General features: G+C 47.9%; 2 protein-coding genes across 2 annotated transcripts; one reads left to right on the top strand and one right to left on the bottom strand.

Moving 5' to 3' along the window:
* The first annotated feature begins 71040 nt into the window (after positions 1-71040).
* On the top strand, positions 71041-313190 carry FER1L6 (fer-1 like family member 6). Its single transcript, XM_075352889.1, has 41 exons — positions 71041-71174; positions 110724-110806; positions 125400-125529; positions 136490-136544; positions 136645-136776; positions 140238-140300; positions 144433-144511; positions 162791-162947; positions 164384-164570; positions 166955-167147; positions 172926-173275; positions 173988-174096; positions 177324-177507; positions 177613-177733; positions 184961-185061; positions 186439-186529; positions 189906-190022; positions 198020-198172; positions 205491-205674; positions 227739-227863; positions 228838-228972; positions 230489-230638; positions 232329-232439; positions 234728-234889; positions 236223-236412; positions 245525-245832; positions 259680-259805; positions 260730-260784; positions 264650-264792; positions 266394-266525; positions 267545-267673; positions 269307-269434; positions 271985-272155; positions 277831-277985; positions 283317-283459; positions 284714-284802; positions 288266-288364; positions 290332-290573; positions 291625-291788; positions 292437-292537; positions 312101-313190. Exons 1-41 carry the CDS (start codon positions 71092-71094, stop codon positions 312279-312281), a joined length of 5811 nt encoding a protein of 1936 aa, XP_075209004.1. The 5' UTR covers positions 71041-71091; the 3' UTR covers positions 312282-313190.
* Positions 313191-419260: 106070 nt separating this feature from the next.
* On the bottom strand, positions 419261-507764 carry TMEM65 (transmembrane protein 65). The gene is given in 8 exon segments (XM_075352888.1): positions 419261-419757; positions 426236-426340; positions 430851-430897; positions 433430-433484; positions 449598-449665; positions 452170-452214; positions 474687-474764; positions 506315-507764. Coding segments are annotated over 8 exon segments (777 nt in total). The 5' UTR covers positions 506592-507764; the 3' UTR covers positions 419261-419655.
* Positions 507765-515922: the final 8158 nt, after the last annotated feature.

The following is a 515922-nucleotide window of genomic DNA, read 5'->3' as shown; positions in this document are numbered from 1 at the left end:
TCAGTGCTGCCGCGGGTTCCCTACCAATCTTATGTATGTAGTGCCGGGGTCCCGGCACTGCCCGACATCTCCCCAGTAGGGACACCGATTTACTCACCTCTGTGGTCGGGTTACATTCTCCCCCGATGCCCTGAGGTTGTCCATGTGCTTCTCTGCTCCCTCCTCCTCCCGGAGCCTGTGCATGTGGCACAAGCTCCCTGGGAATGCGCTTTGGGCGGGGGCCAGCTTCCCCGTCGCGGGGGCTGCTTGGGGAGATCGCGCCTGGATCTGGTGCCTTCTCCTCGGTGGCTCGAGCGGGGCCAGACCCGGAGTTTGAGCAGCGCTCCTCGCCCACGAGTGAAAAGGGGATTTGGGATGGATAGAGTTAGTGACGCCACCCACGGGTTGTGGTGATGGTGGGCACCACCGCTGCTGGTGACGGGGTTCCCGGGAGCGATGGCGGGGAGCAGCGAGGTGTTGACCCCTCCGTGGGTAGGGGATGTTGGTCCCGGGGCCCGGTGGCTGGTTGGATTCCCGTAGGATGGGGGCTCGCAGGGTGCAGGGTCGCGGTGCAGCGCGGCGTGGTGCCGGATGGCACTGGTGTACTCACTCAGACACAGATGGACAGAGTCTCTGGTAAACCAAATGGCTGGATGGACGGGGCCCACAGCCGGCTGCAGTGTTTCCCTGGACGGGTTGATGGTGGCTGTCGTTTCCCTGCACCTGTGTTTGTATGTTGACTCCAATGCCTGGGCTCCGGTAGTTCGCTCCCCGACGTATATGTGCCGGAGGAGCCCCTTTGCCCACAGACGCTGGCCCTTTGGATCTCTGGCCCTTGGCGGTGGCACTTATCCGAAATGGTTGGGCTGTTGCCTTCAATCGGGACTTGGTTGGGAATGAACCCCTGAGGTCCAGACCGCAATAAGAGAATTTGACTAGAGGTTGGCTTGAAGCCTAGGCGAGGTCTGAGTACCCTGCTTGGTGCTTGGCTCCAATCGGCTCCCCGGTTCGGTACTAACGGGCCACCTCCCAACCCCAGTCCTACGGTTCCGCTGACCTTCGCCAACTCCTGCAGACGGCCACCACCATCTGCCGACTTTGCTGGAAGTGCCTGGGCTCTGACCCAGACACACACAGTTCTTACTCCTCACTCCTGCCCAGGACTGGACTCTTTTACCACCACTGGACTAACCGACTATCTGACTATGTTTTTTCCCGCCTCCAGGCTGTGAACTCCTTGGTGGGCGGGGCCAACCGCCTGGCTCCGCCCCACCTGGTGTAGACATCAAGCCTGGAGGGTGGCAACAAGGATTTAATGTTTTACTGGTGTGACCTGTCCAGGGAAGGGGGTGAATGGTGTTGTGTAGTGACCTGTGACCCCTGGGATCCAGGGCGTCACACACACACACCTGCCCTCCTTTCAAAGGGGTCAGTGCGCAATTTCCCTTAAGTGCCACTTAGCCTATGGCTGAGAGGTGCTAGGTATTTAAGACATCCTCCCACTAGGGGAGATGCCTGTGACGCGCCCACGGGGTCTTGTGGGGGCACTTGTTGCCAGGCTGGTGTCGATTCGGGTTGTCACAGTGACCTGGCACGGTCCTGTGACCCCGTCGGTGTCAATAAAGATGGGGATGATGGGAGTAGTTATTCATGACGCCACCTGTGGTGTGCGGCGAGGATGGGAGCCGCAGCTGCGGGAAGTCTTCTCTGTGGGGCGGATGACAATGTAGCTCAGATGGTACAGCTCTCCACAGGCAGAGCTCAGGCCCCAGGGAGGATGTCGTGGGGAGTAGTCCACTCTAATATGGGAGCGCGGGGTGTGGAAAGATTAGACGATACAGCGGCTGCAGTTTAAGTTCTTTACTCACTGAGTTGCTCCTGCCTTTGGACTGCCGGACTCCGCTGTGATGAGCTCCAGCCGATCCCAGATAGTTTGGAGGCCAGAACCGTTGGGGTTTCTCTGTGAGTCCTTCCTCCCTGCGCTGTGTTGTGTAAATCCTTGTGGCTTGAAGCTACGCGGGGACCCGAGTCCTGGGAATGGTTCTTTTCCCGTCCTGTATAGCAGGCAGCGTGAGTCTATTGTTGGAGCTGCCAGCAGGTCACAACTCCTGGTTCTATATACTGATTTACCCTGGGATCTGTGTGTGGGCCAGAAGTCTTGAAATCCTCTGCCCGGCGGACTCTGCTGACGGGATGTGAAGTGTCCATGTGACGCCCTGGGCAAGCCAGGGGTCACAGGTCACAACACCACACGCACCCCACATTCCCTGCAGGTACACCAAGGCTAACCCAAAATCCTTGTTGCCTTCCTCCAGGGGCTGATGTCCACACCAGGGGGTGGGCCAGGCGGTTGGCTCCGCCCACCGAGGAGTTCACAGCCCTGGAGGCGGGAAAACCAGGCAGTTTAGCTCAGGCAGAGCTTGAGTGAGAAGCGAAGTCCAGCTAGGGAAGTTAAAGTAGAAGGAAGTGAAGTGGTAGAGGAGCTGGAGAGAAAGAGTAAAAAGTGACAGTAGTAAAGCCTGAAGTTGGTCCGGGTGTGTGCCCCGGACTGTGACAGCAAGGTCAGCAGACGGCGGTGATAGTCTGCAGGGGGACTGTTTGGAGGTTGCTGGAAGGACCGCGGACGGGTGGTGACCCGGCAGTACCGGAGCAGTATACGAAGAACAGTCGGCACCAGGGCAGGGGCCTTTCGGATCCCGGCAAGGCTAGGAGTCGCCATAATTTGCCAAATCCGTCAGTGAAGGGGACGTCTGTCTCCTAACAACCAAGTCCCGACTGAAGGCAACAGCCCGACCGTGAAGGGGAGACACCGCCACCGCCAGGGCACCAGTTTCCCAGGGCCAGCGCCTGCGGGCAAAGTAGGGCTCCTTCGGCCCAGCTTGAAGCCGAGGAGTGGGTAACCGGTGGGGACCCATCGCTACCAAAGAGACTTTCATAGGTGCAGGGAAGAGACCGCCACCGCTAACTGCAGGGAACATCAGCACCGTGAACCGTCCGAGGGACCCGTCCAACCAGCCGTTTGTTTACCGAGAACTGTGTCGTGTTTACTGGCTGAGTGAGTACCTCCGTGCCGTGCGGCACAGCGCTGCCCCTGCGCCCCTGCACCTCCACAGGCCCCATACCCGCCTGTCCACAATCCAATCCCATCACCGGGCCCCCGGGAGCACCAAGACCCCTACCCACGGAGGGGCAAATCAACAACTGGCTGCTCCGTACCATTACTCTCGGGCTCCCCAAACAGAGCAGCAGTGGTGTCCACTCAATCACCACAGCCGTGGGTGGCATCACGGACAATAAACTATCCCAAAACCCAATCCCCTTTCACTCACGGGCGAGGAGCGCCGCTCGAGTCCCCGGGATCCGGCCCATCGCTCGAGCCACCGAGCAGCAGCAGGCCGCAGCAGCAGCGGCAGCCGGACCCGAGCAGAGGGAGAGCGCGGCGTCCCCTCCTATGCCCGTGACAACTTGGCGTCACGAACAGGATCTTACAGCTCTGCCGTTGGGTAGAGGTGCGCCTTGTAACCGCCGGAGGTATCCGGCCGGAAAATTTCAGAAGTCACCATCTTTGGCGCGAAAAGTTCCCGCTCGAGCGTCTTCTCGAGTAGCAGAGGCGCGAAGGCCAAAACCCCGCCCCGATAGAGGAGGGGCCGGAAAGAAGCTAAGGGGGACGCGAATGGAGAAATGGCGGCGTCCTCGAATTGGAGCACGGGAGTACCCGCTACCGGGGCATCCAACCTCTGGGGCAAAAGAGGAGGAGTAGCTTTTGAAGACTGCGGCCCGGGTGAGCTCCACGCCGGGACCGCTGAGTGGCTGGAGCGGGAGTTGGGTCGGTTCTGCTTGAAGGTGAGGGCGCAGAGCCTGCAGCAGTTGATGGACTGGAAGGCAGAGATGCGCAGGATGGTTGCCGTAGTGGGGTCCCGTGAGCAAGGGGCCGCTGCGGCCGTGCCGCGTCGCGACCAGTCCACCCAAACCCCAGAACCGGCCCTGATTGAGTGGGAGACAGACAGCAGCGCCGCAGCCGGGGGTCCGGAAAGAATGCCACTGATGGAGGAAAAGGTCCCAAGTATGTTGATTCCGCCGCCTTTCCTAACGGCTGTCAGTGGTTCGGGGTTGAATTGCCGATGGAAGGAGAACCCCATGTACCGTTCGGTCCCTGAGTGGGCCGACCCCCTGCGGTGGTAGCCGCCTCAAGGTCAGCGGAGGCCCGCTGCAGTTGTCCCCGTTGGGACCACCAGTGTGTTTGTTTAAAAGTTTGTTTGAAAAATGATGATAAGTAAAATGAAACCGTGAAGTTCACCTGATTCAACCGTGATTGGAAACCGGCCGTAGCCGGCACCGTTGTCCCCATGGGGACCGTTTGAAAAAGTGCATGAGGAACTGCTCATGGACAAGCCCGTGAACTTGCAGGGCAACCACAGACGTTAGTGGCTTGTAAAAAAGTTGTGTTACCGTTTCCACAATTGCCGCCTCCGGAGAGGCAGGTTGGAGGGAGGACCCACAGCAGAGCAGGCTGGGGCCCAGCCACCACAGGAACCGGTGGCTACCCTCTGGAGGGGAAGGACAGATCCCGCTCGGGAAACTTGTGACCCGAGCAGAGGGAGAGCGCGACGTCCCCTCCTCCGCCCGCGACATCCACCAGCCATGGGCTACGCACCCTGAAGTATGTGCTGGTCCTGAGGGAGCTATCAGCTCTCCCCTTAGCGACCGTGTTCTCCTGCGTCTCACTCGTTACCCGGGTTCTAGCTTTCTCCTTGAGTGTGTGTGTGTCAGTCGCCTTGCTACCCGAACAGTCGCTCCACACTCCGGATCTCTTAGCTAAATGACCCTACCCTAACCCAGTCCCAGTGAGAGGGCAACTAGCTTATGTGTGTTTGTGGATTGTGGTTTACCGGCCAAAATGCTCCCTGACTTTCTATTGTTCCTGCTGTTAGTATTCATTGGAATAAGTATGTTTCCTGCTGGTTTTCATCTCTTCCCCTTTAGGACCCAGCAGAGCTCTCCTTCCGTCCAGCTGCTGATTGTCAGTATTCCCCTTGTACTTAGATACTCTCATCTTCCCTGGATTTGTGTTGGTGATATTTTTCCGTTCATGCAAGATCTGGTTGCAAACAGATGGCTTGTACTCCTTTGTGGTATTGTTGTTGAAACTTTGAGGAACTTATACTTGTCATCTGTAGGTAAGTAGTTTATGCATTTTTCCCCTGTCTCCTCCTTGTGTCTTCTTTAGTGTTTAGCGGGGTTGACGAAGAGCTCATTCCATCTGTTCCCTATTTAGGGTCCAGCACTAGGTATACCTAGGGTCAGGTATCCGGCTTGGGGCATAGGTGTGTAACCTATCTAGGGTAGGGAGGGACCCCAGGGACCAGCAGTAGGTTTGTTCAGAGGTCACCATCTCCCCCTTCCCTAAACACAGGGTTTTGCTTCCCTTTTGCTGTCCGCTTGTTACTTTCTCAATCTTAGCGTGACTCAAAGCAGCTCACAAACTGTTGAAGGCTGAACATAGTCTTAGGGGACATGCAGGGTCGCCATCAGGGCATTACTACTGTGCCTGGTGTAGGGGGCCCGGTGAAGACAGGGGGCCCGGACAGGCCCGGGGTAATTACTTAGCTTTGTTAAGCCCCGGGCAGGCCAGGCCTTCCCTCTTCATCGGGACCCAGTCACAGGCGCAGGAGAGGGGCCCGGCGGTGTTGTTTCAGCCACTGCACACACGGCTAAATTGCAGGCGAAGCCCTTCCAGGGCATCGCATGCAAATTAGCCATGTGGCCGGAAACAAGGCGCGTGGAGCAGGGAGGCGGCGCGTCATCACATAGCACCACTGTGATGAGGTCATCACTCTGCGCCTCATCACAGTGCTGCGGACAACGCGGAGGTGGCGTGGACGCGACATCCGGCGGGGAAAGGTAGGCGCTCGGTGAGCTGAACATCGCCGGGGGTGGGGGGCGCGTCTACCTTGCTTTAGGTGAGGGGTTGGAACCACGGGCCTGCAATTACTTTTTCTGCGGCCCCCGGGCAGATTCCCGGGGGGCCACAGTGCTCCGGTGCTGTGGTCAGGACTTACTGTGTGAGCCGGTTTAGTTGTGTGCTGGAGGTCCCCCTGTGTTGTGTGCCTGCTCTCCAGTGAGGTCAGCACCCCCCAATGCTGTGTGCAGCCCCCCAATGCTGTGTGCAGCCCCCCAATGCTGTGTGCAGCCTCCTAGTACTATGTGCAGCCCCCCCGTGCTGTGTGCAGCCCCTCTATGCTGTGTGCAGCCCCCCCAGTGCTTTGTGTAGCCCCCTAGCATTGTGTGCAGGCCGCCCAGTGCTGTGTGCAGCCCCCCCAATGCTGTGTGCAGCCTCCAGTCCTGTGTGCAGCCTCCAGTGCTCTGTGCCACCCCCCAGTACTATGTGCCGTCTTCCAGTACTATGTGCAGCCCCCCCCGTGCTGTGTGCAGCCCCCATGCTGTGTGCAGCCCCCTAGCACTGTGTGCAGGCGCCCCAGTGCTGTGTGCAGCCCCCCCAATGCTGTGTGCAGCCTCCAGTCCTGTGTGCAGCCTCCAGTCCTGTGTGCAGCCTCCAGTGCTTTGTGCCGCCCCCCTGTGCTCTGTGCAGCCCCCCCCAGTGCTCTGTGCAGCCCCCCTAGTGCTCTGTGCAGCCCCCCCAGTGCTCTGTGCCGCCTCCCCAGTGCTCTGTGCAGCCCCCTCCAATGCTGTTTATCACCACCAGTGTTGTGTTCTCTCCAATGATGTGTACCACCCCCAGTGCTGTTTGCCCCCCCCCTAGCGATGTCTGTACTCTGCAATTGCTGACCGTGCCCCCTAGTGATGTCCGTGCCCCCTAGTGATGTCCGTGCCCCCTAGGGATGTTAGTGCCCACCTAGGGATGTATCTGCCTCCCTTGGGATGTCTGTGGCCCCCTAGGGATGTCTGTGTACACCCCTAGTGATGTCTGTGTACCCCCCTAGTGATGTCTGTGTACCCCCCTAGTGATGTCTGTGTACCCCCAGTGATGTCTGTGCACCCCCCTAGTGATGTCTGTGCGCCCCCTAGTGATGTCTGTGCGCCCCCCTAGTGATGTCTGTGCGCCCCCCTAGTGATGTCTGTGCGCCCCCCTAGTGATGTCTGTGCGCCCCCCTAGTGATGTCTGTGCGCCCCACCTAGTGATGTCTGTGCGCCCACCTAGTGATGTCTGTGTGCCCCAACTAGTGATGTCTGTGTACCCCCCAGTGATGTTTTGTACCCCCTAATGATGTCTGTGTGCCCCCCTAGTGATGACTGTGCCCCCCCTAGTGATCTCTAAGCGCCCCCCCCCCCCTAATGATGTCTGTAATGTAATTTTTTGAGGGAAATACTTCTTTTTCTGGAACAACTTCAAGGGTGCTAACACTTTTGCTTAACACTAGCTGTAATATGCAGAGTTGCCTGGGATGGTAGCTGTCTGTCTCTCTCCCAGCCTCACTCTGTCTCCCTGTCTGTCTCTGTCTGTCTATCTTTGTGTCTGTCTCTGTCTGTCTGTATGTCTGTCACTTTCCCTGCCTGCCTTTCTCCCTGTCTGCCTCTCTGTCTCTTTCACTCTCTGTCTCTTTCTCTCTCTGTCTCTCTCCGTCTCTCCACTGATATCATATCATCTCAGACAGAAAGAAGCTTCTTATACTAAGAATGTCCTTTGTTCTTATAGCAACCAATTACAGCTCCTATTAATGACTTGTAGCTCCCAGCTCCGCTGACTTTAATGGAGGCAGGATTTTTGGTGAATAACTGTAAAGCGCGGGGTTAAATTTTGTCCTCAAAACATAGTCTATGACATTCCGTGAATCACATGAGGCGTCTGTGCAAAATTTCGTGATTGTAAATGTGACGGTGCGGATTCCTTTAGCGGACATACACACATACACACATACAGTACATACATACATACATTCATACAGCTTTATATATTAGAGATATACTGTGTATATATATATAAAAAAAACCAAGGAGAAAATTGTAGAAAAAATACCCTGACTATAAATAAATAAATTGCAAGTGCTTAATAAACAGGGTACTTAGTATATACATTTTTGCAAAAAGGTAAGAAGCTGTCTCACCTCGTCACGGTGTACGCATCTGAGACAGTCCCTAACCTACTAAAGTTAAAAACATATTCTGTACCTGACTAGTGTCATGTCAAAACTTCAATATGGATGGTAAAGTGGTTAGCTGGGTCCCAGATTAAATACACAGCAAAAAGTGAGAAGCAGGTAATTGTTCAGCCTCAGTATCAGGAGGGCTGCACCCCCAACTTGCCTTAATGCAAGTTGGGGGTGCAGCCCTCCTGATACTGAGGCTGAACAATTACCTGCTTCTCACTTTTTGCTGTGTATTTAATCTGGGACCCAGCTAACCACTTTACCATCCATATTGAAGTTTTGACATGACACTAGTCAGGTACAGAATATGTTTTTAACTTTAGTAGGTTAGGGACTGTCTCAGATGGGTACACCGTGACGAGGTGAGACAGCTTCTTACCTTTTTGCAAAAATGTATATACTAAGTACCCTGTTTATTAAGCACTTGCAATTTATTTATTTATAGTCAGGGTATTTTTTCTACAATTTTCTCCTTGGTTTTTTTCTAGTCTTGAGGCTGCAATTCACATGCTTGTAATGTTGCATGTTTATTGAACATTTGTCACAGCTCAGTTTTTTGTTTTTTTTGTCTGTTATCTTGCTTTAATGCAAGTTGGGGGTGCAGCCCTCCTGATACTGAGGCTGAACAATTACCTGCTTCTCACTTTTTGCTGTGTATTTAATTTGGGACCCAGCTAACCACTTTACCATCCATATTGAAGTTTTGACATGACACTAGTCAGGTACAGAATATGTTTTTAACTTTAGTAGGTTAGGGACTGTCTCAGATGGGTACACCGTGACGAGGTGAGACAGCTTCTTACCTTTTTGCAAAAATGTATATACTAAGTACCCTGTTTATTAAGCACTTGCAATTTATTTATTTATAGTCAGGGTATTTTTTCTACAATTTTCTCCTTGGTTTTTTTCTAGTCTTGAGGCTGCAATTCACATGCTTGTAATGTTGCATGTTTATTGAACATTTGTCACAGCTCAGTTTTTTGTTTTTTTTGTGTATATATATATGTAACGGGGTGCCGGGGGTGCCTCGGGGGTTGTAGTTGTGGCCCCTTTTGGCGACAGGCGAACCCCCGGCCCAGCCGTCACTTTTGGGACAGGGGATTGTTTGGTGGGGCAGAGTGTGGATGAAGGAAGTACGCTGACAGACTCAGGAAAATCCCGCAGGCAGGCATCAGTTGAATCAAAAGGCATTTTATTGCACGTATCTTCACAACAGAGGCACAAATCTTGCAGCATCAATTCACAGCTCTTGCTGGGGAAAACTGTTCCCGTCTTCTCTTCTCAGGGGGGCCTTGCCCGGCTACTCTAGTTTTCTTCACCTAGGCTCCCGTTCCGGCTACCGCAGACTTGACCCACACAACTCTGTTTCACCGACTAGGACACTTTCTTTCTCCTTTCTTTTGCTATCTGCCACATAGCTCCCACACTCTGCCCCCGTTGCTCCTTCTCCCCCGTCCCGGAATCAACTGCCTCAACCTCAAACTTTCTTTCCTATAGCACTCTCTCACCCTCCCCCTTCTGTCCGGCTCCTCCTCTCTCCTGTGCTGTTCCTATGGGGACAGCCGCCCCCTTCTGACATCTAGGGAAAACCCATTAATCACATAAAGCATAAAAACATTAACAACTTTAGCTACCCCGGCGGGGGTATCTTCAGGGGGAACTGCTCCTCTGTGTAAGGGGTCCGTCCACCCCTTACATTCCTCCCCTCTTTTTGCCTTAGCCTCCCGGCAAGGCTCGTATCTGTAATACAAAACTTAACCAGCAATCTCTTTATAAAACTTTAAAACCTTCATATAAAACACAAGTTCGGCGCCCGGAGTCCCTCCTGGGAGCTCCCGGTCTTTGTAGCTTATTTGCCCGGAGGCCCTCAACAGGCGCTCCCAGTCTTAGTCGGTCTTCTGCCCGGAGGCTCTCCCAGCACTCCCGGTCTTGGTAGGCAGGAAGCAACAGGCAATAAAGTCTCCGTAACAGTCACGGAGGGAGTCTTTTGCGCAGTCCGGCATCAGGCTCCTTCCGGGCTCAGTAGCTTAAACGTTGCGGTAACTATAAATCTTCACCGGTTTTCTTCAACTCCGGCTCTCGGCACATGTATGTTCATCACCTCCAATCGCTAAGATTCACGCGGGGTGGTAAGCGCGCTGCCATTCAGCCCGCTGGGCCCTCACATAATCAGAGAGGGACTGGCCTGGCAAGCGACGCAGTCTCCGGAACGGTTCATAGTCGACCTGTGCCTCTGATTCTTCTATCTCCGGTGTTGGCTTCTCGACCCCCGGCGGGGGTGACGGGGTAGCCGGATGGGACGGCTGAGGGCTACCAACAACGACCACCGGGTGCGTCACCATACTCTGGCGAATCGCTAGCAACGCCGGTGTCCCCCTTTCCATTTCGGCTACCGGTCCTGTGACTACTTCTGGCGACACCGCCAGCGTGTTTCTCGGCCGACAAGTTTCAGCCAGCACCGGTCTTTGCTGCATACGTCTCCGGTACTGACATTCCTCCCATTCAATCTCCTGTTGCCACTGCGCGGCCTCCTGGGCAGTGGGTATCCGGGTCACCCCTACGGCAAATAGGCCCCGGCATCCCGCTTCTCTACGGAACTTCACTTTCTCCCCCGGGTACAGAGTATGGAGACGTTGGGGCAGGCCCTCAATGTCCAGATTGACCCGGTTATAAAAGAAGTGGTCCCCGGTCTCTTCATCTTCTATGAACCCATAGCCCTCGGCCTGGTTAAATTTGACCACGGTGCCAATGCTGCACTGCCGGTCGAATGTCTCACTAAGGGGTCCGGCCATCATCTCCCGGGCCACGGTCTCGGCCAGAAGCCTTTCTTGCACCGGGTCTATCTCAGGCGGCGGGAACGGTCGTCGGATTAGGGTTGCCGGCTTTACTGGCTCCCAGAAAAATCCCCATTTATCTTCTTCAAGCTCCGGGACATGTTGCCCTCCCGGGGCCGGAACTTCTATGAGGGTTGGAGGTCCTACCTTGGCTGGCATATTCACCTCCGGACTCTGGAGGGTTGTTCCCAGTGCCTCGCTTTCCGGCTGCAGTTGCGTCTTGTAAATGGCCCGGACTTCCGTGGATGTTTCACCGGTCACGGCATCCCACGAAGTGACCCACGTAACTTTCGCGGGCCGCTCCGGACCTCCTGGCACAGCCGGTAGCTTTATGGTAAGTGCCTCCTTGGCTACACTCTGCCTCGGGCGTCCTCTTCCCAGGCTGGTGGTCACCAGCGCGCCCGCTGCAGCTCGCTGCTTTGTCTGCATCTCCATCTCACTTAGAGTCAGTTGCTGAGTTGGCGTCTCTTGCAGCTCTTCCTGTAATGGCGCCGGGGACGGTGGAGACGCTGGGGAAGGTGGAGGTGGGCCTTCTTTTCCCGCTCTTGTATACACTCCACCCCCAGTCTCGCTCACCAGGTCGACCCAGCATAGGCGACACTTCTTTTTTTCTGTATTGCCGCCCTCTTCACATGTCTTCAGCAGCATCTTGGGGCCAGTACCTCCCCTCTTTGGGCGGCGCACTCTGCACTTCTTTTTCTTCGCCGGCCAGCTCAGGGTTTTTCGTTTGGCGCCAATTTTCCTCATGCTTACTGAATTCGTGAAGACGGTGGCCATCTTAGCGCCATCTTGTACCTGGTCCAACGCCTTAAGCACCATTTGGTCTTCACATTCAGGGATCGGGACCCCCCGCAGATAGTCCGCATCCTGCCGACTACGCCACATGTAACGGGGTGCCGGGGGTGCCTCGGGGGTTGTACTCGTGGCCCCTTTTGGCGACAGGCGAACCCCCGGCCCAGCCGTCACTTTTGGGACAGGGGATTGTTTGGTGGGGCAGAGTGTGGATGAAGGAAGTACGCTGACAGACTCAGGAAAATCCCGCAGGCAGGCATCAGTTGAATCAAAAGGCATTTTATTGCACGTATCTTCACAACAGAGGCACAAATCTTGCAGCATCAATTCACAGCTCTTGCTGGGGAAAACTGTTCCCGTCTTCTCTTCTCAGGGGGGCCTTGCCCGGCTACTCTAGTTTTCTTCACCTAGGCTCCCGTTCCGGCTACCGCAGACTTGACCCACACAACTCTGTTTCACCGACTAGGACACTTTCTTTCTCCTTTCTTTTGCTATCTGCCACATAGCTCCCACACTCTGCCCCCGTTGCTCCTTCTCCCCCGTCCCGGAATCAACTGCCTCAACCTCAAACTTTCTTTCCTACAGCACTCTCTCACCCTCCCCCTTCTGTCCGGCTCCTCCTCTCTCCTGTGCTGTTCCTATGGGGACAGCCGCCCCCTTCTGACATCTAGGGAAAACCCATTAATCACATAAAGCATAAAAACATTAACAACTTTAGCTACCCCGGCGGGGGTATCTTCAGGGGGAACTGCTCCTCTGTGTAAGGGGTCCGTCCACCCTTTACATATATATGCACAGACAACCTTTTTTCCAAGCATGGTGTCAAGAGTGTGGAAGGTTTGAGGGGTAAAGGCGGAGCTGGGGTGCAGCCTGTGCGGAGTCTCAAGGGGGCCCAGACATTTTGCCAGTATGGGGTCCTGAAATTCCTAGTGGCGGCCCTGGGGGACATGAATAAGTGGATTCCCAGCTACCATGGCATCCCATACTCACCTTCTGATGGCTGTCGGCTGTTTCTCCCGTTCCTAGCTTCCAAAATGCCGCAGTCATGATTGACAGAGGCATCCAAGAAGTTTAAGGGCCCTTTCACATTGCATTATTACCTACGTTCACTGATCTCGTTGTGGCCTCCTTCCGAACACCCCTGCAAAACGGGTCTCAGACGTATGCACCGATGGGGCCATTGACTGTAACGGAGGAGACAGAGTCACTGTGTGCTCTGTCTTCCACCATTTTTGGGCGTATACGCTTTCTGGAGGTGGACACCCGGATGTAGTAGACTCTGTCTGGGTGTACGCCTACAGAAAGCGTATATGCCAGAAAATGGTGCAAGACAGAGCACACGATGACTCTGTCTGCTCCAGTACAGTCAATGGTCCCGTCGGCGCATGCGTTCGAAATCCGTTTCGTGGGGGGTTTGGAAGGAGCCCCGACAAGATCAGTGAACGTAAATGTGACGCCCTGGGCAAGCCAGGGGTCACAGGTCATAGCACCACCACACCCTACACCCCAGATAGGTACACCAAAGCTAACCAAAAATCCTTGTTGCCTTCCTCCAGGGGCTGATGTCCACACCAGGGGGTGGGCCAGGCAGTTGGCTCCGCCCACCGAGGAGTTCACAGCCCTGGAGGCGGGAAAACCAGGCAGTTAAGCTAGGGAAGTGAAAGAGTGTAGACAGAACAGTTAGTGAAGTTGAAGTGAAGTGGAAAAGGAGGACAGTGAGAGTAGTGACAGAAAAAGTGACAGTTGAGAAAGCCTGAAGTTGGTCCGGGTGTGTGCCCCGGACTGAGAACAGCAAGGTCAGCAGACCACGGTGACTGTCTGCAGGAGAGGCTGCTTGGATGTTGCCGAAAGGACCGTGGACGGGTGGTGGCCCGGCGGTACCGGAGCGGTATACAAAGAGAAGCCAGCACCATTGGCAAGGGCCTTTCGGATCCCGGCAAGGCTAGGAGTCGCCGTGAATTTGCCAAATCCGTCAGTGAAGGGGACCTCTGGGTCTCGATATAACAGCTTGGTAATCCACCAAGTATTAAATACGCCTAAAATATAACTTTTAATAAAAATATGAGATAAAATGGAGGACCAGACATACATATATAGCGCGATTGCGCCTAAAAGTTGTCACAGTTGTGATATCCTATATCATAAGTATTAGGAAAATACTATCACGGACAATAATAGCTAGTAGGCAATAGAATAATCGGCATTGAATAACCCTCATTTAAGTAATGGATGGAGGGAGAAAAAAAGGCAACAATCTCACCCGTCTTCACTTCATTAGGGGTGAGTGTTCCTCAGCCGCAGAAGGTATAGGAAACGGAGTTGCCACATTAATAAGATCCTGTGGCTTCCACATGTGTTCCACGGGTTCCCTTACAAACAACTCCGATGTCATAACATGGAAACTTTTTCCTTTTCTCATAACATGGAAACTTTTTCCTTTTCTCAACGCGTTTCAAAAAATCATCAGGAGAATTAGAAAAGAAATGTGGTGTCTTTTCAGTGAAACCGGCATATCCGCCGCAAGGTTCAGACACCCATCCAAAGCCACATTGATATGTCACTCATAGGACCGGCACATCAGCCACAAGGTCCCGACACGTGGCACTAACTGGTACTATGCCTATGTTATGACATCGGAGTTGTTTGTAAGGGAACCCGTGGAACACATGTGGAAGCCACAGGATCTTATTAATGTGGCAACTCCGTTTCCTATACCTTCTGCGGCTGAGGAACACTCACCCCTAATGAAGTGAAGACGGGTGAGATTGTTGCCTTTTTTTCTCCCTCCATCCATTACTTAAATGAGGGTTATTCAATGCCGATTATTCTATTGCCTACTAGCTATTATTGTCCGTGATAGTATTTTCCTAATACTTATGATATAGGATATCACAACTGTGACAACTTTTAGGCGCAATCGCGCTATATATGTATGTCTGGTCCTCCATTTTATCTCAGATTTTTATTAAAAGTTATATTTTAGGCGTATTTAATACTTGGTGGATTACCAAGCTGTTATATCAATTTTCATACGGTATATCCATATCCAGTTGCTTTATTCTACTCGACCTCTGGGTCTCCCAACAACCAAGTCCCGATTGAAGGCAACAGTCCAACCGTTAGAAAGAGACACCGCCACCGCCAGGGCACCAGTTTCTCAGGGCCAGCGCCTGCGGGCAAAGTAGGGCTCCTCCGGCCCATATCCAAGTCGGGGAGCAGGTTACCGGTGGGAACCCATCACTACCATCATCATCTTAGGTGCAGGAAAAGGGACCGTCACCGTCAACTACTGGGGAAAAGCAACTGCAGCCGTCCGTGGGAACCGTCTTTCCAGCCGTGTGTTTTACCGAGAACTGTGTCCCTGTCTCAGGCTGAGTGAGTACCACAGTGCCGCGAGGCACAGCGCTGCCCCCGCGTCCCTGCACCCCCACCAAGCCCTGCACCTGCCCCGCCATCCCTCATCACCCACCTCATCACTGGGCCCCGGGACAACTACCCCTTACCCACGGAGGGGAGAACCAACAACTTTGCTGCTCCCTGTCATCGCTCCCGGGATCCCCATACAGAGCAGCGGTGGTGTCCACATAATCACCACAACCGTGGGTGGCGTCACGGACAATAAACAATCACAAAAACCAATCCCTTTTCACTCACGGGCGAGGAGCGCCGCTCGAGTCCCTGGGATCCGGCCCATCGCTCGAGCCACCGAGCAGCAGCAGGCCGCAGCCGCAGCGGCAGCCGGACCCGAGCAGTGGGAGAGCGCAGCGTCCCCTCCTCCGCCCGCGACAACTTGGCGTCACGAACAGGATCTTACCACTCTGCTGTTGGGTAGAGGTGCGCCTTGTGACCGCCGGAGGTGTCCGGCCGGAAAATTTCGGACGTCATCTTTGGCGCGAAAAGTTCCCGCTCGAGCGTCTTCTCGAGTAGTGGAGGCGCGAAGGCCAAAACCCCGCCCCAATAAAGGAGGGGCCGGAAAGAGGCTAAGGGGGACGAAATGGTGACTGGTCGCATGTAGCCGCGGCTATAAAAGCGGGGATGCCAGGACTCTGCAACGATCTTGTTCCTGGGAGAAGCCGCCAGCGACATGTGGATGCCGTCCCGAAGCACCGTGGCCCCCGCGCCTGGAACCGCGGCGTGGGTGGAAATCCGGACCGCGCAGCTCTACCAGAGGCTGCAGGTCAAGATGCAGCTCCTCATGGAGGAGTGGGAGACCGACATGGCAGAGGTTATAGCGGCCGTGCGGAGACGTGAGGAGGAAGCTGAGGAAGGGAGGGTGAGTGACCCACGCCCCGATGCCCTTGAAGGGCCGGTCATCGCGGCTGCGGGACCCGGTCTAAACCCTCTCGCCCTGCTGCCTCCCTCGCCACCCGTCTCGGAAGCCGTGACCCCGCCACTAGGCCCGCTACCACCGCAACCGGTAGCGATACCCAGCATGCCCGCCCACGGGGGCCGACCTGTAGCCGGAGCCCGTAGACGACCGGAGGTGCTGCCATGGAAAGCCCCGAAATCCGAACCGGAGGCGTCCCCCGAGAAAGTCCCCGAGCCGGAGCCGATAGCCCGCTCCATGCCGAAGGCCCAGCCGCGGAAAGCCCTTGTGACCATCCCCCACACCTCGGCTGAGGTTGCGCCGGGTTGCCGATGCAAGGCAGCGTCAAAGGCGAAGTCACTGCGGGACCTGTCGCCCAGAGTACCAGCAGTGGGCAATGTCCAACAGGTCTCGCGGGGCCCGACCCGTGCGCCGGAGCTCGCAGCAGCGCCGTACTGGGACAGGGAGCCGGTACCGTTAGGCCTGGAAATCGGTGAACGAGAGAGAAAGAAGGCGGAGATGGTGGCCCGTACGATCCGGGAGAAGGAGAGCCTGAGACAAGCTACCTTCCGGGTCCGGGGCCCGCTGTATGAAGGGCAGGTGAGGCGGTTTGATGTCCGCCGGGGCTATGGATTTATTTATGAACCGGGCCTGGAGGCCGAAGTGTTTATAGCCCGGCGGGATGTGAATGCTTACCTGCCAGAGGAGCACCCCGGTCGTAACCTGATGCCGGGCGACATAGTGCAGTACACCCGGCACTGTGGGGAGAGGGGGTGGTTCGCGCTGGATGCCAAGTTAAGGGGCAGCCAGGAGTCCCGTGTGAGCACCGCGCCCCCTCCCTCAGGTGATGTCGAGGACTCAGAGTGATGGCAGCGGAGCACCGTTGCACCGTCCCCGTTGGGACCAGAAGTATGTGTGTTTGGAGTTTGAAAAGTTGTGAAAATGAATAATAACCGAAGATTGACCTGATTAGCCATGTGATTGAAACCGGTCGTTGCCGGCACCGTTGTCCCCGTAGGGACCCTTCAAAAAGTTGCATAAAGAACTCTTTATGAACAGGCCCGAGAACTTGCAGGGCAACCACAAACATTAGTGGCTTGTAAATAAAATCTGTTGTTGCAGCTAACCGTTACCACCTCCGGAGAGGCAGGTTGGAGGCAGGGCCCGCAGTGGAGCAGGCTGGGGCCCAGCCACCACCGGAATCGGTGGCTACCCTCTGCAGGGGAAGGACAGATCCCGCTCGGGTGACTTGGTTCAGGACTGGGGTCAAGGGGTGCTGCCTGGGTTTTAGGGGCAGCATCAGGGCCAGGTTACTTGGGTGGGAGAGAGCGGCAGCCGCAACCGTTTGAAATGTTACGTAACGTTTAAGAAATGAACCTCCCGATGTGGGATGAAGTTATTTTATTTGTATGTCATGTTTTTATATCTTTTCAGAAAATAAAACCGGTGTTGGACGGGCAGCCCGCGGACGGTCTGCATTTTGCTAAGGGGGAATGTGACGCCCTGGGCAAGCCAGGGGTCACAGGTCATAGCACCACCACACCCTACACCCCAGATCGGTACACCAAAGCTAACCAAAAATCCTTGTTGCCTTCCTCCAGGGGCTGATGTCCACACCAGGGGATGGGCCAGGCGGTTGGCTCCGCCCACCGAGGAGTTCACAGCCCTGGAGGCGGGAAAACCAGGCAGTTAAGCTAGGGAAGTGAAGGAGTGTAGACAGAACAGTTAGTGAAGTTGAAGTGAAGTGGAAAAGGAGGACAGTGAGAGTAGTGACAGAAAAAGTGACAGTTGAGAAAGCCTGAAGTTGGTCCGGGTGTGTGCCCCGGACTGAGAACAGCAAGGTCAGCAGACGGCGGTGACTGTCTGCAGGAGAGGCTGCTTGGAGGTTGCCGAAAGGACCGTGGACGGGTGGTGGCCCGGCGGTGCCGGAGCGGTATACAAAGAGAAGCCAGCACCATTGGCAGGGGCCTTTCGGATCCCGGCAAGGCTAGGAGTCGCCGTGAATTTGCCAAATCCGTCAGTGAAGGGGACCTCTGGGTCTCCCAACAACCAAGTCCCGATTGAAGGCAACAGTCCAACCGTTAGAGAGAGACACCGCCACCGCCAGGGCACCAGTTTCTCAGGGCCAGCGCCTGCGGGCAAAGTAGGGCTCCTCCGGCCCATATCCAAGTCGGGGAGCGGATTACCGGTGGGAACCCATCGCTACCATCATCATCTTAGGTGCAGGAAAAGGGACCGTCACCGTCAACTACTGGGGAAAAGCAACTGCAGCCGTCCGTGGGAACCGTCTTTCCAGCCGTGTGTTTTACCGAGAACTGTGTCCCTGTCTCAGGCTGAGTAAGTACCACAGTGCCGCGATGCACAGCGCTGCCCCCGCGTCCCTGCACCCCCACCAAGCCCTGGACCTGCCCCGCCATCCCTCATCACCCACCTCATCACTGGGCCCCGGCACAACTTTCCCCTACCCATGGAGGGGAGAACCAACAACTTTGCTGCTCCCTGTAATCGCTCCCGGGATCCCCATACAGAGAAGCGGTGGTGTCCACATAATAACCACAACCGTGGGTGGCGTCACGGACAATAAACAATCCCAAAAACCAATCCCTTTTCACTCACGGGCGAGGAGCGCTGCTCGAGTCCCCGGGATCCGGCCCATCGCTCGAGCCACCGAGCAGCAGCAGGCCGCAGCGGCAGCCGGACCCGAGCAGTGGGAGAGCGCAGCGTCCCTTCCTCCGCCCGCGACATCGGTAATAACTCAATGTGAAATACTTGCTCTTGGGTGTCAACTATAAAGCCGCCACCACACATGCAGTATGGAGAGCGAGTGAACATACCCACCAAAATGGACGACGGATGCCCGTGAGGGCTTGAGCTGTTGTGATAAAATAAAAGCTGGGCTGTGATTGTTTGCTACGGGCAGGTTTGATCAATCTAGCCCAATATTTTTTTTTTGTGCCAAAGCTCATTGATGTAAGGTGCCATCTTTTCTACATCACTGGACTATTTGCATATTTTTTTCCTCCAGACATGGAATTCTCAATGTTTGCTGAAAGCGTAATCACCTGTAAATCTACGATTAGTATGACGGATTACATTCTGGGGAGCTCGGATTCGATATGTTTAAACAACCACACCTTGTGAAACCACATTGGTTCTTTTATAGTCCTCTGCAAAGCTCACAAGTCTCCAGCAGCTGTCTAATACCGGGAACATGAGACTTTCTCACCGCAGATAATGGACTTCCTCAAAAAGGAGAAGGGAAAAGAAGCGGACAAGACACCGAAAGCAAAGTAATGTATCAGCGCGTCCCGGGAATTACCATTCTACTAATCTAGAATTTGCATGGATAGATGTTTATAAAGCTGGTACTCAATGATGCTGAACTTTCATCTTACAAACCTATAAGTAGTAGAGCTAAGCTTGTCAGAGGTTTATAGATGATATTTGCCAAATGCAGCAGAGCTGAGAGTGGTAGTTTTTTTTCCCCATAGGACATTAATTAAATTACGGGACTATATATGGACTATATATTACTAGAATTATGCAATTTTAAAAATTTAAAGATTAACTAAACTTTTAACCAATGTTTGATATTTTTTTTTCTACTTCCACTAATTTCCTGTAGATTGGTTGGATCCGTGTCCCCAGACCCCCATCACTTAAAAGACCATAATGAAGGTCGTAGATCAGGAGGCAGGAGTGTAGCCCTCAGACCGGAGAACAGATTCCATGAAAGTCATATTATTTCCAGTGAATCACTACTGAGCTCTGTATTATCGCTCAGGCTGGATATGTGCACCCCCGCCTCTCCAGCTATGCACTTCTCAGTGGTTACTTGAGCAATTAGTAGGGGTCTCATGATTTAGACTCCACCAATCTGCAGGCAAATAAGTGGTCTAAAAAATATAAATAATTGGTCAAACTAGCCATGTAAGAGACACTTCACCCTTCACATGAAGAACGTGAAAAATGACGATCTGGTATTTTTGTTTAGTTTTTTGGTTAAAAATCTGTATAGTACAAGGTATTAGTCGAGGTAGGTGGCCTCACACATACAGGACCACCTGATCGCCTCACCATTGTTGGCAAACAGCTGCCAACTATTGTGCCAGGTAAAAGCTCTGCAAGATTTAAAGGTTTATTCTCAAAATTCTAAGTCATCCCCATGTTATAGTAGACAACATACTGATTATTGGAGGTCCAAGCCCCACCTAAGTACAGAGCTCTGGAACCTGGAAACTGCGTTGTCTAGGAGCCCCATCTTAGGTGTTGCAGGGGTGACCACGCTCGGCCTCCACTCCATTTATTGTTTATGGTACTATCAGGGAAAATTGAGCATAGTGCCCCCTAGCCAACCCCCAATGTCCATTACTTTGGATTGACTTTTTGGGGAAAATCCTTTAAATATACAAGACATTGTAGATACAATTCCGATAGAGACCTGCATTGATGTCTAAATGTGAATCATTAACTGGGGTTGTCTTCATGGCACAACCCTGTTAAGACCATCGGAAATTTGCTATTTTTCTATGGGATTTGGTTTTTTTTAAGCTTTACAGCATCCCCTGTGTTTTAGTCTTGGACAAACTATTTTATATCTTTGTGAATGGTTGTGTTGTTTGATAATCACCTCCAAATTCCACAGGACCATTTATATATGACTTTCTGGCAATTTGTGATGACTAATGCTTTTTACAGTCACAGCAGAACCACAAAGATCAATAATTCTAGAGTCCATTTATTAGAAATATAGATGATCCTGGCAGAAAACCACGTTACTGCTAAGATACATAACTAAGTTTGTACATGGGATGTTTCGGCACTGCCAATGTGTGGAGGTGTGGTTGTACGAGTCCATCACTAAGATCTTATTTTGCATTTCTTGAGACCTGACATGATGTATGGATGATTTCGACAGATTTATTTGTTTTCAGAGGTGTAGAAATAGGGGACGTAAACAAGAATCCCCATCCTTTCCCTTCACAAAAGTGAAAGGGGTATTGGATGAAAATATGGGAACAGCCAAGTATGCGGTTTCCATATTTCCAACGAAGGAGCTTAGGTGCCATAAATGTCTAAGATGGTTGTTTTGGGATGTTGCTTGCAGTTAGTCCGTGGCACACAGGCATGGTCTTCGCGAAAAGGAATTGCAATTCTAGAATGGTCTACACTAAGTACAGTTGACTGAAGGTCAAACAAGGACATCAGAAGATAAGTCTACAGTTGTCAGGAAAAGGAGAAGGTCGGAGCAGGTGGAGCACATTCACAGCCAGAAGACAGGCATGTGTCAGAACAAGAGGCGTTCATTCACAGCCTGGTATCAAACATAGATTATGGGTAAGATAAAGATTAACAGCAAAGTCAGAAAACATCAGGAACAGAAACATAATGGAAGTGATGTTCAGAAAAAGGTTACATAGAGGTCCACTCCACATATCTTTTGGCCAGAAGCTTGAACCGTGAAATGGTTAAAAGAAGTGTCATAAGTCGGAACGTGCACAGAAATTTCGTACTGGGCACTACGTTCACTGTTTGAGGCACTTTAGAAGGTGAATTCTGGACGAAATCCATCTTAAAAAGCCTTCCAGTACCAGCAAAGTGGATGACATTTTGAGAACTCTCAACCATACGTTACTTAAAAAAGTTAGTTGAGAATTTTACTACAGATTTGATGCAAATTTCCCACCTGTTTTTTCTCAGCTGACTTTACATCCCGGACCTTCAACATCTGGTTTCCTACAGTAATCCAAGTGACCATTGCATTTTTCACACCAGTTACTATTTTTAGGGTACAGAGGAAGCCCACATGAGCTGTGGTTTAAAGCCAAGGGGTAACATTTCTGTGGCCGCAAACACCAGGGTAAGAACGTCACACTTACTCAAGAGGGGTGTATACATTTTTTCTTTCCACACGTCAATAAATTCCGGTGTGTGCCGTATCTCCCATCTGTTACCTACTCTTATCTCCTTTGTTTGATGCCCATTAAAAGGTGAAAACAGACACCTGCTGCGCAGAGCTCTTTCTAGTGGTGATCGTCAGGTCGAGAAGAAAGTTAATATTTGATAATCTGAGTAATTCTATGGGAGGGAGCGAGGGACAATGATGACAAGGCTCTGACTAACCTGCTAATCTGATAATGTCATGTATCCTACAGTTTCCTTATTGGTGTTATCAGGGCCATCTCCAGGTTTTTGTGGGCCCTGGGCAAAAGTGTCTCAGTGGGCCCCATCCACAAGCAGACACGCACATACACAGATACGTACACATGCAGGTATACGTAGATACCGTATGTATATCTGAAGACAAATTAGCATAAAAACAGACATAAATCTATACACAGTCATATACTCTGACATACATAGATATACACATCATACATCGACACACAGACACATTAGAGATAATTTCAACATGGGGAAGACAGCACAGCCTCATTAACCTCCCCCAATTCTCTCCCATCCAGCTCCTCCTGGGCATGTGGAGACTGCTGTATATACATCATAGGAAACATGGGGGCTACAGTATATACATCACAGGAGGGGCTGGGGGCAAATACATCCCTGGAGAGGCTGGGGGCATAGACATCACTTGGGGACATAGACAGTATTGGGGGGCATAGCCAATACTGGTGGGGCATAGACTTAACTGGAAGCATAGACATCACTGGGCAGCCTAAATATTACAGGGGGGCATAGGCATTTCTGGGGGGAGTATAGACATCACTGGGGCATAGACATCACTGAGGGGCATAGACATCACTGGCGGGGTATACATGTTATTTTGGTTGCTTTTATTCTCAGGCTGGGGAGGCCCATGGTTATTGGGCCCTCCCCAGCCTAAAAATAGCAGCCCACAGCCGCCTAAGAATTGGTCTATCCATTAGATGCGTCAATCCTGGGCTTAACCGACAGAGAGGAAGGGGTCTACCTCTGCCATCTCACCAATCCCCTGAAATGCAATTGTAGGATTCATAAGGGGCAATGTTTTACTATGGCAGATGGGAGCCTGCAAATGGCTGTGTCTTAACACAGATAGACAATATTGTTGTGAAATATAATGTAATTCCATGAAATACCATGTTAAACCAATTGCTATTTTAAATAAATAAATAAATAAAACAACCCCGATAGATAAAACTAAAAAAGTTATTTTTAAATATAGCTTCAATTTGAATATACAAAAAAAAAAATTTAGCAAAAAAAAAAAATGAATACGGTACATTAAAATTATTGGAGGAAAAGCTGTATTTTCTGTGCCCTCCAAAAATGCTAAATATTAATCAGTAAATAAAAAATTCCTTAAAAAAGCACCAGCACCGGTAAAAACTTTTAACCATGCCAATCATGGCTTCATAATATTTTTTTTTTCATAAAATGTGCTTTTATTGCACAAAATTCCTTTAATGCATTTGAATGTTATTCTCAATAATGGAGATATTTTCTATTTTTTTGTTAAGTGCTTTTTGTCTAAGTTACCAGCTACCGCGGTGCTCAAACTGCGGTGGAAAGTCTCAAAGTCAAGTACCGCAATGTTTATAAGCTCATTTTAATAGATAGCCTGTAAATACTGCTATGAAATAGGCCAAGTTGCTGTATCCGGTCAGTTTCAGTGCCATTGTGCTCCTCCAATGCTGCAAAGGCGAAGCTGCCTCTTCTTGCAGTATTAGAAAGCACAGTGTTCGGGTCACGAATGATGATGATGATGCCAATCAATAAGAAATGAAACACCCCCCCACCTATGGGAGCCAGTCTTCTGAAAACTAAAAATGATTCAACCCTTTTACTCACTTTCTGTCACAAGTGTGTAGCATCCGCATGTTACCTCTGAGGGATCTGGGATCTCAGCTCTTAGTTGACTGCAAGTCCTCTGTGAAGTCCACAGAATATTGGAATGGATTTACTTTCTGTTGATACTGAAGGGGTTAAGGACCTTTTCCTTTCCGATTTGAGATTACTCAACTGCATCATCTTATCATTCTCTTCCACCATATTTACCCACTCCTAGCTTCACTCCATGGCGGTGATAGATTTTCTATACTGACCACTTTGAAGCAACCTGTCTCTGGAGAAGCTGAGGTGTTCATTTCAGTTGCAGCTGCAAAGATTCCTGCTGAATGCTGAACCTTAGGAGAGCTATATTGTTCTTCCCCACCTGTTTGTCCTCCCTTCTTCATGTAGTTTTATTGCAATAGTGAGACTAGTGCCTCGCTGGCCTACACACTAGCCAGGGTGAGTTCAGGGTCAGTGAGGGACTAGGTATGTGACTTCGCATGGGGAGGAAGGACCTGTCTAGTGTCATTAGGGACAGCAGGGATCAGACTCAGGTGAATGTTAGGAGATCATCTTACTTGCATCTCTCTATCAGCAGGGCCTTCTGTTACATCTTCACTGGCCTTTTCTTTGTGTTGTGCTGCTTCCCGGTTGTCCTCTCGCACCTGGCGTTACACTTTACCCAGTGAAAAAAGAAAAAAACAAAACATATTTGGTATCTGAAAAAGTCCAGTCTATAAAAATATCACATTAATTAACCCATATAGTAAACTACTTGTGGACACAGACGGTAAAGGGCCCCTATGCAAAAACAATATTTGGGCCCTTTGCAGCCGATAACTCCTCATATATTGCCCCTTTCCACCTGCTTTGGAGGTGGTTGTGGCCCCCTTCCTTTTCGGGTTGCACCAATGATATGTCCGACCCTGCACTTAACGCCGTAAAGAGAAAAAATATTAACACTTGAACTTTCATTTTTTGGTTACCGCACATTGCTAAAAAATGTTTTAAAAAGCGTTAAAAAAAAGCAAACTCTCACTCTGCTTCTTTGACACAAAAATACTAATGTTATGGATCTAAGAAAATGACGACAGAAACCCCAATTTTACTTTTTTGCAAAGTTCAGAATTTTATTTTAACCACTGAAATATAGGAAAAAAACAACAAAAATTTAACATCACCAAAAAAATATAGAATAACAGTTTTTTTTCATCATTCCACGGAACTTTGTTTTTTTTGTGAACGGCAACTTTCAAAACTACAGCTCCACTCCCCACAAGCCAAACCCCATACAACAATGTCAATGGAAAAATAAAAGGTTATGGCTCTTGGAAGACCGGAGCAAAAAACTAAATTGCAAAAACATTGATCCGTCTGGAAAGAGTTAAAATGAAGAAGGAAATAAAATTTTTGAAAATTGTATATGGCTTGAAATTACTTTATGGATTGATGCAAATATGTAGAGGAATAAGCCTTTGCAGAGAATAGAATTTGCGTAACGACACATCATAATATTCATGCATATGGGAACAGCTCGCTCTTTGGTTCTTACATTTTTTTATTCTTTATGGTGAAATCCGGCACAAAATGTAAAAGCAAAAGGAAATTTTTATTTGTGAATATTATGTATCTCAGGAATAAATTTGTACATAATATGTTGCACGAACCATTGGTGCTTAGTCAACAAGACTCGATAACACATTTCCGTGCATGACAGAGGCGTATGTAAGGGTTCAGCTCGGGGGGAGGGAGGAAGACACAAAACTCCTTTGTGGGCCCCCAACCAGGCAACCTGATTAAAACTATAATGGCACAGCCTAAGGGGTACTTTGCACACTACGATATCGCAGGTGCGATGTCGGTGTGGTCAAATCGAAAGTGACGCACATCCAGCGTTGCTGTCGATATCGTAGTGTGTAAATCCTTTATGATACGATTAACGAGCGCAAAAGCGTCGTAATCGTATCATCGGTGTAGTGTCCGACATTTCTATAATGTAGCTGCAACGACGGTACGATGTTGTTCCTCGTTCCTGAGGCAGCACACATCGCTGTGTGAGAAGCCGCAGGAGCGAGGAACATCAGCTTACCTGCGTCACCGCGGCTCACGCCGGCTATGTGGAAGGACGGAGGTGGGCGGGATGTTTATGTCCTGCTCATCTCCGCCCCTCCGCTTCTATTGGCCGCCTGCCGTGTGACATCGCTGTGACGCTGCACGACCCGCCCCCTTAGGAAGGAGGCGGGTCGCCGGCCAGAGCGACATCGCAGGGCAGGTGAGTGCATGTGAAGCTGCCGTAGCGATAATGTTCGCTACGGCAGCGATCACAAGATATCGCTGCTGCGACGGGGGCGGGGACTATTGCGCTCGGCATCGCAAGCATCGGCTTGCGATGTCGTAGTGTGCAAAGTACCCCTAATAGTGGGTATAGGGGAACTTCAGCAGACGATCACGGTGTTGATGAAAATAAATCAGTATAGAAAGAGCAACACCGACATTACCGCCATACGGTGGGCGTGTAGTGGTAGTATCACACTATGTACGGGGAAGTACCAAGCGAGCGGAGAATGGGAAGTGAAACCCTGTGTCTAGGGAAGAGGGAGATGGTGACCCCTGATCAAACCTACTGCTGGTCCCTGGGGCCCCTCACCACCCTAAATAGGTTCCGCACCTACGCGCCGAGCCAGATACCTAACCCAAGTTATGCCCAGTGCTGTACCCTAAATAGGGAACGGATGGGATGAGCTCTATGTCAACCCCACTAACTGCTAATGGAAGACACAAGGAGGGCACACAGGGGGGAAAAAGCATGAACTATTTATCCACAGATGACTCAGGCAGAAGTTGAGTAAAGCTTCAGCAACAATACTACAGATGAGAGCAAGCCACCTGCTTGCACCCAGTACTTGAATGAACTGAATAATATCACCAGTGCCAGTCCAGGAAAGACTTGTCATATCTTTAACCCTAGAACGCGCAAGCAATTCAATCTACCATAGAAAACAAATGACCTAGCAGGCCTGTGAGGCCCCAGGTATGCGTTCTAGAGTTAAACTTGTCAAAAAGTTGGATATTGACTAAAAGGGCCACTCAATATGGTGGTTATGGTGGTCTCCTAAAAAGAGCCACCCATTGGCTGGGTCCTTCCCGGAGGGATATCTGGCTGGTTTCTTTGTTGAGACTCCTAACAGAGGCTCCACGGACTTTTTTGAGTCCAGGAAAGATGGAAGTGTGTAAGCACCAAGAGAATACTGATGATCAGCAGCTGGGGGGAAGGAGAGCTCCTACTGAGTCCAAAAGGGGAGAGATGAAAATCCAGCAGGAAAGCCACCTCTACCAATGAATACTAACAGCAGGAACAAGAGAACGTCAGGGAAAATTTTGAGCAGCTATGACCTTCTATTGCCAGAAACCACATGACTGTCTGTGACCCATGACAGGTAGATATCAGTCCTGCAGAGCATGTAAGAGATTACAGTACAGTTCTGACGTTCTTTCTGATGGATACTTTCATTTTTCACGGCTTTTCCATCTTGTCGAAAGCGACATGACAACTTCTCCAGCCACGACTCATCTGCAGGGTTCACAACAAAGTCAAATTGGACTTTTTGCATTTCCAGCTCCGTCCCCATCTGTTCCTGAAATGCAAAATTTCCTTACTTTGCTGATACAGCAGCAGCGGCTCAGTATTGGGGTATGTGTCCCTATTACTGCACCTGCTGTGTGGCACATAAATGTCGCTCCTCCTACTGCCCCATATAATAATAATATTAAACATTAATGTAAGCCCCAGTTCTGGAGCCTTATACATGAAAAAGAAAAATATATCTTCGGGACTAACTATCCCCTCTGCTGTTAGTTCACATGTACAGCACTGTGGAATCAATGGTGTTGTACAAATAAAATAAATAATAATAATAATAATAATAGGGTGCTTCTGATCTGTAGCTGCTGATTGTCCGCAGTGGTTACATGACATAACAATGTCATGTGACTGCCGAGACACACAGAACTGACATTGGTGGAGTGGCGTCAGTCCCAGAAGTAACTTAAAGGGAACCTGTCACCAGTTTTTTCACTATTAAGGCTAGGTTCACACTTCCGTTAAATTGTATCAGTCACAATCCGCTGCTCTGGTAAACAACGGAATCTGTTTGGCGGATTCCGTTGTTCCCATAGACTTGTATGAGCGGCGGATTGTGACTGATGATGCTGCGTTGCACCCTCCGCCCGACTGATCAGTCGTGGAACGACTGACCGCCGGGCGGGAGGAACGCAGCATGTAACGTTTTTTGAGCAGTGCAATCCGTCGGATTTCGCTGCGCATGCTCTCTGGCTCCCTGCACACGTCACCAGCTTTGCTTGGTTACCCGATATTTACCCTGGTTACGATGCAAGGAGCCAGCGCTAAGCGGTGTACGCCCGTAACCAAGGTAAATATCGGGTAACCTAGGTAAACATCGGGTGCTTTGCTTTACCTGATATTTAGTCTGTGTGCAGGGAGCCGACACTTCCCCGCTCGGCCCCGCCCCCTCCCGCACTCCGCACATGTACACACACACTCACAACACTCACTCACACACTGACCTGTCCCAGCCATGCAGACCGCAGCACTGCCACTGACATCCTCAGTGCCTGGCTCCGCCCCCGCTCGGCTCCGCCCCCTCCCGCACACAACGGAGTCCGACAATTAAATTCTTTTCTTTGTCATCCGTTGTCACCCGTTGTACAACGCATCAGTCACATGCGTCAAGCGACGCATGTGACTGATACAAAACAACGGAAATGTGAACTTAGCCTAAACTAAAAGTGTCACCTTCTGAAGCTCCTGGGCTGCATTCTATGAAGGTGCACCTTGTTGTTGGCCCCCCTTGCAGGCCCCAAAAAGAACTTTCTAAAATCTGACCGTTTCCTATGCAAATGACTTGTGTTGGACAGATGGGCGGGTTCTATTTTGGCTCCTGTCCCCCCTAATGCCGCTGTTCACCATCCTCCTGTTATGATTTACATGGATGACGACACCCCCGTCATTGTCCACGCTGCAGGCGAAGTCTCGTGCAGGCACAGTTCGCTGTGCTCCTATCGCAGGCCTGAGCAGAAAGTTTCCCTCACCGCAACGGTGATGTATTTGCGCAGGTGCGAGATTATTCTCGGCACTGTGCTTGACCTCACCAGCGTCATCCTCGTACCCGCCCATAATTTCGCGCCTGCGCAAATATATCATTCGTTGAATGTCATGACGGCATAAGACGCTGTTCACACTACAGATTCTAAAACTTCACATTGTGGTTTCTCTGGTGTTTCTCAGTTACACAGGTAGACTCTGGCGTTGACCAGCTGTGTGCTCATTAATGGCCAGGCTAGCGAGAATTCATCTCTGCTAGCCTGTTGGTTTCCTCTGGGATCATATGTTGTTAAAAACCTATCACATTTACTCCCTGCCTTTTTAAGATGGTGGAATCTGTCTTCCCATGCACACTATAGTTTATTGCTGTGTTGTTTTGTGTGCTGTTGTGTCCCAGCCCTGTTGCTGATTGTATTGTGTGGTGATTGGAGTTGTGCAATTCTCTTGTCGTCTTGTTGTATCTTCCCTGCTCTTATTTTCCTCTTTACCTCATAGTCTTATACCTTTGTGTGAGATAAAGATTGCTTTCCCCTGTTTGTATATCTCTCTTGGCTTTATCACACCCCTATCCTGGCCTTTCCCTGGAGTAGGTTGAAAGGGGTCTAAGGGCGGCTTTGCATGTTGCAACATCGCACGTGCGATGTCGGTGGGGTCAAATCGAAAGTGACGCACATCCGGCGTCACTTTCGACATTGTAGTATGTAAAACCTAGATGATACGATTAACGAGCGCAAAAGCGTCGTTAACGTATCATCGGTGTATTCTCCGACATTTCCATAATGCCGGTGCCGCGACAGGTACGATGTTGTTCCTCGTTCCTGCGGCAGCACACATCACTGTCTATGAAGCGGCATGAGCGTCGAACATCTCCTTACCTGCCGCCGCCGGCTATACGGAAGGAAGAAGGTGGGCGGGATGTTTACATCCTGCTTATCTCCGCCCCTCTGCTTTGATTGGCCGCCTGCCGTGTGACGTCGCTGTGACGTTGTACGACCCGCCCCCTTAGGAAGGAGGCGGGACGCCGGCCAGAGCGACGTCGCAGGACAGGTGAGTGCATGTGAAGCTGCCATAGCGATAATGTTCGCTACGGCAGGAATCACAAGATATCGCTGCTGCGACGGGGGCGGGGACTATCGCATGCGACATCGCAGCATCGGCTTGTGGTGTCGCAACGTGCAAAGCCCGCCTAAGATCTGGGCTGGTCGGGAGCAGGGTCAGGAAGGTGGCTCAGACATCCTCACCTTCAGAGGTAACTCTGAGATCAGGGATAGCTAGGGTCCCCCTAGTCTGAGGGCCAGTCTAGGAGCCCCCGTCCCCTGCTCTCCCCATTCATCATGACAGATTTCTGTGTCACTGCCTAAACCCAAATCAGAGCACAAAAAAATATAAGCTTGTATATTTTAGGTTCAATTAAACAAACAAATATATAAGCTCTTAAGAATATTTTTTACACACAGTATGTTTGCAACTTTTTTTTGTCCATATAAAAAAAGTGTTGGCAGAGTAAATGCTGTTTTTGATGCTTTTTTTCATATATCCTTTTAGTTGCGTTTTATAGACAATTATTTGAATGGGTGAAAAATTCCCTAATAACAATTAAAGAATTGACATAATTAACATGGTTAAGGAAAATAAATCAGCATGTGCATACAATTTCAGAAATTTATTTCATTCCACTTTCAAGGTAAGACGCAGCATTTTTTACCTGCGAAAAAATACACAGAAAAAAAAACACATATCAAGCCCTGATATGTTTAGAATTTAATGTAATGTTATATAACTATTTGTGTTACTTTTTATTTTTTTTATGACATTTTTGGTGAATATTATCCTAGGCTCAACAGTAAAGCTTACACTAACCCTATAGGAAGAGCACGGCCTGACATCATCAACGCGTTTCGGGATTAAAACTATTATTTCTTTAGAGGATGATTAAAATGATTATTTTATTTTTACAAATTTTTTTGTTTTTTTGATAGCTTTTGGGGGGGAGGGATTGGACATTTTGCATTGGAGCCTATCAGCTTGAAATTACGCCACAGATCTAGTGATATGTTATACTAGCCAAGACTGGATATAATGAACTGATAAAACCCTTTTGGTTTTAAATTATTCATATTTTTATATTCTACTTTAATAAATAGTTTAGTGGTTGTAAAATAGAAGGGAATCAGTGATGAATTACTTATTACATTTATATACACTGTGTGCACAGTTATTTTGTAGTTTGTATTTTTCATGATTAATCTTATTATTAGTGATGGCCGAATAGTGAAATATTCGGGTTCGGATTATTCCTTTCAAATATTTTGTACTATTCATGTATTCATCACGAATAACTAATCTAATGCAAGTCAATGGGAAACTCGAATAATTTTCCGGCGGACCCTCCCAGGATGTCTGGAGGGGCTGTGAAAGTGCTGAAATGGATGGAAAAGTGCTGAAACTGAATGGGAACAATATGGAGAAGATGCCTGGATGTATCTTTGAAACATGTTGTTGCGACGTGCAGTCCCCTGCCTATTTGTCATAACCGCCGCAGGTAAAGTAGACAGCTGTGGGCTGCAGCCCCCATCTGTGTGCTTTATCTTGGCTGGTTATCAAAAACAGAGGCTCTCCCACCACATTTTTGTTTTTAATCATTTAAATAAATAATGAAAAATACAGTTAAAGCAGACAACTGGGGGCTGGTATTTCTGAGGCTGGGACTGTCCATCCTCCCCTAGCCTAACAATAGCAGCCTGCAGCTGCCCCAAAATTGGCACATCCATTAGATTTTGTTATTAGCATGGGGGGCTTTTGGACACATTTTTTTTCTCTCATCTGACACAATATATCATGTCAAATGAGAGAAACAATATTTTTACAGTTAATGTCACATTTTTTAACTTTGAATATTGCTGATCACTAGTTACTAGTACCGAGCACCTGAGCATGGTAGTGCCCGCTCATCACTAGTTATGAGAACCGAGCACCCGAGCATGGTAGTGCCCGCTCATCACTAGTTACGAGTACCGAGCACCCGAGCATGGTAGTGTTCACTCATCACTAGTTATGAGTATCGTGCACCCGAGCATGGTAGTACCCACTCATCACTAGATATGAGTACCGAGCACTCAAGCATGGTAGTGCTCACTCATTACTAGTTACAAGTACCAAGCACCCGAGCATGGTAGTGCCCACTCATCACTAGTTATGAGTATCGTGCACCCGAGCATGGTAGTGCTTGCTCATCACTAGTTACGAGTACCGAGCACCCGAGCATGTTAGTGCCCACTCATCACTAGTTATGAGTATCGTGCACCCGAGCATGGTAGTACCCACTCATCACTAGATACGAGTACCGAGCACTCAAGCATGGTAGTGCTCACTCATTACTAGTTACAAGTACCAAGCACCCGAGCATGGTAGTGCCCACTCATCACTAGTTATGAGTACCGAGCACCCGAGCATGGTAGTGCCCGCTCATCACTAGTTACGAGTACCGAGCACCCGAGCATGGTAGTGCCCGCTCATCACTAGTTACGAGTACTGAGCACTCAAGCATGGTAGTGCTCACTCATCACTAGATACGAGTACCGAGCACTGAAGCATGGTTGTGCTCACTCATTACTAGTTACAAGTACCAAGCACCCGAGCATGGTAGTGTACCACTCTCGGGTAAGCAGCCGGGTTGCTGCTGCCGCTCGGATCTGGATCCGCAGTGGCTCGAGGGGTCTCCGTACCCGGGGGTCGCGCGGCCACTCAATTAAAAGAAGGGGGAGAGATATGTACAGGGGAATTTTGGAAAGTTCGTGACGCCAACCACGGTGCGTGGTAATGTGAGGGATCACCTCTGCCGTTGGGGAGCCCGGTGACGATAGTATGGCAGCCTGATGTTTAACCCCTCCGTAGGTAGGGGTTTGTGTCCCGGGGCCCGTTGGTGATCAGTGGTATTTGGGTGCCGTTGGTGGATAGGTGCAGGGGGGTTTCCAATGGTGTGTCTGGTAGGTTCAAGTGGGAAGTGTTCCTAGGATTTTAATTGGGCTAGCTGTTAACAACACCAGAGGACTGGGATCCGTTAACCAAGGAGGGTGGATACTGTGCGGGAGGGCAGATTGCACAATAACCTGTGACGGCCTGATAGGCCAGGGCATCACAGTAGTACCCACTCATCACTAGTTACGATTACCGAACACCTGAGCATTGTACTGCTCATGTGGCGCTCCTGAGTGTCAGGTGCCACAGGGTACTGCAAGCTCACCTGTTAAAACCTGCCCGGTGAGGGGATCATCAAGGACCTCATCGACATTAGTGTCCGGGGTACAGCAGCAAAGAGGGAACCTGGGAATAGGGACAGAGGTCCGACCCAAGAGAGGTTCAAGCTGCCTGCTATATGGGCCAAGACTGTGACAACAGGAGGGGACCCCCAAAACGCTCCAGGCTACGGGACCCACTAATTACAGGCAGGTGCATGGAAGGAAACTCACCAGTTCACTACACCAGCACTGGGACCAAGGGAATACCGGATCGGTAAAGACCAGCACCAGCCGGGCTGCAGCTACTCCACACCAGTGAGTAAAACACAAGTTACACCGCAGCCCCTGTGTTGTCTGAATTCTTCCTACACCTCTGAACCAATATACTACAACCACCATCATCCTCCCCTGGAGCCTAGCGCTACTTGCAGAGAGCCATAACATCTAAGCAGCCTAATACCACCAGGCCCAGCAGTGAGAGAGTGTGCAGCGGCGGCTTTCCCCATATAGCCACATACCGCAAGTGGCGTCACGAAAAACACTTTATCTTTATTTTTCCTTTGTACAAAATGCTTTTTAAGCGACTCCCAGGGTCACAGAACCGGGCAATGGCCACCCGTGATATGTCCCAGTGAATACAAGGCCCGGTGAGTCACTCACTTATCACTAGTTACCAGTACCGAGCACCCGAGCATGGTAGTGCCCGCTCATCACTAGTTACGAGTACCGAGCACCCGAGCATGGTAGTGCCCGCTCATCACTAGTTACAAGTACTGAGCACCTGAGCATGGTAGTGCCCGCTCATCACTAGTTACGAGTACTGAGCCCCCGAGCATGGTAGTGCCCGCTCATCACTAGTTACGAGTACTGAGCCCCCGAGTATGGTAGTGCCCGCTCATCACTAGTTATGAGTACTGAGCACCTGAGCATGGTAGTGCCCGCTCATCACTAGTTATGAGTACTGAGCACCTAAGCATGGTAGTGCCCGCTCATCACTAGTTACGAGTACCGAGCACCCGAGCATGGTAGTGCCCACTCATCACTAGTTACGAGTACAGAGCCCCCGAGCATGGTAGTGCCCACTCATCACTAGTTATGAGTACTGAGCACCTGAGCATGGTAGTGCCCGCTCATAACTAGTTACTAGTACTGAGCACCCGAGCATAGTAGTGCCCACTCATCACTAGTTACGAGTACTGAGCACCCGAGCATGGTAGTGCCCGCTCATCACTAGTTGCGAGTACAGAGCACCCGAGCATGGTAGTGCTCGCTCATCACTAGTTACTAGTACCGAGCACCCGAGCATGGTAGTGCCCGCTCATCACTAGTTACGAGTACCGAGCACCCGAGCATGGTAGTGCCCGCTCATCACTAGTTACGAGTACTGAGCACCCGAGTATGGTAATGCCCGCTCATCACTAGTTACGAGTACTGAGCCCCCGAGCATGGTAGTGCCCGCTCATCACTAGTTACTAGTACTGAGCACCCGAGCATGGTAGTGCCCGCTCATCACTAGTTACGAGTACCGAGCACCCGAGCATGGTAGTGCCCGCTCATCACTAGTTACTAGTACCGAGCACCCGAGCATGGTAGTGCCCGCTCATCACTAGTTACGAGTACTGAGCACCTGAGCATGGTAGTGCCCGCTCATCACTAGTTATGAGTACCGAGCACCTGAGCATGGTAGTGCTCACTCATCACTAGTTACGAGTAACGAGCACCTGAGCATGGTAGTGTCCGCTCATCACTAGTTACGAGTACAGAGCACCCGAGCATGGTAGTGCCCGCTCATCACTAGTTACAAGTACTGAGCACCTGAGCATGGTAGTGCCCACTCATCACTAGTTACGAGTACTGAGCCCCCGAGCATGGTAGTGCCCGCTCATCACTAGTTACGAGTACTGAGCCCCCGAGTATGGTAGTGCCCGCTCATCACTAGTTATGAGTACTGAGCACCTGAGCATGGTAGTGCCCGCTCATCACTAGTTATGAGTACTGAGCACCTAAGCATGGTAGTGCCCGCTCATCACTAGTTATGAGTACCGAGCACCCGAGCATGATAGTGCCCGCTCATCACTAGTTACGAGTACCGAGCACCCGAGCATGGTAGTGCCCACTCATCACTAGTTACGAGTACAGAGCCCCCGAGCATGGTAGTGCCCACTCATCACTAGTTATGAGTACTGAGCACCTGAGCATGGTAGTGCCCGCTCATAACTAGTTACTAGTACTGAGCACCCGAGCATAGTAGTGCCCACTCATCACTAGTTACGAGTACTGAGCACCCGAGCATGGTAGTGCCCGCTCATCACTAGTTGCGAGTACAGAGCACCCGAGCATGGTAGTGCTCGCTCATCACTAGTTACTAGTACCGAGCACCCGAGCATGGTAGTGCCCGCTCATCACTAGTTACGAGTACCGAGCACCCGAGCATGGTAGTGCCCGCTCATCACTAGTTACGAGTACTGAGCACCCGAGTATGGTAATGCCCGCTCATCACTAGTTACGAGTACTGAGCCCCCGAGCATGGTAGTGCCCGCTCATCACTAGTTACTAGTACTGAGCACCCGAGCATGGTAGTGCCCGCTCATCACTAGTTACGAGTACCGAGCACCCGAGCATGGTAGTGCCCGCTCATCACTAGTTACTAGTACCGAGCACCCGAGCATGGTAGTGCCCGCTCATCACTAGTTACGAGTACTGAGCACCTGAGCATGGTAGTGCCTGCTCATCACTAGTTATGAGTACCGAGCACCTGAGCATGGTAGTGCTCACTCATCACTAGTTACGAGTAACGAGCACCTGAGCATGGTAGTGCCCGCTCATCACTATTTATGAGTACCGAGCACCTGAGCATGGTAGTGCCCGCTCATCACTAGTTACGAGTACCGAGCACCAGAGCATGGTAGTGCTCACTCATCACTAGTTACGAGTACCGAGCACCCGAGCATGGTAGTGCCCGCTCATCACTAGTTATGAGTACTGAGCACCTGAGCATGGTAGTGCCCGCTCATCACTAATTACGAGTATCGAGCACCCGAACATGGTAGTGCCCGCTCATCACTAGTTACCAGTACTGAGCACACGAGCATGGTAGTGCTCGCTGATAACTAGTTGCGAGTACCGAGTACTCGAGCATGGTAATGCCCGCTCATCACTAGTTATGAGTACCGGGCCCCCGAGCATGGTAGTGCCCGCTCATCACTAGTTACGAGTACTGAGCACCCGAGCATGGTAGTGCCCGCTCATCACTAGTTATGAGTACCGAGCACCCGAGCATGGTAGTGCCCGCTCATCACTAGTTACGAGTACTGAGCACCCGAGCATGGTAGGGCTCGCTCATCACTAGTTACCAGTACTAAGCACACGAGCATGGTAGTGCCCACTCATCACTAGTTACGAGTACCGAGCCCCCGAGCATGGTAGTGCCCGCTCATCACTAGTTACGAGTACTGAGCACCCGAGCATGGTAGTGCCCGCTCATCACTAGTTACGAGTACCGAGCCCCCGAGCATGGTAGTGCCCGCTCATCACTAGTTACGAGTACTGAGCACCCGAGCATGGTAGTGCCCGCTCATCACTAGTTACGAGTACTGAGCACCTGAGCATGATAGTGCCTGCTCATCACTAGTTACGAGTACTGAGCACCTGAGCATGGTAGTGCCCGCTCATCACTAGTTACGAGTACCGAGCACCTGAGCATGGTAGTGCCCGCTCATCACTAGTTACGAGTACTGAGCACACGAGCATGGTAGTGCTCGCTGATCACTAGTTGCGAGTACCGAGCCCCCGAGCATGGTAGGGCCCGGTCATCACTAGTTATAAGTACAGAGCACCCGAGCATGGTAGTGCTCACTCATCACTAGTTATGACTATCGAGCACCCGAGCATGGTAGTGCCCGCTCATCACTAGCTTCAAATACCGAGCACCCGAGCATGGTAGGGCTCGCTCATCATTAGTTACCAGTACTAAGCACACGAGCATGGTAGTGCCCGCTCATCACTAGTTACGAGTACCGAGCCCCCGAGCATGGTAGTGCCCGCTCATCACTAGTTACGAGTCCCGAGCATGGTAGTGCCCGCTCATCACTAGTTACCAGTACTGAGCACACGAGCATGGTAGTGCCCGCTCATCACTAGTTACGAGTACCGAGCCCCCGAGCATGGTAGTGCCCGCTCATCACTAGTTACGAGTACCGAGCACCTGAGCATGGTAGTGCCCGCTCATCACTAGTTACGAGTACTGAGCACACGAGCATGGTAGTGCCCACTCATCACTAGTTACGAGTACCGAGCCCCCGAGCATGGTAGTGCCCGCTCATCACTAGTTATAAGTACAGAGCACCCGAGCATGGTAGTGCCCGCTCATCACTAGTTATGACTATCGAGCACCCGAGCATGGTAGTGCCCGCTCATCACTAGTAATTTCCTTACGTTGCCAACTTATGTAGGAGTCATGTTTTTAGCAGTTTACTAAATAGTCAGAAGGTGGCACCATTGGTCTTAAAGCAAAAAAAAATATATAGGGAACAAGTCTCAAGCTTAATATGGTAGCAGAAACTCAAAGGTCTTAACAAAGATAAAATCACATTTAAGTAGTAAATTTAATGGAAACTTTATTTGTTGGGTTCCAAATTCATATAAAAACAAAGAATGCAAATCCTGTCTATTGTTCTTTTTATCATAGACAGACAATCATAATAAATAAAGAGCTTTTCCAGCCATCACACATCTATCCCAAAAATGGAGGTGCATGCTAGTAAAGGTCTGATTGGTTGTTACCAATTCATACAGCCCCCATTGGTAAAGAACCTCTGTAAATACTAGCGTCCCCTAGTGGTGGAAGCTGAATTTAGCACCAAAGTGAAATGGCACAAAAACTTAGAAGTGGAGTGAAATAAACACTTATTGTTCATGAACCGGGTAGTTATAAAGAGAAGAAAGAAATAAAATATTACATTATTTTCAACAAATGGTGAAAAAAAACAACATACCGGTATACATCTTCTATAACATAAAACTCCACAGTAAAAAAAGTTATAAATAAATCAGACGAAACAAACATCAATTGTAGAAATATAATAAAAATGTTTTCAAATACAATATTTGATTTGCATAAAAATACTTAAAAATATCTGCCAATAAATAATCTATATTAAGATCCTTATAATATAAACACTCACAATAGAGCAATAAAAAATTGCCCCAGGCAGTGGCGTAACTAGAGTTCAATGAGCTCTGGTGCAAAATATGGATCTGTTCCCCCTTTATGTTGGTCAGATGTATGTATATGTATGCATACATTTAGTGTTCTAAACCCTACAAAGACAAACAAGTTACCCCCCCTTCCCCATTATGTAGTAATGTCCCCCATCCTGTTCTAATCTCATCCTGGGCTCCTTCCTGGTAAATATGTCCCCATCCTGGTATATATGTCCCCTATCCTGGCATATATGCCTCCTATCCTGATATATATGTCCCCATTCTGGTATATATGTCCCGCATCTTAGTCTATATGTTCCCCATTTTAGCCCACATCCTGGTGTATATATAACTCCATCCTGGTAAAAAAAAATAGCCCCCCCAACCTGGTATATATGTCCCCATCCTGGTATATATGTCCCCATCCTGGTATATTTGTCACCATCCTTATATATATGTCGCCATACTGGGCCCCTCCTGTTTATGAAGGTATTATGAATGAAATTGAATATAGAGGACCTGTTCCTAACACTATAAAAAACACCAAAAAACTGAGCTGTGACAAATGTTCAATAAACATGCAACATTACAAGCATGTGAATTGCAGCCTCAAGACTAGAAAAAAACCAAGGAGAAAATTGTAGAAAAAATACCCTGACTATAAATAAATAAATTGCAAGTGCTTAATAAACAGGGTACTTAGTATATACATTTTTGCAAAAAGGTAAGAAGCTGTCTCACCTCGTCACGGTGTACCCATCTGAGACAGTCCCTAACCTACTAAAGTTAAAAGTTTTTCTACAATTTTCTCCTTGTTTTTTTTCTAGTCTTGAGGCTGCAATTCACATGCTTGTAATGTTGCATGTTTATTGAACATTTGTCACAGCTCAGTTTTTTGGTGTTTTTTGTCTGTTATCTTGCTTTAATGCAAGTTGGGGGTGCAGCCCTCCTGATACTGAGGCTGAACAATTACCTGCTTCTCACTTTTTGCTGTGTATTTATCTGGGACCCAGCTAACCACTTTACCATCCATATTGAAGTTTTGACATGACACAAGTCAGGTACAGAATATGTTTTTAACTTTAGTAGGTTAGGGACTGTCTCAGATGGGTACACCGTGACGAGGTGAGACAGCTTCTTACCTTTTTGCAAAAATGTATATACTAAGTACCCTGTTTATTAAGCACTTGCAATTTATTTATTTATAGTCAGGGTATTTTTTCTACAATTTTCTCCTTGTTTTTTTCTGTTCCTAAGACTATATATAAAAGAACTGTTTCTGCTACTATATACAGAGGAATTATGAATAGCAGTGTACAAAAAGGACCTGTGACTGCAACTGTATATAGAGGAACTGTCCTGGCACTGTATACGAAGGAATTATGAATGACATTGAATATAAAGGACCTGTGACTGACACTGTAGATAGAAGAACTGTGACTGACACAGTGTACGGGGGAATTATGAATGGCAGTATACATAAAGGACCTGTGACTGACACTGTATATGTCGCGGGCGGGGAGGAGGGTGCCGGCACCGCGCTCACCCCTCTGCTCGGGTCCGGCTGCTGCTGCTCAGTGGTGGCTCGAGCGGTGGGCCGGATCCCGGGGGTTCTCGAGCGGCACTCCTCGCCCGTGAGTGAAAAAGGGGGTTTTGTTGGGGAGATTGTCCGTGACGCCACCCACGGTTGTGGTGATTTCACCACCGCTGCTCAATATGGGGATCCCGGGGATGGTGATGCGGAGCAGCCAGGTGTTGTGTTGCCCCTCCGTGGGTAGGGGTTGGTGATCCCGGGGCCCGGTGATGAGATGGGAGATGCAGGGCCTGGTGGACGCAGGGACGCGGGGGCAGCGCTGTGCCTTGCGGCACTGTGGTACTCACTCAGCCTGAGACGTTGACACAGTTTACGGTAAACCACACGGCTGGAAAGACGGTTCCCACGGACGGCTGCACTTGCTCTCCCAGTAGGTGACGGTGATGTCCCTTTTCCTTGCACCTTTGTTTCTGTGTTGGTAGCGATGGGTTCCCACCAGTAACCCGCTCCCCGGCTTCAAGCTGGACCGGAGGAGCTCTACTCTTTGCCCGCAGGCGCTGGCCCTGAGAAACTGGTGCCCTGGCGGTGGCGGTGTCTCTGTTGTACAGGTTGGGCTGTTGCCTTCAATCGGGACTTGGTTGTTGGGGGATCTACGTCCCCTTCACTGACGGATTCGGCAAATTATGGCGACTCCTAGCCTTGCCGGGGTCCGAGAGGCCCCTGCCCTGGTGCTGACTGTCCTTTGATACACTGCTCCAGACCGCCGGGCCACTACCCGTCCGCGGTCCTTCCAGGAACTTCCAAACGGTCCCCCTCCAGACAGTCACCGCCGTTGCTGACCTTGCTGACCCTGTCCTGCACACAGCTGGACTCTCTTCAGGCTTTCTTTCTGTCACCTTTCACCTTCCTTCAACTTCTCCTACTCCTCCTTTACCACTTCCACTTCACTTCCTTTCACTTTCTCCTCCTTTCTCTATCTGCACTCTAGCCCTGCCTGGGCTCCACTGCTGGGTTTTCCCGCCTCCAGAGCTGTGTCCTCCTCGGTGGGCGGAGCCAACCGCCTGGCCCACCCCCTGGTGTGAACATCAGCCCCTGGAGGAAGGCAACAAGGATTTTGGTTAGCTTCGATGTACCTAACTGGGGTGTAGGGTGTGTTGGTGCAATGACCTGTGACCCCTGGCTTGCCCAGGGCGTCACATTCCCCCTTAGCAAAATGCAGACGTTCCGTGGGCTGCCCGTCCAACACCGGATTTATTTTTCTGTAAAATATAACATTGTAAACGGTAACATATATACATTTTTAATAATTCTTCCCACAACGGGAGGCACATTTCTTAAACGTTTCAAACGGTTTACGGTTACGGTTTCCGCTCTCTCCCACCCAAGCAACCTGGCCGTGATGCTGCCCCTAAAGCCCAGGCAGCACCCCTTGACCCACAGTCCAGCACACGATACCCGAGCGGGATCTGTCCTTCCCCTCCAGAGGGTAGCCACCGGTTCCTTTGGTGGCTGGGCCCCAGCCTGCTCTGCTGAGGGCCCTCCCTCCAACCTGCCTCTCCGGAGGCGGCATTGCGGAAACGGTAACGGCAAACAACATATTTACAAGCCACTTAACGTTTGTGGGTGCCCTGCAAGTTCACGGGCTTGTCCATGGATAGTTCCCATGCAAAACTTTTAAACGGTCCCCACGGGGACAACGGTGCCGGCTCCAGCCGGTTGCAAATCAAGCAGACAATCAGGTAAAGTACTCGGTATTATCATTTTTCATCATTCTCTGCAAACTTTTCAAACTTTTAAACATAAACTCACACAACTTTCTGGTGGTCCCAACGGGGACTGGACAACGGTGCTCCGCTGCCCTACTCCAGGCCTTCAGCTTCATCCGAGGGAGGGGGTGCAGGACTCACTCTGCTCTCCTGGCTGCCCCGCAGTTTCACATCCAAGGCAAACCACCCCCTCTCTCCGCAGTGTCGGGTATACTGGAAGATGTCTCCCGGCATTAGGTTGCGGCCGGGATGCTCCTCAGGCAGGTGGGCATTCACATCCCGCCGGGCCACAAACACTTCGGCCTCCAGGCCCGGTTCATAGATAAACCCGTAGCCCCGGCGGACATCAAACCGCCTCACCTGCCCCTCGTACAGCGGACCCCGGACACGGAACGTGGCCTGGCGGAGATTCTCCTTCTCCTGGATAGCTCGGGCCACCAGCTCGGCCTTCTTCCGTTCCCTCTCAGCGATCTCCAGGCCCAGCGGTACCGGCTCCCTATCCCAATACGGCGCTCCTGCGAGCTCCGGCGCACGGGTCGGGCCCCGCGGGACATTCTGGACGTTGCCCACTGTCAGGAATCTGGGCGGCGTGTCCCACGGTGTCTTGGCCTTGGGCGCTGCCTTACAGCAACAACCCAGCGCTACCTCAGCCAAGGTGTGGGGGATGGGCATAGGGGCTTTCCGCTGCTGGGCCTTTGGCTCGGAGCGGGTCATCGGCTCCGGCTCGGGGGACTTTTCAGGGGATGCCTCCGGTTCAACCTTCGGAATCTTCCACGGCAACACCTCCGGTTTACTACGGGCTCCGGCTACAGGTTGGCCCGCCTGGGCGGGGACGCTGGGTGTTGCTACCGGTTGCGGTGGTGTGGGGCCCCGAGGTGCGGTGTCGGTGCAGCTGTGCATTACCTTCAGGGACTCCACACGGCTGGATCTTGTCACAGGTAGGAAATCCTCTATTTTGATTGTCGTGACGCCACTCTCAGAATTGCGGTCAGTGGAGACCGCCACTGCAGGTTAGGGGTGCCTGGGGCCGATAGTGGGTGCAGTCAGGTGTAATAGCCTCCTGAGAGTGAGGCATGCCCCAGGGCCCCGTGTAGGTGTGTGGAACTACAAGTCGCAGAATGACTCACACGCACAAGCAGGATGTCTTTCAGGGGTTTTACTCACTGATGGTGGCAGGGTGAGTAACCCGGGCGTAGCTGGGATGAACCAGGCTGGAACCAGGTGTCCTTCAGGCTGACTGATGAGGGTGGCTACCGACTCGCCTTCCTTAGCCCTTTGTGTTTTGGGGTAACCCCTGCTTGAAGCCCTGCTGGGGTCGCCCAGGGAAGTTGCTGGTGCCTCTCTCCCCTTCCTTTTGGCCCGTTTGCTTGTAGCCTGGACCAGATCACTCCAGCTGCTTGCCTCCTGTGAGCTATGGGCCCTCACTTTGCTACGTGGCTGTGGACTCTGTGGTGTTGTCTTGGGGGTGTAAAGTGCCCCCTCATGCAGGTTTGGCAAAGGACAGGTGGATCTATCCCTGCACTGGGACCTGCTACCCGGTTGGGCCTGGTAACTCCCTGACAGTCTCCTTACTCTCCACTCCGTTGCTCTCTCTTTAGTCGTGGGTGGATTTCGGGCAGCACTACCAGGTGACCGTTCTCCCCCGTCGGTAGTCACTGCGCGTACGTTGTCAGAATTGTGTAGAGCTACAGGGTCTGCTTCTGCTCTCCCTGAACTTCACCACTCAACTGTCTTCGGCTCACTCTTCCCTCCTCTCCTATTCTTGCCTACGTCACCTAGCAACCAGGCTCTCTACCACACCCCTTGAGTGGAGATGGAGGCTTCGCCCCCTCCTGGGATCCCCAGGGGTCCTCCCAAAGGTACATGTGTGAGACCTGATCCGTATGCGCCTGTGTAGTCACACCTCGGTCAGCCTTCTGGATTACCTGTTTTGTACTGTCCCCAGCATGGGTGCAGTACTCAGTGGTGCCTGACCAGGTCAGGGGCGCCACATTCCCCCTTAGTTATCACCAGCACGTCCTCGGGCTGCAAGACAACATTTTAAAATGCATAAAACAGTAAAACATTTTAAAACCACCAGGTACCATACATCACCACCCTCCACCCACAAGTCCGTTAACCCACCCAAAACCCTCTCAGGAGGCAGGTCACCGGTTTCTTTTGGTAACCAGGTCTGGGCAATCTGCTTCCCCAGACCTTTCCTCCAATCTGCCTCTCCCGTTGGCCGCGCCTTCAGCCACTTCTGGCAGGATGTAGAGGCGGCTTTCATGGTCTGGTGGTTTCAGGGTATACCTGGCCTGGTGGAGCCGCGCCTTCAGCCTCTTCTGGCAGGATGTAGAGGCGGCCTCCACAGTTGGTGCCGACCAGGTACCCTCTTTGTGGTGGAGAGCCAGGCCCCATAAACAGGCGTGCTCCCTGGTTGCAGGCGAGCCAGGCCCCTAAACAGGCTGGCTCTGGTGGTGGTACCTCTGGGGTAACTATGTACACTGCGAGAGTTTGTGGCTATAGCCAGTTCATAGCCTTAAGGTTCATGGGTTAAAGTGCAAAAAGAGGTTTCTCACATTAGTTCATGTGGGCGCATTTCTTGAACATGTAAACGTTGCAAAACTTTTCAAACTGCTGTACTTTTCTCTACTTTTCTCTACTCCTTTCCACCAGGGCTTTTGCCTATTGGGCTTTGGCACCTGACATTTTCTGTGTTTCTGTCGTCTGTTTCTTTCTCTTGTTCTGTATCTCTATCTTCATCTTCTGTTGTTGAGATAGCAGGTTTACTGTAGAGATTTCTGGGGCATGGTGTGACATCTAGTGCGTACCATCCGCGTTCTCCTTGGTGTTTGGTGAATTCTACCGAGTCTCCTATCTGTAGGTTTCTTCCTGGATGTCCTCTAGGTAAATGTGCTCTTACATCCCTTCTGTTCACAAAAATGCCCTCCTTTACACCAGGTGCTACTATAAAGCCATATCCAGACCTTAGATTGAAGTCTTCTACAACTCCTCGACAAAGTGGGCCTCTGACCTGGGATTTGGCTCTTCTCAAGGACCGCTTTTCCTCTAAGTCTCTGGCCGTGACCTCGTCCTTCTCCTCTGGAGACTGCTGTGCAGGTGGATCCCTTGTCCTACTGCGGCGCCGTGTCCTGCGGGCTGGGTCCTGCCTGACTGCCACCTCACCGCTTGCAGGTTCCCAGGTGATGTATTTGGACAGATCTTCTTCAGCGGAGGATGTCGGGCTCTCTTCATCCCAGCGGGAGTACGGCAGCATCTCTGGCTCTTGGACTGGTGCTGCATCCACTGCTAATGGCTCTGGGGTCAGCTCCTCAGCTTCCTGGCCTCCTCTCCCCCTTAGTTCTTCTGAGCACTCCTCTTGTGGCAGCGCTAGGGATGGATATTCATCAGCAGGCCAGGGCGGTGGACTCTTTGGCGTGGATGTTGCAGGAGTCTTCCTGTGGGTGTGCGGGGGGAGCAGATACCGGTCCACCATCTCCTTTGGGAAGTGGGCCTCTAGATCAGCCTTCAGCGTCCAGTATTCGGGGTCCTCCCCCAGCAGGGACTTCCTAGCAGGGACTTCCTTAGGCTGGGGAGCGGTGTCTGCTCTGGCCTTGCAGGCCGGGGTAAATAATTGTACAGTCTTGTCTTGGTGGGCTGAGCCTGGCGTGGCAGCGGCCTGGACTTGGCGGGCCGAGCAGGGCATCGCTGCGGCGGCCTGGATTGGCGTCGCTGCAGGGACCGGATCTTGTCGGGCCGGGCAGGGCATCGCTGCGGCGGCCTGGACTTGGCGGGCCGAGCAGAGCATCGCTGCGGCGGCCTGGACTTGGCGGGCCGAGCAGGGCATCGCTGCGGCGGCCTGGATTGGCGTCGCTGCAGGGACCGGATCTTGTCGGGCCGGGCAGGGCATCGCTGCGGCGGCCTGGATTGGCGTCGCTGCTGCGATGGGATCTATGCAGGCCGGGCTGGGCGCTTCTGCGGCCTGGATTGGCGCCGCAGCTGCGATGGGATCTGTGCGGGCCGGGCTGGGCGCTTCTGCGGCCTGATTCAGCGTTGCCGCGCCGGGCGCCTCTTCAGGGACCGCGGGCGTGGCAGCAGGAGTCGGGGCACTCGCGCTGGCAGGGGCAATATAGGACTCACCCATCAGTAGCATCATCGGGGCCTGAGTCGTCGCCGCTCGGTCTGGCACCCGTCGTGCGGCTCCCCTCTCATAGGCCTGAACCGCCGCAGCCATCTCCTGCAGCTCCGCACGTCCCTCTCGGATCTGCTGCACGATCCTCGCTTCCAGTCGGTTACTGAACTGGGCAAGCTCCCAGGACCACCAGGCAGCGGAACCCGGCTCTGGGCTCCTATCTTCAGACGCCATCTTCACCACGTCGTCGCTGCTCTGCAGATCTTTTCTCAGCAGCAGGCCTCCGACTCTTCCTTGCAGCCTCAGTGCCAGTTCCTTCACTGCCTTGAACTCTTCTCCCAACAGCAGGCTTATCAGTCTCTGCTCTGCCTTTTCCAGCAGCAGGCTTCTGGCTCCCTTTCCTTCCCGACGTCCCTGAACGCCTCCGCTCTCATCACTTGCGAGACCAGGACTCTGCAGGGGATCTCTGGGTAGCCACACCTCTTCGTGGGCGGTAACTTCTCCCAGCGCGGGCTGCTGTTGTTTTTCAGCGCGCTTTTCATGGTGGCAATATGGCGGCGCTTCCAATTTTTCAAGCGGACCGCCCAGGCACATGGTCACCTGTCTGAACAGGTCTAGTCCTTATCCTGTTCGTGACGCCAGAGATGTGGGGCCCCGAGGTGCGGTTTCGGTGCAGCTGTGCATTACCTTCAGGGACTCCACGCGGCTGGATCTTGTCACAGGTAGGAAATCCTCTATTTTGATTGTCGTGACGCCACTCTCAGAATTGCGGTCAGTGGAGACCGCCACTGCAGGTTAGGGGTGCCTGGGGCCGATAGTGGGTGCAGTCAGGTGTAATAGCCTCCTGAGAGTGAGGCATGCCCCAGGGCCCCGTGTAGGTGTGTGGAACTACAAGTCGCAGAATGACTCACACGCACAAGCAGGATGTCTTTCAGGGGTTTTACTCACTGATGGTGGCAGGGTAAGTAACCCGGGCGTAGCTGGGATGAACCAGGCTGGAACCAGGTGTCCTTCAGGCTGACTGATGAGGGTGGCTACCGACTCGCCTTCCTCAGCCCTTTGTGTTTTGGGGTAACCCCTGCTTGAAGCCCTGCTGGGGTCGCCCAGGGAAGTTGCTGGTGCCTCTCTCCCCTTCCTTTTGGCCCGTTTGCTTGTAGCCTGGACCAGATCACTCCGGCTGCTTGCCTCCTGTGAGCTATGGGCCCTCACTTTGCTACGTGGCTGCGGACTCTGTGGTGTTGTCTTGGGGGTGTAAAGTGCCCCCTCATGCAGGTTTGGCAAAGGACAGGTGGATCTATCCCTGCACTGGGACCTGCTACCCGGTTGGGCCTGGTAACTCCCTGACAGTCTCCTTACTCTCCACTCCGTTGCTCTCTCTTTAGTCGTGGGTGGATTTCGGGCAGCACTACCAGGTGACCGTTCTCCCCCGTCGGTAGTCACTGCGCGTACGTTGTCAGAATTGTGTAGAGCTACAGGGTCTGCTTCTGCTCTCCCTGAACTTCACCACTCAACTGTCTTCGGCTCACTCTTCCCTCCTCTCCTATTCTTGCCTACGTCACCTAGCAACCAGGCTCTCTACCACACCCCTTGAGTGGAGATGGAGGCTTCGCCCCCTCCTGGGATCCCCAGGGGTCCTCCCAAAGGTACATGTGTGAGACCTGATCCCTATGCGCCTGTGTAGTCACACCTCGGTCAGCCTTCTGGATTACCTGTTTTGTACTGTCCCCAGCATGGGTGCAGTACTCAGTGGTGCCTGACCAGGTCAGGGGCGCCACAGTGGTAGCAGGCCTAATGGCGGGGTCACGGCCTCCGGGACGGGTGGCGAGGGAGGCAGCGGGGGGAGAGGGCTTGGACCGGGTCCCTCAGCCGCAGCGACCGGTCCCTCGGGGACATAGGGGCGTGGGTCACTCACCCTCCCTTTCTCCGCTTCCTCCTCGCGTCTCCGCACGGTGGCTATAACATCCGCCATGTCGGCCTCCCACTCCTCCATGAGGAGCTGCATCTTCACCTGCAGCCGTTGGTAGAGCTGCGCGGTCCGGATTTCTACCCACGCCGCGGTTCCAGGCGCGGGGGCTACGGTGTCGCGGGACGGCATCCACATGGTGACTTCTTCTTCCAGGAACGGTATGTCTGCAGAGTCCTGGCGTCCCTGCTTTTATAGCTGCAGCGACATGCAGCTAGCCGCCATCGCGTCCCCCTTAGCTCTTTCCGGTCACTCCTCTCTCGGGGCGGGGTTTTGGCCTTCGCGCCTCTGCTACTCGAGAAGACGCTTGAGCGGGAACTTTTCGCGCCAAAGATGGCGACTTCTGAAATTTTTCAGCCGGATACCTCCGGCGGTAACAAGGCGCACCTCTACCAAACGGCAGAGCGGTAAGATCCTGTTCGTGACGCCAAGTTGTCGCGGGCGGGGAGGAGGGTGCCGGCACCGCGCTCACCCCTCTGCTCGGGTCCGGCTGCTGCTGCTCAGTGGTGGCTCGAGCGGTGGGCCGGATCCCGGGGGTTCTCGAGCGGCACTCCTCGCCCGTGAGTGAAAAAGGGGGTTTTGTTGGGGAGATTGTCCGTGACGCCACCCACGGTTGTGGTGATTTCACCACCGCTGCTCAATATGGGGATCCCGGGGATGGTGATGCGGAGCAGCCAGGTGTTGTGTTGCCCCTCCGTGGGTAGGGGTTGGTGATCCCGGGGCCCGGTGATGAGATGGGAGATGCAGGGCCTGGTGGGCGCAGGGACGCGGGGGCACTGTGGTACTCACTCAGCCTGAGACGTTGGCACAGTTTACGGTAAGCCACACGGCTGGAAAGACGGTTCCCACGGACGGCTGCACTTGCTCTCCCAGTAGGTGACGGTGATGTCCCTTTTCCTTGCACCTTTGTTTCTGTGTTGGTAGCGATGGGTTCCCACCGGTAACCCGCTCCCCGGCTTCAAGCTGGACCGGAGGAGCTCTACTCTTTGCCCGCAGGCGCTGGCCCTGAGAAACTGGTGCCCTGGCGGTGGCGGTGTTTCTGCTACAATGGTTGGGCTGTTGCCTTCAATCGGGACTTGGTTGTTGGGGCATCTACGTCCCCTTCACTGACGGATTCGGCAAATTATGGCGACTCCTAGCCTTGCCGGGGTCCGAGAGGCCCCTGCCCTGGTGCTGACTGTCCTTTGGTACACTGCTCCAGACCGCCGGGCCACTACCCGTCCGCGGTCCTTCCAGGAACTTCCAAACGGTCCCCCTCCAGACTGTCACCGCCGTTGCTGACCTTGCTGACCCTGTCCTGCACACAGCTGGACTCTCTTCAGGCTTTCTTTCTGTCACCTTTCACCTTCCTTCAACTTCTCCTACTCCTCCTTTACCACTTCCACTTCACTTCCTTTCACTTTCTCCTCCTTTCTCTATCTGCACTCTAGCCCTGCCTGGGCTCCACTGCTGGGTTTTCCCGCCTCCAGAGCTGTGTCCTCCTCGGTGGGCGGAGCCAACCGCCTGGCCCACCCCCTGGTGTGAACATCAGCCCCTGGAGGAAGGCAACAAGGATTTTTGGTTAGCTTCGATGTACCTAACTGGGGTGTAGGGTGTGTTGGTGCAATGACCTGTGACCCCTGGCTTGCCCAGGGCGTCACATATATAGAGGAACTGTGACTGACAATATCTACGGAGGAATTATGAATCTGTGACTGACACTGTGTATAAATGACCTGTGCATGGTGCTGTACCTAATGACCTGTGACTGACACTGTATATAAAGGACCAGTGACTGGCACGGCACATAGAGGTCCTATGAAAGGCACTGTACATAAAGGACCTGTGACTGAAACTGTACATAAAGGATCTGTGACTGGCACTGTATTTAAAGGACCTGTGACTGGGACAGTGCATAAAGGACCTGTGACTGGCACTGTATTTAAAGGACCTGTGACTGGGGCTGTACATAGAGGACCTGTGACTTGCACTGTACATAAACGACTTGTGACTGGCACTGTACATAAAGGACCTGTGACTGACACTGTACATAGAGGTCCTATGAAAGGCACTGTACATAAAGGACCTGTGACTGACACTGTATATAAAGGACCTGTGACTGACACTGTATATAAAGGACCTGTGACTGGCACTGTACATAAAGGACCTGTGACTGGCACTGTACATAAAGGACCTGTGACTGACACTGTACATAGAGGACCTGTGACTGATACTGTACATAAAGGACCTGTGACTGACACTGTACATAGAGGACCTGTGACTGACACTGTACATAGAGGACCTGTGACTGATACTGTACATAAAGGACCTGTGACTGGCACTGTACGTAAAGGACCTGTGACTGACACTGTACATAGAGGACCTGTGACTGGCACTGTACATAAAGGACCTGTGACTGGCACTGTACATAAAGGACCTGTGACTGGCACTGTACATAGAGGACCTGTGACTGGCACTGTACATAAAGGACCTGTGACTGGCACTGTACATAAAGGACCTGTGGCTGACACTGTACATAGAGGACCTGTGACTGGTACTGATTATAGGAAATTCAATGTCTGGAACTGTGTGTCCAGGGAACATTCTATTCCACGGTGTTCATCAGTCAGAACTTCAGGTGGAAATAAATTATCATTAAAGGGATTTTCACATTATTCAGTCATTTCAGCCGCTCTGTATAGGAGACCCGAGCATGGCACTGTGGCTGGAGAATATTTTTCTGGTGTTTTACATGCAGTTCTCCATATGTAACACCGGCCTTAAAGAGGGGAATGATAAAGTGTCGGCTCCATAATCCTCCTTCCAGGACGTAGATAAATTCTTATTGATGCACAGAAGGTCAATAATAACTTAGACCTGTATAATTATGGACCCGGAAAGGAAATCGATAAAAACTAATAAACCACAAAAAAGCGCCATATCTGTCATGTAAACTATTAAAAGGGCAAATTAAAGCCTGAATCAATGTACTGTCTAAATGACAAATATAAAGGAAAATGTTTATCTGTTGAAAGAGAGAAGTTTCCAGAACGTTTCCCGACCGCAGAAACGTAGAATTTCATTTCGATGACAGATGCTGCGTTCAGCCGTCTGCTTCTCTTATATTGTTTTTTTTTTTATATACCAAATACTTTAAAGCCTGTTTCCAGATATTAACCTCTTAAGGACAAGGCACACGGAGCAGGCAGTGCTTGTAGTCGTGCGTGTGCGTCGCCCAGCTGTAGCGGTCGCCTCAGGGACTTCACTCCACCTTCGCCACAGGGGCTCCACTTAATTACCGTTGGCAACAGGTATGTCAGGTTTATTTACAAGGGAGTCGTGACGACACTCACGGTTTGCGGTCAGGGTTATGGGTGACCACCACTGCAGGTTTAACAAGTGTCTGGGGCTGATGGGGTCTGCAGTCGGGTAGTATTGTGGCGCCCTGGACTAGCCAGGTCGTCACAGGTACTACAACACGACACCCCCACCCCGAGATAGGCACATCAGTCAGACACAAAATCCTTGTTGCCTCCCTCCAGGGGCTGATGTCCACACCAGGTGGGGCGGAGCCAGGTGGTTGGCCCCACCCACTGAGGAGTTCACAGTCCTGGAGGCGGGAAAGGAAGTCAGCGGAGTGCAGAGAGAAGAACAGTTAGGGAAGTGGAGGAGTGAGGAGTAAAGTAGTAGTAGAGGGGCAAACTGACTGTGTCCGGCTACAGGGCCCGGGCACCGAGAGCAAGGTTGGCAGACGGTGGTGGCCGCCTGCAGGAGACGCAGATCAACGCGGAACCGTAGGACCGGGGACGGGCGGTGGCCCGCTGGTACCGAACCGGGGAGCGAAGTGAAGCCAGCACAAACCGGCAGGGCCTGCGGACCCCGACCAGGCTTGGAGTCGCCGTTAAATAGGTCAAATTCGTCAGTGACCGGAACCCCAGGGGTTTCCTAACAGCCAAGACCCGATTGAAGGCAACCGTCCAACCAGCAAAAGGAAATACAGCTACCGCCACAGCTAGAGTTCCAAGGGCCAGAGCCTACGGGCAAAGGGGCTCCTCCGGCACATATACACGCTGGGGAGCGGGTTACCGGTGGGAAGCCATCAGGACTGAACATACACAAAGGTGCAGGGAAAGGCAGCCACCACCAACCGTCCGGGAGAAACCACAGCAGCCAGCTGCGGGACCCGTCCATCCAGCCGTTTGGTTTACCAGAGACTTTGCATCCATTTGTGGCTGAGTGAGTACTACCGTGCCATCCGGCACCGCGCTGCGCACCCCAAGCAACCCTGCACCTTGCCAACCCTGCCTCCCCATCACCTCACCAGGCCCCGGGACCACCAACCCCCTACCCACGGAGGGGAGAGAAAAATCCCAGCTGCTCCCTGCCATCGCTCCCCGCCATAGCAGCGGTGGTGCCCAACCTCACCACAACCCGTGGGTGGCGTCACGGACCAAATTCCCGAACCAAACTACCCCCTTTCACTCATGGGCGAGGAGCGTCGCTCGAGTCCCCGGATCCGGCCCACCGCTCGAGCCACCGAGCAGCAGCAGCAGAGCCGGACCCGAGCGTGGTGAGTGCAGCGCTCCGCCGCCCGCGACAGTATGGCCTCCCGTGAGTGAGGCTGGCTCCAGGGGCTCGGGTGTGTGGAACAACAGGTCGCAGAATAACTCAGTCACAGTCCAGAAAGTCTTTAAACTTGTTTGCTCACTTTTAGTTGGTTGGTGAGATACCCGGGCAACGCTGTGATTAAACCAGGTGGAACCAGGAACTCCTTCAGTTCGAACTGAGGGTAGCCGTTAACTCGCATTCCTTGCACTTCTTTTGTTTCGGATAACCCCTCACTTGCAGTATCGTGGGATTCATCCAGGGAAGTCGCTACTGCCTTTCCTCCCCTTTCTGGCACGTTTGCCGGCAGCGTGGACCAGGTAAGATGTCTTCTGGCCCTATCTCCTTATGGGTCCCCCTGTTGCTGCTGAGGCTCGAACTCTGTATATTTGGTGTGGAACCTCTAGTCCTATCACCGGCAGGTTTAGCAGATCAGTAAATGAATGTTCGCTCTAGGGACCTGTTCCCTGTGCGTGCTTAGTCACCAACAGTCCCCGTACTCGACTGCCTCTCTTCAGGTGTATTTCAGACTGACTTTCTGGTCACTGTTCTCCCCCGCCAACTGCTACCACACGTGCAGGGTCTGACTAGCGTGGCTGTACATCTGCTTCTCTCAGCAACTTCTGTACACTCTCCTCACAGACTGTCTTGCTCCTCCTCTTTCCTGTCTGCCACTGCAACCTAGCTTCCAGGCCCTCCACTGCACCCTTTGCTGAGAATTGAAAGCAAACCTCTTTCTGAGGCTACCCAAGGGTCCCTTCTAATGGTGTGGGAGACCTGGTTGCTATGTGTCTGTGCGTACACACCTCATTCTGGCCTTTTGGAATTACCTGGAAGCACTGTCCCAGCATGGGTGCAGTACTCAGTGGTACCTGACCAGGTCAGGGGCGCCACATGTGCAGGGGAACAAGAGTTCACAGCACAGCCTGTCATTAACCCCTCACCTCCTCGTCGCCGCACCACACACAGAAGGACTCCACATCAATTTCAGGCGACACCACATTCATGTCCACAGGAAATAAAGTCCAGCAACAGACTTTCTCAAAAACAAAGTAACTTTATTTTCCTTTGTTTTCAGCCACATCTCGGTCTGCGCTTAGCCGCTACCGGTATTCTTCCCATAGGAGTTCCTTACATTTTCACTTCCATATATAATTTTGCAGCAGTCCGTCTCTCTGGCACCTGGGCACTTTCTGTCACAACTAGGCCTCTCATTCTGTCCCCACACATCACTCTGGCATGAACCAAGTCATGAAGTCTATTTACCCCACCCACAGGGAACGCTATCACATAAGAAGGACCACAACCGACAGGGCTCTCCATCTGTGCCTAGGCCATCCAGTCATACCCTTCTACCTGAAGGCACACTAACCTTTCCATAAGCGAGGAATTCTTAAGCGGGCTTTACACACAGCGACATCACTAGCTGGTGAAAGCACCCGCCCCCGTCGGTTGTGCGTCAAGGGCAAATCGCTGCCCGTGGCGCATAACATTGCTAGCACCCGTCACACATACTTACCTGCCTAGCAACGTCGCTGTCACCAGCGAACCGCCTCCTTTCTAAGGGGGCGGTTCGTTCGGCGTCACAGCGGCGTCACTAAGCGGCCGCCCAATAGAAGTGGAGGGGCAGAGATGAGCGGGCCGAACATCCCACCCACCTCCTTCCTTCCTCATTGCTGGCGGCCACAGGTACGGTGATGTTCCTCGTTCCTGCGGTGTCACACATAGCGATGTGTGCTGCCGCAGGAACGACGAACAACCTGCATCCTGCAACAGCAACGTTAATCGGGAAAGGAACGACGCGTCAACGATCAACAATTAGGTAAGTAATTTTGATCGTTAACGGTCGTTCCTGCGTTTCACACACAATGACATCGCTAACGAGGCCAGATGTGCGTCATGAATTCCGTGACCCCAATGACATCTCGTTAGCGATGTCGTTGCGTGTAACGCCCGCTTTAGAGTTTTAGCAGCCAGACGAAACGGACGCCAGACCCCCGACTGTAGGACTAAACCCCTCTCCTTGGGGGACGCGGTTCATCAATCCAGACCGGATCCCGCACGTCACAGCCGCAAGGGTGATCCATAGGATTAGAATGTTCATTGTGGGGACAACTTCTCTTACATCTTACCTGTGACTCTCTCCTGTTTCTTTTCCCTCTATCACTTCCTTATATCTAACCTACTCTCCTCCCATTTCTCTCTTCCTGCCCACCCAGGTGCCAGACAACTGTGCTGCAACATTGCCACCTGGTGGGGAAATCACACAAACAAGGCATTTACACTTTACAATAAAACTTTACAGTTACCACATAGGACATTAGTGTTCCGGGTACAGATGCATGGGTGGGCCTAACCCTTAATTCCCCTACAACACAATTCGTTTTACCATATAATCTACTGAAAAAAGGACGAAAAATCCAATTGCTGTGAAAAATGCAGTTCCACCAATATTTTTGACTAGCTGTAGTACCCGGCGTTGCCCGGGATAGAAACTAAATGTCCCTCTGTCTGTCTCCCTCTCTGCCTGCCTCTCTCTCTCTCTGTGTTTCTTTCTTTGTGAGTCTAGATCCGTGCGTCTATGTCTGTGTGTGTTTGTGTGTCTGTCTCTATGTCTGTCTCTGTTTGTCTCAGTCTCTGTCTTTGTGTGTGAAGGAGCCGCCTTGGGTTCCACCGAGGGCAGAATGAGTAGTCGGCGCCCCCGACCGTCTCTCTCCATGAAACAGTAACTGGTTGAATACTGAATTTAACGTGGGGCCTGATCTCAGGTACCGTGTTCTTGTTATCTTCAGTGCAGCTCCTTGTCCCATTAAATCAAAGACAGACGCCCGGTTTTCATCCAACATTTAGTCTTTAATCACTTTAAATACATCTTCTTTTCTAGAGGAAAGGCACAACTTCTTCACCGGGCGAGTAATATATTCCCTCACGATTCCCACTATCATGGCTGCCAGAGATCCCCACCGGTTTCCTGGATTAATGGCCCTTCTCCCTGCGGGTTTGGACATTTTTTGGACATTGGCGGTCCCTAGGACTTAGCCCCACGCTTTCTGTGTCCGTTCTTTTCCACGCCAGCCCACAAGCGACAGGAGCGGCCTTCTATACCTCAGAAACCGGTGTCTCTCCCACTCAGTCTGCACAGCCTCACTCTTTCTTGTCTTCTTCACTACTCTTCTCTAAACCCCTTTTTCCTCTCCTTTTCTATCCCCGTGGGGTTGGGCTAAAACTCCACCTTATCTTACACTGAACTATGGAGCGCTGTGCCCTCCAGAGATAAACTACAGAACTCTAACCCTCAACACACCTTTCTAATAACATGAGGACAGGTCATCAATGGTGTTGTGGGGTTCCTGCCACCCCCTTAAATGTGTTACTGTCTGTTTCTGTATCTTTCTGTGTGTCTGTGTCTCTTTATGTCTCTGTCTGTCTCTGTGTGTCTTTGTCTCTGTGTGTCTCTGTCTCTATGTATCTGTGTGTGTGTCTCTGAGTGTCTGTGTTACTCTATCTCTGTGTGTCTCTGTGTCTCTCTCTGTGTTTCTGTGTGTCTCTGTGTGTCTCTGTATCTGTGCGCCTCTGTGTTGTTGTGTCTCTGTGCTTCTCTGTCTCTGGGTGTGTGTCTGTGTGTGTCACTGTCTCTGTGTGTCTTTGTCTCTGTGTGTGTCTGTCTCTGTGTGTCTGTCTTTCTGTTTCTGTATCAATCTCTGTGTGTCTCTGTATCAGTCTCTGTCTCTGTATGTGTCTCTTCGTGTATCTCTGCCTCTGTGTTTGTCTCTGACTCTGTGTGCCTGTGACTGTATGTCTCTGTGCCTCTCTGTCTGTATGTCTCTGTGTGTCTCTATCTCTGTGTGTCTGTCTCTGTGTCCCTGTGTGTCTCTGTCTGTGTGTCTGTCGGTGTGTGTCTGTCTCCACCGATATCATATTACCTCATAGATAAGCTTCTTATACTAAGAATGTCTTTCGTTGCCTATAGCAACCAATCACAGCTCCTATGAATGACCTGTAGCTCCCAGCTCCATTGACTTTAATGTAAGCAGGGTTTTTGGTGAATAACTGTAAACTGCGGGGTTAAATTTTCCCCTCAACACATAGTCTATGGCGTATCCTGAGTTACATGGGGCGTCTGTGCATAGTTTTGTGATTGTAAATGCAACAATGTGGATTGCTTTAGTGGACATACACACATACATACATCCAGCTTTATATAATAGATTATTGTTATTTTTACATCGTCCACTATGAAGTAAAAATCACCTGGTAACAGGATTTCCCAGGTCAGTGTGTTTCTTCTTTATAAGGTTTTCCTTCATATTTTGTTGGTTCAAAAAAATGTGGAATTTTGTAAAAAACAAAGAATTCTATGTTCTGAGATCCATAACCTTTATTTTGCCTCTAATAGAGTTGTCTGAGAGCAGGTTTTCTTAGTGCAGAGCTGATATTTTTATTGTTCCCATTTTTCCACACATAAAACGTTCTTATTGCTTTTTATTGCATCTTTTAGGAAAAACAACAGTGACCAAAAAAATTGTATTTTGTACAGTCATATGAAAAAGTTTGGGCACCGCAATTAATGTTAACCTTTTTTCTTTATAGCAATTTGGGCTTTTGCAGCAGCTATTTCAGTTTCATATATCTAATAACTGATGGACTGAGTAATATTTCTGGATTGAAATGAGGTTTATTGTACTAACAGAAAATGTGCAATCCGCATTTAAACAAAATTTGACCGGTGCAAAAGTATGGGCACCTCAACATAAAAGTGACATTAATATTTTGTAGATCCTCCTTTTGCAAAAATCACAGCCTCTAGTCGCTTCCTGTAGCTTTTAATGAGTTCCTGGAACCTGGATGAAGGTATATTTGACCATTCCTGTTTACAAAACAATTCCAGTTCAGTTAAGTTTGATGGTCGCCGAGCATGGACAGCCGCTTCACATCATCCCACAGATGTTCAATGATATTCAGGTCTGGGGACTGGGATGGCCATTCCAGAACATTGTAATTGTTCCTCTGCATGAATGCCTGAGTAGATTTGGAGCGGTGTTTTGGATCATTGTCTTGCTGAAATATTCATCCCCTGCGTAACTTCAACTTCGTCACTGATTCTTGCACATTATTGTCAAGAATCTGCTGATACTGAGTTGAATCCATGCGACCCTCAACTTTAATAAGATTCCTGGTGCCGGCATTGGCCACACAGCCCCAAAGCATGATGGAACCTCCACCAAATGTTACTGTGCGTAGCAAGTGCTTTTCTTGGAATGCCGTGTTTTTTTGCCTCCCTGCATAACGCCTTTTTGTATGACCAAACAACTCAATCTTTGTTTCATCAGTCCACAGGACCTTCTTCCAAAATGTAACTGGCTTGTCCAAATGTGCTTTTGCATACCTCAGGCGACTCTGTTTGTGGCGTGCTTGCAGAAACGGCTTCTTTCGCATCACTCTCCCATACAGCTTCTCCTTGTGCAACGTGCGCTGGATTGTTGACCGATGCACATTGACACCATCTGCAGCAAGATGATGCTGCAGGTCTTTGGAGGTGGTCTGTGGATTGTCCTTGACTGTTCTCACGATTCTTCTTCTCTGCCTTTCTGATATTTTTCTTGGCCTGCCACTTCTGGGCTTAACAAGAACTATACCTGTGTTCTTCCTTTTCCTTACTATGTTCCTCACAGTGGAAACTGACAGTTTAAATCTCTGAGACAACTTTTTGTATCCTTCCACTGAATAACTATGTTGAATAATCTTTGTTTTCAGATCATTTGAGAGTTGTTTTGAGGAGCCCATGATGCCACTCTTCATAGGAGATTCAAATAGGAGAACAACTTGCAAGTGGCCACCTTAAATACCTTTTCTCATGATTGGATACACCTGCCTATGAAGTTTAAAGCTCAATGAGGTTACAAAACCAATTTAGTGCTTTAGTAAGTCAGTAAAAAGTAGTTAGGAGTGTTCAAATCACGAAATTGATAAGGGTGCCCATACTTTTGCACCAGTCAAATTTTGTTTAAATGCGGATTGCACATTTTCTGTTAGTACAATAAACCTCATTTCAATCCAGAAATATTACTGAGTCCATCAGTTATTAGATATATGAAACTGAAATAGCTGTTGCAAAAACACAAATTGTTATAAAGAAAAAAGGTTAACATTAATAGGGGTGCCCAAACTTTTTCATATGACTGTATATTTTATTAGCTTGGTCACCAACAAATGAGGCAATATCATTTTTTTTTTACATTTTACGATTGTGGAAAGGGGGACTGATTTACCCTTGTATATTTTTTAATTTTTATATTTTTTTATAAAGGGGATATTTCCATGTATTTTTTTTTTAAGTTAAACAGAGCCACTCCACCAATTGCCACTTCTCCACTGATTCTGGAACAGTTTTTCTTTTTCTTCTGTGTCCTTCCGTTTTAAAGCTTTGCCCGGAGTAATAAAGATGCAGATTCTTTCTTCAGCCATCTGGGTGCATAACATAAAACTTCTCTGTAGGCATTTGTTTTTCTTCCACGTTGATGCTGGGCAATCAAATTATAGCCATGCCCACAGATTGAAAGACAGTTTCACTCTGAAATGCTAAGATGTGTTAACAATGCATATAGGAATATGAACATGCATCACTGCTGAGAAAAAAAACATATAAAAATTGAGGTACTTAGCATATAAAAAAAGGCTAGTTTTACGTGAGCCCAATAGCCAACGTCAAGGTGTATCTCTAATATTGGGTCCCTATCTATTCTAGTAAAACTATATCTCTATCTCTAATAGATAGGGACCCAAAATTAAGAGGTACTGTCACACAAGGTATGGGGAAATACCAAGCAAATACAGAGACATTTTCGTTATGCATCCAGATAGTTGAAGGGAAAATTAGCTTTTTTTTTATTCCTGGGGCAAATAATTTTGGAACACAGGGTCACAGAAGAAAAAGAAAAACTGTTACAAAATCAGTAAAGAAGCAGCGATTGGAGGAGAGGGAAAGGAAAGGCGCTTGGCTTAAAGGAGTTGTCCGATATAAACTCAAAAATTTTTGTTAAGCTAATCTGTGCTGTATTGTCATATAAATCACACATACATTGTTATTTTTTGTTTTCTAACTTTTGTTCCTCTTGAATTATTCCTTTATTCTCTGCAGCTCTTTGTTTACATTCAGCTCCAGAAAACATGATAACTTCCTGTGCCAAACCTCCCAGTCACAGCTGGCACCACCCACCCCAGTGTCCAGCTCCACCCCTCGCCCCCTGCACACACATTCCATGTCAGTATTCTGCTCAGCACTGACCTGTTATCACTACAGCATTGCAAATAACAGCCCCACATAGGACTCTGCACCCCACACCACACTGGGCTCTGCACCCCACACCACACTGGGCTCTGCACCGCACACACACATATGGCTGTGCACACCACACACATATGGCTCTGCACCGCACACACATCGGACTCTGCACCGCACACACACCTAGGGCTCTGTACCGCACACACACCTAGGGCTCTGCACTGCACACACACATAGGGCTCTGCACCGCACACACACATAGGGCTCTGCACCGCACACACATAGCGGGCTCTGCACCCCCCACACACACATATGGCTCTGCACCGTACACACACATAGGGCTCTGCATCGCACACACACATAGGGCTCTGCACCGCACACACACATAGCGGGCTCTGCACCCCCCCACACACATATGGCTCTGCACCCCCCCCACACACATATGGCTCTGCACCACGCGCACACACACACACACGGCGCTCTGTACTGACCCCCCTACCCCCATAGGGAACACATATAGGGAATACATACTTACCCCTCCTCGGTCCCCGCCGCTCATGCACGTTCGCGCGCTGTCTGTGCTCTGGCCATATCAGCACAGTAGTGACGTCACCGCTGTCCTGAACTGTCAGACACAGACTGCCCGGGCAGTAATGAGAAGCAGCGCTGCGCTCCCTCTCATCACTGCTTTCAAATGTACCGGCATCTGTGATCTGTGATGCCGGTATATTTGAATGTGCGATCCTGAGCAGTGGGCCCGGTGCTGGCGCTGACACCACGGCAGCCGCCGCCAAGCCCCTCCCCCAGGTCACGGGTCCCACAGCAGTGCAGGGGGAGGTTGTGGGCAGAGTACAGGGTGCGGGGGAATGTGTGGGAGGGCGCAGGGAAAGGGGACGGGGACTCCATGCACTGTACAGCCCAGCAGGGTGGCAACATGCTGTTTCCAGATTTGCATGTCAACATGGTCGTGCCCATGTTGACATGAAATGACCGGAAGCAGCAAAATCGCGGCAGGAGCGGTCACATGACCACTCTGAGCCGGGGGAGAGGGGCTTACAGCAGGGCAGGTAAGTGGTCACTACCTACTTACCTGCCCCAATGTAGCCCAATAGGGTAATAATAAAAAAAAAGCAAATTAAGCCGGATAACCCCTTTAAATTAAAAAATACAGTTGAAAAAATCCTTTTTAATTAAATTTGTAAAAAATATAAAAAATATTTTTAATCTCTTTAGGGAACTTGAAATCAATAAGGCCTTTGGAAGATCCCCATGTTGTGCCACGGGCTGAATGGCTCTTCAGTGGCGGTTGATGGAGGCCTCTTAAATGCTGTCTGATTACCTGTGCCTGCTAAACACCCAGAAGATGTAACAACACACAAAGAATACAGGGGTCACGATACAATGGAAGTCCCTTCCGCTAGGGAGAGGGGTGAGGGGACACCTCCTGAACTTGTGCTGTTCTATTTGTCTTAGTTAAAACTGTTATTTAATGTTTTTCATGCTTGTCTCTGCTGCCATCTACTGGTCAGACCTTTCGGCTCCTCTGTTTCTTTTGTCCAGCCCATGGGAGTGTCTGATGACCCTCTTGCATCACTTCCTGGGATTTTCATTCCAGCCAGAGCTTTTGTGAGAGCAAGATCCCTTATAGGAGCTACTAGAAGCAAAGTCTTCTGACCACGTAGTAGCTACAGAGGCAAGCATCACTGGAAGATTTCAATGCCAGGTACTTGGATTACTGCACTCTGCATGTCCTAACCTTTGGAGAAAATAAACCACCATTGTTTCATCTCAGCATGTGCATGTTTCACTCTGGAGCGCTCTGGTCCTGTCTGCCCCACCTATAGGAAAAACGAAGGTAAGATTCTCACAACCTCTCACAACTACGCACCTTCCATCGCCTTTAAGTGGGGACAGAACAGTCAGAAGACTGCTTAAGAGCTCAATACCCCGGCTACAGATCCCTAAGAGCCATGTAACTTCCCCTGTAATCTGCCTAGCAACAAGCCTTGTGCACTAGTCTGCCTGCACAGTGCATGCCTGGACAAGCCTAAGGGGAAGCGCTCCCATCTGCCACGTCCTGTGTCACCTCTGCTGCATTGTAAAGGACAGTTTATGCACCTGCTGTTTCTCTCTTGCTATACGCCTTCTATAGACTTGCAGTACATTATACCTCATTACTGCACATTGCTGGACTGCGAACCCCAAGTTTTACTGAAGACACCTTGGGAATCTCATCAGGGAGTCCTTGCAGAGCTGCACAACGATTTTTGGACCCCTATTCAAAAGTCAAGTTTCTTAAAGAGACAGTACACCTTAAATCAAAATGGCTGAAAAAGACCTTGGACAGTTCCCCACTGCTGAAACAGAGCAAATACAATCTGATACTGTCCATTATGAAGCCCAGGAGGCAGAGCCCACACTTTCAGCAGACCAAGTTGTCCGACCGAAGCGCTCTTCCAAACCCACGATAAAGGCCGCTGAAAACTATCACACTATGAAAGATGAGTCATGTGAACACCTGGAAGAACAGTGGGAACGAGTCACCTATTACATGTCAAGACTTGAATCCTCATCAGGTGATGCCACATGCTTACAAGCCGCTCTGGAACGGCTGAACACAGCTCATGAAAGATACAAGAGACTGTCAACAAGGTACATTACCTTTCTAAAAGACTCTAAAATTGATGATGCTCTTTCAGACCTGAGGAAGGCAGAAGAGGTAAACAAGGAAAGAGATGCCAAGGTGCAAGATGCCATAGACAAGGCCGAACACCGTATCTCTCACCAGCAAGAAACCAGATCACACCGATCAACCTCATCTAGACGTTCCTCTCGGTCATCCGGGTCATCATCCTCAAGAAGCTCAGCCCTGAGCGACAGGATACTAGAGGCCCGCATAAGAGTAGAGGAATCCAAGGTGAGACGTTCCTTCACAGAAAGAGAAGTAGAGGAAGAAGCCAAAAGGGCAGAAGCCCTTGCAAAAGCAGAAGCTGCTAAAGCAGAAGCCAAAAGGGCAGAAGCAGAAGCCCTTGCAAAAGCAGAAGCTGCTAAAGCAGAAGCCCTTGCAAAAGCAGAAGCCACTAAAGCAGAAGCCCATGCAAAAGCAGAAGCTGCTAAAGCGGAAGCCAAAAGGGCAGAAGCGGAGGCTCGGATAAAGATTATTCGGTCACAGATGGAAGAGGACGTTGTGCTAGCTAAAGTGAGACTACTTGAGCAAGCATTGATCCAAGGTCCTGATCCAGCTGACTCGCCACCACTGGAAGCAGACAATCCAGTTGATCGCACAAGAGACTATGTACTGAATCAGTTACCTGTAGCAACCCCGGTTTGCAGTACCGTCCAAGCCGACAACACCGAAACCTCCAACTTACCTCTCCCAGTGCTAGTACCACCTAAAGCACCCGAGCAAATTAATAACAGTCACCAAGAGGTGCCCTCTCAAACACAGCCACCACAGCAAGATGGCAACCAAGTGTTTCCTGACCCACTTCCACAGCTCAAGCAGCGGTCATCAGAATCTACAGAGGCTAAACCACAGCTCAACCCTGCAGCAACGTCATTTTACCCGGGAACATCTCATCCATTCATGCCAGGCAGCCCATACGCCCCAGGGGCATCACGAGTCGTCGTGGCAACAAGTGGTGAGAAATCAGATATGTCTGAGTTTGCCAGGTTCATGGTGAGCAGAGAGCTAATCAACACTAGTCTCACGAAATTCGATGATCGTGCAGAGAGCTACAGGGCCTGGAAAGCAACTTTCAAGGCAGCCATCGCCAATCTCAACTTCACTGCAGAACAGGAGCTCGACCTCCTGATCAAGTGGTTGGGCCCAGGCTCTACAAACCGCATCAAGAGCCTCAGAACCGTCTATGTGGGACAAGCAGAAGCAGGTCTCGCTGCTGCATGGCAGAGACTGGAACGCACCTTTGGCAGCGCAGAAGCAATAGAGAAAGCCCTATTCAAGAGACTGCAGGACATCCCAAAGATCAACCTTAAAGAAGTCCACAAGCTTCAAGACCTAAGTGATCTGCTCATGGAGCTGGAGCTCGCCAAAAGAGACCCCCGTCTGTCTGGGCTGTGCTACCTGGATACAGCCCATGGAGTGAACCCAATCGTGGTGAAGCTGCCATACAGTCTGCAGGAGAAATGGGCAACGTCAGTCTCAAGGTACAAAAGAATGCATGACGTCACCTTTCCCCCATTTATTCAGTTCTGCAAGTTCATTGACGAGCAGGCCCAGATGAGAAACGACCCCAGCCTCGACTTCCTAGAGTTCAACACTTCGGCAGCTGCAACATCATCATCATCAAGGTATGAAGGTGCCATACACAAACGCAGAGACATTAAGAACACTGTGAGTGTCAGGAAGACTGAGCTACCATCACCTGCAGCACGCACAGATAAACAGAACACCATCTCATCACAAGATAAGTCTTTCAATCAAGAATGTCCCATCCATAAAAAACCGCATTCACTGAACAAGTGCAGAGGGTTTAGATCTAAAACCCTACAGGAGCGCAAGAAAGTCCTCACAGAGCTTGGGATCTGTTTCAAATGCTGCGCATCACTTGAGCACATGGCCAAGGACTGTAAATCCATCGTCAAGTATGAGGAGTGTCATAGTGAAAAACACGTTTCAGCCATGCACCCAACCCAGCTAGCTAGAGACACACCGGCTGCAGTCACCACCACTCCCACTCCAAGTCATGGCGGGGAGCCCAAGAATCAGACTGACACCACCACAGCCGTCTCCTGCTCATGCTCAGAGGTATGTGGAGAGGGCCAAACACAGAAATGTTGTGCCCGAATATGCCTCATCAAGGTTTATCCCGAGGGACATCCAGAAAAGGCAATGAAGGTGTATGCCATCATAGACGACCAAAGCAACCGGTCCCTAGCAGGAACCAAATTCTTTGAAGCCTTCGGAATTAATGGACCATCAGAACCCTACACCTTGAACACCTGCTCGGGTCGCATAGAGACTAGCGGCAGAAGAGCCCAGGGATTCATTGCTTCTCCTATCAATGGGAAGACTGAAATACCTCTACCAACGCTCGTTGAATGTGACCAAATACCCAGCCACAGGAATGAAATTCCTACCCCAGAAGCTGCATTTCATCAACCACACCTAAGACACCTCGCTAGCGTTATCCCACCTCTGGACAATAACGCAGAGATTCTACTCCTGCTCGGCAGAGACAATCTAAGGGTACACAAGGTGCGACAGCAGTGTAATGGGCCTGACTATGCACCATACGCCCAGAGACTGGACTTGGGATGGGTAGTCATAGGAAATGTGTGCGTTGATCGATCAGAAATTGATTCCTTCAAGACTTATGTGCATGGAGATGGGCGCACAACCTGCTTAAAGCCATGTCCTCATCACTATGGAGTGAAAGAGAAGTCTCCAGACACAATACAGCTACCTGACATCACTTCTTCTCTGCATATCGACAACTTGGGAAGATCAGTCTTTCACACAACCAAGGACGACGATAAAGTAGCCTTGTCAGTAGAGGACAGAGAATTCATCGGAATAATGGACTGTGAGTTGTCTAAAGACAAAACCAACCATTGGGTCTCTCCATTACCCTTCCGATCTACCAGGGTAAGACTCCCAAACAACCGAGCTCAAGCTCAGACCAGATTTAACTCTCTTCAGCGTTCTATGAGCAGCAAACCTGAAATGAGAGAACATATTGTTGCCTTTATGGACAAAATATTCCGCAACAACCACGCAGAACCTGCTCCATTCTTGAAGAAGAACGAAGAGTGTTGGTATCTGCCTTCATTCGGTGTATACCACCCACGAAAACCGAATCAAATCAGGGTTGTCTTCGACTCCAGCGCCAAACATGAAGGCGTATCCCTTAACGATGTTCTCCTCACAGGTCCTAACCTAACAAACAACTTGGTAGGAGTATTGCTGAGGTTCAGAAAAGAGCTTGTCGCCATCACTGCCGATATTGAACAGATGTTCCACTGTTTCCTAGTCAGAGAGGACCACCGGAACTTCCTCAGATTTCTGTGGTACAAGGATAATGACACCAATAAAGAGATGGTGGAATATCGTATGAGGGTCCACGTGTTTGGAAACAGCCCTTCACCCGCAGTTGCAACCTATGGTCTCCGGAGAACCGCATTAGAGGGAGAGTTCGAGTATGGAACAGATGCCAGAGGCTTTGTTGAGAAAGACTTTTATGTAGACGATGGGCTCAAATCACTACCCACCGAGGAAGAAGCCATTGATTTGCTGAAAAGGACTCAAGGCATGCTGTCCCAGGCAAAACTCAGGTTACACAAAATTGCTTCCAATAGCCTGACCGTAATGAGAGCCTTTGAGTCGGGTGATCACGCCCCTGGATTCAAGGACATTGACTTGGGGCTAGACAGTCCACCCGTGCAGAGGAGCCTGGGCATCAGATGGGATCTTGCAGCCGACTCCTTCGGATTTCAAGTAAGTTGCTCAGACAAGCCATTCACAAAACGTGGTGTCCTCTCTATAGTGAACAGCTTGTTCGACCCACTGGGATTTGTGGCGCCTATCACTATACAAGGCAAATCCTTGCTGAGACAATTCTCTGAAACCGTCAAGGACTGGGATACCCCACTCCCTTCTGACAAACAGCAAAAATGGGAAGCTTGGAAACAGTCGTTGTGTGGTTTGAACAACATCCACATCCCAAGATGTTATCTCAAAATCTCCCTCACTTCTAGCATAAAGAAGGAACTGCACATCTTCTCAGACGCCTCCACAGAAGCTATAGCAGCAGTTGCATACCTGAAAGTGACAGACCCCAACGGACAAAACTACGTTGGATTTGTATTTGGCAAGGCGAAGCTGGCCCCGAAGCCCGACCATACCATTCCCAGACTGGAACTCTGTGGCACCGTTTTGGCAGTGGAAATTGCCGACTTCATACGACAAGAACTGTGTGTCGAAATAGATGAGGTCCAATACTACACTGACAGTAAGGTCGTTTTAGGTTACATCTACAATCAATCAAGACGATTTTATGTGTACGTCAGTAACCGCATTGAAAGGATCAGGAGATCCTCCAAACCAGAACAATGGCGTTATGTACCATCTGAACTGAATCCAGCAGATCACGCAACTAGACCTATGTCTATAAGTTCTTTTGCTAACTCTTCTTGGCTTACGGGTCCAGAGTTCCTGCTGAGACAGTCAGAAGAAGGTGTCCAGGAAGCCTTCAGCATCCTAGATCCAGACAACGATCCAGATGTCCGAGCTGAAGTCAATACCCTGGCCACTAGTGCAGAAAAAACTTCCAACCTCGGTTGCCAACGTTTTGAACGTTTCTCCAGCTGGATGAGGCTCGTCAGGACTGTCGCTAGGTTAGTGCATATCGCCAGATGCTGTCGTACTGACCTTAAAACCAAAGACTGTCATCGCTGGCATGTCTGCCATAAAGCCCTTTCTGCTGAGGACATCTCCCATAGAGAGCGTCCCTACAGGATGAACACTACCGGACCTGAACTTTGAGCCATCCTTCTTGTTTTCGACTCAATTGAGCTTGTTTTTGCATTTAACATGCCTTTCCTTTCAGGTTGTATTATGGACTCAATAGTGAAATCCCCAAAGTGAATTTCAGACGGGGAGTGTGCTGTTCTATTTGTCTTAGTTAAAACTGTTATTTAATGTTTTTCATGCCTGTCTCTGCTGCCATCTACTGGTCAGACTTTTCAGCTCCTCTGTTTCTTTTGCCCAGCCCATGGGAGTGTCTGATGACCCTCTTGCATCACTTCCTGGGATTTTCATTCCAGCCAGAGCTTTTGTGAGAGCAAGATCCCTTATAGGAGCTACTAGAAGCAAAGTCTTCTGACCACGTAGTAGCTACAGAGGCAAGCATCACTGGAAGATTTCAATGCCAGGTACTTGGATTACTGCACTCTGCATGTCCTAACCTTTGGAGAAAATAAACCACCATTGTTTCATCTCAGCTTGTGCATGTTTTCACTCTGGAGTGCTCAAGGTCCTGTCTGCCCCACCTATAGGAAAAACGAAGGTAAGACTCTCACAACCTCTCACAACTACGCACCTTCCATCGCCTTTAAGTGGGGACAGAACAGAACTTACCTCAAGCTGATTCCTGAGCTCCCTAACGTCCCTATACAGGTTCTTGCAACCTGTCACTGAACCGGATAACTTAGGCTTTCAGCTAGCCCGCCATTCACCCTGGCTAGTGAGTAGGCCAACGAGATCACTAGACTCACCACTACAATACAGAAACACAAGGGAAGGAATACAAACAGGGGAAATAGACGAAAAGAAAAGACACTTCAGGCGGCTTCAGTGCAGCAAGTACCACTGCTGCACACAACACGACAGATTTCTTCCAGAGCAGGCTCTAAATTGGACCACATAGAAATGAGGGATTCAGTTTCTATCACAGCCAACATGTGATCAGATCACATGACTTAAATAGGGAAGGGGAGTGATCCCAAAGAGCCGCACCTGAGATTGAAAGCTACAGCCAGCAGCCAGGCAGGAAAGGGTGATTAACCCTTACAGCACCACAAGCAAGGAGATGTTTTCAAATAACAGTAGTGAATTTGCCAGTGCCAAGATACTGTGACCTTCTGACACCAGATTTACCTGGGGTATTTCCCGAGTGAGATACACACATGACAATTTCATAACCTAGTACGGAATTAGAAAGGTTGCGCAGAATTTGGACTGTTCATAGGCTGTGTTTTGTAATACATACGTAAATGAGTTTGAGCTTCAATACCTCACGCAACCTGAGGACAGGTGTGGCGCTGTTTCACAAGATAGCAGCCATGAATACTCTTAATGTCCATGAGCTGAGTCATATTTTATCTGGCAGGATCACATCAGTCCCACCCAGATAGGCCAGAACGGGGAGTGAGCCATCATAATGCAGTGATGTGTGTTTGTAGATACATTATAATTGACGTGTATAAATATTTCCTATGACATCGGGCACCCACTTCTTATCCCATGCGAATGTTATCAGAATGTGTCACGGTGCACACACACATTGTGTCCTTGCACTGCTGCGGCCAAAATAAGTTTCCCATGGAAAGAAGTAAATTGCCTTTATCGTTATTGAGGCTGCAGAGGCTAGAGACATTGCAGGACGTAGCGGACACAAATGTCTGTGATCGGAGTCATTAACAACAACCAGGACAAAGACTAGCTGGGATGTAACATGGGGCAGCAGCCCCTTCACTGGGATGTGGAAGGGAATATTGTGTCCAAAACATTACTGATCCTGATCGTAGGCACGGGCCCTAATAGATTTATAACATTTGTTTGTTCAGTTTGTGTCCTCACAAAACAACCTATTGTTTAAATCAGGTTTTTATGTTAATTTTATTTTTTTAAAATTTAAATCTTTTCAGTTTTTGTTATCACTATCTGTATAAAAGAAAAAAAATCATAATTCTTGCTTTTCACACTGACCACTAGGGTTTTACTAGACTCACACTTCCTGAATATACAGATGACTTATCAACAGTCTCATTATCATCACACACAGGATTATAATGAAGGGCTACACCTCCATATATACAGTATAGTAAATAATATGGGACCCTCTATTCACAATAGGTGATGTCACAGCTCACCTCCTCCTCCTGTACAATGACTGGTAACACCTCTATATACTGTAGATAACATAGGATCCATAATTTAAAATAGCTGATGTCACAGCTCACCTCCTCCTCCTGTACAATGACAGATCATAGCTCACCTCTATATACAGTAGATAACACAGGATCCATCATTTACAATAGGTGATATCACAGCTCACCTCCTCCTGTACAATGACTGATAACACATCTATATACAGTAGATAACATAGGATCCTCTATTCACAATAGGTGATGTCAAAGCTCACCTCCTCCCACTCCTGTGCAATGATTGATAACACCTCAATATACAGCAGATAACACAGGCATTATCATTCACAATAGGTGATGTCACAGCTCACCTCCTCTTTCTCCTGTTCAATGACTACAAACAGTTCTATGTACAGGAGATAACAGGATTCACCATTGATAATAGGTGATGTCACAGCTGGTGGTGGGTCAATGTTGTCTGGGGAGAAAGACAACTTGGAGGGTTGCACAAGCCTCCACATAATAGCCAATGGCGCCTTGATGACTTTTATATCCTGGAATTAAATATTCACACATTTGTTAGACCTTAAACTGGTACAGTGGGCCCTGGGGCAATACCCCTCCTCACATTCATCAGATCCAAATTCAATTGTAAACATGGCAAATAGCGCAACCACGTCACACACTGCTGAGTCATACACATTACGAGTATCTGTAATGAAATTCATACAAACTGAATTGACCTGTGATTTCAATATTTTTTCCTTAGCTTTTGGGTGATTTGGAAGTAAATTTATGGTTTTGGTTTCCCTTGTTCATTGAAAAGTCATTTTATTCTCAACAAACCACACAATTTATATCAGTAAAGATTTTTGAATATTTTATTAATCAAGATCCCATGTATGACTTCAGTGTTAGTTTTTTTTACCAATATATGTTAGATAGAAGAGGGCCCAATACAGACTCTTAGGGAACCCACTTTAATAACGACGGCCCAATTAGAATATGTTGCAATAACTATAGTGTTTATAGAGAAGGATCTTTGTATCAGTAAAGATTTTCAATTTGAATCTTTTATTAATCAATATCCGATGTTTGATTTCATTGTTCATTTTTTTGAGCAATGTATATTAGATAGAAGAGGGCCTAATACAGACTTTTAGGAAACCCACTTTAATAATGATGGCCCAATTAGGATATGTTGCAATAACTATAGTGTTTATGGAGAAGGATTGTTTAATTGAGAGACAAAAGAAATGACAAAAAAGCAATATCCACGTTTTCTCCTAACCTCATTAACCCCTTTAAATTACTTTATTGAATAATGTATTTATTATTTGACCTTTTATATTGTTTTTCCCTTTGTCCAGCTCCCTCCTTCTATAACATCATTCCTGTGCACACAGTATACTGAGCACTGTGCCAAGAACCACTTGACGGAGCCGCATGGTTCTCACATTAAGGCACTCCACCTTCATTTATCAGCATGGAGTGCGAACACCCATTTTACAAACACTAAACATTACCCGAGCGATATGAGCCATCAGCTTACTAAAGGTTCACAATGTGATTTCCCGGAGATGGTTTTAAGAGCTATTGCTTAGGTCATAATTACTTTTTTATGACCTTCTGCCCCAGTTGATAGGAGAATTATACAAGGGGGCATCTATTACTGAGCTCTACTATTAGGCACCATACATTGCAAGTACAAATGTAGATATACTTGATTGTTTTCAATTATCTGCCTCCTATGTGAAATCCTTTATCCTTCTGTCCTATCACATTTTTATACATTATGAGCAGACAGGACAAGTTCTCTTTGGTGTCCAGGCAAGATAGCTTCCAAAAAAGTGTCCATATAGTTTTACGCTTTGACTGGTTCGACACGCGGCGTATGGACCAACAACTGTCCGATGCCCAGCGAAATACACGGGTCTCAACAGAGAGGAGGACCCTGACGGTAGGGAGAAGCAGAATGTGAGTACGGAGCTACACACTAACACTGCTTGCTGTACTGCTGTTGTGTGAAGGGGAGTGCAGGAGGCACAGGAGGACTAGAGCCCAGCTGTGGATGTCCTGCTTCTTTTAATATTCATGATACAATCCCCCTCTTCCACATGTTCTGCAGGATCCTGGATCCTGTAAGTCGGGCATGTTGTGATCCCAGGCCTGTATCTGGACCTGATGGTGAGAGAGGTAGCGTTCAGGGATGCACAGGTCTGTGACACTACCCTGCCCCTGTGCCCTGCCACTGTGCCCTTCCCTGCTATTGTGCCCTGCCACTGTACCCTGCATATCTTGCCCTGCCACTGTGCTCTGCCCTGCCAGTGTGCTCTGCCAATGTACCCTGCATATCTTGCCCTGCCAGTCTGCTCTGCCGCTGTACCCTGCATATCATGCCCTGCCACTGTGCTCTGCCCTGCCAGTGTGCTCTGCCACTGTACCCTGCATATCTTGCCCTGCCACTATGCTCTGCCCTGCCAGTCTGCTCTGCCGCTGTACCCTGCATATCTTGCTCTGCCCTGCCAGTGTGCTCTGCCACTTTATCCTGCGTACCCTGCCCTGCCAGTGTGTCCTGCCCTGCCACTGTACCCCTTGCCAGTGTGCTCTACCACTCTGCCCTGCCCTGAACCTTGCCCTTTCACTTTGTCCTGCCACTGTGCCTTACCACTCTACCCTGCAATAGTACCCTGCCCTACTACTCTGCCCTGCACCGTCACTTTGCCCTGCACTGTCACTCTGCCTGTCCCATCACTTTGCCCCTATAATTTGGACCCCACAACTGTGCCATGTCACTTTGCCCCGCCCTACCACTCTACCCTGCCCCTGCTACTCTTCCCCGCACCGTCACTTTGCCCCACATCTTCACTCTGACCCATACCTTAACTCTGGCCCCATAACTCGGACCCCACAACTGTGCCATGTCACTCTGCCCCGTCCTGACACTCTACGCTGCGGTCCTGGGACTGTGCAGTATCTGTATAGTGAGACCTGCTGCTCTATTATTTTGTTCTTACACTATAGGGCAGCTACAGGGTGTAAACTGTGGCCAAACACCAATCATAGTGTCCCTAATTGTACCCCAATACCCAAACTCTCCCCAGGATATATAATGTCTCCTGTTCAGTTGTTTTAATTAATCTTTATCTGAGAAAGCTCGGTGATAACCAGTATGGCCTCAAGCAGAACGTTTTTAGTGGATCATAGCTTAAAGGGGTCGTCTGGGCTAAATCCACAAGTCTGCAGTTGTGGCGCCCCAGGACCTGGTCGCCACAACAGCATTGCCCTCCCAAAGGGTTAATGCTGAGTCTGGAGGTAATTGGGAGATCCATTGGCCAGCAAGTTTAACACCCAACGCAGTTCTCCCTCCGGCCAGCAGGGGGAGCTCTGAACCTGGGATTCCAGGGAGCATCCCCTTAAGCCTGGTCTGAGAGAGGAAGTAGTGGTCAGTCTGTAGAGAGCAGTAGGAGTGAACAGACGCAGAGTGAGCTGTCCTGTGAATCTGGGGCCTAGAGCTGGAGCAGCTTGGCCCAGAGAAGCAGGAGTAGCTGAGAGGCAGCAGAGAGACTCGGACATCGGAGTCTGTGGCCAGCAGGGCTTAAAATACTCCCTGGTAGCCGAATCCGAAGGGCAGGAGAGCTGCAAGCACCTGGCCCAAAAACATCCCAAAGGTACAGCTGCAGCATCAAGGCCGGTGTGGATTACAGCAGAGAAGCACCAGAGAGGGAGCCTGCGCAGCCTACTACAGAGGGAAAGGGACGCACCAACAGTCCCAGCAGCACAGAGGGCCATTGCTGGATTCAGAGAAGCAGGGTCCTATCGTAACAAAGCAAAGTAAAGGAGTAGGCCTCATACTCAGCTGGCCAGAGAGATCACCCCAAGTACTTCCAGGCCGACCGGATCCCCATCACCACCTGTAACGGTCTCCCAGGACTGGACTGTTTCCAAAGTAAAGAGGAAAAGGTAAAGAGACTGTTGTTGTGCCTGGTTCTTTCATAGCCTGTCGGCCCTGCACTGTGTTAGCCACACAACCTCATAGACTTCCACGAGCACTAACAGTGTCCCCGGGGCTCCGCTCCACCTGTGGGGAGCAGTACCACCATTGCTGCCATAACATCACCCCGGAGGCCTCACACAGCAGCGGCGGCTTAATAGCCGCAGACCACAGGTGGCGTCACGAACACAACCATTAATAAGCAAGCCACATATTTTACTGACACCCACCAGGGCCACGGAGCCGGGCCCAGCCACCACTGACTACCTCCGGACTAGTCCGGCCCGGCACCGGGTGTCCCATAGCCCTGGGGTGGGCGAGTCAACTTTGGCGTCACGAACAGGATTTCGTGCCCGGTCCCACCGGGTACTGTGCGCCTGCAGAAACTGTGCCTAAAAGACTGTGTTACTATTTGAAAACTGCCGCCGCCATTAGCCCCACTGAGCGCAGGAAGAAGGGGGGCGTGCCTGACAAAGAGCGCGAAGGGAGCGCGCCATCAGAGCAGAGCGCTGTTAACCCCGCGCGACCCAGAAGGGAGTTTGAAAAGTGAACAGAGCCTGGTAAGGTTCACTAAGGGGGAGGAAGATGTCCGACTCGGAGGAAGAGCAGGTGGCTGCCATAGCCCGAGGCGCCGCAGCACCAGCCAAAGCAATCCCAGTCGCCGTCGCCCCAACCCCCGCTGTAGCGCCGGTAATGCCGATCACAATGCCGTACATCCCGGGAGCAGAATGGCTGCCGCTGTACGCCGGGGAGTCCCATACCTTGAGCGACTTCAGAGAAAGCCTGCACAGCTTGTTCCGGGTGTATCCACTGACTGAGAGCCAGAAGGTGGGCATATTAATGGGGCAGCTAGCCGGCACAGCCCAGCGTGAAGTGAAGTCCTGGCCTGATACAGATAAAGGGACAGTAACCCAGATACTGGCCAAGCTAAAGAGTACTTTTGACACCCGCACCGCAGCAGAAATAAAGATGAGATTCTTTGGGTGCAAACAACGGGCCACAGACAGCATCAGGGACTATGCCTTAAACTTGCAGGAGGCCCTGAAAGCAGTTAAACAGGTGGACCCAGAGAGTGTACGTGAAGAACACAAACTCCTAACTGAGCAGTTCATAGAGGGGCTCCTGTCAGATGCCCACAGGACCCAGCTGCGTATCATGGTCCTGCAGAACCCTGCTCTGGACTTTGCAAAGTTTAAGGACCAGGCCATCCGGGTACTGAGAGAATCTACACCGAATGACCCAGTATCCCTCCGGCCTCTTGCTATCACGTACCCCGGGGTGGTGCCTGCAACACGAGCTGCTGCAGGGGCCGAGGCGCAGTCCCTGGAAAAGGATCCCACTGCAGAGCTCAGACAGCAGGTCCGGGAGCTGACCAAGACTGTAGCTGCCCTTGCCAAGACCGTGCAGTCTCTACAAGTGACCCCATCGCCTGCAAGAATCGAGTTGGCCTCCAGCCCAGATGACGTCCCATGGATGCGACAGAGGAGGATTCCGCCGACCCGAGGCAGAGACACAGACCGGTATGATTCAACGGGACAACCGATCTGCCGCCGCTGCAGCCAGGCGGGCCACATTGCACGACACTGTCCTTTAAATGGGCCGAGCCTGGGGCCAGGAGCCGACCCCCAGGTGTAAGGAAGCCCGGCTCAACCCCCAGCCGCAGCAAGTATGTGGGAGGACGACCGGTCCTTCCTATTGTGCTGGATGGGATCCCTTTGAATGCTCTCCTGGATACGGGGTCCCAGGTAACAACCATCCCCTATAAACTGTACAAAAGATATTGGGATGATTCAGACATTGACCATGGCCCAGATGATGATTTAACAATTGTGGCCAGTAATGGTCAGCCCTTGCCTCAAATTGGGTACAAAGAAGTAACCATTAAAGTAGGGCGGGTAGAATTGCCATGTCAGGGGATGATAATTGTAGATATTGATCGCAAATAATCTGACCCACTGCTAACCATTGGTACAAATGTGATAGAAAATTGTATTGCCGAAGTGATAATTTTATTGCAACAGGCGTCTGAAACTGCCAGCTCCGGGCAGCAGCGTGCCCTACAGAGGGAGATCCGAGCCCTGATGAGGAGGCAGCAGGTAGAGCTGGCCGGAGGAGAAATTGGCAGTGTGAGGGTAAGTGACCCCCTCCCCATTGCAATACCCCCAAGAAGTGAAATGTTGATATGGTGTCGGGCAGCAATAGGCCTCAAGGGTCAGGACTACCACGCCTTGGTAGAACCGGTGTATTCAGACAGTAGGCCTGAAGTCCTGATAGCCAGAGGGGTAGCAGACGTCCGCAAGGGGAGAGTGCCCGTCCGTGTCCTGAATTGTGGGGAGGAGGAAGCCAAATTGCCCCGGTACGCCACTGTAGCAAAACTGTACACTGTCAGCAACAATACCATCAAAGCAGTGGAACCCTTGATCCCGTCCGACCAGGCGGAAGACAATGGCTCCAAGGGGCAGCTGGAAGACTGGTGCCAAAAATTACATGTGGGCACCGACTCCACCCCCTCACACCAAAAGCATGGGGTTTACCGGGTGGTACAGGAGTACGAACGGGTCTTCAGCAAACACCCCCTAGATTTTGGGCAGGTGAAAGGGGTTAAACATCAAATCCCCACGGGTGATCATCATCCCATTAAAGAGAGATACCGCCCTGTACCCCCCGCACAGTATCAGTGTGCCAAAGAAATGTTACGGGAAATGAAGGAGGCTGGGGTTATCAGGGATAGTTGTAGCCCCTGGGCAGCTCCACTAGTGCTCGTAAAGAAAAGAAGGGAATTTTGTTACTTACCGTAAATTCCTTTTCTTCTAGCTCTTATTGGGAGACCCAGACGATTGGGGTATAGCTACTGCCCTCTGGAGGCCACACAAAGCACTACATTAAAAGTGCAAGGCCCCTCCCCCTCTGGCTATACCCCCCCCGTGGTATCACGGGTTCTCCAGTTTTAGTGCCAAAGCAAGAAGGAGGAAGCCAATAACTGGTTTAAACAAATTAACTCCGAATAACATCGGAGAACTGAAAAACCGTTCAACATGAACAACATGTGTACCCGCAAACAACAAAAAAACATCCCGAAGGACAACAGGGCGGGTGCTGGGTCTCCCAATAAGAGCTAGAAGAAAAGGAATTTACGGTAAGTAACAAAATTCCCTTCTTCTTCAGCGCTCTATTGGGAGACCCAGACGATTGGGACGTCCAAAAGCTGTCCCTGGGTGGGTAAAGAAATACCTCATGTTAGAGCTGCAAAACAGCCCTCCCCTACGGGGGTGTCACTGCCGCCTGCAGGACTCTTCTACCTAAGCTGGCATCCGCCGAAGCATAGGTATGCACCTGATAATGCTTGGTGAAAGTGTGCAGACTGGACCAGGTAGCTGCCTGGCACACTTGTTGAGCCGAAGCCTGGTGACGTAATGCCCAGGACGCACCCACGGCTCTGGTTGAGTGGGCTTTTAGCCCTGAAGGAACCGGAAGCCCCGCAGAACGGTAGGCCTCTAGAATTGGTTCTTTGATCCATCGAGCCAGGGTGGCTTTAGAAGCCTGCAACCCCTTGCGCGGACCAGCGACAAGGACAAAAAGTGCATCGGCACGGCGCATGGGCGCCGTGCGGGAAAAGTAGATTCTGAGTGCTCTCACCAGATCTAGCAAACGTAAGTCCTTTTCATACCGGTGAACCGGATGAGGACAAAACGAAGGCAAGGATATATCCTGATTAAGATGAAAAGAGGATACGACCTTAGGGAGAAACTCCGGAATAGGGCGCAGCACTACCTTGTCCTGGTGGAACACCAGGAAGGGAGCCTTGGATGACAGAGCTGCCAGCTCAGACACTCGCCGAAGCGATGTGATCGCAACAAGAAACGCCACTTTCTGTGACAGCCGAGAAAAGGAAACTTCCTTCAGAGGCTCGAAGGGCGGCTTCTGGAGAGCAACCAGTACCCTGTTCAGATCCCATGGGTCTAACGGCCGCTTGTACGGGGGCACAATATGACAGACCCCCTGCAGGAACGTGCGCACCTTAGAAAGACGTGCTAGACGCTTCTGAAAAAACACGGATAGTGCCGAAACTTGCCCTTTAAGGGAGCTGAGCGACAAGCCCTTTTCTAACCCCGATTGCAGGAAGGAAAGAAACTTGGGCAATGCAAATGGCCAGGGAGACACTCCCTGAGCAGAGCACCAGGATAAGAAAATCTTCCACGTTCTGTGGTAGATCTTAGCCGAATTCGACTTTCTAGCTTGTCTCATTGTGGCAACGACTCCTTGAGATAATCCTGCAGATGCTAGGATCCAGGACTCAATGGCCACACAGTCAGGTTCAGGGCCGCAGAATTCTGATGGAAAAACGGCCCTTGGGACAGTAAGTCTGGTCGGTCTGGCAGTGACCACGGTCGACCGATCGTGAGATGCCACAGATCCGGATACCACGACCTCCTCGGCCAGTCTGGAGCGACGAGTATGATGCGGCTGCACTCGGATCTGATCTTGCGTAGCACTCTGGGCAAGAGCGCCAGAGGCGGAAACACGTATGGGAGCTGAAACTGCGACCAATCTTGAACCAAGGCGTCTGCCGCCAGAGCTCTTTGATCGCGCGACCTCGCCATGAATGCCGGGACCTTGTTGTTGTGCCGGGATGCCATTAGGTCGACGTCCGGCACTCCCCAGCGGCGACAGATTTCCTGAAACACGTCCGGGTGAAGGGACCATTCCCCTGCGTCCATGCCCTGGCGACTGAGGAAGTCTGCTTCCCAGTTTTCTACGCCTGGGATGTGAACCGCGGATATGGTGGATGCTCTGTCCTCCACCCACATTAGAATGCGCCGGACTTCTTGGAAGGCTTGCCGACTGCGCGTCCCTCCTTGGTGGTTGATGTATGCCACCGCTGTGGAGTTGTCCGATTGGATTCGGATCTGCTTTCCTTCCAGCCACTGTTGGAAGGCCAGTAGAGCAAGATACACTGCTCTGATCTCCAGAACATTGATCTGAAGGGTGGACTCCTGCGGAGTCCACGTCCCCTGAGCCCTGTGGTGGAGAAATACTGCTCCCCACCCTGACAGACTCGCATCTGTCGTGACTACTGCCCAGGATGGGGGCAGGAAGGATCTTCCCTGAGACAATGAGGTGGGAAGGAGCCACCATTGTAGGGAGTCCTTGGCCGTCTGGGAAAGCGAGACTTTCCTGTACAGGGACGTTGACTTCCCGTCCCATTGGCGGAGAATGTCCCATTGAAGTGGGCGCAGATGAAACTGCGCAAAGGGAACTGCTTCCATGGCTGCCACCATCTTCCCTAGGAAATGCATGAGGCGCCGCAAGGGATGCAACTGGCCCTGCAGAAGAGATTGCACCCCTGTCTGTAGTGACCGCTGCTTGTTCAGCGGAAGCTTCACTATCGCTGCTAGAGTATGAAACTCCATGCCAAGATACGTTAGTGATTGAGTCGGTGATAGGATCGACTTTGGAAAGTTGATGATCCACCCGAAAGACTGTAGGGTCTCCAGCGTAGCATTCAGGCTGTGCTGACATGCCTCTTGAGAGGGAGCTTTGACCAATAAATCGTCTAGGTAAGGGATCACCGAGTGTCCCTGAGAGTGCAAGACTGCTACCACCGCCGCCATGACCTTGGTGAAGACCCGTGGGGCTGTTGCCAGACCAAATGGCAGAGCTACGAACTGAAAATGGTCGTCTCCTATCACAAAACGTAGAAAACGTTGATGTTCTGTAGCAATTGGCACGTGGAGATAAGCATCTTTGATGTCTATTGAGGCAAGGAAGTCTCCTCTGGACATTGAGGCAATGACAGAACGCAGGGTTTCCATCCGGAACTTCCTGGCGTGCACATGTTTGTTGAGCCGTTTTAGGTCCAGAACAGGACGGAACGAGCCGTCCTTTTTTGGAACCACAAAGAGATTGGAGTAAAACCCTTGCCCTTGTTCCTGAGGAGGGACTGGGATCACCACTCCTTCCGCTCTTAGGGAGCCCACCGCCTGCAGCAGAGCATCTGCTCGGTCTGGATGTGGGGAGGTTCTGAAGAACCGAGCTGGAGGACGAGAATTGAACTCGATTCTGTACCCGCGAGACAAAATGTCCGTCACCCACCGGTCTTTGACCTGTGACATCCAAATGCCGGAAAAGCGGGAGAGCCTGCCCCCGACCGGCGATGCGGAGGGAGGGGGCTGGAAGTCATGAGGTAGCCGCTTTGGAAGCGGTACCTCCATTTGCTTTCTTGGGGCGCGTGTGAGCCCGCCACGAATCTGAGTTTCTTTGCGTCCTCTGAGTCCCTTTGGACGAGGTAAATGGTGTCTTGCCCGAACCTCGAAAGGACTGAAACCTCTGCTGCCACTTTTTCTGCTGAGGTTTGGTTGTTCTGGGTTGTGGTAAAGAGGAGTCTTTACCCTTAGACTGCTTAATGATATCAGCCAATGGCTCGCCAAACAGTCTATCTCTAGATAAAGGCAAACTGGTTAAACATTTTTTGGAACCAGCATCTGCTTTCCAGTCCTTTAACCACAAGGCTCTGCGCAAAACTACCGAATTGGCGGACGCCATTGAGGTGCGACTGGTAGATTCTAGGACCGCATTGATAGCGTAAGACGCAAACGCCGACATCTGCGTGGTAAGGTGCGCCACTTGCGGCACTGCTGGATGTATGATAGCATCCACTTTTGCTAAGCCAGCTGAAATAGCCTGGAGTGCCCATACGGCTGCGAATGCCGGAGCAAACGACGCGCCGATAGCTTCATAGACAGATTTTAACCAAAGGTCCATCTGTCTGTCATTGGCATCTTTAAGTGAAGCGCCATCCTCCACTGCAACTATGGACCTAGCTGCGAGTTTGGAAATCGGGGGGTCTACCTTTGGACACTGTGTCCAGCGCTTGACCACCTCAGGGGGGAAAGGGAAACGCGTATCTTTAGATCGTTTAGAGAAACGCCTTTCTGGGTGAGCGTCGTGCTTCTGGATTGATTCTCTGAAGTCAGCGTGATCCAACAAAGCACTCAATTTACGCTTGGGATAAAGGAAACGAAACTTCTCCTGCTCCGCAGCCGCCTCTTCTGCTGAAGGGGCTGGGGGAGAAATATCCAACAGCCTATTGATGGCTGAGATAAGGTCGTTTACCATGGCATCCCCATCAGGGGTATCAAGGTTGAGAGGGGTTCCAGGAATGGATTCCTGATCACTCTCATCAGACACATCACAGGGAGACTGATTGCGCTGAGACCCTGAGCAGTGTGATGACGTCGAGGGTCTTTCCCAGCGAGCTCGCTTAGGGTGGCTGGGGCTATCATCTGAGTCATAATCCTCGGCCTGTGAAGCCGGGGACCCCCCTGTGGGCTGGATTAATTCCAAGTGAGGGGGACCTGAGGACAGAGGCCTCGCCGTGCCCAAAGACTGAGCCCCATGCATAGATTGCAAGGTTTCAAGGATTTTTGCCATAGAGACAGACATATTATCAGCAAAAACTGCAAAGTCTGTCCCTGTCACCGGGGCAGGACTTACAGGCGTCTCAGCCTGGGTCACTCTCCCTCCTGACTCCGGCTGGCGAAGCAGCACCGGGTCGGAGCATTGCACACAATGGGGGTCATCGGAGCCTGCTGGTAGATTAGCCCCACATGCAGCACCCGCAGTATACACAGCCCTAGCCTTGGCAGCCTTGCGTTTTGAGGATGGCATGTTGTTGCTTCCACAGAGTGATCTGGGAGATGCAGCCAGAAGCGACCTCACAGTGCAAGAAATACAATATCTCTATATCCTAAACAGTACACCGAAACACCGTGAGGCACTAGAGGGACCAGCACAGAAAAATCGCTTACCGCCCGCTTAAAAAGCGGGTGTGTGGTCGCCAGATAGCCCCTAGTCCAGGTCTCCCAGAGCCTTGCGTCCTTCCTCCAGCCAGACTGCATGTAATGGCTGCCGGCGTCCTGAGAGAGAAGGGGGGCGGGCCCTGGGCGTTCCTGGCTAAGAGCGGGAAGCCTGCTTCCCTCTGTGCCTAGTGTGAGGGCTGGAGCATGTAAATCAGGCTCCAGCCCTCGTCGCTGCTAGCGAACAGCGTCTCTCCCCTACCCTGAATGACAGGGTGGGGGCGGGAACGAATCGGAGCTGCCGGCGTCCTAGGCCCAAAAAGCCGGGGACTCAATTTATAACCGCCGCCGCCGTAAAAGCGCGGACGGCGGATCCCCGGCGCACCACAAGTCACAGCAGCGCCGCCCGGTCCAGAGGGGGTCGGCGCTGCGTTCCCATACACAAACAATCCCCCAGTAATCTGTAGGGACACAAACTCCAACGTTGCGGTCCCCGGCGCACTACAACACCCAGCCAGCCCGGAGTGTGTATGTGCCTGCCGGGGACACAGAGTACCTGTATGATGCAGGGCCTGTCCCTGATCGTACTCCTGCTCCGTCTCCATCAGGTTCTAATGGGTCTGTGGATGGAGCCCGGCGTCAGAGCTGAGAGGCCGGCAGGATCCCACTTCCACAGAGCCCTACCAGGGGATGTGGAAGGAAAACAGCATGTCAGGCTCCAGCCCTGTACCAGCAATAGGTACCTCAACCTTACAACACCATCCAGGGGTGAGAAGGGAGCATGCTGGGGACACTATATGTGTCCTCTTTTCTTCCATCCGAAATAGTCAGCAGCTACTGCTGACTAAAATCTGTGGAGCTATGCATGGAATGTCTGACCTCCTTCGCACACAAAGCTAAAACTGGAGAACCCGTGATACCACGGGGGGGGTATAGCCAGAGGGGGAGGGGCCTTGCACTTTTAATGTAGTGCTTTGTGTGGCCTCCAGAGGGCAGTAGCTATACCCCAATCGTCTGGGTCTCCCAATAGAGCGCTGAAGAAAAGATGGTACAATGAGAATGTGTGTAGATTACAGGCAAATTAACCGCATTACACATAAAGATGCTTATCCACTGCCCAGAATAGAGGAGTCACTAACGGCCTTAAAATCAGCTAACTATTTCTCCACCTTGGATCTCACCAGTGGGTATTGGCAGGTTCCCGTGGCAGAGGCGGACAAGGAGAAGACTGCATTCACGACACCAATGGGCCTCTGTGAGTTCAACTGTATGCCATTCGGGCTCTGCAACGCCCCAGGGACATTCCAAAGGTTGATGGAGTGCTGCTTGGGCCACCACAACTTTGAAACCGTGCTATTGTACCTGGATGACGTAATAGTCTACTCCAAGACTTATGAAGACCACCTGAGGCACTTAGCAGAAGTGTTTGAGTCCTTGTCGAAATATGGCCTGAAGATAAAGCCGTCCAAATGTCACCTCTTGAAGCCAAAGGTACAGTACCTGGGTCATGTGGTCAGCGCAGAAGGTGTGGCACCTGATCCGGAGAAAGTCACTGTAATCAAGGACTGGCCAAGACCCACCACGGTAAAGGAGGTGCGGCAGTTCCTTGGGCTGGTGGGCTACTACCGAAGGTTCATTGATGGTTTCACCAAGATAGCAGCGCCACTTCAAGATCTCCTGGTGGGCCAGCCAAAGCAGGCTAAGAAGCAGAGCCCTCCATTTGAATGGAGCAGCCAACTAGAAACATCCTTTGTCCGGCTGAAAGGGGCTCTCACGGGAGAAGAAATTCTGGCCTACCCTGACTACAGCCAGCCGTTTGTACTGTATACAGATGCCAGCAACGTGGGACTGGGAGCAGTTCTGTCCCAGATGCAGGGAGGCAGAGAGAGGGTGATAGCGTACGCCAGTAGGAAGCTTCGGCCCACAGAAAGGAATCCAGAAAACTACAGTTCCTTCAAGCTGGAGTTCCTCGCTATTGTTTGGGCAGTGACTGAATGCTTCAAGCACTATCTGGCGTCGGCCAAGTTCACCATCTTCACGGACAACAATCCGTTGACACACCTGGCAACAGCCAAGTTAGGTGCGTTGGAACAGCGATGGATGGCCCGGCTGTCTAACTTTGACTTTACCATCAAGTATCGGGCTGGCAAGAAGAATAACAATGCTGATGCGCTGTCCAGAATGCCTCACTTACCCGAATCTGGAGAAGACCTGGATGAACTCGAAGAGATAGAGTTACCGGCTTTCCATCATCAGGGTGTTTCCCAGTGTGAGCATGCTGTGGGAGTGAAGCGCTCGAGCCAGCACGAAGTCTCGGTCAACCCATTACTCCACCATAATTGGGAAGAGACACAGAACGGTGACCCGGCTGTGCGACTGGTCAAAGAAAAGCTAGCACAAGCTGAGACTCATCTTGGCCCAGATGCTCCAGAAGAAGCCCAGCAGCTGTGGAAGGAGAGGGGACGACTGTTCACCTACCAAGGCAAGCTCTGCAAGAGATATGTCAACTGGCGAACGAATGAACTTGTCTGGCAGATAGTGGTCCCACAGAGGGATGCTCCAATGGTCCTAGCAGCTTATCATGATAACGCAGGACACTTCGGGTGGAAGAAGTTGGAGACCCTACTCCGTGATCGGTTCTACTGGGTGCACATGAGAAAGACAGTCGAGAAGTGGTGCCGAGACTGTGGTCCATGTAATCTGAGGCGGAAAGATGATGCCAGCCAGAGGTCTCCCCTACAGCCAATTGTCACGAAGCAGCCCCTGGAGTTGGTGGCCCTGGACCACGGGAAGTTAACACCAAGCCGGTCAGGCTATGTGTACACCCTCACCATTGTGGACCATTACTCGCGTTTCCTGGTAGTAGTGCCCGTGAAGGACCAGACAGCCAGAACAGCAGCAAGAGCGTTTCAGGCCTACTTTTGTCGACCTCACGGTTACCCTGAAAGGGTACTGACTGATCAGGGTCCTGCATTCGAGGCAGAAGTGTTCCAAGAGTTCTGTAACATGTACGGTTGTAAGAAAATCAGAACCACACCGTACCACCCCCAAACCAATGGATTGTGCGAGAAGATGAACCATGTGGTTATTGATATGCTCAAGACTCTACCTTTGGAAGAAAGAAACCAATGGCCAGAAAAGTTACCAGATCTGGTAGACTTGTACAACCATATCCCGGTGAATTCGACCAACTGCAGCCCTGCTTACCTGATGCGAGTCAGACCTGGCAAGTTACCTGTAGACTTTGAGATGGGGACTGTGTCACCTGAGGCGGTTCAGGAAATAGAGGATTGGGATACAGAGCGGCAGCAGCGGTACCGTAAGGTCCAGGAATGCGTAGAGAGGAGCCTGTCTCAAGCAAGAACGAGACAAGAGCAGCATTACAATCAAACAGCCCCAGCAACTCCCTTAGCACCTGGAGAACAAGTCCTCAAGAAGAAGCGGAGGACGCATAAATTGGATGATCAGTGGGAAAACGAGCCCTACACCATTATCCCCTCCAACTTTGACAATAGTAACGTATGCCTCATAAGCAAGGATGAAGGCAAGACCTATCAAGCAATTTCTCGAGACCGCCTGAAAGCGTGCCCTGAACGGTGCAGAACCCAAAAAGAAGTAGAAGAAGTACAAGAAAGTCCCCAAAGTCAAGAAAAAGAGGAAGAGATGATCCAAACAATCCTTGGAAAATTCCCCAAAACTTGGACCCGAATAAACAATGCCATAGTGGTACCAGTCTTGACGTTCCCGCAGTTGGTCGAGCCAGAAACAAAAGAGGTTCCAGATCCACCTAAAGAACCGGCCGCTCCAACACGAGGTGACACGCCAGCAGTGGAACAGGAGGTTCAACCCCCTGCCAGTGGTGAACCTGCCGTACCCTTGGCGAATCTGAGATCCCGTAGGCAACCGACACGTATCCCTGTCAGGGTTAGGCCTACTAATCACACGGGGGGGGCAGACCCTCTAAGTAGTCAGGGACAAACCCCAGAGCTACGCCGGTCCCAACGTAGCACTCGGGGACAGCCCCCTCCAAGGTATAGAATATAGAAAGTAAAATACCTAACAGAATGTAAATAGTTATGTGAAATGTCTGTAATGTTGTGTATAAAATGCTTTTTGTCTTAGGTGATTAAGTAAATGGACAATTGGGCCACTGGACTATGGGTGGCCAACACCTACATTGTTCATAGTTAGCACCAGTGTGCTCAACACCCCTGAAGAAAAACCCGTCCGGCGTGCATAGAGTGGGGTCATCAATGCTCTGACGCACGCCCAGAGCCTACGTTGGGGTTTGATCGCGGCGGGTCCCCCATGGAGCGGTGTAATGGACACCCGGCGGGGAGCCACACTGGACTCTTATAGTAGTATTTAAGTTTGTAACGTTTAAGTAATGCGCCTCCCATAATGGGATGAAATGTTGTAACATGTTATGTTTGTTTCCACAGTCCGGGAGTACTGAATTTAACTAAGGGGGAGTGTGGCGCCCCAGGACCTGGTCGCCACAACAGCATTGCCCTCCCAAAGGGTTAATGCTGAGCCTGGAGGTAATTGGGAGATCCATTGGCCAGCAAGTTTAACACCCAATGCAGTTCTCCCTCCGGCCAGCAGGGGGAGCTCTGAACCTGGGATTCCAGGGAGCATCCCCTTAAGCCTGGTCTGAGAGAGGAAGTGGTGGTCAGTCTGTAGAGAGCAGTAGGAGTGAACAGACGCAGAGTGAGCTGTCCTGTGAATCTGGGGCCTAGAGCTGGAGCAGCTTGGCCCAGAGAAGCAGGAGTAGCTGAGAGGCAGCAGAGAGACTCGGACATCGGAGTCTGTGGCCACCAGGGCTTAAAATACTCCCTGGTAGCCGAATCCGAAGGGCAGGAGAGCTGCAAGCACCTGGCCCAAAAACATCCCAAAGGTACAGCTGCAGCATCAAGGCCGGTGTGGATTCCAGCAGAGAAGCACCAGAGAGAGAGCCTGCGCAGCCTGCTACAGAGGGAAAGGGACGCACCAACAGTCCCAGCAGCACAGAGGGCCATTGCTGGATTCAGAGAAGCAGGGTCCTATCGTAACAAAGCAAAGTAAAGGAGTAGGCCTCATACTCAGCTGGCCAGAGAGATCACCCCAAGTACTTCCAGGCCGACCGGATCCCCATCACCACCTGTAACGGTCTCCCAGGACTGGACTGTTTCCAAAGTAAAGAGGAAAAGGTAAAGAGACTGTTGTTTATGCCTGGTTCTTTCATAGCCTGTCGGCCCTGCACCGTGTTAGCCACACAACCTCATAGACTTCCACGAGCACTAACAGTATCCCCGGGGCTCCGCTCCACCTGTGGGGAGCAGTACCACCATTGCTGCCATAACATCACCCCGGAGGCCTCACACAGCAGCGGCGGCTTAATAGCCGCAGACCACAGGTGGCGTCACGAACACAACCATTAATAAGCAAGCCACATGTTTTACTGACACCCACCAGGGCCACGGAGCCGGGCCCAGCCACCACTGACTACCTCCGGACTAGTCCGGCCCGGCACCGGGTGTCCCATAGCCCTGGGGTGGGCGAGTCACAGTCACTCTGTGTTGCTTTGTCTATTTATCTTCCATTTTAAACTAATCCAGTAAGAAAAAAATGGATCTTTTACAAATGAAAGAAAAAAACGAACGGCAAAATAGGAATCCAATAATCCGTATTCCATAGACTCCCATGTTAAAAAAAACAAACCCCGCAGACATCAATTTCTTCAAAATGGACTAAAAAGAGCACAACTTTTCGCTGCTATATCCATTCTAACAGATGAGCACTGCTGCGTTTTTGAAATTCACAACATGTTTGATTTCATTTATTTGTGGATTGTCCCCCTAGGATTGCGTTAGATTGACTATGGTGTAAACATTTCAGCACCATATCTACATCTCTTGGCAAAAAAGCGCGGTTTTCTGCCAGGAGATGCAGGTCTCACCTGAGATCAGATCACTGAGTTTACTGAGGTCCTTTGAGGTCAGGTTACCTGCGATCACAGGTGGAAGACTGTGGGAACCTCCCGCTGTGACTGCAACTAGCCTAAGTGACGTCACCGCTGATCACGCGGCTCACTCAGCCTCTGCCTGAACTTCACAGTGGGCGGTCATGTTCTATGGCCGCTCGCTGTGAATTTAGATGTAGCAGAGCTAGAATTGTTGTGTTACCTCGTGTGGATTACATCGGACCTGCAAGGGTATTTTGGGGGTTAATTAATGGTGAAAGAGGATGCTTTTTTGTCTTTTATTTCAAATAAATGATTTTTATGGTGTTTATGTTTATTTTCTTTCACTTACAGATTTGTATTGGAGAGGTCTAAGGATGCCTCCCATTACTAACCTAGGACTTAAGGCTGCTTTACACCAGACAATCTATCGTGCGATAGATCGTCGGGGTCACAGTTTTTGTGACGCCCATCCGGCATCGCTGGCGATGCCGGCCTGTGTGACACCCAGTGGCGTAACTAGAGTTTGATGGGCCCTGGTGCAAAATTTGGACCGGGGCCCCCCCTCCATGTACACCGACACTTAGGGTATGGGATAATGATGCTGACACTTAGCTTTTACCCTCAGCACCCAGCTTTCCCATGATCTGATATCCATCTTGTCCTCGGCACCCAGCTACCCCATGCTCTGCTATACATCTTTCTTTCAGCACCCAGCTTTCCCATATCAGAGCATGGGAAAGCTGGGTGCTGAGAGATGTGCAGCAGAGCATGGAAAAGCTGGATGCTGAGGGAAAGAGCCTTTTTCCCTCAGCAAAAAACTTTCCCATCCCATACTTGTATCTTTGTCCCCCCTCGTATATAGTTCTCCAAATACAATAATGGCCCCCACATAGCCTTCCATATAGTATAAAGGGTCCCACATAACCCTTCATATATTAGAATGCAGCTTCATAGTCTTCCATGTATTATAATGCATTTCCCATAGTTCTCCATATTTTATACTGCACCACATAGTCCTCAATGTTTTATAATGCACCCTCAGACCATGTGTAAGGTAGCCTCCATATATTATAATGTAGCCCCCATTGTCCTATATGTATTATAATGCAGCCCCATGAATCATCATAATGTATTATGGAGCCCCATACTCCTCCATGTATAATGCACCCCTATATTCCATGTATAAGGTGTCCTTCATGTTTATTATGCAGTCCCATAGACCTCCATGTATCATGCAGCCAGCACCCCCAGGCCTCCATGTATCATGCAGCCAGCCCCACCAGGTGTCATGCAGCCAGCCCCCCCCCAGGGCATCTATGTGTCATGCAGCCAGCCCCCCCAGGTGTCATGCAGCCTGCCCCTCCAGGGCCTCCATGTGTCATGCAGCCAGCCCCCCCAGGGCCTCCATGTGTCATGCAGCCTGCCAGCCCCCCCAGGGCCTCCATGTGTCATGCAGCCTGCCAGCCCCACCAGGGCCTCCATGTGTCATGCAGCCTGCCAGCCCCCCCAGGACCTCCATGTGTCATGCAGCCAGCAAAATAAAAAAACAAGTACCTCTCTTCTCCTTCCGACCCCTGCGACCGCGGTAGTTACGCCCCTGCCACCATATGTCACACACCCTGCTCCCCATACAACCTGCACCCCCCCATATCACACACACTACACCCCCATATCACACACACTACACCCCCATATCTCACACACCCTGCCCCCCAACTTACCCCTCTCAAACACTCTGAACCCCTTCACATGCTTCTGTCACAGTCTGCAGCCCTCATATCCCACTCACCCTGCAGCCCCCTTCCCCCTCATGTTCCCTCTTTTCTCATTACCAGTCATGTGTCCAAAGTATCTTCTGCTTTCTCCCCGGCATCCTGTGTCTCCTCCCACACAGTCACATGGGCATGACGTCATCGCAGGTCCTGGTAGGGATGGATTCCGTCTGCCGTGCAGGAGCGATTCTGCTCTGCTGCAGGTCAGGAACGCCTGGTGGCCTCTCCAGGTCAGGAGCCCCTCTGCCCCCTGCTGACACCGGGCCCCGCCCCCCCCGACTCACAGGCCGGCCCCCTAACGGTCGCGCAGTCGGCCACTACACAGCGGCACTATACATAGGGGCCCGGCAGCCGGCTCTGCAGAGCGCTTGCCGGGCCCCTATAACCCTGCGGGCCCGATCGCAGTGGCGACCTCTGCGACCGCGGTCGTTACGCCCCTGGTGACACCTCCTAGCGACGCAGTATCGCTCACAAATCGTGAGTCGTGTACTGGTCGCTAGGTTCCATAATATCGGTTCTGAAATCGGGCGCCGGTTGTTCATCGTTCCCGTGGCATCACACGTCGCTCCGTGTGACTCCACGGGAGCGATGAACATTGCGTACCTGCCTCCCGCATCAGCCGCCGGCTCTATGTGGAAGGAAGGAGGTGGGCGGGATGTTTACATCCTGCTCATCTCCGCCCCTCCACTTCTATTGGCCGGCGGCCGTGTTACGTCGCTGTGACGCCGAACGTCCCTCCCACTTCAGGAAGTGGACGTTCGCCGCACACAGCGTGGTCGCACGAGAGGTAAGTATGTGTGACGGGGGTTACCGACTTTGTGCGCCACGGGCAGCGATTTGCCCGTGACGCAAAAAGGACGGGTGCGGGTACGATCGATTGTGAAATTGCACAATCGGTCGTACCGTGTAAAGCAGCCTTTAAGCGGGCTTTACACGCTATGATATCGTTAACGTATTATCGTCAGGGTCACGGTGTTTGTGACGCACATCCGGCGACGTTAACGACATCGCAGCATGTGACACGTACGAGCGACCTTAGTCGATCGCAAAAGTGGCCAAAATCGTTCGCCACGGAGAGGTCGTCCTGAATCAAAAAATCATTAATTGCTTATTAGCGATGTTGTTCCTTGTTCCTGCGGCAGCATACATCGCTGTCTGTGACACCGCAGGAGCGAGGAACATCTCCTACCTGCCTCCACCAGTTATGCGGAAGGAAGGAGGTGGGCGGGATATTACGTCCCACTCATCTCCGCCCCTCCGCTTCTATTGGCTGGCCGCTTACTGATGTCGCGGTGACGCCGAACGCACCTCCACCTTGAGGGAGGTATTGTTCGGCAGTCATAGCGACGTCGCTGCACAGGTATGTGCGTGTGACGCTGCCGTAGCGATAATGTTCGCTACGGCAGCGATCACACAATGTCGCATGTACGACGGGGGCGGGTGCTATCACGCTCGACATCACTAGCCGATGCTAGCGATGTCGCAGCGTGTAAAGCCCGCATTAGTGCAGCTGTGACCTGCAATTAACCCCTTAATACTCCAATTGCCACTGTTCCAGGGCAATCGAGATGAGCCAGGTAAAGCGCAGGGAAAGTCACATCTAATGAATGCGGCAATTCTGGGCAGCTGCAGGCTGCTAATTATAGGCTGGGGGACGCCCAATGAGCACGGTTCTCCCAGCCTGAGAATAACAGCCCCCAGCTGTCGGCATTTACCTTGGCTGTTTATCAAAGTTGGGAGAGAACATGCCGGTTTTTAAAATTATTTAAATAACTAAAAAAGGAAAAAAAAACCTGCATATAGTTCCTCTTATTTTGTTACACAGCTATGATAAGCACATAGCTGGGGGCTGCAGCCTGTAGCGGTATGCTTTATGTTTGCTGGGTATCATAATATGGGGGGATTGTACTCCAATTATTTAATTCATTTTTACACTATGATACTGACCTGCAGACAGCGCCTTTGATTGGCTGCAGTCAGAGACGCTGTCACACAGGCTGGGGGTGCATCTGACTGCAACCAATCACAGACCCCAGGACTGCCGGTGGGCATGGAAAGCAGTGCATATGCATCAGTGATAATGAGCAGTCCTGGAAGAAGAATGAGAGGCCACGGGAGCAATTAGAGCCGCACTGGAGAACTGCTTGCTTCATTCTTTTCTTTTTTCTTTTTCATTTATTATTTTTTTATTTCCCAAGTGCCGGATCCAGATCATTAGCTGGAATTACCCAAGATTTCCGGGTTCAGCACTCGGATACATTTGAGACTGCGCGGATCTGGATTTTTACAGTCTGGGTCCACCCATTACTAGTGATGCAAGAAGTATTATGACTTGGGGAATGTTTTCTGTAGCAGGAGTTGGACCTCTTATACAGCTACATGGCAGAGTGAATGCAAGTGTGGATCAGAACCTTCTTCACACCACGTGGTTCCTTACTTGTGTTCATCACTCAATCATGCAGCAATTGTCATGCAGGACAATGACTTCTGTCACACACCAAAATGGGGAAAGCATATCCTTGAAACAGAAAACATTGAAACAATGAGTCCTGATCTAAACCCAATAGAAAACCTCTGGTAAATCCTCGGTGACAAAGTTATGGCCAAGAAACCCACAACAGTCAAATAACTGTGGGAGAGACTGGAAGAAGAGTGGACCAAAATCCCACCAGAGCAGTGTGATAGACTAGAGATGTCCTGTGGCTGCAGATGTGCTGAAGTCATTCCCAGCGACGGCCGGTGCACGTCCTACTGATTGTGACTGTTGTTACCTGCAGAACATTTACTGATCATCTCTCTGTGCTACAGTAATTGCTGTTCTCTAATTATCAACATCATGTTTTGGACAAAATAAAGGTTTTATTTTGGTAAACTTTGGATCTTTTGTAAAGCCCTGTTCTTGTGGCAGGGTGCACCCTTTATGCCGGTGTCACACGGTACGATCTATCGTGCGATCGCACGAGCGATCGTACCCCCCCCCGTCGTTTGTGTGTCACGGGCAATTAGTTGCCCGTGACGCACAAAGTCGTTAACCCCCTACCACACGCACTTACCTCCCGGACGACCTCGCTGTGGGCGGCGAACATCCTCTTCCTGAAGGGGGAGGGACGTTCGGCGTCACAGCGACGTCAAACAGCCGCTGGCCCATGGTAGCGTAGGGGCGGAGATGAGCGGGACGTAACATCCCGCCCACCTCCTTCTTTCCGCATTGCCAGCGGGACGCAGGTAAGCTGTGTTCGTCGTTCCCGGGGTGTCACACGTAGCGACGTGTGCTGCCTCGGGAACAATGAACAACCGGAGCACAGAAGGAGGAACGACATTATGAAAATGAACGACGTCTCAACGAGCAACGATAAGGTGAGTATTTTTGCTCGTTAACAGTCGTTCGGACGTGTCACATGGTACGACATCTCTAACGATGCCGGATGTGCGTCACGAGTTCCGTGACCTCGCCGGCACGATGCCGGCATTACACACAACCCTTCACATGTTCATCAATGTAGATTACATTATTTCTGAAAAAAGCAAGTGATCAGACATTGTTCTCAAATTTTGATCTCCAGTGTGTTTATATTTCTATGGAATAGGCTCTATTTTATGATTAAAAGAAATTGTACGCCTATTTGTGGGACGTACAGAAAACCACCACAAGGGAAGGGACTGTTTACACTGCTAGGACCTGGTTTCAGTGTTTGCATTCTACACCTGATAAGCCACATCTGACCGGGATCTCCTCCTGAGAAGTACCAGGGAAAGTACTGCACTTAATGACACTTTCCTATTATTAATCTACCCATTGTGCCATGGAGTCGGCAGAGAGCAGCCCACATTCCCATAGGTAAGTCCTATATATGTCCCTGTATTCAGTCTCCTATCTATTGCTAATACATAGGAACATAAATGTTAAAAAGTGGCATCACAAGTACAATGGTGGCTCAGTGAGGACCACCAGGGTACAAATCCAACCAGAGTGATGATCTGGTTTGTATGTTTTTCCTCCTTGTTCTCAGCTTTTCTCCCTCCAATCTCATACTGGGTCTGTATGACTTTAGATTGTGACCCCCGTCTGGGGACAAGGATTGATACCAGCGATGGTTTCTGTGTACAATATGGCGGCTTTATCTTTAAAGTAAATATATAATATTGGACATAGTTTTTATCCGATTACCTACAATTTTTGGATCTGATTAACTTTATCGTATGGAGGGTCCTGATTTTTTATTTTTATTGATCCAGATTTCTAAATTTGCATTTTGCCTTCCTGTTTTTTTGACAATTTTTTTTGTGAATAGAATCCAAATCAAGAATTGCTGGGGGAGTTTTTTTGTTTTTGAGCTTGTTTCCATTTCGTGTTTTTTTATTAGTTTTTTTGTGCATGTTTTCTGCAAGTGTTTTTTTTTGCTATGCTTTTTAAGCATTCTCCCCTTTCAGTGTTTCGGTGCAGAATTTTTCATGCATTTTTTCAGTGCAAAAAAGCTATCATTTTACCTTTTAAAAACACATTTGTGTTTTTCACATATTTTGGGTTTTTTTTTTGCACATATTGTGCAAAAATGCACCCCCCAAAAATTTACAGTTAAGCAGCGTCTTTAGATTCTTAGGAGGCACCAGATCTCATGTAATCACATTTGTTTTTGGACAGATATGTGCAGTTGATTGATTAAAAAAAAAAAAAGAAACAGCAAGAAATAACTCAGTATATACACTATGTGGGAACAAGGAGGTTTTTTTTTCCTGTAGTGTGATTTTCCATGGTAAGGTTTTCAAAAATTGTCGGAAAAAAATTCTCAAAAAATGTATTATATAAATAAGCGACTGTTTTTTCCATTGAAATGAATTGGAAAAGTATTCAAAACCCAAGTGAAACCTTTTTAGCTTTTTGGCTTCAAACAGCTTTGATTTTTTTAGTTTTCTTCAGCGCTCTATTGGGAGACCCAGACGATTGGGGTATAGCTACTGCCCTCTGGAGGCCACACAAAGCACTACATCAAAAGTGCAAGGCCCCTCCCCCTCTGGCTATACCCCCCCCGTGGTATCACGGGTTCTCCAGTTTTAGCTTTGTGTGCGAAGGAGGTCAGACATCCACGCATAGCTCCACAGATTTTAGTCAGCAGTAGCTGCTGACTATTTCGGATGGAAGAAAAGAGGACACATATAGTGTCCCCAGCATGCTCCCTTCTCACCCCTGGATGGTGTTGTAAGGTTGAGGTACCTATTGCTGGTACGGAGGCTGGAGCCCACATGCTGCTTTCCTTCCACATCCCCCTGAGGGGCTCTGTGGAAGTGGGATCCTGCCGGCCTCAAAGCTCTGACGCCGGGCTCCATCCACAGACCCATTTGAACCTGTTGGATACGGAGCTGGAGTACCGTTCAGGGACTTGGCCCTGCACCATTACAGGTACTCTGTGTCCCCGTACACACAGGCACAGCACACTCCAGACTTGCTGGGTGTGCTAGTGCGCCGGGGACAGTAAAGGGTTACAGTCACTGCAGCTTTGCTGAGTGACTTTGTGTTTTGGGAACTACCGCGCCGGACGCTCCGGGAGCGGCGGCGCGGCTGGGACTTGTAGTTCGCCGGGGACTGGGCGCCGACCGCGCTTTTACGGCGGCGGCGCTTATAAATCCAGTCCCCGGCTTCTGCGGCCTAGTGCCGCTTCGTTCCCGCCCCCTCCCTGTCACTCAGGGAAGGGGACAGGCGCTGAGCAATCAGCAGCGCCGAGGGCTGGAGCCTTTTTACATGCTCCAGCCCTCTCACTGCACACTGTCGGGCGCCGGATTCCCGCTCTGCCTTGGGGGCACGCCCACGGCCCGCCCCTCCTCACATGAGCTGGGGAAGAAGCCGGCAGCCATTACTGAAGTCCGAGCTCGGATTTTCAGCAACCAGGCAGGACGGTGGCGATCATACACCCGCTTATAGGCGGGCGGTAAGCGGCACACATAGTGCTGACCACAGATAACTGCAGTGTGTACATGTGTTGTTTTTAACTGCACAGGTCGCTATATGCCCGCTTGGGGAGCGACACATCAGCAGCAGGAAAGCAGGTGTGCTAAGGCACAGGCTTTCTAGGCTGCTTGTATTGCACGACTGAGGTGTTCATTTGTGTTTATGTGTTATACATTGCACTGTACAGTCGCTAGTCTTAGCTATATTCTCCTGGAATGGCTAGACTACAGCAGCAGAAAACCAAGGGTGCTGGGGCACAGGTTTTTTTCTATGCTGCTTGTATTGCATGGGCTGCAGTGTGCATTTGTACTTGTGCTTGTATGCTATACATTGCACTGTATGGTCACTCTTCTGGGCCATATTCCCCTAGATGACTTGTCTACAGCAGCAGAAGAGCTGGGGTGCCAGGGCACAGGCTTCTATGCTGCTTGTATTGCATGTGCTGCAGTGTTCATTTGTACTTGTGCTTGTATGCTATACATTGCACTGTAGGGTCACTCTTGGCTATATTCCCCTAGATGACTAGTATACAGCAGCAGAAGAGCAGGGGTGCCAGGGCACAGGCTTCTATGCTGCTTGTATTGCTTGTGCTGCAGTGGTCATTGTACTTTATGCTTGTATGCTATACATTGCACTGTACGGTCACCAATCTTGGCTATATAATTCTACATAGCTAGTCGGCAGCGGCAAAACAGCAACACAGATTTTCAGTGCTGTTTTTACTACATGGGATGCTGTTCATGACACCGTCCCATTGTGTGCATGTTCCCCCGTAGCACGTGCCGGGGTCTCTAGCACTTCGTCTGCCTGGGTCTCTACTAGTTGTGGCCAAAGAAACCACCTGTCAACCCTGTCCATGGACAGGGACGGAGTAGTCATAATATAGAGACTTGCAGTCCAGACAGGCCATGGGCAATCTACTTGACCAAAAGGCAGCTCTTCAGGGCTTTGATACTGACATAGCTATCGATCCGGATACACCGGGTGGTAACGCCATACGGAATGATCCTATACCGTCCATCAATGGAAGGTTGGATCTTTCTCCCTCAGCTCCCCCAGTGGAGATAGGAGACGAACAGGAGAAGTCCCTTTTCAGTATCTCACACAGATGTTGAGTATTTTTCTGGCCACGCTGACTTCAGAGAAGCAGTCCAGGAACACCACGCTTACCAGATAAGCGTCTTCTCCAAACGTTTTTAGGATACACGTTATCCCTTTTCCCCTGACGCGGTCAGTGCTGGACCCAGGGTCCAAAGGTGGATTCTCCAATCTCCAGGCTTGCGTCTAGAGACATAGTTGCACTGGAGATGGGGCTTCACTTAAAGACGCCAGTCACAGACAGATGGACTCTGGTTGAAATCTGTCTAGGAAGCTATCGGCGTGTCGGTTGCTCCGGCATCCACAGCCGTATAGGCAACCTAACCTTTTCAGCTGTTCTTGCGCAGCTGGCCTTGAGCACAGGGACATCTGTACCGCAGAGGCGTCCGTAACCCGCAATGTCTGCACTGCGACTTACCCTGTTAATACTGTCCTAAAAGTACAGTCGAGGTTTCGGTCCTTCCCAAGCTCCGGTAGGTCCCAATTGTCCTCGGGCAAAAGGGCTACTAAACCTCAGACGGGCTCAGATTCCGGCCGGGCTCAATCACGCCCAAGGAAGGCAGTCGGAGGAACCGCTACAAGGCGGTCTCCTCAGGACTCTCAGTTCTCTCTCTCTCTCCGCATCCGCGGTTGATGGCAGAACCCCCCGCCTTTGGCGACATTTAGCTGCCACAGGTCACAGACCGGTGGGTGGCGAACATTGTGCTCACGTGCACAGGACAGTGTTCTAATCTCGTCCTCCGACTCCATTTCCCTGCTGCAGGCGGTGGAGGCTCTAAGAGCAGAAGGAGTGGTGATCCCTGTCCCCCCTCAGGAACGAGGGCGAGGGTTTGTACTCCAATCTCTTTGTGGCTCCAAAAAAGGACGGTTCCTTCCGTCCCGTTCTGGTCCTGACACTGCTCAACGAGCATGCGAACTCCAGGCGGTTCCGGATGGGATCCCTCCGATCCGTCATTACCTCAATGTCTCGAGGAGACTTCCTTGCCTCAACAGACATCAAAGATGCCTATCTCCACGTGCCAATTGCTACGGAGCACCAACGTTTTCTACGTTTTGTGATAGGAGACGAACATCTTCAGTTCGTAGCTCTGCCATTCAGTCTGGCGACAGCCCCACGGGTGTTCACCAAGGTCATGGCAGCAGTGGTAGCAGTCTTGCACTTTCAGGGACACCCGGTGATTCCATACTTGGACGATCTACTCGTCAAAGCACCCTCCCTCGAGGCATGCCAACGCAGCCTGAATGTTACGCTGGAGACTCTCCAGACTTTCGGGTGGATCATCAATTTGGCAAGGTCAAATCTGTCTCCGACTCAATCACTAACGTATCTCGGCATGGAGTTTCATACTCTATCAGCAATAGTGAAGCTTCCGCTGAACAAGCAGCGTTCACTGCAGACAGAGGTGCAGTCTCTCCTTCAAGGCCAGTCGCACCCCTTAAGGCGCCTCATGCACTTCCTAAGGAAGATGGTGGCAGCCATCGAGGCAGTTCTCTTTGCGCAGTTTCATCTGCGCCAACGGCAATGGGACATTCTCCGCCAATGGGACGGGCAGTCAACCTCCCTGGACAGGGAAGTCTCCCTTTCCCAGACGGCCGAGGACTCTCTGCTATAGTGGCCATAGCCCCCATCCTGGGCACTGGTCACGACAGATACGAGTCTGTCAGGGTGGGGAGCAGTTTGTCTCCGCCACATGGCTCAGGGGACGTGGACTCAGCAGGAGTCCACCCTTCAGATCGATGTTCAAATCGGGGCAGGGTATCTTACCCTATTAGCCTTCCAGAAGTGGCTAGAAAGAGAGCAGATCCGAATCCAGTCGGACATCTCCACAGCGGTGGCATACATCAACCACCAAGAAGGGGCGCGCAGTCAGCAAGCCTTCCAGGAAGTCCGGCGAATCCTCATGTGGGTGGAGGACACAGCATCCACCATATCCGCAGTTCACATCCCGGGCGTAGAAAACTGGGAAGCAGACTTCCTCAGTCGCCAGGGTATGGACGCGGGGGAATGGTCCCTTCACTCGGACGTGTTTCAGGAAATCTGTTGCCGCTGGGGGGTGCCGGACGTCGACCTAATGGCGTCTCGGCACACCAACAAGGTCCCGGCATTTATGGCACGATCGCGCGATCACAGAGCTCTGGCGGCAGACGCCTTAGTGCAAGATTGGTCGCAGTTCCGGCTCACATATGTGTTTCCACCTCTGGCACTCTTGCCCAGAGTACTGCGCAAAAATCAGATCCGATTGCAGCCGCGTCATACTCGTCGCACCAGACTGGCCGAGGAGATCGTGGTACCCGGATCTGTGGCATCTCACGGTCGGCCGACCGTGGTCACTACCAGACCGACCAGACTTACTGTCCCAAGGGCCGTTTTCTCCATCGGAATTCTGCGGCCCTGAACCTGACTGGGTGGCTTTTGTGTCCTGGATCCTAGCGTCTTCAGGATTATCCCAAGGGGTCGTTGCCACCATGAGACTGGCTAGGAAGCCCACGTCTGCTAAGATATACCACAGAACGTGGAAGATTTTCTTATTCTGGTGCTCTACTCAGGGAGTGTCTCCCTGGCCATTTGCATTGCCTACTTTTCTTTCCTTCCTACAATAGGAGTCAGAAAAGGGCTCGTCGCTCGACTCCCTCAAAGGGCAAGTCTCAGCACTATCCGTGTTTTTTCAGAAGCGGCTAGCACGTCTTTCTAAGGTGTGCACGTTCCCGCAGGGGGTTTGTCATATCGTACCCCCGTACAAGCGGCCGTTAGATCCATGGGATCTGAACAGGGTTCTAGTTGCTCTCCAGAAGCCGCCTTTCGAGACTCTGAAGGAAGTTTCTTTTTCTCGCCTGTCACAGAAGGTGGCGTTTCTCGTTGCGATCACATCGCTTCGGCGAGTGTCTGAGCTGGCAGCTCTGTCATCCAAGGCTCCCTTCCTGGTGTTTCACCAGGACAAGGTAGTGCTGCGCCCCATTCCGGAGTTTCTCCCTAAGGTCGTATCCTCGTTTCATCTTAATCAGGATATCTCCTTACCGTCTTTTTGCACTCATCCGGTTCACCGGTATGAGAATGATTTACGTTTGCTAGATTTGGTGAGAGCACTCAGAATCTACATTTCCCGCACGGCGCCCATGCGCCGTGCCGATGCACTTTTTGTCCTTGTCGCTGGTCCGCGCAAGGGGTTGCAGGCTTCTAAAGCCACCCTGGCTCGATGGATCAAAGAACCAATTCTAGAGGCCTACCGTTCTGCGGGGCTTCCGGTTCCTTCAGGGCTAAAAGCCCACTCAACCAGAGCCGTGGGTGCGTCCTGGGCATTACGTCACCAGGCTTCGGCTCAACAGGTGTGCCAGGCAGCTACCTGGTCCAGTCTGCACACTTTCACCAAGCATTATCAGGTGCATACCTATGCTTCGGCGGATGCCAGCTTAGGTAGAAGAGTCCTGCAGGCGGCAGTGACACCCCCGTAGGGGAGGGCTGTTTTGCAGCTCTAACATGAGGTATTTCTTTACCCACCCAGGGACAGCTTTTGGACGTCCCAATCGTCTGGGTCTCCCAATAGAGCGCTGAAGAAGAAGGGAATTTTGTTACTTACCGTAAATTCCTTTTCTTCTAGCTCTTATTGGGAGACCCAGCACCCGCCCTGTTGTCCTTCGGGATGTTTTTTTGTTGTTTGCGGGTACACATGTTGTTCATGTTGAACGGTTTTTCAGTTCTCCGATGTTATTCGGAGTTAATTTGTTTAAACCAGTTATTGGCTTCCTCCTTCTTGCTTTGGCACTAAAACTGGAGAACCCGTGATACCACGGGGGGGGTATAGCCAGAGGGGGAGGGGCCTTGCACTTTTGATGTAGTGCTTTGTGTGGCCTCCAGAGGGCAGTAGCTATACCCCAATCGTCTGGGTCTCCCAATAAGAGCTAGAAGAAAAGGAATTTACGGTAAGTAACAAAATTCCCTTCTTTTGATCAATGGATTTGTAGCTTATTTCTGTTTCTACCTGATTTTTTTGTATGATCTCTTTTATTCCATTTTTTGAGCAGCTTATGTGACCCAAAAACCGTGATCCTCTTCTTTTTTTAATGTTTCATCGTTCACTGATTGGGATAAATATTTTTCTATTTTATTAGTTCGAACAACTACGTATGTGTTGATACCAAATGGAACTTTTTTATATACTCGGATCTCACAATTTATCATGAGAAAAGAGGGGATTTAAACTTTTTATATTTATTTTATATATAAATATATATCATATTTTATATGTACGAGGATGTATATATATTTTATAGATTTATTTTAAATATATACAGTCATGGCCGAAAGTGTTGGCATCATTGAAATTGTTCCAGAAGTATTTCTCCCAGAACATTATTGCAATTACACATGTTTTGCCATGGCCATGTTTATTTCCTTCGTGTGTATTGGAACAAGGCAAATTGGACATTTTACACCATATCTTTGACACAAAACGCCATACATGGGCTGGACAAAATTATTGTATCTTTCCAAAATTGTGGGTAAACAACTTTGATTCAAGCATGTGCTGCACATTCAAACTCACCTGTAGCAAGTAACATGTGTGGGCAATATTAAAATCACACCTGAAACCAGGTAAAAAGGGGAGAAGTTCTCTCAATCTTTGTATTGTGTGTCTGTGTGTGCCACACTAAGCATGGAGAACAGAAAGAGGATAAGAGAACTGTCTGAGGACTTGAGAACCAAAATTATTGAAAAATATTAACAATTTCAAGTCCATTTCCAGAGATCTTGATGTTCCTTTATCCACGGTGCACAACATAATCAAGAGGTTTACTATTCATGGCACTTTAGATAATCTCCCTGGACATGGCAGAGAAAAATTAAAAAAAATAATGAAAGATTGCAATGTAAAATAGTCTGTATGGTGGATAAGGCCAAATCAAATTCCAAAGATATTCAGGCTCAGGGGCATCAGTGTCAGTACAAACTATCCACATTTGGATTAAATAAAATGCTATGGAGGAGACCCAGGAGGACTCCACTGCTGACATAGAGACATAAAAAGGTAGCCTGCAGTTTCCCAAAATGTACAGCAGTAAGCCCAATCTCTCTGGGAAAGTGTCTTGTGGACTGATGAGACGAAGATAGAGCTTTTTGGTAAAGCACATCATTCTACTGTTTACCAAAAATGGAATGAGATCTACAAAGAAAAGAACACAGTACCTACAGTCACATATGGTGGAGGCTCAAAGATGTTTTGGGGTTGTTGTATTGCCTCTGTCACTGATTGTCTTGACTATGTGCAAGACATCATGAAATCTGAAAATTACCAAAGATTTTGGGTGGCAATGTAGTGCCCAGTGTCAGAAAGCTGGGTTTGCATCCGAGATCAGGGGTCTTCCAGGAGGACAATGACCCCAAACAAACGTCAAAAAGCCCCCAGAAATGGATGTAAACAAAGAGTTCTGAAGTGGTAACAATAAGTCCGGATCTAAATCCCATTGACACCTGTGGAGAGATATTAAAATTGCTGTTAAAAAAAGAGAAGAGAAGACGCCTTCAACTATGAGACCTTGAGCAGTTTATAAAGAAGAGTCCGAAATTCCAGGTGAGAGGAGTAAGAAGCTTGTGGTAGGTTATAGGAAGCGACACTGATGGCAGTTATTTATTCCGAAGGTGTTCAACCAAATATTAAGATGAGGGGGACAACAATTTTGTCCAGCCCATTTTTGGAGTTGTGTGGGAAATTATGTCCAATTTACCTTATATTTTCTCTGTGGTTTTTTTGCATTGTTCCAATAAACATTAAGGAAATAAACACGTATATAACAAAACGTGTAATTGCAATAACTTTATGGGATATATGTGGCGCCCTGGCCTAGCCAGGTCGTCACAGATAACAATCAAACACCCCCACCCCCATTAGACAGTGACACCAGCCAAACAAAAACCCTTGTTGCCTCCCTCCAGTGTCTGATGTCCACACCAGGTGGGGCGGAGCCAAGCGGTTGGCCCCACCCACCGAGGAGTTCACAGGCCTGGAGGCGGGAAAAGTGACAGAAGAGTGTGGGAGTTTGAAGTGAGAGGAGTGAGCACTTGGGTGTCTGGGTTGTGGCCCAGGCACTGACAGCGAGGTTGGCGGGCATCTGCTGGAGTGGTGAAGCAACGCGGAACCGTAGGACCGGGGTCGGGCGTTGGCCCGCCGGTACCGACCGGGGAGCGAAGTGAAGCCAGCATACACGGGCGGGGCAATCGGGCCCCGACCGGGCTTGGAGCCACTGACAATAGTAAAACAGAGTGTGACCGGAACCCCAGGGGTTTCCTAACAGCCAAAGACCCGATAGAGGGCAACCGCCCACACCGTGGGGGTATACATCTACCGCCGAAGGCTGGAGACCCAAGGGCCAGCGCCTGCGGGCAAACTGGCTCCTCCGGCATCCATACACCGGGGAGCGGACTACCGTTGGGGATCCATCGTAGTCAAACAAGTACATCAAGGTGCAGGGAAAGACAGCCGCCATCACCTGTCCAGGGAGAGACACTGCAGCCGGCTGCGGGACCCGTCCATCCAGCAGTTTGGTTTACCGAGGACTTTGTACCTCTCTTTCTGAGTGAGTACACCCGTGCCACCCGGCACCGCGCCGCGCTGTCCCTGCAACCCTGCACCTCACCAACCCTGCCTCCCCGTCCCATCATCGGGCCCCGGGACCACCAACCCCTACCCACGGAGGGGGAAAACAACATCCCAGCTGCTCCCTACCATCACTCCCGGGATCCCTGTCACCAGCAGCGGTGGTGCCCATCTTCACCATGACCCGTGGGTGGCGTCACGGACTAAATCCCTCAAACCAACCACCCCTTTCACTCACGGGCGAGGAGCGCCGCTCGAGTCCCCGGATCCGGCCCACCGTTCGAGCCACCGAGCAGCAGCAGCCGCAGCAGCGTCGGACCCGAGCGTTAGCGAGCGCAGCGCAGTGGCGTCCTCCCCGCCCGCGACATATACACTGTCATACTTCATTTTGTAGAACAATTTCAGGGGTGTCAACACTTTTGCCCATGGCTATATATAAATATTTAAATAATTTTTTTATATTCTTTATTAGTCTTCTTAGGAGACTCGATCCTGCTTGATTGCCTATGCAATGCCTGTACTGTAGATGGATTTCATGGAAGTAGTGACATGGCCCTTCCGGCTTTTCGGTAGACCCCCAGCTGCAGTGACCACCTCTCGGCACCTGTTTGTCTTTATAAAATGTGTCCCTTTTACTGGAGGATGTTTGACTTTATGAATCGGAGAGATCTAGTGGAAAGAACATCCTAAATATTGAAGGTGGCATTTGGTCAAAAAGCAACAGTAAAAACTCCATCAGTGCTCACATAAGGCTACACTGTACCCACATGAAGATCAATATATATGACAAATAATGCCATATTTATAAAAAAACACTGCCTAATTATGCCCACATGGAACTGAGAGCTCACATAATGCCACTGGCCAGCTAGCATTATGCTCTGTGGACGTAAAGCCACACGGTACTAGCATGGTATCATATGTGGAACCAAAAAAGTCTCATAATATATCCATCTCAGAGTTCATTTAGCGTACTGTGCTGTTGTCGTAGGTGTGTCACGGGTGACAGACAGTCATGTGGTTTCTAGCAATAGAAGGTTACAGTGTCTGGCTGCGCAAAATGCTCCCTTACCTTCTATTGTTCCTGCTGTTAGTATTCATTATACTACGGTAGGTAGCTTTTCTGCTGGGTTTTCATCTCTCCCCCTTGAGGTCCCAGCAGAGCTCTCCTTCCATCCAGTTGCTGATTATCAGTATTCCCCTTGTCCTTAAATACTCCCATCTTCCCTGGACTGGTGCTGGTGATATTATTCAGTTCATTCTAGCTCTGGTTGCAAGCAGGTGGCTTGTACTCCTCTGTGGTATCATTGCTGAACCTTTGCTGAACTTCTTGCTGAGTCAACTGTGGAAAAGTAGTTCATGCATATTCCCCCTCTGTGTCCTCCTTGTGTCTTCTTTAGCGTTTAGTGGGGTTGAGGAAGAGCTCATCCCATCCGTTCCCTATTTAGGGCCCAGAACTAGGGATACCTAGGGTCAGGTATCTGGCTCGGCGCATAGATGCGTAACCTATCTAGGGTGGTCAGGGACCCCAGGGACCAGCAGTAGGTTTGGTCAGGGATCATCATCTCGCCCTTCCCTAGACACAGGGTTTCCCTTCCCTTACGCCATTCATTGGGTACTTCCCCGCACCCAGCTGTACTTTGGTGTACTGCTCGCTAAATCGGTACAGCATGGAATCCTGGACCACTTGGATCTAGGGGTAGTAAAATGTTACCCAAGCATCATATATGCCCAGTAGAATCCACTTTACTTGTGCTACAATGGTATGTTACTTTACATAGACTTTACTTGTTGCCTTTGCTGCCCTAGAATATCCATGAAGACAGATTATACGGTAATAATCAGCGTCTGCAAGACGCATATGCCGCACGTTAATTATGATACGGATGGGCATCTGCCACCCAATCACTGCAGCCAGGCACAGATGGTATCATCGGTTCATTGGCGTGTACAAGCACAAGCAATTTAACATACTTAGTTCTTATCTGGGACCAAATGTTTTGACAGATCCTTCCAAATGCCTCTGCCGGAGCCTCCAGGGGCAGACACAATGCGGTGCTTCTGTAACTGATCATACGACTTATTTACCATGATAGGCGACATGTAGCTGCACTGGAAGGCATGGGAAATGTGCACTTTGTACAGGTCGCCCATGTGTAAATGGAACTTATTCTCAGATGTAAAGAACAGGTCTTCCTGGTTCCTCTGCATACGGCGCCTTGTGCTAGACGTTCTGCTAACGGGTCACTATTGTGCTACGTAAGGGCGATCATGGGGTTGTCTATTAGGCGAAAAAGGGTATTAACGAGTTATCACCTATCCATAGGAAAAAAACCCCTCTTTATACTAAAATACATCTTTTTCACCCAAAAATGTTAATTACCAGTATCTCTGTGTTCAGACATCAGAGTGATTGCCAAAGTTTGGGAATAATGGAACAGATTTAGCAATACTGGCTAATACGTGAAGGGAACCAAATGTTATTTACCTGCAGATATAGGGTTAATCTACAGGTTAATAGCATTACAAGGTTGTCTGGCAGTGGCTACAGGGAGAATATGAACTTTACTCTTCCCAGTAGCCGCCTGCTTCCAGTCAGAGATATGGCAGAGCGGCTACAATCACAGCACAGATATAGGGTTAATCTACAGGTGAATAGCATTGTAATGTTGTCTGGCAGTGGTTACAGGGAGAATATGAACTTTACTCTTCCCAGTAGCCGCCTGCTTCCAGTCAGAGATATGGCAGAGCGGCTACAATCACAGCACAGATATAGGGTTAATCTACAGGTTAATAGTATTATAATGTTGTCTAGCAGTGGCTACAGGGAAAAAATAAGCTTTATTTTTCCCAGTAGCCGCCTGCTTCCAGTCAGAGATATGGCCCGAGTGGATACAGTCACCGGCACAGATACACACGTGGTCAAAATTGTTGGTACCCCTTGCTTAATGAGAGAAAAACCTACAATGGTCACAGAAATGTCGCGGGCGGAGGAGGGGACGCTGCGCTCTCCCACTGCTCGGGTCTGGCTGCCGCTGCTGCCGCGGCCTGCTGCTGCTCGGTGGCTCGAGCGATGGGCCGGATCCCGGGGACTCGAGTGGCGCTCCTCGCCCGTGAGTGAAAAGGGATTGGTTTTTGGGATTGTTTATTGTCCGTGACGCCACCCACGGTTGTGGTGATTGTGTGGACACCACCGCTGCTCTGTATGGGGATCCCGGGAGCGGTGACAGGGAGCAGCAAAGTTGTTGGTTCTCCCCTCCGTGCGTAGGGGGTTGGTTGTCCCGGGGCCCAGTGATCAGGTGGGTGATGAGGGATGGCGGGGTCGGTGCAGGGCTTGGTGGGGTGCAGGGACGCGGGGGCAGCGCGGTGCCTCACGGCACTGTGGTACTCACTCAGCCTGAGACGGGGACACAGTTCTCGGTAAAACACACGGCTGGAAAGGCGGTTCCCACGGACGGCTGTTGTTGCTTTTGCTTTTCCCCAGTAGTTGACGGTGACTGTCCCTTTTCCTGCACCTAAGATGATGTTGCTAGCGATGGGTTCCCACCGGTAACCCGCTCCCCGGCTTGGATATGGGCCGGAGGAGCCCCTCTTTGCCCGCAGGCGCTGGCCCTGAGAAACTGGTGCCCTGGCGGTGGTGGTGTCTCTCTCTAACGGTTGGACGGTTGCCTTCAATCGGGACTTGGTTGTTGGGAGACCCAGAGGTCCCCTTCACTGACGGATTTGGCAAATTCACGGCGACTCCTAGCCTTGCCGGGATCCGAAAGGCCCCTGCCAATGGTGCTGGCTTCTCTTCGTATACCGCTCTGGTACCGCCGGGCCACCACCCGTCCACGGTCCTTTCGGCAACCTCCAAGCAGCCTCTCCTGCAGACGGTCACCGCCGTCTGCTAACCTTGCTGTTCTTAGTCCGGGGCACACACCCGGACCAACTTCAGGCTTTCTACTGTCACTTTCTCTTCCACCTTAACTCTTCTCTCTTGCTCCTCTACCACTTCACTTCCACTCCTAAACTCATCTGCCTGGTTTTCCCGCCTCCAGGGCTGTGAACTCCATAACTTGAATCTGACAAAAGTAATAATAAATTAAAAAAATCTATGAAAATGAACAAATGAAAGTCAGACATTGCTTCTTTTCTGCTTCCACAGAATTAAAAAAAAAATATAACTCATGAAATCGGCCTGGACAGAAATGATGGTTCCTTAACTTAATATTTTGTTGCAAAACCTTTTGAGGCAATCACTGCAATCAAACGATTCCTGTAACTGTCAATTAGACTTCTGCTCCTCTCAACAGGTATTTTGGCCGCTCCTCAAGAGCAAACTGCTCCAGCTGTCTCGTGTGTGAAGGTTGCCTTTTCCAGACATTTCAGCTCTTTCTAAAGATGCTCAATAGGATTTTGGTCAGGGCTCATAGAAGCTACTTCAGAATAGTCCAATGTTTTCCTCTTAGCCATTCTTGGGTGTTTTTAGCTGTGTGTTTTAGGTCATTATCCTGTTACAAGACCCATGACCTACGACTGAGACCAAGCTCTCTGACACTGGGCAGCACATTTCTCTGTAGGATCCCTTAATAGTCTTGAGATTTCATTGTACCCTGTACAGATTCAAGACCCCCTGTGCCAGATACAACAAAGCAGCCCCAGAACATAACAGAGCCTCCTCCATGTTTCACAGTAGGGACAGTGTTCTTTTCTTCATATGTTTCAGTTTACCACCTGTGAACATAGAGCTGATGTGCCTTGCCAAAAATTTTAATTTTTGTCTCGCCTGTCCATAGGACATTCTCCCAAAAGCTTTATTTCTGTCCAGGCCTATTGCATGAGTTTTATTTTTTTTTTTAATTCTGTGGAAGCATGGTTAAAAAGCAGCAATGTCTGACTTTCATTTGTTCATTTTCATCGATTTTTTATTTATTATTACTTTTGTCAGATTAGTTATTTCTGTGACCATTATGGGTTCTTCTTTAATTAAACAAGGGGTACCAAACAATTTTGACGACGCGTGTATAGCTTTAAGGGTACTTTACACGCTGTGATCTCGCTAGCGAGATCGCTAGTGAGCGTACCCGCCCCTGTCGGTTGTGCGTCACGGGCAAATCGCTGCCCGTGGTGCACAACTTTGCTTACACCCGTCACACGGACTTACTTTCCCTGCTACGTCGCTCTGGCCGGCGAATCGCCTCCATTCTAAGGGGGTGGTTCGTGCGACATCACAGCAACGTCACACGGCAGGCGTCCAATAGAAGCGGAGGGACGGAGATGAGCGGAACAAACATCCCGCCCACCGCCTTCCTTCCTCATTGCGGGTGGCCGCAGGTATGAGGTTGTTCCTCGTTCCTGCGGTGTCACATATAGGGATGTGTGCTGCCGCAGGAACAACAAACAACCTCGCTACTGACCAGACAACGATTTTTGGTAAATGAACGACGTATCACAGATCAACGATTTTTGCCACTTTTGCGATCGTTTAAGGTCGCTCATAGGTTTTACACTCTGCGATGTCGCTAACGACGCCGGATGTGCATCACAAACACCGTGACCCCGACGATATATCGTTAACGATGTCACAGCGTGTAAATGGCCCTTTAATCTACAGGTTAGTAGCATTATTATGTTGTTTGTCAGTGGCTACAGGGAGAAAATTAACTTTATTCTTCCCAGTAGCCGCCTGCTTCCAGTGAGAGATATATCTACAGTCTCTGCACAGTCCACCAGCACTTTGATTGACAGCTCACTCTGAACAGATGCGCTGCAGAATGAGTTATCAATCAAAGTGTTGTACTAATATAAAAAGACTGGCCAGCACATCTACTCGGTGTGAACAGGTGCACGCTGAAAATTCAACACTCAAAGTGTTATGTCATGCGTGCAACATTGGAATATTCCAGCATTGGAACACTATTAACTTGCAGGTTAACCCTATATCTGCAGGTTTGGGGACATGTCAGGTTCTCTTTCAGCTTTTCATACACTTTAGGCTGCGTCCACATGTCCAGTAATCATCCATTAGAATGGATCCGTTGGCAAAAAAGTTCTCCAGACACTTTTTTTTTATGGGCCATTTTTAAACAAATGTTTTCAGCCGGATCCGTTTTTTTTTTTACATTGGTGTCTATGGAAAACGGATCAGTTAACGGATTGCTACTTATCTTCCATTTGAAACAGATCATGTAAGAAAAAAACAAAAAGGACCCAGCTAAAATCTATTATTTAATGCCTTCACCATCCGGCGAGTTTCCGTTTTTTGTTTTTTTTTTGCTTTCCTTCTTACAAGAGCCATAACTTTTTTATCTTTCCATAATCATAGCCATACGAAGCTTAATTTTTGCAGGAGGACTTGTACTTTTGAATGAAACCATTAATTTTGCCATATAGTGTACTGGAAAACAGGGAAAAAAATTCAAATTGCGATGAAATAAAAAAAAAAGTGCAATTCCACTCCATTTTTTTTTTTTTTATTTACCGTGTGATTTCCCACGTTAGTATGAGTTTGTAAATTCCAAACATTTATTGAGTTTTGTTTTTTTTAAAAATGTAATTGGTGAAAAAAATTTAAAACTTTGTAAAAAAAAAATTGCTCTTATGTCGCCATTTTCCGAGAACCGTTACATTATCATTTTTCGGGATCTGGCGCTCAGTGATGGATTACTTTTTTGTCTTAAGCTGACGTTTTTAATTTTACTATATTTGGGAAGATGTGATGTTTTGATCGCCTCATTGTATTATACTGCAATGCTGTGGCGACAAAAAAAACATAATCCTGGTGTTTTGATTTTTTTTTGTTACGCTGTTTATCGATCAGATTAATTTATTTTATATATTGATAGATCGGATATTTCTGAACTCGGTGAAACCAAATAGGTGTATTTTTATTGTTTTATTTTAAATGAGACAAAAGGGAGGTGATTTGAGCTGCTAGATTGCCTGTGCTGTACAGAGCAGCATCAGCATCATCATCAGCACCAGCATCAGCATCATCATCAGCACCAGCATCAGCGACATCATCAGCATCAGTGTCATCATCAGCACCAGCATCTTCGTCATCATCAGCACCAGTATCATACAGCACCAGCATCTGCATCATCAGCACCAGCATCAGCATCATCATCAGCACCAGTATCAGCGTCATCATCAGCACCAGCATCAGCGACATCATCAGCACCAGCATCATACAGCACCAGCATCTGCATCATCAGCACCAGCATCAGCGTCATCATCAGCACCAGTATCAGCGTCATCATCAGCACCAGCATCAGCGTCATCATCAGCACCAGCATCAGCGACATCATCAGCACCAGCATCATACAGCACCAGCATCTGCATCATCAGCACCAGCATCAGCGTCATCATCAGCACCAGTATCAGCGTCATCATCAACAACAGCATCATCATCAGCATCACCATCAGTGTTATTATCAGCACCAGCATTGGCATCATCATCAGCAATCAGCACCAGCATCTGTGTCATCATCAGCACGAGCATCAGTGTCATCATTAGCATCAGCATCATACAGCACCAGCATCTGCATCATCAGCACCAGCACCAGCGTCATCATCAGCACCAGTATTAGCGTCATCATCAACAACAGCATCATCATCAGCAACAGCATCACCATCAGTGTTATTATCAGCACCAGCATTGGCATCATCATCAGCAATCAGCACCAGCATCAGCGTCATCATCAGCACCAGCATCAGCGTCATTATCAGCACCAGTATCAGCATCATCATCATCATCAGCACCAGTATCAGCATCAGCATCATCATCAGCACCAGCATCAGCGTCATCATCAGCACCAGCATCAGTGTCATCATTAGCATCAGCATCATCATCAACACCAGCATCTGCATCATCAGCACCAGCATCAGCGTCATCTTCAGCACCAGTATCAGCGTCATCATCAACAACAGCATCATCATCAGCAACAGTTTTTGGCAATTTCAAGACTGCTGCATCCCTCTGCAAGACATCTCACAAATTTGGACTTTTCAGAGCCCGTCAAATCTCTCTTCTGACCCATTTTGCCAAAGGAAAGGAAGTTGCCTAATAATTAAGCACAGCTTATATAGGGTGTTGATGTCATTACACCGCACCCCTCCTCATTACAGAGATGCACATCACCTGATTTTCTTAGTTGGCTCTCAGCCTATACAGCCTGGAGTAGGACAACATGTATAAAAATATCATGTGATCAAAATACTCATTTGCCTAATAATTCTGCACACAGTATATGTGAGTAGTTACCGCTTGTTTTTATACTTTAGCTTTCAAAGTTGCTGCGCACTAAATAAAAAAAATGTTAAAATGTAAAAAAAGGATGAATAATATAAAGCGCACAATCTAAGATCCTCTGGGCACATGTAATAATAAAGTCTGTTTCTCTGCAGGAAGGGTCTGTTCTCCGGGCTGCACCTGAAGAAAAAAAAGAAGGGTGACAAAGGACTGACATTTGCAAACAAGGGCGCACTAGGTAAGGCCTAGAAATCAAACACAGAAACACTCACAATAGCCCCAGATCAGGATCCTGCGCCCGCTCCATTTCCTCCACAGACATTCAATCACTGCTCACAATTTCTCAGGAGATTAAGTGTAATAACTTTTCCCGTAATCTTCTCCTTCATTCCTTCTCAGTTACACGGTATTGACATCTTACCCTGTGAAAATACAGTTTATTGCATCACCAAGTGGATAGACGTAAAAATCAGAATCCTGCATATTGTGATAGTAGTAGACTACATGGGTCCATTATTCTGTATGGAGGGCTATGTGGGGCCCATTATTCTGTATGGAGGACTACATGGGTCCATTATTCTGTATGGAGGGCTATGTGGGGCCATTATTCTGTATGGAGGACTATGTGGGGCCCATTATTCTGTATGGAGGGCTATGTGGGGTCCATTATTCTGTATGGAGGGCTATGTGTGGTCCATTATTCTGTATGGAGGACTATGTGGGGCCCATTATTCTGTATGGAGGGCTATGTGGGGTCCATTATTCTGTATGGAGGGCTATGTGGGGTCCATTATTCTGTATGGAGGACTATGTGGGGCCCATTATTCTGTATGGAGGACTATGTGGTGCCATTATTCTGTATGGAGGACTATGTGGGGTCCATTATTCTGTATGGAGGGTTATGTGGGGCCCATTATTCTGTATGGAGGGCTATGTGAAGCCATTATTCTGTATGGAGGGCTATGTGGGGCACATTATTCTGTATGGAGGGTTATGTGGGGTCCATTATTCTGTATGGAGGGCTATGTGAAGCCATTATTCTGTATGGAGGGCTATGTGGGGTCCATTATTCTGTATGGAGGGTTATGTGGGGCCCATTATTCTGTATGGAGGGCTATGTGGGGCCCATTATTCTGTATGGAGGGCTATGTGGAGCCCATTATTCTGTATGGAGGGCTATGTGGAGCCCATTATTCTGTATGGAGGGCTATGTGGGGTCCATTATTCTGTATGGAGGACTATGTGGGGCCCATTATTCTGTATGGAGGGCTATGTGGGGCCCATTATTCTGTATGGAGGACTACATGGGTCCATTATTCTGTATGGAGGGCTATGTGGGGCCATTATTCTGTATGGAGGACTATGTGGGGCCCATTATTCTGTATGGAGGGCTATGTGGGGTCCATTATTCTGTATGGAGGACTATGTGGGGCCCATTATTCTGTATGGAGGACTATGTGGTGCCATTATTCTGTATGGAGGACTATGTGGGGTCCATTATTCTGTATGGAGGGTTATGTGGGGCCCATTATTCTGTATGGAGGGCTATGTGAAGCCATTATTCTGTATGGAGGGCTATGTGGGGCACATTATTCTGTATGGAGGGTTATGTGGGGTCCATTATTCTGTATGGAGGGCTATGTGAAGCCATTATTCTGTATGGAGGGCTATGTGGGGTCCATTATTCTGTATGGAGGGTTATGTGGGGCCCATTATTCTGTATGGAGGGCTATGTGGGGCCCATTATTCTGTATGGAGGGCTATGTGGAGCCCATTATTCTGTATGGAGGGCTATGTGGAGCCCATTATTCTGTATGGAGGGCTATGTGGGGTCCATTATTCTGTATGGAGGACTATGTGGGGCCCATTATTCTGTATGGAGGGCTATGTGGGGCCCATTATTCTGTATGGAGGGCTATGTGGGGCCCATTATTCTGTATGGAGGACTATGTGGGGTCCATTATTCTGTATGGAGGGCTATGTGGGGTCCATTATTCTGTATGGAGGGCTATGTGGGGTCCATTATTCTGTATGGAGGGCTATGTGGGGTCCATTATTCTGTATGGAGGGCTATGTGGGGCCCATTATTCTGTATGGAGGGCTATGTGGGGTCCATTATTCTGTATGGAGGGCTATGTGGGGTCCATTATTCTGTATGGAGGGCTATGTGGGGTCCATTATTCTGTATGGAGGGCTATGTGGGGCCCATTATTCTGTATGGAGGGCTATGTGGAGCCCATTATTCTGTATGGAGGGCTATGTGGGGCCCATTATTCTGTATGGAGGACTATGTGGAGCCCATTATTCTGTATGGAGGGCTATGTGGGGCCCATTATTCTGTATGGAGGGCTATGTGGGGTCCATTATTCTGTATGGAGGGCTATGTGGGGCCCATTATTCTGTATGGAGGGCTATGTGGGGTCCATTATTCTGTATGGAGGACTATATGGGGCCCATTATTCTGTATGGAGGGCTATGTGGGGTCCATTATTCTGTATGGAGGGCTATGTGGGGCCCATTATTCTGTATGGAGGGCTATGTGGGGTCCATTATTCTGTATGGAGGGTTATGTGGGGCCCATTATTCTGTATGGAGGGTTATGTGGGGCCCATTATTCTGTATGGAGGGCTATTTGGGGTCCATTATTCTGTATGGAGGGCTATGTGGGTCCATTATTCTGTATGGAGGGCTATGTGGGGCCCATTATTCTGTATGGAGGGCTATGTGGGGCCCATTATTCTGTATGGAGGACTATGTGGAGCCCATTATTCTGTATGGAGGGCTATGTGGGGTCCATTATTCTGTATGGAGGGCTATGTGGGGTCATTATTCTGTATGGAGGGCTATGTGGGGTCCATTATTCTGTATGGAGGGCTATGTGGAGCCCATTATTCTGTATGGAGGGCTATGTGGGGTCCAGACTGCCAGGACCCAACAACCACCATTTTTCCCCCCCTAGAAAGACACAACACCGTTCTTTTATAAATTAAAATACTTTTATTTGAATTTTCCATTTTTGGAGAGAGGTATGGGGAAAAAACCACTCTCATCTTTTGGCATAAAATTTGGTCGCAGCTTTTAACCAGGCATTAACTTGCCAACATCACGGGGTTCAGGCAAATGTACCGCCTTCCGGCCGTCCGGCGCGGGTATTTCACCACCACTTTTCCTACCCCTTCCGCTGCTGCGACTTAAAACACAGTAAACTCCAACAAACTTGGAAAACAAAAGGGAGGGAGGGTGGGAAACAGGTCCGGGTCCTGCAGCCGAGAGGCTGGAAGCTGGGCAGCCCGATGATATGTATCCAGGAGGCGGGGCTTAGGCCAGTCACACCACAGGAGGCGGGGGCGGCAGGTCAGTGTCTTTCCAGGGGGGAGAACTTTATTTAAACATGCAGAAGGGCCAGCAGTCAGGGGGCAGCATCTCAAGTTTCTGGCTGCAGTGCCCCTCAGACTGCCAGGACCCAACAACCACCATTTTTCCCCCCCTAGAAAGACACAACACCGTTCTTTTATAAATTAAAATACTTTTATTTGAATTTTCCATTTTTGGAGAGAGGTATGGGGAAAAAACCACTCTCATCTTTTGGCATAAAATTTGGTCGCAGCTTTTAACCAGGCATTAACTTGCCAACATCACGGGGTTCAGGCAAATGTACCGCCTTCCGGCCGTCCGGCGCGGGTATTTCACCACCACTTTTCCTACCCCTTCCGCCAAGGAGCAGCACAGCGCCAGCAAGCTGCGACCCCACCCAAAAACTGAAATACCTGAGCCGTCCCAGGAATTTCCGCAACCACCATATCCACAACATCATCATTTGGGATGTACCCATCTGAGCTTAAGGACAGCCAAATATTGCCTTCCAGCTGGCGGTGCCAGACCAACAACCTTTTTTTTTTTTTTTTTTTTTTTTTTTTTTTTATAAACACTTTATTAACAGCACAACTTGGGTAGGCCCTGATCGCACATGCGCCAGGAGAGATCCATATCACATTCTTCCTTAGCGCCTTGCCCCCTGGGCCAGAGGGTTACCTTCGGCCGGATCGTTGTAACACTCCGAACGAAAACAGGGAAACTTGTACCTCTGTGACCAGATAAGGGTAAGAGGCCTAGCTAGACGGCCTTGGACCAGCTACTTGAAGCCTATGTGTATCACCAAGTCGGTTGGAGAAAAGAGAGCTCACGCAATCTTGATCGCCTCTGATAGACCCACGGCTGAGCCAAGCTCCGGCAACCTCTCCAATTACATCCACTGTAAAGGGAACCAAGGACCGACCACCAAGGCGAAGAGGCGAAGATCCGCTCTCCTCGCAGCCAACAAACATGGAAGTAACCTCGGACCCAGTCACTAGGCCGACTTAGATCTGAAAGGAAAAACACTGTCAGAACAGAGAATTCTCGTAACCATCAACGCCTCTTCTCTCCAAGGTGGTACTGGCAAAACCCAAAACCCCCTTTTTTTTTTTTTTTTTTTTTTTTTTTTTTTTTTTTTTTTATATAGAAACAAATCACAATCATATCATTTTACATTAGCCCTGTACGCTGTTCTGAATCTTCTTACGTGCCTGATAAAAACCGATTTCAAGACCAACTCGGTCCTAACGTCCCTCATAATGCATTTCAATTGCAGTCACCTAATCCACTGAAACTGTGCTCATGTATGCTGGCCCCTGAAGCCTTGGAACACCCCAACTCTGGGAGAGTACGTACCGGGTACCACGGCTGGCAAACACCAAAATAACCAGGAACCGTCGCATTACCGACCAAAACCAGCCCACAAAAAGGAGGACTAACTCCGTGACGCTAAATTGAAGGGCCGTCGTCGTGGGTAAAAACTGGTACCATCACACCCGCTCGCCTAATAGACATAACCGACACCGTCGGGACACCCGCCGAGTGATGGAAAAAGAGATCCAAAACATCAATGTATAGATTTGCAATGGGGCGAACAATCCAAAAACCCCCTTTTTTTTTTTTTTTTTTTTTATAACAATCTACGGCTAGAAAAGAATAGGCCTGCTGTGCTCCACTCACTTACCATAATCATCCAACCCTTCAATACCTTACACCCCACAAGACCCTCATCGCTTCAGTACCGTTCCACAATTTAAAAATGGGGAGACCGACCTCGTAGCAGGTTGCTTGCAACCGAAAATGGTGCACATTCGTTGAATACTGCAGGGCGTGTATTACTAGAGGGTGGCTTGGAAAATCGTCACGCACATCAACCACCGGAGCAACACCCGCTGAATAACGTACCATAGAACCGTCAGGTCAATGCAAAATGGGGGCCCAGATCATAGGCCTAACTTCACCAAACACCCTACCATCTAGCTGAGAACTCTAAGCCTTGATCCTGCTGGTGGGTTGAGTTACCAAAATACCTGAGATTGCGATTGCAATAAGGTGAGCGATACTAACCCGGAAACCAGATGCCTGTTTTGCCTTCAACCCTGCGTTGACCCATAGGCATTCCAAGCCACAAAAAAAAACCTAATCAGCCTGATTACTTATTTGAGGAAGGAGCTGTAGTTGGTTAAGGCTTTTACCCACCGGCATCGTCGGACCACTGGTCATTCTCCTATTTCCCAGTCCACCCCCCCTTTTGTTTAGCTGGAACCTAAATAGGGGGAAAAGCGCAATCAAAGCTAGGTTACCGGACCATGCCCCCCGGGCCCAGCATAAGGAGCATTTTTTTTTTTTTTTTTTTTTTTTTATATATAACTATATAAACATATATTGCAAATAAACCCACACAGCTGGCCCTGCAACGCCGGAATACTCCATCTACAAATCTGTCTGTTCCTGCTCTTGAAACTATTATGGCATGGCACGGTATCTCAGTGGCTAGCTGCAGCCCTGGGGTCCTGGGCCCAAATCCCGCCAAGGCCACCATCCGCAAGGAGCCTGTACGTCTCCCCGTGACTGCGTGGGTCTACTCCGGGCACTCTGGCCTCCTCCCACACCCCAATAAACATACAGGTAGGGAATCCAGACCGTAAGCCCCAATGGGGACAGCGTCCCCAATCCATGCAAAGCACACGAAACTAAAAGTGAATTTATACCTTTTAGGATATTTATGTGGATGTAATTGTCCAGAAAATATTAGCGGGCATAATTATTCTGCGAATAGCTAACCTTGCCGGTTTACCCATCTCACTTGTTTATTTTCGGTTACTACGGTAAGGAAAACCAATTAAAACATACGTAATTAACCAAAGAGGGAAAATCTAGTAAAAAAGGCTGAAAATTACTTCTCTAAAAAAGAGAAGCAATTTTTAGAAAACAATCAAGCCATGCAAATGTACAGAAATATACTTCTCACATTTTGATAAAATATCTGTGACCAATATAGATCCCTTCTTTCAAGTACAGCATTAAATTAGGGTGTATAACCGGGGGGTTAGATCTCGTGATGCCATCGTATTGTCACTAATCTATAAATCACTTGAAGGGTCAGTTAACAGGTGGCAACAAGATTATTACAAGGAATGGAGGCCGCCTGTATTAAAATAAGGTTGAAAAAGTAAGATATGTTTAATTTTGGAAAGACGTCTCAGAGGAGATCTCATTTGTACCTCTTCCGACAAGCCTACAAGCTGCCGTAACCCTCAGTCTGATACAGCGCCGCACAATCAGCTCTGTCATCTACTGTATCCTCACCTATCCCTTGTAGACTGTGAGCCCTCGCAGGCAGGATCCTCTCTCCTCCTGTAGACTGTGAGCCCTCGCAGGCAGGATCCTCTCTCCTCCTGTAGACTGTGAGCCCTCGCGGGCAGGGACCTCTATCCTCCTGTACCTGTCTGTGCCTTGTATGGTCTATGATTATTATACTGGTACGTATTATGTAAAACCCCTTTCACATGTACAGCGCCATGAATTATATGGCGCTATAATAAATAATAATAATTTGTATAAATACCCGTGTGCTCAATATAAATAAACTGGCACAGGCTTAATCCTCCGAAATAGGGAAGGCTTCTTTACAGTTAGAGCAGGTAGATTGTGGAATGCTGTCTACAAGGGGTAGGAATGCTAGATACCATCACAGCTTTTACCAGAAACGGGGGAGGGCGATTCCCTCAGCACCAATAACATTGTTTGTTATAAATAACTTAGTGACGACATGTAGAGCTGGGCGGGAAGCCTGTTACCTGTGACATCACGTTATCCTCCCTAGGGGCACTTATCCCACCCCGCACTCCCCATCAGGGTACTCACCTGGTGATTCAGGAAATGACAAGACGACTGGATCTAGATCTACCCACGTAACGCCTGCTACCACGACGCTCACACCTATCCAAGGGTTAAGATGACAGACTCCGGACATGGTGGCTACCCATGCCAAAGCTTGCTACCGTGACCCCTGCACATGACCGTACAACGCGATAGTCGGCACCGCACCCACCGCCGCCATAACATGCTGAAATCCACTGTGTGACAACGGGGCGGGGCTGTTAACAGTCACCATTGTCATAATGTCAAATGGGGTGTGTTTTGGCCTGGGAGGGGGCTTGGTGTAGGTGTGGTATCAGCAGGAGGGAAAACACGCCACCTGCTGACTGTTGCTTCCTGCCCCTGTTCACTACCAGCCCCCCTCAATTTGAACAATGAAGTCCTAACAGAATCCCTTAACCCACCCGCTCACTGGGAGACCCACATGGTCCCTGGTTCATTCCCAGGCTAGCCCCCTTGGCATTCCCGGGGCATACAAACGGAGGGGAGGGGAAGTTCAGTCCGTGTGGGATGGGGTGATTTGAACTCTTGCAGGTTAGTGCCTGCATACTACATTCCCCCCTACTGTGCCTCCAACCTGCGCTGTGACAGGGACTGCACTGAGTCTGCACTTCAATTAGGCTGTGTGCCTAATTCATGCGTCCTGCGTCCCCTGCACAGTCTATGGAGACTGTGCAGAGGCCGTACGCACGTTGCATAGTAGAACGCAGCGATTCAGCTGTTGCCCGAATCGCTGTGTTCTAACATGTCACTTCTTCCGTGCGCTCCGCCGGCAGCTCCTGCTCTGTCTATGGCAGGAGCTGCAGGCTGAGCGCACGCTCTCTGCCGGCACCATGCGCCTCAGAACGGAGCTTTTCAGCTGCGCTCTGAAGCGCACCTTTTAGGTGCCGTGCAGAGCGCACACAGCCCTACCCTGCTCCTCATCAGTACTGGCGGCGGTGGCTGGGCGGCGGTGGCTGGGCGGCGGGTGGGTGGGGCCAAAGACAAAAAGCGCGAAGCGCTCTTTTTCAAACTTAATGGCGGCTCAAGCTGACCGGCGGGCGGGTAGTTCCCTCAGAACGCCGCTCGCCGGCGCACATAGCTTGAGCCTCAGCATGGAGGGAGCCGCTCACAGCTAAAAGCGCCGTGAGCAGGACGCTTTCCTCCATGCTGATTTTAGGGGAGGATGGAGGGAGGGAGGGGGTAAAGGGTGTTTAAATAATGATGAGCACAAGCGGACCAGCGGGCGGGTAGTTCCCTTAGAACGCCGCGCTCACCGGCACACACTGCTTGTGCCTCAGCAGAGAGGGAGCCGCTCACAGCTAACAGCGCTGTGAGCTGAAACGCTTACCTCCCTGCTGATAGCTCTCTTACCGCCTCCAGGAGCAGGTCCCTGTGTCCGGCTGCCCAAACAGGTCCGGGTCCTGCAGCCGAGAGGCTGGAAGCTGGGCAGCCCGATGATATGTATCCAGGAGGCGGGGCTTAGGCCAGTCACACCACAGGAGGCGGGGGCGGCAGGTCAGTGTCTTTCCAGGGGGGAGAACTTTATTTAAACATGCAGAAGGGCCAGCAGTCAGGGGGCAGCATCTCAAGTTTCTGGCTGCAGTGCCCCTCATTATTCTGTATGGAGGGCTATGTGGGGCACATTATTCTGTATGGAGGACTATATGGGGCCCATTATTCTGTATGGAGGGCTATGTGGGGTCCATTATTCTGCATGGAGGGCTATGTGGGGCCCATTATTCTGTATGGAGGGCTATGTGGGGTCCATTATTCTGCATGGAGGGCTATGTGGGGTACATAATTCTGTATGGAGGACTATGTGGGGTCCATTATTCTGTATGGAGGGTTATGTGGGGTCCATTATTCTGTATGGAGGGTTATGTGGGGCCCATTATTCTGTATGGAGGGCTATGTGGGGTCCATTATTCTGTATGGAGGGCTATGTGGAGCCCATTATTCTGTATGGAGGGCTATGTGGGGTCCATTATTCTGCATGGAGGGCTATGTGGGGCCCATTATTCTGTATGGAGGGCTATGTGGGGTCCATTATTCTGCATGGAGGGCTATGTGGGGTACATAATTCTGTATGGAGGACTATGTGGGGTCCATTATTCTGTATGGAGGGCTATGTGGGGTACATAATTCTGTATGGAGGACTATGTGGGGTCCATTATTCTGTATGGAGGGCTATGTGGGGTCCATTATTCTGTATGGAGGACTATGTGGGGTCCATTATTCTGTATGGAGGGCTATGTGGGGCCCATTATTCTGCATGGAGGGCTATGTGGGGTACATAATTCTGTATGGAGGACTATGTGGGGTCCATTATTCTGTATGGAGGGCTATGTGGGGTCCATTATTCTGTATGGAGGGCTATGTGGGGTCCATTATTCTGTATGGAGGGATATGTGGGGTCCATTATTCTGTATGGAGGACTATGTGGGGTCCATTATTCTGTATGGAGGACTATGTGGAGTCTATTATTCTGTATGGAGGACTATGTGGGGTCCATTATTCTGTATGGAGGGCTATGTGGGGTACATAATTCTGTATGGAGGACTATGTGGGGTCCATTATTCTGTATGGAGTACTATGTGGGGCCATTATTCTGTATGGAGGACTATGTGGGGCCATTATTCTGTATGGAGGACTATTTGGGGTCCATTATTCTGTATGGAGGGTTATGTGTGGCCATTATTCTGTATGGAGGACTATGTGGGGCCATTATTCTGTATGGAGGACTATGTGGAGTCCATTATTCTGTATGGAGGACTATGTGTGGCCATTATTCTGTATGGAGGGCTATGTGGGGCCATTATTCTGTATGGAGGGTTATGTGGGGCACATTATTCTGTATGGAGGGCTATGTGGGGCCCATTATTTTGTATGGAGGACTATGTGGGGCCCATTATTCTGTATAGAGGGCTATGTGGGGTCCATTATTCTGTATGGAGGGCTATGTGGGGCCATTATTCTGTATGGAGGGCTATGTGGGGCCCATTATTCTGTATGGAGGACTATGTGGGGTCCATTATTCTGTATGGAGGACTATGTGGGGCACATTATTCTGTATGGAGGACTATGTGGGGCCCATTATTCTGTATAGAGGGCTATGTGGGGCCATTATTCTGTATGGAGGGCTATGTGGGGCCCATTATTCTGTATGGAGGACTATGTGGGGTCCATTATTCTGTATGGAGGGCTATGTGGGGCCATTATTCTGTATGGAGGGCTATGTGGGGTCCATTATTCTGTATGGAGGGCTATGTGGGGCCATTATTCTGTATGGAGGGCTATGTGGGGTCCATTATTCTGTATGGAGGGCTATGTGGGGCCCATTATTCTGTATGGAGGGCTATGTGGGGTCCATTATTCTGTATGGAGGACTATGTGGGGTCCATTATTCTGTATGGAGGACTATGTGGGGCCATTATTCTGTATGGAGGGCTATGTGGGGCCATTATTCTGTATGGAGGGCTATGTGGGGCCCATTATTCTGTATGGAGGACTATGTGGGGTCCATTATTCTGTATGGAGGACTATGTGGGGCACATTATTCTGTATGGAGGACTATGTGGGGCCCATTATTCTGTATAGAGGGCTATGTGGGGCCATTATTCTGTATGGAGGGCTATGTGGGGCCCATTATTCTGTATGGAGGACTATGTGGGGTCCATTATTCTGTATGGAGGGCTATGTGGGGCCATTATTCTGTATGGAGGGCTATGTAGGGTCCATTATTCTGTATGGAGGGCTATGTGGGGCCCATTATTCTGTATGGAGGGCTATGTGGGGTCCATTATTCTGTATGGAGGACTATGTGGGGTCCATTATTCTGTATGGAGGACTATGTGGGGCCATTATTCTGTATGGAGGGTTATGTGGGGTCCATTATTCTGTATGGAGGGCTATGTGGGGACCATTATACTATATGGAGAACTATGTGGGGTCCATTATTCTGTATGGAGGACTATGTGGGGTCCATTATTCTGTATGGAGGACTATGTGGGGTCCATTATTCTGTATGGAGGACTATGTGGGGTCCATTATTCTGTATGGAGGACTATGTGGGGCCATTATTCTGTATGGAGGGCTATGTGGGGCCATTATTCTGTATGGAGGACTATGTGTGGCCATTATTCTGTATGGAGGACTATGTGTGGCCATTATTCTGTATGGAGGGCTATGTGGGGTCCATTATTCTGTATGGAGGGCTATGTGGGGTCCATTATTCTGTATGGAGGGCTATGTGGGGTCCATTATTCTGTATGGAGGGCTATGTGGGGTCCATTATTCTGTATGGAGGGCTATGTGGGGTCCATTATTCTGTATGGAGGACTATGTGTGGCCATTATTCTGTATGGAGGACTATGTGTGGCCATTATTCTGTATGGAGGGCTATGTGGGGTCCATTATTCTGTATGGAGGGCTATGTGGGGTCCATTATTCTGTATGGAGGGCTATGTGGGGTCCATTATTCTGTATGGAGGGCTATGTGGGGTCCATTATTCTGTATGGAGGGCTATGTGGGGTCCATTATTCTGTATGGAGGACTATGTGGGGTCCATTATTCTGTATGGAGGACTATGTGGGGCCATTATTCTGTATGGGGGACTATGTGTGGCCATTATTCTGTATGGAGGACTATGTGTGGCCATTATTCTGTATGGAGGACTATGTGGGGTCCATTATTCTGTATGGAGGACTATGTGGGGTCCATTATTCTGTATGGAGGACTATGTGGGGTCCATTATTCTGTATGGAGGACTATGTGGGGTCCATTATTCTGTATGGAGGACTATGTGGGGTCCATTATTCTGTATGGAGGACTATGTGGGGCCATTATTCTGTATGGAGGTCTATGTGGGGCCCATTATTCTGTATGGAGGGCTATGTGTGGCCATTAGTCTGTATGGAGGACTATGTGGGGCCCATTATTCTGTATGGAGGACTATGTGGGGTCCATTACTCTGTATGGAGGACTATGTGGGGTCCATTATTCTGTATGGAGGACTATGTGGGGCCATTATTCTGTATGGAGGACTATGTGTGGCCATTATTCTGTATGGAGGACTATGTGGGGCCCATTATTCTGTATGGAGGGCTATGTGGGGCCATTATTCTGTATGGAGGACTATGTGGGGCCATTATTCTGTATGGAGGACTATGTGGGGTCCATTATTCTGTATGGAGGGCTATGTGGGGTCCATTATTCTGTATGGAGGGCTATGTGGGGTCCATTATTCTGTATGGAGGGCTATGTGGGGTCCATTATTCTGTATGGAGGACTATGTGGGGTCCATTATTCTGTATGGAGGGCTATGTGGGGTTTATTATTCTGTATGGAGGACTATGTGGGGCCATTATTCTGTATGGAGGGCTATGTGGGGTCCATTATTCTGTATGGAGGACTATGTGGGGTCCATTATTCTGTATGGAGGGCTATGTGGGGTCCATTATTCTGTATGGAGGACTACATGGGTCCAATATTCTGTATGGAGGGCTATGTGGGGCCCATTATTCTGTATGGAGGACTATGTGGGGTCCATTATTCTGTATGAAGGGCTATGTGGGGCCTATTATTCTGTATGGAGGGCTATGTGGGGCCATTATTCTGTATGGAGGGCTATGTGGGGCCCATTATTCTGTATGGAGGGCTATGTGGGGTCCATTATTCTGTATGGAGGGCTATGTGGGGCCCATTATTCTGTATGGAGGGCTATGTGGGGCCCATTATTCTGTATGGAGGGCTATGTGGGGTCCATTATTCTGTATGGAGGGCTATGTGGGGCCCATTATTCTGTATGGAGGGCTATGTGGGGTCCATTATTCTGTATGGAGGGCTATGTGGGGCCCATTATTCTGTATGGAGGGCTATGTGGGGCCCATTATTCTGTATGGAGGGCTATGTGGGGCCCATTATTCTGTATGGAGGGTTATGTGGGGTCCATTATTCTGTATGGAGGGTTATGTGGGGTCCATTATTCTGTATGGAGGGCTATGTGGGGCCCATTATTCTGTATGGAGGGCTATGTGGGGCCCATTATTCTGTATGGAGGACTATGCCGGGCTCATTATTCTGTATGGAGGGCTATGTGGGGTCCATTATTCTGTATGGAGGGCTATGTGGGGTCCATTATTCTGTATGGAGGGCTATGTGGGGTCCATTATTCTGTATGGAGGGCTATGTGGAGCACATTATTCTGTATGGAGGACTATGTGGTGCCAATTATTTTGTATGGAAGACTATGTGGGGCCCATTATTCTGTATGGAGGACTATGTGGGGCCCATTATTCTGTATGGAGGGCTATGTGGGGCCCATTATTCTGTATGGAGGACTATGTGGGGCCCATTATTCTGTATGGAGGGCTATGTGGGGCACATTATTCTGTATGGAGGACTATGTGGGGCCCATTATTCTGTATGGAGGGCTATGTGGGGCCCATTATTCTGTATGGAGGGCTATGTGGGGCCCATTATTCTGTATGGAGGGTTATGTGGGGTCCATTATTCTGTATGGAGGGTTATGTGGGGTCCATTATTCTGTATGGAGGGCTATGTGGGGCCCATTATTCTGTATGGAGGGCTATGTGGTGCCCATTATTCTGTATGGAGGACTATGCCGGGCTCATTATTCTGTATGGAGGGCTATGTGGGGTCCATTATTCTGTATGGAGGGCTATGTGGGGTCCATTATTCTGTATGGAGGACTATGTGGAGCTCATTATTCTGTATGGAGGGCTATGTGGGGCCCATTATTCTGTATGGAGGACTATGTGGGGCCCATTATTATGTATGGAGGACTATGTGGGGCCCATTATTCTGTATGGAGGGCTATGTGGGGTCCATTATTCTGTATGGAGGGCTATGTGGGGCACATTATTCTGTATGGAGGGCTATGTGGGGTCCATTATTCTGTATGGAGGACCATGTGGTGCCAATTATTTTGTATGGAAGACTATGTGGGGCCCATTATTCTGTATGGAGGACTATGTGGGGCCCATTATTCTGTATGGAGGGCTATGTGGGGCCCATTATTCTGTATGGAGGACTATGTGGGGCCCATTATTCTGTATGGAGGGCTATGTGGGGCCCATTATTCTGTATGGAGGACTATGTGGGGCCCATTATTCTGTATGGAGGACTATGTGGAACCCACTAGACTGTATGGAGACTATGTGGAGCTTATTGTACTTTATGGATGACTATGCAAGGTCCATTATACTGTATTGAGGACTATGCGGTGGCTATTATACTATTTTGAGGACTGTGTGCGGTCCATTATATTGTTTACAGGACTATGTTCGAGGCCACTATACTGTTTGGAGGGCTAATGGGGTTAATTATACATTGTGTAGGGTTGTGTTGGGGCCATCATTGTGTCTGGACAGGTGTGCGTGCCACTATACTGTATGGAGGACCACTTTACTGTATGGAGGGCTGTGTGGAGGTCACATTTGGGGCATCATACTGTGTTGGGGGTTACCATACTCTACCCGGGGGTGGTACATCATACTGTATGTGTGGAGAAATTCACTGTGGGGTTATCATACTCTGTTTGAGGGGGCTCGTATATTAACATGTTTTATCCCATGTTTTTCCATGTGATCAGGTAGACTCGATGACACAGACAGCACACATGGCGATGTTCCCGGGAGCAGTCTGGGCGGCAGCAGCGAGAGTCTGCTCGATGACTTCTCACTCTCCACTACTTCTTTGTCTTCCTCCATGCAGAGGAAAAGGTTTGTATGACTTTCCCAAGAAACATTTTTCTGCACATTTGCTTCAAAACTTGTGTACAGTATACTGCAAAATGGCAGAATTTGACCCACAAGAAGGAAAAACCTTATACATTGGTGTCAATGTAAAAGTATAAAGTGAGTAAAAACTAACAATTTCTTCTGGACTTTAAAGGGTTGAAACCATTCACCCCCCCCCCCCCCCCCCCCAAAAAATAAAATAAATTAAAATAAAATAAGAAGTTATGCCCTGTCTATTGGATTGGGGATAACTTGCTCATCCCCGGGTACTGACTCAAATATGGAGCTCCAGAACCCTGGCTTGAATGGAGCAGAGTTCTGCTTGTTTAGTTTGCACTTTATTCATTGTCTATAGGACTTTCTGAGAAAGCAAATTGCGCTATGCTGGTCTCTCTGGACGTCCTATTGATGATGCATGGAGCAGAGGCAGTCCATATGGATCCTCACTTCACACAAGATGGCATTCTGGAGCCCCCATTCTTGGGACTGCTAGCGATCAACGCATTTTAACTTATACTAAGTATAGAGTATAGCTTGGTTTTTTTTGGGAACAACCCTTTAAGGCCGCTTTACACGCTGCGAGATCGCTAGCGTGTGCATCCGCCCCCATCGTTTGTGCGTCACAGGAAAATCGCTGCCCGTGGCGTATAAAATCGCGCGGACCCGTCATACTACTTACCTGCCTAGCGACGTCGCTGTGATCGGCGAACCGCCTCCTTTCTAAGGGGGCGGTTCGTTCGGCATCACAGCGACGTCACTAAGCGGGCGCCCAATAGAAGCATAGGGGCAGAGATGAGCGGGACGGACGAACATCCCGCCCACCTCCTTCCTTCCTCATTGCCGGCGGCCGCAGGTAAGGTGAGGATCCTCGTTACTGCGGTGTCACACATAGCGATGTGTGCTGCCGCAGAAACGACGAACAACATCGTACCTGCAGCAGCAACGATAATTGGGAATATGTCACAAACCACCGGGGGGTCACTCAGAAATCCCCCGCGCTGGCTACCAGTACGTCACAATCGGGGGGTAACAAGTGGGGGTCACCCCTACTTTATACCTCCCGACCGACAGACAGAGCACGTGACGCGCTCTCTAGCGCCCCTCTTATAGTCAGGCCAATTATGGAATTGCCCGACAATAAGCAAGGAGGCCGCTATACTACTTATGCCGATTATTGAAGGGTCCCCGGTGAGAGTAAGGTATATATTCCCCCGACCTCCGCGGGCGGAATATATAATATCTTCCCGAATCTCACTGGCCTCCCCACAATAATCCTTGGCACAACTCGCTGCCACCAACCGCTTCACGGTAACTATTAGCCGAACACACAGACGTGGGATTCAAGATCGAGATAACAGAACAGCCCAAGATTAATTATATAATTTAATCGCCTAAAGCACACTAGAAACTACAATATATACAATAGGGAATCTACAGAATATACAGTTATGTCAGAGTACAGTTACAGATAAAGCATGTTTTACAAACAGGTATGCAATTCAATCAGTTACCTTGTGTGTCTGGCCACAGGGGGGCGCTGTAGACCAGGTTTCCAGGAACTCCCACAGATGTTTCCTACACGTCCCCCAGCGAGAAGAACGCTGGAAAATGGCCGAAGTAGGGTTATCAACCTGGGCAGATCCAGGTCCCCTCCTACCTTAGTGACCTCACAGGGAAGCACTGCCACTCCCCCTGCATGGATCAGAATTATCCAGCAAAGGGGATTTTGGCTATAACTTTGCCTGGGAGCGTCGTAGGCAGACGCCAATGCTCTCATTGTGACAGTTATGAATTTAGCTACAGAACGAGGGGACTCATGACCTGTCTGCCAGTTCCCCATTGGCTGATATCACGCCTGGGGCATTTCCCAATGTCCTGTTCCCATAAAAAGGGGGTGCCGGCATCGTCCACATGCGGAGACACCATTTTTATGGTTGCCATATTTATCGGAAATATGGCTTGCGAGATATGAACCATTTTTTACTGGAGTCGTTCTGTCTGGCTATTTCCATAGCCTTGCTAACTAGCTAGCAGCTCCTACTACAGGGTGACGGCAGGGAGTCATCCTGTGTCCATTGTCCTAAAGCCACCTAATTTCCATATCACAGGACATGGCCATGGATTTGTTGCTAAACCAGTTGTGTGAAGGGAAGGGGGTAGTGACACCAGGAGAGGGCTTCCTGACATGACTTGAATGTCATGATTTATCGTCATATCTCCGGATTTACCTCACACCTCCCCCCTTTTGAGGGCGCTAGGGGGCAGCACACTCCGGTGTTCCCCCGTGCGCCCGTCCGCGACCTCTCCTTGTCGGGACAGCCCGTCTGCGTTACCGTGGTCACGGCCCCTTTTGTGGCGAATGGTGAAGTTGTATTGCTGGAGCGCAAGGCTCCATCGCAACAATCGCCCATTCGTCCCAGAGACGGTGTGCAACCAGCTGAGGGGATTGTGGTCCGTCTCCACGATGAAGTGGCGCCCGTATAGATAGGGTTGCAGACGCTGCAGGGCCCACACTATGGCCAGGCACTCCTTCTCCATCGTGGAATAGGCAACTTCCCTTGGTAACAGCTTCCTGCTCAGGTACAAGACTGGGTGCTCTTGGCTCGCAGAGTCCACCTGGCTGAGCACCGCACCGAGGCCGAAGTCACTGGCGTCGGTCTGTACTACAAACGGCCGCGTGAAGTCGGCTGCCTGTAGCACGGGCGGGCTGGACAGGGCGTCCTTTAGGGCCCGGAAGGCTGTCTCGCAGTCCATTGTCCAATCGACTGCAGAGGGCAGCTTCTTCTTGGTGAGGTCCGTCAAGGGCTTTGCCAGGCTACTATAACATGGAACAAACCTCCTATAGTACCCAGCGGTCCCCAAGAAGGACATCACCTGCTTCTTGGTCCTGGGGGTGGGCCAGGATGCGATGGCCTCCACTTTCTCAGGCTCGGGCTTCAGCGTTCCCCCACCTACCCGGTGACCGAGGTACTGGACCTCGCTCATGGCCAGCTGACACTTTCCCGGCTTGATGGTCAAACCTGCCCGGTGGATCCGCCTGAGCACCTGTGCTAGATGCTCTAGGTGGTCCTCCCAGGTGGGACTGAAGACGGCAATGTCATCCAGGTACGCGGCCGCGTACCCTTCAAGTCCCTTGAGCAGGGTGTCGACCATCCGCTGGAAAGTGGCAGGGGCATTCCTCATCCCGAATGGCATCACCGTGGACTCGTACAGTCCAAATGGGGTAATAAAGGCAGAGCGTTCCCTGGCCTTGCGAGTCAGGGGGATCTGCCAATATCCCCGGCTCAGATCCATGATGGTCAGGTACTGAGCCCCGGCCAACTGATCGAGCAGGTCATCGATGCGTGGCATTGGGTACGCATCGGCGACCGTGACAGCATTGAGCCCCCTGTAGTCCACGCAGAACCGAGTGGTTCGGTCCTTCTTAGGGACGAGGACTACAGGCGAGGCCCAAGCGCTGTTGGATGCCTGGATCACCCCCAGCTTCAGCATCTCGTCAATCTCCTGGCGCATGTGTTGCTGCACCTCCAGGGAGACCCGATATGCTGAACGCCGGATCGGGGGATGATCCCCAGTGTCCACGTGATGGACAGCCAAGTCAGTCCTTCCGGGCTGGTTGGTAAACAACCCCCGGAAGGGGAGGAGGGTGGCCCACAGCTGGGACCGTTGGTCTTCCAAGAGCTGGTGGCCAACCTCCACATCCTCAATGGATCCGCCTGCCCTAACCTGGGCTAGCATATCCAAGAGGGTTTCCGCTTCTCCCTCCTCGGGCAGGTTGCACACGGGGAGCGCACATGCCTCCCGCTCATGATGTGCCTTCATCATGTTCACATGGAAGGGCTTCCGCCTTCCACGGGCAGGGTCCAGGGTGACCAGGTACGTTACAGGGTTGAGCTGCTGGTACACGAGGTATGGGCCTTCCCAGGCTGCCTGAAGCTTGTCCTGTGGTACGGGGACCAGTACCCACACCTTTTGACCCACTTGGTAGGTCCTCTCACAAGCGTTCTGGTCGTACCAACGCTTCTGATCGGCCTGGGCTTGAGCCATATTGTCGTGTACCAGTTGCGTCAAGGCCTGCATTTTGTCCCGGAAGCGCATGACATACTCGATAACCGACACTCCAGGGGTGGCCAAATCCCCTTCCCAAGCCTCTTTCACCAGAGCCAGGGGGCCCCGCACACGTCGCCCGTACAGGAGCTCAAACGGTGAGAATCCTGTTGAGGCCTGTGGAACCTCCCGGTAAGCAAATAACAGGTGTGGGAGATACCGCTCCCAGTCACGCCCATGGGAGTCGACCAACATCTTAAGCATCTGCTTTAAGGTGCCATTGAACCGCTCGCACAGGCCATTAGTCTGTGGATGGTACGGGCTGGCCACCAGATGTCGCACCTGGACTTGCTTACAGAGGGCCTCCATCAGCTGGGACATGACTTGGGTCCCCCGGTCAGTGAGCATTTCCTGGGGAAAACCCACTCGGGAGAAAATCTCCAGCAATGCGGTGGCCACCTTGTCAGCCCGAATGGACGACAAGGCCACTGCTTCTGGGTACCGGGTGGCATAGTCCACTACCGTCAGTATGAAGCGTTTCCCGGAGCTGCTGGGGATGGCCAGCGGGCCGACCAGATCCACAGCCACCCTCCTGAAAGGCTCATCGATGATTGGCAGAGATACCAGTGGGGCTTTGGGGCGTGGCCCCGCCTTCCCCACTCTCTGACAGGTTTCACACGAACGGCAGTAGGCAGCCACATCGGCCCCCATTTTTGGCCAGTAGAAATGCTGGTTTAACCTGGCCTTGGTCTTAGCGATCCCTAGGTGTCCGGCCATCGGAATCTCATGTGCGATCCGCAACAACTCCGTCCGGAACGGATAGGGTACCACCAACTGTCGGTCCCTGGGCCACGCCTCCGGTGAACCCTGCTGGACCGTGGCCCGGTACAGCCGTCCTTGGTCCCAGACCACTCGCTCCGGGTCCGAGTCCGAGGGAGGCTGTGCCGCCTGCTCCTTTAGAGCTTTCAGGCTGTCGTCAGCTTCTAACGCTGCCTGAAACTCCTGACTAGATGTGGCCAGAATCGACGAGACTGTCACATCTTCAGTCAGTACCCCGGGACCTGTGTCCTGGCCTCCACCTGACTCGGCTGCCACTTGGTCAGAAGGGGAAGAGCTATCGGACCTCCGGGAGGCCCCTTGGCTTCCAGCACTCCCACTGCGGGTGACAGCGGCCACAGCCGCTGCGACCGTGGGTCGTGCCTGCTCCTCCTCCGTTCCTGACCAAGTCGCCGGTTCAGGCAGACCTACCTGGCTTCCTGACACCCCGGTTGTGGGGGAACCCTGCACCGAGATCTTACCTGGGAGCACTTCCGCTCCTGGACCGGCCCCAATCTCACCTGCCTGTTCCCCTCCTGCAGCAACAGAACCCCGCTGTGAAATCTCTGGGGACCCCACATTTGCTGTGGTAGCCCCCACCCCACACACTGGTCCTCCCCCTGCAGCACCCTGCTCTCTGCTTATCCCTGCAGAGGGCAACAGATCCCAGCTCACAGGCTGGTTACTTGTAGAGGCATGGTCACACCTTTCTCTGACCCCCTCCCCTGTCACAGCTGCAGCTGAGTGTGTGTCTATGGTGTCTATGCAAGCAGAAATATCAGAGTTCACTCCCTTCTCCCTTACATCATTCATAGATAACACATTAACATTGTCCGGAGGCACGTCAGCACTGGCTGAAGGTTCAGCCTTTGGGGCGGGGCCAAACTGGGAGGTTATTTGCCCCAAATCTGTCCCAAGTAGCACGTTTGCAGGGATCCGATCAGTTACCCCCACCTCCCTCACCCCTCGCCCTGCGCCCCAGTCCACATAAATGTCAGCAACAGGCAGCGCCGGGTCAATGCCTCCAATCCCGGAGACAGCGAGGGTTTTTCCAGGGATCAAGTCTTGGGGGGACACCATCTCAGGCCGCACCAGAGTCACCTCCGAGGCGCTGTCTCGCAGTCCTATGGTCACAGACTGGCCGACGGTGACAGGTTGGAAGCTGTCCAGGGACCTACCACCACCCCCACCCACACAATACACCTTGGGCGGCCCTTGGGACGGGGACGGAGCCGGGGCCTTGGGACGCTGAGGGCACATGGCCTTGAAGTGTCCAGGTAGGTTGCACTGGTGGCACCGTCTTGGCTCTGCCACGGGCCTGGAGAGGGGAGTTGAGGGGGACACCCCCTGCAGTCTAGGGGCAGGTGGGGCAGTCGCAGAGTTCATCTTACCCCCTCTCCAGGTGCTGCTGGTGGCTGCTCTCCTGGCTTCAGGAGCCCGATTGTTGGTGTAGTCATCTGCCAGGGCAGCTGTAGCCGTGGATCCCTTTGGCTTCTGGTCTCGGATGAACTGGCGGAGATCCTCAGGGCAGTTCCACAAGAGTTGCTCCGTGATGAACAAGTCCAGGATCTCCGGTCCGGTGGAAAGCTGCAGGCCTTGGGTCCAGTGGTCGGCAGCTCGGGCAAGTGCCCGCCTGTGGTCAGCCCAGGAGTCCTTTGGTCCCTTCTGTAGGCTCCGGAACTTCTTGCGGTAGGACTCTGGAGTGAGGTTGTACTGTTGGATCAGGGCCCGCTTGATGGTGTCGTAGCCCTGATCCGCCTCAGCAGGCAAGTCCCCAAGGATATCCAGGGCCTTACCCCTTAAACGGGGGGTCAGGTATTTGGCCCACTGGTCCTTGTTCAGATGATGCTGCAAGCAAGTCCGTTCAAAAGCAGTCAAGAAAGAGTCCAAGTCTCCATCCTTCTCCAGCACTGGGAAGTCCTCAACACGGACCTTTGGAAGTTTGGTGTCTGGAAGGTCACGGGTGGCTGATGAGGGCCGGAGCTGAGCTAGCTGCAGCTGGTAGTTACGCTCTGCCTGGCGCTCTTCACGCGCTGCTTGCCGCTCACGCTCGGCCATGAGTTCCTTGTAGCCCTCCCGGTCTCCAGCCTGGCGTAGGGCCATAGCCATTTGAAGAAGGCTATCCGAGCCTCCCAGGCTCGGTGGAATGGCACGTGGTGATCTGCGGCCCGCTGCGGAGCCTGGTGATTCACTGTCCATTGCAGAGCGGAGGGCTGGCATCTGGCTCGTTGAGGACCCTTGGGCGAGCTGCTCCTCATCTTGTCCAGCAGTGCCCGGTTGTGCAATGTCCTCTGCAGAGCTGTTTTCTGGCGTCGAGCTCCTGGAGGACTCGTGGACAACCTCCTCATCGTCTCTGGCCTGAGCATCGGCCATTCCTTTGGCTTTGCTCCTGGTGCTATCAGCCATTGTTGCAGACTTTGGTCACTGACACAGAACTGACACCTGATGCCTCCCCACACCTTACAGTATCTGCACTCTGACACTCTAGTGTTGAGCTAGTCTGAAGACCCCAGCAGCCACAGCTGCTGCAGGCAGTCTTTAGTGTCTGGGAGTATGGGTCTCACACTCACACACACTATTATCTCGATCCCACCGCTTGCCACCAATATGTCACAAACCACCGGGGGGTCACTCAGAAATCCCCCGCGCTGGCTACCAGTACGTCACAATCGGGGGGTAACAAGTGGGGGTCACCCCTACTTTATACCTCCCGACCGACAGACAGAGCACGTGACGCGCTCTCTAGCGCCCCTCTTATAGTCAGGCCAATTATGGAATTGCCCGACAATAAGCAAGGAGGCCGCTATACTACTTATGCCGATTATTGAAGGGTCCCCGGTGAGAGTAAGGTATATATTCCCCCGACCTCCGCGGGCGGAATATATAATATCTTCCCGAATCTCACTGGCCTCCCCACAATAATCCTTGGCACAACTCGCTGCCACCAACCGCTTCACGGTAACTATTAGCCGAACACACAGACGTGGGATTCAAGATCGAGATAACAGAACAGCCCAAGATTAATTATATAATTTAATCGCCTAAAGCACACTAGAAACTACAATATATACAATAGGGAATCTACAGAATATACAGTTATGTCAGAGTACAGTTACAGATAAAGCATGTTTTACAAACAGGTATGCAATTCAATCAGTTACCTTGTGTGTCTGGCCACAGGGGGGCGCTGTAGACCAGGTTTCCAGGAACTCCCACAGATGTTTCCTACACGTGCCCCCAGCGAGAAGAACGCTGGAAAATGGCCGAAGTAGGGTTATCAACCTGGGCAGATCCAGGTCCCCTCCTACCTTAGTGACCTCACAGGGAAGCACTGCCACTCCCCCTGCATGGATCAGAATTATCCAGCAAAGGGGATTTTGGCTATAACTTTGCCTGGGAGCGTCGTAGGCAGACGCCAATGCTCTCATTGTGACAGTTATGAATTTAGCTACAGAACGAGGGGACTCATGACCTGTCTGCCAGTTCCCCATTGGCTGATATCACGCCTGGGGCATTTCCCAATGTCCTGTTCCCATAAAAAGGGGGTGCCGGCATCGTCCACATGCGGAGACACCATTTTTATGGTTGCCATATTTATCGGAAATATGGCTTGCGAGATATGAACCATTTTTTACTGGAGTCGTTCTGTCTGGCTATTTCCATAGCCTTGCTAACTAGCTAGCAGCTCCTACTACAGGGTGACGGCAGGGAGTCATCCTGTGTCCATTGTCCTAAAGCCACCTAATTTCCATATCACAGGACATGGCCATGGATTTGTTGCTAAACCAGTTGTGTGAAGGGAAGGGGGTAGTGACACCAGGAGAGGGCTTCCTGACATGACTTGAATGTCATGATTTATCGTCATATCTCCGGATTTACCTCACAGGGGAGCATGTCAACGATTAGCTATTTTTCACGTGTTTGCGACGATTTTCTATCGCACGTAGGTGTCACACGCAACGACATCGTTAACGCGACCGGATGTGCGTCACGAATTCCGTGACCCCAACGACATCGCTTTAGGGATGTCGCAGCGTGTAAAGCGGCCTTTACTGGAGGTGGACACCCAGATTTAGTCTACTACATCTGAAACCCGTTTTGTCTGGGGTTCGAACGGAAGCCCCGATTGGTCCACTGAACCGAGATCACAACGCAGAGTGGAAACAGCTTTAGTTGTTTCTTCCGCTGGTGTCCATCTCACCGTTGCCGTTCCCCATTGTAGACAAAGTAGTAAAACATTGGCACTGAAGTTCTCTTGGTAAACCGAAAAACTTTTTTCTTTTCACCATTATGACAGACATGGCCTGACTCCACACGGTTCTGCTGTTACTGTATTTTGGGGTACTCTCACTCGACCTATCCCCGCTATGTTGGAGCTCGTCCACAAGTTGCTGGACACTAGGGTCTCTATTCCCACACTCTTTTTCTCAATGCTGTCCGTTTAGCCCGCTTAGGTGAGCCGTAGGCTCCGGAGTATAAGATGTTACCTCAGAGTTCCCTGACCGGCCCTTACTCTATGCCGTGCATTTATGCCTCAAACCCTCTGCAAAACAGTACTTCACAAGGTCCATCTCTCTAACCAATCTACTGGCCATCTGTCGCTCCTCCCTCCATACACTCTACCCTATCATATCTAACATTTAATCCACCGCTGCTCTTTGCCCGACCGCTAGGTGGTGCCGGCCGCTACACAGACCCAACCTCCTCCTACACACACACTGTATATGTATATATATATGTGTCGCCCTGGGCAAGCCAGGGGTCACAGGTCACAACACCACCACACCCCACACTCCAGGTAGGCACATCACAGCTAACCAGAAATCCTTGTTGCCTTCCTCCAGAGGCTGATGATTCACACCAGGGGGTGGGCCAGGCGGTTGGCTCAGCCCACCAAGGAGATCACAGTTCTGGAGGCGGGAGAAACCAGGCAGATTAGCCCGGGGAGGGCAAGAGTAAACAACGGAGTTGAGTGAGGAGCAGATAAGAGAAGTGAAAGTGGAGGAAAGAAGAGTAGTAAAGGAGGAAAGCAAGAAGTGGTGACAGAGCAGAGAGTGTGCAAGCCTGTGAGCCCAGCTTTGTGTAGGGCCAGAACAGCAAGGTCAGCGACGGCGGTGACTGTCCGGAGGGGGACCGTTTGGAAGTTCCTGGAAGGACCCCGTTGGCTGTGTGCCCGGTGGTGTGGAGCAGTGTTCCGAAGGACAGTCAGCACCAGGGCAGGGGCCTCTCGGACCCCGGCAAGGCTAGGAGTCGCCAAATTTGCCGAATCCGTCAGTGAAGGGGACGTAGATCCCCCAACAACCAAGTCCCGATTGACGGCAACAGCCCAACCTGAAGCAGAGAGACACCGCCACCGCCAAGGCACCAGTTTCTCAGGGCCAGCGCCTGCGGGCAAAGTGTAGAGCTCCTCCGGCCCAGATTGCAGTCGGGGAGCGGGTAACCGGAGGGAATCCACCGCTACCATCAGTCAAACTTAGGTGCAAGGAAGAGGGACATCACCGTCAACTACCGGGAGTGCAGGTGCAGCCGTCTGTGGGACCGTCCTACCAGCCGTTTGGTTTACCGTACAAACTGTGTCCATGTCTCAGGCTGAGTAAGTACCACAGTGCCGCAAGGCACAGCGCTGCCCCCGCGTCCCTGCGCCCACCAGGCCCCGCACCTCACAACCCACCACCGGGCCCCGGGATCACCAACCCCTACCCACGGAGGGGCAACACAACACCTGGCTGCTCCCCGTCACCATCCCCGGGATCCCCACTCAGAGCAGCGGTGGTGCAATCACCACAACCGTGGGTGGCGTCACGAACTATAACAATCCCCCACACCCAACAACAAATCCCCTTTCACTCACGGGCGAGGAGTGTCGCTCGAGGAACCCCGGGATCCGGCCCACAGCTCGAGCCACCACTGAGCAGCTGCCGGACCCGAGCAGAAGGGGTGAGCGTAGTGTGCCGACACCCTCCTCCCCGCCCGCGACATATATATATATATATATATATATATATATATATATATATATATATATATATATAGTATAAGTTAGTGTTTTCTAATGATTACTATCTGGTTAATTCTTTAGAGCCAAGCTAGAATCCAAAATTCACGACGGGGAAACAAGAATCCAAACCTATCAGGTAAGTTCCCCCCAGTAAATCCTAAATTCAGGACACCATTTACACATATGTGCCTACATGGACTAACTGATGCACTTTCGTGCGCCCATGTACCCTGTAGATCGCCATAACCATAACGGAAGCCCGGCAGCTGATTGGTGAAAACATTGACCCTGTGGTTATCATTGAGATCGGGGATGAAAAGAAACAAACTACTGTCAAAGAAGGAACAAATGCCCCCTTCTACAATGAGGTGAGTGCCATGTTGCCATCTGTTACACCAACTTCTGACCATCTTGGAAATGGCTAATACATGGACATTTTGAAGATAAGTCTTTATATGCTTGGCCTGTCATAGCGACCAATCGGTGCTCAGCTTTCTTTTCTAAAACAGCTCGGATAAAATGAAAGCTGCTCTGTGATTAGTTGCTATCGGCAACAGAGTTGAGGCCTAGGAGGGAGGGTGACCAGACCTTCTCAGATCTAGTAAAAACATAGTGAATTGTTTTGTTTTCAAAGTGGTCCTTGGGGTATAATTAAAAAAAAAATCTCCTCAAAAGGCCAGACAATATACGGTAGATCAGACGGCCATAACGTCAATATTGCAAGCAAACTTAAGCATGCCAGGGTCTCTTAAGGGGGTCCGTGATGATCAAAGCAGTCAGGATGTGCGAGAAAGGGTCCTCTATGATCACTTCACACCGTTATATAAGGGTCAGCTCCAGGGTTATGACATCCCTTAGGTGACAGAATCCTAATGGACGCATGTTTCTGAGAGCCATACCTTTTTTATATTTTTGTTGATCTTCTAAACCATTGTTGTCATTGGTGTCATATTGGGTTCATAAAACCTTTTCTAATCTCTGTTTATTTCATTTTTTGGGGGGGAAGGTTAAGTGACCCAATAACAGCATTTCTACCATTTATTGTTTTTGTTGTTAAATGTTTGGGCATATTATAAATTATAATTTATATATATTTTATATTTAATAATTTTTATTAGATACTGTATGTTATGCACTTGGAAATACCAAATATGTCAAAATAAAATGAGATTTTATTTATGTTCTGGGAAATGGAGGTCATTTTGCACTTTTATATTGATTTTTACTTTTATATTTTATATTTTTTTATTTATTTTCCATTTTTATTAGTTTTCTTAGGGGACCTGAACTTGCTGTCTCTTGTACAATACACTACAATCTTGTAACATTGCAGTGTATTGTAAGATTACAGGCTGAGCTTCAGAGGTGTACAGATATGGAAGACATGGGGACCTTCAGTAGGTCCCTGGCTGCCATAACCGTCAGCATCAGCACCCTATTTTCACCCATTGAATGTCGCTGTTGGAGCTGAGCCCGCTCCATACAGCATATGGCCAAGGGGGCTTCCTGAACACATGGCACCCCAGCCTAGGCCCACTGGCTGCTGGCGCTAACCCTGCCTGTAATGCTACAAATATTATGATATATCAAACTACCATGCTCGGGTGCTCGGTCCTCGTAACGAGCATTTTAATGCTCGGATGGTCTCGAAATGTTAACCAAGTATAATCCAAGTGTATGGGGAACTCGAACATTTTTCCCAAAGATCTTCCGGAAAAAATGATTGAGTTCCCCAATGACTTCCATTCTATTGCTTTAATGATTCGATCCCGTCTGAGCGTCAAAATGCTCGTTACGAGTATCAAGAACCCGAGCATGGTAGTGCCCGCTCATCACTAGTTACGAGTACTGAGCACCCGCGCATGGTAATGCCTGCTCATCACTAGTTACGAGTACTGAGCACCCGAGCATGGTAGTGCCCGCTCATCACTAGTTACGAGTACTGAGCACCCGAGCATGATAGTGCCCGCTCATCACTAGTTACGAGTACTGAGCACCCGAGCATGATAGTGCCCGCTCATCACTAGTTACGAGTACTGAGCACCCGAGCATGATAGTGCCCGCTCATCACTAGTTGCGAATACTGAGCACCCGAGCATGGTAGTGCCCGCTCATCACTAGTTAAGAGTACTGAGCACCCGAGCATGGTAGTGCTCACTCATCACTAGTTACGAGTATTGAGCACCCGAGCATGGTAGTGCCCGCTCATCACTAGTTAAGAGTACTGAGCACCCGAGCATGGTAGTGCCCGCTCATCACTAGTTACGAGTATTGAGCACCCGAGCATGGTAGTGCCCGCTCATCACTAGTTACGAGTACTGAGCACCTGAGCATGGTAGTGCCCACTCATCACTAGTTACGAGTACTGAGCAGCACCCGAGCATGGTAGTGCTCACTCATCACTAGTTACAAGTACTGAGCACCCGAGCATGGTAGTGCCCGCTCATCACTAGTTACGAGTACTGAGCACCCGAGCATGGTAGTGCCCGCTCATCACTAGTTACGAGTACTGAGCACCTGAGCATGGTAGTGCCCGCTCATCACTAGTTACGAGTACTGAGCACCTGAGCATGGTAGTACCCGCTCATCACTAGTTAAGAGTACTGAGCTCTCGAGCATGGTAGTGCCCGCTCATCACTAGTTACGAGTATTGAGCACCCGAGCATGGTAGTGCTCACTCATCACTAGTTACGAGTACTGAGCACCTGAGCATGGTAGTGCCCGCTCATCACTAGTTACGAGTACTGAGCACCTGAGCATGGTAGTGCCCACTCATCACTAGTTACGAGTACTGAGCACCCGAGCATGGTAGTGCTCACTCATCACTAGTTACAAGTACTGAGCACCCGAGCATGGTAGTGCCCGCTCATCACTAGTTACGAGTACTGAGCACCCGAGCATGGTAGTGCCCGCTCATCACTAGTTACGAGTACTGAGCACCTGAGCATGGTAGTGCCCGCTCATCACTAGTTACGAGTACTGAGCACCCGAGCATAGTAGTACCCGCTCATCACTAGTTAAGAGTACTGAGCACTCGAGCATGGTAGTGCCCGCTCATCACTAGTTACGAGTACTGAGCACCCGAGCATAGTAGTACCCGCTCATCACTAGTTAAGAGTACTGAGCACCCGAGCATGATAGTGCCCGCTCATCACTAGTTACGAGTACTGAGCACCCGAGCATGATAGTGCCCGCTCATCACTAGTTGCGAATACTGAGCACCCGAGCATGGTAGTGCCCGCTCATCACTAGTTACGAGTATTGAGCACCCGAGCATGGTAGTGCTCACTCATCACTAGTTACGAGTACTGAGCACCTGAGCATGGTAGTGCCCGCTCATCACTAGTTACGAGTACTGAGCACCTGAGCATGGTAGTGCCCACTCATCACTAGTTACGAGTACTGAGCACCCGAGCATGGTAGTGCTCACTCATCACTAGTTACAAGTACTGAGCACCCGAGCATGGTAGTGCCCGCTCATCACTAGTTACGAGTACTGAGCACCCGAGCATGGTAGTGCCCGCTCATCACTAGTTACGAGTACTGAGCACCTGAGCATGGTAGTGCCCGCTCATCACTAGTTACGAGTACTGAGCACCTGAGCATGGTAGTACCCGCTCATCACTAGTTAAGAGTACTGAGCACTCGAGCATGGTAGTGCCCGCTCATCACTAGTTACGAGTATTGAGCACCCGAGCATGGTAGTGCCCGCTCATCACTAGTTAAGAGTACTGAGCACCCAAGCATGGTAGTGACTGCTCATCACTAAATACAAACAATATCACACTTTTTCCCTTTCTGAATGATTTATCTTTGTGTTTCTTGGCAGTACTTTGTCTTCGACTTTGTTGGGCCGCAAGAACAACTTTTTGACAAAATTATACGATTGTCTGTAAGTATCGCAAAATTACTTTACGTTTTTAAGTATTTTAAAGTTACTTTACGTTTTTAAGTAAAAAAAACTCCAACAAGAAATCAAGAAGTCTAGAAGTCCCGCTGGGTACTTTCTTTGCCCTCTACCACATCAATGAAGTAAAAAAAAGCCCAAAAAATAAACTACCCACCAAGCACTCTGGGAGAGTGTTGGTCAATGATATAAGGCCTCCATGAAGGAGTAGTGATTAATGTGGCCCAACTTTCAATATAGTCCTAGCTCTCTACCATCATAATCCTGAAATTCGTCAAAACCAATTTTTGTGCAAAAATCATTATAATGCAATTTTACATTGTTTTTTTGCCCCTTTTCATAAATGGGTGGGGTTGGCTATGCAAATTATGTTTTTGCCGCATTTATTAATTGCAACTTTAAAAAGAGTGCAAAAAAGTCACAATTCTACCCAGTAGAGAGGTGGCATAAAAAAGAGGAGAAACAGTTTTGCCAGTAGTTTTATGTGATACATTCACCAAATTTAACAAAACATTTTGATACATTTTGTGCAACTAATGGAATACAAGAGTATACAGTTAGGTCCAGAAATATTTGGACAGTGACACAAGTTTTGTTATTTTAGCTGTTTACAAAAACATGTTCAGAAATACAATTATATATATAATATGGGCTGAAAGTGCACACTCCCAGCTGCAATATGAGAGTTTTCACATCCAAATCGGAGAAAAAGTTTAGGAATCATAGCTCTGTAATGCATAGCCTCCTCTTTTTCAAGGGACCAAAAGTAATTGGACAAGGGACTCTAAGGGCTGCAATTAACTCTGAAGGCGTCTCCCTCGTTAACCTGTAATCAATTAAGTAGTTAAAAGGTCTGGGGTTGATTACAGGTGTGTGGTTTTGCATTTGGAAGCTGTTGCTGTGACCAGACAACATGCGGTCTAAGGAACTCTCAATTGAGGGGAAGCAGAACATCCTGAGGCTGAAAAAAAAGAAAAAATCCATCAGAGAGATAGCAGACATGCTTGGAGTAGCAAAATCAACAGTCGGGTACATTCTGAGAAAAAAGGAATTGACTGGTGAGCTTGGGAACTCAAAAAGGCCTGGGCGTCCACGGATGACAACAGTGGTGGATGATCGCCGCATACTTTCTTTGGTGAAGAAGAACCCATTCACAACATCAACTGAAGTCCAGAACACTCTCAGTGAAGTAGGTGTATCTGTCTCTAAGTCAACAGTAAAGAGAAGACTCCATGAAAGTAAATACAAAGGGTTCACATCTAGATGCAAACCATTCATCAATTCCAAAAATAGACAGGCCAGAGTTAAATTTGCTGAAAAACACCTCATGAAGCCAGCTCAGTTCTGGAAAAGTATTCTATGGACAGATGAGACAAAGATCAACCTGTACCAGAATGATGGGAAGAAAAAAGTTTGGAGAAGAAAGGGAACGGCACATGATCCAAGGCACACCACATCCTCTGTAAACATGGTGGAGGCAACATGATGGCATGGGCATGCATGGCTTTCAATGGCACTGGGTCACTTGTGTTTATTGATGACATAACAGCAGACAAGAGTAGCCGGATGAATTCTGAAGTGTACCGGGATATACTTTCAGCCCAGATTCAGCCAAATGCCGCAAAGTTGATCGGACGGCGCTTCATAGTACAGATGGACAATGACCCCAAGCATACAGCCAAAGCTACCCAGGAGTTCATGAGTGCAAAAAAGTGGAACATTCTGCAATGGCCAAGTCAATCACCAGATCTTAACCCAATTGAGCATGCATTTCACTTGCTCAAATCCAGACTTAAGACGGAAAGACCCACAAACAAGCAAGACCTGAAGGCTGCGGCTGTAAAGGCCTGGCAAAGCATTAAGAAGGAGGAAACCCAGCGTTTGGTGATGTCCATGGGTTCCAGACTTAAGGCAGTGATTGCCTCCAAAGGATTCGCAACAAAATATTGAAAATAAAAATATTTTGTTTGGGTTTGGTTTATTTGTCCAATTACTTTTGACCTCCTAAAATGTGGAGTGTTTGTAAAGAAATGTGTACAATTCCTACAATTTCTATCAGATATTTTTGTTCAAACCTTCAAATTAAACGTTACAATCTGCACTTGAATTCTGTTGTAGAGATTTCATTTCAAATCCAATGTGGTGGCATGCAGAGCCCAACTCGCGAAAATTGTGTCACTGTCCAAAGATTTCTGGACCTAACTGTATCAGTAAGAAACACCTCTTCATCAGCCGTCAGGAATATGAGGGGTAGGACACACAGTGAGTAAAACAGTCTGAGTGGAATGTGATAAAAAATCACATTCCACCCGGACCAATGTTACTCTATGGGGCCGTTCCCATCTGCGATTATATTTCTCAGCCCGAATCAGACCGAGAAAACAGTCACAGCATGCTGTGGGTGGAATCCGATCCGTTTTCACTTGCACCCATACCCGTGTATGGGTGCGAGTGAAAGATCGCATTGCACTCAGATGAAACCGGAGTCCAGTGCTATATATAATGCTATATATGCATTAACTGATAATGGAGGAGATGGAGAGATTAGTCCCTCCCTCTCCTCCACATCGCCCACCTTCTCCTTCGCAGCTGTGATCTGATTGCAGGATCGTATCACAGTGGCATTGATACTCGGTTTACACTCACAGCACAGCGTGAGAGCAAGAGTCGCATCCAATGCACTCGCATCGGATACCATACGCCCATGTGGCCCCAGCCTAATGATGGAAATGTCCATGGAATCCTCTGCAACTATTTTTAAAACCACTCAGCACTTTTTGCCAAATTGTTCTAAATTTGTGAGAACTTTCCTGATTTTTTGGAAAGCGTACCAGTAGTGATGCTTTCATCAATAGCTACAATGCCTGAGAACATTATTTACTTACATTAGGCCCTTCTTGTCCTTTGACCACTTGGGATGCTGACATTAAGTTATTCAACATAGTCTTTCCTGATGACACCAAACTATGTAGGATATTAAAAACTGACCTTGATAGTAGAATATTACAAAAGGAACTGGATAAGATGTCGGAATCTGCAGACACTTGGCAAATGAGAATTAATGTTGATAAATGTAAAGTAATGCACCTAGGACGGAGTAATCCTATAGCTGCGTATACATTAAATGGAAGTAAACTCGGGACTACAGAACAGGAGAAGGACTTGGGTATTCTCATTACAAATAAGCTGAGCAGCAGCACTCAATGTCAGGCAGCAGCTGCTAAAGCAAACAAGATTTTAGGGTGTATAAAAAGAGAGATTAGATCCCGGGATCCCAACGTATTGTTACCCCTCTATAAATCACTTGTAAGGCCACATCTGGAATATGGGATCCAGTTTTGGGCTCCATATTTTAAAAAGGATATTGATAAGAGATTGAAAAAGATTAGTTTAGCTTAGAAAATAAATGTCTCAGAGGAGATCTCATTTATATGTATAAATACATGTGTGGTTAATACCAAGGACTGGCACATGACTTATTTCTTCCAAAGACAATACTAAGGACCAGGGGGCACTCACTGCGAGTGGAAGAAAAGCGATTCCGACAGCTAAATAGGAAAGGGTTCTTTACAGTTAGAGCAGTCAGACTGTGGAATGCCGACCACAAGAGGTAGTAATGGCAGACACTATAACAGCTTTATATCAGGGCTGGATGATTTCCTCAGTACACACAACATTGTCGGTTATAAATGATTTAGTGACAAAATGTATAATTGGTGGAGGAAGGGTGAACTAGACGGACTGGGGGCTTTTTTCAACCTATGTTACTATGTAACACACTAGGCTACCAGGGATGCTTTCATTAATATCTACAATGCCTGAGAACATTAGATGCTTACAGTACATTAGGCCCTTCTCATCCACTGACCACCAGGGATGCTGACATTAACCTATTCAACACACTAGGCCACCAGGGATGCGTACATTAACCCATCACTACCTTAAACCACCAGAGATATTTACATTAACATCATCACTGCGCTAGACCAGGGATGCTTGTTTGTATTAACCGCAAAATTACTCAAGACCACCAGGGATGCAGGATGGCAAAAACCTACTGCATAGTAAAAAGCCATAAAGAGTCTTAAAAAATGAATTTGCCATTTTCTGTCTACAGGTTATGCACAATAAACTGATCGGAAGTGTATTAATTGGCTCATGCAGACTGGATCTGGGCACAGTTTACAATGAACCAGGTAATGTATAATTAATTGTGCGAGGATATAATTACTGGGGGTCGTAGCGGCCCTCGTCCCAATTGGATTCCTATTTTCTGGGCTCTTTATCTCTTGAAAAGCATATTTGGGAGTGTTATCAAAAAGGCTGTATTGGGGGAAGGAAGATATGTCTTCAGGGCCCCCATCTCAAAAGGGCCCTCTGCGAGTTTCTACACAGCTGTATATATATATATATATATATATATATATATATATATATATATATATATACATATATACAAGAGGCTCCGTAACACCATACAATTAGTAATGTGGGTATAGATTCAACCGAATCCCCACATATGGCACAAACTCAGAACCATAGTATAAGAAAGAGAACATAGAGTTTTTAAAGTGCAAAACAATACAAAAAGTTTATTGAAACACAAAGTGAACATGCATTAACAATAAAAGCATAATAAAAATACCAGGACCAGGCCCCTCATGTATATCACTAGGGATTCATGATGTACAATACATTACAAAGATTCCAAAGGGAGAAAATATCAGTGTATAATAACTCCATATTGAAGTATGTCCATGCTGGACATGACTTCACAAAATCCTATATACAAAATTATGGCATACAGAGAATATAAAAGGTAAGATATCTACCAACAACGATGGTAAGGTTGAATATAGAGGCCGGTCACTGGAATGAAACTTCAGAAAAACGGCCAACGTACGTTTCGATTTATTGGTGTTAATTCTTCATCAGGGGTGAGGCAGGTAGGATGTGGAGAGGTGCCCATACAGATCAGGGGGAAGGTGGAACATACAGCTCAGGTGGAGGGGGGCACCATACAGATCGAGGGGGTTGAATATACACCTCAAAGGAGGGGGCCTCATACAGATGGAGGGGGGTGAAACATACAGATCAGGAGGGGGGCCCATACAGATCGAGGGGGAGTGGAACATACAGCTCAGGTGGAGAGGGACCCATACAGATTGGGGGGGTAAAACATACAGCTCAGGAGGGGGGCCCATACAGATCGAGGGGGAGTGGAACATACAGCTCAGGTGGAGAGGGGCCCATACAGTGCGGCAGGACATACACTGTGCTCAGTGTGCTGGTGACGCTGGTTGGAGCTGTGCTGCGGCTCCTCTTCATCTGTGGGACTGGAGCAAACGGCGCCTTAGCTCCGCCCACAGATGAACTTCAGTGCAGGAGGAACACAGAGCATTCAGCAGTGATTGCTGTGTGCCACTGTGGATTAAACAGTCGTCAGCCGCACTATCCAGGATCCAAGATAGTGTAGCTTCCAGCCCAAACACTTCAGTTACTGGAACTCAGCCAGGGGCCCGCAGGACTGAAGACTGCGAGTGGGCCCCCTCCCCGGCTGTCCAGGGCCCTTGGCATTTTCCCAGGTGTGCTAGGTGCTGATGCTGGCCCTGAGCATGATGTAGGGACAGAGACCCTGATTCCAGCGATGTACCATTTACTGTGCTGTGTTTTACTGTTTCAAGACAATCCGTTTTTTATCAGCAGGAAATTATCACTAGAAGACTAGGTGTCTTTTCCCTCCTAGTCCAACCTTGCACCTCCCACACTGATTAGCAACTTTCTGTCAATATACAGTATACACAGGAAGTTGCCAATCAGTGGTGTGGGCGGGGTTATACACAGAGAGCTGCCAATCAATGGTGTTTGTGGAGGTAAACACAAAGAGCTGCCAATCTGTAGTGTGGGTTAGGGTTATACACAGAGAGCTGACAATCAATGGTGTGGGTGAAGTTATACACAGAGGGCTGCTAATCAGTGATGTGGGCGGAGTTATACACAGAGAGCTGCCAATCAGTGATATGGGTGGAATTATACACAGCTCAGCATTCTGAGCTGCGCTAGATTTACAGCAGAGAAAACTGTGATTCTATCTCAACTGCTGCACCCAGATATACTAAGTAATACATCACTGGAATCAGGATCTCTGCCCCTACATCATGCTGCTGTTAGGAGAAGCTAGCTAACAGATTCAGATTTTTTTTATTGATTTATATAATTAACTTGCAATGTTTTGACTCATCAGAACATGATCCGAAACATCACAATGTATTGCTATGGATCACTAAAAAAACCCTTTTTTCACGCTGTCTGTCATATGTTTTGCCTGTATTTCACTTGTGTGGTATATGAAAACATCAGCTCTTGGTGGTGACATTGCGGCAGCAGTCATTTCAGCCGTGAAGACGTCTTGTAATTTCCTTTTCTTCCCCGTTGTCGGAGGATGGTTCATTATTTCATTACAAGAATCTCCTCTTGATGTCTCATGGAATTTCACACTGACCAATCACAGTGTGACAAACGCAGAATTCAGAAGAGTTAATAAAGCGAGACGTGTTCTACAAATTTCTCATTTTAGCTGACAGAGACGCTAATGTTATTCCTGCTCCTGGTGACAAAGTACACAATACAATTCATTATGATTAGCATTAGATTTTTTTGCTTTTTTATATTTTTCACACTACTATAATAACATTTGTTTAAAAATCTTTCCATTTTCACACTAGCCACTCGGCCTAATTTAAGGTTTCACATGGTCATCAGCAGCAATAGGCTGAGTCAGACACTTTTGTTTTGAGGAGAAGGTGAGCTGTGACCACCTATTGTCACACTAGGTATGGGGAAAGGCAAAAAGGGAGGCTATGGAAGAAGGAATCCCTGCATATAGGGGATGGGGAGATGGTGACCCCTGATTAAACCTTCTGCTGACCTCTGGCTCCCATGATGTCCCTAGATAGGTTCCGCACCTATGTGTCGAGCACGATACGTGGCCCTGGCTGACTGGGCCCTAGGTAATGAACGGACAGGATGAACACTAGTCAACCCCACTAAGTCTTAAAGAACATAGTGAAAACAAATGGGAAAGCAAATAAACAACTTATGTCCAAGATGACTCAGTGAGAGGAACAGCAACATACAACAACGTTTCTCCAGATGATTACAATTTACAAGCCGACTGCTACCGTAGCAGTCTGGACTGTATAGAAACTTAACTCTATCACCAGCAACAATGCAGGTATCTAAAGACACAGAGGGATAATGATTAGCAGCTAAAGATCTAAGCAGAGTCCTAAAAGAGAAAGAGTAAACCCTAAGGCTAATTTCACACATCAGTTTTTGGCATCAGGCACAATCCGGCGTGTGCCTGATGCAACAGATCCGGCGCAGAATATGCAAAAACTGATGTGCCTGATCCTTTTTTCTTTTTCGCTCTATTGGGAGACCCAGACAATTGGGTGTATAGGCTATGCCTCCGGAGGCCGCACAAAGTACTACACTTAAAAGTGTTAGGCCCCTCCCCTTCTGCCAATACACCCCCCGTGCTCCCACGGGCTGCTCAGTTTTTTGCTTTGTGCGAAGGAGGTCAGACACGCACAGCACAGCTCCACAGATTAGTCAGCAGCAGCTGCTGACTAGGTCGGATGGAAGAAAAGTGGGCCCATATAGGGCCCCCAGCATGCTCCCTTCTCACCCCACTTTTGTCGGCGGTGTTGTTAAGGTTGAGGTATCCATTGCGGGTACGGCGGCTGGAGCCCACATGCTGCTTTCCTTCCCCATCCCCTTAGGGCTCTGGGTGAAGTGGGATCTTATCGGTCTCCAGGCACTGAGACCGGGCTTCATCCACAACTCCTGTGGAGCCTGATGGATAGGAGCCGATACCGTTCAGGGACATGGCCCTGCATCTTAAAGGTACTCTGTATCCCTATGGGAACTGCGCACTGCATCACCTCAGCTTTGCTGGGTGTGCTAGTGCACCGGGGACCGCGGCGCTGACCGGGTCTATATGTGCCATTACACACTCAGCGTCGCTGAGTGTGTTTATATGTAAGGGCTACCGCACTGACCGCCGTTGCCACGGGACACTGCGGCGCGGCTGGGACTTGTAGTTCGCCGGGGACTTTCACGCGACCGCGCTTTTACGGCGGCCGCGTTTATTACTACAGTCCCCGGCTTCATTGCGGCCTAGTTTCCCTTTTTTTCTCCCGCCCTCAGCCCTGACAGGCAGGGGAAGGGCGGGACGCTGCACGGAGCGAGCAGCAATGAGGGCTGGAGTATGATTTACATGCTCCACTCCCCTCACTGTACACAGTATGAGCGCCCGTTTCGCGCTCTTTCTAGGCCACGCCCACAGCTTCCTCAGCTCGTCAGGACGCCGCAGCCATTCCTGTCAGCTCCACCGACGCTGCAGAGAGGGACATATTCAGGGGAGACCCAGACACGGTCTCTGGTGGCCTCACAACCGCTTAGGCGGCTGGTAAACAGCACATGTGGTGCTAGCCCCATGGTGCTGTATTGTATGGGTACATTATTTGTGTACTGTATATAATTTACACTGTATGAGCACAGTTCTTTCTGGCTATATACCCTATTGTGTTACTCAGGGAAAACTATAGCATGGCGCCCATAAAAGGCAGGGGTGCCAAAACACAGGCTTATTATGTTGCCTGCGCCGCATGTAAGACCCAGCTACAGGCAGGTTCCACTGACCCTCATTGTGTACAGTGTTCGACCCCTGTGACACTTCCTCAGCCGGATCCTCTGCTAAGAGGGGCCCAGGGGGAGCCACCTGTTGACACTGTCCAGGTGACGGGGACTGAGTTTGCAGCCTTTAAGGATCAACTCTCTGCGACTATGGCTAAGATACTAGAAGCCTTGCAGTCCAGACCGGTATCTCAGCAAAGGGACTCTGTTAAATCATTGTTCCCTGACCCCCCTCAGTTGGACCAACAATGTCCTCACGGGGTATCTCATACATCCCAGACGGAGGGTTCGGACTTAGAACCTAGCCCCAGATCGTCTAAGCGAGCCCGCTTAGAATTTCCCTCGACATCATATTGTTTAGGGTCTCAGCGGGGGGATTCTCTGGTTGATGATGCGGAAACAGCTGATCAGGATTCTGATCCTGGGAGCGCTCTCAATCTTAATTCTCCAGACGGGGACGCCATAGTGAATGATCTTATTGCACCCATTCATCAGTTGCTGGATATTCTTCCCTCAGCCCCTCCGGCGGAGGAGTCTGATTCTCAGTAGGAGAAATTTCGCTTCAGGTTCCCCAAGCGTACACAGAGTATGTTTCTAGACCACTCTGATTTCAGAGAGGCAATCCAGAATCACCATGCTTGTCCGGATAAGCGTTTCTCTAAGCGCCTTAAGGATACACGTTATCCTTTTCCCCCGGAAGTGGTTAAAGGTTGGATTCAATGTCCCAAAGTGGATCCTCCAATCTCCAGACTGGCGGCTAGATCCATACTTGCAGTGGAAGATGGGGCCTCGCTTAAAGATGCCACTGACAGGCAGATGGAGCTCTGGATGAAATCCATCTATGAAGCTATCGGAGCTTCTTTTGCCCCAGCATTCGCAGCCGTATGGGCGCTACAAGCTATATCAGCAGGTCAAGCGAAAATTGAAGCGGCCGCGCCACAAGTGGCTTCCATTACCTCCCAGACCTCGGCAATTGCGTCTTACGCTATGAATGCTGTCCTGGACTCTGTGAGCCGTACGGCAGTTGCGACCGCCAATTCGGTAGTAGTCCGCAGGGCCTTGTGGCTACGGGAGTGGAAGGCAGATTCCGCTTCCAAAAAAGCGTTTAACCGGTTTGCCAATTTCTGGCGACAGGCTCTTTGGCGAGCGCCTGGATGAAATAATCAAACAATCCAAGGGAAAGGATACATCCTTACCCCAGCCCAAGCAGAACCTCTCCCAACAGAGGAGAGGGCAGTCGAGGTTTCGGTCCTTTCGGGGCGCGGGCAGGTCCCAATTCTCCTCGTCCAAAAGGTCTCAGAAAGAACAAAGGAACTCTGATGCATGGCGGTCTAAGTCACGTCCTAAAAAGGCCATTGGGAGCACCGCTAACAAAGCGGCTGCCTCATGACTTCTACCTCCTCTAGTAGCATCCTCGGTCGGTGGCAGGCTCTCCCGCTTTTGCGACACCTGGCTGCCACAAATAAAAGACCGCTGGGTGAGAGACATTCTGTCTCACGGTTACAAGATAGAGTTCATCTCTCGTCCCCCGACTCGATTCTTCAGGTCTTCTCCGCCTCCCGAGAGAGCCGAGGCTCTTCTGCAGGCGCTGGGCACTCTGAAGGCAGAAGGAGTGGTGGTCCCTGTTCCTCTTCAGCAACAGGGCCACGGTTTTTACTCCAACTTGTTTGTGGTCCCAAAGAAGGACGGGTCTTTCCGTCCTGTCCTAGACCTGAAACTTCTCAACAAACACGTAAAGACCAGGCGGTTCCGGATGGAATCCCTTCGCTCCGTCATCGCCTCAATGTCCCAAGGAGATTTCCTTGCATCGATCGATATCAAAGATGCTTATCTCCACGTTCCGATTGCCCCAGAGCACCAGCGCTTCTTGCGCTTCGCCATAGGAAACGAACACCTGCAGTTCGTGGCACTGCCATTCGGCCTGGCAACAGCCCCACGGGTTTTCACCAAGGTTATGGCTACTGTAGTAGCGGTCCTCCATTCTCAGGGTCACTCGGTGATCCCGTACTTGGACGATCTGTTGATCAAGGCACCCTCTCTAGAGGCATGCCAACACAGCCTCGACGCTACCCTGGAGACTCTCCAGAGTTTCGGGTGGATCATCAATTTTCCAAAGTCAAATCTGACACCGGCCCAATCGCTCACATACCTTGGCATGGAGTTTTCATACCCTCTCAGCGATAGTGAAGCTTCCGCTGATCAAGCAGCGGTCACTACAGACAGGGGTACAATCTCTCCTTCAAGGCCAGTCACACCCCTTGAGGCGCCTCATGCACTTCCTGGGGAAGATGGTGGCAGCAATGGAAGCAGTCCCTTTCGCGCAGTTTCACCTGCGTCCTCTTCAATGGGACATCCTACGCAAATGGGACAGGAAGCCGACGTCCCTCGACAGGACCGTCTCCCTCTCTCAGGCGACCAAAGCTTCCCTTCGGTGGTGGCTTCTTCCCACTTCATTGTCGAAGGGGAAATCCTTCCTACCCCCATCCTGGGAAGTAGTCACGACGGACGCAAGTCTGTCAGGGTGGGGAGCGGTTTTTTCTCCACCACAGGACTCAGGGTACGTGGACCCGGCAAGAGTCCTCGCTTCAGATCAATGTTCTGGAAATTCGGGCAGTGTATCTTGCCCTGAAAGCGTTCCAGCAGTGGCTGGAAGGCAAGCAGATCCGAATTCAGTCGGACAAATCTACAGCGGTGGCATACATCAACCACCAAGGCGGCACACGCAGTCGACAAGCCTTCCAGGAAGTCCGGCGGATTTTGATGTGGGTGGAAGCCACGGCCTCCACCATATCCGCAGTTCACATCCCAGGCGTGGAAAACTGGGAAGCAGATTATCTCAGTCGCCAGGGCATGGACGCAGGGGAATGGTCCCTTCACCCGGACGTGTTTTCAGGAGATCTGTTGCCGCTGGGGGGTGCCGGACGTCGACCTCATGGCGTCCCGGCACAACAACAAGGTACCAACGTTCATGGCACGGTCTCAAGATCCCAGAGCTCTGGCGGCAGACGCCTTAGTTCAGGATCGGTCGCAGTTTCAGCTACCTTATGTGTTTCCTCCGCTGGCACTGTTGCCCAGAGTGTTACGCAAGATCAGGGCCGACTGCCGCCGCGCCATCCTCGTCGCTCCAGACTGGCCGAGGAGGTCGTGGTACCCGGATCTGTGGCATCTCACGGTCGGCCAACCGTGGGCACTACCAGACCGACCAGACTTGCTGTCTCAAGGGCCGTTTTTCCATCTGAATTCTGCGGCCCTCAACCTGACTGTGTGGCCATTGAGTCCTGGATCCTAGCGTCTTCAGGGTTATCTCAAGAAGTCATTGCCACTATGAGACAGGCTAGGAAACCAACGTCCGCCAAGATTTATCACAGGACGTGGAAAATTTTCCTGTCGTGGTGCTCTGCTCAGGGTTTTTCTCCCTGGCCATTTGCATTACCTACTTTTCTGTCCTTCCTTCAATCTGGACGGGAAAAGGGTTTGTCGCTCGGTTCCCTTAAGGGACAAGTTTCAGCGCTCTCTGTGTTTTTTCCAGAAGCGCCTAGCTAGACTTCCACAGGTACGCACGTTCCTGCAGGGAGTTTGTCACATCGTTCCACCTTACAAGCGGCCGTTAGAACCCTGGGATCTAAACAGGGTGCTGATGGTTCTTCAGAAACCACCATTCGAGCCAATGAGAGATATTTCTCTCTCACGCCTTTCGCAGAAAGTGGTTTTTCTAGTAGCAGTCACTTCACTTCGGAGAGTGTCTGAGCTAGCAGCGTTGTCGTGCAAAGCCCCTTTTCTGGTTTTTCACCAGGACAAGGTGGTTCTACGTCCGGTTCCGGAGTTTCTCCCTAAGGTGGTATCCCCCTTTCATCTCAATCAGGATATTTCCTTACCCTCTATTTATCCTCATCCAGTTCACCAATGTGAAAAGGATTTGCACTTGTTAGATCTGGTGAGAGCACTCAGACTCTACATTTCTCGTACGGCGCCCCTGCGCCGCTCGGATGCACTCTTTGTCCTTGTCGCTGGCCAGCGTAAAGGGTCACAGGCTTCCAAATCAACCCTGGCTCGGTGGATCAAGGAGCCAATTATCGAAGCTTACCGTTCGGCTGGGCTTCCGGTTCCCTCAGGGCTGAAGGCCCATTCTACCAGAGCCGTGGGAGCGTCCTGGGCTTTGAGGCACCAGGCTGCGGCTCAACAGGTGTGTCAGGCGGCTACCTGGTCGAGCCTGCACATTTTCACGAAGCACTATCAGGTGCATACCTATGCTGCGGCGGATGCCAGCCTAGGTGGACGAGTCCTTCAGGCGGCGGTTGCCCACCTGTAGGAAAGGGCCGTTTTACGGCTCTCTTACGAGGTATTATTTTACCCACCCAGGGACTGCTTTTGGACGTCCCAATTGTCTGGGTCTCCCAATAGAGCGAAAAAGAAGGGAATTTTGTTTACTTACCGTAAATTCCTTTTCTTCTAGCTCTAATTGGGAGACCCAGCACCCGCCCCTGTTTTTTTGTGTACACATGTTGTTCATGTTGAATGGTTTCAGTTCTCCGAGTTTCCTTCGGATTGAAGTTAAACCAGTTTATAATTATTTTTTCCTCCTTCTTGCTTTTGCACCAAAACTGAGCAGCCCGTGGGAGCACGGGGGGTGTATTGGCAGAAGGGGAGGGGCCTAACACTTTTAAGTGTAGTACTTTGTGCGGCCTCCGGAGGCATAGCCTATACACCCAATTGTCTGGGTCTCCCAATTAGAGCTAGAAGAAAAGGAATTTACGGTAAGTAAACAAAATTCCCTTCTTTTGACGGTTCCAATATACCTGATCCGTCAAAAAACGGATCCGGCTCATCCGTTTTTGCATCCTTTTCGTCCGTTTTTTTTGCTGGATCCATTTTTTCAATACATTGGAGCATGCTCAGTTTACAAAAACGGCTCCGGCGGCCCCATCCGTTTTTTTACCGCATTACGTCGGATCCGGCATCCATAGGCTTCCATTGTAAAACACGCCGTATCGCGCCGGATCCGGCACAATGCGTTTTTTTTTGCCGGACAAAAAAACGTTACAAGATACGTTCCCTCCAGCCACCGCTTTAGGCAATTATGACGGATCCGGCAAAAGCCGGATGCAACGCAAGGCCATCAGGCACAATCCGGCACTAATACAAATCAATCGGGATAAAACGGATGCGGCGCAGGATCCGTTTTACCCGTTTTTATCCGGATTGTGCCTGATGGAAAAAAACTGATGTGTGAAATTAGCCTAACAGAGAAGACACACAAAACTCCATTCACACCAAAGAGGAAAGGATGGAAAATCAAGGAGCAGTTTGTGCATCCAAAAGCCATGACCTTCTGCAGCCAGACACTACAGGGTTGTCTATCATCCGTGACACCTATTGTGAATGGTGGATCCAGTGTTATCTAATGTACAGTACAGACTTCGAAAATTGTAGATTCACATTGAAGGCATCAGAACTATGAATTAACACATGTGGAATGAAATACTTAACAAAAAAGTGTGAAACAACTGAAAATATGTCTTATATTCTAGGTTCTTCCAAGTAGCCCCCTTTTGCTTTGATTACTGCTTTGCACACTCTTGGCATTCTCTTGATGAGCTTCAAGAGGTAGTCACCGGAAATGGTCTTCCAACAGTCTTGAAGGAGTTCCCAGAGATGCTTAGCACTTGTTGGCCCTTTTGCCTTCACTCTGCGGTCCAGCTCACCTCAAACCATCTCGACTGGGTTCAGGTCTGGTGACTGTGGAGGCCAGGTCATCTGGCGTAGCACCCCATCACTCTCCCTCTTAGTCAAATAGCCCTTACACAGCCTGGAGGTGTGTTTGGGGTCATTGTCCTGTTGAAAAATAAATGATGGTCCAACTAAACGCAAACCGGATGGAATAGCATGCGGCTGCAAGATGCTGTGGTAGCCATGCTGGTTCAGTATGCCTTCAATTTTGAATAAATCCCCAACAGTGTCACTAGCAAAGCCCCCCCACACCATCACACCTCCTCCTCCATGCTTCACGGTGGGATCCAGCCATGTAGAGTCCATCCGTTCACCTTTTCTTCAAAGACACGGTGGTTGGATCCAAAGATCTTGTATTTGGACTCATCAGAACAAAGCACAGATTTCCACTGGTCTAATATCCATTCCTTGTGTTCTTTAGCCCAAACAAGTCTCTTCTGCTTGTTGCCTGTCCTTAGCAGTGGTTTCCTAGCAGCTATTTTACCATGAAGACCTGCTGCACAAAGTCTCCTCTTAACAGTTGTTCTAGAGATGAGAAGGTGTGTCCAAACTTTTGGTCTGTACTGTATATAGAGATGTTATCAGTAATTGTACAGGAGGGGGAGGTCAGCTGTGATATTACCTACTGTGAATGGTGTATCCTGCGTTATCTACGGAATATAGAGGTGTTATCAGTCAGTGTGAAGGAGGAGGAGGTGCGCTGTGACATCACCGTTTGTGAATGCTGGATCCTGTGATAAGTACAGGGGGTTACCTTTCATTGGTGGCTGTTTGCCTTTCTTATGGAGTCAGGCAGGTAACCTCCACCACCAATTGTACGATTAGGGTATTACTGTTACTGAAGAGGTTGTCCTACCTCAAACAATTATAGCCTGTCGACAGGAGGGGATGTGGTGCTATCTGTTTAGAGAGAAATGAATAGAGAGACATGCACCTGCTTGGTCACTTTCCATGGCCAACATCCTACAATGAGGTTCCATTCTTGAAACAGATCTGCGTTCCATTTATTGAGTACTTATGGGACATCCTGTTGATTTGCCCTAAATGTCACTGGTGGGACTACCCCCTTACCATATGATAATTAACTACTTATGTTCTTTTACATTTTTAAAGATGCCAACGCATGTGTGAGAGTGCATGGGGTGGCAGTCGTGGGCGGGGCACAGTTCTCGGTGCCCTGGTACCCCATTTTGGTATCACTCCTCGAGTCAATTATCCCAGTGTCAGTGACCATCAGTCAATATTTCCCTTCCACTATCCGCCCTGTTCACATTAGCCTTCTTTGATGGGGCGCTCTCTGGTCCCTCAATTTGCCTCCAAGGAGCTTTAAACTACAATCCGGGTCTGGTCACCTTTGCTTCCTTCTGTCCGTTACTTACCATATATTTCCTGCTGGGTTTGCATCTCTCCCCCTTTTAAGACCCAGGGGAGCCCTCCTTCCATCCATCTGCTGATTATCAGTATTCTCGATGTGCTTATGACTCGCCCACCCCAGGGCTGTGGGACACCCGGTGCCGGGCCGGACTAGTCCGGTGGTAGTCAGTGGTGGCTGGGCCCGGCTCCGTGGCCCTGGTGGGTGTCAGTAGAATATGTGTCTTGAATTAAAGTTTGTGTTCGTGACGCCACCTGTGGTATGCGGCTAATACGCCGCCGCTGTTGTATGAGGCCTCCGGGGGATGATATGGCAGCAATGGTGGTACTGCTCCCCACAGGTGGAGCAATGCCCCGGGGCACAGTTGGTGCTTGTGAGTGTCTATGCAGATGGAATAACAGAGGCAACTCCAAGGGTACAGTTTCAAGTTCTTTACTCACAGTTCATGTCAAGGCCGGCAGGAACCCTTGGACTGCTGGGACCACTGTCAGGGACCTCCGCCGTTCCTGGGTGATTCTTGGAGCAAAACCCGGTACCCTTCTCTTAAGTGTCTCTATCTCCTGCTGTCTTCCTTAGCCTTGCCTTTGATAGGATAAACCTGGCTTGGCCTCCACTACAGCCTCCAGGCTGGGGGGGTCACCTGTCGGCTGATTACCCCTTTTCTGAAAGGTCTGCTATGGGTTCTGGCCCGGGGAGTTTACAACATTCCCTGGGCCTCGGTTTTTACTGTTTAGAGATGATCTTTGCACTCCTCCAGTCTCTAGGGACCGTCCCCTGTTGCAGCTTGATCCCTCCACCGATGTTCCTGTGGAACAGGCCACCGCAGCTCTAAACTGCCCTGGACAGCTCTACAGACTACCCGTGGCCCTGCGACTCCTTCTGTTCTCTGCGTGGTGTCACCTGGACCCTCCGAGTCACAGGTTCTTCACCAGGAAGAGTCTCTTTCTGTTTCTCAGCTCCTGACTGACTTGGAGCTTTCTTTCCTTTCTCTTCTCCTCCTTGCCTGCCTCCAGCAGGCCTCCTTCTCCTTCCGCACTCTCTCTCAGACTTCTGTTGCTTTCTCTGTGCGGACACTCTGAGCTCACAGAGCTCCTTTCCCTTTCACAGCTACATGCTGGCTCCTCACTCTCTGAGGTAAACTGAAACTCTGACCTTCCTCTCTGCTTCTACACTCAGCTGGCTCTCCCCACCCCCTGGTTGCTAAGCTACCACCCTATGGGAGCAGGGATGGGTCTTACCACCCCTCCCAGCATGCAGCATGGGAGGGTTACTGCCACTATCCCTTGTCCCAGTGTGTTCCTAGCAATGGGTGTAGTGTGGATTTACCAGGGGACCGGTGTTCACTCCCTTCCTCACCCAGAATGGGGCATCACACCGCTGATGGGGTGCAATGACCTGTGGCGACGGAAGCCTCAGGGGCGCCACACTCCCCCACAGCGAATCCCAGCACGTCCTCGGGCTGAAAAGACAACAAAACATGTGGGAGAAACTGTAGAAACATTTTTGTTATGCATAACATAAAACAATAAAACATTTCTTCCCTTTATGGGAGGCACAAGTACTTAAACGTTGCGAACTTCTTATAAAGAAAACTCTAAGTGTGCACTTCCAGTCCATTGCACGGTTCGGGCACATCCCCCATAATTCTGATAGGGGGCACAACGGGTGCAACTAATTACATTGTTGTCTACAACAAGTCCAGTAGCCTGGCAGTTCGTTTCTTTCAATCAACAAAGTGGAAAACAAAACCAGCCACTAAGTCCAGTGGCCTGGTTACACAGGACACTTTACACATCACATTTACCAGGGACCACATTCCAGTCTAGTGGCCCGGTACACATACACATGGGGGGTGACTTCTTCAAAAAGAACATTAGGGCAGTACAAAAGGGACATCTTTGCAAAGAATGAGGGGCAGACGGGGGCTATATACAGTTCAGCATATTCTTACTTCTTTACATGTAGGGATTCTTCTCCGGCTCCCCACCTGGCAGCAGGTAGACAGCGGTCAGCACAGTCTGCGTCTGCTGGTCTTGGCGGGCCGCGCCTGGCATGGCGGCGGCCTGTATTGGAGTCGCTGCTGTGACCGATTCTTGATGGGCCGCACCTGGCGTGGCTGCGGCCTGGGCTTGGCGGGCCGCATCTGCGGCGTGGATTAACGTCGCGGCTGCGGCGGGATCTTGCTTGTCCGAGCGGGGTATCGCTGCTGGGGCCTGAGCTGGACGGGCCGGACTTGGCGTCGCTGCTGCGGTGTGGATGGGCGCCGCTCCGGCGGCGAAATCTTGGCGGGCCGCACCTGGCGTGGCTGCGGCCCGGATCGGCGTCGCCGTGCCGGGCGTCTCTCCAGGGACCGCGGGAATGGCAGCGGGGGTTGGGGCACTCGCGCCGGCAGGGGCAGCATGGGACTCACCCAGATCTAGGCCGGAGATGCTCTGCAGCAGGATCGGCATCGCTGGTGTGGACTCTGGATGGACGTGGGCATCACCACCACGCAGGCCTTGCTGCACAGACTTCTGCAGACTCCTCATGGCCAGCACCATCTCCTTCCCCCACGCGGCTGTCTCCCGTCCGCTCTGCTTTTTCATCCCGTCAGCCATCTTTCCGACCTCAGCCTCCAGCTCAGCGGCGGTCACAGGCCTGATCCAGGTAAGCTCCTCCTGGCCTCCGATTGCAGGAGCCATTTTCTCTCTCTGCTGGTCTGGCATTTAGACTTGTTCTGCCAGCCGGCCAGCTTTTCTAGGCGCCATTTCTTCTCTCTCCGCCTTCCATGGCGGGCACTGCTTCGCGCTCTTTTCTTGGACAAGGGGGCGGGGCTTCTCTTTGCGCCCTTTCTTCTGGCACGCCCCCCTTCTTCCCGCGCTCAGTGGCTTCAATGGCGGCAGTTTCTCACAGTAAAACACAGGCTATTTCACGATTCTTCAGGCGCACAGTACCCGGTGTGACCGGGCACGAAATCCTGTTCGTGACGCCAAAAGTTGACTCGCCCACCCCAGGGCTGTGGGACACCCGGTGCCGGGCCGGACTAGTCCGGTGGTAGTCAGTGGTGGCTGGGCCCGGCTCCGTGGCCCTGGTGGGTGTCAGTAGAATATGTGGCTTGAATTAAAGTTTGTGTTCGTGACGCCACCTGTGGTATGCGGCTAATAGGCCGCCGCTGCTGTATGAGGCCTCCGGGGGATAATATGGCAGCAATGGTGGTACTACTCCCCACAGGTGGAGCAATGCCCCGGGGCACAGTTGGTGCTTGTGAGTGTCTATGCAGATGGAATAACAGAGGCAACTCCAAGGGTACAGTTTCAAGTTCTTTACTCACAGTTCTTGTCAAGGCCGGCAGGAACCCTTGGACTGCTGGGACCAGTGTCAGGGACCTCCGCCGTTCCTGGGTGATTCTTGGAGCAAAACCCGGTACCCTTCTCTTAAGTGTCTCTATCTCCTGCTGTCTTCCTTAGCCTTGCCTTTGATAGGATAAATCTGGCTTGGCCTCCACTACAGCCTCCAGGCTGGGGGGTCACCTGTCGGCTGATTACCCCTTTTCTGGAAGTTCTGCTATGGGTTCTGGCCCGGGGAGTTTACAACATTCCCTGGGCCTCGGTTTTTACTGTTTGGAGATGATTTTTGCACTCCTCCAGTCTCTAGGGACCGTCCCCTGTTGCAGCTTGATCCCTCCACCGATGTTCCTGTGGAACAGGCCACCGCAGCTCTAAACTGCCCTGGACAGCTCTACAGACTACCCGTGGCCCTGCGCCTCCTTCTGTTCTCTGCGTGGTGTCACCTGGACCCTCCGAGTCCCAGGTTCTTCACCAGGAAGAGTCTCTTTCTGTTTCTCAGCTCCTGACTGACTTGGAGCTCTCTTTCCTTTCTCTTCTCCTCCTTGCCGGCCTCCAGCAGGCCTCCTTCTCCTTCCGCACTCTCTCTCAGACTTCTGTTGCTTTCTCTGTGCGGACACTCTGAGCTCACAGAGCTCCTTTCCCTTTCACAGCTACATGCTGGCTCCTCACTCTCTCACTCTCTGAGGTAAACTGAAACTCTGACCTTCCTCTCTGCTTCTACACTCGGCTGGCTCTCCCCACCCCCCGGTTGCTAAGCTACCACCCTATGGGAGCAGGGATGGGTCTTACCACCCCTCCCAGCATGCAGCATGGGAGGGTTACTGCCACTATCCCTTGTCCCAGTGTGTTCCTAGCAATGGGTGTAGTGTGGATTTACCAGGGGACCGGTGTTCACTCCCTTCCTCACCCAGAATGGGGCATCACACCGCTGATGGGGTGCAATGACCTGTGGCGACGGAAGCCTCAGGGGCGCCACACTTAAATCCCAGCATCTTCCCTGGACTGGTGCTGGTGATATTATTCAGTTCATTCAAACTCTGCATGCAAGCAGGTGGCTTCTACTCAACTGTGATATTATTGCTGTTACTTTGTTGAACTCCTGCCTGTGTCATCTGTAAATAAGTAGTTCAGGTATTATCCCTTGTGTATTCTTCTCCAGTGTTTAGTGGGGTTGACGAAGAGCTCATGCCACCCATTCCCTATTTACGGTCCAGCACTAGGGATACCAAGGGTCAGGTATCCGGCTCGGCGCATAGGTGCGGAACCTATCTAGGGTGACCGCAGGGACCAATGGTAGATTTGGTCAGGGGTCACCATCTTCCCCTTCCCTAGACACAGAGTTTCCCTTCCCTTTCGCTTTTCTTTTGGTACTTCCCCGTATCTAGCGTCACAATATTACTACCAATATACACTTAACCCCTTCACGACCTTTGACGGATCTTTCCGTCATGGATCGTGTGCCGCTAAGCCCCGTCCCCTGCCACGGGCAGGGAGCGGCGACCAGTGCACATATCAGCTGTTATTAACAGCTGACATGTGTGCCTGCATGTTACGAGTGGAATCGCATTCCACCCGTAACATTAACCCCTTAAAGTCTGGCAGCGAGATGTAGATACGCGCGGTCAGGATTTTTACTTACCGCCGCCCCCACCGGAAGTCACATGAGTGATCACGTGACTTCCCAGGTTGCCATGGTAGCTCAGGGTCATGTGATGACGCCTGCAGCTATGACGTTACACTTTCATTTTCACTCGGCCTGGAGGCTAGTGAAGCAGGAAGTGACCGTATCTGCTGTTTACAGCTGTATAGCTGTGATCAGCAGATAGATCAGAGCGATCGGATTGCTGATCGCTATAGCCCCCTAGGGTGACTAGTAAAATAAAATAAAAAAATAAAAAAAAAAGTTTTAAAAAATAAAAAAAAAAAAAAAAAACCTAAAAGTTCAAATCACCCCCCTTTCACCCCATTGAAAATTAAAGGGTTAAAAAAAAAATATATATACACGTATTTGGTATTGCCGCGTTCAGAAATGCCCGATCTATCAAAATATAAAATCCATTAATCTGATTGGTAAACGGCGTAGTGGCAAAAAAATTCCAAACCCCAAAATTACGTTTTTTGGTCGCCGCAAGTTTTACGCAAATGCAATAACACGCGATCAAAACGTAGCATCTGCGCAAAAATGTCACAGGTAAAAACGGCAGCTCGAGACGCAAAAAATAAGCCGTCATTAAGCCATAGTTCCCAAAAAATGAGAACACTACGGGTTTCGGAAAATGGCGCAAAACGTATGCCACTTTTATTGGACAAGCTTGTGAATTTTTTTAACCCCTTAGTTACAAGTAAACCTATACATGTTTGGTGTCTACAAACTCGCACCGACCTGAGGCATCATACCTACACATCAGTTTTACCATATAGTGAAAACCGTGAATAAAATATCCCAAAAACTATTGTGCCATCACACTTTTTTTGCAGTTTTTCCACACTTGGAATTTTTTTGCTATTTTCCAGTACACCGTATGGTAAAACATATGGTTTCATTTAAAAGTACAACTTGTTCCGCAAAAAACAAGCCCTCATATGGCAAGATTGACGGAAAAATAAAAAAGTTACGGCTCTCGGAAAAAGGGGAGCGAAAAACAAAAACGCAAAAACGGAAAGTGCCCGGGGCTGAAGGGGTTAAATACACATCATATCTTTGCATAAAAGCAATGATATCTTCAGGGCGGTGCAGGTCACAGGTCACTCTCCTACAAGAACAATCATAATATGTACAAAGACGCACGACACAATTCACATTATAACTCATAGATGAGTTTGATGTCCTCAGGGGCGGCAAGGACACACGACCGCCTCAGCCCCCTCTTACACGTCACTCATCCATCTTTGCAACCAGCTGCAAAAAAAAAAAACATTTTTTCCAACTGTGGAGAGATCTAGAAGGACGTAGTCATTTTACTTTACTTGCACCGCGGTTGACATAACATAAAACAATAATGAACCAAGAAGAATTTCACAAAAGATTTTCATTTCAGCTATTCATGGAGGCAGAAACCCCAAAATTGCAGAAGGACTTATTGGGAATAACGGTTTCTCTACACAAGTTGTCCTGATGATATGACCTCCTGAAATCAGCCTCAATCTATCCGCAAATTTAAAATTTCCATGTAGCACCCCTAGAGGGGAAATTAGGTATTACATGGTACCCAATTTTCTGTCTGTGGGTTGCATATGTATGAAAGATTCTCCCGGGGAAAAAGACAACCTTTCTATCTGCTTTGCATTGTATATAATGTTTTCAATATGAAGAATGTTTCCTCGTCTTATCTGAATGTCATTCCTCGCAGGACATCAGTTCTTTGATAAGTGGGCTGTTCTTACGGACCCAGCTGATATCCGGACCGGAGTGAAGGGCTACCTCAAATGTGACATCAGCGTGGCCGGCAAAGGGGACAGCATACAATCGTCCCAAAAAATCAGCGATGCCGAAGAACAAATAGAGAAGTATGAATATGTAAAATCTATCATACAAGCCCAATAACAAAGACATGCAACGTTGTGTTAGGCTATGTCCATACTTCCATTGTTTTGCTTCCGTCGCAAACCGTCGCCTTGAGGAATTACGGTATCCTGCAAAATATTTTGCAGGAATCGTTTTTTCCCCATAGACTTGTATTAACGACGGATTGTGACTGATGGCCCTGCGTTGCATCCGCCGCGTGACGGATCAGTCGTTTAGCAACGATGAATGTAACGTTTTTTTGGAGCGGCAAAAAAACGCACTCCGCATGTGTCCGTCTCCATCCGTCAAGAGCTATAATGGATGTCTAAGGTGCTGGATTCCGCCGTAATCCGTCACACAACGGAATCCAGTGCTGGATTCCGTCATGCTCTACTGAGCATGCCCAGCATGTTTGGCACACCCATTGGGCTGTCCCAAACAGAAACGGATCACGACGGATCCTTAAAAAAACGGACGCACAGTGGATGTAACGGACGCGACGGATCAGTTTTTTCACAGGATTCCTGTGAACGGAATCTTGTGAAATAAGGCTAAGTTCACATTTCCGTTGTTTTGTATCAGTCACATGCGTTGCTTGAGGTGTACTCAGCTATCTTTGGTAGTCCGCCTGTAGACAACATCCACATCGCTGGGCAAAATGTCGCGCCTGCACAGAGAACTCACCAATTTGTGCATGCGCACCTATGTTTTTCATTCTGCCCGCAATAGGGCAGAGTGAAGTTTACCTGCGCGAGCTGGTAACGTCTCTGCCCAGGCGCAATATGTTGCCTAGCTACATGGAGGTGTCATCCATGTCAATCATCAAAGGAGGACGGCGATCAGTGCCGAAAAGAGGGGCAGGAGCCACAACCTGGGATGCCCATTGAACCAGACCCAAGGATTTGCATAAAGAGTGGGAGATTTTATAAAGGTATTAGTGGGGTCTACAGGGGGAGTCAGGGGTACAACATGCACCTTTACAGAATGCTTAAGGTGCTAGTTTTGGTTTAGAACTTAAAAATCTGGTGACAGGTTCCCTTTAAATTTAATATCAACTCATAAACACTATTTTTATTTTTTTTGTTTTTTTATGTAAACAGTTCCTTTTTTTGTCCTGATTAATTTCTTATCATATGTGTATAGTGATTAGCATTCCATATCTACCGAATAGAGCACATTTTCAAGGAATATCCCAAATTTGTAGATGTTATCCCAGCAAGCTCCCCCTAGTGGTTGCTGCTGTCAGTTGGAATTTTAGAAATCAATTCTGTGTCTATGCAGGTTTGGAGCTTTGTACAAAAATAATAGCGCTTCTACAAATAGAATGACACATTAAAAGTGGGGTAAACGGTGAACAGTTCTGAGAAATGAGGCTCATTTTTAACTTTTATTTCATTTGGTCATTTATGTCCCATGTTTTTTTGTTGTTTTTTTTAAGGAATTTATTGATACCTAAAGGATTTCCATCAGAAAGACCATGGGCCAGATTCTACGTGAGGATCTACAGAGCAGAAGGTCTCCCTAAAATCAACTCTAGCATTATGGCCAACGTCACAAAAGCCTTTATTGGAGATAGCAAGGACCTCGTGGATCCCTATGTGGTTGTTTTGTTTGCTGGACAAATGGTAAGTCACGCTGATTGAAAGGCTAGCGGGCATTGTACACGCTTAACAAATGCTGCAGAGAGTCAAAATTTTTGAGGGTAGTAACATGGGCTATGTGGGGTCCATTATTCTGTATGGAGGGCTATGTGGGGTCCATTATTCTGTATGGAGGGCTACATGGGTCCATTATTCTGTATGGAGGGCTATGTGGGGCCCATTATTCTGTATGGAGGGCTATGTGGGGTCCATTATTCTGTATGGAGGGCTACATGGGTCCATTATTCTGTATGGAGGGCTATGTGAGGTCCATTATTCTGTATGGAGGGTTATGTGGGGTCCATTATTCTGTATGGAGGGTTATGTGGGGTCCATTATTCTGTATGGAGGGCTATGTGGGGTCCATTATTCTGTATGAAGGGCTATGTGGGGTCCATTATTCTGTATGGAGGGCTATGTGGGGTCTATTATTCTGTATGGAGGGCTATGTGGGGCACATTATTCTGTATAGAGGGCTATGTGGGGTCAATTATTCTGTATGGAGGGCTATGTGGGGTCCATTATTCTGTATGGAGGAATATGTGGGGCCCATTATTCTGTATGGAGGACTATGTGGTACACATTATTATGTATGGAGGGCTATGTGGGGGCTATTATTCTGTATGGAGGACTATGTGGGGGCCATTATACTATATGGAGAACTATGTGGGGCCCATTATTCTGTATAGAGGGCTATGTGGGGCCCATTATTCTGTATAGAGGGCTATGTGGGGCCCATTATTCTGTATGGAGAACAATGTGGGGCCCATTATTCTGTATGGAGGACTATGTGGGGCCCATTATTCTGTATGGAGCGTTATATAGCGCACATTATTCTGTATGGAGGACTATGTAGGGCACATAATTCTATATGGAGGACTCTGTGGGGCCCATTAATCTGTATGGAGGAGTATATTGGGCGCATTATTCGGGTATGAAGACTATTTGGGATCTATTCATCTGTATGGAGAAGTATATGGGGCTCGCTACTAGGTTGGCCCACAAGTTTGTCTACATTTGTTTTACTTTGGTCCTATGTGTATTTGAGTTTGACATCCCTAGTCTAGCAGGTCTCAGAGGAGTCCAAGCCTTCAGCCTTTAATTCCTATAAAGAGATCTGGACTGGGGGCTCCTAAGTTGCATCCATAGAGTAGTTGCATCCACACGTCCTTAGAGTAGCTGCTGACTGGAGTGGCGAACCTAAGGCGGGCTTTGCACGTTGCGACATCGCAAGCCGATGCTGCGATGTCGCACGCGATAGTCCCCGCCCCCGTCGCAGGTACAATATCTTGTGAAAGCTGGCGTAGCGAAAAATATCGCTATGCCAGCTTCACATGCACTCACCTGATCTGCGACCGCCACTCTGGCCGGCGACCCGCCTCCTTATTAAGGGGGCGGGTCGTGCGGCGTCACTGCGACGTCACACGGCAGGCTGCCAATCCGAGCGGAGGGGCGGAGATGAGTGGGATGTAAACATCCCGCCCACCTCCCGCAGGAGCGAGGAACAACATCGGACCGTCGCGTCAGTGTAATTATGGATTACGCCGACGCTGCACCGATGATACGATTACGACGCTTTTGCGCTCGTTAATCGTATCATCGAGCCTTTACACACTACGATGTCACATGCGATGCCAGAAGTACGTCATTTTCAATTTGACCCCACCGACATCGCACCTGCGATGTCGTAGTGTGCAAAGCCTGCCTAAGGCAGTATCATTAGATACAACCAGTGAAAAAAAATCAGTATAACGAAATCACATGGAGGGAAACAGCTGCTGTCAGATACCAGGCAGTCAATGAAACCAAAGTTAGGCTAGCCTGGGTCAGAGTCAGGAGGACTACAGGACAAAGTCAGGGTCAAAAGCTGGGTCAATATTTGAGTAAAAAAAGAAGAGCAGTTCCAGAGCACAAGAAAAGAAAAAAGCAATCCCTGGCAACTCCCATTAGTATACTGGGAGTTTAACTAGTGTGTGGTGTAGCCCCATTGGCCACAGCAGAGAGTCGATAACTCCTGTTGTGTGGCTGAACCACTCATAAACCCATTCTGCCTGACTGATCAACAAAACTGGTCCAAGCCACACCAGTATTCTTGGCTGGACAGAGCCTGTGGAGACCATCAATATTGGCTATGATGTCTCTTGCATCATTAGCGGCGCTCACATGTTGAATAAAGAGGTGCATGTCAACAGAAGATGTCGCTGGAGAAGGTCCGGGTATAAAGAGCAGTATAACTGAATTAAAAAAATGGTGTGGGACACCAGAACCAATAAATTAAGATCCTTAAGAGTCTACTAGTGTCAAGCAGCTCCTGAAAGCCGCCTTATTTTTACACCACTGTATGACATGGTTTTGTTGCATGTTTTTAGGGTCGAACCACAGCTCAGAAGAACACAGCAGAACCTGTATGGCACGAGCAGATCATATTTAAGGAGATGTTCCCTCCATTGTGTCGTCGGGTGAAGATCCAGGTGTGGGATGAGGGCAGCATGAATGACGTGGCTTTAGCCACTCACTTCATAGACCTGAAGAAGATTTCCGATGAGCAAGATGGGGACAAGGGTGAGAAATTTGGTTACATTTTGTTATATTTCAGTAGTCAGATCCCGCCACTAGGGCAAACTCACTGCATAGACTTATACGACTGTAAAAATCCAAATGCAGCCCCACCATAGGACATTGGGTAGGGCTCTCGGCAAGAAGCTATAAACACATTTTGCCAAAGGCAACAAGAAGTATCCTAACTTAAGACTTTTTTTAAAATATATATTTTAAGGTATTATTTAATAAAGTGACTTATATTAAAGCCAAATTATAATGCCCCCCTGCCTCTGCCTATTAAAAGTATTCAGCTATCAGCCTGCTCAACATGTTTCACCATGACAGGCTTCATCAGGGTATAGTGGTTATAATGATTTCACACAGTTAGGCTTCTTAAAGATTTGGTTGTGACATCACTATGTAATGCGTTGTCCGGATCCACACTCACGGATTACAGCAACAGCATCGAACCCTGTTCACATTGCAGAGTCCGACAGTCAACCTGTCATTTCTTTAATGCTCGGCTCAGCTGGGCGTCAGCTGAGTTGTGTCCACTGCTCCCAGCTGTGTAGGAGTTAATCCTTCTCTGTGCAGTGTGCGACTCTTTTGAGAGTCAGGTTGCTGAGTACCATCTTCAGCTGGTGTCTCCCTATTTAAGGCTTAGGAGTTTGTTAGGAGATCGCCGAAGATAGCATCTCCTCGTGCTCTTGCGAATATCCAGTGCCCTTGGCATTCCTATTTAGTGACCTGTAATCTCTTGTTTGTGTGATGTGGAAGCGTCCCTTGGTGTGTGTTACTTCCTCCCTTATATTTTATTTACCCCAGTGCCTTTATTATCTTTCCTTTGTGGCTGTTTGCAGAGTGAAAGAGTTTCAGTTCTTCCTCCTGTCCGTGTCTTTTTGGGAAGGGGGTTATCTCGGTGTGTCTTGCAAACCCCGGGGGTGGGAGGGTGCGGGGCTTAGGTCTGGGTGTGAGTAGGAGACAGGGACATGCTGGGGGCCCAGACTTCACTACCCTTTAGTGTACCTCTGGGTTGAGTATCAGTGCAGGGATCCCAGTCTTAGGGCCAGTTCGGGTCTCCCAGCTAGCCTAGCCGATACGTGACACACTAAGGGGTCAACCAAACAGTGGGATAAAGATAGAGGATATCATTCCATCTCATTTAGCATACATCATTGGCCAACTCAATGCACACTCATATAACATGTTTAATGATAAGTGCATATGAATGTCACATGAATGTTATGGGTTCGCATTAGTGTGACACGTAAACCAGGTATCCACGCCTCAGACTCGTAGCTTGGAAGAGAGCAGATTAGATACAGACCTCTGTCAAGACAAAGAGGTTGTCTGAGACCAATCATGGGACACTTTCAGGTTAATGCTTGTGCCACAAGTCATGCTGTGAAAATAGCAGACGTCATAGCAGACGTCATCTGCAGAGCTATCCCCACCGTGCTTGTCAATGGACTTAGCGCGAGACACATTCGACTCCCAATGAGCATGAGTCCACACTTAGACTCCAACAGAACGTTGCGCAGTGTGTGACACGTCAACCAGGTATCCACACCTCAAACTCATAGCTTGTGAGAGCACAGATTAGATACAGACTTCTGCCAAGACAAAGAGGTTGTCCAAGTCCAATGGCAGGGCACTTCCGGGTTAATGCACAAGTCACGCTCTGAAAATAGCAGAGAAATCTCCACCGCGCATGTTAATGGACTTAACGCGAGTCCACACTAAGGGGTACTTTGCACGTTGCGACATCGCTACTGCAATATCGTCGGGGTCAAATTGAAAGTGACGCACATCCGGCGCCGGTAACGACGTTGCAATGTGTAAAGCCTAGATGCGCCGATAAACGATCGCAAAAGCGTCGTAAATCGGTGATCTGTGTAGCGTTGGACATTTTCATAATGTCGGTACGATGTTGTTCCTCGTTCTTGCGGCAGCACACATCGCTGTGTATGAAGCCGCAGGAGCGAGGAACATCTCCTTACCTGCCTCCGCCGGCTATGCGGAAGGAAGGAGGTGGGCGGGATGTTTACGTCCCGCTCATCTCCGCCCCTCCGCTTCTATTGGCCGCCTGCTGTGTGACGTCGCTATGACGCCGCACGACCCGCCCCCTTAGCGAAGTCGCAGGGCAGGTAAGCGCGTGTGAAGCTGCCGTAGCGATATTGTTCGCTACGGCAGCTATCACAAGATATCGCATGTGCGATGGGGGCGGGTACTATTGCGCTCGGCATCGCTAGCATCGGCTAGCGATGTCGCAGCGTGCAAAGTACCCCTAAGACTCAAAGAGAACATTGCGCATAACTGCACTTGCTCATGGACTTAATTTAGATGCTATATGTCTTACCAGTGCATCTATGCCTAGACAAAGCAGCTAGCATTCGTATATTAGGATGATTTGTTAGGGTGAACTCTTAACCAGAGATCACTTGTTGCCTACTGCCTGGCCTATTTGGTGTGGATTAAGTGCATGCGTAAAGAAATCACGTCAGACACAGTCGGATGTGAAATCTCTTCTTGATCACAGTAAAGATGGCACCGAACAGACAGAGAATAAGCATGCGGCCTCTGATATAGGCTAGGGGCATACACAAGTTCAGATATGCCCATTTAGTGGGACAGTTCATGAGTTAGCCAATGGGCAGATCCGTGTTGATGCTGATGGGCAGGTCTAGACGTCTTCATCTGTTGGTTGTCCTCTAGGTTGGCCAGTGGGTCTTTTCCTTATATGGTGGTCTTCTTACATCTGGACATTCCTTGCATTCCAGGCAAGGTGTGGAGAACAGGAAATGGCAGCCATCTTTAGCTCTGCGTCATATGTATGATCTGAGAACTGAATTATGTAAGGCAAATCGACATAGTTATCACAATCCCCTGTCAAGAGGTTAATTAAGAATTTAACGGAAAGACTGTCCCCAACAGATTCATCACATACGGGACTGAGCTGCTACTATTCACGCTCTCACTAACATTTATAATGCCACATTATGCATTATAATATCACTCAGACATTGCAAGTGTTCATTCATTATTCTGTGATATTGCTTAATTGGACACATAAATAGATGGAGACAGTTCATTGCCACTTACCCCTATTATTAATGAGGAGCCAGATTTCTGCTACCCCAAATGGACAGCCAAAAAAGGTACGCTCAAAATCCATTTGTCAGGGGTGTGTCACAGGTGACAGACAAATAAGGAATAACGTTTGGAACACCATTCTAAGTCTGAACTGGGTGCAAAAACCTAAAAAAACATCACTATTGGGAGATAAGGTATGCACACCAGTGACTATGTAAGGGGAATACATGGAATAGCAGAAACTGCTGTGTGAATACTGACTTGAAAAATCCAATAGCTATATGCAAGAGTGAATATGTGAAAAATGGAATCTGCATTACTGCCATGAACATATGAATCAAGAGAAATTTAGCTACTGAATTGATCAATGCAATAGAGCCCCAACACTACGCCAAAGTATTTCTCTACGTTGGGGTCCCTAGCTTGTGTGTGTCCTCTCATGCAGTTAAAAAACTTACCGTGTATGGGACGCTGAGACCCAGGCTATATATACGTATGATATGGATTGGCAATAGGTGTGGTTGGGGAGGGTTCACAAACGAAAAACAAATAAATAAGGAATAACGTTTGGAACACCATTCTAAGTCTGAACTGGGTGCAAAAACCTAAAAAAAAACATAAAAAAACCCCTAAAAAACCTAAAAAAACCTAAAAAAAAACTAAAAAACCTAAAAAATCTCCCCATAGTGATGTTTTTTTAGGTTTTTGCTATATGGAGTAGTTATTTTCTTGTACATAGGGACAGTATTATGGAAGTTATATTCTTGTATATAGAAGGCAGTATTATAGTACTTATATTCTTGTACATAGGGGCAGTATTATAGTACTTATATTCTTGTACATAGGGGCAGTATTATAGTAATTATATTCTTGTATATAGGAGGCAGTATTATAGTAGTTATATTTATGTACACAGGAGCAGTATTATAGTAGTTATATTCTTGTACATAGGAGCAGTATTATAGTAGTTATATTCTTGTATATAGGAGGCAGTATTATAGTAGTTATTCTTGTACAAAGGGAGTAGTATTATAGTAGTTATATTCTTGTACATAGGGGGTAGTATTATAGTAGTTATATTCTTGTACATAGGGACAGTATTATAGTAGATATATTCTTGTACATAGGAGCAGTATTATAGTAGTTATATTCTTGTACATAGTGGCAGTATTATAGTAGTTATATTCTTGTACATAGGGGGCAGTATTATAGTAGTTATATTCTTGTACATAGGGGGCAGTATTATAGTAGTTATATTCTTGTACATAGGAGGCAGTATTATAGTAGTTATATTCTTGTACATAAGGGACAATATTATAGTAGTTATATTCTTGTACGTAGGAGCAGTATTATAGTAGTTATATTCCTGCACATAGGAGTCAGTATTATAGTAGTTATATTCTTGTACATAGGGGGTAGTATCATAGTAGGGGCAGTATTAAAGCAGTTGTATTTTGTTGTATTGGGGCAGTATTATAGTAGTGATATTTTTGTACATGGGGCAATATTATAGTAGTTATATTATTGTATATAGGGGCAGTATTATAGTAGTTATATTCTTGTACATAGGGGCAGTATTATAGTAGTTATATTCTTGTACATAGAGGCAGTATTATAGTAGTTATATTCCTGTACATAGGTGGTAGTATTATAGTAGTTATGTTCTTTTGTATAGGAGGCAGTATTATAGTAGTCATGTCTAATATATAAAGCTCAGTGTGTGTATGTGTGTGTGTATGTCCGCTAAAGGAATCCGCTCCGTCGCATTTACAATCACGAAATTTTGCATAGACAGTCCATGTGACTCAGGGAACATCATAGACTATGTTTGGGCGGGAAAATTGAAACCCGTGCTTTCCAGTTACTCTACAAAAATCCTGCAGCAATTAAACTGAATGGAGCTGGGAGCTGCAGGCTATAAATAGCAACTGTCAGTGGTTTCTATAGGAACAAATTAAACTGTTAGTAAAAGATAGGATAGACGGATAGGGGAGACAGAAAAAGACAGACAGAGAGAGACAGACCGGGAAAGAGACAGACCTGGATAGAGACAGCCTGGGAAAGAGACAGACCTGGGAAAGAGACAGACGGGCAAAGAGACAGCCCGGGAAAGAGACAGACGGGCAAAGAGACAGCCCGGGAAAGAGACAGCCCGGGAAAGAGACAGCCCGGGAAAGAGACAGCCCGGGAAAGAGACAGACGGGCAAAGAGACAGCCCGGGAAAGAGACAGACGGGCAAAGAGACAGCCGGGCAAAGAGACAGAGAGCGAGAGACAGACAGATACAGAGATTGAGACAGATAGACTAATGCAAATACAGAGAGATAGAAACAGACAGACAAGGAAAGAGACAGACAGCGAGACACAGAGACTGGTAGAGAGACAGAGAGCCAGTTACTATCCCGGGCAACGCCAGGTACTACAGCTAGTTTCTCTATATAATGCAATCAGGAGTCCAGCAGTGCTATACTGGAAAAACTTAAAAGAACATCTTATCACCTTCATTATCAGGACTGTTGTGGCTCTCAGAGGTTCTGCGCCAACAATTATAAAGTGATGAATGATATCCTAGCTATCAGTTTGTGAGATGGGAAAGAACCTTTAATGCAGAGTAATAATGTTCAGCACTATATGGTATTATCACTTGTTACTTTTATATTAACAGTAATTTACCATTTAATATAATATTATATGTTTTATACTACAGGGTTCCTTCCAACTTTTGGTCCAGCCTGGATAAATTTGTACGGTTCCCCTCGTAACACTACTTTGATGGATGACTATCAAGAACTTAACGAGGGTCATGGGGAAGGGGTCTCGTTCAGAGGACGTATCTTAATTGAAATTGCCGTAGAGATTCTGTCTGGAGGAGCCCATGAGTCCAAATTTTCTAAAATCATCAAAGACATCAAGATTCCTTTGAAGGACTCAAAAGGATCAAAGGGATCAGGGAAAGAAAAAGGAGAGAAGGGATCAGAAGAGGCGAAAACTCCGGCTGGCGCGGATAAGACCAACTCTACTCAGGTTGAGGTTGAGCCCTTTGACGTTCCTCCTGAGGTCAGTCCATACATTTATCAATTATTAAATATTTGGCCCAGTAAAGGGTTGGAGAGCCTAATGATCCTATCCCCGGCTTCAAAATATGCCATGGCAACGTAGGCAATATCCTTAAAACATCATGACATGCACACTGGTGACTTTCCTGGCATATATGCCAAATCTTATGGAAAGACAAAATGTGCACAGACCCATACTGTGTTGGCATCACAGATAAATGCCGGCACAACCACCAATGTAATAACTGATAATCCAGGAGTTTAAGTTTAGCGTTGTCTTCTACAAGTCCAGGAGGCGGACCATTTATTCGGGAGTCCACCTGACACTCTTGATTTGCTCTACTCTTAGAAAAGCCAATGAGTGCTCCCCAATCAGTGATGTCTGTATGAGCGAAATACACTCCTTTTATGCCATTGGAACTCCAAATTAATAAGATTTGTTTTACAAGCGCTTGGGGAAATCATTGCAGCACACGCGCTCTGTGGTGTACTGAAAGTTTTTCTTTTATTACATCATATGATCAGTTTTGTATAGTACCCCAAACAAAGAAGTAACTATGCACCAATAAGAGCCGCAGGGGTGTGTGTAGAAATGGGAAACTCCCCCACCCATCAGTCTTAGCTGAGCCCTATGACATCATTCAGTTATAAGACAAGATGGTTTCTATAACAACAAAATGGCTTGTATTATCTCATATCTGTGACTTTTGCAGATCCATGAAGAACAAGTTGAAGATTTTCTACTTTTTGGATCCTTTTTTGAAGCTACTCTGATTGACAGGAAGACTGGAGATAAACCGATCAGCTTTGAAGTTACTGTAGGTAAGAAAACATCTGTACAAACCCAGGCAAAGTCACATTAAACCCAATTGATATTTTAGGTACATGCATTCTACATCTATTCAATGTGATTTGTGCTTCAGCTCCTCACTGTTTACAACACCTCTGCTAGCTGTCAGTGAATGAGGGCATTGTTTTAATTCAGAGGTGGGATTGTGAGACACATTAAAGACCGACACTGATATGAATGTAGAAATCTGTACAGTGCTGTGGAATATGTTAGCGCCATAAAATTGACTCTAAAAATGCCCACCAATAACTGTTTATTGAAAACTGGAAGATTTTACGAAACGCAGCAACTCAACCACAAAGTAGAGACCAAGTAAAGTTATAGAACGGGGTCATCGAGTGCAGAGGAGAACAGTGGATAAATGTCACCAAAGATCTGCGAGTGCCGCAACCGCAGGAACAAGAGGTGAATACCTGAGCCCCGGGAGAGCGAGTGCCGCCACCGCTAGAACAGGAGGTGAATACCTGAGCCCCGGGAGAGCGAGTGCCGAAATTGCTGAAACAGGAGGTGAATACCTGAGCCCAGGGAGAGCGAGTGCCGGCACCGCTGGAACAGGAGGTGAATACCTGAGCCCCGGGAGAGCGAGTGTTGGAAGAGCTGGTACAGGAGGTGAATACCTGAGCCCCGGGAGAGCGAGTGCCAAGAGAGCTGGTACAGGAGGTGAATACCTGAGCCCCGGGAGAGCGAATGCCGGAAGAGCTGGTACAGGAGGTGAATACCTGGGCCCCGGGTGAGCGAGTGCCGGAAGAGCTGGTACAGGAGCTAAATACCTGGGCCCCGGGAGAGCGAGTGCCGGAAGAGCTGGTACAGGAGGTGAATACCGGAGCTCTAGGAGAGCGAGTGCCGCCACCGCTGGAACAGGAGGTGAATACCTGAGCCCCGGGAGAGCAAGTGTCGGAAGAGCTGGTACAGGAGATGAATACCTGAGCCCCGGGAGAGCGAATGCCGGAAGAGCTGGTACAGGAGGTGAATACCTGGGCCCCGGGTGAGCGAGTGCCGGAAGAGCTGGTACAGGAGGTGAATACCTGAGCCCCGGGAGAGCGAGTGCCAAGAGAGCTGGTACAGGAGGTGAATACCTGAGCCCCGGGAGAGCGAATGCCGGAAGAGCTGGTACAGGAGGTGAATACCTGGGCCCCGGGTGAGCGAGTGCCGGAAGAGCTGGTACAGGAGGTAAATACCTGGGTCCCGGGAGAGCGAGTGCCCGAAGAGCTGGTACAGGAGGTGAATACCTGAGCTCTAGGAGAGCGAGTGCCGCCACCGCTGGAACAGGAGGTGAATACCTGAGCCCCGGGAGAGCGAGTGTCGGAAGAGCTGGTACAGGAGGTGAATACCTGAGCCCCGGGAGAGCGAATGCCGGAAGAGCTGGTACAGGAGGTGAATACCTGGGCCCCGGGTGAGCGAGTGTCGGAAGAGCTGGTACAGGAGGTAAATACCTGGGCCCCGGGAGAGCGAGTGCCGGAAGAGCTGGTACAGGAGGTGAATACCTGAGCTCTAGGAGAGCGAGTGCCGCCACCGCTGGAACAGGAGGTGAATACCTGAGCCCCGGGAGAGCGAGTGTCGGAAGAGCTGGTACAGGAGATGAATACCTGAGCCCCGGGAGAGCGAGTGCCGGAAGAGCTGGTACAGGAGGTGAATACCTGGGCCCCGGGAGAGCGAGTGCCAGAAGAGCTGGTATAGGAGGTGAATACCTGGGCCCTGGGAGAGCGAGTGCCGGAAGAGCTGGTACAGGAGGTGAATACCTGAGCTCTAGGAGAGCGAGTGCCGCCACCGCTGGAACAGGAGGTGAATACCTGAGCCCAGGGAGAGCGAGTGCCGGAAGAGCTGGAACAGGAGGTGAATACCTGAGCCCAGGGAGAGCGAGTGCCAGAAGAGCTGAAACAGGAGGTGAATACCTGAGCCCAGGGAGAGCAAGTGCCGACACTGCTGGAACAGGAGGTGAATACCTGAGCCCCGGGAGAGCGAGTGCCGGCACAGCTGGAACAGGAGGTGAATACCTGAGCCCCAGGAGAGCGAGTGCCAGAAGAGCTGGTACAGGAGGTGAATACCTGAGCCCAGGGAGAGCGAGTGCCTGCACTGCTAGAACAGGAGGTAAATACCTGAGCCCCGGGAGAGCGAGTGCCGCCACCGCTGGAACAGGAGGTGAATACCTGAGCCCCGAGAGAGCGAGTGCCGGAAGAGCTGGTACAGGAGGTGAATACCTGAGCCCCGGGAGAGCGAGTGCTGGAAGAGCTGGTACAGGAGGTGAATACCTGAGCTCTAGGAGAGCGAGTTCCACCACCGCTGGAACAGGAGGTGAATACCTGAGCCCAGGGAGAGCGAGTGCCGGAAGAGCTAATACAGTAGGTGAATACCTGAGCCCAGGGAGAGCGAGTGCCGACACTGCTGGAACAGGAGGTGAATACCTGAGCCCCAGGAGAGGGAATGCTGGAACAGGAGATGAATACCTGAGCCCCGGGCGAGCGAGTGCTGGCACTGCTGGAACAGGAGGTGAATACCTGAGCCCCGGGACAACAAGTGATGGCACGGCTGGAACAGGAGGTGAATACCTGAGCCCCAGGAGAGGGAATGCTGGAACAGCTGTAACAGGAGGTGAATACCTGAGCCCTGGGAGAGCGAGTGCGGGCACTGCTGGAACAGGAGGTGAATACCTGAGCCCCGGGACAACAAGTGACGGCACAGCTGGAACAGGAGGTGAACACCTGAGCCCCAAGAGAGCGAGTGCCGACACTGCTGGAACAGGAGGTGAATACTTGCGCCCCGGGACAATAAGTGACGGCACGGCTGGAACAGGGGGTGAATACCTGAGCCCGGGAGAGCGAGTGCCGCCACCGCTGGAACAGGAGGTGAATACCTGAGCCCTGGGAGAGCGAGTGCCGGCTCAGCTGTAACAGGAGGTAAATATCTGAGCCCTGGGAGAGCAAGTGCCGGCACAGCTGTAACAGGAGGTGAATATCTGAGCCCTGGGAGAGCAAGTGCCAGCACCGCTGGAACAGGAGGAGAATACCTCAGCCCTGGGAGAGCGAGTGCTGGCAACACTGAAACAGGAGGTGAATAGAATTTTAAAGAAGCAAAAATGGGGAATGAAAATGGTTTGTCCTAGTAGTGGAAATCAGCTTTTAAGTAGAAGCCAGAAGAATTTTGAATTCAGCTCTGGAAGAGTGCAGAAGGCCTGAATAATGATAATTTCAATGATTAACAGGTAACTATGGAAATGTTCTTGATGGGGTATCACCGCATGGAGGCAAAAAGAAAACATCAGAAGCTGAAGATGCAGAGAGCGCCCCACTACTACATACCGAGGAAGGTGATGGGTCGCACGATATATCAATGTCCTTCAGATCCATGACCACAGCAGAGAAACCCGTGATAACAGAGGGAAACAGGTAATGATACCCGTTCCGTACAAGTCCTATACCTGATGTTATAGATTTAGGGGCTCCAATTGTTTCCTTTTTTGGTAATTCCCTTCTGTGTTTTCTCTTACACAGGAATTATCACTACTTACCATTCTATGAGAAAAAGCCCTGTGTCTATCTGAAAAGTACATGGGGCGACCAGACATTTAGATTGTACGCTTCCAATGTGCTCCAGAAAATGGCGGACCACCTGGTGAGTCACATCATAGTATCATATATATTATGTTTTATCAAATATATAAAGCTGAGTGTATGTATGTATGTATATATGTGTGTATGTATGTGTCTATGTATGTATGTATATATGTGTGTATGTATGTGTGTATGTCCGCTAAAGCATTCCGCACCGTCGCATTTACAATCACGAAATTTTGCAGAGACACCCCATTTGACTCATAGACTAGGTTTTGAGGGGAAAATTTAATCCTGCGCTTTACACTTATTCGACAAAAAACCTGCCTACATTAAAGTCAATGTATCTGGGAGCTAAAGGTTATTATAGACTCCTATTATGGACAGAGAAAGAGACACAAAGAGAGACCTACACACACACAGAAAGAGACACACACAGAAAGAGAGACACACACACACAGAAAGAGATATACACACAGAAAGAGACACACACACACACACACACAGAAAGAGATATACACACAGAAAGAGACACACACAGAAAGAGATATACACACAGAAAGAGACACACACAGAAAGAGACACACACGCACAGAAAGAGATATACACACAGAAAGAGACACACACAGAAAGAGACACACACAGAAAGAGACACACACACACACACACCGAAAGAGACACGTACACAGAAAGAGACACACACCAAAAGACACACACACACACACAGAAAGAGATATACACACAGAAAGAGACACACACAGAAAGAGATATACACACAGAAAGAGACACACACAGAAAGAGACACACACGCACAGAAAGAGATATACACACAGAAAGAGACACACACACACACACACACCGAAAGAGACACGTACACAGAAAGAGACACACACCAAAAGACACACACACACACACACACACAAAGAGACACCCAAACAGAAACTAGTTGGATGTTTGAGGTAATATATTGGCTGTTTTGACAGTTACCCTGGATATTTATCAGGTGGCTTATATCAACCAATCACAACTCTGCTTCTATTAAATTAGAGGTCAAGGAGCTCTGATTGGTTGCTTTAAGCAACAAAGGACATTCTTAGTATAAGACAGCTTATGTGTCAGTTAATATGACTTCGGTGGTGAGAGAGAAAGGGAGAGTGAGGGTGAAAGAAATAAAAGGAGAGAGACAGAGAGGGAGAGCGGGAGAGCGGGAGGGAAGGAGAGTGGGAGAGAGAGAGACAAAAGGCCCCTTCACACGCAACAACATATCTAACGATATGTCCTCGGGGTCACGGAATTCGTGACGCATATCCGGCGTCGTTAGCGACGTCGTTGCGTATAACAGCTCCGAACAACTGTTAACGATCAAAAATACTCCCCTTATCGTTGATCGTTGACACATCTTTCATTTTCAAAATCTCGTTGGTCGTTGTGGACGTAGGTTGTTCGTCGTTCCTGAGGCAGCACACATCGCTACGTGTGACACCCTGGGAACGACGAACAACAGCTTACCTGCGTCCTCCGGCAACGAGGTGGGTGTCCCTTTCTATCTGCTGCTCTCCGCCCCTCCACTTCAATTGGACGCCTGCCGTGTGACGTCGCTGTGACGGCGCACGAACCTCCCCCTTAACGAAGAGGTTGTTCGCCGGCCACAGCGACGTCGCTAGGAAGGTAAGTATGTGTGATGGGTCCTAGCGATATTGTGCTCCACGGGCAGCGATTTGCCCGTGACGCACAAATGACGGGGGCGGGTACGCTCGCTAGCGATATCGCTGCGTGTAAATCCCCCTTTAGTTACTATTTCGGGCAACGCCGGGTACTAAAGTTAGTATTATATATATTTCATAATATTACTGGAGATGAACAAAAAGATTCGCTCCCTTGTCCGGCATCCACTTCAGTTCCCCTTGGCAGCCGCACCAGGGCAGTGCAAACTTCCTCGAGTGTCGGAATCCTGAGTGCCTTTTGTATTCACTATATGACGTCACGACATTGTGGGGGCCTAGTAATCGCTAGTGGCGCCCAGGATAACGGCATTCGAGTTCTGACTGACGACGTGCGCTGATCCGGCTGACACGGAGTGTCAAAGTGTACCCTGGACCAGGGTAGCACAAATCTTTTTGCTTATCTCGAAGTATCATGTTCTTTATCTAGTGATGTTCTGGACATCTCAGAGGTCCCAGTGGTTGGACTGTTACAATGAGTCATTGAGGGCATATCCTATATTTCTGATATAGAGATCCAAATCTCTATATCTACTCTTCAGCCCTTAGAAAAAGGGTTAATATTATTATTGATAACCTACCCTTGGAATAGGTTCATCAATACCAGATCACGGGGTCCCTGTCAGCACGCCGATCACAGGGAGGCCCCTCGCACTCCTCTCTGTCAGTCGTATGAAGGGGCTGTGGTGCACTGAAGTTGCACAGATCCATACATTGTTTATTGGTAATGCAAACTTTCCCCAATTCACTTGTGTGCAGTACTTTTACAACTGCTATACAATATTTGGAACTTGCTATGTAACACAGCACCTTCCATTGACGATCTGTTGAGCTTTCAAGAGTTGGACCCCTATCAATCAGATATTAAAGGAATTGGCCACTACGTTTTTATTGCAGGCCTTTCGTAAGGATAGATGATCAATATCTGATCAGTGGGGGTGTGATGTTACAGACTCCGCCGCCGGCCGAAAGTTCATGGATGCCACCGGAACACAGCACCTGCGTCAAAACTATAGTGGCAATGGGAGGGTACTACAGATCCAACTCCTATTCATCTGAATGGCACTGCAGTACCCGGCAGTGGCCTCTATAGAAATGACAGGGCTGCTGTGAGCAGCATCTGAAAAATTTTGTAGGCAATGGCACCAGTAACAGCTGATTGGCATGTGTGCCAGGCGTCGCAACCCCACCTATCTGATGTTGAAAGACTATCTGTCACGCGTGTGTCACGTCCACATGTTATATCTTCTATTGGAGTGGATTTACTTTCATTTGATGTTGAAGGGGTTAAGGACCCTTTCCTTTCTGGCTGAGATGACTCATAGCCTTAATCACAGCTGCAGCATCTTATCATCACTCCCTTCTTCTTTATTTACGCTCTCCTGGCTTCACTCCATGCCAGTTATAGATTTTTTTTACTGATCACTTTGAAGGAGCCTGTCTCTGGAGAAGCTGAGTTGTTCATTTGCAGCTGTGGAGCTTCCTGGTGGAGAAATCGAAGAGTGCTTTTTGTTATGTCTTTCCCCACCCATTTGTCTTACCTTCCTCTTGTTGTTTTATTATTTTAGTAGTGAAACTAGTGTCAGGGTGAGTTCAGGGCCAGTGAGCATCTAGTCAAGTGACGGCGCACGGAGAAGGACCCATCTAGGGACGTTAAGGAGTGCAAAGATCAGACTCAGGTGAGTGATAGGAGGTTACCCACTTCCCTCTCCCTATTGATTCCTTTACATCTTACCTGGTTTGTCCCTTTGTATTGCGCTTCGCCCTGGCATGATACTATCCCATTAATAAAAAGTAGTGGCCAACCTTGTTAATGAACTATCCTAAGGTATTCCTATAAAGGGGTTATCAGGCTCCGTTCATTTCACATCCGAGGCAAGTATTCACGATGACATTACGACCTACATACCTACCGAGATGAGTCCATGAAGACCAGGTATTCTCAGTAGGTATGTGGGTCATAAAGTCATCGGCACCACAGACATCCATTATTCAGGGTGAACATTCCCTTTAAGCCTTTCTGCCCACTAGGACGTCGGTGCACGAAGATCTCATTTCCATTGCAACCGGGATATAATAGTTCTATACTATTCCTGTCTATTAGGAGTGATATCTCAGCCACTTACATAGGACTCACTGCAACAAACACTGACTAGAAAGGTTATGTAATAAAAGTGCCACGCTGCGCCGCAGGCTTCTGCAAGGTGTGTAGTGAATAAGACATGCAGCACAGATGTTTGGTAATACAGCGATAATGTCAATGTGCAGAAGAGACTTGGGGACTGTCCATTAAGAGGAAGAAATAAAATGTCTCTGTGTTTCAATGGCAGGAAATAAATACACGATTTAATTAAAATCCAACTTAACAGCGGCAAATTAAACATCCTTCTTAGTAGCCATGCATCGGGGACACATTCTCTTTTTCATCCTCCTCCTAAAAAACATGACTTCCAATTTATCAACTGTTTCCAAGCATATGGCAAAATGTGCATTTGCACAAAGCTTCAGACCCATAAACTCAATTTACCATTGACCTCTTCACTGACCTAGGCCACCAGGGAATGAAAAAGTAATTTCTGTGCAGTCATTGCCCACCAGGAAAATTACCAGTATACTGTCACACGGCGTTTGGTTATTTCCTTCCTGCTCTTTATTTCCTCCTTATCATATATAGTTTTATATAGTGTGTGCTAGCTGTGTGATAGAGTTTTGCTTTTCCTGTTTGTCTATATCTGTGTGTTCAACCACTCTTGTCCCAGTTCTCCCCTGGGGTGGGGGTATAAGTTCAGAGCTTGCCAGGAGTAGGGCAAGGAAGGCGGCCCAGACATCTTCACTATTAGAAGTATCTCTGGAATTAGGGACAGCTAAGGTCCCCTACCCTGAGGGCCAGTCTAGGAGCCCTGGTCCCTTGTTATCCTCTCACACTTTGTGACATATATTGAACTCTTCTACCACTCTAGACCACCAGCGTCTGCCCATCTACCATGTACCACCAGACCCAATTTTATTACACTACATGTGTCATAACCTTCTACTAAATTACCCCTTACTCACAAATAGAGGCATAACATGAGGGTCCTTGGGCTCAGTAGAGGATTTACATCAGTTAGGTCCCCCAAAATGTGCTATTTTTAAGAAGTGTCTTCATAAGAGGGCTAAGTGGTTTTTGGGTTGTCTTATATCTCCTTGCTAGACCCCTACTTGTCATATTTTAACAGTACTAAGATGCAGTACCTGGAACAGCCACACATGTAACGGGGCACTGTTTTTGTAAAAACTATTAAAGTGGTGAAGGTTACAACTTCCTCAAGTATACTTTTATAAGTAGCCTGACATGCATTAAGTTTTCATGACCTGGAGGATGTAACTGTACCGCCCCAGCATCAGCAGCCAAGGCTGCTCGGATCCGGATCCGCGGTGGCTCAAGGGGGTCTCCGGACCCGGGAGGGGTCGCGCGGCCACTCAAAATAAAAGGAGGGTATTTACAAGGAGTTTTGTGTTTAGAGTTCGCGACGCCACCCACTGTGTGTGGTAAGGTGGAGTACCACCGCTGCTGTTGGGAGCGCACGGTGGCGATGGGATGGCAGCCAGGTGTTTAACCCCTCCGTGGGTAGGGGGAATACACCGGGGCTTGGTGATGGTGAAGCGGGGAAGCCGTTGGGGAGGACCGGGTTACTGCGTACTCACTCAGTTCAATAACGCTGACACTGACAACTTGTAAACCGGAATTCTGAGCACCGCTGCAGCAGGGAGGGAGCACATCTGAGTCCCGTGCCCGATGGTGTTGCTTGTTAGCCTGTGACCTTTCCCTTGGCACCTTCTTTTCTGGTTGCCCCCTGTAGTATAGAACTAGTCGGGTCCCGCTCACCCGTATAGCTAACGGAGTGAGCTTGCTCTCAGGGTTCACACTTGGGATTTTCTAGACTTGGGAAAGTCCTATCCCCCTCGTTGCGCTAGTACCCCGATTTTGGAGCGGGTGGAGAACGGATCTTGAAGACTCCGTCCTCGTCGGGTAAATTACCAGGACGCTTGAAGCTACTTCCCGCCCTAGGGTCCACGTACCCAGTCGTGCCCTGGTCCCTGCCCAGAGATGGCTCAAGGCTGCAGGCTGCCCTCCTCTGCAGTTCCGTGCCCCTTGACATGATCCCCTGCAACCGGGGTTCCAGCTCCCACCAGGCCCAGACCTGCCACCTAGTATTAACAAGGAGCCCAGCTCCTGACCTCTCCTCTTAAGAGTCACTCCACAACTCACTGTCTCCTGACACTCCTGACCCTCCCAATCAACCCCCCAAGTGGGCAGCCCTATTCCCTTTAGGCTGTCCACTGGTGTGTCTGGTGGGTGTGGTGCAGAGTGTTCCTAGGATTTCAATTAGCTTGTTCTTAGCAACACCAAAGGCTAGGGACCCGTAACCAAGGAGGATTGGATACCGTGCAGAAGGGCAGATTGCACAATACCCTGTGACGACCTGATAGGCCAGGGCGTCACATAACCTCATAGATGAAACCATCTGTAAATAGCAATTATCAGTTTTTCAGTGGCAACAGGTGACTTGATCATCACTAGGGGTTTGCCCACTGAGACCCCTGTATATCTATGGGTTGGCCAGAGACTGTGGAGCACAGTGCTGTAGTACTCCTTTAGTCCAATAGACCATGAATGGAGTAGAGGTGCTCATGATCTATTCAGAAGGCCCAGATTTTGGGATTGGTGGAGTTTGCAATAGTTAGACCTCCTTTCCTTAGTAAATGATCCCCTATTGCTAACTTACAACTTTGGTAAAACCCCTTTAAGGGGTTTGGGTACTCCAATAATCACCTTAGAGTATGAACCCCACCTTCTGCTGATCGGCTGGGCTCTCTGATGTAGGACATAAACTTATCATACAGTACTGTGGCAGCTGACACCTAGGGCAAGGGTGGATACAGGAGCAGACAAGCTAAGGCTGGAGGAATGGCCAGTCTCTGCTATACCAGGGCCACCGAGGTAACTGAGGCACAGCCGGGTTGGAGAGGCATACTCTCTGGTATAGCAAGGGCACTGGGATAGAGGCTGGAGGCACGGTCATGTTGGAAAGGCACAGGCTCTGGTATAGCAAGGCCACTGAGGTAGCTGAGGCTGGAGGCATGTCCGGTATGGACAGGCACAGTCTAAACACGTTGATCAGGCACCTCCCCTAGTGGGAGAGAGCCTTATGCACCCAGTGCCTCTTAGAGATAGGCTGAGAGACACTTCCTGGGAGTTACGCTCTGGGCCTTTAAGAAAAGGGCAGCAGCACATGTGCGAGCCCCAGGGGCACTCCCTGAGGACTTGCGCCAAGTGCACAGACCCCGGGAGGAGGAAGCAGAGAGCGCACACGTGGAGGAGAGAATAGACGCCGGGACACATGCGAGAGCTGGTCGCAGTGGTGAGTAGCGCGCATCTCTGGAGGAGGAGAACGGGGAGCACAGGGATGCCAGCACTCCAGATACATTGGTAGGCCATCCTAAGGAAATATTATTAAATAAAAATCTTGGACATCCCCTTTAATTATCTTTGTATTCTAACACCTTGTTTTTTTACTCTGTAGGAAGAAGGATTAGAACATATGAAAGAACTCATCAAAGTTTCTGATTTTGCACCTGAAGAAAAGATGAGAGATGTTCTCACTGACTTTAACAAACAGAGCAAGTACGATCATCCCTTATCAATACTTCTCATTAATGGGGACCTGCCACTTGCCATAAATGCCTTTTTTTAACTTGGTGTAAATGCCTCTGTTTTTCTGAATCCGGTGCTATTTTTCTTTTGTTCCTGCGCCTCTCAGTTCCTTAGATAAGGCCTCATCTTCCCTGTGTATAAATCTAGCATTGTTTTCCAATTGGGCGTGGTTCTCATGAAGCCACCAATAGAGAAGAGATGAAGGTCACACCCACTTGGACTAAAACTAGATTTATATAGAGGAATGAGAGGGCCATATCTCAGGAATGGAGGGGCGCAGGAACAAAAGAAAAACAGCGCCGGATTCAGGAGAACAGCGGCTTTTACACCAGGTAACAAAATTGCATTTTTAAGGCAAGTGACAGGTGCTATATAAATTAAAAATACACATTTCTCATTAATCAATTATTAAATATATGTGAGATCTATGCATTGCTGTACAAACCCCATCGAAGATTGGACCAGATCACTTTCTTTATTCTTTTTTACTTCTTTGTTAATATACAGTATGTGTGTAAAGATAGATAGATTGATAGAGAGATGGATGGATAGATAGATAGAGAGATAGATAGATAGATAGATAGATAATAGATAGATGGATAGATAGATAGATGGATAGATAATAGATAGATGGATAGATAATAGATAGATGGATAGATAGAGGGATAGATGGATAGATAGATAGATAGATAGATAGAGAGATGGATAGATAGAGGGATAGAGAGATAGATAGATAGATAATAGATAGATGGATAGATAATAGATAGATGGATAGATAGATAGATGGATAGATAATAGATAGATGGATAGATAATAGATAGATGGATAGATAGAGGGATAGATGGATAGATAGAGGGATAGATAGATAGATAGAGGGATAGATAGATAGATAGATAGATAGAGGGATAGATAGATAGATAGATGGATAGATAGATAGATAGATGGATAGATAATAGATAGATAGATAGATAGATAGAGGGATAGATAGATAGATGGATAGATAATAGATAGATGGATAGATAATAGATAGATAGATAGATAGATAGAGGGATAGATGGATAGATAGAGGGATAGATAGATAGAGGGATAGATAGATAGATGGATAGATAATAGATAGATGGATAGATAATAGATAGATAGAGGGATAGATGGATAGATAGAGGGATAGATAGATAGATAATAAATAGATAGAGAATAGATAGATAGATAGATAGATAGATAATAAATAGATAGAGAATAGATAGATAGAGGGATAGATAGATAATAAATAGATAGATAGATAGATAGATAGATAGATAGATAGATATGGATGTATGGAAATACCAGGTTGTCTATTTTTACTTTCAGGGCATTCATCTCAGTAGCAGAGAAAAAAAACAAGATGGTGAACACAACTGCTCTGGACAAGAAAAGGGTAACGCTGTGCAAGCAGGAGCTGGTAAGACACACGACAATTATGATATTTTTGCATATACTGTACATGGGTAATTATTTGATTCCCATTCAGCAATATCTGAGGTCCCATAATAATCATTATGTCTCCATGACAATCACAGTCCTAGTGTGTCCATAATGTTGATGGCCTCAGTGTACCCATAATAGTGATGGCTACAGTGTACCCATAATGTTGATGGTCACGTAGTCCCTACAATTTTCATGGCTAGTCTGAGTGCCTTTGAGCAATAATTGTATGTCCCCCATGATGATGTCATTGGTGTCCTGTAATGGGGACAACCAAAGTACTTGTGGCGCCCCTGAGGCTTCAGTCGCCACAGAGTTCTGCACCTCACCAGAGGTGCAGTATTCATCTCGGATACAGAGGAGGTCATTGCCGGTAAACCACAATTCACCAACATACACATAGCTAGTTGCCCTCTCACCGGGACTGGGTTAGAGTTGGGTCATTTAGGATGGTCACCATATCATCTTGGGCCTCCCACCCACTAGCTCAGGAACCCAGGGGATGGAGCGACTGTTCTGGGGAGCAAGGCGACACACTCACACAATGAGTTGAGAAACCACCGGGAACCAAGTGAGACGCAGGAGAACACAGTCGCTGAGGGGAGAGCTCAAAGCTCCCTCAGGACCAGCGCACACCTCAGGTTGCGGAGCCCTAGTCCTAGTCCCGCCAGCAAAATCCCCCAGGCAGAGGATTAAGTCTTCTGGCCCAAACACAGCGCCCGGGGCAAATTAGCACACAGAGCCAGGAGTCGTGACCATAGGACAGCTCCATCTACGAACTCGCGCTGCCTGCTATATGGGACGGGGGAATGAACAAACCCCAAGGACTCTGGTCCCAGCATAGCTTCAGGTCGCGGGGACTCGCAGAACACAACACAGGGAGGAAGGACTCACAGGGAAACCCCACCAGTTCTGACCTCCGAACTATCCGGGATCGACTGGAGCTCATCCCAGCGGAGTCCGGCAGTCCAACGGCGGGAGCAATTCAGTGAGTAAACAACCTAAACTGCAACTGCTGTGTCGTCTATTCCTTCCCACGCCCCTATATCGGGGTGGACCACTACACCCAATATCCTCCCTAGGGCCTGAGCTCTGCCTGTGGAGAGCTGGACCATCTGAGCTGCATTACCATCCGCCCCAGAGAGAGAGAAACAGATATCCCGCAGCGGCGGCTCCCATCATAGCCGCATACCACAGGTGGCGTCACGAAGACAAACTTTATCCTACTCCCCTGTAAATAACCCAATCACCATGTTTAATTGACACCGACGGGGTCATGGAACCGGGCCAGGCCGCCGTGACACCCCAAACCGCCCCGGTGACGAGTAACCCGAAAACACTAGAGACCCCGTGAGCGCATCATACTCTTATAACTTCAATTAAAAATCATTGTCCCCAAAACAGTTACACAATGTCTGTGCCAGTTATAGCCTATTTCTAATACCAGTCACAGTGCCCTTATTACAGTTATAGAGCCCCCCACAGTGCCCCATATCAAAGTGAACCCCCTAAGGCTACTTTCACACATACGGTTTGAGCACTGCGGCTCAATCCGGCTGTGAAAACTATGCAACGGATGCGGCGAAAACACCGCATCCGTTGCATAAGTTTTTACATGCGGCCCGTCCGTGTTTTTCCGGTTGCGGCATGCTACTGAGCATGCGCAGTGGAAAAAACCGCATGCGGCGACCGGATGCGGTTTTTTCCGCATCGCGCCGCATCCGGCCTCCATAGGTATGCATTGAAAAATGCGCCGCAGCGGCCGGAAGCGGCGCGATGCGGTGTTTTTTGCCGGAGCAAAAAACGTTGCAGGGAACGTTCGATCCGGCCGCGGCATCGGCTAAATCTGCCGCATGCGGCAAAAACCGGACCGAACGCAAGCCCCTGCGGCACAATACGGCACTAATGTAAGTCTATGCAAAAAAAACCGCAACCGGCGTTACAAAAGCCGGTTGCGGTTTTTCTGCAGAACGCCGTATTGTGCCGCAGAGCAAAAATCCGGATGTGTGAAAGTAGCCTAACAGCAGCCACAGTTGCCTCACACAGCTGACCGCACTCAATCACCCTAACACTAATCATGGTGAGAAATAGACCTGCTCTGTAGAGATAAAATACTTCATGCAGTCATTTTATTATTTCATTTAAAGGGAAACTATCACCACTTTTTTGGCCTATAAGCTGCGGCCACCACCAGCGGGCTCTTATATACAGCATTCTAACATGCTGTATATAAGAGCCCAGGCAGCTGTGAGAATATAAAAAAACACTTTATAATACTTACCTAACGGTCACGCGGTTGGCCATGTGGGCGTTTCCGTTGTCCGGTGCCGGCGCCGCCTCTTTTGGCCATCTTTGTTCTCCTTCTCTAGCCGCGGTGCATGACGCGTCAGACATCATACACACTCGCCGGCATTCAGGTCCTGAGCAGGTGCACTTTGATCTGCCCTAGCAGGACCGGCGAGTGTGTATGATGTAGACACGTCATGCACACAGGCTTCAGAAAGAGGACGAAGATGGCCAAAAGAGGAGGCACCGGCACCGGAGACGCCCATATGGCCAACCACGCAACCGTTAGGTAAAGCGGGCTTTACACTCTACGATATTCCTAGCAATTGCTAGCGATATCGTACGCAAAAGCACCGGCCCCCGTCGTGCATGCGATATTGTGTGATCGCTGCCGCAGCGAACATTATCGCTACGGCAGTGTCACACGCACTAACCTGGTCAGCGTCGTCACTGTGACTGCCGAACAATCCCTCCCTCAAGGGGGAGGGATGTTCGGCATCACAGCGACGTCACCGCGACGTCACTAAGTAGCCGGCCAATCAAAGCGGAGGGGCAGAGATGAGCGGGACATAACATCCCGCCCACCTGCTTGCCTCCGCATTGCGGCCGGCGGCAGGTAAGGAGACGTTCCTCGTTCCTGCGGTGTCACACACAGCGATGTCTGCTGCCGCAGGAGCGACGAACCACATCGATAATCAACCATTACCGATTTTTGGCTTTGGGACGACCTCTCCATGGTGAACGATTTTCACCATTTTTGAGGTCGCTTAAGGTCGCTGGTAAGTGTTACATGCTGCGATATCGTTAATGACGCCGGATGTGCGTCACTAACAGCGTGACCCCGACGATAAAACATTAGCGATATCATAGCGTGTAAAGCCCCCTTTAGTATTATAAAGTGTTTTTTATGTTCTTACAGCAGCCTGGGCTCTTATATACAGCATGTTAGAATACTGTATATAAGAGCCCAGTGGTGGTGGCCACAGCTTATACGTCAAAATAGTGGTGACAGGTTCCCTTTAAGTATTTGGGTAAATCTCTATAAGTGATCTTCACCTCCGTTACAGGAGGGAATGTCCAGCGAAGCAAAAGCAATTGTACAGCAGAAGAAGAAGATGTCCATGAATGAGATGACAAGGGAAATGCAGAGCTTCATTGATAGGATCAAGTTTCTGGTGGACGAGGTAAATGATAATATTCCATTATTTCATTAAGTGCTATACCCTGATCAGCCATAACTGACAGGTGGAGGGAACATCATAGATTTGTTGAGACAATGGCACATGTCGTATGGGTGAGATAAAAGCTCATCAAGGTGTTGGAAGGAAAAAAAATGGGCAAGCGGAAGGATCTGAGTGACTATGACAAGGGTCAATTGTGGTGGCTGGACGAGTGGAATACAGCACACGCTTTGCGGTGTACTGTAAGTTTCTGCTTTGTTACATCATGTGACCAGTTTAAGTAGTATCCCAAACAAAGAAATAACTCCTCAGAACTATGCATCAATAAAAGCCGCAAGGGAGTGTATAGAAGTGTGAAACTTGCCCGCCCATCAGTGTTAGTTGAGCCCCAATGACATCATTCAGTTATAAGACAAGTTGGAATCTATAAGAACAAAATGCATTGTATTCTCTCACACAAAGCATCGCAATGTGCTGTATATGGGAGCGTGTAGCCCTTGTAGTGCACAGTATTAGGCTTTAATGTTAGGGTTGATTTATCTATATTATGGGGTACAGTATACATTCATTTCTATGTTTATACCTAAATTAAGAGGTATCAGAAGAGCCATTATGTAAAGCTGACCCCTCATCTCCCCCTCTCCGTGTAGTGGTCAGATGTTGTACGCTGCCTGTGGCATGCGACATGATACTGCACAGTCCACAGCCTGTAGCCTCTCCTTGGCATTATACCTAGATTTGTGTTTCTGGAATGCCAGGGAACACTCTGGATGAGGGTTGCTTCGGGGTCCTTATACACTACAGAAAAGCTGTACCTGGCTGGGGGTGTGTGTTGATGCTTTTTGTAAGCAGAACTGCAGACCGCATACTGCTGCTTGACGTGGCAGGCCAGGAGCTGATGAAGGAGAGATGAATAAGAGACAAAAGTAATAAAAAACTAGTCTTTATTGAACGAACAAGTAAAACAAATGCACATCTAGTAAAAGGAATGGCACCTAAGCAATAAATCTTCTGAATCCAATTCAGAGGTATAAACATAATGGTTACATGTGGCAGCACAATGTTGCACTAAAAAGATTATGAGGGCCTTCATCCTCCCTTCTGAGGGATGCATGGGTCAAAGTGTGTTGCTGTGGCTCCTCACAGCTAATCTCAGCTTCCATTTCATATGGGCCAAAAACGTGCAGGAGTGCTCTGCATCTCATTCGGAGAAACCATAGCCCAGCCTGACTTGCAAATACTTAGGAGAAATCATGGCCCAGCCTGACCTGCAACTCCTTATGAGAATCCATGGCCCAGTCTGGCCTGAAACTCCTTAAGAGAAACCATAGCCCAGCCTGACCTGCAGCTCTTTAGGAGAAACTGTGGTCCAGCCTGACCTGCAACCCCATTATTACCCAGCGAGCCACCCGGCATCAGGGCAGCTGGAAGAGTTGGATACAGCGCCAGAAGATGGCGCTTCTATGAAAGCGCGATTTTCTGGGGCGGCTGCGGACTGCAATTCGCAGCGGGGGTGCCCAGAAAGCTTGGGCACTCTACACTGCGGATTTCAATCCCCAGCTGCCTAGTTGTACCTGGCTAAACTCAAAAATTGGGCGAAGCCCACGTCATTTTTTTTAAAAAATTATTTCATGAAATTCATGAAATAATTAAAAAAAAAGGGCTTCCTGTATTTTTGGTTCCCAGCCAGCTACAAATAGGCAGCTGGGGGTTGGGGGCAGCCCGTACCTGCCTGCTGTACCTGGCTAGTATACAAAAATATGGCGAAGCCCACGTCATTTTTTTGCGGGGAAAAAAACTTCTGCATACAGTCCTGGATGAAGATGCTGAGCCTTGTAGTTCTGCAGCTGCTGTCTGCTCTCCTGCATACACTATTGGATGGAGTATGCTGAGCCTTGTAGTTCTGCTCCCCCTGCCTTTCTCTCCAGCATGCAGTCCTGGATGGAGCATGCTGAGCCTTGTAGTTCTGCAGCTGTCTGCTCTCCTGCATACACTAGTGGAGAATGAAAAACATATTGAAGAAGGAAATGACATCAGACCTTTTTTCTTTTTTTTTTTCAACAATCTTTAATTCTTTAATGGCATTGTTCACTCATAAAAAACGCAGTGAGCAAAAACGCAGCAAAGCGCAGCAAAAAACGTACAAAAACCGCACCCGCGGCAAAAAAAGGATGTTTTTACCGTGGGTGCGGTTTTGTGCATTTTTTACCGCAAAAAACGCACAAAAGCGCAGCATCAAAAAAACACAGTGTGTGAACTTAGCCTTAAAGGGAACCACGAGCAGTTTTGGGTGCATTTTGCTAATCCCTGCCTAACTGTCCCTGTATATGAAACGCCCGCGCCGGCTCGCACGGTCACCGGGCCGGTGGTGTTCGGGGTCAGGCTGTGAGTGGCCCGACCCGGCTTCCGTGACCCCGGCGGGTCTCTCTCCGGGGCAGGTGTTCTAAGCAGCCAGATGGAATCGCTCCCCACGAGTGGAGCGGGGGAGCCCCGGGAGGTTAATGAGACCCAGGGCAACAGTCCTCAGGGACACCGGGGGCACAGGGCGGCGGCATTACTCACACCAGTCACGGAGTGCGGTACCAGTTTTTCTTTATTTAAAGTCCGTTCTACATCGCACCCGGGTGCTGGTCCTCGCCGCCTGTAGCCTCTAGTCGGTCCTGGGCAAGTAGGAGGAAGGGGTCCGGTGAGGTGATCTGGGGGTCCCTCTCTTTCGGTGCGTTAATGCTATCCCCGTGTCATGGAGCATCTTGGGGACCCGCCGCCATTCTGTCTGTCTTTCGGTAGCGCATAACACCAACCGCTACCGGGTACAACACTCTCCAAAGATCCCCAGTCCTCAGCTCCATTCCCTTCCTTAAGATATTATCAGCCCTAGTCTCGTGGCATCTCCTCAGCAGGGAGCTGTTCTGTGGAGGTCTGCACTCTCTTGCAGCCTCTTACGTTCTGCCTAAAACTTCTGTCTGCTCTGAACTCACTCTTTCAGGGCCCCCCTCCCCTTGGGTTGTCATGGGGACCTGCACACCTGCTCATTAAGGAAACAGGATGAGTCATGCAGGCTCAAACTACATGCTGAAGAATTTTTAACTCCTTCCTGCCAGTGTGTGTGTGTGTGTGGACTCTTCTCCTCCTGCCCAGGAAAAATGGGATAACATTTAATACCCTATAACGACCCGGTTGCAGGGGCGTTACACTCCTCCAGACCAAAAACGCAACACTCCGGTGTTGCGACAACAAACAACACCGCAAAAAAACTTTTGTTGTATATAAACAAATGAACACGTCCCTTCTACCGGGACCCAATAAAGGATAGGAAGAGGCAGGAGGAAAAAGAAAGAAAGAGAACAAAAGCATGGAAAAAGAAACATCTGCATATATCAAAAACATTTAAACTTTCTGGAACAGGCCTCCTTACGACGCTCCAGGGCCCTCCAGGTACCCAGGTTTAGGGAAAAAGCTCCGTAGTCCAAATCCCGGTACGGGCTGCGGTACCGGACTCACCCCTCGCCAAAGCTCGCACCCGGGCAGTCTATATCATCTCCCCATCTTCTCCTGGTCCTGGGGAGGCAGGGTTCCTGGCTCCTAGTAGATGTCCAACAAAGGGGCAGGCACGGATTTTTGCACCCCACTGCAGCCCCACCCACGAAGGGCGGGCCAGTCCAGTCCTTGTTGGTACGCATGGCGCTCATCCCATTCTCAATGGACGCCATTGTACAGTCCAAGTCCATTTGTTGCATACCCGCAACCGCGGGCACCAAAATAAATGTTAGACAATCCAATTTTGCAGATGGTGTACACAAGGCACATGTCACCCGGTGTTACCGGGTCTAGTCTGGACCCTGCTCACAGCGCCAAATTGAAATGCCTGTGCCGGGGCTTGCCAGGAGAAAGGCGGACATTGCCAACCCGACTAGGACACTGCAGCCGGCTGCGGGCCCCGTCCATCCCTCCGTTTGGTTTACCAGTGACTCTGTGTGGTTTAATCGTGAGTACACCAGTGCACCGCACCGTGCCCCTGCGCCCTGCACCCCAACCCTCGCACAACCGGGCCCCAGGACCAACATCCCCTTACTCACGGAGGGGTCAACACCTAGCTGCGCCACTACACCACTCCTGGGAGTCCCCGTACCTTCACCGCAGCGGTGGTGTCCACCATCACCACAACCCGTGGGTGGCGTCATGAACAATCATCCCAAAACCGAACACCCGCATTCCCCCGCGCGTAGCGCCAACCCCCCCCCCCCTTGCAGAGCGACGTGACCCTCGGGTCTGTGAGAGGCTCGAGCCACCGCCCGCAGTACGAGCACGGATCCGAGCGGCTCGGCGGTCGCAGCCGAGGCCGTGGGGCGGTACACAGGCACATCGCTTTTCCAATTCAAGGGGCATAAACATTACTTCACACAGTCCTTTGGACATCCGCTCTGGTTCTCCACTATGGTCGCCATTAGCCCCGGAGCCACTCTTAATTTGCCGGCCAGCCACTCCCCTAGTATTCGGGCCTCCGAGCCCCTCATCCCCTCTCTCAGCTTCACTCTGTCGGGCAGATTCAAATAGTCCTCTGAATATCCCGTCGTCCCACCCACAGGGAATTTTCGGCTATAAGCTAGGACGGGAATCTTCAGGGACAGCACTCCTCTATGTCCGGTTTGCCAGGACCTACTCCCGCCATTGTAGCCCACTGACCTTCGACCAATTAAGGAGGTTCATTGGGTATCTGCCAGGGGGTGACCACCCTCCAGGCCGTCCGGACTTCACCCACTTGGGATGTGGTTAGCACAGCCCAGCTGTCACCAGGGCCCCACGTGTCCGGCACTGGGATTTGACCCAGCAGGTCAGACTAATTAGATTTGGTTGGGGTCTGATACTCGTTCCTCTCTCTGGGACTCTCCTGCCTCTTCCTGTGCCCCTCTCTCTTTTGTTAGCTGGACTCCGCCCTGTCATTAACCCTCTCTAGCCCCAAGCACCAGGAGGAGCTGCTGTGTCGCCCGGGGACCAGGGGGTACTCAGATCCGGGCCACGAGGTCACTTCTGTGGGTATCACGGTGGCGTGACCCGGTCTGTGATCCCAGGCTCCACAGTAAAAGGGGATTTGGTAAGGGAGATTGTCCGTGACGCCACCCACGGTTGTGGTGAGGTTGTGACACCACCGCTGCTCTGGACGAGGATCCCGGGAGTGATGGTATGGAGCAGCTAGATGTTAGTTCTCCCCTCCGTGGGTAGGGGGTTGGTTGTCCCGGGGCCCGGTGAGGTAGGTGGATGGGTAGCAGGCGGGTATGGGGCCTGGTGAGGTGCAGGGGCAGCGCTGTGCCGCACGGCACGGGGTACTCACTCAGCCAGTAATCACGACACAGTCCTTGGTAAAACACTCTGCTGGATGGACGGGTGCCCACAGACGGCTGCGGTTGTTGTTTCTCCTCTGACCCAGTTTGGTGGTGTAAGTCCTTTCTTCCACCTCCGTGCACGCTCCTCCTGCGCTCCGGCTTCCAGCTGGCTCCCCGGTTCGGTACCGGTGGGCCACCGCCCAGCCCCAGCTACCTACGGTTCCACCAACTGTCTCCCCAGCTCCCTGCAGACGGCCACTACCGTCTGCCTCACTCTCTGCTGCACGAGGGCCCTAGGCTCCAATCCTAGGCCCCAGTCTGCGTCTGCCTCTCTGCAGACCTCCTCTCTCTTCCTCTCCTAGGACTTGACTGGGCTTGTTTCCTGCCTCAGGCCAGCTAACTCCTGGGTGGGCGTCTCCATCTCCTGACTCCACCCACCTGGTGTGTCAGTCTGAGCCCGAGGAAAGGAATCAAGTTTCACTGGGGATGTCTGCTGTGAAACTGCTGGGGGTGGGGGTGTGTGTGTGTTGTTACCTGTGGCCCCTGGCTTGTCCAGGGCGCCACATTCCCCCTTAGCAAAATGCAGACCGTCCTCGGGCTGCCCGTCCATCACCGGTTTTATTTTTCTTTTTAAACTGCAAAAGATTAAAACATTAAACACAAGCATTTTCAATCTTCCCACAACGGGATGCACATTACTTTAACGTTGCAACAGTAATCAAACACTTTTAATAATAACAGTGGAACGGGTCCTTCAGTCACCCACCCAAACAACCTGGCCCTGATGCTGCCCCTAAGAAATGGGCCGCACCCCTTGACCCCAGTCCAGAACCAGGCTGCCCAGATAGTTAACGGGATGGGTGCTTCGCTGCCGTTGCGGCCGGGCGGACTGCCGGAGCCGTCGTCATCTCCGTTGCGGCCGGGCGGACTGCCGGGGCCGTCGTCATCGGCGGTGCGGCTGGGATGGAAGCCGGGACCGGTGGCAGGGCGGTGACGATGGTAAGGCCTGGGCCCTCCCTCACAGACGCTGCGAGCTCTGCTACCGGTGACAGGGGTAACGGGTCGGTCGGGGCGTTGGCCGCGGGCACCGAGGTTTCAGCGGTGCCGGACGGACGGGACATCTCGTGCAGCGGTGTTCCAGGAACCAAACACTGGCATAGTCCTGGCCTCCCTGCTTCCACAGCCGCTGTTCACATGCGGCCGGACGCCATCCCGTCCCCCTTAGCCTCCTTTTAGCACTTCCTTCTTCAGGGGGCGGGGCTCCACTTTCGTGCCTTTCCTGCTCATGTAAGACGCTCGAGCGGGAAATTTTCGCGACAAAGATGGCGGCTTCTGAAATTTTCCGGCCGGACACCTCCGGCGGTAACAAGGCGCACCTCTACCCAATGGCAGAGCGGTAAGATCCTGTTCGTGACGCCAAATGTGTCGCCCGGGGACCAGGGGGTACTCAGATCCGGGCCACGAGGTCACTTCTGTGGGTATCACGGTGGCGTGACCCGGTCTGTGATCCCAGGCTCCACAGTAAAAGGGGATTTGGTAAGGGAGATTGTGCATGACGCCACCCATGGTTGTGGTGAGGTTGTGACACCACCGCTGCTCTGGACGAGGATCCCGGGAGTGATGGTATGGAGCAGCTAGATGTTAGTTCTCCCCTCCGTGGGTAAGGGGTTGGTTGTCCCGGGGCCCGGTTAGGTAGGTGGATGGGTAGCAGGCGGGTATGGGGCCTGGTGAGGTGCAGGGTCGCAGGGGCAGCGCTGTGCCGCACGGCACGGGGTACTCACTCAGCCAGTAATCACGACACAGTCCTTGGTAAAACACTCGGCTGGATGGACGGGTGCCCACAGACGGCTGCGGTTGTTGTTTCTCCTCTGACCCAGTTTGGTGGTGTAAGTCCTTTCTTCCACCTCCGTGCACGCCCCTCCTGCGCTCCGGCTTCCAGCTGGCTCCCCGGTTCGGTACCGGTGGGCCACCGCCCAGCCCCGGCTACCTACGGTTCCACCAACTGTCTCCCCGGCTCCCTGCAGACGGCCACTACCATCTGCCTCACTCTCTGCTGCACGAGAGCCCTAGGCTCCAACCTAGGCCCCAGTCTGCGTCTGCCTCTCTGCAGACCTCCTCTCTCTTCCTCTCCTAGGACTTGACTGGGCTTGTTTCCTGCCTCAGGCCAGCTAACTCCTGGGTGGGCGTCTCCATCTCCTGACTCCGCCCACCTGGTGTGTCAGTCTGAGCTCGAGGAAAGGAATCAAGTTTCACTGGGGATGTCTGCTGTGAAACTGCTGGGGGTGGGGGTGTGTGTGTGTTGTTACCTGTGGCCCCTGGCTTGTCCAGGGCGCCACACTGCCATACCACCGTAGCCACCTAGTCACCGCACACATATTTCACCAATACATCACATCCCAGTACACTTTATATAACATAACAGGTTTGCAGGTCTGGGGTGGGCAGAGCCCTACACCCCCTTACAGGTTGATAGATGTTGTCTGGCCACCACTAGTCACCAGAGCTTCTGTCTGCAGACAATCATTTCCATCAGATTGCCGAAAGAGGATAGATTTTACTCTTCTAAAAGTGAGTTGGGATGAAATAGAGGAGAGGGGGATAGAAGAACGCTGTGATAAGGTGGAAAGCTCTGACGGATGTGACCTTCTGGAGGTTGACAGCTATGTACCTGTTTTGCAGCCACAACACACGGTTCCTGATGTATTTGTATGGCTCCTCAGTAACAATAAGCGTGTGGCATATGCCCGCATCCCAGCCCGAGACGTTCTCTACTCTCCGGTGCCTGAAGAGAAAGGTCACCATTGTGGGAAGATTAAAACGCTCTTCTTCAAAGTAAGTAGCTCCCATCTGTAGATCATGGCCTCTCGGAAAGTAAAATTAAAGATCTGACCTTTCCAGTAAGTTTCTCTCATTATTAATTGTGACACTGATTTATCTTCACAATGTGGATTATAACAATGCAGGATAATTGTGTGGACGCTACAAAGCCGTAATAATAGAGCGTCCTTCTAAATGTAATGGAGAATAACACACAAGGACAGAGCTTAGGGTTACTCGTATCCACACTGTGATGTATGGTTCTGCCGTACTTAGCTTAAACAGATACTTTAATGTTCCTATATAAACCCCATCTATATCTATCTACAGTTGAAACCAGAAGTTTCCATCCACTATCTATAAAGACACATCTGCAGGTTTATCCCTCCATTCTCTATAAAGACACATCTGCAGGTTTTTCCCTCCGCTCTCTGTACAGACACATCTGCAGGTTTTTCCCTCCGTTCTCTATAAAGACACATCTGCAGGTTTTTCCCTCCGCTCTCTATAAAGACACATCTGCAGGATTTTCCCTCCGCTCTCTATAAAGACACATCTGCAGGTTTTTCCCTCCGCTCTCTATAAAGACACATCTGCAGGTTTTTCCCTCCGCTCTCTATACAGACACATCTGCAGGTTTTTCCCTCCGTTCTCTATAAAGACACATCTGCAGGTTTTTCCCTCCGCTCTTTATAAAGACACATCTGCAGGTTTTTCCCTCCGCTCTCTGTACAGACACATCTGCAGGTTTTTCCCTCCGTTCTCTATAAAGACACATCTGCAGGTTTTTCCCTTCACTCTCTATAAAGACACATCTGCAGGCTTTTCTCTCCGCTCTCTATAAAGACACATCTGCAGGTTTTTCCCTCTGCTCTCTATAAAGACACATCTACAGGTTTTTCCCTCCGTTCTCTATAAAGACACATCTGCAGGTTTTTCCCTCCGCTCTCTATAAAGACACATCTGCAGGATTTTCCCTCCGCTCTCTATAAAGACACATCTGCAGGTTTTTCCCTCCGCTCTCTATAAAGACACATCTGCAGGTTTTTCCCTCCGCTCTCTATACAGACAGATCTGCAGGCTTTTCTCTCCGCTCTCTATAAAGACACATCTACAGGTTTTTCCCTTCGCGCTCTATAAAGACACATCTGCAGGCTTTTCCCTCCGCTCTCTGTACAAACACATCTGCAGGTTTTTCCCTCCGTTCTCTATAAAGACACATCTACAGGTTTTTCCCTTCGCGCTCTATAAAGACACATCTGCAGGCTTTTCCCTCCGCTCTCTATAAAGACACATCTGCAGGTTTTTCCCTCCGTTCTCTATAAAGACACATCTGCAGGTTTTTCTCACTATCTGATATGAAATCAGAATAAACCTTTCCCGTTTTAGGTCAATTAGGAACCAAAATTATTTCTATTTGCCAAATGCCAGAATAATGAGAGAGAGAATGATTTAAGACATTTTTGTTACTTTCTGCAAAGTCAAAAGTTTCCCTACATTTCATTATTATTTGGTGCCATTGCCCTTACACTGTATGTCTTGGGGGAAACATTTTGGATCTCACAAGCTTCTCACAATAGTTGGAAGGAATTTGGACCCATTCCTCCCGACAGAACTGGTGTAACTGAGCCATGTTTGTAGGTCGCCGCTCGCACCGGCCTTTTCAGTTTTTCCATACATTTTCAATAGGATTGAAGTCAGGGTTTTGTGATGGCCACTCCAAAATATTAATTGTGTTGCCACTTTGTAGCCAGTTTTGCAGTATGCTTCGGATCATTGTACATTTGGAATAACCCTTTCCACCCAAGCTTTAAGTTCCTGCCTAATGTCTTCAGACGTTGCTTCAGTATTGTCACATAATCTTTTTTGCTCATGATACCATCTATTTTGTGAAATGCACCAGCCCCTCCTGCAGCAAAACAACCCCACAACATGATGCTGCCGCAGTGTGTTTCAGGTGTGCATTAAAATACATCAACAGGTGTGTCTCTAATTAACTCAGATGTTGCCAATAAACCTATCAGAAGCCTCCAAATTCATGACATCATCATATGGGCTGTATCATCATCTATATATATAATTGCCTTATTCTGTCTGTCTGTCTGTCATGCTCCAAAATTGTGTCACCGTGACATGTCCTTACGGTGACACAAAGCTGATTGGCCGCTGGGCTCGCCATGGCCCCGCCCCCCCACACGGATTGGCCTCTCGCCCCGGCTCTCTGCAGGCCCCGCCCCCTCACGCAATGCACGCTCGCTCTGGCCCAACTGACACGGAGCTCCGATTCCCAGGTGAGTACACACACACATCAGATCACACTCACTCTCACACTCACTCTCACACACACCTCACACATCACAACATGCTGGGATATCGCTTGCTTCTACACCGGCTCCGTCAGGATCCCGGCAGCGCCAGACATAACCTTGCGATGCTGGGATCTTGACGGAGGCCGTGAAAGCTGGTAACCATTATACACATCGGGTAACTAAGGTCCCTTAGTTACCCGATGTGTATCATAGTTACCAGTGTACACCGGCTCACACTCACTCTCACACACACCTCACACACACATCACATCGCATCCACACATCAAGGTCCTGCAGCTGCGGAAAATACACACACATAACAGCACACACACACACACACATACACACACACACAAATCAGATCACACTCACACACACCTCACACATCACATCGCATCCACATACTCACAGCATCCTGGGATATCGCTTGCTTCTTGGCGGCGATATTGTGCTGTTGTGATCTTCCAGGACCTGCCGGGGGATCACATGGCCAGAAGCATGTGATATCCCCGGATGTTGTGAGTATCAGCGCGTATGTGCAATATCGTCAGTGTGTGTGTCTTTGTGTGTGAGTGTATACGATCGGGTGTGTGTGAGTGTATGCGATCGGGTGTGTGTGAGTGGATGCGATCGGGTGTGTGTGAGTGGATGCGATCGGGTGTGTGTGAGTGGATGCGATCGGGTGTGTGTGAGTGGATGCGATCGGGTGTGTGAGTGTCGGCAGAGGAGCACGGCGTGCTGGAGGAGGCTGGGAGCAGAGAGGCTGATCATGGGGATGGCTGGGAGGAGAGAGGCTGATGCTGGGGGAGGCTGGGAGGGGGAGGGGGAGGCTGGGACGAGGGAGGCTGATGCTGGTGGAGGCTGATGCTTGGGGAGGCTGATGCTGGGGGAGGCTGGAAGGAGAGAGGCTAATGCTGGTGGAGGCTGATGCTTGGGGAGGCTGATGCTGGGGGAGACTGGGAGGGGAAGGCTGATGCTGAGGGAGGCTGGGAGGAAGGAGGCTGGGAGGAGAGAGGCTGATCCTGGGGAAGGCTGGGAACGGGAGGCTGATGCTGAGGGAGGCTGGAAGGAGAGAGGCTGATGCTGGGGGAGGCTGGAAGGAGAGAGGCTGATGCTGGTGGAGGCTGATGCTTGGGGAGGCTGATGCTGGGGGAGACTGGGAGCGGAAGGCTGATGCTGAGGGAGGCTGGGAGGATGAGGCTGGGAAGAAGGAGGCTGGAAGGAGAGAGGCTAATGCTGGTGGAGGCTGATGCTTGGGGAGGCTGATGCTGGGGGAGACTGGGAGGGGAAGGCTGATGCTGAGGGAGGCTGGGAGGAAGGAGGCTGGGAGGAGAGAGGCTGATCCTGGGGAAGGCTGGGAACGGGAGGCTGATGCTGAGGGAGGCTGGAAGGAGAGAGGCTGATGTTGGGGGAGGCTGGAAGGAGAGAGGCTGATGCTGGTGGAGGCTGATGCTTGGGGAGGCTGATGCTGGGGGAGACTGGGAGCGGAAGGCTGATGCTGAGGGAGGCTGGGAGGATGAGGCTGGGAAGAAGGAGGCTGGGAGGAGAGAGGCTGATCCTGAGGAAGGCTGGGAAGAGGAGGCTGATGCTGAGGGAGGCTGGAAGGAGAGAGGCTGATGCTGGGAGAGGCTGGAAGGAGAGAGGCTGAGGCTGGGAGGAGAGAGGCTGATGCTGGGGAAGGCTGATGCTGAGGGAGGCTGGGAGGGGAAAGCTGATGCTGGGGAAGGCTGGGAGGATGGAGGCTGGGAGGAGAGACGCTGATCCTGGGGAAGGCTGGGAGAGGGAGGCTGATGCTGGAGGAGGCTAGAAGGAGAGAGGCTGATGCTGGCGGAGGCTGATGCTGGGGGAGGCTGGAAGGAGAGAGGCTGATGCTGGTGGAGGCTGATGCTTAGGGAGGCTGGGAGAGGGAAGCTGATGCTGAGGGAGGCTGGGAGGAGGGAGGCTGGGAGAGGTAGGCTGAGAGAAGAGAGGCTGATGCACACACACACACACACACACACACGCGCGCGCGCGCACTGCACAACACACCACACACACACACACACACACACACTGGGAACCACAAACAACTGCCCTACACAGACACCCACACACACAGACAACGCTGCACACACACAACACCCAACACACAAACACCGCGGCACACACAAATATACGCACATACCGCACAACACACACATTGCACAAAACATACCTCCCCCCAAAACACACCACACACACACAAACCGCGCAACACACACACAACGCTACAGACACAGCGCTCCACAAACAACGCAACACACGCAACACACATACAACACCGCTCTCACCCCCCGTCACACCCAGACAACACCCAGAACATGTACAGCGCCCTACACAAACACTTGGTAACTACACACAACAACATCTATATATATATATATATATATATATATATATATATATATATAAACAAAAATCATACATGAACTACACAATACGTAAATTCTAGAATACCCGATGCGTAGAATCGGGCCACCTTCTAGTATTGTATAAAGGCATAGTACTCGTAGGGCGGCTTTGCACGTTGCGACATTGCCCGTGCGATGTCGATGGGGTCAAATCGAAAGTGACGCACATCCGGCGTCGCAGTCGATATCGCAACGTGTAAAACCTTTTTGATACGATGAACGAGCGCAAAAGCGTCGTTATCGTATCATCGCTGCAGCCTCCGACATTTCCATAATGCCGGTACAGCGACAGGTACGATGTTGTTCCTCGCTCCAGCGGCAGCGCACATCGCTGTGTATGAAGCCGCAGGAGCGAGGAAGTTCACCTTACCTGCCGCCGGCTGCAATGAGAAGGACGGAGGTGGGTGGGATGTTTACATCCTGCTCATCTCCGCCCCTCCACTTCAATTGGCCGCCTGCCGTGTGACATCGCTGTGACGCCGCATGACCCGCCCCCTTAGGAAGGAGGCGGGTCGCTGGCCAGAGGGACGTCGCACGGCAGGTATGTGCGTGTGAAACTACCGTAGCGATAATAATCGCTACGGCAGCTTTCACTAGATATTGCACGTGCGACGGGGGCGGGGACTATCGCTGCAGCATTGGTAACACATTGTTACTGATGTCGCAGCGTGCAAAGCCCGCCTTAGTGTATGGAAACTTTTGACTTTGCAGAAAGTAATAAAAATGCCTTAAAACATTCTCTCTCTCATTATTCTGGCATTTGGCAAATATAAATAATTTTTAGTTCCTAATTGACCGAAAATGAGAACGGTTTATTCTGATTTCATGTCAGATAGTGAGAAAGACCTGCAGATATGTCTTTATAGAGAGCGGAGGGAAAAAAACGGCAGATGTTTCTTTTTGGAGAGTGGAGGGAAAAACCTGCAGATGTGTCTGTATAGAGAGCAGAGGAAAAAACTTGCAGATGTGCTTTTATAGAGAGTGAATGTAAACTGGTTTCAACTCTATCTATCTATCCATCTATCTAGCTATGTATCTATCTATCCATGTATCTATCTATCTATCTATCCATCCATTATCTATCTATCTATCCATTATCTATCTATCTATCCATTATCTATCTATCTATATATCCATTATCTATCTATCTATCTATCCATTATCTATCTATCTATCTATCTATTATCTATCTATCTATCTATCTATCTATCCATTATCTATCTATCCCTCTATCTATCCATTATCTATCTATCCATTATCTATCCATCCATCCATTATTTATCCATCTATCCATCTATCCATTATCTATCTATCTATTTATCTATCTATCCATTATCTATCTATCTATCTATCTATCCATTATCTATCTATCCCTCTATCTATCCATTATCTATCTATCCATTATCTATCCATCCATCCATTATTTATCCATCTATCCATCTATCCATTATCTATCTATCTATTTATCTATCTATCCATTATCTATCTATCCCTCTATCTATCCATTATCTATCTATCTATCTATTCCTCTATCTATCGATCCCTCTATCTATCTATCTATCTATCTACCCCTCAATCTATCTATCTATTCCTCTATCTATCTATCTATCTATCCATTATCTATCTATCTATCCATCCATCCATTATCTATCCATCTATCCATCTATCCATTATCTATCTATCTATTTATCTATCTATCCATTATCTATCTATCTATCTATCCATTATCTATCTATCCATTATCTATCTATCTATCCATTATCTATCTATCTATCCATTATCTATCTACCCCTCTATCTATCTATCTATTCCTCTATCTATCTATCTATCCCTCTATCTATCTATCCCTCTATCTATCTATCTATCCATTATCTATCTATCTATCTATCCCTCTATCTATTTATCTATCTATCTATCCATTATCTATCTATCTATCTATTCCTCTATCTATCCCTCTATCTATCTATCCCTCTATCTATCTATCCATTATCTATCTATCTATTCCTCTATCTATCTATCTATCTATCCCTCTATCTATCTATCTATCCATTATCTATCTATCTATCTATCCCTCTATCTATCTATCTATCTATCCCTCTATCTATCTATCCATTATCTATCTATCTATCTATCCCTCTATCTATCTATCTATCTATCTATCCCTCTATCTATCTATCTATCTATCCCTCTATCTATCTATCCATTATCTATCTATCTATCTATCTATCCCTCTATCTATCTATCTATCTATCCATTATCTATCTATCTATCTATCTATCTGTCTATCCATCCTTTTATCTATCTATCTATCTATCTATTCCTCTATCTATCTATCTATCTCTCTATCTATCTATCCATTATCTATCTATCTATCTATCTATCCATTATCTATCTATCTATCTATCCATTATCTATCTATCTATCTATCCATTATCTATCTATCTATCTATCCATTATCTATCTATCTATCTATCTGACTATCTATTTATCTATCACTGAGACTCTTGCAATGAGCAGAGGATCTGATAGACATTTCCATCACCGGTAATTCCTGCAATGTAATATTTCACTTTTTAATATTCCCTGTATCCACAGCTCCCGGGCAAGAGAGGTCTGGGATGGAGCGTTCAGGCTAAAGTAGACGTCTTCCTATGGCTGGGCTCCAGCAAGTACTCACAAGCCATTTTTGAAAATTTACCATCTGGGTACGAGATCGAACATCCACCGGCTTCAAGTGGACATCATGCACCGCCGGCACCTGGCAATCTGGTCTATCAGAGTAAGCGCCCCCAATGTCCTGCATTTATCAGTTATCCTGTGAGGGGAGAAGCTGCAAACAACAGATGATTGATTTTAAGATTAAACGCTGTGTTATACCCCTGTTTGGATTCAGGGCGGGGGGCGTCTTTGTTACCTATTGTTCCCTTGCAATTTTTCTTACTATATTGGTAATATTACAATAGACTGGAATACCACAGTGTATTGTATAAGCAATCAAGCAGTCACGTGTTCAAATTTCCTAAGGGGACTAGTAAAAAAACCTGTTTAAATTTTTATTTATTTTTTTATATTTTTAGAAATAATTTTAAGGGGTTTTCCTGTGAAAACAAGTTCTCACCTATCTTAACGTGATCGGGGGTTAGTGGGGGTCTGAACGCTGGGAATTTTTACCACCAATTGGGTATTTTTATGCCAATTAAAAAAAAAAGTGAAGCAGCAAAAAAAAACAAAAAACAGCTTGTCCAACACAAAACCAGCCACCATACATAACAAATCCCTCAAAAAACTATACAGAATTGTTGTTTTTAAACCCAACATAGATTTCTGGTTTATTTACTACATCATATGGTAAAACGAACTTTAGCTCTTCTCGCAGAAAACAAACTCTATAGAGATATGTCGGATTAAAATAAAAAATGTATGACTTTTGGAAAAATCGAAAGTGAAAAAATGAATACCGGCTGCTTCTCCAAGGAGTTAATGACCACCTTGTAATGCTTCTTTCCTCCTGTGTTGATGCTGCATCGGAATTAAAGAGAATATGTCAGCAGGTTTTTGCTATGTAATCTGAAGAGGTTAAACACAGATTTAAAAAATGGGCCTCTGATCAAGCTCCATGCTATTGTTTACTTGTAATGAGTGTTTTAGCACCAGGAGATTATCATTGCTGGACTACAGCCACTAATTTGACCACACCCCTTCTTGAGATAAGCAGCTCACTGTCTATAAAACTGTACATGGAAAGCCTGGTGTGGGTGGGGTCAGCTGTAGTGTGGGAAGGGTTAGCGGTGGTCTGGCCAGGGTTACCTGTAGTGTGTACTGGGCCAGCTGTCGTGTGGGTGTGGTCAGTGGTGGTGTGGGCTGGGACAGCTGTGGTGTGGGCAGGGTTAGCTGTGCTGTGAATGGGTCAGCATTGGTTTGGGCTGGGTTAGCTGGGGTGTGGTCAGGGTTAGCGGTGGTGTGGGCAGGGTTAGTTGTGGTGTGGGTGGGGTCAGCGGTGCATGGAAAGGGTTAGCTGTGATGTGGACGGGGTCAGCGTTGGTGTCGTCAGGGTTAGCTGTGATGTGGACAGGGTCAGCGGTGGTGTGGTCAGGGTTAGCTGTGGTGTGGGCTGGGTCAGCTGTAATGTGGGTGTGGTCAGCAGTGGTGTGGGCATGGTTAGCGGTGGTCTGGGCAGGGTTACCGGTGGTGTGGGCTGGGTCAGCAGTGGTGTGGGTGTGGTCAGTGGTGGTGTGGGCTGGGACAGCTGTGGTGTGGGCAGGGTTAGCTGTGCTGTGAATGGGTCAGCATTGGTTTGGGCTGGGTTAGCTGGGGTGTGGTCAGGGTTACCTGTGGTGTGGGCAAGGTTAGCGGTGGTCTGGGCAGGGTTACCTGTGGTGTGGGCTGGGTCAGCTGCGGTGTGGGTGTGGTCAGTGGTGGTGTGGGCTGGGACAGCTTTGGTGTGGGCAAGGTTAGCTGTGCTGTGCATGGGTCAGCATTGGTTTGGGCTGGGTTAGCTGAGGCGTGGGCAGGGTCAGCGGTGGTGTGGGCAGATCAGCTGCTGTGTGGGCTGAGTTAGCTGTGCTGTGCATGGGTTAGCTGTGGTGTGGGCAGGGTCAGCGGTGGTGTGGGCGGAGTTAGCTTTCTTAGCTCTGCTGCATTCCTAAATCTGAAATCTCTGATTGTTTCAGAATGGCTGCACCCAGTAAGTGATACATCATTGGATTCAGGATCTCTTTGCCTACATCAGATGAGATATTAAAAATTTGCTCACAGATTCCATTTAATAAGAACTCAATTGATGCTGAACAAACCCTGGAAGCATGAATCAGAGCCTGATCGCATGATAGTCTGCAGATCCCATTGCTGCAAAAGCTGATTGACAGGTCTCCCCCGTGTGTATGCATAGGGAGAAAACTGTGAATCATATGGAGCAATTCAGGGAAATGCCAGCAGGCGACAATACCGGAGCAGTCAGGTCTCTCTCTGTAGTCTCCGGCCTGAACTATACTTGCTATGGAACCTTGGATCATTTCAGATAAAGATATACCTGTCTAAAATTGTGCATTCGGGCTGCGACTGATTCCTGTGATTTGGGCAGCAGGAATCAGCTCATAGTTATAACCTCTCCTGTCTGAAGGAGCTCACTGACCTAACCACAGTTAACTCATTCTGTAGTCAGTAATACACAGTGCAACAAGAAGGCAAACGGTGCAAAATTTTGAATGAAACCCAATTGCAAAAATTATTTTAATCCAAAAATACACTTACATTTAATTAAATCCTTAAAAAAGTCAAAGTCATTTTTCTATGTCTGAGCAGTTTTCCCGGGAGACGACCTTTAATGGAGTTTCCGCTCTGACTTTTAATGACTCTTCTGGAATCCACAGAGCAGCAGAGAACAAGGCAAGGTTAATGTTATATAACGGTGATATTACGAGGATTCTCACACCGCACGGATCCTCTGTGCTTTATATTAAACACATCTATCAGACTCCATAATACGCATTCATTAAGCAGAGTTACGTGCCGGTCCATAAAGGTAATTACGCTCTTCCTAAACGGCGTCTTCATTACTTTATAGAACCTCATAAGGTTTTATAAAGACTTCTTCTCCGCAGCTCATTACTCTTTAGCAATATTGTGCCGGTACATCTGGTGACGGGGGAAACATGAATCAGGCAGATTAGACTTTCTGTCCCTTTGTGGTGCGCAGGATACCCAGTACACCGGGCAGAGGGTCGGATCATGTGTATCAACGATGGTGGTGGCGGTGCTCGGCGCGCACATACACTGGATAGGGCAAATAGTCTCTGGGCATGCAGGGGTTAACGCTGCTATTACTGTCCCCTCTCTGTAGTGATGTTCTGTTGCATTCCCCATGGTGTTAAGGCTGCTTTAGACGAAGCGATGTCGCTGGTGAAAGCACCCGCCAACGTCATTTGTGCGTCACGGGCAAATCACTGCCCGTGGCGCACAACTTCGCTAGGACCCGTCACACGTACTTACCTTCCCAGCGACGTCGCTCTAGCCGACGAACAACCTCCTTTCTAAGGGGGCGGTTCGTGCGGAGTCACAGCGACGTCACACGGCACCCGTCCAATAGAAGCGGAGGGGCGGAGAGCAGCCGAAAGAAAGTGACGCCCACCTCGTTGCCGGAGGACGCAGGTACGGTGTTGTTCCTCGTTACGGGGGTGTCACACATAGCGATGTGTGCTGCCTCAGGAACGACGAACAACCTGCGTCCAAAAGCAGCAATGATATTTGGGATTAGAACGACATGTCAACGATCAACGATAAGGTGAGTAATTTTGATCGTTAGCGGTCGTTCGTACGTTTAACACGCAACAACGTTGCTAACTAGGCCGGATGTGCGTCACGAATTCCGTGACCCCAACAACATCTCATTAGCGATGTTGTTGCGTGTAAAGCCCACTTTAATGTGGTGGAGAGAGCCAGGTGAGCCAGGAGACACTTTAACAGTAAACCAGATGAACTTTACTAGTATTCTGACTCACGGATGTCATGCTGTACAAAGGGGTAATAAGATGTAGTACAGCATATTCCCCACTAGGTGGCAGCAGAGTAGTACAGAAGAGACAAAGTCACACTGTAACAGGAAGGCAGCTGAAGTACAGCAGAGTAACGTCAGCAGGCAGTTAACAGGGGGCAATAGATTAGTCAAACAGTCAGGGTCTAGCCAGGAAAGTCAAGTCACTGCACGGGAAGTATCAACATCAAGTTAGAAAACAGAACAAAGTCAGAAGCCGGGAGATCAGGTATGCAGAGGGAAACACAAACAGACAGGTGCGGGAAGTCAGGGACCGGGACAGGCAGACGAACGGGGGAGGGTACAAGTCAGGACACAGTAGTAGGGAGGCAGAACAGATCGGGAACCCTCACCAGAACCAATATACAAGCTGCAAGGCAGAAATATCACTGGCACTGAACCCTAGGTAGAGAGGCAATATATGGAGTCCTGGGATCCAGAACAAGGCAAGGAGGTTAATCCCTGACATGACCAAGCCAGAGCTGGGTGTAACCACAGCAGAGAAAAGCCGGCATGGATCATGACAACGGATATGTAGAACGTGATTGGTGCCTGAACAGACTGTTTCTTCCTGGGCCCTTCATATGACCTGTACTCACATTCATATCGATTCCTCAGACAGCGTAACTCGGCCACGAGTTGCCATTGCAAGAAGACTCCAGGAAAAGATTAATGCTTTTAACTGAAATCTTGTATTGACGACAAAGCGACAGGTACAAAGAGTAAAGGCCCTGTCACACACAGAGATAAAGCTGCGACAGATCTGTGGTTGCAGTGAAATTGAGGACAATCAGTGCCAGGTTTGTGGCTGTGTACAAATGGAACAATATGTGCATGATTTCACTGCAACCACAGATCTGCCAAAGATTTATCTCTGTGTGTGACGGGGCCTTAATTCTTCTCTGGAGAGCAAACAACATGTGCATAAGATGGCTGGTAGTAAAACACTACATGGAGAAGAAGGGTGGGGAAACTGACATCACAGAGCTACAGGGAGAAAGTGAGGACAAATACAAAGAAATTCAAATGTTCAACCTAGTAACAGAAAAGACAATACAAAGTAATGCAAAACAGTGAACAATTCCCAAGTCGTGGGACATGACAGCCAGTGATGGGCTGACTCGGACTGTTAAAATCCAGATCCTCGCATTTTCAAACATACCCGAGTGCCAGGCCTGGGCCCGGAATTTTCAAGGAATTCCGATTAATGGTCCAGTTCTGGCAATTGGGTAATAAAAAAAAAATAATAAAAGAGTACAAGCGGCGCTTCATACTTACCAAGGCTCCGATGCGGCTATAATTGCTTCCGCAGCCGCTCATTTATATCCGAGGCTGCACATTAGTCTTCATGCATATGCACTGCTTTCTCCACCCACCGGCGTCTCTAATTGGTTGCAGTCAGACGCATCCCCATGCTGAGTTACACCATGTCTGGTGCTTCCAATCACGGACCGGTCTGCGAGTGTATATCGTACAGTAAAAATAAATAAATAAATTGGCCTAGAGTCCCCCCATATTATGATGCCCAGCACAGATAAAGCATATGGCTACAGGGTGCAGCTCCCAGGCGTGCGCTCATCTTGTGTCACGCTGTACAAAGGGCTGGTAAGACGTAGTACAGCATATTCCCCACTAGGTGGCAGCAGAGTAGTGAAGAAGAGTCAAAGTAACACTGTAACAGAAAGGAGGCTAAAGTACAGCAGAGTAACTTCAGCAGGGAGTTCACAGGCAAAACACCAGGGGGCAATAGAGTAGTCAAGCAGTCAGGGTCTAGCCAGGAAAGTCAAGTCACTACAAAGGGAGGATCAACATTAGGTCAGAAAACAGAACCAAAGTCGGATGCCGGGAGATCAGGTATGCAGAGGGAAACACAAAGGGCACAGGGAACAGAAAACAAGACCGGAGGGTGAGGAGACACAAACACGGGAAGGAGGATGAACCAGGATGGGTAAACAACTGACAGGAGTGGGAAGTCAGGGACTGGGACAGACAGACGAATGGGGAAGGGTACAGGTCAGGGCACGGTAATAAGGAGTCAGATCAAACAGGAAATCTCACCAGAGCCAGTCACAGGCTGCAGAGCAAAGCCATAACCAACACAGGATTGCAAGTATAACCAAAATGCAAAAGAGGTAGCCGATAAAATGTAATAAATTTTATTGAGATAAATTAAAAATATTAAAACAAGGTGAACAACAAGTGGCTGATATGAACCAGCAAAAACAGCAGGAAGGAGGGTTGACAATAAATAAGGGATGGTTGTAAATAGTATCTGTTGCCCAACTCACATGCTACCAAAGATCAAATAGAGCTATTCAATGTTAATTACAAGTGTACATCAGAAGCTCTAGTATAAAGGGAGTAGGGCATGACAATACAATGTAATCACATATTATGGGAAATAAACAACCCAAATCTATTGCTTAACTTACCCAGTGGCATCTCCTCCTGCTGGCGCTGGCGTCCGTCCCTACACGTGTTTCAGCATAAGAAGCCCCTGACGAAGGCTTCTTATGCTGAAACACGTGTAGGGACGGACGCCAGCGCCAGCAGGAGGAGATGCCACTGGGTAAGTTAAGCAATAGATTTGGGTTGTTTATTTCCCATAATATGTGATTACATTGTATTGTCATGCCCTACTCCCTTTATACTAGAGCTTCTGATGTACACTTGTAATTAACATTGAATAGCTCTATTTGATCTTTGGTAGCATGTGAGTTGGGCAACAGATACTATTTACAACCATCCCTTATTTATTGTCAACCCTCCTTCCTGCTGTTTTTGCTGGTTCATATCAGCCACTTGTTGTTCACCTTGTTTTAATATTTTTAATTTATCTCAATAAAATTTATTACATTTTATCGGCTACCTCTTTTGCATTTTGGTTATTCTAGTTTACGTTGTGTAGGTAGCCTGGGCTATCTTGCTCTTCAGTTCCTCATGTTTGGGATCAATTGAAATTTTGATATATTTTCCCTCTTTGGTTTGGCAATATTGGTCAACAGGATTGCAAGTGCAGAATAGTGTCTCCTGAAACCAGACCGAGGCTGATGGGAGTTAACCCCTGACATGACCAGGCCAGGTCTGGGAAACTCTGGAGTGGAGAATACCGATCCTGGATCATGACCTCTTGGCTGTGTATCAAAATAAGAGGAACTGGATGCGGCTTATTTTTTTTAATTATTGAAATAAATAATTTAAAAAAACAAAAAAAAAAAACAGTGTGCGCTCCCACCAATTTTGATACCCAGCCATGATAAAGCCTGACAGCTGGGGGCTGGTAATATCGGGCTGGGAAGACCCATGGTTAATTGGCCCCCCAGCCTAAAAATACCAGCCTGCAGCCACCATTAGATGTGACAATCCCAGCGCTTTACCCGCCTCTTCCCGATTGCACTATTCTGACAGGAGAGTTTATAACTCTTATCTTTTGTCTGCTGGGCTCCTATCAGCTGATTTCATAAATCAGCTGGGAGGAGCTCAGAAGAAGGGAGATAAGGGCAACTAATTGTTTATGTATTTTAACCTACTCATTGCCAGGACAGGGCGCAGATCCTCTGTGTTGTCACGGGGTGACCTGGCCCGGTTCCGTTGCCCTGAGGCGTACAGGAAGGAGGATTGGAGGGCTGTAGGGAGGATGGAGGTTAGGAAAGTCTATTAGGATCATGACGCCACCTGCAGTACGCGGCCGGGTAATAGCCGCCGCTGCTGTTGCTGTCCTCTGGGGCAGATTTCACTGCAGCTAGGATGCTTTTGCTTCCCGCACGAGAAGCTAAGCCCCAGGGATATGTTGATAGTTGAATGGAACAATATGTTGGGGGTGCAGGGCTGAGGGCGATGGCAAGCACTGGACGACACGGGTTGGAGTTTCTTTTTACCTTTACTAGTATTTGGTGTAGTCCAGGAGCTAGCGGTCCGGTCAGCCTGGAAGCAGCAGGGGAGTTTCTCTCTGCCTGGAACTTGAAAGCCTCCTTTTGGGCACAGGTGTAGGTCACTGTGGCCTGAAGTCGCACAGCGTCCCTCTTCTATGTGTATTTATGTCCTCCCCCTGACGGGTAGCATGAGCCTGTGGTGGAGCCCACTCTGCCACTTCGCCTCCGGATTTTGGGTGGGCCAAAGGAGGTGAACTCTTCTGCCCTCCAACGTTACTACTGGACCGTTAGCACCCAGTAGCCTGGGATGCCGGTGTCCTGCTCAATGCGCTCAGTCCTAGAGAGCTGGGTAGCAGCTCTCAGACAGCAACCGTTCTCTTTGCTGTGTACTACTGTTCTGAGATCTGGTTTCCTGTTACTCCCTAATCCCTCCTCCAGGTCAGTATGTCGCGGGCGGCGGGGCGCTGCGCTCACCACGCTCGGGTCCGGCGCTGCTACTGCTGCTGCTCGGTGGCTCGAGCGGTGGGCCGGATCCGGGGACTCGAGCGGCCCTCCTCGCCCGTGAGTGAAAGGGGTGGTTTGTTGGGGTTTGGGATGTCTGTGCCGCCACCCACGGTGTGTGGTGAGGTTGGGGCACCACCGCTGCTCTGTACGGGGATCCCGGGAGCGATGACAGGGAGCAGCTGAGATGTTTCTCTCCCCTCCGTGGGTAGGGGGATTTTGGTAGTCCCAGGGCCCGGGGTTAATGTCTGTTTGGTGGATTGCGGGGCCTGGCCAGGTGCAGGGTCGCGGGGCAGCGCAGTGCCAGACGGCACGGTGGTACTTACTCAGCCAGTAACGCACACGGAGTCTCTGGTAAAACAAACGGCTGGATGGACGAGTCCCACAGACGGCTGCAACGGTCACTCCCGGTAGGTTGGCGGTAACTGTCTCTCCCTGCACCGGTATTATGTTCTCGGCCCCGATGGCTTCCCACCGGTAACCCGCTCCCCAGCGGTAGGTTGGCTAAGGGAGCCCTGTTTGCCCGCAGGCTCTGGCCCTGGGAGCTCTAGCTCTGGCGGTAGCTTTCTCTCCCTCACGGTTTGGACGGTTGCCTTCAGTCGGGTCCTTACTGCTGGGAAACCCCGGAGGTACCTGTCGCTGACGGATTTGACCGGTTTAACGGCGACTCCTAGCCTGGTCGGGGTCCGTAGGCCCTGCCGGATGGTGCTGGCTTCTCTTCACTCCCCGATCCGGTACCGGCGGGCCACCGCCCGTCCCTGGTCCTTACGGTTGTGCGTCAATCGGCCTCTCCTGCGGACACGGCCAGTCAGTTCCTCCACTACCGCTTCCCTGACTCTCTCTCTCTACACTCCTCTTTTACTATCTGCCCTTCTTTTCCCACCTCCAGGACTGTGAACTCCTCGGTGGGAGAAGCCAACCGCCTGGCTCCGCCCCACCTGGTGTGGACATCAGCCCCTGGAGGGAGGCAACAAGGGTTTGTGTTTGACTTCAATGTTCCTAACCGGGGTGTGGGGTGTGTTGTTGCAGTACCTGTGACGTCCTGGCTTGTCCAGGGCGCCACATTCCCCCTTGGTTAAACGCAGGCCATCCACGGGCTACTCGTCCATCACCAGTTTTATTTTCACAACTGAAAAAGGTAGAAAAACGGTAAAACATGTAAAATCACAAACATTTTATAACGGTACGGCTTCTGCTCTCCCCCCGCCCAAACAACCTGGCCCTGATGCTGCCCCTAAGAAGTGGGCAACACCCCTTTCCCCAGTCCAGAACTAAATTGCCCGAGCGGGTACAGTCTCTTTCAGGGGACCCACGTCCATGGGGGACCCCAGACCCCCGGAGGATTGCCACCGGTTACAGTAGTGGCGGGCCTGGGCCATCCCTTTCCTCCAGGCCCATCCTCCCAAATCAGCCTCTCCGGAGGCGGTCACGGTAACAAGCCAACATTTTTATTTACACGCCACAAGTTTGTGGTTGCCCTTCGAGTTCTCGGGCTTGTGCATAAGTAGTTCCTTACACACGGTGCAGACAGTCCCAACGGTGACTAATTGCCGGCAATGGCCGGTTCAATCATGGTGCTAATCTAGTCACAGTTCGGTTGATTGCTTCTTCTTATCATTCGGTACATTCAACAACATACAAGAACATCACACAACGGTGCTTGTGGTCCCAACGGGGACAACTTGCAGCGGAGGGCCGCTGCCATCACTTTAGATCCACTCCATCTGGCGGGGGAGGGGGCTGGGTCTGTGCCGGAGGTTCCTGGCCTCCTCTCAGCCTAGCGTCCAGGGCAAACCAGCCCCTCTCCCCGCAGTGCCGGGTATAGGTTACAAGGTCACCGGGGAGCAAGTTGCGGCTTGGGTGATCCTCCGGCAGGTGGTCATTTACGTCCCTCCGGGCTATAAAAACTTCGGCCTCCAGGCCCGTTTAAAAATGAAGCCGTAGCCCCTACGGATGTCGAACCTCCCCACTTGCCCCTCGTACCTCGGGCCCCGTACCCGGAAAGTGGCCCTGCGGAGGTTCTCCTTCTCCCTTATCGTGCGGGCTACCAGCTCTGCCTTCCTCTTCTCTCTCTCCGCGATTTCTTGGCCCAACGGTGTCGGCTCCCTGTCCCAGTAAGGGGCTGTTGCGGGCCCCTGCGCACGGATCGGGCCCCGTGAGACCTCCTTTATGCTGTCCATGACTGGCGCTCGGGGAGGGAGGTCCCACGGTGTCATGGCCTGGGGCGCTGCCTTGCAGCAACGACTCGGCGCAGCCTCAGCCGAGGCGTGGGGGATGGGTGCAGGGAGCTTCTCCCGCTTGACCTCCGTCTTCTCCCGTACGGGGCAGGCTGTCGGAGTCAGCGCGGGCCTAGGCACGGTCACTGGGTGTGCCTCCGGGGCATCTCCGCTAACGGACTCGGCTTTTGGTATCTTCCAGGGGAGCAGTTCCGGGACGGTCACGGGCCTCGGCTGCAGGTCGGTCCGCCTGGGCGGATTGGCAGGGTACTGCTATCGGTTGCGGTGGTAGCGGGCCTAGTGGCGGGGCAGCAGCAGCCAACACGGGCAGCGGGGGAGGCAGCAGGGCGAGCGGTCGCAGACCGGGCTCCTCAGCCACGATGGCCGACCCTATAGGGCTACAGGGGCGTGGATCGCTTACCCGCTCGTCCAATTCTTCCTCCACCTCGCGTCTCCGTATGGCCGCCACCACGTCCACCATGTCGGCCTCCCACTCCTCCAAGAGGAGCTGCACTCGGATCTGCAGTCGGCTATGCAGCTGAGAGGTCCGGACCTCCACCCACGCCGCGGTTCCGGGCGCGGGGTCTACGGTGTTGCTCGTCGGATGGTGCATCGCTGCGGCGGCCTCCTCCAGGAACCAAAAGATGGCCGCAGGGTCCTGGCGTCCCTGCTTTTATAGCCGCGGTCTACATGCGGCCAGACGCCATCCGTGCCCCCTTGGTGTCTCTCTGGCACCTCCTCTTCAGGGGCGAAGCTTCGGCTTTCGCGCCTCCACTGCTCGGGAAGACGCTCGAGCGGGGACTTCTCGCGCCCAATATGGCGGCTCTCGAAAATTTTCAGCCGGACACCTCCGGCGGGACACAAGGCGCACTTCCACCAGGCGGTAGAACGGTAGGATCCTGTTCGTGACGCCAAGTTGTCGCAGGCGGCGGGGCACTGCGCTCACCACGCTCGGGTCCGGCGCTGCTACTGCTGCTGCTCGGTGGCTCGAGCAGTGGGCCGGATCCGGGGACTCGAGCGGCCCTCCTCGCCCGTGAGTGAAAGGGGTGGTTTGTTGGGGTTTGGGATGTCTGTGCCGCCACCCACGGTGTGTGGTGAGGTTGGGGCACCACCGCTGCTCTGTACGGGGATCCCGGGAGCGATGACAGGGAGCAGCTGAGATGTTTCTCTCCCCTCCGTGGGTAGGGGGATTTTGGTAGTCCCGGGGCCCGGGGTTATTGTCTGTTTGGTGGATTGCGGGGCCTGGCCAGGTGCAGGGTCGCGGGGCAGCGCAGTGCCAGACGGCACGGTGGTACTTACTCAGCCAGTAATGCACACGGAGTCTCTGGTAAAACAAACGGCTGGATGGACGAGTCCCACAGACGGCTGCGACGGTCACTCCCGGTAGGTTGGCGGTAACTGTCTCTCCCTGCACCGGTATTTTGTTCTCGGCCCCGATGGCTTCCCACCGGTAACCCGCTCCCCAGCGGTAGGTTGGCTAAGGGTGCCCTGTTTGCCCGCAGGCTCTGGCCCTGGGAGCTCTAGCTCTGGCGGTAGCTTTCTCTCCCTCACGGTTTGGACAGTTGCCTTCAGTCGGGTCCTTACTGCTGGGAAACCCCGGAGGTACCCGTCGCTGACGGATTTGACCGGTTTAACGGCGACTCCTAGCCTGGTCGGGGTCCGTAGGCCCTGCCGGATGGTGCTGGCTTCTCTTCACTCCCCGATCCGGTACCGGCGGGCCACCGCCCGTCCCCGGTCCTTACGGTTGTGCGTCAATCGGCCTCTCCTGCAGACTGTCACCACCGTCTGCCAACCTTGCTGTCAGGTGCCCGGGCCACGTACCCGGACACGGCCAGTCAGTTCCTCCACTACCGCTTCCCTGACTCTCTCTCTACACTCCTCTTTTACTATCTGCCCTTCTTTTCCCGCCTCCAGGACTGTGAACTCCTCGGTGGGAGAAGCCAACCGCCTGGCTCCGCCCCACCTGGTGTGGACATCAGCCTCTGGAGGGAGGCAACAAGGGTTTGTGTTTGACTTCAATGTTCCTAACCGGGGTGTGGGGTGTGTTGTTGCAGTACCTGTGACGTCCTGGCTTGTCCAGGGCGCCACATTCCCCCTTGGTTAAACGCAGGCCATCCACGGGCTACTCGTCCATCACCAGTTTTATTTTCACAACTGAAAAAGGTAGAAAAACGGTAAAACATGTAAAATCACAAACATTTTATAACGGTACGGCTTCTGCTCTCCCCCCGCCCAAACAACCTGGCCCTGATGCTGCCCCTAAGAAGTGGGCAACACCCCTTTCCCCAGTCCAGAACTAAATTGCCCGAGCGGGTACAGTCTCTTTCAGGGGACCCACGTCCATGGGGGACCCCAGACCCCCGGAGGATTGCCACCGGTTACGGTAGTGGCGGGCCTGGGCCATCCCTTTCCTCCAGGCCCATCCTCCCAAATCAGCCTCTCCGGAGGCGATCACGGTAACAAGCCAACATTTTTATTTACACGCCACAAGTTTGTGGTTGCCCTGCGAGTTCTCGGGCTTGTGCATAAGTAGTTCCTTACACACGGTGCAGACAGTCCCAACGGGGACTAATTGCCGGCAACGGCCGGTTCAATCATGGTGCTAATCTGGTCACAGTTCGGTTGATTGCTTCTTCTTATCATTTGGTACATTCAACAACATACAAGAACATCACACAACGGTGCTTGTGGTCCCAACGGGGACAACTTGCAGCGGAGGGCCGCTGCCATCACTTTAGATCCACTCCATCTGGCGGGGGAGGGGGCTGGGTCTGTGCCGGAGGTTCCTGGCCTCCTCTCAGCCTAGCGTCCAGGGCAAACCAGCCCCTCTCCCCGCAGTGCCGGGTATAGGTTACAAGGTCACCGGGGAGCAAGTTGCGGCTTGGGTGATCCTCCGGCAGGTGGTCATTTACGTCCCTCCGGGCTATAAAAACTTCGGCCTCCAGGCCCGGTTTAAAAATGAAGCCGTAGCCCCTACTGATGTCGAACCTCCTCACTTGCCCCTCGTACCTCGGGCCCCGTACCCGGAAAGTGGCCCTGCGGAGGTTCTCCTTCTCCCTTATCGTGCGGGCTACCAGCTCTGCCTTCCTCTTCTCTCTCTCCGCGATTTCTTGGCCCAACGGTGTCGGCTCCCTGTCCCAGTAAGGGGCTCTTGCGGGCCCCTGCGCACGGATCGGACCCCGTGAGACCTCCTTTATGCTGCCCATGACTGGCGCTCGGGGAGGGAGGTCCCACGGTGTCATGGCCTGGGGCGCTGCCTTGCAGCAACGACTCGGCGCAGCCTCAGCCGAGGCGTGGGGGATGGGTGCAGGGAGCTTCTCCCGCTTGACCTCCATCTTCTCCCGTACGGGGCAGGCTGTCGGAGTCGGCGCGGGCCTAGGCACGGTCACTGGGTGTGCCTCCGGGGCATCTCCGCTAACGGACTCGGCTTTTGGTATCTGCCAGGGGAGCAGTTCCGGGACGGTCACGGGCCTCGGCTGCAGGTCGGTCCGCCTGGGCGGATTGGCAGGGTACTGCTACCGGTTGCGGTGGTAGCGGGCCTAGTGGCGGGGCAGCAGCAGCCAACACGGGCAGCGGGGGAGGCAGCAGGGCGAGCGGTCGCAGACCGGGCTCCTCAGCCACGATGGCCGACCCTATAGGGCTACAGGGGCGTGGATCGCTTACCCGCTCGTCCAATTCTTCCTCCACCTCGCGTCTCCGTATGGCCGCCACCACGTCCAACATGTCGGCCTCCCACTCCTCCAAGAGGAGCTGCACTCGGATCTGCAGTCGGTTATGCAGCTGAGAGGTCCGGACCTCCACCCACGCCGCGGTTCCGGGCGCGGGGTCTACGGTGTTGCTCGTCGGATGGTGCATCGCTGCGGCGGCCTCCTCCAGGAACCAAAAGATGGCCGCAGGGTCCTGGCGTCCCTGCTTTTATAGCCGCGGTCTACATGCGGCCAGACGCCATCCGTGCCCCCTTGGCGTCTCTCTGGCACCTCCTCTTCAGGGGCGAAGCTTTGGCTTTCGCGCCTCCACTGCTCGGGAAGACGCTCGAGCGGGGACTTCTCGCGCCCAATATGGCGGCTCTCGAAAATTTTCAGCCGGACACCTCCGGCGGGACACAAGGCGCACTTCCACCAGGCGGTAGAACGGTAGGATCCTGTTCGTGACGCCAAGTTGTCGCAGGCGGCGGGGCACTGCGCTCACCACGCTCAGGTCCGGCGCTGTTACTGCTGCTGCTCGGTGGCTCGAGCGGTGGGCCGGATCCGGGGACTCGAGCGGCGCTCCTCGCCCGTGAGTGAAAGGGTGGTTTGTTGGGGTTTGGGATGTCGGTTTGTGACGCCACCCACGGTGTGTGGTGAGGTTGGGGCACCACCGCTGCTCTGTATGGGGATCCCGGGAGCGATGACAGGCAGCAGCTGAGATGTTTCTCTCCCCTCAATGGGTAGGGGGATTTTGGTAGTCCCGGGGCCCGGGTTGTTGTCTGTTTGGTGGATTGCGGGGCCTGGCCAGGTGCAGGGTCGCGGGGCAGCGCAGTGCCAGACGGCACGGTGGTACTTACTCAGCCAGTAATGCACACGGAGTCTCTGGTAAAACAAACGGCTGGATGGACGAGTCCCACAGACGGTTGCGACGGTCACTCCCGGTAGGTTGGCGGTAACTGTCTCTCCCTGCACCATTATTATGTTCTCGGCCCCGATGGCTTCCCACCGGTAACCCGCTCCCCAGCGGTAGGTTGGCTAAGGGAGCCCTGTTTGCCTGCAGGCTCTGGCCCTGGGAGCTCTAGCTCTGGCGGTAGCTTTCTCTCCCTCACGGTTTGGACGGTTGCCTTCAGTCGGGTCCTTACTGCTGGGAAACCCCGGAGGTTCCCGTCGCTGACGGATTTGACTGGTTTAACGGCGACTCCTAGCCTGGTCGGGGTCCGTAGGCCCTGCCGGATGGTGCTGGCTTCTCTTCGCTCTCCGAACCGGTACCGGCGGGCCACCGCCCGTCCCCGGTCCTTACAGTTGTGCGTCAATCGGCCTCTCCTGCAGACGGTCACCACCGTCTGCCAACCTTGCTGTCAGGTGCACGGGCCACGTACCCGGACACGGCCAGTCAGTTCCTCCACTACCGCTTCCCTGACTCTCTCTCTACACTCCTCTTTTACTATCTGCCCTTCTTTTCCCGCCTCCAGGACTGTGAACTCCTCGGTGGGAGGAGCCAACCGCCTGGCTCCGCCCCACCTGGTGTGGAAATCAGCCCCTGGAGGGAGGCAACAAGGGTTTGTGTTTGACTTCGTTGTACCTAACCGGGGTGTGGGGTGTGTTGTTGCAGTACCTGTAAACAAAGAAAAAAGGCGTGCACTCTACTCAGCAATTTAAGGTGCAAGTGTACGGGTGTAGCTCCCAATAAACATTAATTATAGATACACTGCACACTATGGTTTTTTTTGCAAGTGAAATATTTTTATTTACATAGGAGAGATCATTAAGCTTATTGCGACCAATTCCTACGTTTCGGCTAATAATAGCCTTGTTCACGTAGTCGCTAAGAAGGAAAAGAAAAAAAGCTTTGAGTACATAAATACACTCATACATATTTACAAATATATACATAAATATACAATATGTGCAAGTTAACATATTTTTTTAAAGGATTTAATGTACATTTTTGATAATGGTTTCCCCATATGTTAAGTCATGGTAAGTGCAAAAGAAATTTCTAGAATAGATTTTAAGGCACTAAATGAGAACATGAGATAAACAAGCAATAAAATATCCATCTCTACTGAAATTAAATGGCTATATAGTTGTTTTGTATATGGGTTTTTATCATATGCTTCAACAAATATCATTGATGATTTCAATAATTAAAGAAAAAAACCTCTCATATAGTCAGCATAGGATCGAGGATTAGGAAGGAGGATTAGGGAAGAGGATTAGGAAATATGCAGGTAAAAATGTGTACTACCTTCAGGTATAGCTCTCCTTTGTATATTTTAGAGTAAAGTGAGGGTTCCTATAAGGGATGTAAATGTATGTTTTGGTTAGTTCATATGCAGACAATGTAAGCGTAAACAGCAGGGAAAGATAAGAAAAGAGTTAATCCTGTTACTGGTAAAGGCATTACCTGAACATAGTGTGCACCTCCCTGCTGCTGTATCCTGAGCGTGACCCTGCAGTTGTGTGGATTAGTGAACTGTCCAGGGCGCCACAAGTATGTCCAGAGAGGCTCCCTTCAACACAGGTTATGAGCTCCCCCTACTGGTCCGGAGGAGGAAGTGGTGTTGCATGTTATTGTACCTGGCAGAGATTTCCCCACTGCTTTCAAGCATGGCATTGCCCCCAGTGATGAGAACAGCGCCACTGTGGCTCCCAGAACCACTGGAGTGCCACACTTATACATGTATCAGAAACTGGCTGAGTGATTTCAGCCATTTTTGACTCTTGTAGTAACATACTTTAAAAGCTGCCATATACTGAGACACGTGGAAGACTAGTTGGACAGGTGGGTCTCCAGCGGCTTTTCCCCACACAGTCTCTGGGATTGACAGGGAGACGTCGTCCGGGATCCCCCTGTCCGTATTGCCTCCCATGCAGCTTGGTTCCCAATTGGCATTTCAATTTAAGAATTAAACATATCTGGGTGAAATCATACAGTGAATGTCTGATGCATGGGTCGGGCTCCATGTACTCTATTAGATGTCAGATTTCTTTTTAACTTTCTATCACTGATGGATTCTCAGTTAACTCCTAGTAGACAGTGCCACACAAATTCTATAGAAAGCACAAAGTGAAATACTTTTAATGGAGCCCAAAAATGTTTTTTTTTAGCCAAAATACATGCATTTAAGTAAAACAAATGGCCTCCAAAGGTGTCCATTTTCTTTACTCTCTGCTATGGCCCTCGTTTCTTCTATGGCCCTTTCACTGTTTGTTTAGTAAACTTTGCTTCTCTCATTGATCACATAGATTTTATGATCAATCAAGACTAAAAGATTTTTGTAAAATACATAGATTAATGATCTTTATGCCATATACGCCCCATGATATTATGGAAGCCGGGGCCCTTTGACGTGACCTCTGTTGGGTAAGGCAGCGTCCAACGTCCCATTTTTCATATAAACCAGGTCAATAATTGGTTATCCTCGCAGTGCGCCGATTCTTATTGATTAATTGTCTTGTTTTCCTTGTAAAAAACCCACACATTATTCAATTATGCATCAAACAAAGGCTAAAAGATGTGGTAACAACATGTGTGGCGGCCTGCGGATGGAGAATATTCAGCGAGCGCTCAAAGAAATGCTCGTTCCCTATTATCTGGCTATATACGTGCCGGAATCTAACGATAGAGCAAAATGCTCAGTTGTTGGGTGATTGGATTATTTATGCTGGTAAAAAAAGTCATTATAATTGGCAGCACTTTGCGTAAACAGGTGATGTGCTGCCGAGAACGTGATGCCATGATGTGCTGCCGAGAACATGATGCCATGATGTGCTGCCGAGAACATGATGCCATGATGTGCTGCCGAGAACATGATCCCATGATGTGCTGCCGAGAACATGATGCCATGATGTGCTGCCGAGAACATGATGCCATGATGTGCTGCCGAGAACATGATGCCATGTTGTGCTGCCGAGAACATGATGCCATGATGGGCTGCCGAGAACATGATGCCATGATGGGCTGCCGAGAACATGATGCCATGATGGGCTGCCGAGAACATGATGCCGTGATGTGCTGCCGAGAACATAGTTACATAGTTAGGTAACTATGTTCTCGGTAGCACATCATGCGCTGATGTGCTGCCAAGAACATGATGCCATGATGTGCTGCCGAGAACATGATGCCATAATGTGCTGCCGAGGAGATGATGCCATGATGTGCGAGAACATGCCATGATGTGCTGCCGAAAACATGATGCCATGATGTGCTGCCGAGAACATGATGCCATGATGTGCTTCCGAGAACATGATACCATGATGTGCTTCCAAGAACATGATGCCATGATGTGCTTTCGAGAACATGATGCCATGATGTGCTGCCAAGAACATGATGCCATGATGTGCTGCCGAGAACATGATGCCATGATGTGCGAAACATGCCATGATGTGCTGCCGAAAACATGATGCCATGATGTGCTGCCGAGAACATGATGCCATGATGTGCTTCCAAGAATATGATGCCATGATGTGCTTCCGAGAACATGATGCCATGATGTGCTTTCGAGAACATGATGCCATAATGTGCTGCCGAGGAGATGATGCCATGATGTGCGAGAACATGATGCCATGATGTGCTGCCGAGAACATGATGCCATGATGTGCGAGAACATGCCATGATGTGCTGCCGAAAACATGATGCCATGATGTGCTGCCGAGAACATGATGCCATGATGTGCTTCCAAGAACATGATGCCATGATGTGCTTCCGAGAACATGATGCCATGATGTGCTTTCGAGAACATGATGCCATAATGTGCTGCCGAGGAGATGATACCATGATGTGCGAGAACATGATGCCATGATGTGCTGCTGAGAACATGATGCCATGATGTGCTGCTGAGAACATGATGCCATATTATGCGAGAACATGATGCCATGATGTGCTGCCGAGAACATGATGCCATGATGTGCTGCCGAGAACATGAGGCCATATATGGGCCCAAAACAATTGTATTAGCGATGGTTCTGTCGCCATCATTGTTTGTCGGCCTATAATGCTTATAATTGATCAAAGCTAATGAAGGCAAACCCGCTGAAAATGGAACGGCTAAGCACTCTTTCAGATGTGCATGCAACACTGTCCATGCATGGACCAGAATGCACGGACTAGCCGAGGTTCTCCTGACCAGAGTGTGACACCGTCATATATTTCCATGAAATATAATTTAACCTCGGAACAATGAGACACTATTATCTAAAAAACTAACTTAAAAGGGTTTTCTCGTCATCATTAATGGCTAAAATTGCATAGACCTTCTAAAAACAAGCATCTTTGCCATTTACTTCGTATTAAAAAGCCTCTCTTTTAGCATGATTTCTCAGGTCATCTGACAGCAACATGATGTAGGGACATAGACCCTGATTCCAGGGATGTACTGTATCTGCCAAGCTCCACAATAATCCAAGAAAAACTACTAGCTGCAACCACCAATCCTTTTACAGGCAGATTGGACACAGGTAGCGCATGGCTTCGGGGATGTGGTTTATAAAGCAAGAGAAACTAAGCTAAATTTTATATATTTAATCTGAAAAGTAGGCAGTGTTTATAAAAATATACAAATGATGTTACAAAGGGACAAAACAATATACATATACAATTACATAGAATAAAAAAGAATAACAAAAAGAAAATTACTAAACTTGGGTCAGAGAAATGGTCCAGACTTATGAAGGGAAAACCGTCAAAGGAACATGGAGCAATCCTACACAGCAATGTATCTTCTGGGGATTGAACAAAGATCATAATTTGGCATTTGCTATTATTAACACAAGTCACACCAACATACCTCAGCTGTGGTGACTTATAACAGGGCTGGTTATAGGATGTGGCTTTAGTCTCCAGAAAATTATGAGATCCCCAAGTTTCAGGATATCTCAAGCGGAAGATATCATAGTCATGTTTCTTATCATGATTTTACATTTCTATGGATATGAAACATGTCATGAATAGTGTCATACAGCTGACCCATTTTAATTTGGGGCTGATGTCCCAAGCACCCCATTATATAAAAATATGCATGTTCTTCACCTCTGGTTTGTGATACCAAAAACGTGCCTCCCATAAATATCAAATCAATACAAACCCCAATATTCATATCTGAACACCAGAGACAGATTGCTACCAAAAGATGCTTTGATGAGAGGAAGCTTATACCTGGGAAGGCAGTTCTCCCCCTCTATGTAAACGAATCTCAGTCTTGCTGTATTTTTCTCAAGCATTTCTCTGCTATAATTACCTGTCCACACCCGAGGGTCAGATGTAGCGTCATCTCTCTCTTTCTTCCAGTTATAATTAGTTTCTTTCTCCCTAGCTATACTTAATCCCATATGTTCAGTGTGGTGGTGGCTATGTCCTCGGTAGTGACCAAAGAGTTGACTTATGAAGTTTACGACTTCTCTTTGCCAAAGTTACTTAGTGTTCTACAGATGTAGGACAGCTCAGAATGCTGAGCTGTGTATAACCCCGCCCACACCACTGATTGGCAGCTTTCTGTGTACACTGTATATTGACAGAAAGCTGCTACTCATTGGTGGTGGTGGGGTTGGATCAGGAGGCACGAGACACCTGCAATGATATCTATCTTCTTCTGCTAAAACACTGATTGTATTGAAACAGCAATACACAGCTCATTAAATGACACATGACTGGAATCAGGTTCTCTTTTCCTCTACATCATGGTGTTCATAGATTACATACCAAAAATCTGGTGACAGATTAGCTTTAAGAATGGAGGGATTTCTAATATTATGCACTGCTCGTACTGCTAAGTGACCGGCCACCTTGGCTGTCTATCAAAGGTAGCTGGTTTTCTAGGCAAGAAGAGCAGTGCTTACAAGCTCGCTCCAATACAGCTTGTAATCGCTGCTCTGAAGCCGGACAGAATTGCTGGATCCAGCCAGTGCCCTATTCGCATACATGCTCAGTTGAGGCCAACATGCATGTGTACACAATAGGGAGAGGAGAATAATCTTTGCCAGATACATATGGTGATCGTTTTTTTCTCTCAAAAAGCCTAAAGGATCAGATGTTGAAATATGATATACCTGATGGAGAAACTCCAGATATCCCCGTACACAGCGGGCAGCTGGCCATTCCCACCAAATCGACAGGTTCCGCTGACTTCCTCTGCTGTGTATGGGCACTGTTCAGTAAGTTTTAGGCCCCCTTCACACGTCCGTGAAAATCACGCACGTTTTTCACAGACGTGTCAAAGGTGCGTATTGCCCTCCGTGTGCCGTTTTTATGGCACAACATGTGTTCTCCGTTAACACACGGAGAACCGGAACTTTCTGCTCACCTATCCCTGGCGTTGCTGTCCATGGTGCTGATCTTCGGTCTCCGGTCCTGCCGACTTCCCGCTGCTGCTGCTTCTGGCCCGCAGTGGAGTGAATATTGAATGAGCATAATGAGCAGGGGTCGGAAGCAAGTGAGAGCAGCGGCAGAGACAGCAACGCTGGAGAAGGTGTGTATAGAATTTTTTTTTTTTTACAAACACGTGTGTTTTCTCCGGTGCGTGTCATACGGATCACATCCGTGTGGGCCATGTGACACCCGTGATGCCAGAGAAAACGGACATGTCTATGTGTGGAGCACACGGGCACACGTATGCACCACACATACATACGGCCCATAGCAAAACACGCACGTGAGTGCAGACCCATTGATTTTAATGGGTCTACGTCTGCCCGTGTCTCCGGCACGTGAGGAAACGGACCAAACACGTACCGGAGACACGGATGTGTGAATGGGGCCTTATGGAGAGCACTTTCCTTCAGTTCCCCTTCCCCCTTGTCCCTTTCCTCCACTCCCATCATTAACCGATATGGATTTGATTGCGTGTCCCTTTCACGGACTATTTGCAATGATAATTATAATGGTGGCGGCTAAGAGACATGAAAAATAGTGAAGTCCGAAACTTTATCTACTGATGTACAACGCTATAAGAGCATCTCATCATTTAAATAGACATGCCCTTTAAGTTGTAGGAAACTCATTATAATATCCCTGTGTAAAGCTTATAAGTTCTGTTTTTCAGCAAAACACCTGTTCCAATTGCGGGCCCACATGTACCAGGCTCGAGGGCTGATTGCCGCAGACAGTACCGGCCTTTCTGATCCATTTGCCAAAGTGACATTTGTGTCGCATTGCCAAACGACAAAGGTAAGAAGCAAATCTAGGCTGTTATATTCTCCCCAGTTCCGACTCCATCTGGACAAGATCTTGGTAATACGCTGATTCTGTTGCTGTTGAGTTACTCCCGGCAGGGGTCCCCCATATATTGATACCCAGTACAGATAAAGCAGATGGCTACAGGCTGCAGACCCCAGCTGCGCACGTTATCTTTGCATGGCATCAAAATATGAGGGAACCCATGAGGCTTTTTAGTAATTATTTAAAGAAATGATTTTAAAAAATGGCATGTAATCTCCCCCAATTTTGATTCCCAACCAAGAAATAATAGACGGTTGGGGGCTGATATTCTCAGGCTGGGGAGGCCCATGGTTATTGTGCACCCCGCAGCCTAAAAATAGCAGTTCCAAAATTGTCACATCTATTAAATGTGACAAGCACGGAACTTTACCCAGCTTATCCAGATTACCCTGGAGTGATAGCAATGGGGGTAATATAAGGGTTTAATGACAGCTGTGATTTGTCAAAAAATGTAACCCTAGCTTACTAATGTGGAGGGATCAAGTCCAGTCTCAAACCAGCCTTTTTTTTTTTTGTTTTAAGTCCGGCCAGGCCCGACCACCCTGAACATCTGCGGGTCTACCCATCTCTATTAACTATCATTATTATATTATACCTGTTGTATTATAATTTACCTGTTTTTCTAATAGTAGTGTAGTAGCCCCTTTTAACCTTGGGGTTCAGTAGTCTAGCACCCAAGAACTTGATGTATATTGCTTCACATGCTCTTACCATGTTTTCCAATGGTCTAGCATCTAAACCAACGGGTTAATGTGGACCTATCACTTGCTTAAAATCTGTTTTTTTCACCTGGTGTAAATGTTCTCCTGAATCCAGCGCTGTTTTTCTTCTGTACCTGCGCCTCTCTTATCCTGAATTTGAAAAACCACTTTACAAATATAAATTATTGTGATGTGTTCCTGATTTTTCTTTGCGCTCCATAGATCATTCAGCAGACTCTATCACCGACCTGGAACCAGATGCTCCTGTTCAACAGCATAGCACTGCACGGAGAGATAAAAGACATTGCAGACGATCCCCCAAATATCGTCATAGAGCTGTATGATGATGACGCTCTGGTGAGGAAAGATGCTCTGGGGGTCCTTACTGCACCAAATACTGAAGCCGGGGGCAGAATGAAAGGGCCTAATCCTATATAAAATGTAGCATATCTGAAAAATATTTGTATGTGTATGTGTGTTTGTATGTCCGCCGCTAAAGGAATCCGCACTGTGGCAGTTTGACTAAGGGAATGTCATAGACTGTGTTTTGAGGGGAAAATTTAACCCCACACTTTACATTTATTTTTACAAAAAACCTGCTCACATTAAAGTCAATGGAGCTGGAAACGGATCTCTTATTATAGAATCCTATTATGGAGAGAGAAAAAGACACACAGATAGACCCAAACAGAGACCGAGAGACACACAGAGAGACCCAGACAGAGACAGAGAGACACACAGAGAGACCCAGAGAGACCGACACACAGAGAGACCCAGACAGAGACAGACAGAGACAGAGAGACCCAGACAGAGACAGAGAGACCCAGACAGAGAGACCCAGACAGGGAGACCCAGACACAGACAGAGAGACACACAGAGAGGCCTAGACAGAGAGACCCAGACAGAGACAGACACACAGAGACTCAGACAGAGACAGAGAGACACAGAGAGGCACAGACAGAGAGACCCAGGCAGAGACAGACACACAGAGAGACTCAGACAGAGACAGAGAGACCCAGATAGAGAGACCCAGATAGAGAGACCCAGACAGAGAGACCCAGACAGAGAGACCCAGACAGAGACAGAGAGACACACAGAGAGATCCAGACAAAGACAGAGAGAGACAGAGAGACCCAGACGGAAAGAGACAGCGAGAGACAGACACAGACAGACAGACACAGACAGAGACAGACAGGCAGGCAGACAGGGTGAGAGACATACAGAGATAGAGACGGATAAAGAAAGAGACAGTCAGACAGAGGCAGATAGAGAAACAGAGCAATAAAGAGAGACAGAGAGGGAGACAGATAGGGAGAGTGAGAGAGTGGGTACTACAGCTAGTACTAGTATATATATAAAAAAAAAATCCACTTTGTAGAAAACCCTGCCATATCCTCCTACAGTTTGCTATCACAGCAATTTTGGCCAAATCTTTGGCTTTATTTTCACCCATGGGACTCCAATGCAACAGAATGCTAGCCAAAATGTCATGTGAGCTGATCGCAGTGCTCTTGTAAAAGCCACAATGCCCAATTGCAAGCTAGTAATGTATTTATTTTTTTTTTTTTTGCTATGGCAGCAGTTCAAAGCAGCTACTAAAAGTGCATGAACTAGGCAGCTAAAACAGCACTCTCAGTATTCAGTTTAAATGAAATGGAAGCAAAATTTAAAGAGTATTACAAAGATTCAGAACTTTGCAAGGACTGATCAATAATTAAATTAAATAAAGTTTCTAAACTCTTTAAACCAATGCATATATGTTTGCATGGTCAGCTGCCTGTAGAGCCTATATACAATTGATGATTATACATACTTAGATATATGATTATACATAGATAGTCTGTATGTCTGTGTTTCTGTCTCTTTCCATTAGGGTAAGCCTGAGTATATCGGGTCTACTTTGGCCACTCCAACAGTCATACTCTCCGATCAGACGTACAGCCCCACCAAACTGGCCTATTACCCCTTGTTTTGTGGGCACCTCTCTGGAGGAGATCTTCTGGCAGCATTCGAATTATTCCAGGTGGGTGCAATTATTTTTGGGGTGACCTCTTGTTCTAGAGACCCCTATGTAGACTCTATAGTCTGATCCCAGCAGTGGATCAGGCCATACATGGCAAACCTAGGAAAAAATATAGAAAAATAAAATTGTAATGTTTGCCAGAATCGAAAGATATTTATGAACCTTCAATCTGCACTTTCCCATCAAATATGTCAGTACTGCATGAGTGAAATAAAAAAAAAAAAGGAGCATATACCGTGTAGATGGCTTGTGCTGGTGCAAGACTCCTAACCGGGACTTGGATCCCAAGATTGATGCTCTGGAACCCTGAGAATGGGACACTGCTGCTCATCCCATGCACACGTGAGGCCTCTGCTCCATTCATTGTCAATAGAACTGCCACGTACAGCTGTCACACTGGACACCAAGTGATGACTGGGTGGATAGCCCTGCACTGGCCCTGAAACTAAATGTACCCTGAGCTTTCCCTCCACCCGGTCTACCCAGAGGTACACTTGAAGGTAGTGAGGTCTGAGCCCCCAGCGTGTCCCTGACTCCTAAAAAAGCCCTGGTGTAACTCCCTTCACACCTACAACCCAGGGGACGGACTGGGACAGTAGTCACAAAAACCCCACTGACAAATAAGATAGACAGGGGGTACAACAAATCTCACACACACCAAAAACAAACACCAAGGGGGCTACAAGAAGATGCACAAAAGGTAAATAGGGGAAGGAGATGGTAACTAAACCACAGGATAACTTCCACATCAAACAACTGAAAACAGCAGCAGAAGCCACCTCCTTCCCACTCAAGACAAAGCTCCATAGTGAATACTGAATAACCAGCACCCTCTGCTGGGTGCAGAGGGTATTTATCCAGGTTGGGAGTGGTTAAGTGGAAACACCTGAGACGAGGTAATGAGCTTGCTGCTAGCAAGAAAACTGACATTAACCCCGTGCCTGCCAAAAGGAAAAGACACATTTAATGTGTAGACTCTGGAAATAAGAGACACTGAGCCTGAGCCTGTCAAAGGGAGACGACCGTGACGACATCTCTGTGGTTTTTACAGCCATCCAATAGACAATGAATGGAGTGGAGGCTGTGTATAAAATGTTGTATTGATAGACTATCAATAGCAGTGTGGGGCAAACTGGTAGACCTCCATCACTTAGCAGCAAGAAGTGCCTGCACTCGCTGAGGCATCACAGCCCCCTCCCTACAGAGCGGACACAGACACAAGTGACCATGCTGCTACACTTAATCCTGGGGGTCTGTGTCAGTCACTTGCATGGGCCAAGCTCCAATTCCAGACCCAGCCACACATGTAAGAACCCTCACTGTCTCAGGTATCACGGTGTGGGTCAAAAGTGCAGTAGTGAATGTCGCTGCCCCTCCTACAGGTAGACCTTTGGGAATAATGCAATGTAAGGTATATAATTTTACAATGTATGGCAAGGTTGCAAGCCTTAAAAAGATTGTCCTGGATTAGAAAAAAAATGGCTGATTTTTTTCCAAAAACAAGTCAACAGGATGTGTCTAGTATTGCAGCTCAGTACTATTCACTTTCATAGAGCCAAGCTGCAATCCCGGACACGACCTGTGGACAGGTGTGGTGCTGTTTTTAGAAGAAAGCAGACCCCTTTTTTATCCATAGGTACACCCTTTGTTCTCCTGACATACTAAATGTGACCTGTATATTCCTCTTCAGATTCCGGAGTCCGGTGCCCAGAGTCTGCCGCCCATTGATGCCCCAGATCCCAGCCAGGTGTACTGCGTCCCGGCAGCTATCCGTCCTGTTCTGAGTAAATACAGAGTAGAGGTAAGGCATTCAGAGCAATGATGGGAGATGTAGTATTAATAATTCACTATGGCGGATACAGATACAGGTTTATGTCATTGTCAATGTCTCAATAATGTGATAAGCTGACAACATTCCCATATTAACCGATGGAAGTGCTGACCAAGGGATCGGACGCCGCAGATCATATAACTGGAGCTAAGATTCTTACTATCATACAGTACATTATAGCTATAGGTCACAGCAGCGGTGAAACAAGATGGGTCACAGCGGTGGTGAAGTGGGATCGGGTTTCCTATACAAAACCTCAGGTTCAATGTACAGTAAGAGGCTCTGGCTCTTAAAGGAACACTCCTGTCATGATGACTACGGGATAGCTGGAACCTTAGCTCTTAAGCTGACCCTCAAGCTAGGGGGCCCTCTGCTATTCCTGAACCTTAGGGATACTCCTAATGGTGGAGAGACCTGAGTCTCCTTCCTGGCTCTGCTCCTGACCAGTCTTGATTTTATTCCCTTTCTCCCTCCTGCCAGGGAGGAATGGGACAGCAGTGTGTTGAAAACTGCAGAAATAGGCAGGCAGGAAAAAACAAAACTTTTACACAGCACACACATAGAGGTAAGATAATAAGAGATTCGGAGGAAAACAAGAGCAGGAAGGATGCAACAAGACAACAGGGGTAAACTCCAGATCCACTCCAAGCAAAAGCAACACTTTCACTAGAAAGTTTAGGACACCAAAGCTCACAGACCAATATAGAATAAACTATAGCTGGCATGGGTAGAAGACTTCATCCAGCATAAAAAGGAGGGGAACAGATGTGATAGGCCACCCCACCATATGTGATCCCAGAAGCATAACAAGCAGACTAGCAGAGATTAACTCTTGCAAGCCTGCCTATGAATCAGCACACAGCAGATTGACGCCCGTGTCTGAGAAACCATCAGGCGGAGTGTCAGAATCTGTAATGTGACCAGAGCATGATACGGCCATGACAGTCTGCGAAGTTTGTGCAAAACTCCGTGTGACAACTTCGAGCAGAGCTGATACTGTGTTATGTCCATTACGGGGTCTGCGGAAGTGGAGCACGACTCAAGGATTCTCTATTGGTTGTACTTTAATACCTATCTGACCATGTACTAGACATAACACCCGATCCTTGCCTTCAAACAGTCAGAAACGGTTGGTCCAACCTTCCTGTTTATTATCATTATTATTATTATTATTATTATAGCACCATTTATTCCATGGCGCTTTACAAGTGAAAGAGGGTATACGTACAACAATCATTAACAGTACAAAACAGACTGGTATAGGAGGAGAGAGGACCCTGCCCGTGAGGGCTCACAGTCTACAGGGAATTGGTGATGGTACAATAGGTGAGGACAGAGCTGGTCGCGCAGTGGTCTACTGGGCTGAGGGCTATTGTAGGTTGTAGGCTTGTTGGAAGAGGTGGGTCTTGAGGTTCCTCTTGAAGCTTTCCACGGTAGGGGAGAGTCTGATATGCTGTGGTAGAGCGTTCCAGAGTATGGGGGAGGCACGGGAGAAATCTTGTATGCGATTGTGGGAAGAGGAGATAAGACAGGAGTAGAGAAGGAGGTCTTGTGAGGATCTGAGGTTGCGTGCAGGTAGGTACCGGGAAACTAGGTCACAGATGTAAGGAGGAGACAGGTTGTGGATGGCTTTGTATGTCATGGTTAATGTTTTGAACTGGAGTCGTTGGGTGATGGGAAGCCAGTGAAGGGATTGGCAGAGTGGCGAGGCTGGGGAATAGCGAGGGGAGAGGTGGATTAAGCGGGCCGCAGAGTTTAGGATAGATTGGAGGGGTGCAAGAGTGTTGGAAGGGAGGCCAGAGAGCAGGAGGTTGCAGTAGTCGAGGCGGGAGATGATGAGGGCATGCACTAGTGTTTTTGCTGATTCTTGGTTAAGGAAATGAGGCCCGTTAGTCATTGAATCAAGTTTCCATTCTTTACATTCGTGTTCTATCCATGTTTTTCACACTGCTGGTAAAGACGGGCACATGGACCAAAAATGGATAAAATTCGGATCAAGCACTCTGATGGAAATTGGTCATTTTTTCCTTGTATGAGAAAAATAATGAATGACTGAATGACGCCATTGTAGTCATCTGTTCTATGAAAAAATAATCCGTGCCCAGTTTGTTGTGAGGGGACAAGGAAAGCTAAAAAAGGAGAAGGGAACAATCTGAGTGCCAAAAAGTAGAACAAACATGGCTGATGATTCCTCTTTCAGAAATGTATAAGCAAATCTGTAACTTAACATCTCTGATTTTTAACGCCGATTTTCTTAGGTGCTTTTCTGGGGGGTCCGAGAACTGAAGAAAGTGCAGCTTTTGTCCGTGGATCGTCCTCAGGTGATGATTGAATGCGCAGGGAAAGGCGTAAAATCCAGCGTCATTCAAAGCTACAAGAGCAACCCCAACTTCAGCGTCATGGCGGACTGGTTTGAAGTGGTAAGTAATGTCCGGTTAGCGGGCAGGAGAGGCCTGGTTCCTGATTGGCTGACAGGCAGAGCTACCAGTATATATGTTATTCATTACACTGATTATACCAGATATAAAAGTCTATTAAAGTTAAAAATTAAAAAATCATTAGATTTATTACCATAAAACTTACGCATATAAGAAAAGATATTTCATATATTTAGCAAATGCCCCAATTTTTTCAAGACAATTCCTTAAAACAGACAACAAAAGGGAAGGGGATAGTTTTGTGGACGTTGCTGAAGGTGGGGCTTAAACTTCCCAAATTTGGCTTTCTAATTGTTCCTAAGGATCATGTTACTAAATATTTAATGAAATAACAGAGCATATTGTCAATCATAGGGAATAGTTATGGGCGAACCCGAACTGTAAAGTTCGGGGTCCGTACTGGATACCAAGGACTTCTCAGGGAATTCCGTGTAACTGTTCAGGTTCAGCCATCGGGATACTGGTAGAAATTTAAAAAAAAAAGGAAAAAGAAGGAAAATAAGGAATAAAGCAGGCGCAAAATACTTACCGACCTTCCCCGCAGCTGTAACACTGCTTCCGGGGCTGCTCATTAACTCTCATACATATTCACTGCTTCCCCCGCCCACCGGGAGTCCCGGCGTCTCTGATTAGTTGAAGTCAGACCGCACTCCCACCCTGTATCGCAGCGTGTCTGATTGGTTGGAATCACACACGCTGTCTGCATACCTATAGTAGTGTAAAAAGAAATAAATTTAAAAAAATGACATAGGGGCCCCACATAATGTGATACTCAATACAGATAAAGCATACGACTACAGGCTGCAGCCCCAAGCCGTGTGTTTATCTTGGCTGTGTTTAAAAATAAGAGGAACCGCATATGTCTTAATTATTTATTTTAATAATGTAAAAAATAAAGAAAATCGGCGTGCGGTCCTCACCAGTTTTGATACCAAGCCAAATTAAAGCCAACAGCAAATAGAGTTAATGAGCGGCGCTGGAAGCAGTGTGACAGCTGCAGTGAAGGTTGGTAAGTGTAACACTCCTTTTCTAATCCCTCCAGCCCTTTCTATTTCTACCACCATTTTACAGTAGATGTTTGGGTCCCATAGACTTATATAGGGTGTGGCGTCCAGGTAGATGATTGAGTTCAAGTCCAGTCCCGAATCGGATTTTTTTTTTTTTAAAGGTCGGCTGGACCCGCCGAACATCTACAGGTTCCCCTATCTCTAATAGGGAATAAAGGGACAAAATGCTGGCTGAAAAAGTTGGGCTCCTTCCCATTTCTACAGAAGATAATAATAATGATAATTAATAAAACATTGTGATTCCCCAGGAACTGCCAGAAAATGAAGTGCTGCACCCTCCTCTGAGTATCTGTGTGGTGGACTGGAGGGCATTCGGCCGCAGCACACTAGTCGGGACCCACATGATCAACTGTTTGAAACAATTTTTGTACAGACCATCGGAGTTGGATGCCCCACCACTACCGGAAGCTGAAGAGGAACCCGCTCCTGCTGAAATTGGTATGAAGGATGGGGCATTAGCTAGACTCCGGTAGTTACGTCAAGACCCTGATGCTTGAGGGACACACACAAGATGACTCCTGTATTTTAATTAGCACATTGTGAGTGAGGGGGGACTTGTTTTAGATTTTTAAGAAAAATTAACAAAGTATTGCGCTTCCCAACAGAGTATGGATACACTGAAAACCCGATATTTCGGATCCCTAGACAATTAAGGGATTAGTACTACATGTGAACTAGATGCTAACAAACAATTTATAAAGACTAGATTGTCAGAGATAAGAAAAACTTGCCTGCGGGATGTGTCGCGAGCGGAGGAGGGGACGCTGCGCTCTCCCACTGCTCGGGTCCGGCTGCTGCTGCTGCGGCCTGCTGCTGCTCGGTGGCTCGAGCGATGGGCCGGATCCCGGGGACTCGAGCGGCGCTCCTCGCCCGTGAGTGAAAAGGGGATTGGTTTTTGGGATTGTTTATTGTCCGTGACGCCACCCACGGTTGTGGTGATTGTGTGGACACCACCGCTGCTCTGTATGGGGATCCCGGGAGCGGTGACAGGGAGCAGCAAAGTTGTTAGTTCTCCCCTCCGTGGGTAGGGGGTGGTAGTCCCGGGGCCCAGTGATGAGGTGGGGGATGCTGGATGGCAGGGCCGGTGCAGGGCTTGGTGGGGTGCAGGGACGCGGGGGCAGCGCTGTGCCTCACGGCACTGTGGTACTCACTCAGCCTGAGACGGTGACACAGTTCTCGGTAAAACACACGGCTGGAAAGACGGTTCCCACGGACGGCTGCTGTTGCTTTTCCCCGGTAGTTGACGGTGACGGTCTCTGTCCCTGCACCTAATGAAATGTTGGTAGCGATGGGTTCCCACCGGTAACCCGCTCCCCGGCTTGGATATGGGCCGGAGGAGCCCCTCTTTGCCCGCAGGCGCTGGCCCTGAGAAACTGGTGCCTTGGCGGTGGCGGTGTCTCTCTCTGTTACGGTTGGACTGTTGCCTTCAATCGGGACTTAGTTGTTGGGAGACCCAGGAGGTCCCCTTCACTGACGGATTTGGCAAATTATGGCGACTCCTAGCCTTGCCGGGATCCGAAAGGCCCCTGCCAATGGTGCTGGCTTCTCTTCGTATACCGCTCCGGTACCGCCGGGCCACCACCCGTCCACGGTCCTTTCGGCAACATCCAAGCAGCCTCTCCTGCAGATGGTCACCGCCGTCTGCTAACCTTGCTGTTCTCAGTCCGGGGCACACACCCGGACCAACTTCAGGCTTTCTCAACTGTCACTTTCTCTTCCACTTTTACTCCTCTCTCTTGCTCCTCTACCACTTCACTTCAACTTCACTAACTGTTCTGCCTGGTTTTCCCGCCTCCAGGGCTGTGAACTCCTCGGTGGGCGGAGCCAACCACCTGGCCCACCCCCTGGTGTGAACATCAGCCCCTGGAGTGAGGCAACAAGGATTTTTGTGTAGCTTTGGTGTACCTATCCGGGGTGTAGGGTGTGGTGGTGTCATGACCTGTGACCCATGGCTTGCCTAGGGCGTCACATTCCCCCTTAGCAAAATGCAGACCGTCCGCGGGCTGCCCGTCCAACACCGGTTTTATTTTTCTGAAAAGATAAAAAGGAGCAATACAAACAGAATTACATCATCCCACAATGGGAGGCACTTTTCTTAAACGTTACGGAACATTTTAAATTGTTGCTGCTGCCGCTCTCTCCCACCCAAGTAACCTGGCCCTGATGCTGCCCCTAAGAAACAGGCAGCACCCCTTGACCCCAGTCCTGAACCAGTTACCCGAGCGGGATCTGTCCTTCCCCTCCAGAGGGTAGCCACCAGTTCCGGTGGTGGCTGGGCCCCAGCCTGCTCCACTGCGGGCCCTCCCTCCAACCTGCCTCTCCGGAGGCGGTAACGGTTAGCTGCAACAAAACATTTTTATTTACATGCCACTTAACGTGTGTGGTTGCCCTGCAAGTTCTCGGGCCTGTTCATAGAGAGTTCCCTATGCATTTTAGATGGTCCCTTTGGGGACAACAATGCCGGCAACGGCCGGTTCCAATCACGGTGCTGACAATCAGGTTACTCCATCAGTTGATCACTTTCATTTTTCTCTTTCAAAACTTTTAAACTTTTAAACACACACAGGTGGTCCCAACGGGGACTGTGCAACGGTGCTCCGCTGCCTTACTCTGATTCCTCAGCTGAGGCGGATCCATCCTCCGCCACCAGCATATCAAACATGCACTGACATGCCTGCTGTGACAGGGGTGCCCGGTACCCATTCTCACCGGTGCGCGGGGTGTAGAAAACCACTGGGTCTCCTTCATAGTGGGGACGCTCACTTGCCCCCTCAAACTCAGCAGTGGGCTCAGCGCCAGGGCTGGAGTCATCAACAATTGGTCCTGCGTCAGGCGGGTTGCCGCCAGCTGCCGCAGCCTCCTGGCCTCCAGCATCCAGCACATCAGATCCCTCTGCAGTAGCACGGGGCAGCAGGTCAGGTGAGTTTACACTGAGGCACCCCATAAGGAACTGCAAGGGTGATGCACAGGTCGAGACTAGGCCGGGCCCCTCAGCCACAGCGGCCGGTCCAGGGAGGACATAGGGACGTGGGTCACCAGTCGACTCGGTTACATCTGTTCCCCTCCCGTACATCGGGGCAGTCGCAATCAGCATCTCCACCTCGTTGGTCCACTGCTCCATCATCCGGAAGAGCTGATCCTGTTGGCGTTGGTGGAACGCAATCACCCGGGCCTTCATCCATGCTACAGTCCCGGGCTCGGGGTCCGGCGCAATCACCGCCGGGACTTCTGGCACATTTCTATTAGGGGGCCGCGGTCCTAGCTGTTCCCCCGGGAGCGGTTCGGGGACACCCTGAGCGTCTGCAGCCGGTTGGTCCGCCGGGGCGGGTTGGCAGGGTATCGCTACCGGTTGGGCAGGCAGCGGGCCTAGTGGCGGAGTGGCAGCAGCTAACACGGGTAGCGTGCGAGCCAACCGCCTGGCCCACCCCCTGGTGTGAACATCAGCTCCTGGAGGAAGGCAACAAGGATTTTTGTGTAGCTTTGGTGTACCTATCCGGGGTGTAGGGTGTGGTGGTGTCATGACCTGTGACCCCTGGCTTGCCCAGGGCGTCACAGATGTACTGGAGCCCAATGTGATGAGAGCTGGTGAAAGTCTGCAGGAAGACTGTGCCATGCTGAAACTGCACTGAGAGCAGCTGATTGAGACGGCTTGGAGCTGGGCAGGGTTTCTGACCAAACTGAAGTTGCACGGGATCCTAGAAGTGCTCACCTTGTGAGTAAGGGTTGTAACAAGTAATGCTGGTTTGTCGCCCAGGGAATGGGGTACTCGGTCCTGGGCAGTGTATCACTGGGGAATGTCACTTTGGTGGTGGCCGTTGCCCGGCCCCGTGCCCTGGGTGCTTTTTAATGGGGAATATTTATAAGGAAGATTAAAGTCATTTGTGTGTCGCCACCTGCGGGTTGCGGTTAAAATTGTGGAACCGGCGCTGGTGAGTTGATTATCCCCCAGGTCTGGTGGTAATGTCAGCTGTGGTGGTAGGCACTCCACAGGTAGGGCTGAGCCGGGGAGATGTTGATGGAATAATAAGGGAGGCCCCACTGTGGGTTGTAGTTAACAGTCTCTACTCACTCTGGACCCTTGTATGGTTGGTTCAGGTCCCTGTACTTCCAGTGCCAGTTGGTTACTCGATTGCTCTGTCCCCGGCACTCTCAGTGTGGTTGGGTCCCCGTAGCATGGAGCGTTTGGGGCCTGACTGTCCCTCTGCGGTGGCAGTCTCCTTCTCCGTACGTCGGGCAGTGTGGACCCTGTAGGGCTGGTCTGTGTCCCGAACCCTGATCCTTGCTTTACTGCTGGTGCCCCCGGATCTATGGGTCAGTGAGGTCCCTGCAGGTCCCCTCATTGTGCAGGTATTTGCCAGGCCGTCCGAAACTGTCACCTGACGTAGAGCCCTATGCCCCGTCGGTGCTCTGGTCCCAACGGTACTGGGGTGTACCTGCCCTGGCGACCACTCTCCTGTGCCCCCGGGTCACCGTTACTCGACCCAGCTTGAAGCACGTCTCTCCTCTTTCACTCACTACTACTGTCTGACTGACTGCAGTCCCCTCCCACCAGGCTGTCTAGTTCTCTGGTCAGGCTCCGCCCTCTAGGTGGCCCTTCACCTTGTCTGACTAGGCAGTGCCCCCTGGTGTGGAGTCGTAACTAGGATTTTGGTGTGTGTGGGTGTTTCTGGCACTGGTGTTCCAGGTCCCAGGGGGTAGGCCCTGCATCCCATGAGGATGTGTGGTGCCCTGGACAAGCCAGGGGCCACAGAGAACAACAACCACAACACCCCACACTCCCAGCAGGCACACCGAAGTCAGACACAAAACCCTTGTTGCCTTCCTCCAGGGGCTGATGTTAACACCAGGGGGTGGGCCAGGCGGTTGGTCCCGCCTACTGAGGAGTTCACAGTCCTGGAGGCGGGAAAACCAGGCAGTTGAGTTTTGGAGGTGAAAGTGAGCAGAAGGAAGTGGTAGTTGAGCAGCCTGAAGTTGGTCCGGGTGTGTGGCCCGGACAGATCAGCAAGGTTGGCGGACGGTGCTGACCGTCTGCAGGAGTGGCCTATTGGAGTCTACCGTAAGGACCGTGGATGGGCGGTGGCCCGACGGTACCGGACCGGTACGCAAAGAGAAGCCAGCGCCATCTGGCAGGGGCTTACGGACCCCGGCAAGGCTAGGAGTCGCCGTGAATTTGCCGAATTCGTTAATGAAGGGAACCTTCTGGGTTTCCAAACAGCCAAGTCCCGACAGAAGGCAACAGTCCAACCAAAGTGAGGGAGACACCGCCACCGGCAAGGCAACCGTTTCCCAGGGCCAGCGCCTGCGGGCAAAAGGGGCTCCTCCGGCCCATATCCAAGCCGGGGAGCGGGTTACCGGTGGGAACCCATTGGAACCATCTACCGTATCTAGGTGCAGGGAAAGGCAGTCACCACCAACCTGCCGGGAGCAAACAACACCGCAGCTGTCTGTGGGACCCGTCCATCCAGCCGTGTGTTTTACCGAGAACTGTGTCCTCATCATTGGCTGAGTGAGTACCACCGTGTCGTGCGGCACAGCGCTGCCCCCGCGACCCTGCACCTCGCCAGGCCCCGTAACCCGCCTGCCATCCAGGCCTACCCCATCACCGGGCCCCGGGACAACTAACCCCCTACCCACGGAGGGGAGAAATAACAACCAAGCTGCTCCATGTCATCGCTCCCGGGATCCCCGTCTAGAGCAGCGGTGGTGTCACCAATATCACCACAACAGTGGGTGGCGTCACGGACAATAATCAAAACCCCCACAATCAAAATCCCCTTTTCACTCACGGGCGAGGAACGCCGCTCGAGTCCCCGGGATCCGGCCCACCGCTCGAGCCACCACCGAGCAGCAGCCGCAGCAGCGGCGGCAGCCGGACCCGAGCAGTGGGAGAGCGCAGCGTCCCCTCCTCCGCCCGCGACAGATGCAGTTCCCTGTAGTGCTCTGAGTGGTTCAGGGGCACTACACTTGTAACAGGCAGCACAGGGTCTGGGGGGTGCTCGCACTGGGAATCATTGTGGACAGAGTGCCGCAAGAGCTCATACTGGTAACTAGGAGCCCCGGCTGGTGGCTTCCATGGTTACCTGACAGCATGCAAGAGCGTGTGATGATGCGTTTCAAAGGCTAAACGTGTCTTCTTCCCTGATGTTGAAGGCACGTTTAGCCTTTGAACTGCATTGGAACCCTTTTTGCCATTACAGGCTTTTGTAGCATGTTCAGAGCCAGTGACGTCACACGGCACAGTCTCCCTGCAGAGACTCAAGCAGTTTGAAGCTCAGAAGGGGCTTGGTTCGTTTACCAAGTATAATGGAAATCAACAGGAAACTCGAAAATCATTACAGATAATGGTACCCAGCACCCGAGCATGGTAGTGCTCGTTCATCACTAGTTACAAGTACTGAGCACCTGAGCATGGTAGTGCTCGCTCATCACCAGTTACAAGTACTGAGCACCTGAGCATGGTAGTGCTCGCTCATCACCAGTTACAAGTACTGAGCACCCGAGCATGGTAGTGCTCCCTCATCACTAGTAAAGAGTACTGAGCACACAAGCATGGTAGTGCCCACACATCACTAGTTACGAGTACTGAGCACCCGAGCATGGTAGTGCCCACTCATCACTAGTTACAAGTACTGAGCACCCGAGCATGGTATTGCTCACTCATCACTCACTAGTTATGAGTACTGAGCACCCGAGCATGGTAGTGGTCACTCATCACTAGTTACGAGTACGGAGCACACGAGCATGGTAGTGCTTGTGTGACGCCCTGGACTAGTCAGGTTGTCCCAAGTAGTCCCATGCACACACACCCCCTCCCTGAAAAGGTGACAGCAGCCAAACTACAAAACCCTTGTCGCCTCCCTCCATGTTTGATGTCCACACCAGGGGGGGTGGAGCCAGGTGGTTGGCTCCGCCTACCGAGGAGTTCACAGGTTCTAGTGAAAAAGGTAGATTAGCTTTGACCGTGGAGGAAAGAAGTCGAACTCAAGGGCAGACCTGTGACTAGGCCTGCCAAGAGTCTACTCAAGTGTCTGGGTTGGAGCCCAGTCACTTCTGACAAGGAGGCAGACGGTGGTGGCCGCCTGCAGGAGCTGGGATTACAGCCGGTGGAACCATAGGGACCGGGGTCGGGCGGTGGCCCGCCGGTACCGAACCGGGGAACCGACTGGAAACCGGAGCACCAGGAGGGGTACTCAGACCCAGTACAAAGCCCAGAACCAACAGGGCTGAGTAAAATCAACTGATTGAGGACTGGACTTAAGGACCTTTCCCACACAAGACTCGACTGAAGACAACAGCCCAACCATTAGGGTAAAGCCACCGCCAAGGCACAGAGACCCAAAGGGTCAGCGTCTGCGGGCAAACAGGGCTCTCCCGACATCCAGCAAGCCGTGGAGCGGACTACCGTTGCTTAGGCATAGGAATCATAACATTCACATTAAGGAGGTGCAGGAGAAAGGCGCAAACCACCCACCTGTTAAGGGAGAAGCTGCAGCCGGCTGCGGGCCCTGTTCATCACCCCGTTTGGTTTACCAGAGACTCCAGTGTGTTGTTTCATAGTGAGTACACCAGTGCCTTCGGGCCGTGCACCGTGCCGCACCGCACCAGCACCCAGCACGCACCCATCCCCTCGCCTCTGCACCTTCCTCGGGCCCCCGGGACCATCACGCCCCTACCCACGGAGGGGTCAACACCAAGCTGCGCAACACCATCCCCGGGAGGCCTAGTTATCAGCAGCGGTGGTGTCCATCCATTCACCACAACCCGTGAGTGGCGTCACGAACTTAAATCCCCTACAAACCACCGCGGCTCCGGCCGTGGAACTCCCCACCGAAGTCCCTACGTGTAGCGCCAACCACTTTGAGGAGCAACGTGACCCCCGGGTCCGTGAGGAGCTCGAGCCACCCACCGTACGAGCACGGATCCGAGCGGCTCGGCAGCCGTCCGAGCCCGCGGGGCGGTACACTTGCTCATCACCAGTCCTATCTCATTTGCTGCTAGGTAGTATGAACTTTTTTTGGACCCCATTACCGAAGAATCTGTATTAATTTTAAGAAGAGCGTCAAAAAGGAAGTGTCTCGGGCGGAGGAGGGGACACTGCGCTCTCCCACTGCTCGGGTCTGGCTGCCGCTACTGCTGCGGCCGCTGCTGCTGCTCGGTGGTGGCTCGAGCGGTGGGCCGGATCCCGGGGACTCGAGCGGCGCTCCTCGCCCGTGAGTGAAAAGGGCGGATGATTGGTTGTGGGGGTTTTGATTATGGATATTGTCCGTGACGCCACCCACGGTTGTGGTGATTTTGGTGACACCACCGCTGCTCTGGACGGGGATCCCGGGAGCGGTGACAGGGGGCAGCTTTGATGTTAGTTCTCCCCTCCGTGGGTAGGGGGTTGGTTGTCCCGGGGCCCGGTGATGGGGTAGGGATGAATGACAGGCGGGTTGCGGGGCCTGGTGAGGTGCAGGGGCAGCGCTGAGCCGTACGGCACGGGGGTACTCACTCAGCCTGAGACGATGACACAGTTCTCGGTAAAACACACGGCTGGATGGACGGGTCCCCCAGACGGCTGCGGTTGCTTCTTCCCCGTAGGTTTGTGATGACTGTCTCTCCCTGCACCTAAGTTCAATGTTGGTAGCAATGGGTTCCCACCGGTAACCCGCTCCCCGACTTGGATGTAGGCCGGAGGAGCCCCTTTTTGCCCGCAGGCGCTGGCCCTGGGAAACGGTTGCCCTTGGCGGTGGCGATGTCTCCCCTTCACGGTTGGACGGTTGCCTTCTGTCGGGACTTGACTGTTTGGAAACCCGGAGGTCCCCTTCACTAACGGATTCGGCAACTTCACGGCGACTCCTAGCCTTGCCGGGGTCCGAAAAGCCCCTGCCAATGGTGCTGGCTTCTCCTTGTGTACCGGTCCGGTACCGCCGGGCCACCGCCCGGCCACGGTCCTTACGGCAAACTCCGATAGGCCACTCCTGCAGACGGTCACCACCGTCTGCCAACCTTGCTGCTCCGTCCGGGCCACACACCCGGACTCACTTCAGTCTGCTCTCTTGCCACTTCACTACTGCTCACTTTCCCTCCTTCCACTTTCACTGTCAAAACTGATCTGCTCCTTTTCCCTCCTCCAGGACTGTGAACTCCTTGGTGGGTGGAGACCAACCGCCTGGCTCCACCCCCTGGTGTGGACATCAGCCCCTGGGGAAGGCAACAAGGGTTTGTGTCTGGCTTAGATGTGCCTAATCGGGGTGTAGGGTGTGGTGGTGTAGTTACCTGTGGCCCCTGGCTTGTCCAGGGCGCCACAGAAGCAAATCTCTCTTTCATAATGGGGGGCCTATATTAGTCTTTACTCTTTCCTGTATGTGACTGTGTAGTTCATTCCTTTATATGTAACCTCTACGGTGCGCCTTTGTGCGTACTCAATAACATCAATAGCTTTGTAGAAACCCTAACACATTTATGGTGTAAAAGCAGGATATTCTTTTTATATTTTCATATTTCATGATATGTTTTGTTCTTACTGCTCAGGTATGTAGTATTTTTACACTTTTCGATGTCCTTTTAGTTTCAGCTGCTCCTCCCTATGATTCTCCTAATCAACAAGAACCGGCAGATCATATATACGTGGATGTGGAATCTACTGCTCCACAAGAGACACCTCCAGGAGCATCTCCATCCCCATCTCCAGTTCCACCATCAGGTCCTTCACCAGATCCGGCTGCAGCTTCTCTCCTCGATCCAGATGCCCCACCAGCCGAACCGGTATCGGCCCCACCGGAGACTCAAGACCAGAACACAATTCAAGCTGCAGCGAAGCACAGGATGTCAATGGGAACGTTCAAACCTCCCTTGAAGAAAGACCTGAAACAGAAGGTGATTAGATTCTCGCTTTCAACTTCTGACTAGTTAATATAATGAAACACACATACTGTTAGACGAACCCAAATATGCTACCCATTAAATGCAGCAGTGTATAGAGGAAGGATGGTACGGACGCCAGGCCATGGGGGCTCCGCTCTCCTTCGCCAGAGAGAATCAGTGTGTGTAGGTCTTTGGGTGGGGTGTATGACACTTACTCATCTCTTCGGGTTGGTGTCCATTATAGACGTAAGAGACAAGCACATAACATCAGAGTTCTCTTGGCAAACCAAACTTGAACAGTTTATTTTCCTTTTCACCTTTATGACAGCCATGGTCCCACTCCCATGGCTCCGCCTCTACCCTCCTTAGGGCATTCTCACTCAGTCCATCCCTGCCACCATAGACCTAGTCCATAAGTCACTGGGCACTCATGCCTCTGCTCCCCATTCTCACTCCCACCGCAGTCCCCTTCTGGGCCTCGACGGCCACCCAGTCAAAAGACCTCTCCATGTCTGTCTGAGTGAGTTATAGGCTCCGGACTCCCAAGAGGCAACCTCAGGAGGCCACCCGAGAGCTCCCCAACCAGCCCCCACTCAATGACGCATCTCCTGTCCCCGAACCCTTCTGCAGATCTAACTCCCGACAAGGCCCCTCTCTTCAACCAACCCTCTGACCATCCGCCACTCTTCCTTCCATCGCACCCAACATCCAGTTTAACACTGCTCCTACCCGACCGCTAAGTGGTGCCGGCAGCCACATTGAGGACTCGCGCCTCATCAGCAGCAGCAACAGCGTACCCGGTTCCCAAATCACATTACCTCCACAACACAGATAGACAAATTAGCCCAAAACAGTAGAGGAGGGGCGCGACCACCTCCCACATAGGCTATACAGTAACCGATTTCTTTTGCAGGGCTCTGGCCCACTTTAGACTTCCCAATACTGCAGTCTTCTTTAGTCCATACTTTTATCTTGTCTTCATTTGATTTCCACCCTTTGCTTTTTATCTCTTTGGTTGTACAATGTAGATGCAGAGTATTTTTGTAATTTCTCCACGTGTCCCAGTCTAGTTTTTTTCCCTGATTTTCTATCCTATCTCATGTCTCACTATCTTAGGCCTCCGACACACATCCGTTAAAACCACGCACGTGTAATACGGGCCGTTTTTCAGGTCCGTGATCCATTTCTTTGTCCGTTTTTATGGTATGTGTGGCATCCGTGTGAACAGCGTATGCTAGCCGTGTGTGCGTGTGGAATGTCCGTGTGTGCGTGAGATACATAATTGACATGTGAGTGTGTTTTGTCCGTGTGAAATGTTCCGTGTGTGATGTAAAATGTCGTTGATGCTTACCCGCTGACAGCAGACAGTGTCGTGCGTAGAGAATGAACTCAGGTGACCTTCACCTGACTTCATTGCTCTGTCTGTGTGTCGCATACTGATTAGCGGTCACCCGTGAAGGAATCACCGGTGACCGCTAATTCCCAGAGTAACTGAAGTGAGCAGCGGCCTGCTGGAGTCACCCACCCGAGACCGCAACTCACCTGGGACTTCATCACTGTCACCCGGGCGACTTGCTGTCACAGTTGGATGATCCAGCAGTGGCCGCGAGTTACCTGAGTGACGTCATCGCTGATCGCGATACTTACATCAGTTGCAGCATGGTGCTGCCAGGAGCGGCGGTGTTCTTCTGCAGCTCCTGTCACCTTCATGTAGCAGAGCTGGAAGCGACGCGGGACCTCCATGGATTACGCCGGACATGGATGGGTTTTTGGGGGTTAATAAAGTGGTGAACAAGGGTATTTGTTAGTGTTTATTATTGAAAATAAAGGATTTTTCGTTGTGTGTTTATTAACTTTAAATTACAGGTTAATCATTGGAGGAGTCTCATAGACGCCTTCAATGATTAATCTAGGACTTATTGGCAGCTATGGGCTGCTGCCATTAACTCCTTATTACCCCGATTGCCAACGCACCAGGGCAATTCGGGAAGAGCTGGGTAGAGTCCCAGAACTGTCACATCTAATGGATGCGGCATTTCTGGGCGGCTGCTGGCTGATATTTTTAGGCTGGGGGGCTCCCCATAACGTGGAGCTCCCCATCCTGAGAATACCAGCCTTCAGCCATGTGACTTTACCCTGGCTGGTATCAAAATGGGGGGGGACCGCACGTCGGTTTTTTTTAATTAATTATTTATTTTTTTACTGCACATTATAGACCCGCCCACCGGCGTCTGTGTTTGGTCGCTGTGAGACAGCTGTCACTCAACGTGTGGGCGTGTCTCACTGCAACCAATCATAGGCACTGGTGGGCGGGGAAAGCAGGGAATACTAGATTGATTATTGAGCGGCCGACTTTTTCAAAATAGTAAAAGCCGCCGCAGCAGTGTGAACGCCGTGCAGCGCTGCGCTGAGGATCGGGGATCGGTAAGTATGAGAGAGGGGGGAGACTGACCGACAGACAGAGAGAGGGACAGACAAGACAGAGAGAGAGAGACAGACAGAGAGAGACCGACCGATGGACTGAGGGAGATTGACCGACATACACAGGAAAAGAGAGAATGACCGTCATCGCTAGAAAAAAGCACAAAACGTACACTGAGCATATGGAGATGCATCCGTGTCACGTACTTGGGCGCACATAACCATTGACTTTCATTGTGTCCGTGTGTGCGTGTTCCGTGCAGGAAACGGACATGCTGCCATGAAAAACGGAAAAACACATACGGATCACGGACATGATAAAAAACGCAAGTTTGACCACAAACATAGATTAACATTGGTGCACGTTTGTCCGTGTCTCCGGTATACACGGAAACGGACCAAACACGCACGTGTTTCACGGATGTGTGTCAGAGGCCTTAAATGTAGTTTTTCCACTTTTAGGATTTATTTGTGAGATTTATTTCCTATTTTTTTCCACTTGCCTTACATCTTCAAGCAATATGTGTTTCATAAATTGGTGCTTATTGTCTTTGTTGGATGGATTATGTCTATAGTTGTTATATGGTTATTAGAGTGATCATTATGTTACCTTCACTTTAATTCTGCGACTGTCTGCAGCTGTGTCAGCACCAAATACAGCATGGAAAATAGGTGAACAGTGAGGAGAGTTTCAACCTATGAAGATGTATTTATAGAAGGCTAGAAATAGTGAAAAGCGAAGCTAGTAATTCCTATATGAAAGAGTAAATAAATATAACAGGATTTTCTAATCTGCCCACTATGTACAAGAATATACTGGTAACTATTATAATACTGTCCCTGTGTACAAGAATATCTATATATATAATTGCCTTATTCTGTCTGTCTGTCTATCTGTCTGTCTGTCTGTCTGTCTGTCTTGCTCCAAAATTGTGTCCTTACGGTGACACAAAGCTGATTGGCCACTGGGCTCGCCATGGCCCCGCCCCCCGCACGGATTGGCCGCTCGCCCAGGCTCCGCCCGCACACGGATTGGCCGGCCGCTTGCCCAGGCTCCGCCCCCCCCACGGATTGGCCTCTCGCCCCGGCACCCTGCACGCATTGGCAACTCGGCCACGCCCCGCCCCCCTCACGCAATGCAAGCTCGCTCTGGCCCCGCCCCCCGCACGCATTCCCCGAACCGACACGGAGCCACGACTCCCAGGTGAGTACTGTACCCCCGGGAGCCCACATGAGCGTACGCCGCCAACGCAGCCGACACATACCCTCGCATTGCTGGGGTTGCCGCCGTATGCTGGTGTGGGCTCCCGTGCAAGCGGGGGACGGGATACGCTGGTAACCATGGTAGCATAGTTACCAGCGCATCAAGGTCCTGCAGCGGCGGAACATACACACGCACACACACAACACACACACACACACATCAGATCACACTCACTCTCACACACATCACATCGCATCCACACACTCACAACATCCTGGGATATCGCTTGCTTCTCGGCGGCGATCCTGTGCGTGCAGTGATCTTCCAGGACCTGCCGGAGGATCACATGGCCGGAAGCATGTGGTATCTCCGGATGTTGTGAGTGTGAGCGCGTATGTGCGATATCGTCAGAGTGTGTGTGAGTGTATGCGATCGGATGTGTGTGAGTGTGTTCTGATGTGTGAGTGTGTGTGTGTGTGTGTGTGAGTGTATGCGATCGGATCTGTGAGTGTCGGCAGAGGAGCACGGCGTGCTGGGGGAGGCTGGGAGGAGAGAGGCTGATCCTGGGGAAGGCTGGGAGGGGGAGGCTGATGCTGGGGGAGGCTGGGAGGAGAGAGGCTGATACTGGAGTAGGCTGATGCTGGGGTAGGCTGATGCTGGGGGAGGCTGGGAGGGTGTAGGCTGATGCTGGGGGAGGCTGAGAGGAGAGAGGCTGATGCTGGGGGAGGCTGGGAGGGTGTAGGCTGATGCTGTGGGAGGCTGAGAGGAGAGAGGCTGATGCTGGGGGAGGCTGGGAGGAGAGAGGCTGATGCTGGGGGAGGCTGGGAGGGGGAGGCTGATGCTGGGGGAGGCTGGGAGGAGAGAGGCTGATGCTGGGGGAGGCTGGGAGGAGGGAGGCTGGGAGTAGAGAGGCTGATCCTGGGGAAGGCTGGGAGGGGGAGGCTGGGAGGAGAGAGGCTGATGCTGGAGGAGGCTGGGAGGAGAGAGGCTGATGCTGGAGGAGGCTCGGAGGAGAGAGGCTGATGCTGGGGGAGGCTGGGAGGAGAGAGGCTGATGCTTGGGGAGGCTGGGAGGCGAGAGGCTGATGCTGGGGGAGGCTGATGCTGGGGGAGGCTGGGAGGGGGAGGCTGATGCTGGGGGAGGCTGGGAGGAGGGAGGCTGGGATGGGGGAGGCTGAGAGAAGAGAGGCTGATGCTGGGGGGGGCTGAGGCCGGGAGGAGAGAGGCTGATGCTGGGGACAGAGAGGCTGATGCTGGGGACAGAGAGGCTGATGCTGGTGCAGCATGGGGGATGGAGCACGATGGGGTGTGCGCAGCATGGGGGATGGAGCACGATGGGGAGTGCGCAGCATGGGGGATGGAGCACGTTTGGGAGTGCGCAGCATGGCGGATGGAGCACGTTTGGGAGTGCGCAGCATGGCGGATGGTGCACGTTTGGGAGTGCGCAGCATGGCGGATGGAGCACATTTGGGAGTGCGCAGCATGGCAGATGGACCACGTTTGGGAGTGCGCAGCATGGCGGATGGAGCATGTTTGGGAGTGCGCAGGATGGCGGATGGAGCACGTTTGGGAGTGCGCAGCATGGCGGATGGAGCACGATGGGGGGTGCACACCTCCCCCCAACACACACACACACACAACACACCACACACACACTGGGAACCACAAACACCGCCCTACACAGACACCCACACACACAGACAACGCTGCACACACACAACACCCAACACACAAACACCGCGGCATACATAAATATACGCACAAAGCACGCAACACACACACATTGCACAAAACATACCTCCCCCCAAAACACACCACACTCACACAAACCGCGCAACACACACACACACAACGCTACAGACACACAGCGCTCCACAAACAACGCAACACACGCAACACACATACAACACCGCTCTCACCCCCCGCCACACCCAGACAACACCCAGAACATGTACAGCCCCTACACAAACACTTGGTAACTACAGACAACAACATCTATATATATATATATATATATATATATATATATATATATATATATAAACAAAAATCATACATTAACTACACAATACGTAAATTCTAGAATACCCGATGCGTAGAATCGGGCCACCTTCTAGTAACTACTATAATACTGTCCCTATGTACAAGAATATAACTATTATAATACTGCCCCCTATGTACAAGAATATAACTACTATAATACTGCCCCTATGTACAAGAATATAACTACTATAATACTGCCCCTATGTACAAGAATATATCTACTATAATACTGCCCCTATGTACAAGAATATAACTACTATAAAACTGCCCCCTATGTACAAGAATATAACTACTATAATACTGCTCCTTATATACAGGAATATAACTACTATAATACTGCCCCTATGTGCAAGAATATAACTACTATAATACTGCCCTCTATGTACAGAAATATAATTACTATAACACTGCCCCCTATATACAAGAATATAACTACTATAATACTGCCCCTATGTACAAGAATATAACTACTATAATACTGCTCCTTATATACAGGAATATAACTACTATAATACTGCCCCTATGTACAAGAATATAACTACTATAATACTGCCCCCTATGTACAAGAATATAACTACTATAATACTGCCCCCTATGTACAAAAATATAACTACTATAATACTGCCCCCTATGTACAAGAATATAACTACTATAAAACTGTCCCCTATGTACAAGAATATAACTACTATAATACTACCTCTATGTACAAGAATATAACTACTATAATACTGTCCCTATGTACAAGAATATAACTACTATAATACTGCTCCTATGTACAAGAATATAATTACTATAATACTGCTCCTATGTACAAGAATATAACTACTATAATACTGCCCCCTATGTACAAGAATATAATTACTATAATACTGCTCCTATGTACAAGAATATAACTACTATAATACTGCCCCTATGTACAAGAATATAACTACTATAATACTGCTCCTATGTACAAGAATATAACTACTATAATACTGCCCCTATGTACACGAATATAACTACTATAATACTGCACCTACAATGCTGGCCAAAAGTATTGGCACCCCTGCAATTCTGTCAGAGAATACTCAGTTTCTTCCTGAGAATGATTGCAATCACAAATTCTTTGGCATTATTATCTTCATTTAATTTGTCTTCAATGAAAAAAAAAATAAAAAAATTCATAAAGCCAAATTGGATATAATTCCACACCAAACATAAAAAAGGGGGTGGACAAAAGTATTGGCACTGTTTGAAAAATCATGTGATGCTTCTGTAATTTGTGTAATAACAGCCCCTGTAACTTACCTGTGGCACCTAACAGGTGTTGGCAATAACTAATCACACTTACAGCCAGGTGACATGGATTAAAGTTGACTCAGCCTCTGTCCTGTGTCCTTGTGTGGACCACATTGAGCATGGAGAAAAGAAAGAAGACCAAAGAACTGTCTGAGGACGTGAGAATCCAAATTGTGAGGAAGCATGAGCAATCTCAAGGCTACAAGTCCATCTCCAAAGACCTGAAAGTTCCTGTGTCTACGGTGCGCAGTGTCATCAACACGTGTAAAGCCCATGGCACTGCGGCTAACCTCCCTAGATGTGGAAGGAAAAGAAAAATTGATGAGAGATTTCAACGCAAGATTGTGCGGATGGTGGATAAAGAACCTCGACTAACATCCAAACAAGTTCAAGCTGCCCTGCAGTCCGAGGGTACAACAGTGTCACACCATACTATCCGTCGGCGTCTGAATGACAAGGGACTGTATGGTAGGATACCCAGGAAGACCCACTTCTTATCCCGAGACATAAAAAAGCCAGCCTGGAGTTTGCAAAAACTTACCTGAGAAAACCTAAAACGTTTTGGAAGAATGTTCTCTGGTCAGATCAGACAAAAGTAGAGCTTTTTGGGAAAAGCCATCAACATAGAGTTTACAGGAAAAAAAAAAGAGGCATTCAAAGAAAAGAACACGGTCCCTACAGTCAAACATGGCGGAGGTTCCCTGATGTTTTGGGGTTGCTTTGCTGTCTCTGGCACTGGACAGCTTGACCATGTGCATGGCATTATGAAGTCTGAAGACTACCAACAAATTTTGCAGCATAATGTAGGGCCCAGTGTGAGAAAGCTGGGTCTCCCTCAGAGGTCATGGGTCTTCCAGCAGGACAATGACCCAAAACACACTTCAAAAAGCACTAGAAAATGGTTTGAAAGAAAGCACTGGAGACTACTAAAGAGGCCAGCAATGAGTCCAGACCTGAACCCCATAGAACACCTGTGGAGAGATCTCACAATGGCAGTTTGGAGAAGGCCCCCTTCAAATCTCAGGGACCTGGAGCAGTTTGCCAAAGAAGAAAGGTCTAAAATTCCGGCAGAGCATTGTAAGAACCTCATTGATGGCTACCGGAAGCGGTTGTTCGCAGTTATTTTGGCTAAAGGTTGTGCAACCAAGTATTAGGCTAAGGGTGCCAATACTTTTGTCTGGCCCATTTTTGGAGTTTTGTGTGAAATGATCAATGATTTGATTTTTGTTTCATTCTCTTTTGTGTTTTTTCATTGCGAGCAAAATAAATGAAGATAATAATACCAAAGAATTTGTGATTGCCATCATTTTCAAGAAGAAACTGAGTATTATCCGACAGAATTGCAGAGGTGCCAATACTTTTTGCCAGCACTGTATATACAAGAATATAACTACTATAATACTGCTCCTATGTACAAGAATATGACTACTATAATACTGCCCGTATGTACAAGAATATAACTACTATAATACTGCCTTTATCTACAAGAATATACCTACTATAATACTGCCCCTATATACAAGAATATAACTACTATAATACTGCCCCTATGTACAAGAATATAACTACTATAATACTGCCCCTATGTACAAGAATATAACTACTATAATACTGCCCTCTATGTACAAGAATATAACTACTGTAATACTGTCCCTATGTACAAGAATATACCTACTATAATACTGCCCCTATATACAAGAATATAACTACTATAATACTGCTCCTATGTACAAGAATATAACTACTATAATACTGCCCCTATGTACAAGAATATAACTACTATAATACTGCCCTCTATGTACAAGAATATAACTACTGTAATACTGTCCCTATGTACAAGAATATGACTACTATAATACTGCTCCTATGTACAAGAATATAACTACTATAATACTGCCCCTATGTACAAGAATATAACTACTATAATACTGCCCCTATATACAAGAATATAACTACTATAATACTGCTCCTATGTACAAGAATATAACTACTATAATACTGCCCCTATGTACAAGAATATAACTACTATAATACTGCTCCTATGTACAAGAATATAACTACTATAATACTGCCCTCTATGTACAAGAATATAACTACTGTAATACTGTCCCTATGTACAAGAATATGACTACTATAATACTGCCTCTATGTACAAGAATATAACTACTATAATACTGCTCCTATGTACAAGAATATAACTACTATAATACTGCCCTCTATGTACAAGAATATAACTACTGTAATACTGCCTCTATGTACAAGAATATAACTACTGTAATACTGCCCCTATGTACAAGAATATAACTACTATAATACTGCTCCTATGTACAAGAATATAACTACTATAATACTGCCCTCTATGTACAAGAATATAACTACTATAATACTGCCCCCTATGTACAAGAATATAACTAATATAACTACTATAATACTGCCTCTATGTACAAGAATATAACTACTATAATACTGCTCCTATGTACAAGAATATAACTACTATAATACTGCCCCTATGTACAAGAATATAACTACTATAATACTGCCCCTATATACAAGAATATAACTACTATAATACTGCCTCTATGTACAAGAATATAACTACTATAATACTGCCCCTATATACAAGAATATAACTACTATAATACTGCTCCTATGTACAAGAATATAACTACTATAATACTGCCCCTATGTACAAGAATATAACTACTATAATACTGCCCCTATGTACAAGAATATAACTACTATAATACTGCTCCTATGTACAAGAATATAACTACTATAATACTGCCCTCTATGTACAAGAATATAACTACTGTAATACTGTCCCTATGTACAAGAATATGACTACTATAATACTGCCCCTATGTACAAGAATATAACTACTATAATACTGCCCCTATGTGCAAGAATATAACTACTATAATACTGCCCCCTATGTACAGAAATATAACTACTATAACACTGCTCCCTATATACAAGAATATAACTACTATAATACTGCCCCTATGTACAAGAATATAACTACTATAATACTGCTCCTTATATACAGGAATATAACTACTATAATACTGCCCCTATGTACAAGAATATAACTACTATAATACTGCCCCCTATGTACAAGAATATAACTACTATAATACTGCCCCCTATGTACAAAAATATAACTACTATAATACTGCCCCCTATGTACAAGAATATAACTACTATAAAACTGTCCCCTATGTACAAGAATATAACTACTATAATACTACCTCTATGTACAAGAATATAACTACTATAATACTGTCCCTATGTACAAGAATATAACTACTATAATACTGCTCCTATGTACAAGAATATAACTACTATAATACTGTCCCTATGTACAAGAATATAACTACTATAATACTGCCCCCTATGTACAAGAATATAATTACTATAATACTGCTCCTATGTACAAGAATATAACTACTATAATACTGCCCCTATGTACACGAATATAACTACTATAATACTGCCCCTATGTACACGAATATAACTACTATAATACTGCACCTACAATGCTGGCCAAAAGTATTGGCACCCCTGCAATTCTGTCAGAGAATACTCAGTTTCTTCCTGAGAATGATTGCAATCACAAATTCTTTGGCATTATTATCTTCATTTAATTTGTCTTCAATGAAAAAAAAAATAAAAAAATTCATAAAGCCAAATTGGAAATAATTCCACACCAAACATAAAAAAGGGGGTGGACAAAAGTATTGGCACTGTTTGAAAAATCATGTGATGCTTCTGTAATTTGTGTAATAACAGCGCCTGTAACTTACCTGTGGCACCTAACAGGTGTTGGCAATAATAAATCACACTTGCAGCAGGTGACATGGATTAAAGTTGACTCAACCTCTGCCCTGTGTCCTTGTGTGTACCACATTGAGCATGGAGAAAAGAAAGAAGACCAAAGAACTGTCTGAGGACTTGAAAATCCAAATTGTGAGGAAGCATGAGCAATCTCAAGGCTACAAGTCCATCTCCAAAGACCTGAAAGTTCCTGTGTCTACGGTGCGCAGTGTCATCAACACGTGTAAAGCCCATGGCACTGTGGCTAACCTCCCTAGATGTGGAAGGAAAAGAAAAATTGACGAGAGATTTCAACGCAAGATTGTGCGGATGGTGGATAAAGAACCTCGACTAACATCCAAACAAGTTCAAGCTGCCCTGCAGTCCGAGGGTACAACAGTGTCACACCATACTATCCGTCGGCGTCTGAAGGACAAGGGACTGTATGGTAGGATACCCAGGAAGACCCACTTCTTATCCCGAGACATAAAAAAGCCAGCCTGGAGTTTGCAAAAACTTACCTGAGAAAACCTAAAACGTTTTGGAAGAATGTTCTCTGGTCAGATGAGACAAAAGTAGAGCTTTTTGGGAAAAGCCATCAACATAGAGTTTACAGGAAAAAAAAAAGAGGCATTCAAAGAAAAGAACACGGTCCCTACAGTCAAACATGGCGGAGGTTCCCTGATGTTTTGGGGTTGCTTTGCTGTCTCTGGCACTGGACAGCTTGACCATGTGCATGGCATTATGAAGTCTGAAGACTACCAACAAATTTTGCAGCATAATGTAGGGCCCAGTGTGAGAAAGCTGGGTCTCCCTCAGAGGTCATGGGTCTTCCAGCAGGACAATGACCCAAAACACACTTCAAAAAGCACTAGAAAATGGTTTGAAAGAAAGCACTGGAGACTACTAAAGAGGCCAGCAATGAGTCCAGACCTGAACCCCATAGAACACCTGTGGAGAGATCTCACAATGGCAGTTTGGAGAAGGCCCCCTTCAAATCTCAGGGACCTGGAGCAGTTTGCCAAAGAAGAAAGGTCTAAAATTCCTGCAGAGCATTGTAAGAACCTCATTGATGGTTACCGGAAGCGGTTGTGCGCAGTTATTTTGGCTAAAGGTTGTGCAACCAAGTATTAGGCTAAGGGTGCCAATACTTGTGTCTGGCCCATTTTTGGAGTTTTGTGTGAAATGATCAATGATTTGATTTTTGTTTCATTCTCTTTTGTGTTTTTTCATTGCGAGCAAAATAAATGAAGATAATAATACCAAAGAATTTGTGATTGCAATCATTTTCAAGAAGAGTATTATCTGACAGAATTGCAGAGGTGCCAATACTTTTTGCCAGCACTGTATATACAAGAATATAACTACTATAATACTGCTCCTATGTACAAGAATATGACTACTATAATACTGCCCGTATGTACAAGAATATAACTACTATAATACTGCCTTTATCTACAAGAATATACCTACTATAATACTGCCCCTATATACAAGAATATAACTACTATAATACTGCCCCTATGTACAAGAATATAACTACTATAATACTGCCCCTATGTACAAGAATATACCTACTATAATACTGCCTCTATGTACAAGAATATAACTACTATAATACTGCTTCCTATGTACAAGAATATAACTACTATAATACTACCCCTATATACAAGAATATAACTACTATAATACTACCCCTATGTACAAGAATATAACTACTATAATACTGCTTCCTATGTACAAGAATATAACTACTATAATACTGCCCCTATGTACAAGAATATAACTACTATAATACTGCCCCCTATGTACAAGAATATAACTACTATAATACCGCCTCTATGTACAAGAACATAACTACTATAATACTGCTTCCTATGTACAAGAATATAACTACTATAATACTGCCCCTATGTACAAGAATATAATTACTATAATACTGCTTCCTATGTACAAGAATATAACTACTATAATACTGCTCCTATGTACAAGAACATAACTACTATAATACTGCTTCCTATGTACAAGAATATAACTACTATAATACTGCCCCTATGTACAAGAATATAACTACTATAATACTGCCTCTATGTACAAGAATATAACTACTATAATACTGCTTCCTATGTACAAGAATATAACTACTGTAATACTGCCCCTATGTACAAGAATATAACTACTATAATACTACCCCTATGTACAAGAATATAACTACTATAATACTGCTTCCTATGTACAAGAATATAACTACTATAATACTGCCCCTATGTACAAGAATATAACTACTATAATACTACCCCTATGTACAAGAATATAACTACTATAATACCGCCCCTATGTACAAGAATATAACTACTATAATACTGCTCACTATGTACAAGAATATAACTACTATAATACTGCCCCTTTGTACAAGAATATAACTACTATAATACTGCCCCTATGTACAAGAATATAACTACTATAATACTGCTCCTATGTACAAGAATATAACTACTATAATACAGCTCCTATGTACAAGAATATAACTACTATAATACTGCCCCTATGTACAAGAATATAACTACTATAATACTGCCCCTATGTACAAGAATATAACTACTATAATACTGCTCCTATGTACAAGAATATAACTACTATAATACTGCCCCTATGTACAAGAATATAACTACTATAATACTGCCCCTTTGTACAAGAATATAACTACTATAATACTGCTCCTATGTACAAGAATATAACTACTATAATACTGCTCCTATGTACAAGAATATAACTACTATAATACTGCCCCTATGTACAAGAATATAACTACTATAATACTGCTCCTATATACAAGAATATAACTACTATAATACTGCCCCTATGTACAAGAATATAACTACTATAATACTGCTCCTATGTACAAGAATATAACTACTATAATACTGCCCCTATGTACAAGAATATAACTACTATAATACTGCCCCCTATGTACAAGAATATAACTACTATAATACTGCTCCTATATACAAGAATATAACTACTATAATACTGCTCCTATGTACAAGAATATAATGACAGGGCTGGAATACACAGCTGATAATTTTGTTATGTTCCTACAGGAACTAGTAAGAAGTTCCATCAGACGTTCCACTAAAAAGAAAAAGAGAACTATAGCAGACGAGTCTGCAGAAAACGTCATAGACTGGTGGTCAAAATACTACGCTTCTCTGGAGAAACTGCAAAAGGTGTGTACAGTGGTATAATCCAGGATGTACGGTAACTCAGGACCAGTACAGGATACGTATTGTGATGTATGTACACAGTGACTGCACCAGCAGAATAGTGAGTGCAGCTCTGGAGTATAATACAGGAGGTAACTCAGGACCAGTACAGGATAAGTAATGTAATGTGTGTACACAGTGACTGCACCAGCAGAATAGTGAGTGCAGCTCTGGAGTATAATACAGGAGGTAACTCAGGACCAGTAAGGATAAGTAATGTAATGTATGTACACAGTGACTGCACCAGCAGAATTGTGAGTGCAGCTCTGGAGTATAATACAGGCTGTACCTCAGGATCAGTACAGGATTAATAATTAATATAACGTACTGTATGTATATTTGTAATCCTGTTTTACCTCTAAAGATTTGGAATTGTAAAACATTATAGATGTTATTGTTGGACGATTAATTAATTTTCCATACTACTGATTGTTACTTTGAGGCTGTAGGTCTGGCCGTCCTCACATTACTGGAGGCCTCTGTTGGTGTAAATGTCCATTTTATCCTCTGCGCTCAGCTATTCATGTAGGAGTCAGCACACTGGTGTCAAATTATAGGCATTAACCATCGAAATTCTGAATGCAGCTTTTAATGTAAATGGAATATGCATTAAGATATTTAATAGTGCAAGAGGATATTTAATTGCAAATATCACTTGTCTCTGCATTTGCTGTAAAATATGATTTTCTGCTACTATAAAAAAAAAATGTTAATGTTGCGTGGCGGGAAACAGAGCAGGAGCCTATAACTGCCAGGACTAGAGTTGCACAGGTAAGTGTTTTTCTACTGTATATACAGTATCTTGGCTAAGAAATTATACTGTTTATGAATGTGCATTAATCTTCTTTAGTCTCAACTCATTGGAATTAAATATTCTGCTTTCTGTAGGCCAAAGTTAATGCAACCAGCACAGCGCCACCTCTGCCAGCAGCACCTGAAGTGGGTGAGTATATAGATGGTACATGTGTATTATAATATAGCCGGGCATTCTTTCTACCGCAAGACTAAGTTCAATTGACTGGTTCAACATCCTTCTTGGTAAAAACAGATAAAATACTGCTTTTTTGCATCTTTAGAGCAGAATCTACATCCTCAGGAATCATCCCTCTCGATCACACCCAGTATCAGTGTATCCATACAATGGTGCTGCTATCAGTCCTGCTAAAACTAGTAGTTCCACAAGCGATCACAGCCAATAATATTGTCACTGCTGGACAATTTACTTCCAAGTTTTTTATACTCACAAAAAGAAACACGTTAAACTTACATAAAAATATTTAAAACACATGGCATAACTACTTGTACCCGACCCTTGGTTTCGCCTGTCAGCTTCTTCATGGGTTTTGCCCAATGAAAAAGCCGACAGGTATAAAGGGCGCTTTACACGCACATCCGGCATCGTAAGTTACATTGTAGCATGTAACAGCTACGTGTGATTGCGATTGAACAGTAAAATGTTCATCGCATGCACGTCGTTCATTTCCTAAAAATTGAACATCAGGTTGTTCATCATACCCGGGGTAGCACACATCGCAGTGTGTGACACCCCGGGAACAATGAACAGATCTTACCTGCGTCACGCGGCTCCCGCCAGCAATGCGGAAGGAAGGAGGTGGGCGGGATGTTTACGTCCCGCTCATCTCCGCCCCTCTGATTCTATTGGCCGGCTGCCGTGTGACGTCGATGTGACGCCGAACGACCCTCCCACTCCAGGAAGTGGATGTTCGCCGCCCACATCAAGGACGTATGGAAGGTAAGTACGTGTGACGGGGGGTTATTCGTTTGTGCGACACGTTCAACAAATTGAACGTGCCGCACATACGATGGGGGCGGGTACGATCGCATACGATATCGTATGCTGGATCGTATGGTGTAAAGCAGGCTTAAGTGGATGGCCAAAAGAAGATGCTCAGATTCAGTGCCCCACGGCGTTTGTCCACTAACAATGCCAGCTGCTGGAGGACCAAGGTGACCACGAATCAATTTGTCATGAGTGTGTTTCCTCAAGGGAAGAGTTAGAAGGAGATGCAGAGTCAAGTGACTGTTGTGGAGTAGTTGCCAAATATAAAAGGTTAGTATGGCAATGGAAAGACAGGGTTGGCGCTAAGAAGATCAGGGGAACGGATGTGTGTGCAGCAGACGAGGCCCGATTCATCTGCAAGAAAATCATCTGAAGGTCATGGAGCCCAGAGAGACCCGAAGCTCTCATTCAGTTACAAGAGAGACCGAAGCTCTCATACCGTCACAGAGGTACACGAAGACTGAATACTGTCGCTAAAGAAACTCAAAGACCAAGTATCAACGCCAGAGGAACCCGAAGACCAAGTTTCATCGCCAGAGGAACCCGAAGACCAAGTTTCATCGCCAGAGGAACCCGAAGACCAAGTTTCATCGCCAGAGGAACTTGAAAGCCAAGTATCATTGCCAGAGGAACCTGAAGGCTAAGTATCATCGCCAGAGGAACCGGAAGAAGACGAAACACAGTAACCAGAAGAAGACCGATGTACATGGTCAAGCACCGAAGATTGGACATCGAAAGCCAGTGACTCAGAAACTGACTTTTGATTTGTGATGGCATCCAAGTGAGCCAGGCTGTTACTTCCTACCTTGTGTATGGTTTCATTTTGTATTTCTTTTTTGTCTATTGTTTACCGCACCATCCCTCATCTCCCTTTTCCCGCCTAATACAATCCCCGTAAAGCCACCACTGAGTTATCCTTACTGTGTGTTGCTGACAGAAGGTGCCGGCCACGGGCTGCACGGGCGCTGCACTCCTTCGCCAAGGAGACTCTGTGTGCAGATGTGACTTCGAATGGGGTGCATGACACTTACTGGTTTCTTCTGGCTGGTGTCCATCACCCTGGCAGTCACCGTCGTGGATAATCAGTAACTCATGCAACACCAGAGTTCACTTAGCCAACCAGAAAAGTTCACTTTTATTCTTCACACCATTAAAACCGACATGGCCTTCCTTTCCTTCCTTCCTCTCTGTGTGGGGTACTGCTTCTTGACCTGTTCACCCCCCTGTTAGCTTGTATGTCATTCTCAAACTCTGGCATCTGTGTCTCCTCCTCCCTTAATCCATTCACCTTTGTCCAATTCTGAGCCCTGACGGCTCTCTAGCCGGACGACCCTCTAAGCCCGCCAGGGTGAATTGTAGGCTCCGAAGCTCTCAAGGTTACTTCAGGGTTCTCTGACTGGCACTAGCACTGAGACCATGTCTTATCACACTTGAACCCTATTCTCAACTGGTCCCCTCTGGAGCCTTCCCTCCTGTTCTCTTTCCCATCATCTTCTACTCCTCCCTTCGACTACCGTAACCCTAATTTATCTAACATCTTATCTGTGGCGCCCTGGACAAGCCAGGACGTCACAGGTACTGCAACAACACACCCCACACCCCGGTTAGGAACACCAAAGTCAGACACAAATCCTTGTTGCCTCCCTCCAGGGGCTGATGTCCACACCAGGGGGTGGAGCCAGGCGGTTGGCTCCTCCCACCGAGGAGTTCACAGTCCTGGAGGCGGGAAAAAGAGGGCAGTTGAGTTGAGTAGAAGAACAGTTTGGAGAGTAGAGGAAGTGGTAGTGGAGGAGCTGACTGGCCGTGTCCGGGTACATGGCCCGGGCACAGAAACAGCAAGGTTGGCAGACGGTGGTGACCGTCTGCAGGCGAGGCCGATTGACGCACAACCGTAAGGACCGGGGACGGGCGGTGGCCCGCCGGTAAGGGACCGGGGAGCGAAGAGAGGCCAGCACCATTCGGCAGGGCCTACGGACCCCGACCAGGCTTGGAGTCGCCGTTAAACCGGTCAAATCCGTCAGCAACGGGAACCTCCGGGGTTTCCCAGCAGTAAAGACCCGACTAAAGGCAACCGCTCAACCGTGAAGGGAAATACAGCTACCGCCACAGCTAGAGTTCCCAGGGCCAGCGCCTGCGGGCAAAAGGGGCTCCTCCGGCAAATATACCGCTGGGAAGCGGGTTACCGGTGGGAAGCCATCGGGGCCGAGAACATAACACCGGTGCAGGGAGAGACAGTTACCGCCAACCTACCGGGAGTGACCGCCACAGCCGTCTGTGGAACTTGTCCATCCAGCCGTTTGTTTTACCAGAGACTCCGTGTCCGTTACTGGCTGAGTAAGTACCACCATGCCGCCTGGCACTGCGCTGCCCCTGCGACCCTGCACCCGGCCAAGCCCCGCCATCCACCTTACAGCCAACAACTCCGGGCCCCGGGACTACCAAAACCCCTACCCACGGAGGGGAGGAAAACATCCCAGCTACTCCCTGTCACCACTCCTGGGATCCCCGTACAGAGCAGCGGTGGTGCCTCAACCTCACCACATACCGTGGGTGGCATCACAAACCGACATCCCAAACACCAACAAACCACCCCTTTCACTTATGGGCGAGGAGCGCCGCTCGAGTCCCTGGATCTGGCCCACCGCTCGAGCCACTGAGCAGCAGCAGCCGGACCCGAGCCGCAAGCGCGGTCGAGCAGCGCACCCGTAGTACTTGTACATGGTGGGGCACAGCACCCCATACCACATTGTATTCCTGGCAAAACCCAGGGTTGAGTAATGTGTTTTTAACTCTCTTATTCTTGTGATCATTGATGCAGTAAAAATGTGTTTTATCTGTTTTGACAAGACTCTACCATGGGTTCATACGTCATTTGGACTCTATGCACATTAGGATTATCAGGCACATTTATACCCTATTGGTCAATCATTATTTGGGGTCATATGTGCTGTGAACATGTCTGCCATACTGTAGATTATTTTACATTTATTGATTTATTTATTTGCAGCCCCCAAGACTTCAAAGAAAAAAGGACATGTCACGTTGCTGATTGACGATGAACACGATAAAAAAAAGAAAGATGGCAAAAAGGGACTCGATGTGATCAAACCAAAGTCAAAAGAAGAAGGACCAAAACTTGCGACTCTGCAGGTAACCCAGAGATCACATCGTCCGTCTTCCACACGTATGGTCTCATGGAACATGCATACATACAACATTACTACTCCTCTGGTTGGGCAACGCAATATTGGGAAAATGATGCCCACCACATGTTAGATTTACAATAGTCTGCCCTGTGCAGTCTTGTCCTATAATCCTAATATTCTTGTCGACCAAGTCACCGGTGTCCAGAATCCAACTACCAGTATCACAATTTTTTTTTAATTTGGTTTGTTGGTCTGACTGCCCCATTGCTCTTTTTGTCACAAATCCACTTTTTCCCCAATGCCATGGCATAATTAGGCCGACATATTCTTTAGACTGCTGGTATCATGCATGAATTTACAGGATCTACCAGTAGGGATGAGCAGACCCGTGGAAGTTCGGGTTCTCCGGGTTCAGTTGGACTTTAGTTAAAAGTTTGGTTTGGGACCCAAACTAGACCCCAGACCCTCCTATGAACCTCCTATTTATCAATGGAGACCCAAACGTCTGTGCTGTAACATGGTCATACTGAGGGCTGGGGAGCTGCAAAATGAAGCAAAATGGAGGCAATTACCCTGCAAATAAATGTGGTTAGAAAATAAATAAAAAAAAGCCTGGGGTCCCACAGGAGACCGGAATTTCTCACGAGCATGAAAAATTCCAGGCCTGCTGCTGACCGGGAGTGACCTGTGGAGCCTTGTTCTGAGAATGGTCTCAGAACGAGACTCCATAGGAATCGGTGGACGTCTTGGGACATTACACCATTGGATTACGTCAGAACTTCCAGAAATTCTTTTTAATTAATTGGTGAACAAGGGAGTGTGGAGGAGCTTTATTCCCCAATTGGATTACATCGGATCTTCAACAATTTATTGAACAAAAAAAAAATTCCAAATGAGACAGTGTTTCTTCAAATAAGCTATCTTTTTCCAGTGTGTCTGTTTTTTTAACTCTACACTTGCTGGGTTAGTAATGGGGGTGTCTGTCACCTATCCATTTCTAACCCCTGAGCTTGATACCAGCTGTCAATTCACAGCTGGCATTAACCCCAGAAGTATTAACCCTATTGCCACAGCACCACAGCAATTCGGGAGTAGTCAGGCAAAGTGCCAGAATGGAAGCATCTAATGAATGCACCACTTCTGTGGTAGCTGCTATTTTTAGGCAGGGAAGGGACAAATAACCATGTGTTTTCCCACCCTGATAATACCAGCCCCCAGCTGCCTGCTTTACCTTGACTGGTTATCAAAAATAGGGTGGAGCCTACGCCATTTTTTTAAATGATTTATTTAAATAATTTTAAAAAATGGTGTTGGATCTGAGTAGCCGGAAGTCAGAAGTTACATCCCAAGCGCTCAATACAAGTCTATCAGAGCCAGAACAGCTCTGATAGAATTGTATTGAGTTGTGATCTCCAGCACTCTCCATGAAACACGGCAGCTCAGAAATCACAGGAGACCGACTGGAGTGGCGGTGATATCAGAAGAAGATGTCGGCAGGTGAGTATAAGACAGGGGGCAGGTGACTTATATTTAAGGCACCGCTCCAGTGGTGAAATAAAAAGATATTCTGGAGTGATCCTTTAAAGATCTGTTTCTCTGTTTCAGATATATGATGGGGAACTGGAGAGTGAATTTCAGAACTTTGAAGACTGGGTGAGAACATTTGAGCTTTTAAGGGGCAAAGCCAACGATGAGGACCATAGTGTCCATGATGACAGGATTATTGGTAAATTTAAGGTAAGTCATTTGCACTCTATTCTTTAAGAAACTCAAGACCTCTTTTCTGTGGGCCAACAGCAAGTAGTACATGGTCAGCCAAATGCTACATTTTCACTCCAGCTACTACCTGCATTGTATGCATGGCTCCCTGTAGACGTGTTCGGATATTGCAGCTTTCCTCAGTCATTTCAGAGCCATAGCTAGACTTTATTTCACATTCCTTTTTATAACCCTTTAAAGGCAATCTTTCAACAGGTTTATGCTACGCAATCGGAAAGCAGCGTGATGTAGAGGTTGTGACCCTGATTACAGCAATGTTTCACTTACTGAGCTGTGTGTTACTATTTCAATAAAATCAGTGTTTTATCAGCAGGAGATTATCATTACAAGACTAGCCGTCTCGTGTCTCCTAGTCAACTGATCTGTGTAACTCTGCCCCCAGCACTGATTAGTAGTTTTCTGTCAATACACAGTGCATGTTTGGGCTTGATTACACAGGGCTCAGCATTCAGAGCAGTGCTAGATCTGCAGAAAAGCAAACAATGATTGTATGAAAATGACAGCAAGCAGCCCAGTAAGTGACACATCAATGAGATCAGGGTTTCTGCCCCTACATTAATCTGCTTTCAGATTGCAAAGCAAAAACCTGCTGACAGATTCCCTTTAAATACTCTGACAAACATAAAGTGGATGTTTGGCATCCACTGGCAATTAGCCCCTAACTATGCAACTGCCCATGGCAATGAGCTGATTGCAAGACCAGTTTCGATTGAAAAAAGGGGTTGTCAAAATTGTCAGAAACCCTTGAATTGGTTTTGACTCCTGACTTGTCTTGTTTGGTCACCATCCATCTGGTTGCGGTCACCATCCATCTTTCCTCTTCCTCTTCTACAAGATAACTTCATTTATTTAATGTAACACATTATGAGAATAAAGCTTTGATCCGGGGGTCAGATGCATCATCAGAATTAATGATTTGTGGGATTTTGATGAATATTCAACTACTAATATGGATAATTTTTCTTTCCTTACCTAAGGGTTGCTTCAGCATTTCTAAAAGCATGGATGACCTCTCAAGCTCTATGGATAATCGCCAAATGAGAATCTTACAGGGAATCCCTCTAAACCACTCTGTGAAAGTTCTCATCCGAGTCTATATTGTCTGCGTAAGTTTCTACGTAATGATACAAGAATATATGTTGGAGATGGAAAGATGCACTGACAGGGGACGTTCCTCTTACCACGACCACTATGAAGCATTGCCTGGGATACCATCGCTAGCACCCATTATACACTTATAAATCAAGGATGTTTTTACTTTTGCTCAGAGCCAATGAAGGATCCCATTGTGCATATTGCACAGTGACAAGAATCTACTGAGCATCCATCTGAATCGACAACCGACCCATGCTCAGGGCTAGCCCAGCCACTAAAATTTGTGTCACTCATGACACTTCGTTTCAGGGAAGGGTCAGAGGCTTCAGCATGGCTGGGGGAAGTGACCTCAGCCTCTGCCCCCTGATGACGCTTCATTCCAGGGAGGGGTCAGAGGCTACAGTGTGGCCGGGGGCAGTGACCTCAGCCTCTGCCCCCTGATGACGCTTCGTTTCAGGGAGGGGTCAGAGGCTTCAGCGTGGCTGGGGGAAGTGACCTCAGCCTCTTCCCCCTGATGACGCTTCATTTCAGGGAGGGGTCAGAGGCTTCAGCATGGCTGGGGGAAGTGACATCAGCCTCTGCCCCCTGATGATGCTTCATTTCAGGGAAGGGTCAGAGGCTTTAGCATGGCTGGGGGAAGTGACCTCAGCCTCTGCCCCCTGATGACCCTTCATTTCAGGGAGGGGTCAGAGGCTTCAGCTTGGCTGGGGGAAGTGACCTCAGCCTCTGCCCCCTGATGATGCTTTGTTTCAGGGAAGGGTCAGAGGCTTCAGCGTGGCTGGGGGAAGTGACCTCAGCCTCTGCCCCTGATGACGCTTCATTTCAGGGAGGGGTCAGAGGCTTCAGCATGGCTGGGGGGAGTGATCTCGGCCTCTGCCCCCTGATGACTCTTTGTTTCACTATCCCAGCAGGCACTGGGATTCTCAAACAAAGCGTCATCAGAGTAAGTAATAAAAAATAAATAAATAAAGCAGTTAAAGAGGGAACAGTAGGGAATTTTTAATTAAAATATATTAGAAGAGTAATTAGATCATTACAATAAATAGGCATTTAGGATTGAAATAGGTTTTACTTTCGGACCAATATTTTAAAGCTCATTTACTTGTTTTTTTTTACTTTCTTTAATCAGACAGCATCCTTCAGTATTATACATACTTTGTAGAGTAAAATATTGTTACACTACTTTATGTTTGGAGCCATTGTTTTATCACTGTATGTTGGTATTATTTGAGCACTATATGGTATATTTTTTTGCTATGTATTTTAGTTGTGGTACTGCATTGCATTAAAATTTATATTCACATCAGATCCTTTGAATGCAATACTATTCGGACCCTATGATTATGCTCTGTATGTTATGGCTAACTGTAAACTTTGCAACAGTACATTATATTGGAAAGGGGGCAATGCAAGGTATGGAAAAGACTGGCATTGACTCCACATCCTTTACCATGGTCCTTTAAGCGGTTCTCTGTGCCACAATATTGTACTCCATACAACGCTATGAACCCTTCCTCCATTTTTTACATCAGCAGATGCTAATCCTGAGCAGAACATAATCTATAACAATGATGCCCATTAGTGACCATAGCAACTTTTACAATAGATTATACGTAATAACCTCAGTGATGTGATCTCTTCCAGGGAATTAACCTCAGCCCGGCTGATCCAGATGGAAAATCTGATCCGTACATTGTCCTGCGACTGGGAAAGACGGAAATCAAAGATCGAGACAATTATATTCCAAAGCAGTTGAATCCGGTGTTTGGACGGTGAGCAGAACACTACTAACATCTCCAACTCATCAACTTTTCATTTTCTTTAAGCCCCTATTTATAGAGGTTCTACAGGATTGGGAAGAAAAATAAATATAATTTTATTAATTAAATAATCATATTAATTTTTGTAAAGCAAGGTAATCACTATAGTACAGTAGAATGGTATTGTCTTTTTTCAAGGGCAGAAACCGGTCCTAAAATGCCAATATGACAGATGTCGGTAAGTATGTGCAGTAGGAAGCTCTACTCCACTAACCGGGAGAGCTTCTATACTATCTACTTTCAGGCTATGTTCAAGTTAACACCTCTACTCAACATTTAGAAACACAGAGTAGACAGCAGTGTGAACAGCCTCTTCTTACCTCAGCATCCCTGGTTTCACCAGCATTAGATCAGTTAGACAAAATGCACAGCAGTGTGAGCAGCCTCTTCTTACCTTATCACCCCTCGAATCTCCAGTATTAGATCAGATAGACAAGGTGAACAGCAGTGTGAGCAGCCTCTTCTTACCTTATCACCCCTCGAATCTCCAGTATTAGATCAGATAGACAAGGTGAACAGCAGTGTGAGCAGCCTCTTCTTACCTTATCACCCCTCGAATCTCCAGTATTAGATCAGATAGATAAGGTGAACAACAGTGTGAGCAGTCAGCCTCTTCTTACCTCACCACTCTTGGTATCTACAGTGATACATCAGAAAGACAGGGTAGGCAGCAGTGTGAGCAGCCTCTTTTTACCTCACCACCCACGGCATCTCCAGCATTAGATCAGATAGATAGATAAGGTGAATACCAGTGTGAGCAGCCTCTTCTTACCTCAGCATTCCTAGTATCTCCAGTGATAGATCAAATAGATATGGTGTACAGCAGTGTGAGCAGCCTCTTCTTAGATCAGCACCTCTGGTACATTAAGTATTAGATCACATAGACAGGGTAAACAGGAGTGTGGGCAGTTTCTTCTTACCTAAGCACCCCTGGTATCTTAAGCATTAGATCAGAGAGACAGGGTGGACGCATAGTGTGAGTAGCATCTTCTTCTTACATCAGCACTCTTAGTGTCTGCAGTAATAGATTATATAGACCGGGTTGTAAGCAGTGTGAGCAGCCTCTTCTTATGACTGCATCCCTTGCATCTCCAGAATTAGTTCAGATACACAGGGTGGACAGCAGTGTGAGCAGCCTCTTCTTACTTCACCACTCCTGGTATCTTCAGTGATAGATCAGAAAGGCAGGGTGAACAGACCTTTCAGGCAGTGTTGTAGATTGTCAGTATATTCCCTTTGTAGGTAGATTTTCTAGTGTAAGACGACGCTAGACAACAAGCTGGTTATGAGTTATGGCTTCTCTAACCCCCAGTGACTAGTCGTTATCACCAGCACTTGCCACTTATAGCCAGAAATGTATCCGCCATGGCCAACCGTGTAATAAATGGACTGGCTAGGTCTGCCATAGTGGGAGTTTCTTCATGGCTCTCCGTTCTGTTTTATAGGGGATGGTGCCTGCTTTATAATCCCCGTATGACTGATAAGTCAGTCCCTTTAATCTGATATTATCTAATCAAAAAGAGTGGGGTGTTATGCATTGGTGTAACGACTTTCAAAAAAGATGTCACGCTACAAGCATGGTGAGTGTGTTCAGACCAACTGATTTCTGACGCACAACGAAAAACACAACACCACCACAAACAAGGGGGGACACTGGGAATACAATTACAATGGTGGGCCCTGGCGCTAGTGAGAGGGTAGATGGAACACGTCCTATCCTCACCTGTAGCTGTCCCTACTCTCCTAGCCAGTCTCTATACAGTCTTCGCAACTGTTGCCGAGCAGCACCCTGAGACACTGGGGAACCCTATAGATGTCCTGACTAGTGAGAGGCCGGTGAGGTTCACTAGACCCACCGCTGCACTAATAAGACAAGAGGGTAGAGGAGACAAACATAGGATAAACAACCAAAATGGAGAAAATACAATATCAGGACGAATCCATAGCAGCTCCTTCCACCCAGGCGGCCACAATACAAATGGTTTTGTGTAATCAGCAAAGATTGCTGGGAAACCTACCTACTTAAACACAAGAAGGTGTGGCTACAGAGCAGGTGCAGCTGACCTGCACTGCTGGAAAGCTGCTAGCAGCAAAACGGACATTAACTATTTCAGAACCAAAAGAAATGAAACAACATTTAAATGTAGAGTCCCAAATGGAGATGAGAGGTTCCAGTCCTAAAACTGTCACTAGTCTCCAAAAACAGGGAGACGACCGTGATAAAAGAATCCTGCAAAGAAGCATGATATTCCTTATGCATTTCTTTTACATATAATGGTTGATATATTCCACTGGACTTTAAATCCGGCTAATATAGTCTGGGAGGGAGATAGGAGGGAGATACCCAAAGCTGAGTGCAATGTGTTCATAGTCTAAATTTGACAGCGTTAATAAGAAAACAGTATTTTAATTCTTTAATCAATCTCTCCATTACATCTTCCTGTATATTATGTACCAAGAACAAACACGCAACCCCTTTACCCCATTCCTTGTGTTTACCAGATCATTTGAAATCCAAGCTACCTTCCCGAAAGAATCCCTATTAACCATCGTGATATACGACTATGACTTGATCGGGACAGACGACCTCATTGGTGAGACGAAAATTGATTTGGAAAATCGCTTCTACAGCAGACACCGGGCAACGTGCGGCTTACAAAGTCAATACGAGATGTAAGATATGTGCGCACACATCTGCTAATGAGGACAAATGTGTCTGGGAGATGGGGTATTGGAGCTTAGAAAAATATAAGACAAGGAAATGACATGAAATACATCCATTGTGTCCTCCTGGCTCTAAACACATCTCACTGATTTATTGGTTTTCAGGTGTTTACAATTCTGGCTGCCATTGTGGATGAATCCTATGTAGTAATAACACATTATTTAGGGGACGTTGGAAAATTGCATGGGTTCAAATTTTAAAAATTTCTCACATTTTAATCTAAAGGATTAAAAAAAAATGTGAAAAAAATATCTTTATTGCTTGAACACATTTTTTTCCCCATTGTAGGATTAGGCTAACGTTTCTCAAACTGAGAGGGTCTTCATCAGTGAGGCGCCCCTACTTATTGGTGTAGCTGGAGGAGGAAGACTAACAAAGCAATATAATTCTGTACTTATTTAACCTTTCTACTAAAATCGGGAGTCTAAAGCCTGCTTTACACGCTACAATTTATCTAACGATGTGTCGGCGGGGTCACGTCGTAAGTGACGCACATCCGGCATTGTTAGTTACATTGTAGCATGTGAAACCTCCGTACGATTGCGATTGAACGTTAAAACGTTGATCGCACGCACGTTGTTCAATTACTAAAAATTGAGCGTCAGGTTGTTCATCGTACCCGGGGTAGCACACATCACTGTGTGTGACACCCCGGGAACGATGAACAGATCTTACCTGCGTCCCGCGGCTCCCGCCGGCAATGCGGAAGGAAGGAGGTGGGCGGGATGTTCCGGCCGCTCATCTCCGTCCCTCCGCTTCTATTGGCCGGCTGCCGCGTGACGTCGCTGTGACGCCGAACGTCCCTCCCACTCCAGGAAGTGGATGTTCACCGCCCACAGCGAGGTCGTATGGACGGGTAAGTGCGTGTGACGGGGGTTAATCGTTTGTGCGACACGGTCAACAAATTGAACGTGCCGTACATATGATGGGGGCATGTACGATCGCATACGATATCGTATGTGATATCGTAAGGTGTAAAGCAGCCTTAAAGATGAGAAATTGAGCAATATTTTTAATTTGAGCGCAGATTTCCACCAACAACGGTGACACTGAGACATCAGGCATTAGATAGTCTGGTCAAAATTTTAGTAGCCATTCGTTAAAACTATGAACACAGATTGGGAAAGCGACTAATGGCATTACACATTAGATCAAAGTCAACCAGATTCACTGATTTTTGTAATATTGGCGGCCACCGATCAATTGTGTATGGAGGTAGCCTGACCTTCTCCTGTTGGGTGTGTGCATATCTTCAGTATTTGCTGCAGACATTTCTGCATTTTATTGACAGAAAAGGGTCTAAGACCCCCCACGATAGCTTCTTATACACGATAGCTTCTCATACACGATAGCTTCTCATACACGATAGCTTCTCATACTGCCAGATCCCAAACTTTGCACTGACGAGGGGCAATCACCCCGAGACACTGTGTCTACAAATTGGGGTTCTGATGGGCATAAATCCTTAGTCATATGATAAGGCTCGTTAATGGGCCACTTTTGACTTTTAGGATTGCTACTTCCAATAGGTGGCGCTAGAGATCGTCTCCTTCCTCCCTTGAAATACAATTGACAGAAAAAAAACTTTTGCCTGTGTTTCTTATGCATGTTTTCCTAGGCATAATGAGGGTTAGAATGAATGAAAAATGCTGTATAAATGTATATGCTGCAGATCTGAAAAGTCTCAAAATAAATAAGCCAAAAATAAGCAGCGTGCATGAGATTTCAGAAATCTCAATCACTTTGCTAGGAAAGTAAAATGATGCGAAACAAAAATGCAGAGAAAAAAATGTGTATGTACACTTAGGTGAACGAAGATCAGTTGCCCACCCCAAAACATTGAATAAAAAGCAATCAAAGGGTTGTATTTACCTCAAAATGGTACCAATAATAACTGCAACTCGCTAAGCAACTAAGAAGTCCAAGCTTCATCAATCGAAATATAAAAAAGTAAAAAAAAGTAAAATGACAACACAATACTTTAAAAAAATAGAAAACAAACTCTGAATATTACAAAATATAATAATAATATGTATTCACTTATACACTGTGTGCAGAATTATTAGGAAAATGAGTATTTTGATCACATGATACTTTTTATACATGTTGTCCTACTCCAAGCTGTATAGGCTGAGAGCCAACTACCAATTAAGTAAATCAGGTGATGTGCATCTTTGTAATGAGGAGGGGTGCGGTGTAATGACATCAACACCCTATATAAGGTGTGCTTAATTATTAGGCAACTTCCTTTCCTTTTGTAAAATGGGTCAGAAGAGAGATTTGACGGGCTCTGAAAAGTCCAAAATTGTGAGATGTCTTGCAGAGGGATGCAGCAGTCTTGAAATTGCCAAACTTTTGAAGCGTGATCACCGAACAATCAAGCGTTTCATGGCAAATAGCCAACAGGGTCGCAAGAAGCGTGTTGGGCAAAAAAGGTGCAAAATAACTGCCCACGAATTGAGGAAAATCAAGCGTGAAGCTGCCAAGATGCCATTTGCCACCAGTTTGGCCATATTTCAGAGCTGCAACGTTACTGGAGTATCAAAAAGCACAAGGGGTGCCATACTCAGGAACATGGCCAAGGTAAGGAAGGCTGAAAAACGACCACCTTTGAACAAGAAACATAAGATAAAACGTCAAGACTGGGCCAAGAAATATCTTAAGACTGATTTATCAAAGGCTTTATGGACTGATGAAATGAGAGTGACTCTTGATGGGCAGATGGATGGGCCAGAGGATGGATCAGTAAAGGGCAGAGAGCTCCACTCCGAATCAGACGCCAGCAAGGTGGAGGTGGGGAACTGGTATGGGCTGGTATCATCAAAGATGAACTTGTGGGACCTTTTCGGGTTGAGGATGGAGTGAAGCTCAACTCCCAGACTTACTGCCAGTTTCTGGAAGACAACTTCTTCAAGCAGTGGTACATAAAGTCGGTATGATTCAAGAAAAACCTAATTTTCATGCAGGACAATGCTCCATCACATGCATCCAACTAGTCCACAGCGTGGCTGGCCAGTAAAGATCTAAAAGATGAAAAAATAATAACATGGCCCCCTTGTTCACCTGATCTGAACCCCATAGAAAACCTGTGGTCCCTCATAAAATGTGAGATCTACAGGGAGGGAAAACAGTCCACCTCTGGGAACAGTGTCTGGAGGCTGTGGTGGCTGCTGCACACAATGTTGATCGTAAACAGATCAAGCAACTGACAGAATCTATGGATGGTCGGCTGCTGAGTGTTATCAGAAAGAAAGGTGGCTATATTGGTCACTAATTTTTGGGGGTTTTGTTTTTGCATGTCAGAAATGTTTATTTCTAAATTTCGTGCAGTTATATTGGTTTACCTGGTGACAATAAACAAGTGAGATGAGAATATATTTGATTTTTATTAAGTTGCCTAATAATTCTGCACAGTAATAGTTACCTGCACAAACAGATATCCTCCTAAGATACCAAATCTAAAAAAAAACCCACTCCAACTTCCAAAAATATTAAGCTTTGATATTTACAAGTGTTTTGGGTTGATTGAGAACATAGTTGTTGATCAATAATAAAAAAAATCCTCTAAAATACAACTTGCCTAATAATTCTGCACGCGGTGCATAGCGCTATTGATGCCACAGTGCTTTACATACATACATTGGCAACACTGTCCCCATTGGGGTTCACAAAAGCGGAGTACCCAGCAGAAACACGGGGAGAACATACAAACTCCTTGCAAATGTTTTCCTCTGTGGGATTTGAACCCAGGACCCCAGCGCTGCAAGACTGTAGTGCTAACCACTGAGCTACAGTGGCGCCTGAAAACATTACTCTATATAATATATATATTAGATATACATATATATATGTATATAGTCATCTACTTACAAAAAGTTATGGATATTTGGCTTTCAAGTGAAATTTTAGGATGATCCTATATGCTCTCTGACTTCTTCAGGTAACTTAATGTTACCTTCTCTCATCTTTTGATTGCTCATGTCCAGCTGTTTCAGTATTTTTTGCACAACTTGCTGATTTCTAACAATGAGCTTAATGGCAAAATTCACATCAGGTGTTTGATCCATGAATTGTCCAATACATTTTGTAGTTCAATTAGAATTGGTATTAATCAGTCCTCCTCATCACGCTATTCATATTTTGACATCATGAGACCAAGACGACACCTAACAATTAATCAGCAGCACCGCGCCATTGTGAGGCTTCCAGCAGGATGATCCCAGATGAAAGTGGTCACTGAGCTTAGAGCGTCACAGTGTCACCAGCAGGTTGTACAGTGATACAGAGAGACTGGAAGAGTCACAGAAAGACAACGACGTGGACGTAATTTGGCCACATTCCATACTGATGACGGCTTCATTGTGAATAATGCCCTTTAGAACCAGATGATGAATGTCACAGAACTCCAGGGACATTTAAGGGAGGTGAGAGGCCCACGAGTGTCATGTCAGACCATTCAAAACCATTTACATGAGCCTGGTGAGTGTGGTCTGTGTGCTAGATGACCTGCAAAGTACCTGATCACACTTATCAGACACAGGCATCATCTACGCTTTAAGAGGAGCCAGTGAGCTTCATTACTGGTCACTGATGAATGTCGATTCACGCTGAGCAGAAATGATGGCCACCAACAATAATAGAGACGTCAAGTAGAGCGCTGTGCATCAGCCACTGTTGTCACCAGACGAGCCTTTGGTGGTGGTGGTGTTACAGTTTGGGCCATTGTATCTAGTCAGTACAGAACTGCCCTACACTGTGTGACTGGTTCAGTGACAGCGCCTACTACTGGAATAACAATTAATCCAGTCATTGTGCCTCTGCATGAGCAACACCGGCCTAATTTCATCTTCATGGAGGACAATGTTCCAGCTCATTGAGGTCGCATCATTAGGGAACAGCTGCTGGAGACTGGGGGACCTCAGATGGAGCGGCTGCACTTTCTCCAGACCTGAATCCCATAGAAAACCTATGGGATCAGCTGAGTCACTGTGTAAAGGCCGTAACTCTGTACCCCAGAACCTCAATAACCTGATGGCCGCCCTTCAAGAAGAGTGGGATGCCTCCGCAGACTATAACTTCTCTGGTAACCAGCAGGAGGCGTCGTTGTCAGCTGAAATTGATGCTCAATGCCACATGACAAGTTATTGATACAGTGACATTTTTAGTGGGTGGGGGTGTACCCACCACTGGTGCTGGCTTTCGTTTCATGAAATTGCTTGAGATGAGGAAATCACCATTGCTGCTTCTAATTAAATGCCTTCTACTTTCATGATAAGATATCACTGTACCATGAACTTTTTGCATAAGTATCACCCAAAAGCCAAATATCCCTAACCTTTTTTGAGAAGTCTATGTTCCTAAATAATATGGCAAAGAAAAATAATAAAGGTTAGCTAACTCTTTTTCTGTTATGGACACCACTCCCATCATGCATCAGGACTGAGCAGGGATTTTTATGTTTCCTTTGACCTGGATGGAGCTTTGTTCTGAGCTCATTGTCGCCCCCTGCTCAGAAACGATCTTTGTACAAACTGCAAATAGGCGCGAAGGAGGAACGTGACCATACCTTTCATCCCAAACCTTACATATTTTATGACTAAATGACATATTGTCTTATTTCTAGAGAGGGATACAACGCCTGGAGGGACAGCACCAAGCCCACAGAGATACTGACCAAACTATGTAAAGACAACAAGCTCCCTGCCCCAATTTTCCAACCGGGTCAGATACAGATTGGAAGCAAAGTTTTTTCAGGACAAACCATATTTGATGAAGACGGTAAGTGCAGAACATCCCGGTTAGGGGTGAAGGATGATCTTTATTGAAGTCATTCACCCTTCGTTGCAGAGGATTCGGCCCATGCAGACCGCGCAAAGACATGTCAGCAATGAGCCAACCACGGTCCCCACCTAAGATTTTTTACATCGAAAATCTCTCATGTTAGACAAAATGTTCCATATACTGTACCTGCCACATTATTCCGCTTTGGTAGCCACAATGTCAGCCTTAACGCTCCAGCATGCCATTTGAATTGAGATCGTCCTGAAGGGACATGGTCTTAAGGAAAAAATAGAAGGCAAACGAGAGAATTAATTCTAAACAGATCAGATTGGTCACCAATTTCACGAAAAATTCAGATTCTCCAGAATTCAAATTTTTCATGTTTAGTTTTGAACAAATGCATCAAAATACCTGACATTTTGCGGGATTTCTTTTGAGAACCATAAAGTGGTTAAAAAATAATAAAATACTATACTCATGTGTCCTAGGCCTGCCCCTACCCCATGTCACACAGTGTCTGCCTCAAAACTCGCCAAGTGTCAGGACTACTTCTGATCTGAGTCAGACAGTCCACATGATCCTGCTTTTGAGTTGGATAGACTTGGGCGTTGACTAGCTGTGCTCTTGATAGTAATCAGGCTTGCAGGAATTAATTCCTGCTAGACTGCGGATTACAGCTCGAGTCACATGTTGCAGAAGACCTATCACAGTCACCTCCACCCTTTTTAAGAGGGTGGAGCCTGGCTCCCATGCCGATGGTAGCTTTATGAGATCCCGGTCCTTTTTCTTTGATATCCAGTTGCTGGTGAACGTCTGTGTGGTGTTTGGTGTGTTGTGGAAATACCCTTGTTGTCCAATTATTTCTTCCCTTCCTTTAGTTTCCACCTGATCATATATTGTCTATACCTCTGTGAGTTTTGGTTTTGCTTGTTCCCCCGCCTGTTTATTGTGTGGGATTAATCACTCCTGTCCCGACCCTCTCCTGGGTGGGGTACCACTAAACCAGGGTTGTTCAGGAGCTAGGGCAAGGAAGGCGGCCCAAACATCGTCACCTTCAGACGTATCTTTGGGATCAAGGTCAGTTAGGGTTCCCCCAGCCTGGGGACCAGTTTAGGCTCTCCTATTCCTAGTGATCTGGTCATACCCTGTGACACTCCGTCCCTCTGCTGCTGCTCCCTGGCTCCTCTATCCTTCACTGTTAATTTTTTCCAGTCTATGGTTTTCACATCTTCCTTAGACGTCTAGTTTTCGATTATCTCTTTAGGTGTTTTGATACTAATTTTCAAATACAAGTGACCCCACGAAGTCTAGTCAGTGGTACGAGGAATAGCTAAAACCCAAAGAGAGGTCCGAGGACTGGACAGGGAGCAGCGATTGCTGGAATACAAAGGCAGGTGGGGCCATCTTTTATAACCTCACCCTGCTTTGGCATCTGGAGAGACCTCAGAGGATAATAAACTTCTTTTCACGGCACTTTCGATTCAGTTCAAATTGATTGAGTCCAGACCTAATTTTTTTGTAGCCATAAACTAATTTTAAGAAATTTACTTCAACTTTAGAAGTCACTCCTATGTCTACAGACGATCAAAAGTCACTGAAACCTGGAATGTAAACTTTCTTCAGATTCTCATTCATTTCTGTCTATTACTCTTCTACCTTTCAACCATAATTCAACAGAAGACACATCTTTAGAAAAAAAATGACACAAAGATGACCCTAAAAAAACACAATTATACCTTTTCCCAAAAATTGCATTACTTTTTAAATTGAGATTAGTGAACACTAATGATGAAATGATGTAATGAGTGCAGTCAGTCTGTTGAATCCATTTATTTCAAGCATGAATATTCATGAAATGACCCCGCGAGGAGCCGAAAAGTGAGCGGCATAATGTGCTGCTGATAAATATTAATGTAATATCTGAACTCATACATTGAAACTTGGATGAAATCCCTACATTTAAGGCTACAGTCACAAATCCATTTCCATTTTTACATCCACTTTGCATCCATGTTGTGTCCATTTTTTAAAACTGAACAAGGTAAAGTGTTTGAACTTTTTTTTTTATCCATTGACTCTTAGCAACGGATCATGTTAAGGCCGCGGTCACTAGTGTATAGCATTGGATGTGATAGAATTGGATGCTATATGCTAATCACACTCAGCTCAAACTTTGCCGCGAGCGTGAGACGAGTGTCATTTTGAGGTGGCGAGCGTGAGTGGACCCACTGGACCACAGGGGCAACCGAAGCTTTCCCAGACATGGGAGGGGCTTGACTAAGCGCCTAACAGGTAGACGCCAAGTGCCACTTCCAGGGCAGTGCTGGCTCATCACTAGTGATATCATATTCATTGCCACATCTTATATGTAAATTGAAAAACTCTGACTGGCTCTTATTGAATAAACTTATTTCTCCTAACGAGTTAGAACCACACCTTTCCACAGAGTAATATATCTATATTAATTGAATCCCAAATTGTGGAACATTTAAAGTGGTTATCCACTACTTGGATAAGCCTTACACATTCCGCTTGTTAACCCCGTAATAAATAAGCCTATACTCACTGTCACGGGTGTGTCAGGGGTGACAGACAGTCCTGTGGTGTCTGGCTATAGAAGATCACAGCGTTTGGCTGCGCAAACAGCTCCATGACCATCTATCATTTCTGCTTGGTTTTCATCCCTTTCCCTTTAGGACCCTGCGGAGTTCCTCAGCCTTTCAGCTGCTTTTCATCAGCATTTGCATGTTGGCACTATATACCTTCACCTCCTTTTACTCGGTGTTGGTGATAGTTCTAATTTCCTACAGATCCTGAGTGCAAGTAGTCAGCTTGTAATCATCTGGAGAACTTTGTTACATTTTGCAGTCCCTCTCCCTGTATCTACTTTGAGATAAGTTGTAATACAAACATTTCCATAGTTCCTACAAAAGGATGTCAAAAGACATTATAGACTACTCCAAAAGGACTACATGAACAGCAAAGAAAAAATGGAGTTTCCAAGTCCATTAAAAAATTGTAAATTTTATTTTATTTTATCACATAATAAATTAATTACAAAAGATCATATACAAAAATACATTACAGAAAAAAAGTGAGGCAAAAGAAGGGGAGGAAAATACCCCCGGGCAAGGTGATAAGGCTACAATAACATGTAGGGGTTAAGTATTAACCTTTTCCAAGAAGGGTACAATCCAATTACAACTGCATTCCTATCAGCAGTGGATTAGTCACAATGGACTGCAGTTTACTAAAGGTCCAGTCACACTAAACAACTTACCAGCGATCCCAACAACGATAGGGATCGCTGGTAAGTTGCTAGGAGGTTGCTGGTGAGATGCCACACTGCGACGCTCCAGCGATCCCACCAGCAACCTGACCTGGCAGGAATCGCTGGAGCGTCGCTACACGAGTTGCTGGTGAGCTCACCAGCAACCAGTGACCAGCCCCCAGCGCTGTGTCGAAGATGGTGCGCTTGGTAACTAAGGTAAATATCGGGTAACCAACCCGATATTTACCTTGGTTACCAGCTCACGCAGCTACACGTGCAGAGAGCAGGGAGCAGCGCACACTGAGCGCTGGCTCCCTGCTCTCCTAGTACAGCACACATCGGGTTAATTACCCGATGTGTGCTGCAGCTAAATGTGCACAGAGCAGGGAGCAGCGCACAATGCTTAGCGCTGGCTCCTTGCTCTCCTAGCTACAGTACACATGGGGTTAATTACCCGATGTGTGCTGCAGCTAAATGTGCACAGAGCAGGGAGCAGCGCACAATGCTTAGCGCTGGCTCCTTGCTCTCCTAGCTACAGCACACATGGGGTTAATTACCCGATGTGTGCTGCAGCTAAATGTGCACAGAGCAGGAGCCGGCACTGACAGTGAGAGCGGCGGAGGCTGGTAACGAAGGTAAATATCGGGTAACCAAGGACAGGGCTTCTTGGTTACCCGATGTTTACATTGGTTACCAGCCTCTGCAGAAGCCGGCTCCTGCTGCCTGCACATTTAGTTGTTGCTGTCTCGCTGTCACACACAGCGATCTGTGCTTCACAGCGGGACAGCAACAACTAAAAAATGGCCCAGGACATTCAGCAACAACCAACGACCTCACAGCAGGGGCCAGGTTGTTGCTGGATGTCACACACAGCAACATCGCTAGCAACGTCACAAAAGTTGTTCGTTAGCAGCGATGTTGCTAGCGATGTTGCTAGCGATGTTGCTAGCGATGTTGCTTAGTGTGACGGGGCCTTTAGGTCCATTGTGACTAATCCACTGCTGATAGGAATGCAGTTGTAATTGGATTGTACCCTTCTTGGAAAAGGTTAATACTTAACCCCCACATGTTATTGTAGCCTTATCACCTTGCCCGGGGGTATTTTCCTCCCCTTCTTTTGCCTCACTTTTTTTCTGTAATGTATTTTTGTATATGATCTTTTGTAATTAATTTATTATGTGATAAAATAAAATAAAATTTACAATTTTTTAATGGACTTGGAAACTCCATTTTTTCTTTGCTGTTCTTTGAGATAAGTTGTTTGTTATTTTCCCTTGTTTGTTACCCTGTATGTCCTTTAGCACCTAGTGGGGTTGACGAAGAGCTCATCTCATCCGTTCCCTACCTATTTCCGGGTTTGCCTAGAGCCAGATATTCAGCTCAGTGCATAGGTGCGGAACCTATCTAGGGTGATGAGAGAAGCCAGGGCCTAGCAGTAGGCTTGGTCATGTGTCACCATCTCCCCCTTCCCTAGGTGCAGGGTTTCACTTCCCTTTTACCATTTGCTTGGTACTTCCCTGTAACTAGTGTGACACTCACCTCCAGTGCGGCCGCAGTCCCAGCTATGTCTAGAGCCGCATTTTCGGGGCCCATATGATATTGTCATGATACGCGAGCCCCATTACCAATCAGTGCCTGGTGTTTGGTCTGTCTCCACGACTTCGAGCATTTGAGTAGTATGGTGAGTGCTGCGCTGACTTCCTGCTCAAACATTTGAAGGTGGGGAGAATGAAGCTGGCGCTGATTAATAATGGCACCTGGGCCCCTGGAACGCGGTTTTAGACATCGCTGCAACCACAGCTGCACCGGAGGTGAGTGTAGGCTTATCTATTTTTACGAGGGCGAACAAAATTGGCTGGGGGCAGTGTTTGGTCCATATGTGCCCCCTTGTCTGGTTCTGCACCTCATACTCACTTTTGCTTCATACTGCAGGGGTTCCTAGCAATAGACATTGATGGGGAATCATTCAGATGCTATAGTGCGGTACAGAGGCACTTTATGGCGGCACATGGTGCACCATTTATCTCTTTTAATCTATATCTTCTGCCTCACAATAGATGAAAAAGTGGAATCCTATGAACACCTTGCACTGAAAGTTCTTCACTCCTGGAAAGAGATCCCGGGAATCGGATGTAAACTGGTTCCTGAACACATTGAAACCCGAGCCTTGTATCACAGGGATAAGCCTGGAATGGAACAAGTATGTAGTCATATATAAGTTACATATACTTGTGTTCCCGCCTTGAAACTCCATTAGTGTCTTATTTGACCATCGCTATAAAATAACTAAGTCACGCTGTACAAAGGCTAGTAAGACGTAGTACACTGTAATTCCCACTAGGTGGCAGCAGAGTAGTGAAGGAGAGACAAAGAAACACTGTAACGAAATGGCAGCTGAAGTACAGCAGAGTAACTTCAGCAGGCAGTTAACAGGCGAACCACCAGGGGGCAATAGAGTAGTCAAACAGTCAGGGTCTAGCCAGGAAAGTCGAGTCACTTCAAAGGGAGGATTAATATCAAAGTCAGAAAACAGAACCGAAGCGGAAGCCGGGAGATCAGGAATGCAGAGGGAAACACAAACAACAGACGGGAGAGGGAAGTCAGGGACCGGGACAGGCAGACAAACAGGGGGAGGGTACAAGTCAGGACACATTAGCAGGGAGACAGAACAGATCGGGAACACTCACCAGAATCAGTATACAAGCTGCAAGGCAGAAATATCACTGGCACTGAGCCATAGCTAGAGAGGCAATATATAGCGTCCTGGGATCCAGAACGAGGCAAGGGACGTTAACCCCTGACATGACCAGGCCAGAGCTGGGTGTAACCAGCAGCAGGGAAAAGCCGGCCTGGATCATGACACTCTGTATTTTCAGATTGTCCTATATTACAATCCTCATCTGCTGCAGAGCTTCCCTTAGCATTTCTCAAAAAATACAAAGAACTGAAAAATAGGGTGCAGATTGTTAGTATCTGCTTCCAATTATGTATACTTTATAAATATAATGAAACAATGATGTCCCTTATTCTGATTTATTGAAAAGTTATTATGTGCATGCGCAGTCACATATCAAAGAGCTTCTGGCTTTTCTATAAATGACGAATAAATCGGGGGTCCCACATTTTTGGAGTATTGGTGAGAATGGAGAAGTAACTGCACATGCGTGGCTTGCTCTATCCAGTTGCATAAGATTGTTTGTAAATCCCATAGAGATGGAGAAAGCTGCGCATGCGCAACCAACACTGCAGGGGCATATGACAACAGGTCATATCGACATATTAGTGGGAGCCCTATCAATCAGACATTTATGGCACATATTAAGTATATTCCATATATGTCCCAAGTATGACAACCACTTTAAGGCAAAATAGCTGAGAAATGTACTAATTTATAAGAAAAAACCCTGTCTGATATATGATCATAACTGTCCCAATATGGGCTCTATTTTCATAGGGACGGATACAGATGTGGGTGGACATGTTTCCAACTGATTTGCCTCTTCCAGGCCCTCCTGTTGATATCTCACCCCGAAAACCAAAGGGGTAAATATGTCTTGAAATTTTTTATTAATTTTACTTTATGGTTTAGATATTTTTTTTATATTTACATGTTGTTATTGTTTCCATTCTTACTGAATTAGTACAGTAATATAAATTTCTATTAGTGCTGAACGATTGAATATAGGAAATTGTAGGTACATACGCCCTATGGGTCTGTCACTGCGGGTGCTTGGACCTTCAGCCGACCCGGTCTGAATACTGGGATACAGATATTTTAAATAATCCAAATTCAGATTTTAGATTATATACTCCTCCACACTCAAATTCCAATAGCAAGGAAAAGGTGTGGAATGATGGAAATCACAGGATGGATAAACAGGTTACGGATTTGTAAATCATGAAAAAATGGTCAAAATGTTCAAAACTTCTAGAGGTATTCATTCTGGAGAATGAGCGCCATGTGCAAAAATGTCGTCACTTACAGCCTCGGCTGCTATCAGTGAGGTTATTAATGATCGTCTCAGGAATGCTCTGCTACGTATGCAAATCATCAAGATCCTCTGCTGGCAGCTCCTTGTGTAATCACCGGCTAATGACATCCCAGAAGTGCTCAATGGGAGACAAGTTTTGGAGAACCTGTAGGACATGGTTTCAAATATAGGCTGCTCATAGTAGCACAGACAACATATGCCCCGGCATTGTCATGTTGAAAAATGACTCTTTGGACAGTTTTACAGTTCCTCGTGGAAGCGTCTTTTTGGCATATACAACATGCATAGTCTCTAAATCAATCTCTGGCTATCATTACATCCAAGACAATAGCGGGACTCATCACTGAAGAAGGACCTTCATTCCAGGCTCAATTGCTGTATTTCTCTGCACTATGATAGCCTTTGAGAGTGGTGGCATGAGGTCAATTTAATCTAGATAAGGGATCTGTGAATAAACTAATCAAAATTGCAAATGATACAAAACTAGAAGGGATAGGAAACACTAGAGGAGACAGATAATGGATTCAGATGGATCTGTGAGAAAACTAATCAAAATTGCAAATGATGCAAAACTAGAAGAGACTAATAGAATGGTATTTAATAGGGAGTAAATAAATTCTACATCTGTGCAAGAAAAACAAAATATTATTATTATTTACTATTCTAGCGCCATTTATCCTATGGCACTTTACATGTGAAAGGGGTATACATAATAGGGACAAGTACAATAATCATAAACAATACAAGGCACAGACTGGTACAGGAGGATAGAGGACCCTGTCTGTGAGGGCTCACAATCTACAAGGGATGGGTGAGGATATAGTAGGCGAGGGCAGACTCTACAGAATGGGAGGAATGGGAGCAAAATAACTAAGCAACAACATGTGTTAAAAAAAATTGGGTATACTAATAGATCACAGACTGCACATGAGTCAATAATGTGATGCAGCAGCAAAAATTGCAAACTCAGTTCTGGGAAACTTTTGGACAGTGAGGGTCATCAATGAGTGGAACATGCTGCCATAAGAGGTGCAGAGTTCTCCCTGTATGGAAGTCTTCAAACAGAGGCTGGACAGACATCTGTCTGCGATGGTTTAGTGAATCCTGCATTGAGCAGGAAGTTGGACACGATGACCCTGATATAGAAGGGTTAATAGTTTCTATATTTCTTGATTTTAAATATTTTATTGTTCCATTAGTATACCTGGTGACGGTTCATAGCCATTATGGAGCCTTCGGAATATGAAACAAGATTAAGGATTATTATAGTCTGCTAAATATTTTTCTTATCGCATATGCATGACTCTACATTTTTGTTTTTCTCAAACTTAAAGGTCATATGATCAACTTGTAAATTTCCAGCTAGAAGCCTTTTTTTGCAATATCACATTGATCTGTAAATGGTATAAATAATCTGTACCTTGGCTAAATAAACAGAAAACTGATCATGCTCACATGAATGCAGGTCTTTTCTCTGAGCGCTCGTTCTTGATTAGGCCTGAAGAGGCCTAATTCAAAGGACATCACTGGTGATCCCATAAGCTGATTTTTGAAACAGAACAGCTACAACAGTCTTCTATGATTCTATGACACCTGTAGCTGAACATTTTGCTCACAGCCATTGGCGTGCAAATTCCTTCCGCTGGCTTAGGCTTGGTATGTGACATCCAATTTCACTTGCAGTAAATAATAGATCACTATGGAACATTCTTCAAATCCGATGAGACCTCATGGGCAGTGCCATGAGGAAGCCTTGACTAGGGAATGTCACACCAGTCCTACTCCCTGGATTATGGTGTGTGATTGTACTTGTCTACATTCCATTTACACTAATAGCTCAGTATTATATTGATTTAGTTGTAGAACCGGTGATTCGACCATTTCTCCAAAGGGTCTCCGGATCCAGTTTTCAACTCAACAAAGCAAGACGCATGTTGCTTATGCTACTGTGAGCAGCCTCATTGATAGCAGCCAAAGCCATGTATTTCTGAGCGTTTTACTCGAGTTGTTTTGAAGATCTAATTTCCATTTTTTCATCATTTGCACATCAGTAACATGTCTATCCATCATGTGATTTCCATAATTCTATGACTTTTCCTTTTTGTTGTTGCAATTGCAATGTTGAGAACTGTATGTTATGTTACAGGCCTTGAACATCCCATATAATCTTAAGCGGGCTTTACACGCTACGATGTATCTTACGATATGTCGTCAGGGTCACGTCGTTAGTGACGCACATCCGGCATTGTATGATACATCGTAGCGTGTGACAGCTACGAGCGAATGTGATCGAGCAATAATACTCACCTTATCGTTGCTCGTTGACACGTCGCTCATTTTCTAAAAATCGAACGTCCGGTTGTTCAATGTTCCCGACGCAGCACACATCACTCCGTGTGACACCCCGGGAACAATGAACTGCTGCTTACCTGCGTCCGGCGGCAATGCGGAAGGAAGGAGGTGGGCGGGATGTTACGTCCCGCTCATCTCCGCCCCTCCGCTTCGATTGGGCGGCCGCTGTGTGACGTCGCGGTGACGCCGAACGTCCCTCCCCCTTCAGGAAGAGGATGTTCGCCGCCCACAGCGAGTACGTTTGGAAGGCAAGTACGTGTGACGGGGGTTACAACATTGTGTGACACGGGCATCAAATTGCCCGTGCCGCACAAACGATGGCATGAGAAATTGAAGCATGTAAAGCAGCTTTTTCTGTAATAATTACTATAACAATATTAAAATAATAATTTAAATAGTAATTCTAAAACTGTGAAAACAAGATATACAGAAACTAACTACAAATTATAGACAAAAAACCTACTGATACTTTGGGCCCAAGTAAGATGGATGCTGGACTATGTGTGAGCTTGAAAATAGCATACTAATGCTCAACTCTGCTCCTCATGGGTGGTGTTAATCTAATAGCTCCTCCCCTTAAACGTGTAAATTCTGCCATCTGCTGCAGATATTCTTTTTAAATACAGTTTTATATAAAGTATTTGAATTATTTCTTTTCACAGCTATGAATTAAGGATAATCATTTGGAATACAGAGGATGTGATACTGGAGGATGAGAATATATTCACAGGGCAAAAATCAAGTGATATCTATGTCAAAGGGTTAGTGTGTACTGTTTCATATATGTATCTTAAAGACAGGTGAAAGCTGCGTATATTATGTGATGTTTTCCATATGTTTAGTATATGTTATATAATTTTCTACCATAATGAAGAGTGGAGTCTTATCTAGTACAATAGTCTCCAGAGAATGTTGAGAGTTGTCATTTACCATCAATTATACAACCAGCAGTGTATATATTTATACTCTTTATAGGCTAACAAATTTATTATTTTAACGGTTGACCAATTAAGAAAACTCATTTTCATTAATTCGTTTAAGGAAATTCTAAGTTAATTGAGTGGGATCCCTTCTACTGGATCCTCATCTCTTGGCCATAGGAGGGGTTAGTAATGGAGAGGTGTCTATCAGACACCCCCATTTCTGACCCACTAATAAAAAAACAGACACACACACACACACACACACACACACACACAGGAAAAAATAGTTTATTTGATTAAAGACAGCTCCTTTGTCGTAGTCCATGTTCCCCAAATGCAGCGCCAGTGACTGTTAAAATCAGTTAGAGCAGTCAGACTGTGGAATGCCTAGCACAAGATGTAGTAATGGCAGATACTATAACAGCTTTTATATCAGGGCTGGATGATTTCCTCAGTACACAACATTGTTGGTTATAAGTGACTTAGGGACAAAATGTAGAATTGGTGGAGGAAGGTTGAACTAGATAGACTTAGGTCATTACTACCTGGTGCCTGTGAATACAGCTATTCACAGGCGCCAGGTTGTAATAACATCTCTCATTGGAGCCACCAGCTCAATGCTGTGCTCAGCGAGACTCGGTGACGCTAATGAGAGTTGTCGCCACTACCCGGATCCTGTGAATCATTGAACTTTACTGCTATTCACAGTCACCGGAGCAGCATTCAGGTAACGTGGACTACGACGGAGGAGCTTTGCGGGAACATTTTTCTGATAGATGCCTCTCCATTACTAACTCCTAGGCTTGATGCCAGCTGACACTACACAGCTGACATTAACTCCAAAAAATATTTCCCCTATTGCCACCGCAGCAGGGAATCGGGAAGAGCCTGGCAAAGTGGCAGAATTCACGCATCCAAAGGATGTGCCACATTTGGGGCGGCTGCGGACTGGTATCCATGGACCTTCCCAGCATGACAATTCCAGCCCCCAGCGGTCTTGACTGGTTATCAAAAATAAGGGGGACCCCACGTCGATTTTAGAAATCATTTATTTAAATCCCAGCAGTGACCTAGGAGTTAGATGCGTTCTGGCATCTTCCCCATGCTGTTCCCATTTCATTTCAGCAGTGTTTCCATCCATTTCAGTTATTTTTGGGCCTCCCCAGCCCTCCTGTTAAGGTATTCCAGAAATATGATCAAGTTTCCCATTGACTTCTTTTATACTTGACACTCGAATTGGGCCTGTCCGAGCGTCCAACCTGCTCGATTCAAGTACCAAGCACGTGAACATTTTAGTGCTCGCTCACTACAGAAAACCCATTGAAGGGGCCCTATGTAATAATTTATTTCCCCTGTGATGGCGCTGCTGAGAAATTGAACACTTACTGCTGATTGCAGATTACAACATATTGCCATAAATATGTATTTTTTTACAAGGTGTAAATGCCGCTGTTCTCCTGAATTCGGCATTGCTTTCCTTTTGTTCCTGCTCCTCTCCGTTCCTGAGATATGACCCTTTCTTCCCTTTAAACTGTATAAATGTTGTCCTTTTAGTAGGTGGACGTGGCCTTCTACTCTTCTCTGTGGGCATCTTCATGAGGACCACGCCCAGTTGTCTAAAAAGACTAGATTTATACACAGGGACATGAGAACCGTATCTCAGGAATAGAGAGGAGCAGGAACAAAAGAAAAACAAGGATAGACTCAAGAGAAGAGCGGCATTTACACCGGTTAAAAAAATTACATATTTATAACAATTGACAAGTGAACCTACTTTAAGTCTTAACTATTCCTTAATTTTGTAGATGGTTGAAGGGCCTTGAAGATGACAACCAAGAGACAGACGTCCACTACAATTCTCTGACAGGAGAAGGGAATTTCAACTGGCGCTTTGTCTACCCATTTCATTATCTGCCCGCGGAGAGGCAAGTTGTGGTCAGTAAGCGAGAAAATATATTTTCCCTGGAGAAGACAGAACGTAAAATCCCGGCTGTTCTCGTGCTCCAGGTTTGGGATTTTGAGAGGCTTTCGTCTGATGACTTTTTGGGTATGTAGCACAGATACTCAATATCCTCCTATATTTCTATAGACTTATTTCCTGGCTAAATATATTTTTCTACCATCTTGGCTGGTTTGTGAAGGCTCATACCTTTCAGAGAGTTACTCTTAGATCTTATAGGGAACCAATCACCAGGATTTTCGTATATAACCTAAAGCCAGTGCTATGCTGGCACTATCAAGTTGGTTCTCTACATACCTTTAGTGGTCAGCTCGGATGTATAGGGTTTGAAATCCAAGAAAGTAAAGTTTATAAAATCGGCAGCTTCTTGAGTGACAGCAGCTGAGGATCAGATAATATCTGGGAGGGTATTCATAGTTATCCCCTCCCCCTGTTAGAATTAGCATAAGTATTATACAAACGATGTAACTTTTCTCTTCCAGGACCTGTGGGGAGGTCATACCCATGTGATAAGAAGGGGCGGGGTCTCAGCCAGTAGAAAAATGTTGCTTCCTGATATCAGCTTTGTTGGCTGAGGCCCCGCCCCTTCTGGTCACATGGGTATGACCTCACCACAGGTCCTGCTAGTGAAAAGTTACATTCATGGTATAATACTTATGCTAATTCTAATAGGGGGAGGGGATAACTATGAATTCCCCCCAGCTATTATCTGATCCTCAGCTGCTGTCACTCAAGAAGCTGCCGATTTTATAAACTTTACTTTCTTGGATTTCAAAACCTATACATCCGAGCTGACCACTAAAGGTATGTATAGAATCAGCCTGATAGTGCCAGTATAGCACTGGATTTAGGTTATATAGGAAAATCCTGGTGATTGGTTCCCTTTGACGAATAGATCCCATGTACCTTCATCCCACCAAAGTTTGGGCTAAGAGGCCAGACATAGAAAATCAGCTTCAGATCCTACATTCTTCTAGTACAACCTAAGAAATAAGAGTCCCAAAGAGTTACAAAGCCCTGATATACAAACCATACATTAGGCTTAGATTTAATGAATTGGGTACAACATTTCCAGACAGATGATCTGCGTATTGTGCATTTTTATGCATATAAGAGGCTAATATGACACTTTTTCCAGGTTCGATGGAATTAAACCTGAATGGATTCCATCGTGGAGCCAAGACAGCCAAGAGCTGCGACCTCAGTATGTCCACAACTCTAAAGGATGAGAACCGGATCTCCATATTTCAGCAGAAAAGAATTCGAGGCTGGTGGCCATTTGTGAAGTCCGGAGAACTGACAGTAAATTCTGCTTTATGGAACCGTTCTTCTAAATAAGGGATTAAAATACATCACATACGTAGGTCAAAAAGAGACCGGTTCATTGTCAGTCACATCAATAGAGTCCAAGTGTAATCAGACATTTTACACACCGTCTCCGTTGGCTCCAAATGCTCTACGAGAACGATATTATTATTTATTATTATAGCGCCATTTATTCCATGGCGCTTTACATGTGAAAGGGGCATACAAAATAGGGACAGGTACAATAATCATAAACAAAACAAGTCACAGACAGGTACAGGAGGACGGAGGTCCCTGCCCGCGAGGGCTCACAGCCTACAATATATCCAGAGATGTAGCCAGAATTAGCTTAGCGCATGCATGCAACTTAGCAAGACCCTACCAGATACCAACATATTGCTCCTGCAGGTTTTATTATTCAGACTCTCGACTGGGCCTCAACGCTTTTCAGCCCCAGAAGAGGAAGGGCGCGGTGTGAGAACCACAAAAGGACGTAGATTGGCAGCAGATGAGCAAAAAGAGCACTAACCCATTTACCCCTATCACTGAGGAACCTTTCTTTCCTCAGTGATGGACAGGGGGTTGACTATCTGTTAGTAATAAAGGAGCTACCTTTTAATTATTACTTTTATAACCTTTGTCCAGGGTAAAGTAGAAGCAGAGTTTCATCTGGTCACAGCAGAGGAAGCCGAAAAGAATCCTGTTGGACGCGCCCGAAAAGAACCAGAGCCATTAGAGAAGCCAAAGTAAGTGACAACAGGCTAAATCTTTAGATTATTAAGAACCATGTGCTGTAATCTGTGAAGGTATCTAGAAAAAAGTAGTAAATTTCTCTGCAGCGCCTCCACAGGAACAATACAGAATGACACATTACCCATAATAAATAAAAAGAAAAAAGAGGAAGACAGCAGGGCTCACCTAACAATAAACCTTTGCTCTTGAGTATTTACAAACTTGCACTGATATCCCATTCATCCTCCAGAAGGGCCGAAAAGGATTTATTCTATTTACTATAGTACCCATAATGTAAAGCCGATCATCTGGAGTAAGAGATGCTCCTTAGGCTAGGTTCACATTTCCGTTGTTTTGCATCAGTCACATGCGTTGCTTGACGCATGTGACTGATGCGTTGTATAACGGATGACAAAGAACAGAATTCATTGTCGGACTCCGTTGTGTGCGGGGGGGCGGAGTGCGAGGTGGGTGGAGCCGAGCGGGGCCGTGGCGCTGAGGACGTCAGTGCCGCGGTCTGCATGCCTGGGGACAGGTGTCTGTGTGTGTGTGTGTGTGTGTACATGCGGAGTGCGGGAGGGGGTGGAGCCGAGCGGGGAAGTGTCGGGCTCCCTGCACACGTAGCCAGGGTAAATATCGGGTAAAAACTAAGCAAAGCACTTTGCTTGGTTACCCGATATTTACCTTGGTTACCAGCGTACACCACTTAGCGCTGGCTCCTTGCACACGTAACCAGGGTAAATATCGGGTAACTAGGCAAAGCGCATTGCTCGGTAACCCAATGTATATCCTGGTTACGTGTGCAGGGAGTCAGAGAGAGCATGCGCAGCGAAATCCTACGGATTGCACTGCTCAAAAAAACGTTACAAGCTGCGTTTCTTCTGCCCCGCAGTCAGTCGTTCCACGACTGATCAGTCGGGGGGAGGATGCAACGCAGCATCATGAGTCACAATCCGCCGCTCATACAAGTCTATGGGAACAACGGAATCCGCCAAACGGATTCCGTTGTTTACCAGAGCAGCGGATTGTGACTGATACAATTTAACGGAAGTGTGACCCTAGCCTTATAGCTGCTCTGCACTACTGCTTAATGCCAGCGGTCCTTGACCAATAATTGCTCACTATTAATTGGAAGATTTCTTGAAACCGCACAAACCCATTAAGGCAATGGCTCTCTAAGACATGAGGGATGACCAGTTTAGCCACTTTATCATACAGAAAAGGCTACAACAGAATTGAAAGAAGAAACAAAAGAATGCATCTCTGACCCCCTTTTAAAAATATATTAGAAAATCGTGTTAAAAGGTGGAAAATTACTTATTTTTTGTAAGGAAATTCCCCAAAACTTGTGTTGAGCGAGCACTAAAGTGCTCGTGTGCTCAGTACTCGAATCTAGTATGTCAGATGCTCAGACAGGCTTGATTCGAGTATTGAGCATAATGGAAGTGAATGGAGAACTCAAGCATTCTTCTCGAAGACGGACAAATTATCTCTCTCTCTATGCAGGGAGTCAACCATATCGAGCACTCATAAAATGCTCGGGGTCTTGAGCACTCTGATGCTCAACTCAGTATTGAGCTGTGCCACACATACTCGCTCATCACTACCCATAACATATCTGATTATAGATGAGTGGACTCGCAGATAAGCGAGATTGGCTGGTCCCTGTTATCTTTTTTCTTAAATTTGGTTCCGGTCCGAAATCCGGTCCCCATATAAGTCTATGGGGACCAGAATCCAGAGATTAAAAATGTTGGAAGAAGGGATAGGGGGGTAGGAGCACGCGTGCTGTACTCAGAGGATCCGTCATGGTGGCACACAGCTTCCAGGTGGTGCATTCACTTCTGGTCCATGCATCGGGTTCATCGCATATGCTTTCCTTGCTTTCCTCGCCCACGTGCTGGCCTGGTGTGTGTGATCGGTTACAGTCAGACACGCCCCCAGCCTGTGTGACAGCGTCTGCTTGCAACCCATCACAGACGCAGTCTGCGGGTCTGTATCGTGGTATAAAAAAGTAAATAAATAAAACAATTGGCGTAGGGTCCCCCATACTATAATACATATTACAGATAAAGCCCACAGCTACAGGCTGCAGCCTCCAGCTTTGTGCTTATCTTGGCTGTGCATCAAAATAAGAGGAACTGCATGCGACCTTTTAAATTTTGTTTTCAATTATTTAAATAAATAATTAAAAAAACCAACTGCGGTCTCCCCCAATTTTGATACCCAGCCATGATAAATCCAGACAGCTGGGGGCTGGTATTCTCAGACTGGGGAGATCCATGCTTATTGGACCACTCCCCAGCCTAATAATAGCAACCTGCAACTGCCCCAAGATTGGTGCATCTATTAGATTCGTCAAGCCTGGCACTTTACCCGGCTCTTCCCGACTTATCTGGTGAGCTGGCAATCGGTGAAATGAGGGGGTTAATGGCAGCCCACAGCAGCCACTAAGTCCTAGATTAGTAATGGCAGGCGTCTATGAGACCCCCCATTACTAATCTGTAAGTGAAAGTAAATAAACACAAACACTGGAAAAAATCCTTTGTTTGGAATAAAATACAAAAAACACCCTCTTTCACCACTTTATTAACCCCCAAAATACCCCTGAAGCTCTGAATCCACACTCGAGAATTTTATTGCTTGCTGATCACCAGTGATTACTAATAATATGAAAAGAGATTTTCCTAAGTGCACAGATCCTTTTAATGCAGCATCAATCTTCATCTAAATGTAGCACAGGCCTCTACAATTAGTCTGATATTTCTTTGACAGAACTGACGCCTGTAATTGAAACTATGAAGAAAAGTCATTGTTTATGTCTAAAATTAATTTCCTGTGTATTGTGATCGGTGGCAGACGTAATAAAACAGCCGCTCCTGTTCTAAGCACCAATATTCCTGCAGAAAAGAGAGCAAAAAAAAGAAGAAATGCGACTGTCACCGAGAAATATAATGATTCAGGGATGAAAGCGAAAAAATGCAAACTCGCAAAAACAATACATCAGAGGAATATCAGATAAAAACTGAAGCTGCTGCCATCAAATAGTCACATTCTGCCGTCCGTCCCCATGTTTGCCGTCATCTCAATTATAGGGAATGCTTCATGTATGTCATTTTGGATCAATAATATTGTCATACAGCCCTCTAAATAAATGTGGTGCATCTTTCTTCCCCCTTCCTCACAAGTCTAGGAGCCCTTGTGTGCGTATAGTCTAATGTTTTTCTATCCTGCCTTATCTAGAGAGTAGCCATTAACTCATCCATTTTCTAATGAGATGACTATGCTCGTTCTGTCCCAGTCTACACAGCAAAGCAGAGAAGTGAACTGCAGAAAACAATACATTTCAGCCCATTGTGTGAGCTCTAGCGGTAAATAGATTCCCTTCTAAGCAGCTCCCTCCACCACATGCTAAACCACCAAATAGTATTTCTTTCTTCAGCGCTCTATTGGGAGACCCAGACGATTGGGGTATAGCTACTGCCCTCCGGAGGCCACACAAAGCACTACACTAAAAAGTGCAAGGCCCCTCCCCTTCTGGCTATACCCCCCCGTGGTATCACGGGTTCTCCAGTTTTCAAGCTTTGTGCGAAGGAGGTCAGACATCCACGCATGGCTCCACAGATTTTAGTCAGCAGTAGCTGCTGACTATTTCGGATGGAAGAAAAGAGGGCCCATATAGGGCCCCCAGCATGCTCCCTTCTCACCCGTGGATGGTGTTGTAAGGTTGAGGTACCTATTGCTGGTACAGGGGCTGGAGCCCCACATGCTGTTTTCCTTCCACATCCCCTTGTAGGGCTCTGTGGAAGTGGGATCCTGCCGGCCTCTAAGCTCTGACGCCGGGCTCCATCCACAGACCCATAGCACCTGATGGATACGGAGCAGGAGTACAATCAGGGACAAGGCCCTGCATCATACAGGTACTCTGTGTCCCCGGCAGGCACAGACACACTCCGGGCTGGCTGGGTGTTGTAGTGCGCCGGGGACCGTAACGATTGAGTTGGTGTTCCTGCAGTTTACTGGGGGACTTTTGTGTTGTGGGAACGCAGCGCCGACCCCCACTGGACCGGCGGCGCTGCTGTGACTTGTAGTGCGCCGGGGACACGCCGACCGCGCTTTTACGGCGGCGGCGTTTATAAATCCAGTCCCCGGCTTTTGCGGCCTAGCTCCGCTTCGTTCCCGCCCCCACCCTGTCAATCAGGGTAGGGGAGAGACGCTGTTTCGCAGCAGCGACGAGGGCTGGAGCCTGATTTACATGCTCCAGCCCTCTCACTAGGCACAGAGGGAAGCAGGCTTCCCGCTCTTAGTCAGGAACGCCCAGGGCCCGCCCCCCCTCCTCTCCCAGGACGCCGGCAGCCATTACATGCAGTCTGGCTAGAGGAAGGACGCAAGGCTCTGGGAGACCTGGACTAGGGGGCTTTTGGAGACCACACACCCGCTCTTAAGCGGGCGGTAAGCGGCATTTCAGCTGGCCCCTCTAGTGCCTCAGTGTGCATTGGTGTACTGTGTCACCAGATATATATATTTATTTATTTCTTGCACTGTGAGGTCGCTTCCTGGCTGGATACCCCAGATCGCTCTGAGGAGGCAGCAACATGTCATCCACAAAACGCAAGGCTGCCAAGGCTAGGGCTGTGTACACTGCGTGTGCTGCATGTGGGGCTGCTCTACCAGCAGGTTCCAAAGACCCCCATTGTGTGCAATGCTCAGATCCGGTGCTGCTTCGCCAGCCGGAGTCCGGAGGGGTAGTGACCCAGGCTGAGACGCTTGTAAGTCCTGCCCCGGTGTCAGGGACAGACTTTGCAGTTTTTGCTGATGGAATGTCTGTGACTATGGCAAAAATCCTTGAAACTTTGCAATCCATGACTGGGGCTCAGTCTATGGACACGGCGAGGTCTCTGTCCTCTAATCCCCCTCAGTTGGAATTAATCCAGACTGCAAGGGGGTCCCCGGCTTCCCAGGCTGAGTATTATGACTCAGATGATAGCCCCAGCCACCCTAAGCGAGCTCGCTGGGAAAGACCCTCAACGTCATCACACTGCTCAGGGTCTCAGCGCAATCAGTCGCCCTGTGATGCGTCTGAAGAGAGTGATCAGGAGTCTTATCCTGGAACCCCTCTCAATCTGGATACCCCGGATGGGGACGCCATGGTAAACGAGCTTATCTCAGCCATCAATAGACTGTTGGATATTTCTCCCCCAGCTCCTTCTGCAGAGGAGGCAGCTGCAGAGCAGGAGAAGTTTCGTTTCCTCTATCCCAAGCGTAAATTGAGTGCTTTCTTGGATCACTCTGACTTCAGAGAGTCAATCCAGAAACACGACGCTCATCCAGAAAGGCGTTTCTCTAAACGTTCTAAGGATACACGTTTTCCTTTCCCCCCTGATGTGGTCAAGCGCTGGACCCAGTGTCCAAAAGTAGACCCCCCGATTTCCAAACTTGCAGCTAGATCCATAGTTGCAGTGGAGGATGGCGCTTCACTTAAGGATGCCAATGACAGACAGATGGACCTTTGGTTAAAATCTGTCTATGAAGCTATCGGCGCGTCGTTTGCTCCAGCATTCGCAGCCGTATGGGCACTCCAAGCTATTTCAGCTGGTTTAGCAAAAGTGGATGCTATCATACATCCAGCGGTGCCGCAAGTGGCGTCCCTTACCTCGCAGATGTCTGCGTTTGCGTCTTACGCTATCAATGCGGTCCTAGAATCTACCAGCCGCACCTCAATGGCGTCCGCCAATTCGGTAGTTTTGCGCAGAGCCTTGTGGTTAAAGGACTGGAAAGCAGATGCTGGTTCCAAAAAATGTTTAACCAGCTTGCCTTTATCTAGAGATAGACTGTTTGGCGAGCCATTGGCTGACATCATTAAACAGTCCAAGGGTAAAGACTCTTCCTTACCCCAGCCCAGATCAAGCAAACCTCAGCAGAAAAAATGGCAGCAGAGGTTTCAGTCCTTTCGAGGTTCGGGCAAGACACAATTCTCCTCGTCCAAAGGGACTCAGAGGACGCAAAGAGTCTCAGATTCCTGGCGGGCTCACGCACGCCCCAAGAAAGCAAATGGAGGAACCGCTTCCAAAGCGGCTACCTCATGACTTCCAGCCCCCCCCCTCCGCATCTCCGGTCGGGGGCAGGCTCTCACGCTTTTCCGACATTTGGATGTCACAGGTCAAAGACCGGTGGGTGACAAACATTTTGTCTCGCGGGTACAGAATCGAGTTCAGTTCTCGTCCTCCAGCTCGGTTCTTCAGAACCTCCCCACATCCAGACCGAGCAGATGCCCTGCTGCAGGCGGTGGACTCCCTAAGAGCGGAAGGAGTAGTGGTTCCTGTACCGCCTCAGGAACAAGGGCGAGGGTTTTACTCCAATCTCTTTGTGGTTCCAAAAAAGGACGGCTCGTTCCGTCCTGTTCTGGATCTAAAGCTGCTCAACAAACATGTGCACGCCAGACGGTTCCGGATGGAAACCCTCCGCTCTGTCGTTGCCTCAATGTCTCAAGGAGACTTCCTTGCCTCAATAGACATCAAAGATGCTTATCTCCACGTGCCAATTGCTACAGAACATCAACGTTTTCTACGTTTTGTGATAGGAAACGACCATCTTCAGTTCGTAGCTCTGCCATTCGGTCTGGCGACAGCCCCCCGGGTCTTCACCAAGGTCATGGCGGCGGTGGTAGCAGTCTTGCACTCTCAGGGACACTCGGTGATCCCTTACCTAGACGATCTACTTGTCAAGGCACCCTCTCAAGAGGCATGCCAACTCAGTCTACATGCTACGCTGGAGACTCTACAGACGTTCGGATGGATCATCAACTTTCCAAAGTCGAATCTGTCACCGTCACAGTCGCTAACGTATCTTGGCATGGAGTTTCATACTCGAGCAGCGAGAGTGAAGCTTCCGCTGAACAAGCAGCGGTCCCTACAGACAGGGGTGCAATCCCTCCTTCAAGGCCAGTCGCACCCCTTACGGCGCCTCATGCACTTCCTCGGGAAGATGGTGGCAGCCATGGAAGCAGTTCCCTTTGCGCAGTTTCATCTGCGCCCACTTCAATGGGACATTCTCCGCCAATGGGACGGGAAGTCAACGTCCCTGGACAGGAAAGTCTCTCTTTCCCAGACGGCCAAGGACTCTCTACAATGGTGGCTCCTTCCCACCTCATTGTCTCAGGGAAGATCCTTCCTGCCCCCATCCTGGGCAGTGGTCACGACAGATGCGAGTCTGTCAGGGTGGGGAGCAGTGTTTCTCCACCACAGGGCCCAGGGGACGTGGACTCCGCAGGAGTCCACCCTTCAGATCAATGTTCTGGAAATCAGGGCAGTGTATCTTGCCCTACTGGCCTTCCAACAGTGGCTGGAAGGAAAGCAGATCCGAATCCAGTCGGACAACTCCACAGCGGTGGCATACATCAACCACCAAGGAGGGACGCGCAGTCGGCAAGCATTCCAAGAAGTCCGGCGCATTCTAATGTGGGTGGAGGACACAGCATCCACCATATCCGCGGTTCACATCCCAGGCGTAGAAAATTGGGAAGCAGACTTCCTCAGTCGCCAGGGCATGGACGCAGGGGAGTGGTCCCTTCACCCGGACGTGTTTCAGGAAATCTGTCGCCGATGGGGAGTGCCGGACGTCGACCTAATGGCGTCCCGGCACAACAACAAGGTCCCGGCATTCATGGCGAGGTCGCGCGATCAAAGAGCTCTGGCGGCAGACGCATTAGTTCAAGATTGGTCGCAGTTCCGGCTCCCATACGTCTTCCCACCTCTGGCACTCTTGCCCAGAGTGTTACGCAAGATCAGATCCGATTGCAGCCGCGTCATACTCGTCGCCCCAGACTGGCCGAGGAGATCGTGGTATCCGGATCTGTGGCATCTCACGGTCGGTCGACCGTGGTCACTGCCAGACCGACCAGACTTACTGTCCCAAGGGCCGTTTTTCCATCAGAATTCTGCGGCCCTGAACCTGACTGTGTGGCCATTGAGTCCTGGATCCTAGCGTCCGCAGGATTATCTCAAGGAGTCGTAGCCACAATGAGACAAGCTAGGAAGTCAACGTCTGCTAAGATCTACCACAGAACGTGGAAGATTTTCTTATCCTGGTGCTCTGCACAGAGAGTATCCCCTTGGCCATTTGCATTGCCCATCTTTCTTTCCTTCCTGCAATCGGGGTTGGAAAAGGGCTCGTCGCTCAGCTCCCTTAAAGGGCAAGTCTCGGCACTATCTGTGTTTTTTCAGAAGCGTCTAGCACGTCTTCCTAAGGTGCGCACGTTCCTACAGGGGGTCTGTCATATTGTGCCCCCGTACAAGCGGCCGTTAGATCCATGGGATCTGAACAGAGTACTAGTTGCTCTGCAAAAGCCGCCCTTCGAGCCTCTAATGGACGTTTCCTTTTGTCGCCTGTCACAGAAAGTGGCGTTTCTTGTTGCGATCACATCGCTTCGGCGAGTGTCTGAGCTGGCAGCTCTGTCATCCAAGGCTCCCTTCCTGGTGTTCCCCCAGGACAAGGTAGTGCTGCGCCCCATTCCGGAGTTTCTCCCTAAGGTCGTATCCTCGTTTCATCTTAATCAGGATATATCCTTGCCTTCCTTTTGTCCTCAGCCGGTTCACCGGTATGAGAAAGACGTACGTTTGCTAGATCTGGTGAGAGCACTCAGAATCTATATTTCTCGCACGGCGCCTATCCGCCGTTCAGATGCACTTTTTGTCCTTGTCGCTGGCCAGCGCAAGGGGTCGCAGGCTTCTAAAGCCACCCTGGCTCGATGGATCAAAGAACCAATTCTGGAAGCCTACCGTTCTGCTGGGCTTCCGGTTCCTTCAGGGCTGAAAGCCCACTCAACCAGAGCTGTGGGTGCGTCCTGGGCTTTGCGACACCAGGCTTCGGCTCAACAGGTGTGCCAGGCAGCTACCTGGTCGAGTCTGCACACTTTCACCAAACATTATCAGGTGCATACCTATGCTTCGGCGGATGCCAGCTTAGGTAGAAGAGTCCTGCAGGCGGCAGTGACATCCCCGTAGGGGAGGGCTGTTTTGCAGCTCTAACATGAGGTATCTCTTTACCCACCCAGGGACAGCTTTTGGACGTCCCAATCGTCTGGGTCTCCCAATAGAGCGCTGAAGAAGAAGGGAATTTTGTTACTTACCGTAAATTCCTTTTCTTCTAGCTCTTATTGGGAGACCCAGCACCCGCCCTGTTGTCCTTCGGGATTTTTTTGTTGTTTGCGGGTACACATGTTGTTCATGTTGAACGGTTTTTCAGTTCTCCGACGTTATTCGGAGTTAATTTGTTTAAACCAGTTATTGGCTTCCTCCTTCTTGCTTTGGCACTAAAACTGGAGAACCCGTGATACCACGGGGGGGTATAGCCAGAAGGGGAGGGGCCTTGCACTTTTTAGTGTAGTGCTTTGTGTGGCCTCCGGAGGGCAGTAGCTATACCCCAATCGTCTGGGTCTCCCAATAAGAGCTAGAAGAAAAGGAATTTACGGTAAGTAACAAAATTCCCTTCTTTTTATCGCTCCATGTAAACCATGAGTATAGTAGACCCTGTACTCCTCTACCTTTACTGTAGTTCTCCTTAATCGGACTAAGAGCCCCGTGACACGCAACGACGTATCTAACGATATATCGCCGGGGTCATGGATTCCGTGACGCACATCCGGCATCGTTAGCGACGTTGTTGCGTGTGACATGCACGAACGACCGTTAACGATAGAAAATACTCACCAAATCGTCCATCGTTGACACGTCGTTCATTTTCATAAAATCGTTGATTTTAGAGGACAATACAGCTTACCTGCGGCCGCCGGCAATGAGGAAGGAAGGAAGGAGGTGGGCGGGATGTTACAGCCGCTCATTTCCGCCCCTCCGCTTCTATTGGGCGGCCGCTTAGTGACGGCGCTGTGACGCCGAACAAACCGCCCCCTTAGAAAGGAGTCAGTTCGCCGGCAACAGCGACGTTGCTAGGAAGGTAAGTCCGTGTGACGGCTCCTAACGATATTGTGCGCCACGGGCAGAGATTTGCCCATGACGTACAAACGACAGGGGGCGGGTGCTTTCACCAGCGATATCGCTGCGTGTAACACCCCCTTTAGACCGTAAAACTATCTGATGATAAAAGTGCCTGGGTAATTGGGGTCCAGCATCTGTATTACTAATACTTAAAAAGAGCCTAAGGAAAAATCTGACATTTGAGAACAACCTGCATTCATAGAATGGTTAATAAGGTGAAATATGCTCCTTCAACCTAGACAGGGATGGTGGTAGCAACCTGTGAACCCAGCCCCCCAGGTCCCACTGTGCCTGGGGGGCCCACTCAACTCTGCACGCACTGAATATATGGAACAGAGCCGAGCCAGATCCATATTATGTGGGTCTTGAAAAGCTGGCATGTGATTCTAACTGTTAGCTCCAATAACAGCAGTGTAACCCCTTAGATTGCTGCTGTCAATTTGGACAGTGGGATTTAAACAGTTGGAAAGGAGGTGCCGATGGCCTTGTCATAGCAGCCAGGGACTGCTGAAGGCTTCATACAAGAACCATAAAATTAGAATATTGCAATGTATTGTACAATCAGAGGTTCATGACCGTTACAAAAGTGATTACACCCCCTCAAATTTTTGTAAATATTTTATTATACAGTGCTTTGTGAAAGTATTTGCCCCCCTTGAATTTTTCAACCTTTTCCCACATTTCAGGCTTCAAACATAAAGATAAACATTTTAATGTTATGGTGAAGAATCAACAACAAGTGGGACACAATTGTGAAGGTGAACGAAATTTATCGCTTATTTTAAACTTTTTTTAAAAAATAAATAACTGAAAATTGGGCCGTACAATATTATTCGGCCCCTTTAAGTTAATACTTTGTAGCGCCCCCTTTTGTTGTGATTACAGCTGCAGTCTCTTGGGGGATGTGTCTATCAGTTTTGCAGATCGAGAGACTGAAATTCTCGCCCATTCTTCCTTTGTAAACAGCTGGAGCTGAGTGAGGTTGGATGGAGGCGTTTGTGAACAGCAGTTTTCAGCTCTTTCCACAGATTCTCGATTGGATTCAGGTCTGGACTGTGACTTGGCCATTCTAACATCTGGATATGTTTATTTGTGAACCATTCCATTGTAGATTTTGCTTTATGTTTGGGGTCATTGTCTTGTTCAAAGACAAATCTCTGTCCCAGTCTGAGGTCTTTTGCAGACTCAAACAGGTTTTCTTCAAGAATGGTCCTGTATTTGGCTCCATCCATCTTCACATCAATTTTAACCATCTTCCCTGTCCCTGATGAAGAAAAGCAGGCCCAAACCATGATGCTGCCACCACCATGTTTGACAGTGGGGATGGTGTGTTCAGGGTGATGAGCTGTGTTGCTTTTACGCCAAACATATTGTTTGGCATTATGCCCAAATAGTTTGATTTTGGTTTCATCTGACGAGCACCTTCTGCCACATGTTTGGTGTCTCCCAGGTGGCTTGTGGCAAACTTAAAACGACACTTTTTATGGATATCTTTGAGAAATGGCTTTCTATTTGTCACTCTTCCATAAAGGCCAGATTTGTGCAGTGTACGACTGATTGTTGTCCTATGGACAGACTCTGCCACCTCAGCTGTAGATCTCTGCAGTTCATCCATAGTGAACATGGGCCTCTTGGCTGCATCTCTGATCAGTCTTCTCCTTGTTTGAGATGAAAGTTTGGATGGACGGCCGGGTCTTGGTAGATATGCAGTGGTATGATACTCCTTCCATTTCAATATGATCGTTTGCACAGTGCTTGTTGGGATGTTTAAAGTTTTGGAAATCTTTTTGTAACCAAATCTGGCTTTATACGTCTCCACAACAGTATCATGGACCTGCCTGTTGTGTTCCTTGGTCTTCATGATGCTATCTGCGCTGTAAACAGAACCCTAAGACTATAACAGAGCAGGTGCATTTATATGAAGACTTTATAACACACAGGGGCTTATATTTATCATCATCAGTCATTTAGGACAACATTGGATCATTCAGAGATCCTCAATGAACTTCTGGAGTGAGTTTGGTGCACTGAAAGTAAAGGGGATGAATAATATTGCACGCCACAATTTTCAGTTATTTATTTTTTAAAAAGGTTTAAAATAAGCAATAAATTTCATTCAACTTCACAATTGTGTCCCACTTTATTTTAATGTTTGAAGACTGAAATGTATGAAAAGGTTGAAAAATTCAAGGGAGCCGAATACTTTCGCAAGGCACTGTATCTTTTCATGGGACAACACTGAAGACCTGACCCTGTGATACAATGTACAGTGTCAGTGTGCAGCTTGTATAACAGTGTAAATGTGGTGTCCTCTAAATAACTCAACACACAGCCATTAATGTCTAAACCAATAGAAACAAAAGTGAGTACACCCCTAAGTGAATATGAATATGGCCAAATTGTGCCCAATTAGTCATTTTCCCTCCCCGGTGTCATGTGACTCATTAGTGTTACAAGGTCTCGGGTATTAATGGGAAGCAAGGGATGTTACATTTGGTGTTATCTCTCACACACTCTCTCATACTGGTCACTGGAAGTTCAACATGGCTCCTCATGGCAAAGAATTCTCTGAGGATCTGAAAAAAAAGAATTGTTGCTCTATATAAAGATGGCCGAGGCTATAAGAAGATTGTCATCACCCTGACACTGAGCTGCAGCACGGTGGCCAAGACCATACAGCGGTTTAACAAGACAGGTTCCACTCAGAGCAGACCTCGCCATGTTTGACTGCAGAAGTTGAGTTTATGCTCCACCTCATATCCAAAGGCCGTCTTTTCAGAATAGACGTATGAGTGCTGTCAACATTGCTGCAGAGGTTACAGGGGTGGGGGGTCTGCCTGTCAGTGCTCAGATCCTACACCGCACTCTGCAGCACATTGCTCTGCATGGCTGTTGTCCCAGAAAAGAAGCTTCTTCTAAAGATGGTGCACATAAAAGGCCACAAACAGTTTGCTGAAAACAAGCAGAATAAGGACATGGATTACTGGAACCATCCTGTGGTCTGATGAGACCAAGATAAACTAATTTGGTTCAGATGGTGTCAAGTGAGTGTGGAGGTAACCAGGTGAAGAGTACAAAGACAAGTATGTCCTGCCTACAGTTAGGCATGGTGGTGGAGTGTCATGGTTTGGGACTAAATGAGTTCTGCCGGCTGTGGTAGCTACAGTTCTTTGAGGGAACAATAAATGACAACTTGTCCTGTGACATACTGAAGCAGAGCATGACACCCCCCCCCCCCCTCGTATTCCACCATGATAACAACCACAAACTCCTCCAAGACCTCCACTGCCATCCTAAAAAACTGAGGGTAGAGGTGCTGGACTGCCCGAGCAACTCCAGTTCTAAACCCTATGGTGCATCTGTGGGGCCTCCTCAAATATTAGGTGGAGGAGCGCAAAGTCTCTAACATCCACCGGCACCGTAATGTCGTCATGAAGGATGGAAGGGGCTCCAATGGCTCCTGTGAAGCTCTAGTGACCTCCATGCCCAGGAGAGTTAAGGCAGTGCTGAAAAATAATGGTGGCCACACAAAATATTGACACTTTGGGCACAATTTGGCCATTTTCACTTAGGGGTGTACTGACTTTTGTTTCCAGTGGTTTGGACAATAAAGGCTGTGTGCTAAGTCATTTAGAGGACACCAAATTTTCCCCGTTACAGCTGCACACTGACACTGTACATTGTATCACAGAGTCAGATCTTCAGTGTGGTCCCATAGAAAGATATAATAAAATATTTACAAAAATTTGAGGGTTGTATTAAATTTTGTGATATACTGTATGCATATATTTATTATTTTTTTAATTTGTTTTATTTGTTGTTCATACTTTTGTCTAGTTGCTACACTGATACTTCCAACATACAAGAATATGAGGATACTTACTTTTGTGATATACTGTATGTACAGTACAGACCAAAGGTTTGGACACGCCTTCTCATTCAAAGAGTTTTCTTTATTTTCATGACTCTGAAAATTGTAGATTCACATTGAAGGCATCAAAACTATGAATTAACACATGTGGAATGAAATGCTTAACAAAACAGTGTGAAACAACTGAAAATATGTCTTATATTCTAGGTTCTTCAAAGTACCCACCTTTTGCTTTGATTACTGCTTTGCACACTCTTGGCTTTCTCTTGATGAGCTTCAAGAGGTAGTCACCGGAACTTGGTCTTCCAACAGTCTTGAAGGAGTTCCCAGAGATGCTTAGTACTTGTTGGGCCTTTTGCCTTCACTCTGCGGTCCAGCTCACCCCAAACCATCTCGATTGGGTTCAGGTCTGGTGACTGTGGAGGCCAGGTCATCTGGCGTAGCATCCCATCACTCTCCTTCTTAGTCAGATGGCCCTTACACAGCCTGGAGGTGTGTTTGGGGTCATTGTCCTGTTGAAAAATAAATGATCGTCCAACTAAACGCAAACCGGATGTTATTGCATGCCGCTGCAAGATGCTGTGGTAGCTTTCAATTTTGAATAAATCCCCAACAGTGTCACCAGCAAAGCACCTCCACACCAGCACACCTCCTCCTCCATGCTTCACGGTGGGAACCAGGCATGTAGAGTCCACACTTTTTTGTTAAGTATTTCACTCCACATGTGTTAATTCATAGTTTTGATGCCTTCAATGTGAATCTACAATTTTCAGAGTCATGAAAATAAAGAAAACTCTTTGAATGAGGTGTGTCCAAACTTTTGGTCTGTACTGTATAGAAAAAGAAAAATGTAAAAAAAAAAATTTCACGCTTAAATCGTATTACACTTGGTTCTGAACTTCAAATATAAAAAAAAAGTAAGAACTTGAAGATATTTGATATCTCTGTGTTCATAACTGTCAGAAATAAAATATTATAATATTTATTCCATACTGTGAAAGTCAAAACGAAACAAAAAAAATCATCAAAATAATAGCGTTGCTGTTTTAAGATCAATTTGCGATGTAATAAAAAGAGATCAGAAAATTGTATGGACCCTAAAATTGTACTAATAAAAACTACAGCTCAGGCCGCAAAACAAACAAGCCCCGATACAACCCTTATGGTCAAAAAGATAAAAAGAAAAGGTAAAGCAACAAGGAAAAATGAAAAGTGAAGAGGGGCTCACGTAGACCTGGCGTTTGCCTCTTTGGAGTTATTAATGCGAAACCTCTTTGTAGACTTTTTATTTATTCAAAGGAAGAAACAGAAGTTCAGCCGGAAAAACAGAAAGATTTTGTAACTTTGACTCTATATAAACTTATAAAGAACCAAAACAATGATATAAGAAATTAAAAAACAAAGTAAACTTTTTATGCAACAATCTCATTAGAGGACATCTACCCTGAGAGATTTCTATAGATATCAATAAGACAAGAAAGAAAAACTGTGGGTTTTCTGATTATTCAGTTATTTCCAGAGGGCATGAATCTAATTAACTAGACTTTATTTTCTAGTTGCCTTTTAATCACACAACACCGGTGACTACAACCACAAATTCATTTAGAGGCACTAATTTATTCATACTGTTTGTTACTTTCAGGATCCTATTAATATGTAATTATTTTCTGGTTAAAGTTATTAAATGTCAAGAAAAAAATGCTATTAGGTTGTAATTTCCACATTAACTCAATTATAAGATACGCTTGCATTACCACTCCTGACCACATGGTGCGCTGTTAATAGAACAGCTGTGAGCAATAGGACACTCGATCCATCTTGATTCCACCGGCTGTAGTGCAATAGTTCAAGTAGTGGTAGAAATAGATCAAATTATGTTTTCTTCCTGATATAAAAGTTTTGTATTATATTACAGAAAATATTTCTTTATAAGTATAAATCTTCTTTTAGTGAATTATAAATTACTGAATAGGTTTAAAGGGAAATCTAATATATAAAGCTGAGTGTATGTATGTGTGTATGTGTTACGCTCACCGAGGGGCGGCGGGCGTCCGGGGGTGGATCCACTGGACCGTTCACCGGACTCCCTTGAGAAAGCGACCAGTAGCGAACCCCTAAACAGGGACTGTGTGGTGCTTCCCCAAAGGGCCTAAATGCACGGCAGCCAGGAACTGGTAGCAATAGTCTCTTTAAGGTCAGGTATAGCACAGGTGTGACGTCCACAGCAGGTAGGACACGGGTATGGCACAGGTGATGCCCACAGCAGGTATGGCACAGGTGACTCCCACAGCAGGTATGGCACAGGTGACTCCCACAGCAGGTATGGCACAGGTGACGCCCACAGCAGGTATGGCACAGGTGACGCCCACAGCAGGTATGGCACAGGTGACTCCCACAGCAGGTATGGCACAGGTGACACCCACAGCAGGTAGGACACGGGTATGGCACAGGTGATGTCCACAGCAGGTATGGCACCGGTGACTCCCACAGCAGGTATGGCACAGGTGACGCCCACAGCAGGTATGGCACAGGTGACTCCCACAGCAGGTATGGCACAGGTGACACCCACAGTAGGTATGGCACAGGTGACACCCACAGCAGGTAGGACACGGGTATGGCACAGGTGATGTCCACAGCAGGTATAGCACAGGTGTGAGGTCCACAGCAGGTAGGACACGGGTATGGCACAGGTGATGTCCACAGCAGATAGGGCACAGGTGACGCCCACAGCAAGTAGGACACGGGTATGGCACAGGTGATGTCCACAGCAGGTATGGCACAGGTGACGCCCACAGCAGGTATGGCGCGGGAGTGGCACTATGGCGAGACAAAGGGTTAGGAACAAGTAGCTGGTGCACAGATACAAACAATAGTACACAGGGGCCTGGATACTAGCAACGCACTATTAGGAGCGTTGCTCGGGAGCCTTCTGTCAGGGAAGGCGAACTTAAATAGCCTTTTGGTAACAGGTGACCTCTGAGGTCACTTCCAGTTAATGGGACGCTACCACTTTAAGAAAGGGGGCGTGGCCTCACGCGCAGCCTAAGAACCCTTACTGCAGATCTGTGTGTGGCCGGGAGGCAGGAAGAGGCTGCAGCAGTCTTTGGAGCAGAGCGCATGACCCGGGAGTGAGTAGGAAGCACAGCAGGACCTAAATCAGGAGCAGAGCCTGCAGAGCCATGGGACAGGTAAGAGGAAGGACGTCGCTGCCAGAGGCTGGGAGCGGGAGTGCACGTGGGAGCCATGCTGGGGCTGGGTAGGTGAGAGGAAGAGAGCCCCCCTCGGAATCTGGTGGCACTGGGCGCTACAGTATATATGTATGTATGTCCGCTAAAGGAATCCACACCGTCTCATTTACAATCACGAAATTTTGCACAGACACCCCATGTGACTCAGGGAACGTCATAGACTGTTTTGATGGGACAATTTAACCCTGCGCTTTACAGTTACTCTCCAAAATCCTGCCTCCATTAAACTGAATAGAGGTTGGAGCTACAGGCTATTAATAGCAGCTGTCAGTGGTTGCTATAGGAAAAAAAATAAACTATTAGTATAAAAGCTTATGTGTGAGGTAATATGATGTCGGTAGGGAGACGGACAGAAAGAGACAGAAAGAGACAGAAAGAGACAGACGGGGAAAGAGACAGCCCTGGAAAGAGACAGCCCTGGAAAGAGACAGACGGAGAAAGAGACAGACGGAGAAAGAGACAGACATAGACAGACGGGGAAAGAGACAGACACAGAAATAGAGAGAGACAGACTGATACAAATACAGACAGAGAGACAGAAACAGACAGAGACATAGACACAGACAGAGAGACAGACAGCGACAAACAGACAGAGACTGGGAGAGAGACAGAGAGACAGTTACTATCCCGGGCAACGCCGGGTACTACAGCTAGTTAAAAAATAAAAACACATTATTTTTTAGGAATAAAGTTTTGTCCATGGATCGAGTCTAGTATTGCAGGTCAGATCTGATCACCTGAATGAACCTATGCAAGTCCATGAACAAAGGGGGGGGGGGAAATGTGAACAAATACCATATTTTTCGTTTTATAAGATGCACTGCATTATAAGACACACCCCAAAATTTAGAGGAGGAAATAGGAAAAAATAGTTTTTAATATTAAAATGAGGATCTGTCTGATAATCCTAGTGCGTCTTATAATATCTCACCAGGGGAGAGTGGCGGTGGTGGAGCTGCTCAGGAGGGTCACAGGAGGCAGGGTCAGTGATGCTGTGAGCTCGGAGGAGGGGTTGTCGCAGCTCAAGAGGGTCAGTGGACGGAGAGTCGGTGATACTGCAGGCTCGGGGGTGTTGCAGTGACAAGCGCCATTGATCTGTGGGCAGACTGCGGGCTCCATTGAATCGCTCGCGGTTGACAAGATTGACTTCAAGAAAATGGGGCATACGCAGATAGGACTCCACAGCCATTTTCTTGAAGTCCATCGCGTCAATCTGTGCATGCGCTGCCTCCAGAGCCATTTTCTTGAAGTCCATCACGTCAACCTCGGGCGATTCAATGGAGCCCGCTGTCAGATTAATGTCGCCCCCTTGAATCGTCGGCCCTGTGTCCTGTGACCCTCCTAAGCTGCCACACTGCAGTGACACCCCCTCTTCCGAGCCCTCAATATCGCCGATCCTGCATCCTGTGACCCTGCTCCACCACCGTAGCTCCAGTAAGCCATATCCAGGTTATAAGACACACACCCATTTTTCCTCCAGTTTGGTGAGATATTCCAGAAAATACGGTACATTTTTTCATATTACGTAAAACCCAATAAATTTTAATTTCTTGGAGTTTAAAAAAAAAATCCTCTGTCTAGAGTTTGCTATTACATCCCAATTATGGTGCCTCCTGGTGTTGCTTTGATTCCTTCCTAGAGCGTCCACCTAATGTGTCCAGTCCGGTGGTCACACATGCTCAGTCCTAAATCTCAGATCCACAGACTCAGGCGGCAAAGGGGTTTCCGCTATTATTAAAGACAAGTCATTGGGAATTAGCACACTAGAAGAAGTGAGCTGTTCTTAAAAAAAAGAACACTATGGGGCAATATTAGAGTATCTAGACACAGGAATTTTTTTTTTAATTCGATTGAACAATTCTGTTTTGGCGCCTGGTAATAATAATAATAACTTTATTCATTTATATAGCGCTATTAATTCCATAGCACTTTACATACATTGGCAACACTGTCCCCATTGGGGCTCACAATCTAGAATCCCTATCTGTATGTCTTTGGAGTGTGGGAGGAAACCAGAGAACCCGGAAGGAACCCATGCAAACACGGGGAGAACATAGAGACTCCTTGCAGATGTTGTCCTTGGTGGGATTTGAACCCAGGAGCTCAGAGCTGCAAGACTGCAGTGCTAACCACTGAGCCACCGTGCTGCCCATAGACCACTTCAACCAACTAATGACCTCCCTACATATTAGATAATTGTTGGGTGGACGATTGTTCATTTGGTAGCTGTCTCTACTATCAGCTGAGCATTACGGTGATCACTGTGAAAGAGTCGCTGCCAAATTACCCTTAATACAAAGGGATCCGGTGTTGAAATCCAGTGGTCAGACCCTTCTCTCTTTCGACATCAACTACAGGGAAAAGTCAGAAGGTGGTCTGAGTCTACTGAGAAGACATTTTATTTAATGCTTGTGTGGTGGTCACCTCCCATCCAAATATCGATAACATTTTTGTTCTGTCTTCCAGTCGGCCGGACACGTCTTTCTCTTGGTTCGTCAACCCCTTCAAGTGTTTCTTCCATCTCATCTGGAGAAATTACAAGAAGTATATCATCATCGCCTTGGTCCTGCTCATCCTTGCTCTGTTTATCGCTTTGTTTGTCTATACATTGCCCGGAGCCATCAGTCACAGGATCCTGAGTGGGTGAACGTCTGCCGTGTAGGGAGTCTTGTGGATCTACTAACTCCTAAACTATTCTATGTAAATATGTGAAACAGGAAGGAGACGACGGTGAATTTTACCATCTCATTCCTGGCCACCAAAGTGCTTGGACCCTATCCACATAAGATCAATTTATGTCAATAGAGAAGCTGCTTCATGGACATTTTATTGGGCATAGTTGCAGTATCGGGGACCGGATGTTAGTGGGCGTTATTGGCTAAGTTGGTGAGTGTGACGCCTGCCCTGGTCTGGCATTCTCTTCCACGTGCTATTTTGTGGACCCGGTCCACTTATTATCAGTTGTTGTATCCGTCACCTGCGTGCTGGCCACCGCTTGTGAAGTTTGTCACCTTGGTTGTCGGTGGGCGTACTTTGCTTGCCGTGGTTGGAGTGAGTGGGCTTGGTAGTCAGCTTAGAGAGTAGGCATAACAGGCGTAGTGGGCTCTGGCCTCTCCTACATGCTTTGGTGGACTGGCCACTTATCAGGGTACACTTGCTTGCAGTCGGTCGGTGGGGGTCTGGTGGCGACCGGGCTTAGTCAGTCAGCAGAAAACAACAGGCCAAAGGGCACTCACTAACCAGGTAGAGTACGCGGAAGGAAACGACGGGCTACACCCTCCAAGGCGGGTGTCACCCCTACCACCTACGCCGGTCACACCCACTAACTTCCAGTCCCCGATACTGCCTTTTATTGCTTGCACATATGCTGAATCAAGCAAATACTGAAACACTCAACTTGTGCAAGTTTTTTGATTTATTGCGAAAACTGCAATTAATTTATGACGACGTCAGCATGTTTGTATTACTATCCCAGCCGGTAAATATTTCAGCTATTAAGACACATTATGTATATTCTGCTCTAAGCTGTAATAAATGCAACAATAAACAACCTTGGTCTGGGGAAGTGACATCCATTTTGTGTATACCGCTCCTATGGGGATCTATATGTCTCCATGTTAACAGTCCACAAATAGTTCTTCATTCCTGAGTAATGTATAACCTCCATGATTCTTAGTAATAACCGCCTTGTGCCCACCGTGAAGGCTTTGGCAAATTAGAGGAGATTAATGTCTTTATTTTAGTACCAGAACCTATGAGATTAAAGGGGTTTTCTGGGGTTAGTTAAACAATAAAATTAAATAAATGAAATGTCATTATAAGTAAATTTCTAAATCCCTTTAATTAGCAAATCACATTTGTTTTGTCCAGAGAGGCGATGACTGTAGAATTAAAACGACTGCCGTATTGTTTCACTAAAGGATGCATTACAGGCTGCGACATCGCTAACGATATATCGTCGGGGTCACGGTGTTTGTGACGCACATCCGGCGTCGTTAGCGACATCGCAGCGTGTGACAGCTAGGAGCGACGATCAACGATCGCAAAAATCGTTGATCGTTGACACGTCGCTCCAAATCATAATGTCGTTGGTGTTTCATTCCGCAGGTTGTTCGTCGTTCCTGCGGCACCACACATCGCTGCGTGTGACACCACAGGAACGACGAACATCATCCTACCTGCGTCCATCGGAAAGGAGGAAGGAAGGAGGTGGGCGGCATGTTCCGGCCGCTCATCTCCTCCCCTCCTTTTCTAATGGGCGGCCGTTTAGTGACGCCGCTGTGACGCCGAACGCACCTCCCTCTTGAAGAAGGGATTGTTCGGCAGCAACAGCGACGTCGCTGAACAGGTATGTTCGTGTGACGCTGCCGTAGCGATAATGTTCGCTACGGCAGCGATCACCACATGTCGCACGAACGACAGGGGCGGGTGCTATCACTCGAGACATCGCTAGCAATGTCGCAGCGTGTAAAGCACCCTTAAGGCTGTTTTTTTCCATCAGGCACAATCCAGAAAAAAAACGGATAAAACGGATACGGTGCCGTATCCGTTTTATCCCTATTGATTTGTATTAGCGCCGGATTGTGCCTGATGGCCTTGCGTTGCATTCGGCTTTTGACGTCTCCGGCGTAATTACCCAATGCGGTGGCCAGATTGAATGTCTCATTGAACATTTTTTGCCTTTAAAAAAAAAACCGTATTGTGCCAGATCCGGCTCGATATGGCGTGATTTACAATGGAAGCCTATGGATGCCGGATCTGGCGCGATGCGGCAAAAAAAACCGATGCAGCCGCCGGATCCATTTTTTTAAACTGAGCATGCTCCAATTTATTGAAAAAACCGGATCCAGCAAAAAAACGGCCAAACGGATGCAAAAAAACGGATGCGCCAGATCCGTTTTTTGACGGATCAGGTATACCAGATCCATAAACAAAAGGATCAGGTGCATCCGTTTTTGCATGTTCTGCACCGGATCCGTTGCATCAGGCACACGCTGGATTGTGCCTGATGCCAAAAAACTGATATGTGAACGTAGCCTTAGAGGAACATATCCTAGAATGGAATGGAGTGGAGTGGATGAGCTTAAGGAAATTACTAGGGTATGCAATGATTTTTTTTGTCTCTGTAGCTATTGATGCCTTCATTGTAGTACTCTCATCCTGTTTGGATATACAGTACATTTTTGAACATTTTTGTAGTATCTTGGGATTTTTTTCCTTTTTATAAGTATCTACAGTATGTTTTTAGAGAAGGTAGCGCAGGTTTCTGACAGTCGTTCTGAACATTGCCGGTTATTCTTCCTACCAGACCTGGTTGTTCAGGTTATTGTGAAGACCAACTTCTTTCTGCTATTATTCAGTCCTTATGTCGCGGGCGGAGGAGGGGACGCCGCGCTCTCCCACTGCTCGGGTCCGGCCGCTGCTGCTGCTGTGGCTGCCGCTGCTCGGTGGTGGCTCGAGCGGTGGGCCGGATCCCGGGGACTCGAGCGGCGCTCCTCGCCCGTGAGTGAAAAGGGGTTTGATTGTGGGGATTTATTGTCTGTGACGCCACCCACGGTTGTGGTGATAATGGTGACACCACCGCTGCTCTGGACGGGGATCCCGGGAGCGATGACAGGGAGCAGCTTTGTTGTTAATTCCTCCCTCCGTGGGTAGGGGGTTGGTTGTTCCGGGGCCCGGTGATGGGGTAGGGGTGGATGGCAGGCGGGTTACGGGGCCTGGTGAGGTGCAGGGTCGCGGGGGCAGCGCTGTGCCGCACGGCACGGTGGTACTCACTCAGCCAAATGATGAAGACACAGTTCTCGGTAAAACACTCGGCTGGATGGACGGGTCCCACAGACGGCAACGGTGTTGTTGCTCCCGGCAGGTTGATGGTGACTGCCTTTCCCTGCACCTGTGTACGGTTGTTGGTTCCGATGGGTTCCCACCGGTAACCCGCTCCCCAGCTTGGATGTGGGCTGGAGGAGCCCCTTCTTGCCCGCAGGCTCTGGCCCTGGGAAACGGTTGCCTTGGCGGTGGCGATGTCTTTCCCTGTTGGTTGGACTGTTGCCTTCTGTCGCGACTTGGCTGTTTGGAAACCCAGGAGGTTCCCTTCACTAACGGATTCGGCAAATTCACGGCGACTTCTAGCCTTGCCGGGGTCCGTAAGCCCCTGCCAGATGGTGCTGACTTCTCTTCGTGTACCGGTCCGGTACCGCCGGGCCACCGCCCGTCCACGGTCCTTACGGTAACTCTGATAGGCCACTCCTGCAGACGGTCACCACCGTCTGCCAACCTTGCTGTCCCGCCCGGGCCACACACCCGGACGCTGTCAGTCAGTTGCTCCACTACTACACTTTCCTCCTTCCACTTTCACCTCTGAAACTAATCTGAGCTCTTTTCCCGCCTCCAGGACTGTGAACTCCTCGGTGGGCGGGACCAACCGCCTGGCCCACCCCCTGGTGTGATCATCAGCCCCTGGAGGAAGGCAACAAGGGTTTTTGTCTGACTTCGGTGTGCCTGCTGGGAGTGTGGGGCGTGTAGGGTGTTGTGCTCTGTGGCCCCTGGCTTGTCCAGGGCGCCACACTTACTTGTCAGTGTATCCTGCTATATCCTGTAATGGAGGCCACAAATACGCATACTTAACTGATCTGGGTTCCGATATGGTGGAGTCAGAAGAGATCACCGATAGCCAAGAGTTCAACTGTGTTTCTGAAAAATCCATCCATTTGCCTTCCATCTCCCGTCTTCTTCTCTTCCTGCTGCTTGGCTCAGACATGACAATTCCTCTCACCTTCAGCCAATCCCATGTTGTTCCCATCTCTTAATTGTGCAGGATTTGCTTTCTTATAAAATATCTAAGGAGCGAAAATATAATTAGGCGAGTAGCTTCAATAAAATGGGAAATGTTTAATGTTTTGATGTGTAGTAGTCGAAGGATAGATGTAATGAACCCCAGACTTATAGGGGAGGGAGGACGAGATCCACCCCTGCAAAAGTAGCCGGCACACGGGTAATCCATGCTAGACGTACAAATATTGTAATGTGGGTACTCTGTAATAACCACCAGGTGTCAGTGTTTTAGACTTGCTCCACAAGAATTCCTTACGGCTCAGTTGTGGGTTGTTTTCCAATTTTTGATGTGTTTTTTTGCGGGGCACCTTGCCCGAGAAAACAAGAGAAAAAGAAGTTCGGCATTATAGGCCATGTTATAGTTATTAAAATGTTTTGCATCCAATTGTCTTGAAAAGTGTACGGTATATACATGTGATGAGAATGTGTAGAAAAAAAAAATGATATTTGAGTTGCAAGCTTTGCAGGACCCCGTAGCAGTGACGGACACCTGAACCCCTGGAGCAGTTTGGGAAACTGCCCAGTAAGCGGTGGGTGTCTGCTGGGTGGTGAGTAAAGTATTGTGTGCTGGTTCCTGTGTGCAATCGGCCGAGACGGCCTAGCTCAAGGAATGGGGAAATATAGAGGGTGAGGACTAGATCCACCCCCGCAGAAGTAGCCGCAACACGAGTAATCCACGTTAGACGTATAAATATTGTAATGTGTGTACTCTGTAATAGCCACCAGGTGGCAGTGTTTTAGCACGACTGTCCTGACACCTGGATGGGCACGGAGATAGAGTAAGGCTATGTGCTCACGTTGCGTAAATACATGCAGTTACGCTGCGCTTTGTAGCGCAGCGTAACTGCATGCGTCCTGCGTCCCCTGCACAGTCTATGGAGATTGTGCAGGGGCCGTGCGCACGTGGCGTTTTAGAGCGCAGCGCTTCGGCTACTGCCGAAGCGCTGCGTAAAAAGAAGTGACATGTCACTTCTTCCGTGCGCTTTGCCGGCAGCTCCTGCTCTGTCTATGGGAGGAGCTGCAGGCAGAGCGCATGGAATCGGCTTCACTACGGACATTTCTGCAACGACTTAAAGCGCACATGTGCTCTTCAGATCGCTGCAGAAATTTCTGCAGTGAACTGTACGCAACGTGCGCACATAGCCTAATAAGAGGAGAAGAGTAGTGGATATAAAAGGGAAAGACAAAGAGTAGGGAGGAGGAGAGTCCCCGTGGAGAAGGAGTGACAATAGCCCATTTGAAAATTCTGACCCTTATGCGGGCGTCACACGGTACGATCTCTCGTGCGATCGCACGAGCGATCATACCCGCCCCCATCGTTTGTGTGTCACGGGCAAATCGCTGCCCGTGTCGCACAAAGTCGTTAAACCACCGTCACATGCACTTACCTGCTGAGCGACCTCGCTGTGGGCGGCAAATATCCTCTTCCTGAAGGGGGAAGGACATTCGGCGTCACAGCGACGTCACACAGCGGCCGGCCAATAGAAGCGGAGGGGCGGAGATGAGCAGGACGTAAACATCCCGCCCACCTCCTTCCTTCCGCATAGCCGGCGGGTGCCGCGGTACGCAGGTAAGCTGTGTTCATCGTTCCCGGGATGTCACACGGAGCGATGTGTGCTGCCCCGGGTACGATGAACAACCAGCTGAAAGAAAAAGAAACGATTTTTTAAAAATGAGCGACGAGCAACAGATAAGCGATTTGCACACGATTTGCAAACGTTTTCCGTTGCTCATAGGTGTCACACAGGACGACGTCGCAAACGATGCTGGATGTGCGTCACAAAAACCGTGACCCCGACGATGCATTGTCCATCTGTACTATGAAGCGCCGTCCGATCAACTTTGCGGCATTTGGCTGAATCTGGGCTGAAAGTATATCCCGGTACACTTCAGAATTCATCCGGCTACTCTTGTCTGCTGTTATGTCATCAATAAACACAAGTGACCCAGTGCCATTGAAAGCCATGCATGCCCATGCCATCACGTTGCCTCCACCATGTTTTACAGAGGATGTGGTGTGCCTTGGATCATGTGCCGTTCCCTTTCTTCTCCAAACTTTTTTCTTCCCATCATTCTGGTACAGGTTGATCTTTGTCTCATCTGTCCATAGAATACTTTTCCAGAACTGAGCTGGCTTCATGAGGTGTTTTTCAGCAAATTTAACTCTGGCCTGTCTATTTTTAGAATTGATGAATGGTTTGCATCTAGATGTGAACCCTTTGTATTTACTTTCATGGAGTCTTCTCTTTACTGTTGACTTAGAGACAGATACACCTACTTCACTGAGAGTGTTCTGGACTTCAGTTGATGTTGTGAACGGGTTCTTCTTCACCAAAGAAAGTATGCGGCGATCATCCACCACTGTTGTCATCTGTGGACGCCCAGGCCTTTTTGAGTTCCCAAGCTCACCAGTCAATTCCTTTTTTCTCAGAATGTACCCGACTGTTGATTTTGCTATTCCAAGCATGTCTGCTATCTCTCTGATGGATTTTTTCTTTTTTTTTCAGCCTCAGGATGTTCTGCTTCACCTCAATTGAGAGTTCCTTAGACCGCATGTTGTCTGGTCACAGCAACAGCTTCCAAATGCAAAACCACACACCTGTAATCAACCCCAGACCTTTTAACTACTTCATTGATTACAGGTTAACGAGGGAGATGCCTTCAGAGTTAATTGCAGCCCTTAGAGTCCCTTGTCCAATTACTTTTGGTCCCTTTAAAAAGAGGAGGCTATGCATTACAGAGCTATGATTCCTAAACCCTTTCTCCGATTTGGATGTGAAAACTCTCATATTGCAGCTGGGAGTGTGCACTTTCAGCCCATATTATATATATATATAATTGTATTTCTGAACATGTTTTTGTAAACAGCTAAAATAACAAAACTTGTGTCACTATCCAAATATTTCTGGACCTAACTGTATGTCCCCAAGAAGAGGGGTTTAGTCCTGACGGTTGGGGGTCGGGCGTCCGTATTGTCTGGCTCGGAATACTCAACGATTTCCTTACCTAACTGAAGGTCAGTGAGCCCTCAAGGAGTAGGGTATGGCTGGATCCTGGCCAGATGGGAGAGCACTGTTGGTTGTGGTACTTCGTATACGTTAGCATCCCCTGTAGGTGGGGTGAAGTGGCCCAACAGATTTAATGAACCGGTTGGTGCCAGCGTGAAGTTGGGTGGAGGAATGAGAGGCCTAGCGGTGTCAGACAGAACCCAGGTGCCTGATGTATGAACAGCTGCTAAATTGTATATTAAATGGAAGTTTGGAAGGAATCCCATGGGTTGTGTAACGGTGCTGGCGGAACGTGGACCAGAATAGTGCAAGGGAGGAAGAATAATAAAGTTTACATGTTTGGAAGAAAAAACTCTGCGTTGACTTTATTTATTGAGAGAAAGAAAATGGTGTTGCCTGAACGGTTGTGGAGTTCTCCTGTGTGTGGTGCGGCGACAGGGAGGCGAGGGGTTAACGGACGGCTGCGCTGCGGTCTGTTGACCCCTGCAACACGGCTACTACCACTGCCTGCCACGTGATCTCCACCGCATACTGAAAATACATGGGTGTGATTGAGCACCCAAAATTAGGATGCATATAAATTTGCAGAAAGAGACTTCCACCTATCCCAGAAAGGCCTGGATGGTGGCTTATTATAAACTAACACACAGTGGCGTAACTAGAGTCCAATGGGCCTTGGTCAGCTATATGGGCCGTTGAGGCTTTCTAAATCCTATAAAGACATTCGAGTTGCCCCCCTCCCCCTTCATTGTGTAACTGTGTAGAACTGACTCCCATAGTCTACTAATGTCCCCCGTCCTCTGCCACTTTCTGATAAATATGTCCCTCATCTTGGTATATGACCTTATCATGTCTATATCCTAGAATATATGGCCCCATCCTGGTATAGATGTCCCCATCATGGCCCCATCCTGGTATATATGTCCCCATAATGGACCCATACTGATATATATGTCCCTATCCTGGTATAGATGTCTCTATAATGGCTTCATCCTGGTATACATGTCCCCATAATGATGGCCCCATCTTGTATACATGTCCCCATAATGGCCTCAGCCTGGGTTATGTCTCCATTCTAGCCGCATCCTGGTACATATATGATACCAAAAAAAACTAAAGCAAAAACTCCTAAAATCTATATTTTATTAGTATAATGTTAAAAGGTGGAGAAAATCCAACACCTATTATTTATAAAATTCAAAAATAAAAAACAATGCAAGGGGGCTGTCCCTCATATGACCCTAGTCCTTGCACCTTCCTTGCCACGGAGGTTGGCACCCTATAGCCTGCGCAGTTGGCGCCCCCGCTCACTGTCAACTATGATACCCCTAGACACCGCACACAGTAATAAAAATAAACAATTATACTCACCTTTCCCCCTGCTCCAATGGTGTTTTCACCCTATGATGTGGCATGCCGCATATGACCAGCGTGCAATCGGCGTAGCGCATGATGTTACTTACAGCGCGATCAGCTGCCAGGTGTCGGCATATTTGTTACGTTCAGTCCAGGAGTGGACCCACTGGGCCGTGCACCGGACTCCCCCAAGGAGGCCACCAGGAGCGAACCCCTATACAGGAACTGTCTGGCGACCACCCAAGAGGGCCTAGATGCACAGTGGCCGGAACACAAGCGGGATACCGGGAGCACCCTCGGAAAGTCCGGAAGGAATATTGAGGCCAGTCCCGTGATGACTTCGGACAGGAGGGAATCGGAACGGATGCCGGAGCCGGGTGAAGACAGCAGGCGGAGTACGGGACCAGTGACGAGTGCAGGCTGGTAGACTTCAGATGTAATCCGGAGCCAGTGGCGAAGAGAAGCAGAGGACGATGGAGAGGTTCAATGCAAACGGACACCGGGGAATCTCCAGGCAGCCGTACCAGCTATGGCACACACCAGGCGTCAGGTTCTGAGGACAGAGACAGGGTTAATCCAGGAACAGAACACAGAGGGCTTGAACACTATCACAAGACACTAAGCTGTGACAACTTGTTGAACAAGCACCGCCCGTATGTAACAGGAAGTCTTTTATACCCTGCACCTGCAATCAGCCACATCCTGTTCCAGGGACGCTGACCCTTTAAGAAAAGGTGAATGAGCGTGCCCACACCCTAATGCGCATGCGCGAAGCCCAGGAACCAGAGGCAAGCATAGGAGGCCGGGTACAGGACGCAGAGGAGCCGGAGGCAGAGTCCCGATTCGCAGCAAGTCGGGGGGACCGCCGAGCAGGAGCGGGAGCAGCGGCCGCGGTCGGTGAGCACGTGGACCAAGTCAGTGGGTATGGAGCGGCGCCGGGACACCGGGGCTGGATCAGTGGGTAAGGAGCGGTGCTGAGACCCCGGGGGCGGATCAGTGAGTAAGGAGTGGTGCCGGGACCCCGGCAGCGTGACAATATTCTCATATCTGTTTCCCTTGCCCTGAATTATGGGCGTGGGGATCAGTGAATATTCATAACCCTAATCGGCGGCGGGCACATTGCAGTGCAGGGACCCGACGAGTCTCTGTCAGGCGATGCATTTCAGCTATATGCACATCCAGCTGAAACAGGAGCTGGAGCCAATGGGCCCCCTGTACCCCCGGGCCCAGATGCTATCGCTGTGTCCAGGATCGTTGCACCCTTGGTAGCACACAATGTGCCTATATAAGGCTTCAATATATTCAATAATGTATAAATTCGGTCAAAATTAATTTCACGCAACCAACATTGTGATATTATAAGCCTTAAATCCATAATCCTCTCAAGTCTCCCCTCTGTTAAACTACCGCTGAAGAGAAGCGGAGGTTTCTTGAGGTTTAGAAGGAGAAATATTAACCGTTGTTGCATTTATCTGAAGCCATTATTTACAGCTGTTTGATTTCTGGCCAATCGGTAAACGAGCGCCCGACTCCAGTGTGATTAACATAATATCTCATTAAAGGTAAATCACTTTTAAGATTCTGGAAAGTAAAAAAAAAGCTGTATTTTACTGAAGGAGCAGAGTAATGCCCGAGGAGGGTTTGCTTCTGCAATATGTCACATATGGCAGCTGAAATCTCATTAAATGCCAGAGTTTTGTACACTACAGAATCTTTCCACGTGAATCCATAATGATTTTCTCAGGGGCCAGAATTTTGATTTGCTGACATTTTACTGGCGCCTATTAATATTAGCAACACTATAAAGCTAAAGCAAATAACACTGTGTACTTCAGCAGCACATTCTCTCCCACATTACTGCAGTCAGCAGAACTGATAAATTAATAAAGTAGAAAGACAAGTCATGTTTAGATATTAAAGGGGGTTTCTAATTCCAATTTGTTAGAATAGTGTCTGGAAAATAAGGTAATTGTAGGGTGTGGGGTGCGCCAGTAAGACTAGCAGAAGAGGGATGGAGCATTACATGGTACTCATTAAATCAATGGAAGGGCCTATGTGATAAATCGATATGATGTGTCCTCCAGAGAAAATGAGATGTTCTTTGTAGCTGTTCTGTGTTCTGGTTAATTTATGGAGGTCCTGAATGAAGGATCCTTTTTTACTGAAGAATACACAGTACTACTGTTGAGGATAAGAATTGAGTATCCAAAAATACTTAATTCAGCCATTTCATAGACTTGGGTATATAGTTTGGTAGATGTAACTAACACACATATTTATGAATGCTTTTGTTCCTTACTAACACGTATATATATATTGCATATTTAGTGATTTTCCTTAAACACAGTATATACCAGTATATGTAATTTTGAAGATGGCTGCCATATCTTGTCTACACCCAAAGAAGCTGATGGACAAAGAAATTCCTAAGTCTGGACTGTCCAATCAAAAAGAGACTATGCTAAATTTCTATATGTCCTGAGTCCAGCCTACGATACTTGATTGGACCATACTTTTGTATACACCCTTACTATAAAAGCTTTGTCCGAGGAGAATAAAGACCACTTGGTCAGCGCCCGTCATGGAGATAGTTATAACTGACTTGTCCGTTATTTATTCGTTCTCATGTGCACACATGACATTATAATTTGGAACAGCAGTCAGATCCAAAGAGTAACCGGTTGAGTCACGTCCTTAACACTACAAGAATATTTGTTCTTTACACCAGACTATTCATTTGTCAGTTCTCCTATGCACCAGACGACACCTTCTCCATCTCTAATACACTAGACCACTCATTAGACAGCTCTTCGGACACTAGACTACTGCTTTACCAGCTCTCCCACAGGATACACCACTCCTTAACTATCTCTACACTAGACCACTCCTTTACTATCTCTCCTATACATTATGTAAGGGATGACCTGACCCCTGCAAGCCTCCCCAAAGACCTGTAATCTTAGGCTAAGTTCACAATTCCGTTGTTTTTCATCAGTCACAATCCGTCGCCTTGAGGACTTACGGTATCTTGCAAAATATTTTGCAGGAATCCGTTTTTTCCTAATAGTCTTCTGTTAGGCAAGGCTGCATTGCTAACGACTGAGCCACCGTGACGCTGTAACTATCAGCTGATTGCCTGGAGGCCGGCTTTTGTGAACGATCAGCTGATCGCCTGGAGGCCGACTTTTGTGAACGATCAGCTGATTGCCTGGAGGCCGGCTTTTGTGAATGATCAGCTTATCGTTCACAAAAGCCGGCCTCCAGGCGATCAGCTGATCATCATCTTATCAACATGCAAGATGGTGGCGACATGTGGCCTGAAGGAAGGTGACCCTGCCCATCATAGGAGGAGATGGCGCCCAAGAGCGCGAAAATATACCTGTCCTGTAGGAGTGTCGGCCATGCTGGAGGGAGGCGCTGTAGAGAAGGTCTGGCTGTGGAGAGGTTTTTGTCGCCTTGGAGTTCGATGGGGGAAGAAGAAAGTCCTGCCCAGCAAAGGTAACATCCGCAGAACGTGGGCGCAGCAACTAAAGAGACGCTGGCTGGTGAGTACAGCTCAGCGTGTGCGGCAGGCATGACCGCGGGCGCGGTCGAGAAGATGGACGGGCAATGTGGCTGGGTCCTGGCGCCAGAAGAGATGGGACCCAGAGCACAGGAAGAGCGTGTCATCAAGTCGGCCAGCACCATTTTGTGACAAGCGAGCAGTGAGTACGGATGTGAGAGGAAGTACAGGAGAAAGGATGAGTCGCGGCTTACGTTCGATGGGCCCAGGAACACTGACAGATGGGAGATAGCCAGTGCCATAGGAGTGGGCCATGGTACTGTCACAGGCGGCCACTCGCTACCCTGACTTCGGTGTGATATGCCATGAGTACTGGGTGAAGCATTGGGAGCTGATGCCGGAGATGATGCCGCAGACCGCAGCAGAAGCACAGGCCACGGAGGTAGCAGTAGCAGGTGCCACCGAAATAGCCGCCACAGCTGAAGCACATCCCTGATCAACATCACCGGAGCTGCCGCCATTGCCTGCCCTGGAGTGGGTGAACCCGGAAAACGCTGATGAACCGGAGGAGGAGTTAGGCCGGGCTATGCCGCGAGAAACAGCACCATCCCTCATCCCTACCTCACTGGAGCACCGGGCCCCATCCGCAGAGCATGCACCCCTCCAAGAACAGACATCTGAATGGAGGGAGTGGGTCCCTGCAACTCGGAGAGTTGAATGGTCACCCCCAAGCGGCATGAATATTGTTGAGGAGAGAATGTGGGTGGATGCCCTAGCCCACGAATAGCTGTCCGGGCCTCGGACAGTGGATATTCTGGATCAATGTACCGAGAGGCGGGTAGTTGACTTTAACATCCACCTCGGATACGGCTTCATCTCTGAGGATGGTACCGGCCATGAAGTATATGTTAACCGGGCTATGGTCACCTGTCACAATCTGCCCTCCCATCTGCGCACCCTGCATCTGGGAGAGCGGTTAATCTTTAAAAACTTATACTGTGAATGGAGATGGTACACGGTGGGAATTACATGTCCAGCCACCCCCACCCAGGTCCAATGGTGGGAGGAGAGGCAGAGTGAGAACAAGAGGAGAAACGGCGCCATGCCCTGGCCGCAGCCGCAGAGGAAGACAAAAAAGCAAAGGAGGTTGCTAGAGAGAGCTCGCTTGAGGCCGGAAGAGGCCAAGCCAAAGACCGGGGGACCCAGACGACAAGAGATGTTGCTGTCAGGCCATCCCGGCCCCCATCATCACCTGCCTGGATGCCTGCCCCTGCTGTCCGGTCCCATTCTCCACCTCAGGCAACAGGAGGTCCTGCTGTAGTTACCACAGAGAATAATAGCACTCAGAACATTACCCAACTATTTAGATGGGGATGGGGATGGAGGAGAGCCCCTTGGACCCTGAAGAGGAGCAAGATCGCATGACGAACCTGAGAGCCCCCTGGCGGTGGAGAAGACCCCTGTCACCTCGTTCATAGGAGGCCTGGATGAGAGGCCTGGAAGCCAGAGGGAAGCTGCCCTGAAAAGAAAAGAAGCAATTCCCATTAGTTCTTTTTTATGGTGGCCTTGTTGCAGGGTTATTTGGTTAAAGAAATGATCCCTGGTGGCTGCTGTTAAGAGTTTAAGGCTGCGAGCCTTGTTGGCCTTGAAATGTTACCCATGTATCCGGAAAGGCCTGTAGAGTTATTAACAGAGGGATGTTGCGATGCCCTCATGGCCAGGAAGGGCCAGAACAGTTATTTTAGAGGGAAGTTGCAATGCCCCTCGTGGCCGGGAGTGGCCTGAACTTTATTTTTTGTTTTTGTTTTTCCCCTCATACAAGTTTGCACACATTGCGCCCCCCCTGCTCGATTCTAGGGACTGTGAACTCTGGAGCTGGAGGAGGACTTTGCCCTCGGCCCCGGACTTACCCTACAGTTCTCAGGAACCCTGTCCCATTACCCTGTGGACATAGCCCATCCCCACTTCTCCCCGCCATGGACTTTTTCCTTTTTTGTCCCCACTAAGGACTTTGTCCCTTATCCCCAAACTCTGAGAGACTGTGTCCAGCATGTTGGGAACTGAAACAGGGCATTGGCGTAGTATGATTTAGTGCCTCCAGAACTTTTGGAAGATTTTATGTTGTTTAAGCTTTTACCCCCCCTGTCGCATCTAGTGGGAGATACGGGGACTGTACCCTTGGACTGGAAGGGTCATTATTTTGGTTGAAAATTGGACTGCTTGTCTATTTCCCCAGAAGGGCCGGTCAGGATTGCGGCTTCTGGGAAGAGCAAGCATATTAATGTGTCAGAATTTTAGTGTTTGTGCTATGATGTTTTTGTATTGCAGGTTGCTGTACAACCGGGGACAGCTAGGGTTAAATAGGGGGATAATGTAGGCGGTGACCTGACCCCTGCAAGCCTCCCTGAAGACCTGTAATGTTACTGTGTATGCTTTTATATTGTAACGGTGTATTATTGAGCTATTTGTCCTATGTGTTGTGAAACAATGCGTAAATTGTAATGGGCATGGCACAGTCTCACCAGCTACCACAAGATGGTGCTGCACTCCCCTAGTTAGAGGCAGGAGTGTCAGATACAAAGGGATAGTGGTGGGGTTGCTAGGGCAAAAGAGATAGCCCTGCCCACTGTGACAGAAAAGGAGGAGGGGAGGAGATACAGTAGGACAGTAAGTAGTGTGGGAAGAAGAAGAAGAAGAGAGCTGTACAGACAGAGTGGTTTCTGGGAGCAAGAATTGAGCGCTCCTGTGGATCAGGGACAGGTGGCACATGCACGGTACGCAGAAAGCGTGAGGCCGAGTCCTAGGGGCAGCCGCCGTGAACACGGATTGTAGGGGACTCTTGTAGTGGGAATAAGCCTAGCCAAGTTGTCCAAACCCGCAGTGACAAGGGCCAGAACTCCAGGAAGCCGGCGGGACTCTGTGACAGCCGTAGTAAGGAAATTGATATGGAAGTGTGTGAACCGTCCTGTAAAGAAATTGTGCTTTTCCTCTGGAAAAGAACGTGTACCGAGATATTATAGTTTGTATGTTGGATGAAAGCCTGGAGTCTGCCTCTGCCTTAATGAGACGCCATGCTGCCACAAAGGTAACAGAAACACAATCTCTACAGGCAAGTTCCACACCAGATCCAACATGCACTGGCCGGGGACACGACCAACCCTACACATTAGACCACTCCTTCACTATCTCTCCTATACACTAGACCACTCCTTCACCATCTCTCCCATACAGTAGACTGATTCTGCACCATCTGTCCCATACACTAGACCACTCCTTCATCATCTCTCCCACAGGATACACCACTCTTTAACTATTTCTCCTTTACACTAGACCACTCCTTTACTATCTCTCCTATACATTAGACCACTGCTTCACCATCTCTCCTATAACTAGACTGATCCTTCTCAATCTCTCTTATACACTAGACCATTCCTTCACCATCTCTCCCAGAACTTGATTGGTCCTATACCATCTGTCTCATACACTAGACAACTCCTTCACCATCTCTCCCATACAGTAGACCACTCCATCACCTCTCCCATACACTAGACCACTCCTTTACCATCTATTCAATGCACTAGACCACTCCTTCATCTCTCCCATACATTAGACCACTTCTTCAACATCTCCCCTATACACTAGACCACGCCTTCACCATCTCTCCCATACACTAGACTGATCCTGCACCATCTGTCCCATGCACTAGACCAATCCTTCAACATCTCTCCGACAGGATACACCACTCCTTTACTATCTCTCCTATACAGTAGACCATTCCTTTACTATCTCTCCTAAACACTAGGCTGATCCTTCACAATCTCTCCTATACACTAGACGACTCCTTCAACATCTCTACCATGCAATAGACCTCTCCATTACCTCTTCCATACATTAGACCACTCCTTTACCATCTCTTCCATGCACTAGACCACTCCTTCATCTCTCCCATACATTAGAGCACTTCTTCACCAGCTCTGTTAAACACTAAATCACTCTTTCACCATCTCTCCCATACGATGGGCAACTCTTTCACCAGCTATTATACACTAGACCACTTTTTCACAATCTCTCCCATACACTTGACCACTTTTTCTCCACCTCTTCCATTTCCTAGACCACTTTTTCATCATCTCTTCCATACCCTAGACCACTCATTCACCATGTCTCCCATACACTAGACCACTTTTTTTCTAAGATCTCATATAGAGTAGACCACTCATTCACCATCTCCTCTATATAAACTACAGTTCAAAAGTTTAGGGTCACTTAGATATTTCCTTATTTTTGAAAGAAAAGCAAATTTTTTTCAATGAAGCTAACATTAAATTAAACAGAAATACACTTTATACATTGTTAATATGGTAAATTACTATTCTAGCTGCAAACATCTGGTTTTTAATGCAATATCTACATAGGTGTATAGAGGCCCATTTCCAACAACCACCACTCCAGTGATCTAATGGTACATTGTGTTTGCTAATTGTGTTAGAAGGCCAATGGATGTTTAGAAATCCCTTGAAAACCCTTGTGCAAGTATGTTAGCACAGCTGAAAACAGTTTTGCTGATTAGAGAAGCTATAAAACTGACCTTCCTTTGAGCTAGTTGAGAATCTGGAGCATTACATTTGTTGGTTCCATTAAACTCTCAAAATGGCCAGAAAAAGAGAACTTTCATGTGAAACTCAACAGTCTATTCTTGTTCTTAGAAATGAAGGATATTCCATGCGAGAAATTGCCAAGAAACTGAAGATTTCCTACAACTGTGTGTACTACTCCCTTCAGAGGAGAGCACAAACAGGCTCTAACCAGAGTAGAAAGAGAAGTGGGAAGCCCCGCTGCACAAGTGAGCAAAAAGACAAGTACATTAGGGTCTCTAGTTTGAGAAATCGATGCCTCACAGGTCCTCAACTGGCAGCTTCATTAAGTAGTACCTGGAAAACTCCAGTGTCAACGTCTACAGTGAAGAGGTGACTCCGGGATGCTGCCCTTCAGGGCAGAGTGGCAAAGAAAAAGCTATATCTGAGACTGGCTAATAAAACGAAAAGATTAATATGGGCTAAAGAACAGACATTGGACAGATGAAGATTGCAAAAAGTGTTATGGACAGACGAATCGAAGTTTGAGATGTTTGGATCACACAGAAGAACATTTGTAAGATGCAGAATAACTGAAAAGATGCTGGAAGAGTGCCTGACGTCATCTGTCAAGCATGATGGAGGTAATGTGATGGTCTGAGGTTGCTTTGGTGCTGGGAGACCTAGGGAACCCTGCTGCTGGCATTGTTGACCATATGGCCACATCTCCTGGGATTGTGATGCCAAGAGTGACCCCAAGATTGGTGGATCGACTTTAAACTACCAACTGCTGCAGTAGATGGGCACCCTGCAGTGGGTTCTGACCTGCAAAGCCCTAAATGAGGAGAACACTATCTATATGCATGCAGTCCGGTGTTAGTGGCTGACCTTGAAGGGCAGAAGGTGAGGCATTTGGTGTTCAGTGGGTCCACCATCATGCCTCTAAAAGTCTTCACAAGTCTTCTTTATATTCATCTCACGGCCGCTAACAATGACCAGCTTCTCATGAAGGGAATCATGTGGCTAAAGGTTAAGCTATATGTCGCGGGCGGAGGAGGGGACGCCGCGCTCTCCCTACTGCTGCTCGGGTCCGGCTGGCACCGCGGCCTGTTGCTGCCGGTGCTCGGTGGCTCGAGCGATGGGCCGGATCCCGGGGACTCGAGCGGCGCTCCTCGCCCGTGAGTGAAAAGGGGGGTTGTTTTTGGGTGTGGGGATTGTTTATTGTCCGTGATGCCACCCACGGTTGTGGTGATTTGTTAGCACCACCGCTGCTCTGTATGGGGATCCCGGAAAGGATGGTATGGAGCAGCCAGTTGTTGTGTTGCCCCTCCGTGGGTAGGGGTTGGTGATCCCGGGGCCCAGTGATGAGTTGGGAGATGCAGGGCTTGGTGGGCGCAGGGACGCGGGGGCAGCGCTGTGCCTTGCGGCACTGTGGTACTCACTCAGCCTGAGACGATGACACAGTTCTCGGTAAAACACACGGCTGGAAAGACGGTTCCCACGGACGGCTGCACTTGCTTTCCCCAGTCGGTGACGGTGATGTCCCTTTGTCCTGCACCTAATGTTTCTGTGTTGGTAGCGATGGGTTCCCACCGGTAACCCGCTCCCCGGCTTGGATATGGGCCGGAGGAGCCCTACTTTGCCCGCAGGCGCTGGCCCTGAGAAACTGGTGCCCTGGCGGTGGCGGTGTCTCTCTGTAACGGTCGGACTGTTGCCTTCAATCGGGACTTGGTTGTTTGGAGACAGACGTCCCCTTCACTGACGGATTTGGCAAATTTACGGCGACTCCTAGCCTTGCCGGGGTCCGAGAGGCCCCTGCCCTGGTGCTGACTGTTCTTCGTATACTGCTCCAGACCGCCGGGCCACTACCCGTCCGCGGTCCTTCCAGCAACCTCCGAGCAGTCCCCCTCCAGACTATCACCGCCGTCTGCTGACCTTGCTGTCACTGTCCGGGCACACAGCCGGACCAACTTCAGGCTTTACTACTCTCACTTTTACTCCTTTTCTGTTACTTCAGCTTTTCTCTTTAGCTCCACTACTACTTCCTTCTACTTTCACTCCCCTAACTTGACTGCCTGGTTTTTCCCGCCTCCAGGGCTGTGTACTCCTCGGTGGGCGGAGCCAACCGCCTGGCCCACCCCCTGGTGTGAACATCAGCCCCTGGAGGAAGGCAACAAGGATTTTGGTAGCCTTGGTGTTCCTAACTGGGGTGTAGGGTGTGGTGGTGTGATGACCTGTGACCCCTGGCTTGCCCAGGGCGTCACATATACAGCATGAAACAAGTGGTTCTGGTGGCTCTTTAACCTAGGAAGGGACTGAATGTGACCTTAGGGATGAATATATTACGGGACCTCGGCCACCGTTTGTTCTCTAAGGAAGGTCCACGGTATTTGCAATGCACTACAACTCACTGGCCAACCCAGAGGGTCCTTTAGCCAATGGTGAGGAGCTGCAGCCTTCAAAAAAGTGCATTTTGCTTAGGCCTAATCAAGGTTTCCCCGCTTGTCCCATGGTCATTTCTCTGAACAGAAAACAACTTTTAATGCTGCTTGTGGCAGCCTGCTGGAATCTTAATGAGCTGGAGGTGCTGATTGAATCAATATCTCAAGGGGAGACCCAAATAAGACCCTTGGTGGCCCAGGTGTGTGCCCTTCCACTGTATTAAATTGCTGGAAAGCAAAGTCACCATGCCAGGAAGTATGCTGCTGGACGAAGTCTATCTGCCTGATGGAGAGATACTCAGAAGAATGGGGTTCAACCTCCAGCCCAACCATAAATCAGTCTAGAGCTTTGCCATTCGTGTGACCAAGAGAGAGACCTCGATTGCTAAATGTAATGGCCAAATCATAATGGACCTGATGGGGTGGATCGGGAGACTCTTACTACCGTCCAACAGAAACTTCTGGAAGATACCGTATGGCAATTTCAGGACGGTTTCTCATGTCATGGTGAAGATTTTGGGTGCTATCCAATTATTGAGCATAATATCCTGACCGGGGACACTCCCAAATCTAGGAACATTACTTTCAAAATCCTTTGAAAATATAGAAAGAAGTAAAGAACATGGTGGCCAGCATGTTGGTCAACCAGGTCACACAAGAAAATCAGAGTCCTTGTGTGGCTCTAGTGGTCCTGGTGCAAAAGAAGGACTGGTCTCTGTGGTTCTGTGAAAATTAAACCCTCACACAGTATGGGACACCTATCCTCTTCCCCGAATCGAAGAATCACTTTCCTCCCTGGGCTGCGTTAAGTTCTTCTCTACCTTTGACCTGACCTGGCGGGTATTGAAAAGGGGCGGTAGCTGTAAAAGAGAAGAAAGAGATGGCGTTCATCTTTCCGATGGGACTCTACAAGTTCAAGAGCATGCTGTTCAGTCTTTTAAATGGACCCAGAACATTTCAGCGTCCAATGAAACATTACCTGGATAACCTGCATTTTAAGTCCTATTGCTCTACCTGGATGATGTGGTGTTCAGGACATCATTTAAGGATCATCTGCAGAAACTATGGCAGGTCTTGCAGCGCTTCTGATATCATAGACTGAAGAAGCCCAAGAAAAGCCAATTGTTCTGAGACCATATCGAATATCTAGGTCATGTGTTGACTCCCGAAGAGGTACATATGACATGCCCGCACCGGGGCCATGGGGCACTTGTTACCGGGCCGCGGTTCCATTTCTGGGATGCTGCGGTGGCAAGGCTTGGTTCTGTAACTCTGGCGGTGTCGTTGTAATAAGGGGATAATTTTCAAGGGATGATGATAGTTATTCGTGACGCCACCTGTGGTACTCGGCCAGAGATAGCCGACGCTGCGGGATGGGACCTCTGGGGCAGATGGTGACGCAGCTTGGTTGGTATAGCTCTCCACAGGTAGAGCTGGGCCCAAGGGTGGATGGGTGTAGTAGTAGGTGATGCCGGGGGTGCAGGGCTGGAGGCACAGGCGAATAACGGAGCGACACAGGGATGCAATCTCAAGGTTTTTACTCACTGTAGCAGGTACCAAGGTAACACGACTAGTCAGTGACCGCCTTTGGAATGCTGGGTTACACTGTGATGGGCTCCAGTTGATCCTGGGTAGTTTGGAGGTCAAGACCGGTGCACCTTTCTTATGTTTCTTCCCTGGTCGTCTTCCCATGCTAACTTCTCTCCCGTCTGTCCCACGCCTATGCACACAGTGTCCTGAGCTGGTGCCCGCGGACCCTGTCGGGCGGCTTGAAGCTCTATCCCTTGGCCCTATGTATACACCTTCTAGCGGATTCGTGTGCGGGTTTGGCTTCGGCCCTTGAAGTGACCTAGGCCTCCGGTTTTACTAGATGAGTAGGTTGGTTCTTCTCCTCTAATCTAGGAACCGGATCCCTGTTTGTGGCCAATTCCCTCCACTCCAATGTGTCATATGTGGAACAAGATCACGGGTGTATGGCACAATTTCCTGTGGACTCTAGGACCCCTTCTGTCTTGTGCCTGGGTTGAGCTGCACCAGCTCCAGACCACAGGTCTTCACTCATCCACTGCTCCTTCTCGACTCTACTCTGTCACTACAGTGTTTTCCCCAGTAACTAGACTCCACGCCCAGGCTTGGTCGGATTAGGGGGAGGGAGGTACCATCACTAGTGGTGGATATACATAGCTTTACTGGAACCAAGCCCTAACCCTCACCCGGTGGGAAACTGCTAATTGAGAGTGTTGTGTGTTTTGTGTGTATACCGGTGAATGACCTTTTCCTTACCCAGGATGGGGCACCACACCTCTGGCTGAGATGCAGTACCTCTGTGGCGACTGAAGCTTCAGGGGCACCACACATTCGGCCACCAGTAAGGTGGAGGGCATCCAGAAGTAGCCCTGGCAGGGTATGTTGTGACAGCTGAGATGATTTTTGTGGTTGGCCGGATACTACTCATGTTTTATTCCAACATTCGTCCATATAGTCACTTGATTGAGCTGCTCTGGGGAATTGACAGGGGGCCCAGGAATTCAATGAACTCATTGGCAACAGAAGGCCTTTGAGGATGTGAAAGCCACCTTAAACAGCTCCTCCATTCTCGCCTATGCCAGGTTCAACACTGTCAGTGTGCCGACCTAGCTGCATCACAGTACAGCAGACATGGCCACGAGCAGTTCGAATTGTGCGGACATGTCTGTAAGGGGCACTTTGCACACTACGACATCGCAAGCCGATGCTTGCGATGCCGAGCGCGATAGTCCCCGCCCCCGTCGCAGCTGCGATATCATGGTGATAGCTGGTGTAGCGAACATTATCGCTACGCCAGCTTCACATGCACTCACCTGCCCTGCGACGCCGCTCTGGCCAGCAACCCGCCTCCTTATTAAGGGGGCGGGTCGTGCGGCTTCATAGCGACGTCACACGGCAGGCGGCCAATAGAAGTGGAGGGGCGGAGATGAGCGGGAAGTAAACATCCCGCCCACCTCCTTCCTTCCGCATAGCTGGCGTGAGCCGCAGGATGCAGGTAAAGAGATGTTCCTCGCTCCTGCGGCTTCACACACAGCGATGTGTGCTGCCGCTGGAATGAGGAACAACATCAACAAACAACAACAAATTATGGAAATGACCGAAGCTACACCGGTGATACGATTATGACGATTTTGCGCTTGTTAATCATATCAAAAAGGCTTTACACACTACGATATTGCCTGCGACGCCGGATGTGCGTCACTTTCAATTTGACCCCACCGACATCGCACCTGCGATGTCGTAGTGTGCAAAGTGCCCCTAATACTGACATCATGCAGCGTGCGTACTGGTGCAACTGCTACGGCAGCGGGATGGGGGGCATATGCCTCTCTGTTCCGCAGCCCGGCCTGCCCTGCCCACATGGCACACTCTTGGAGTCGGAGACCAAGACCTAGGGTATGTGCTCTTGGTGCTTAATACTAGCAATTCCAACGATCTCTTCTTAAATTCCAGGCGCTAAATAAGAAAATAGCAGGTAGCCTACTTGCTGATAGTTTCTAAGGAAATAGACTTAAAATAACTTAAAACAGAACCAAAAAGTAATGAAAATCTATATTAGAAAAAAAAGTCCTAAATTTTACAATTGCTTTTTTAGAACCAGTGTTTGTTTCGCTGAACCTTTCACTTCCAGCTAAAAATAGAGTCCTCTGTTTTTGGATTTATCCTTTATCTCTTCAGCAGAACAGTCTCTTACACAGGAGGGTTCTTTGTGAGAGCAGACAATGCAGAAAGCTCACCGCAACCTGTGAAATGGAGGGCTATTATTAGACACTTTTGTTCTCCGCATCCTTCAATGACTGACACCGGGAGCTGACACTTTACCAAAAGTTTGGGAAAGCTAAAAAAAGAAATTGGAATAGCTGATAAATGACGGAAAGTATGAGTGATTGTCACTAGTGCGGGGAAGAAGATGGAAGAGGATATATATTGTGTGAACTGAATTTGTTATGGTATGTAAAATATGAAATATATGTGAAAGGTGAATATATGAATTTTGGACTGCATTATTGTCAAATAGACAAATATACTTATATGATAGAGCTCCTTAAATTTGACACCAGATTTTTGCCGCCTAATCTGAGAGCAGCAAAATATTTAGACAGAAACCCTGATTCCAGGTGCAGCAGCACAGTGTGTGACCATTGAATTTATGGATTCTCCACTGCATTATTACCATATAAACTATACTTGCCATCCACGCCCTCATCCATACAGACAGATGTAGAAACAGAGCACATACATACAGTTGATACCAAAAGTTTCCCTCTGCTCTCTATAAAGACACATCTGCAGGTTTTTCCCTCCATTCTTTATTAAGACACATCTGCAGGTTTTTCCCTCAGCTTTCTATAAAGACACATCTGCAGGTTTTTCCCTCCGTTCTCTATAAAGAAATACTGCAAGTTTTTCCCTCCACTCTCTATAAATACACATCTGCAGGTTTTTCCCTCCGCTCCCTATGAAGACACCTCTGCAGGTTTTTCCCTCCGCTCCCTATAAAGACACCTCTGCAGGTTTTTCCCTCCGCTCCCTATAAAGACACCTCTGCAGGTTTTTCCCTCCGCTCCCTATAAAGACACATCTGCAGGTTTTTCCCTTCCCTCTCTATAAAGACACATCTTCAGGTTTTTCCCTCCACTCTCTAAAAAGACACATGCATATGTTTTCATATATCTGATATGAAATCAGAATAAACCTTTGACGTTTTAGGTCAATTAGGAACCAAAATTATTTATATTTGCCGACTGCCAGAATAACGAGAGAGAGAAAATGTTTTAAGGCATTTTTAGTACTTTCTGCAAAGTCAAAAGTTTCCATACACTAAGAGTGCTATGCTTTTATACAATATGGGACAGCCCGTATGATGATTTCATGTCTTCGGAAGCTTCTGATTGGTTTATTGGCAACATCTGAGTTAATTAGAGACACACCTGTGGATTTATATTAATGCACCTGAAACACACTGCTTCTTTATGTAGCATCATGGTAAAGTAGAAAAAAATCAGCCAAGATCTCAGGAAGAGAATTGTGGACTTGCACGAGTCTGGTTCATCCTTGGGTGCAATTTCCAGATACCTGAATGTGGCTCGTTTATCTGTACAAACAATTATACAGAAGTACAAACAAGATGGGAATGTCCAGCCATCATACCGCTCAGGAAGGAGACGGCGTCTGTGTACCAGAGATGAACGTGCTTTGATCAGACACCTGCATATCAACCCAAGAACAAAAGAAAAAATCCTTGTGAAGAAAGTTGTGTCTCTAACTCAGATGTTGCCAATAAACCTATCAGAAGCTTCCAAAAACATGACATCATCATATGGGCTGTCCCATATTGTATAAAGGCATAGTATGTAAACTTTTACCTTTACAGAAAGTAATAAAAGTGCTTTAGAACATTCTCTCTCTCATTATTCTGCCATTTGGTAAATAGAAATAATTTTGGTTCCTAATTGACCTAAAATGGGAAAGGTTTATTCTGAATTTAAGTCAGATAGTGAGAAAAACATGTGTATATATATATACATATATATATAAAAAGCTGTGTGTGTGTGTGTGTGTGTGTGTGTGTGTGTGTGTGTGTGTGTGTGTGTCCGCTAAAGGAATTTGCACCGTCGCATTTACAATCACGAAATTTTGCACAGACACTCCATGTGACTCAGGGAACGTCATAGACTATGTATTGATGGGAAAATTTAACCCCACGCTTTACAGTTACTCTCCAAAATCCTGCCTCCATTAAACTGAATGAAGGTGGGAGCTCAGGCTATTAATAGCAACTGTCAGTGGTTGCTATAAGAACAAAACAAACTGTTAGTATAAAAAGCTTATGTGTAAGGTAATATGAGGTCGGTGGGGAGACGGATAGAGACGGGCAGAAAAAGACAGACAGAGAGAGGGAGACAGGGAAAGAGACAGAGAGAGAAAGAGAGATAGACAGACAGAGACAGACGGGGAAAGAGACAGACCTGGAAAGAGACAGCCCTGGAAAGAGACAGCCGGGCAAAGAGACAACCCTGGAAAGAGACAGCCGGGCAAAGAGACAGCCGGGAAAAGAGACAGCCCTGGAAAGAGACAGACGGGGAAAGAGACAGCCCTGGAAAGAGACAGCCCGGGAAAGAGACAGCCCGGGAAAGAGCCAGCCCGGGAAAGAGCCAGCCCGGGAAAGAGACAGCTCGGGAAAGAGACAGCCTGGGAAAGAGACAGCCCGGGAAAGAGACAGCCCGGGAAAGAGACAGCCCGGGAAAGAGACAGACTGGGAAAGAGACAGACGGGGAAAGAGACAGACAAAGACAGACGGGGAAAGAGACCAACAGGGAAAGAGAGAGACAGACAGACACACACATAGAGACAGACACAGAGATTGAGAGAGACAGAGACACAGAGATGGAGACAGATAGACTGATACAAATACAGACAGCGAGATAGAAACAGACAGACAGAGACATAGACACAGACAGACAAGGAAAGAGACAGACAAAGAGACAGACAGCGAAACACAGACAGAGACTGGGAGAGAAACAGAGAGACAGTTACTATCCTGGGCAACGCCCGGTTACTACAGCTGGTACATATAAATATATTTATGAAAAGTATATCCTTTATTGAACTGGTCATTGAGCCTTGTGAACCAACTTCATCCAGAGCACATGGCAGCTGTGTTATACAGTGTCACGTGGAAGAGTGACATTGTGGGGACACCTAGGTTGACCCTCAGACTGAGGACCCTGCGCTGTGCCTTAGCTCAGAGGTACGCTTGATGGTAGCGAGGTTAGAGTCACCAGCATGACCCTAACTCCTACCCAAAACCTGATATAGCTCCCCTTCCCCTCCTCCACCCAAGGGGTGAGCCAGGACCATAGTCACAAACACAAGCTGGAGCTGTTATGGGTGCAGACTGAATGAAACCAATACCTTAAATAGGGGGGAGACTGCTGCATGAGGCAATTAGCAACCTGAGCTCCTAGTTCCTGCTCACCAGTCTGCAGGAATTAACTCCCGCAGGACAAAAGACCAGTGAACCTGATTTTTACTATATACTGTAATACAGTACACAGAAAAAGTGATCCAGAGATTGCAGGTTCAAGTTTTCAAAGTAGAAATAAAGTTTTTAAAAATATATACAACTAAAATTTGAATCAAATACCTTTTCCCTAGTAAAAAAAAATTAAAAATACACAAAAATACACATATTTGGTACCACTGTGTCCATACAAGTTTGATCTACCAAAAATTTAAGAGTGTTTAACCTTTACTCTAAATGTTGCAAAATAAAAAGCAAAATTGCTGACTTTTGGTCCCCACCACCTCTAACACAAAAAATGCAATCAAAATGCCATATGTACCCCAAATGTACCCTTAAACACTACAGCTCGGAACACAATTTTTTCACATTTTTTGATAAGTTATTTTGCAAAAAATAAGTATGTCTATGAAAAAAAAAATAAGTAAATAAATAAAATAAATAAAATAAATAAATAAAAATAAGTATGTCTATAAAAAAAAGGTATAGCTCTGTGAAAATGGTGAAGGCAAATAAAAAAAGCAAAAATGAAAATTTGCTGCTGCCTTCAGGATTTAAAAGTGGATGCAACATAAAATCTCATACCTGTCCATCTATATGTATGTGGATTTCTTTCCTTCCTCTCTAGGTATCGAGGCTCCTTGTCGCCCCGAGCTGTAGCGAGTAAATTCAGTCCTGCTCCCTATGTTCAGTATAAGACTTATAAATATATAAGACGTCAGATTTATGAATAAATATGATTCCACCTGAAGACTTGGGCTAAATTTATGGCTCATGGATGTTTCAGATGAATAGGAAGAGACTTTTTTTGTTATATGGCAATAACTGAGAAAAATGAGATGATAAAGCAGTTCTGCAGGTTCTTGTACATAAATACAGCTGAAATTAAAGAACCCATCAATTGAAATTGGCTTTATTAAAGGATAACAACATTGCGCAAGGAGCAGGGGCACACACAATCTCGGCTCCCTACACTTGTGTACGTTTGAAAAAGGTTAAATGACAAACGTCACAGATGCCACGTTATCTTTTAGTAAAGCCAAATTTTAATTGCTAATTTGACTGCTGAATTCCTACTTTTTCTTTTCCTCAGAGGTTTGTTTGAGAACATTAGGGATCAAACAACATGAAAAAAAACAAGGAACACACCAGACAGGTCAGGGATAAAGTTGTGTAGAAAAGTAAAGCAGGGTTAGGTTATAAAAAAACCCTCAAGCTCTGAACATCTCACGGAGCACTGATCATTCGAAAAATGGAAGGAGTATAGCACAACTGCAACCCTACCAAGACATGGCTGTCCACCTGACAACCCAAGAAGGAGAGCACTAATTAGAGAACCAGCCAAAAAGCCCATGGTTACTGGAGAAGTGGCAGAGATCCACAGCTCAGGTGGTATAATTTTTCCACAGGAAAACTATTAGTGGTATACTCCACAAATATGGCCTTCATGGAAGAGTGGCAAGAAGAAAGCCATTTTTGAAAACAAGCCATAAGACGTTCCATTTGCAGTTTGCAAATATCCATTTATGGGACTGTTACAGTCGTCTCTCTATCTTTGAAGACTAGTGACAGGTTCATGACTAGAGTCACTCATTACTATCTAAGGCTCTACATATATATATATATATATATATATATATATATATATAAAAACATAGTTTCATATATAAACATAGTGTAATTTATTTTGGGACCTAAGGAGTTAATGTCAGTTTTGTTACCAGCAGCTCCTAGCAGAACATTTCAGCTGTAGCTGCTTTGTAGCCACGCCCTTGTTGGTTTAAGTAGTGGTGTTTTCCAGTAACCTTTGCTGAAGATACAAATCTATTGTATTCTGGCCGCCTTGCTGGAAGGTCCTGCCTAGGAGTGTTCTAGAATTCGGACGTTATCCTTTTTTCGTTGCTGTTTCCACGGTTTGTCTTTCCTTCCCTTGTGTCTTGTTAATGGTGGGTCTAGTGAACCTCACCTGACTCTTACTAGCCAGGTCATCGACAGGGTTTCTCAGGGTCACAGCTTCCTGCTCAGCTACAGTTGAGGAAACTTTATAAGGACTGGCTAAGAGAGCAGAGAATGCTGAGTGACATGACACATTGAGCATGTGGAAGAAGGTTTTCTAGTCAGATGAGAACCAAAAGGAGAACTTTTTGGGCTAAATGAGAAACACTATGTGTGGCGGAAGACTAACACTGCACATTACCCTGAAAACACTATCCCCACCATCATACATGGTGGTTGCAGTTTTGGAGAGGCTTTTCTTCAGTAGGGAAAAGAAAACTGGTCAGAGGTGATGGGAAGATGGAGGAAGCTAGAAACAGGACAATTTTGGAGGAAATGTGCCAGCAGGACAATGACCTTAAACAGAGCTACAATGTATGGTTTAGACAAAAGCATACTCATGTGTGTAATTGGACCAGTCACAGTTCAGACCTAAATCCCAGCGAGGATCTGTGACAGGACCTGAAAACTGATGTTCTCAGACATCTCCATCCAATTTCACTGAGCTTGAGCTCATGTGCAGAGAAGAAAGGGAGAAAATTCAGTCTCTAGATGTTCAAAACTGATAGAGACATCTCCCAAAAGACTTACCGCAGTAATTGCAGCACAAGGTGACCCTCCAAAGCATTGACTCAGGGAGGCTGCATGTCACAAATTTCAGATTTATAATGTTTTAGATATTTAGAAAACCATGTGCCATTTCCATTACAGTTTTAACGATGTGGGTGTAAAGTGAAAAAAATGTGGCAAATTGAATGGGGTGTGAATACTTTTTCAAAGCTTTGTATTTTATTGCTTTTCAAAGCTCTGGATTTCATTGTTTTTATCAATACACTGCAATATTGTATTATTGCTGCCTTTTGTATACTGTATTTCCCAAAGCCCACAGGTTAGACGTTGTAAATGTACAAGCGGTGCAGACACAAAAAATCGTTTTGTAGGGGAGGTAGGGGTAATAAGTATCAGAAGGAACACTTCTCAATTGACAGTGGCATGTAGAGGATTAAACTGCTGTGATCAGAGCTAGCGCCAATCAAAGGAGCAAAGGAGTTAAACTTGGGCGTGTAACACACTATACAGTATAGTGAAAACATTTTTTTTGGGGGGGGATACCACATATTAAGTAAAGTAAAATTGAAAATGAAAGCTGAACATATGATCTGTTATGCATATATATTAGTAAATTATACACTACTAATAATAATAATAATAATCTTTTTTTAATTCTATAGCGCCAACATATTCCGTAGCACTTTTTACTTTTTATAGGGAAGATGTACAGTCAATAAATACATTACAAAAACACAAAATTCAACAGATCCCAATAGGAGAGAGGTTCCTGCTACAATCTATGAGGACATAGGGGATGAGAAAAAGGTAAATGGTAAAAAGTACTTGTCATGTATACTCCAACCATCAATACAATAAGTAGGGTATATTCTCGCTGATCTCTTGAGTTTTATATTTCTTGTTTTTTTTAAATTCTCACCATATGGTTCCAGACATAGGAGCTTTTTCATTTAATGCTTATTTTGTGGTCTTTATAGGGGGCATGGCTAACAGGATCCTCAGGGGCATGGCTAACAGGATCCTCAGAGGCATGGCTAACAGGATCCTCAGGGGCACAGCTAACAGGATCCTCAGGGGCACAGCTAACAGGATCCTCAGGGGCACGACTATCAGGATCCCTCAGGGGCACGGCTAACAGGATCCCTCAGGGGCATGGCTAACAGGATCCCTCAGGGGCATGGCTAACAGGATCCTCAGGGGCATGGCTAACATGATCCTCAGGGGCATGGCTAACAGGATACCTCAGGGGCATGGTGTGACGACATGGACTCTCATGGGTTAAAGTTTCTTAAAATTCAGCCACACAGGATGATAGATTGTTTATAGACGGGGGATAAGTCCCTTATTGTTTTTGCAAGACTCTTTTGGACTCATGTAATTGTGTTGGCCACTGAAAGCCAGACGTATTGTTTCTCCAGACTTTTCCAGTAATCAATGTATTGTAGTTGTGTATTGCTAATGTGATTACCTTAGTAGCCATTGTCTAGTCGGTGACTCCCAGACTACATGTATACCCTCAGTCTTTCTGTAGACATCATTTGGATGAACATTGTCCATGTAGCTTGAGATTCATCCAATGGGAGAGGCGCTCTTGTCCAACCAATCGATGAGGACGCAGTGTATCTAAGTGGAAGGCCGTGGCTATAAAAGGGACTTCTTTAAGCCACCAGGTTGTTAATGAATGCTGATGGATCCAGTCTAAGCTCTCAGGAGCTGACTAGAGGATCAGGATATCTTATGGCTTCAATCTAGGGACTCCGGTTCCGGTTGGAGACCATATCCACAGCCTAGGGATTTCGACTCCGGCTGCCAGGATTGTAACATCATATCAGGACTACCTAAGGAGGACACTCAGGTTGGGACAATCCGGTCACCTGGCTACAGACTTTACAGACCTCACACAGCTTCCTAAATCTGGCGCTATTCCTTTCTCGGGTGCCCGCCGAAAGTGGGGTGCTGCTGGATTGGAGTAAGCGGCCCTGGAAGCTCTGAGGCATGGACATTCTAAATCCCTGGTGAGCCAGTGGAAGGGTGATACTCTGGTGCCTGTTACATTTGTGTGTTTTGCTGGTTATGTGTTATGTGCCGTTAATATTTTGGGGATCCAATAAAGTCTAATTATTGTGGTTCCCTCACCCTGTGTTGTCTGAGTAGTGTTCCGCCCACGGTTAAGGAGGCCGGCGTTCAGTTGGGATGAGCCCTGAGCCACGCTGTCTTTCTAAAGGCGGTGGGTTTTAGTGGACGAGAGCACCCACTGAGCCCCGTGTCTCCACACATGGCTAACAGGATACCTCAGGGGCATGGCTAACAGGATCCTCAGGGGCATGGCTAACAAGATGCTCAGGGGCATGGCTAATGGTATACCTCAGGGGCATGGTTAACAAGATACCTCAGGGGCATGGCTAACAGGATTTTCAGGCGTATGGCTAACAGGATCTTCAGGGGCATGGCTAACAGGATCCTCAGGGGCGGTTCTTTGGGCTAATTTGTATTATTACCCTGTAAGCACCGCCCCCTTTTTAAAAAAACCCCAAAACATTAAAAATGAGCACAAAACAAAAAGGCCGGTATCTCTGGAACTGTATAGCAAATTTAAATAAATAAATAAGTATATATATATATATATATATATATATATATATAAATACTGTAACTGAATTCTCAGGGGGAATAGAATAAAATAAAAGCAAAGACTGGACCCTTCTGACCCGGTGACAGGACCCCTTTAAGCATTGTATGGCAGTATTATTCCTGTACTATGTCGCTGATTGAAAACGATAAATCACCTAGGGATGGTTCTAATAGAGTGTAACCTGTTTTTACGGACTAAAAAATACCTTTTGTTATGGAGCCCGTCCAGCTCATGCTTCTTGATTTATAAGACATTATTGCTTTTTACCTTTTTGATAGCCTTTTTGCCATCACAATGTTTCAGTGACCCAATGAGGCGCATGTTATCATGTGTGATACCAATACAGTCAATTTACCGCTCATACATGGTTGGTTTTTCCTACTATGAGGATTAAATTGAATGAATAAAAGTGAATTTCTTTACAGTTGTTGACATGATTCACTTAGACACATTTTTTTGCAGCGTTTCACTCACTTTGTGGCGCAGTGTACAGAGCATTACTTCAGATTATCTGAATAAGCAAAAGTAAAATGAAGCGAAACTTTCAGCATTTTCCATTCACCGTGGTTCACAAATATTAGCCGCTGTTACATTAGTTATGAATGACACACTTTTATCTCGTCCTTGTTGCTAGGCAACAAGCTTCTGCGCGGTGACACTTATAGGTGGGTTGTCCACGGCCTGAATTTATGACGATAAGATAATTGGAAAAGTGCTGCCGGACGTGAGATATTTTGTAGAGTCAGATATTTGTAAAGTCGCAAAAAAACCCACAAACTATCTTGGAATTAACCTTTTTGAGAACTCGGGCCTTCCGTCATCCATTGCAGGGAGGGAAAAAGAGCGGAGTGTTCGGGTCGCCTGTCCAAAGAACGGCTAGAAACCGAACAACAGCACAAATGGTAAGGAAAAAACCCCAGCACAGTTGTGATATAAAAATTAAGGTTTTTGTAATCCTTAAACCACGGCTGACTGACATATAGGTCTAAAAATTCACAAGAAAACACACCAGCAACGCGTTTCAGGCCTCCACAGCCCCTAGTCTTAAGCTAACCTGAATAGTCATAGAAAAAAAAACATGCATATACACTACAGTTCAAAAGTTTAGGGTCACTTTGATATTTCCTTATTTTTGAAAGAAAAGCACATTTTTTTTCCAGTGAAGCTAACATTAAATTAAACAGAAATACACTCTATACATTGTAAATGGGGTAAATGACTATTCTAGCTGCAAACGTCTGGTTTTTAATGCAATATCTACATAGGTGTTTAGAGGCCCATTTCCAACAACCACCAATCCAATGTCCTAATGATACATTGTGTTTGCTAACTGTGTTAGAAGGCTAATGGATGTTTAGAAATCCCTTTAAAAACCCTTGTGCAAGTGTGGCGCCCTGGACAAGCCAGGACGTCACAGGAACTGCAACAACACACCCCACACCCCGGTTAGGAACATCGAAGTCAAACACAAATCCTTGTTGCCTCCCTCCAGGGGCTGATGTCCACACCAGGTGGGGTGGAGCCAGGTGGTTGGCTCCTCCCGCCGAGGAGTTCACAATCCTGGAGGCTGGAAAAGGAAGGGAGTTGAGTTTGGAGTGTAGAGAGAGAGAGTCAGGGGAAGTGGTAGTGGAGGAACTGACTGGCCGTGTCCGGGTACGTGGCCCGGGCACCTGACAGCAAGGTTGGCAGACGGTGGTGACCGTCTGCAGGAGAGGCCGATTGACGCACAACCAAAAGGACCGGGGACGGGCGGTGGCCCGCCGGTACTGGATCGGGGAGCGAAGAGAAGCCAGCACCATCCGGCAGGGCCTACGGACCCCGACCAGGCTAGGAGTCGCCGTTAAACCGGTCAAATCCGTCAGTGACGGGAACCTCCGGGGTTTCCCAGCAGTAAAGACCCGACTGAAGGCAACCGTCCAAACCGTGAGGGAGAGAAAGCTACCGCCAGAGCTAGAGCTCCCAGGGCCAGAGCCTGCGGGCATACAGGGCTCCCTTAGCCAACCTACCGCTGGGGAGCGGGTTACCGGTGGGAAGCCATCGGGGCCGAGAACATAATACCGGTGCAGGGAGAGACAGTTACCACCAACCTACCGGGAGTGACCGTCGCAGCCATCTGTGGGACTCGTCCATCCAGCCGTTTGTTTTACCAGAGACTCCGTGTGCTTTACTGGCTGAGTAAGTACCACCGTGCCGTCTGGCACTGCGCTGCCCCGCAACCCTGCACCTGGCCAGGCCCCGCAATACACCAAACAGATACCAACTCCGGGCCCCGGGACTACCAAAATCCCCCTACCCACGGAGGGGAGGAAAACATCCCAGCTGCTCCCTGTCATCGCTCCCGGGATCCCCGTACAGAGCAGCGGTGGTGCCCCAACCTCACCACACACCGTGGGTGGCGTCACAAACCGACATCCCAAACACCAACAAACCACCCCTTTCACTCACGGGCGAGGAGCGCCGCTCGAGTCCCCGGATCCGGCCCACCGCTCGAGCCACCGAGCAGCAGCAGCGCCGGACCCGAGCGTGGTGAGCGCAGCACCCCGCCGCCCGCGACACAAGTATGTTAGCACAGCTGAAAACAGTTTTGCTGATTAGAGAAGCTATAAAACTGACCTTCTTTTGAGCTGGTTGAGAATGTGGAGCATTACATTTGTTGGTTCCATTAAATTCTGAAAATGGCCAGAAAGAGAACTTTCATGTGAAACTCGACAGTCTATTCTTGTTCTTAGAAATTAAGGATATTCCATGTGAGAAATTGCCAAGAAACTGAATATTTTCTACAACGGTGTGTACTACTCCCTTCAGAGGAGAGCACAAACAGGCTCTAACCAGAGCAGAAAGATAAGTGGGATGCCGCGCTGCACAACTGAGCAACAAGACAAGTACATTAGAGTCTCTAGTTTGAGAAATCGATGCCTCACAGGTCCTCAACTGGCAGCTTCATTAAATAGTACCTGCAAATCGCCAGTGTCAACGTCTACAGTGAAGAGGCGACTCCGGGATGCCGGCCTTCAGGGCAGAGTGGCAAAGAAAAAGACATAACTGAGACTGGCTAATAAAAGGAAAAGATTAATATGGGCAAAAGAACACAGACATTGGATAGAGGAAGATTGGAAAAAAGTGTTATGGACAGATGAATCGAAGTTTGAGGTGTTTGGATCACACAGAAGAACATTTGTGAGACGCAGAACTACTGAAAAGATGCTGGAAGAGTGCCTGACGCCATCTGTCAAGCATGGTGGAGGTAATGTGATGGTTTGGGGTTGCTTTGGTGCTGCTAAAGTGGGAGATTTGTACAATGTAATAGGGATTTTGGATAAAGAAACCTATCACTCCATTTTGCCGCGCCATGCCATACCCTGTGGACAGCGCTTGATTGGGGCCAATTTCATCCTACAACAGGACAATGACCAAAAGCACACCTCCAAATTATGCATGAACTATTTAGGGAAGAAGCAGCAGCTGGTATCTATCTGTAATGGAGTGGCCCAGTCACCAGATCTCAACCCTATAGAGCTGTTGTGGGAGAGGCTTGAATGTATGGTGCAAAACGTGCCCATCAAGACAATCCAACTTGTGGGAGGGGGAAGCATGGGGCGAAATATCTCCAGATTACCTCCGCAAATTAACAGCTAGAATGCCAAAGGTCTGCAAAGCTGGAATTGCTGCAAAGGAGCATTCTGTGCCGAAAGCAAAGTGTGAAGAGAAAATCATTATTTCAAGTAAAAATCATTATTTCTAACCTCGTCACTGTCTGGACGATATTCTCTATTCATTATGCAACTCATCTGATAAATAAAAGTATGATTTTTCATGGAAAAGACAAAACTGTCTGGGTGACCAATTTTTGAACTGTAGTGTATATATATATATATATATATATACACACATATATATATATATATATATATATATATATATATATATATGTATATATATATATATATATACTGTATATATTATATATGCGCTTTTTACCACCATTCATCTCTCAAAGTCATTTCTCTCACTTTGCAGCTGATGTACTTGAAGGGACCGTACAGAGAATGCATTAATATCCCGACAAACTGCCCGTCACAAATAGTCTCAGTCACTGCTCTGTCCACCCTGCGTCTGACAAGTCTATGAAGCTCTCCTGACACATCCATATATCAGGATGACAACTCTACGTGTGCGTCGCCCGGCTGCTGTCTATTAAAATAAATGAAGTAAAGACAACGTGAAAAACAAAACACCAGGAAAGTTGTTGTTTCTTATCATTGTCTTGAGACAAGATTCTTTAGTAATTTTCTTGAATTTGCTTTGGCCTCCTTTATTGAAAACCGTCTACTCTTTATTTATGACAAGGCACTCAACCCACATATGCAATATACTGGTACTCAAATTAAAAGCACTACACTACATAAAAAGGGCAGGGTAAAAAAAAATGCCCTTGCCATGGCCAGGCTCTCACCAGTACACCATAGCTATAAGAGGTCAGCTGTTGAACTTTCGCCTTTGTGACTGAAAAAGCCCAATAGTCCCTCTGCAACGTAAGGAGATGCCATAACTATATTAAAAGCACATGGCAGATTGGGCACCGGGATTAAATATCAATTTTGCCCTATCTGCAGCAATGAGCAGGTAAAATAAGGGGATTAGTGTCCTTCTTCAGGACTAATCACATTGCAGCTGGACTGGATTCCCCTTTTGCGGCAGAGCAGTATTGTTTAACCCTTTCTTTGGCCTGTCTTTTACATCATACATCAGGTTACTGCATACAGTAGTTGTGACCCCCACAAACCCAACAGGTGAGTCTCCTAGATCTCACTTTACCCACTGCTCCTCTTGGATAAGACCCTATCTGTGATTTTGCTTCCCATTTCTTTGATTTATAGCATCCTTAAAGGGAATCATAAGCAAGTTTTTGATACCTCAACGAAAGAGCAGCATGATTCAGAGATCCTGAATCCAGCAATGTATCACTTAGCTGTCATGCTAGGTACGACGAAGTACCAAGTGAACAGCGAAAGAGAAGGGAAACCCTGTGTCTAGGGAAAGGGAAGATGGTGACCCCTGACCAAACCTACCTCTGGGCCATGGCTTCCCTCACCATCCTAGATAGGTTCTGCACCTATGCGCCAAGTCGGACACCTGACCCTGAAGTAGGCCCTAGGTAGGGAGCAGATGGGATGAGCGCTTAGTCAATCCTACTAAGCTCTAAAGAACACAAAGGGATCACAAACAGGGGAAAGTGAGCAAACAACTTATCTCCAGATAACTCAGGGAGAGGAACTGCAACAACCACAAAGTTTCTCAAGATGTATGCAAGCTGACTGCTTGCACTGAGGACTTGTAAAGGGTATAAGAGCACCATATAATATAATATATAGTATAATATATATAATATATAGTATAATAGCACCAGAACCGAGTGATAGCAAGCAAGTGAAGCTATATAAAGACACCAAGGCAAGCACTGATGAAAATCGGCTGACTGGCTGAGGAACTCTGCAGGGTCCCAAAGGGAAAGGGATGAAAACAAAGCAGAAATAATAGAAGGTCAGGGAGCAGTTTGCACAGCCAAACGCTGTGACCTTCTATAGCCGGACACCACACGACTGCCTGTCAACCTTGATACACCTGCAACATTATATTAGTGGTTGCAGGCGTTCTGACAGAATTAGAATTTTTCAATTTAGCATGTAGTAGAGTTGATAGAGCTGTCAATGCGCACATCAGGCTCTCTATAGAGATTGTACATTGACAGTGAGGTGTCAATCACAGCAACGGGTGTGTCGGACTGCCCTAACATTGTAGTCTGAGGAATTAGAAATCATGGTTACACAAACATAGCAAATAAAACAGATCGTAACATGACAAGACAAGCATCCCTGAATTCTTTGTTTCAACCCTTGCAGCATGCTGTCTTCAGCTTACATTGCAAAAACTTGCTGACAGATTCCTTTTAAATGGCCATATGATGAGTTGCCACTCAACTTCTTATACTTTTGATTTCTTTTTGCATTATCTTTTTTATTTTCTGAATATTATTAGACTTCTTTAAAATGGCTCCTTATCTGATGTTTCATTCCACAGTTTTCAGCGTTCCCGTTGCATATTATTAACCTCCACCACTGATGTGATTGGGGCGAGCAATTAATCCTATATTCGTGATGCTCCTATTTTTAGAGAAAAGGCTCTGAGTCTTGACCTACCCTTTGCAAGATTAATCTCCTGACATTAATCACATATTCTCAGGCAGTTCAGGCCTATGAGTAATTGTTATTACACAGCCATATTATCAGCACAGTACAGCTATAGAGGGGTAGATGTAGCGGTCACACACCAGATCTCTGTGTTTCAGGAGGTCCTGATATCCCTCGCTTATATAAGAAAACACCAATATTATAAATGACGCATGGTTGGTGGTGGCCCTGTACCACGTGTTACATCGGAGCCCACTATCAATTATTAGACTATACTGACCCATTTCTTTATATACAATCTGCTTTTATACTGTGATATTTGTTTTTGTTATTCCAAATGAGTATGGGTGCAGCCATTTTGCCTGAGTTGTTACCACATAATTTCCAGAGATGTTTATCACAGGGGCGGCATAGTGGCTCAGTGGTTAGCACTGCAGCCTTGTGGTGGCTCAGTGGTTAGCACTGCAGTCTTGCATCGCTGGGGTCCTGGGTTCGAATCCCACCAAGGACAACATCTGCAAGGAGTTTGTATGTTCTCCCCGTGTTTGTGTGGGTTTCCTCCGGGTTCTCCGGTTTCCTCCCACACTACAAACACATACAGATAGGGAATTTAGATTGTGAGCCCCAATGGGGACCGTATTTATGATTTATGTAAAGCACGATAGAATATGTTAGCGTTATATAAAAATAATGATTTATTTTATTTATTTATCACAGCCGACACCTAGAGATAAGGTTCACTTCTATTACAGAACTTAGTGAGCACGCTCTGCGGCCTGTGTGGTAGTCACTGCAGGGAGAGGGAGGAGGTCGACATTGATCATCACCTATTGTAAAGGGTATATATATACTGTATATACTGTATATATAATTGGGGAATGTTCTATGCGCGGTGAGACACACAACAAACAAGGGGTTCACTACAACAAACAAGGGTCATGTTAACAATGGTGGGCCCTGTCACTAGGGAAGGGAATGATGGGACACCTCCTTAACTTACTAGCAGCTGCACCCTTCACTCCTGGAAAGCCCTATACAGGTTCCACACCTGTCGCCGAGCAGGATACCTGAAACCCTAGGAAGTCTTGCGATAACCCTGGCTAGTGAGCTGGCAGATGAGGATCGCAAGTCCCACTACTGCACTAAAACAACATAAAGGGAAGGTATGACAGACAGGGTAAACAACAAAGAATAAGGTCCAACTTCACGGCAGCAATCATCCACCAGGACTGCAGCCTACACCGCTTCTAACAACAAAGGGCTCAGCAGATCCTTCCACCTCCAGGCCTACCTTCAGAATGAATTAGAAGAGCCGTCGCCCTCTACTGGGAGATGTGACCATATATAGGGTAAGGGACTGGTCACCAACCGGAAGCACCTGAGGCCAGGAATCAGAAACTGCTGTAAAGGAAAACTGACATTAACCCTATAAGCACCAAAAGAAAAGAAAATATGTTTAATATAAGGAGTCTCAGATGGCAATGTGAGACTCTGGCCCAGATACTGTCACAAGTCTCTAATGTAGAGAGACGGAAGTGACTATGTATATATATATATATATATATATATATATACACTGTATATATAGAAATCATCAGGGTGGTTGTTATAAACATCTTGGAGAACTAACCACAGATCTTCTCTGATTGAAGCTTGTGAAATTCCATCTGTCTCTCCATATAATCTCAGACAGACTGGATGATGTGAGATTGGGGCCGGATCATCACTTCCAGGACTGTATGCTTTTCTTTACACTAAACGTAGTTCCTAATGACATTGTCGGCAGGTTTCGGTCCATTGTCCAACTGCAGAATAAATTTGGAACCAGACACTTCCCTAATGGTATTCCATGATGGATAAGTATCTGCTTATAGTTCTCAGCATTGAGGACATCAAGAAATAGGCAACTTTGAGGACCTTAGACAGACACAGTGGCCAGTATAAGAGACTTAGTACAACAGATTAAAGAAACATCGTTCTTGCTTCCCTTTGAAATTGGAAGATGTCCAGCAGTGGCATCAGCTTAGAACTGGTAGCAACTACTGTTTGGAGAAGACTGGCCACAAGTGGTCTTCATAGAAGATTTGTAGCCAAAATCCATACCTTGTACATGGAAACAATGGCGAGTGATTCAACTATGTACAAAATATAAATAAATACTGTGATAAGGTCACCGGAAATCTCCTTGAGGGGAGATGTTCAGCAAGGTTGATAGTCTCGGTGACGTAAGCTTGGAAACGGGCTCCAGCATGGTCAATGCTGAGAGTTAATATGGCGTGTTAGGACCGGGTTTACGAGCAGTTAATAAGTTGGGTGAGACTGACTACTCGCATCCCCACATTGTTATTTTCAGTTTGTATACTTGTGCAGGCAGAAGGCTGTTTTGAGTTTGTTTTACTGCATGGTTAATGAGGACTGAATAAACAAGCCAGACATTTACATGGAAATGATTCCTGTATCCACCTCAACATGCAGCCAAGCAAGTCAGAATCTTACAATACACATATTAGTGTGGCATTACCATAATTGCTGTCACACTGTGGCTATTGAGGTTCCACCAAACACAAGGGAACCCAAACGAGCGCTGCCATAAACAAGGTACACCACGGACATAATAACAACAGTGGGCCCTGGCGATAGGGAGAAGGGAGCGGGGACACCTCTTGCACTCACCTGAGGCTGTACCCTAATCTCTCTAATGTCCCTATACGGGTTCTTTTACTTGTCGCCGAGCTGGATACCTAGTCTCTTGCTAGCCCTGAACTCACCCTCACTAGTGAGATGGCCATCAAGAGCACTAGTCCCACTGCGGCAAAAATAATACATGAGGAAAGGAAGACAAACAGGGGAGTAGACAAAAAAGAATAAACACCAACTTCACACTGCAACCTACACTGCTTCCAGCAGCAGTACTATTCACTGCTTCACTATCGTGCGGAGCCGCCGCCCGACTACCAAGCGGGGCTGCCGCCTGACCAATCTACACCCCACCTACTGTCTCCTCCCCTAAATCCTATAGATTGTAAGCCCGCAAGGGTAGGGCCCTCTTCCCTCTGTACTAGTCTGTCTACTGTAACTTGTGTATGTATTCTGTATGTAACCCCTTCTCATGTACAGCACCATGGAATTAATGGTTCTCTATAAAGAAATAATAATAATAATACCAACAGCAAGGCTCCAGTGGCTACCAGAGCAACCATCCTCCTCCATGTCTAGTATAAGAATGTGGATTCTCTATAACCGGCATCATGTGATGGTACATGTGACTATTTAAAGGTGATGGGTGTGGTCAGAGTTCGACTACACATGAGGAGAAGTAACCAGAAGCTGCTAGCAAGGAAAATTGACATTAACCCTTGGTGCACCAAAAGAAAACACATTTAAATTCCAAAGTCTCACAAGGCAAAGTGAGGCTCCAGTATCAAATCTGTCACAAGTCTCCTACTGACGGGAAACCATCGTGACAATTGTACTGTGCTGGTTGAATTGCATTCATTTCACTATTTCACCCCACTTGGAATTTTTGTCCTGACATTCAATACATTATATGGTACATAAAAAAAGAAACAGACAGTCCTGATGATAATAATAATAATAATAATAATAATAATAATAATAATAATGTATGCAATTTGTCAGTGTGAAATCAAATGACAGATTTGCTCTAGCAACTCAGAATATGAAATTCACCTTATAGAAATCTTACATGTCTACCTATGATTTAAATTTTTTTTACTAGAAATTATTCTATTTAATTTTCTTTCCAGAATTTTTTTTTCTTTTTTTTTTTTTAAAGTCTTAAGAAAAAGCAGAAAGCAGTAAGTAAATGCCGTTTTGGAATTCACTGCACATTTCCACGATAATGTCCTCCTCTAATGACTCTGTTCCCCAGAGAGACAGGCTTCCCATTAACCATCCTCGTCTTCAGAGATTCTCAAATTGGTTTCTGGCACCCCTTGGACAAGGCTAAGTGTGAGTGCAGATGAGACTGGCTGAAGAATGGGATTTCTGGAAATGCGTGACAACTGATGAGTGCTTCATTCAGATGAAAAATGAACAAATAGAAATTAGTGTTTTTCGGGCAGGCAGATTACTTGTAAATCCTATTATAACGGCTTTTTATAATGTGAGATTTTCACTTTATTTTATTTACTGCACAAATAAGTTGAATCAAAGGTTTTACCACTGAAAAAAGCTAAAAACCAAATCAGAGCCCAAATCATCTCCCACCTGAACTACTGTAACTCTGCACTAATAGGGATTGCCCATTCCTTTCTGACTTCTCTTATACTAATATAATGTGGCACAAGGAGGTAGCCATGGGCGAGGTACTCATCTATTATGCCGCATGAAGGTGGGAGTCCTGGCTGGGTGTGTGGACTTGTGCTATGAGGGCGCTACACCCTTACAGGCCGCATGATGGTGGTGACTTCAGCTGGCCAGGAACAGATGTTGAACAGTTCAATGAGAGAGACCACCACTCAAAATTAAACTTATTACTAAACGGTAACTTGGAGGGGATAATGCACATAGCTTAAAGAACGTTTACTTCACGATATGGCGCATTTCCACACACAGTCTTAATTCCTTTCTCTCAACTCCGTTTCCACTGGTTCGCCTGCCTTCACCACAACCCAGCTAGGTACTACAAGCCGCTAGTGAGAGTCCTATTCATAACCTACAGTTCTGCGTCTTCTTCCCTCTTATAGGAACTAGTTTGCCAATATGGCCGGTACTTCGCTTCTTAGCTTACTGATGACTTGGAACTCCTGCCCAGGACAGTCTCTTTGTCTCACGTTCTGTCCTAGCCCGTTACCTCTCTGAGCTATAAACTTGGGCCACACTGCTAGACATGACGTTCCAGGACCCGGCTCCAGTTAACCACTCCATCCTTCCATCAGTTTTCCTCCTTCTTTACTCAGGATCATGCTATCCATTGTCTCAGTCTCCACTTACGTCACGGACACCCACTACATGCGGTTTTCCTCACTAGTCAGACCATAGGTCCATCACTACAGCACACTGGGCCCTATCTAACCTTTTGACAGGAAACTGTGTCTGTCCCTCACTTTAGCCCCTCCTACTCTTGGCTAGTCCATATTATTAACCCTAACTCTCCGTACTGTCAGGCAAAATACAATCTTTCACTAATAACTCATGTCACAATTCACATTACATGTCATAACAATACTCGTGTCTTCTAGGGGGAATGTGGCAGTATGTTCATCTCCTTACTCAGAACCCAACAAATCGACTTATAGGACTTGACTTCATGTCAGTTAATGTTTGTTGCCAGGTAGGAGCTCTGTGAACAGTCGACCACTTGCCGGCATCTCCGGCTCCTCTTTTGAGTAGCTGGCCTGCCACAGCCTATTGTGCTCATCATGCTGCAGCAATGACATCACACTAGGTCAATAAATTAGATAAGATTCCGGGAATGCTCAACGGTAGAAAATGGTTCACAGGGTTCCTGTCTGGCCACCATGGACAACTGATATGGCCATTGGACCCCATCCAACAGGTTCCACGGACACGGCTCGGGGTACTGTGTGTGAGGCGCGGGGCAGGTGGGAGAGGCCAGCGCAGGAAGACGACCAGGGAAGGAACACAGAAGGGTGTGCCGGGTTGTGCCTCCGAACTATCCGGGGATCGACAGGGGCCCATCACAGCAGGACCCATTACTCTGAGTGCAGCATGTGACTATGGGTTATAATGAGTGAACCTCGGTGATAATAGTAACTAGAGGAGGCAGCAGATGCCTCCGAACGATTTCACATAACTGATGTCTACTCTATGGTTGTATTTGTCATGTGTACTGTATATCATAATTGTCATGTGTAGTGTAGTATAGATTTATGTGTACTGTATAATGATATTTTTCATGTATACTGTATTGTAGTATTATTTATGTGTACTGTATATTGGTAGTTATACTGATGTGCAGATTTATTATTGTGTACTTAAAGATGTTATTTGTACGTTATATCAGGATTATTTATGTATACTCTGATATCTGTATGCTATTACAGAATTATTTATGGATACTCTAAGGTTGTATTTGTTATGTGTACTGTATGTCACAATTGGCATGTGTAGTGTATAGATTTATGTGTCCTATATAGTGATATTTCTCATGTATACTGTATTACAGCATTATTTATGTGTACCGTATATTGGTATTTGTCACATACTGAAGTACAGAATTATTAATGTGTACTAAAAGATGTTATTTGTACTGTATAGCAGAATTATTTATGTATACTTTGTGATTCAATTTGTTACGTAAACTCTATGATTGTATTTGATATGTGTACTGTATTGCTGAATTATTTATGTATGGTTGTTCTTGTTATGTTTACTGAATGGCAGCATTATTTATGTATACTGTATGGTTGTATTTGTTATGTGTTCTGCATGTCACAATTGCCATGTGTACTATATAGCTTTATATATGTGTCCTATATAGTAATATTTCTCATGTATACTGTATCGCAGCATTATTTATGTGTACTGCATATTGGTATTTGTTACTATACTGAAATGCAGATTTATTAATGCGTACTGGTATTTGTTATTTGTACTATATAGCAGGATTATTTATGCATACTCTGTGGTTCTATGTGTTATGTAAACTATGGTTGTATTTGATATGTGTACGGTCTGTCACAATTGCCATGTGTAGTGTATAGATTTATATGTGTCATATGTATGTGTGACGCCCTGGGCAAGCCAGGGGTCACAGGTAATGACACCACCACACCCTACACCCCGGATAGGTACACCGAAACTACACCAAAAATCCTTGTTGCCTTCCTCCAGGGGCTGGTGTCCACACCAGGGGGTGGGCCAGGCGGTTGGCTCCGCCCACCGAGGAGTTCACAGTCCTGGAGGAGGGAAAACACAGGCAGATAGAGTTTGGAGGAGGAAGTGGAAGGAGTTGAAGTGAGATTAGAGTGGAAGTTGGAGTGAAGTGGTAGAGGAGCAAGAGAGAGGAGTTAAGGTGGAAGAGAAAGTGACAGTTGAAAGCCTGAAGTTGGTCCGGGTGTGTGCCCCGGACTGAGACAGCAAGGTTAGCAGATGGCGGTGACCGTCTGCAGGAGAGGCTGATCGGAGGTTGCCGAAAGGACCGTGGACGGGTGGTGGCCCGGCGGTACCGGACCGGTATACGAAGAGAAGCCAGCACCATAGGCAGGGGCCTTTCGGATCCCGGCAAGGCTAGGAGTCGCCGTGAATTTGCCAAATCCGTCAGTGAAGGGGACCCCCGGGTCTCCCAACAACTAAGTCCCGATTGAAGGCAACAGTCCAACCGTAGGAGAGAGACACCGCCACCGCCAAGGCACCAGTTTCTCAGGGCCAGCGCCTGCGGGCACAGAGGGGCTCCTCCGGCCCATATCCAAGTCGGGGAGCGGGTTACCGGTGGGAACCCATCGCTACCAACATTTCATTAGGTGCAGGGACAGAGACCGTCACCGTCAACTACCGGGGAAAAGCAACAGCAGCCGTCCGTGGGAACCGTCTTTCCAGCCGTGTGTTTAACCGAGAACTGTGTCAACATCTCAGGCTGAGTGAGTACCACTGTGCCGTGCAGCACAGCGCTGCCCCCGCGACCCTGCACCTCACCAGGCCCCGCACCCGGCCTGCCATCCATCCCTACCCCATCACCGGGGCCCCGGGACAACCAACCCCCTACCCACGGAGGGGAGAAATAACAACACAGCTGCTCCCTGTCACCGCTCCCGGGATCCCCATACAGAGCAGCGGTGGTGTCACCAATATCACCACAACCGTGGGTGGCGTCACGGACAATAAATCCCCAAAACCAATCCCCTTTTCACTCACGGGCGAGGAGCGCCGCTCGAGTCTCCGGGATCCGGCCCATCGCTCGAGCCACCGAGCAGCAGCGGCCGCAGCAGCAGCAGCGGCAGCCGGACCCGAGCAGTGGGAGAGCGCAGCGTCCCCTCCTCCGCCCGCGACATATGCTGTATGGTTATATTTGTTATGTGTACTGTATGTCACAATTGTCATGTGCAGTGTATAGATTTATGCGTCCTATATAGTGATATTTCTCATGTATACTGTATTGCAGAATTATTTATGTGTACTGTATAATGGTATTTGTTTCCATACTGAAGTGCAGATTTATTAATGTGTACTGGTATTTGTTATTTGTACTATATAGCAGGATTATTTATGTATACTCTGTGATTCTATGTGCTATGTAAACTATTGTTGTATTTGATATGTCTACGGTATAGCAGAATTATTTATGTGTACTAAAGGTTGTTATTGGTTATGTGTATTGTATGGTAGCATTATCTATCTAAGCCATATGGTGATAAGTGTATATGTTGTCATTAAATTGTATTCACATTGCATGTTTTTGGCTTTTTTTCGTTTGCCTAATAGATCTTATTGAGCTGCCAAAGGATGGTATTTATGGCAGAAACAAGAGCATATGCCTGCGTACTGAGGGCGGTATGCATTCTCTGATGTAAATAACATTCTGCTTCTCAGCTGCAAACAGTCGGTAGCAGATTTCACGAAAACAGTTCAATTTGAGAATATATCTCCCACTCATAATACTAAATATTACATTTATAGATCTGCAGATATGGCGGCGACTTGACGTGAGACATTGGAAACATTTACAGTAAATCTAGATTCCCATCTTCACGCTATACATTTAGATTCAGCGCAGGCCTTCCTGATGCAGATGTGTCCTACCGGAATATTTCCTAGAAGTAATTAGTGATATGTCGTAACCGTGGTAACCTCCGGTAATGTGGATTATATGCAAAGCTTTTCTGTATAGAGGTTATGGGTGATAATGAGTGAACCTCGGTGATAATAGTAACGAGAGGAGGCAGCAGATGCCTCCGAACGATTTCACAAAACTTTGCCAGCTCAGAAGGGCCTCGCAATATGAGGCGCAGGAAAGATGACCTGTTACCACGGCAACTTCAGAATAAGAAGCTGTGGAACGTACTGGAGGGCTCCGCAGACGATACCAATTTTCTTAATGGCCATTACTTAATGTAAAAACGGCATCTGATCCTAGCAACATATATGGAAACACAGTACACTGTGCGGAACAAAGTATTGAGGCATCTCCAAATTACGCCTACGGGAGCTTTTCTGACCTCCGAGTCTGGAGTCGGCCCCTCTGCAGATATAACAGCTTCTGCTACTCTGGGAAGGTTTTCTACCAGATCTGTGGGAGATTAGGCTCCTTCTTCCAAAAGAGCATTTGTGAGGTCAAACCCTGATGTTGGGACACTGGCGGACCCAGACAGGAGAGGGCCACTGTGCATGGACAGTATTGTGGCGTCCCAGCGGTCTGGTTGCCACAGCAGTGTTGCCCTCCTCAAAAGGGTTAATGCTGAGCCTGGAGGTAGCTGGGGAAATCCATTGGCCAGTAAGTACCATCATTCAACACCGTTTCTCTCCCAGGCCAGTAGAGGGAGCTCTAAACCTGGAGTTCCAGGGAGCCTTCCTTAAGCCCTGACCTGGGGGAGGAGTTAGTTAGTCTATGTGGAGTAGTGATGGGTAGTCTGGCTCTTTTTGGTGATCCGGTTCCCATGGCTCCGCTCACCAAAAAGAGCCGGATCTTTCAGCTCGTTCTCGGCTCCTTATTAAATATGTGTTCACTCCAGGTGAACACATATTTCAGATTATAGTAACGCCGCCAAAGCCCCGCCCACCCGTGGCTAAACCCTGCCCACTTACAAGCGGCCAATTAGATTGCTGAGTAGGCGGATTTTAGCCGCGGGTGGGCGGGGTTTTGACGGCGAAAAAGAGCCGTTTAGATATTTTAGTGGCTCACACTGATGATCCGGCTCCTGTCGTTCACAGCAGGGAGCCGGATCTTTGTGTCGGATCGTTCGTGACCAACACATCACTAGTGAGGAGAGTTCAGAGAGACAAGGACTCTAGTAGTGTGGTGTGTGAGCTGGGAGCTGAGCCAGATCGCTCGGCCCAGGAAAACACAATCCACAGAGAGGCAAAAAGGAGGAGAACATTGGGAGTGGAGCGCAGCCATCTCACTCCAACATCATAGCTAAAGAAATTGAATACCAGAGTTCAGGGCCACTCGAGTACTCGAGTACCGGTGGTCGCATCTGGAGGACAAGAGGACTGCAGGTCTCTGTCCACCCCGCACCCGGAGGTGCAGCTGCAAAGCCAGGGCTAGGAGCCCAGATAGAAAGAACGGCACCCTTAACAGTCCACGCAGCCCGCCATTCGGGAGAGGTAACAAATCACCTCAGAGAGCAGCAGAACGGGTCTCAGTGTATTGAAACAGTGGGACCCCGTTTACACATACAGAGCATAGGGAGCAGGCCTTATTACTCACCTGGCCAATGTGAGACCCCCAACTGCTTCCAGGCCACCGGATCGCCATTACCACCTGTAACAGGCTCCCTGGACTTCACTGGTTGGACAAGTAAAGGAGAAGGGAAAAGGAAATTACTGTCTGTGTCTGTTCCTTTCCACTGCCCTGTCAGCCCTGCACCTCGTCCTCAAACACCATAGACTTTACCAAGCACCAAAGGTTGCCCCGGGGTCCCCGCTCTACCTGTGGAGAGCAAGAAACACCTTAGCTGCCATAACATCAGCCCCGGAGGTCCCTTCCAGCAGCTGCGGCTCCATAGCTGCAAATTACCAGAGGTGGCGTCACGAATCTTATATAAAGTTTAACACTATCATCACCCCCAATACCGCCACATTAAGTGACCCCACCAGGGCCACGGAATCGGGCCCCGCCACCGCTGACTACCCCGGACTAGTCCGGCCCGACACCGAGTCACCTAAAGCCCTGGGGTGGGCAAATCAGTATATGGGCCCTTTGCAACCCAAGAGCTCATCAAAATCCATAATTCCTCCTGTTTTGGAGGTAGAAATGGGCCCCCTTACTTCTTTGGCCACCAAATGATATGTTTTTGGGGGAGGTCGGGCTTACTATCTCCATTTTAGTCAATTCAAAAGGTCTTAAGCCTGCTTTACACCTTACGATATTGTCGTGGGCGGGGAGGGCGCTGCGCTCACCACGCTCGGGTCCGGCGCTGCTGCTGCTCGGTGGCTCGAGCGTTGGGCCGGATCCGGGGACTCCTCGCCCGTGAGTGAAAGGGGTGGTTTGGTTTGGGGATTTGGTCCGTGACGCCACTTCACGCCTTCTACTTCACTCTCCCTAACTGTTCTTCTCTGACTTCCTTTCCCGCCTCCAGGACTGTGAACTCCTCAGTGGGTGGGGCCAACCGCCTGGCTCCACCCCACCTGGTGTGGACATCAGCCCCTGGAGGGAGGCAACAAGGATTTGTGTGTGACTGATGTGCCTATCTCGGGGTGTGGGGTGTGTTGTTGCAGTACCTGTGACGACCTGGCTTGTCCAGGGTGCCACATTCCCCCTTAGTTAAATGCAGACCGTCCGCGGGCTGCCCGTCCATCACCGGTTTTATTTTTATTAACTGTAGAAAAAGTAAGAAACAGGTAAACATTCAAACATAAGCATTTTTATCAATCTTCCCTTACGGGAGGCACGGTACTTAAACGTTGCTAACGGTAGTCATTTTTATTAATGGTAACGGTTGGCTTCCGCTCTCTCCCACCCAAACAACCTGGCCCTGATGCTGCCCCTAAGAAGTGGGCAGCACCCCTTGACCCCAGTCCAGAACCAAGCTGCCCGAGCGGGTACGGGTACGGTATTTCATACCCTACGGTCACTTCAGGGGACCCACGTCCATGGGGGACCCCTGACCCCCGGAGGATCGCCACCGGTTATGGTAGTGGCGGGCCTGGGCCATCTCTTTCCTCCAGGCTCATCCTCCAAATCAGCCTCTCCGGAGGCGGTCACGGAATTAAGCCAACATTTATTTACATTCCACAAGTTTGTGGTTGCCCTGAAAGTTCTCGGGCTTGTCCGTAAGCAGTTCCTTACGCATGGTTGCAAAAGGTCCCTACGGGGACTAGTTGCCGGCAACGGCTCGTTCAATCACGGTTGACAATCAGGTAACATCTTTGGTTGATTTAATCTTATCATTTACTCACATAACGGTACTGGTGGTCCCAACGGGGACAACTGTGCAACAGAGGGACTGCTGACTCACTTCAGGTCCATCCCACAGACCGGTGGAGGGGGTCGGGCTGGTGCTTGGGGCTCCTGGCCTCCCCTCAGTTTGGCGTCCAGGGCAAACCAGCCCCTCTCTCCGCAATGTCGTGTGTACTGGACCAGATCCCCTGGGAGCAGGTTACGGCCCAGGTGGTCCTCCGGTAAGTGGGCATTAACGTCCCGGCGGGCTACGAAGGCTTCGGCCTCCAGGCCCGGCTCAAAGATGAATCCGTACCCCCGACGGACATCAAACTTCCTTACTTGACCCTCATGGATCGGGCCCCGTACCCGGAAGGTGGCTCTACGGAGGCTCTCCTTCTCTTGGATGGTGCGGGCTATCAATTCAGCCTTCCTCTTTTCTCTCTCCGCAATTTCTTGGCCCAGCGGGGTCGGTTCCCTGTCCCAGTAAGGGGCTACTGCTTGCCCCTGCGCGCGGGTCGGGCCCCGCGAGACTTCCACTACACTGCCCACTTCTGGCATCCTAGGTGGAAGTTCCCGCGGTGACATGGCCTGGGGCGCTGCCTCGCAGCAATGACCCGGCGCAGCCTCAGCCGAAGCGTGGGGGATGGGTACAGGGGTCCTCTCCCGCTTGACCTCCGCCTCCTCCTGCATGGGACGGGCCGCCGGTGCCAGCACGGAACCAGGCACGATCACCGCAAGTGCCTCCGGTACATCTCCATCAAAGGGCCACGGCTTCGGCATCTTCCAGGGAAGCGGTTCAGGGCGGCTACGGGCTTTGACTGCAGGTCGTTCCGCTTGGGCGGACGGGCAGGGTGCCGCTACCAGTTGTGCGAGTAGCGGGCCTAGTGGCGAGGCAGCAGCAGCCAACACGGGTAGCGGGGGAGGCAGCAGGACGAGCGGGTGCAGACTGGGCCCCTCAGCCGCGACGACCGATCCGGTAGGAATACAGGGGCGTGGGTCGCTTACCCGCTCTTCCAGAAATTCCTCCAACTCGCGTCTCCGTATGGCCGACACCATGTCCGCAATGTCGGCCTCCCACTCCTCCAAACGGAGTTGCATTCGGACCTGCAGACGGCTACTCAGCTGGACGGTCCGGACCTCCACCCACGCCGCGGTGCCGGGCGCGGGGGCTACGGTGTTGCTGGACGGACTATGCAAGCTGATAGCGGTATGTTCCAGGAACCAAATATGGCCGCAGAGTCCTGGCGTCCCTGCTTTTATAGCCGCGGTTTACATGCGGCCGGACGCCATCCATCTCCCCTTAGTTTTTTTTCAGCACCTCCTCTTCAGGGGCGGAGCTTCGGCTTTCGCGCCTTCACTGCTCGAGAAGACGCTCGAGCAGGAAGATCTTCGCGCCCAAGATGGCGGCTTCTGAAATTTTTCGGCCGGACACCTCCGGCGGGACACAAGGCGCACTTCTACCAGCCGGTAGAATGGTAAGATCCTGTTCGTGACGCCAAGTTGTCGCAGGCGGGGAGGGCGCTGCGCTCACCACGCTCGGGTCCGGCGCTGCTGCTGCTCGGTGGCTCGAGCGTTGGGCCGGATCCGGGGACTCGAGCGGCGCTCCTCGCCCATGAGTGAAAGGGGTGGTTTGGTTTGGGGATTTGGTCCGTGACGCCACTTCACTCCTTCTACTTCACGCTCCCTAACTGTTCTTCTCTGACTTCCTTTCCCGCCTCCAGGACTGTGAATTCCTCAGTGGGTGGGGCCAACCGCCTGGCTCCACCCCACCTGGTGTGGACATCAGCCCCTGGAGGGAGGCAACAAGGATTTGTGTGTGACTGATGTGCCTATCTCGGGGTGTGGGGTGTGTTGTTGCAGTACCTGTGACGACCTGGCTTGTCCAGGGCGCCACAATATCACATACGATATCGTATGCGAACATACCCGCCCCCATCGTATGTGCAGCACGTTCAATTTGTTGACCGTGTCGAACAAACGATTATTTCCCGTCACACGTACTTACCCTTGTATACGACCTCGATGTGGGCGGCGAACATCCACTTCCTGGAGTGGGAGGGACGTTCGGCGTCACAGCGACTCACGTGGCAGTCGGCCAATAGAAGCGGAGGGGCGGAGATGAGCGGAACGTAAACATCCCGCCCACCTCTTTCCTTCCGCATTTCCGCCGGGAGCCGCAGGATGCAGGTAAGATGTGTTCATCGTTCCCGGGGTGTCACACACTGTGCTGTGTGCTGCCTCGGGAACATTGAACAAACCGACGTGTAATTTTTAGCACATGAACGACGTGTATGCGATGAACGGATTTACGTGCATTCGCACGTAGCTGTCACACGCTACAACAGCACTAACGATGCCGGATGTGCGTCACTTACGACGTGACCCCGCTGACACATCGTAAGATTTGTTGTAGCGTGTAAAGCCCGCTTTAGGCTATGTGCGCACTTTGCGTCGAGCTAGTTGCAGTTCTAAACGCATCCTCTGGCAGTAATTGATATTGCCAAAGTTGCTTTTGATCACAAAATTGCGCAAAAAAACGCGTGCGTTTTTACCTCGTTTTAGCCGCCTTTTTTAGCGCTTTTTACATGCTTTTCCATTGCGTTTTGACAGATGCGTTTTGAACATAAAGACACTGCTAAATAAAGTTTAAACAGTCAAACACAATGAAAAAAGGGGAAAAAAAAAGAACACAATTATTGAAAAAATAACGAAAATAGTTATATTTCATAAAATTATAGCGGTTTTATACTATTTATCGCTAAAATAGCAATAAATTCATATTTTTCATTATTTTAATTGTCGGATTATGTGTGTGTGTAAAGGGACATATTTCATTATTTTGATGCCAAAACAGCATGCATTTACTTAGTCCAAAACGCATGATTTCTGCACCTAAAAAGCAGGTAAAACGCTGGAACTTTGATGTTGCTTGCTTTTTACAACTTCTCATTGAATGTTATTAAAACGCAGCCCAAATGGCAAAAACAATTACATGCTGCTTCTTTAAACGCTGAGTTTTTGCTCAAAATTATGCAAATTAAACGCAGCGTTTTGAACTGTATGGTGGGCACAAGAAATCCCTACTTCTCATAGACTTTGCTGGGAAATCACAATGCATGGATTGTGCAAAAAGGTGCAGTTGAAAACGCTGCAGAAAAGCATGTAAAAACACATCGTGAACACATAGCCTTAGATGGGTGTTGGCTCAGGCTCTGTGTGGCTGGTCATGTTCTTCCACTCCAGTTTCCCACAACCATATCTGTATGGACCTTGTGCACTGGGCACATTCATGGGGAACAGAAAATGTCCTGTATTCTGATGTATTAAAGGGAATCTGTCAGCAGGTTTTTGCTACCTCATCTGAAAGCAGCATAATGTAGGCAAAGAGATTCTGAATCCAGTGATGTATCATTTAGATTACTGGGTGCAGTAGTTGTGACACAATCAGGGGTTTTAGATTCAGCAATGCAGCAGAGCTCAGAAAATTAACCTGCCCACACCAGGCTCTCTATGTACAAGGTCTATAGACAGAGAAATGCTTATCAGAGAGGAAATGGGCATGGTCAGACTATTGTTCTGGGCAATGATGATCCCAGGTGATAAAACCTTTAGTAAAAGTAAACAACAGCACAGCAGGGTAATAAATGACTCATAGTTGAACCCTGTGTGTAAGACCGTTTTCACATTGTGTTCTCATCTCCGTTCAGTGGTCCTGTCAGAGCTTCTGTCTGAACCCCCCGCAAAATGGCATTTGGACGTATCCGCCGATGGGCCCACGATTATATTGGTGCAGACAGAGTCACCGTGTGCTCTGTGATGCACCATTTTCCGGAGTATACGCTTTCCAGAGGCGGATACCCAGTCGCAGTATATTACGTCCAGGTGTCCGCCTCCAGAAAGTGTACACTCCCGAAAATGGTGCACGACACAGCACACTGTGACTCCATTTGCACCATTATAGTCAGTGTCCCCATCGGCGCATATGTCCGAATCCCGTTTTGCAAGGGGTTTGGATAGAGGTGTGCCGCACCTGCAGCGGTCGAACCGCTCGGATCCGAGGTCTGCTGTGGCTCGAGAGTCTCCGGACCCGGGGGCTTGCGGCCACTCAAATGTAAAGGGGACTATTTACAGGGGATAATAGTTTGTGACACCACCCGTGGTTCGTGTTAAGGAGATAACCGCCGCTGCCGATGGGAGTACCCGGGGGAGATGGAGCGGAGCAGCCAGATGACATTCTCTCCACGTATCAGGGAGGCCCCAGGACTCTGGATGGTGAGACGCTGGTTGTAGGGGAGCGTAGCGCTGGTTGGAAGCAGGGGAGGACCATGTACTTACTCATTATTGGTGATGATGCGACCGCAAAGCAGACTCTGACAACAAGGTAAACCAAGTCTCTGGGTGCCGCTGCCCTCTTGGGGGAGCCCGTCTGGGTATCCGTCCCCTATAGTACTGCTGAGTGGTCCGGAGCCTGCCTCCGTGCACAAATTAGAAGTGTTCTGGTGGCCCGTTGGCGTAAAGCTGTCCGGGCCCTGTTCCCTACTTGTTGGTAGTGGAGCTGCTCTCTCAAGGGCTCACGCTTGGGATTTCTGTGGGCTGCGTGGGTTGGAAATCCCTATTCCCCTCGTTGCGCTAGTGCCCCTGATCTCTGAGCTTCTTGGGGACAGTCTATAAAGTCACTATTCTCCACAGGTTAATTGCCGGACTCCCCGACCTAGGGTCCTGTACCCCGCCGTGCTTTCGACCCGGACCGACTATTAGACTCGAGCTGCTGACCGTCCTCCAAGACCAGGTCTAGGCACCCAGACTCAATACCCTGCGACCGGGTCTCCGTCTGTGACCCAACCTGTAACCCCGTGGGAGCCACACACTCCCAGCTCCTCACTTCTCGAGGGCTAACACTGTACTCTCCTACTTCTCCTTCCTTCCCTCTCACCAGTCTGCCTGACCCCTAGGTGGGCGGCCCTATTCCAGCTGGGCAGCCCTATTCCAGCTAGGCAGCCCACTGGTGTGTCTGGCAGGGTGTGGTGTGAGGTGTGGTTGGGATTTGGATGCAGATGGAGGCAGTACCATAGGTTGGGAACCCAGAACCATGGGGGGTTGAGCCCTGCACTAAAGAGCAACAAGTGCAGTACCCTATGACACCCCGACTAGTCCAGGGGCGTCACAGAAGCCCTGAAGGGACCAATGAACGGAGATTAGATCGCAGTGTGAAAGAGGCTTAAGCCTCTATCTCCTGCTGTCTTTATACACATATTTATTATTATTATTATTATTTCTTTATAGAGCACCATTGATTCCATGGTGCTGTACATGAGAATGGGGTTACATAGTAAAACCCTTCCGACAGATTCTCTTTAAGATTTCACATCATTGGAACTAAGAGGCCAAGCCCTAAAAAACACCCACATCCCTCCGCCACCAAAGCTTACAGTGGGCACAATGCTGGCAGGCGGGTAATGTTCTTCTGGCATTCACCAAACCCGCACTCCTCCGTTAGATGCCAGATAGAGAAGTGTAGATCCGAAAATGGAGATGAACAGCGGCACTCGCTTCAAAGAGTAAAATATCCGATTTATAGAGAACTTATTAAATTCAGACCCATCGAAACGTCCGTCATCTGAACTCCTGCACTAGACATTTCTCCTCAGCCCCCGACTGCGGTCTCCATGGAGAGACATGTTTTTATAGGTTTTCAATAAATCGATGGCACATGACTTATTTCTTCCAAAGACAATACTAAGGACCAGGGGGCACTCACTGCTAGTGGAAGAAAAGCGATTCCGACAGCTAAACAGGAAAGGGTTCTTTACAGTTCGAGCAGTCAGACTGTGGAATGCCGACCACAAGAGGTAGTAATGGCAGATACTATAACAGCTTTTATATCAGGGCTGGATGATTTCCTCAGTACACACAACATTGTGACTAAGGGTACCTTCACACTTTAGCGATGCAGCAGTGATCCGACCAGCGATCTGACCTGGTCAGGATCGCTGCTGCATCGCTACATGGTCGCTGGTAAGCTGTCAAACAGGCAGATCTCACCAGCGACCAGTGACCAGCCCCCAGCAAGCAGCGACGTGCAAGCGACGCTGCGCTTGCACGGAGCCGGCGTCTGGAAGCTGCGGACACTGGTAACTAAGGTAAACATCGGGTATGGTTACCCGATGTTTACCTTAGTTACCAGCTCACACCGCTTAACTTAGCGTGTGCAGGGAGCAGGAGCCGGCACTGGCAGCGTGAGAGCGGCGGAGGCTGGTAACGAAGGTAAATATCGGGTAACCACCTTGGTTACCCGATGTTTACCCTGGTTACAGCTTACCGCAGGCTGTCAGACGCCGGCTCCTGCTCCCTGCACATTCAGGATTGTTGCTCTCTCGCTGTCACACACAGCGATGTGTGCTTATCAGCGGGAGAGCAACAATAAAAAAACGAACCAGGGCTGTGTGTAACGAGCAGCGATCTCACAGCAGGGGCCAGATCGCTGCTCAGTGTCACACACAGCGAGATCGCTAATGAGGTCACAAAAAACGTGACTCAGCAGCGATCTCAGTAGCGATCTCGCTGTGTGTGAAGTACCCCTTAGGGACAAAATGTAGAATTGGTGGAGGAGGGGTGAACTGGATGGACCTAGGTCTTTTTTCAACCTATGTAACTATGATATTTTACCCTTTGAAGTGAGTACCGCTGATGATCTCCATTTTCAGAACTCCAATTTTCCCTTCCTCTGGGATCGATTCAGCAGAGCACCGCCACACGATACTGGAATCACACCGCACTGCATAAAAAGCGGTGAGTCTTGTCCATTCCTCTTACATGATAATGCCGAGCTTGCGCTTTCTCACAAAAAATTACAGATAAAGCAGGGTGACTGTCACTGTGTAAAACAGATGAATGGATGCAGCAGCACAGATAATGCCGACTCAGTGATAACAGTGGAACAAGAGGGAAATTTATTAACTATTTACAGTTTCAACGATCCAAATGCAATTTTGAAGAATATGGCTGATTACAAGACAACAGACGTTATTGTGTTAAGGCCCCGTTACACGCAACGATATCGTTAACGAGATGTCGTTGGGGTCACGGAATTCGTGATGCACATCCAACCTCGTTAGTGACATCGTTGCGTGTGAAACGTACGAACAACCGCTAACAATCAAAACTACTCACCTTATCGTTGACACGTCCTTCTAATCCCAAATATTGTTGATGGTGCTGGATGCAGGTTGTTCGTCGTTCCTGAGGCAGCACACATCACTACGTGGAACGACGAACACAGCTTACATGCGTCCTCCGGCAATGAGGTGGGCGTCACTTTCTTTCGGCTGCTCTCTGCCCCTCCGCTTCTATTGAATGGCTGCCGTGTGACGTCGCTGTGACGCCGCACGAACCTCCCCCTTAGAAAGGAGGCGGTTTGCCGGCCTCAGCGACGTCGCTAGGAAGGTAAGTCCGTGTGACGGCTTCTAATGATATTGTGCGCCACGGGCAGAGAATTGCCCGTGACGCACAAACGACGGGGGCGGGTATGCTCGCTAGCGATATCGCTGCGTGTAAAACCCCCTTTATACAATCAATACAATTTTAAGGCTAGGGCCACACGAGCACTACTTTGAGTGCATTGCATGACACTCGCCTCCCGCTCTGCTGGAGTGTAAGCCGCGTGTCATGCCATTGTGATGCGATCCTGTGATCACAGCACAGCTGCGGAGGAGGGGGGTGTACGCTGCGTAGGAGAGGGAGGGAGTAATTTCCCCATCTGCTCCATTATCAGCTGATGCGGCGACAGTCTGGTAATGGCTCAGACGGATGGTACTGCGGTATAGGCTCTGACGTAATGGCACTTAGCAGATGGTTCATTCGTGACGGCACACAGGAAATGGAGGTGAGCTGGCTCTAGGACGAGACAGTGGTTAGTAATATAAGATACTGGTACTGGGACTAGACACAGAAACAAACGGGGACCTAAGAACTAGCAACGCACTATACGCAACGTTGCTCAGGCGACTCCTGTCAGGGGAGGCGGTCTTAAATACCTTTAGGTTACAGGTGACTTTAGGGATTGCTTCCAGGTAATGACACACCGACCCTTTAAGAAAGGGGGCGTGGCCATGCGCGCGCCTTAAGGGCACTTACCTGTGCCCAGCCAGGAAGCAGGAAGAGGTTGCAGAAGACTCCGGGACAGGAAAATAAAGAATGGAGCCGCCGGGCGGGTGAGAGGGAGGACGCCCCCACCGGGATCTGGGAATAATAGCGCACTGAACACCACGCTGGAACAACAGCTATCATGTCACTCATACTAAACATTGACGTTTATATAATAATAACCAAAAAATATCCTAAAAAAAGCAATAAATATTCAATCAATTATAAGTACACAACTAAAAATACACCTTGTAAAAAAAACAACAAAAAACCCTTATGCTACTAGGTCCATGGGAAAATAATAACGTTATGGCTACTGAAAAGCAGAGATGGCTAAGATGAAAAAAAAATTGCTATGTTATTAAGTACCAAACAAGACCCTGTCCTTGTGGGGTTAATTCGAGTCAATAAGGTAATACATTGGATTGTGGAAGCGCCATAATAAGCTGATTCGCTCAATTTCTATAAAGGAAATTAGTCTGTTTCCCAATACAATCTGAAATCTTCTGAATCACTGAGTCTATCCAGAATCTGACAAGAGACAGGAGAAAATGCAATTTAAGTTGCTCCACACCAGATCCTGACGTCTGCAGTCTGCAATAAATCAGCTCTGAACATCCGCTTCAGTGAATGTATATAGAGCAAGAAACTTCTCAAACTTCCAAAGGAAAGAGCAATAATATCACTGCCTAAAAGCAATGACACTGACTGAGGTCGCACCTGTTAACTCAGCCATCCATAGTACAATGGTACAACATATAGCGGTAAAATCACAAAATGCTCCGTGACTAGTCAAAAGTAACAAGTCAAAGTTATGCTCCTACCAAACTAACACAGACGTAAAGGGAGAAATAAAGGCTACACCACTGTGGTTGCACGCACAATCTAGTGGTTCCTGTATAGATGAGAATGTCCCTAGTCACATAACTAGAAACCACAGCTTGGACCTGTCTCCCTAAAAGGCCATCGAGCTATTTCTCATTCCTCCTGAGGAACCAGAGGGCAGGATACTACACATAACTAAATAGACAAAGTGTACAGGAACTCCTTAGCAGAAATCGACATAGAAATATAGCCAGCAAACAAACCTGGTGAAAGGAGAGTATAAATAGCCCCACCGAAAATGTGATAGGACAGAGACCAAAGAAGCAAATGAGAATTTCTGATTAACCACAAACCAAAGAAAGAAGAGCAAAATAAAAGAACCATCAGCATTTGGACCGAGACTGACCAGGCTGTGGCTCACCACGGAAGGAAACCGACCACATAGGAAAAAGCCACCTGATTGAGTCCCAAAACTGAGGCATGTCAATCATGTCCTCATGATCCACTATGTACAGGGATACTGTAATAATACTATTATACTTTCCTTTTATGTACAAGAATATACAATAATATTTCATCCCTATGTGCAAGAATATACTGTATTTACTATAATACTTCCCCTATGTTGAAGAATATTACTACTATAATACTGCACCTATTGTGACGGGGTCCTTCTCCTATATCACACAATCAACAGACCGAGAGATGATTGAACAATCCAAAGAACATTTATTCCAAACAAATCAAATGGTCCATAACATAATCCACCATACAGAGGGTAAAAATTGTCCAGAAACACGAATATAGTCCAGTAAGCGATAAATGTCCAGGTCTCTCTGGGGAGCCACCGCTACTCCCCCAGAGGATGACTCGTCCTGCTTCTCTTGAAGTTCTCAAAACAGACCTCATTCTTCATGTAAGCAGAGAGTTTAGGTGGATCCCAGGCCTCCCTTCCCCCAGACCTAGGGACAGAAACACTACAGGGGGTGATTACCTACAGACAATACAATGTACACACAAGCAATACAGAGAATGGACAGTGAACCAAAGCTAAAATACGAACCTACAACATGATACACAACCCCCCATATTCCACCATCTCACCTATGTTGAAGAATATAACTACTATAATACTGCCCCTATATACAAGAATATAACTACTATAATACTGCCTCTGTATACAAGAAAATAACTACTATAATACTGCCCATATATAAGAATATTACTACTATAATACTGCCCCTATATATAAGAATATTACTACTATAATACTGCTCCTATGTACAAGAATATAACTACTATAATACTGCCCCTATATACAAGAAAATAACTACTATAATACTGCCCCTCCTATGTACAAGAAAATAACTACTATAATACTGCCCATATATAAGAATATTACTACTATAATACTGCCCCTATATATAAGAATATTACTACTATAATACTGCTCCTATGTACAAGAATATAACTACTATAATACTGCCCCTATGTACAAGAAAATAACTACTATAATACTGCCCCTATGTACAAGAAAATAACTACTATAATACTGCCCATATATAAGAATATTACTACTATAATACTGCCCCTATATATAAGAATATTACTACTATAATACTGCTCCTATGTACAAGAATATAACTACTATAATACTGCCCCTATATACAAGAATGTACTGTGAGGCTCATGTGGGATTAGTGGATGAGGGCAGGTATATCTCACCCCGGTATCGGTCCTATGTGACTTAGCCTGGTCAGGATCACCTGGCTGCTAATGGATTAATGGGAGGTGAAGGACTGATGTAAAAGGAGTCTGAGAAGTTGGGGAGGCTGCTCCAGCTGGGAACACAGAACGCTTGTCTGTGTAGGAGACACTTGTGAGTTGGAGCAGTGCTTGATGTCTGTATGGTTTAGCTGGAAGGGAGAAGCCCTCCAGTTTGTAGTCAGGATATCACCGTGTATAGTTGTGAAGCCCCACAGGTGTTGTGTCGGTGCATTACCTTCAGGGACTCCACGTGGCTGGATCCTGTCACCGGTAGGAAATCTTCTATTTGTCGTGACGCCACTCTCAGAATTGCGGTCAGTGGGGACCGCCACTGCAGATTAAGGGATGCCTGGGGCTGATGGTGGGTGCAGTCAGTTGTAATAGCCTCCTGAGAGTGAGGCAAGCCCCAGGTCCCTGGGTGAAGGTGTAGAACCACAAGGCGCAGAATAACTCCACACAAGCAGAATGTCTTTCAGGGGTTTTACTCACGGAAGGTGGCAGAGTGAGTAACCCGGGCGTAGCTGGGATGAACCAGGCTGGAACCAGGTGTCCTTCAGGCTGGCTGATGAGGGTGACTACCGACTCGCCTTCCTTAGCCCTTGGTGGTTTGGGGTAACCCCGACTTTTAGTCCCTATGGGGGTCACCCAGGGAAGTTGCTGGTGCCTCTCTCCCCTTCGTTTTGGCCCGTTTGCTTGTAGCCTGGACCAGGACACTCCGGCTGCTTGCCTCCTGTGAACTATGGGCCCTAACTGTGGCTACGTGGCTGCGGACTCTGTAGTGTTGTGGTGTGGGCTTTGAGGGCCCCACACCGGCAGGGTTAGCAAGGAAAGTTGGATCTATCCCCGCACCGGGATCTGCCGCCCGTTTGGGCCTGGTTCTCCCTAGCAGTCTCCTTACTTCCCACTCCGTTGCTCTCTCTTTAGCTGAAGATGGCTTTCGGGTAGCACCACTAGGTGACCGTTCTCCCCCGTCGGTAGCCACTGCGCGGACGCTGTCAGACTGCAACAGCCCCAGGGGTCTGCTCCTGCTCTCCCCTGAACTGCACACTGAACCGGCTCACTCGAGGGACCTGCACTGCTACTCCTGTCAGAGCTCCTCTTCTATGCTCCTCACTCCTCCACACTCCTCTCTACTCTGCTCCTCCTTCCTCTTGTGCCTGCCTACGCCACCTAGCAACCAGACTCTCTTACCACACCCCTTGATTGGAGATGGAGGCTTTTGGCCCCCTCCACTATTCCAGTGGAGGTGAAGGCTTTGCCCCCTCCTGGGATCCCCAGGGGTCCTCTCAAAGGTACATGTGTGAGACCTGATCACTATGCGCCTGTGTAGTCACACCTCGGTCAGCCTTCTGGATTACCTGTATTGTACTGTCCCCAGCATGGGTGCAGTACTCAGTGGTGCCTGACCAGGTCAGGGGCGCCACATTCCCCCTTAGTTATCACCAGCACGTCCTCGGGCTGCAAGACAACATTTTAAAATGCATAAAACAGTAAAACATGTTAAACATTTTAAAACCACCTGGTACCATACATCACCACCCTCCACCCACAAGTCCGTTAACCCACCCAAAACCCTCTCAGGAGGCAGGTCACCGGTTTCTTTTGTTAACCAGGTCTGGGCCATCCGTTTCCCCAGACCTTTCCTCCAATCTGCCTCTCCCGTTGGCCGCGCCTTCAGCCACTTCTGGCAGGATGTAGAGGCGGCTTTCATGGTCTGGTGGTTTCAGGGTATACCTGGCCTGGTGGAGCCGCGCCTTCAGCCTCTTCTGGCAGGATGTAGAGGCGGCCTCCGCAGTTGGTGCTGACCAGGTACCCTCTTTGTGGTGGAGAGCCAGGCCCCATAAACAGGCATGCTCCCTGGTTGCAGGCGAGCCAAGGCCCCATAAACAGACGTGCTCCCTGGTTGCAGGCGAGCCAAGGCCCCTAAACAGGCTGGCTCTGGTGGTGGTACCTCTGGGGTAACTATGTACACTGCGAGAGTTTGTGGCTATAGCCAGTTCATAGCCTTAAGGTTCATGGGTTTCTCACATTAGTTCATGTGGGCACATTCTTAAACATTAACGTTGCAAACTTGTCAAAACTGTAACTTGCTGTACTTTACTTTACTTTACACAGATTCCTCCTCACCAGGGCTTGGGCCTGTAGGGCTGCGGCACCTGTTGCTTTCTCCATCTCTGTCTTTTCTTTCTTCTTCTGTATCTGTTTCTTTTTCTGTATCTGTTTCTTTTTCTGTTGAGACGGCAGGTTCACTGTAGGGATTTCTGGGACATGGCGTAACGTCAAGTGCATACCATCCTCTTTCTCCTTGGTGCATGGTGAATTCCACTGTATCTCCCATCTGTAAGTTCCTTCCTGGATGTCCTCTGGGCAAATGGGCTCTAACGTCTCTTCTATTCACAAAGATGCCTTCTTTCATACCAGGAGCTACTATGAAGCCATATCCTGATTTCAAGCTGAAGTCTTCTACTACACCACGACAAAGTGGACCTCTAACCTGGGATTTGGCTCTTCTCAGGAACCGTTTCTCTTCCAAGTCTCTGGCCGTTATTTCATCTTTATTCTCTGGAGACTGCGGTGCAGGGAAAGACTGGGTTCTGCTACGGCGCCGTGTCTTGCGGGCCGGGTTCTGCGGGGTACAGCTTACAAGCTCCCAGGTGAGGCTTCTGGGCAGATCTTCTTCTTCGTCCCAGCGAGAATATGGCAACATCTCTGGCTCGGGGCATGGATCCACTGCTGATGGCTCCGGGGTCAGCTCCTCAGCTTCCTGGCCTCCCCTCCCCCTTAGTTCTTCTGAGCACTCCGGTTGTGGCAGCGCTGGGGATGGGTGTTCATCAGCAGGCCCGGGCGGGGGACTCTTTGGCGTGGTTGCTGCGGAAGTCGCCTTGGGGGTGTGCGGAGGGAGCAGATACCGATCCACCATCTCCTGTGGGAACTGGGCCTCTAGGTCAGCCTTCAGCTTCCAGTATTCGGGGTCCTCTCCTATCAGGGACTTCCTAGCAGGGACTTCCTTAGACTGGGGAGCGGTGTCTGCTCTGGCCTTGCAGGCCGGGGTAAACAGTGGTACATTTTTGTCTTGGCGGGCCGCGCCTGACATGGCGGCGGCCTGGTCTTGGCGGGCCGCGCCTGACATGGCGGCGGCCTGGTCTTGGCGGGCCGCGCCTGACATGGCGGCGGCCTGGTCTTGGCGGGCCGCGCCTGACATGGCGGCGGCCTGGTCTTGGCGGGCCGCGCCCTGCATGGCGGCGGCCTGGATCAGCGTCGCTGTCGCAGTCTCACTCAGGGTCGCAGCTGGAGTCTTAGCGGGCATCGCTACTGTGGCCGGTTCTTGGCGGGCCGGGCAGGGCATCGCTGCGGCGGCCTGAATTGGCGTCGCAGCTGCGATGGGATCTGTGCAGGCTGGGCTGGGCGTCGCTGCAGCGATCGGAGCTTGGCGGGCCGCACCTGGCGTGGCTGCGGCCTGGTTCAGCACCTCGCCTGCGGCGTGGATGAGCGTCGCTGCTGCGGTGGGGTCTTGGCGGGCCGGGCCTAGCATGGCGGCGGCCTGGGTCAGCGTCACACCTGCGGCGTGGATGAGGGTCGCGGCGGCTGCCGGATCTTTGCGGGCCGGGCAGGGCATCTCTGCGGCGGCCTGGGCTTGGCGGGCCGCACCTGGCGTGGCTGCGGCCTGGTTCAGCGTCGCCGCGCCGGGCGCCTCTTCAGGGACCGCGGGCGTGGCAGCAGGGGTCGGGGCACTCGCGCTGGCAGGGGCAACACTGGACTCACCCATCGGTGGCACCATCGGGGTCTGAGTCGTCGCCGCTCGGTCTGGCACCCGTCGCGCAGCTTTTTCCTCATAGGCCTGCACCGCGGCAGCCATCTCCAGAAGCGCCGTGCGTTCCTCGCTGATCTGCCGTATGACCCTGGCCTCCAGTTGGTCGCAGAACTGGGCAAGTTCCTGATACCACCAGGCAGCGGAGCCTGGCTCTGGGTCTCTGCGTTCAGACGCCATTTCCTCTGCGCCTTCTTTTGCACGATTTCCCAGCAGCGGACTCGTCGCTGCCTCCAGTAGCAGGCTCTTCAGTTTCTGCTCTGCCTCTTCCAGCAGCAGGCTTCTGGCTCCCTTTCTGTCCCGACGTCTCTGAACGCCTCCGCTCTCTTCACTTGCGAGGTCAGGACTCTGCAGGGGATCTCTGGGTAGCCACACCTCTTTGTGGGCGGTAACTTCTCCCAGCGCGGGCTGCTGTTGTTTTTCAGCGCGCTTTTCATGGTGGCAATATGGCGGCGCTTCCAATTTTCCAAGCGGACCACCCAGGCACATGGTCACCTGTCTGAACAGGTCTAGTCCTTATCCTGTTCGTGACGCCAGATGTGAAGCCCCACAGGTGTTGTGTCGGTGCATTACCTTCAGGGACTCCACGTGGCTGGATCCTGTCACCGGTAGGAAATCTTCTATTTGTCGTGACGCCACTCTCAGAATTGCGGTCAGTGGGGACCGCCACTGCAGATTAAGGGATGCCTGGGGCTGATGGTGGGTGCAGTCAGTTGTAATAGCCTCCTGAGAGTGAGGCAAGCCCCAGGGCCCTGGGTGAAGGTGTAGAACCACAAGGCGCAGAATAACTCCACACAAGCAGAATGTCTTTCAGGGGTTTTACTCACGGAAGGTGGCAGAGTGAGTAACCCGGGCGTAGCTGGGATGAACCAGGCTGGAACCAGGTGTCCTTCAGGCTGGCTGATGAGGGTGACTACCGACTCGCCTTCCTTAGCCCTTGGTGGTTTGGGGTAACCCCGACTTTTAGTCCCTATGGGGGTCACCCAGGGAAGTTGCTGGTGCCTCTCTCCCCTTCGTTTTGGCCCGTTTGCTTGTAGCCTGGATCAGGACACTCCGGCTGCTTGCCTCCTGTGAACTATGGGCCCTAACTGTGGCTACGTGGCTGCGGACTCTGTAGTGTTGTGGTGTGGGCTTTGAGGGCCCCACACCGGCAGGTTTAGCAAGGAAAGTTGGATCTATCCCCGCACCGGGATCTGCCGCCCGTTTGGGCCTGGTTCTCCCTAGCAGTCTCCTTACTTCCCACTCCGTTGCTCTCTCTTTAGCTGAAGATGGCTTTCGGGTAGCACCACTAGGTGACCGTTCTCCCCCGTCGGTAGCCACTGCGCGGACGCTGTCAGACTGCAACAGCCCCAGGGGTCTGCTCCTGCTCTCCCCTGAACTGCACACTGAACCGGCTCACTCGAGGGACCTGCACTGCTGCTCCTGTCAGAGCTCCTCTTCCATGCTCCTCACTCCTCCACACTCCTCTCTACTCTGCTCCTCCTTCCTCTTGTGCCTGCCTACGCCACCTAGCAACCAGACTCTCTTACCACACCCCTTGATTGGAGATGGAGGCTTTTGGCCCCCTCCACTATTCCAGTGGAGGTGAAGGCTTTGCCCCCTCCTGGGATCCCCAGGGGTCCTCTCAAAGGTACATGTGTGAGACCTGATCACTATGCGCCTGTGTAGTCACACCTCGGTCAGCCTTCTGGATTACCTGTATTGTACTGTCCCCAGCATGGGTGCAGTACTCAGTGGTGCCTGACCAGGTCAGGGGCGCCACATAGTAAGCACTGGACAGGCAAGGATGTATTTTGTTGGTGTTTTTCTTTTGTTTATGCTTCACTGCAATAAACCTGACCAAGCATCAGTTACACCTTGAATTCGGCTGTCTGCCTAATGGGGGGAATATGTGCCCTTTGAACTCAGCAAAGGCGATCCCTGAGCGTGTTCTCACAGTACCTACTATAATACTGCCCCTATGTACAAGAATATAACTACTATAATACTGCCCCTATATACAAGAATATAACTACTATAATACTGCCCCCATGTACAAGAATATAACTACTATAATACTGCCCCTATGTACAAGAATATAACATCTATAATACTGCCCCCTATATACAAGAATATAACTACTATAATACTGCCCCCTATGTACAAGAATATAACTACTATAATACTGCCCCCTATGTACAAGAATATAACTACTATAATACTGCCCCTATGTACAAGAATATAACTGGTATAATACTGCCCCCTATGCACAAGAATATAACTACTATAATACTGCCCCCTATGTACAAGAATATAACTACTATAATACTGCCCCTATGTACAAGAATATAACTACTATAATACTGCCCCTATGTACAAGAATATAACTACTATAATACTGCCCCTATATACAAGAATGTACCTACTATAATACTGCCCCTATATACAAGAATATAACTACTATAATACTGCCTCTGTATACAAGAAAATAACTACTATAATACTGCCCATATATATAAGAATATTACTACTATAATACTGCCCCTATATACAAGATTACTACTATAATACTGCCTCTGTATACAAGAAAATAACTACTATAATACTGCCCATATATAAGACAATAACTACTATAATACTGGCCATATATAAGAATATTACTACTATAATACTGCCCCCTATGCACAAAAATATAACTACTATAATACTGGTCCTTGCCCCTCCCCCCATCTCATTGTAGATTGTAAGCTCTCACGAGCAGGGTTGCCATTTTTCCTTTTAAATATTGTATCCTCTATAATTGTTACTTGTTTGTATATGTTTATGTATATGATATGTATATGTTCCTCCTGAATTGTAAAGCGCTGCGGAATATGTTGGCGCTATAGAAATAAAGATTATTATTATTATTATTATTATTGGTCCTATGTACAAGAATATAACTACTATAATACTGCTCCTATGTACAAGAATATAACTACTATAATACTGCCCCTATGTACAAGAATATAACTACTATAATACTGCCCCTATGTACAAGAATATAACTACTATAATACTGCCTCCTATATACAAGAATATAACTACTATAATACTGCCCCTATGTACAGGAATATAACTACTATGATACTACCTCCTATATACAAGAATATAACTGCTATAATACTGTCCTCTATGTACAAGAATGTAGCTACTATAATACTGCTCCTATGTACAAGAATATAACTACTATAATACTGCCCCTATGTACAGGAATATAACTACTATAATACTGCCTCCTATATACAAGAATATAACTACTATAATACTGCCCCTATGTACAGGAATATAACTACTATAATACTACCTCCTATATACAAGAATATAACTACTATAATACTGCCCCTATGTACAAGAATGTAGCTACTATAATAATGCCCCTATGTACAAGAATATAACTACTATAATACTGCCCCTATGTACAAGAATATAACTACTATAATACTGCTCCTATGTACAAGAATATAACTACTATAATACTGCCCCTATGTACAAGAATATAACTACTATAATACTGCCCCTATGTACAAGAATATAACTACTATAATACTGCCCCTATGTACAAGAATATAACTACTATAATACTGCTCCTATGTACAAGAATATAACTACTATATTACTGCTCCTATATACAAGAATATTATTGTTATAATACTGCCCCTATGTACAAAAATATAACTACTATAATACTGCGCCTATGTACAAGAATATAACTACTATAATACTGCCCCCTATGTACAAGAATATAACTACTATAATACTGCCCCTATGTACAAGAATATAACTACTATAATACTGCCCCTATGTACAAGAATATAACTACTATAATACTGCCCCTATGTACAAGAATATAACTACTATAATACTGCCCCTATGTACAAGAATATAACTACTATAATACTGCTCCTATGTACAAGAATATAACTACTATAATACTGCCCCTATGTACAAGAATATAACTACTATAATACTGCCCCTATGTACAAGAATATAACTACTATAATACTGCCCCTATGTACAAGAATATAACTACTATAATACTGCCCCTATGTACAAGAATATAACTACTATAATACTGCTCCTATGTACAAGAATATAACTACTATAATATTGCCCTATGTACAAGAATATAACTACTATAATACTGCCCCCTATGTACAAGAATATAACTACTATAATACTGCTCCTATGTACAAGAATATAACTACTATAATACTGCCCCTATATACAAGAATATAACCACTATAATACTGCCCTTTATGTGCAAGACTAAAACTACTATAATACTGCCCCTATATACAAGAATATAACTGTTATAATACTGCTCCTATGTAAAATAATGTAACTACTATAATAAATACAATAATACAGACTCTGTGTACCATAATATAACTATGCACCCCATGCACAAAAAAAGAAATGCCGTCATATTGGCCAATATACAGAAAAATAATAAAACGACTAGATGCAGAGCTTTGTCATTTATGCTGTTCCTTTACAAATTTATAAATATGAAACATTAATTTAAAAAAAAAATATAAAAATTATGTAAAAACAATATTTTTGGCAAATCCCAAACATTAATAAAGAAAGAAATTCATTAAGCTACGATCAAAATAAAAATAAAATATCAGCACAGTTTCTATTAACATCATTCACAAGTGATCAATTAAAGAAAAAACTATTATAATAAATTACAAAAACTTAATTATTATGAATATTTGAGCCCCCAGACACTGCCATCTGTATATACACGGTACTCTAAGCAATTCTCCATGTGCTAGAAGACGTATTTTAATTTGCAATTTCCACATTAGCATAAAGCCGTTCCGTTATCCACGATGTGCACACAGAGTCTTTTTATTAGGTTTTTGGACTAGACCGGCTATGTGCACACAACACAATGTCTTTTTCAGGCAGATTTCGCCTAAAAAACCTGTCAAAAAATATTCAAAAGAATGAACATAAGCATTCCTATGTAAAAATGACTACCTGGTAATATGTTCTTGAGGCTTTTGAATGTCTTTTAAAAGCTTCAGGTTTCTAAAAATGCCAAACGATTAAAAGAAGTGACATGTCCATTCTTCTGGCATTTTCCGCTCGAAAGATGATGTGTATGTCACACGGAGTTTTGCAGATTCTGACACAGCCAGACTCAGGCATTGAGCTAGCCTGATTCATAACCATGCTAGCAAGAGTTAATCTCTGCTGGTTTGCTTGCTTCTTTGGTCACATGTTGTGGGGTGTCCTATCACATCTGCTCCCCTCCTATTTATGCTGGTTGAAACCTTTCACCCATGCCAGCTATAGTTTATTCTATGTTGCTCTATGAGGTGTGGTGTCTCAGACCTACTAGTGAAAGTTGTGCTCATTGCTTGGTGTGGTTGTGGAGTTTACCCCGTTTGTTTTGTAGCTTCCTTCCTGCTCTTGTTTTTCCTCCTGGACCTCTTACTGTGCTTACCTTTGTGTGTGTGTATATTGTCTGAAAGAGTTTTGGTTTTTCCTTGTCTATCTTTATCTGTGTGTTTCATCACACTCCTGTCCCATTCCTACATGGGGAGAGGGGGAATCAGCTCAGGACTGACCAGGAAGGAGGCTCAGGCCTCTCCACCACCAGGAGTATCTCTGACATTGGGAATAACATAGGGCCACGTAGCTTGAAGGACAGCTGAGGAGCCCCGGATTTCCCCGCTAGCACATAGACATCGTGACAGTGTACTTTGCAAGTCAATGAGAAGCTCAAGAGACACCTGGACATTTTTAGGGCACTTGCCATAGTTTTTCCTAAAAAAAAAAAACCCCAACAATAGCAGTTTCTTCATTATTCAATGGTGTGGAAAAAATATCAACCGGTAAAAGACAGTCAACACAGAATTAAAAAAACATAACATGGAAAAACAATCCAAAAAACCCACAGATGACCAAAACCGTAGAAGAAACGTCACTTAAGACTTAATCCTCTACTTGAAAAACTTATTGAGTTCACCTGAGCTCAAAGGTCGTGGCTGAACTTAGCCATAGAGTAAAGGCTGCTTTACACGCCGCGATATCGTGACCGATATCGCTAGCGTGGGTACCCGCCCCCATCGGTTGTGACACATGGGCAAATCGCTGCTCGTGCCGCACAACATCACCCAGACCCGTCACACTACTTACCTGCCCTGCGACGTCGCTGTGACCGGCGAACCGCCTCCTTTCTAAGGGGGCGGTTCGTTCAGCGTCACAGCGACGTCACTGAACTGCCGCCCAATAGAAGCGGAGGGGCGGAGATGAACGGGACGAACAACCAGCCCACCTTCTTCCTTCCTCATTGCGGGTGGGAGGCAGGTAAGGAGAGCTTCCTCGTTCCTGCCGTGTCACACGGAGCGATGTGTGCTGCCGCAGGAACGAGGAACAACTTCATTACTGCTGCAGTAACGATATTCGAGAATGGACCCCCATGTCACCGATGAGCGATTTTGCACGTTTTTGCAACGATGCAAAATTGCTCAAAGGTGTCACACGCAACGGCATCGCTAATGCGGCCGGATGTGCGTCACCAATTCCGTGACCCCAACAAGATCGCTTGAGCGATGTCGCAATGTGTAAAGCGGCCTTTACCAAATCATTGGCTGAAAAGACTGCCAAAGGGCTTTGGTCCTTGACGGTCCCACCACATGTTCAGCATAGTTGATGTCTCTCAGAACCACAAACTTAAGCAAAGCCAACGAGCTTTTCAAGTAGAAGATGATTCAGGAAACTGGTGGGGTTTTTTGTCCTGAAGCATCTTTTGTGTAGTTTTTCAGTTAGTTCCTGAGTATTTTTCAGATTTTTTTTTTCCGGCTGGCAGTGATTTGGAGGGCTTTCCCATGGTTTTTATGAAGTCGTTTTTTCTGTGGTTTTCCACTCATTTTTTTTCCACTCTATTGTATAATAAAGAAACTGGCAGCAATTTTTAAGCAAAAACATCTGTCGTCTTCCGGGCATCTTCTGAGCCTTCTAATCAACTTGTATTGTGAAGTGCAGAGCATCTTCTGATCAGAAAATGGACATTTCACTTCTTTTAACTGCTTGTTGGTTTTAGAAACCTAAAGTGGTTAAAAGACATTCAAAAGTCTAAACGTGCACAGTGAGTCATTTTTACATATAAATGCACATGATCATGTTTTTTATGTGGTTTTAGAGGTGGTTTCAACAGCGGAATTCACCTGAAAAAGTTGCTGTGTGCACAATGGCAAATTGGAGGTTAAGAAAAATGTACAGTGCCTACAATTAGTATTCAACCCCCTGCAGATTTAGCAGGTTTGACAAGATGCAAATAAGTTAGAGCCTGCAAACTTCAAACAAGAGCAGGATTTATTAACAGATGCATAAATCTTACAAACCAACAAGTTATGTTGCTCAGTTAAATTTTAATATATTTTCAACATAAAAGTGTGGGTCAATTATTATTCAACCCCTAAGTTTAATATTTTGTGGAATAACCCTTGTTTGCAATTACAGCTAATAATCGTCTTTTATAAGACCTGATCAGGCCGGCACAGGTCTCTGGAGTTATCTTGGCCCACTCCTCCATGCAGATCTTCTCCAAGTTATCTAGGTTCTTTGGGTGTCTCATGTGGACTTTAATCTTGAGCTCCTTCCACAAGTTTTCAATTGGGTTAAGGTCAGGAGACTGACTAAGCCACTGCAACACCTTGATTTTTTCCCTCTTGAACCAGGTCTTGGTTTTCTTGGCTATGTGCTTTGGGTCGTTGTCTTGTTGGAAGACGAAATGATGACCCATCTTAAGATCCTTGATGGAGGAGCGGAGGTTCTTGGCCAAAATCTCCAGGTAGGCCGTGCTATCCATCTTCCCATGGATGCGAACCAGATGGCCAGGCCCCTTGGCTGAGAAACAGCCCCACAGCATGATGCTGCCACCACCATGCTTGACTGTAGGGATAGTATTCTTGTGGTCGTATGCAGTGCCATCCAGTCTCCAAACGTCACGTGTGTGGTTGGCACCAAAGATCTCGATCTTGGTATCATCAGACCAGAGAACCTTGAATCTGTCTGTCTCAGAGTCCTCCAAGTGATCATGAGCAAACTGTAGACCAGCCTTGACATGACGCTTTGAAAGTAAAGGTACCTTATAGGCTCGTCTGGAACGGAGACCATTGCGGTGAAGTACGTTACTTGTGGTATTGACTGAAACCAATGTCCCCACTGACATGAGATCTTCCCGGAGCTCCTTCCTTGTTGTCCTTGGGTTAGCCTTGACTCTTCGGACAAGCCTGGCCTCGGCACGGGTGGAAACTTTCAAAGGCTGTCCAGGCCGTGGAAGGCTAACAGTAGTTCCATAAGCCTTCCACTTCCGGATGATGCTCCCAACAGTGGAGACAGGTAGGCCCAACTCCTTGGAAAGGGTTTTGTACCCCTTGCCAGCCTTGTGACCCTCCACGATCTTGTCTCTGATGGCCTTGGAATGCTCCTTTGTCTTTCCCATGTTGACCAAGTATGAGTGCTGTTCACAAGTTTGGGGAGGGTCTTAATTAGTCAGAAAAGGCTGGAAAAAGAGATAATTATTCCAAACATGTGAAGCTCATTGTTCTTTGTGCCTGAAATACTTCTTAATACTTTAGGGGAACCAAACAGAATTCTGGTGGTTTGAGGGGTTGAATAATAAATGACCCTCTGAATAAACTTTTCTCAATTTAAAAAAAAAAAAAAAAGAAAGAAATAACATTCTTTTTTGCTGCAGTGCATTTCACACTTCCAGGCTGATCTACAGTCCAAATGTCCCAATGCCAAGTTAATTCCGAATGTGTAAACCTGCTAAATCTGCAGGGGGTTGAATACTACTTGTAGGCACTGTAGTACTTACTGGTAGATCGAATAAAGGAGGAAAGATGACAACAACTAGTGATGAGCGAGCGTGCTCGGCTCTGCTGGTCGCTTGAGTCCGGCTTGTCTGAGCGTCTGACCAGCTCGAATCGAAGAACGAGCATTTGAGCATTTTAGTGCTCGCCCATCACTGATGACAACCCACCGCTTCCTGGGATACAAGTCTATCCAACAACATTTTTAAAGTTTTAAATTGTGCGTGAGTTAAAAAAAAATGTTTTTGTAAAAGCAGCTTTTTATGTAGTTTAAAAAAATAAGTATTCTGTTTCTCCATTGCCAGTTACATGCCACATATACTAGATCTCACATGTTTCTCCACTGCCAGTTACATGCCACATACACTAGATCTCAGATGTTTCTCCACTGCCAGTTACATGCCACATATACTGGGTCTCATCTGTTTCTCCACTGCCAGTTACATGCCACATATACTGGGTCTCATCTGTTTCTCCACTGCCAGTTATATGCCACATACACTAGATCTCAGATGTTTCTCCACTGCCAGTTACATGCCACATATACTAGATCTCACATGTTTCTCCACTGCCAGTTACATGCCACATACACTAGATCTCAGATGTTTCTCCACTGCCAGTTACATGCCACATATACTAGATCTCAGATGTTTCTCCACTGCCAGTTACATGCCACATACAGTTAGGTCCAGAAATATTTGGACAGTGACACAAGTTTTGTTATTTTAGCTGTTTACAAAAACATGTTCAGAAATACAATTCTATATATAATATGGGCTGAAAGTGCACACTCCCAACTGCAATATGAGAGTTTTCACATCCAAATCGGAGAAAGGGTTTAGGAATCATAGCTCTGTAATGCATAGCCTCCTCTTTTTCAAGGGACCAAAAGTAATTGGACAAGGGACTCTAAGGGCTGCAATTAACTCTGAAGGCGTCTCCCTCGTTAACCTGTAATCAATGAAGTAGTTAAAAGGTCTGGGGTTGATTGCAGGTGTGTGGTTTTGCATTTGGAAGCTGTTGCTGTGACCAGACAACATGCGGTCTAAGGAACTCTCAATTGAGGTGAAGCAGAACATCCTGAGGCTGAAAAAAAAAGAAAAAATCCATCAGAGAGATAGCAGACATGCTTGGAGTAGCAAAATCAACAGTCGGGTACATTCTGAGAAAAAAGGAATTGACTGGTGAGCTTGGGAACTCAAAAAGGCCTGGGCGTCCACGGATGACAACAGTGGTGGATGATCGCTGCATACTTTTTTTGGTGAAGAAGAACCTGTTCACAACATCAACTGAAGTCCAGAACACTCTCAGTGAAGTAGGTGTATCTGTCTCTAAGTCAACAGTAAAGAGAAGACTCCATGAAAGTAAATACAAAGGGTTCACATCTAGATGCAAACCATTCATCAATTCCAAAAATAGACAGGCCAGAGTTACATTTGCTGAAAAACACCTCATGAAGCCAGCTCAGTTCTGGAAAAGTATTCTATGGACAGATGAGACAAAGATCAACCTGTACCAGAATGATGGGAAGAAAAACGTTTGGAGAAGAAAGGGAACGGCACATGATCCAAGGCACACCACATCCTTTGTGAAACATGGTGGAGGCAACGTGATGGCATGGGCATGCATGACTTTCAATGGCACTGGGTCACTTGTGTTTATTGATGACATAACAGCAGACAAGAGTAGCCGGATGAATTCTGAAGTGTACCGGGATATACTTTCAGCCCAGATTCAGCCAAATGCCGCAAAGTTGATCGGACGGCGCTTCATAATACAGATGGACAATGACCCCAAGCATACAACCAAAGCTACCCAGGAGTTCATGAGTGCAAAAAAGTGGAACATTCTGCAATGGCCAAGTCAATCACCAGATCTTAACCCAATTGAGCATGCATTTCACTTGCTCAAATCCAGACTTCAGACGGAAAGACCCACAAACAAGCAAGACCTGAAGGCTGTGGCTGTAAAGGCCTGGCAAAGCATTAAGAAGGAGGAAACCCAGCGTTTGGTGATGTCCATGGGTTCCAGACTTATGGCAGTGATTGCCTCCAAAGGATTCGCAACAAAATATTGAAAATAAAAATATTTTGTTTGGGTTTGGTTTATTTGTCCAATTACTTTTGACCTCCTAAAATGTGGAGTGTTTGTAAAGAAATGTGCACAATTCCTACAATTTCTATCAGATATTTTTGTTCAAACCTTCAAATTAAACGTTACAATCTGCACTTGAATTCTGTTGTAGAGGTGTCATTTCAAATCCAATGTGGTGGCATGCAGAGCCCAACTCGCGAAAATTGTGTCACTGTCCAAATATTTCTGGACCTAACTGTATACTAGATCTCAGATGTTTCTCCACTGCCAGTTACATGCCACATATACTAGATCTCACATGTTTCTCCACTGCCAGTTACATGCCACATACACTAGATCTCAGATGTTTCTCCACTGCCAGTTACATGCCACATATACTAGATCTCAGATGTTTCTCCACTGCCAGTTACATGCCACATATACTAGATCTCAGATGTTTCTCCACTGCCAGTTACATGCCACATATACTAGATCTCACATGTTTCTCCACTGCCAGTTACATGCCACATACACTAGATCTCAGATGTTTCTCCACTGCCAGTTACATGCCACATATACTAGATCTCAGATGTTTCTCCACTGCCAGTTACATGCCACATACACTAGATCTCAGATGTTTCTCCACTGCCAGTTACATGCCACATACACTAGATCTCAGATGTTTCTCCACTGCCAGTTACATGCCACATACACTAGATCTCAGATGTTTCTCCACTGCCAGTTACATGCCACATATACTAGATCTCACATGTTTCTCCACTGCCAGTTACATGCCACATACACTAGATCTCACATGTTTCTCCACTGCCAGTTACATGCCACATACACTAGATCTCAGATGTTTCTCCACTGCCAGTTACATGCCACATACACTAGATCTCAGATGTTTCTCCACTGCCAGTTACATGCCACATACACTAGATCTCAGATGTTTCTCCACTGCCAGTTACATGCCACATATACTAGATCTCATATGTTTCTCCACTGCCAGTTACATGCCACATACACTAGATCTCAGATGTTTCTCCACTGCCAGTTACATGCCACATATACTAGATCTCAGATGTTTCTCCACTGCCAGTTACATGCCACATATACTAGATCTCAGATGTTTCTCCACTGCCAGTTACATGCCACATATACTAGATCTCAGATGTTTCTCCACTGCCAGTTACATGCCACATACACTAGATCTCAGATGTTTCTCCACTGCCAGTTACATGCCACATACACTAGATCTCAGATGTTTCTCCACTGCCAGTTACATGCCACATACACTAGATCTCAGATGTTTCTCCACTGCCAGTTACATGCCACATACACTAGATCTCAGATGTTTCTCCACTGCCAGTTACATGCCACATACACTAGATCTCAGATGTTTCTCCACTGCCAGTTACATGCCACATATACTAGATCTCAGATGTTTCTCCACTGCCAGTTACATGCCACATACACTAGATCTCAGATGTTTCTCCACTGCCAGTTACATGCCACATATACTAGATCTCAGATGTTTCTCCACTGCCAGTTACATGCCACATACACTAGATCTCAGATGTTTCTCCACTGCCAGTTACATGCCACATATACTAGATCTCAGATGTTTCTCCACTGCCAGTTACATGCCACATATACTAGATCTCAGATGTTTCTCCACTGCCAGTTACATGCCACATATACTAGATCTCAGATGTTTCTCCACTGCCAGTTACATGCCACATACACTAGATCTCAGATGTTTCTCCACTGCCAGTTACATGCCACATATACTAGATCTCAGATGTTTCTCCACTGCCAGTTACATGCCACATACACTAGATCTCAGATGTTTCTCCACTGCCAGTTACATGCCACATATACTAGATCTCAGATGTTTCTCCACTGCCAGTTACATGCCACATACACTAGATCTCAGATGTTTCTCCACTGCCAGTTACATGCCACATATACTAGATCTCAGATGTTTCTCCACTGCCAGTTACATGCCACATATACTAGATCTCAGATGTTTCTCCACTGCCAGTTACATGCCACATACACTAGATCTCAGATGTTTCTCCACTGCCAGTTACATGCCACATACACTAGATCTCAGATGTTTCTCCATTGCCAGTTACATGCCACATATACTAGATCTCAGATGTTTCTCCACTGCCAGTTACATGCCACATATACTAGATCTCAGATGTTTCTCCACTGCCAGTTACATGCCACATATACTAGATCTCAGATGTTTCTCCACTGCCAGTTACATGCCACATACACTAGATCTCAGATGTTTCTCCACTGCCAGTTACATGCCACATACACTAGATCTCAGATGTTTCTCCACTGCCAGTTACATGCCACATACACTAGATCTCAGATGTTTCTCCACTGCCAGTTACATGCCACATACACTAGATCTCAGATGTTTCTCCACTGCCAGTTACATGCCACATACACTAGATCTCAGATGTTTCTCCACTGCCAGTTACATGCCACATATACTAGATCTCAGATGTTTCTCCACTGCCAGTTACATGCCACATACACTAGATCTCAGATGTTTCTCCACTGCCAGTTACATGCCACATATACTAGATCTCAGATGTTTCTCCACTGCCAGTTACATGCCACATACACTAGATCTCAGATGTTTCTCCACTGCCAGTTACATGCCACATATACTAGATCTCAGATGTTTCTCCACTGCCAGTTACATGCCACATATACTAGATCTCAGATGTTTCTCCACTGCCAGTTACATGCCACATATACTAGATCTCAGATGTTTCTCCACTGCCAGTTACATGCCACATACACTAGATCTCAGATGTTTCTCCACTGCCAGTTACATGCCACATATACTAGATCTCAGATGTTTCTCCACTGCCAGTTACATGCCACATACACTAGATCTCAGATGTTTCTCCACTGCCAGTTACATGCCACATATACTAGATCTCAGATGTTTCTCCACTGCCAGTTACATGCCACATACACTAGATCTCAGATGTTTCTCCACTGCCAGTTACATGCCACATATACTAGATCTCAGATGTTTCTCCACTGCCAGTTACATGCCACATATACTAGATCTCAGATGTTTCTCCACTGCCAGTTACATGCCACATACACTAGATCTCAGATGTTTCTCCACTGCCAGTTACATGCCACATACACTAGATCTCAGATGTTTCTCCATTGCCAGTTACATGCCACATATACTAGATCTCAGATGTTTCTCCACTGCCAGTTACATGCCACATATACTAGATCTCAGATGTTTCTCCATTGCCAGTTACATGCCACATATACTAGATCTCAGATGTTTCTCCACTGCCAGTTACATGCCACATACACTAGATCTCAGATGTTTCTCCACTGCCAGTTACATGCCACATACACTAGATCTCAGATGTTTCTCCACTGCCAGTTACATGCCACATACACTAGATCTCAGATGTTTCTCCACTGCCAGTTACATGCCACATACACTAGATCTCAGATGTTTCTCCACTGCCAGTTACATGCCACATATACTAGATCTCAGATGTTTCTCCACTGCCAGTTACATGCCACATACACTAGATCTCAGATGTTTCTCCACTGCCAGTTACATGCCACATATACTAGATCTCAGATGTTTCTCCACTGCCAGTTACATGCCACATATACTAGATCTCAGATGTTTCTCCACTGCCAGTTACATGCCACATATACTAGATCTCAGATGTTTCTCCACTGACAGTTACATGCCACATATACTAGATCTCAGATGTTTCTCCACTGCCAGTTACATGCCACATATGCTAGATCTCAGATGTTTCTCCACTGCCAGTTACATGCCACATATGCTAGATCTCAGATGTTTCTCCATTGCCAGTTACATGCCACATATACTAGATCTCAGATGTTTCTCCACTGCCAGTTACATGCCACATATACTAGATCTCAGATGTTTCTCCACTGCCAGTTATATGTCACATATACTAGATCTCAGATGTTTCTCCACTGCCAGTTACATGCCACATATACTAGATCTCAGATGTTTCTCCACTGCCAGTTACATGCCACATATGCTAGATCTCAGATGTTTCTCCACTGCCAGTTACATGCCACATATGCTAGATCTCAGATGTTTCTCCATTGCCAGTTACATGCCACATATACTAGATCTCAGATGTTTCTCCATTGCCAGTTACATGCCACATATACTAGATCTCAGATGTTTCTCCACTGCCAGTTACATGCCACAAATGCTAGATCTCAGATGTTTCTCCATTGCCAGTTACATGCCACATATACTAGATCTCAGATGTTTCTCCATTGCCAGTTACATGCCACATATACTAGATCTCAGATGTTTCTCCACTGCCAGTTATATGTCACATATACTAGATCTCACATGTTTCTCCACTGCCAGGTACATGTCACATTACTGGGTTTCATCTCTCAGTTCACTGCCAGTTATATATGCCACATATACTTGGTCTCGTCTGCTACTCTACTGCCAGTTACATGCCACATAAACTGGGCCTCATCTGTCAGTCCATGTCCAGATACAGTACATGCCACATATACTGGGTCTCATCTGCCAGTTACATACCACTTATACCGGGCTCCTTGTCAAGTCCACTGCCAGTTATATACCACATATACTTTGTCTCATCTGCTTCTCTACTGCCAGTTACATGCCACAACTATTAGACCTCATCTTCACTAGATACTTTCTTAGGCTCCCTTCACACGTTCGTGAAAAACCACGCACGTTTTTCACGGACGTGTCAGAGGTGCGTTTTGCCCTCCGTGAGCCGTGTTTATGGGCTACGTGTGTTCTCCATGTGTTATCCGTGATAATACACCGAGAAGGGAACTTTCTTCTCACCTGTCCCTGGTGTCGCTGTCCGTGGTGCTGATCTTTGGTCCTGCCGACTCCCCGCTGTTGCTGCTTCCGGCCGCAGTGAAGTGAATATTCAATGAGCATAATGAGCGGGGGTCGGCAGCAAGTGACAGCAGCAGCAAAGACAGGAGGGCAGGAGAAGGTGAGTAAAGATTTTTTTTTTTTCTCACAGACACATGTCTTCTCTCCGGTGCGTGTCACACGGAACACATCCGTGTGGTCCGTTTGCTTTACATGTGACACATTTGCGTTCCGTGTAACACCTGTAATGCCGGAGAGAAAACGGCATCACGGACACACGTAAGTACGGAACGGACACACGTTCCGTGCGCAAATACTTATGTGTGTCCAAAACAATAGAAATACATAGGTCTACGTGTGTTCGTGTCTCCGGTACGTGAGAAAACTGTCAAACACTGAGGCCTCCTGCATCTTCTCTGCTGACAGTTTTCCCACTTTTGAGCATATCAAGGAAGGAGAATGTATGGAATATTTACTTACCAATGATTTCCCAGTCCTTAAAGTGGTTGTGCATAGCACCAAATATGTCCAAAAACAGCGCCACACCTGTTCATGGTTGTCTCTGGTATTGCAGTTCATCTCCAATGTAGTCAATGTAGCTAAGCTGCAGTACCACCCATGACCTGAATACAGGTGTGTCACTATTTGTGCAAGAAAGCAGCCACTTGTTCTATTTTTATACAACCCCCTTAACCACAAGTCAAAATAGTCATCGAATGCTGACTTTTCAATGATATAGTGATAGGTTCAGTAAAAGTGCTGGGACTCTGTGTTTGCTTTTAACTTTTTGTGTCTATCACTAGTAGAATTTCTTCAATTTTGTTCTATTTTCAACATTTTTTTTTTTATTTTTTTTTCACACAAAGCAGACATATATTATGTTGTTTTCAATGGGGCATCAAAAGCAGTGAAAAAAGTAATCACCCCCTGGCCGTACACAGCGGGCGCACACCGAGATACATTGGCTGAGCCGGTGCCATCATGTATCCGCTGGTGGCTGTGGCCTATATTAAAATAAAAATAGAGACGTGCCGGGCGTCTAACAAATTTTTGTGTAGTTGAAAAAAAAATTCCATTAAAGGATTTGAACCTACAATTGATTGCTCACCGGTATAATACAATGGGGCTGATTCCAGCTGAAAGCACTTCACAATATTGACTGAGTCCTAAAAAGAATTCATCTGACGCTATCTGACCTAGTTTTGTTTTCGGCAGTCACATCCTCATGTGCCAAAATAAAGATGTATGAGCGTCGTCCGCTCTCACGTCACTCAGTGCTGCGGCTGCACCGAGTGATAACAGCTGATCGCTACCGCTATACATGAGTACAAAGAGCGGTAACGAGGCAGCGGACAGGACCAGTGCATAGAATAGAATATAGATCCCTTACTCACAAAGGGTAGGGCCACCATCAGGGCATTACAACCATGACTGGTGTAGGGGGCCCGATGAAGAGGGGGGGCCCGGCCTGGCCCAGTGTAATTACTTAGCTGCGTTAAATCCCGGGCCCCCCTCCTCACCGGGCCACAGGCAGAGCCACAGCAGAGGGGCCCGGCAGTGTCTCTTCTGCCACTACAACACATCACTAAGTTGCAGGCGAAGCTCTTCATTGGTGCCGGATGCAAATTAGCCATGTGTGCTGAAGGCCGAATAAGTGGAGCAGAGCAGGGTGTAGGCGAGTCATCCCGCTTCCCAGCGCGCAGCACTGTGAAGAGGTCATCATTGTGCGACCTCACCGCATTGCTGCAAGTAACAGAGTGGAGGAGGTGGCGAGGATGTGGGTGGCAGCTGGCCGGGGCAGGTCAGTGCTCGTTGTCGCTGAAGACAATCGCCTAGGGTGGTAGAAGGACCCACTGACCCTCACCCCCCCCCGCTGACCCCAGTCACGGTCTTGCTTTAGCTGGATGCGCACAATCCAGCTGAAATGCTTCACGGCTCAGAGAGGACGCTGTGCGACATGGGAGCTAGGGAAGTTGAGTAAAATGTTGTTTTTTTTTTTCTTTTTGCAGCAGACAAATATGCCAGGAAGGGGCCATATATACAAGGAGGACGACATATATACCAGGAAGGGGACAGAGCACAGGAGGGGATATATATACCAGGATGGGGGCAAATAAATCCTAATGGTGACTTATATACCAAGAGAGGCCATGCTTGGGGACATATATACCAGGAGGAAGGCATATATGCTAGGAAGGGCACAAATAAACCAGGATGGAGACATATATACTAGGAGGATATTATACAGGGGCAGTGTGTGTGGGTGGGGGGCGATATACAGAGGGGTAGTGTGTGTGGGAGCATATATATATATATATATTTATATATAAAGAAGGACAGCTTGTGTGGGGGATAATATACAGAGGGGCAGTGTGTGGGGGGATATTATACAGAGGAGCAGTGTGTGGGGGGAATGTTATACAGAGGAACAGTGTGTGTGGGAGATATATACATGGGGCAGTGTGGGAGAAATATTATGGAAAGGGGCAGTGTAGGGGTGTATTATTAATTTTCTGAGGGAAATACTTTATTTTCTGGGGGGATATTATACAGAGAAGCAGTGTGTGTGGGGGTATACTATACAGAGAGGTAGTGTGTGTGGGGGTATATTATACAGAGAGGTAGTGTGTGTGGGGGTATATTATACAGAGAGGCAGTGTGTGTGGGGGTATATTATACAGAGAGGCAGTGTGTGTGGGTGTATATTATACAGAGAGGCTGTGTTTGTGGGGGAATATTATACAGAGGAGCAGTGTGTGTGGAGAGATATTATACAGAGGGGTAGTGTGTGGGGGTATATTATACAGAGAGGCAGTGTGTGTGTGAGTATATTATACAGAGAGGTAGTGTGTGTGGGGGTATATTATACAGAGAGGTAGTGTGTGTGTGGGCGTATATTATACAGAGAGGCTGTGTTTGTGGGGGAATATTATACAGAGGAGAAGTGTGTGTGGAGAGATATTATACAGAGGGGTAGTGTGTGGGGGTATATTATACAGAGAGGCAGTGTGTGGGGGGGTATATTATACAGAGAGGTAGTGTGTGTGGGGGTATATTATACAGAGAGGCTGTGTTTGTGGGGGGATATTATACAGAGGAGCAGTGTGTGTGGAGAGATATTATACAGAGGGGCAGTGTGTGGGAGAAATTTCTAGTGGTGGCCCTGACAAAGGGCATTTTCCTTATGTTACCCTCACAAGAGACAAGAACTATGAAGTGCTAGCTCAGCCCCTTACTTGTAACCTACCAGTTAAATGCCACATATACTGGGTCTCATTTGCTTCCTGCTGTCACTTACATGCACATATACTGGGTCTCATATGCCAGGCCACTGCCAGTTAAATGCCACATATACTGGGCCTCATCTGTTTCTCCACTACCAGTTACATACCACAACTATTAGACCTCATCTTCACTAGAGACTTTCTGAAGAAATATATATTTATATATATATATATATATATATATATATATATATATATATACAGTACAGACCAAAAGTTTGGACACACCTCATCTCTAGAATAACTATTACAAGGAGATTTTGTGCAGCAGGCCTTCATGGTAAAATAGCTGCTAGGAAACCACTGCTAAGGACAGGCAACAAGCAGAAGAGACTTGTTTGAGCTAAAGAACACAAGCAATGGACATTAGACCAGTGGAAATCTGTGCTTTGGTCTGATGAGTCCAAATTTGAGATCTTTGGATCGAGCCACCGTGTCTTTGCAGAAAAGGTGAACGGATGGACTCTGCATGCCTGGTTCCCACCGTGAAGCATGGAGGAGGAGGTGTGATGGTGTGGGGGGGCTTTGCTGGTGACACTGTTGGGGATTTATGCAAAATTGAAGGCATACAGAACCAGCATGGCTACCACAGCATCTTGCAGCGGTGTGCTATTCCATCTGGTTTGCGTTTAGTTGGACCATCATTTATTTTTCAACAGGACAATGACCCCAAACACATCTCCAGACTGTGTAAGGGCTATTTGACTAAGAAGGAGAGTGATGGGGTGCTACGCCAGATGACCTGGCCTCCACAGACACCAGACCTGAACCCAATCGAGATGGTTTGGGGTGAGCTGGACCGCAGAGTGAAGGCAAAAGGGCCAACAAGTGGTAAGCATCTCTGGGAACTCCTTCAAGACTGTTGGAAAACCATTTCCGGTGACTACTTCTTGAAGCTCATCAAGAGAATACCAAGAGTGTGCAAAGCAGTAATCAAAGCAAAAGAGGTCTACTTTGAAGAACCTAGAATATAAGACATATTTTCAGTTATTTCACACTTTTTTAAATATTTAATTCCACGTTATAATTCATAGTTTTGATGTCTTCAATGTGAATCTACAATTTTTAGAGTCATGAAAATAAAGAAAACTCTTTGAATGAGAAGGTGTGTCCAAACTTTTGGTCTGTACTGTATATATATAATTTTATTTTTTTTCCGCAAAGCAGGCATATACTGTATTATGTTGTTTTCAACAGAGCATCAAAAGCAGTGAAAAAAGTAATAACCCCCTGGCCGTACACAGCGGGCGCACAGCAAGATATATTGGCTGAGCCGGAGCCATCCTTGGATCCGCTGGTGGCTGTGTCCTATATTAAAATAAAAATAGAAAAGTGCCGGGCGGTCCACGCACCCGATCCATTCCTCCTGCCGTCTACCTAAAATCAAGTATCTGGTAATATCACAATGGCGGATTTACACATCATTTCTCACAAACTTCAAGCTGAGCTTAACGGGAGATTAAAAATCTCAGACATCTGGCTCATCTCCGGTTACTCGGCAGACGCTCCAAATTAATTTCGTGCTTCATAAATAAACAAATGATCATCTTTAAGATGATTTAAGCCTCCTTTAAAACGCAATGCAACATTAAGCTAGCACTGGCATTAAAACATTTATCGGTTAGAGTTAAAAAGACATGTCTGCTTGTCCCAAAAAAAGTGAGTGCTATACCACTTCATAGGTTGTGTGTGGTGATGGAAGAGGGGCACCTAGGCTGACCCTAATAATGGGGCCCCTGTTGCGCTGTCCCTTACCTTGAAGGTAGACTTGATGGTAACCAGGTTTGAGCCCCCAGCGTGGCCCTGTCTCCTGTCCGAGTCCGGATATGAATTTCCCCCCTCCTAGGGAGCGGACCGGAAACGCAGTAACCAAAACCCCACAAATAGGCACAAACAATGGTAAATAAAAACTCATTCACACTGCACTCAAACACAAAGGAGGGACAGTATGTGCACTGGGGAGAAACGTAAAAGGGGTAGGAAATAAATGCACAACTGGACGACTCACACACCATGCAGAACCGCAACTTGTAGATCACCATAGAACAGGATAACCACAGGAACTGAGGAAGCAGAAGCTATATCCGGCACTCAGCCTCAGAATCCAGAACCTTATAAAGGGTGCAGGCAGCTGAGGATGGTAATTAGCAACCTGGGCTCTTAGCAGGAATTAACTCCTGCTGTACTGGAGAGCAGCACAACCAGATCCAGCCGACGCCAATGACAGGCTGTGCAACTAAGGAATCCCAGGCTGCCTGTCAGACTGTGCAGTGTGAACAGAGTCCGATGACGCCATGACACCCAGTGAGTGCAACGCTGAACACCGCACGACAGAAACTCACTCCCATGCAGTTTTTCTGAGAGGATCTGCAATACTAGACACAACCTTGCGACAGGTGTTGCACTATTTCTGGAAGAAAGCGTCAATTTTTTGTCTAAACCTGGACAACCACTTTCAGATTAGCACAGAGCAGTGGTATAACTTGCAGCCCATGGGCTCAATGGAAAAGCTCCAATGGCACCCCCAATAATTGTAAGTCTTTAATAGTATTGGTCGTTTATAATAGGCCAAAGGGACATTTTGAACTTGCCTAAGCTCCAGCGTGGTGCGATCGCAACCCTTGCACCTATTGTTGTTACGTCCCTAGCATAGAGGCTTTAAATGGCTCGTACCAAGTTTGGAAGTCATCATCTATATACCGGTATCAGATAATTTCACAATTGATGGGCGTCCAACCACTGGAATCTCCACCATTCGCAAGGACAGGGCTCAGAAGAGCCTTATCAGAATGAAGTGGAGGCCAAGCATCAATACCTTAGCTCCATTCATTCTTAATGAGAGAGTCGAAAATCAGCCAAGCCATCAGATCTCCATTCTCAGGATTATGGGGTTCACAATGATCAGACCTCCGGGTATCTTATGTATAGGGTATCCACTTCCAAGCATAGTACAACTCCTCCTCTGATGATGTTACTATATAGGCCTTAAATGTTCCACATGGTGGCCCTCATACCTGTCATGTTACATTGACTACTCATTGATGGTTGGACATGAGCCACTTATTTTTGGCCAGTTTAATTGGAAGTAGAGCTGAAGCTATACAAGTCAAGGTCACTAGGTTAGTTTGGTCCCACAGATATGAGGGACTGAAGAGTCTTTTGACAAACCCTAATTGAGAAGCTGGTCAAGGTTAGATATGCGTTCTTAAGAAGCTACAACTGCAGGAAGAACATCAGAAACCGGTGTGATCTCTCCTGATCTCCATACAAATGCATTGGTTCTGAATGGCCAAAGTGGATTAAGTTGCCCCCATACTTGTCTTGTGGTGGCTTACCACCTGTAGCGCCTGTCCGTGGACACCAATGGAGACACCTTGGACAAAGGTCTAGGTAAATGTTTCCTGCCTCCACTAGGGGGAGCCTATTGATGTCAATAATAAATAAACAGTCTGCAGTAATCTCCTGAGCTCCCTCTAGTGGTGGCTCTAGAAATGTAAGTTCAGCAGAGTATTTGAAGCTCTTTGATAGAAAAATGCAAATATGAAACAAAGATATAAGAAGAATGTAATTTTTATTGACATGATGTTGTAATTTAAACAGTAATTTTAAGAGTGAAGCTTTAGATTTTTATAGCACTTGCAGTTGCTACTCTTATCTGGACCTTACCCATAATGGTACCATGCACTGCTATGAGATGCCATACTGCTAATGACAGACACATTTCATTTAGATAGAGAACAGAGAAGATGCACAATACAGAGAGAATATCTGTACAATGACAGACGACCTGTTCGGCAGGGAAGCGCACTCATGTAATTTAGAGCCAGACAGGATGCCACTTTGATTTTAATGGGTCAATTACTCACCGGGATAAGAAGATGGAACATCTGCATAATTTATTCAGATACATTTTGACGTTTTCTGGTTTGTCAACTTGAGTTAATAAATACAAGCTCTTAAGGCCGTGTCTGCCCCGCGCCGTGATCTATTGGCTTCCTTTAAGCAAATTACAATTTTCTTGCCGGCCTCTCGGTAATATCATTATTTCATTTACTGAATTCAGGTAATTCCTCTGTGTATGGAGGTTTAATCTTATTTAGCTGAAGATTTTCAGGTGTAAGGGTCCCTTCACACTTAGCGATGCAGCAGCGATCCGACCAGCGATCTGACCTAGTCAGGATCGCTGCTGCATCGCTACATGGTCGCTGGTGAGCTGTCAAACAGGCAGATCTCACCAGCGACCAGTGAACAGCCCCCAGCCAGCAGCGACGTGCAAGCGACGCTGCGCTTGCACGGAGCCGCCGTCTGGAAGCTGCGGAGACTGGTAACTAAGGTAAACATCGGGTATGGTTACCCGATGTTTACATTAGTTACCAGTGTGAGCAGGGAGCAGGGAGCCGCGCACACTGAGCGCTGGCTCCTTGCTCTCCTAGCTACAGTACACATCGGGTTAATTAACCCGATGTGTAATGCAGCTACATGTGCAGAGAGCAGGGAGCCGCGCACACTGCTTAGCGCTGGCTCCTTGCTCTCCTAGCTGCTGTACACATCGGGTTAATTAACCCGATGTGTACAGCAGCTACATGTGCAGAGAGCCGGAGCCGGCAGCATAGGCAGCGTGAGAGCTGCAGAGGCTGGTAACTAAGGTAAATATCGGGTAACCACCTTGGTTACCCGATGTTTATCTTGGATACAGCTTACCTCAGCTGTCAGACGCCGGCTCCTGCTCCCTGCTCGCTTCATTTGTCGCTCTCTTGCTGTCACACACAGCGATCTGTGTGTCACAGCGGGAGAGCGGCTTTGAAGAAAACGAACCAGGGCTGTGTGTAACGAGCAGCGATCTCGCAGCAGGGGCCAGATCGCTGCTCAGTGTCACACACAGCGAGATCGCTAATGAGGTCACTGCTGCGTCACAAAAAGCGTGACTCAGCAGCGATCTCGGCAGTGAGCTCGCTGTGTGTGAAGCACCCCTAAGACAACCACAAATCTTTATCCAGAGGTGCAGCTTCAATCTCCCGAGCCAAATGTTTAGTAGCCGAAAGGTCATCAGCAGCTCGTAGGCCCAACGTGAGACACCAACCTGGTTATGATTAACGTCTACCCTCAACCCACTCCAAAATAGTGTATATATGTATATATATATATATATATATAAAAATATATATATATATATATATATATATATATATATATAAAACAAATATGCCAACTCTCTTGGGAGAAGGTAAATCTCCCACACGTCTATAATAAGTCCTACAGAATCCTGCGCTTCCCATAACCACTGGCTTACCGTGATCTCCGGCACCATTTCATTGAAGACACTGCGGTGAAGACTATGAGAGGCAGTGACACATGCGCAGATTTTTTTTATATATAAATCTGCGCACGTGCCCCTGATTCTCATAGTCTTCACCGCAGTGTCTTCAATAAAAATGTGGTACGCGCATGCGCAGACTCTGACACCCTTTTAATGAAGACACTGTAGCAATGCGCACACACTACCAACAACATGAATGACAATGTGGCGCCCCTGACCTGGTCAGGCACCACAGAGTATTGCACCCATGCTGGGGCAGTGCTTCCAGGTAATCTCCAAAGGCCAGGATGAGGTGTGCACATACAAACACCTAGCAACCAGGTCTCCCACACCATTAGAAGGGACCCTTGGGTAGCCCTGAGGAGGTTAACTTTCAATTCCCTGCAAGGGGTGTAGAGGAGGGGCTGGAAGCTAGAAGCAGAGAGACAGGAAAAGAAGGAGGAGCAAGCAGTCTAGAGCAGAGTGTTTAGGAGTGTGGAAGGGAGCAGACGGACACCCATGCTAGCAGACCCTGCGGAGTGTGGTAGCTGTTAACGGGGGAGAACGGGTACCTGTGGGTCAGCCTGAAAGCCACCTACACAGAGGTGGCCGAGTACGGGGACCGCTGGTATTCCGGCACGCACGGGGATACAGGTCCCCAGAGCAGAAATCTAATTTTCTGGAGCTGCTCAACCTGCCGGTGAGCGTACTTGCGGTAACTCACCAGAAACACAGAGTCCGAGCACAAGCAGCAACAAGGGGACCCACAAGGGGACAGGGCCAGAAGCCATCTCACCAAGGACTACCCTGCCGGCAGACGGGCCAGGGAGGGGAGTGATGTCAGAAACATCTTCCCTGGAGGAATCCCATCATACTACAAGTAAGGGGTCCTCCCAAACAAAAGGAGTGCAAGGAAGGCGACACCGCACGACAGAAACTCACTCCTGTGCAGTTCTTCTGAGAGGATCTGCAATACTAGACACAACCTCGTGACAGGTGTGGCGCTATTTCTGGAAGAAAGCGTCAATTTTTTGTTTAAACCTGGACAACCCCTTTCAGATTAGCACAGAGCAGTGGTGTAACTTGAAGCCCATGGGCCTCAATGGAAAAGCTCCAATGGGACCCCCAATAATTGTAAGTCTTTAATGGTAAGTCTTAATCGGGTTACTAAGCAAACCGCTTTACTTATTTACCCTATGTGTACTCTGGCTACGTGTGCAGGGAGCCGGCACTGGCAGCCTGAGAGCTGCGGACGCTAGTAACCAAGGTAAATATCGGGTAACCAAGCAAAGCGCTTCGCTTGGTTACCCGATGTGTACCTTTGGTTACCAGCGTCCACAGCTTCCAGACGCCGGCTCCCTGCTCCCTGCACATTCAGATCGTTGCTCTCTCGCTGTCAAACACAGCAATGTGTGCTTCACAGCGGGAGAGCAACGTCCAAAAAATGAACCAGCACTGTATGTAACGAGCAGCGATTTCACAGCAGGGGCCAGATCGCTGCTCAGTGTCACACACATCGAGATCGCTAAGGAGGTCACCGATGCGTCACAAAAACCGTGACTCAGCAGCGATCTCTCTATGCGAGAAGTACCCCTTAGACTCACACTATAGAAAAGTTTTCACAAGTCTCATTATCATCACAGGCAGGATTACAATGAAAGGTGACACCTCTGTACACAACTGATAATACAGGATTCAACATACCCAAATAGATGATGTTGGATATCTCCTCCCTCCACAATGTCCTTTGCACATCCTCTATGTAGTCAATCGAGATACTCATCACCAACCTTACCACCCCTTATGGTCCTAGCTTTATGCACAAGAGTATAGTTAGGTTGGATCAGAAAAGGGTCTTTTTATTCTGTAAAATTAAGAAAATAAATTGTCAAAGAACTAAAAACCTGTACCAATATTTTACAGGTCAATAGTGTTCTCCACACATCCACACCAGTTTTGGAAGAGGAATGGATCAATGTTGGAATAGTGGACGTCACCGGGTCCTTCTCGGATATCACACAATTAATAGAGCAAGAGATGGGTGAACAATCCAAAGAACATTTATCCCAAACAAATCAGAAGGTCCATAAAATAATCCACCACACAGAGGGTAAAGTAGTGCAGTAATGGGATAAATATCCCGGGGATCAGTCACAATCCTCCAGCAGTCCTTTTCAGGCAAATCGGGGTTTCTCAATGGCTTTTCAGGGTGCTGCCTGTAGCCGCAGCTTCTCCCCCAGAGAATTAATCTTTCTGCTTCTCTCTTCTCCTCCTCAGCCAGACTGAATAATCACCCAAGTAAGCAGAGAGTTTGGGTGGATTCCAGGCCCCCCTCCCCCACACCTAGGGACAGGAGCACTGCAGGGGATTATTAACCTGCAGACCGGACAAATAATACATAGAATGGACAGAGCAACACGCCTAAAACCTAGAACCTACACAAAATGATACACAACCCACAATATCACACCCTCACAGTGGACTTTAAACCAGGGAGGCTTTCATAATGTAATTATCTCAAACACATTGAAACAACTTTTTATCTTGCTGGACAGCCCCTTTAATAATCTATATATATATAATTGCCTTATTCTGTCTGTCTGTCTGTCTGTCTGTCTGTCATGCTCCAAAATTGTGTCCTTACGGTGACACTAAGTGTCCTTACGGTGACACAAAGCTGATTGGCCGCTGGGCTCGCCATGGCCCCGCCCCCCCGCACGGATTGGCCGCTCGCCTTGCCTCGGCTCCTTCCCCGCATGGATTGGCCGCTCGCCTCGCCTCGGCTCCTTCCCCGCATGGATTGGCCGCTCGCCTCGCCTCGGCTCCTTCCCCGCATGGATTGGCCGCTCGCCTCGCCTCGGATCCGACCCCCCCGCACGGATTGGCCGCCACTCAGACTCACACTCACACTCAGACTCACACGCACACTCACACTCAGATGCACACTCACACTCAGACTCACACGCACACTCAGACTCACACAAACACTCACACTCACACTCACACGCACACGCACACGCACACTCACACGCACACTCAGACTCAGACTCACTCGCACACTCAGACTCACACGCACACTCAACGCAGCAGACACACAACACCCAACACACAAACACCGCGGCACACACAAATATACGCACATACCGCACAACACACACACATTGCACAAAACATACCTCCCCCCAAAACACACACACACACCCACACAAACCGCGCAACACACATACACAACGATACAGACACACAGCGCTCCACAAATAACGACACACAACGCAACACACAAACAACACCGCTCTCACCCCCCGCTACACCCAGACAACACCCAGAACATGTACAGCCCCTACACAAACACTTGGTAACTACACACAACAACATCTATATATAAACAAAAATCATACATTAACTACACAATACGTAAATTCTAGAATACCCGATGCGTAGAATCGGGCCACCTTCTAGTGTATGTAATAAAAGCCTGGGAAAATAAGTGGAGACATTCCCATGAGATTGTGAGGGACAGAGATGTGTTGTGTTCTTAGGGTTGGAAGTAATTAAGAGAGAACATTATATGATAATCTAATAATTCTTATACTAGAACAAAGATCAGAATCGTAGGCAGATGATACTGCAGAAACTGGGAATGAAAACCAGGACAATATACTGTATAGAATGGGAGCAGAGGGAAGTGAAGGCGCTCTGCTGTCAATGGAATGTTCTCGGTAATTTTTGGTTATGGAATCTTTGCATCTCATCAATTGTCGGTGTTAGTTTTGTGAGAGATACATGCAGTGTTAGCAATATATATCCAATGCATGGGTGAAATATGCAGCCTGTCCGGCCTGCTTGGCACTCATATTTCCCCCTGTATTGGAGCAGACACTCCCCCAGCTTAGAGGAGACGTGCTGTTGAAGTACTGAGAGCCCCACTGCCAGGAGAAACTTAACTTCCTGGTAAACTCAAGCTTTCAGTCTCTCAACTGGCTTTCAGAGAAGTCCTGCTGCAACAATAAAAGCCCCATTGCCGGGAGGAAATTAGCTTAATTCCTCTCGGCAACCTCGGGCTTTCAGTCACTCACCCGGCTTTCAGAGAAGTCCTGCTGCAACAATGAGAGCCCTACTGTCGGGAGGAAATTAACTTTATTCCTCCCTGCAACCTTGGGCTTTCAGAGGAGAAGTCCTGCTATAACAATAAGATCCCCACTGTCGGGAGGAAATTAGCTTTTATCTTCAGGACAACCTCAGGGTTTTCAGTCACTCACATGGCTTTCAGATGAGAAGTCCTGCTGCAGCACTGAGAGCCCCACTGCCCGGAGAAATTAACTTCCTGGTAACCTCGGGGTTTCAGAGAAGTCCTGCTGCAAAAATAAAATCCCCACTGCTGGGAGGAAATTAACTTAATTCCCCCCATCAACCTCGGGCTTTCAGTCGCTCACCGGCTGTCAGAGCAGAAGTCCTTCTGCAACAATGAGAGCCCTACTGCCGGAAGGAAATTAACTTTATTCCTCCTGGCAACCTTGGGCTTTCAGTGGAGAAGTCCTGCTGCAGCACTGAGAGCCCCACTGCTGGGAGGAAATTAACTTTATTCCACCTGGCAACCTTGGGTTTTCAGTCACTCAGCTGGCTTTCAGAGAAGTCCTGCTACAGAACTTCTACCCCTGTACAAACACCCCCCACTTCATTTGCCAACTCACCAAACTTGTTGGGGTGTATCAGATCAGGACTAGCCTCCCAGGCACGCTTCACTCTACCATGCCTTCCGTTACCGGCTAGCTGCCTCATTGTCCTGCAGCGCCATGCCACCATCCTCCCCCACATCTACACCAGTGAGCACCTTCTTCAGTCCTGCACACATCTCGTATAGCAGAATGCACCCTCAAACGATTCATCAAGGATAGCATATATGCGACAAAATGTCCACTGGATGGTATTGTCAAAATTGAGCAGATTTTACTAATGGAGTGACACAAACACAGGAATATAACAAGAAAATGTAAACAGTCAAATATTAAAAGTTACGACTTTCTAAAATCCCTGAATCCAAAATTATTGAATCTCAAATCACACTTAAAGGGAACCAGTCATGTAAAAATAACACTATGAACCTTCAGATGTGGGGTTAATCTACAGGTTCATAGTGTTTGGACGTCATGCGGCTGCCTCACTGAGAGCCCCGATGCTGAGAGGAAACTAACTTTATTCCTTCCAGCAACTTTGGGCTTTCAGTCATAGCAGAGGCACCAGTATAGTTTCAGTCAATCTTCAGTGTCTAGTGAGTGGCAGCTGTAACCGCACCCCCGGCACTTGCTGAAGTAAGCGACTTGGCGTAGTTACAGCCTCTGCTCACTAGACACTGAGCGTTGACTGAAACCACACCAGTGCCTCCGCTATGACTGAAAGCCCAATGTTGTCAGGAGGAATAAAGTTAATTTCCTTCCAGGTGCGGAGTTCTCAGTGCTGGTGCCTGATAGGTTCAGAATGCTATTAACCTGCAGATCAACCATAAACTGCAGGTTAATAGCTTCTTTTTGTACCTGATAGGTTCCCTTTAATGCAAAAAAACACCATTTGAACAAAACACTAGGTTGCTGGGAAGGATAAAGTTAATTTCCTCCCAGCATTGGGCAGGCTCAGAACTCTATTAACCTGCAGATTAACCCTATATATCGTCACCACTGATCGCGTAGCTCACTTCAGTCGCTGCGTGGAGCTCACAGTGGGCGCTCGCTGTGAGCTTCAGATGAAGCGTTTTTGGCACGGGTACGTTTTTTGGGGGCCAAAAACGTGCATCCTTGTGGTCACCACAAAGATGCAGCGTGCGCACATAGCCTAAATGTGTGGTGTGACTAATCTAATGAACAGCATCTGTGCGGCATGTGACCAACTTACAAGTGGTGCGCATTTTTGTGTATTTGTCCAATTAATGAACGCCGTATAAGAGGTGGTTACAGAGTTCCCATTAAAGAATGGTTGCAGAAGGTAGCGATCAACATTAGCCATTCTTCCTTTATTATACGGTTATATTTATACTTTTGGAAAAAGATTGTTAAAGAGAATCGGTGATGTCCCCAGAGATAGCAGTCAACGTGCCAAGATGTGCTTATGACCGCCACTCTCTCTGTACTGAGTGGTGACTGAAACTACGCCAGACGCCTCTATGACTGAAAGCTGGCGAAATGAAAAAAAAAGTTTATTTACTGTGTGGCACAGTAAGCAAGTGGTTGCCAAATATACTTGAAGGTGAAGTACTTAGGTGTTGCTAAACTTCGTATTGTGATTCTTTTCTTGAATAATTTTTCATGAAAGCCGCTAGGACTGTGTAATACCCCACTGGCCCACCTAAAGTTAGGCTGAGCATTAGTTTCCATGTGAATTTTTAGGAAAGCTACCTCCTCCCATCAGTATGTCTGTTACAGATATTTGCAAGATTACACCAGTCTCTATGTATTACTCTTTGTCTTTGGGGTCCTGAATGACCACAACCAGAAACCACTCAGGCCACGGATTAGCCACGCACCCAGTGTACAGGTTCTTTACTTTCAGGATTAAACCTCCCTATTTCATCAATCAGGGCTAGGACTGAATTTGTTTTTACACAATCCAGCTCTACACGTGACACATCCTTCAGCCATTACTGATTGTCTCTTTGTGTTAATATTGGAGTCTTGCTGGTTCCACGCCGCTCTGGTAATTCTGTGCTTACTAATATTTTAATGGATATTAAGCCCTACACCCATAACTTCACAGCAACTCTCCCCAAAACATTTTGGTGGGATTGACATAAGCCTATCCCTTTTGCTACTCACCTGTTAAAGTCACCACCGAAGTCTGCTCCAGCGACTTCTGCTCCGATCGCCAGGCGACGCCGTGTTCCTGCCGTGGATGGTGCTGGTGATGGGAGAGGAGTCGATGCCAGCGGCACTGGTGGGCGCAGGCTCCGATCATCCACTGGGCTGGGTTATCTTGGGATCTGCAGTACCACTGGCTGACTGTGGGTGGCGTGTGTCTTCCAGCTGAAGTTGCCAGCGTTCAGCTACAGCCAATGGGAAGACACCACACCCTTCTAATTTCCCCTCCTGTCTGCTCACCTCTGCCAAAGATAGTTCTGATTTCCTGGCTCCTGGTCCACCCTATTCTGTTTTGTGATTCCTGTGTGCTGACTTCTGCGTGTTTTCTGACTACCCTCCTGCCTGCTGTTTTTGTACCTCGCTGCCCGATCCGGATTTGACCTCTGCTACGTTTTCTGATTACGTCCTCGCCTGCTGATTCTGTCCCTGTTCTGCTATTCCTGGTTTGACCCTGCCTGACGACTACTCTCATCGGACTGCAGCCTTCCACAGGTAGTGATCTCCAGGGCCCTGTGTAATTCCAAATCCCTGTATAGGGGTTAAAGGGTTTCAGGGTTCTGGGGGTCCTGCTTCGTGAGTGGCTTCCCTCTAGTCTGACCATTACATCCCACCTGAGTCTGTTTATCCAGGCAGGCGTTACACCACCCAACTCTGTCTAAAATTTGAGCTGAACCACACTGCACAGTCTCGTAGCTCAGCTACCAGACCACTGAGGGGTCCATGGAGGACATGCCAAGACCCACTGTCTCTCACAGGGCCTGTGTTTGAGTTATCAGGTTGCAGGCTGTGACGGGGGGGGGGGGTGCAGGCTGTGACAGAGGGGTGATGAGTGTGTGGGATTGAAGGTTGCAGGTTGTGTGGGATTGGGGGTTTCAGGGTGTGTGGAATAGAGGGGCGCAGGCTGTAACACAGGTGCAGGCTGTGAGGGATGCACAGTGTGACAGAGGAGTGCAGGCTTTGACAGAGGGGTGCAGACTGTGTGGGATAGAGGGGTGCAGGCTGTGTGGGATAGAGGGGTGCAGGCTGTGTGGGATAGAGGGGTGCAGGCTGTGTGGGATAGAGTGGCGCAGACTGCAACAGAAGGATAAACAAGATTACCTGGTTAGGGGCCCATTCTGAAGTTTTGCCCCCCTCTTGAGTTGAACACCTAGTTCCGCCTCTGGTCATCCCCATTAGTGAAATGTTGCTAGTCTCAAAACACGGCGACACAAACAAAATTTCCAATTTTATTTTTTTTTTTTTGCCCTTTAAATTTAAAAAAATAAATAAATCTACAAAAAGTTTGGTAATGCAGTAATCATACTGATCTGGAGAATCATATTTCCAACAACACAATACACGCTGTTGTAACAAAATTAAAAAAAAAAAAAAAGAAAATAATTGTGGATTTGTGTTTTTTTTGCGCAGTTTCACTGCACTTGTAATTTTTTTCCTGGTTTCCAAAACGTTAAATGGTAAAAAAAAATAGTGTAATTCAAAACTACAACTTTTCCTGCAAAAAAAAAAAAAAAATTCTCTTAAGGCTATGATGAAGGAAAATAAAAAAACGTTATGGCTCTTGGAAGGGGGGAGGAAAAAAAAAAACGCGAAAAAAAATAAAACACCGTGGGGGGGATGAGTGGGGTTTATGATGTGTCCTACCCCTAAGTAGGGCCTAGACAATGGCAGCATCAGAAGACACGGGATCTAAAAGGCTGAAGATGAGCCCATGGAAGGACCGGGTGGCAGCAGGAGAAGTATGGGTAGGACCGACAAGGGGAGTGTATGTTTTTGGTTTTTTTTTATAAACCTTATCCTGGCCCCTCAGAATTGAGCAAAATGCCCCAAAATTTGCGCAGACCGAAGCCTGAAAAATTTAGATTCTGGTGAATCCGAAATTTTTCTGGAAATTCGAAAGAAATAAATTAGTTACGAATCATTTAGAAGAACAATTTTTATGACAACTCAGTAGATGAAGACCTGATAATATTTACTGCACCCTTCATAAGCCTATGACCCCTGACTGGAACTGTATTAGAAGTGGTCAGCGAAGACCAGAATCAGCCCAACGTTTAATGACCCTGACATGTCTCTGACAAAGCCTCATTTCTCCACTTAATGGCTTCACTTCTCATTAGAGAATCACCTCTCCAACATCTGGGAGGTGGACTAATGTCTCCGGCCTGTCATCTCCATTACTGGTTTCCCTGACAACCGGCAGATAAGAGGTTGTTTGTCCGGTGATGGTGGAATCGAATTCTGTCAAATGTTCTGTAAAATGTGTTGTGGAAGTTCGGCTGATTTCTTCTGCATATTACAGGGGGGGGATGAGAAATGTGGAAGAGCGGGGAACATGGTGGGGGTCATGGAGTTTACCATGTGCTTGTTCGAGATAACACATCTAAGAGAACTGTAAATGAACGTATTGGGGCTTATCTGCTGTATAACCTCTCATCACAGACCACAGGCGTCCTCTGTAAGACAAAGCCGGACCAGGCGTGAAATGGCGGCTGTGTACGGTACTTTTGCAATTTATTTTTTTTCTTTTAAAAGCCTGGCGCCATTTCAACAATTGGTGTGACAAGAAAAGAACATGACCCCCCTTCATCACACCTTAAAAAAATACAACCTCATGCCAGACCCCAAAATAAATGTCAGAAAAGTAATATAGACCGCACCCTAAAAAACCCTCCACATACTAGACCAGACCCCTAACTAGATACGGAAAAGTAATACTGACCCCCAAACTAGACCCTCTAAACAGACCCCTGAATGTCAGAAAAGTAACCAGACCACAGACTAGACCCTCTAAACTAGTCCCTGATTGTCAGGAAAGTAATCAGACCCCAGAACAAAAACAGACCCCTAATACACGGATACAGCAGATCAGATCCTCTGAACAAATATAGACCCCTAACCCACTAAATACAGAATCTTCTTTTTGAATCAAGGGCAGACATAGACCAAACCCCCTAAACACCTACAGAACTAATACCCATTAATAAACCCTATTGGTTAACAAACCCCTGAATAGATACTGTGGCGCCCCAGACCTGGTCAGGCACCACTGAGTACTGCACCCACGCCTGGGTCAGTACAAACAGGTAATCCCAAAGGCTGACTAGGGTGTGGACATACAGACACGTAGTACCCAGGACACACACAGCTTAGAGGGGACCCCTGGGCAGACCCAGGAGGAGGCGTAGCCCTCGCATCCCAGCTAGTGGTGGGTAGTGGGACTGGGAGCTAGAGAGCTGTGCAGTGACAGTCAGAGGAGAAGGAGCGGAGCAGCCGTGTCTGAGGTGTAGAGCTGAAGAGCAGGACACTAGTCAGACCCTGCGCCTGTAATGGCTGCTGACGGAGGAGAGCACTGCCACACGGTTGCTTTGAAAGACACCAGAATAGAGAGAGAAGTACAAAGTAGAGTACGGGAACTCCTGGCAGTGAAAACACATTCGGGGTACAGGTCCCTAGAGCCAGACATTCATTTAATAATAACAAGAAGGATTTGCGGGGCACTACTTCCACTGAGGACTGTCCACATCAAACAACCAGCGGCTAGTTGCAGAAAGCACACACGGTGCTATTGATCTCTGCTGTGACAGGAGTAAGACCCGTCGAAGCCCCACCTACAGGGGCGAAACGGCCGTAGTCTCTTTGTGCTAACCATCCTCATTCCCTCCCTGTAAAGCCGAAGCATGTATCCTCTGACCATGAAATAAACCTGAATACTTCACAGCAATTACCGGTGAGTGCTGTTCCTTTTTTCTTCCTGTGCTTAAAGACATTCATTTAATGGTCTGCTGAATCCTGCCAGTGGGGTGGACAACAAGTCCCACACCAACCAACACAGAACCCGCAGCATCAACAGCAACGAGGGGGCCCATAAGGAGGATCGAGCCTGGAGCCATTTTATCCTTGGTCCACGCTGTTAGCAAACGGGTCAGAAAGGGGAGAACGGCAGTAGCGACTTCCCTGGACGCATCCCACGATACACTTCAAGTCAGGGGTGATCCGAAACAAAGGTGCAGGAAGGCGAGTCAGCAGTCACCCCTATATAAGCCTGAGGGATACCTGGTTCACCATAGCATCGCCTGGGTTGTCTCACATGTGAGTTCTTCTGCGACCTGTGGTACTACACACTTACACCCGAGCCCCTGGGGCTAACCTCACTCTCGGGAGGCCGTAACATCAGACTGCATTTACCATCAGGCCCAGACGCTTGTTAAATTGCAGTGGTGGTCACTACTCTGACCGCAATTACCGAGAGTGGCGTCACGATTCCCATTGAAGTTAACCTGACATACCTGTGGCCAGAAGACTCCCAACACGTGAAGACCCTCAGGCGTCCTGCAGGTGAGCGGGGGCTTCACAATACCAGAAAAATAAGAGTCCCTGTGAACAAACATAGACCCCAGACCTCTTTAAATACAGACTCTACTTTCAGATCAAAGGCAGACATAGGCCAGACCAGCCTTAAAGACTAACAGACCCCACACCAGACCTCAACAAAAGTTACACAGACAGGCATATAATGCAGAGCCAATACCAGACCCCTAAATATAGACAAGAACTGACACCTCCTAAATGATAACAGACCCCAGGTCCGTCCCCATAAAAAAAAATACATATTTGTATTGATTTATTATGTTAGAAGTAAAGGAATGGATCCAAAGACACAATCACAGATATCTGTAAAAGGGACAGAAACCTACAAGTCTACGGTATGGGTCTACAGACCAATGGACACGCTGCAATTATATAGTATCTCCACTTGGCATCCAGTAGTGCTGCTTGAATTAGGTGCTTTGGAACAGAAATTGGACATTAATGAGCCAGCATTGTACCTCTCAGTGTCTTTGGAACCATAGTATGGCCACATGGGCTAAGATTCACAGCATTCTATACAAACCATAGGGATGGAGGTATTGGGTCGCCTCCACAAAAACACCTACAGGAGATTTTCTGACCTCCCATTCTCATCCATGGACAATAATATGGAGTTGGACGCTTTTCACCTATAAAACCTTCCTCTCGTCTGGGAAGGAATTCTACGAGATTTTGAATGCATCGGTTGGAATTTTTGTCCTTCATCCAGACGAGGATTAGTGAGGTCAGACGCTGAGGTTTGAGGAGAGGCCAGAGTCATAATCTCTGTTCTAGTTCACCCCAAAGGTGTTGGATTGGGTTGACATCAGAGCTCTGTGCCATGCCTTTATGGACCTTGCTTTGTGCACTGGGCGCAGTCATGGGGAACAGAAAAGGACCTTCCCCAAACTGTTCCTATAAAGACTTATCTTCACTGGGACAAAAGTCAGAGGTCAACCCCTGAAAACCAACCCTACAGCATTATCCTTCCTCCATTAAACTGTACAGCGGGCACAATATAGTCAGGGGGGAAGTTTTCCACTCAAACACTGAACTCAGGCTTGTCCATCAGAGGTCAGAGCAGATCTGGACCTGCACAGAACACGTCTCTTCCAGACTCCAGTGGTGGCGGCTTTACACCGCTCCATACAATGCTCGGCCTTGTGCTTGGTGATGTACAGATTGGCAATGTGCTTGGCGATGTATGAATGGCTGTAGCTGCTTGGCCATGAAGCTCCCGTTATCAGAGGAGGACTGGACTCTGCAGTTATGGGGTCAGTAGAGTAGTGGTGACTTTTCTTTCCTTTTGCTACTCAGCATTCGGCCCCCGCTATGTAACGTTACGGGGTCTCCCCTTTGTGGATGAGTTATTGCGAACGGCTTCCACTTTTCAATAATGTCGCTCACAGGTGATGGGGGAGATTCAGGAGGGAAGAAATGTCAGGAATGGACTTGTTACCCCGGTGGCTCCTTTCACAGGATGCGCTGGTATCAATGAGCTCTGCACCACCGGCCGTTGGCACCGGCATTGGGGGGTTGAAGATTATACAAAGGGGTAATGGGAGAGAATGAAAAATTTGACTTCAATGTTCTCTCAAAATAAATGTATATAAAAATATATATATCTGCATAGTAAGTTTTAACATTCTTCTACGTAAGTGCCTTCTGAACAAATGACAGTATAAAAGTTTCCGTAGAGTTTTATCTGCTCATTGGCTGCGGATGAGAGAATCCGTGCAGGAGAGTTGACGTCTCCCTTGCAGATGCTCGGAGAATTCATCACCTTCCAGGAGGAATATCGGATCGCGCATGTTTATAATGTTTGAGTTTTGCAAAGCACACAGCACATAATACATAATAAATGGGAATGCAAATGTTACAGCTTATTTAACAAGAAAAGCAAATGAGTTTCCCTGATATCGACACAATGGAGCCAAGAAAGGGAGCTCAGGAGAACTCGCCCTGGCTCATCAACCCCTGGAGCTGTGAATTAAAGGGACATTAACGTGATAGCGCTCCATAAACTTGCAGATTAGGCATTGCTTGTGGATGAAACTTATATATATATTACACATATACACACACACGCACACACACACGCACACCTCTGGCAAAAAGTAAGACCACTGGAAAAATTGTCAGTTTTTCTGATTTTTCTCTTTATATTTTTGAGTAAAATGTAAATTGTTCTTTTATTCTATAAACTACTGACAACGTCTCCGAATTTCCAAGCAATACATTTTATATTTATTTTCTGAAAATGAGAAAAGGTCAAAATAACAGAACAATGCATTGCTTTCACGCCTCCAATAATGCCAAGAAAACAAGTTCATATTCATTTAGAAACAACAATACTAATAATGTTTTTCCTCAGGAGGAGTTCAGAAATCATTATTTTGTGGAATAACCATGATTTTTAATCCCAGCTTTCATGCGTCTTGGCTGCTTTCCACCAGTATATCACACTGCTTTTGGGTGACCTTATGCCGCTCTTGGTACAAAAATTTAAGCAGTTCTACTTTGTTTGATGGCTTGTGACTATGCATCTCTCTTTATTACATTCCAGAGGTTTTCAATGGGGTTCAGGTCTGGAGATTGGGCTGGCCATGACAGTGACCTACAAAAGGTATGGCAGCTGGGGTGAAGTGCACGGCAAGAACAGTTTGTAACAGGCTCTTAGAGGCAGGGCTCAAGTCATGTAAAGCTAGAAAAAAGCCTTTCATCAATGAGAAGCAAAGGAGAGTCAGGCTGAAGCTTGCCAAAGACCATAAGGATTGGACCATAGAGGACTGGAGTAAGATAATCTCTGATGAGACTAATTTTCAGCTTTGCCCAACAACTGGTCATCTAATGGTTAGACAGAGACCGGGAGAGACATACAAGCCACAGTGTCTTGCACCCACTGTGAAGTTGGTGGAGCATCGGTGATGATCTGGGGATGCCTCAGCAAGGCTGGAATTGTGCAGATTGAACTTTGCAAAGGACGTATGAATCAAGCCGCATACAAGGTTATCCTGGAAAAACAGTGGCTTCCTTCTGCTCAGGCAATGTTCCCCAACTCTGAGGACTGTTTTTTTCCAGCAGGACAATGTCCAGTGCCACACAGCTAGGTCAATCAATGTGTGGATGAAAGACCACCACATGAAAAACCTGTTATGACCAGCCCAATCTCCAGACCTGAACCCCATTGAAAACCTCTGGAATGTAATCAAGAGGAAGATGGATAGTCACAAGCCATCAAACAAAGAAGAACTGCTTACATTTTGCACCTGAGTTTAAACATTATTAGTATTGTTGTTTCTAAAAGATTAGGAACTTGTTTTCTTGGCATTATTGGAGGCGTGAAAGCAATGCATTGTTTGTTATTTTGACCATTTCTCATTTTAAGAAAATAAATACAAAATGTATTTCTTGGAAATTCGGAGACGGTGTCAGTAGTTTATAGAATAAAAGAATAATTTACACCTTACTCAAAAATATAAAGAGAAAAATCAGAAAAACTGAAAATTTTGCAGTGGTCTCTTCATTTTTGCCAGATTTTCTCTCTCTCTATATTATATATATATATATATATATATATATATATATATATATTATATATACGCACACACAAAATTGATTTCACTGCACTGCAGTCTTTACTTTTCGAAGACATTAAAAAAAAGTAATCAAAAGTATGTGCACCCCTTTTCTACTTACTGTATTAGGTGTGGGTGTTTTAGTCACACGGTAGTATAAAATGAAGCACACAACCACGTATTCTCCATAGACATTGGTAGCAGTACGGGTGATATATAAGAACTTTGCCACCTCTTACTGGCTTTTATTATGGTTGCTGCCAGGTGCCTTAACATCTAGAGCCGTACATATGTGTAATGCAGGCTCAGGAGCTGAGCTTGTGCTATTATTGGGGGTTATCAGATGTAACTTGTCTGAAATGACTGGGATCAGAGTTGGCTCCAATCCCAGCTACTTAACCCCTTAGATGCAGCAGGCCATAGCCCTTAACTGCAGCATATACGCAGTTAGAGAGGCTCACTGGCTGGTACTATTCTCTGGCAGGCATAATACACTGCAATACTGAAGTACTGCAGAGTAGTGTATTTTCAAAGCAATTAAAATGAACAAAAAAAATGGACGGAAAAACCCCCTCAAAACATTAAAAAAAAAAAAAGCAGACAAAATACCTAAAATGAAAAGAAAAAAACAAAAACAAAAAAAATCACACATTTGGTATTGCCATGTCCAAAATAAGCAGAGCTGTTGGATTATCACATTATCGTGTACCAGTCTGTTTTGTACTGTTAATGATTGTTGTACTAGTTTTTATGTATACCCTTTCTCACTTGTAAAGCGCCATGGAATTAATGGCACTATAATAGTAAATAATAATAATAATAATAAAAAGGACGAGGATAGTTTAAAAAAACCCCAAAACTTAAAAAAGCAGGGTTATTTTTGCTTGCTTTAGCTCAAAAAAATTGGAATAGGTGAAAAAATAAAAATTATATGAACAATAAGTGATGCCAGTAAGAACTACAATTACGCAAAGACTAAAAAAAAAAGATCTTAAAAAGCTTCAAAGGAAACAAAAAAATGCTAAGTCGGGAGGGGGATTGGTATTCGAGGAGATACATTATCTGTAATTTTGTAGTTTAACATAATCCTAATGTATGTATTATATGATTGTTGATTATATGTTTTTGTTATTAAAATCTAATAAAAAGAAGGTTAAAAAAAAAAAATGCTAAGTCTTGGTAAGCAGTGAACCGAAAAAAAAAAAAAAAAAAAAGTGTTTTTCATGCACAAAATTAGTAAAAATAAAAAAAAAATAAAAAAATATAAATTTAATATCACCGCAGTGATCACACCAAGAATAAAAATTAGTGCAATTTAAACCAATAAATGCTGCAAAGTGGAACTTACAAAAAAAAAAAAAAAAAAAAATGGAGGAAATTGTATTCTTCCCATCTGTTAAAAAAAAAAAAAAAAAAAACCCCAAACAATTATTTGAAGCAATAAGTGACATTTCCACAAGAATTGCTGTGGCTTTAAATAAAAATACAGAGAAAACAAGTTGCAAGTATAAGGTCTAATATATATATTTTATCAGACAACTGGTAATATATACAATTCTTCATAAAAATGAGAAAACTAATAAAGCAGTTGAGTTGACAAAAAAAAAAAAATCCCCACCTATTACATTACAGCATAACTGGTTAGAAACACAAACTTTGTTCGTTTGAGGCTTTAATGAGTCCCAATATTAGATAGTTAGATATTAGTGATGAGCGGGCACTGCCATGCTCGGGCGCTCATTAAGAGTGACCGTACGTTCAGACGGGTGCAACTCAAGTACAGAGTATAATGGAAGTCAATGGGGAACGCAAACATATTTACGGGAAAATTTCCAGAAAAATGCTTGAGTTCCCCATTGACTTCCATTATATTTGGGTACTCTAGTTGCGCCCATCCAAGCACCGAGCCTCCAACTACTTGTTATGAGTACCGGGCACCCGAGCATGGCAGTGCTCGCTCATCACTATTAGATATATTACATATGTTCACGCATATTTGCATTCTGTAAAACCTGGAAAGAAATAAATCTACCGTACTTAAATGCCAGTCTGAAAAAAAAATAAAAATCTGACTACCATCTAAACTACCATAATCCATTCAGCAGTTGTCAGCTCCGCCCCTTTCTTGTGACTGTTCAGCTTTATCTGGAAAGATACTGAGGAAACCAATCACAACAAAAACATAGGTACATTCAAGATTAAAAACCTGAAAGGGTCTGGGCTGAATGAAAAGCACCCTTCCCCCCCCCCCCACCCAAAAAAAAAAAATCCTCTTCTCCCATCCATTGTATGACCAACTACAGGTCTGGGATGAATGAAAAGCCCCCTCACCTTTCCCCACAAAAAAAATCCCTCCCATTCTCACATCCATTGTACGACCATATACAGGTCTGGGCTGAATCAAATGTACCCTCACTTACCCCAAAAAATACCCTTCTCCTATCCATTGTATGACCATCTACAGGTGTGGGCTGAATCAAAAGCACACACACCCCCCACCCCCCCCCCAAAAAAAAAAACCTTCTCCCATCTATTGCATGGCCACCCCTAGGTCTGGGCTGAGTGAGAAGCACCCTTACCTTCCCCCCCCCCACCCCCCCCCCCAAAAAAAAAATCCCCTCCTCACATCTATTGTATGATCACATACAGGTTTGGGCTGAGCCACAAGTATCCTCACCTCCCCCCAAAACATTTCCTGCTTACATCCTCGTATGGCCACCTACATGTCCGGGCTGAATCAAAAGCACCCTCTCACCCCCCCCTTCCCAAACCCCCCCCCCAAAACAACCCTTCTCACATCTATTGTATGGCTACCCACAGGTCTGGGCTGAATGAAAAGCACCCTCACCTCCCCCCCCAAAAAATCCCCTTCTCATATACATTATAGGACCATTTACAGGTCTCTGCTGAATCAAAAGCATCCCCACCTCCCACCCAAAAAAATCCCCTTCTCACATCTATTGTATGGCCACCTACAGGTTTGGGCTGAATCAAAACCATCCTTACCTCCCCCCCAAAAAAAATCCCCTCCTCACATCTACTGTATGATCACATACAGGTTTGGGTTGAATCAAAAGCATCCTCACCTCCCCCCAAAAAAATCCCCTTCTCATATACATTATAGGACCATTTACAGGTCTTGGCTGAATCAAAAGCACCATCACCTCCCCCTCCCAAAAAAATCCCCTTCTCACATCTATTGTATGGCCACCTACAGGTCTTGGCTGAATCAAAAGCACCATCACCTCCCCCCCCCAAAAAAATCCCCTTCTAACATCTATTGTACGACCACGTACAAAATTGCTGTCAATGTACCCGTGTAATTAATCCTGCTACATTTGCCCTGTCTGTGCCTCAATAAAACTGGTTGGTAAACATTATGCACTTTTTATTACTTTAAGAGAAAAAAAATATATATATTAAATTTTACAGAAAATATGCAAACTCCCCCCCCCCCGAAAAAAAAAAATAAAAATTGTATATCAATCCCATGTAAGGCATGCCCATGTGAAAGAAACACCAAAAAATATCATGCAAAAAAAAACAAAAAAACACCCCCAAAAGTGGAAGCCATTGATGTCTAATAGTTTTACATAGGAAGAACCTCCTTTAAGATATTGCATCATTCGTCTTAGAGCAGATTGCGGTATTTTTTGGGCGTCATTATGGGCCTCAAGTGTCAAAATAGATTTTGTTGAGGAAAAAAAACAAAAAAAAACCCAAAAAAAAAACTATCAACTTGTAACCAGTATCCTCGACATGAATTTTTTTTTTTTTTATTTGATACATAAGGTCCATGGACTAGAATAGAGAATAATCTCCAGTTTTCGGCAAAGGTCAATTTCTTGAAGGAAAAGTTCCAATTTATTCCAAACCAGAAAGTTCTGCAGAAGGAAGGAAAACAATGAATCTGTCGTTGTGCGCAGTAGACGGGTCCGATGGTTCCTTCATGCGTTCCGAGTACATGGAAGCCGGTGGGGTCGGGTCATGCTGAATATCGGATTGTTCCCAGATATAAGTGTCCTCTAAGTATCTCACGTCTGGAAAGATGGAGACTGCTTACGTGGCTGAGGTGTGAGTTTTTATAAAATATCATCACTTTTTCTTTTTTTCGGATTTCTCCTCGTCATCCCAATTGAAAAACAAGAGGGGGAACATTCCCAAAATGCAACCGATGGCGACTCCTATTGCTTTTCCCTAAAGAAGGAAGGGAAAAAAAGTTGATGTCAATTAAAATTTATTAATTTTTTTAATATATATATATATTATATATATACACATATATACATATATATATACATATATACATATATATACATATATACACATATATACATATATATACATAAACACATATACACACGGTATATACACACACAAGATCTATTAAAATTTACTATTATTAATCCTTATGTCATCTCAGAGCTGAATTCTGCTTGAAGTTACTGTATTTTTCGGATTATAATAGGCACTTATCCTCCCAAAAATTTGGAAGAAAAAGGAGGAGTGAGTCTTATAATCTGAATGTAGCTTACCGGGAGGTGGTAGAAAATGGTGACAGGAGGCAGGGATGATGCTGCGGGCTGTGTGCTGCGAGCTGTGTGCGATGCGGGCTGTATACTGCGGGCAGTATACTGCGGGCTGTGGGCAATGCAGGCTGTGTGCGGCGGGCGATGCAGTCTGCATGCTGCGTACTGCGGACGATGCGTGCTGTATGCTGCGGGCGATGCGTGCTGTATGCTGCGGGCGATGCGTGCTGTATGCTGCGGGCGATGCGTGCTGTATGCTGCGGGCGATGCGTGCTGTATGCTGCGGGCGATGCGTGCTGTATGCTGCGGGCGATGCGTGCTGTATGCTGCGGGCGATGCGTGCTGTATGCTGCGGGCGATGCGTGCTGTATGCTGCGGGCGATGCGTGCTGTATGCTGCGGGCGATGCGTGCTGTATGCTGCGGGCGATGCGTGCTGTATGCTGCGGGCGATGCGTGCTGTATGCTGCGGGCGATGCGGGCTGTATGCTGCGGGCGATGCGGGCTGTATACTTCGGGCTGCGGGCTGTATACTACGGGCGATGCGGGTGGCGTGCTGCGGGCTGTGTGCTGCGGGCACTATGCTGTTGGGGCTTTGCGGTGCTGCGGGCGGTGAGGCAGGGGCCATCCTGAAGAAGTCGACGATGTGGGCTTCAAATAATAGTGCCCGAATCCAGCATGTTTGCAAATGGAGCTCTCGGCTCCAGATCTCGCTTGCGCATGCGCCGCCTCTGGCCCAGTGATGTCCCAGCAGTGAACTTAAGAAAAATGGTGCCCGGAGGTGGCGCGTGCGCAGATGAGATCTCGGCTTGTCATTGAGCTGCTAACTCAATCTGCGCATGTTTCTAAATGTTTTCTCACCCTCACAGTGCCACCGAGCATTTGGGACACTCGCCGCACCGCCCTGCTCCCCGGCTGCCCCTGCCTCCAGTAACCCCTGCTCCTCCACCGCTGCCGCCCCCACCCCGGTAAGACACCACCGGGTTAGAAGATGGACCTCTCTTCTATTTTTTGTCTAAATTTGAGGTGCCTCCTATAATCCAGTGCGTCTTCTAAAACAAAAAATATGGTATGTACAAAATGGAAAAAGCTTATGGGAAGTGTCGGGGTGGAAACAACAGTACATAAAAAATATGACTTCACAAATAATAAAAAATGGCAACTCAAGAATAAAAAATAGTTATGACCTCCAGAAAGCAAAAAGAAAAAGATCCAAAAATTACTCCCGTCTTCAAGAATCAGATTTGGTTGTTTAATGTCAACATTACATTTATTGAAATGAAATAATAACTGCACCATGGAGCAGGGAAATGTAAAGTTCTTGCAGTCCGAAAACCATAAAAAAAAGGCATAAAGCCATAAAAAAAAATAAAACAAAAAAAAAAAAAATGGCAGAATTACGAATACAGCTCTGGGGTGCAGACAGAATATAATTACAGATCAGACCATGACAATTCAGAGAATGTTCAGTAGAAGGTCTCGGGGCGGGGAAAGCAAAATGGACTTTCTAAAATGATCAGGACTGTACAATCCCCATCTATAGGTACAAACATTCGCCGAGCTGAGAGGCGGCACAAGTGAGGAAAAAAGGTAAAAAAAATGTTTTTTTGTTTTTTTTTGTTTACTTTTTTAAAGAAAAGATGAAATGGAAAAGATCCAAAGAATATTCTAGTGACTCCTTCAAAGGTTACAGAACACACACCGCGAGTGACCGTCAGAATCGTCTCCCCGTGAACCTTGGATGGAAACTTCGCTGAAAGCAAAAAAAACAAAGAGGAACGAGTCCTGAAGGAAAATATCCACAGTGTACAGTGATAAGTGCTGCGCTCTATCGAAACGCCGGAATGTGCGGCGCGTTTCTGCACGGCTTATTAACCCTTTTCTATTGGTGAGACACTTCCTCTTTATACACCTGTGGTTATTTTTAATTTAAAGGGAATCTGTCATGTCGTTTTTCGATATTAAACCGCCCCCAATGTGTTTTAACCCTAGTAGGCGTACCTGGGGCCTCGCAGGCCTGCTAGGTCACTTGTTTTCTATGGTAGATTTCTATGGTTGCGCGTTCTAGGGTTAAATGATGCAATGTGCATCACTAACATGGTTAAAAAAAAAATAAAATCCATGTATTTATCTTACAAAAAAAAGACTTTATATGCACAGGTGAATGCAGTGCCGACCTTAGGATTCAGTCATAGGGGCGGAGGTTTTGCTGGGTTCAGTCACTGTCACTCAAGTTCAGGCAGGATTCTTTTTTGAACTTAGTCACCCCCCAGCATTGTAATCGATTATACCAAACGGCCTTCACCATCACTTTTCTGCTGAGCGCCGCCAATTACAGTCACATGATTGTGACATCAGCACAGGTCCTGCACAACCACTTCTGCTGATTACCAAAGGTCCTTCAATATCACTTCTCTGCTGAGCTCCACCCATTATAATCACATGATTGTGACATCAGCACAGGTCCTGCACAGCCACTTCTCTTCAGCTGATTACAACAGGTCCTTCAGTATCACTTCTCTGCTGAGCTCCACCCATTATAATCACATGATCGTGACATTAGCACAGGTCCTGCACACCTCCTTCTCTTTTGCTTATTACCACTTCTCTGCTGAGCTCCACCCATTACGGTCACATGATCGTGACATCAGCCCATGTCCTGCAAAGCCACTTCTTCTGCAGATTACCACAGGTCCTTCAGCATCACTTCTCTGCTGAGCTCTGCCAATTGCAGTCACATGATTGTGACATCAGCACAGGTCCTGCACAGCCACTTCACCAATGTTGAGCTCTGGTGGTGGTGAAGGGCCACTGATGTCACTATCATGTGACTGTAATGGGTGGAGCACAGCAGTGAAGTGATGCTGAAGGACTTGTCATAATCAGCAGAAGAGGAATGGTGGTGAATGACTTGTGTTGATGTCACGATCATGTGACCGTAATGGGCGGAGCTCAGCAGACAAGTGCTGAAGGATCTGTATATAATCAATTACAATACTAAAGCTAATAAAAAAAGAATTATGCATGAACTTAAGTGACTGTTAACCGGAAAAGCTCCGCCCCTATGACTGAAACCTAACAAGTTATAACCCAAGTCCACTGAGACCGGTATTATAATACCGGGCTCAGTGGCCTCAGAGTTAAAGCACCACTCCAGAGCTGGGGGGAAAAAACAAAAACCACTGGAGTGGTGCTTTAACTCTGAACCTGGTGCTGCATCATTTTTTTTTGTTCATGGTTTACATTCATTTTTGTTTTTCACTTTTTTTAAAGGTTGATTCCATATAGAATTAAATTGTAATCTGTGACCCTGGAAACACAAGTCTGCATTAGAGCTGTATACACAGAACGGTTGGTTGCTGAGCGGGAGCCCTGAGAGCAGCTTTCTACTTTACAGCATCCGCGACTCTTCTCTTGATTAGCCCCTCCCCCTGTCGCAACATCACGTGTGTCACACCATTTGGCTTATAAAAAGAAGAGCTGTAGATGCAGTCAGGTAGCAAGCCCGTCTCAGGGCTCGTTAGGGCTGCACTAAAAAGAAAAAGGGGCAAAGCTCTAACTACTTTCGGACCACCCACAGACTATAATTCTTTATTTGGACCGCATTCTTCTCTGCAGTAGCATTCTAACATGTCACTGTATAGAAGCGCAGCTGCATGCGACTATGCAAATATGGGAATGGACAGCCGACTGTCAGACACAGCCAGACTCTACATAAAGAAGGCAGGAATGGTTTTCTACCACCTCTGCCTTCTCTATCGCTATAGTCACAGTGCTGAACAGGAACGATGTATACAATAATAATGAAGCACTGACTGTGCATCCTCCTCCAGACCCAGTGGTCTTTGTGATTGCTGGATGTACCGGGGGAGTATGATAATGATAGAAAAGTGAAGCTCCACGCATCACACACAGAAAAACCCAATAATTACTTGACTGTCCAAATGAGAAAAAAATTGCACAGAGCTTTAAGTAAAAAAAGAAAAAAAAACAACAAAAAACACTGCTGCTAAACACCCGGTGCCACGTCTTTCACGAGCACATATGCGGAGTTTGCTTTGCAGCATATTATAACATGTTAACATCCCATCACTTTGTCCTCAAGTCCCAAAGCAGAACATCAGGGATTCAGCAGGAGCCGATCCCAGGGTCATAAATTATGCAAGTAGGAAAAGGACTAAGGAAAAGGCCTCTCCTTATCACAATACTGCCGTATGCACCATATCATCATCATACTGGTATACTGGGAGAGACTGGATTATATTACAATATACAGACTATGGTAGGAAACCTTCCTTAAAGGGCCGTTATCTTCTGGAAATATCTTAAAGGTGAGTATCGGCCCCACCTCACCGTTCACTTACCATCAGATGAAGGGGTCACTTTACTGGGGTCAGCAGACCCACATAAATGGGGGGGGGTCAGATCTGTGACTTCGATCTAACAGATGTCTATGTTTCCTCTGTAACTGGGGCATTCACAAGAGCTCCAGTTACAGGGGAAAAAAGTCCATTACTGTCACACAAATCACTGGCAGAGTTAATCTGAATTTGCCAGAATCGCTTACCATCTGTCTTATGGAACAAGATCGCCCACCATGTGGCTTATGGAACAAGAACGCTTACCATTCGTCTTATGGAACAAGAAACCCTACCATGTGTCTTATGGAACAAGAATGCCCACCATGCGTCTTATGGAACAAGAACGCCTACCATGCGTCTTATGGAACAAGAACACCTACCATGTGTCTTATGGAACAAGAAACCCTACCATGCGTCTTATGGAACAAGAATGCCCACCATGCGTCTTATGGAACAAGAACGCCTACCATGCGTCTTATGGAACAAGAACGCCTACCATGTGTCTTATGGAACAAGAACGCCTACCATGCCTCTTATGGAACAAGAACGCCTACCATGTGTCTTATGGAACAAGAACGCCTACCATGCGTCTTATGGAACAAGAACGCCTACCATGTGTCTTATGGAACAAGAATGCCCACCATGCGTCTTATGGAACAAGAACGCCTACCATGCGTCTTATGGAACAAGAACACCTACCATGTGTCTTATGGAACAAGAAACCCTACCATGCGTCTTATGGAACAAGAATGCCCACCATGCGTCTTATGGAACAAGAACGCCTACCATGCGTCTTATGGAACAAGAACGCCTACCATGTGTCTTATGGAACAAGAATCCCTACCATGTGTCTTATGGAACAAGAATGCCCACCATGCGTCTTATGGAACAAGAACGCCTACCATGCGTCTTATGGAACAAGAACACCTACCATGTGTCTTATAGAACAAGAATCCCTACCATGTGTCTTATGGAACAAGAATCCCTACCATGTGTCTTATGGAACAAGAATCCCTACCATGCGTCTTATGGAACAAGAATCCCTACCATGTGTCTTATAGAACAAGAATCCCTACCATGTGTCTTATGGAACAAGAATCCCTACCATGTGTCTTATGGAACAAGAACACCTACCATGTGTCTTATGGAACAAGAACACCTACCATGTGTCTTATGGAACAAGAACGCCCACCATGTGTCTTATGGAACAAGAATCCCTACCATGTGTCTTATGGAACAAGAACACCTACCATGTGTCTTATGGAACAAGAACACCTACCATGTGTCTTATGGAACAAGAATCCCTACCATGTGTCTTATAGAACAAGAATCCCTACCATGTGTCTTATGGAACAAGATAGGTGGTGCATGACAAGGACAGAACCCAGGACTTTTGGCTTTAGAAAAATTTGATGATGTTAGAGCTGTGGTATGTTTTTTTCCCATCTGTGCACCAATAATGTTATTTATTAAGTGAATTATTTCTTTTGGCATAACATAGGTGAGATACGGACAGGATACATCAGGCAGAGGCAATAGTTATATAGATTATTCTAAACTTTTATCAGGAAGCCGTAGAACCAGAAATACAGGTCTAAGGCACAGGAGAGGCTGCAGCCGGTCCCTGCGCAGCTGCATGCGTGTCACAGGCATGGTGGAAATAAGATTATTAATTAAAGGGATATTTCAAGAATTAATTTAATTACCATTTACCTCTATATTAAAACGGTACAGGTACTATACAGGAAGAAAAAAAAAAAAAATATGGAACATAGGAAGTTACGTACCATATGTGCACTGACGCGCGTCTGCCACATATCGGCTTGTTTGGGTGATAAATCTGGAATCGGTAAACCCAGCCGTGAAGATATTGCTTCCACATAACCGCCAACCTATGGGAAACATAAGTGTGAAATATCAAACGTAAAAATATATGAAAGAATATGCAAAATGACTAACAGTAACCAAAATATAAAGCTTAAATTGGACTTTAAAAAAATAAATAAGAAGGTCATATCCAGCTGGTATTGTTCAAAAGACGAAAGCCCTCAATAATAAAAATGAGGATTATATAAAAGTGTCTTACTCTGGAGGACCTGTCCTCGCCTGCTTTTATTGGAAACCTCACTAATTTCAGTGCAATACCTCATTTCTCCTACGGGGTCGCTGTAGGAAAATTGAACACTTGCTGTCAGGCTTCTCAGGAGCTTAGAGAGGATAACTGACTTCTCAACAGGTGATATTAGCACAGCGCTCATATTCTCCACTTTGGCTCTCAGAATGTGGCTTTTATATTTGTTTTTTTTAAGCTATTAGGTGGTGTATTATTAATTTTCCTTATAATAATTACTTTTGTAAAAAAAAAAAAAAAAAAAAAAAAAAAAAAAGGGATTTCAATATTTTGCAGTTTTGGAAACTCAGCATCTTAATATTCTGACACTTCATGTTCTGTAGTAATCACTTCTCAGAGGTCATATCATTGTCATCACAGGAAGGACTATAATGACTAATATTACCTTTATACTGATAACACAGGATCCAAGATTCAGAAATGTTGATATCACAGCTCACCTCCTCCCCGTCCTGTACAATGACTGATAACACCTCTCTATGGAGATAACCGTGATATCACAGCTCACCTCCGCCTATACAGCTAAACACCATTATATAAAGCAGATAATACAAGATCCACCATTCACAATATGTGATGTCACAGCTCACCTCCTCCTCCTGTACAATGACTGATAGCACCTCTATATACCGTAGATAATACAGCATCACCATTTACAATAGGTGATGTCACAGCTCACCTCCCTCCTCTGGTACAATGACTGATAACACATCTATATACAGTAAATATCAGGATCCACCATTCACAATAGGTGATGTCACAGCTCACCTCCTCCTCCTCCTGTACAATGACTGAAAACCTCTATATACAGTAGACAACAGGATCCTCCATTCACAATAGGTGATGTCACAGCTCACCTCCTCCTCCTCCTGTACAATGACTGATAACCGCTCTATATACAGTAGATAACAGGATCCATCAGTAACAGGTGATATCACAGCTCACCTCCTCCTCCAGCACAATGGCTTATAACACCTCTATATACAGTATATAACTGGATCCACCATTTACAATAGGTGGTATCCCAGCTCACCTCCTCCCCATCCTGTACGACTGATACCTCTATATACAGTAAATCTCAAGATCCACCATTCACAATATGTGATGTCACAGCTCACCTCCTCCAGTACAATGACTGATATCACCTGTATATATAGAACATAACAGAGGATCCACCATTCACAATAGGTAATGTCACAGGTTTGGACCATGAGGGATGGAAGGAGAGACAGCGGCTGGGGGTCCTGATTAAAGGGGGGGGATGAAGAAAGAGTGGGCTAAACACATTCACAAAAAACAATCATTACACTGGAAGGTTTGTGGAATAAAAGGCGACGATGCCAACATTTCCCACTAATTACCAGTCTGTTATCTGGCGAATATTCACCTCCCTAACAAGCCCACACTCCGCGCTGCTAATCCGAGACATGGAAGAAGCAATTTTCCCTTGTTTGTGATGCGATCATTGGATAAGTGAAAGCCATTTTCATTTGGCTCCGGTCCATTGTTTGCATCTGCGTCTCCAAACCAATCTCAGATCATATTTACAGGTTGTCTGAGCTGAGAAATGTTTGGTGACAAAGTACAACTACAGCAAATCCTACAGACCGTGAGTGCAGAGGCAACATTCGCACCGTGGCCCCGGTGGTTCAAAGTGTCAGAGGCCACAATGACACCAGTATTATAAATGCCCCCTCTCTGTTCTAGATTTTTTACATTGGGGCCTACAAACTTCAAGTCTCTGACCTCCTTGGCCATATCTAACTTGGGTAGCCAAAAACGGATTACCCCTTTTTACTCTTTACGCATTATGGTACCCATACCCACTAGACTTCAACCAACTGGTCACATGCTGACTAGGAGTTGAGCGGATTGCTAATAATCCGGGTCCGGCGGATCCGTCACGGGTTGCTATAGAAGTCCGGACAGGGGAGAGAGAGAGAGAGCGAGAGAGAGAGAGAGCGCGAGAGGGGAGAGAGAGAGAGAGCGCGAGAGGGGAGAGAGAGAGAGAGCGCGAGAGGGGAGAGAGAGAGAGAGCGCGAGAGGGGAGAGAGAGAGAGAGCGCGAGAGGGGAGAGAGAGAGAGAGCGCGAGAGGGGAGAGAGAGAGAGAGCGCGAGAGGGGAGAGAGAGAGAGAGCGCGAGAGGGGAGAGAGAGAGAGAGCGCGAGAGGGGAGAGAGAGAGAGAGCGCGAGAGGGGAGAGAGAGAGAGAGCGCGAGAGGGGAGAGAGAGAGAGAGCGCGAGAGGGGAGAGAGAGAGAGAGCGCGAGAGGGGAGAGAGAGAGAGAGCGCGAGAGGGGAGAGAGAGAGAGAGCGCGAGAGGGGAGAGAGAGAGAGAGCGCGAGAGGGGAGAGAGAGAGAGAGCGCGAGAGGGGAGAGAGAGAGAGAGCGCGAGAGGGGAGAGAGAGAGAGAGCGCGAGAGGGGAGAGAGAGAGCGCGAGAGGGGAGAGAGAGAGCGCGAGAGGGGAGAGAGAGAGAGAGCGCGAGAGGGGAGAGAGAGAGAGAGAGCGAGAGGGGAGAGAGAGAGCGCGAGAGGGGAGAGAGAGAGAGAGCGCGAGAGGGGAGAGAGAGAGCGCGAGAGGGGAGAGAGAGAGAGAGCGCGAGAGGGGAGAGAGAGAGAGAGCGCGAGAGGGGAGAGAGAGAGAGAGAGCGCGAGAGGGGAGAGAGAGAGAGAGAGCGCGAGAGGGGAGAGAGAGAGAGAGCGCGAGAGGGGAGAGAGAGAGAGAGCGCGAGAGGGGAGAGAGAGAGAGCGCGAGAGGGGAGAGAGAGAGAGAGCGCGCGAGGGGAGAGAGAGAGAGAGCGCGCGAGGGGAGAGAGAGAGAGAGCGCGCGAGGGGAGAGAGAGAGAGAGCGCGCGAGGGGAGAGAGAGCGCGAGCGCGAGGGGAGAGAGAGCGCGAGCGCGAGGGGAGAGAGAGCGCGAGCGCGAGGGGAGAGAGAGCGCGAGCGGAGAGAGAGCGCGAGCGCGCGAGGGGAGAGAGAGCGCGAGCGCGAGGGGAGAGAGAGCGCGAGCGCGAGGGGAGAGAGAGCGCGAGGGGAGAGAGAGCGCGAGCGCGAGAGGGGAGAGAGAGCGCGAGCGCGAGGGGGAGAGAGAGCGAGAGCGCGAGGGGAGAGAGAGCGAGAGCGCGAGGGGAGAGAGAGCGAGAGCGCGAGGGGAGAGAGAGCGAGAGCGCGAGGGGGAGAGAGAGCGAGAGCGCGAGGGGAGAGAGAGCGAGAGGGGAGAGAGAGCGAGAGCGAGAGGGGAGAGAGAGCGAGAGCGAGAGGGGGAGAGAGAGCGAGAGCGAGAGGGGGAGAGAGAGCGAGAGGGAGAGAGAGAGCGCGAGAGAGCGAGAGGGGAGAGAGCGAGAGGGGAGAGGGCGAGAGAGCGAGAGGGGAGAGGGCGAGAGAGCGAGAGGGGAGAGGGCGAGAGAGCGAGAGGGGAGAGGGCGAGAGAGCGAGAGGGCGAGAGGGGAGAGGGCGAGAGGGGAGAGGGCGAGAGGGGAGAGAGCGAGAGGGGAGAGAGCGAGAGGGGAGAGAGCGAGAGGGGAGAGAGCGAGAGGGGAGAGAGCGAGAGGGGAGAGAGCGAGAGGGGAGAGAGCGAGAGGGGAGAGAGCGAGAGGGGAGAGAGCGAGAGGGGAGAGAGCGAGAGGGGAGAGAGCGAGAGGGGAGAGAGCGAGAGGGGAGAGAGCGAGAGGGGAGAGAGCGAGAGGGGAGAGAGCGAGAGGGGAGAGAGCGAGAGGGGAGAGAGCGAGAGGGGAGAGAGCGAGAGGGGAGAGAGCGAGAGGGGAGAGAGCGAGAGGGGAGAGAGCGAGAGGGGAGAGAGCGAGAGGGGAGAGAGCGAGAGGGGGGAGAGAGCGAGAGGGGAGAGAGCGAGAGGGGAGAGAGCGAGAGGGGAGAGAGCGAGAGGGGAGAGAGCGAGAGGGGAGAGAGCGCGGGAGAGGAAAAAAAAATAAAAAATCCCGAACCCGGATTCCCGGGTCCAGGTCGGACCCAGATCGGACGCTGAAACCGCGCGGATCCGGACTTTTACAGTTCGGGTCCGCTCAACACTAATGCAGACTAGACTTTTAAAATTTGTTGGAATGTGTCTGGATGTTAGCAGGATCGGGCATATTGGAGTTCAACATGCCCGATCCTTAGCTCCCACAGGAGTTGAGTTATCACCAGAAAAAACACATGAATTAGCAGTTGAGCATGTAGATGTATGAGAAATTAGGGAGGAACATGGCTTTTAGATCAATCTCTCTAGGAAGAGTAGGAAAAACAAATGTTGATTCAGTGTAGTGTCTTAAGGAACTTACCCAAGACCGGCAAGATCTGACACCAGATTTCCTAGAGCAGCGGCTGCACATAAGAAAAAAAATTGATTAGAAGGGAAATAAAACACATTTATACAATTCCAAGTGACTTTTCAGAATAAGCCTTCACGTGTGCGTAAATGGAGAATGACACTTCTCGTCATTGTATGAGTTGTATCCGGTTTTGATTTTCAGTTGTCTCTGAGCTGGTGGGTGGAATCTAGCTGCTATGAAGTCTACCATACACAGCACAATGAGGGATTCTTGCTCTCCTGCCTCTACACAGCACATGTTCAGACGTATAGAAGACAATACAGAGCATCACTGAGCAGTGTAGCTGTGCATCCAGCACTGCGGTGAGATAAACACTTACTATAAAGCAATACACCACCCTCCGCTTACAGAGCGACTGAGATCAGCCTGTAAGCTCAACACTTCTGAAGAGCTTGTGCCATCTACAAGGGCAGAATTGCCTAGCTAAGTTTTGTATAGTGCTGTTGAAGGGACGTAAATAAGAAAATCCAGGGCCAGTTATTCAGATTCAGCCCTGGACCTGGGGAGGGCAGGTAAGGAACAATTTGGAGTGTTTTAATACTAAAGAAAAACACTTTTCAGAAAAGGTACAACCCCATTAAAGGGAATCTGTCAGAAGGTTATTGCTTCCTCATCTGAGAGCAGCATGATGTAGGCCAAGAGATCCTGAATCCAATGCTGTATCGCTTAGATTACTGGCTGCAGCCGTTCTGACATAATCAGGATTTTTAGATTTAGCCATGTAGCAGAGCAGAGAATGCTAACTCCACCCACACCAAACTCTCTATAGAAACTGATCACTGACAGTGAATCGGAGGAGGAGGCATGCCGGACTCTCTTGAGCGTGACATTATAGTCTGAGCGTTGATAAGTCCTGCTGCTTAAACAACAGATCGGACCTTGACAATACGGGCATCCCTGAATTCTGTGTTAACCCTTACAATATGCTGTCTTCTGGTTACATAGCAAAAACCTGCTGACAGATTACTTTTAATATCAATCTACCGTATGTGTGAGCTCCCTCTAGTGGTGACTGCAGGACTTAGAAATGTTGGGATTTTAATCCACGTTAAAGGCATGGGAATATCTCTGATCACTCTACCAGTTTTTATTAAGAGAATAATGAGTGCCAAATTTCGGATGTATTTGAGGATCCTTTGTCCTTTCCAGTTTATTAGCAATGAGTGAGTCGGGAGGAGCCGGCCTATCCTTGTATTGAATGGTCGGCCATTATTCTGATGTGTTGATATTTCCCTCTTCTGGGAGTGTAATAAGCCCCATTCTTTGTATATTATCTCGTTATGTCCTGTCCTACACGGTCTTGTAAAGAGTCATCGTAGCATTTTAGCGGCCCAGAAACTGCAGTCACCTGAGAGCCCGAGACAAGATCAAATCATGACTCATTTATAACCCCATCCAGCGCGCTCGCTGCACGGCGTCCCCCGGGGTGTCAGCGCGGGAAGTCATTATCAACCCGAAAAAGATGCCCCCTCACCTTTCCAGAAATAGCTGCACTTTATTATAAAAGCCCCTGAGCTTCGCACTGAGCGGTCACATACAAATCTATGGAGCGAGAGAACTCAATGAATTCTGGGTGAAGCTGGATGTAACGACAGGCTGTAGGTTGAACGCGATGGACTTAAAGGGGTTTTCCCACGAAAAAAAGTTAAGTTTAAAGTTGATTTAAATTTATAAATCTTGAAATAATAATAATTTTCATAATTCAATGTGTTTTAAAAAAATGTTCCTGTCCTCAGATAATCTCATATATGTGCCCTTGCTGTGTACTGTGTAATGGCCATGTCTGACCATACAGGTAAATGGTCTGATCATACCACATCTCTTGGGCCAAGGAGGACGCAAAAGTGTATACAAACATTATACCATGATTCTTTTTGTGAGGTAAAACATTTGTCTGCCTGTTTTTATAAAAATGTTTTACCTCACAAAAAGGGACATCATTATATCTACATAGTTTTAAGGTTAAGGGTAGACTTACAGGGGATTTCCCACAAAGCTCATTTTAATTAATAGATCTTGCAATAATAATAATTTCCACAATTGGATGTATACACACATTACAGCATGGGATCACACAGGTGATTCTTTTTCTGAGGTAAAATATTTCCCTGCCTGTTTTTAAAAAATGTTTTACCTCACGAAAATAATTATTTGTGATCCTGTAAAATGTTTTACCTCACGAAAATAATTATTTGTGATCTTGTCCTGTAATGTCTGTATACTCTTTTGCATCTTCCCTGGTCAAGGAGATGTGGTATGATCAGATGTGTACAGACATTACAGCATGGGATCACACAGGTGATTCTTTTTCTGAGGTAAAATATTTCCCTGCCTGTTTTTAAAAAATGTTTTACCTCACGAAAAGAATTTGTGATCTCGTGCTGTAATGTCTGTATACTCTTTTGCATGTGACGCAGGATCAGTTACGGGATGTATGTTCTGTCATGTGACTGGACCTGCACAAAAAAAAACCCACAAGGTTTCGCCGCATCAATGTTCATCTGGGGAAAACGAAATCTCTTACCTGCCATTGTGGAAATTCCTAAAAGAGCTCCAATATGGAATTCTATCTGTGTTCCCTGTGAGGAAAAATATAAAACATAAAATAATTAGCTCAACTGTTATAAACTAAAATCACAAGGAAAAACAATATTAGCGTCAAGTGTTCGTAAACTACTCCAAATTCCAGGAGAACCAGTGCGGATGGGAAAAGGGCCTAAGGTATCAGAAATACTCATATGTTGTAGAATGATAAAATATGATTTGGGATTTATTATTTAGAGATTGACTAAAGTTTAAAGGAACCTCTCACCAGATTTGGCCCCTATAAGCTGCGGCCACCACCAGTGGGCTCTTATATACAGAATTCTAACATGCTGTAATACAATATAATACTCACCTAAGGTGCGATGCGGTGCAGACCGGTCGTTTGGGTGTCTCTGTTCTCTGGGTCCGGCGCCTCCTCCTTCGGCCATCTTTTTCCTCCTTCTGAACCCTGGGTGCATAACGCGTCCTACGTCATCCACACTCGCCGGCATTGAGATCCTGCGCAGGCGCACTTTGATCTGCTCTGAATAGAGCAGATCAAAGTATTGTAGTGCGGCTGCGCAGGACCTCAATGCCGGCGAGTGTGGATGATATAGGATGCATCATGCACCCAGGCTTCAGAAGAAGGAAGACAAAGATGGTCGAAAGAGGAGGCACTGGTACCGGAGAACAGAGACACCCATCCGCCCTTTAAGTGAGTACTATAAAGTGTTTTTTACATTCTACACAGCGGCCTGGGCTCTTATATACAGCATGCTAGAATACTGTATATAAGAGCCCACTGGTGGTGGCCACAGGATACAAAAAACCCCCAAAAAAACGTTTAGTGCTTTTCACTTTTCCTAAGACAATGTGTGTCTTTGTTTGATTTTACATGTTTTTTTTACGGTGTACGTCGCTCAGATCCTCTCTGCGTCTCCTCGTAACCTGTGGTGGCCTGCTCAGCTCCTGCCATCTATTTCCTGCTGCAGGGCAGGATGGGAAGGAGGGGACGTCGGGTCATTTGGCCAGCGCTTGCGCAGAACACTGGAGGCAGAGGGGAAAGGGCGGGCACGAAATGATGGGCGGGCACTTGCGATGCACTCAGAGGGCCGCCCATAATCTCGTGCCTGCGACCACGTCACCAGCGGTCCTCGCGTGCACGGGACCTCGGGCGCTGTGGGCGGCGTCCTGAGATATGAAATTGAGCACTGGGGGACGGCGTCAATCTGCAGGAGGGACAGCAACGGACACCAGAGAGCCCGCCCCCATGGATAATTTACAAGAATTGCAGACAAAGGTACAACTTTATAAAGTGTTTAATTTGGTTTCAAAGGGGGCACAAAAAGTACAGGAACCTTGCTAGAATGCAGCCCACGAGCTGCGGAGGGGGAAACTTTTAGGTTTAAAGCTAAATTTCTGATGACAGGTTCCCTTTAAAATAAATATTTTATTGCATAATAAAAAAGGTACAGGGTAAAAATCGGCCTCCTGGCTGCACTGTACACATAATCGGGGTCTGCTAAGACCCTACAGCTCCTTGTCCCTCCAGATCATGTGCCAGGAGGGGGAAGGTGGAGTTACTGATTCCTAAACTGTAGTGCTGTGTACACAGGAAGCAGAAAGGCAGAGATGTTAATAAACCAGCTCTGCCTTCTCTAGGTCTCAAACAAGCTGGTCGCATATATGGCAGCTACATGATCACTGATTTTAGAAATCATACGTGGAGTTAATTAACTCAGTATGTGCTGAGGATTTTTAAAGTAAAAAAGGGCTGCTTGTTTATGGTTTCCAAGTGGTGATAAGTTTGTTTTTTGGAAATAAAAACAAGGAAAAAAAAAAAAGACAACCTATAAAAAACCCACTAGGCTGGAAATATGTACTACCATGTTTGCCCAAATATAAGCCCTAGCAGGAATTTTCGGCTTTTTTGGAGTAAGGCTTAAATATAAGCCCTACCCTGAAAATAAGACCTAGTCTCGGTTCAATAATGAAGCGTCCGTGCAGCTAAGTTAAAGAATACCACAAGACTCTTCATTATAGAAAGCAGACAACTCCAAAACAGAGAAGACAGACCCCACAAACATACTGACCAGACCGGGACGCTGTGGAAAATAGAGTAGAGTATGCGGTAGAGTGAAAACACACGCGGTGATACCGCGCTGCTACGGTGACCTGGGGTGCGGTGGAAGGCGTCGGGCAACCGCAGTGGACGGCGTCGAGAAACTGCAGTGGACGGCATTGAGGACTTGTGGTGGGCTGCTGCTCCTCTATACACTCCACTGGAGGTCCTCACATTTAAAGCGTCCCTGGTCCCCATCTGCTGGAAGCGGTTGTATCACCGTTGGGGGGGGGGGGTTGAATCTTAGCTGGCTGGAAGCAGGGGAAGGACTGCTGTGGAGAAGACCAGATCCTGCAGGGAGTGTGTGTATGTGTGGGTGGGTGTGGGTGTGTATGTGTGTGCGTGGGTGTGTGGGTGTGTGTGTTGTGTGTGGGTGTGTGTGTCAGCTGGCTGGAAGCAGGCGAAGGACTGTTGTGGAGAAGACCAGATCCTGCAGGGAGTGTGTGCTGAGGAACTGGGAACAATGTCTGGGGTATGACAAATATGATTCTCCTGGGTGATGGGGGAGTTTGAGGAGGGGGGGTTCTGCCTTTTTTGGGGGTGGTAAACTTACCCCCCAATCTGTGCTTCCCCCGAAATAAGCCCTACCCCAAAACATTTCTGCAACTCTCCAAAAACAAAATTCTCACATTTTTCAAAATCTGTCTACTCTCAATCTGCTTTGGGAGGCGCTATCTCTCTATGCAAATTAGCTCTCTTCAGGGAAAAAAAAATAATCTCACCAGCGCCACCTACTGGAGGTAGCAAGAAAATCTGCGCTGGTCATGTGATGGACACACTGGCGCACACCTCCCTACCGCATGTGTATCACAGCGCCGTAAAGTGACACGTTGTGGGCCTTTGAGTCCAAGGTTCCCATTGAACGGCGGCAGAGATTCTGGATGAAGTGTAGTGGGAGATTACAGAATGCTTCGGCATACAATTACGAAGCTTTATTTTCTGAAAACGGACTATCCCTTTAACAACCTGACAGACAAGGATTCATATTCACGGAGGGGGTGGGGGTGGGGATTTATTTAACCATTTACTAGCAGGAGGCGACTTTACTGGGATGATAAGTAAATGGATTAACATCTTGTGTCAGGAGGCCGCTGGTAAACCCCGCATCCCGTTATAGAAAGACACAGACACTGCAGAAATAATTGACGGGTAGAGCGGTATAATTACCGCCCCCAGGCGCTACCTCCTGCGCCGTAACACTGCGCCTTGTAAACTTTAACAATGTCCAAGTCCACCCTGTTGCCACGGATACCAAGACGATGCTGGCAAGCTTCAGGGAGCTTGGTACGATCAAATTAAAGCCAGAATCTAGTGAAGAGGAATACGGTATATACAAAACAAAGTGTAGATGTTGTTTTAATTTATAAAAAATAAATTAATAATAATAATAAAAAAAAAATAATAATCAATAAGAAAAGAAAAAAAAGCTCAACTCCTCCTGGACTGATCGTCCACTCAATTCATGGGTAGAAATGATCTTCAGTGAATACACAATTTCCGTTACTGAGTTAGAAGATGAGTTGTTGGATAGTGGGAGGAGCTAGCGGTAACACGAACATTCTATGGAGGGAGGAGCTAGAGGTAACACGGACATTCTATGAAGGGGAGGAGCTAGAGGTAAAACTGACATTCTATGGAGGGAGGAGCTAGAGGTAACACGGACATTCAATGGATGGAGGAGCTAGAGGTAACACGGACATTCAATGGATGGAGGAGCTAGAGGTAACACGGACATTCTATGGAGAGGAGGAGCTAGAGGTAACAAGGACATTCTATGGAGGGAGGAGCTAGAGGTAACAAGGACATTCTATGGATGGAGGAGCTAGCGGTAACAAGGACATTCTATGGATGGAGGAGCTAGCGGTAACAAGGACATTCTATGGATGGAGGAGCTAGCGGTAACAAGGACATTCTATGGAGAGGAGGAGCTAGCGGTAACACGGACATTCTATGGAGAGGAGGAGCTAGAGGTAACACGGACATTCTATGGATGGAGGCGCTAGAGGTAACACGGATATTCTATGGAGAGGAGGAGCTAGAGGTAACAAGGACATTCTATGGAGGGAGGAGCTAGAGGTAACAAGGACATTCTATGGAGGGAGGAGCTAGAGGTAACACGGATATTCTATGGAGGGAGGAGCTAGAGGTAACACGGACATTCTATGGATGGAGGAGCTAGAGGTAACAAGGACATTCTATGGAGGGAGGAGCTAGAGGTAACACGGACATTCTATGGATGGAGGAGCTAGAGGTAACACAGACATTCTATGGAGGGAGGAGCTAGAGGTAACACGGACATTCAATGGATGGAGGAGCTAGAGGTAACACGGACATTCTATGGAGAGGAGGGGCTAGAGGTAACAAGGACATTCTATGGATGGAGGAGCTAGCGGTAACAAGGACATTCTATGGATGGAGGAGCTAGCGGTAACAAGGACATTCTATGGAGAGGAGGAGCTAGCGGTAACAAGGACATTCTATGGATGGAGGAGCTAGAGGTAACACGGATATTCTATGGAGAGGAGGAGCTAGAGGTAACAAGGACATTCTATGGAGGGAGGAGCTAGAGGTAACAAGGACATTCTATGGAGGGAGGAGCTAGAGGTAACACGGACATTTTATGGAGGGAGGAGCTAGAGGTAACAAGGACATTCTATGGAGGGAGGAGCTAGAGGTAACACGGACATTCTATGGCGGGAGGAGCTAGAGGTAACACGGACATTCTTTGGCGGGAGGAGCTAGAGGTAACACGGATATTCTATGGAGGGAGGAGCTAGAGGTAACACGGACATTCTATGGAGAGGAAGAGCTAGAGGTAACAAGGACATTCTATGGAGGGAGGAGCTAGAGGTAACACGGATATTCTATGGAGAGGAGGAGCTAGAGGTAACAAGGACATTCTATGGATGGAGGAGCTAGAGGTAACACGGATATTCTATGGAGAGGAGGAGCTAGAGGTAACAAGGACATTCTATGGAGGGAGGAGCTAGAGGTAACACGGACATTCTATGGAGGGAGGAGCTAGAGGTAACACGGACATTCTATGACGGGAGGAGCTAGAGGTAACACGGACATTCTATGGAGGGAGGAGCTAGAGGTAACACGGACATTCTATGGAGGAGGAGCTAGTGGTAACACGGACATTCTATGGAGGAGGAGCTAGAGGTAACACGGACATTCTATGGAGGGGAGGAGCTAGAAGTAACACAGATACCCCATAGTCCACCATATAGTATAATGCACACCCCATAGACCTCCATATAGTATAATGCACCCTCACGGTCTTCCATTTAGTATAATGGGCCCCATCGTCCAACATATACCGGTAGAATAATGCAGACCCCATAATCCACCGTATCATATATTTCACCCCAAATCTTCGATGCCGATACTGTTGACAGTGCAATGTGGAGGGGGTCTCTGCTGGCACCGGGTCCTTTGACATATGGGCCCTATAACAGCCACGTAGTGTGCTGCCATTGGCGGTACGCCACTCATATTGATTAAAATCTAAATTAAAAAAAAGCATAAGATATTGTATAGACAAAAAAAAAAAGTAAAAACAAAAAGGTTCTTTGAAATAAATCTTCATAAATGTAAATGAAGACGTGGCCCGGACTCCTCAGCACAGATGTTTGGCTCCAGACTCGCTTACAAGAGCGCACTGAAGATGTGAGAAATCCATGAAGACAGGAGGCGAGCCTCAATGATCCTTATCTTGCGGCTGCCATAGACCCGGGGCAGAGACGTGCGTTACTCAGACAATGCAGAACATTTCTATTTGTTGTGAAAATGGAATAGAATTTTTGTACAACTCTGGTATATTTTATGCCATTTCTGCTACAAAACGCCCGATGAACGCGCCCGTGTGTGTCAGCCACTTCACAGAGCCAAATCTACGCCTCCTGCCAGCACTCCAGCATGTGCAGCGGGCTCATCCACCACAAATGCTGAACATGTGCATATACCCTACATGTATTTATTGCAGTATTGGAATTCTATTCCCGAACCAGGAAACTCAGGATACATAGAGCTACACTATACGGACTTCAAAAGGAATCTGTTAGCGGGTTTTTGCTATAGAAGCTGAAGACAGCATGATGCAAGGATTAACACAGACAATTCAGGATGGCAGTCTTGTCATAGTCCTTGTTTATATGCTATGTTTGTTTAAGTAGCAGGACCCTTATCATTGCTCAACTACAAAGTCACACATCCCCTGCTGTGATTGACACCTCACTGTCAATGCACAATCTTTTTCAGCTCTTTCAGCTCTGCTACATGACTAAGGGGTACTTCTGACATAGCGAGATCGCTGCTGAGTCACGGTTTTTGTGACGCAGCAGTGACCTCATTAGCGATCTCGCTGTGTGTGACACTGAGCAGCGATCTGGCCCCTGCTGTGAGATTGCTGCTCGTTACACACAGCGCTGGTTCATTTTTTGGACGTTGCTCTCCCGCTGTGAAGCACACATCGCTGTGTGTGACAGCGAGAGAGCAACGATCTGAACGTGCAGGGAGCAGGAGCCGGCCTCTGGCAGCCTGCGGTAAGCTGTAACCAAGGTAAACATCAGGTAACTAAGCGAAGCCCTTTGCTTGGTTACCCGATATTTACCTTGGTTACTAGCGTCCGCTGCTCTCAGGCTGCCAGTGCCGGCTCCCTGCACATGTAGCCGGAGTACACATCGGGTAAATAAGCAAAGCGGTTTGCTTATTAACCCGATGTGTACTCTGGCTACGAGTGCAGGGAGCCAGCGCTAAGCGGTGTGCGCTGGTAACCAAGGTAAATATCGGGTAACCAAGTGAAGTGCTTTGCTTGGTTACCCGATATTTACCTTAGTTACCAAGCGCAGCATCGCTTTCACGCCTCGCTGCTGGCTGGGGGCTGGTCACTGGTCGCTGGGGAGATCTGCCTGATTGACAGCTCACCAGCGACCATGTAGCGACGCATCAGTGATCCTGACCAGGTGAGATCGCTGGTGGGATCGCTGGAGCGTCGCTAAAGTGTGAAGGTACCTTAATCCTAAAAATTCTGATTGAGTGAGAACGGCTGCAGCCAGTAATCTAAGTGATACATAATTGGATTTAGGATCTATATGCCTACATTATGCTCCTCTCAGAGGAGGTGGCCAAAACCAGCTGACAGAGTCCCTTTAATCATTGGCTTCAGAGTTTTAAGTTACTCCCACATCGCCCCCAGTGAATAACATTTGGACCCTCGCCCCAGTGTATAACCTCCGGTCCCCCACCTTTCCATCTACGTTTACCAACATGTGACAGAACAGCTGGTGGTGCAGATCTCACGGATACCCCGGTGGCTCCTATTACATGATGCGCTGGTAAAAGGTCCGTTCATGACGTTTCTTCCTCCTAAATCCTCCCCATCACCTGTGAGTGATATTACTGAGAAGTGGAAAGAACCGCAGCAACTCAGCCATGAGGTGGAGACCCCATAACATTACAGAGCGGGGGGCAGAGTGCTAAGAAGCAGAGGGCAGAAAAGTCACCAACACTCTGCTGACCCCATAACGGACCTCCCCTGGTAACATCAGCACCAACACTTCACCTGCTGGGAGCTTCATGACTGGGCAGCTGCAGTCGTACATCACCAAGCACAATGCGAGCCGCCCATCACCAAGCACAATGCCGAGCCGCCCATCACCAAGCACAATGCCGAGCCGCACATCACCAAGCACAATGCCGAGCCGCACATCACCAAGCACAATGCCGAGCCGTACATCACCAAGCACAATGCCGAGCCATACATCACCAAGCACAATGCCGAGCCGTACATCACCAAGCACAATGCCGAGCCGTACATCACCAAGCACAATGCCGAGCCATACATCACCAAGCACAATGCCGAGCCGTACATCACCAAGCGCAATGCCGAGCCATACATCACCAAGCACAATGCCGAGCCGTACATCACCAAGCACAATGCCGAGCCGTACATCACCAAGCACAATGCCGAGCCGTACATCACCAAGCACAATGCCGAGCCGTACATCACCAAGCACAATGCCGAGCCGTACATCACCAAGCACAATGCCGAGCCGTACATCACCAAGCACAATGCCGAGCCGTACATCACCAAGCACAATGCCGAGCCGTACATCACCAAGCACAATGCCGAGCCGTACATCACCAAGCACAATGCCGAGCCGTACATCACCAAGCGCAATGCCGAGCCGTACGTCACCAAGCGCAATGCCGAGCCGTACGTCACCAAGCGCAATGCCGAGCCGTACGTCACCAAGCGCAATGCCGAGCCGTACGTCACCAAGCACAATGCCGAGCCGTACGTCACCAAGCCCAATGCCGAGCCGTACGTCACCAAGCACAATGCCGAGCCGTACGTCACCAAGCACAATGCCGAGCCGTACGTCACCAAGCACAATGCCGAGCCGTACGTCACCAAGCACAATGCCGAGCCGTACATCACCAAGCACAATGCCGAGCCGTACATCACCAAGCACAATGCCGAGCCGTACATCACCAAGCACAATGCCGAGCCGTACATCACCAAGCACAATGCCGAGCCGTACATCACCAAGCACAATGCCGAGCCGTACATCACCAAGCACAATGCCGAGCCGTACATCACCAAGCACAATGCCGAGCCGTACATCCCCAAGCACAATGCCGAGCCGTACATCCCCAAGCACAATGCCGAGCCGTACATCCCCAAGCACAATGCCGAGCCGTACATCCCCAAGCACAATGCCGAGCCGTACATCCCCAAGCACAATGCCGAGCAATATATCACCAAGCACAATGCCAAGCCGTACATCATCAAGCACAATGCCGAGCCGTACATCACCAAGCACAATGCCGAGCCGTACGTCACCAAGCACAATGCCGAGCCGTACATCACCAACCACAATGCCGAGCCGTACATCACCAAGCACAATGCCGAGCCGTACATCACCAAGCACAATGCCGAGCCGTACATCACCAAGCACAATGCCGAGCCGTACATCACCAAGCACAATGCCGAGCCGTACGTCACCAAGCACAATGCCGAGCCGTACGTCACCAAGCACAATGCCGAGCCGTACGTCACCAAGCACAATGCCGAGCCGTACGTCACCAAGCACAATGCCGAGCCGTACGTCACCAACCACAATGCCGAGCCGTACGTCACCAAGCACAATGCCGAGCCGTACGTCACTAAGCACAATGCCGAGCCGTACACCACCGAGCACAATGCCGAGCCGTACATCACCAAGCACAATGCCGAGCCGTACATCACCAAGCACAATGCCGAGCCGTACATCACCAAGCACAATGCTGAGCTATACATCACCAAGCACAATGCCGAGCTATACATCACCAAGCACAATGCCGAGCCGTACGTCACTAAGCACAATGCCGAGCCATACATCACCAAGCACAATGCCGATCCGTACATCACCAAGCACAATGCCGATCCGTACATCACCAAACACAATGCCGAGCCGTACATCACCAAGCACAATGCAGAGCGTTGGATGGAGCGGGGTAAAGCCGCCACCACTGGACTCTGGAGGAGACGTGTTCGGTGCAGTGACGGATCACACTGCTATCTGGTGTCTGTAAAGATGGTAGAGGAGGGATAACGCTATGGGATCGTTTTTCAGGGATTGACCTCGGCCTTTTAGTTCCAGGGGAATACAGAATGTGACTTGAGGCAGGCACAGAGGTATATGAGCGAGCAGGACACTCCCCGCACACGGACATCTGTGTAATGACCTGTGTATCATCTATCAGAAGATTCGGCTGGAGGCCCGGGCTGTTCACGTGTGGCATCCAGCGAGGCCTCCTTGTCTGACCTTCCATGAGGGAAAGTCAATTGTGTTACTAAAAAAAGATGGAAGAAGAAGTGGCATGATGGACGCTCTCCACACACAGCTGCTAAGGAGCCGAACCGAGCGTCACAAACATATCACACCCTGGCAACTGGTAAACACGACACAGGGTTATAGAAATCCCCACAGGGAGAGGATCAACATGGCGAGAACACAAATCATCTCCACTACCATGCTCGGGTGCTCAGTACTCGTAACTAGTGATGAGCGGGCACTACCATGCTCGGGTGCTCAGTACTTGTAACTAGTGATGAGCGGGCACTACCATGCTCGGGTGCTCAGTACTTGTAACTAGTAATGAGCAAACACTACCATGCTCGGGTATTCAGTACTCGTAACTAGTGATGAGCGGGCACTACCATGCTCGGGTGCTCAGTACTCGTAACTAGTGATGAGCGAGCACTACCATGCTCGGGTGCTCAGTACTCGTAACTAGTGATGAGCGGGCACTACCATGCTCAGGTGCTCAGTACTCGTAACTAGTGATGAGCGGGCACTACCATGCTCGGGTGCTCGGTACTCGTAACTAGTGATGAGCGGGCACTACCATGCTCGGGTGCTCGGTACTCGTAACTAGTGATGAGCGGGCACTACCATGCTCGGGTGCTCAGTACTCGTAACTAGTGATGAGCGGGCATTACCATGCTCGGGTGCTCGGTACTCGTAACTAGTGATGAGCGGGCACTACCATGCTCGGGTGCTCAGTACTCGTAACTAGTGATGAGCGGGCATTACCATGCTCGGGTGCTCAGTACTCGTAACTAGTGATGAGCGGGCACTACCATGCTCAGGTGCTCAGTACTCGTAACTAGTGATGAGCGGGCACTACCATGCTCGGGTGTTCAGTACTCGTAACTAGTGATGAGCGGGCATTACCATGCTCGGGTGCTCAGTACTCGTAACTAGTGATGAGCGGGCACTACCATGCTCGAGTGCTCAGTACTCGTAACTAGTGATGAGCGGGCACTACCATGCTCGGGTGCTCAGTACTCGTAACTAGTGATGAGCGAGCACTACCATGCTCGGGTGCTCAGTACTCGTAACTGGTGATGAGTGGGCACTACCATGCTCTGGTGCTCAGTACTCGTAACTAGTGATGAGCGGGCACTACCATGCTCGGGTGCTCAGTACTCGTAACTAGTGATGAGCGAGCACTACCATGCTCGGGTGCTCGGTACTGGTAACTAGTGATGGGCGGGCACTACCACGCTCGAGTGCTCAGTACTTGTAACTAGTGATGAGCGGGCACTACCACGCTCGAGTGCTCATTACTTGTAACTAGTGATGAGCGGGCACTACCATGCTCGAGTGCTCATTACTTGTAACTAGTGATGAGCGGGCACTACCATGCTCGAGTGCTCATTACTTGTAACTAGTGATGAGCGGGCACTACCACGCTCGAGTGCTCATTACTTGTAACTAGTGATGAGCGGGCACTACCATGCTCGAGTGCTCATTACTTGTAACTAGTGATGAGCGGGCACTACCACGCTCGAGTGCTCATTACTTGTAACTAGTGATGAGCGGGCACTACCATGCTCGAGTGCTCATTACTTGTAACTAGTGATGAGCGGGCACTACCATGCTCGAGTGCTCATTACTTGTAACTAGTGATGAGTGGGCACTACCACGCTCGAGTGCTCATTACTTGTAACTAGTGATGAGCGGGCACTACCACGCTCGAGTGCTCATTACTTGTAACTAGTGATGAGCGGGCACTACCATGCTCGAGTGCTCATTACTTGTAACTAGTGATGAGTGGGCACTACCATGCTCGGGTGCTCAGTACTTGTAACTAGTGATGAGCAAACACTACCATGCTCGGGTGCTCAGTACTCGTAACTAGTGGTGAGCGGGCACTACCATGCTCGGGTGCTCAGTACTCGTAACTAGTGGTGAGCGGGCACTACCATGCTCGGGTGCTCAGTACTCGTAACTAGTGATGAGTGGGCACTACCATGCTCGGGTGCTCAGTACTTGTAACTAGTGATGAGCGGGCACTACCATGCTCGGGTGCTCAGTACTGGTAACTAGTGATGAGCGGGCACTACCATGCTCGGGTGCTCAGTACTCGTAACTAGTGATGAGCGAGCACTACCATGCTCGGGTGCTCAGTACTGGTAACTAGTGATGAGCGGGCACTACCATGCTCGGGTGCTCAGTACTCGTAACTAGTGATGAGCGGGCACTACCATGCTCGGGTGCTCAGTACTGGTAACTAGTGATGAGCGGGCACTACCATGCTCGGGTGCTCAGTACTGGTAACTAGTGATGAGCGGGCACTACCATGCTCGGGTGCACAGTACTCGTAACTAGTGATGAGCGGGCACTACCATGCTCGGGTACTCAGTACTTGTAACTAGTGATGAGTGGGCACTACCTTGCTCGGGGGCTCTGTACTTGTAACTAGTGATGAGTGGGCACTACCAGATGCACGGATAGGTGTGACTCGTGTACTCTAGTATAGAGGAACTTAATGGGGAAACTCAAGCATTTTTCTGAAAGACATTGATTCAAACTCTTTCATGAGATCCACAAAAGAATCTCTGTGGTTCTCCTGAAGAAGTTGGAATACTGCGAAACGGCTGGAGAATAAATTGTACCGATAATACTTTCACCTGATTCTATATTTTATATAAAATATTTTTTTTTTTTTTACTTTTTACTACTAAAAATAAAACTCTGGCAGTTCAGTATCGCTGTAATCATACCGACCCAAGGAATGACGCTCCCAGGTCATTGTAACCCCACAGTGAACACCTTAACGCATCCTACGTCATCCACACTAGCCGACATTGAGGTCCTGCGCAGGCGAACTATAATACTTTGATCTGTCCTGCGCAGGACCTCCATGCCAGCTAATGTGGATAACGTAAAACGCGTCATGTACCCTGGCTACAGAAGAAGGAGGACAAAGATGGCCGAAAGAGAAGGCGCCAGTACCGGAGAACAGACGCCCATCCGAACAGTCTGTACCGCACCGCCACTTAGGTGAGTATTATAAAGTGTTTTTTTATGTTCTCACAGCGGCCTGGGCTCTTATATACAGCATGTTAGAATGCCGTATATCCCCTTCACCCCGGGCGTTTTTCCGTGGGTTTTTTTTTCCTCTCCTTCTTCCGAGAGCCATAACTTTTTTTTATTTTTCCATCAATCTTCCCATATGATTGCTTGTTTTTTTGTGGGACAAGCTGTACTTTTAAATGAAACCGTAAGTTTTACCATATATTGTACTGGAAAACGGCAAAATAAATTTGAAGTGTGGAAAAACTGCAAAAAAAAATAAGTGCGTTTGTGCAATAGATTTTGGGATATTTGATTCACAGTGTTGATTATATGGTAAAACTGATGGGTCGGTGTGATGCCTGAGGTCGGTGCAAGTTTGTAGACACCAAACATGTATAGGTTTACTTTTATGTAAGGGGTTAAAAACAATTCCCAAGTCTGTCCAAAAAAAGTGGACTTTTTGTGCCATTTTCCAAAACCCGCAGCGTTTTCATTTTTCGGGATCTATGGCTCAGTGACAGCTTATTTTTTGCGTCCTGAGCCGACGTTTTTAACTATACTATTTTTGTGCAGATGCTACGTTTTGATCGCCTCTTATTGCATTTTGTGCAAAATTTGCAGCGACCAAAAACATAATTTTGGCGTTTGGATTATATATATTTTATATATCTATATATCTATATATCTATATATATACAGTTAGGTCCAGAAATATTTGGACAGTGACACAATTTTCGCGAGTTGGGCTCTGCATGCCACCACATTGGATTTGAAATGAAACCTCTACAACAGAATTCAAGTGCAGATTGTAACGTTTAATTTGAAGGTTTGAACAAAAATATCTGATAGAAATTGTAGGAATTGTCACATTTCTTTACAAACACTCCACATTTTAGGAGGTCAAAAGTAATTGGACAAATAAACCAAACCCAAACAAAATATTTTTATTTTCAATATTTTGTTGCGAATCCTTTGGAGGCAATCACTGCCTTAAGTCTGGAACCCATGGACATCACCAAACGCTGGGTTTCCTCCTTCTTAATGCTTTGCCAGGCCTTTACAGCCGCAGCCTTCAGGTCTTGCTTGTTTGTGGGTCTTTCCGTCTTAAGTCTGGATTTGAACAAGTGAAATGCATGCTCAATTGGGTTAAGATCTGGTGATTGACTTGGCCATTGCAGAATGTTCCACTTTTTTGCACTCATGAACTCCTGGGTAGCTTTGGCTGTATGCTTGGGGTCATTGTCCATCTGGACTATGAAGCGCCGTCCGATCAACTTTGCGGCATTTGGCTGAATCTGGGCTGAAAGTATATCCCGGTACACTTCAGAATTCATCCGGCTACTCTTGTCTGCTGTTATGTCATCAATAAACACAAGTGACCCAGTGCCATTGAAAGCCATGCATGCCCATGCCATCACGTTGCCTCCACCATGTTTTACAGAGGATGTGGTGTGCCTTGGATCATGTGCCGTTCCCTTTCTTCTCCAAACTTTTTTCTTCCCATCATTCTGGTACAGGTTGATCTTTGTCTCATCTGTCCATAGAATACTTTTCCAGAACTGAGCTGGCTTCATGAGGTGTTTTTCAGCAAATGTAACTCTGGCCTGTCTATTTTTGGAATTGATGAATGGTTTGCATCTAGATGTGAACCCTTTGTATTTACTTTCATGGAGTCTTCTCTTTACTGTTGACTTAGAGACAGATACACCTACTTCACTGAGAGTGTTCTGGACTTCAGTTGATGTTGTGAACGGGTTCTTCTTCACCAAAGAAAGTATGCGGCGATCATCCACCACTGTTGTCATCCGTGGACGCCCAGGCCTTTTTGAGTTCCCAAGCTCACCAGTCAATTCCTTTTTTCTCAGAATGTACCCGACTGTTGATTTTGCTACTCCAAGCATGTCTGCTATCTCTCTGATGGATTTTTTCTTTTTTTTCAGCCTCAGGATGTTCTGCTTCACCTCAATTGAGAGTTCCTTAGACCGCATGTTGTCTGGTCACAGCAACAGCTTCCAAATGCAAAACCACACACCTGTAATCAACCCCAGACCTTTTAACTACTTCATTGCTTACAGATTAACGAGGGAGACGCCTTCAGAGTTAATTGTAGCCCTTAGAGTCCCTTGTCCAATTACTTTTGGTCCCTTGAAAAAGAGGAGGCTATGCATTACAGAGCTATGATTCCTAAACCCTTTCTCCGATTTGGATGTGAAAACTCTCATATTGCAGCTGGGAGTGTGCACTTTCAGCCCATATTATATATAGAATTGTATTTCTGAACATGTTTTTGTAAACAGCTAAAATAACAAAGCTTGTGTCACTGTCCAAATATTTCTGGCCCTGACTGTATATATTTTATATATCTATATCTCTCTATATCTCTCTCTATAACATATATAAATAAATATATATATATATATTTATATATAAATAAATAAAATCTCATTATATATATATATATATATATATATATATATATCTAGATATAGATATATAATATAATATATGTCTATATATATATTATATATATATATATATCTCTATATATATATATATATAGATAGATATTATATATCTATATCTAGATAGATATATAGATATGAGAGACATTATATATATATATATCTATTTATCTATCTCTATCTATCTATCTATCTCATATCTATCTATCTATATAGAGAGAGAGAGAGAGAGATAGAGATATATATATATATATATATATATATATATAATATCTATCTATATATAATATATATTTATTTTTTTTTTAACCCTTTAATTTTCAATGGACTGAATGGGGGTGATTTGAACTTAGGTTTTTTTATTTTTTAAATTTAAACTTTTTTAACTTATTTTTTTTATGTTACTAGTATCTCAATAACGGATCAGCAGTCTGATCGCTCTTCCATTTCTCCCGATCACAGCTGAGATCTGGAGAAACGTCATGTGTCATGAAAAGGATATATGAGCTCACTGGTGGTGGCTGCAGCTTATAGTCACCAAATCTGGTGACAGGTTCCCTTTAAAGATCCATCAACAGCATCTTATTTACTACTCTAAAAAATGCAAAAAAAAAAAAAAATGAAAAAAAAGTAAAAAGGATAATATATTGCAAAAAAGTCAACCAAACAGCCATAAAAAGTGGAAGATTCAGTATAAAATGAAGAGAAATTAAAACTAGTTCTTACCGCAGCAATCATGATCGCGTTATCCAAGAAGCCGAAGCCAATGAACGGTAGTGCGTTGTGGACGAAAACTGGAATAGAAAGAAGGAAAAGATCAGAAAGGGAACAATAACCGGCAACAGTGGAGCATTGGAGCGCCGGGGGTCGCTCGTCAACTGCAAGGAGTTTGTATGTCCTCCTATGCTCTCGTGGGTTTCCTCCCACAGTACAAAGACATACAGATATGGAATGTAGATTGCGAGTCCCAATGGGGACAGTGATGACCACATCTGTAAAGTGCTGGTGCAGGATTAGGAAAACAGCTGCTCTTTTGTTTTTGATCAAAAACAGCGCCACGATTGCCTATAGGCCGTGCCTAGTATTGCAGGTCATCCACACTAAAGTCAATGGGTCCAAGCTGCAATACCGCACACAGCCTGTAGATCAGAGTGGCGCTATTTTTGAAAATAAAAAAAAAATAAAAAAAAACAGCTCGGTATATAAGCCATGAAATAGAAAAATAGAAAAATCCAATTTAAAAATGCTGTTCTGCTAATAGTCCCCATCATGGCTCCTACAGGGGGCGACACCCAGCTCTTCCAGAACCCTGCATGACACAATCACCATGCGGGATCCGGGTGAAGCAGATGGATTGCCCCCTAGTAAAGCAGTAATGGCAGCCATATCAGTGGGTCCCCAGCACCTCCGGGAGGAGAGAGCACACCCCACGAGGGAGGACGACGCCAGGACTTCTATTTTCTGGGACTTTTTTTTTTTTTTAACAGAAAATTCTGCTCATTTCTCCCTGGTTAAAAACAAAATGACAAATGGCATCAAAATGAGAATCTAAATACGGTGACATTTCTGTCCGGGTGACCTTTATAAAGTAAAAAGCCATTATTAAATAACACGCGGGGGCGGATCTGCCACATTTAAAGGGATATTAGCAATAGATTTCCTACAGAATGAATCTGAGCCCTCTGCACAGACAAGACCAGTGTGAGGGGAAGGGGTTTAGTACAGGAGGAGGTGAGCTGTGACATCACCTATTATGAATGAAGAATCCTGTGTTATCTACTGTATATAGAGGTGTTATCAGTCACTGCACAGGAGGAGGAGGTGAGCTGTGACATCACCTATTGTGAATGGTGGGTCCTTTGTAATCTACTGTATATATATGTGCTATCAGTCATGATAAAGGAGGGGAGGAGGTTGGCTGTGACCATCTATTGCGAATGGTGGATCCTGTATTATCTACTGTATATAAAGATGTTATCAGTCATACAGGAGGAGGTGAGCTGTGACATCACATATTGTGAATGGTGGATTCTGTGTTAACTACTGTATTATGTAGGTATTATCCATCAATCTGTAGACTGTGAGCCCTCGCAGGCAGGGTCCTCACTCCTCCTATACCAGTCTGTTTTGTACTGTTAATGATTGTTGTACGTATACCCTCTCTCACTTGTAAAGCGCCATGGAATAAATGGCGCTATAATAATAAATAATAATAATAATAATGAACAGAAGGAGGAAGTGAGCTGTGATATCTATTGTGAATGCTGGATCCTGAGTAATCTACTGTATATAGAGGAGGAGGTGAGCTGTAATATCTATTATGAATGGTGTATCCTGTGTCATCTACTGTATATAGAGGTGTTATCAGTCAGAGGAGGATGAGGTGGGCTGTGACATCACCTATTGTGAATGGTGGATCCTGTGTTATCTACTGTATATAGGAGGTATTAGTTATTGTACAAAAGGAGGAGGTGAGCTATGATATCTATTGTGAATGGTTGATCTTGTGTCATGTACTGTATATAGGAGTGTTGTCAGTCATTGTACATGAGAAGGAGGAGGAGGTGAGCTGTGACATCACCTATTGCAAATGGTGGATCCTGTATTATCTACTGTATATAGAGGTGTAATCAGCCATTGTACAAGAGTAGGAAGAGGTGAGCTGTGATATCACCTACTGTGAATGGTGGATCCGGTGTTATCTACTGTATATAGAGGTGTTATCAGTAGGAATGATCGAATACTTCAATTATTCGGCTTTGCGAATATTTTCCCAATACCTCGCCGCTATTCGACTATTCGATGCGCAATATAAGTCTATGGGAAGCCCGAATAGTTCAAAATAGTTGTTATTCGGGTTTCCCATAGACTTACATTGCGCATTGAATATTCGCGAATAATCGAATAGCGGCGACCTATTCGGCAAATATTCGCGAAGCCGAATAATTGAAGTACTCGATGATCCCTAGTTATCAGTCATTGTACAAGAGGAGGAGGAGGTGAGCTGTGACATCACCTACTGTGAATATATAGAGGAGTTATCAGTCAGAGATGTGATCTCTACAGAGCTGCAGGTATCAGCCTAATATTCGGATTTGTTTTTAATTACTATAGATCATGACATAGCCAATTAGTAAAAAAAAATAAAAAAAATTGGTGAATCTTTTTAAAACCTAGAACTTGATTTCTGACAGGTTGTCTTTAATCTAGCCTGGACTGTATATCCCCTCAGCTGTACGCGGCCCCAGACTCCCGCCCATCAGGTATCACTTCATATATAATCCTACAGGAATCTCACCGTGTTTCAGCTGTTTGGAGGAGGGTGGGGCGGCTTCAAGTTGTTCTGGAAGACAATAAAATGAGAATTATTAAGAAACTGGTGCAGCAAATTATATATTACATACAGAGCGGTGCGAGGGAAGGGCTGGCACATTAATTACACCGCCGTCTGCCAACGTGTCCACACCCGGCCCATGGGAAGCCGTCCCCGGCTCAGGGAATATCTGCACATCGCAGCCCAGGCCCCGGCATATGACAAATCACTAAGGCGGTAGGAATGGCTTCTGTGTACGAAGAACGGGAAATGTCACCAGGAGAGAAGGCTAAACCGCCAGATACAACACCGACAGTTATTAGCGCATCATGGCTCTGCCTACTGGGAGTCCTCGCGACACGTCAACCCTTAGAGATTTCCTCTTTCGAAGGAGAAATAAAGAAATATTTTGTGGACAAAGAAGATATATTGATGACCTCCAATTTGGGTGTGTTATGAATATCCATAAATCTAACACCTAGCAGCTGTTAGCAGGACCGGTGGTGGTCAGAAGTCAACATTGGATGGAGCCTGAACAGAGCCGCTCCTTGGACCGAGTAGTGGCCATTCCAGCACCCACTGACGTAAGTAGACGTTGGATGAAATAACTGAAAACAGGCACTAAACTGGAGCGCAGGACACTGGCAAAAGGACCTGATAACAGCCGATGTATGGGGCCACAGGGTGATGGATGGCCACCAATCTTATACGGATTACCTAAGCATAGGTCATCAATAGGAACGTCTTACAAAATCCCTTCAAATGCAACTAAACGATAATACATTTCATCTTTGATCCGGACTTCGCGGGTAGAAGACTCTCGCGGGTAGAAGACTCTCGCGGGTAGAAGACTCTCGCGGGTAGAAGACTCTCGCGGGTAGAAGACTCTCGCGGGTAGAAGACTCTCGCGGGTAGAAGTCCGGCTTCTTATTTAATAAGAATAATCCACATGCCTCTACCTGACCAAGATTGGGTCAAATATATTCAAAAATTGCCTTATAAATGAGATCACTAGAGTAAGAAGATTTTCAGGACCCTTGTCTGGCGGTCACAGTGGTCGTCTATAGCCACCGGACTAAGGCCCTACGATTCTCTGCTGACCCCAAACAGGAGTGTGACACACAACTAGAATATCGTTACGCCGGGCTACTAATCAGAAAAGATGGACACCCAAGAAGGTTTGAAGAGTTCTGGTCCGGCAGCCACAAACTACTGACATGGCCACCAGACCAGGGCTCTGCGATCCTCCACCAATCCTAATCATGAGTTCGTCATGCCATTAGGACACCGTCTACTAATCAGAAAAGACAGGAACCCGATCCTCTGACGACCTCCATCATGAGAGTGTCACACTACCAGGATACCGTCAACTAATCAGAAAAGACGGGCACCCGATCCTCAGCCGAACTCTATCATGAATGCGTCACGCCACCATGATGCAGTCTACAAATCAGAAAAGGGGTGCTTCTGATCATCCACTGAACCCCGATCATCAGTGCGTCGTACCAGGATCTACTAATCAGAAAAGACAAATCTGATCCTCCGCCGGCCCAATCAGGAGTGCACATTGCCACCAGAATATGGTCACGCCGGGCTACTAATCTGAAAATATGGACTCCTTGAAAGATGTTCTCAGGGCTCTGGTCGGGCAGCCACAAACCACTGATATGGCCACCAGACCAGGGCTCTGTGATCCTCCACCGACCCCGATTATGAGTGTGTCATGACATTAAAATACCGTCTTCTAATCAGAAAAAATGGGCACCTGATCCTCCATAGACCCCGATCACGAATGCGTCACACCAGGATACTGTCTACTAATGAGAAAATAGGGGCACCTGATCCTCCGCCGACCTCCGTCACGAGTGCGTCACACCAAGTTACTGTCTACTAATCAGAAAAGTGGGGCACCTGATCCTCCGCCGACCTCAGTCACGAGTGCGTCACACCAAGTTACTGTCTACTAATCAGAAAAGTGGGGCACCTGATCCTCCGCCGACCTCCGTCACGAGTGCATCACAAGAAGTCACTGTCTGCTAATCAGAAAAGTGGGGCACCCGATCCTCCGCCGACCCAGATCATGAGTGTGTCACACCAAATTACCGTATACTAATCAGAAAAATAGGGGCACCCGATCCTCCGCCGACCCAGATCATGAGTGTGTCACACCAAATTACCGTATACTAATCAGAAAAATAGGGGCATCCGATCCTCCGCCAACCCAGATCATGAGTGCGTCACACCAAATTACCGTCTACTAATCAGAAAAATAGGGGCATCCGATCCTCCGCCAACCCAGATCATGAGTGCGTCACACCAGGATACTGTCTACTAATCAGAAAAATAGGGGCACCCGATCCTCCGCCGACCCAGATCATGAGTGCGTCACACCAAATTACCGTATACTAATCAGAAAAATAGGGGCATCCGATCCTCCGCCAACCCAGATCATGAGTGTGTCACACCAAATTACCGTATACTAATCAGAAAAATAGGGGCATCCGATCCTCCGCCAACCCAGATCATGAGTGCGTCACACCAAATTACCATATACTAATCAGACAACAAGGACACCCGATCCTCCGCCGACCCAGATCATGAGTGCGTCACACCAAATTACCGTATACTAATCAGAAAAATAGGGGCACCCGATCCTCCGCCGACCCAGATCATGAGTGCGTCACACCAGGATACTGTCGCGCCAGCTAACTAATCAGAAAATATGGGCACCTAGGAAGAGGTTCGCAGGGCTCTGGTCCGGCAGCCACGAACTACTGACATGGCCACCAGACCAGGGCTCTGCGATCCTCTGTTGACCCCGATCATGAGTGCGTCACGCCACCAGGATACAGTCTACTAATCAGAAAAGAGAAGACTCTAAGAAGAGGTTCGATGTGCTCTGGTCGGGCAGCCACGAATGGCCACTAAACCAAACTCCGGCAAATATCTTTACTCAACTCTGTGTATTAGTTAATGGAAAATGCGGCTAAAAAAAATGAAAAAAAAAAAAATAAAATACAGCCATATGACCGGCAGGAAACTGAAAACAATGGGCCATGTTTTATAAGAGCTGAATTTAGCGCAGAAAACAAAGGCATTTTCTATACCAAAATCTGTGCAGAAAAATACTCAGTGTGAACAAAGCCCAAATCAGCAAACTGACATCTTGGGTTGTATAGTAAAGGGCCCTTTATTCTGTCACACTGAGTTTTGTACAAACTTGGCTGACTGTCATGGCGGTGTCGGCCTCTGTTCAGACTGCAGATTCTGACACTCCACCCGATCCGATATTTTCACTGGTGTCTGGGATCAACATAGGCAGACTTGGGTGTCAACCTGCTGTGTGCTGATTCATAGGCAGGATAGCAAGAGTTAATGTCTGATTATCTGCTTTCTCCTTTGGTCACATGTTCTGGGGAGACCTATCACTTCTTCTCCCCTCCTATTTATGCTGGTGGAATCCTTCTACACATGCCAGCTATAGTTTATTCTATGCTGGTCGGTGAGTTGTGGCGTACCAGACTTTCTGGTGAAAGTTGTGCTTTAGTTGTGCCTATTGCTTTGAGCAGTTGTGGAGTTCACCTCTGTTTTATAGCTTCCTTCCTGCTCTTGTTTTCCTCCAGAATCTCTTATTATCTTACCCTGTGTGTGTGCTGTGTGACAAAGTTTTGGTTTCAACACACTCCTGTCCAGTCCCTCCCTGGGGGAGGAGGAGAGGGAATCAGATCAGGACTGATCAGGAGCAGGAAGGAGATTCAGGCATCTCCACCATCAGGAGTATCCTTGAGATTAGAGATAGCATAGCTGAGGAGCCCTGGTTCCCCGCTATCCCAAAATCATTGACATTCTTGGACAAGAAAAAAAATAGACATTACGGCACAAATGACGATGGAGCCCAAGCAGCAGGATTATTTGGTGCAGCTTTAAATGTGACTAGAGCAGAGCTCGTGACGCTGTGATGTTTCCCAGCATCTCCAGCTCTTCGCTGACTAATCGTATTCCCGGCACAGAGTCAGAATGTAAATGGTTCTGTATTATGAGCATCTGATAAAGATCCAAGTCATGTAATGTCCTGCAGTGACCGGCTGCCCATACACAGCACCGAGAGGGAAAACAAAGGCACATTCCTGGACTAAGAGGACGGCGGAGTATCAGGAGGGGGCAGGCTCCATGTCACTCACCAGCTGCCAATATCAAGGCACAAGCCTCTAGAATACGACAATGTTACATCTGTACAATAATGATGCAGAAATATGAAGAAATTTGCTTCCCCTTAATCAATGGAATCTGTCAGCAGGTTTTTGCTATTTAATCTGAGAGCAGCAAAATGTAGGAGGTAGAGTCTGATTCCAGCTATGGATAACTCATTAGGCTGTGCGCTGCGGATTTCATACAATAAGGCTAAGTTCACATTTCCGTTGTTTTGCATCAGTCACAATCCGTAGCCTTGAGGAATTACGGTATCCTGCAAAATATTTTGCAGGAGTCCAGTTTTTCCCCATAGACTTCTATTAGTGACGGATTGCGACTGATTATGCTGCGTTGCATCCGCTGCGTCGCGGTCAGTCGTTTCTTAACTGACCGCCGGGCGGGAGCAACGCAGCCTGTAACGGTTTTTGAGCAGCGCGATCCGTAGGATTTTGCTGCGCATGCTCTCTCTGGCTCCCTGCACACGTAACCAGGATACACATCAAGTAACCAAGCAATGATGCGCTTTGGTTAGTTACCCGATATTTACACTGGATACGTGTGCAGGGAGCCAGCGCTAAGCGGTGTACACTCGTAACCAAGATAAATATCGGGTAACCAAGCAAAAAGTGCTTTGCTTATACCCGATATTTACCCTGGATACGTGTGCAGGGAGGCCGACACTTCACCACTCGGCTCTGCCCCCTCCCGCACTCCGCATGTACACACACACACACACACACACACACACACACACTTGTCCCCAGCCCTGCAGTCCCCACGGCACCGAAGTCCTCAGCTCCATGTCCCCGCTCGGCTCCGCCCCCTCGCGCTCCACCCCCTCCCGCACTCCGCATGTATACATGCATGTAGACACACACACACACACTCTCACTCACCTGTCCCCAGCCATGCAGACCGCGGCACTGACGTCCTCAGCTCCACCCCGGAACTCCGCCCCCAGCACACAACGGAGTCCGACAATGAAATTCTTTGTCATCCGTTGTACAACACATCAGTCACATGCATCAAGCAACGCATGTGACTCATGCAAAACAACGGAAGTGTGAACTTAGGCTAAGTGTTTGATCAGTAGGAGATTATCACTGCAGGACTAGGTGACTCTTGTCAGGTAGTCTAAATAGTCTACATAACCCCGCCCCCACCCCCACTGATTTGCAGCTTCCTGTGTACACTGTACTGTTATGAGTCAGGGACCGGGCAGGATCAAATAATGCGGAATCCCAAAAGGTAACAGAGTGGCTGGAAACTTAACGGACTGCAGACCTAATCCTGACAACTAACAGTAGCCATGGGACGAGCCTACGATGACCTGGACACCTCGACACAGCCGGAGAAGTAAATAATCTCACAGATAGAAATATAAGAAAGCTAATCTGCCTCGGAGCAATCCCCAAAGATAGATAGATAGATAGATAGCCTCCCACATGTAAAGGCTACGGTGATATATAAAAACACAATACAAAGCCAGAAAAGACAGATTCAGCAAAGGTCCGAGGCCCAAGCAATCTTTATAGGAAAGGATAGTAAGGAGCAACTGTATGTAGCTGTAAAAACCCTAATAAATACCAGCACTTTTGATATGAAAAATCCTAAGGTCACACAACCTCTCCCCCACTGAATCAGCACTCAGATGTTACTGGGATCCAAAAACACTAAGGCTGGAAACACATCTATGCGAGTAAAAACGGTCCGACTGGGCTGAAAAATACTCGGCTGATTTTAGTTCACGTTAGGTGCGAGTGCAACGCAAGTGTGATGCTTTTTGCTCGCGTGTGTGTCACGTTTGCGATGCTAGTTTCATGCAACATCTTAATTATATAAAAGCTATTACACATGTGTCATTTAATTTACCTTTGGGAATATGATGTCACATTCATCTGTTGAATATTTAATGAGTGAAGTTACTGCCACACTCGCAAATGTGAACGGTTGTGCGCGTGTGTGATCCTACTTTTAATCCCCTTCCATAGGAAATCATTGGGACAAATGGTGCGAGAAACTCGCAAAAAAGCAGCATGCTGCGATTTTTTTCGCAGTCCGATTTGGACTGAGAAAAAAAATGGCAGATGAGAGCTGAATCATTCACTAACATGTGTCCGATTTCAATGCGAGTTTTTCTCGCATTGCTCTACTGCGAGAAACTCGCAAGTGAGAAGCAGCCCTAATACAGATGAGGGACTGAATTAATACCAAGCATGACAAACACAAATCTTGGAGAATCATGGAGCTAAGTATACAGACACTCCCAGCAGGGAATGATCCCATTCCACCAAGAACTCCACACCGACAAAATAGGATTCATGCAAAGTATCAAAGCAGAATATATTATAATATATATATATATATATTATATAATTTTACACAAAATAAAGAAGCCGCGTAGACACCATCACATGTTTCTCAACGCTGGCAGGTAACTAGCCAGGTCTTTCACCGGGAAGGAACAACGACGGGAAGGGCAGTCTCCAGTCAAGGAAACCACCTATGCCAAAACATGGTATCCATCCACAGACAGCTGTTTAGGGGTATTTGCCCCTCATCAGTGTGGAGTAGGAAACTGGCTAGTGGGAGCAATGCCCAGTAGAAGACTATATAGGTAAGGATGGTTGATGGTGCTCCGCGGTGCTGGATGTTGATCTCCTTGAGGTCAAATATATATATATATATATATATATATATATATATATATATATATATATATATATATATATATTTGCAATTGGTTTACCTTAAAAAAAATTTGCACATTTTTGCTTTTTCAGCCGGTTTCCCTACAAATTTAACAGTTGTGGTGAAAAAAAAAAAACAAAACAGCTGAGAGGAGCTCAAAAAAGGTGAGAAGACTGTTAAACTCTCCTCTCAGCTCTCAAAAAATAGCTCACTAATGGATCCTCGGCTAACTCATTAACAACCCTTCAGAACTGGGAGTCAGAAATCAACACTTAGGGGGCAACAGGGGAGTTTAAGAAATGACATGGTCAGCCAAATAAAATAAAATGAAAATTCTCCAGGAGGACCATTTCTAAAAAAAGATTTCAAGAATGTGTCATGAGTGTGTCCCGCTCTGGGAACAGAAGGTCACAACATGTTATTACTTGCAGATCCACTACTTGTATTTGAGTGAAATCTACTTTCTTTTAGTGCTGTAGGGGTTAAGGACTCTATCTGGCTGTCCTTTGTAGCCTTAGTCTCAGGTGCAGCTCTTTTGTGACCACTCCACTTCGCTATAAAAAGTCACCGGTCTCATCATCTGATGCCGGTTATAGACTCTCATTCTATGCTGACCACTTTGGAAGGAGCCAGTTTCTGGAAGAAGCTGAAGAGTCTTAACAGTTGCAGCTGTGTTGTTTAGCTGTATTTCCTTTTGTATCAATTTTCACTATGTCTCCCTTTTCTTGTGTTGTATTATTTAAGTTGTCAGACTAGTATTCTTGCTGACCTCACTAGCCAGGGTGAGTTCAGAGCAAGTAAGGGCCTAAACATATGATCGACGACGGAGTTAAGCACCTGTATAAGAACATTAGGGAGAGAAGGGTACAGACTCAGGTGAGTGGCAGGAGGTGACCCCTCTCACCAGGGCCCACCATTGTATTGCATTCCATGTGTATCCTGTGTGTTGCAGCACTTGCAGAGTTCTTTAATACCTGGAAGAACCCAGGTAGTCATTGCCTGACAAAATGTACATTAATATTGTTGAGTAATGACAACCAATCAGATTACTGCTCTCATATTTCTAAAGCAGGCTGTGAAATAATAGCTGGCCCCTGATTGGCTATTAGGAATATTCAGCTTTTTATACCTCGTTGGCACATGGCCGCAGACTAATCTCCTGTGAATGAAAGGGACCGAGGCAATTAATTGCCGCAATTAGCATTAGTGGCAGCGTTGGGGAGCAGACACCGTCCATATGCAATTATCCCAGGACAGAGCGAAGAGACAGAAATCCGCGAAAACGCCGAGTCAGGAAGAAATCAGAAAGGACGAGGGACGGAAATGCTGACGTGCGTCTCGTATGGATTGTCAATACAAATGCTCAGAACTTCTAGATTAACCAGATACGGGGCAATTAGAAAATGCTGAGTGGGTGATTACAATATACAGGTAACACGGCTGGAGAAAAACATACGGAGCGCATATAGAAAACTCAAGCAATGATCTATTGCAGAAACTGAAAATGGGGTCTCAGCTATTATTCTGATGAGACTGTATGAGGCCCTCTGAACCTCAAAGTGGGTCTCTAACCTTAAAAGAGTTTATCCCAGGAACAAAGTTGATTTTAATCAATAGATCTTGGAATAATAATAATTTCCACAATTGGATGGGTTTAAAAAAAATGTTCCTGTGCTGAGATAATGTTATATATGTGCCCCTCCTGTGTACTGTGTAATGGCTGTGTCTGACTGTACAGGGACAGGGTCTGATCATACCACAAAAAAAAAAAAAAAGAAAGTATAAAGATATTACAGTATGGGAAAATAGACATTTCTTTCTGTGAGGTAAAACATTTCCCTGCCCATTTTTAAAAAATGTTTTACCTCAAAGAAAGATTTATTTCTGATCCCGTGCTGTAATGTCATCTACTTTTTTGCTTCCTCCCCAAACCCAGGAGAGATGTGGTAGGATAAGACCATGTCCCTGTACGGTCAGACACAGCCATTACACAGTATACAAAAGAGTCACATATAAGATTATTTCAGAACAAGATTTTTTTTATTCTTATATATGTGTCCCTGCTATGTGCTGTGTAATGGCTGTATCTCACTGTACAGGGACATGGTCTTACCTCACCACATCTCCTTGGCCAGGGAAGACGCAAAAAAAAAAAAAAATACAGACATTACAGGACAAGATCACAAATAATTATTTTCGTGAGGTAAAACATTTTACAGGATCACAAATAATTATTTTCGTGAGGTAAAACATTTGTTAAAAACAGGCAGGGAAATATTTTACCTTACAAAAAGAATCCCCTGTGTGATCCCATGCTGTAATGTCTGTACACATCCAATTGTGCAAATTATTATTATTGCAAGACATATTGATTAAAATAAACTTTGTTAGTGCAAAATCCCCTTCAAGTCTACCTTCGACCTTAAAACTATGTGTACCAGTGTTACCTACAGATATAACAATGCCCCTTTTTGTGAGGTAAAACTTTTTTTAAAAACAGGCAGAAAAATGTTTTTCCTCATAAAAAGAATCAGCTGTTATCCCATGGTGTAAGGTCTGTATACATTTTTGTATCCTCCCCGGCCCAGAAGAGGTAGTATGATAACACCATGACCCTGTGCGGTGAAACACAGCCATTACACAGCACATAGCAGGGACACCTATACAAAGATTATCTCTGCACAGGAACATAGTCTGATCATACAACATCTCCTGGGCAGGAGAGGAACTAAAAAGGTATACAGACATTACAGCACGGAAGCAAATAATTCTTTGAGGTAAAACATTTTTTTAAACAAGCTGGTAAATGTTTTACCTCACAAGAAGAATCAGCTGTGATCCTGTGCTGTATTACAGCATAGGAAAATAGAAAATTCTTTTTGTGAGGTAAAACATTTTCCTGCCTGTTTTTAAAAAACGTTTTACCTCAAAGAAAGAATTGTGATCCCGTGCTGTAATGTCTGTATACTCTTTTGCATCCTCTACCCAGGAGCTGTGGTATGATCAGACCATGTTCCTGTATGGTCAGACACGGCCATTACACAGTACACAGCAGAGACACATATATAAGATTATCTCAGCACAGGAACTTTTTTTTTTAATCACATCCAAAAAAAGGTATATAGACATTACAGAACAGGATCAGAAATAAATCTTTCTTTGAGGTAAAACTTTTTTTTTTAAAAAAACAAGCGCGAAAATGTTTACCTCACAAAAAGAAATGTCTATTTTCCCATACTGTAATATCTTTATACTTTTTTTTTTGCATCCTCCCCAGCCAGGGGCTGTGGAATGATCAGACCATGTTCCTGTACAGTCAGACACGGCCATTACACAGTACACAGCAGGGACACATATATACGATTATCTCAGCACAGGAACATTTTTTTTTAATCACATCCAATTGTGGAAATTATTATTATTCGAAGATCTGCTTATTAAACCCAACTTTGTTGGGGGGTGGAAGCCTTTAAAGTTAGGGCTACATGGTGATTTTGATATTGCAGCATAATACAAGTGAATGGCATTGACGACACATTGCTGTCCCCATGGTAATAAGGTTGCGGCAAACAAATCACAAAAAATCCAAATGAGGAAATTCTTGCAACATGTCTTTATAATAATTAATAATAATTTTTATTTCTATAGCGCCAACATATTCCGCAGCGCTTTACAATTAAGAGGGGACATGTACAGACAATATGAGACCATACAAAATAAAATGCAGATACCAAGAGAAGTGAGGGCCCTGCTTGTAATCTTACAGTCTATGAGGGAATAGGGCAGGCACAAAAGGTGAACGGGGGGAGGCACAAAAGGCGAACGGGAGGGGGGGAGGCACAAAAGGTGAACGGGAGGGGGGGAGGCACAAAAGGCGAACGGGAGGGAGGCACAAAAGGCGAACGGGAGGGAGGCACAAAAGGTGAACGGGGGGGCACAAAAGGTGAACGGGGGGCACAAAAGGTGAACGGGGGGCACAAAAGGTGAACGGGGGGCACAAAAGGTGAACGGGGGGGCACAAAAGGTGAACGGGGGGGGCACAAAAGGTGAACGGGGGGGGCACAAAAGGTGAACAGGGGGGCACAAAAGGTGAACGGGGGGGGGGGCACAAAAGCTGAACGGGGGGCGTAACAAGCATTAAAGTGATATTGCATCAGAGGGGGGCAACGGCGATCCAGACACTTCACAGCGCCGCAGTTTTAAAATTAGGGATCCGCTAATAGGCTCCCCGTGACGTGGCAGTGGGTTTCATACAGTCTGATTACAACATTAACGAAGAGCCTCGTGCTCAGTTTTGTACATATTTGCTCGCCCAACAATGGATCAATGTACAAGTTTCGGATGTGCAGTCCGTTTATTATTCCAACAGTTATAATATAATATACAGGAGCAACTGCTCTAAACTGTAGAATTATAGATTTGAAATTAATTCAAATTGACCCTAACTGCCATTGTTGCCCTTAGCAACCAATCCCAGCTTTCATTTAAAAAAAAAAAAAAAAAAAAGGCAGTTTAATAAATTAAATCTACACTTCAGTTGCTACGGGCAACAAAGTTCTTGTTTCAGACTTTTTTTTTTTTTTTTTTTTTTTTATAAAAGCCCATTGGATGCACTAAGGACATCAAAGGCACCCGCACCATTAGGACATCTATCATTTTGACAGGAAGAATAGTGATGAGGACGCGGCCTCTGAACCTGGACGTGTTTTCCTAGTTGCAGCCAGATGAAATGACGGAGCGATGAGACTATTTCCCTACAGAGTAACACGCGGCAGTCACTGGAGGACAGGGGCGGACATATTGCTGCAACCAGAGGCCCAAGGGGTAAGGAGGCCACATCTACCTCCAAAGCTGGTGGAATTATAAATTGTGATGAGCTATTGGACTGCAACGGGCCCAAATATTGTTCTTGCACAAGGGCCTCTTTAGTCGGTGTTAGTCAGAGCTATTCTACTTTGCTGTACAGGTTGTGGCATGGTCAGCAGAGTCATCACATTATCTATAGAAGGCAGGGTCAGCGGAGCCGTGTCATTGTTAATAAAGTGCCAAGTAATCTCATGATCATGTGAGTGCATGATGAGCTGTCATCTCATTATCAATCGAGTGGGGAGGGCAGCAGCGTCATCTCATTGTCAAATAAAGAAAGGCCAGAAGAGTTAGCTCATTTTCATTCAAGGGCAGGGTAATCAGAAACATTACTAATCAAGAGAGGATAGGGTCAGCAGAGTCATCCCAGTATCATTTATAGCGAGGGTCAGCAGAGTCATCTCAGTGTTACTCATAGGGAGGGTCTAAAGAGTCATCTCAGGTTCTCTTGTAGGGAGGGTCAATAGCGTCCTCTCAGTATTAGGGGTGCTTCACACACAGCGAGCTCACTGCCGAGATCGCTGCTGAGTCACGCTTTTTGTGACGCAGCAGTGACCTCATTAGCGATCTCGCTGTGTGTGACACTGAGCAGCGATCTGGCCCCTGCTGCGAGATCACTGCTCGTTACACACAGCCCTGGTTCGTTTTCTTCAAAGGCGCTCTCCCGCTGTGACACACAGATCGCTGTGTGTGACAGCAAGAGAGCGACAAATGAAGCGAGCAGGGAGCAGGAGCCGGCGTCTGACAGCTGAGGTAAGCTGTATCCAAGATAAACATCGGGTAACCAAGGTGGTTACCCGATATTTACCTTAGTTACCAGCCTCCGCAGCTCTCACGCTGCCTGTGCTGCCGGCTCCGGCTATCTGCACATGTAGCTGCTGTACACATCGGGTTAATTAACCCGATGTGTACTGTAGCTAGGAGAGCAAGGAGCCAGCGCTCAGTGTGCGCGGCTCCCTGCTCCCTGCACACACAGCTAAGCGGTGTGCGCTGGTAACTAATGTAAACATCGGGTAACCATACCCGATGTTTACCTTAGTTACCAGTGTCCGCAGCTTCCAGACGGCGGCTCCGTGCAAGCGCAGCGTCGCTTGCACGTCGCTGCTGGCTGGAGGCTGTTCACTGGTCGCTGGTGAGATCTGCCTGTTTGACAGCTCACCAGCGACCATGTAGCGATGCAGCAGCGATCCTGACCAGGTCAGATCGCTGGTCGGATCGCTGCTGCATCGCTAAGTGTGAAGGTACCCTTACTCATAGTAAGGGTCAATAGCGTCATCTCAATATCACTCATAGGGAGGGTGAGCAGAGTAATCTCAGTATCACTGGTAGAGAGGGTCAGTAGAGTCATCAGTATCATTTATAGCAAGGGTCAGCAGACTCAACTCAGTATCATTTATAGCGAGGGTCAGCAAAGTCATCTCAGTATCATCCATAGGGAGGGTCAGTAGAGTCATCTCAGTCAAACACATAAGAAGAGTCAATAGAGTAATCTCAGTATAACACATAGGCAGGGTCAGCAGAGTCATCTCAGTATTACTCATAGGGAGGGTCAAGAGAGTCATCTCAGTTTCTCTTGTAGGGAGGGTCAGTAGAGTCATCTCAGTATCACTCATAGGGAGGGTCAATAGAGTAATCTCGGTATCATCCATAGGGAGGGTCAATAGAGTCATCTCAGTATCACTCAGTGAGGGTCAGTAGAGTCATCTCAGTATCACACACAAGCAGGGTCAATAGAGTCATCTCAGTATAACACATAGGAAGGGTCAGCAGGGTCATCTCAGTATTACTCATAGGAAGGGTCAAAAGAGTCATCTCAGTTTCTCTTGTAGGGAGGGTCTGTAGAGTCAGCTCATTATCACTCATAGGGAGGGTAAGTAGTCATCTCAGTATCACTGGTAGAGAGGGTTAATAGAGTCATCTTCAGTATCACTCAGGGAGGGTCAGTAGAGTCATCTCAATCATTCGATGGTAGGGTCAGCAGAGTCATCAGTCATCTCAGTATCATTCATAGGGAGGGTCAGCAGAGTCATCTCAAACATTCGATGGTAGGGTCAATAGAGTCATCAGTCTTAGGAAGGGTCAATAGAGTCATCTCAGTGTCACTCATAGGGAGGGTCAGTAGAGTCAATCATTCGATGGTAGCGTCCGCATTGACAACTGCATTGTACTTCTAGAAGAACAAGAATAGGATAACAAATCTTACTCCAGTCAATCTCACTCCACCCCACCCCCTCATCAAGACCGGCATAACACCCCAGTCTTGAGTAATCGGGGGCTATATGCATAAAGCTTTGTATGCAGCTCCCTTGACACTCCCGCTACCTGTAAGAAATCTCTTCTTGGAGACTATTTATTTTTCAAATTTTTTTTGCATTGAATTTACTGCAAGTTCCAAGTGTTTACCAAAAAACCTCCCCCAGTGGAGACTTTCCTAGTCCAAAGACCTCTAATGGGCCCCTGGATGGCAAAATAGTGGTCTTACAATGGCAGCCTAAGGATGATATTTGCAGCTTTATGCCCCGGGAGATTTCCCAGGTAAATACATGAGGTGCAATACAAATATTACTGTAATTAAACCTGACATAATATATTTTTGCAAATGCCATGAAGCACAGACATTCTACTACAGACAAAACAGATATGGCCGACCCCAGGGAAGTTGAAAATCTGAAGACCCCACATTTTTTGAAGAGAATGAACACAGGGCATCTCGTTTATAGACTTAAATCTAATCAATGAGACTATCGTCAATTCCTTGCGACTTTCCCCTTTAAATGGCGTCTAATACTCTCACTTGACACAGAATAAATGGCGGCTGTCTGGAGAACACAGGAGGAAGAATCGTTTTGAGCGCTTACACAAATCCTGTGAGTGTGAAGTCTATTTCTGTACTCGTCGCGGCATTGATCCCCGAATTTCATTTTTGTGAGATTTCTTTGCCAAGTGCTGTGACGGAAATCATAAATTCAGCCCGGATCGGCTGCCAGGAGCGCGGGGAGCGTATCCGCCTAATTACAACAGGCGATCGATTCCCGTCCTGAGTCTGAGCGAGCACAGCTGGGCTCACCAAATAAATATATCAGAGAGCAAGGTACAAGGGAACATGAACATGATATCATAACCTGCGCAGAGGAAGAATACCTCCAGACAACGGAGCTTAAAGGGACATTGTCACCAGAATATACAAGATCCTACAAGACTTAGTAGGATCAACCCTTCTATGCAGTCCATATGGCCATGAAGGTCATCAGAAGCCAAAAATAATGACACCTTGATATCTGTGATGCGACATCATAGTCCAGAGAAATCCACTTTTTTTTTTTATATGTAAATGAGCTGTTTAGATCTTTGGGCCAGAGAATCTGCCTCCATACATGAAAGGGGGAGTTTTCAGTGTGAGGCATGTAATGACTGACAGTCTGCTCTCTTGATCTACATGTCTCTCAGTGGTAATGCACCTTTTCATGTATAATAATTTCTAGAGGCAGATTCTCGGGAAGATCTATGTCCGGCCCAAAGATCTTAACAGCTCATTTACATATTAAGAAAAACGTGAATTTCTCTGGAATAAGACATTGGATCGCAGATATTAAGGTGTCATTTTATTCAGCTTTCTGTGACCTGTATGCCAATGTACACGGCTCAGGAGGGTTGGTCGTACTGACAGACACCCTTTAATACAGAGGGAAAAACAGATGTTATTGCAATAATGAATTGGGGCCATAATCTGCGACATGAGACCGCATAGGACGGCTGATCCTACGGACAAATCCCTGTAAAGGAGTTGTTCCCCTTCAGAAAATTCTAGTCCTCGGGTAAAGTTAGTTTTAAAGAAAAAACAAAAAAAGTGCTCAACTCATCCCCTTCTCTGTCTCAGCTGCTACACCTTGTGTATTACTGGCTACAGCGCTGCAGCCAATCATTGAGTTTAGAGATCGTGCCCGAGAAGACTGAATTCCCTGCTCAGAGCCGCTGAGCTCACTGATCGACAAGACGTCAGCGCTGCAGCCAATCACTGAGTTTAGAGGTCACTCCATGAAGACTAAATTCCTTGCTCACTTCTCAGAGCTGCTGATCAACAAGACGACAGCACTGCAGCCAATCACTGAGCTTAGAGGTCCTGCCCGTGAAGACTGAATTCCCTGCTCACTGCTGCTGATCAACAAGACATCAGCGCTGCAGCCAATCAGTGAGCTCAGCGGCTCTGAGCAGGGAATTCAGTCTTCACGGGCAGGACCTCTAAGCTCAGTGATTGGCTGCAGCGCTGATGTCTTGTCAATCACGGAGATTAGAGGTCCTACCCGTAAAGAGAATTCCCTGCTCAGAGCCGCTGAGCTCACTGATCGACAAGACGTCAGCGCTGCAGCCAATCACTGAGCTTAGAGGTCCTTACCGTAAACACTAAATTCCTTGCTCACTCCTCAAAGCTGCTGATTGATAAGACGTCAGCGCTGCAGCCAATCAGCAGCTTTGAGGAGTGAGCAAGGAATTTAGTCTTTACGGTAAGGACCTCTAAGCTCAGTGATTGGCTGCAGCGCTGACGTCTTGTCGATCAGTGAGCTCAGCGGCTCTGAGCAGGGAATTCTCTTTACGGGTAGGACCTCTAATCTCAGTGATTGACAAGACGTCAGCGCTGCAGCCAATCACTGAGCTTAGAGGTCCTGCCTGTGAAGACTGAATTCCTTGCTCACTCCTCAAAGCTGCTGATTGATAAGACGTCAGCGCTGCAGCCAATCAGCAGCTTTGAGGAGTGAGCAGGGAATTCAGTCTTCACGGGTAGGACCTCTAAACTCAATGATTGATGAGACTTCGGCGCTGCAGCCAATCATTGAGTTTAGAGGTCCTGCCTGTGAAGGCAGAATTCCCTGCTTAGAGCCGCTTAGCTCACTGATCGTCAAGACGTCAGCGCTGCAGCCAATCACTGAGATTAGAGGTCCTACCCATGAAGATGGAATTCCCGCTCAGAGCCACTGAGCTCACTGATCAACAAGACGTCAGCGCTGCAGCCAATAGCATACACCAGGAGCAGCAGCAGAGGCTCAGTGGTGGACCTGGGGACTGTGAGTAAAGCACAGTTTGCTTGTTTTTATATTAAAACAAATTGAACCGAAGGAACAAGATTTCCTGAAAGGGGGAAACCTGTCTAAGTTTGTGAGCTTTGACCCAGGAGAGAGAAAGCTGAAAAATTTGATAGGGTAATTTCCTATCTATGGATCTTGACCAATTGTCCAATTTGTGTGATAATTACCTAAATTCTATAGGTACAGTCTATATGGCAGTAATGCAGTTTCAAATCCATATTTTCCCATATTTTCAATGTTCTAGTGTCAGTCATGTGAAATTTCAATATCGGATCCTATTTGTGAGATGAATCTGGCAGCAGCTTACTCCGCTCTCCCCCCATTGAAAGCACATGAATACCCATGTCAGGCACTCATGTGTATGGGGGAATCAGTGAAGCAGCTGTATAGGCATCTTAATGGGAATCTGTCAACAGGTTTTTGCTATTTAGTCTTAGAAGCAGCATGATTAGGGATAAAGAGCCCAATACCAGTAATGTGTCATTTGCTCAGCAGTTTGCTGAAGTTTCAATACAATCAGTGTTTTATCAGCAGAAGATTATCACTGCAGGACTAGGTGACACGTGCCAGGCAGTAAAGCTAACCTATGTAACCCCACCCACACCACTGATTAGCTACTTGCAGCCAATCAGTGGTGTGTGCGGGGTTGTACAAAAGTCAGCATTCTGATCTCTCCTATGTCTACAGCACATAAAACAGGGATTTTATCAAAACTACACCAAGCAGTCCAGTAAGTGGCATATTTCAGGAATCAGGCTCTCTGCCCCTACATCATGGTGTTGTCAGCTTAAATAGCAAAAAGCTGCTGACAGATTCCCTTTAGGCCCTGTGCGCACACTGCGTTTTTACCCGCGGTTTTGCTGCAGAAATTTCTTGAGAAATGTTTGTAATCTTCCTGCAGACATTTACCAGCAAAACCTATGGGAAAAATATAGCTGTGCGCACACTGCGTTTGTTTCTCAAGAAAATTCTTTCTGCAGAATTTCTTGAGAAAATGAGCATGTCCATTATTTTCTGCAGGTACCTGCGGTATACCCCCGGAATTTCACTCCATTCACTGTAATGTAATCGCGAAATTCCGGGGGTATACCGCAGGTAGGAAATGATGTGCGGTATACCCCCGGTATAGCCGCGATTTACCTGCGGTAATGCTCATCGCTGCCTGCGGTTTTGCAGGAAGTGATGTCATTATGCCAGGAAGAGGAGGCGGAGCAGAGTAAACACCGACGTCACACTCCCTGGACGCCGCACAGAAGCGCTTCCGTGTGACGTCCGGCGGGTGTCCGTGCAGTCTGTGTCCCGCTCCAGCCCCGCCGCTGCCAGCCCTGCAGTGTGTCAGTGTCTGCCCGCTGTGTCAGCAGCTTGTCACGCTGCAGCGTAGGCAGACACTGACACTCAGCAGTGCGTGCAGCCGCGGGGATGACGAGCGCTGCTGTCAGGAGGTGAGATGAGATCATTACCTGCTGTGACGATCTCCTGCTCTCCTGACGTCAGCACTGTCATTGCCCGTCTTGCGGTGACGTCACGGGCTCTCGCGATACTGCTGAGAACGCGGTGGGCAAAGAAGTCAGTGACAGCGCTGATGGCAGGACTGCAGGAGATCATCACAGCAGGTAATTATCTCATCTATCCTCCTGAGAGCAGCGCTCGGCATCCCCTGCAGTGACCTGGGCTATTGATGTTAGCTCAGGTCACTGTACTGCTCTACCAGCCAATGAGGAACATTCTGTTCTTCATTGACTGGGACAGCGACTATGGTATGGATCGCCGTGGGACCCCCTTATTGGATTACGCCGGACCTGGAATTGATTGTTCTTTTCAATAAATTGGTGAAAGAGGGAATGTTTTGGGGAGTGTTTTTTCAAATAAAACTTTTTTTGTTGTCTATTTTTTATTTCTTACTGACTGGGTTGGTGACGTCGGGTATCTGATAGACGCAAGACATCACCAACTGCTGGGCTTGATGAAAGGTGACATTACACATCTGGCATCAACCCCGTATATTACTCCGTTTGCCACCGCACCAGAGCAACGGGATCAGTTGGGGAAAAGCACCAGGATTGGCACATCTAATGGATGCGCCACTTCTGGGGCAGCTGTGGCCTGCTATTTTTAGGCTGGGGAATGTCCAATAACAGTGGACCTCCCTAGTCTGAGAATACCAGACCACAGCTCTCTGCTTTACCTTGGCTGGTGATCCAATTTGGGAGGGACCCCACGTTTTTTTGTTTTAAATTATTTATTTAATGTAAAATAACAGCGTGGGGTGCCCTCAGTTTTGGATTACCAGCCAAGGTGAAGCTGCCAGCTGTGGTCTGCAGGCTGCAGCCGTCTGCTTTACCCTAGATGGCTACAAAAGACAAGGGGGACCTCACGTCATTTTTTTTTAAATGTATTTATTTTTTTGGCTAAAAACAAGGATAAGCACCTTTTAGTGCCACATGAAAGTCACTAAAGGGTACCAGCTTAGAAAATGCAGGGGGGTGGGACATTATATAGGTCTTTCTCATCTATCTATCTATTCATCTGTCCATCTTTCCCTCTATCCATTATCTATTATCTATATTATTTATTGCAGTTACAGCATAAAAAATTGCAAGGACCAACCTGCGGCAAAAACGCGGCAAAACTGCATGCGTTTTTCCTGCGGTTTAGGTGCGTTTTTTTACCGCAGATGCAGTAATCTTCAACTCACAGAAGATTCTCAAGAAATTTTCTTGCGAAAAATTACTTTTGTAGTGCGCACATAGCCTAAAGTGTTTAGGTACCTGAAGTCCAACAATGTGTGACATATGGGGCTGGTGATTCAAAATGTCAACTTCAAGAAACTGAAAATCAAGAAGTAGTTAAAAAGCCAAGAGCAATGGAGCAGCCAAGACCAAAGCCTCATCTTAGAAGACACAAATGAGGTACAGAGCGTAACAAGAGATGCACTTAAATGTAGTAAAAATAAAAGCTCCCTTAGTTTAGGCCAGGGGTCTCAAACATGCGGCCCCTCAGGCCGCTTCGTGCGGCCCCCAGGCCCGTGCCCCTGGTCACTATCGCGGCAGGTGCAGGGGCCGCAGCCACTGTCTGCACTTTGTCAGATGAATGTGTTGCTGGGACTGCGCTCTCACGACGGCAACACAATCATCTCACATAAATCACTGACACTGCAGCTGCCGCGATAGTAACAGGGGCACGAGCCTGGGGGCCGCACGAAGCAGAGATGAGGCAGCGGACGGGGCGCGGGACAGGTGAGAAGAATGGCATGTGTGTGTGTGTGTTGGACGTTAACCCCTTAGCGACCTATGACGTACTGGGTACTTTATGGCTCCCTGGTACTTAAGGACCCATGACGTACCCAGTACGTCATGGCAACATCGCAGCTCCGGTGGCGGCGATCGCTGCAAATACCTTAGATTCGGGGAGGAGGGGACCTCAGGAGGGGTGTGTCCTCCCCGGACCTACGGAGGCTGTGATTGGCTGACGAACGCCACTCAGCCAATCACACCCACTGTAATGTTTCAGCCATTGAAAATTGCTGAAACATTGAAATCCAGCCAAGATCAGTGCAGTTATAGCACCGATCATTGGCTGGAGCTGGGTGACCTGTGTTTCACCCGCCCCCAGCTCTGATTGGAGAGACCGGCCTTGTGACCGATCTCTCCAATCACTGTGGATCTGGGGCCGCAGACCACTCCCCTCAGCTTCACTCCGGCGTCTGTGGAAGGTGAGGGGAGCTGCTGACTTATTACTACAGGATGGGGACAAAGTGCGCACATTACTATGGGATGGGGATAAGGCTGGGGACATTACCATAGAATAGGGATAAGGCTGGGGACATTACAAGGATGGGCACAATACTATTGGATGGGGACATTATCACTATAGTATGGGGACATACTACAGGATAGGGACTAGGATGGGCACAGTACTATAGGATAGGGACTAGGATGGGCACAGTACTATAGGATAGGGACTAGGATGGGCACATTACTATAGGATGGGGACAAGGTGGGCACAGTACTATAGGATGGGGACATTACTACAAGGGGACAAGGATGGGAAACATTACTATAGAATAGGGTCCTTTGGGTGCAAAAGGTGGTTCCTTAGTCTCTCAGAAGTCCTGTGACAAAGGTTTTGTGCATAATGGGTATTGTAGGTATGTAGAATTGGGTTTGTAATCCAGAGTCCTTTTACTGCACTATTCTAAGTCCTGTTGTGTATAAATATGTGACTCTTCAGATTTTGTGTTATACCATGCCTGATGAAGAGACCTGAGTAGTCTGGAAAGCTTGCAATAATTACCATCTTTTCAGTTAGCCATTAAAAGGTATCAACCACTGAGGACTCTCTGTTCTTTTAAACACTTTTTTATAGAATAGGGATAATGCTGGGTACTATAAGGTGGGGACAAGGTTGGCACATTACTAAAGGATGGGCACATTACTATAGAATGGGGACAGTACTATAGGATGGGGACATTGCTACAAGGGGACAAGGATGGGGAACATTACTATAAGATTGGGGACAAGGATGGACACATTACTATAGGATGGGGAACATTACTATAACATGGAGACAAGGATGGGGAACATTACTTTAGGATGGGGACAAGGATGAGCACATTACTGTGGGATGGGGACTAGGATGGGGCACAATACTACAAGGGGACAAGGATGGGCACATTACTGTGGGATGGGGACTAGGATGGGGTACAATACTACAAGGGGACAAGGATGGGGAACATTACTATAACATGGAGACAAGGATGGGGAACATTACTTTAGGATGGGGACAAGGATGAGCACATTACTGTGGGATGGAGACTAGGATGGGGCACAATACTACAAGGGGACAAGGATGGGCACATTACTGTGGGATGGGGCACAATACTACAAGGGGACAAGGATGGGCACGTTACAACAATATGGGGAACATTACTAAAAGATGTTGGTCAAAATTTCTATATAGTGCTAATTGTAAGACTGTTAGTTACAAGAAAGGGATAAAATGTAAAAAAAAAAAAGTTTATATTTAAACAAAGAATGTGCACATTTGCTATAATGAGCAAGCGAAAATGTTCAAAATCAGTGATCCCAAGGTGTGTAAAAAAAATAAATAAAATTTATTATATATGATACCAATAAAAATGTCACTTTGTCCTGCAAAGAATGCGGCCCCCAGAAATTAATTTTTTTTCCTCTGTGCGGCCCTAACACCCAGCCAAGTTTGAGACCCCTGGTTTAGAGCAATGTATAGTATACGAGCCAAAAACCTGTTTCCCTTTCCTAAAAACTAAGCACACATTTATCTAAAATAAAAATGTAACAACTTTTGACAAATCAGTCATGTTGCATTCTTTTCCAGTTCAGTTTGTCTCCATAGTTACAGACTGTAAACAACAATCCGTGACGGCAGGTGGGAATCCGACACAGGTGCAGGACCTGACTACGCTGGGTTTGTTTGTAGTCTGTAACCATGGAGATACTTTACTTTTTTTTTTTTACAAACTTGCTACATTATTTTAAATGCTAAAAAAAGATGCAAAAGCGTAATACTCATTAAATTCCTATAAGCAGCAACCAGTATAAACTTGCACTGCGATGATCATGCACGAATCATGCGTAAAGCAATGTCAATCCTTTGGCTACCAAGCTGCACACCGAAACCACACCACCACCATACCACGGTCATCTTCTGCCGCCACCACCTGAGCATCAGGCGCCTGCACTGAATACGGAGGGGTTTTAGGGTATCGAGAGGCTGGAAAGAAACGCAAGAATAAATGTTTTTTTTTTTTTAAACCTGTCAGTAGTAAAATGATCGATATATCAATACACCACAATAATGCACCTATGCAACAGTTGGAGAGGAACTAGTTTTTCACCCTTAGGTTGTCTGGCGGTTTTTGTCTTCTCTGCTCTTTAAGAGGGACTGTTGGGAGATTGGCAAGCACTAATCGACTATTTCCAGCACTCCCATAAACATTTATTGGAGAAGAGATCCATGTGCTCAACCTTCGCTCAACTCCAATGGGTCGGTGTAAAGCCCCATTTTCAAAAATCGGTAACTATCCCATAGATTCACGGTAATCAATGGATAGGAAATAACTCCCAAACTTGGTACAATCCCAGTTACACATATATATATATATATATATATATATAAAGGATCAGGTTGCATTTCAAATGTGGAGATTTGTGATATTTGCTTTCTTGACATAAAACCAGACGGCCAAATGATTCTCATTACAATGAATCATCATGAAGAAGGAAGGTGTAATTATAAAAGGATAAGATGGGCAACACCCAAACCCTTGATCAAAAGGCTACATTAACAAGCAGGGAAGTTTCAATTTAAGGCACCGCCATGGGCACCCACTTGACCCCAAACACGAGGGTAGAGCCTAGAATGTACAGGTGTCTGCATTAGCGAGTCTGTTACAATGTACAGGCTGCAGTCAGGACGTGGAAGGAGGCCATACATTGTAGCTGATTCACTACTGAAGACACTAGAATGTACATGTACGAATTTCAGTGTTATCTCAAGCTCCTCCCCTCCATAGAATGTCAATGTTACTCTTGCCTCCTCCATAGAATGTCAGTATTTATAGCTCCTCCCCTCCATAGAATGTCAGTGATGCTCCTCCCTTCTCCATAGAATGTCCATGTTACCTCTAGCTCCTCCCCTCCATAGAATGTCAATGTTACTCTTCCCTCCTCCATAGAATGTCAGTATTTATAGCTCCTCCCCTCCATAGAATGTCCGTGTTATCTATAGCTCCTCAGTCCTCCATAGAATGTTCGTGATATCTATAGCGCCTCCCCTCTATAAAATGTCAGTGTTGATCTTCCCTCCTCCATAGAATATCCGTGTTCTCTCTAGCTCCTCCCCTCCATAGAATGTCAGTGATGCTCCTCCCTTCTCCATAGAATGTCCATGTTAGCTCTAGCTCCTCCCCCCATAGAATGTCAGTGATGCTCCTCCCTTCTCCACAGAATGCCAATGTTACCTCTAGCTCCTCGCCCCATAGAATGTCAGTGATGCTCCTCCCTTCTCCACAGAATGCCCATGTTATCTCTAGCTCCTCGCCTCCATAGACTGTCCGTGTTACCTCTAGCTCCTCCCTCCATAGAATGTCCGTGTTACCTCTAGCTCCTCCCTCCATAGAATGTCCGTGTTACCTCTAGCTCCTCCCTCCATAGAATGTCCGTGTTACCTCTAGCTCCTCTCCTCCATAGAATGTCCGTGTTACCTCTAGCTCCTCCCCTCCATAGAATGTCCGTGTTATCTGTAACTCCTCCCTCCATAGATTGTGTGTGTTACCCCTAGCTCCTCCCTCCATAGAATGTCCGTGTTACCTCTAGCTCCTCCTCCATAGAATGTCCGTGTTACCTCCAGCTCCTCCTCCATAGAATGTCCGTGTTACCTCCAGCTCCTCCTCCATAGAATGTCCGTGTTACCTCTAGCTCCTCCCTCCATAGAATGTCCGTGTTACCTCTAGCTCCTCCTCCATAGAATGTCCGTGTTACCTCCAGCTCCTCCTCCATAGAATGTCCGTGTTACCTCTAGCTCCTCCCTCCATAGAATGCCCGTGTTACCTCCAGCTCCTCCTCCATAGAATGCCCGTGTTACCTCTAGCTCCTCCCCTCCATAGAATGTCCGTGTTACCTCTAGCTCCTCCTCCATAGAATGTCTGTGTTACCTCCAGCAACTCCCTCCATAGAATGTCCGTGTTACCTCTAGCTCCTCCGCCATAGAATGTCCGTGTTACCCCTAGCTCCTCCCTCCTCCATAGAATGTCCGTGTTACCTCCAGCTCCTCCTCCATAGAATGTCCGTGTTACCTCCAGCTCCTCCCTCCATAGAATGTCCGTGTTACCTCTAGCTCCTCCGCCATAGAATGTCCGTGTTACCCCTAGCTCCTCCCTCCTCCTTAGAATGTCCGTGTTACCTCCAGCTCCTCCTCCATAGAATGTCCGTGTTACCTCCAGCTCCTCCTCCATAGAATGTCCGTGTTACCTCCAGCTCCTCCTCCATAGAATGTCCGTGTTACCTCTAGCTCCTCCCTCCATAGAATGCCCGTGTTACCTCTAGCTCCTCCCCTCCATAGAATGTCCGTTTTACCTCCAGCTCCTCCTCCATAGAATGTCCGTGTTACCCCTAGCTCCTCCCTCCTCCATAGAATGTCTGTGTTATCTCCAGCTCCTCCTCCATAGAATGTCCATGTTACCTCTAGCTCCTCCCTCCATAGAATGTCCGTGTTACCTCCAGCTCCTCCTCCATAGAATGTCCGTGTTACCTCTAGCTCCTCCTCCATAGAATGTCCGTGTTACCCCTAGCTCCTCCCTCCATAGAATGTCAGTGTTACCCCTAGCTCCTCCCTCCTCCATAGAATGTCCGTGTTACCTCTAGCTCCTCCCTCCATAGAATGTCCGTGTTACCTCTAGCTCCTCTCCTCCATAGAATGTCAGTGTTACCTCTAGCTCCTCCCCTCCATAGAATGTCAGTGTTACCTCTAGCTCCTCCCCTCCATAGAATGTCCGTGTTATCTGTAACTCCTCCCTCCATAGATTGTGTGTGTTACCCCTAGCTCCTCCCTCCATAGAATGTCCGTGTTACCTCTAGCTCCTCCTCCATAGAATGTCCGTGTTACCTCCAGCTCCTCCTCCATAGAATGTCCGTGTTACCTCCAGCTCCTCCTCCATAGAATGTCCGTGTTACCTCTAGCTCCTCCCTCCATAGAATGTCCGTGTTACCTCCAGCTCCTCCTCCATAGAATGTCCGTGTTACCTCCAGCTCCTCCTCCATAGAATGTCCGTGTTACCTCTAGCTCCTCCCTCCATAGAATGCCCGTGTTACCTCCAGGTCCTCCTCCATAGAATGCCCGTGTTACCTCTAGCTCCTCCCCTCCATAGAATGTCCGTGTTACCTCCAGCTCCTCCTCCATAGAATGTCCGTGTTACCTGTAGCTCTTCCCTCCATAGAATGTCCGTGTTACCTCCAGCTCCTCCTCCATAGAATGTCCGTGTTACCTCTAGCTCCTCCCTCCATAGAATGTCCTTGTTACCTCTAGCTCCTCCTCCATAGAATGTCCGTGTTACCTCTAGCTCCTCCGCCATAGAATGTCCGTGTTACCCCTAGCTCCTCCCTCCTCCATAGAATGTCCGTGTTACCTCCAGCTCCTCCTCCATAGAATGTCCGTGTTACCTCTAGCTCCTCCCTCCATAGAATGTCCGTGTTACCTCCAGCTCCTCCTCCATAGAATGTCCGTGTTACCTCCAGCTCCTCCCTCCATAGAATGTCCGTGTTACCTCTAGCTCCTCCGCCATAGAATGTCCGTGTTACCCCTAGCTCCTCCCTCCATAGAATGTCCGTGTTACCTCCAGCTCCTCCCTCCATAGAATGTCCGTGTTACCTCTAGCTCCTCCGCCATAGAATGTCCGTGTTACCCCTAGCTCCTCCCTCCTCCATAGAATGTCCGTGTTACCTCCAGCTCCTCCTCCATAGAATGTCCGTGTTACCTCCAGCTCCTCCTCCATAGAATGTCCGTGTTACCTCTAGCTCCTCCCTCCATAGAATGCCCGTGTTACCTCTAGCTCCTCCCCTCCATAGAATGTCCGTTTTACCTCCAGCTCCTCCTCCATAGAATGTCCGTGTTACCCCTAGCTCCTCCCTCCTCCATAGAATGTCCGTGTTACCTCCAGCTCCTCCTCCATAGAATGTCCATGTTACCTCTAGCTCCTCCCTCCATAGAATGTCCGTGTTACCTCCAGCTCCTCCTCCATAGAATGTCCGTGTTACCTCTAGCTCCTCCTCCATAGAATGTCCGTGTTACCCCTAGCTCCTCCCTCCATAGAATGTCAGTGTTACCCCTAGCTCCTCCCTCCTCCATAGAATGTCCGTGTTACCTCCAGCTCCTCCTCCATAGAATGTCCGTGTTACCTCCAGCTCCTCCTCCATAGAATGTCCGTGTAACCTCCAGCTCCTCCCTCCATAAAATGTCCATGTTACCTCTAGCTCCTCCTCCATAGAATGTCCGTGTTACCTCTAGCTCCTCCTCCATAGAATGTCAGTGTTACCTCTTGCTCCTCCCTCCTCCATAGAATGTCCGTGTTACCTCCAGCTCCTTCTCCATAGAATGTCCGTGTTACCCCTAGCTCCTTCCTCCTCTATAGAACCTTATGAGCACCAACTGTCCTCTCTTATCTCAGTAATGACTGCACTCACTGAAGACAGATTTTACCTGCCAATTGAGACTATACAGAATGAAAGTTCAGTCCAGGAGCAGAAAAGAGCAGATTTTGCTGATATGAAATGAAGCAACTATAATATATATTATATGTACCTATTACTTTGATGGAATAATATGAAAATGAGAGTTACTCTATAATTCCAGAGTTCCCAGCAGGGGGCGCTATGATGTCATCACCGGGTCCATCACATTAGTAAATTGCTTGAGGTTCGGTGATCTGGCATGCAATCTTAAAGAAACACAAACCCAGTACAACCAGTATAACTGGGCCATGAAGTGGAGTGTGACATACTAACAACAAATCCGAAAATTGATACTTTAAAAGAGATTTTGCATGAATTTTACCCATGGGTATGAACAAAAGTGACGGCAGGACCTGTCAGCGCGGCCGGGTGTGTTTATACTGGGAAATATTCCAGGGAGGACGTGCCCGGGAAAGTGCCAGGACGACATTCCAGAAGTCCCATGCAAACATATGAGGCAACATAAAGGGCAAATCCTCCCCGAGAGAACTCTCCCTGACCGGGCTAACCGTTCCATGTTACACGGCTAATAAAAGTTTATAAGGGCTTGTGCCAACTTTAGACGTTATCCCATGGCGTAAGGGATAACTGATCGTTGGGGGTCCCGCTGACCCCAAACCTGGCACCATTTGTCCTCACCCTAATACAGTCCAATCAGAGCGTGAGAAGGATGTTACCTCATTGACCAGAAGAATGCCAACACCCATATGTCTAAGTATCGATACATTTCCAGGAGGAACAACAGAGGGACAGCACAATGCACAACGTTCCAGCAAAGCAACACAGGGTATAACATAAGTCGTTACGGCGGACAACATTCATCAGAAGCCTCCGGATTTAATATAAAAGGAGAACTTGGGGCGATTAATCCGCCAGCGCTGCGCACAAGAAGGCGAGAAACTCACGGATCCTTGCAGTTACTATTCACTTACAGCAATCGAAGATCAAGAAGGACGGGACACAAAAATCGAAAAGAAAAGTGTAAACAGGTGCAGAAAGATGGCGGTGTACGGGGATCGATAAATAAGCGCACCCTTTGGGTACAGAATGTCCGCAAGTCTGAAAACCACAATTAGAACTCTCAGATTTCAGAAAATTCTCAAGACACTTCCTCTTTCCTGCAGAAGAAGCGCGGAGGTCTCCTTGTATCGGCCTGACCAGGGGGTTTAATAAAACAGGCAGGACATACATTTTCAGTTCTGCATCCCCTCAGGTCACTCACTTTTTTATAAGTTTGTCCAGCAGGGAAAGTTATTAAACTTTACAAATCACTTTATTAAGGAATTTCTCATTCCTGAAAATAGTTGCATGTAAATACTGTAGCTCCAAAACCCAGCCTTCAGCTGCACTGACATCAGAATGTCCTCATTTTGGAGTACAGCTGATGGCAGTGATGGGTCAGCTCCTGTTTCCTCCTCTGAGTGTTGTGATTATCAAAACAGCATCCACTTCTCCCCAGTTTACCTAACTGCCTTCAAACGCACTGATCTCAGAACCACCTTTGGAGTACAGATGATGGCAGTGATGGGTCAGCTCCTGTCTCCTCCTCTGAGTGTTGTGATTATGAAAACAAATATCCTGCAGCCCCAGTCTACCTACCCGACTTCAGAAGCACTGATCTCAGAACAACCACCTTTGGAGTACAGATGATGGCAGTGATGAGTCAGCTCCTGTCTCCTCCTCTGAGTGTTGCGATTATCAAACATATCCTGCAGCCGCTTCCCCCCAGTCTACCTAACTGCCTTCACAAGCATTGATCTCAGAACATCCACCTTTGGAGTACAGCTGATGGCAGTGATGGACCAGCTGTTGTCTGAGTGTAGTGGTTATCAGAACAATCTCTTGCAGCAGCTTCTCCCCAGGATATTTACGTACCTTCAGAAGCATCGATCTCATCACTGCCATCATCTGTACTCCTAATAAGTATGCACTGCTTCTCCCCAGTCTACTTACTTGCTTTCAGCTGCATTGATCTCAGAATGTTACCATAGTACAGGTGATGGCAGTGATGGGTCAGCTCCTCTGAGTTTTGTAGTCATCAGCACAATCTCCAGCAGTTGCTTCTCGCCAGATGTAGGGAGACCCAAGTGCTGAGCTGACCATCACAGCCATCATCTGTACTCCTAATATTTTCATCCTGATTCTCCCAGTCTACTTACCTGCCTTCAGAAGCATTAATCTCAGAACATCCACGTTTGGAGTACAGATGATGGCAGTGATGGATCAGCTCCTGTCTGAGTGTTGTGGTTATCAGAACAATCTCCTGCAGCAGCCCCCTAGTCTATCTGGTGCCTTCAGCTGCATTGATCTAAGAATGTCACCATTAGGAGTACAGATGATGGCAGTGATGGGTCATCTCTTGCTTCCTCCTCCGAGCGTTGTGATTATCAGAACAATCTCCTGCAGCAGCCCCCTAGTCTATCTGGTGCCTTCAGCTGCATTGATCTAAGAATGTCACCATTAGGAGTACAGATGATGGCAGTGATGGGTCATCTCTTGCTTCCTCCTCCGAGCGTTGTGATTATCAGAACAATCTCAGGCAGCAGCTTCTCCCTAGAGTTAGGGAGACCACTGTGAGCAGACACATCACTGCCTTCATCTGTACTAATAAGTACATTCTGCTTCTCCCCAATCTACTTAACTGCCTTCAGCTGCATTGATATTAGAATGCGCCCATTTTGGAGTACAGATGATGGCAGTGATGGGTCAGCTCGTGTCTTCTTCTGAGTGTTATAATTATCAGAATAATCCCCTGCAGCGGCTTCTACCCAGCGTTCGTTAGACCCAGGTGCTGAGCCGACCCATCACTGCTATCATCTGTACTCCAAATGAGTAGGCAGCTAAATAAAACAAGATTTGAAAGTTGTTGTTTTTTTTTTTACAGGAATGAAACTAAATCCCTTAATAAAGTGATAGGTAAAGTTTTAGAACTTTCCATATATTGGACAAAAATTGATAGTGTAAAAATTGAGTTACTCCTTAATGGATCTGCAATCAGCACCGATCCGTCCTTGTATCGCGATAGTCTCTCGAAACCGACCAACGGGATCGTGGTGCGATTCTGTGACTGATCCAACAATGCGCCATGTCAGACACATACAACACTGCTGCCCTCCGCAAAGAAGCCCGCGACTACCGAAAACCAATAGAATCCACTGGATCTTCTAAATTTACTAAAAAGAAAAAAAAAATGGTTTCCATTCCACTATACAAATACTTTGTGAAAAGATTTCTTCCGGGCGGTTTTTGCAGCAGAGACGTCTCCGGCAGCCGCGCACGGACTCTGCAGTGTTTAATTTGGAAGCATCAGCGGGAATTCCACATAAATGAGCAGATTCATAGCCATCAGGAATGCTAATCATGCGCTAACCATGTGAATCCGGAGCCTCTGCTCACAGTGAGCTCGCTCTGTGCAACTATTTACCTTGCAAGACATGAAATATGAATGAGTGACGAGGCGTTACATCTTAAAGGGAACGCGGTGTTAACATTCCCATCTTTTTTTCATTTTCCCAATGCAAGCAAAATCACTAGGCCGGCCCTCCGCCGCTAAAAATCACTAGGCCGGCCCTGCACCGCCAAAAATCAGCCGGCCCTGCACCGCCAAAAATCAGTAGGCCGGCCCTGCACCGCCAAAAATCAGTAGGCCGGCCCTGCACCGGCAAAAATCAGTAGGCCGGCCCTGCACCGCCAAAAATCAGTAGGCCGGCCCTGCACCGCCAAAAATCAGTAGGCCGGCCCTGCACCACCAAAAACCACTAGGCCGGCCCTGCACCACCAAAAATCAGTAGGCCGGCCCTGCACCACCAAAAATCAGTAGGCCGGCCCTGCACCGCCAAAAATCACTAGGCCGGCCCTGCACCACCAAAAATCAGTAGGCCGGCCCTGCACCACCAAAAATCAATAGGCCGGCCCTGCACCGCCAAAAATCACTAGGCCGGCCCTTCGCCGCTAAAAACCACTAGGCTGACCCTGCACCACCAAAAACCACTAGGCCGGCCCTGCACCACCAAAAATCAGTAGGCCGGCCCTGCACCGCCAAAAACCACTAGGCCGGCCCTGCACCACCAAAATTCAGTAGGCCGGCCCTGCACCACCAAAAATCAGTAGGCCGGCCCTGCACCGCCAAAAATCACTAGGCCGGCCCTGCACCGCCAAAAATCACTAGGCTGGCCCTGCACCGCCAAAAATCACTAGGCTGGCCCTCCGCCGCTAAAAACCACTAGGCTGGCCCTGCACCGCCAAAAATCACTAGGCCGGCCCTGCACCGCCAAAAATCACTAGGCCGGCCCTGCACCACCAAAAATCAGTAGGCCGGCCCTGCACCGCCAAAAATCACTAGGCCGGCCCTGCACCGCCAAAAATCACTAGGCCGGCCCTGCACCACCAAAAATCAGTAGGCCGGCCCTGCACCACCAAAAATCACTAGGCCGGCCCTGCACCACCAAAAATCAGTAGGCCGGCCCTGCACCGCCAAAAACCAGTAGGCCGGCCCTGCACCACCAAAAATCAGTAGGCCGGCCCTGCACCACCAAAAATCAGTAGGCCGGCCCTGCACCGCCAAAAATCACTAGGCCGGCCCTGCACCGCCAAAAATCACTAGGCCGGCCCTGCACCGCCAAAAATCACTAGGCCGGCCCTGCACCGCCAAAAATCACTAGGCTGGCCCTGCACCGCCAAAAATCACTAGGCTGGCCCTCCGCCGCTAAAAACCACTAGGCTGGCCCTGCACCGCCAAAAATCACTAGGCCGGCCCTGCACCGCCAAAAATCACTAGGCCGGCCCTGCACCGCCAAAAATCACTAGGCCGGCCCTGCACCGCCAAAAATCACTAGGCCGGCCCTGCACCGCCAAAAATCACTAGGCCGGCCCTGCACCGCCAAAAATCACTAGGCCGGCCCTGCACCGCCAAAAATCACTAGGCCGGCCCTGCACCGCCAAAAATCACTAGGCCGGCCCTGCACCGCCAAAAATCACTAGGCCGGCCCTGCACCGCCAAAAATCACTAGGCCGGCCCTTCGCCGCTAAAAACCACTAGGCCGGCCCTGCACCACCAAAAATCAGTAGGCCGGCCCTGCACCACCAAAAATCAGTAGGCTGGCCCTGCACCGCCAAAAATCACTAGGCCGGCCCTGCACCGCCAAAAATCACTAGGCCGGCCCTGCACCGCCAAAAATCACTAGGCCGGCCCTGCACTGCCAAAAATCACTAGGCCGGCCCTCCGCCGCTAAAAACCACTAGGCCGGCCCTGCACCACCAAAAATCACTAGGCCGGCCCTGCACCGCCAAAAATCACTAGGCCAGCCCTCCGCCGCTAAAAGCCACTAGGCCGGCCCTGCACCGCCAAAAATCAGTAGGCCGGCCCTGCACCGCCAAAAATCACTAGGCCGGCCCTGCACCGCCAAAAACCACTAGGCCGGCCCTGCACCGCCAAAAATCACTAGGCTGGCCCTGCACCGCCAAAAATCACTAGGCTGGCCCTCCGCCGCTAAAAACCACTAGGCTGGCCCTGCACCGCCAAAAATCACTAGGCCGGCCCTGCACCGCCAAAAATCACTAGGCCAGCCCTGCACCGCCAAAAATCACTAGGCCGGCCCTGCACCGCCAAAAATCACTAGGCCGGCCCTGCACCGCCAAAAATCACTAGGCCGGCCCTGCACCGCCAAAAATCACTAGGCCGGCCCTGCACCGCCAAAAATCACTAGGCCGGCCCTTCGCCGCTAAAAACCACTAGGCCGGCCCTGCACCACCAAAAATCAGTAGGCCGGCCCTGCACCACCAAAAATCAGTAGGCTGGCCCTGCACCGCCAAAAATCACTAGGCCGGCCCTGCACCGCCAAAAATCACTAGGCCGGCCCTGCACTGCCAAAAATCACTAGGCCGGCCCTCCGCCGCTAAAAACCACTAGGCCGGCCCTGCACCACCAAAAATCACTAGGCCGGCCCTGCACCGCCAAAAATCACTAGGCCAGCCCTCCGCCGCTAAAAGCCACTAGGCCGGCCCTGCACCGCCAAAAATCAGTAGGCCGGCCCTGCACTGCCAAAAATCACTAGGCCGGCCCTGCACCGCCAAAAACCACTAGGCTGACCCTGCACCACCAAAAATCAGTAGGCCGGCCCTGCACCACCAAAAACCACTAGGCCGGCCCTGCACCACCAAAAATCAGTAGGCCGGCCCTGCACCGCCAAAAACCACTAGGCCGGCCCTGCACCACCAAAAATCAGTAGGCCGGCCCTGCACCACCAAAAATCACTAGGCCGGCCCTGCACCGCCAAAAATCACTAGGCCGGCCCTGCACCGCCAAAAATCACTAGGCTGGCCCTGCACCGCCAAAAATCACTAGGCTGGCCCTCCGCCGCTAAAAACCACTAGGCTGGCCCTGCACCGCCAAAAATCACTAGGCCGGCCCTGCACCGCCAAAAATCACTAGGCCAGCCCTGCACCGCCAAAAATCACTAGGCCGGCCCTGCACCGCCAAAAATCACTAGGCCGGCCCTGCACCACCAAAAATCAGTAGGCCGGCCCTGCACCGCCAAAAACCACTAGGCCGGCCCTGCACCGCCAAAAACCACTAGGCCGGCCCTGCACCACCAAAAATCAGTAGGCCGGCCCTGCACCGCCAAAAATCACTAGGCCGGCCCTGCACCGCCAAAAATCACTAGGCTGGCCCTGCACCGCCAAAAATCACTAGGCTGGCCCTCCGCCGCTAAAAACCACTAGGCCGGCCCTGCACCGCCAAAAATCACTAGGCCAGCCCTGCACCGCCAAAAATCACTAGGCCGGCCCTGCACCGCCAAAAATCACTAGGCCGGCCCTGCACCGCCAAAAATCACTAGGCCGGCCCTGCACCGCCAAAAATCACTAGGCCGGCCCTGCACCGCCAAAAATCACTAGGCCGGCCCTTCGCCGCTAAAAACCACTAGGCCGGCCCTGCACCACCAAAAATCAGTAGGCCGGCCCTGCACCACCAAAAATCAGTAGGCTGGCCCTGCACCGCCAAAAATCACTAGGCCGGCCCTGCACCGCCAAAAATCACTAGGCCGGCCCTGCACCGCCAAAAATCACTAGGCCGGCCCTGCACTGCCAAAAATCACTAGGCCGGCCCTCCGCCGCTAAAAACCACTAGGCCGGCCCTGCACCACCAAAAATCACTAGGCCGGCCCTGCACCGCCAAAAATCACTAGGCCAGCCCTCCGCCGCTAAAAGCCACTAGGCCGGCCCTGCACCACCAAAAATCAGTAGGCCGGCCCTGCACCACCAAAAATCAGTAGGCCGGCCCTGCACCGCCAAAAATCACTAGGCCGGCCCTGCACCGCCAAAAATCACTAGGCCGGCCCTGCACCGCCAAAAATCATTAGGCCGGCCCTCCGCCGCTAAAAACCACTAGGCCGGCCCTGTCTGCCGCCAAAAACCACTAGGCTGGCCCTGCACCACCAAAAATCAGTAGGCCGGCCCTGCACCACCAAAAATCAGTAGGCTGGCCCTGCACCGCCAAAAATCACTAGGCCGGCCCTGCACCGCCAAAAATCACTAGGCCGGCCCTGCACCGCCAAAAATCACTAGGCCGGCCCTGCACCGCCAAAAATCACTAGGCCGGCCCTGCACCGCCAAAAATCACTAGGCCGGCCCTCCGCCGCTAAAAACCACTAGGCCGGCCCTGCACCGCCAAAAATCACTAGGCCAGCCCTCCGCCGCTAAAAGCCACTAGGCCGGCCCTGCACCACCAAAAATCAGTAGGCCGGCCCTGCACCACCAAAAATCAGTAGGCCGGCCCTGCACCGCCAAAAATCACTAGGCCGGCCCTGCACCGCCAAAAATCATTAGGCCGGCCCTCCGCCGCTAAAAACCACTAGGCCGGCCCTGTCTGCCGCCAAAAACCACTAGGCTGGCCCTCTCCGCCACCAAAAACCACTAGGCTGGCCCTCTCCGCCGCCAAAAACCACTAAGCCGGCCCTGCACCACTAAAAAAACACTAGGCCAGCCCTTCACCACAAAAAAAAAAAAATCACTAGGTCGGCCCTCTCCGCGGCCAGAAGTCACTAGACCGGCCCTGTGCCGCCAAATATCACTAGGCCAGCCCTCTCCGCCGCCAAACATCACTAGACCGGCCCTTTCCGCCACCAAAAATCACTAGACCGGCCCTCTCCGCCGCCAAATACCACTAGGCCGGCCCTCTCCGCCGCCAAATACCACTAGGCCGGCTCTCTCCGCGGCCAAATACCACTAGGCCGGCCCTCTCCGCCGCCAAATATCACTAGGCCATCCCTTTGCCACAAAAAAAAAACAAAAACACTAGGACGGCCCTCTCCGCCGCTAAAAAACACTAGGCCAGCCGTGCACCACCAAAAATCACTGGGCCGGCCCTCTCTGCCGCCAAAAATCAGTCGTTCTCTCCGTAGACGCATCAGTGGAGGCTTTGGCAGCCAAAATTAGTCTGGCCCTCCATGGCCCCATCAGTTGAGCACACAAGATTGTACAGCGTCGTAATTAAACCAAGGCCAACCTTATATAAAATATGCCCCATGTGAATACATAATGGCCGGAAACGCTTGTATGTTTAGCGATTCCCACTGCCTTCTGCTAAAACATGGATACACATCCAGATCTCCTGATGCATACATGACACTGTACAGTTTGCACTTGCAGTAATAAATTAATGAAAATGCCCCATTACACAGGATATCCAGCGAGGAGGAGCCCCTGCTGCTTCCATGATACATGGCGGCATTAGACATAATACCGTACTCCACCGGCCGCATTCCTGGAAGGTTACAGTGATCAGCCCTACAATATATATAGAACAGTCCGGAGCGGAGGTCGGCTCCTCAGGAAACCAGGAATGTTAATGGTGCGGATTATTATTATTATTATTATTATTGTTTATTTATAGAGCACCATTGATTCCATGGTGCTGTACATGAGGGGGATACATACAGAATACATGTACACGTTACAATAGACAGACTAGCACAGGGGGAAGAGGGCCCTGCCCTTGCGGGCTTACATCCTAAAGGATTTTGGGGAGGAGACAGTAGGTGGGGTGTAGGTGGGGCGGCAGCTCCGCACGGTGGTGGGGCGGCAGCTCCGCACGGTGGTGGGGCGGCAGCTCCGCACGGTGGTGGGGCGGCAGCTCCGCACGGTGGTGGGGCGGCAGCTCCGCACGGTGGTGGGGCGGCAGCTCCGCACGGTGGTGGGGCGGCAGCTCCGCACGGTGGTGGGGCGGCAGCTCCGCACGGTGGTGGGGCGGCAGCTCCGCACGGTGGTGGGGCGGCAGCTCCGCACGGTGGTGGGGCGGCAGCTCCGCACGGTGGTGGGGCGGCAGCTCCGCACGGTGGTGGGGCGGCAGCTCCGCACGGTGGTGGGGCGGCAGCTCCGCACGGTGGTGGGGCGGCAGCTCCGCACGGTGGTGGGGCGGTGAGGTCATTGTAGGTTGTAGGCATTTCTGAACAGATGAGTTTTCAGGGTCCGTTTGAAGTTTGCAAGTGTAGTAGATAGTCTGACGTGTTGAGGCAGCGAGTTCCAGGAGACTGGGGATGCTCGGGAGAAGTCTTGGAGTCGGTTGCATGAGGAGCGAATGAGAGAGGAGGATAGAAGGAGATCTTGGGAGGACCGGAGGTTACGTTTTGGAGTGTAGCGAGAGATTAGTTCAGAGATATATGGAGGAGACAGATTATGGATAGCTTTGTAGGTCAGTGTTAGTAATTTGAATTGGATACGGTGGAAGATTGGGAGCCAGTGGAGGGACTTGCAGAGAGGAGAAGCGGGGTGGTATTGAGGAGAGAGGTGGATCAGTCGGGCAGCAGAGTTAAGGATGGACTGGAGAGGGGCGAGTGTGTTAGCAGGGAGACCACAGAGGAGGATGTTGCAGTAGTCGATGCGGGAGATTATGAGGGCATGCACTAGAATTTTTGTAGATTGGGGATTGAGAAAAGGGCGGATTCTGGAGATATTTTTGAGTTGAAAACGGCAGGAGGTGGTGAGGGATTGGATGTGCGGTATGAAGGACAGGGCAGAGTCGAAGGTCACTCCGAGGCACCGAACTTTGGGTGCTGGGGAGAGCGTGATGTTATTAATTGTAATGGATAGGTCAGGTGGAGAGTGTAGGGGAGATGGAGGAAAGATGATCAGTTCAGTTTTGGCCACGTTAAGCTTTAGAAAGCGAGAGGAAAAGAAGGAAGATATAGCAGATAGGCACTCTGGGATTCTGGACAGCAGAGATGTGACATCTGGACCAGAGAGGTAGATCTGAGTGTCATCGGCATATAGGTGGTACTGGAAGCCATAGGACTTTGAGTTGTCCCAGGCCAAATGTATAGATAGAAAAAAGTAAGGGTCCCAGGACAGAGCCTTGAGGGACACCAACAGAGAGAGAACGGGATGAAGAGGTTGTGTGGGAATGGGAGACACTAAAAGTGCGGTTGGAGAGGTATGAAGAGATCCAAGAGAGGGCGAGGTCTCTGACACCAAGAGAAGAGAGGATCTGTAGTAGCAGGGAGTGGTCAACAGTGTCAAAGGCTGAGGATAGGTCTAGAAGTAGGAGTACAGAGAAGTGGTTGTTAGCTTTGGCGGTAAGTAAGTCATTTGTGATTTTTGTCAGGGCAGTTTCAGTGGAATGATGTGGACGGAAGCCGGACTGTAGGTTGTCAAAGAGAGAGTTAGAGGAGAGGTGGGAGGAAAGTTCAGCATGGACGTGCTGTTCCAGGAGTTTTGAGGCAAGTGGGAGTAGCGATATGGGTCGATAGCTGGTAGTAGAGGTTGGGTCGAGGGAAGGTTTCTTTAGGATAGGTGTGACTGTTGCATGCTTAAAGGCAGAAGGGAAGGTACCAGTTGTTAGAGATAGGTTGAAGAGATGGGATAAGGCGGGAATAAGGATAGTGGTGAGGTTGGGGAGGAGGTGGGATGGGATGGGGTCAAGTGCGCATGTAGTGAGGTGCGCTTTTGAGAGAAGATGTGCAAGCTCTCCTTCGGTGATAGTGGGGAGGAAGTTTATGGGGGAGGGGCAGTGGTCTGTTATATAAAGGGGTTGTGGTGGTTCAGCAGAAAAGACTTGTCTGGTTTGGTCGATCTTTTCTTTGAAATATGTGGCAAATTCTTCTGCGGAGATGAGGGAGGTTGGAGGGGGCAGCGGTGGGCGAAGGAGGGAGGTAAAAGTGTTAAATAGCTGTTTGGGGTTGTGTGTTAAAGAGGATATGAGGTTTTTGAAGTAATTCTGTTTAGCCGAGGTAAGGGCCAAGCGAAATGTGTGAATTGCATTTTTGAATGTGGTGAAGTCTTCCTGGGAGTGCGTTTTCTTCCAGCGCCGCTCTGCGGCTCTAGACACTTGCCGTAGTTTTTTAGTGAGGCTGTTGTGCCAGGGTTGTCTATTGATTCGTCTTGCTCTGCCGTTCACAAGAGGAGCGACTGAATCAATAGCTGATGTGAGAGTGGCGTTGTAGAAAATGGTGGCACTGTTTGTGTCGTGGAGTGAAGATATGGAGGACAGCGGTAGGATAGAGTCAGAAAGGGTGTGTATGTTGATGTGTGCAAGGTTTCTGCGGGGGTGTGATACGTGCTGGACAGGGGGGGCAGGTGAGGAGGACAGGGCTGAAAAGGTCAGCAGATGGTGGTCAGATAAGGGGAGAGGGGAGGTAGTGAGGTTAGATAGAGAGCAGAGACGGGTGAAGATAAGGTCTAGTGTGTGGCCATCTTTGTGGGTGGCAGAGGCGGACAACTGAGTTAGACCAAAAGATGAGGCGAGGGAGAGGAGTTTGGAGGCCGCTGACTGGCGGGTGTCAGTGGGGATGTTGAAGTCACCCATGATGATAGTGGGAATGTCAGCAGAGAGAAAGTGTAGAAGCCAGGCGGAGAACTGGTCGATAAAGGCAGTGGTTGGGCCCGGGGGTCTGTATATGACGGCCACTTGGAGGTTGGAGGGAGAGTAGATGCGGACAGAGTGCACTTCAAAGGAAGGCAGGACAAGGGAGGGTAGAGGTGGCATTGGGGTGAAGCTGCAGTTGTTAGAAAGGAGGAGGCCCACTCCTCCACCCTGTCTATTGCCAGGGCGAGGGGTGTGGGTGAAGTGGAGGCCGCCGTAGCACAGCGCAGCAGGGGAGGCAGTGTTAGATGGTGTCAGCCATGTTTCGGTGAGGGCCAGAAAGGATAGATTGCTAGAGATAAAGAGGTCGTGAATGAAGTGCAGTTTATTACAGATGGAACGGGCATTCCAGAGCGCTCCAGAGAGAGGGGGCTGCGGAGTGGCAGAGAGGGGAATGGATTTTATGTTGGAGAGGTTGCGGTAGTTACTACTAGATGGGGAGCGGTAGGGGGGTGATAAAGAGGAGTGTCCCATCTGTGGGGGTCCAGGATTGGGAGATATGTCACCAGCAGTGAGGAGAAGTAGAGAAAGGGAGAGCAGGTGGGAGAAGGAGAGTGGACGGCCTAGTCTGCGCGATACTAGAAGCGATCTGCGGTTTAGGAGCAGGTCAGCAGATGAGGACAGGTGGGGAGGTAAGAGGGAAGGGGAGATGAATATTTGTTTGGAGAGTGCAGGGGTTTGGGGATAGCGAAGGAGAGTGAGGAGGAGTGGAGCAAAGACTGTGAGGGCGTAAGTGAACATGGTGTGAATTGGGTTTTCAAGTGGGAATAAGGGGGAAGGAGCAAAATGCAAGTGAAAGACACAGTTAAAGAAGTAGAGTTCACCTTCTGGTCACTTATGGATTCACATTACATCTGTGGGATATTATTCTGCAAGGTGTAATACCTCATTTCTCCAGTGGGAGTGCTGTAGGAAAATCCACTAACTGCCAGCGATCACTGGCCTCAGAGCACGAGAACACCGCGATCCCTGGCCTCAGAGCACGAGAACACCGCGATCCCTGGCCTCAGAGCACGAGAACACCGCGATCCCTGGCCTCAGAGCACGAGAACACCGCGATCCCTGGCCTCAGAGCACGAGAACACCGCGATCCCTGGCCTCAGAGCACGAGAACACCGCGATCCCTGGCCTCAGAGCACGAGAACACCGCGATCCCTGGCCTCAGAGCACGAGAACACCGCGATCCCTGGCCTCAGAGCACGAGAACACCGCGATCCCTGGCCTCAGAGCACGAGAACACCGCGATCCCTGGCCTCAGAGCACGAGAACACCGCGATCCCTGGCCTCAGAGCACGAGAACACCGCGATCCCTGGCCTCAGAGCACGAGAACACCGCGATCCCTGGCCCCAGAGCACGAGAACACCGCGATCCCTGGCCCCAGAGCACGAGAACACCGCGATCCCTGGCCCCAGAGCACGAGAACACCGCGATCCCTGGCCCCAGAGCACGAGAACACCGCGATCCCTGGCCCCAGAGCAGGAGAACACCGCGATCCCTGGCCCCAGAGCACGAGAACACCGCGATCCCTGGCCCCAGAGCACGAGAACACCGCGATCCCTGGCCCCAGAGCAGGAGAACACCGCGATCCCTGGCCCCAGAGCAGGAGAACACCGCGATCCCTGGCCCCAGAGCAGGAGAACACCGCGATCCCTGGCCCCAGAGCAGGAGAACACCGCGATCCCTGGCCCCAGAGCAGGAGAACACCGCGATCCCTGGCCCCAGAGCAGGAGAACACCGCGATCCCTGGCCCCAGAGCAGGAGAACACCGCGATCCCTGGCCCCAGAGCAGGAGAACACCGCGATCCCTGGCCCCAGAGCAGGAGAACACCGCGATCCCTGGCCCCAGAGCAGGAGAACACCGCGATCCCTGGCCCCAGAGCAGGAGAACACCGCGATCCCTGGCCCCAGAGCAGGAGAACACCGCGATCCCTGGCCCCAGAGCAGGAGAACACCGCGATCCCTGGCCCCAGAGCAGGAGAACACCGCGATCCCTGGCCCCAGAGCAGGAGAACACCGCGATCCCTGGCCTCAGAGCAGGAGAACACCGCGATCCCTGGCCTCAGAGCAGGAGAACACCGCGATCCCTGGCCTCAGAGCAGGAGAACACCGCGATCCCTGGCCTCAGAGCACGAGAACACCGCGATCCCTGGCCTCAGAGCACGAGAACACCGCGATCCCTGGCCTCAGAGCACGAGAACACCGCGATCCCTGGCCTCAGAGCACGAGAACACCGCGATCCCTGGCCTCAGAGCACGAGAACACCGCGATCCCTGGCCTCAGAGCACGAGAACACCGCGATCCCTGGCCTCAGAGCACGAGAACACCGCGATCCCTGGCCTCAGAGCAGGAGAACACCGCGATCCCTGGCCTCAGAGCAGGAGAACACCGCGATCCCTGGCCTCAGAGCAGGAGAACACCGCGATCCCTGGCCTCAGAGCAGGAGAACACCGCGATCCCTGGCCTCAGAGCAGGAGAACACCGCGATCCCTGGCCTCAGAGCAGGAGAACACCGCGATCCCTGGCCTCAGAGCAGGAGAACACCGCGATCCCTGGCCTCAGAGCAGGAGAACACCGCAATCCCTGGCCTCAGAGCAGGAGAACACCGCGATCCCTGGCCTCAGAGCAGGAGAACACCGCGATCCCTGGCCTCAGAGCAGGAGAACACCGCGATCCCTGGCCTCAGAGCAGGAGAACACCGCGATCCCTGGCCTCAGAGCAGGAGAACACCGCGATCCCTGGCCTCAGAGCAGGAGAACACCGCGATCCCTGGCCTCAGAGCAGGAGAACACCGCGATCCCTGGCCTCAGAGCAGGAGAACACCGCGATCCCTGGCCTCAGAGCAGGAGAACACCGCGATCCCTGGCCTCAGAGCAGGAGAACACCGCGATCCCTGGCCTCAGAGCAGGAGAACACCGCGATCCCTGGCCTCAGAGCAGGAGAACACCGCGATCCCTGGCCTCAGAGCAGGAGAACACCGCGATCCCTGGCCTCAGAGCAGGAGAACACCGCGATCCCTGGCCTCAGAGCAGGAGAACACTGCGATCACTGGCCTCAGAGCAGGAGAACACTGCGATCCCTGGCCTCAGAGCAGGAGAACACTGCGATCCCTGGCCTCAGAGCAGGAGAACACCGCGATCCCTGGCCTCAGAGCAGGAGAACACCGCGATCCCTGGCCTCAGAGCAGGAGAACACTGCGATCACTGGCCTCAGAGCAGGAGAACACGGAGTTCAAGCAGGGATTGTCTGAAGTAGAGAACCTCTTTAAGATGGAATAAAAATCCCCCCGGTTAAAGAAGCGCTGATGGTTTATTCCCGCTTTTCCCATTAAATCTTCAGACCTGAGAAGCTTTGTCTCCAACATAAAGAAGAAAGCTGGATCCAATCCAAAGGTGTGGGAAGAAACATCACTGTGGGCGCCCCCATCATCTCAGTCACCCTGGGGTTCCTATACAGCAGCAGTTAGAGTTCACTTTAACCCTTTGCCACCCTGGATAATCATTTTACTTTTGGGGGGGGCTTTTGTTTTTTACTCCCCCCCTCTTCTAAGTGTCGTAATCCCCCTCCATCAATATATTAAATAAATCTGTTACACTTGATGAGGCTGGTGTACTTTCTTTCCAAATCCATGCCAGAATAGCTGTATATAACCCCAATATTAAAAAAAACATAACATTAAAAAAGTTTTTTCCCCACGAACAAAGTTAATTTTAAAGTTGATACTTCTTGTGAGGTAAAACCTTTTTAAAAGATGTTTTACCTCACAGAAAGAATCATTTGCAATCCCGGTCTGTATATTTTTTTTTACTTCTTCCACGGACTATGCAGAGGATTTGGAGCTTTGTATCAGACAATCAAAGCTCTGATCATTAGAAAAAAGTAAAACATTAATAAAGTCAGAGGATTAGATTTCGATCTACGGTCGTCTGTTTCCATAGGATAAGATCTGACCATTACTTTTATGGTGTCATTACACGATACAAATGCAAATAGGGGAATATTGCTGAATGGAAACTGGAAGGATTCAGGCTGCTCTGAAAGAAAAAAAATTTTTCAAGGGCTCAAGGGGAAAGTGGAGAAAGTCCTCGCTAGGGCTCAAGGGGAAAGGTGGAGAAAGTCCCCGCTAGGGCTCAAGGGGAAAGGTGGAGAAAGTCCCCGCTAGGGCTCAAGGGGAAAGGTGGAGAAAGTCCCCGCTAGGGCTCAAGGGGAAAGGTGGAGAAAGTCCACACTAGGGATCAAGGGGAAAGGTGGAGAAAGTCCCCGTTAGGGCTCAAGGGGAAAGGTGGAGAAAGTCCGCGCTAGGGCTCAAGGGGAAAGGTGGAGAAAGTCCTCACTAGGGCTCAAGGGGAAAGGTGGAGAAAGTCCTCGCTAGGGCTCAAGGGGAAAAGGTGGAGAAAGTCCACACTAGGGCTCAAGGGGAAAGGTGGAGAAAGTCCACACTAGGGATCAAGGGGAAAGGTGGAGAAAGTCCTTGCTAGGGCTCAAGGGGAAAGGTGGAGAAAGTCCTCGCTAGGGCTCAAGGGGAAAGGTGGAGAAAGTCCTCGCTAGGGCTCAAGGGGAAAAGGTGGAGAAAGTCCGCGCTAGGGCTCAAGGGGAAAGGTGGAGAAAGTCCGCGCTAGGGCTCAAGGGGAAAGGTGGACAAAGTCCTCGCTAGGGCTCAAGGGGAAAGGTGGACAAAGTCCTCGCTAGGGCTCAAGGGGAAAGGTGGAGAAAGTCCTCGCTAGGGCTCAAGGGGAAAGGTGGACAAAGTCCTCGCTAGGGCTCAAGGGGAAAGGTGGACAAAGTCCTCGCTAGGGCTCAAGGGGAAAGGTGGAGAAAGTCCTCGCTAGGGCTCAAGGGGAAAAGGTGGAGAAAGTCCTCGCTAGGGCTCAAGGGGAAAGGTGGAGAAAGTCCACGCTAGGGCTCAAGAGGAAAGGTGGAGAAAGTCATCGCTAGTGACTTAGGGGCATTAAAGAAAGACCTAGAAGGTTTACAAAAAGGCGCCCCCCCCAAATGGAGGGGTTCACAACAACGATGAAAATCATCAGATCATGAAACAGACCGAATAAAATATTCTCCAGCCATCACCAGGAGAAGACATAAATCTTCTCCCTTCACCACGGGCAAATAACCAATCCCATGAGACAGATCACAGCTGAGCAAAAGGTGATCTCTGATGAAACCACAATCGGCTGAACTATAGCTTCATAATACGAATACAACATTCATAGGGGCAGTATTATAGTAGTTATATTCTTGCACATAGGGGCAGTATTATAGTAGTTATATTCCTGTATATAGGGGGCAGTGTTATAGTAGTTATATTCTTATACATAGGGGACAGTGTTATAGTAGTTATATTCTTGTGCATAGGAAGCAGTATTATAGTAGTTATATTCTTGTACATAGGTGGCAGTATTATAGTAGTTGTATTCTTGTACATAGGTGGCAGTATTATAGTAGTTATATTCTTGTACATAGGGGCAGTATTATAGTAGTTATATTCTTGTACATAGGGGCAGTATTATAGCAGTTATATTCTTGTACATAGGAGCAGTATTATAGCAGTTATATTCTTGTACATAGGGGCAGTATTATAGTAGTTATATTCTTGTACATAGGGGCAGTATTATAGCAGTTATATTCTTGTACATAGGGGCAGTATTATAGTAGTTATATTCTTGTACATAGGGGCAGTATTATAGCAGTTATATTCTTGTACATAGGAGCAGTATTATAGCAGTTATATTCTTGTACATAGGGGCAGTATTATAGTAGTTATATTCTTGTACATAGGGGCAGTATTATAGCAGTTATATTCTTGTACATAGGGGCAGTATTATAGCAGTTATATTCTTGTACATAGGGGCAGTATTATAGCAGTTATATTCTTGTACATAGGGGCAGTATTATAGCAGTTATATTCTTGTACATAGGGGCAGTATTATAGCAGTTATATTCTTGTACATAGGGGCAGTATTATATTAGTTATATTCTTGTACATAGGGGGCAGTATTATATTAGTTATATTCTTGTACATAGGGGGCAGTATTATATTAGTTATATTCTTGTACATAGGGGGCAGTATTATAGCAGTTATATTCTTGTACATAGGGGCAGTATTATAGTAGTTATATTCTTGTACATAGGGGGCAGTATTATAGTAGTTATATTCTTGTACATAGGGGGCAGTATTATAGTAGTTATATTCTTGTACATAGGAGAAGTATTATAGTAGTTATATTCTTGTACATAGGGGCAGTATTATAGTAGTTATATTCTTGTACATAGGGGGCAGTATTATAGTAGTTATATTCTTGTACATAGGGGGCAGTATTATAGTAGTAGAACCAATGCTGTTCTTTTTAGGGAACATTCGTTTTGGGTACATTGCTGAGGTGTTACAGGTGGCATTTTGTTTTGCTGGGGTTTTGGTTGCGGTATTATTCGCTCACTGTGGCAGCATGTAACATCCAAACTGTTAAATTTGTGCATTGTGTGAAGTCATCAGACCATTCAGTGATAAATCAGCTATCGCAGGCAGCATCTGTATAATCTGCAGGCCGCGCACTGCCGGAGGTGTCCGTGGTCCTGGGGCGCCGTACCCGTCATTGATCCTCTCCATAAGCACTCTGCAGTCGCCAACTAAGAAGTGAAGGATTAACAAGAAGCAAACATCTGTCATGGAGGCCTCTGCACAGATCCTACAGGTTTCTGGATCACATTGGTGGATCCAAACACTCATCCTGGGAACTCAGCCATAAATGGAATAAATGTATGATAATATTATAATCAATACTGACGTCCTAGGCCTGTATACACTATATCTAGTATGTTCACCCTGCCTATCCGGGCCCCGCAGTATAAAAAAAAAACAAAAAAACAACACATAAAACCGCAGGGTAAACGCCTGGTATACACACGGATGAAAAGAAGAACGAGGACGACCGGGGAAAAAGGGGGGGAGGAGGGTCAGAGTCATAAATAACGGAAGATGTAAGTCATCACTGGCGTCGCTGCCGCATCTGACGAGCAAGAAATCAATGCTGCCTCCTAACCAGACTATTCTCAGAGCAATTGCCTACAATTACATCAATCACAGCCATCAGATTAGACAGGTGAGAGCAACATGTCACACCCATCGCCGGAAAATTAAAGGGAGCTACAAGATTTTATATCCACGGGAGGCAAGACCATGATAAAAAGAAAGGAAAAGCAAAGATACTGCGCCAAGAGTCGGAAGACTTCCATAGGGATTGTACAGCACAAAGATAAACAGTGTTCAAGAGTCCATGTATGATTATATATATATATATATAATATATATATATACACACACACACACATATATACATATAGTATATACATATATATATATATATATATATATATTACATACATACATACATATACATACACACTAATATAATATATATAAAATATATACTGTATAACATATCTACACACATACAGTATAATTATATATATATATATATATATATATATATATATATATATATATATATATATATATATATATATATATATATATATATATATACACACACACACACACACACACACACACAGTGTATTTGATCATCGACCAGGCAGCAAGTATTCTGCCTCACACCGACCTGTTATTTTTTCTCCTACCCTGCACTCATTACCTGTGTTACTTGCTCCTGTTTGTACCCGTTACCTCTATAAAAGACACTCCAATCTCTCCACCATGGCAAGACCAAAGAGCTGTCTAAGGACTCCAGGGCAAAGGTGTAGACCTGCACAAATCTGGGATAGGAGAGTGGACAATAGGCAAGCAGCTTGGTGAGAAGGAAACAACTGTTGGCCAAGACCAAAGAGCTAAGGACCCCAGGGGCAAGACCTGCACAGGGCTCGAATGGGCTGCAGGATAATAGGCAAGCAGCTTGGTGAGGAGGCAACAACTGTTAGAAAAAAGAAGGAACATAAGATGACTGTCAATCTTACTCAGGCTGGGGCTCTATGCAAGATCTCACCTCACGGAGCAAGGAAGATTCTGAGAAAGGTCAGGAATCAGCCCAAAACTACACAGGAGGACCTGGTCAATGACCTGAAGAGAAGTGGGACCACAGTCTCAAACGTTACTGTTAGCAACACATTACAGGATACAATCATGGACTTAAATTCTGCAGCGCACACAAGGTCTCCCTGCTCACGGCCGTACATGTCCATGGTAAGAAGAATTAGGGCATATTTAAAAGGGGGCAAACGTCATTATAAATGTTATACGTCAGAAGATGGCACATGCGCAGTGTGCTGTGCCCGGTGTGCAGAGAATTCTCGCTTGTTCTATACCTGCGATAATGACCGTGCATCCGGGACCTGCGGCGGGAAGCATCCAGGATCTGCGGGGGGGTTGGGAGGGGGTAACAAACCTGGGACCTGGCTGGGGGTGGGGGGGGGGGGAACGCACCCTGGACCTGCCGGGACGGAGGGCGGACGCATCCAAGACCTGTCGGGGGGTGGGAAACGACACATCCGTGACCGGTGGGGGGGAACACATCTGGGACCTCCAGGGGGGGACGCACCCGGGACCTGTTGGAAGTGGGACGCATCCGGGACCTGCCGGGGAGGGGGGGCGCGCGTAAGTAACACATCTGGGACCTGCGGGGTGAAGCATCCAGGATCTGCGGGGGGTGGGAGGGGGTAACGAACCTGGGACCTGGCAGGGGGGGGGGGGAACGCACCCTGGACCTGTCGGGAAGGAGGGCGGACGCATCCAAGACCTGCCGGGGGGGTGGGAATCGACGCATCCGTGATCTGTGGGGGGGGGGGAACACATCTGGGAGAACGCACCCGGGACCTGCCGGAAGTGGGACACATCCGAGACCTGCCGGGGGGTAGAAACGCATCCGGGACCTGCTGGGGTGGAAAGGGGAGAGGAGGATGGGGGCGAGGACACACCCGGGACCTGCCAGGGGAGAGAACGACAATGATGCATGCAGGACCTGCGGAGGGGGTGGAAAGAGGACGCACCCAGGACCTGCCGGGGAAGGGGGGGAAACATCTGGGATCTGCGGGGGAAAACGCACCCGGGACCTGCCGGGGGTGGGGAAGGATGCACGCACATTCAATGATACCGTACTGCTGCGGTGACCTGTGACATTGTGGAGCGTGAGGACCTGCAGCGGGATGCATTCTACTGCAGGTCCTTGTAGCGCTCCTCCACAGGTCAGTGCATTTTTCGGGCAAAAAAAAAAAAAGATGTGTCTTATTTTTGGGGAAACTCTGTAGATATTGTGATAGGATCTTGGAGATGGGAATACGCCTTTAAGAAATAAGAATCCGTCTTGTGGCCGGGGAGACGCCCCTGACACATTTCCAACACACACAGACTATGAATCACTGATGCCGGCTGACTCGCCTTATTCATGGAGGATCACATGAGGCGACTCCGGGCACAGGCCAAGCTGCAGGACGCACTCACTTTTTCCATAAAACGTACAGAGCTGAGAAGAAAAAGCAGCGGATACAGAGAGCGAGATATTTACGGAGCGGAGAACAGATGGAACCTACTGCCTCAGACAACACGCTGGGACTTGTAGTTCTCCTCTACTCACGATCACCACATCTGCCTGTTTTACCGCAACTTCTCTTTTTTTTTTCTCTAGACCGGACGCAGTTTAGAGGAGCTGTGATTATTTTTGCAGACAGAAAATCCCATTCCCTTGTTATGGAGCCACTGGCTCTTTTATAGCTGCTTGTATCTGCTGCTGCACAGTCAAATCTTGCTGCTTTGTTAACATCTGTTCTAAAAATGAAACCCCCACTGGTTCCAGTCAATGGCAGATAATGGGCAGCTTCTTGTTCTACAGGTTATTTTTTTTTCCAAAACCAGTAGGAGCCATTTAAATCATGGATAATTTAAAGGGCCGGAACACTCTATATTGATTTTTCACTGTAGCTTTATCACATATGAAACAGATGAAGCAATAACTCTGCCAAGCCGTCATCGATTGGTTCCTTGTGTATATGGGATATAAATAATTATCCGGGCAGAGCTGTGTTTGTCATGTCGCACAATGCACGGCGATATCCCACAACCTTCTATATTATTTCGTTAGGAGGCACAAACGATGGCGTCCAAATAGTTAAATGACAAATGGACCTCTGCTATATTGGTATGCAGATGTAGCAGAGCTGAGTATGTCAGTTCACTCTGGACGTGCATTGTATGGGGAAAGCAATAGATTCCTGGTAACGATTCATCAGGGGGACAGAAAATAAAGGAGCCACACGCCGGTAACGCCCGATCTACCGGACACTACCACTGTGGGCTACTAGAGAGAGGAAGATGGCAACCGGGCCCTGCTACATGGTAACGATGTACATTATACATCAGCAGGAGGTAAACCCACACTCCCATAGACGTCACCTCAGGCGTTCAATTACAAACTCAGCTCTGCTACATCCGAAGTTAACTCTTCAATGTACACAAGAAAATGATGGATTTTCTCGTCGCTCTCAGTGCCGACCGATCACTATCAGTCAGATCACCGGTACACGGGCGACGCTGGCTCAAGGTGACTGCCCAAGACCCGACATGTCCCAACACCTGCGCCTATTGCTGACCTTGACTATTTTTTCATAATTATTGGGTTCCAAGAAAGATTGTGTGAGGTTGTCATATGTACGGTAGCAGAGCCGAGCGCATCACTTGTGAGACGTAGCAGAGCCGAGCGCATCACTTGTGAGACGTAGCAGAGCCGAGCGCATCACTTGTCAGACGTAGCAGAGCCGAGCGCATCACTTGTCAGACGTAGCAGAGCCGAGCGCATCACTTGTCAGACGTAGCAGAGCCGAGCGCATCACTTGTCAGACGTAGCAGAGCCGAGCGCATCACTTGTCAGACGTAGCAGAGCCGAGCGCATCACTTGTCAGACGTAGCAGAGCCGAGCGCATCACTTGTCAGACGTAGCAGAGCCGAGCGCATCACTTGTCAGACGTAGCAGAGCCGAGCGCATCACTTGTCAGACGTAGCAGAGCCGAGCGCATCACTTGTCAGACGTAGCAGAGCCGAGCGCATCACTTGTCAGACGTAGCAGAGCCGAGCGCATCACTTGTCAGACGTAGCAGAGCCGAGCGCATCACTTGTCAGACGTAGCAGAGCCGAGCGCATCACATGTCAGACGTAGCAGAGCCGAGCGCATCACATGTCAGACGTAGCAGAGCCGAGCGCATCACGTCAGACGTAGCAGAGCCGAGCGCATCACATGTCAGACGTAGCAGAGCCGAGCGCATCACATGTCAGACGTAGCAGAGCATAGCGCATCACATGTCAGACGTAGCAGAGCATAGCGCATCACATATCAGACGTAGCAGAGCATAGCGCATCACTTGTCAGACGTAGCAGAGCCGAGCGCATCACTTGTCAGACGTAGCAGAGCCGAGCGCATCACTTGTCAGACGTAGCAGAGCCAAGCGCATCACTTGTCAGACGTAGCAGAGCCGAGCGCATCATTTGTCAGATGTAGCAGAGCCGAGCGCATCACTTGTCAGACGTAGCAGAGCCAAGCGCATCATGTCATATGTAACAGAGCTGAGCGCATCGCTTGTCAGATGTAGCAGAGCCGAGCGCATCGCTTGTCAGACGTAGCAGAGCTGAGTGCATCACTTGTCAGACGTAGCAGAGCTGAGTGCATCACTTGTCAGATGTAGCAGAGCTGAGTGCATCACTTGTCAGATGTAGCAGAGCCGAGAATATGATTTGTCAGATGTAGCAGAGCCGAGCGCATCACTTGTCAGATGTAGCAGAGCCGAGAATATGATTTGTCAGATGTAGAAGAGCCGAGCGCATCACTTATCAGATGTATCAAGACCTAAACGTGTCTAACACAGAGTTAACGAGCAACTGAGGATCCAGGATGCTGGTAATCCGGCAATGATTGGGTCCCACTGATGCCGGATTATAGGACGGAGCGCGTTTTAATGGACTTTACACGCTGCATTTTTGCCACAGAAAAAAAAAATGCAGGTTTTTATTTATTTTTAGTTTTTTTTACCAGCAAAGTGAATGAGATTTCTGTCATCTACTTGCAGATTTTTTTTTCACTACTAATCTCCAGGATATTGATTTTTTTCAGCAATTTTGGAGTTTTTCACCCAAATGAATAAGAAAAAAAACAAATAAAAGTGGATGCAAAAAACACAAAAATCATGTATTTTATGAATCTAATTAAATTTTTTTTTGAGGCAGAAAATCTGATGGAAATAGTCAGCATGTGCATACATCAGGGAGGCAGCAACCATGGAGCCCACACGGACCCCCGTCGGGGAGAGCACCCAGCTTTCCGGCTGTCTGTAGTGCAAATGGAGCTTGCCAGGGCTGGCACCCAGCTTTCCAGCTGTCTAGTGCACAGGAACCCCGTCGGTGCAGTCACCCAGCTTTCCGGCTATTTGTAATGTACATGACCCTGTCGGTGCAGTCACTCAGCTTTCCGGCTATTTGTAATGTACACGGACCCTGTTGGTGCAGTCACCCAGCTTTCCGGCTATTTGTAATGTACATGACCCTGTCGGTGCAGTCACTCAGCTTTCCGGCTATTTGTAATGTACATGACCCTGTCGGTGCAGTCACCCAGCTTTCCGGCTATTTGTAATGTACACGACCCTGTCGGTGCAGTCACCCAGCTTTCCGGCTATTTGTGGTGTACACGGACCCTGTCGGTGCAGTCACCCAGCTTTCCGGCTATTTGTGGTGTACACGGACCCTGTCGGTGCAGTCACCCAGCTTTCCGGCTATTTGTGGTGTACACGGACCCTGTCGGTGCAGTCACCCAGCTTTCCGGCTATTTGTAATGTACACGGACCCGGTCGGTGCTGTCACCCAGCTCTCCGGCTATTTGTAATGTACACGGACCCTGTCAGTGCAGTCACCCAGCTTTCCAGCTATTTGTAATGTACACGGACCCTGTCGGTGCAGTCACCCAGCTTTCCGGCTATTTGTAATGTACACGGACCCTGTCAGTGCAGTCACCCAGCTTTCCAGCTATTTGTAATGTACACGGACCCTGTCGGTGCAGTCACCCAGCTTTCCGGCTATTTGTGGTGTACACGGACCCTGTCAGTGCAGTCACCCAGCTTTCCAGCTATTTGTAATGTACACGGACCCTGTCGGTGCAGTCACCCAGCTTTCCGGCTATTTGTAATGTACACGGACCCTGTCGGTGCAGTCACCCAGCTTTCCGGCTATTTGTGGTGTACACGGACCCTGTCAGTGCAGTCACCCAGCTTTCCAGCTATTTGTAATGTACACGGACCCTGTCGGTGCAGTCACCCAGCTTTCCGGCTATTTGTAATGTACACGGACCCTGTCGGTGCAGTCACCCAGCTTTCCGGCTATTTGTGGTGTACACGGACCCTGTCAGTGCAGTCACCCAGCTTTCCGGCTATTTGTGGTGTACACGGACCCTGTCAGTGCAGTCACCCAGCTTTCCGGCTATTTGTAATGTACACGGACCCTGTTGGTGCAGTCACCCAGCTCTCCGGCTATTTGTAATGTACACGGACCCTGTCGGTGCAGTCACCCAGCTTTCCGGCTATTTGTGGTGTACACGGACCCTGTCAGTGCAGTCACCCAGCTTTCCGGCTATTTGTAATGTACACGGACCCTGTAAGGGCAGTCACCCAGCTTTCCGGCTATTTGTGGTGTACACGGACCCTGTCGGTGCAGTCACCCAGGTTTCCGGCTATTTGTAATGTACACGGACCCTGTCGGTGCAGTCACCCAGCTTTCCGGCTATTTGTAATGTACACGGACCCTGTCAGTGCAGTCACCCAGCTTTCTGGCTATTTGTGGTGCACATGGACCCTGTCGGTGCAGTCACCCAGCTTTCCAGCTATTTGTAATGTACACGGACCCTGTCAGTGCAGTCACCCAGCTTTCCAGCTATTTGTAATGTACACGGACCCTGTCGGTGCAGTCACCCAGCCTTCCGGCTATTTGTAATGTACACGGACCCTGTCGGTGCAGTCACCCAGCTTTCCAGCTATTTGTAATATACACGGACCCTGTCGGTGCAGTCACCCAGCTTTCCGGCTATTTGTAATGTACACGGACCCTGTCGGTGCAGTCACCCAGCTTTCCGGCTATTTGTAATGTACACGGACCCTGTCAGTGCAGTCACCCAGCTTTCCAGCTATTTGTAATGTACACGGACCCTGTCGGTGCAGTCACCCAGCTTTCCGGCTATTTGTAATGTACACGGACCCTGTCGGTGCAGTCACCCAGCTTTCCAGCTATTTGTAATGTACACGGACCCTGTCGGTGCAGTCACCCAGCTTTCCGGCTATTTGTAATGTACACGGACCCTGTCGGTGCAGTCACCCAGCTTTCCGGCTATTTGTAATGTACACGGACCCTGTCGGTGCAGTCACCCAGCTTTCCGGCTATTTGTAATGTACACGGACCCTGTCAGTGCAGTCACCCAGCTTTCCAGCTATTTGTAATGTACACGGACCCTGTCAGTGCAGTCACCCAGCTTTCCAGATATTTGTAATGTACACGGACCCTGTCGGTGCAGTCACCCAGCCTTCCGGCTATTTGTAATGTACACGGACCCTGTCGGTGCAGTCACCCAGCTTTCCAGCTATTTGTAATATACACGGACCCTGTCGGTGCAGTCACCCAGCTTTCCGGCTATTTGTAATGTACACGGACCCTGTCGGTGCAGTCACCCAGCTTTCCGGCTATTTGTAATGTACACGGACCCTGTCAGTGCAGTCACCCAGCTTTCCAGCTATTTGTAATGTACACGGACCCTGTCGGTGCAGTCACCCAGCTTTCCGGCTATTTGTAATGTACACGGACCCTGTCGGTGCAGTCACCCAGCTTTCCAGCTATTTGTAATGTACACGGACCCTGTCGGTGCAGTCACCCAGCTTTCCGGCTATTTGTAATGTACACGGACCCTGTCGGTGCAGTCACCCAGCTTTCCAGCTATTTGTAGTACACACAGACCCTGTAAGGGCAGTCACCCAGCTTTCCAGCTATTTGTAGCACACCGCTGTGGTTTGTGCTCCCTGAGGGTCTCCAGTTTCCTCCCACACTTAGGACCATCTTTCCGTATAGGAAAATAGACAGCCCCATTATAGACAATATAAAGTAATGCAGCGCTACGGTATAGGCCGGCACCACACATGATCAGCCCCTGCAGAATCTTACCTTGTGCGATAGCTATGGACTCGAATCTGTGCAGCTCCCGCAGCAGGCAGCTGCGCTCGGTGGCGTGCAGGCTGTAGATGAAGTCTCTGGCTCCTTGTGCCGTGTTCAGCGACTCCATGGGCTCCTTCCTTGGGTGCGTGCCCAACAGCCGGCAGCTCTGGAGCAGGACGGGGCAGCTCCCGGGGTGCCTCCTGCCGCTCATACCCAGCCAGCTCCACGGCTTGGGGGAGACAGCGGGGCGCAGAACAGTCCGGCTCAACAGCGCAAGCATAGACATTGTCCTTGTAGTGCTACTAGTCAATACACAGGTGACTGCCTGGACCAAGATAGGCAAGCTGCGCCACTAGGAATGAGCCTCGGTGTGCCCGTCAGCATATATCAATGATGTGCAGGTCACTAACTGGGTTAAGATAGGCAAGCTTCCCCGTAGGAATGAACCTCCGTGTGTCCGTCAGCATATATCAATCTACAGGTGATTGCCTGGACCAAGATAGGCAAGCTTCCCCGGTAGGAATGAAACTTGGTACATCTGTCAGCATATATCAAAGTGCGGGTGACAGCCTGGACCATGAAAGGCAAGTTTTCCAATAGGCATAAATCTTAGTGTGTCTGTCAGCATACATCAATTTTCAGGTGACTGCCTGGATCAAGATAGGCAAGCTTAACAGGTAGGAACAAACCTCAGTGTGCTCATCAGCATAGATCGTTGAGTAGGTGACTGCCTGGATCAAGATAAGCAAGCTTCCCGGTAGGTCTGAACCTTGGTGGGTCCGTCAGCATACAATAATGTTCAGGTGACTGGATCAAGATAGGCAAGCTTCCCAGTAGGTATAAACTTTGGTGGGTCCGTCAGCATATATCAATGTTCAGGTGACTGGATCAAGATAGGCAAGCTTCCCGGTTGGTATGAACCCCGATGGGTCTGTCAGCATATATCAATGTTCAGGTATCTGCCTGGGCCAAGATAGGCAAGCTTCAACTAAAGGAATAAACCTCGGTGTATCCGTTAGCATAGATCAATGTTCAGGTGACTGGACCTAGATAGGCACGCTCCCCAGTACGAGCCTGGCTGGGTTGTCAGCATAGATCGCTGTGCATAGCTGGTGAATATAGAGGACCTGTACACGGCTGCTTATAGGTGGCGGGAGTTCTCCTGCCCCAGCATCTCAGGGGTTAATGGCTGATATTCGGGCGATACCAGGCTGCAGTATTACAGGCTAGTGTGTAATAAGCGGCGCATTATACAGCGCCTATAAATAGCGCTGCACACAGAGGCTGTACACAGAGTGTGCGGACAGTCCGGGGGGGCAGACACTCACCCTGCCCCGTCACCATGCGGCCAGCAGCGCGGGTCACCTCGGTCTGTGTCTTCCCGGGATCGGCGGAGGAGGCAGCGGCAGACAGCGCTGTGCCCGGGAGAGGCGTGGAGTGCGCTCCTCCCTGCGCCCCAGCAGAGTCACACTGTGCGCATGCGCAGGCCGGGCGATCTGCCAAGGTGGCGCGGGCACGTCGGGCGCGTCCCCGGTGACTGACGCATGCGCAGTGCGTTGTACTCTTTAGAGGGGCATTTGAGGGTCAGTGTGTAGCTAGCGGAGAGGGTCATAATAGTGAGCCGGAAGGAAAATGTCCCCGGGTGTGAGAGAGCGCGATATCAGGGGGGAAACTGCCCAAAAGCAATGCTAGTGGTGCACAGCCTAAAATATTAACCCTTTTCTTCCCCTGGCCATTGTTTTTTCTTTATTTTTGTGCTGTACTGTCTTTTATCCTCCTTTTGTTTTCAACCATTTAGGAACCAGGCGGATTTTTTTTCCTACAGTTTTCTTTACCTGTTTAGTTTTATATAATTATTATATATTTTTTTTTTATTTTATTATTTATTTATTTTTTTCGTTTGTATAGCATCCACTGTGCGGTATAAAAGATAGATCACAGCCATATTACACTTCTTAGGTTTTTATATATTTTTTTTTTTTTTTTTTTTTAATGGATAAAGAAAAAACCTTTGTAAAAAAAATATAATAATTTGTTGATATTTTAAGGGGCTTGGGAGGGGCGAGGAGACCAAAAAATGGAAACTCTGACTTTTCGATTTGTTGTTTCTTTATAATATGAATGATTGGACATTTTCAAACGTAGTGATAACAGATTTTTTTTTTTTAATTTTTGGGGTTTTGTATTTGGGGGGAAAAAAAAGCAGAAGTTCAATTTTTTTTTATTCTTTAGTAAAAACTTTTTTTAAATACTTATTTACTTTTTCTTTTTTTTTAGGATACTTTTTTCTTGAATACTTTATTCCTTATTAAAAACTTTTTTCTTAGAATACATCTTACTTTTCTTTTTTGAGAATACTTTTTTTAGGATAACTTTTACTTTTTGTTTAGAATACTTTTTTATTTTTTTAGGACACTTTTCTTGAATACCTTTTTTTTCATTTTTTAGAATACTTTTTCTTTTTTTTTGGGATACTTTTTCCTTTTTTTCTTGAATACTTTTTATTCCTTAGTAAAAACTTTTTTTTAGAATACTTTTTTTAGGATGACTTTTACTTTTTGTTTAGAATTCTTTTTATTTATTTTTTAGGATACTTTTTTCTTGAATACTTTTTTTTTTCAGGATACTTTATACTTTCTTTAATACTTTTCATCCTTCAGTAAAAACTTTCTAGTGCGCACATGGCCTTAGGGGTTTTTTTTTTTAGCTTCTTTAGGCTATGTGCATACGCTGCGGATTTGCTGCAGAAAATGTGTCTAACATTGCTGCAGTCATTCCCCAGCAAAATCTATGGGTTTTAAAAAAATGCTGTGCACACACTGCATTTTTTTTATACCCACAGATTTACCCATGGAATTTCCGCTGTGGAATTAATGAGATTCTCACTTCTTTTCTGCAGGTACCTGCGGTTTTTGCCATAGATAATGGTAAAAAATCTGCAGGGACCAACCTGCGGAAAATCCGCACCAAAAACGCACCAAACCTCTAACCGCATGCAGATTTAGTTGCGGTTTTGGTGCGTTTTGTTACCGCAGGTGCGGGATACTTTCAGAGGGTCTGGTGTTTCCTTAACACTTTCAAATGCGCACATGGCCTTAGAATACTTTTTATTAATACTTTTTTTAGGATACCTTTTACTTTTGTTAGCATACATTTTACTTAGTTTTTACAATACTTTTTACAGGATACTTTTTAACTTCTTTTTCTTCAATACTGTTTTTTTCAAATAGTTTTCTTTTTTTAGAATACTTTTTTTTTTTTTTTTTATATATATATATATATATAATAACTTTTTCCTTTCTTTTTTCTTGAATATTTTTTCCTTTTTTGAATTTTTTGGTTTTTTTGAGTTTTTTTTTAGAATACTTTTACTTTTTTTCTTGAAATTTTTTTTTATTTCCCACTCTCTCTGTAATCATTTGTTTGCTTGTACTTTTTACTGCAGTATATAGTAACCATGACTGCCTGGGCCTCATAGGAGTACAAAGATGACCGCGATTAGAGTTGAACAAGTACCTATTTGTACTATCTATACTCATAACGAGTAGTGTCTAATACTTGAGTATTCGTTCCGAATAGCATGTGCAATGCAAGTCAATGGGGAAAACTCGCAATGTAACGAGTAACCCGAATGCCGTACTATTCATGTGAGTAGCGATTAGTACGGCATTTGGGTTACTCGATGCATTGCGAGTTTTCCCCGCTGACTTGCATTGCACACACTATTCGGAATGAACACGCGAGTATTAGGCCCTGTGCGCACGCTGCAGATTTTGCCGCGGATTTGCTGCAGAAAATGTGTCTAACATTGCTGCAATCATTCCCCAGCCAAACCTATGGGTTTTAAAAAATGCTGTGCGCGCACTGCGTTTTTTTGTTTTTTTTTTATACCCGCGGATTTACCCCCATATTTTTTGCTGAGGAATTAATGAGCATGTCACTTCTTGGGTTTTGCCATAAATAATGGTAAAAATCCGTGGAAACCAACTTGCGGTAAATCTGCACAAAATCCACAGAAAACTGCGGGAAAACCGCATGCGGATTTCGTTGCAGTTTTGGTGCGTTTTGTTTACCGCGGGTGCGGGATTCTTTAAGAAGGTCCGTTTTTTTCTTAAGAAAAAGGCACTTTATAGTGCGCACATAGCTACTCGTTATGAGTGCAGCGGGTATGAATAGTTAGCTACTCGATCAACTCTAATCGCGCTCCATTGGTGTTCTCTTCCCGTCGCGGGTCGGTAGGGACAGCGATGGTTGTGCACCTGTAGGGAAAACAATAATTGACACCTGCATCTAAATGGTTAAATGGCAGCGACTGGAGCTATAACCTGTGGTGGATAACAGATGTATAAAGTAGCCGGCACGCAGCATGTGTGGAGCAGGCCCAGTACTGCGCCCGTATACGTTCTACATCAACAAAGGGTTATAGGAAATGTTAGCGACTCCTTCTATCATATATATGCACACATAGCTTTGCTATATAATTAAATTCTGCATGCATGAAGTTACCACCAGGGGGAGCTATTTAAATCTGTTCCCAGTGAGCTCCCTCTGGTGGTGGCTACAGGTAGTATCCATATCACTTTATATAAGAGGAGAGGTTCAGTACTTGATCCCTTCTTACCATTGCAGTGGATGCTTTCATGGTAGATATGCAATATCTTCCGGCTGCTATGGGCTCACGTGATGAGGTGGATCCGCTAAGCCGGAGGTCAGGGTGAATAGCTGGGACCTGACCGGAGGCGTCGCTGCAGCCGAATTGGATGACATGTTCAATAGCAAGAATTAATAGAGCTGGCTATGCTGTAGGGGTGGCATAGAATAGCAGAGCCGTGTGTGCTTATAACACCGTGTAGTGCGGAGCGGAGCATGTACTTGGGCAACTTGGTACAGCAAAGCTGAGCATCTGGACTACATTTTGGAACAGCAGAGCCATTAAGAGCAAAAGGTTTCTTGATGTAGCAGAGTCGAGTGTGTAGACAGCACCTTGGAACAGTACAGTCATTTACACAGACAGGTACCTGGATGCAGCATATCTGAGTGTGTGCACAATACCGAGGACGAGAGGGGCAGCGTTTGCTAATGGGGACCTTGGTATATTGGGGGTGAGTGTGAGCTAGTGGAGCTGGTAAGCTGAGTAATAGTGCATGATAGCAGTGTGAGCATACTACACAAATACTTTGGCGGCATATTTACCTAGGAAGGTGACATCCAAGGTGACATCAGGCTATCATGGTTTCCCGACATGCTCATTAACAGAGCCAGCCACCAGGGAAAGAAAAGGCTCGGACCGGCGCTGGAGTCAGGACTCAACTGTTGGGGTATGTGCACACAGCGCCTATTTTACACCGCTGTATCCGCTGAGTTTTACAAGCAGATGACACGCCAGGAAAACACTGGTGTTTTTTTTTTCTGAAGTGGGTTTTTTGGTCTCTTTCAAGTTTTTTGCTTTTTTATGTGTGTAAAGTCATGGCACCCTTGAAATTGAAATTGTTCCAGGAAATTAAGCATTGATCACAGAACATTATTGCAGGTACACACATTTTGTTATACACATTTATATATTTATATCCTTTCTGTGCATTGGAGCAAAAAAAAAAAAGGCAAATTGGACATAATTTCACATAAACCCCCCAAAATAGGCAAAATTGTTGGTACCTTTCCAAAACTGTGGCTAAACAACTTTAAGGCCAAAAACACACTTCCGCATAAAAAACGTACGTGTGACACGGTCCGTTTTTCGGGTTCGTGTTCCGTTTTTTTATGGGTGTTTCTTCGGTACTTTTGTCATCCGTGTGATGGCATATGCTATCCGTGTGTGCATGTAAAATGTCCGTGTGTGCGTGTAAAATGTACGTGTATGTGTACGTAGAATGTCCGTGTGGAATGTCCATGTGTGTGGTAAAATGTCGTTGATGCATGTCGGCTGACAGCAGACAGAGTTGCGCGATGAGAATGAACTCGGGTGAACTTCACCCGACTTCATTGTCATACAGCGGCTCTGTCTGTGTCGCGTACTGATTAGCGGTCACCCGTGAAGGACCGCTAATCCCCTGAGTGACTGAATTGAGCAGCGCGATTAGCGCTGCTGTCACTCAGGTTACCCGTGGCTAGCTGGAGTCCTCCCCCCCGTGACCGCAACTCACCTGTGACTTCATCGCTGTCACTCGGGCGACTTGCTGTCATAGGTGGAGGATCCAGTGGTGGCCGCGAGTAACCTCAGTGACAGCTCAGCTGATCGCGCTACTCACCTCAGTTGCTGCGTGGAGCTGTCAGGAGCAGCGGTGTTCTTCTGCTGCTCCTGTCACCTTCATGTAGCAGAGCTGGAAGTGACACTGGACCTCCGTGGATTACGCCGGACATAGATGGGTTTTTGGGGCTTAATAAAGTGGTGAACAAGGGAATTTGTTATTGTTTATTATTTCAAATAAAGGATTTTTTCACGGTGTGTGTTTACTAACTTTAACTTGTAGGTTAATCATTGGGGGTGTCTCATAGACGCCTACAATGATTAATCTTGGACTTAGTGGCAGCTATGGGCTGCCAATAACTCCTTATTACCCCCGATTTGCCAACGCACCAGGGCAAATCATGAAGAGTCGGGTAGAGTCCCACAACTGTCGCAACTGTTGTATGCGGCAATTCCGGGCAGCTGCTGGCTGATATTGTTAGGCTGTGGGGCTCCCCATCCTGAGAATACCAGCCTTCAGCCGTATGGCTTTATCTTGGCTGGTATAAAAACTGGGGGGGAACCGCACGCCGTTTTTTTAATTATTTATTTTACTGCACAGTATAGACCCGCCCACCGGCTGCTGTGATTGGTTGCAGTGAGACAGCTGTCACTCAACGTGTGAGCATGTCTAACTGCAACCAATCATAGGCGCCTGTGGGCGGGGGAAGCAGAGAATAGTAGATTGATTAATGAGCGGCCGGCATTTTCAAATGAATTGAAGCCGCGTATTTGATTGGAAAGTATGAGCCGGGGGAAGAAAAAGACCGAACGCCAATGTAAGTATGACTGAGAACATCATAAAAAAAGGTAAGTAGACTGACTTTAATAAAGAAAAAAAAAAAAAAAAGACATCGCTCGTTCAAAAACGCACACGGACGAAACGTGCTGAACATGGACATGCTCCGTGTGCCGTCCGTGCAGGCATGGACCCATAGACTTTAGCAGGTCCGTGCCTGCGTGCTGACCGCCAAAAACGGACATGTCGTCCGTGCGGGAAAACGCACACACGTACTTATCACACAGACACACGTTCCGTGTGATTTTACGCGTGTGTGCCATCACCCATAGGGTAACATTTGTCAACGTGTCTCCGGTACGTGCAAAAATGTACCAAACACGTACCGGAGGCACGGATGTGTGTTGCGGGCCTCAAGCATATGATGCTTGTTCAAATTCACCTGTGGCAAGTAACAGGTGTGGGCAATATGAAAATCACACCTGAAACCAGATAAAAAGGGGAGAAGTTGACTCAATCTTAGCATTGTGTGTCTGTACCACACTAAGCATGGAGAACAGAAAGAGAAGAGAATTGTCTGAGGACTTGCGAACCAAAATTGTTGAAAAATATCAACAATCTCAATGTTACAAGTCCATCTCCAGAGATCTTGATCTTCCCTTATCCATGGTGTGCAATGTTAAAAAATATACTCTTAAATATATTTTTCTTCAAATACGTAAAGCCGCATGAAAGAAAGAACTTCCAAAGATGTAAAAAATAAATGTATTTTATCTATTTAAAAATGGTTGCCAAGATTCAGTTACAGAAAGGAAAAATAATATACTTTGATAGCTTACGCAAAAATAAGAGTTCATTTAGTCCATAATGATCAATGGGAAGTCTTTACCCATCTTTCTTTGACTCCTGAACGGCAATGCTGGGGATGTCATCTCTTAGCCTGGACAACGTGTCATATCTTGCAGCACTGGCGTCTTCTCACAGCAGGCAGTGTGGAGAGCGAACAGTAGCCCCCTCCATCGTGCATTATATACCAGCTGTTCAAACCATATAGGGCATTCTAGTGTAACACAGTTGAATATAGTTCCATATTACGTAACCTTCTGGAAACTTCGGAAAGCTTCGGGAAGGATTTAAATATATCCCTCCATGCTCAGCACTCAAGTATATTCAATATGGGCATATTTACCCTTATAAACTTTATTAATAACCTATGCCCTCCAACATAAACAGAACTATGAACGTATATGTCTTACTATGAAATATTTGATAACTTGATGTATTAATTTCAATCATTTTACAATTCCCCCTTGAAGTGGGTGGAGCAACCCCGAAAATTAATTAATACATCATTAAAACAACAAATCTTCTTTCCTTATTTGGCGATAATGGATTAATATCAATAGTAATGATGAATAATAATTAATTTGCATTATTCATGTTGTAAGTTCAATAATATAATATTGTGGATTCCTGTTATGACAGGCTGTGACTGATCAATCATATAAAAATGTATATAACTATACTTCGCTAGACCTAAAAAGAAATGCAAAAACCAAATCCGGTCACCATATGATGTCCTCTGAGTTGATGTCTTCTTATCTCCGATGTAATCCGGCATAAACACAGTCTCTTAGAAATAAATCCTTTGATAAAAATGGATGGTTACCAATTTATACAGTCCCATATTGCGTTTATCATTGTTAGATCAAAGTCCATAAACTTTATTTTTTATTGCAAAGTCCATAGCCAATGTTGATAAACCACAGTTCATGAGTGTAGATGAATAGCAGAAGTCTTTGATGTCTGTGCAGTGTGATTTACACTAGTCACCTTTTATCCTCCATGCTGCCTGTTGTCAAATCCTTTTGGACAGATGTTAAGACGTTCTTGGTCAGCACGACAGGGGTTAACTTTAACACGTCATTGCTCTTCTTAGTAACTTTAGGGAGGTCTTAATGCACAGACCATGTGTCATTGTCCATCCTTGGACCAAAAGATATTACGTTTCTGAGATGCAAGCACGGTAAGTGTATTTTGTATGTTACACAGTCTTATTTGAGACGTTACCTTTTGGACCTTTTTGCAGAATCCCTTTTAACTTTAGGAAAAATATAAAGTCTTTTTATCTTCTGTAATCTTGATTGAAGACTTCATTCCCTACCTAAATACCAAATATGGCAATAACTATCACTAATAAATGTCACAGCGTATCATAACTCTAATACTATAATACCATGTCATTATTATTATCGTAGAAGTATTAATGTAATTGATATTCAGAATGATAAAATACTGCATAATGGTATAGACAATAGTATTTTCTTGTAATAACCTTTTTTGTCATTGGTGCATTACCCTTCCAAACCCATAGGTGGCAATGTGTTGAATGTAACCAAAATATAATATAAAATATGAAACAATATAATGTGGCTTTTAGTTAGATCATTTGTAAATTATAAACCAAAGCAAATAACCTTTTAGAAAAGACTGGATGATACCATCAAAACACAATAATACCCATTATAAATTATTATTGATTAAAAATATAATATAGATTATTTGTAAATATAGGAAGGTAAACCTAGATGTACCTTAATCTTCCATCTTTATTACTCTAATTTAATTTATTTGATTTGTCTATTATTTATT

The sequence above is a fragment of the Anomaloglossus baeobatrachus genome, chromosome 6 (genome assembly GCF_048569485.1).
Source record: "Anomaloglossus baeobatrachus isolate aAnoBae1 chromosome 6, aAnoBae1.hap1, whole genome shotgun sequence".
Lineage (NCBI taxonomy): Eukaryota > Metazoa > Chordata > Amphibia > Anura > Aromobatidae > Anomaloglossus > Anomaloglossus baeobatrachus.
Note: the sequence above shows the minus strand (reverse complement) of the source record. Positions and strands in the feature narration are given on the sequence as shown.

Coding starts and splice junctions, on each gene's coding strand:
- FER1L6 (XM_075352889.1), top strand. CDS start 71,092: ATGGACCAACAACTGTCCGATGCCCAGCGAAATACACGGGTCTCAACA. Junction 144,512..162,790: donor CACAGTTTACAATGAACCAG/GTAATGTATAAT, acceptor CATTCCTCGCAG/GACATCAGTTCTTTGATAAG. Junction 283,460..284,713: donor ATAAGCCTGGAATGGAACAA/GTATGTAGTCAT, acceptor CTATTTTCATAG/GGACGGATACAGATGTGGGT.